Source organism: Anguilla anguilla, chromosome 5 (genome assembly GCF_013347855.1).
Source record: "Anguilla anguilla isolate fAngAng1 chromosome 5, fAngAng1.pri, whole genome shotgun sequence".
Lineage (NCBI taxonomy): Eukaryota > Metazoa > Chordata > Actinopteri > Anguilliformes > Anguillidae > Anguilla > Anguilla anguilla.
The window spans coordinates 20,036,157-20,544,264 of NC_049205.1; the positions used below are offsets into that span (position 1 = coordinate 20,036,157).

The 508,108-nt window shown below is 42.8% G+C and overlaps 15 protein-coding genes, 2 long non-coding RNA genes and 6 other non-coding genes across 32 annotated transcripts in view; 11 read left to right on the top strand and 12 right to left on the bottom strand.

Moving 5' to 3' along the window:
- Nucleotides 1–7,839, top strand: part of rab11a (RAB11a, member RAS oncogene family) — a 12,881-nt gene extending 5,042 nt beyond the window's left edge. Inside the window, exons 4-5 of the mRNA XM_035417818.1 lie at nucleotides 197–277; nucleotides 4,011–7,839. Of these exons, the coding sequence (XP_035273709.1) occupies nucleotides 197–277; nucleotides 4,011–4,147 (218 nt within the window). The 3' untranslated portion in view covers nucleotides 4,148–7,839. The remainder of the gene's footprint in view (nucleotides 1–196; nucleotides 278–4,010) is intronic.
- Nucleotides 7,840–10,834: 2,995 nt separating this feature from the next.
- LOC118227403 (multiple epidermal growth factor-like domains protein 11) lies at nucleotides 10,835–130,866 on the bottom strand. 3 transcript variants are annotated; one of them, XM_035417815.1, is made up of 25 exons: nucleotides 103,946–103,973; nucleotides 99,760–99,881; nucleotides 97,038–97,139; nucleotides 93,161–93,261; nucleotides 84,378–84,470; nucleotides 50,567–50,813; nucleotides 48,613–48,733; nucleotides 47,805–47,941; nucleotides 46,415–46,627; nucleotides 45,849–46,023; nucleotides 38,511–38,631; nucleotides 36,568–36,731; nucleotides 36,158–36,260; nucleotides 30,853–30,999; nucleotides 29,501–29,635; nucleotides 27,098–27,226; nucleotides 25,710–25,838; nucleotides 23,881–24,009; nucleotides 22,738–22,866; nucleotides 21,917–22,150; nucleotides 21,491–21,615; nucleotides 18,500–18,566; nucleotides 13,206–13,259; nucleotides 11,842–12,081; nucleotides 10,835–11,215 (listed from the first exon to the last, which is right to left on the bottom strand). In XM_035417815.1, exons 2-25 carry the CDS (start codon nucleotides 99,873–99,875, stop codon nucleotides 11,040–11,042), a joined length of 3,387 nt encoding a protein of 1,128 aa, XP_035273706.1. In that variant the 5' UTR covers nucleotides 99,876–99,881; nucleotides 103,946–103,973; the 3' UTR covers nucleotides 10,835–11,039. The 3 variants fall into 3 exon arrangements, with proteins under 3 accessions (XP_035273706.1, XP_035273707.1, XP_035273708.1); XM_035417816.1 differs by lacking the exons at nucleotides 11,842–12,081; nucleotides 13,206–13,259; nucleotides 103,946–103,973 and adding an exon at nucleotides 130,624–130,866; XM_035417817.1 differs by lacking the exons at nucleotides 10,835–11,215; nucleotides 11,842–12,081; nucleotides 13,206–13,259; ... (5 more) ...; nucleotides 25,710–25,838; nucleotides 103,946–103,973 and adding exons at nucleotides 26,504–26,881; nucleotides 130,624–130,866.
- A 1,263-nt stretch (nucleotides 130,867–132,129) lies between these two features.
- Nucleotides 132,130–161,293, top strand: dis3l (DIS3 like exosome 3'-5' exoribonuclease). The gene is made up of 17 exons (XM_035419349.1): nucleotides 132,130–132,383; nucleotides 136,009–136,162; nucleotides 138,432–138,560; nucleotides 140,782–140,917; nucleotides 142,435–142,602; nucleotides 142,817–142,895; nucleotides 144,005–144,184; nucleotides 145,637–145,806; nucleotides 146,280–146,441; nucleotides 146,602–146,852; nucleotides 147,323–147,415; nucleotides 149,795–150,322; nucleotides 150,869–151,023; nucleotides 152,469–152,647; nucleotides 153,458–153,603; nucleotides 154,171–154,342; nucleotides 155,775–161,293. Exons 1-17 carry the CDS (start codon nucleotides 132,254–132,256, stop codon nucleotides 156,135–156,137), a joined length of 3,195 nt encoding a protein of 1,064 aa, XP_035275240.1. The 5' UTR covers nucleotides 132,130–132,253; the 3' UTR covers nucleotides 156,138–161,293.
- Nucleotides 161,294–166,018: 4,725 nt separating this feature from the next.
- LOC118227715 (60S ribosomal protein L4-B) lies at nucleotides 166,019–174,348 on the bottom strand. Its single transcript, XM_035418519.1, has 10 exons — nucleotides 174,249–174,348; nucleotides 172,854–173,025; nucleotides 172,172–172,278; nucleotides 171,240–171,378; nucleotides 169,832–169,956; nucleotides 169,346–169,475; nucleotides 168,546–168,702; nucleotides 168,003–168,086; nucleotides 167,537–167,657; nucleotides 166,019–167,065 (listed from the first exon to the last, which is right to left on the bottom strand). The coding sequence occupies exons 1-10, from the start codon at nucleotides 174,249–174,251 to the stop codon at nucleotides 166,970–166,972; spliced, it is 1,134 nt and encodes a 377-aa protein (XP_035274410.1). The 5' UTR covers nucleotides 174,252–174,348; the 3' UTR covers nucleotides 166,019–166,969.
- On the bottom strand, nucleotides 167,790–167,860 carry LOC118228544. Its single transcript, XR_004765517.1, has one exon. It is a non-coding gene; the product is annotated as a small nucleolar RNA SNORD18 (small nucleolar RNA).
- LOC118228543 lies at nucleotides 168,179–168,251 on the bottom strand. Its single transcript, XR_004765516.1, has one exon. It is a non-coding gene; the product is annotated as a small nucleolar RNA SNORD18 (small nucleolar RNA).
- Nucleotides 168,976–169,047, bottom strand: LOC118228545. Its single transcript, XR_004765518.1, has one exon. It is a non-coding gene; the product is annotated as a small nucleolar RNA SNORD18 (small nucleolar RNA).
- On the bottom strand, nucleotides 171,753–171,852 carry LOC118228546. Its single transcript, XR_004765519.1, has one exon. It is a non-coding gene; the product is annotated as a small nucleolar RNA SNORD16 (small nucleolar RNA).
- A 246-nt stretch (nucleotides 174,349–174,594) lies between the features above and the next one.
- Nucleotides 174,595–188,366, top strand: zwilch (zwilch kinetochore protein). 2 transcript variants are annotated; one of them, XM_035418518.1, is made up of 19 exons: nucleotides 174,595–174,897; nucleotides 175,114–175,153; nucleotides 175,380–175,475; nucleotides 175,586–175,695; nucleotides 176,607–176,797; nucleotides 177,661–177,740; nucleotides 178,076–178,231; nucleotides 178,582–178,653; nucleotides 178,846–178,939; nucleotides 179,130–179,182; nucleotides 179,373–179,490; nucleotides 180,365–180,444; nucleotides 181,470–181,626; nucleotides 181,952–181,980; nucleotides 182,763–182,899; nucleotides 183,144–183,239; nucleotides 184,852–184,970; nucleotides 185,456–185,560; nucleotides 188,135–188,366. In XM_035418518.1, exons 1-18 carry the CDS (start codon nucleotides 174,842–174,844, stop codon nucleotides 185,545–185,547), a joined length of 1,776 nt encoding a protein of 591 aa, XP_035274409.1. In that variant the 5' UTR covers nucleotides 174,595–174,841; the 3' UTR covers nucleotides 185,548–185,560; nucleotides 188,135–188,366. The 2 variants fall into 2 exon arrangements, with proteins under 2 accessions (XP_035274409.1, XP_035274407.1); XM_035418516.1 differs by lacking the exon at nucleotides 188,135–188,366 and adding an exon at nucleotides 186,155–186,829.
- LOC118227531 (lactase-like protein) lies at nucleotides 187,210–196,858 on the bottom strand. Its single transcript, XM_035418080.1, has 10 exons — nucleotides 196,714–196,858; nucleotides 195,081–195,241; nucleotides 194,544–194,631; nucleotides 193,160–193,263; nucleotides 192,643–192,771; nucleotides 191,115–191,204; nucleotides 190,814–190,868; nucleotides 189,380–189,633; nucleotides 188,827–188,929; nucleotides 187,210–187,265 (listed from the first exon to the last, which is right to left on the bottom strand). The coding sequence occupies exons 1-10, from the start codon at nucleotides 196,844–196,846 to the stop codon at nucleotides 187,210–187,212; spliced, it is 1,173 nt and encodes a 390-aa protein (XP_035273971.1). The 5' UTR covers nucleotides 196,847–196,858.
- Nucleotides 196,859–201,700: 4,842 nt separating this feature from the next.
- On the top strand, nucleotides 201,701–201,772 carry trnag-ucc. The gene has a single exon. It is a non-coding gene; the product is annotated as a tRNA-Gly (tRNA).
- A 1,972-nt stretch (nucleotides 201,773–203,744) lies between these two features.
- On the top strand, nucleotides 203,745–203,816 carry trnag-ucc. Its single transcript has one exon. It is a non-coding gene; the product is annotated as a tRNA-Gly (tRNA).
- Nucleotides 203,817–227,611: 23,795 nt separating this feature from the next.
- Nucleotides 227,612–253,428, top strand: LOC118226814 (mothers against decapentaplegic homolog 6-like). Its single transcript, XM_035416732.1, has 4 exons — nucleotides 227,612–229,189; nucleotides 237,102–237,158; nucleotides 239,538–239,606; nucleotides 252,685–253,428. Exons 1-4 carry the CDS (start codon nucleotides 228,388–228,390, stop codon nucleotides 253,314–253,316), a joined length of 1,560 nt encoding a protein of 519 aa, XP_035272623.1. The 5' UTR covers nucleotides 227,612–228,387; the 3' UTR covers nucleotides 253,317–253,428.
- A 4,166-nt stretch (nucleotides 253,429–257,594) lies between these two features.
- Nucleotides 257,595–262,607, bottom strand: LOC118227119. The gene is made up of 2 exons (XM_035417265.1): nucleotides 262,222–262,607; nucleotides 257,595–259,820 (listed from the first exon to the last, which is right to left on the bottom strand). Exons 1-2 carry the CDS (start codon nucleotides 262,516–262,518, stop codon nucleotides 259,305–259,307), a joined length of 813 nt encoding a protein of 270 aa, XP_035273156.1. The 5' UTR covers nucleotides 262,519–262,607; the 3' UTR covers nucleotides 257,595–259,304.
- A 2,603-nt stretch (nucleotides 262,608–265,210) lies between these two features.
- On the top strand, nucleotides 265,211–269,512 carry LOC118227221. The gene is made up of 3 exons (XR_004765209.1): nucleotides 265,211–266,125; nucleotides 268,494–268,709; nucleotides 268,819–269,512. It is a non-coding gene; the product is annotated as an uncharacterized LOC118227221 (long non-coding RNA).
- Nucleotides 269,513–270,596: 1,084 nt separating this feature from the next.
- LOC118228374 lies at nucleotides 270,597–272,324 on the bottom strand. The gene is made up of 3 exons (XR_004765470.1): nucleotides 272,123–272,324; nucleotides 271,833–272,017; nucleotides 270,597–271,681 (listed from the first exon to the last, which is right to left on the bottom strand). It is a non-coding gene; the product is annotated as an uncharacterized LOC118228374 (long non-coding RNA).
- Nucleotides 272,325–275,567: 3,243 nt separating this feature from the next.
- LOC118226906 (semaphorin-7A-like) lies at nucleotides 275,568–303,083 on the top strand. The gene is made up of 15 exons (XM_035416898.1): nucleotides 275,568–275,610; nucleotides 276,660–276,691; nucleotides 278,763–278,902; nucleotides 281,263–281,304; nucleotides 284,253–284,348; nucleotides 286,236–286,338; nucleotides 287,322–287,432; nucleotides 288,610–288,752; nucleotides 292,669–292,841; nucleotides 292,957–293,065; nucleotides 295,692–295,884; nucleotides 296,897–297,012; nucleotides 297,507–297,652; nucleotides 298,292–298,350; nucleotides 299,949–303,083. Exons 3-15 carry the CDS (start codon nucleotides 278,807–278,809, stop codon nucleotides 300,326–300,328), a joined length of 1,767 nt encoding a protein of 588 aa, XP_035272789.1. The 5' UTR covers nucleotides 275,568–275,610; nucleotides 276,660–276,691; nucleotides 278,763–278,806; the 3' UTR covers nucleotides 300,329–303,083.
- A 6,311-nt stretch (nucleotides 303,084–309,394) lies between these two features.
- On the top strand, nucleotides 309,395–313,685 carry LOC118226994 (immunoglobulin superfamily containing leucine-rich repeat protein 2-like). Its single transcript, XM_035417039.1, has 2 exons — nucleotides 309,395–309,672; nucleotides 310,506–313,685. Exons 1-2 carry the CDS (start codon nucleotides 309,564–309,566, stop codon nucleotides 312,653–312,655), a joined length of 2,259 nt encoding a protein of 752 aa, XP_035272930.1. The 5' UTR covers nucleotides 309,395–309,563; the 3' UTR covers nucleotides 312,656–313,685.
- Nucleotides 313,686–315,185: 1,500 nt separating this feature from the next.
- LOC118227036 (receptor for retinol uptake stra6-like) lies at nucleotides 315,186–344,291 on the bottom strand. 2 transcript variants are annotated; one of them, XM_035417118.1, is made up of 19 exons: nucleotides 344,017–344,291; nucleotides 337,496–337,576; nucleotides 336,876–337,013; nucleotides 335,230–335,296; nucleotides 334,317–334,396; nucleotides 333,621–333,760; nucleotides 331,576–331,742; nucleotides 329,736–329,870; nucleotides 328,248–328,315; nucleotides 326,820–326,899; nucleotides 325,881–325,942; nucleotides 325,464–325,626; nucleotides 325,175–325,250; nucleotides 323,044–323,177; nucleotides 321,580–321,697; nucleotides 320,912–321,013; nucleotides 320,519–320,682; nucleotides 319,191–319,328; nucleotides 315,186–316,264 (listed from the first exon to the last, which is right to left on the bottom strand). In XM_035417118.1, exons 3-19 carry the CDS (start codon nucleotides 336,956–336,958, stop codon nucleotides 315,975–315,977), a joined length of 2,067 nt encoding a protein of 688 aa, XP_035273009.1. In that variant the 5' UTR covers nucleotides 336,959–337,013; nucleotides 337,496–337,576; nucleotides 344,017–344,291; the 3' UTR covers nucleotides 315,186–315,974. The 2 variants fall into 2 exon arrangements, with proteins under 2 accessions (XP_035273009.1, XP_035273010.1); XM_035417119.1 differs by lacking the exon at nucleotides 337,496–337,576.
- Nucleotides 344,292–344,617: 326 nt separating this feature from the next.
- Nucleotides 344,618–425,806, top strand: ccdc33 (coiled-coil domain containing 33). Of its 3 annotated transcripts, none has more exons than XM_035416616.1 (24): nucleotides 344,618–344,710; nucleotides 345,530–345,821; nucleotides 348,256–348,773; nucleotides 349,030–349,227; nucleotides 371,615–371,778; nucleotides 381,538–381,677; nucleotides 385,262–385,371; nucleotides 389,254–389,355; nucleotides 390,310–390,401; nucleotides 392,841–392,958; nucleotides 394,874–395,003; nucleotides 395,571–395,704; nucleotides 396,115–396,186; nucleotides 404,639–404,827; nucleotides 413,404–413,618; nucleotides 415,533–415,596; nucleotides 417,960–418,155; nucleotides 421,331–421,419; nucleotides 421,889–422,020; nucleotides 422,456–422,549; nucleotides 423,110–423,234; nucleotides 423,579–423,668; nucleotides 424,111–424,227; nucleotides 424,456–425,806. In XM_035416616.1, exons 2-24 carry the CDS (start codon nucleotides 345,551–345,553, stop codon nucleotides 424,519–424,521), a joined length of 3,426 nt encoding a protein of 1,141 aa, XP_035272507.1. In that variant the 5' UTR covers nucleotides 344,618–344,710; nucleotides 345,530–345,550; the 3' UTR covers nucleotides 424,522–425,806. The 3 variants fall into 3 exon arrangements, with proteins under 3 accessions (XP_035272507.1, XP_035272508.1, XP_035272509.1); XM_035416617.1 differs by having other exon boundaries at nucleotides 424,459–425,806; XM_035416618.1 differs by having other exon boundaries at nucleotides 421,892–422,020.
- Nucleotides 425,807–426,316: 510 nt separating this feature from the next.
- Nucleotides 426,317–432,647, bottom strand: LOC118228244 (photoreceptor-specific nuclear receptor-like). The gene is made up of 8 exons (XM_035419605.1): nucleotides 432,560–432,647; nucleotides 429,890–430,040; nucleotides 429,470–429,573; nucleotides 428,829–429,131; nucleotides 427,576–427,757; nucleotides 426,966–427,206; nucleotides 426,765–426,870; nucleotides 426,317–426,449 (listed from the first exon to the last, which is right to left on the bottom strand). Exons 1-8 carry the CDS (start codon nucleotides 432,645–432,647, stop codon nucleotides 426,317–426,319), a joined length of 1,308 nt encoding a protein of 435 aa, XP_035275496.1.
- Nucleotides 432,648–438,893: 6,246 nt separating this feature from the next.
- Nucleotides 438,894–452,804, bottom strand: LOC118227057 (beta-hexosaminidase subunit alpha-like). The gene is made up of 14 exons (XM_035417155.1): nucleotides 452,037–452,804; nucleotides 448,106–448,225; nucleotides 447,273–447,338; nucleotides 446,517–446,563; nucleotides 445,943–446,053; nucleotides 445,424–445,525; nucleotides 444,634–444,766; nucleotides 444,098–444,278; nucleotides 443,418–443,504; nucleotides 443,065–443,137; nucleotides 442,720–442,894; nucleotides 441,115–441,205; nucleotides 439,871–439,978; nucleotides 438,894–439,584 (listed from the first exon to the last, which is right to left on the bottom strand). The coding sequence occupies exons 1-14, from the start codon at nucleotides 452,314–452,316 to the stop codon at nucleotides 439,521–439,523; spliced, it is 1,638 nt and encodes a 545-aa protein (XP_035273046.1). The 5' UTR covers nucleotides 452,317–452,804; the 3' UTR covers nucleotides 438,894–439,520.
- Nucleotides 452,805–453,308: 504 nt separating this feature from the next.
- LOC118227581 (E3 ubiquitin-protein ligase arih1-like) lies at nucleotides 453,309–483,959 on the top strand. 4 transcript variants are annotated; one of them, XM_035418190.1, is made up of 14 exons: nucleotides 453,309–453,831; nucleotides 464,128–464,195; nucleotides 464,414–464,558; nucleotides 470,137–470,229; nucleotides 471,090–471,145; nucleotides 474,092–474,158; nucleotides 474,450–474,556; nucleotides 475,156–475,198; nucleotides 477,325–477,396; nucleotides 477,495–477,625; nucleotides 478,123–478,192; nucleotides 480,211–480,486; nucleotides 480,747–480,859; nucleotides 481,204–483,959. In XM_035418190.1, the coding sequence occupies exons 1-14, from the start codon at nucleotides 453,547–453,549 to the stop codon at nucleotides 481,286–481,288; spliced, it is 1,611 nt and encodes a 536-aa protein (XP_035274081.1). In that variant the 5' UTR covers nucleotides 453,309–453,546; the 3' UTR covers nucleotides 481,289–483,959. The 4 variants fall into 4 exon arrangements, with proteins under 4 accessions (XP_035274081.1, XP_035274084.1, XP_035274083.1 ...); XM_035418193.1 differs by having other exon boundaries at nucleotides 453,310–453,831; nucleotides 480,226–480,486; XM_035418192.1 differs by having other exon boundaries at nucleotides 453,310–453,831; nucleotides 478,123–478,180.
- Nucleotides 483,960–508,108: the final 24,149 nt, after the last annotated feature.

A 508,108-nucleotide genomic window follows, 5' to 3' on the forward strand; every position in this document is an offset into this window, starting at 1 on the left:
GTTTATATTTGGCATTGGTTGTATTGGAGGTGGTGGTACTGGTGTCTACTACTGTGGGGACTGTTGTTCCCCATCATTATGTTGGATTCCACGGCACCATAATATAATTTAAAACAAACCCAATCAAATGACAGGCAGCTGTAGACGAACCTATGACACAGCAATCTTCCTATAGTCTTATCCATCTGTCTTTCAGAGAAGAACGGTTTGTCCTTCCTTGAAACTTCAGCCTTGGATTCCACCAACGTGGAGACGGCCTTCCAGACCATCTTGTCAGGTGCGTGTAATGAGATTTTTTTCTCTTAAGCAGATTGCATGTTGTATGGCAGCGATTAAATGTTTTAAGTCACGTTGTTCACTGATGTAAATAACATTACCTAAAGCCATTTTCCAGCGTTACTTACACGGCATATACAGTGTATACATATTTTTTTCTATTCTGTTCATACAGCAAGTTATTTACTGAAACATGTCAGGCTGAGTACCTTGTTCAAGGGCATAGCACCATTATTTCCCCTGGGATTTGAAACGGCAGTTCTCAAGGTCTCGTAACCACTGTTGTTCCCATGCAGCATATTAGCATGCTTGGCCTGGAGAAACTGCAGAGTCTGTGGCTGAGCTCATCCCCTCATTCTGAAGTCTGCGCATTCACTGATGTTAAGATCACAGATGGCTGCATGTAATTCACTGTGCGCATGTCACCCAACCTACATTCCACAAAAATGAAGGGAAGCTCAGCCTAAAATGCTGCCTCTAGCACAGAGCCCACTCTGGCTGATACAGCCGACAGGGAGAGCCGTCCAGTGGACGCACAGGAACACCTTTAACCCCTTCATGCAAGCCCCCTAGTGGCCTGGATTCCAGCATCCTGAAATTGCTCAGCTCAGGCATTCAGTGCTCCAAACTATGAGTGGAAACGACAAACTCTGTGTTCTAATTTTATTAATAGACGATACATTATAACTATGGCAAATACAGAGCTTGTAATCCCCCCGCAATCTCATCTGCAACTATACTCCCGAAGTATGACACACTCGACAGTGGCGTCTATAATGCAAATTGAGTCCATAACAATATTCTTTCACCACCAAAAATTTGTTTTTCGTTGTAGCAACAAGATAAAGCCAACGATAGCCTGAAGGTATGCCAATACAGTGGTAAAAAAATTCTGCTCCCTGAATAACGAAATAAAATAAATTCTTGTGTAATTATACCATGCCAGTCTACTAGCAATATCTGCGACTAAATATGGAATGAATATACAATCTTACCATTGGTTTTACATATAGAGATGTCCCTTTCAGTAGTAATTTGTTGTCTTGAGCTTTCTCTTTGCAAATAGAAAGCGGGGGTAGGCATTTACATTGGCGGCACACAAAACCCCACTGGCTTTTTATGTCATTGTAACTCTTTCCAGTGTGTGTGTTTTTTTCATTTGATTGATAACTATTTTGTTTAGTAAATGACAGTATAAGCTTTCCAGTGGTGTATGGCACATCCCATTCGAAATTTATATCAACAATTAAGTAACTGCATGAACTTTTTTTTGTTAATTTTGCCAATTCATCAGCATGGCTAAAGCAAATTCTTGTCATGCAGATATGCATTTGGGGAGTAGGTCAGAAGAAGAGGAGGAAGTATGAAGTCTAGAGAGGATACATATGAACATGGCGAAGATGTTTGTAGTACTTCTTGTAACATTTTAATTATTTACACTGTGTTTTATCTTTGATATTGTTATATCCGCATTGGTCATAATAGACAACTGCCTTTACGTATAATGCTGAGCGTACTTGTTTTGGGGGCTAATTAGTAGACGTTAGTATAGAGGCATTGTTAACGTACCTTGGGCGGAGTTAGCATAGTGGCCTGCTTTGCTACCACTAACAATGAAATTGAGTGTATTTAAAGAGGTTTGTGCTATTCTCTGATGTTGGTATTTCACATAGTATCGTGTAAATGTTGGTAGGTGGCTCAGTCAGTTATGTTTGATGCACCAGTGTACTGTGAAGCTAGAACATTGCCAACATTTTTCAGATGGCGGAATATTATTGTAATCTTATTGTACATACTGTAATGTAGAGTATTAGTAACTCCAGGGGCTATACCTGTCACTTAGTAAATTTTAATGAATATGTTCCATGCCCTTTGAGCTTATATGTGCAAGATGAACATAAATTTTCCCTTGGAGTGATCATGAATAGTAACATTTGTTAAATGTTGTCCCATCCAAAAAACAAAAAAAAACAAAAAACAATTGCATACTGTAGAATAAAGAAAGGCATACAAAAGTGAATGATTACATATTTAGGTATGTGTACCAAATTGTGTCACAATGTTTTTGTGTAATTTGTTCAATGTGATATCAGTGTTTCATCTAAAACCATCATAAGGGGCAAAAATATATTCTTTATAATGGACACTCCTAGATATCCTAGACCTCTATACTAATAGATAGTAATTCCTGTTTGAAAATAATGCAAAAGTGAGTTTCATGAGTCAAAACATTTGATTTGTAGTGAAATATATGATTATGTTATGATTTACAGCAATGCACAATTTAGACATTTTTAATAGATTTGGAGGCACCAGGGTACTAGATTCATAGATTTTTAGTAGTTCCATCAACATCCATATCACCATCGATTTTGCACACTTATGGTCAAGTAATGAATGGAGGACGGAGTGTGGCACCGAAAGGTCGCAGGTTCGATTCCCGGGTAAGGACACTGCCGTTGTACCCTTGAGCAAGGTACTTAACCTGCATTGCTTCAGTATATATCCAGCTGTATAAATGGATACAATGTAAAGTGCTATGTAAAAAGTTGTGTAAGTCGCTCTGGATAAGAGCGTCTGCTAAATGCCTGTAATGTAATGTAATGTATGATCCAGGAGTTTTACCTGCTTTATATATGTGATCTCTGAGTATTTAATTTCAAACTTAAGGAGAACAACTTCATTTTTGCATTTTTTCCAAGATGGACTACATGTCCAAATGTCAACATCTGACATCCAATATTTCATCCAAAATTATGGACATTAATATGATTATATGATAACATTAATTATGGACACCCTTTACTTCTATAACAACCTCCACTCTTCTGAGAAGCCTTTATACAAAATGTTGGAGCATTGTTGCAGAGATGTTCTTCCATTCAGCCAGAAGAGTATTAGTGAGGCTGGGCACTGATTGGGTGATTAGGCCTGGCTCGCAGTTGACTTTCCAGTTCTTCCCAACGGTGTTGGATGGGGTTGAGGATCGGTGCTCTGTGCAGCCCAGTCGAGTTCTTCCACACCGTTCTTGACAAAACAATTTCTATATGGACCTCGTCGCTCCTGGGGCCATTGTTGTTCTGAAACAGGAAAGGGCCTTTCCCTAACTGTTGTGGGAAACAATGAATTGTCTAGAATGTGTTTTTAAGCTGTAGCATTAAGATGTGCCTTCACTGGAACAAAGGGGCCTAGCCCAAACCATGAAAAACAACTCCAGACGAAAGGGTGTCCAGATACTTCTCGTCATATAGTGTAATTATGTCACTTTATTGCTGCCTAAGTTGTGAACTTAGTTGTTATTGTAAATGGTGTCTTGCTTCATTTATGCCATTTTCCAAGTCTATGTGATGCTCACATCTGGAGCCTTACATAGCACACTATCTGAACGGGTGGGAATTGGCCAGATTTGGGATCTGCGCAAAGGGGTATCGTTGTCATGATTTTTGGTGTAGTGGCACCCTGGTCTGTGTGGTGCCTCTCCCATCATGCACTGCATGCGGCCTGACCTTCTCAGAAAGCTGTTATGTCACAAAACTAAGTGTGTGTCATTAACCAGTGACTATAGGGCAAAAAGTCAATCAAGTTCTACCTGCTTATTGTGCAGGGTAATGTGTCCTTTTTGTGTATTTGGTAGTAAAACTGGAGTACATTATTATGGAAACCTGCAGGTGGCGCTGGGCCCACTTTGTGACGTGTCTTCGCCTTCTTGCCCCCCCCCCCCTTCCTTCTTGCAGAAATCTACCACATCGTGTCGCAGAAGCAGATGTCCGATCGCCGGGAAAACGATATGTCTCCTAGCAACAATGTGGTGTCAATCCAAGTGCAGCCCACTGAAAACAAAGCGAAGATGCAGTGCTGTCAAAGCATCTAGCCTTCCCCCTTGCACCTGCTAACCACACCCCTTCCCCTACTAGCCCCACCCCCACCCACCCCCTGCCCCGCCCCGCCCCGCCCCTCTCTTTTAAAAGACTTTGGCAGCACTGGGATGCAGACGCAGGCTCGAACCCGGACGTGGCCTGCGTCCGGAGCCTGTGACCGCCCACTGTCTGGGCTGACGTAAGCCCTCCTGACGTCGCCTCGCTCCAGTAATTAGACATGCAGATCTTCACAGAAACAACTGTCTTAATACCTTATCTGTGAATACTTTTTTTTGGCCAATGTTTTGTTTACATTGTGCGGTTTGTCTGTTCGGCATTGTCGTGACGTGAGTATTTCCCTAGATGCTCCCTACATTGTGATCAGTTTTGGTGATGGTGTGGTGAATTTTTCGACTGAGAGATATGAGTGTGTTATAGTGGAATGTCCACACAGACGCAGGGGAGGAGCGTAAGCACTCTGCTATATTTGAATGTCCACAGAGAGAGAGGTCAGTACTGTGTGTTAATATTAAACGTAGAGCGAGGTCAGTGCTGTGTGTTAATGCTAAATGTACAGAGAGAGGTCAGTACTGTGTGTCAATGCTAAATGTACAGAAAGAGGTTTGTGCTGTGTGTTAATATTAAACGTGCAGAGAGAGAAGGTGGTGCAGTGTGTTGGTCAGGTACTATCCGCACAGTCTGAATGAGCATTTAGAACTGCGTGTTGTGGAGAGTAATATTTCACTCCCTCGCAATTCTACCGAGGTGCAAGAAAAAATAACAAACAGCTGGTTATCACCATATCAACCACTCTTAGGAATGGAGATTAAAAAACATCTATACGGTTTAAGAACTTAAAGCCAAATGTATTGGCTCTTTTGAAGGCTTGCTTTTAAAGTGCTTTGGCTTTCTGTTCGTAATTTTTAAAAAACTATTTACAATATTTACTTTGTTTTCAAAGAGTGGCTGAATTCCTTATATCCAAAAGTGAGTATCTCAACGGAGGGGGAGGTAAATGCTGTGTGTTGAGGGAGAGGGATCAGTGCTTCAGCATGTCATTTCAACAGCTCCATTTCCTCCTCGTTGTGTGCGCATAATTGCATGTTTTAGCTTGGGAACAGGAAATGAGGGGATCCATTTTTAGCACTGAAAAGACTTCCAAGATTGAATAGAGTCTGTGTGCAACTGCAATTAACACAGCAGTTTAACTGACAAAGATTTGTAATTGTTTTGCCTTCTAGCATCGCCCATGCATTTCAGGCAGGTTCACTGTGCCTTTTTTTCCTGCATGGTTTCACATGGGAGTGTCTTCTCTTCCCGCTGATGCACAAGCCACTAGACTTATGAATACCTCTGTAACCTTACGGATGCAGTTGGACCCCCAAAACCACTTGAGTGCAAAGATGACTGTGGATATCCCACTGCAACAATTTTATAGTTTGGGCTTGTGGTCTTCTTGCTTCTGGGACTTGTAGTCCTGTGACTGCAGACAGCATTGTACACAAAAGCTCTTTCTTCAGCAAGGCCCTGAGATTACTTGAGCTATCCCACTGTATGAACTGAGATATCCCACTGCTAGCATTTTTAGCCCTCTCACAGCTTGGGCTTGTGGTTGTTTCACTCCTGGGACTTCTAGTCCTTTCATTGCAGATGGTGTAGGGTGCAGAGGCTCTTCCTTCAGTAGGGCCCTATAACTATTTCACGTCTTGACAGCTATAGCCATCCCGCTGTTGGGACTTGTAGTCCTCGGCCTGCAGACAGTATATGACACAGGAGCCATTCCTTGTGCTTTGCCCACCTCCCTGTGCAGAGCAGAGGAAGAAATGTTTGGATAGCAGCTCTCCTTGAGCAGGGTCTTCATTACAGAGCCCTTGGGACACTGAGCACAGCATTTTAGGGGCATTCCATGGTAAAAGTACCCTCTACGAGGAACCGAACACCACAGCGTGCCCTGTGTATACTCTGCAGGGAAATACGTGCACTGAGAGCATGACATCAAGAGAGCTGTGTAACAATGCCAGCTTTATTAAGATGACCACTACATTTTCTTTTATTCCAGTGGAGGAAGGGCGTCATTACCTTAGAAGGCCCCAGGAACACGAAGCCAGTTGTTCTCTAGCGGTCTGAGCCGGGAATTCGGTTAAAAGACGTAAACACCTTAGCCGAGCAAGCAGAGGCTATTTATTCGTCAGCGCTAAATCTGTTTACTGCAGGAGAGCCTTGTCTAGTGCAGCATTCTGGTCTGTTCTCATCGGGCTGACTTCCCAGATGCCAAATTAATAGCATAAAAGACTGAGCAGTGTCCAGACTGTACTGGGTGGAGTCTCTGTGCAGGCTGCAGCCCCTGTGCCAGTCAGAGAGGACCTTTCTGAGATAGTGAGAGCTCAGGTCCTTGTTTCCCATTGGATGAACAGACTGGACACACCCACCCAAACCTAGGCATTGATTACTCATGAGGACAATGGTTCCCAAACTATCAGAGGGGATGAGGCAGGTCACAAAATGTAAAGAAATAACTGTATATAATAGACCAGTGGTCCTCAACCCTGGTTCTGGAGAGCTGTAGCGTGTGTTGGTATTTGTTATTTTTTAGAACTTGATTGGTCTGTTGGAGCTGTGGATTAGTACTCTCCTCTCATTGTTCTTGGGTCTGATCTGGTTATGGAATTGAAGATGAGAATGAAAATCAACAGACCCTGTGACCCTCCAGGGCCAGGGTTGGGGACCACTGCTATATTGTTTTCATAGATTTTCGTACTGGCTAGGTTATATTCAGTACTGGTTATAGTTGTTGCACTAGTTTTAATGTACAATCGGTTGTTCTGACGCTTGAAACATTTCAATCTCATATTTGAACTAACATTATGCTGCATTTTAAAAAGGGGTGTGGTCACAGACAGTATATTCACTCATTCAGTAGGTCATGGCATTTGAAAGTTTGGAGACCGCTGGCTTGAAGTGTTATTAAATTAAAGTAAATTGAGTACATTTATTTACATTTATCATTGATTAAAGGATAATTTAAAGTATATTCCATCACTGGGTGTGGCTGGGTTTGGTGAAATGTAGGTTGTAAGTGTAGGCAGGGTCCCTTACCTGTGAGGGTGTGGCAAGAGGGTGAGGTTTCTGGGTAAGATGTCCCAGCAATGACAGGGGGAGTGAAACTTTATGAACCCCAGAAAACTGGGCTGGATTTGTTGCTCCAACAAATCTAAATCGATGGCAACGGAGAAGCGGCATCAGTTGAGTGGTTAATATGAGTCTGAGATTCGCTTTCAATGAATTGGTCGTATTTATACCCTTTGGAACAGTTTAAACAAGCTTACAAAGATGATTGACAGAACATTCACGCCCATTATCCCATTTAAGAGGTTCATGAAGCGTCACTCCCCCTATCATTATGCTGGACCGCAGGTCCGTGGCAGGCGGTGCCAATGATGAGAGCCACCAGAGGGCGCTGTCCTGGCCATTGCTCAAGCTTTTATTTCCATTGTTCAAGCTTTCCTTTCCTACGGTATGACAGTGGCCTTGTCAATATCCTCTTTCCAAGTGACCTCTTTTGTTTTCAGTGTGTTTAAGTGTACTGTATCTACTGTGATTTCTGTCTGTTTTTGTGTGTGTGTGTGTGTGTGTTTTTTTAAGTTCATTCCATCCACTGAATTCTTGTTGAAAAGTGCAAATAAAATAAACATTACCATTCAGTTGAGAGGGGTTATTGATGTGAAGAATTATTAGAAACTCGCAGTTGGGGAGGTTTGTCTGTCTTGTGTATTACAGTGATTGCTTACACTGGTACTTAAGGGATTCATACTGGGGGCTTGAGGCAAGTCTCTCCCGTTTCCAGGAAGATGTCACTGAAGAAATGCTGACCTTATTAGCATTATTAGCATATTAAAAGCAAGATTTTTTTCCCACTGCTGTGTATTCAGTGGTAAAATGGTACCGATATGGGATACATTCTCAAAAGAACAAAGAGCTAATTATTCCTGTGATGGAGCAGTACTGAGCCCTCTGTGTGTACAGTACAAAGTACAAAGAAAGGTCACATGCACACCCTGAGCAACAACTTTATTTAGAGTTTTTATTAAAGATAAAAGGAGCTCTGCAAATAACATCACGGGAAATGACATCATCTCCACGCTGAAAAACACGCACAGGCTTTCTTTCACACACACATACACACTTTCACCCTGTCTCTGGTATGCACAACTCTCACACATGTATGCACGCTCTCTTGCACACACAAGCTCATACCTTGATGTCCATGATTGATGAATGCGGCCTTTGCTAGATTGTCGAGATGTTATTGCTTCCAGGAGAGAAGTAGTGAACACTGCACACAGAAAGACTCAGAATGGTTTCCTCCCCCCATGTTTATATACAAAAAAGCAGGAAGTCTGGGTTTTTATACAATCAGACCAGGCTTCAACAATGGGCATTTATGTTAAGTTGTTATTTTTATATAATTATTATTTAGTATTTAATCATTTTGATTGACATTCCAGTTGTAATCCATGTTTTTTTTTTAATATATTGTTTAGAAAATTGTATTCAAATTAGAAAAAAATGTGTATTCAAAATTACATAACTAGCAGCTGGATGGAGTTAAGGCACCATGCTGTGGTGCAAAGATGAGCCCCAAGGTCTCGAATCAAATCCGGACCATGCCAGTGCTGACTGGCTGGTAGCTCCACAGGGCAACGTGCAACTGCCAATTGCATGTCTGAGGGTATAGGAGGGTTTGGTCAGTTAGTGGTCCACGTTTCATTGCTATCTAGCGACCCCTGCTGGTCGGCTGGGCTCGGTGTGGATGTTAAAGCTGCGTATGAAAGATCTTCCTCAGATTCCGTTCTTAGTCATAGCCTGCGATGTGAAAAGAAGCAGCTGGTGACACCGCGTGTTTCGGAGAATAAGCGCGAGTACCTACACTCTCCCGAACTGGCAGTGGGATTCATGCATGAACGTGGCGATGGTTGCTGCGGACAACTGGACATTCCAAATTAGGGTGGGAACTGGATATGTACAGCCCCAAGTTGGGTGCCAATTTCATAGGAAAAAGTGCACAATGTTTGCTGTGCCACCAAAAACAAAACTGAATAATTAAAGCTCTGCCCACTGTACGTCCTACAGTGACGAAGCTGAAGAGGTTATTCTCAACTCTTCACACTGATAAACTGATCACGGGCACCCTGGTCACAGCTGACTCCTCAATAAAGGAATTTAGAGGAAATAGGCTGTGGCGATCCCGACAGGATCTCTGACACTTCATCACACGACAAAGGAGGAGGAGGAGGAGGAGGAGGAAGAGAAGGACAAAGAAGTAGAATGACGAAGAGTGAAGTCTGACTTATCGGTGTCGTGAATGGTTTGTCTGCTTGTGGTCGACGCTGCACTCGTGAAATGAGCAATTGGTAACAGCATATTATAAACAATTGCCGTTACATCAGCTGCTTGTAAAATGGCTGTAAAATAAGCCTCATTACATCCAGCTGTGTAACAGTGGTGGGAATTTCATCCTCGAACCCAGGTCTGTAAAGGACACATCTCTCTTCAGCACACCGCTTTTGCTACTGTCATACAAACACAGATATTTCATGGGCTATACAGTGCACAAGCATTCTGATTACATATTATACTTTTCCCATTTTCCAGGTCTATAAACAAAGAATTATATATCTATATATTTCTTAAATTTGAAGATCATTAATGATGTATACAGACTGCAACACAGCAAAATGTGCTGGAGGTGACAGTTATTTACATTTAATATCTTAAATTGATCATGCTTGCTTTTCATTGAAACATCTCACTAATAAAACCAACTACAATATCACTCAATGTAAATAATCATCAGACACAATATAAATACATAATTACAATTACAAAGAGAGAAAGAAAAACAACATTTCTTAAAAGATATGAACCCAGATGGGGTTTCAATATGTAAACAGTCAAAAAAGGACAATAAATAAATAAATATAAATGAAAATATAGGGGGGAAAGATAATTTGGAATTCTACATGTGACCATTTCCAGTGTTGTTTTTTTCCACCAGTGAATGAGACCATTGCTACAATATTCATTACATAATCATGCATTATCATTGGGTTTTGTTCTAAGACAAGGAGTCAAGGAGGCTGTGACCTCGGATGAGGCAGGTTTCCATTCAGCAGCAGTGTGAATAAATGTCCCTGCACAGAGACACCCCCTCTATCACTAAGGTCAGGCCAAAGGTCATTCAAGGTCACTCCTGGCCCTGATATCCTCTGATGGCAGGCCCAACTGTGACCTTGATCTGAGCCCCGCCCCTTTGGAGCCCCGCCCATTCCTCACTTGGGTTCCTGCAGCCAACAGCAGCTGACAGAGCTCCACATTTGGAGGCTGGGTTCCCTGCTGTCCAGTAAGGGGTTTCACAGTGAGTTCCAACAGGGAAGTTCAAACCGGATGCTTTCTCCAGCTTCCTGGACCCCATCCAGCCACAGAGGAACTGCCTCCCTTTCCTGCGGCCATGTTAGAGGTCTGGGATGCGAAGTTTTGGTGGCCCTAAAGCCCACCCCACAGTAGGTCAGTCTTTGCGGGGCAAACTGCAGCTGGTGTCCGGGCTCATAATCCAGAGGAACTCTGGAATCAGGTCGCCCCAGGAAGTCCCATCCACTCAGAGAGAGAGAGAGAGAGAGAGAGAGACAGGGTGGGCAAGGGGGGGGGGGGGAGAAAGAGAAAGAGAGAGAGCAAGCGAGAAAGAAGTATACCCACTATCTGTGCTCTGTTACCACGCAACAGTCAGAGAGAGAACCCTGGGCAGGGTGGGGTGTGGTAGGGCTTGGTGGTGCACGGCAGGGTGGGGCAGGGCGGGGCGGGGCTGTGCAGCATAGCCCTGTCCACATTGGACATTTGGAGGCCTGCCCCCTACAGGAGGGAGCCGGGGGGGCTGGCTGGGGGGGGCGTTTTGTGGGTGGGGCTGAGGCGAACTGGGACCAGGTCGTAGTGGCTAGGGATGTGGCTGTTTCGAGGCAGGTCATACGGACCCTGAGAGAACGTGGTCAATATTGCTCCTGTGCTCTGCATGACATTGACAGTGGGTTCTGAGAGAGAGAGAGAAAGAAAGAGAGAGAAAGAGAGAGAGGGGTGGGGAGAAGAAAGAAAGAAGGGAAGGCTGTTATTTTTCCTTGTCAAATCAGCTGTCAAATCAGCCCTGGTAGAGTACACAACATTCTATAAACTCAGCCACAGCTGAATTAACCCTAACATTTAACTGTGCACATTTTAAAATGAATTTGCTTATTATTATTATTATCATTTGTTTTCTTTTTCTTCTTATTATTATTTCCTACATTTGTATATATTATGGAGATTATGCAGAATATATTTTATTATTTTATTTTAGTTATTTATTTTTTTGGTGAGGATGATGATGTGGTTATGATGATGGTGATTATTATCATTATTATTATTTATTTTTTAAATTGGTGTTGTTCGATGTGATATGTATGTATATGTGAATGTGTGTTCTTATGTTGATGGGTTACATTCATACTTAGTTAAATTAATGGCAAAGCTAAACTTTGTCACGCCATGTTCAGTTCAGTTACACAGAGAGGGAGAGGGAACTCTTAGCACAGATGGAGAATCCGCTGAAACCCCTGCTTCAGCCTCTCCTGTCTCCTCGAGCCGTCCCTTCCTGCCCCGCCCCGCCCCGCCCCGCGCTCACCCATGTCGTAGACGTTCTTGATGGCGGCGGAAGTGGGGCGAGAGGAAGCGCGAGAGGCGGGGCAGGAGGCGGAGCGAAAGGCGGAGCCGCAGGGCGGCTCCCGGCGGGCGGGGGACTTCATCTCCATGTAGCTGCTCTCTGAGTGTCTGACGGCCACGCCCGGCGGGTCCTTGATGGTGGCGTAGGGGTTCTCGCTGCTGAGCGAGCAGGTGCTGGCACTGCACATGGACTCCATGTAATCTGAGAACGGCAACCGCAGTCTGCGCATCAGGGACACGTTTCCCTCCCCCGGCAATGACACGCCACATCGGAAGGAGTGGGGGGGAGGCGGGGTTTGAGAAAGGGGTGGGGTTGGGCAATTGATTAGTGATGTCACACAGTTATGTGACTTCCGAAGACTGTGCAAGCTGCCATTGCAAGTCTGCAGTAGTGGCACTTCATGCCCGAGGAAACCACATATCAACCACAGGGTGCTGGTGCATTGTGGAAAGGGATTAGAAGAGGACATGAGGGGATTCTGGGATGCCGGGATTGTGTGAGAATCGTGCAGTTGAGTTCAGGAATAAAAGAGAAGAAAATTCCTCAGGGAAAAAATGAAAAATATTATGGATTGTCCACCCTAAAAGAGAGAGAGAGCAGCTCCTGCATTCTGCTGCTCTGCACACATACACACATGCATGCACACACACACACACACACACACACAGTCCCGCACTGCTATCCTTATGAGGACTTCCCATTGACCACATTCATTCTGTAAGCTCTCTAACCCTAACCCCAACCACTACATGCCTAACCTTAACCCTATCCTTAACCTAATTGTAACCCTAACCCAAACTAACCCTAAGTCCTAACCCTAAAACAGCCTCTTGATCTTGTGAAGACCAGCAAAAAGTCCCCACAAAGATTAATTTTCCTCATCTTTCTACCCTTGTGAGGACATTTCATTCCCACAAAGATAGTATTACAAGTTCACAGACACAGACATAGACACACACACACACACACACTCCTGGGTTTCTTCCTCGACCCTTACCTGCAACACAGTAATCTTGGGTATGGTGTTACCATGTAATATAGTTTGCCATATAGTCGCAACAGGGCTGGTGATATTATGTGAGGGTTATACTGGGTGTGATTCTAAGACAGTTAGATAAGCAGCCGATAACACTGGTCCAGGCACCACTGGTGTCAGTCACATTTGGCAGGAGCAAGTGGGGAAAAGGGCATGTCTCTGGGAGGCCAGGAAGGAGGTGGAGTGAAAAATAGTCAGGTGCCGATTGGCTGGAGGGTTTATGATGCTGGTGAAGAGGATGATGGTGAGGAAGGCTGAGGGCAAGCTGGGTTTATTGAGTGTACTGTACCTTTGTAGCACTGTTCTACAACGTAAGAGTAACGTCGGTCCAAGCAGTGCACACCTGCACACAGTCGAGATGCAGGAGTTATTAGTCTGGATGTGATACAACATTGCCAGACTAATCTTTTTGGATCCCTTGGTCATCTTTCATATGTTTCTTTCCTTGTTTAAAAGTTTTAACACAAATATACATTGTTCCCAAAATTTTACCACTAATTGCTAAATACTAACACAGCTTACAAGATACAGAAACAAATCTGATTCTCCAACAGTGGAGCCGTGCAGATGTCCATTGTTATTTGTTGTATTTATGTTTAAAAATATATCATGAAGGTGTTTTTTATAGCTAGACAGCTCTGAACTCTTTCTGGCCAATCAAAATAGAGTATTGGTAGTATCTTGTATCCTAGCAACAGACAAAGACAAACTGTACTGAACTAGTTCCACAAGTGTAATAATGTGTATTCGCTAAGTGAAACGGATCCAGGCGAAACAGAGAGATGTGAACATGATTGATGATGAAATTCATGTGAGATGTGGTGACGTGTCCAACGGACTTCTAATGTAGTGACATGTCTCATCATGTCACGGACTACAATACCTACATCTGCCTGGACTGTGCAGAACATCAAGGATTTACTGTTCAAAAATACTTTTAAACATTCTAAACGTTTAAATGGTTTTATCCAGTGTTAGGTTTTATTATACCGCACAATGCGTTTGCAATGTAGCTTGTGAACATACAAAATAAAAAAAATAAAAAAATAATAATCTGTCGGTATTCTATCCAATTAAAATGGCCGAGTTATCAAGGATCTCCAGTTCTCATTGGCTTTTGCATAGGGCCTGTGACTGCGCCCAGGATACATAAAGTGAAGTGAGGAAGGGGGTGTGATCAGTGCTCTGCGATGACAGAGCTCTGATACCCTTCTGAAACACCGGAAGGGAGACAGACAGCCATTCTATTTGAAGGCAGCTGTGTGACACCTGCAGTCTGCCTGCTCCAAGCCCAAGTGGCCTGTCTGAATTTTAACACAACCACAGTTGTTGTGCAGTATTAAAACCACCAATTTAAACAATGTTCACAACATTTTACCCTTTATTACATCTGCCTGACTTGGATAGGATAGAAAACAACTGACGGATATGCAACGTGTATTAACATTTAAAGCTTTGCATATGCAAATACAAGACACGTGCATTATTATGGATTTGAAATAGACAGAAATTCTAGCATCTGGAAATGGCAGAATAGACTGCAGGTTATATAAATGAGTTCTGCTCTTGGCCAATGAAATGAGTCCTGAATAAAATGAAATCTCAAAACTGAAAGACAGGGACAGAGAAAAAAGTTATAGCCAGGAGCTTGCCTACAGCTAAACGATTCTTAAAACATAGCTTAAAAATACATCTGAAGTCAGCTGCCAGAGGAGCTTTTCTCCTGGGCTGAAATAAACTCGCATTTCCTCAGCATTCTGTGCGGTCTTGCAGTCTACAGTGTGTGTTTATCTGCTAAAACAAGGGCAGGCTTAGTCACACTCTGGCACTCCGATAATCCACTGATAAGCATGGCCATGCTTGTCAGAGCTATACGTCTTCGCCATAAGCAGCTCCCAGTGTGTACATTTTAAGGATGTACACTAAGCTTTTTGTGTGAATTCATAGGACCAATAATCTCACCGTGCCCAATATCTCACCCTCTATAGTGTTACATACAGTGAGCTCCATAATTTTTGGGACAAAGACATTTTTTTTCTTAATTTGGGTCTGTACTCCACAATTTTACATGTGCAATCAAACAATTCACATGTGGTTAAGGTACACAGTCTCAGCTTTTAAGGGTATTTTTTTACACTTGGTTTCACCATGCAGAAATTACAGAAATTTTTATACATAGCACCTCCATTTCAGGGCACCATAATGTTTTGGACATATTAATGCTATATAAATGAAAGTAGTTATGTTTAGTACTTAGTACTTTGCATGCAAATTCTTTGCATGCAATGTCTGCTTGAGGTCTGTGACCCATAGAGTATCTTCTCTGGTGATGCTGAAGATGGTGATGATCTTCAGCATATGAAACACGTTTGTTTGGACTCAGATCGGATGAATGATTTGGCCATTTGAGAATTTCACAGTTTTGGCTTTGAAAAACTCCTTTGTTGCTTTAAAAGTATGTCTGGGATCATTGTATTGCTCTAGGATGCAGAGCCATTCAATTAATTTGAAGGTATTTGGCTGAATTTGAGCAGATAGGATGCTTTTGTGCACTTGAGAATTCATTCTGCTGCTGCTATCGGCAGTTACATCATCAATGAAGACAAGTGAGTCATTACCTGTGGCAGCCATACTTGCCCAAACCACAACACCTCCATTACCACGTTCCACAGATGGGGAGGGTGCTTTGGATCTTTGGCAGATCCTATTGGCCTCCACAGATCGCTCTAGTCATCACTCTAATACAAGTGATTCTTGGTCTCATCTGTCCACAAGACCTTTTTCCAGACCTCTGCAGGCTCTTTTAAGTATGTCTTAACTGTAACCTCACCCTCCTGTTTTTTGCGGCTAACTAGTGGTTTGCATCTCGTGGTGTACCCTCTGTAGTTCTGTTTGTGAAGTCTTCTGCGAACAGTAGTCACAGATACCCCCATGCCTGCTTCCTAAAGCATGTTTCTGATCTGCCAGACAGGTGTTTGGGGTTTTCCTTCATTATGGTGAGAATTCTTCAGTTATACACTGTACACATCCTCCTTAGCCCACTAGTCCCTTTGCAATTACAAAGCTCACTAATGTTCACTGTCTTTGATGCTCCAAACAGTTGCCTAAGGTTTTGCCTATAACTCTGACTGTTTTTTCTTCTTCTTATTTCTGAGCTTCATAGTGGCTTCCTTGACTTTCATTGGCATTGGCATCTCTGGTCCTCATGTTGAAAAAACACCAGCCAATAATAGACTCCAAAGGCAAACAAAATCCTAGAATCAAGAGTAGATGCTGAAAGCTCTCTTATACCTGCACTAAAGGTGCCAGTATACTCAAAACAGAACATTTTGGACAAGAGATGAACCAAAAAAGACGTGGTGTTTTCAGTTTGTGCTGTGTGTACATGCCCCCAGCGCAAACTGTTTGCAAACAGCCCACCAGTTCACAGACCTTCTGTCTCCAACTGGGCATCCAAATATCACATGATTTGTTGCGTCGCAGTTGACTGGCCAGGGGGCAGAGTTCAACTTCCTTTTTTCTATTCATCACATTACTGTCCTGTCTCCTGGTAGCATCTTCGTGGTCGTGATCATGACTGGAATAACTTTGGAGATGAATACTGTAGTGGCCGCAGTTTGTCCAGTTGCCACATACAGTGTTGGTAGAAATTAGAGAAATTAGTGGTTATGGTCAAGTTAGCTTATTGAATTGTCTAGCTAGACAGTTATTGGATGTTTGGCAATGTACAGATATTTGCATAAGGGCCACAGGCTGTGTATAAATAGTGCCTACAGCTGCAGCTTGAGGGCCAGCTTTGTCTGAGTGTTTAATATCTGCTCTTTATCAGCTGAGTGTTTAATATCTGCTCTTCATCTGCTGAGTGTATAACATCAGCTCTTCTGCTCTTAATAAACGTGCTTGACTATGTCTTCGCACATAGATCTGCCTGGTCTGTGGGTCTCTAAAATCCCTACAGTACTTTGAACAAAGAGTTGCTGAACTCATGCAAGGATATCGTCATCTTTATATTCAATCACACAGAGTTTTTGAAGACAATGAGATGAATGATGTGCTTAAATTCCAGGCACAAAACTCCCCCCTAGCAGTGTGGAGTGACATAAAACGAAGAACATGGAGTTTGTATTGAGTATAGTGACTGCGGTGGTTGGTGACATATTAACTGGAGGTTTGTGCACTGAGAAGTTTGTTCATCATTTGGAGTATGTATACTACTTAAAGGAAGCAATTGAACACACCTGACTAATCAGAAACACCTGTGAAGCCATTTGTCCCAAAAATGATGGTGCCCTGAAATGGGTTCTATGTACAAGTGCTGTAATCTCTACATGGTGAAACTAAAATGCATAAAAAATACCCTTAAATAAAAGCTGAGAATCTGCTCTTAAACCACATGTGAATTGTTTAATTATAAATCTAAAATTGTGCAGTGCAGAGCCAAATCAAGAAAAAATATGTCTTTGTCCCGAACATTATGGAGCTACTGGTACATCAACATCCATCTGAATATGGAGATTCAGTACATTAGCGGTCATGATTTGTAGTTTTGGTTGACACTTGAATGCTGTTCTGATAAATTTAACAGTGCATACCAATGACATACTAATTTTACTCTGAAGACATACCATGAATTAAGGATAAGGCATTTACTCAAAAATACTGAATTGAATTTTAAAAATGCATTGAATAATATATTGAATATATGCACTGCAAAATATCTAAATTATTGTCACTATTGTCATATCTGTATGAACCCAGCATGGCCAACAGAATGCATTGTTAAGCAAAAAATGACAAAATATTTTCAAGTATTGAAAATTTACTTTCGAGAGAGTGGCTCCATATATTCAAATGTATTATTCAATGTTTCACAGTATATTTTTCAATATATGGCAGTATATTTTCATTGTGCATGACTGCCTTGTGAGATGACAAGTGAAAATAGTGGCGCAGAGAGGGGTTGGAGTGCACTTGCAGGAATTACACATTAATTTCAGACTGTAAAGGGAGTTATGCCTAAGGGCTGTTCTATCTGCAGCCGGTACTTAGTACTACTATTCTGCAGATATAAAGGTTTCCTCTTCTCCCTTTTGTAAGGGCTATTGAGGCCAGTTGGTCGGACTCTGCTTCCCCATTGGCTGGTTTTGTCTTCTGAGAAAGCCAGTGTGGGAAGAAAGAATAATAGGTTTGAAGCTTTCGATAGGACATTTTAATATTTCGTTTTACAAGCTGAATAGCCTGCAGTGGGAGGTACAGAGGTAGGTGTGTGTCACACCTGGGTCAGCAAATTATTAATAATAATAATTTTTTCAAACCTTTACCTAGAAGTAAAATTACTGCAGATGTCTGACAATTCTATGAAAGGGAAATTGATTTTCACTAAAATTAGAACAAAAATCTTCTTTAATAGGATTTAGCGTTTTGGTTTAGGAGTCTTTGTCTTCATTGAAAATACTCAGGGATTTTTCAGGAGTGCTTCAAAATGTTACCGGCCTCTGCAGAGTTAAAGTATTGCACACACTGTGCATATCTGACCCAGGCGATGTGTGTGCGGGATGCGGGTGACTGGGGGGGAACACTGACCCAGGTCTTTGAGGTTGCAGTACGCCCTCCACTCCGCACTGGTCCGGTCCCCCTTCTTGCTCTTCGGCTGTGAGAGACAGCAGGTTAGAGGGACGCGTGGTCTGGGGCGTTTCTCACAGGTCTGAGCACCGCGCTGCATTTCGTCAGCAGTACAGCTCTTTAGGCCCCGCGCTGTGCTACTGGGAATGAGCCAGAGGCGCAGTGGAGCTGTTGCTCTGTCGTTAGCTTAGCAGTGGTGCAGAGTTTAAGACGAGTTTAAACACGTTTTCTGGAACAGGTCTTGTGGTTTCTTACACCTGCAGTTCAATGCGCACCTATGTTTTAGCCTGAACCCAGTTGCTGTGTCTTACTTAAATTACGTAACTGCCAGTAGAGGTCATTTTATCTGAGGTTTAAAGGCATACTATGTTTTATTTGAAAATATTATAAAAATAACTAAGCTAATGCATATCTACGATGCACTGACAACCCTAGTCTTCACACTCTTTAGCCAAATTGGCGCATCTTTTACCTGTTTTCATCATTTAAAATGTTTTGTTAGACGTTTCTGGGCGTGGCACTTTCAGGGTCCCCACTCATTTTAGGAAATCATTTTCCAGGACTTTTCAAGGACAATTTCCATGACTTTAGACTTACTGACATGGAACATGGACAATGGTAGCCCAAAGCCGGTGGTGAACCGGGGGGGTGGGGGGGGGGGGCAATGTGCAAGTACCATAACCATTCAAAACTTTGTGCTGCCGTGTAATCTCAGCAGCTAATAATGGATCAGATTCCAGCAAAGCGTTTGTTGCTAGTTAGCTACTGCAATGGCAGGTGCTTAGAAGCCTAGATACAGCAAAACAAAAATGATAAACTAATAGGGCTTGTTCAAATACTATAATCAATCTTTGAATTACTTTTCTTTGGTGGCTTCAGCTGAAGTTCACCAAGGGGACAAAAAGCAATGCAGAGTTGACCTGTAAATAATGTTACTTTTAGCTAGTTTCCTTACCACAGCTAGATACCTGAGGTTGGGTAGCTTTTGTATTGAATTCTGTTTTTCTATCAAGATGTCTTCCCCTCTATGGGAACTGCTGTTACTGTTTATAGTTGCAACTTAGCTACAGTTCAATAATTCTCTTGTATTTATCAGGGGGACTGAATTCGATACAGCATGACTGCTACATGTGGCCAGCTTAACTAACTAAAATGTGTCACATCGGCCTTAATCATAATTTTCCTCATTTCATAATTATCTATTTTTCTTATTGTCAGCATATCCTACAAAAAGACCAAAACCTACAATACTTGCCTGACTCTCAACACTGTCTGACATTCTCCTATCCCATTTAGCACTGAAATAAGGAATAGTCAAATTGTGTGCTGAAATACAGCACAGAAAAGACATATTTTAATTTTCAGAAAACATAACCTATTATGAAAAACATGGACAGTGTAGTTTTTACCAAATGGCTGGGTTCATTGTAATGATCAATTATGCTGACAAAAGCAACCATATGTCTCTTTCACTTGCTTTAATAGTTTTTTTGGACAACAATAGAGTTATATGATTACTGTGATACTGGCTATATCTGGCGTTGGCTAGATGGACAATACTTGTTGGTAGGATAAATACATTTTAGGTTTCGGTCTTTTCACAGGATATGTTGATCATAAGAAAAATATGAAGTTATGAACACCAACCTTATCCCTAGTTGTGTTTTCCCTATTTATTGTAGGGGCAAATCTCACAGTTCATTGAGAATACAATAATTTGTAAGAGAGGTATATAGCCTAGGCCGAGGCTATCAGAAATTGCAGGCTTAATATTTGCAAGAATCCCCTGGAAGCACTGGTTTAACTGAAGCTGACCTAAACCACACCTAGTCAAACGCTAACTTACAGTGCAACTTACAGTGTGGACTGTACATTTGTGCAAATTATCTACAGTATGTGTGTGTGTGCATGGCTATGCCTGTGTGTGTATCTCTATAAGTTTGAATTTGTGTGTCTACAAGGTGGCCATGTGTGTCCGGAAGGATTTCAGTTTGTCGAACAAATGACTACATTTCTGGCCTACATGTGCATGGCAGGCAAGTGTGTTTAACAATATGTAACAACATAGTCGTGCAGTTTTGGATTTTGCAAACCATTCAAAAAGAAAGTTTTTCAAGATAAACTACGTAAACAGGCTAAATATGCCTTACACAACAGGAAGAATTAGGCACAAAAGGCAATTTGCATCTGCATGCATTCAGGTGTGCATACACCTTATCCCTACAAAAGGAACTGCCATGATCTGGCATAATTAGTTGTTTAATGAAGCTCATTTTTCTTCTGAATATGGAGGAATCATCTCTTACTGAATAAAGATGAAAGAAATCTCAGCCTAAAAAAGTAACTCAATTTCCAGTATTCGCCCCAGTGAATAGGTCTATTTGGATAAGAGATGATGCAGAACAATGCATTTAAAAAGACAATAACACAACAATTTTCTGATCATATTAAGCTCACCAACAACCTATGAATAACAGGTAAAAAAATAACATTAAGGCTATGACAGCTAACTGCCAGCTTATTTAGGCTACGTTGTTTCCTTTACAGCCATACTTCTGGCGGATGCTGACTTGAAACTGAATGTTTTGATAGTTTTAGTGCAGCTTGAGATTCACGTCAGCCATGCAGCCGTCTCTTCCTTCTGGCGGTTTTGTGCGGTTTTGATCCGATAGAAATGGCTGCTTCATGCCTACAGAGCCTGCTGTAGGGGCTACCGGGGCGATAACAATGACAAGTTGCTGTGTTTTTCCAGAAAAAATAACTGAAATGCACACGTGAAAGTGTAAGACCCATCATTTACACTCTAGACTATAAATATTTGTTTATCTATTTTCTGGCTAGAAAGCTGGCAAAGCTTAGTATTTCCCAGACTTTGATCATTTTTAACAACCAAAAATGGCTCTGCTGTGTGTAGTTCTGCGCATGTATATGCAAGTATGTGAGAGGTTGTACCTTCAGGGTGGACTGTCCATCCAGGCTGTTGCCATGGCACTGGGTGACACTGCATTGACCCAGAGTGTGGTAGCTAGGGTTGGAGAAGCAGTGGCCACTGGTATTGACACTGGTCTGAGAAGCATCTGCAAACAAGAGTGTTGACATGGTGTCAAATGGCTTGTATGTGCACACAGGCACATGTATTCACACACACATTTTTTAACATGAATATGTGTGTGTGTGTGTGTGTGTGTACATGCAAGCTTACTGACATTGTGTCAATAGTTTAAAGTGTGTATGTTTGTGTGTGTGTTTGTGTGTGCATGTGTGTGTGTGTATGTGTGTGTGCGCATGTGCATACATATGTGTGTGTGTACATGCATGTGTGTGAATGTGTATGCACGTGTGTGTATGTGTATGTGTGTGAGATTGTGCTCGTATTACCAGAGAGGGTGTAGTCTGTGCTGGAGATCCCCAGAGCAGGCGTGTAGGAGACACTGGGCATGTCGTGGTTCTTCTCACTCTGTCTCTGCCGGTGCCAGACGAACAGGCTCAGCATGGCCATGATCAGCAGCAGGAGGAAGATGATGCCCATCACCGCACCTGCAGACTGCCGCTCCGACACCAGCGCCGGGCTGATCTTAGTGTACGGGTTCAGCTCATCCATCATCAGGGCCGCTAGGGAAACACCAGCCGTTATTCCCGGTGTGTGTGCGCGTGTGTGTGCACGTGTATGTGTGTGTGTGTGCAAGTGTGTGTGCGTGTGTGTGCGTGTGTCTGTGTGTGCGTGTGTGTGTGTGTGTGCACGTGCGTGTATGTGTGCGCATGTGCGTGTGTGTATGTGCGTGTGTCTGTGTGTGTGTGCGCGCGTGCGCGTGCACGTGTGTGTGTGAGCGCGTGCATGTGTGTGTGCATGTGTGCGCATGTGCGTGTGCGTGTGTGCGTGTGTATGTGTGTGTGTATGTGTGTGTGTGCGTGTGTGTGTGCGTGTGTATGTGTGTGTGTGTGTGTGTGTGTGTGGGTGTGTATGTGTGCGTGTGTGTGTATGTGTGCATGTGGATGTGTGTGCGTGTGTGCATGTGTATGTGTGTGTGTGTGTGTGTGCGTGTGTGTGTGTGTGCGTGTGTATGTGTGCGCATGTGCGTGTGCGTGTGTGCGTGTGTATGTGTGTGTGTGCGTGTGTGTGTGCGTGTGTATGTGTGTGTGTGTGTGTGCGTGTGTGTGTGTATGTGTGTGCGTGTGCGTGTGCGTGGGCCCTCACTCACCCTGGTCACAGCGGATGCCTTTGTACCCAGGGCTGCAGTAGCAGGTGCCTGTCACATAGTCACAGGTGGCGTTATTCAGGCACTCACACAGCTGCTGGCAACCATAACCAAACGTCCCAGACGGGCATTCTGTGAGAGAGAGACAGAGACAGGGAGAGAGAGAGAGAGAGAGAGAGAGAGGGGTAGAGAGAGAGAGGGGGAGGGAGGGAGGGAGGGAGGGAGGGGGGGAGAGAGAGGGGGGGGGAGAGAGAGAGAGAGAGATAAGAGGGGCATGGCATGAACAGGCACACAAGAAAAGAATACAAGATGGATGATGAAAGAGATAAAAAGAGAAAGGGGATAAGAGTGGGAGTAAGGGCAAGGTTGAGAGGAGGACAGGGTTGAAAAAAGATGGAAGGACAAAAAAGGGAGCGAGAGAGAGAGAGAGAGAGAGAGAGAATGAGAAAGAGAGGATAGAGGTGGTCACACACATGCAAGCACAAACAGAACATGCACCTATCCAGCATCAGGAAGCATGGATGAGGGTCAAATTCGCATATATATTTTTAACCAGCATCTGTGATATCTGTGACTTCACAGGAAACAGGAAACAGCAGGCTCAGGCAGAAACGGATGAACTCTGAGCTCTGGTACGGTAATGACTCTGCAGGCCGTGCAATTTGGACAGCCTTGGATCAACCTTCAGCCCACAAAACTGCACTTTAAAATGTTCAGCATTAATTGAGTCAGAGAGGGATCAAATGCACTCTATTAGATTATAGTACATTTAAGACTGCATTTTACTTTGTGATTTTGTGAAAGTGGGGATGGAGTATTTCTGAGGGTGGGACATGGAGAGTGTGGTTCGAAGGGTGGCATGTGGGATGAATGGGCATGATTAAGGGTGGAGTTGGATGTGGATGTGTGTGGTTAAGGGCGGAGTTTGGGTAGGTGGGTGGGCGTGGCCAGGAGGGTGATGTGTGGGATGAATGGGTGTGGTTAAGAGTGGAGCTGGGTGTGGATGGGTGTGGTTAAGGGTGGAGTTGAGATGGGTGGGTGTGGCCAGGAGGGTGGCGTGCGGGATGGATGGGTATGGTTAAGGGCAGAGCTAGGTGTGGATGGGTGTGGCCAGGAAGGTGGCGGCTGGGCGTGGCTGGGACTCACTCAGCTCACAGCTGTACCCGATGAAGCCCGTGCGGCAGGCGCACTGCCCGTTAACGTGGTCACAGTCCGCTCCGTTCTGGCAGTGACACACCTCCAGACAGTCCCGCCCATAGAACCCCGAGGGACAGCCTGGGGGACGCAGTCACAGTTACGCAACATGGAGCAATATGAGACACAGAGCAGCACAGGGCAACATAGAGCAACACAGAGCAACACTGAGCAACACAGAGCAACACAGGGCAACACTGAGCAACACAGAGCAACACTCAGCAACACAGGGCAACACTGAGCAACACAGGGCAACACTGAGCAACACAGAGCAGCACAGAGCAACACTCAGCAACACAGGGCAACACTGAGCAACACAGAGCAGCACAGAGCAACATAGAGCAGCACAGAGCAACACAGGGCAACACTGAGCAACACAAAGCAGCACAGAGTAATACAGAGCAACACAGAGCATACATAGAGCAGCACAGAGCAACAAAGGGCAACATAGAGCAACACAGAGCAACACAGAACAACATAGAGCAACACAGAGCAACACTGAGCAACACTCAGCAACACAGGGCAACACTGAGCAACACAGAGCAGCACAGAGCAACACAGGGTAACACAGAGCAACATAGAGCAGCAGAGAGCAACACAGGGCAACACTGAGCAACACAAAGCAGCACAGAGCAATACAGAGCAACACAGAGCATACATAGAGCAGCACAGAGCAACACAGGGCAACATAGAGCAACACAGAGCAACACAGAACAACATAGAGCAACATAGAGCAACACAGAGCAACTCAGAGCAACACAGAACAACACAGAGCAACACAGAGAAAGACAGAGCAACACAGAACAGTATGAGACACATAGCAACACAGAACAATACAGAGCAACATATAGCAACATAGAGCAGCACAGAGCAACACAGAGTGACACAGAGAGAAACAAACCAGCACAGAGAGACACTGAACAGGCTGATGTAGAGCTGTATGGAGCAACATGGACTGACACACAGCAATAAGGAGCAACACAAAGTGCAGAGAGTGACATCATCAAACCCGACACTGACAGAAATAAAAGGCTGGAGATTCCACGCTTAGCAATCGGCACAGCATGGAACCAATGCATTACTAGTACACACACACACACACACACACACACACACAGGTATTTACGTGAACACAAGCACTGTGGTGCACACATGAAAGCGCACGGTTATGTGTGCACGCATGTGCGCACGTGCCCATTCCTCGTCTGTGCGAACATCCAAGTCGCGTCCGTTAAAAAGCAGCAGCGGAGAACTGATCAGAGAGCAGGGGCACACACAAACTGAGCTGATGCAAAGGTCTGCAATCTGTGTCAAATAAGATCATCACCCCTCTTATGAAACGTGAAATTCGTTTTCTGAAACTCGGTGTCAGAAAAAAAAGAGAAAAAAATATGCAAAACCAGAATGGGCTGGAAATGAAGCTAATTTAGCTGAATACTAAATGAATGAACTGTGTGGAATGCAATGTGATGTGGCTGATCACATGGTTTGTGGATTAATGTACAGTGGGGGAAAAAAGTGCATAACAGGTGTTTAAGGTTTTTTATCTGGATTGTGTTGCAAGATATACAACCCATTCCAGACTCAAATTGCTATCCAATCCTTTTTAAAATACATACTTTGTAAAGCTGATGCAAGCTAACACTTCAATTGTCTTGAACAAAGTTTTCATTTTCTCTGCAGATTGGAAAGCACTGTAGTTCTTTAGTTTTTTTGACTGACGCAGTTGCAGAAGGTTGCCAGCAGATGTCGCTGTGTGACTGGGGAGTGGGGAGACTCACGCTGAGTGCAGTACAGTCCAGTCCAGCCGGTGCTGCACCTGCACTCCCCGTCTGTGGCGCTGCACTGGGCTCCATTGTGACAGTTACAGCTGTGGATGCAGTCGGGGCCCCAGTACCCCGAGGGACAAGCTGCAACCGTCAGAGACACAGTCAGCACAAGCACACGTGTGCACTCAAACACGCAGGCCACATGCGCGCATACAGACGCACACTCTCACAGGCTCGCACACACACACGCAAGTACACACATGCACACACACACACACACACGCAGACATACACGCAGACACACACACACACACACGCAGACATACACGCAAGTACATACATACACGCAGACACACACACACAGACACACACACACGCAGACATACACACAGACACACACACACACACACACACACACACACAGACACACACGCACGCAGACACACACACACACGCACGCAGACACACACACACACGCAAGTACACACACACACATGCACGCAGACACACACACGCACGCAGACACACACACACACGCAGACATATACACATGCACACACACACACACACACACGCAGAAACACACGCACGCACGCAGACACACACGCGCGCCCACACACACACACACACACAGAAATTCACACATGCACAATCTCACACACAAGTGCACATGCACACAGAGACACACAGATTTGCACACATACACTTACTCTCTCTTATGCACACGTGCAGTACTTACACAAATTCACACACATACACAGTCTCACACCTGCACACACACACACACACACACACACACATAAATTCATACACGCATACAGTCTCCCTCTCACACACACACACACACACAGTGCTGAAGCCACACTATATCTGAGCTCTATATCGCCTTTCTGTTTTCTCACACCAAACCTGCACCCATCCCATTTACATTGCACAGGCTACCCGTTGCTCAGGGACCAAAAGAAGGACAGAGGCCACTGAGCTGTGTGTGAGGGCACTGCTCAGACTTCTGTGTAATGTGTTATTACTGACGTTTAAACTGGGGGGGACACTGTTTCCCAAACTGCATTTGCTTCTGGTTGTTTTGGAAATAAAAAAACGAGGATGACAATGATAATGAGGGTGAATATGGGAGTGGAGGCTCCTGTAGACTCTTAGTGGAGGTGGCCTGACGAATGGAGAAGCTGGATAAACAGAGAGTGAAAGAGAAAGAGAGACAGAGAGAGATAGAGAGGGGATAAATTGAGAGGGACAGGGGCCAGATAAAGGAAGAGAGAAGAAAGAGAGAATAGAGAGCAAGAGAGAGGGGTAAGATAAAGTGATAGCAAAAGACAGCAGAGAGAAAGATCAAGAGGGATAGAGAGAGAGAAGAAAGCAAGAGAAGTGGAAGAAGAATGTACCCTGGGAGCAGTCTTCCCCGATCCAGCCGGAGAGGCACTGGCAGGAGCCGTCGATGGGGCTGCAGGAGCCGTTATTGCTGCAGAGGCACACCTCTGCACAGTCTTTCCCATACCTGTCACTGGGACACACTGAGAGAGAGAGAACACCACACACACCATACATACACACATACGCACACACACACACACACCATACATACACACACACACACACCATACATACACACACACACCAAACATACACACACACACACACACACACACACACATACGCACACACACACACACACCATACATACACACACACACCATACACACACACACACACACACACACACACCATACACGCACACACACACGTACACCATACACCATACACGCACATACCATACATACACACACACCATACATACACACATACGCACACACACACACACACCATACATACACACACACACACACCATACATACACACACACACCAAACATACACACACACACACACACACACACACACATACGCACACACACACACACACCATACATACACACACACACCATACACACACACACACACACACACACACACCATACACGCACACACACACGTACACCATACACCATACACGCACATACCATACATACACACACACCATACACCATACACGCACACACACACACACACACACACACCATACATACACACACACACGTACACCATACACCATACACGCACATACCATACATACACACACACCATACACCATACACACACACACACACACACACACATACACACACCCACACACACCATACACGCACACACACACACACACACACACATATGCACACACACACACACCCACACACACCATACATACACGCACACACACACACACGCACACACACATACACCATACACACAAACACACACACACACACAATACAATGCAGAAACTTAGCCCAGTTTCATTGTTCACAAAGCCTAAAGACACCCCACAGACTCACTATATGACTCATCACTTTGCATCTCTCTGATTCAAAAAATAACTACATGAAGGTGCACACACACACATCCAGTGCTCTACGGGTGGATGCCAAGGCTTCAGCAACCCCTAATGGGTGTAGATGGAGTTTTGATGAACACATCGATCTGAACCAATAAAATTAGCAATTCATTTAGCCTTGCCAAGCAAATTTTTTTTATTGATGAATATAAATAAGTGACAGCATATGGCAGCATATTTCCCAGGAGAAAATGCGCTGGTTTAAACAATGTCACGTTCAGCAAAGGAGAACCTGTTGCTGCACGCATGCAACTTAAGTTGACCTAAGAAGTTTCATTGTTCAGGAGTTGGGAGCCGGGGAATACCCCAGACATTTATCGAGGAGTCGGTCAGTGTTTGGTTCTAGAGATTTCCTGATCAACTGAATCTAGTGATCAGCCTTTGCAGACAAACACATTGCAGTCTGTGACAGAATTCAAATAAAAGCTTTAATGAAAATGAATATTTCACATTTCGTCCAACAAAAAACTTAAATTTTAAAAATGAAAAGCCTTCATTTTTTAAATCAAGATTTCCAGTGGCCTGGTGCAACTTTAAAGAACTTGAAGAAGAAAACAAGTTATTTTGGGCAATGCCTACTTTTATGCATTAAAAGGAGGTGATTAGAAATAATGAAAAAAAAACATCAGGAAAAAAGTTTACATTGATTTTATAAAATAAAAAGTCAATGTTCTAAGACTGTAATTCACAGAATATAGTAAAATAAGAATTTGTATAGATTTCAGAAATTAAATATATAAAGCACCACCTTTTTCTGAAGTTTTCAAACAAAAACCTTACTTTCGCATTTCTGGAGAAGTACCTCAAAGCCAGTGTCGTATATGCATGGGAGTTTGTGACTTTCAGCACAGGAGGCATTCATTTAATGTGTCGTGCATTTCGTGGGGCCTCAGGTACCGGACCCTAAAGGACATTGGTCTACGGGGGGGGGGCAGATTCCAAATGAGCTGAAAGCCCCCCCCCCCCCCCCCCCCGATTAGTCTCTCCCTCGCAAATGACCATATTTTCCCAAGCTTTCTGATTTTTTATAATAATTAAACTTTTACTATTGGACCAGCCTTCAAAGCCATGAAAGTGAATTCTATATATGGCCAGAGCCTTTCCCCTAATACATGAAAAGATCGGTTAATTATTGTGGGGAATAAAAATCTATATTTCATCTGGAGATCTGTGCTGGGTTTGAGACGGGGAGGCGCTCGTATAGACTCATTAAAGCTTCTTTAGGGGGCTGCTTTATGATGTCTTGAAGGACACCCTAAAAATAAAATGTGCCTGCCTTGGACCCTGCGGTTACAATGGAGCGTAAACAGGGCGCGGAGCGGGGAGGCGGGGCTTACCCTGGCTGCACAGAGAGCCGAAGTAGCCTGGCAGGCACTCACAGAGCCCGGTGATGTGGTGGCACGGCCCGACGCTGTGGACGCACTGCGGGCACGACAGGCTGCAGCGCTGCCCGTAGAGCCCTGGGGAGCAGTCTGAGACACACACACACACACACACATGCACACATATACGCACAAGCACAGTCACAAGCACACACACACACACACACACATGCACACATATACGCACAAGCACAGGCACAAGCACACACACACACACACACACATGCACACATATACGCACAAGCACAGGCACAAGCACACACACACACACACATGCACACATATACGCACAAGCACAGGCACAAGCACACACACACACACACACACACACACACACACATATATGCGCAGGCACAGACACAGGCACAGGCACAGGCACAACCACACACACACACGCGCACACACGCACACACATGCACACACACATGTACACATGCACACACACACGGAAAACAAACGCACGGACACATGCACACACACGCCACACATACACACACGCACACACACACATACACACATGCACGCACACAGGCATACACACAGCAGTAGCACAGATGCAGGGGGAGGCAAGGAGGTGAGTGGACAGTGGAGAGAGGAGAGGAGAGGATGCAAATATAAATTAAACGATGAATGAAAGGATGAAGACGGGAAGGGATGAGAAGAGAAAAAAGAAAAGAGTCAGAATAGAGCAAGGAAACATAATTCTTTATATTTCACTGCAGAATTAAGAAGAGACTCAATGGAGTCTAAACAAGGCAATGGGTCTAGCCTAGCAGATGACTGCCAAAAGGCAGCTTTAACTGCACCTGTATCCATTTATCCTGTATTTCGACTGAAATCCCTCAGGTTAAGTGCTCAGCTCAAGGTCACAACATAAGTGCCCCGCCCAGTAATCAAGCCCGCAGCCTTCCAATCATTGACAAAGAGAATATCCAGCCTACTAATTACAAATAGTTATTCGTAACACATTAATAATGATAGCCTTTTCTATTATTAACGAGTAAAATGTCCAGTTAATTCAACACTTAATAGATAACATTTGGTCCCACATCCCAGAGTTATCTGCCAAGACCAAATGTTATCTGTCAAGAGTTGAATTAACACTGTTAGAGCTGAATTAACACTAGACATTTTACTGTGTATTATTAACGTGATCACGTTACGATTATATTTAATAATCATCAATTAATAATTGATTAACTATCATGCAGGAGACGGATTGTGTCATCTGGCGGGCACTGTGGCCCTCGAGCATGGGGGCAAGCGGTGGCCTCCTAAGCCAATCAGACGAGCTGAATGGCGCTTACTCCTCTTGCAGGACGTCCCGCGGTATCCGGGGGCGCACACGCAGGTGCCGTCCTCAGGCGAGCAGGAGCCCCCGTTTTCGCAGGTGCAGGTCCTGGAGCAGTTGGGTCCCCAGTGGCCCTGGGTGCACACACTGTCACAGCGGACCCCTGCAGGGACATACAGCATATGCATTCTCAAACATTAAAGATAACCACATCAGGAGTCTATACGCACAGAAAAATTTACTAGTGCTAAATCGAGTCTAGCAGCGTTAACAGGGACAATAGGGACTGCACTGGAGTCAAAAAGTACTCTCTTAGAATTGTTTACACTGAAGATATTACTGTGCAAATACTACTCACACACTACATATACATTGCTGACATCCACCCAGGAAATATACACAAGCGCTGCTCAAACAGTACCGACATTACAAATATCACTGACACCCTCAAGAGCCTGTGCAATTAATACAGACATTATGCAAACACTACAGACACTTCTCAGAACTTTACTTAAACACAGTGCTTGACAGATGTACTCCTAACTTCAACAAGGTGATAAGAATGCTCATCAATTATTCTCAAAAAGTTGGTCAAACCTTTCATTGGTAAGCGTCATTTGTCAAGATATTTAGACAGATGTGCTGATGCATAAGGCTCAGTGATGTGTGGTAAGAGCACAGCGCTCATGCTAGAAGATTCCAGCACAGAAAAATGTTTTAACTGCGGGTTGTCTGATGTGCTAGGACAGCGTGTTCATTAAGTCCCAGACATAAGCTCCTCTACCATTCTCTTTCAGCTGTGCGTGCATATGTGTGTAAGTGTGTGTGTGCGTGCGTGTGTGTGTGTGTGCGTGTGTGTGTGTGTGCGTGCATATGTGTGTGTGTGTGTGTAAACATACAAAGCATGTGTGTGTGTGTGTGAGAACATACAAAGAGAGAAAAAAGAGAGACAGAGACAGAAAGAGAGGTGCTACACTGGAGATTTTAAGAAGGGGATGCTTGCAGTCTGTCCAGCAAAATCTGCATCTTCATTAACAACACCAAGCACAGTCACACAGACCAACATGAACATATGCATTCACTACTGGACACAACAGCACGCACCGACACACACACACACACATATGCACACGCTCACGCGCACACACACGCACACACACACACACACACATACATACACGCACACACACACACACACACACACATACATACACATGTACATGCTGACACGCACGCAGCCCTGTGGTCTGGAAATAGCATCCTGGTCTCTCTGCCTGGATCTCATTTGGAATTTCTTTTGACAGAAAACTTCAGAGTGCAGAGCTGCCATTAAAGTGGAGCCACCAGATTCCTTTCAATTAAACCTGAGGGAAATTCAGCTGTCTGGGCATCTAACGTCTAACGCATGAGTATTATTGTGTGTGGGTGTGCAGGTGTGTGCGTGTATGTGTGCATGTGTGTGTGTGTGTGCGTGTGTGTGTGCATGTATGCGTATATGTGTGTGTGTGTGCGCGTATATGTGTGTGTGTGCGCGTGTGCGTGTATGCGTATATATGTGTGTGTGTGTGTTTGCGTATTAATACACTTGTATGTGCGTGCAAGTTTGTGTGTACGTGTATATGTGTGAGAACGTACACGTACTGCCCTCATGGCCCTTACAGTAGACGCCTCTGCTCCTGTGATGTTAACAACTCTAGTCCTCTGTCAGGAGCTTTGTTTTGCTTTTACAGGAAGGGGAAAGTTAATTTGCGCTCGAGCCTGCGTCTGAGCTGGAATGAGAACACAAACACGCCGCCGCGCTGATCTCTCCGCTGGCTGCTCTGTCTGTTCTGCACCCACCACCCGCTCCATGGGCGACAGCCAAAAGCCCACGCAGCATATATTTAACTGTGAGAGTCTGAATAGATAAAAATGTAAAGGAAATAAAAAAGAGGGGGGAAAAATAATATTTGACTGTACTTCTGCATTATTGGCACATATTTGATTCCCTGTGTGTGAAGACAAAACCAAAAGAAAGTTTTCCCCAAAGCGGGGAGGAGGGCGTGGTGCCCGAGGATGAGAAAGCAGATCGGAGCCCCCTCAGCAGGAATCCTGAGGTCAAGCTGGCACGTGAGCCTGGTTAGAGTCAGCAGCTCCATCTGGATGGTTCACAGCCAGCGGTGGTCATACCCAGCGCTGTCCCTGTTCTGCTTCCTGTACCCGCAACACACACTATACATACTGAACACACACACACACAAACACACGCACGCGCAGAACACATACACACACACACACACACATACACACGCACCTATGCACAGAACACACACACGTGCACGCCACACATACACACACACGTGCACACGCACGGAACACGCACACATACCCCACACACACATACGCACGCGCACACACACTCACGCATTCGCCCCGCTCCACGGGACCCCTAGTGGCTCAATTACAGCCGACAGATGGCCCGAACCTGCCCAGTATTCAGAGCGAGACCCCCCTTCACCCCCCCCCCCCCCCCCCCCAACTCCCCTCATTCTCCTCCTCCCTCCCACACCCCACGGGCCACGCCTGCACCTAATTAAACCCCTCCATTCCGCCGGAATAAAAGCCCTCCTTCGCCCCCTGGGGGCTCCTGCCGGTACCGCGCTCCTCTGGCCCCAGCCCGCCCGTGACCTTTCCCGCTAACCACCCACCCCCCCCTCCCCTCCTCAGTACTCGCGCTCCCCTGTCCCTCCATTATGCATTCACTTACCACCGTGCCGCACTGCTCCAGCACGGAATTTAATCCAACTCACCCTTCCTGTGACATTCACAACTTCTGCCGCTCCGCTCTGTCTATCTTTCTCTCTCTCCCTCTCCGCTCCGTGTGTTTTATCATTTATTTATTCCTTTATGTATTTATGTTGGCGGGTGCTGCTATCCGGGGGTGACTTCTGGACCAGGAGGATTTACGGCATAATTACTGGGGCTTGCTCTCTCGCGGACAGATGACCAGGTTGCGACTGCGACCGGTGGTTTCCACCACCACGCACTGTGACCATGCATTGTGTGTCAGTATCAGTGTCAATTCTTTAACATCGTTGTGGGTGTCTCAGTGTCAGTGTCAGTATTTTAACATCATTGTGAGTGTCTCAGTGTCAGTGTCAGTACTTTAACATCATTGTGAGTGTCTCAGTGTCAGTGTCAGTACTTTAACATCATTGTGAGTGTCTCAGTGTCAGTGTCAGTACTTTAACATCATTGTGAGTGTCTCAGTGTCAGTGTCAGTACTCTAACATTGTTGTTAGTGTCTCAGTGTCAGTGTCAGTACTTTAACATCGTTGTGGGTGTCTCAGTGTCAGTGTCAGTATTTTAATATCATTGTGAGTGTCTCAGTGTCAGTGTCAGTACTTTAACATCATTGTGAGTGTCTCAGTGTCAGTGTCAGTACTTTAACATCATTGTGAGTGTCTCAGTGTCAGTGCCAGTAATTTAACTTTGTTGTGGGTGTCTCAGTGTCCGTACTTTAACATCACTGTCCAGTGACTCAGTTTCAGTGCTTTCACATTGTTGTGGGTGCCTTAGTGTGGGCATCTTAGTGTCAATGTCAGTACTTTAACAGTGTTGTGAGTGTCTCAGTGTCAGTGTCAGTACTTTAACATCGTTGTGAGTGTCTCAGTGTCAGTGTCAGTACTTTAACATCGTTGTTAGTGTCTCAGTGTCAGTGTCAGTACTTTAACATCGTTGTGAGTGTCTCAGTGTCAGTGTCAGTACTTTAACATCGTTGTTAGTGTCTCAGTGTCAGTGTCAGTACTTTAACATCGTTGTGAGTGTCTCAGTGTCAGTGTCAGTACTTTAACATCGTTGTTAGTGTCTCAGTGTCAGTGTCAGTACTTTAACATCGTTGTGAGTGTCTCAGTGTCAGTGTCAGTACTTTAACATCATTGTGCGTGTCTCAGTGTCAGTGTCAGTGCTTTAACATCATTGTGAGTGTCTCAGTGTCAGTGTCAGTGTCAGTACTTTAACATTGTTGTGAGTGTCTCAGTGTCAGTGTCAGTACTTTAACATCGTTGTGGGTGTCTCAGTGTCAGTGTCAGTATTTTAACATCATTGTGAGTGTCTCAGTGTCAGTGTCAGTACTTTAACATCGTTGTGAGTGTCTCAGTGTCAGTGTCAGTGTCAGTACTTTAACATTGTTGTGAGTGTCTCAGTGTCAGTGTCAGTGCTTTAACATTGTTGTGAGTGTCTCAGTGTCAGTGTCAGTACTCTAACATTGTTGTGAGTGTCTCAGTGTCAGTGTCAGTGCTTTAACATCATTGTGAGTGTCTCAGTGTCAGTGTCAGTGCTTTAACATCGTTGTGAGTGTCTCAGTGTCAGTGTCAGTACTTTAACATCGTTGTTAGTGTCTCAGTGTCAGTGTCAGTACTTTAACATCGTTGTGAGTGTCTCAGTGTCAGTGTCAGTACTTTAACATCGTTGTTAGTGTCTCAGTGTCAGTGTCAGTACTTTAACATCGTTGTGAGTGTCTCAGTGTCAGTGTCAGTACTTTAACATCGTTGTTAGTGTCTCAGTGTCAGTGTCAGTACTTTAACATCGTTGTGAGTGTCTCAGTGTCAGTGTCAGTACTTTAACATCATTGTGCGTGTCTCAGTGTCAGTGTCAGTGCTTTAACATCATTGTGAGTGTCTCAGTGTCAGTGTCAGTGTCAGTACTTTAACATTGTTGTGAGTGTCTCAGTGTCAGTGTCAGTACTTTAACATCGTTGTGGGTGTCTCAGTGTCAGTGTCAGTATTTTAACATCATTGTGAGTGTCTCAGTGTCAGTGTCAGTACTTTAACATCGTTGTGAGTGTCTCAGTGTCAGTGTCAGTGTCAGTACTTTAACATTGTTGTGAGTGTCTCAGTGTCAGTGTCAGTGCTTTAACATTGTTGTGAGTGTCTCAGTGTCAGTGTCAGTACTCTAACATTGTTGTGAGTGTCTCAGTGTCAGTGTCAGTGCTTTAACATCATTGTGAGTGTCTCAGTGTCAGTGTCAGTGCTTTAACATCGTTGTGAGTGTCTCAGTGTCAGTGTCAGTGCTTTAACATCATTGTGAGTGTCTCAGTGTCAGTGTCAGTGCTTTAACATCATTGTGAGTGTCTCAGTGTCAGTACTTTAACATCGTTCTGAGTGCCTCAGTGTCAGTGTCTCAGTGTCAGTACTTTAACATCATTGTGAGTGTCTCAGTGTCAGTGTCAGTGCTTTAACATCGTTCTGAGTGCCTCAGTGTCAGTGTCTCAGTGTCAGTACTTTAACGTCATTGTGAGTGTCTCAGTGCGGGTGTCTCAGTGTCTGTGTCCCAGCACTCACCAGTCCAGCCAGCAAGACAGCGGCATTGCCCGCTCACAGGGTCACAGCCGTCGGCATGGTCACAGTCACAGTGCTGCTGACAATCCAGCCCGTAAGTGCCATCCTATCAACAACACCACCAGCACACGCTCAACACATTGTAACCTCTTCTGCTGTAAAATATACCACTTGGGGCACAGTCTTGCCCATGATGGATGCACCATGCAGGATATAAGTACAGTATCATCACCAATTTAATACCAATGCCAATATTCAAATTTAGAAATATTCCAAAGCAAAAACATGCCTGTATGCTAAAAGAGAAATGAATGTCGATCAGTGTTCAGGAAAAAGATTCATATCAGGAGAGGGAAATGGGTAAAAGGTGAGAGGTCAGAGGGCAGGGGTCACCGGAGGATCAGAGGACTCACAGGACAGGGAGTGTCACAGAGGTCACCCCTCCACCCAGCGGAGCAGGTGCAGGACCCGTCCATGGGGTCACAGGCTGCCTCGTTGGCGCAGGCGCAGGACTGGTTACACCCCAAACCCCAAAGTCCACCGGAGCATGGGACACTGCAGTCCACACCCTGCCAGCCTGGAGCACAGCGAGAACAGACACGGTCAATAACCTGGGCTATAGAGAGAGATCATGGTAGAGAGACAGATCATGGTCAATAAACTGGGCTATAGAGAGAGATCATGGTCAATACACTGGGTTACAGAGAGAGATCATGGTCAATAAACTGGGTTATAGAGAAAGATCATGGTCAATAAACTGGGCTATAGAGAGAGATCATGGTCAATAAACTGGGTTATAGAGAAAGATCATGGTCAATAAATTGGGCTATAGAGAAAGATCATGGTCAATAACTGGGGTAGAGAGACAGATCATGGTCAATAAACTGGGCTATAGAGAAAGATCATGGCCAATATACTGGGGTAGAGAGACAGATCATGGTCAATAAACTGGGCTATAGAGAGAGATCATGGTCAATAAACTGAGCTATAGAGAAAGATCATGGCCAATAACCTGGGGTAGAGAGACAGATCATGGTCAATAAAGTGGGCTATAGAGAGAAACAACATGGTCAATAACCTCGGGTAAGGAGATTACACATGGTCAATAACATGGGGTAGGGAGAAAGAATACATTAACCTTGGGTGGTCAATATCTTTGGGTATATCTTGGGGTATGGAGAGAGAACATGGTAAATAACCTGAGGTATGGAGACAGAATGCGGTCGTTAACCTCGAGTACAGAGACAGAACATGGTCAATAACATTGGGTACATGGAGAGAATATGGTCAATGACGTCAATACTCTGGGGTACAGAGAGAGAACACGGTCAATAATCTGGGTTAGAGAGTGAACACGGTCAGTAACCTGCCGTGTAATAAAAGATAACACTTGAGCATTGCTATTCCATCACTTGCACAGTACGGCACAGAACCTGTTCCATATTATAAACACTGACATCTGGAGCAATGTCTCAGCCATACTGATGAGAGATTTTAAATCAAGGATGGAATCTGCGCTGTCGGTATAGATTTATTTTTACTGTTTGATATTCCAACATATGTAAAAAAGGTGAAATAATGATAGCGCCATCAATTCTAGCTGTCTGAGCCTCTGCTCTCACGCTGAACTCCAGCCTCTTCCTCATAACACAGCTGGAGGAATTAGCTCACTAAATCAATAAAAAAGTTAAAAGGTCCAAAGAAAAAAAAAAACATGTGGTTTTTTTGGTGGAGTTGAGTCCATGGCAATCAGCATTACCACTGAGATTTCAGTGAGTTTCAATTATGAATGGAGTTTTGATTAAAAACCGGATTCTAATGAAGGGGAAAGCACATTTTGCACATAAGTACACCACACTGTACCACCCCATTCCTGTGAATGGGATCCACTGCCCATAGCAAAGCTACTTTCACACTGGTGAAAGTAAACCACATGTAACCAGCTTGGTCTGCTTGACAGACCCAGCCTTTAAAGCCAGAATATCTACGTCATTAAACAGTATATTTATTAAAAAAGCATGGCTGACAGCTGGCGTTCAGACCAGCTGGGGGAGGTACGTGTGTGTGTATGTGTGTGTGCATATATATATATACACACACACACACACAAACACACACATACACATTTATAAGACTAAAGCAATGAAGGTGTCAAAAGTCATGCTCTCCACATATTGAAAAAGACCTCATAAGAGCTGCAATTGGCTGGGACACCCAGTTCATTTTGAGGATGGGTGATTGACGGGTCAGGCCAGCATCAGGTGCTTCACTTGATTCAGAGGAAAGTGTGAATGTGTTATTCTGAGGCGGAGGGGGGGAGACTTCGGGGGGACAGGAGCGACGGGTCGGGGCTTACCTTCCCTGCAGATACAGGCTCCGTCGTGAGGAGAGCACCCGATGTCGTTTCGGCAGACGCAGGTGCTGGAACAGTTCGTCCCGTATAGTCCAGGAGGACAAATCAGAGAGCAGTGTTCTCCCTGTCCAAGAGCCAAGGAGGGAATCCATCAGTCAGACAACCGCATAATTACATCGCTGTTTAATTATGTATAACAATTACGTATCATTGAAATTCATGAACACACAGTTTGCAGGTCTCATAGGACAGAGAACCTCTATGCTGTAGCCTGTGCTCTTCTCTGACACTTGAAATGTCTGAAAATGTTTGTTTTGCAGTCCCTTCATGGGCTGTCATTGGAGATTTGACTGCTGAAGCTTAAGTTCTGAGTGTTTGCCTGTGTGTGTGTGTGTGTGTGTGTGTGTGTGTGGGATTCTACCACAGGGTTTGTGTAAATGCCTCTAGCACCTTAGAGAGTGACTCTGTGAGTGACTTAGTGTGTAACTCCGTTTAGTGAGTGTGCGAGTACTGTATGTTACTGCCAAATTGGATGCGTCTAAAGGTGCGTACAATAATAAGGAGAACAAACAGTTCTAACAGTAGCTGCACTCTGGGCCCAGCCTCCCCTTCAGTGTGGTTTCACTGGAGTTTATCCCTTTCTAATACACTCATCTCTCTTATAACACAGCACGCCTATATTACACCCAGTCTTCCAAATGCACAGCTCACCCCCATTACACACACCCCACGCTCACTGCTCTGTCCATGCCTCTCATCCTCTGGGGAGTGCTAATAAGTGACTGTGACCATCCCTGGCCGCCTTTGACTGACAGCTCCCCAAGTCCACTTTCACCATCAAGATTCCAGAAAATTCCATACGCTCACCCGTCCCCCCTCACCCCCTTTTCTCCCGCACGCCTCTGCTCCCCAGAGTTCAGGTGTCAATGCTGAGTTCTGATGATTTCATTACCACTTCTCAGCTGGCTTTAAAAAACGGGGGGGGGGGGGGGGGGGGCAGGGGACATTCTGCTCCAGGACTCTGGGGGGGAGGGGGGGGTACACCTTGCATCTCAGAGCGAGTATTCTTTCTACTTCCCTATCCCACCCCCACCCACTCACACGCTCACTACCGCCCCCTCCCCCCACCACCACCACCCCCCCACCCACCCACCATACCCACATAAAAGCCGCCTCCGCAAATGAAAATTTCATCACTCAGCTGCAGTCCCCTTTGTTCTGATCAAAATCAGGGTCCTCAGAGCGCTAACGATGGCGAGTCTCTCCCTGCTGTCAGAATAAAATAAAGGAGCTAACTCAGCACTTGAGTGAGTGGGACGATCACCGCGTTTGTAAGCCAGCTTGTGGTGCTGCACTCTGTACAATTTCAGAGAGCGAGAGAGAGGGGGGGGGGGGAAGAGAGCTACTTCCCTCATAAAAACCCTGCGTGTGGCCTTGCGTTAAAAAATAAACAGAATAACTCCTCCTATAATATTTTTATAGGACTGCTGCAAATTGCGCATGTCTACTCTTCTATTTCGAACGGGTGTTGAGAACATGCAAGCATGCACCGCGCACACACACACACACACACACACGTACACCTACGCAGGCCTGCACAAACACACACACACACACACACTCATCACCTACAGGTTATAGGTCTGATTCTCAGGTAGAACATTACAATGTCACTCTCAAAGTAATCAAGCCAAACCTGTTTTGCTTCAGTACTTTGCAATTTATGGAACTGCTTTGTGAATGGTATTGTCTATTGTCTTATTGTGATGTTTGTGTGTACTTTGTGTATTTTATACTGATATTCAGTCATTGATATATGTGCACAGTCACGTCAAAATAAGCGTACACGGTCTTTCAAACTCTATGCTTTTATGTTAGGATATAACTAACCTTCATGTAGTCCTCACAGTCTTAACAGTATGTAATTTGTAACCTCATTTGACAAATCAGACAAAACAAATTTTACATCATTGTTTATTCAGCCAAAAATAAGCAAATATTTAAGCCTTCTGTAAGGACACCCCTGATTCAATAGCTTGTACAACCCTCTTCAGCAACAATGAACTTAAGCAACCCTTTTCTGTATGAGCTCATTAGTCTCTTATATTGCACTGGAGGAATTCTGGCCCCCTCCTCCTTACAAAACTACTTCAGCTCATTTGAGATATTTGAGGGCATTCAATTATGCATGGGTTGGAGGTTGGGCCTTGGCTTGGTCATTCCATAAGCCTGATTATTTTCTATTTCAGCCATTCAGTCATAGATTTACTGGTGTGTGCTTAGAATCATTGCCCCATTGCATGATCCACTTTTGGCCAAGCTTTAGCTGTCAATCGCACATTTTCTTGGGGTAGGGAAATTCCTGGTGAAATCAATGACTGTGAGGCATCCAGGTCCTGTGGCTGAAAGACAGCCCCAAATAATCACCACTCCACCACCATGCTTGATGTTTGTAAAGAGGTTCTTGTGGAGATATGAGGAGCATGGTTTTCATGTACTGTAACATGGTATTGTGCATTATGACCAAGCAACTCCACTTTCGTCTCGTCTGTCCAGAGGACAGTGCTCCACAAGCCTTTGGTTCATCCTTTTAAATTTTGCTAATTTTGCTGTTCTTTTTGAAGAGAATCAGTTTTCTCTTGCTTACTCTTACATAACATCCATACTTGTTCAGTATTTTCCTAATGGTGGAGTCAGAAAGTGTAACATTTACTGTGGTCTGTGGATCTTTGGATTTAGCTTTATGGTTCTTTGCGATTTCTTGGAGCATCTGATCTTGGGATACCCAATCCTGGGTAGATCGCAAAATGTCTTGAATGTTCTCCACTTGTAAATGATGTTTCTAACTGTGGACTGGGGGGATTTCGTACCGTTCTGGAATGGCTTTACGCGTATAACCCTTTCTTGGATGTCACAGATATCCTTCGTCCTTGAAATGCCGTGTTTACACAAACCTGAATTCTCCAGACCAATCTGTCAAAGTTTATGCTTTTATATACAGGTGGTAGCACATCCTGCTGATCAGCTAATCGCGTGCACTTGATTAGCAGCAGCTGGTTCCAATTACCATCCATCTTAAACGATATGTAAGCAGACATGGCATCTGCATGTTGGCTTATTTTTGATTGAATAAGTAATGACAAAGTGAAAGTCGTGTGAGTCACATGAGGTTAGATTTATCTACGGTTATGTACGGTTACTTGATGAGGACTAGAAAAGAGTTAGTTATGTCCTAATATATAACCCCATAGAATTGAAAGAGAGTGTCCTTTCTTTTTCACATCACTGTATAATTTTCCCCTACCCAGGGACTGCAGAAGAAAGTTTGCCTCGGCTGAACCTGGTACAATACGTCAAATGGTAACATTTATATTAAACACCATACGTCATACACAGAATGAGCTCATTAAATTACGTGAAAGTGAAAGTAAAAAGTTTCCAGCTGTACTGAATCATACTTATAAGAATGCAAGCATGACCCCACCATGAGGACATTGGTGTAAAATGAATAAACATGGCGGGGCCAAAGAGAACATCAGAGCAGAGGAAACATTGAAGAAACGGTGGCACCACTTTGATGAAATCCTCATTATATGAGGGACAGATGTCTTCTTCGCAAGAGCATTTGTACCCATTACACCCCATCTGGGCCACACCCATCTGGGGGCAATGGGGTTAAGGTGGAACCAGAGGGAAGGGCCAGGTTTTCATGAATTGCACAGTCCAGACCACACCTGTTGCTGGTGGCAGAGCCAGTTGGCGGGGGTGAAAGGAATACCAATTAAATCCAGTTTGAGCCACTCCCATGCGGGAGGAGGAGCCTGGAGAGGGGTATGGCCGAGAATCCACCTGTCCATTTCCTGTTTCGCTCTCGTTACAATTTGGAGCCGGATTAATTAGATAGGAGCGGTCTCTACCTCTCTGACAGAACATTGATCAGGCCCTCTCCTACAGATATGCAAACAGAATCTGCTAATTAAACATCCGCCACACATCCTACACCGCTAGGTCTTTTAATTGCCTCTGCTGCTGAACCAGCTATTTAATATTCATGAAGCTTGATAAAAAAAAAAGTGCTAAAGAGAAAGATATGATCGTTACTCCTAATGTAACAAATGAGGTCTTGGCAGAGCCCCCCCCCCCCCCCCCCCCCACCAACAAAAAAAATGGTTGAAAAAGTAAAATTGACACAAAAAATTCACTGTGTCAATCAAGACGCAGTGAGAGTCCTCAGAGGTGACAGGAAATGCTTCAGTCCTTTACACTCTAATCACTGTTATACACCAACAACAAAATCAGGGCCGCCGCAGGGGGGGCTCCGAGACCCGGTATTGATCACAGCGGTCTCTGGTGCGCGTATGACTGTTTAGGAAAAGAAAAACAAAAAAGACTTCATCACTCTGTCTCCTTCCCAAGAAACAAACCGTGTTCCTTGTCCAATTAGCGGAGCTATTTCCAGTGTTGTTCTCTTGAGTGCCCAGTCGGTTCTGAGAACTTTGCCTCTCTCTATTTCCGTCTCCTCAGAGTACAAGTACAGAGGAGCGCCAGGCATGATGGGAAAGTTTGGGTCCGAGTCACTGGGGTCCCAAGGGCTCAGGGTTCAAGACAAACACCCGCCCACACACGCAGAAACACACACACACACACACACATGCAGAAACATACACACACACCCATCCACACACAGAAACACACACACCGACCCACCCACCCACACACGCAGAAACACACACACACACACACACACACACACACCCAGAAACACACACACACACCCATCCACACACAGAAACACACACACACACCCAACTACCCACACACAGAAACACACACACCCACCAACCCACACACACAGAAACATGCACACACACACACACACACACACACACACACGCAGAAACACACACACACACACACAAACACCCATCCACACACACAGAAACACACACACACACACCCACCCACACACACACACAGAAACACACACACGCCCACTCACCCACACATACACAGACACACACACGCACACACATCCGCTGGTGTTTCACCCTTTTGCATCACACTGGACCTTAGACAACGCCAGGACATGAGAGTGGGCAGTCACACATTTCTGGTGATACATAACAGTGATGCTGCTCTGTTTCACCTTATATTCCAGGTACTGCATGATTATCCATGTGCATTTATGGGGATTTTGAGTTGCATTTATGAAAATGTCTTAATTAAAAAGTAATACTATTCTAACATAATTCAATATTAACAGTATGTTGTAGCATAGGAATTAAATATTTTCAGCTGAAAGTTAATCAGACTGTAAGATACAGTATTTAGTAAATGCATCTTCATTAAGAAAAAATTAGCTCTTATACTACATAGTTTCAGTGTAACTGTAAGTTTGCTCTTTGTTTCGGTGTTTCGATATGCACATTCCAAGAGAAGTGATGGTAACTGAAACTTAACATTTCCGCATTTACACAATCTTGTCAAGTGTCCACTGTGAGAACCCACCAAGTGGAACATGGAGGCAGCGTTTTGCCTCATAGCTTTTCAGATTTCAGCTCCACTGCAGAAAGCCCCTTCGATTTAGGATCTCAGCCCTCAAATCAGATTTTTTATTTTAGTTATTTTTCTATCTTTCGTGCCCAACATGGTGCTGAGCATGTCTAATTCCCACCCTAATTTGGAATGGTCAATTGTCTGCAACTGCAGCCACGCTCATGCGCAAATTTGGTCCACTGTCGATTCAGGAGAGTATATACATCTGCGCTTCTCCTCCAAAATACAACGTGGTGTCACCAGCGGTTTCTTTTCACTTCACAGACTACAGCTAAGCTCATATAGAGTGGAGTCAGAGGAAGACCTTTCAGATGCGGCTTTAGCATGCAGTCCACGGGTGCCTGATCGACCAGCAGGGGTTGCTAGATAGTGATGAAATACAGACCCCAAACCGACTGAACCCTCCCATACCCTGGGTGACACACTCACCAATGGTGATTCCGAGAATATTTATTTATTCATTGCTCTCATTGAATTCCACTGTAGACAAAAATATAATTTGTCCAAAAAGCCATCAGGCACACTTAATGGTTAATACATAACATTTACGTGTGTCTGATGACTTTAAGTGTGGGGGGTTATTAACAAGAACTGGATGGTCTGAGAAAAAAATATGTATATATTTTTCAAACCAAAAATGAATAATCCCTCCACCAAAAAAAAAGGAAATATATCATTCAAAATACAAAAGAAAGCATAGGAACAAAAAAGTGCATAAATGTGTGGACATCACACCTGCTACACAGGAGTGCCTGCTTAGGAACTGGACTGCACAATTCACTGCAATGGCTGCAAGAGCCTCAACTCATTGCCCCCAGGCTTCTTACAATCATTTGCACAAAGTGATTTGTATCGTAGTACGGACCTGTGCTCTAACAGCAGACATCAATTACACCTGCAGCAATGAAGCAATTCACCATCCCCTCCATCTTTCACACTCCACTGCTTTCCCAAACCGACGGAATAATCTCCGGAGCTTGTATATTGCATTCACTGCCATTTACTTTTTCCACTAATAACTCGAGGAGTGTACATAACCTTTATCAAGACATTTCCAATGGAAGGCGTGAACAATCCCTGTGTGAGTTTACAGCTTTATGAAGGAAAGCCTGTCGAAATGTTGGAAGAAGAAAGGCCGGTATTAACCTGCTCTTGCCAAGGTTTAAACATTTTACTCAAGAGGAACGAAAACAATTCATTGAGAAAACCCTGCCAAAACTGTGAGTCTCTTCATGGAAAAAAAAGAAAACATTTCACTTCAACAGAATTATGTGTCACATTTTTAAAGTTCAGACCTTTAATTACTTTGTTGCTCAACATCGATTTGTTCTGTGTGACCTAATTTAAATACAAAGTGCGTCTCTTTAACTGAGCGCTTTAATAAACGCTGAAGCCATTGTGATTTAATTGAGAGAGAAGGGATAATTCAGGTTGGAGTGTTCGTGATCTCATTAAGGGTGCTGAGATTAGCAAAGTCAAAGATACAGGTGAATAAGGACTTCAGAGATAATAGCAAAAACAAAGTTTGTGACAACCTGATTTTTCAAGGAAGAGGTCATATTGTCACGGGAGCTGCAGTAGGGATGATCACTTAACCATTGTTGAGATACAACTGAGATGACTTCATGTGCACAGCTCAAAAACATCATGAAGACTAACCCCCCCACCCCCACCACGCTACTTCACATCATTAGTAACACTGACTGTCAGACTGTAAGATGGCAGGACCACAAGTCTCCCCCCCTCAGCCCAGATAAACTGACCACGACCAATGGCGACACTGACCATGAACCCAGGTGCGCAGATGCAGGCTCCTGTGAAGCTGTTGCAGTCCGCCCTGTTGGCGCAGTTGCACGGCTGACTGCAGCCTTCGCCATAGTAACCGGAGGGGCAGGTCTCGTTGCAGTACAGCCCCGCCCAGCCTGCTGCACAGGTGCACTCACCCGACAGCGGGTGGCAGCTGGGAACACAAGAGAAAGAGGGGAGGGAAGGAGGGAAATGTGAGGAGATAAACTGAGAGCAATGCTGTACTTGAGTGCAGGTGTACCCTGGTGTGTTGTTGTAGCTGAGTGTTGAAGTCTCTGATTGCTGCTGTATCTGAGCATCTTGCTGTACTCAAGAGTTGCAGTATCTGAGTGTAGGTATACCTGAGGGCAATACTGTATCTGAGTGCAGGTAATACCTGAAAAAAATGCTGTACCTGAGCGTAGGTACACCTGAGGACAATGCTGTAGCTGAGTGCAGGTTCACCTGAGAGAAGTGCTGCACCCGACTGTAATGTTGTACCTAAGAATCCTACTGTATCTGACTGTAGGTGTATCTTACGACAGTGCACCTGAGTGTTGCTGTACCTGAGGGTGTTGCTGGCATTACAGGGGCAGTATTTGTCGCAGATGAGGCCATACAGCCCATTTGGGCAGAACCGGTCCTGGCAGTTGGCCCCTTTGAAGCCTGTGTCACACACGCATGCTCCGTTGACATGGTAACATGTAGCACCGTTCTGGCAGTCGCATTTCTTTGCACACTGTGGGCCATAGGTGCCAACTGGGCACTCCTCCTGGCACCTGGGTGATATGAAACAATAAATCTCACCTGGACGAAACCAGACTGACAGATAATACATGTAAGGGTAAGACTACAACACCCAGAACACACTGGTTTCAGCACAGCTGTGCTGGTGACAAGGCTCATTAGAGCTTGAGTGAGTACTATGCACAGATATACATAAATTCATGAACACACGCACACATGCACAAACACACGCACACACGCACACACACAAACACACACACACACACACACACCACACACCACACAGTTAGACATTTGAGGCCCAAGACAGACCTGTGGGTGCTGTCCAAGGTGACTCAGAGGTCATTAATTATAATGGATGTAATTACAGTGCAGATATGCTGACAAGCAAAGACACTTATGGGGGAATTTTAGTTGAATACGCTGTCCAGGCAGAGCATCAATCTCAAATGCCCAACAAAGTCATTAAGAGCCAGACAAATGGCTCAATTAAATAATAGAATGAACTTGTCATGTTTTGCGTTTAAATGGCTTTGATCTTATTGAGGAAGACTTGCATTATTACTTGGAGTAGGGGGTATAACACAATCTCAGCGTAATTTCTCCTTCACCAAGAAAATTAATGTGGCCAATATTACAAGAAAGCAGAGCCTAATTCATGAACCATTTCTATCTCTGAGGCACTTGCTGTACGGGAAAAACTGCAAATCCCGGTCTCCTCTGTCACTGACATGGAGAGAAATCCATCTTGGGTTTAATTTGGATCATAATAAAACTGATACTTGGTGGGAACTCATTATCTAAACAGATAACTGTGATATAAAGAGTGAGATAAATTTGTTTGAATATGAGAATATGAGAAAGGGGGGTATGTACACAGGCTGGCAGACAGTCAAAGAGCTTTAACGCCACATTAAAGTAATCATGTGCATTTCAAATTCAGAAATGTACAAATCACTTAACATTTTCGTAATGCATTACAATAACCAAAAATGTTTGTGGTTAATAGTTCTGCCCGTATTTTTCCATCTTTGTCATTTATGGCAAAACATAAGGCTAACTAAGATCTTGGAGTATTACAGAAACCTCACTAACAACATAAACTGAACTGTTTATCCTGAGTGAGTGAGTGTGTGAGTGTGGGGGTGAGTAGCTTAGTGAATGAATGAGTGATTGAGTGAATGGTAGAGCCAGTGAGCGATGGTGTACCTTTCCCCGGTGTACCCTGCCGCGCACTGGCACTGGCCGCTGATGTGGTCACACAGCCCGCTGTTGCGGCACGGGCATTCCTGGGTGCAGTTGATGCCAAACCTGCCAAACGGGCACGGCTGGGCACAGACTGAGCCCTGAGGACAGAACAGAGCCAGGGAGAGGGACAGCTGAGAGGTCTGGGAATACTGTAAGGAGTAACAGTGCAGCACCCACTTAAACAATACAAGTGAATAAGTATTGCTCTTTAGTGCAACCTAGTGGTGAAATAAGGTACTGATGTTCCTTTAGAGGGAGCCCTGTGGTAGGTGAGTTAAGGGGGGAAATAAGTAATTCACTGGACAGTTTGTATTAGCCAGAGATGTCAAGTCTTATATGAATTGGGCTAGTGTGGGTGCAGGTTTTTGTTTTAGACCAGCACTATTGCACCCGATTCAACAAATTAAATAATTAATTTTAACAATATTGCCAAATGTTGGGAGAAACAAAGTTTGGCAACCCTATAAGATTCTGGAATGCGTCCTTGTCAGTAGTCGCAATCAGATGACGACCCCTGCCAACAATGTTGATGCCCAGGGCTCCTTCCCCCGTTACAGTAACATTCAGTGACAAGAGGCGCTCCATCAAAGACCATGCCAGCCATGTTTTATTTTAGTAATGCAATCTGAGCGTGCTCTATTTCTAACAACGTTCTGTAATTGTCAAAACAGCATGCTCTTTCTTTCCGTGATTAAATGGAGGGGAGGTGGGACTCTCTTCATTCACTCCCCCTAGTGCTCTTGAGAGTCCTGTGGGGAGGGGGTCCTACCATCCATCCTGGGGGGCAGGCGCACTCCCCGGTGATGTGGTGGCACACCCCTCCGTTCTGACATGGGCAGCGTTGCTCACACTGCGGCCCGTGGCTCCCAGCTGGGCAGCGCTCCTCACAGCTGCAGAGGCACAGGCAAGAGCACTGCACTGAGAGCAAGGCCTACAGAGCTACAGGGAGTTACGCTCACACAGAGGACACACGTTCATACACACACAGAGGACACACGTTCATAAACACACACAGAGGACACACGTTCATAAACACAGGGAGGACACACGTTCATAAACACAGGGAGGACACACGTTCATAAACACACAGAGGACACACGTTCATAAACACAGAGAGGACACACGTTCATAAAGACAGGGAGGACACACGTTCATAAACACAGGGAGGACACACGTTCATAAACACAGGGAGGACACACGTTCATAAACACACACAGAGGACACACGTTCATAAACACAGGGAGGACACACGTTCATACACACACAGAGGACACACGTTCATAAACACACAGAGGACACACGTTCATAAACACACACAGAGGACACACGTTCATAAACACAGAGAGGACACAAGTTCATAAACACAGAGAGGACACACGTTCCAAACACAGAGAGGACACACGTTCATAAACACACACACAGAGGACACACGTTCATTAACACAGAGAGGACACACGTTCATACACACACAGAGGACACACGTTCATAAACACACAGAGGACACACGTTCATACACACACAGAGGACACACGTTCATAAACACACACAGAGGACACACGTTCATAAACACAGGGAGGACACACGTTCATACACACACAGAGGACACACGTTCATACACACAGGGAGGACACACGTTCATAAACACAGGGAGGACACACGTTCATAAACACAGAGAGGACACACGTTCATAAACACAGAGGACACACATTCATACACACAGAGGACACACGTTCATAAACACACAGAGGACACACATTCATAAACACAGGGAGGACACACGTTCATAAACACACACAGAGGACACACGTTCATACACACGTTCATAAACACACAGACAAACATGCACGTACACACACACACACACACACACACACATACAGTATACACACACAGCACTGAGAGCACAGAGAACAAAGCACAGCACTCAGGACCTCACTAGGACTAATGTGACAAAAATGCACCAAAACAACACCAAGATAAGACATTAATGGCACTCAGATACAAATAAGTCTCAGACAGCACTAAGACAGCAGAGACACAATACAGACACAGAAATGAGCAGACACTCAGACAGAGCTGAGACAGGCTTTTTTTGAGGGGGTGCGGGGTTATGGAGTTTCTGACCTGCAGTCTACAAGAGGTCAAACCTCAACATACATAGCACACAGTTACACCACCACAGGTCCACAGAAAGCAAGACAGCGGCAGTATAATGAGAAGAGAACTGGACATGTAACACTTAGAGAGGTTGCAGGTTGAATTCCCCGGTGAGGCACTGCCGTTGTACCACTTAACCGTAACTATGTCAGTACATGCCCAGCTGTATAAATGGACTATATGTTAAAAATGTAAGCCCATTGCTCTGGATAACAGCGCCTGCTAAATGCCTACATGTAAATGTAAATGCTCTTATGGGAAACCGCACTGGCTTTTACAGCATTGATCAGTGGTCTGATTTACAGGCGTTAAGCGGGATACTGAGAGCAAGCAGAGATATCAGAATTGGGCTGCAGTGTATTATAATAGTTAGGGACCTGGGCTTTTAATTAAGAGGTTGCAGGTTAAATTGCAGATTCATTCTAGGTGGGAACTTGGGAATTGAGCAAATACCTTGAGCGCGGCACTTAACCTGAATTGCTCCAGTAAATATTGAGCTGCGTGAAAGGATTGTACATAAAAAAATAACGCAAGTCTACAAAATATGTAAATGTGAGGGTACTCACTAGACCCCGGTGTAGCCTGGCGCACAGAGGCACTCCCCTGTCTGGTGGTGGCAGGTGGCGCCATTGAGGCACTGGCAGGGCAGCTGGCAGGCCTTGCCGTAGTGCCCCGGCTCGCAGGTCTCCTCGCAGCGCCAGCCCTGGTAGCCGTCGGTGCAGACGCAGGCGCCCGTGATGGGGTTGCAGAGCGCCCCGTTCTGGCACTGGCATCGGTTACTGCAGTGGGCCCCCCAATAGTCATTCTGGCAACCTGCGGACACAGGAGCGAAAACTGTAAGCTGTAAGCATTCTCAGAACAAACTGCATCAGTGCGAAGGTGTAATCGTGTGACCACAGTGAAAAGGAGGCGGAAAGTCCGTGGGTCAGAAAGTAAAAGTCCTGCTATGTGTTTTTTCCACCAATGAACTCAGATTTCATTAATTATTTCAATCTCCTGGCTGAATTGTGCTAATTAGCAAATCCAGGTTGATTGAAACAAAAACACTGGGGAGGACCTCTGGTTTTGTTAATGTAATTTAACACTTGACAGCATTTGCATGCACCTTTAGATGTTAATTGGCAAGGGACAAACACAGTGCCTTCACTTCTACCTGAATGTGAGAAATATAAGGCAGCCCAGCCAAACGAGGGATGCTGTACGATCCACTTGAGGAGGCACGGCTCTGCAACAGGCACTACAGTGGTGATAATGGCAGTGTGATGAAGTGTTTGCAAGACTAGAGTGTGTTTTTCATTTAGGGCAAAATTCCAGGTTGGGGCACAGCCACTGTAGCCCGTGAATGCGGCTAGCCCTGAAAATGAGCTATAACAATGTATACGGAAAAAAAAAAACTGTTTATAAGTCAATACAGGATAAGCTTGTCAGGGTGAACAGAGAAGACACTATCTGTGTCTTTATCTGCATTTGGAAATACAACTGGAAATTCTGGCCTAATATACACTGGCATTGCAATTGCTGTGCTTCCAAAGCACTAAACTCATTTTATTTAATGGTGACATATCATTAATCATGAAGTATAACACATCATTTCCTTTTAAAGCTGTATTTTAAAAACGACACAAACTTAAATATTCAAAATGATTACCCATTATATACAACTGCATTGTGTGTGTGTGTGTGTGTGCGTGTGTGGCTAGAACCACAGAGATCAGAGACACAACCTCATCAGCAATGGAGGTTGCTTGAAACTTTGAAAGAGAAGACAAATTGAACAGTTTTAATTTTAATCGTTTATTGGCATGATTACTTGCATTACTCTATCCTTAAAAACAGGCTCTCGTTTGCAGCTATAATAATCCTGTAAGCAGGATATCATGACATCACTTTTTTTGTGTTGGATTTCTGAAAGATGCAACATACGACACTGCATAATAATAAGCTGCATGCAAAAATGCTACCCTTCTCAAATTCATTAAAAACTGTTGTCTTAATTAATGTCATAAAGAATTTTGCCTATGGCTGTCAATTACAGAGAAACTGAAAGCTATTAATCTAGAAAAGCAATAGCAGGATACATGAGGTGAAGTGTGAGGTCAAAGCAAACAGAAAAAGTTATGCCATAAAAGACAATGCCAGTGATGAGGGGGCACTGAAAGGTAAGGGTGTGGGTGAGGGGGCACTGAAAGGTAAGGGTGTGGGTGTGGGGGCACTGAAAGGTCAGGGTGAGGTGTGGGTGAGGGGGCACTGAAAGGTAAGGGTGAGGGTGAGGGGGCACTGAAAGATAAGGGTGAGGGTGTGGGGGCACTGAAAGGTGAGGGTGTGGGTGTGGGGGCACTGAAAGGTAAGGGTGAGGGTGTGGGGGCACTGAAAGGTGAGGGTGTGGGTGAGGGGGCACTGAAAGGTGAGGATATTTGTGAGGGGGCACTGAAAGATAAGGGTGAGGGGGCACTGAAAGATAAGGGTGAGGGTGTGGGGGCACTGAAAGGTGAGGGTGTGGGTGTGGGGGCACTGAAAGATAAGGGTGAGGGTGTGGGGGCACTGAAAGGTAAGGGTGAGGGGGCACTGAAAGGTAAGGGTGAGGGGGCACTGAAAGGTAAGAGTGTGGGTGTGGGGGCACTGAAAGGTCAGGGTGAGGGTGTGGGTGTGGGGGCACTGAAAGGTAAGGGTGAGGGTGTGGGGGCACTGAAAGATAAGGGTGAGGGGGCACTGAAAGATAAGGGTGAGGGTGTGGGGGCACTGAAAGGTGAGGGTGTGGGTGTGGGGGCACTGAAAGGTGAGGGTGTGGGTGTGGGGGCACTGAAAGGTAAGGGTGAGGGTGTGGGGGCACTGAAAGGTGAGGGTGTGGGTGAGGGGGCACTGAAAGGTGAGGATATTTGTGAGGGGGCACTGAAAGGTAAGCAGCAGTCTCTGGAGGCCAAAGTGGCTTCTGGCAGCCCAGATGAATTTAAACTGCTTCTGTTTAATAAATAAAGGCCTTCAGTAATGTGTTGAACAACGCATTACAATGTGTATTTCATTGTACACAAGAAATGACTCATTTTATTGTTTTCTCTTTTGGAATGAGCTGATTTTAAATGGGCTATGCATGCAATTGCAGAATGAGACATGTATTTCTGTTTTTTTGTGATTAGAAACTGTAGCTTGATTCCATTTAATGCTCACTTTTTTGTTAAATTGCAAGTTATTTTCTGCAGTAACATGGGATTCCTATGACTTAACCAACAAATGAAAAAAATAGAAAAACTATCATTGATAGATTTCGGACAGAAAAAATATCCATACACAATACATTTTCTGTGCATTTTTGTATATTGTCATTTGCAAACTGGTTGTTACACTTTACCTCTCAGTGAACATAGTTTGTCAAGGAGGGAAAAAAACAGGAAATTTCCAGCTAAGCCAATCTAGGAAAAATCTGAAAAGTAATTCCCTGACCTCTCACAAGTACCCTTTAGCTTTGTCAAGTGAGAGAGCAGGGCAGTATTGATTCTAACTTGGTGGCTGACTCTCCACAATGACGTACAGATAACACTCCCTGCTGTGCCCAAATCAATACCCCATGTGGTGTGCCTACCACCCCCCACAACCATCTCCATCTCTGTTTTCTGGTCCTCCTAACTTGGTGCTACTGTGAGATGGCAAGGGACTAATAGAAATAGAAATGAACATTTAAGTGAAACTTATTTCTTGCCAGTCACTAAGCACCACGCTCGCTGAGTGCAGGCATCATGTGCTGGAACAACATTTTCTGGAACAGTGCGTTCCATACTTGGGGGAGGGGGAATAGGGTCGGAACAAACAGGAAGTTCAGTAAGGTCTCCTGTCTCCGTGGTAGCCAGGGAGCCAGCTGAACTCAGGACTGGCATGACATTAGGATGAGTTATGTAAAAGAAGACTCATAGCTATAAGCGCCTGAATATGAGGGGAGCAACTGAATTTTCAAACATAAGTGAGTGAGTGAGTGAGTGAGTGAGTGCATGCGTGAATGAGGCTGCCTTTTCCTGCCATAAAAAACCACATGGTGAGGAGTTGGGCAGGCAGACAGACAGGCTGACAGCCAGGACCTGCTCCTGCGAGTTTGTGGATGCTGGTGTGTGTGTGTGAGTCAGAGCGTAAAGCTCCTTTAGCATGCAGATCCCTGCCTCAGCACATTGTGAGTAAACCCCATTTGCTACCCCTCTCTCCACCGCACAAAGGCCCTGTAGCTCAAAGCCAAAGCAGCCTCTTAACGGCACGTCTGTGGTGGCACTTTACTGAGGATTAAAGAGTTCAAGTAGAACCAGCAACTTCAGCTGCGTGATGCCACCAGAAACTGCTGCAGAACTGCCAGGCAATCACGCAGGATAACTTACTTTACCAAAACACTATAATGGCTTTGTTTATCACTTGAGAATACATAAAAAATAACCTTGAAAAAGACTGTCTAGGGATAACAAAAAAGGAACATACAGAAAAGGTTTTCAAACTCATTCCTGGTGGACACCTGTGTTTTCCCTCCAGCCACAATTGCAATCCTGAATTGTAACAAGCTGTTGTGGCCTTCTTAAGACCACACTACAACAAAAATGGATTTCATGAATAAGCGTCCCATATATTTACACCCCAAGACTCTTATTCAGTTAGATGGAGTTTGTGAGCCCCTTACAGAGAGAGTGAAATCGACAGCAGTGAAAAATCTGCAATAAACCGTTTGCAGAGGGAAAGTGAGGGAGATGCCGTGCAAGAGGCAATAGATCCCACAGAATCCTGAAGCACCCGGAAGCTTCCGTTGCAATCCACTTTAGATGTGGCCCTTTCTTCTGTCTCCGAGGAAGATGAAGGGCAGGCTGGTAAAGAATGGGCAGCATGCAATCAGAGAGGCAGAAGGTGGGGTGCGTGAGCCGAGCCGTGATTAGTGTGGGGGGGAAGGGGGGGGGTCCTGGGGCGTAATCCGATAGGGTGGGAACAAAACTTATCTCCGCGAAGGTCACTTCCCGCCAAGCACGATCGACAGAGAGAAAACCAAACCGGTACTGCACAAGACTGCGAGAAGCATGGTAAGAAGTTCCTCCTTACCTGGGTTTCAAGGCATCTTTAATGGGATTCGCACTGGCGGAGGCAAGACAAATACGCAGAACTGAGAATGTTTATCATGAGAAGAACACACGCTCAAACACGGGTGTTGCCAAATAACTGTCAGACGTGGCGTGACACCCCTGGGTGGAAGATGCGGCAGTTCCAGGTTTGGACCACAGTTAGCCACATGGAGGGAGAGAGAGCGCACCCAGACCAACCCGAAAACAAATAAATGAACAGCTTCACCCATCCCCCGCACGGATTCCGGGAAAAAACACTAAACTAACACGACAAACTAGAACAACAAAGACAAAAGAAAGCAAAAGAAAGCGAAAGCTTTTTAACTCCCTGCTCTTGGCTGGCCAGCTTGTCAGCTGACAAACTCCACAACTTCTCATGGGCGTTCTCTTTCTCTGTGTGCAGACAAACAAAAGCTCTCGCGTAAACTAGCTCGCTCGGCGTGTGCTCCCGGGTTTTGGCCCTGCACTGTGGAGAGGAACACGCCTTTAAACACCTGGTCTGACCCCGGTGCGTGCGTTCTCTCCACCGGCAAGTGGGGATGAGTCAAATCTGCTTCTCTGCTGGACCGAATGCCACAATTCTCCACCAGCAGAATTCAGCCGAAGGCTTGCGCCGAGACCGCTCCTTCCTAGGTTCTCGGCACCATTTATGTCACATGCCGTGTAACACCCCGAGGAGAAAAATGCGGCAGTCCCAAGTTTTCACACCAAATATGTTACACACGCTGCGTGATGAACAGAAGAGCTGGACACAGGGAGATGTGGGAATTCTGGTTTTCACTGGTCTTTTATTTAGAGAGTGAGAGAGAACGGTTTTCTCAATGTATAAAATAAATGAAGAATGCTTTGTTGTTTAATTTAAAAAAATTAAACAACAAAGGCAAAATAAATCAAACCAAAACTTCAGCTTTTCAGCCAGGAGAGAAAGAGGAGGCGTGAAGAAAACTGGGACTGCTTATCTGCTTCTCCATCATCAAGGCTGACACGGACTATTGATGAAATAGGGCTATCAAAAGCGTTTTTTCTGCCGATCCCACAAACAGTCCCATAGCCAATCACATATCTTACATGTGGCCAGCCTATTTAAAGCTGCAAAACAGCTTGTAAGTTTCAAGTACAAGTAGTGGAATGTACAGTAGCCTGTACAAATGTGAACATGACATTGCAGTTCAAGTTGAGACACTAGTTAATATGTAATCAGCAACATTAGATCAAAGCAAACATCTCACAGTATATGCAAACATAATTTACTCTAATTCCAGAATCCCGATTTGTGTGATGTCAGAACATACAGAGCACCAATTCACCTCATATGCTATAGTTATATTGTGACAACCTACATTCTATTGCCAGTTCATTGCATCTAACACAGGAAAATTCAAAAATATTTCCGTAGATTAGTAAAAAGAATCTGTCGCTTTATATTATCTGAGTTATTGTGTCACAATGTTCAGTATTCAGACTGAAAAACAAATTCCCACTGTAATATCGGAAATCAAATTTGTTGATAATAAATATGTCCTTTGGAGACAGTTGAATAAATAAATTCATGCATACTATTCACCATACTATTAATGGTACCTGCCATGCTTATGTTTAGTTATGTTCATTTAAGCAACATGCATACATGAAAATAAAAAACCTGCAGCCCCATCTTAAATTGCCAAATTTGTCTGTTGGATTAGAGTCACAAAATTGAATTTTTTTATCCATTGTAGACAATCCAGTCTTTGCGATGCTGTGTGTGATAATAGCCTAGTTAACCAAACACAAATATCTTACATAGTTGGGAAAATTTAAGTTCGCTGCCATCTACACTTTCTAAAGATCGGATTCTGGCAAGGCCGAAACGTCAAATATTTTTAACGTCAAATATTTTTACTGAGAGCAAGTACATTGCTCAATTCTTTACATATTTCCAGGCTGCACCTGCTCACAGCTGGTTTAAGCCCCCTCTTCTACCGTACAATTTGGATGGTGTCAGATTCTGTGGGATGGTCTTTCAATCTCTGTGGGCGTGAGCACAGTGATGTCACACAGAAATGTGAAAAGACTTCCATGGTAGCATACACTGATTCATCCATCGCTGGGAGTAGGATGGAGGCTCATTCCAATTGCTTACTTTTAGCTCCTTGCATCCTTTCCTTGTGTCCTTTCCTCGGTCCTTAGCTCGACCCATTCGAGGATGCAAGGAAAGGATGTGAGGACAGAGGAATCAAGGAAACGTGTAGTAGGCAAATGGAACATTCTTGTTCAATCAGGCATCAGTTTGAAGCCATGTGGCAGTTGCAGACGTGATGCTTTGAAGAGAGGCAGATCCATAGGTCAATCATTTACATGTCACGCATTCTGGAAAAAATACTTCTGCAAAGGATGGACTTGTGTTTTCTTGCTCAAGCATCCTTCAGGAAGCCTCCTAGCTCCTACAAGGAGCATTTAACAGGTTGGAATGTCCTTGAAGACCTTGATTGATTTCCGGGTCAGGTGAAAACCAAGGAGACGAGGACGGATAAATAAAAAAAACCGATTGAAATGAGCTTGAGGAGCTGAGTTTGAAGCGGCTGCTTCATTGGAACATTGGAGGAAGGGAGGATACAAAGATTGATTTCTAGGGCACGGAGGGAACAAGGTGGTAGGGGAGGAAAGGAGGATACATTTTTTGAGTATTGTGATGCACCCAATGTGTGGTGTGAGTTCCCAGTCTCAGACGCCTACTGTGGAAAGAAGCACACTTTCAAATAGTGGACTGTAACGCAATCCCGGTGTGTTTGCCTACTTAACCAGCAGTCCTGGTACTGATCCTTGCCACAAACTGTATTGTGATGTATTACAAGTATATGCCGAGCATGCCACACTTTGCCTGAAAGCAAGGGCAAGGAAATATTTTTAATGCAAGTTTTTTTATGTTACAGTATCCTCAATAAGTTTTAATGTACTTGGTCTCAGTATTGCAGCAGTGTATCCTTTCTTATGTAATGACTGACAAATATAAATACTTAAAATAAACAAACCGTGGGTCGGGACCTGCTGAAACTTATAGAGGAATCTTCAAGCAGACTTATCCTTAGACTGACTAAGGGCAACACTGAATATAATGCACAATTTAATGAAACAGAGTGGAGTGCATTCGACAACATTTCAACATCACTGCATCTTTGTCAGACCTCTACTCTGTGCAAATAAATTGTTTATTACATAAAGTGTTGCCCTGACACTGTAGGTTGGTCCATTTAAATTCCATCGCTGTACATATTTTAAGAAAGGCTATATTTTCAGAAAGAAGTGGGTCCCAGAAAGAAAAAGTATTTGCTAATTAAACAGGTCTTGGGCTGGGAAAGTTTGGGGCCCACTAGCTGAGATAAACTGAGCAACAGTGAACAGTTGTTTAGAAGCAAAGACCGCATGCACTCTGCTTTGGCACACTGGGTTCAGCAGAGGAGATTGGATGGCAGACTTGGCCAGCAGTCCTGGACGGATATTTTGCCGGCTTACCAGGACACTCATGCCGAAGAAGCCAAAATAGAAGCCGGAGGAAGAAGTCTGGATATCAACAAGCATTCCTGACCTCTGACCTGGTACGGACTTCTGGAAGAGATGTAAATGCATTGACTGCTGTGCCAAAAAAACGTCTGTCAGAAATGGATTTGTCATTCTTTGAAAAGAGGAAGGCTTCACAGATGTTTTACAGAAGACCCTGGGAATGGACATCCTCCAGAACTTCTTTGGGGAGATGCTTCTCAATGCATTACATTTTGTCGTTTACACTCATAAGAGATTCCATGGCCAGGAATGGCACGGTCTGGCTTAGATACTATGGGCTCATCCATATGCAGGAACAGCGTCTGAAAAGGATGAACCACACACCAGGCAAACTATATTCTCATTAAAGTGTGTGATTAACTGTAGTCCTCAGTCGTCACAGGTGCCAATCAGCTGCCCTTTAATCGGCCCAGTGCTCTGACTGAAAGTGTGTGAGGAAACTCCGCAGGAGAGACCAGAGGAGGGTGACAGGGCCCCCAGTGTTCCCCTGCGCCAAAGCATGTCTCTGCTGCACATCCAATCACTCATCAGGGAGGGTGCTTCCCTTCTGCAGTTTTTAATATTGCAAATAAATCATCCATTTAATTGCACATAGCCAGGTGGGGGGTTGAGAATCAATTTTCTGAACATTACTAAAGCTAGGCTGCCATAAATGATGATTTAATCACTCATGAGCAGGTCTTCAATTAAGACAGAGCAGGAAGTCATTGTGTGATCCAACTTAAGGGAGCCGGGACCTCGAAGCCACAAATACCGCAAGAAGCCATAACTCTATCTGGCTTTGCCGTTGTGAATTTCTCCAGCCGCTCCAGGCTTCTTAACAGTCTGTCATTAACTGCCTTCACGGCATCAAACCACCATCAGATCAGAAACATCTTTGGTCAGTTTGGATTTTCGTGTCCCATCGACCTATACCGGGGTTTTATCAGACAAACAAACAGCGCTCCCCTGTGCTGGGGGTTACAGACAGGGCCAGCAGACACCAGTAAAATGAGCCCACATTCCACTACGGAGCTACCCGCTACAGGACTGGATTGTGCTAAAGCTCCCTCACCTCAATAATCAATAGACTTCACCAGAGAGGGAGAAAAGGCGAGGGAGGGAAGGAGGGAAGGTCACAAGAAGCCAGAATAAGCAAAAAAAAAAAAAAAAAAAACAGAAAGAAGAGAAGGGGAAAGCTCAAAAAGATTAAGTAAAAGATTTTGGTCTCAGAATGGGAGGGGGGGGAGGGAGGGGCAGTCCTTCACCTGCTCTCACAGGTACACTCTAAGGGGGGGATGAATTAAACCAAACCTCCATTGCAGGATACATTGATTTTTATGGCTTAGCAGGAAGAGGTACAACACACAAAAAATCACCAGAGGGTATGTCAAAGCACATAATATTCTGAAGGAATGTTTAATTAGAAAAAACTGGACTTGTTCTTCGGTGTGTCATTTGCCAACAAGCTTTTACGTTTTCCACCTCAAAAAAGCAGAACTTTTAAAAAATGTGTAAAAATAATGAAACGCATCCTCAGACAAACATTTCAGGCAATGAGAATATAAATGCCCTTGCCTTTTCACTGCAACAGACTGTTTTCACAGAACTGCACTCTAACTGAATGTAAATGAAAAGAGGCCAGATTTCCACAATGGTCTTTTACTTGAGTGATCGTTACATTATTCTGTAAACCAGCCTGATAAATGCCTCTGGCCTCATTAAACCGGCTGTTGTAAAGGCCTGTCGATTCTCAACACATGAAGGTCTTCCTTTGGGGGGGGGGGGGGGGGGGGGGGGGGGGGGGGTGGCAGGAAGGTGGGCGAATGACAGTTATTACAAGCTTATTTATTAGTGCATTGACTACTGCCCACAGTTGCTACAAGAGAACCTTCTGGAAGTATCATTTGGAAGCTGATGGATGTTTTTCTAAATATACAGTAGGGGGGAGAAAAAACATGCCAATGCTAATAATTGAGAATTCTTGCTGAGTTGTGGAAAAAAAAAGAAAAAAAGGGAGACAGGAAGAAGCATGCGCCATAGTAACCACAGCCACTACAGGGAGCATCATTCATCTTGTTCCAAGTCCTCCACCCCATCCCGTGTATACCCACAGTCTTCTAGGTGGGCCAGCAAAGGGTTTCAATGCAAGACCAGGCTCCAAAAAACACCACTGAAGCTCACTAGAGAACCATGTCTCGCCCAAAATGACAGAGCTGATCTTGGGACAGTTTAGCCTTTCCTTTCTGCCCATCATCGCCATGATGAGGCACTAAAACAGAACTGAACCTGGGTCAGTCTGTCATTTGTCCTCTCATGGCACTTGCAACACACATTGCAGTACATTATCCTCATGGGGTCCATTGACAATGGATTAGCACAATCACCTGACAAATTATATAATTAGTGGTTAATTGTGACCTTCATCCATCCATCCATTATCTATACCCGCTTATCCTGAGCAGGGTCGCAGGGGGTACATTCTGCGAGAGGCAAAAATACACCCTGGACAGGCCTCCAATCTATCGCAGGGCACACACACCATTCAGAGTACACAGAGTACCTGGAGGAAAGCCACATGGACATGGGGAGAACATGCAAACTCCACAGAGAAAGGCCCTAAGCTGAGATTCCAACCCACAACATTCTTGCTGTGAGGCGACAGTGCTATCCACTGCACCACCGTGCAGCCCTGTGACCTTCATAAACATGGAGGGGAAGGAAAGTAAAAATGAATGGAATGTCAAACAAAAACAGCCTGTGATTGACTGTGCACATCAAAATCCACCCGATAGACCACGCACAGAGGAACTGAACATATTCCACACAGTTTGCAATTTGCCAATACACACACAAAGCAACAATAGATTGACAATTGCAATAAAGAAGCATCAACTATAGTCTCCTCATATGGACACCAAGAACAAGGCGAATCATCTGTCACCGTCACAACAGACGTCACCACTATTTGACTGATGGCATTTGAGAGTGCAAACACTCCACTATAAAAACCGAATGTGCATTCCTCAATAAGCTTGTAATCAACGGTGGAGAAATCCCCTCTGTAAAAAGCTTAGGCAGAAATACAAGCTGCATGCAGCTGTGATGGACATGAAACATGGCTGTGGTCACAAATGAGTCAACAGATGGCACAGACGATTATGGCTTGCACATTTTTAATCTTTTTGCCAGGAAAATCAATTACATCAGTTTGGAAAATAGTCATTGCTGGCGTACATTACTGCGGTAAATTACTGTTCATTTTCATATGGCATCAAGAAATGCCTGTTGGGCTTTGAGGTGAATTTCAACAAACTGCATTCATCACAAATAATCCAAGTTAAATTTACAAAGCCTACCAGGAATAACTCAAAAGACCTGATTCCAAATTCAGTCCATTTAACCTGTAATACCCACAATGTGGCACCGGTGAGTGGCACTTGGCCAAGCTGATAACTTCTGGGAGGTGTTAAAGAGGCGTTTAAGCATTCAGAAAATCAGAAAATTGTGCTACACAGTGCTTACGAGAACACATTAATAGTGCAAGGTCCAGACCTACCAATGCAACTCCCACCTGAGCCGTGCAAAGCAAAATGGACATTAACAATGGAACAATTGAAAATGTATTACCAAACAGTGCAGTAAAAAACAATAAATAGCCAATGTGTCAAGGAGTTCAGAGCAATTACAGAGAAACTAATAACATATTACACTGTCATGCACTGCAAAAGAAACTGTGTGTCTTTCAGCCAGCTCACAGATTCCATGAGAATGTTTGGGTTTTTGACCCCAAACAAGTCGGCACATTCGATCTGACAAAACTCCTTTTGGACTTGATTCTGGGATTTGACAAGAGCTGTTCTTTCAAACTCATCAACTCACAAATTATTCGCAGAATAGCACCGCAATAGCACTGGAGTTCTGGGACAAGGAGAGAAAATCATTCTAAATATTGCACGTTAAGCAAAAAGATACTTGTCCGTTCCAGCCAACTCTGTCGATGTAGAAAGATTCATCTCTTCCAATGAACAAGTTTACTCAAAGAATTGTACAGCAATGACAGAGGGTCCCATCTCATTGTTCCCTTGAGAATTTATTGCATTCATTTACAAAGTGTAAACATTGCAATTTAATCTAATTTCAGTTCATCCGTTTTAATCTATTTAATTTTTTAATAACCTAATCCTGCCGCAAACCATTTTTGTATGAACACCCCTCTATTTATCATTTTTGTACACATGATATAACTGCAGTATTTATGTGTGTGGGTAGATTAAAACAATAATCTAGCACTATGAAAATATACTTCTGCTGTATATCTGTATTTCTAATAACCACAATGAATGCAGTATGTGATTAGATTTAGATTAGTGTGGGAATATTTCTGTCAGTCATTGTTAAGTGGCAAGTGACTTGGACAGCTAGGGAGATGTAATGTGATTATTGCCTAATGTGTGTGATCAAAGAAGACTCTGCTTTATCCCTCATGCTGAGGGATGACTGAAATGCAGGTGAGAAAACTGCTTTGGAAAAGCCGAGGCTTGCCATAAGGCACTGAAACAGAACTGAGAGACAGTTCTGGGACAGTCTCATTTCTGTCATTGCTGCTAATTTCTCCTCTTGTGCCATTATGCACTGAGACAGGGCTGAACCTGGGTCAGTCTTTAGCTTCTCCTCTTGTGCTAGTATGCACTGACACCACTGAGCCTGGATCAGCCTTTAACTTCTCCTCTTGTGCTATTATGCTCTGGCACAGCTGATCCTGGGTCAGTCTTTAAAGGGGAATTACACTTTATAGCACTTCTGCTTCTCATGACTGATATTGTCCTTCTAATGAATGTGTCGCCCTTCACTTTTCAATTAGTTATTTCATTTTAAATGTCTAACATTATAAACAAAGACCTATGTTTTTTTTAGCGCAAGTCCACATAGTAGTACGGTTTCCGGTTTTTTCCTCTTTGATTTCGTTTCGCGGCAAAATCGAGAAGAAGCGAAGAAAGACATTCCGTTAACTTAGCGTTGAAATCGAACAAACTAACATCTGCTAGCTTTTGTTTGATGCGATATCGGTGTAATAATGAGGTGCATTGTACCCGGTTGTTATAATGCCCCCGTTAAACTTGCGTGATTCAACATTGTGTCAGACACGGCTGGATGTAATCAGACACCCCAACATAACAGCCGAAGAAGTTCGCAAACAAGGACTAAGGGTATGAGGCGACTACTTTGAAGGCACCGACTACCAAGGCGACTGTCTGAAGCCTGGAGCTGTACCCACTACCACCAGTTGCCGTTTGTCCTGGGAATAGCCTCAATCTCGGCCCGCTCCTGATTGCTCTCGCTCTCGCCCGATCAGCCTGCAAATTAGCCAGCTCTTCTTCTGTGTATTCCGGCTCAAATCGATAGGGCACAACAATCCCATGATCAAAAACAAAATTTCCTTCGTCCTCAGACATTTTCGGTTTCGCTAGCTAGTAGTCATACAACACTATTTCTACCATAGACATATATATGTATATATGTCTATGATTTCTACGACCAACCTTATGTTATTGTCTGCAGGTATGCCCACATTAGAAGTCGCGCAATGATATGCATCCTCGAGTTCGACACTAAACTGCCTGCGTCTACTATCTGCTTTTGTAAAGGAAAACAACAAAACAACGTAAAATATTAACATAATGAAATAACTAATCGAAAAATGAAGGGCGACACATTCATTAGAAGGACAATATCAGTCATGAGAAGCAGAAGTGTTATAAAGTGTAATTCCCATTTACTTCTCCTCTTGTGCTATAATGCATTGACATAACTGATCCTGGGTCAGTCTCTAATTTCTCCTCTTGTGCCATTATGTGCCCTAGGACAGAGCTGATCCTGGGTCAGTCTTTAGTTGTGGCTCTAGTTATTATGTACTGGAAAAAAACAAAGGCATCTAACTGAAGATTGAAACGTGGGAAACAGGTGCTAGAACATTTCTACTCAACAGAGCGAGGCTGAGATGTTGACTACATCACAGAATTTCATTATTTCAGTGCTTTATTCTTCTATGCCAAAAAATGACAATAATCTCTAAGAAGCATAATAAATAGCCTTTGAGATCCCAGTACAGCACAACTGGGATATTATTAGTGGCATAGTGGCAATGGAGGTGGGATATGGAACAGCTGGAGCCCATTGGCTATGAGGGCCATGAATCAAAGGTCAAAAGGAAATTTCTGAAATACTGTAAAATGACCCTCACCCTCTACTTTGCCGACTAAATTACCCTCTAGTAAATGAAGCCATTCTCTCTTAACCATGAAATAAGAGGCCTAGATATGCAGGATAACTTGGACAGTGGGGGAAGCTTTGCCTAGAGCAGAGCAAAAAAAAAAAAAACTTAAAAAAAACCCAGCAGCTTACACAACGCACCCTGCAGAGCTATACCCAAACTGTCTTCATCAGCACATTGTCACACAGTCCACTGCTTCTCCTCATAAATAATTCAAATCCTCCCCACCTTCCCAAATTGTCCCCAGCCCCCCCAAACAAAAAATAATCTTTGCTCACTTCTGATCAAGAGAGTGAGCTCAAATAATAACAATAAGCTGCCAAATGTTAGGACCCCATTCCCCAGGAAGTGTTGGGGGGTTGAGAGTTGGGGGTTGAGGAGGGGGGCAGTGTGTGTGCGCACACACGGGCAGTCGCATTAGCCACCGCACTAAGACCTGCCGGTGCCCAGAGACAATGTCAGCCCGATTAAACCTAATCGAGCCAAGCTTGGCCTGTACACATCGATTTCCTATTTTCAATTAATAATTCTAATTAGGATGCTGTAAATTTCGCCGGCGGATGGCAGTGGGTCGATGGAGTTGTGGGGGGGGGTTTGTATTGATCAGAGTTTGGGGGTGGGATGGGGGGCTCCAGATGTGTGACATCATTAATTTTCTGTTGGGCAAAAGTTGAGGACAGGAAAGCCTCAGAGTGTTATTCCCCCCTTCACATTATGTGAAACCTCCCCCCAATCCCTCCCATCTGCAGTCTGGCAGAAACTGAAAGAACAGCATTTGGCTACTACCCCGTGAAAGAAGATTGGACTAGCTCCAACCTCCTCTGATTCCAGGGCACCATGGACTGGACTATTCCTAAGGGGGAGGTGTTGCTGTACGTTCTCACCCAGCAGAGGCGGAATCATGGTAGAGAAAACCACAGGGGTTATTAAACTTTACAAAATTCTCTGTGTTCATCACATGCATGCGTGCAGTGTAGTCCAGCGACACACCAGAACTCCCAACACACTACCCTGCCTCTGACGAGACAATTCAAGCACACTCAGACACACACGCACAAATACACAAACACAAGTATACGCACAGGCACACACACACACTCAGAGGCACACACACACACACATATACACAAACACATGGATCCACACAGACATATACATACTCAGAGACACACACACACACACATACATATACACAAACATATGCATACACACAGAGACAAAAACCTGTATACCCACAGACACCCACACAGAGGCACATACAAACACACATACTGTATAATAACGCACACATACACACACACCCCCACGCACACACACACACATTCATGCAAATATGCGCACTCACGGGCACACACAGGCACAGAGAGGTCTCCACAGTCCCACCAGCAGTCTTACTGCTGCCCCCACCCCTCCCTGGAGAAAGGGAAAACTTCAAAATGTTGTCGGAGCATGTCAAATGCAAACATGCTTCTAACAGCACCCACATAGGAAATATTTTTTCAGAATATACAGCAATGTAATGCAAATATAATTTAGTATAATATGATACACGTACACTGGGGACCAAAAGTCTGGTGGACACTACCAAGAACTGATTATTTTCATTATTTATCAAGGGCTAATACAATTATAATATTCCGTTTATACTTCTCATTCAAGAATACATTATTGTTTTCATAATATAAGTAAAAAAAAGTGTGCAGGCATTTACTGAAGGTCAAAAAGTGTTTGTGTTTGGTGCGTCAGCCTTTCGCCTTGTTTAACGCCTTCACTCTGTTTTGAATTGATTCCACCAACTAATGCAAAACATCATCTTCTGTTTTATCCCAGCACGTTCTAAGCACTTTCCATAGATGATCTGTTCATGTCACCTGATGTTTGGCCTTTCCAACTGCTCCCACAGATGTTCAACTGGGTGACTGTGGTGGGAATGCCATCCTACTATGCTCCCCTTGTTCTCAATAATGTATTCGAGAATAAGAAGTGTAGCTGGACTGGATCATATTTGCATTATTCCTTTATAAATAATAAAAACAACCAGGACTTGGTAGCATCCTCAGACTTTTACATATACTTTCAAGTATTTTTGTTTATATAATGAATACTGCAGTTTATTCAATTTTTTTGTAAAAAGCCCAGAGTTGTACAGCAAGCTGAAAAATTGTGATTTTTCTCAATCTGAAGATCGTCAGTTACCCTCGCGGGAAAGGTAATTGGCGTGTACATTATGCAGATGCGTTTCACAAGGAAATTACATTTATGAACCTCAGCAGGAGTCTGTCTCCTCATCAGTGCAATGAATATCAAACACACACTGCCTTTTTTCTCTGCAGAACAGAGTCAAAGGTCAAGCTCACCCCACATCAACCTCACTAACTGACTGGCTGATGATGAGCAGGGCCAGTGGCTGAAACTAGCTCTCTAGAGGTTAAATGATTTTACTGCTGAAAATGAGCCTGTTAAAAAATGTTGAACTCAAAAGTGGCATTACATGAATGTTGAGGATTTAATCAAATAAAGTGCACTTGGGTATCTCAGGTACGTATAAGACGGAACATAAGAACAAGGATGTTTCATGAAGAGAAAGGACCGTTCAGTTTATCTAGTCTCACCATTTTTAGTGAAGAATTCCTGGCCAGGTACCGTGGCCCAGTGTGTTCACCCCTCAAACAGGGCCCTACTAATGACCTCACTTCCTGTGCTCCTCCAGGAGACATTACTGTGAGAATCAGGGCAGGGCATTGCTGCAACTAATAGAAGCAGTTCTAGTAATCAAACAGCACGCTCCTCCCCCATGTGGCTCCGCCTTCAACCAGTTTAACCTCCCTACAGTGACAAACCCCTCCTGTTACATCGTATGTTCAAAGTTGAGGTGAACCAAAGAGAATGCATCGCTAATTCCGAGAAAAATCCCTTGTGCGAATTGTCACTATGTTCCATTGAATTCTCAGTGACTTTGAAAATCAACAGGAGTCCTAAACAAGCCACTTGAAAATTAATCAAAGGCACAGATATGGGAGAAGCAGGTTTTGCTCAAGCTACACAACACCACCCTCTACATAAAAAACTACATAGACAATGCCTTTGTCCCCATCTGATAAAGCCACAGAGATGTCTGGAAAGGAAATATAGGATGGAGTGAAATCTAATTTATCCATTCAGTGCTCTCTTACAAATGTCTGGATGACGACCAGCAATATTGATCTGTCCCTCTACCTCCAGAGCTCTCCTCTTTCATGGGGCCTTCTGATGATTTCATCGACACTGCACTTGAGGAGGAAAGACTCTGACTTGTAAAGCGTGCACTGCAGAAATCATCCACTGGATCCCACATTGTGATTTGTCAGATAATTATCCCAATCATGTTATGCAACCAAATGACATATGCAATTCCAGGAGATTGAGGACATCTTGGGGTGATTACAAAAAAATACATGAAACGAGAAAAAAAACCATCATCTGCACCTATCTGAAACTCTGAAAACAGCTTACAAAGGCGTCTGGTGGAAATGTTTCCTGTGAATATCTTTTCAAACTTGTGAGTTAAACTGATATCTTTTTCAGAAGGGCAACAATGTTTGCTGTGTCACAATGACAGCAGTGCAGCAAATAATGAGAACTGACACACAGCAAACAAAAATAAATGTGATGGAGACAAGAAGGGAGTGATATGGGACATTCTCAGACAGAAAATTATTTCTGATGCTAAATATACATCTGACACAGACACATTACCTAACACATACACGCACGCACACACTCACACAAACACCATCTGTATATATATACAGTACCTTGCTAAGTTATTGGCCATGCTGAAAGAATGAAATTAAAGCCATTGATCTGGGCAGTGTTTATTTGTTCAAAAAACATACAACATTGAATTAAACACAAAGAAACATGAATACAATGAAAAGCAACAAAAAACTTCTTGCATTTTTAAAACAAGTCAGTATTTTGTGTGGCCTCCCTTAGAATGCAAAACTGAAGCAATTTAATTTTAGACTATAATTTTTCACATAGCCCTTTGATACATTATTCCAAGCTAATTACAGGATTTATCTGTTTTTTTTATTTTTTTATTTTTTTATTTTTTACTTGTGACCGCTTTTTGTTCTTCCTTCTGTCCACACAGCTTCAATTATGTTGAGGTCAGGAGTCTGATGTGGCCAATAATACTGTGAGTGTTACATCTACCGACTTCTTCCAAGTACTGCAGGTCTTAATCCTGTTTGCAGAGTGTTTGGGGTCATCATCATGCTGAAAGATAGTGTATTTGCAAGTCAGTCATTCTCCCAAAGGTACAGCACGATGAATGAAGATCTGTTTATATTTCTCCGCATTCATAATTCCATTAATTTTGACCACGGTTTCCTCAAAAGACCCTGACAGAGCCACCTGCTTTACAGAAGGCTGCAGACAGGCACCAATGTACTTCCCACCTACTCGTCTTCTGACATACTGGCATCTTTGTGAATCTAAAATTTTTAATCTGGACTGCATCATAAGACTTTCTGGCATTGGTTGTTACCCCATGATTTATGGTCCTTTGCGTATTGTGATCTCTTCTGTTTGTTGCCTTTCTGCAGTTATGTTTTTAGCAAAAAGCCCTACAAGACCTATTTTTGTAAGATTTCTTCTAATGGTTAGAGTGTGTACTTTGGTGCCAAATGACTCTGTCCGATGCTGAGCAAGCACCTCACTGTACTTCCTTCTGTCTCTCAAGGAAGTGACCGTTAAGTACTGTGCATCGGTGCGGACAGCTTTTAGGGTCTTCCACTTCATTTTCCGACTTCAACTCGCAAAGTTTCTTCAAATTTCTTTACGACAGCTCGACCATCACACATTGAAAATCTGCTTAGTCAGGCTATTGCTTGCTGAGAATTGCCTTGTTGATGCAAAAGTATGATTTTTATGTCTGTCAAATCATGTTAGCATAGCCATTTCAAAACCTCTCCCGAAGGCACCCCAGCTATTCTATGTGTTTGTTAATTTCCACCACCAGCTCACCTATTTCAGCTAACAAAACCTCATTAAGTGGAATCGAGTGTGCTGGTGGGGGAATCTAACACATGCAGGGAATAGCTGGAGTGCCCTTAGGAGAAGTTTGGTTATCAAACCCGTGCTCTTCTAGCCATCTCACAAGATATCAATAACTTTTCAGAAAACACAATAAATTCTTGTTCATTTTTATTCTTTTAATGTTCATTTGTGTTTATGTTATACTCTTTGCCCAAAAGTATCAATGACATTCTAAATGATTATGTGCTTCCCCAACAGTTTGGGGAAGGCCCTTTTTCTGTTCCAGATTCCACATTTGGTCTTGCTGCACAAGATAAAGTTCTAAACTAAAGGGCTACAGCGTGGTGTACGACAATCAAAATGTACTGGTTAACAGGAATATTATGAATACCATATTTACCTCACATATGATATATATAGAGAGAGTTAAATATGATATCCATTATCTTCATTTTAACCAGAACAATTTGATTGCCTTGATCTACACCATGCTGTGGTCATTTCGTTTAGAGCCGTTCATGATATTAAATTTGCACTTTGCCTTGTGCAGCAGGTAATTTAGCCTGATGACTACTGACTACGGAAACCCATTTTTGGTTGCCAAGCCATCTATGACCATCAATCAGGATCATCACAGCAGTCAAAAATAACCATAATCTCTGTCTTCATCAAAATCATTCTCAGCATCATCACTGCCATCAAGAAACAATAAAACATATCCTTTTATTTGATATCTATGCCCAATGAAGACCATTGCTGGCTTAAATGATGTTTCCACCAACAAACTTGTTTGGGAGAATTTAACACTGTGTGGAGGCATCTCTTTTTTCTAATAATTCCATTTCACATTAAATCAAATTTCTTACAACAAAGGTATCAGGTTAAGTCAAAACTGAAAATTGAATATACGGTACAACCATTTAACCTATTTAAACCATTTTTGGATACAATGAAAATGATTTAATGCAAAAGGCAATATCATAACATCATTGAATGTAGTCAACTACTTGATTAAATAAATCACTCATCAGTTTGTTAAATGCAGGTTTGATGCCATTATCAATTTTTAAAGGCCTTTTTTTTTTTTAGAATTGTAGCTCAAGGTGGGCTTGACTTCACTTGCTGGCTGGGAGGTAAACAGCATCTTTTCTTGGATGATCAACAGCCCCAGCACAACCCAAAACCAATCTGGGAACATGAATCGCACGCGCAAAAGCCCTGCCAAACAAAGTGCGGCACACCACGACACCTTGCGGCGCGTCACATGACACGAACCCCCGCGGGCTCTCAGCTCCATCCCACGCGGAGATCACCGCTTCGGTCCACTAAAAAAGAGGGACAGGACAAAAGAGGACAAGCCTGGGGAGCCTATCAGAAGGACCTGATTAAAAGTTTACGCTCAACTTTACCCCTAGCAGATGGAGGAAAGGAGAAAGACAAGGAGAGAGGCGCATCGATGTGGCCCTGACGGCTAATTGGACTTGGCGGAGCCGTAGGTTCATTCGTCAGCACGGCGGAGGGGCTCGCTGGAGGCGGGCGGGGGCAATCGATGTCCCGCGGGACGGCGGGTAATCACTGCGCCACTCAAATTAAGTCCAGGGTTAAGCAGCATCCAGAGATCACAGGTAACAGCCCTAATATCACAGACTGCAGATATGCAGCCCCCCCCCCCACCCCGATTTCCACCCCACTCCCCCCTGCAGCAGATCTATCCCACATACACACACGCACAACAATACACACTTACACATGCATACATAGTCACATACACACAATCACACATTTACATACTTACACAGGCATACATAGTCAAATACACACAAGCACATATACACACTTACACATTTATACATGCATACATAGTCACATACACACAAGCACACATTTACACACTTACACAGGCATACATAGTCAAATACACACAAGCACATATACACACTTACACATTTATACATGCATACATAGTCAAATACACACAAGCACATATACACACACACATACATAGTCACACACACACAAACACATATACACACTTAAATACACATACACATTTACACATGCAAACATAGTCACATACACACAAGCACACATATACACACACATACGTTATCACATACACACAAGCACACAAATACACACTTACACACACATACATAATTACATACACACAAGCACATATACACACTTACACACACATACATAGTCACATACACACAAACACATATACACACTTACATGCATAGTCACATACACACAAGCATACAAATACACACTTACACACACATACATAATTACATATACACAAGCACATGTACACACACACACATAGTCACATACACATAATAATAATAATAATAATAATAATAATAATAATTTATATAGCACATTTCGAACACAAAGTGCCAATCAATGTGCTTTACTTACACACATACATAGTCACATACACACAAGCACACAAATACACACTTACACACACATACATCGTGGGATGCCACCTTTCCAACAAGTCAGTTTGTCAAATTTCTGCCGTGCTTGTGAAGTGGAAATGTCTAGGAGCAACAACAGCTCAGTTGCAAAGTGGCAGGCCACACAAGCTCACAGAACGGGACTGCCGAGTACTGAAGCTCATAGCGCGTAAAAATCGCCTGTCTCGCAACACTTGCTAGCTAATTCCTGATTGCCTCTGAAAGCAACCTCAGCACAAGACCTCTTCGTTGGGAGCTTAATGAAGTGGGATTCCTGAGCTGAGCAGCCGCACACAAGCTTAAGATCACCATGTGGAAAGACAAGCACCACCTGTACCACACACGCACACACAAAGCAGAAATACACACAAATCTATACACGCATATACACAAACAAACACAGACACATACAAGCACACGCACCAACATGCACACATTTCCCCACTTGCAGTTGTGATCCCCCATTACAATTCATTTATTTCAAAGCCGTTTTGTTTGTCAGAAACAAAAGGAAATTGCACACCCCCCTCCCCCCACACTTGGTGTCAGCTCACCCCCAGCTACTTACAGTTCCAACGTGCCGGCACACACAAACACACACACACAGAGGGCAACCACGTACAAAAATTCTGCGTACCCGCCCATTCCAGAAGTTGGAACAAAACACAATTGGCCCTTGATCATTAGGAAAGGGAACCATCAAACACAATGATCACTTAAGTAACACAAATGACTTATCGCTCAGCGAACGCCAGTGCTCATAACCATGGAAATGGGCCAGGAAATCAACTGTGACTCGCAGACTGTGAAACAAGGACAGCGTCCCCGCATTAATATTCACACAATCTCTTATCTCCTCTGATGGCCACTCTAGCATTTTTGCACTATTTTCGATACTCCAGCCTTCCATTAAGGACAGGAGATAGGGGGTTTGGACCGTTCCCTCATCAGGACGTCCCAGAAGACCATAGCAGCCTGGACTCTGGAGTTTGGGCGTAATGACAGCTTTAAGTCTAATGAACAAGGACCGCAGTGGCATGAGCTGAGGGTTAATCACGCGCAGCAGGATAATGATCATCGTCGCCATCATCGCTGGCACCATCATCACCGCCACGATCGCTGCCTTTACGCCCTGAGAGGTTTCAGCCCACTTACAGGCCTACGATTTGAAAAAGGAAACGTGCGTAATCACAGACAGAAATGTAGGCGAAACAGCCACATTTGCACCTCATGTGTACACACGCCTAGCACTGAGAAATAACACACACACACATACACATACTCACGTGCACACACGCACACATCCAGACACACACATGCACACACACTCAGACACATATGGACTCACACATGGACACACAAACACACTAACTCACAAGCAAATGCGCACATACACACAAACGTACAAAAATTTACACACACATTCATACACATATAAGTACTTCCCTAAGTACACTCAAGTATGCAAGAGGTACACACGCATACAAATACACTCACATGCACACACAGACAAATCATACTAACACACACCACGAGACGCGATAAACACAGACACACACACTTACTCTCCAAAGAGTTTCAGGCGCTCACCACGTTAATGGTTAATGGTGCAAATAACACCGTAATGTAAAGAAAAAAAGAACCTCTGGGCTTAATGGGACATTAAGAGCTTCAGCTGGAAAGAGAAAGTCACACTGGGACACTGCCGGACAGAGAGAGAAAAAGAGAAAGAGAGAGCAGGTGAGAGGGAGAGAAGAGAAGACACTTCCAGCTGAACTGCTGAGAGTGGCGTCGGCTCGTTAGGAGTCCACTGTTAACGACCTGCTGGCAGAGTAGTCACGTGCGGAGTCACACTTCATTTACTGCCACCCCAACCCCCCTCCCCCCCCCTCCGCTCTTCACCTCTTTCCTCCCCCTCCTACCCCTCCCACAACCATCGCCCCAAACCCATTCACCATTAAAATCCTAATCTGGTGATTTATTTAGCCTATTAAGGTGTAACAAATTGCCTTGCAACTGGGACTGGTCCTCTTCATTAGCGAGAGAGATGCGCAGGCATGCAGTTTATTCAGTCCTGCAGCCACTGCTCTGTACAGTAACTGCAATGAAACTACAGAATCTCCTGCACATGCTTAATAAAGGTTTGTCAGGTACAGGGAGAAAAATAACAGTCATACCTGCCCGCCGGTAACTTTACACATACCTGGTAATGCTGCATCACTGTTAGCATTACGCCTCAGAAAATGCTGCAGTTCTGGTCACCCACTGTAATGTTACACCAAGATTTGTGGAGGAAAAGACAGCACAATGATTTCGCTTGTTTATTTTTTGACCGGCACACCACAGCAGAAGCCCTTCTCCTCTGTCTTAATGGCTCTCCCAAAGGGTTCAAAGACAGCTTTATTAACATGACAAGAGTTACCCAGTGCTGCCAGAGCATTTTATAACAATGTCAATACTACACCGCTCTGTGGACGCGTAGAACTCCCAGTGCCTCTAATGGCAATGAGAGAGAATAGATGGGGATACTTATCTCCCCCCAAAGAACAGCAGTATCAAAAACATGTGCACAAACAGTTTCAGTACCAGGTCATTTGTTCCTGATAGATTTAAGACCTGGTCATATTACGGGTTGAGGCAATTAACCAATTAAAGCACCAGGGGGCAGTATAGAGATTCAGACCCAGTCTATGGTCAGACCAGAGAGTTCACATGAAACACAAACACAAACTGGAAAATTATTAAAGTATCAAGGTATTAAACTTCTCTACACTCACTCATTACCTATTTCTCTCGATCTCCCTCTCTCTCTCTCTCTCTATTTTCACAGCAAGAGGACTTGTCCATGACCATGCTTAAAAATTTGCTAAAGATTCCACCCACCTTTTTCCAAGGCAAATTGCTGAATGAAAGGAAACCACAAAAACCCCTCAGACCCTGCGACCCTCCATGACATGAGTTAGAGATCTCTGATTTAGAATACAGTAGATTGACTTTGTCTCCTAATACATATTTTCTTTGTGCATGTGTGTGTACGCATGTGTGTATGTGTGTGTGTGTGTGTGTGTGTGTGTGTGCAAATGTGATTATGGGAGTGTGAGTACTTATATTTTCCAGACCAATCCAGCCCTGACCCTCTCCTGGTTCAACAGCATTTAGTAATTCCTGTTTTCCTGTACAGTGTCTTTGCGACAATGTCTCTGTAAAAAGTGCAATACAAACAAAACTGAATTGAGAGTTTTATGTGTATGCACATATGTGTGGGTGTGCATGCTCATGTGTTTGCGTATGTGCATGCACAGTGTCTTCAGAAATGTTTCACCCTCATTGAAAATTTCACATTTTCTTGTTAAAATATATTTAAATGGTATTTTTTCCTACTCCCATGTAAGTAACTCTATAATGTCAAAATGATGAATCCAGAAATATATTTAAAATGAAAACCTGAGAATGACTTATATTATGAATATTCACCCCATTTGTATGAATAACTAAATTGGGCCAGGTGTATTCTCATTTCTCAAGCATGCTAAATATGTTAACGAGTTCCACCAATGTTAATTTCAAATCCACCTGTGTTCAGTCGCTTGATTGCAGAGTAAACATCACCAACTTTCTGAGGTCTCACAACTGTAACAGCTGATCAGATCGGTTGTGCTGTGATGACGACTAAGGAACTGACTGTGAAACTTTGCAATGAAGTTGGAGGGAAAAGGCTGGAGGTAAAAAAAAAAAAGTTTGTAATCTCCTAGGACGGTCGTTAAGTCCATTGTAACAAAATGGAGAACATATGGTACGAGCCAGACACTACCAAAATAAAGTCATCAAACTGAGCAACTGGACAAGAAGGGAAATTGTCAGAGAAGAGACAGGTCAGTTATAACACTAACACAATTACAGAGCTCATAGGCGGAAATGGAAGAAACTGTCCAGACATCAACAACTCTGAAGCACTTCACAGATTTGACCTCTTTGGGAAAGTGACAAGATGGAAGCCACTTCTGAGAAAGTTAAGTCATGCCTTATAGAAGAAGATTTTGTAGTCTGGTGAAACTAAAGCTGAGGTCTTAAAGCACTGTCTTTGGGGTAAACCAAACACCATCCTGACCATCATAAAAGAACGGTGGTGGCAGCATTAAGCTTTTTACTTTCTTTTTAGCAGGAGGCACTCAAAGAAATTTTACCATATACAGGCAAATCCTTGAAAATCTGTTTCAGTTTGCAAAAACAATATGCATTTAGGGCAAAGATGCATGTTTCAGCAGGACAATGACCCAAAGCACACAAGGAAAACAACAAAGGAATAGCTCAAAAACAAAAAAGTACTATTCTGGAATAATCCAGCCAAAAGCCCAATTACTATTTATCTAACTAGGCAGATTTAGAGCAAATTTGTAAGGAGGAATTAAAGAAAGGTCAAAAGAAAATTCAAACCTAAATGCGCAAAATATTACAATATATTTCCCATCAGTGGCGTCACTATGGTTGGTGTCTAGTGACGCCACTGATGGGAAATATATTGTAATATGTACGATTACAGGTAAGAAGGATATATAAATGTTTTGACCCCCCTGACCTGTTGTTTTTACCTCTTTTGGGGGGGGTCCAAGTCTTAATTATGGGGGGCAGACCCCCCCCCATCCCCCCCATAATTAAAACCCTGCTTTTGTGAATGAGAAATGTACATCTTTCATTAAAATATGCTTTTTAAATACAAATATTCTTAAACAAAAATGTTTCAGTGCATTAAAATTGTAAACCATACTATTACACCTCAAACACATCAGTCAATTGTTTCCCTAGACAACCCTTCCCCTGTCCCCACTCTATACCCTCTCGATATTCTCTCCTCTTACAGATGCTGTCCTCTTTCAACTTCTTCTATCCCACCATACTTCTGCCTCCTCCCTGGATCCCATCCCCACACCCCTCCTCCAGTCTCTCTCTTCTGACATCTTCCCATTCAGCACCACTGTGGTGAGCTCATCCCTGTCCATGGGATGTTTCCCTGCCATCTCCAAACAAGCTTGTATCACCTGCCTGCTTAAAAAACGTGCCATTGGACCCTCTGCCATCCAGAACTAGCGTCCTGTCTCTTTTCCTTTTCTTTTCAGAACTCTTGAATGTGCTATTTTTAACCAACCCACTCATTTTCTCTCTCAGAATAACCTTCTAGACCCTCACCAGCCTAGCTGCAGGGCCATCCATTCAATGGAGACTGCCCTTCTTGCAGTCGGTGAGGGCCACCACACACAAAGGCAGCTTCTCTCTAAGATTCTATTCCATTCTGCCCAACGTCAGGAAAATCCATCCTTTCCTCACCACTTACTCAACCCAGCTCTTAGTCCATGTGCTGATCATCTCCAGTCTGGACTAATGCTACTCCCTTGCCGGTCTCTCTGCCTCCACAGTCAGACCTCAGCATCTCATCTAGAATACTGCTGCTCATTTGATCTACACCCTCCCCTGGCTGCCATTTCACTCCCCTTCTCCTCTCTCTCCACTGGCTACCTATATCTGCTCGCATCAAATTCAAAACCTTTGTGCTTGCCTATCTGGCAGCTAAAGGGACAGTCTGTTATATATTCAAACAATCATTGCACCGTAAATGCCAGCCAGACCCCTCCGTTCTGCTACCTTTGGCCATCCGTGGATTTTTGTGCGTGCGTGCGTGCGTGTGTGTGTGCTCATGTTTGCATTTCTCAGTGCCACGAGTGTGTACACCTGAGGTGCAAGCACGCCTATGGTCTGTTGCTTTTGCTTTTACAACAGACCCTCGGCCCAAATGAGCAGATAACCTCCCGTGGAGGATGATTGATGGAATACCGGTTTCCAACTGCGCAGCAGGCCAGTTTAACAATCATTAAAGGGTGGGGGGAGTCTGTAATGTCTGTAATACGGTGGAGGTGCATATCAATACCTAAGGTGATGGTGAGAGTGAATGCACATTTTTAAGCTTTCTTTTCTGATATTAATTATTATTATATATTTGTTAAAAATAGAAATTTGCCACCCAGTGTCTGGCTGAACACTGCACAATACAGCTAAGCTTGCATAAAGCAGAGTCAGAGGAAAACCATTCATATGCGGCTTCAACATGTAGTCCATGGGCACCCGATTTACCAGTGGTTGCTAGACAGTGATGAAATGTGAACCCCTCCTAACTATCTGAGCCATAGCATTCTTTTGGCGATGCAATCACCAACTTTTTTGATGTGAATTAAAAGAAGAAGAAACATCTATCTATGTGCTAACCAATTTAATCTTTGCCAAACTGAAGCCTATCTACAAGGCTAACATGGACAAAGACAGAAGAATGTAGTCTTGTTTCTGACAAAAAATGAGTGTGTTTCGGCTGAGACTTCACCCTGAACTTTTTCTTCTGTTGCTTTTTGTTATGGTTTTCCCTTTCTTTTTAAATTCTTTTCAAACTGTGCTCTTTTTGAACATTTTTTTTAAAGCAACTGCCTTGCTGGACACTTTTTGGCAATCTAGTGGCTTCTCTTGTTCACAAAACAAAAGACTATCTGGTATTTTACCAGGTCAACAGTATTCACATGTAATGGTGCAGAGTAATCTTTTTCTGAACAAGCAGCTGTCAAATACACCAAAGAGCAATGGAAATAAGGTATAACCAAGATGAGCGAGGGAGGAGTTTTGTTCAGTAGCTTGCTAATGCTACTGCTCTCTAATGCTCTCTGCTGCTGAAGGCCATAAGATGAGGATTTATAGTGGTCAGCTTCTTTCATTCTAGGTATCTTTTTTGTTAAATTTCTGAACATAAAGGACATATGGCTTGGAGCCATGGAGCCCATTTTGATAGTAGGAAATTTCTAATGGAAAGATATACAGTATTTACTGAAGAAATTTGATATGGTCTACAAAAATTCAACTCCTTTTCTTGCTATGTTGGTTTTTTTTTTTTTCTTAGTGTTGAAATAACAAAATGTCATATTTACGCATTTCTTTTTTCTCTGTGAAATATTTATGTATTTAATTATATGAATACTTACAATTATTATTATTATTATTATTATTATTATTATTATTATTATTAATAATAATTTTGACCATACTGGAGGTCATAATAGAGGGCTTATAATTCAAAAAGAAAATATTTTGTCAACCAAGCTCTATATTACTCATGTTACTTTCCCTCTCCCTTTTTTTCCTTGTGTAACGTAATGTTGTTGATTGTTTTTATTGCAGGTTTATCTGTGGTTTTGAATATTCTGTTGGCTACAAAGTAAAAAATAAGGTTGGTACTGTATGAACAGTGTGCTGGCAGGTTTATTACTGGTTTAAAGAGCGTGTTGGTGGGTTTAGGGTTGGTTTAAAGAGTGATCGGGTGGGTTTGGGGTTAGGTATTTGTTTAAAGGGCTTGCTTGCTAGTTTGGGGTTGATTTAAAAAGTGTGGTAGCATGTTTGTGGTTGGAATAAAGAGCGAACTGCTCGGTTTGGGGTTGATTTAAAGGGTTCCAAACCTATAGAAATGTCAGTTTGCGGTTTCTCCATGGATTAAAGCCTGAGTCTGTTCTCTGACTTTGTATTTTATTCCAGGAATCAATACACTTTGTAAATCTATCTTGGATTCCTTTTTTGTCTCAGTATTTTGCCATAGTTGTTGAGCACCTCTCTTTCTCTTATTGTTTGCTGTTTCACAAAGGTATGTCTGTTTTGGTTCACTTTGTGGTTTTGTAAGTTTGTGGTTGATTTGAAGTGTGCTGGCATGTTTGGGGTTGGTTTAAAGAATGTGTTGGCGGGTTTCAGGTTGGCATGGAGGCTTTAAAGGCTTGTTACCAAATGCCTTAAGCATCTCAGCAAGGGCACTGACCTTCTCAGCACTACATTGGTTCTCAGCCTTCCAAGTGGAATAGGCCGGCCGTAGAGTAGCCTGACAATAAAACACTTCTCCTTGAGATGACATTCATCAGCATGGTCTACAGGAGGGTATTATTAAGGAGAATAAAGACAGTATGGTCCACAGGCCTCTGAATTGAGCACAGGACAGAAGTAGATCTCCAGACATCTGCACAGCTGTCATTGAACAGTGTACTTGTTTATATTTGTTTGTGTGTGTGTGTGTGTGTGTGTGTGTGTGTGAGAGAGAGAGAGAGAGAATAAGAATCCATAAAAATGTGGCCATGCGTCTACTACGTATGTGTGTGTGCACATGAATAAATGCATTTGCGTGTATGAAAGAGTGTGTGTTTGGGTGTTTATGTGTGTATGGACAAAGCAGCTATGAGTCATGCCATAAACCTAATTTACCAACCCATAAAGTCAGCATAAACATCTGAGGACTCTTCGAGTCTATGGAGGAATGTCACTGCTGAAAACAGCATCACAACTTGGTATATTCGTTACTCTATTTAGTACTTTGCATTTTCTTTATCTTTTTAAGTTGCAAAACATAATTGTTGAGGTAGTAAGGTTGTTACAGCTGAGCAGGTCTATTCACGCTTAGACTTTTTTCTTCAGGACAACATTTTACAGAGGTGTTTATCAAACAACACTATCATGAGATCACATGCTTTTCCAGCTTTTTGCAACCAAAAATATTTTGGCTAGCTAGTGTAACACCATTGTACAGTTCAGTGCTTTGCCTGGTTCTACAGTCATGTAAATGTTGTTTTAATGAGCCAGATAAACAAATGTGTTCCTTACTGTCCTTGACTCTGAGTATGACTTAGTCTGAAACAGTAATCAGAGTACACAACACTGTATTCAGGAGCAAAAAGGTATCAAAAGCCAAATTTGACCCCTTAAAATCTAAGGCTACGTTCAGATTATAGGCTGAAATGGGCCAAATCAGATTTTTGTTGCCTACATGTGACACAGAAAAGAATGTTTTCTGAGCTGCATCTTTTCATATCAGATTTGGGGCACTTCCATATGTGGTCCTAGATCAAATACATATCCAATCTGTGGCCAAGCGACCACTGTGAGAACTGCCAGATCGGAATTCATATGGTTTCTTTAGCATCACACTTCATTGTACAGGTGCAGATCACTGTCATCAATGTTTTGGTTGTTAATGTGCGTGTGCGTATTCTTTCAGGGTAAAGGTCTGTTCACACTTACGTCAGACACGGGTCACTTACAAACGTGTATGTAAACAGTGAATGCAAACGGATCGGATCCAAGCAAACAATCAGAATTGAGCACCAAGGTCTGTAATGTGAAGGGATGGTTTTGCCTTGGTGTGCTCAAAGGCAAACCCACCCCTCCCTTCATTCCCTTTAACTCTCTTTATTCTCTTCTTTTTTTCTCTCCCTCTTCTTCTCTCTCATCACCCAAATGACCACCTCCTTGTGTGTTTGACTCCGAAAAAGCATCACCCAACCCTTTGAGATGGAGCCATAACCACAAAATGCTGCCACTTTAAAGAAAATGAAGAAATTCTCGAGTTTTCTGACTCTAGTTCACAGCTCAGTCAGCATAATGGGCCAGCTTTGATACATAGCGCAAGAACACATCACTTACCATACATTGCATATGTCCCAGTTTTAAAAAATGAAACCCAATCCAATCAACTCTCTCTTATGTCCTGAGAACTGATCTGTTGCCACGGTTGTTGTTTTCCACCTCAGCTCTGACACGCGCCTCTTATGCCAACCGTGGTTTAATTCAAAATTGATTGGCTTTAGGCTGGTACTGTATGACTGCATATTGATGCCCTGCTTGAACCCTGAAGAAATAGGTGCCACTTTAGGGGAGTTCACCGAGCCCCTCAAGTCAGTATTATCATCGACAAGGGGGACAGCAGGAGAGCCAGAGGGATTAAAAAAAACAACATTTGCTATTTATGAGGACAGAGTTGCGAGGGTGGGGGGTGGTGGGGGGGAGAGATTTAATTTCAAAATTGGCACTCATTCCTCATTTCTACAGATGAAAGCCCATAAATGAGAGATGCTGGACCCCTGCCCAGGCAGGGAAACGAAGAAAAGTTATGAATAATGTCTCCGTCTCCATCGTCAAGTCTCTTTTAATAAAGTGGATTAGCGGGGCGCCCGCGCGGCGTGGCTGTAGGAGCGGACGCCGCATCCGCCGGAGCTTCCCCTGCCCGCCCGCCGTCACGCTCCCCCGTCGCCGGCACGGAAGGGGGCGGGGTTCGAGGATAGCGGCTTACGGAGCTGGCTCAATTCCACTTCAATTCGGTCAATTTAGGAAATAAATAGAAATTCAAATTTTCATTGACTGAAAAAATCAGCACAGAGCATTATGGGCATTTTTATGAATGGCATCATAAAAATGATCGGTGGAGCTCTGCGCAACTGTGCTGTCCAAATGGATGGAGACCGCAGTTACTAAACCGGAAAAACAACACAGGGTCTTCACCTGAAATCCCCCTGAAAGGATATAATGACTTCACCAAAACTGTGTGTCACCGTCTCCTACTGCAAATGCGTAACATTAGTGAATGGACACAAAAAGAGGAGGGGCTGCGTGACATCACCTTCAGGGTCTGACATATGGTGTGGCGGGGTGCAATTAACTTCACTCTTCCTAACCGGTTTCACTCTTCTTAACCAGCAGGAGGGAGCCGCAGTTATCTCTAACCCTCTCAGTACTCAATATGTTCCCAGTAATATTAACAGCTGATGACTACACTACCCAGACCCCCACACGCACGTACCCACAAATGTAATCTCCACAGGAACTGCGTCATATCTAGTGCCAGAATGCCCCCCCCCACCCCATCAGAGCTGCAATAAACTGCCTCAGACAGAGGGGGCCCGGGAGGCAGCAATAACCGTGTGTGTGTGTGTGGGGGGGGAGGGGGGGGTGGGTTAGGCCCTGCCCTCGTCGCGCTCAGACTGCTCGATCTGCAGGAGTCTAATAATGTAACCGCAGTGACCGTCACCGCCAGAGCTCTGGGGACGCGGGGTCACCGGGGGAGAAGCTGCAGAAGTCATTTCCGCCTCATATTTTATTGAGTTATTTGTTTGCTTGTTTGTTTATTAAGGCCTCCTTCACACCCGCTCCCTTTTCACGGACGTTCGGGTGCACAGTGCGGATGCGGTTACGCCGGAGTCGGCAAAACGTCCCGTATTTCAACGGGGTCGCTTAACGGCCTCTACGAGCTTCTCTGGATGTCCTGCTATCTCGCTAATCCAGGCTGCCCTGTGCCCTCTAGAAAGTCGTAGTGTGCCAGCATACTTCAGAATACCAGGCTGTCTAGCTGGGAGACTGTTTCCATGAAATATTGATAGCATTCCTCCTGGTTTTATTATTTTATCCTTTATTGTGACGGTAGTGCTGCGCACTCTGTTCAAGCCAATTGTTCTGCATTTGTGATTATGTTGCTTTGCACTACAATGTTGTTTATGTGTTGAAAAGTACTGAGTTTGAGAGAAGGGCCACTTGAATACATTTTAATAGAATGTATTATCACAGAAACAAGTAAGCATAAAGGTCTTAATGACCATGACGGCAGAGTTTATGTAGAAACCATAGTTCTGTTTATCTATGCCGCAAATGCCATTGACTGCCTGTCAGTCTGTCTGTCTGTCTGTCTGTCCACATCCGAACAGTGCTCAACCACTAGAAAGTTAAAGTTCAACAGATACTCTCTGAACGCCCCCCCTCCCCCGCACCTGAATATAAATGTCATGTGAATTACATACCACCTCCCCCCCCCCCCAAAATAAATAAATAAATGAATAAAAACGGGAGAAAATTACTCCTGTAAATAAAGTGGAATGACTGACAGAACATTGATAATGATTTCCCTCGGTCAGGGTGTTTGCATGTGTGTGCACTTTCATTTTCTTGCTGTCTGATCTTCACGGGCCGTTGTGTTTAATCAATATGCGTGGCTCAGTGGTACGCAATAATGCATAAACAGCAGTGGGTGCTGTAATCCCACCGTAAAGAATAACTCTGTCAGTGAAGATCACAATAATGAGCGAATTAATGAATCCAGGATGCAGTGAGAATCACATGAACGGGTGAATGACCAGATAACGCAGTGATTATGACATGAACGGGTGAACGAGTGAGGGATCAGACTCACCACTGGAGCAGTCCAGTCCTCCCCACCCAGGTTCACACTGGCAGGTATCAGGGGAAACACAGCGGCCATGAGCACACTCCTCTGTACAGAGAGCTGAGAGAAAGAGAGGGTTAGAGTCTCACAGAAACACACACACACACACACACACACGTGCACGCACACACACACACACACACACGCACACTCACATGCACACACACAAACACACACACACACATTCACACATACACACACACAGGCATGCACACACATACGCGTACACACACAAACACTGACAAGCAAACACACACGCTCACACACATACACACACACACACACACAAGCACGCACGCACACACACACACATTCACACATACACACACACAAACACACACATGCACACACATACATGGACACACACGTGCGCACACACACATACACATGTACAAACACACTCAAACCATATTTTCAGTTAGCCTGCAAACCACAGAAAAGTATAAACCTATCAAAGGAGGCCACTAAAGCATCCTCAACATATTCAGGTTTGTTTGTTCCTGTCCATAGCCGTACATGCACACACTGGAAATTTAACACTGAAGTCCACCCCTAATACTGAAAAATTCCTACAGGAAAAGTGGCCTTTATGTTCTTTAAATGTGGGCGGCTTTATGTCACTGACCATTCTTCACGCAAGCCAAGAAATTTGAGCAGTGGGGGAAAAATATGCAAAATTAGCTCATGCTTTTTGCCGATGACACTAATATAACAGCCCGTGGAGTCACAATGTATACTAAGTGTGCACTTTTTCTCCATCATTCCCCATTGAGCCACTCGCTGACACATTGATTGGGGTAATATTAGCATTACTGGCAATGCTCCGCGCAAGATCGAGTGGAGTTTTTTTATTTTATTATTTTTTTATTCAGCACGGTAATAAAATGACCTACATTGAGTTCTGTCAGCGTGCCAGCTTTCTGGCAGGAGGCAAAGAGAAGAAGAAAAAAAAAATTCAAAAGAAAAGAAGAATAAAAAGCAATATTTAGCACGAATTAAGCAGAGACAGCCAAGGTCGTCGAGGCGGACGGGGTTAAAACCGGATGCCTCATTTTATCTCGCGCTGAAAACAGCTCAGCCGGACCCGGCGGGAACAAACCGCTTTGATTGAAATCAGCGCAGTCCCCTTATCGCCGGGGCCGGGGGAGGAGGCCGTTCCGGGAAAGGACTGGCGCTCGGGCAGACGTGGACTGGAAGGCGCTGGGGTGTGCGCTTCCAAGCACGGGCATGTGTGACAGCCCCTGAGGGATGCGTTCGGACAGAAAACTGAGCGACCAGCTCAAGGGAGACCGGTGAAGATGGGACTCCGCTTGACTTCCCAAATTCTGTTCGTTGGGCAAAATATACTAAGTTTTACTATTTATTTATTTATTTACTAATTCATTTATTTTCACTATACCTCCTAAAGTTGAACATAGAAACTACTGTAACACTGACTGAGGCATATGTTTATTTGCAGGTGGCACAGAGGGTTAAGTCATCTTGGAAAACAACCTGTATTAACTATGAAAAACATACATGAAAATAGGCATTCAAAGTACATGCATTTAAAATGCCACCCATTCCTGGTGGTGCAAGTCTGTCTCTTCCCTGGCCAACAGTCTTAACATACTTTTGTGGCAATTTTAGTTCCCTTCTTTGTGCCTCTTCACTATTAGCAAGCTTCTCCAAGTGCAACAGAATCTCCCCATCATTCATTTCAGATTCTGATTACGAGCATGTGCTTTGATATACTGCTGTCCACCTCTCACCAACACTCAAGAAGGACCTGTATATCAATTTGTCATGTAGCGTACTGTACCCGCGCTTAGAATAAATTACATCTGGCAATGCCAGCATTTTAACAGCTTTTCTCAAAATGAGCCATGGTCTCGGTTTCCAAATATGATGCTATTAATGCATTTGTACATCAGCTACTATATTATTTGGTGACAAGTAATTTCTTACGTTCATTCTGATGAAGCTTTATGGCAGGAGGCTTTCTGACAGAGAGAGAAACATTTCTGCACGGTTCAGGGTGTGTTCGCTCTTGGATACCTTCATGCGCTTAGATTTTTGTTTGGCTGAGGATGTCCTTCATGTCTTTCAAAGCTCTGTTTGTTTATCACATACCAGAAGACAGTAGTCTGGACAAACTTTATTTTAGAGTAAACAGGGGATATATTGTGTGGCTGTGGATATAAGCTATACCCTTGTATCCAATCAAAACTTCCAAGTCAAGGGAACATGCTATTGAAGTACAAGAATGTCAAACATTTCCAGATTAATCCTGGGTAATATTTATAACAAAGTGAACTTTTTCCTTTAAAATTAATCTGGGAAGGTTCTTTTTTTATTATTAAATAACTCCTTCCCTTAAAATGCCTTGCCAGTTTTTTTGTTTTTTTTTTAATTCGGGGGATGACAGTGCTCACAGCTTGATCTGGTAGAGAGTGCAGAGGCTTCAGGAGCTGTGTGATTGGAAGAAGTCAGAGCAGTTCTGTGATAGGCAGAAGACAGGGCAGTGCTGGGATTGGCAGAGGCATGGGAAGCACTATGATATATTGAGGTATAGCTAGTGCTGTGATTAGCATTAACCAGTGCAGCCCTGTGATTGGATAGGGAAGTACTACGATTGGCTGGGCAGAGTCTCGCCATTTCTCCCCTGTCTACGAAGGCAGGGAAAGGGGCGGGGCAGCAGGGATGGGCATGTCTGCTTAGGGACCGTGGGGTGAGCCAGGTCAGCACTCGCATTGATTACCACTCAATCACTCTTTGATTGGGACTGGGAATGGTCCCAATCAGAGCTATCCCTTAGCACCCAGAGGATGGCCATAATCTTAGAAATGCTTCCCAAGCAAAAACGCTAAACCAAGAACACAGGAAAATGACATAGGGAGGATTCCATGGTATTAAGGCAACATCTGTTCAGCCATCCGAGTCCCAGCGGTAAAGTAATTAAATAAATAAAAGACCAATTTGGCCTGTCTTATTTCACAAAGCAGGTCACCTGAGATCAACGGAGCTGAGTAACTAAAGAATCTATTCAGGTATTACAAAAAAGAACAGGAGAGGGGTTAGGGGCAGAGGACAAACAAAGGTGATTCCCAGACAGCATCATGAGACAACTTATTTTAAATTCAGTTTCAGTCATCAATTTCTGATCAGCAGAGAGCGAGAAAATGCCAAGTCTGGACTTGTTAAAATTATTATAACACAGAAAACTGGGTTATGTAATGATGGAGATGAAAGATACCCCGGCTTCTGAGAAACAAAAAAAAGATGATATCAGAGGAAGTGACAATGGGGCTGATTCCCGACTGTCGTTCCACAGTGGGGAGGTGAACGTTCCCTTGTGCAAGGGCAGAAATGACAGCGGCTCGATGGCACCTTTTATTAAATCAGCCTTGCACCCTGGTCTAGTCACTGCTGGGAACAGCATAAAGAAATGCAACACTTCCCACGAAGCAACCTACATAAGAGCAATACAAAGCCCTTATGACCTCTGCATAACACCTTCATAACAACTACAAACATAGCAATAAATGTTAACGCCAGGGGTCTGCAACCCTGTACCAAGAGAGCCACAGGGTCTGCTGATTTTCGTTTTCACCCAAAAAATCTGAAAATAATTCAGACCCAAGAAGCCAGGTGAGATTTGTTAATCGTGTAATCAATCAAGCACCGCATGAGAGCAGAAACCAGCAGACCACATGGGTCCTGCAGACCGCCGACTTATGCGAAGCTACACAAGAGTGCCATAGGGTGGGCTATGTCACCATCCACATCAGGAGTGACATTACCATGACAACCTGATTCAGTCCCCGATTTCTCTAATAAAAATGTGATTACATTAAACATGACAAGGAATCCATGAAGAGCCTCAGTCCATCATCTTCTTCTCCTACTACCTCTCTGTTCCTTAATCAGTGTCAGAGAGGATTTATCCTCTCACTTTTCTTTGAGGTGATAAAAAAGTGGCAACAAGGCGGAGTAGGGGGTGAAGAAGAAAAATCAAAGTCTGAAAATAAATCCCTTGGAAAAAAGTCTCATATTGTAGCTCATTAAAGTGGAAATGTAAAACATATATTTTGGATGACAGCACAGAATGTTATTCATATCCCAAACTAATTTTCCAGTGCTTGGCCTCATTAATACCATACTGGTCTCTGGTAGCGCAGAACTCCCAGTGCCTCTAATGGCAAAGCGAGAGAATAGATGGGGATGCTTATCTCTCCCTGAAGAACAGCAGTATCAAACATGTGTGCGCAAACAGTGGAGTATCAGGTCATTTGTTCTTGATAGATTTAAGACCTGGTTGTGTTACTGGAGAAGTCAGTTAGCCAATTAAATCACTAGTTGGCCATATACAGAGCATCAGAACAGAGAGTTTATGTTATTGCCGAAACACGACTGTCAAAGGCACCTCTACACCTTTCTATCTCTTGATTTCTGTCTTTCTGTCTGTTTCTTTTTCTCCGCTTCTCTCGCACTATATCTTACTTTCTGCCTATCAATTTGAACATAAACGAGCTTTATTAGCACTACAGGTACCAGCCATTATATAACCAAAGCATTCAAAAATAGCACAATTATCGTTTACCGATCCATTCATTTTATATGTATCATTTACTAATATAAAACATTACATTTACATTCTCTCTCTCTCAGTTTGCACATTGTTTGGTGATTTCTACCCTTCCAAGGAGTAGAACCAACCTGTGCTGTCCCCCACCCCAAAAACAAATAATAAAATGAAAAATAAAATAAATTATGTGATATGATTTCTGATATGAGAGATAAGAAACATTTGGATCTTACAAACAAAGGCAGAGTTAATTGAAGGGCAACAAAAAATGTGCCGAAGATTCCAGATAAGAAAGGAACACTGCTAATACCTGCTCTTGTGCCCCTACACAAAACATGGATGGCAGTACAAATCTCTTAATCCTCGCGGTGTGAGGAGGGGGATTAGAGGGATTTTAACACTCCGCAGAGACTGTGCAGTGCAGGAGGCAGCCAAGGGACACCCTCTGGCTGTCATCGCTAGCCTCCGCCCTGAACCATCCAGCCCCGCCTCCGTCACCCAGCGCCCCTACCAACTCGCTCTGCCCTTATCATCCAGCACTCTCGTGTCACTTAGCCCCACCCCCACTATCCAGACCCACGCCCAGCCCCACCCTCATTATGCCTTGCCCCGTCCTTCACCTCAGCTCGGAGACGAGACTCCCTTAAAATGATTGCAAAGGTAAAATCGAGAATACCTTCAGACTACGTTGTATGGGGTTATTATGGTATGCATTGAGCATCAGCAACAGCACGAGAAATCAATTGCATTGCAATATCGACTTGCAATATCAGTCTGAGCATTTCCATCTATTCCTATGAGGGGATTAAATGGGTGGAGTTCAATTTATTACCGGGATCGGGGCTACTGGGTCCAAGTCCTTCATGATGTCACGAAGGACCTGACTTAATGGCAAATAAATGTTCTAGTCTCCTTGCATGTCTCCTCCCATAGTTTGAGGCAAATAAAAGTATTCTGTCCTACTAAATCAGTGAAACACTCCGTTGTCATGGAGAATCACTGTCCACATTATCAATATTTGTAATGCAGTAGTTAGCTGTAGTTATTTTGCCATTTTTCTGCTCTTAATCCTTCTACCGACCTTATCACTCTCCCAGTCTCCTTTCTTCCCCAACCTGCTCTTTCTCCCACCTTCTCCATCCCTTTGTGGTGGTACTACCAAGCTGGCTGGCAAGCTAAGCTAGTTACATTATCCCTAGAGCTACAGAACTACAGTTTTCAGTTCATTATTGTTATTTCATTTTGTTTTGTTACCAAGCCTCTGTTTCCATTGCAAACTTGTCGAATTTACTCTGTGTAAGTGCCCTCCCTGGATGCAAAAACTTGGAGGATGAGGTCGAGGGTAACATTATGATGTCATTGTTTCCTAAGGATGATGCAATTTAGAAGAAATGGGTGGAGTTTTTTAAAAGCACTGGCACAATCAGTGCTAACACCCACTTGAGTAGTGACCAAAATAGCACTTTAGCACCCAAAACAGGGCCAGAATATTAGCACTCTAAAATGAATTCTAATACTGTTTTGTGTGTGCGTGTGCGTGTGTGTGCATGCATGTGTGCGGGCATGTCAATAGGACGGCTCCTGTCCTTCAAACACCCGTTACCAAATATTACCTGACTTGAATCAACGCATGGTTTCCTTTAAAGCCGATAATGAAAGCATTTCATCTTACTGTACTTGATCTTCAAATCAGTATGTAGTAGCAATGCATTCCCTCCACTGTAGCTTTACACCATGAAACATTGCATTTAGTGCAAAAAAAGAAAGCAGCTATACAGCAGGTTCCTACTGGAAAGGACCTTAACAGGCGATTTTCAGTGATTTAACAGCTTGGCACAGGCTGCCCCTGAACTCGTTATTGCAGCTAAACTCTCATAGAGTTAATGCAATGTTAAACTGGTGCCCCCCCCCCCCCCCCCACTCCCAAAAGCACTTAAAACACCTCAGTCCCGCTCTCCCAATAAAAGACACTGAACCCCCTTGTCAGCAGCAAGATAAATGCTACATAGGGAAGGGGGCACCATGAATTAAGCTTTCTGTACATATAGCCACAATGGGAGAGGTGGGGGGGGCATTTAGGAAATTAGAACCTTACCCTTCCCCCCCACCGCCGTGCCCACAACCCCCACCCCACTAGCCCCACCCCCCCCCCCCCCCCCCCCCCCACTCTTATTGGGGGGGGGGGGACCCTTAACTAGCCCCGTGCCTGCTGCTTAGAAGGTCACACAACAAAAGACCAGCCCAATGCACTTATCACGAAGAGAGAGAAAGTGAGCCGGAGAGAGAGAGAGAGAGAGAGGGATAGATGGATGAACAGCCGAGTTGGCGAGCTGGCCTTGGGTGCACCGGGTCAGAGATAGATCTCCACAATAAAGTCAGGAGCTGTTTGTCTCCTCCGAGCCTCCGGGGTTCCGCAGCACTGCGGGAGCCTTTAATAAAGTTGTTTACGACCAGCGACGGGCGGGGAAACACAATGCCCCTCTCGCGCGCGCCCCCGAGCACGGCTCATCTACCTCGCCTTCCCGTTAAGGAAGGGGGCGAAATCAAGCCTGTCGCTCACAAGGCGCCATCTGGGGTGTGTAATTGATTTATTCTTTAAAAACCGGGACGCGAAGGACAAGACGGACGGAGAGGGGAGCCGGCCTCTTTAAAGAGAAGGAGACAAAAACAACGTCGTGAGCCCACCGCGGGTCAAGCTCTGTCGAAAACAATGACGGTGCGTCCATCTCGCTGCTCACCATTTGAAACCTCCCCCTCAGATCGGGTGTTGGGCTTGTCTGGGTTTGTCATGGTAACAGATGCTGCATTTTATTAATCTGTTTTCGTCAATTAAAAAAGGAAGTAAATTGTCATCGTAAAAAAGGATTATAAAATGCTAAAGGAAATAATGCATTACAGTTAATGGACACTGTAAATTTGTGTTCAGGCAGCTGTTCGAGCTTCCATATCGTTTCTTCTCTTCTGTTTTTGAATTTGGTGGTGTTATGACACAGGGGCTTCAGGCAATTCTACAGGTTTAATTATACACATCCAGTGGCTGTTCCATAGAAACCTAACAAATATTTGGAAGTTTAGAGTTGAGATTCTGCTGCTTGATTTGCTACCAGAGGGGTTTGAATCCCTATTCATGAACTGTCGTTGCACCCACACACACACACACACACTCACACGCACATAAGCACACGCGTGCGCACACACACACACACACTTGATGAGGTGGCTCGGAGACGCTCATTCAGCAACATAAAAGGGGACTAGCTCAACTTGCGCGAGATAGCAATGTGTGTGCTTGTTACAGCCTCAGTGTGCAATTAGATGGATGACAGATTTCATCTCCTGCACTTACACAGTCCACCCATCCCCCCACCCCCACCCCACACCGGAGTAATATCACAGAGAGGCGGGGACTAAAAATATGCCACACTCATCACAAATAGCATTTTCAAATCCTTTCCACTGTGTCTGAAACACCTCTTACGAGCTCTGTGAAGTGACAGCGTCACACTCTCTGGGTCTCATGCAAAGAGAGGGTGGTAACAGTCCTGTAAGGAGTTTCTGAAAGGCAGAGCGTGAAGAATCTGAATCACTCCTGGTTAAATGTTCGGGGACAAACAAAAGGTACAGGGGTTCAGCGCTGGTGTCTGTGCCAGTCATGCCCACAGCAACGACTGGCGACTTGTGAAAATGATTAAATTCCCAGGAGTAGAGTTAGAAGTTTTTATATTCTTTATATCAGACATACCATTATGCCTTGCATTATGCCAATTACCTTTATGTGACCATAGTTTCAAACAATACTGTATTATGGGTGTAATAAGATGGGCTTCCATGCATAAACTAAATGTATTTATGTTTTTTGAATGATATACTTTGAATCAGGCTAACAGGGCTTACTTAGCATTTCAATTATTTTTTCCCTCTTATGAAAGGTTGGGTTGTTTGTTTGGGGGTTTAGATGAGAGTGGCATGTTGGGGCTAGGAATAAGGTCCAAAACACAAAAAAGTATATTTTGAAATCCGTACTCTGTAAAGAGTTGATTGAACACTAAATATTTTACTGTGATTTAAAAAAATTAACAGGCTTGGAATATCATATAATATAAAATGGGGGTGGGGCTGACGCAACAACATGAGGAAGAGGAAGGAATAGGCTGGAGAAGAAGGGCAAAAGAGGGACACTCACGGACACACAGGTCTCCGCTCTCGATGTATCCAGGGCAACACTGCGAGCGGCGCCTGTACATGGTCCTCACGCCCCGCCGGTATGCAGTCTTATAGCTGATCCTGGAACAGTGAGGCGCACAGAGTCAAACAGAAGGTTGTTACGCATACAGGGATCACAACTGATCATGGAACAGCGACGAACAGCGGTACAGATGCAACCTTTACTGTGGTCTGTTATTCTACCTGATCTTAAAACAGTGGTGCCTAGAGTTGGCATTTGTGTACATATTTGTGTACACCCTTATCACAGTGGTAAAAGATGTGATTTTCGTAAAGGCCTTTATTAAAGCTTATCCTGGACCAGTGATGCACAGAGGTAGAGGTAGAGATAGAGATGGCTGATACATACTCAGTAATCATAATAGTTCCTGGAAGATGTAAAAAGTTGGTGGTTAAGTACTATCAGCATTATCATAAGAGATCCTAGAACACTATTGCGTAGAAGTAAACAGGTGTTTTTTTCTTTGTTTTTCTTATACTGTAGCTGATCCTGGAACAGTGAGGCACAGAGTTAAAGAGGTATCCATTATGTACACCATCTCCATGACTTGTCCTGAAACAGTGATCAATGGTAAATGGGTAATTGCCGTATAGACAGGAAGGTTTTTTATTATGAGTGTTGATTGCTTGTTCCCTGCCTAGTGTTCCTGACAGTAATGGAGCCACTATGGCATGGTTACAGCACCGTACTCTCATTCTGTACATCCCTCCCTACACTTCTCACCCCCTTTCTCCTTTTCTTTTGTCTGTCTCCACCCATCTTAATGCATGTCCTTCATCTCTCTCTCTCTCTCTCTCTATCTCTCTCTCTCTCTCTCTCAACGATTTGTGGATCCAAGAATCAAACTGCCTTCATTACTACTGGATGTATTACACAATGTCTTCTTTATCTATCTCTCTCACCCCCTTCCATTCAAATGGGAGTGCTCCCTCTCCCACTACCGACCACTCATAGTCCAGTGTTCTGCTGCTATATGCAGTTAGCCCATCTGGGGGAAGTCCATCCTAGCAGCCAGTAGGGGGAGGTAGTAAGTAAGTAAGCCTGGGCAGCCCACTGTCTCTACAGCCCAAACAAATTCTGCAGGCTAACAATGGATTAGCATCTCATTAAGTTTTGGAAGGTTTTGATTGCAGCGTGTAATTCAGTGGTGTCAAACTCGTTGCCATGGAGGGCCGTGTGTATGCAGGTTTTCATTCCAGCCTCAGATCTTGATTATATAATTAGTTAAATTATTTGCTGAATTAGGGATGCAGGTTTGTGCACAATGGTGACCCGACGTCTATGGTGACCCGCATTGTCTAAATAAAAATTTTCTTATATTCTGTTCTTCAATGCAGTTAAACGCATATGGCTGAATGAGTAATTGGACTCAATTAAGGCAGCATTAATTGGTTGGAATGAAAACCTGCATACACACGGCCCTCCATGGCAACGAGTTTGACACCACTGGTGTAATTGCTGTTCTGTATCAGCTGATAACCAGCAAGAATCCTGCAGGTTCTGAAGTTCAGTGTTTATGTTTTCTCCACCATTATGCATGTGTTCCTAAGATCCTGCAGTGTTCCGAGAGGTTTAAAGGACAGCGAAAGTAGAGAACTGAAAACTTTTAATATTTTACATGAGCTCATTTTTTAATTCCTGAAACATCTGCAATTGTAATGATTAAAGAGCCTATATAAACAGGAGAATGCTTTAAAGCCACTTTTAAAAGATAAATATGCTGGCTAAACTTTCTTCTAAATAAACTGTTACAAAATTTAACGTTTCCCGGTCTTACATCCTAAATCAAGGACACTGAAATCTGGCCCTTGGGGCCTGTAGTACTGCTGGTTTGCATTCCTCTCCTCTAATCAGGGACTGATTTAAACCTAATGCACCAGGTGAGTATAATTTCTGACCAATCAATGCCATTATTGGACTATGGACTATCAGTCAGAAGAAAACCAGCAGTAATACTGATCTTGAGGGCCTGAGTATCCCTGTCTGGAATGCTAGATTTCTAAATTCATGATTTGAGTCCTAAATCAATAACTAATGTAAATGTTGTATTCACAAAGTTATTTTCCCTCTATTGGTATTAGAATAGCATTTGAAGCTGATAATTAGATCATTATTTTTCATTAAAAGACCACTATCTACACAATAATTGCTGTAGTTAATAGTTCTGAGTTATTACTGAATGTAATTATTCAGTTACTAGTATGCATCAGGTAACCGGTTGATACTGCTCAACACACAACCTATGTGACTTAACGAGACTTGTATGCATGTTTTTTTTGTAACAAAACACAATCATTTTATATCTGAGGCCTTATTGAGCACTGACTAAGAAAATGATTTGCAATCCAAAATGCAGACAAGTTATCGTTGGTTAATCAACAGAACAATAAACAGGTCTGAAAGCTGTTGGTTTAGGACTATTGATAATTTCATCTATTTTCATTTCATTGAGGTAGTGCAGTGGTGTCAAACTCGTTGCCATGGAGGGCCATGTGTATGCAGGTTTTCATTCCAACCAATTAATGCTGCCTTAATTGAGTCCAATTACTCATTCAGCCATATGCGTTTAACTGCATTGAAGCACAGAATATAAGAAAATTTTTATTTAGACAATGCGGGTCACCATAGACGTCGGGTCACCATTGTGCACAAACCTGCATCCCTAATTCAGCAAATAATTTAACTAATTATATAATCAAGATCTGAGGCTGGAATGAAAACCTGCATACACACGGCCCTCCATGGCAACGAGTTTGACACCACTGAGGTAGTGCAATACAAATCCGTGGAGCGCACCGTCAGTCGTTCAAAATAATAATGGGGTGAAATTTGAATTAATTATTTAATTCATAAGCAACACGTAGTATCATTTTTAAAATACCAATTTAATGTAAGAACAGTTCTGAATTTAACCACAGACAGCTACTGTAGCTGGGAGACAGACAATAACATAATTTAACTCAATACATACAATGTATTATTCGTTTTCAGTGCAGCAAAATGTATTTTCTATGTTAATACATTATGTAAACGTACTAGCCAGCTACAGATGCATTGGATGAAGCAGGCTATAAACAAGATGTGCACACTCCTTTAGCCAATCAATGACCTAAATTAAGCACTAAAGTGCAGGAACAGATCAAAAACCAGCAAACACAGTGGCCTTCCAGGATTTGGGTTGGAGATCCTTGTCTCAGTCTCTCGGAAAACCTGGTCAGCAGTGGGTTTACAAAGTACGCAACTTTAGTGTCCTGTAGCTGGTGTTTAAGACTGCGGTTGGGATTAGCCTGGGTCTGTACTAGTGAGTTTGAGAGCACGCTGCAATTGGGACAAAGGCAATTGATCTTGTTCTACATTCGGGAAGCACGGAAGTCTCAAGAAAATCCTGTTCTAGTCTCCAGCCTGAAGGCAAGCTACAATCGAACCACACCTTAAAAACTGAAGGGGTTAAAAAAACAAGCAAAACCAAAGTGCAGCTATGAGGATTTTCTCCAGTGTGGTGAAGAGTGTTCTTTGCTTGGTCATATTTAGCAGCAGTGACTCATGCTTATTTAAGTGTGTTGCCAGTGAACCCTAATGCAGCCATTAGAGCCAATGCAATGATGGTCAAATATCGGTAATAAGGAGACAAATTGCAAAACATGCTTTGCCTTGCTAGTGCACGGAAATGAAAAGTAGCCAGACCCTTGGACGTGACGTCAATTTCTCCCAACCTTATGGTTTCATGTTTGTGACTGAAGTATTCTTCCTGTGTTTATTTTTTTTTGGCACGGAAATGCAGAGGAGAAAATGGAACACTGAACAATGTGGCACTGGTAGAAAGACTCATACCCACCTGTGCCTGGTGCATTTGAACCAGTTGAGAATGTCTGTGCATCTGGTGTAGTAGATCTGGTCGAATGGGTGAGCATAGGATTCCTGCACAGTCACTGCATAGCTGGAAAAAAATAAGACAATAAGACTTCAAAAGGAAACAGAGCAGCAGTGTAATGTAGAGTTACGGTAGCAGTGTGGTGCAGTGGTTAGAGCAGCAGTACGGCATAGTGGTTATAACAGCTGTGTGGTATACTGGTTTGAGCAGCAGTGGAGTGCAATGATTACAGCAGTGTGGAATAGTGGTTAGAGCAGCAATATGGAGTAGTGGGGTGTGGAGTAGTGGTTAGAGCAGCAGTGTGGAGTAGCAGGGTGTAGGGTAGTGATTAGAGCAGCAGTGTGGAGTAGTGGTTAAAGCAGCAGTGTGGAAACATGGTTGCAGCAGCATTTTCATAACATTTTCATCTAAGCATTCGGCCTGACCAGTGTACAAGTAAGTGCATGTAACAATTCAAGAAGAACAGTGCTAGACTTAATTAATGAGCCTATTTGATTAGCAAACAAAACAGTAAAATAATCTAAAATAAAACACTAAAATCCAACCGCAATCTGGCTGCTGTCACATAAAGACAATCTCAGACTGGAGGTTTTCATTCTCGGCCCCGTAACTGTCAGAAACATGGACTGAGTGATGGGTAATCAACCGGGGAGTTTCAGTGGAGATCCATCACTGATGGACACGCAGGGGACGGCTGATTTATTTCTGTCCGGGTTTTGCTGAAGTGGCCCTTAACAAATGCGTTTGTCATTAGAGCATACTCTGATAACAGGCAGGAGAAAAAACCCCCCACCCTTCTCCCAGGGGGGTAGCTGTGGCCCATTGGCAGCCAGTGCTGGAAGTCTCGCCATCGCCTGGCAACTGAACCGCCTATTGACAGTGAAGCCTGTACGTGCAGACTGAGGACGGAAAAGGGGGCGCTTTTAACCCCCCTCAAAAATTTCTGTCCATTCCTAAAAATGTATGTCATGTTTATCTGCATGTAAAGCAGTTCCAAACCCTGTTCCTGGGGATCTACTGTGCTGTAGATTTTCATTTCAATCCTAATCTGGCACACCTGATTCTTCTAGTGAGCAGCTCAAAGAGATCTTGAGCTGTTGCGTGAGGTGTACAATGTTAATGTTGGAGTGAAAACCTACAAGACATTAGAACTACAGGAACATGGTTGGGAACCACAGAGGGAGGGGTCAAGGTCTCCACAACTGCATGACTTTGCTACTTGCCCAGCCTTTTTGTTACTCTCTAAAATTCAATTAATCTGAGAAGCTTGGCGAAAGAGGCACCGGAAAAAAAAACACAAGAAGAGATAAATGTCAGTTGCTTGATTTGTCACTACCCCCCAGGGGAGCAATTTGATAGTAAGGTATGTTATGAGCTAAAGTCCACCCAGATGTTCAGGTGAAACCTATGTCCTTAGTGCCAACCCCTCAATACAAATACATATGGCAGCTAGATCCTCTCGTTGCAAACCATGGAGATTCTCGGTCTTCCTGCTGAACACATCCTGTGATATGACAAAGTGAACGTTGTGCATAGCAGACCTGGGTCAAATACGTAGTTGTTTTTGATTCAAATACTTTTCTGTGCTCTATTGATCTTGCCTGGTGTAATTGAGTCTGCCAATATGACCAGAAGGCGGGGATTGCACTTTCTGAGAGTATTTCATTGGTTCCAATACACCAGACAAGATCAGTAAAGCGTAGAAAAGTATTTGAATCCAAAACAAATATGTATTTGACCCAGGTCTGGTGCATAGACCCTTCTGCACGTGCTCAGCCCTGGGGGATGTGTTTGTGCAGTGCTGTGGACCTTCTCAGTCTCCCCCGTACATTGTGCACTGGGGAGGAGGGAAGTTACTCCTGTGTATTCTTCATAATGGACACCTACAAATACGGCATAATTATTTTAGCAAGAGGGTAGATGTGATTGATTAGGGTAAATGGAAGCCTTGATCAATTTGCTCCTGTGTTCCATTTATGTCCCTCTTCCTTCCATCCCCATCTTTTCCCTTTTAGCAACTTTAGCACTCACTGAGGAGGGTTAAAAAACCTCTTATAAACCAAATAAAACTCATACAATGTGGCTTCCCACACCACAAATCTTGTCTCATAACTGATAAAATAGAATGATTGCACAATGAGTAACTATTTACTAAATAGCATGATTGGCAAGCATATCAAACAGAAAAGAAAATAAAAAGGGATTTCTCATTTCCTAAGCTTTCATAAGAAATTAATATTTTGCTTCTTTCTTGATGAAGTACCTAATGAAGTAAGCATATACTTACTTCAACAATTGAGAGTAACTAGTTCACTAAGAAAGTAATGAAGCAACCAGTTACTCCACAAAAACTAAAAACTAAAAAAATGATCTTATATCTGATGAATAAATGGTCTTTTTTCAAATCAAGTCAAAGCATGGTTTCTTTGCAAGAAGATATCTTGGGCTCTGTTTATGAAGAATCCACATGCTTTCACGCTATATGGTGATAATGACTATGCCATCGTGTCTAATTTATATTTGTCCCAAACAGAGATAACAGCTCTGAAAACAAACAGCTTTTGGGAAACAAATTAGCCTGTGATATCACAAAAGCATGTGATCAGTATTGCAGAAGAGAGTGATGGGATGTCACATAAAATAAAAGATTCTTAATTCAAATACTCCGGGGCAGTAGGGAGCTCACCTCTCCCAGTGACTGCATACGTTGGGGTCATCTGGGTTGAGGCTCCACGTTTGAGAAGGGAACCCCAAAACTGCTAACAGCACCAGGGCCATGAAGGAGCCCAAACCAGGCCACATCTCCCCCTGTGGAAAGAGAGAGAGAGAGGGGGGGGGGGTGGGAGAGACATTCTGTTTATTTACACAGTGTAATATTTTTGTTTTATACTATATAAACAATTTTAATTGTTGCATATTTTCTGTTATAAATGCATGTTGTTCTGCGTATATCTCCAGATATAGCTTTATGCCAACAGCATAGTAAAATATCATGCTAATTTAACTGTAAAAGAGTACAATAGGAACCATGTGTACTCCATAAGAGTTGATTTGACACTGAACATTTCATTGTGAAAGTAATTCATAAATAACTGGAGAGAGAAAAAAGAGAGAGATGGAGACCAGAAGGTCACCCACAGAGTAACTACAATATTCATATACATATAGTTGGTGAATCAACCAATTTAAACAAGGTAAATATGATGGAAAGAAACCTTGGCTTACACAGGCAAGGCTGAGTCAGGAAAGGGGGACGCAGATGCTTTAAATTACCACTACATTTTGCTTAATAACGCCTGACAGCCACGAGAGTGTGTGCGTATACTAAACCAGATGTGGTGACAGACGGGACGCACCCAAGGATTGCCAGAAAAGGGGCGTAAAGAGGACAGCGAGGAGCCGCGCTCCTTTCTAATTGAAACAAAATTGACTCTCGTTTGCCGGAGCCGGCTGGGTCGCTACCGGGCTTTGTGCGAGGCCCACGTAGCGAGAATGCGTCTTCGAAAGGCATTCGCGCTGACAGTCGCATCACCGCTGTGAGCACACGTTTGATTAAAACATAAACCAACTGAGCGTCCAACCCGTAATGACTGATAAACCTGCCACGACGCTGTCCCGTCGCAACCCTCTCGAGCGGTCGGTGCATAAAATGCTGAGATTGCTTTCGGCAAAAGTTTAAGAGCCTGCCATCTCTGTCCAAGGTGCTGGAACGCTTCAGACTTGAGGAGGGAGAGCACAGCTTCGGGAACCTCGAAAAGGTTGGAGGTATGAAACCTCACGTTCCCTATATGAACTCCAGCACCTGTGTAGGTGTGTTTGGACTGTGCCTAATTACTCAGTGGCACTCTGTTACTTGACATTAAAGTTACTGGCTTTAAAGCAGTGACAGAATGCCACGGTAGCAAGAAAACCAGCCTTGTAAAATGGAAGTTGCAGGTTTGAATCCCAGGACTAAGTTCTTCAGTGCATTAACCTCATTTTTATATACTATATATTATTTCATGATACATTAACTAAACACTCACTCTGCAAAGCACGCAAATAGTCCAGCCACAGTTAGTTCCACTTAAGGCCAGTTGGTCTACAGAGGTTTGAGGTTTGCTTTGTGTTGATTCCTGTGCCAGAAGCATTCCACGATTGGTCTGAACAAACAATGTGACAGAAGACTCCTTCTCTCAACTCCCTGCAGGACCCTCTGTGTGAAGTGAAAAACACTGCAAACCTTCCACTTTCTTCTTCGCTTCCGTATTCCAGGAAACTCAATCACAGCGGCATTCAGACAGAGCTGAAGAACTGTTCTTCAAATCTCAGTACTGTAAGTCAGCTCAGATGAATGTCTTATGCTAAGCACTACTTAAGAGAGACATCCTTCACAAATAAATGTTGCCAATAAAGAAACATCTTTCCATAATAAAGCGCTAAATAATTTCTCTATTGAACCTCGAGATCTAAAAAGCCAGAGAAATGAGCATGCGGCTAATTTCTCTAATTATTCACGGAATTGAAACCCTAGTGTTATGTAGGGGGTGGTTGATCAATCCCTTTCATACTGATTTCTGATTGATCTCGGAAAAAACCTCATGCATGATTAATGGTTTATTATTAAGATCAATGGATCCTTAACTGAATCTATTTGAAGCTGTGCATGATCCCAATAGACGACGATCTCAGTAGTGTTCCTTAGTTCTGTTCTCTATTTAATGAAGGATGGTGACATCACGCTGAAAAGTGATGAGACTTTTATCACCGCGTTGCTTAAGTGACTTCGTGAGCAACGTTGATTTGTGGGAACGGCAATTCTAATGAAAAGCAATCTTCAAAAGCAAGCACTATTCACTTTGCCGGGTTTAAATACAGGAGGTACAGCAGCTGAGGGAGGAGCATCATGACGGATCTCAGTGTCAGCTAAAAAGAGGATGCAGTGTAGCTGGGCGGGGGCAGAGGGTGGTGATTTCAGGTCAGCTAAAGAAAAATACAGTGCAACTGGGGGGGGGGGGTGGTAGACAGAGTGCAGAGTGACTGGTCTCAGTTCAGTCAAAATTGGTGCAGTGCAGCTAGGGGAGGGGCTAGAGCAGGGGTCTGCAACACTGGTCATGAAGAGTCACAGGCTCTGCTGGTTTTTGTTTTACCTTAAAATCAGCACCCAATTTAGACTTAAGTAGTTGGATGCAGTGAGTTAACTGTGTAATCAACTGCTTTAACTGATTAATTAAGTGCAGAGTAACAATGAAAACCAGCAGAGCCTGTGGTTCTCCAGGACCAGGGTTGCAGATCCCTTGGCTAGAGATGCTTGTCTTAGGTCAGTAATGTTCACTTTTCACCTCTTCCTTTGGCTAGAGGAAGTCACTCTCAGCTGATTTAGAGACTCAGACAGAGAGACTCCAAAATGGACACAGAAGTCTTCACGCAGAACCATTCTGTATCCCAGAGGATCAGACCGACAGATCAACTGATGGACCAGGAGACTAGAGGTTCTATACTAGGCCATGAACACTTCACTCCTGACTGCAGTGTGAACAGGTTTGACATATGGCCCACTTTATGCATATATCAAACCTGTTCACAACACAGTCGCATTCTTAGCATTTTATGAAGTGTAAACATGTAATGTTATTCAGTCAAAGTGATATGCATTCAGAATGAGATTGCTCCAAAGGGAACCGCCAGAGCTAATGAGCAATTACAGTGATGGGAAGCTTTAATTGGGGACACTTGTAGAACATAAAATGTAGCAGATTTAATTTCATATAATCAATGTAGCGCAGAGCACAGAAGACAAGAATCAAGACTCATTTGGTAAAATATGGAAAAGATTTCAACTTCATAGCAATATCACATTCTGAATTAGTTTAAAGATACGAGAGCTCCATAAGTTGTGAGAAACTGCAGATCAGTACAGAGTGTAATACATGTTTTAATGAGAGCCCAAAGACAAATGGAGAGCTGTGGTGCCACTCAAACTATCAATGTCCATGGAGTAGGCAGGAAAGAAATAGCCAGCTATGCTTACATTTGAATGGAAGAAATTACTCATTTGTGGTTAAAATTAAAAAAGGGTCTGCTGAACATCCCGTGTTAACGCACTTTTCCAGAGTTCAAATGGGGTTCGTGGCCTGGTAAGGAATTCGGACTGTGCCAACCGTGGCTGGCAGCCACACAGGGTGGTACTTAATTGGCAGCAACGCCTCCTGGTCAACAGGGCACCCGCGGTCTGCTTCATCGACCCGTGCATGAGACGTCCAAGCGGGCTGAACTCGCGGACCGCAGTGTGAAAAGAGGCAGCGGCTTGATATCAAGCATTTCTGAGAAGAGCACTTGCTTGTCTGCACTGTCCCAAGTTGTTATCAGAGGTCATAGTGAAAAGCTCAGCTGGTAACAATTACTGGGCTTACTGAACTGAGACACAAGGGGGGGGGCTATATGCCTTGTTTTTAAACAACAAAGTGTAGCTGGAATGTTTATCCTCAGTGCTCCAGAGAGGAGAGGGAGCGCAGCTCCAGTTACATAAACACAAGTCTCTAGAGTGCTCCCGATTTAGGAGCATTTGCTCCCGAAAACTGTTGTGCCCTAGCCGAAAAAATAATTTAGGAGTGACTGATATTGACCGATAGGCATGCATTATTAGTGTGCTCCTAAATTTTTCAACTTGGGAACAAATGTGCTCCTTGGAAAAAAAATGTCAGCATAGTGCCCTGAAAAATAATAATAGATTAGGGCAGTTTCATCTCATTACCACTTACGACACCATGAGTGGGAGTTCAGAAGTGTCTAAAAGAAGTGAAGGATGCTTACTGTTCCTTGTTGACGATACTGATGACTATCATTAGTATGACAATAACAGTCCTGCAGCAGACTGCTGCCATATAGCTCACCTCATTAGAAAAGTAGTTAATTATTCCTCCTCTGTTCTTTGCTGCGGCCAATCAGGGTGTTTTGCACCAGGAGGAAAAAAAAACATTGCAACGAAAGATGGCTTCCATTTTTTATCTTCACTGAAAAAAAAAAAAAATTGTTTATGAGCGGCTCTTCTTGAGATGCAAAAACTGACCCCTTGTGTCAGTGCCGCAATACGGCAGAGCCGAGGCCACGCTCCATCCTGTGCGTTCAGATTCCCCCCAGCTGAGGTGGTTAATTAGGTCTGATTGAGCTGCTAATTGAGCGCCGATCTCTATTTGACATCCCTGAAATGCAACTTGTTGCAAATGAATTCTCTGTTTAAGACACACGCTCTGGGGTGTGTTTCCGCAAACACGAAGATAAAGTTGTTTACACCATATTTTGTTGGAAGCTGTTCTCAATTAAGCATAATATTTATGGAAATGAACTGTTCCAGGCCACATTGAAAAACTAATTACTTTTAGTCGATGAAGCCAAACACCTGTCCGTGTTACTAATTCGATTAAGGGGCCAAAAAGAGTGGAAACAGCCTCGAGAAACACCTTTACTTCTGGCACTCTGTTAAAGCAAACACAGTTCCTGGAACCCCTATCTGCAACTGAGATCTAAGAGTCAATATTCGTTAAGTGATGTCAGAGTCCAGATCAGTGTTCAATTAGCAACTCAATCAAACTTGATTAAGTGAGCTGATTAGCGGTAGGGGCTAACCTCAGTGAGCATAGCGCGCCCCCAGGACCAGACCTGAAAAACACTGCAGTACTTAGGTATTTACAGCTCACTGCCTAATGCCCACACTGCTGGCCCCACCCACACACCTGTCCTTTTCACTAAGGACTAGACTAGACACAGTCAACATTTTCTCCAGGCCAATGCACTGGTGTTTCCTTTGAATATTGGCATTTGCTGAACTTGCCCAACTTCCAGCAGATAGAGGAAGACCCCAATATTTTAATGAGCTCTACCATCCCCAGACAGAAAATTCGTACTGTTTCTTTAATGATGCAAAGAGTCGCTGCACTTATTATTTTTAAAATAAAAAATACTGACAGATATTTTTAGCTGAAGATGAACTGACTGAACCTACTCTACACTGAATCTTTACCAACACTTCTCTTGGCACATGATTTGGAGGATGTGCAAAGACAGGGTTAATATGATAGGATATAACCTTTTGTAAGGTATTAGTTTAAAAGGGTCATTCATAATATCTTCATCCATTGCAAAGAAAAGACACAGCCCTTGTCATTAGCCTGTATGAACATCATATCCTATTCTTAACAAATGACATAAGGTTGTGAAGCATGTTATGCTAAACATTACAGCATGAATGTCATACAAACCCATTCCAAAATGTCCTCTGAAAACATTACAAAAAGTCCATAAGTATACAGAATAATGCAAACATGCCATTCAGCCCATCTCGGCTTGCACAATAGCTTCTAACTGAAGTATCCAGTATTGTGTCAAGCAAGTGTCTCTGCCTCTACCGCATGACCTGACGTGCCTTCAAAAAGGAGATTGTTCGCAGCTATGTTCCCTTGTAACAATTCCATTCTGCTTCGTTCACCGGTGACATTGATTTAGTTTTGATGGACACGCCAATAAGAAGCAGAGCAATTTTCACCATGGATTACCTGCAGAGTGCAGGTCCATGCAGTCAAAGAGCCAGTTTTGATAAAGGATTTCTCCACTTGTCTCCCTCGTCGACGGCAGACCGATCTTGAACTGTGAGTTAATAGATCTAAACAATCTGAACACTTTACTGTGTGCTTATTTATTATACCCAATTTCTTTTCACAGACAAGGGAGGTTTTACCTAAAAGATATACAATGCAGATATAATTAAATATCTTTATTAGAAACTGTTCATAAGGCAAGGATGGACCAGGGATTTTTGGGCACTGGGAAGGTTGTGAAAAGGTCTAGGTAATACATTGATCCATTTAATTTCATTTAAAAAAAAGCTTCTCCCATTGATTAGAGGTTTTCTCAAGGCACTAGAAACCCTGGAATATTGGTTTTAATTAAGCTTGCTCAAGAGGCACTACAGTTGAATACTCACAGAGGACATGAGACCCAGGTCCCACTGACAGCCCTGAAAGCCCACAAGAATACAGCCCTGAGCAGACAAACAGAAGCCTATACCAGCCTGGAGAATCCCATCCCACAGCCATGCGTGTCCCTGCACTGTCCATGATGTCTTTCACACATCTGCAAGAGGGAGGAAGGGCAGAGGAGTAGGAAGAGAGAAAGAGATGGAAGAGAGAGAGAGAAGGAAGAAGGGAGGGAGAGAGGAACAAAGAGAGGACAAGACAGAGAGAAAAGCGTAGATCGGAGACGGGAAGGGAGAGTGGGATTGAGAGGAATGAAGGGGCGGAGACAGAGACAGAGAGGGGAAAGAGAAGAGAGCGTGATAGAAGAGAGGTAGAAAGGAGAGGGAAATGGAGGAAGGAAGAGGGGGAATATTGACAAATAGAAAAGGGGATGTCCCTTGACGGGCAGTTTGAGAGAACAGAGGCTGTAGCTTACACTGCCCCCAACAGCAGACTGAAGCTGAGCTGCACTCCCACAGGACAAGAAAAATGCCATGCAGTGAAAGCGCTTTATTTCCTTTTCTCCTAGGCCAAAACGAGATTGGCAACAGACCGCACCAAGACATGTGAAAGCATTCTCCTGAGAACTGTATGACCGATATCTCAGTTTAGACTCAAAAAGATCTAAATTAGCGTTCTCTGTAGTGTCATCCAAACAACTAGCTTGATCTACCAGGCAAAATCTCTGTTTTTTTCCTCCTACGTTTAAAATAATATGAGGAACACTTGATGGGATGATGTTTCATTTACCTATTTCTCATATTATTATCTCATACAAAGCTGACTTCGTTTCTTCATTTGCTTCTTGTTATTGCTCCTATGTGGATTTTAATAAAGTGAGTTCAGACACAGAACATTTTTGTGTGGTCCATTAATGTTTTTTAGATTACAGCACAGAATCGCACTGCATGTAGCTGCCTGCCACATTCTAAGAGATAATAGAGACCCTCTAACTCCTGCTAACTGTGAAAGGTTTTATTATTTTCTATCTCTATTGTTTGCTACAGTGTCCTATTATAAATATTGCTGTTGGCATCATTTTTATTATCATTTTATTTTAACTGTTCGTTTGTTTTATTGTTATAAAATTAGCTGTATAACCTCTGGTGTAGTGCCCACTGTAAAATTATGTCGTGCCAATAAAGCATTTAAATTGAACCTGAAATGGAAGTGAGAGAGGGGGGATATGTGAGAAAACTTTCTCGGTCGTTTAGCAGGCGCTTAACTTAACTCCGTACCGCATGGTTTATTCATGCGGAGACCCGCCGACGATCACGACAGTCATAAATCACGGCACGCGCCCACGCTTACCTCCGGAGGCAGGGGAACGGGGGAAACCGCCGGACACGCGCGTCCCTCAACCACATCTCTCATCTGGATGACCTTGGTTTTATGGAGCAGACGCCGGGGGGAAGGCGGGGGGGAGGGGGCAGGCTCATTACCTCTCTATTCATCTCATTCAACAAAAGTCCCTTTACGCCGGCTGTCAGAACCCATCCCGTCGCGTTCGCTCCGAGACCACGGACTGCTGGGTGCTTTTTTACACATTAGACTTCTGCAAAAAATTAGCAGGGGAGGACTTCACATTTGTTCGCAGGGCAATACAAAGAACTTTTTTATTTTTTTTTGCTTTTGAAGGAAACAAAAAGTACTGAAAGGTTTTCAGAGATGAGAAGCCATTCGGCTCCTCTGGGATGTCAAAGTAGGATAAAGACCGGGCAAGAGTATGTGCTAGACACATGGAAACGAATAAAAACACAAGCAGAACATTACATTACATTTATTTGGCAGACGCTTTTATCCAAAGTGACGTACAATAAGAAGAAGACGTAAAAACCAGGTAGCCACTCAGGGCAAAATATGAGGTATATGAGAAAAAGCTTCCAAGACAAACATTGATGAAGATAACTTTAAAAACATTGTTTTTAGAGTAGCTGTTACAAATGGGATGACCTGCTAATTTTAAAAACATGCATCAGCGTGTTGTTATATTCCCTCTCCCAAATAGTCTGCAAATCTCCCATCTTCAAGTGGCTGCCATACAAAATTTCCAGAATCTTCTCCCCACATTTCATTTTAAACCCTAATCTACCAATGACTCTCGTAATTTACCTCTGACATACTCAATTTTCACTCCCCCACTCTGGCACCCCTGAAAAGGGAAACAACAGCGCCCCCTGTTGACAGCTTCAGCTGGCAAACACCTATGTTCCCCAGTAACTCCTCAGTTTAATTAATTTGGCTTGCTTGTTTATTTGCTTCATGAAAGGTGCTGGAACACGGACCTCGTACCAGCAGCCAGTCTGAGAGAATCTGAGCAGAAGCCAGTAAGGGAAATAATTTGATTAACTGAATAAATCAGCTGGCAGAAGAACCCACACGAGCAGAGAGCGCCTGACTCCCTGCATTGTACTGACAAGGCTCAGACTGAGGGGGCAGGAAGGGGGTGGAGGGGTGGCACACACATCACACACACACTCACGCACGCGGGCGCATGCACACGCGCACACGCATGTGTACACAAACACACACGCGTACACACAAACACACACACGCACATGCACAAGCACATCAATTTCACCTGCACTGCTGCAAAGAAATGAAGCACTCTCTGTTCAGAATTAACCTAGCACTTACCCAGCAGCCCCACTTCTACCTCCTTACCTCTCCCTGTCAGCACCAGCCTGCACAAACAGTAAAATGTCCAGTGTTAATTCAACTCTTAACAGATAACATTCGGACCCAATTGGTTATTTGTTAGAGTTGAATTAACACTGTTAAGAATATAATTAACAGTGGACATTTTACTGTGTGGGAGCTTACTTACACACACACACACTAGATTGAACACTGTTGAGTTCACACTGTCTATTTCAAATGGTTCACTTTACCCCTGAACATTGAACACATGAACAAATGACAACTTAACACTACTTTTTACACTGTCTGCTTAACACTGTGATAGCGTGAATGTAACACTGAGATAAAGACACATTTTATAGTCACGCTCTAACCCACCCAGGCATGTACACAAATAAGTTTTCAACAATTATAATAAAATACACATACCTATAACTACGCATACACACAACAGCATTTGGCTTTAGTTTGGGAAGGCCAGCTACTTCTGACCAAAGTCAGTAGAAGCAGAGTCGGTCAGGGGTCAGAGTTCAAGGAGAGAAAGCAGAAGAAGGAGAGTGAGACTGAGAGAGAGAGAGAGAGGGAGAGAGAGAGAGAGAACAACAGCAGCATGCAGACGAAGACCATAGAGCAACTTAAATGCTGAAACAACAACACAGAAGCCAGGGCAATTTTACACCCCAGTAATTTCACACCTCTGCAAATCACTTGCCCAGTCTCCCTGTCTCTTCATTTATTTAGGGTCAGAAGCACCGTGTGGTGTAAAACACGGGGACAGCTAGTCCCAAAGTAAAATAGGGGAAAAGTGATAAGACGAGGGCAGAGAGAGTCCACCTCTATTATTGATCTGCTCCAAATGCAAAAACAGCAGCCAACTTCCATGAAACCGTGAAACTTCTACAAAAGTTTCTGGACAGCCATTTTTCTTTTGTTTTCTTCATGTCAGATAGCAGGCCAGACATATGTAGTGATTCAACATGATCGCAGGCACACACTGTTTTACAAGCACATGAAATATTCCAGTCAAAATGAATGAACAGTCCGGTTAAGGCACAGTTTTAGTGCATGGATGGGCCTCTCGGGTTGGTTTCAAATGCGAACTGCGCCAATAACAACTGTGGTCAGCAGCACTGCAGGGTGATGCACAATTGGCTCTAGCGTTGCCCAGGAATGGCAGCTTTTCAGTTGACTGGGATTACAGGATCTTATCACCCAGTAGCACGCCCTGTTAGCCAATCAGATGAAATGTCTTCCTCTGACTTACAGTATGTCTGTGTAAGTGTAATGAGTTAGAGATGTGCCAAGGTTGGATTTAAACCTGGGACTCTCTTGTCCAAAGGTTTTCTTAGGCAAACATTTTCTTTTGAATGTGAGGGTTGCATTGCCGGTGTATCGTCACGGTAACCTGCTACGAGATCTTTGCTTTACCGAATACTTAACGTGCATCAGTAGAGAACTAGCCAAGCCACACCCGCTACTTAAGTTGTGTAAGAGTATGGGAGGAGAAATTGCATCATCAGATGTAATTGGTTTGCTAATCATCTCAGCAACTTGCTGAGAGTGATAGAACACTACATTGTTCAATAGGATTACAAAGTGTGAAGTATTGTATCAGGCCTGAACTGGCTTCTCTCTGCTGGTGGCAAAATGCTCCAGTAAAACACATCAAGGAATGTCATTAGAGGCCAGCTGGGTATGTGGGTGAGAATGTCCTTATTGGAGATTGTGGAACACGTGGTTAAGTTGCTCCCATTTGACCTGGCTCATTTACAGAGGCACCTTGACCGATAATGAATGATGACGAAAAGCCATGATTAATGACATGACCAATAACTGTGAAATCGATTTCACCTGGAACATTGGCTCTTTTCTATTGGCCACTTTTCCTGTCTTTTCCTGCCCTTGATCGTTTACCTGCTCCATTCTTACAGGCACAAACCGAGAGCTGAGCTCTTACGAATATGTATAAGGACTGGTTTCTGATTGAATAAATGGGCAAATAGGTTTTTGCATATGTGCGGTGTAGACTCACAATTGTGGGAATAGGTTCTATCAGCTGAGACCAAATGCTTCAGTTTTGCTTGACATTATTGACTTTGTTGATTTTTGCATCTTCTGTATGAAATTGCATTTATTGTTTTGGAAAAATATGCTTAACATTTGCATTTAAAATAGTGAATATATATATATATATATATATATATATATATATATATATATATATATATATATATATTGCTGTTCTCATTTAGGTAATGGTCATGATTAAGTGGAACACAGTTTCATTCCAAGTGACTTAGCAAGTGAGAAAATCTGTCATACAGAAATAAACTTTTACACAGTGAGGCCTCAAGCTGAGGTCACTGCCAGCAATCGGCGCACTGCAGAACTTGCTCTTGTTTTCTCGCGCAGAATTGCACTTTTACCTTCCAACGACAAGACTGATTCTCCCGGCGTTAGAAAAAAAAACCTGAAATTAAACAACTCATGAATCCCGAGATAAGCCGGTGAAATTTGTTGGACTTAATTGGGCAGATAAAGTGAAATTTCTTTGCGGCATTAACGACTTGCGTTGTGCGTGTTAATTAGCACCCAGGTCCTCTGCTCTCTGTTTTGATCAGAAATGTGTGATATGTTAATGCAAAAAAAAAGAAAGAAAAGATGTAAAAACAAAAAAAGGCTTCCTTAAACTGACAGTTTTTTTAAAAAGTTAGGTAAAATTTTATTTAATTATTTATTCCATTATTTCATAGTTTTCCATACCATCGATGAGAGAACAAACAAAAAACAAAAGCACTACACAAAGAAGATGGGGATAGTGCAGTCGTTGCTGCCTTATTCAGTTCTTAAAGTAGCCTCACCTCCCCCTGACTCCTCAAAGTCTGAATCATCCCTTCTACAGCTAATTAACCCCCCGGATCCCCTATCAGGTCCTGAGTGGAGAATGATTACTCACAGCTGTTAAAGACCAGAATAAATTCTGACGGTCTTGACGGTCCCATTGGGTGTCATTACACGAGTAACCTGCCCTTGATGCTTTGTGTCCTCAGAGAAGGGGGGGTGCATGTTCCTCTCAGATACCCCCCGCCCCACCGCGTCCATCCCATCTACCTGTCCTAATAAAATATACATCCCCACTCCCCGCTTTGAATCTCTGCTTGCCCTCGCGCTTGCACGCTGACACCGGGACATTAATAAAACAGCAACGGCGGACACTGCTCCAGCGCAGGTCAGAGTTTCAGTCAATCAAAATAAAAGTCCCCGCAGCAGGTTCATGGGTACGCGTACGTTCAGAACTTCTAATGGGCGCCAAATTTTCTGAATGGCCAATAAATGTTTTTCTGAAAGAGGACATGTTCCAAAAACGATGAAAGATGCTTTTAAAGGTTCTCAAAAGGTCTTTTTTTTTTTTTTTGGAAAATTTTCAAAAAGAACCAGCCAACAATAACCCGACACTTTGCCCATTTTCTCAAGGGCAGATATTTCGCACACCAACCACATTTTTATGGCATCAGTTTGTGACTGGCAATTCTTCGCAAATTCTCTCTCATTAAATACATCCAATCGGCTTCTGCGGTCTGGAGCCAATTTACACCTGGAAACCAGGTGTGTACACAAATGAATCACACGTGTGCTGAAACACACCAAACGCAGCAGAAACTGAGGCTCTCCAGGTTGGGAGTTGACACCCCTGGATTTTGTGTGGCAAAATAAGTGCGATATAATTGGCTTCATACTAAAAGGTACATAGTGGGTTTAAGCAGCCAGTGATACACTCTGACTGGCACCAGCTTTGTTCTGCAGAACTGCATGCGCTGTGAGGTGCAGAGTAATTGTTAGCTCATAGAGGAGTCCATGCACTTCAGCTGCTGCACTTCTCAAATGTGGTGACATGCGCCATGGTTTTAAATCAAGTGCCAGACCCGACTTTGTTCAGGAGCCCTGCTCCAATTGGCAACGCCACTGCCAAAGGAAGGAAGGTATCCAGCGATGGAAGAGGCAGGTTTCATGAACCCCATATTGAGTGGGGCTGCAATTAGCTGTCAATCACTGACTTGTTAGAACCAATCAACTCTCCACACAGCAAAACACAATGATTGGCCTAAATCACTGAAATCAGATGTTAGCCCTGAGAGTTTCAGGAAACCTAACTCTCCCAGCACTAGTTTACATTCTTCCCAGTTGCACATCTTCAACACTGCAGTCATGGGACAAGCTAAACAAAATTTTATTCCAAATTTTGAGTAAAAATTTTGAAATATAAAAAAAAAAATGACATGCATACACAGGCACACACAACACACCTTTAGCAGATTAAAGCTAAATTGAAAAATCTTCCCTCCATGTAAATAGCTCATTGGCCTCTACTGATCACTGTACAGACACTGCCATATTAGTCATTACACCTCCTCTCCACCACTCCGGTCCTCACAACACTACAACAACAGCTAATCTAAACAAGCGACACTAATCTCAATACCTCCTCAATCAAAGTAGGCGCTCTTACTCCCCCGCCTTCATTTACAACAAAATAATCCTTTATAGGAATTAAGAATAATCAATTAGAATTGACCCATTTTCCTCTGTTACCATAGACACTGCACCCTGCACGGATGGCAAACCATTCACTCTCGAATTAAATAAAACAAACGCACAGTTATAACGTGTTTATTTTTAAAATCCCGGTGGGGCAAAAAAATAAATAAATAAATAATAGAATGAAATCAGAGAAAATGCAGATAATTCACGTATGAGACAATAGCGCCGATCCCGCTGGCGTGACACAGTCGTGCCATGACAAATGCAGCGCTTTGTTCCACTTGTTCGCGGGGCTTGCCGATTTGCACATGCAGCAGATATATTTAAAACGGCAGCACATAACGGAAGGCAGACAGGGCATATTTTTCATGTCGGCTGGCACGCGCTGAGGTGAGAGGTAGATTTATGCCCCGGCCTCGCCGCGGTAAAGGTCTGCCCCAGTTTCCGGCCGGCGAGATGAAGGTGGCAGCGCTCTCGGCTTCAAAGCCCCAACGCCATCACACCTGTGCCAGGTGGAGAGGGGCCGCATACCGCTGGAGTACAGCTGCCCTGTCCTCTCTGCTCTCCTGCCCTGACCTGGAGGCTCCATACCGCTGGAGTACAGCTGTCCTGTCCTCTCTGCTCTCCTGGCCTGCTCTGGAGGCTCCATTCTGCTGGAGTACAGCTGCCCTGTCCTCTCTGCTCTCCTGCCCTGACCTGGAGGCTCCATACTGCTGGAGTACAGCTGCCCTGTCCTCTCTCCTCTCCTGCCCTGACCTGGAGGCTCCATGCTGCTGGAGTACAGCTGTCCTGTCCTCTCTGCTCTCCTGCCCTGACCTGGAGGCTCCATACTGCTGGAGTACAGCTGCCCTGTCCTCTTTCCTCTCTTGCCCTGCTCTGGAGGCTGCAGGCTAACTCGACTGTCAAATGGAGGCTCAGACTCAAGCCATGGAAACTCAAGGCATTTTTCCCAGAAATGCATCCTTGAGTGGGGTATGCTGTATTATTCATGAGGACAACTACCAGAGACACACACAAAGGCATGCATGCGCATACACATGTGCACACACACACATACACACAAACACACAAACACATGCACATGCACACACAGTCACATGCATGCACATGCACACACAGTCACACGCATGCACTTGCACACACACACACGGACGTGCACACATGCAAACACACACATGTACACGCACACACACATACACACAAACAGACACACACATGCACACTCGCATGCACGTGCACACACATGCACAAACACACACATGCGTGCACAAACACACACACACACACACACAGTAAAACGGATGTCGCTCCACACACACTCAGCACCTGTAAATAGCAGGTGAAATTTAAAACCTCAAACTGCATTTAATTTACGATCCTGACTGCCGCACATCGATTGCGGGGGCTACTGGCCCGCTGCTGAATAAGCGGGCGGAGCCCTGACAGAGCAGCTCTCTGATAACGCACCCATCCATCAATCAGAGTGGCAGGCCGGGGGCGGGGCACAGGTAAACCCCCCCCAAACAGGGATCACTTTCTAGCCACAGCTGTATCAGTGCCGCTGAGGACCGCACAACCAGGAAAATAATACTAACCCTTTCAAAAAGACTAAACCAAGCAGGAAATGGAGACACTGCTATACAGCGCTGGGTGTTTCTTTCCAGCTGGAAGGTTGTCCCGCAGAGGGCAGAAAGGAAACAGGCCCAAGCCGGAGCCAGGGTGGTGCCAGGGAGGCGATTTTGGATTAGGCGGGGCTGCAGTGATCTCTGACAGGGCTTAGCCACTCGGAGGCCAAGAGAAGTGCTCTCGCGTCCCTCCGTCTCTCCCCGCCCCCCCCCCCCCCCCGCGCCATCCCCATCTCGCAGTGAAGGATGAGGCCCAGCTCAAAGGCTGCCCTCAGGCAGTGCAGCCATTACGGTCGCATCCAGTTCATTTCTCAACAGTCAAAGCCCCAGGGTTAGTCTGCAATCTTAACCGCCACGTTGGGTCTCTCTCCAAAAGTTAAAGACTTCACTCTTTTCAAACACATCCGCGTCAGTTAACGGACAGATATTTACGGAGGCAATTCGCTGGAAAGGGCCTCGGTCAGGGGATGTGTCTGAGCGCACCACGTGGGTATCATACCTCAGGCTCCTGGCTGAGGACAAATCTAGCTCCTTGACTGCAACACCGTGAACCTTAATTTCATTCAGATAACTCCTCAAGTTTAGCACACGTCATTAGGTTCAGCTATACAGAGGCAACCTGGCAAGATTTTTTTTCTTTTCTTTTCTTTTTTGAAATCACAACATTACAGTGTTTGGCAAGGACAAGCACATTTGATCTGATCTGTTTGGAAAGTTGTTGTTTTAGCGTGCTGCTACTAGCAATCAGGCACTGTTTCCATGCTATCAATATCCAGCGTGCCATTCCCTGACCTTCTGGAGTTTATTTGGGTAAATTATGGTTGCATTGCCTTCAAATGTTGCCAATAAAGGATGGGGGGGCTTGGAAGCCTTCAGTGAAGGGGGCTCTAAAAAAGATGCGCACACACTGTAACAGCCCCAGATTTAATTAGGTAAGGTATGGATGGTTAGTCTGAGTGATGGCCACTCTCTGCCTGGTGTATACGCTCTGATTTACAGCAGCCCTATCACCGTGTGTACACAGTGTGTGTTAGCGGTTAGCAGCGAGCACTTGATTTAGACTCATGGGTCTTTCGCGGATCAGCGCACAAAGTAGCAGATATGCAATAAAAAACTGAGCCGTAAATCACGCAGGACCTAGCCCTGAGCCTGGCGGAGGGGACTGAGAATCTGCAGTGCATCATGGGAGAAAATAAAACCCGCGACCGATGCAGAACACCATGCAGAAAACTCTCACAGCCAAGTCTTGCACAGCATGGCTGCACCAGTAGCACTGAACTGCGTGGCAAGGTCTCAAGGATGTCTACTTAGAAAATTGACTGCTTATTATTTTTCTTTTCATATTTGGAGTCACGCTGTTTTGTAGGTCAACCCCGCTATAATTAGGCTACGTGACATTGTTTATTCACTTAGACGACATAATGGGCAAGATTAAATCTTAATTTTTCTAAAACCGTTCGCAATGTTGCAGACATTTACAGAGCAATGCAGCTGAAGTAGCCTAGTATTGCTCAAGGTGCAGCCGCAGTTTCCCCCACGGAAAATGAATCCACAATGCTTAAACATCACACCGCGTTGCTGCCCATGCATAATCATGCAGATCAGTATTTCAGAGATCTCAGTAGCTATGACAAACTCCTGCTCTCCCGGTGGGATTTCTCCCCTGCAGAGGGAATGACGGGCGGGCGAGCGCAAGAAAACCGGAGCTCCGCGGTTTACATTATGCTCCTTTCGGAGATAACTGGCAGACTTGAGCGGGCGTGTCAGCAGTATTTGTAAAAAGTCACATAACTCCTGAGAGAGACTCGCCTGTCATTAAGACAGACGGGAAAAGAATTGACGAATCCATTAACGGGCAGGGGGAAGCGGCGATGGCTGGGAACGCGGGGTTTGTCAGGCTCGTCTCACCGGGAGCTCGCAGACGCGCTCCCTCGGGGAGAGACGGGTGACTGTGAGCTCGGCAGAAACTGCGATTCCGTTCATTTGGGAAAACGTGGATCGCTGCGCAATTTCCTGCTGCTTTTTGTCCTCTGTTTTCGTCAGATGCGGACCCGACCAAAAACTAATCCACAGGCCTCCATTAACCTACTGCGCTTTGATTAGTGTATAATTAATTCAAGTAGGCTAAAATAGACTACGGGACTGAGGAGGAAGCGACTCTTAAGACCCTGGGCACTGGAATGAGAATTTTCTCCCAGTCTTCCATTAAAGGCAGCAGAAAAATATTCGCTAACTGTCCCATTAAAAATAACTAAGTAGGCTTATTGCTTAAAATTAAGAGTGGCCTATTATAATATTTGGATGGAAGAGGGATAATCTAATGGAAATGCATTCAAGCTTTACAAATTTTCCACCAAATTAACTCCTGACCCAAACAGATACACGCAGACCACACAGCTATGCATGTGACACAAACCTTAAGACTCAGCATCACCATAACATCTGCCCGCTCATCTCTCTTAAGTCACAACATTTTCTTTTTTCATGGAACACCTGTTCCTTTCATCCACAGACAACTAAAAAACAACAATGACATAATTGCAAACTGGCATAATTAATGTTTAATTGGTAGAGGTGATACTGAATATAATATATATAGGCTTGTGCTGTTCTCCTATTGCAGGCCTGGGAGATGTACAAACCGCTGACCTCTTTCGTATTTATTGATTGGGGGGGGGAGAGACAGAGAAAGAGAACATCTGTGGCTGTCTCTTTGAAAGTAGAGCCATCCTGGAGGGGCGAGGGCCTTCAGAAGAGACAGACTCAGACTCACAACATGAAGAGAAAAAGAGCTGCAGTCGACCCACAAGGGAACAGACAGAAAGAGAGAGGATGGAGAAAGGGGGGAGTGGGAGACAAGAAGAGAGATAGTCAGAGAGAGAGAGGAGGCAGAGAGACTGAGAGAGGGAAGGAGTGAGGAGGGAGAGTTTGTGAATTTAACAAGCCTATATGTAGTCATTTAACCCAGCCAGTGCCACTGATAAACATAAGTAGACAGAAACACCCAATTTGAAGTTATAGGACAAACCAAGGTCCTCTAAAACTTGAGGCCATTCATCAACTGGTAATATTTGAACCACTTTGTAAACCTGTCATTAAAGACACTGTGAAATTATTTTTCTTCTTACATTTACATTTGCCAGGTCATGTTGTAGAGACAGAAACTCTGAGAGTTTTCAAGACCAGGCTTTATGCAGTGCTAGATAACATCTAGTTTGTAGGTAAACGATGAGCACTAGGTGCCCTTTAATGGTAAGAAAATGGCAAGCATCGTTGGGCTGAATGGTGTGTTCTCGTTATGTTATGTTCTGGTATGTTATGTTATAGTGTTAATCATGTCTAGACAATGATGTTACTGGTGTACACTTTTTCACATTTATAAATAGGAAAATATTACAATTTTTGTTGATATATGTCAGCTCTAAATAGAAGAACTAGAGGTCTGACATGGCACATCAATTTTATAATTGATGTTCACTTTAAGTTCAGTTCAGATTGGCAGCCCACTACACAGGCACAGCACAGACTGGTTATAATGTAAATCACCATGCTGCTTTTAAAAGACCAATAGCAATCCTCCTGCAGTAGACATCTTAAGAAATGTGTTGCTTTCAGCATGGGGGGAAAAAAGTACATTCTTAACTGAATGAAATACAATGTAAAATGTATCTTTTTAATTTTGTAAGTATAATATCACTGTTAAGATATAATTTAGATGTTACAGATTACCCCCTAAGTATGGGTTTATTTGCTTTCATTCTCTTATTTTTATGGTGAAATTTTCAATCAATCTGGTCACACAATATACTGTTTGCAAGTGATAAAAATCACGTTTCTCTCTTGGTGTCTATAAACTATTTTACGATGCCAATATTATAGCGAAAATGGTTCCTTATTTGTTAACATTTGGGGAGACAAAACAAGCTTGGGGAGTCTTCACTGTCTATGCGTTTTGGAAATCCACTGACAACATGAATCATGGTAAAGTTGGCATCCTTATCACTGCAAGGGTCCAGCAAACAAAATCCATAGTAGTTTTTAGTCCAAAAAAAACTTGGAGAAACATCATAACAACATAGAATATTGACTTAGCAATTCTCCGGAGGAATTACGATTGCTGTCTGGTTTGCCATTGCAAACATGCCAAAAGCACTGTGTACATAGGAATGCTATAATCTCTGGTTTATAAAGACTCTCTGGAACAAGATGAGCCCACCAACAAGGTTCACTGACTAGTACTGTCCAAGCAGTCCCTCAGTATAGCCAATGGCTCCCACCGTGCACAAGCTACAATTCGACATGGACAGTATAACTTCCGCCCATTACACAGCCAGCCAATGGCAAACTATTATAGTGATGACTGATGACAGCCAATGAAATTGTGTTTCTAACGGTTTATAGCTTATTAGGCTTACATAAAAAGACACATAGTTTCTCACTCATAAACAAACTACAACTTGTTCACCAGCAAAAAAAAAAGTTCTTGCCAAAAAACTTTGTTGTTTTACAACAAAAAATTTATTTTGCAATGCCTAAGTCGAAACAGAATACTTGGCATTTTAGGCCTTGGAAGAAATCACTCATCTAAGTGAATATTTCTGAGGACAGTGAAAACAGCTTTGACTCCACAGCAGAGGGCATGTTCAATGAAGGACTTGATCCCATTTTATATCGGAGAGCATCTAAACACATTCTCAAAATATTTTTTATTATTATTCAGTATGCTTATAAATAAGGAGCAGGTCTGATTTTGAATAATAAACGTGGCGTGTAAAATAATGGGATGTGTTTGACATATCGATAGGGATGGGATATCTGATGAAAACGTCAATCATTGGACCTCAGTCAATGGATTAATAAACTATATAGCTAATGGAATTATTTTATACAATCTTCCAGACCTGTTGCTGCCAGAGGTGGCAAGGGGAGAGCTAGGAGAAGACATGGAGAGGGAGGAAGAGAGCGAGAGGGAGGGGGAAGTTGACAGGCAAGGGGGAAAGAAAGATAATTTCAGCACAGTTCTTCCACGAGCATACAGTATACAATATATAGTATTTTACACCTCTAAAGACCCATAATATGAATCAGTTACCAAGTGTCCTTTTGGAGTCTCCAAATGGCCTTTTTGGAAACCCGCCAAAACAGCTTAGACAAAACGATACCGAATGCTCACTTTCGATGGTATTACCATCAAATCTGAACCAGTATTTGTCCTGTATTGTGGCTGTGGCTTCATTCATTTTAAGCCCACCAAGCACAGCCACAAGCATCTGTATCCACTCAAAAAGAAATTTAGGATTATGCCTGTGGTCAAAAGGGTTTATTTTGGGTATGTCGCTTTCAGGCTTTTGATTTTTTTTAAAAAGGGGTGCTACTGATGGGGTCCTGCTGCTCAGCATGTATGGTCTTGTGTTTCATAAATTGCCATCTTTTCTAGTCACAACAGAACTTGCATAAATTCACATTTCAGTATAATTTTGTTATGCTCACATTTCTCAAACACCACACCCAAAGTTTTCAAAAATGTCTTCCATTAACAAGAATAAACTTTGTTTGTAAAAACCCCAGTAAAAAAAAAAAATAAATAAAAAAATAAATTAATAAATAAATAAATAAATAAATAAATAAATAAATAAATAAATAAATAAATAAATAAATAAAAACCCCCACAAATGTGCAGTACCCTCTGCTGCAGGTTGCCAGCTCTTGTAGTTTATGGTGGTTTATAGATTTCCTCATCACCAAGCCCCAGTTTACCTCTCCAGCATGTTTGAGTACCAAAACTTGAGACCCTGAGCCCCTCAACTGCCTCCCAAGGACAACCTCTCCAGTACCTTCTATGCTCAGACACAGTTCCATAGGCCAGACGGAAAAGGGCCCACACACACACGAGTGAAGAAGGAGAGATATTATGTAGTTTACGTTATTGTTGATTCTAATTTTATGGAAATGATTGCTTTGGCAATACTGTTCGTATGTGTGGTCTAGTTGGTAAAGCCTATTTGAATTTGAAACAATATATATTTCAGAGAGAGAGAGAGAGAGAAGGACAGCTACAGGTAAATATATTTGCAAGTGCAGCAGAAGGAAACTGCTGTTTTCTTGGTGGAGTTTCTTGGTGTCGAGGGAATATTCCCCAACTGGTCTTTTCAGCCTGACCATCTTATCTTATGTTTTCCCTTTTTTATACCATCACCCAATTTAATTGGCACAATAAGTTCCTCCTTCTTCACCTAAGCTACTGTATGATGTCAGAAAATGGCTGATAGGTGCTACATATTGGTAGATGAAGAGAGTTTTCCCCTTTTGCTGTACAGTACTGTGAGGTTATTACATAGATCAGTATGTATTGCTTTAAACAGGTAATTTATTATTATTATTATTATTATTATTATTACCTCAGATAAGCAGAATGAGAATGGAGGAACATGGGGGAATTAAATTAAATAAGGAGGCCAATAAAACAGTAGAGGTAGTGAGAAGGAGGCAGAGAGAGAGTAAAACGTCATAAAGGTCACCAGCTGAGGAGAACAATGAGATGAGAACACTCCAGCTCTGGGGGAAAATAAACGTAAATAAGAACGCAGCTTACCCCCCAGAAAACACAAACCTGATCTTGACTGAGCAGCTCAGTCACGCCGCTCTTTCATATATTCCTTGTTTTGATTTCCTAACATGTTTCCGATGGCTCCAGGGTATTTGTGTAATGGAAAATGTGTGTCGGGGTTTTGCTAATAAAACATCTATCAGTCAACTTACTAAAAACAGGCCTAATTTGCAAAACGGGGGTCAGCGCCAGTCACTTCATCTCGGAACTCACAGGCAAGCAAATAAAACCCTCCACGGTCACTTTTCAGGTCTGACTCTTAAAGTACTTTTCCCTTCCTCAAGCTCAGAAATAAAATATGTGTGTACAAATGTATAAAGTTATGCTGATGGGACCTGGAAACAATGAAGCTTTGTGTGGTTTTCAAGGCGCATGGCAGATATTGTATCCTGGATTGTCATATATTTACCTGGATTCAATCATTCTTTATTATTCATTTTCATTCAAATTTAATGTTGTTAATGTTCCTCATAGTTTGGCAAATGACTGAGTCCAGGTCAACATGCAGACTCCTCACATCCACATGTTAAATAACATCGTAGGACAAATTTAGCAACAGACCTCATAAACTCCAAATCTAAAAACTGTGTACAGTTCAGTTTACTCAAATTGTCTGAGTAACCCAATTTCCTTTGAAAAGAGCAACTTAATCTGTTGAAGTATTCACTAGCCTTTAACTTTTAATCAAAAGTCTTTTTTTCCCAATATTTAGGAGACTACTCAATTAATATATTAAGATTGGCATTGACATTTGAAGTGTGGTTTTACTACTATGCCAGGCAATTTCTATTAGTCAGTGATGGAACAGCAGTCAAGGAACTGGTCTGTGTACGAGAGATTGCAGGACTACATCCCATTTGGTACAAATGAATAGGGTGAATAAATATCATGAAAGCAGGTGCTTCCAGAAATACTCAGCTGTATAAAGGAATTATGTAGGTAAAAATATAACAAATATAAACAAATGTCTGGGTTGTCCATTTTGTGAAAGCTGTAAAAGGGCTGTATTCTCTCTACATAATGCATCATAATCTTCGATTATGTTTGGAGCAGTTTTGCTTTGATGGTGTTTCATTCCCCGCCGTTGAGCTGTGAGCTCATTTGTTTATGTGCACGCATGTGCATGTTTTCGTGTATACGTGTGTGTGTGTGTCCATGTTCAGGGCCGGCCTGTGGCATAAACGCTCTATGCGGTTGTTTAGGGCCACAACCGCCGGGGGGGGGGGGGGGGGGGGGCACACGACCATGGCGGGGGGGGGGGGGGGGCACGAGATCCAACGCATCCGACAGAATTGTTTAGGGCCGCCAAAATCCTAGGGCCGGCCCTGCCCATGTTCATTTCACTGTGCGTGTTTTCGCATGTGACATTCACATTCACACGTCTGCACAAGCACATGCTCGTGTACGCAGGCATGCATATGTATGTGTTTGTGCGGGTGTGTGCGCATGTGAGAGAGGAAGATCATGCATGCAGCCAGTGCCTTCGTTAAGAATTTCGCTTTCCAACCAGCAGCTGGCTCTAGTGTCTTAACAGCCGGTGGCTCCCTTTCCCTAGTGAGGTTTTCCACTGCGAAACAGAAAGGGAAGTTCCTCTAGAGGCAGGGGCTGTTAGAGTCCGTCCAGTGGGCAGTTAGGATTCATTACTCTGTGAGGAGAATTCCCCAGCAGTAATTGGGTCGCCGGCAGGTACCCTTTTAAGGGCAGCGGTGGCATAACAGGGCCGTATTTCATGCCTCTGTGACCAAACACAAAAACACCAGCTCTTCCTCTTCAATGGGGGTGGGTGTCCCCAACCATCGCCAGGCACTAAAAGCCCCTCCCTGACTTGTCTGCCCAGCTATGTTAGCACTGCTTGGCAGGACAAAAAATAAAAACATGCACATAAGTATATATAATATGTTTAGTGTACTGTACTGTATGTACGTGTGATTGTATGTGTGCTTTATGTCTGAGTGTGTGTGTGTGTGTCTGTGTGTGTGTGTGTGTGTGTGTGTATATATATATATATATATATATAAAGTATGTATATACACATGCACATACGCTTGCATGTGTGTGTAATGTACTGCATGCATGTGCACACGCAAGGGGCTGCAGTGTAGCATGCTGGTTAGGGAACTGAGCTTGTAACTCCGAGGTTCATAAGGTTGATTCCCAGGTGGGGCCCTGCTGTTATACCCTTGAGCGCGGCATTTAACCTGAATTGCTTCAGTAAATATCCAGCTGTTTAAATGGATTGTATGTAAAGAATGCAGGCTGCGTTTCTCTGGATAAGGGCCTCGGCCAAACGCCTAAAATGTAAATGCGATGTTCGTGCGCACATGCGTGTGTGTGCGTGCGCATGCGAGTGCGCGAATGCGTGCTTTATGGGTTCGCCCTGTCCTTCCATTCCAGTGCCGGAATGCATCACTTAAGAGTCTTTTATGCTCCTTCCTTTGTGCTTCTGTAAATAAAGTGTATAGGCTTGGGGCTTGGGGCTCTTGGCCTTAATGGACTCCTTTACCATTTTATATCATTGTGTTCTTTTTTTACTTCCTTTAACATTGGTTACCTTTACTTCCATTAAAAGCATATTTGCAAAAACAGCCCAGATAATCTTGTACCAATTGTAGTGTGATTTTCTCCTTCTGTTATTGTCAGTAATGATGTCAATGTTGTTATTATTTTATAAATGTGTTAACCTGTTAATCTTAAGGTTCTGGTTATTAAATATAACCACTGAGATTGCATTATTTGTACATTAAATATTCAATATAATCACGCTATCGAAACTCTGACAGAAGAGCTTTTTTATTCTTGTTAAAAACACTGAATTCAGACAAAAACTGTTTTTTCATTCTTCAAAAAATATAACTACATCCTGCATTATTGCAAAAATTCTTTTTTTTTAGTCATATCCTAAACATGGTTTCCGGGATCCTCAGACATTAACCAAATGAGTACAGAAATATATAGAACTAGTATAGAGATGATCATTCTAGATACTGTAAGACTTGAAATGCATAGTTATACTTTTCCAACCTAACTGGAACATTCCAGGCATATTACATTCTGTCCTCCAGAGATTCATATATCTGTCCTCTTCAACAAGCTGTCATTGATTAAACAAAAAATGATCAAATGTATTGATCCAAATGAATGTAAGCATTTCCAGCTGCAAAGGTTTACTAGACTGGAAACATCAGACATTCACACAGTGGCTTAACCTACAAACAAAAAGTGCTGTTACGATTAGGCTTGAGGGAGATATTGAGCAAAGACAATGCACAACAACGCACATTTCTACTCTATTTATTCTTATAGAACAGAGTTGCAGGAGTCCAAACAGATAGGGCTAGGCCTACATTTCCATATTTTGATTTTTTTTAAACTTGCGTGGGAGGGGAAGATTCAATTACATTGCGGTTTGGCCTAAATAAATCAATACTTTTTATATAAGTTTGAAAACAATTGAAATATTACATAGATCTTTGTCAAAATGTTGATTCAGCTACGCCAAGTCGATATAATTCCTTGTGGAAAATTTTAGCTAGGTTTAGCTCATTAAATTTGGCCTTAAAACGGTCCAAGATTGTCCCTATAACTCAATAAATAATTTAAAGTGCTACTTTATATTTCATTGAACAAATTTTGAGCTTGGCAAACTGAGATTGAGGGGAAAAAATGTATGTAGTAGTTTCTTAACATTCTCTTCTGGAGGTAGACTGACTCAGCCATCTCAGTAGTGTTTATGAAATGGAAGCACAACTCGACTAAAGCAATCTTCAACCTTCAGTGCAGAGAGAGTTCATTATGCCACTTATTTGATTAAATGATGAAATGATAATTAAAATATTAAAACATTTCTACAAAATCTCAATCAATGGGACATGTCTCACTGTGAGTGTTTGCGGGATTAACTGCAACTAAATCCAGCAAAGGTGGCACAAAAACAGCCATGGATGACAGAGGAGTGGATCCGTGGTTACAAAGCATGTGATTTATGATGCTTCAAAACATCTCCACTATAGACTGAACATGAAAAATTCACGTTCCGCTGTTCTAATCACCGCTGGTAAATTTTAAAGACATCCACACCCTGCCATCACACACACATACACACACACACACACACACACACACTTACATGTACCAGCACAACAGGGTAGGTTAATATTTCATCTAAGAAGAAAAGCAAGAGCTTCAAATCTCATTAAAAAGTGAACGGGATAGAATTATACACGAGAGGGTATAGCTTAAGCAATCCATCCATAATTCACGTGAGTTCTGTGACAGTGTGCCCTTACAGTAGCTAAATGATAAATCTGATGCAGTGCATGCTGTAATCAATGGGAATTAAATCTCACGTCTCAACTGTTATCTAATTCATATTTCTAAATAAAGGTAATATAGACGTTAAAGAGCGAAATCTTCAGGAATCTACATAAATTATTTAGACCACACCATTACCATATAGCAGGTACCCGTTTGACAGAGAGCACTCACTTGACACACAGCGAACACTAAAAAACGTAACAGCCCCAGCAGCGTGTTCAGCATATTCAAACATGCAAACATATTTTGTATGGTAGCGTTGATTTAAGGGACTGTCTTGAGGGAATATGCCATTATATTATTTTGAAAACTAAAATGAGAGCTGAATAATGTAGCTCTTTTAAAAGAGAAAGCCGTTTAATCAGCTTAAAAGCCTCGGTTCTCATATTGCAAACAAAGGCTGCATTACTCTATTGCCCGAGCGCGGTTATGGCAACTGCCTCCGTGACAGATTGCTATAATGCAGCTAACGACTCTCCACGAATACACAGGAAATGGGCCCGTTCCTCTGGTCCCGCAAAGAGTACAGTGCGTAAAACCTCACCAGTCATCCATCTCGTTATAGAGAAAACAACTAAACATGACAAAGTGTCTCAGCTAGAATGACAGCTGTTCGAAAACAAAACGAGTGCCAAAACATTAAAGATTTTATTTAAACAACAACTGGCAAAAACATTTTACGGAATGTCAGTATAATGTAAACTGCCAAATATGATCTAAAATATAAATACGGGAAAGCATTACAATATATGCTTGACTCATTAAATACACACTATCTATTAAAACACGAATTATTGTCACAGGCATTAGAAACTAATGCTAGTTAATGCATGTAGTACCTACTGTATAATCTTAAGTGCAAGCCATTTTTACCACACATTAGGCTGTATCGTGCATATAATTACATGATGTGAAAGTGCTAATATGTTCTAAAACACTATATGCAAAAATATGGATTTTATGCTCTGAAGTTAGGTTAAACCTGTGTTGCTTCTGTGAGATATGTCACTGTCGAACGTAAAACCAGAGTAAACACCTCTGTACGGGACATCTCTGCTGTACATCATTTCCGTGGTTTCTCAGATGTACCAACATGCACAAACAAACCAATTTACCCACTGAGATTAATAGGTTATCAACCTATCCATAGCGGGCCTGCTGTTTGTAGACCAGCTACAGTTGGAGTGTTGCTGGAACAGAGCAGTGCACTATGTGGTACCTGCAGTAGGTGTTCATTCTGGCGTGGCAGGACAGGTAAGCTTACATGGTCACACCTTTCAGTGTTTCAATTATACTGCGGGTGGGCTCCTCCCACCTGTCACGAACATAGACAACAGGCCAAGCACACAACTCTGATCTTAATGAAGCCCCTACAGACTAATGTAAAAACCCTTACAAACAAGCAATTAGCAAAGCAGATTGATTCACCCAGGGGGTAAGGAACTCCTCAGAGAATTCTCCGGGGGGGCTCGATTACCTCATTCCACCTTCTGTCTTCACTGTGGATTCAAGGGGATTGTACGCAGAGTTTAAATAGATGTGTACCAATTGCCAGAGAGCCAATGGGACAGTCCAGCCTTCTTTGTTTGGGACAGGGCCACCGGTTGGGAGAGGCATGGCTCCCACCATTTTGTTTAACTGTGAAACGCCACGCACCTCTCTGTGTCCCCTACATGTGGAGCAGTACACACACACACAATCACCAGTACGCTGTCTGCCCGAGACACCAAGGTGGATTGACAGGTATTAGGAAAAAGGGGGGGAAAAAATCTGTCTTTAAATGAAGACTCAAAAGTGACCCCTTTAACTTCTCACCTAAGGCTTGTCCCCTATAATCCATATCTGTACCCTAACTGAGTCATGATATTCTTAAAACGCTGCCTGAAAACTACTGTAAGTCTCCAGGCATATTGTGAAGTATTGTGTTACAGTTTGTTTGTAATTGCCCTTATACTTAACAAGGATTGATTGATTTTTTTATTGATTGATTAATTGGTTGATTGATTGATTGAGTTTAAAGGATATGGGACCAACAGTAAATCTAGGAGGGATAATAATGCATAAGCCCACCCCTGACATGACAGATCTCCGAACACCCACCATGCAAACTAATGAGCAGGTGTCTCAACATCTCTGCCACTGGTCCTTGTCAATTCAAATCTGCTGGTTTTATTAGCATGATAAGAATACACTTGTTGCCAAAGCATATGCGGAAATTATGCACCAAAAACATAATGAATGGTAATAAAAACTATATTTATTCCAAGAAGAAAGTAAACCATGAGTAAAAGGGAAATCGCAAACAGATCAATTGATTGTCACTTATCAACAAGCAAGTGAATAATCACCCTTTTTTGAAGCTTAAATGAATGGTATATACATATAACTTTCCATGCTTAAACAACATCTGCATTAAAATAGATTTGGTTCGTATGTTGTATTTCTGTCACCCTAACAGTGTATGATTCACACTAATGCTGAGCCCCTCCGCATCTCAGTTTTTCTCCCTCAATCACATTTAGTCATTTCTAAACAGTGCAGTAAATATATTTCTTTAATTTTATGTAATTTCACAGTGCTTTTCATTATAATTAAATCCCACTTAATAAAAGTAACAAAAAATATTTTTAAAGATCTTTTATGGATCACGATAGGCCCCGGATTCTTCCAATCTAATTTTTGCTGTTATGTTTGGCTTTTAATCGCTAGCAAAAATATGACATATCTAATTTATGAAAATAGACTTTGCCGACTCGCGGTAATCTATGCCCTTGCATATTTCACCTAACAAAAATGTTGGTTGCGTGCACTATGTCTCCACCTAGTGGTTCAATAGTCCGCGCAGCTCGCGTTCACCAATACGAAACCTTGGCAGACAAAAACACTTCTAATACGGGCGGACGATCAATAGTGATTCTGTTCCTTCCCACTCCATCGGCTGAGTCTTGAAGGGCAGCCATTGACCTTATCAGAGATAACGGTGAACCTCCTGTCCAATTCAATCAACGTCAACAAACTACTATCGTTTTCAGATCAACGGGATGCTGTTGGCCTTGAATAGTCAGTCAAGTTTGCAAATTTTGCTTTGCAAGAAAGAGCCAGCTGCATTCCCATGGTGAACAGCCAACATCGGTCAAGCAAACTCCTACTGCAAGTGGACAGAGATATTAGATACTTATATGGAGAAGTTACTCTACTTTAGTCCTACCTAATTTCTGCTCTACTTTGGCATGGCTTCGTTTGAAACCTTAGTCATGTGGCCACTTGCGAACTCGCTAGTCTTGATTAAACGTTGTTCCGGACTTGAGTAGCCTAATGACTTCACTTGGGAAATATGTTCCTGTACATTGGGAAACTTACAATTAAAACTGTGTAAGGTCTGACGTGTATCAATTAATGCGCAGCAGGAAGCACTTGATTGATCTCCAGAGAAAATCAAAATATTCCTCTCGGATAAGAGAATCAGCACACTTCCATAATACAGTCAATGTTTAATGTCAATCGATGTAGACAGGCAGGAAAAGAAGTTTGCAGTATTCCCAATCTTCACCATAATGATGAAGATTGCAGTTAATGTTACAAGTCACCGGTTTTGCTTTTATTGTTTCAGAATGGATGTGCACACCACTCACTGCCATCAGTTGTGCACAATCAGAGCAAATTGTGACTAAACAATAAATATTCAGTGTTAAATCAACTATTTAAGTGTACATACTGTCTCTGTTAGAACGTGTTAGTGCATTTTTAAATTAGCACTGTACATTTTACAGTGTAGGCACTGCCAGTGACATAACACAATTTTAAAATAAACAATGCCGTATTCATTGACAAAACGATTTGATATGCACGGACCTTTCTACGGTTAATGAAGGACATTAGATCTATGCAGGGGAACCACTTCTAATTAATTAACAACTTACATAATCAATTCAGGACAGAGAGGACAAATGCGCTCATTTATTAGGCTTAAACATCTGTGCTCTCGCCTTTATTTTCCACCAAATTAAGACAGAGGTGACCGTGAAATGAAAGATAGCCAAAATTTAGGAATATTTACTCGTAATTTAAATTTACTGCTTATTGACACCTGCCTATAAATAAGCTAGCCTACCAACTAATGCGTGAGTTAAACGTGACATGATCATTGCTAATTAATTCCGTCAGCAGTTACTTTTTATCCGTCATAGTTTGTTAATATGAATAATGTAACATAGGCTATTAAGTAAGTTAGCTTGTCTATTCCACTGGTTCCCAATATCACGTCGATTAACTTCGCATGAACCCGATCAGTGTAGTTGTCCATCAATAAACTCGTTTTATCAAACAGAATTATTTTCTTGTGGATACGAGTTTAGATTTTGGGCTCGCTTGATTTAGAACATTAAGCAGAATAATGCTTGAAGACAAAATAAAACATTAAACATTGGTAAGCGTTTGATGAAAAGCAATAGCCTATGCTATACGCCAATGTAGAACATATAGAATTATTGACTTTTCCAGTGACTTGAAAGACACTACTAGAATGACAACTTCGCGCAATCAGTAAATCGCATACGAGCACAAAACAGAAGCCTTCGTCGCATTCAGCAGCCACAGTAGCTCTAAACCAATCTCTCGTTTGCATGTGTCCTAAACGTTCGGGGCTCGTGATGCATTGTATACAGCGGATAAGACCGGCAGATTTGTCAGCAAGCGCATTCAGCGATCACCGTTGGGCGCGCTTGTTAACAAAGCTGCCAAACTTATTCAGGACAGGAAAACGGCCAGGTTTCGAAGGAAGTCAAACAGATAATTTCACACCAGAATATCGTAGACATGTATTAAAATTGACGTACCTTTTCTATGGATGTTGTTTACGGTAGCCTATGTTCCTGGCTAATGAAATTTCAATGTAGATTTTAAGGGAAGCGTCCACTGACCGAATGGCGTTTCACCGGTCCTAGCATTTACTGTATGTGCAACTTATTATTGCGATATTTTAAAACCTTGTTTGAAAACGAGAAATGTTTTCTTTGTCGGCTGAAATGTGCACTGCCCCACAGCGCGCGAGCGTTAAGTTACATCCTCATCTCACTCCCTCTGCATCTTCTCTGCTGCCTGACAGGTGCGCGGCCCATTTTAAACGTGCTTGACGTCATAGGCGTCCGTGCTTATGCTGTCACATTAAACGGGACGGTATACACAGCCTGTACAGCCAACACTGCCTATCTGTGCATCTGTTTTGGGAAAATATGAAGGTAGTCTACCTTGAAACTTCTGACGTAAAGAGCAACACAAAAATGGCAAATATTAAAGTATGGTATAAAATAGCTGTCATAAAATAAAATCAACTATAGGCTACATGAAGTAGACATCGCATTGATTTGGGTAAATGTTTATCTTCCTCGAATATTTCATAATGTAATGTCATATTGGTGGGGCTATTATGCAAATGTACATCCTTCTTGTAAATACGACCTCTGCCAAATTAACAGTAGCAGTATCACATGGTGTAGCCTATGGCTAAGTCAATGTATTCCTTTGAAACAGTACAAATAAAAAATAGAGTAAAATATTTACATTAGCCTACCTAAAAGGGGAAAAAGATCACGAGTTTTCAACAAATATAGACTATTCTGTGTTTTCATCAGATATGGTGATATTGCAGTTTTCAAGTTCAGAATCAAAAATAATAATAGCTCCAGTAGATTAACCTAGATATATCCTACTGGACAAATCCTTGAACAGATCATCCTGCTTCACTTTGTTACAACTTTGCCTCAATGAGAACCTGATCGATTGTGATCTGGCCTATGATGTCCAAGTATTAAAAACTGAAAACCTAGTAGCCTAATTAATCGTTTTTGTTTGTTTTTCATTTTTTGTACATGTGCAGGATTACATTTGTTATGTTAGATTTCGTTTACTATGCGTCTTTACAGTTTTGCATTCTATTTGCACATTCATTCATTGTGTAATTTATTTCAAAAGATTTGAATAATAACGTTAATAACAACTGTAGCCTATTTTATCAGTAATAATGTAGCCTGTTCCTCAATGTAACCTATGTAAACTGCCAATTGAAGAAGCAGATTCAGTACAGGGACTCAATTTCCCACATCCCCTAGCTCTGGTTAGGATACGATTATCCTTGATCGATAGTTGCCGTTTAAAACTACACCGAAATAAAACCACTTGCTGTACAGTGGGCAGAGGTCTACTCTTCTCATATATGTCAAGATAGAAATAAAACACGATCAATGGTAGGCTACTGATCAGTGTTTTGGATTTTGCAAATGAATGGTTTCCTGTGACGTACAGAATCAGCGCCCGCGTTTGTGCAGCATTGCAGTTCTTCCTGGTCAAGGGGGTGGAACACTGGAAGTGTGTTCATCCGTCATGTTTACTTGTTGAATGGGTTGTATTGCAAATAATTTCACGAATTTGCTGGGATTTTATTACGTATAATCTTGCACAACTACGAAAATGATTAAGACCGAAAAGATTCTGCACCTCAAGAGTTCGCGTGGCCGGAAGGTTCGGGTAGTGCGAGAGCACTATTTGCGAGAACACATACCATGTTTCAGCGCTCTCTGTCAAGCCGATTGCGCCAACGGTAAATTAAATGTTTATATTTTGCATACATACGAAAACAGTTTGCTAACTCTGGCAACCTAATGAAATAATACTGTAATGAGCAGCTAACGTCACAGAGAAAAAAAACAACAACAGTGAGCCACTTTTTCTGATTGCACTCTAGAAGCTATTGTTAAAATATGTAGTTAAACTGCCTGTATAGTTGGACAGCTAACTCGGTATCCATACAAAGTAGGAACGTTGAGAGAGAACTAGATTACTTCTGAATATTTGAATATATGTCACCCTCGGTATCTTTTCGCCTATTATTTCTATGCAATTGTCTGTAGAGGATGTGTTCCCCTAGCTTATAGCCTACAGGTAGCTAGGTAATCGAAAACAGCTGGTCATTTTGTACGCACGTCATTATCAAGTCTGGTGTACTGTAAATGAATCTAAACAAAAACGTTATCAGTGTAAGAAAATGCCTGGTTACTCACGCATACAAAGCGCTGTCTATAAATTGTTCACTAAAACTTGCGAAATCTGGGCCTGCCGCTAAATGTATGAAAATAAGGCCTAAATTACAACAAATTAAGAGAATGTGGTCGTTAAAAGTTTGTGTCACATGAAAGTGTGAAATGGCAATGATGTATAGTCTAAATAATCTGCAATTCAGCTGTATTACACTTAAAATTTTATATAATTGACTACATTATATGTTTTTAACAATTGTCTGCATGCAGTTATTTTTGTGTATTATTGACATTATTTTGTTCAGAAAAGTGTTCAAAAAGTATTTTTTATTTTTTTTTGGTCCTATTTTACTTATTGGCTAAACTGTCAGTCCCACAAACATAGAGTGCATTAATGGGGCAAGCGTGTCTGGACTGGTTTGGAAGATTCAATATTTATTTAATAGGCCTAAATATTTGTCATTTTTATCATTTATAATTTATCTGTTTGTAAGTGTGAATGTCATATTCTGCTACAGAAAGTTCCCTGTGGGGATAATAAAGTATTCTGTCTATCTATTTATCTATCTATCTGAAAATATCTGTTTTATAATTGACACTTATTTTAAGCTGCAAACATACAAAAACTTGATAATCAAGTAGAAACATGTCCTTTCTGGAGTACAATTTTTCATCGCCTGTTTAAAACATTCATTTAAATGTTCCAGGAGGCAAATCAAGTTGTAATGACCACATTCTCTTCAGATGGTAACATGACAAAACACTGGGCCAGGTTACATTAAATAATTTAGGAAACACTGAATTGCTTAATTTGTGTGAGCTAAGTTTGCTAATATTGTTTGGTGTAACTTGGCCTCATATCAGTATTTCTCATATTTTATTGATACTGATATCAAGGCCTAGATTTAGCTCATTTTAAATAATGACTTTTATATGGTGCTTTTAATGCATGAGTAACTTGGCATTTTTGTGCATTGAAAACATTTTTGTTGTTGAGGTATCATTTCCTTTTGTACTGTGTTATGTGTAACTGATTGTAATAATGCATATACATTTATTCACCATGTAAGTTAATTAAACCCAGACAAGTCAAAATTCCGATAAGTGTTTTCACTGGGTTATTGTATATTCAATAGACCTACTTGTTATATGAATGTCAGTAGATGGACAAAAAACGCCACAGCGGTCAATTTGACCGTTTTCACTTCAAGAAAATGGACAAACCTGCCATCATGAAATCCGTATGTCTCCCCCTTTGTGGCTTTTCCGAAACATGTATTGACCAGTCTTATTACCTGTCATTTATCTTGCCTGTCTGTATGCATGATCATCTTGATCGCTGTGTGCAACATTGTTGTGAAATGACTCCAGTTGTGCCCAGTTGCAGCCCTGCAGAACCAGCCCCTGGCTGGGTGAAGCCTGCAATAGTGATCCAAGGTTTTAGGACTTACCTTGTTGTCATGTTGCTATCTGAGTCATGAATAGGGTTGGGTACCGAAACCCTGCAGCGCTATGGAACCAGTTCCCGTATGACCGGTACTTACCAGACCGAATCACAGTGCAGATTTCGGTGCTTCATTTTGGTGCCACCTTCATTAACATTACACTCACTGTGGCGACTCAGTGACAGCAGGTACCGTTCGCAAGCTAGCTAACGCTAAACTCAGTCAAAATGCTATAAGTGAAACTGGTGTGGCCGTGTTTTACCCAAAAGGAATCAAACAATGGGACATGCCTTTACAATAAAAAAGATGTTCTTTAATGTTCTCGTTTGCCCGTTATTTTAAAAAAGGTTGACTTATTTGTGGCACTGAATGGTTTCAGATCTTCAGACAAAATGTAATATTGGACAGCGGGAACCTGAGTAAACACAAAACACATTTTTTTATATTATTATGTCACTTATTTAATGAAAAAAGTAATCAAACACCATCACCTATGTGAAAAAAGTAATTGCCCCCTTTAACCTATCTGGTTGCACCACCCTTAGCAGCAATAACTGCTACCAAACGCTTCCTATAATTTGATATCAGATGCCACAGCATCTCTATTGGGTTCAAGTTAGGACTTTGACTAGGCCACTCCAGAACTTTAATGTTGTTTCTTTTCAGCCATTCAGATGTGGACCTGCTTTTGTGTTTTTGAATCCGTGTCTTGCTGCATTACCCAAATACGTTTCAGCCTCAGCTCACAAACAGATGACCAGACATTCTCCTTAAGAATATTTTGGTTCAGGGGCTGTCTGGGTAGTACAGAGGTAAAAGCACTCGCCTACCACCGCAGAGATGTGGGTTCAATTCCCGGCAGCGGTACTTCCGGCTTGGTCAGACGTTCCTACGAACACAGTTGGCAGTGTTCGCGGGTGGGAAGCCGGTGAGGGTATGAGTTGCATTAACGTCGTTGCATTAACGACTCCTACCGGTTGGTCGGGGCGCCTGTCCAGCAGGGAGGGGATCTGGGGGAGATAGCGTGAACCTTCGCACGCGTTACGCTCTCCCAAAAAAAAAAAAAAAAGAATATTTTGGTCCCTTCAATAATGGCAAGTCATCCAGGTCCTGAGGCAGCAAAGCATCCCACATCGTCACACTACCGCTACCATGTTTGACTGTTGGTGTGATGTTCTTACTGTGAAATGTTGTATTTACTTTGCGCCAGACGTAATGGAACCCATGTTGTCTAATAAGATCCACTTTTGACTCGTCTGTTCATAGAACACCCAAAATGGTTATTGGAGTCCCAGAACCTTAGAAATGGCTTTGTAACCATTTTTAGACTGATATAGGCCTATTTCAACAACTTTTTTTATCATCTCTTCCAGAATTTCCTTTGATCGTGGCATAGTGTGTACAAACTTTGTGGTGGCTACTTCACTCTGATGCTATGGTTCAATATGAGTGAGGTTAGGGTTAGGGATCTATTAGATTGAACAGAGATCCAATTATCAATTTAATTTGGTTAATTGGTTGATTGATAACTAAGGGGTTGATTGATAACTAAATGTAATAATCATTTTAAAAATATGTTTTGTGTTAACTCACTTTGCCTCTGTTTAACATTGCATTTTGCCTGAAGATCTGAAACCATTCAGCGTGATAAATATGCAATAATCAGGAAGGGTGCAAATACATTTTCACGGCACTGCTGTTGAAATGGTGAGTAATGTTGATGAGTTTTGTGTATTTTCCGCAGAAGGGAAGATTCTGTCGGGGGATCTGACGCACTACGTCGTGCCGGACGCGGGGGTTGTTCGGGACTTCCTGGAGGTGCTGGAGTTCAGGGAGCTGCGGGGGATCGTGTTCACGCAGACGGCTTGTCAGGCAGTGCAGCACAGCCGCGGACGCAGGTACAGACCTCCGCTCCCAGACGCTCCCCGGGAGATCTCTCATCAGTCCCCGACCAATCCCCACCCGCACCACCACATTTAAAAACGAATGCACTTTTCACCGAGGGCGATGTCATAGGTGTTGAAATGTCAGTCTCCCCTGTGTCTTTTGTTCTGAGCTCTGTGTGTTCCAGCTTTCCTTATTTTGGGCTGTCCGGGCAAGGAGTCCTTTAGTACACTTTGCTACTTATTGCACTACATATTCAAACTCCCTCTTGTCCTACTGTGAGGTTTAACATTATTTCGTTTTTTTTTTATAATGACAGTCATCGTTGATTGTGATACTGAGAGCTCAGAATTGCTACTACTTTCTCCTAAAACCCTCTTGTACGCCTGCTGTAATTCACTCTCAATGAGAGACATCGGGTAAATGTAAAGGTAAAATAGCGCCATGACCATGCTGCAGCCCAAATGTGTATGGATCTCTCAGGCCTTATCTGCAGCTAACAGATCTATAAACCACATATAGTAGTCTATGGAGGGGGAAGTCTCTTCATTGTTTCTCCAGATTGAGTAATAGACAGTACATTGTTCTGCCCATTTTATTTTGAGGTTGGCAAAGGCTTTTCCATCACACTGAGAAGCGTCAGGATGTCATTGACATCAGCAGCCGTCAGGGGGTGAATCATGGCAGGGGGAAGGGGGGTGCTGGGTAGGGCAGGAGTTAGCAGAGCACCGCGCGGAGCCGCTACACCAGTGGCACACAGAACGCGGCTGTGCCATCAGTAGCATTCTGCAGCGCGGAGCAGACCGTTTGTGCTCCGGACTGTATTGTGGGGGGCCGGCCCATGTCAGAGGGGAGGGCAGCGCGCTTTCCTCGCCGGTCGACCGCCGGAGACTCATTACGACACGCGTTCCGCTGATCAAGCAGAACAGGGAGCGTCCCATCTGATGAGAGAGAGGGGGGGTGAAACTTTTGTTGAATATTCCTTTATCCGTCACCCCTCCCTTCTCCAGCTCAGCAACAGAACCGAGATACCCTCCCCCCCCCCCCCCCCCCCCCCCCACACTTCCCTCATTATACGTTATGAATTATTCCATAAATATTAATCCAGACAAACATGATGAACTGCGTAAGTGTGAGTCCCAGCACTGCAGGAGGTGTACTCCGGCTTGTCTGGGGATTTTTATTTATTTAAATAAATTTTTTATATATTTTCTGCTTACACGGACATTGTGGCATCGTTAATGTGATTGGGGGCTTCGTTTGGGTAAACCGGGGGGGTGTCTGAGACGGAGCTCGCTGACTGCTCTCTCTCTCTGGTGGTAATTACCGCACCTCATTCTCTGCATCACGCACAGGGGGATCCTGGGAGAAATCGCTGAGTAAGGGATGCCTTTTTTTTCCTCCTTTCCTGCTGTGCGGTTTGGAGCGTCTTTTTTCTTTCTTTTTTTCTTACAAAGCACTTGTCGTTAAGGTGACGGATGGACGCTGTTGCCGTGTGTCATATGTACTTTAGTTGTGTAAATCTTTTTTGTTCTTTAAGAGTCCCCATAAGGCAGGTGTGCGTAACTCCATACCTGGAGGACTGGTGTGTATGCCTTTTTTAGTGCCAACCAAATTATTCTGTTGGTCCATCGCTGTGTTGAACTAGAATAAAACATTTTCACCAGGGATACAGGTGCAATCTGCAGCTGTATGTGTTGGTAATGAATTTGTCAAAAATGATTGCGTTCACTTAATTAAGAGCAGAAGTTGGCATGCAATAGCAAAATGTATCGGTCCTTGTCCTCCCCAGCCCGAAAAGTTTAGCACATCTGTGTTGGTGCACTGACAGTGTGTCTGTGAGATCTGACCATGTGTGGGTGTGTCTGTGTGATATGGGCACTGACTGTGTGTGTGTGTGTGTATACGGGCACTGACTGTGTGTGTGTCTGTGTGACACAGGCACTGACCATGTGTGGGTGTGTCTGTGTGATATGGGCAATGACTGCATGTGTGTGTGTGTGTCCGTGTGATACGAGCACTGTCTCTGTGTGTGTCTGTGTGACACAGGCACTATCCGTGTGTGTGTGAGCGTGTGCATATGTCTGTGTGACACGGGCACTGACTCTGTGTGTGTGTGTGTCTGTGTGATACGGGCACTGACTCTGTGTGTGCGTGTGTCTGTGATACGGGCACTGACTCTGTGTGTGCGTGTGTCTGTGTGATACGGGCCCTGACTCTGTGTGTCTGTGTGATACGGGCACTGACTCACATCAGCATTTGATGTGATTTGTGTGCACACAGACAGTATAACCGGCTGCGCAGTCTGCTGAAGGACCCTCGGCACGAGTGTGTGCTCTTCTGCAACGAGTTCCAGCGATACGCCTACTGCCCCAGAGAGAAGGGCGAGGCCCAGGACAAGTGGCAGACCAGGTGAGTGAGTGCGTATCCTGAATGTGGACCAGGAGAGAGAGTCTGCACCTGCTGTGCCTATGTGTTCAGAGCAGAATGAATGTGAATGTGTCTGTCTCTCTCTGTTGGGTCTGATTTTTGAATGCAGACTAGGTGATTGTGTCTTCCTCTGCTCCGTGCGTCCCTATCCTGAATACACACCAGCTGTGTGTCTTTCCCCCCTGCTGTGTGTCTTTCTCCCCCGCTGTGTGTTCAGTTGAATGTGTGTACTGTTGATATCAGAGATCTCAAATTCTAATCCTTGAGCGCCACAATGCCTGAAGGTTCTTGGTGTGTTTTGGCAAGTGTTTATTTTAAAAGAATGTTTCACAGTTTTTAGGTAGTTAGATTTCTTTTAAAATATCATTGCAGTTTTATTTTGATTTTGTTTTTTTTGCACGTTGAAGGATATTTTTGATAATTACGTTAGTTTCTGATGACCTGCCAGCTTTACAGTGGCTGTTATTGGACAATCGGGGGTTTGGGGTTTGTGGTCTACAGCAAGGAAATGCACTTCACATAACTCCAAAACAGCATGTATGTTGTTGTAGGTGTATGGTGTACGGGTGTGTGTACATGCTTGTATGTAGTTACAGTGTTTAGATGTAGATGTTGTAGGTGTTTCAAGTATATGTGTGTATATATATACTGTATATATATACATATATATATTGCGGGTATCTGATGCATGTGTGTGTTTGTTGCAGGTGTGTAATGCATGTGTGTGTTTGCTGCAGGTGTGTGATGCGTGTGTGTGTTTGTTGCCGATGTGTGTGTGTGTGTTTGTTGCAGGTGTGTGATGCGTGTGTGTGTTTGTTGCAGGTGTGTGATGCGTGTGTGTGTTTGTTGCAGGTGTGTGATGTGTGTGTGTGTTTGTTGCAGGTGTGTGATGCACGTGTGTGTGTTTGTTGCAGGTGTGTGATGCGTGTGTGTGTGTTTGTTGCAGGTGTGTGACGCACATGTGTGTGTTTGTTGCAGGTGTGTGATGCATGTGTGTGTGTTTGTTGCAGGTGTGTGATGCATGTGTGTGTTTGTTGTAGATGTGTGATGCTTGTGTGTGTTTGTTGCAGGTGTGTGATGCACGTGTGTGTTTGTTGCAGGTGTGTGATAAGTGTGTGTGTTAGTTGCAGGTGTGTGATGTGTGTGTGTTTGTTCCAGGTGTGTGATGTGTGTGTGTGTGTTTGTTGCAGGTGTGTGATGCACGTGTGTATGTTTGTTGCAGGTGTGTGATGCGTGTGTGTGTTTGTTGCAGGTGTGTGATGCACGTGTGTGTGTTTGTTGCAGGTGTGTGATGCATATGTGTGTTTTCTGCAGGTGTGTGATGCGTGTGTGTTTGTTGCCGATGTGTCTGTGTGTTTGTTGCAGGTGTGTGATGCGTGTGTGTGTGTGTTTGTTGCAGGTGTGTGATACGTGTGTGTGTTTGTTGCAGGTGTGTGATGCGTTTGTGTGTTTTTTTTTGCTGGTGTGTGATGCATGTGTGTGTGTTTGTTGCTGGTGTGTGATGCGCGTGTGTGTTTGTTGCAGGTGTGTGATGCGTGTGTGTGTGTGTTTGTTGCAGATGTGTGATGCGTGTGTGTGTTTGTTGCAGGTGTGTGATGCGCGTGTGTGTTTGTTGCAGGTCTGTGATGCGTGTGTGTGTTTGTTGCAGGTGTGTGATGCACGTGTGTGTGTTTGTTGCAGGTGTGTGATGCATGTGTGTGTTTTCTGCAGGTGTGTGATGCGTGTGTGTTTGTTGCCGATGTGTCTGTGTGTTTGTTGCAGGTGTGTGATGCGTGTGTGTGTGTGTTTGTTGCAGGTGTGTGATACGTGTGTGTGTTTGTTGCAGGTGTGTGATGCGTTTGTGTGTTTTTTTTTGCTGGTGTGTGATGCATGTGTGTGTGTTTGTTGCTGGTGTGTGATGCGCGTGTGTGTTTGTTGCAGGTGTGTGATGCGTGTGTGTGTGTGTTTGTTGCAGATGTGTGATGCGTGTGTGTGTTTGTTGCAGGTGTGTGATGCGCGTGTGTGTTTGTTGCAGGTCTGTGATGCGTGTGTGTGTTTGTTGCAGGTGTGTGATGCATGTGTGTGTGTTTGTTGCAGGTGTGTGATGCGTGTGTGTGTGTGTTTGTTGCAGGTGTGTGATGCGTGTGTGTGTGTGTTTGTTGCAGGTGTGTGATGCGTGTGTGTGTTTGTTGCAGTGTGTGATGCGCATGTGTGTTTGTTGCAGGTGTGTGTATAATGCAGCCGTGTGGTACTTTGATCACCTGGCGGGGCTGAAGCCAGTCGTGATGATTACGGAGGATTCTGCAGCTGTGAGCGAGTACAGCAGCCTGAACTCAGGGGTCTACGTCATCTCCACCCAGGTACACCACCCACCTCCTCAACCTACATCACCTCTACCCATGTACACCATCCACCTATGCCACCTACATCACATCCACCCACCTACACTATCCACCTATGCCACCTACATCACCTCCACCCAGGTACACCATCCACCTCCTCCACCTACATCACCTTTACCCAGGTATACCATCCACCTGTGCCACCTACATCACCTCCACCCACCTACACCATCCACATATTCCTCCTACATCACCTTTACCCAGGTACACCATTTATCTACCTTGCCTACATAACCTCCGCCCAGGTACACCATCTACCCCACCTACATAACCTCCACCCAAATACACCATCCATCAACCCCACCTACATCACCTCCACCCCTCCTCTGTCAATACACCATCCATCCATCACCTCCATCCCGGTTCCCCATTCACCTATGTCATCTCCACCCACATGCTTTGCACAGAACAAGGAGCACCTCCTGAACTGGTAGCACAGTTCAGGAGTATGAATTCATAATGGTATATAATAGCATGTGCTGTGCTATATTTACCGTGAAGTTTGGTGCAGTCTCTCTCTCTGTCCCAGCTGCAGCAGTACCTGTATAACTGCAGTCTCTCTGTCCCAGCTGCAGCAGTACCTGTATAACTGCAGTCTCTCTGTCCCAGCTGCAGCAGTACCTGTATAACTGCAGTCTCTCTCTCTCTCTGTCCCAGCTGCAGCAGTACCTTCATAACTGCAGTCTCTCTCTCTCTCTGTGTCCTGACTGCAGCAGTACCTGTATAACTGCAGTCTCTCTGTCCCAGCTGCAGCAGTACCTGTATAACTGCAGTCTCTCTGTCCCAGCTGCAGCAGTACCTTCATAACTGCAGTCTCTCTCTCTCTCTGTGTCCTGACTGCAGCAGTACCTGTATAACTGCAGTCTCTCTGTCCCAGCTGCAGCAGTACCTATATAACTGCAGTCTCTCTCTCTCTGTCCCAGCTGCAGCAGTACCTTCATAACTGCAGTCTCTCTCTCTCTCTGTGTCCTGACTGCAGCAGTACCTGTATAACTGCAGTCTCTCTCTGTCCCAGCTGCAGCAGTACCTTCATAACTGCAGTTTCTCTCTCTCTGTGTCCTGACTGCAGCAGTACTTGTATAACTGCAGTCTCTCTCTCTCTGTCCCAGCTGCAGCAGTACCTATATAACTGCAGTCTCTCTCTCTCTGTGTCCTGACTGCAGCAGTACTTGTATAACTGCAGTCTCTCTCTCTCTGTCCCGGCTGCAGCAGTACCTGTATAACCGCAGTGTCTCTCTCTGTCCCAGCTGCAGCAGTACCTGTATAACCGCAGTGTCTCTCTCTGTCCCGGCTGCAGGAGTACCTTAATAACTGCAGTCTCTCTCTCTCTGTGTCCTGACTGCAGCAGTACCTATATAACTGCAGTCTCTCTCTCTGTGTCCCGGCTGCAGCAGTACCTATATAACTGCAGTCTCTCTGTCCCAGCTGCAGCAGTACCTGTATAACCGCAGTGTCTCTCTCTGTCCCGGCTGCAGGAGTACCTGCAGAGTTTCTGGCCGGACCTGCAGGCTGCGCAGGAGCTGCACGGCTCCATCTCGCAGGCACTGCATGAGCGGGAGAGCGAGGGGCAGGAGCGTCAGTACACCGAGCACCTGCCCCCCGAGGTGCTGGAGGCAGGGATCAAATCCGGCCGCTACATCCAGGTGAGTGTGTGCTGGGGGGGGGGGGGGGGCAGTGAAGCGGTGAAGTACGGGGTGTTCTGGACTGCTTTTCCATTCTGCATTGCTGAATCAGCAGATTTGGAAGTTTCGTCAGGCGACAGTGTAGAAATTCATGGCGTCTTTCTGTCGCTATCTTTTTCTTTTTTCTCTTTCCCTCTCTCTCTCCCCCCCCCCCCCCCTCTCTCCTGTGTTTCAGGGCACCCTGAGTGTGAACAAGCACAGGGCACAGCTTGAAGCCTTTGTTCGGGTTGAGGGCTCTACAAACAAGTGTTCAGGTGCGTGAGCTTACAGGACGATGTGAACACCGGTTGACCCTGTGCAGCAGTGCACGACCCCTGACCCTCTCACCCTGGGTATCGAACTCAGGCACTGGAGGGCCGTAGTTTCTGCAGGTGTCTGCGGTTTCCTTTCGATCAGCGGCCAATTAAAGCTGTAAGAACAAGGTGTGGGGATGTGTTAGCCTGTCAATGACTTGAACTGAACATCAAAAACCTGCAAACACTGAGGCCCTCCTAGACTGGAGTCTGATACCCCTGCCCTGACCTCTCCATGCGGTATCAGAGCTGAACAGCAAAATACTGGTGTGACCGCTGATCTCTGACCTCTAACCTCTCTCTCTCTGGTCTCTGAGCTGAACAGAGATGTGCTGGTGTGACCCCTGACCTCTCACCTCTCACCCCTCTGTCCCTGCAGTATCAGAGCTGAAGAGAGACATTCTGGTGTGACCTCTGATCTCTCACCCCTCTCTCCTTGTGGTACAGCGACGTGCTGGTGTGACCCCTGACCTCTGACCTCTCACCCCTCTGTCCCTGCGGTATCAGAGCTGAACAGAGACATTCTGGTGTGACCTCTGACCTCTCACCCCTCTCTCCTTGCGGTACAGCGACGTGCTGGTGTGATCCCCGACCTCTGACCTCTCACCCCTGTCTCCCTGCGGCCTCAGAATTGAACAGCGACGCGCTGGTGTGACCGCTGATCTCTGACCTCTAACCTCTCTCTCTGTGGTCTCAGAGCTGAACAGAGACATACTGTTGTGACCTCTGACCTCTCACCCCTCTGTCCCTGCGGTATCAGAGCTGAACAGCGACGTGCTGGTGTGACCGCTGACCTCTGACCTCTAACCTCTCTCTCTGTGGCCTCAGAGCTGAACAGCGACGTGCTGGTGTGACCGCTGACCTCTGACCTCTCACCCCTCTGTCCCTGCGGCCTCAGAGCTGAACAGCGACGTGCTGGTGTGACCTCTGACCTCTCTCCTTGCGGTACAGCGACGTGCTGGTGTGACCGCTGACCTCTGACCTCTCTCTCTGTGGCCTCAGAGCTGAACAGCGACGTGCTGGTGTGACCGCTGACCTCTGACCTCTAACCTCTCTCTCTGCGGCCTCAGAGCTGAACAGCGACGTGCTGGTGTGCGGCAGTAAGCTGCGGAACCGGGCGGTGCACGGGGACGTGGTGGCGGTGGAGCTGCTGCCGAAGGGGGACTGGCGCGGGCGCAACACGGCGCTAGCGGAGGGCGAGGCCGAGGACCGGGCGGGGGAGGAGCCTCAGAGCCTGCCCATGCCCACTGGTACGACCCCTGCCAGCCTCACCCCTCACCACTCACACTCTCATACCAGGAGTGCCCAGTCTTATTCAGAACGGGCCGGTGTGGCTGCGGGTTTTTTGTTTTAGCCCAGCACTATGACAACTGATTCAGCTAATTACCTAATCATTGTCTTCAATCAAGACTCTGATAAGAAGAATCTGGGCTAAAAGAAAACCTGCACCCACACAGGCCCTTTTCGGTTAAGGTTGGCCACCCCTGTCTTGGACTATACCATTAGTCATATCATCATCATTATTACCACTGGTATCATACCTTAAATTATGATTATGATCATCATTATGATTACCACCATATGGCGTACATACCATTATCATAAACACCATATATACCGTTATTGTCATCATCACCACCACCGGCTAGACTATCACCACTGTCATTACTGCTGCATGGAGGGCCACTGCAGGGTGTGAAAGGGCCAAGTCATGCATGTCACCATCATCATCATTGCCCTTATATTAATTATCATTATCACAGCCATTGCTGTGTTAATCACCATAATCTTTGTTACCGTACACAAAATCGTAATCATAGCCGTTATCATTATGATTATCATTGTCACAATCATTGCTATCATCATCATCATCACCATTATCATTACCAATGCTGTCATACCTACCAGTGCCATCATCATCATTACAATGCTTACCATCATCATCCACCATCATCATTACAGGTGTTATCATTATAATTGTCATTATTGCAGTCATTACCAGCATCATCGTCGCCGCTATAATACTGAGGCAGCTGTACGTGCTGCTTAGCAGGTGGGGGCTGTCAGGTGCATTTTGAATCTAGTACTCTGCTCTTTGCTATGATTTTTCAATGATCCAGTGTTATTATATTCACCCTTCACCCGTCGCTCGTTGCATAGGGCTGCCGGCCACAGTCGTCGCTGGCACGGCCTGGATGTGCTATTAACAAGCCCTGACGCTAAGTGCTACGGACAACAGGCTGGTGAAAGTGCACCGACAGTTTGAGGGGTGTATGAATCTCTTTAAAGGCTGCGTAGTGCTCGCTGATGAATAAGGAGAAAGAAGAGCAGGAAAGACTTATGATGACCAGCAGAGGGTGCCAGTGAGTTTAGCTGTAGCCCGCACTGCAGGGCATCTCGCTAACATTTTTCCGAGGAGCTCCTAGGTTGAGAAATGTAGGTACGCTAATGCATCCCAGTTGATCCCAAATTATTTTTTCTGTTAGCGCACATCAATTTTTCTGGAGCAATTGTTCCTAAAAACAGGAGCACTGTAGAGCCCTGCCCTGGCTGGGATTTAGATTTTCTTTCCCATATCATCAGAGAGAGAGGGTAACGTCCTTTTCCGCACAGAGAGCTCGCGCATGCATCAGTGCGAGCGCATTCACCAGAGCCGCAGACCCCTCGCTCCTCCCCGTCTCCCCCTCTCTCGCCCTCCCCAGGCAGGGTGGTGGGGGTCCTGCAGCGCAACTGGAGGGACTACGTGGTGACGTTTCCGCCGCGGGAGGAGGTGCAGTCTCAGAGCCACGCCTCCCAGCGCATCCTGGTCACGCCCTGGGACTACCGCCTGCCCAGGATACGCATCAGCACCCAGCAGGCCGAGACCTTGCAGGTACGCAGACACATACACACATACACAAGCACAGAAGCACACACACGTACACAAGCACACGTGACACACACACACACACACACACACACACAAGCACAGAAGCACACGTGACACACAGATGCGCACACACACACACCCAAGCACGCGCAATACACGCACGGACACACACAAACACGCAGCGCACACACACACGTCCACTCACATAGACACACACGCACTTACTCTATACACTACATTATGTACTCTGTACACTATACTACAATATACTAAAAACTATACACTACAGTATACTCAATGTACACACTGTAGATATTATGCACTACAGACTACACACTGATTACACTGAAGATACTCACACACAAACGCACACACATACACAGTCATCAGATGAACAGCTGTGCCCCAACCCTGTCCAGTCTAGCAGGTGTGCAGTAAGTGTCCTGTGTGTGTGGTCTGTGTCCCCTCTCCCGCAGGGCCTCAGAGCCATCGTGCGGCTGGACTCCTGGGAGAGCACGTCTCTGTACCCAAACGGACACTTTGTGAGGGTGCTGGGCAAGGCCGGGGAGCTGGAGACCGAGATCCAGACCATCCTCACCGAGAACAACATCCACGTAGCGCCGTTCTCCGAAGCACAGGTGTGTGAACGTGTGTGTGCATGTGTATTCCAGGGCCATGTCTCAGTTGATGGATTGTGTCGAATGTGTGTGTTGCCTGTACAGTTTTGGGAGATGCCATTGAATTTGGCGCTCTAATGTGTATATGTGAATTTATGAGCTCGTGTGTGTCTGTGTGCAGTTGCGGGAGATGCCGGTGAATTCAGAGGAGAGCCCCTGGCAGGTGGAGGCGGAGCAGGTGGAGGCGAGGCGGGACCTGAGAGAAACCCACCTGGTGTTCAGCATCGACCCGAAAGGCTGCGAGGACGTTGATGACACGCTGTCTGTGTGCGCGCTGCCCGGGGGGGAGGAGCTAGAGCTGGGCGTGCACATCGCCGACGTCACTCACTTTGTCAGGGAGGGGTCTCTGACTGACCTGGAGGCCCGGTCCAGGTGAGGGGGGAGGGTAGAGAAGGAGGGAAATAGGAGGGATGGGTGCACCCACTGCAGCACCTACAGTAGTTATGCTGTAGTTTTATATAATGGCTGCTTCAGTTGGCTACTTCAGTCTTTCATCTCTGCTCTTTGCCTGACCTTCTTGTGCAGCGTGCACTTAGTGAGTCTCTTTGGATGAGACCGTCCGCTAAATTCTCAAGTGTAAATGTAAAAGTACACGAGAGGGGAGCAGGGAGAAGGGAAAGAGGGCAGGGAAGGAGAGAGGGAGGACAGAATGTGAAGAGAGAGAGAAAGAAGGGATAGACCAGAGGGCAGGGGAAATAAGGAGAAAGAAGCAGGAAGGAGTAGAAAGGAGGGATGGGAGATGTGGAGAGATCTGAAGGACAGTCGGAAGTGAGAGCAGAGAGAAGATGGAGAGAGGCAGACGCACATCCGCAGGTTTCAGTAAAGCTTGTCTTGTCTCTCAGGGCCACCACATACTACCTGGCTGACCGGCGCTACGACATGCTGCCCCCAGTGCTGAGTGCTGACCTGTGCTCTCTGCTGGGTGGTGTGGACAGGTGAGTGGAGCCCCCTGCTGGCTGGGGGTGGCTACAGTTGGTATTTGTTTAATGAAAACATAAACAGAAACCATTTTCTGATAATGTCATAAGTGGCGTAGTAACAAGGTTGTGTGTGATGGAAGCTCAGGTGTGCTGCTGTATTTACCAGTGTGTCATAACTGTGTGGGTATGCACATTAGGGTTGTCACATTATCCCATTTTCATATAGTTGATATGCCTTTAAGAAATATGGCGATATTCATTATTATCTTGTTTTATTATAGTGTAACATAATTTTATGACAACGTGATAATTACCACGTGTGGCCCAGTGGCAGCATTGATCTCGAATTGCAGTAGCCTGAACACTGCTTACTTTAGTTAGTTACAGTGTGATCAACTGCACACAGTGACCAGAAGCTAAGTGAAATAAGGCACTTTTTTATTTAAAACAATCCTCTTAAATAACAATGGCATTAAAATAAGCTTAAATAAATTAAAACCTAATAAACATCATAATAGGTATGAGCTTAAGAAACAAGGATATTTAAATAACATAAAATAAAATCAAATCGAATTAAGTTACACTCAAATTGGAATTTTCTCCAGGGTCTCCACGCTAATTATTTAGATATTTTCAGTGTTTCATCTTGTTTTGTGCGTTGTTAGAAAAACGAGCACGTTTTTTTTTTTTGCCATTTTCTCCAATTTTTTCTCCCAATTTAGTCATTATACCAATTCCCCGTGTGAATCACGGTCCTAATCAATGTCATATCCTCTGTTGGTCTGGGGAGGGTGTAGACTACCACACGCCTCCTCCGATACATGTGGAGTCGCCAACCGCTTCTTTTCACCTGACAGCGAGGAGTTTCACAGGGAGAGTGTAACGCGTGCGGAGGTTCACGCTATCTCCCCCAGATCCCCTCCCTGCTGAACAGGCGCCCCGACCAACCAGTAGGAGTCGCTAATGCAATGATCAGGACTCATACCCTCACCGGCTTCCCACCCGCGAACACAGCCAATTGTGTTCGTAGGAACGTCTGACCAAGCCGAAAGTACCGCTGCCGGGGATTGAACCCTGGTCAAAAACGAGCACGTTAACCCTCTCTGGTTTTAGGTTACTCAGCAATGTTTGCGTTGATGTTTCCCGCAGTGCTGAACACTTGTTCCGGTGGTACTAGTAGCACAAATAGGCCTACACAAGAACTTCCTTGTAAATTTCACTGTCAGGAGAAAGTGAGTCTCGTTACTTTGCCACTAAATGACAGGATTCTGTTCTCTGTTGATTATCAAGGGTAAGATTGCACATAAGATAATTGGCACCGTTAATAAACTAAATAACTAATATACAAATAATAGTAACCAAATATTAAGAACAGAGCAACTAATAATAATCAAATAATAAAAACAGCAAATAACAATAACCAAATATTAAAAAAGCAAAGCATACAGTCATTGTTGCGAGGCAGCAGAACTAAAATAAAAAAGATTGTGGCCAAGTTTAAATATTGTAGCTATAGACAATCATCGGCGATATCGTAATAACCCTAGTTTTTGTTGGTTAATGCAATGTGTACATGCAGCTACACAGTGAGTGTAGTGTATAGTTGTTTGTTTGCTGGCTAACCCTGTCGTGTGTTTGTGCAGGGACACAGTGAGTGTGTTGTGTATAGTTGTTTGTTAGCTAACTCTGGTGCATGTATGTGCAGGTACAGAGTGAGTGTAGTGCATAGTTGTTTGTTTCTTGGCTAACCCTGGTGTGTGTATGTGCAGGTACACAGTGAGTGTAGTGTATACTTGTTTTTTGACTAACCCTGGTGTGTGTATGTGCAGGTACACAGTGATTGTAGTGTATAGTTGTTTTTTGGCTAACCATGGTGTGTGTATGTGCAGGTACAGAGTGAGTGTAGTGTATAGTTGTTTGTTTCTTGGCTAACCCTGGTGTGTGTATGTGCAGTTACACAGTGAGTGTAGTGTATACTTGTTTTTTGGCTAACCCTGGTTCGTGTATGTGCAGGTACAGAGTGAGTGTATCTTATATAGTTGTTTGTTTTTTGGCTAACCCTGGTGTGTGTATGTGCATGTGCACACTGAGTGTAGTGTATAGTTGTTTGTTTGCTGGCTAACCCTGGTGTGTGTATGTGCAGGTGCACAGTGAGTGTAGTATATAGTTATTTGTTCCTTGGCTAACCCTGGTGTGTGTTTGTGCAGGTACAGAGTGAGTGTAGTATATAGTTGTTTGTTTCTTGACTAACCCTTGTGTGTGTGTATGTGCAGATACACAGTGAGTGTAGTTGTTTGTTTGCTGGCTAACCCTGGTGTGTGTTTGTGCAGGTGCAGAGTGAGTGTAGTGTATAGTTATTTGTTTCTTGGCTAACCCTGGTGTGTGTTTGTGCAGGTACGCCATGAGCGTGCTGTGGCGGCTGGACGCACGGTCGCTGGCGGTGCGGAAGGTGTGGTTTGGCCGCACGCTCATCCGCTCCTCATACCAGCTGCACTACGAGCTGGCGCAGAGCCTGCTGAACGGCGACCAGGGGGCGGAGCCTTCAGAACTGGCCGCCCTGGGCGCGGCCGAGAAGGGGCGGAGACTGGACGAGCTGCGGGAGGCCCTGCAGCTCCTGACGCATGTCGCCAGGCTCCTGCGGGCGCGGCGGGATGAGGGCGGGGCCCTGGAGCTGGAGGGCGTGGAGGTGCGGGCCCAGTTGGACGCTGATGGGAACATCTCTGCCCTGGTGCCCCGCCAGCCGCTGGAGGTCCACGAGACCGTGGCGGAGTGCATGATCTACGCCAACCACTGGGTGGCGCGCAAGATCCAGGAGAGCTTCCCCCACCAGGCCCTGCTACGCCACCACCCCGCCCCTCGGCAGGAGTTCTTCTGCCAGCTGATCGACAGCGCCAAGGCCCTGGGATTTAGCATTGACACACGGTACTCTAGTGCCCTCTGCAGCACGGGAGGGCAAATAGCACCTGTAGTGTGTGGCATTGGTGTGTGTGTTTGCTGGGGGAGGTTGGAGGTTAAGCAACTGGGCTGGTAACCACTGGCTCAATTCACAATTAAATGCTAATGTACCCTTGAACAAAGGGCTTTACTTGAAATTTGTTTATCTCAAAGTAAATGTCCAACCGTACTAATGGGTAGCAGGTAAACCTAAGTGCTCAGTAAGTCACCATAGATAGAAAGTCTACCCAATGACGAGGAGTAGCAAATGTAAGAAAACAACTAGTACTACTACTACTAATGATAATAATAATTATTTGCATATTTATAAAAGACTCATGGTCTTTTTGCAACTCAGTATTTAAAGTGCATTTACATTGAAACATAGCATTGAATGTACTTTCCATAACTCTGTCAGTGATACAGGTATAAGCATAAAAAACTTCTGCGTTAATACAAACTCTCTCTCTCACACACATGCACGTATACTGCACGTGCACACACACTGATCCCAAATTGGTGTTGGTCCTGCAGGTCCAACAAGGTTCTGGCGGATTCTCTGGACCGGGCCGTGGACCTGGAGGACCCGCTGGTGAACCGGCTGCTGAGAATGATGGCCACGCAGGCCATGTCCAACGCCCTGTACTTCTCCACCGGAGCGCTCCCTGTGGACCAGTACGAGCACTACGGTACGCACTGCCCTGCGGCGCCCCCTGGAGGTCACACTCTTAAAGGCTCATTCCAGCCCAAATATTACAATACAAACTACATCTTTCCAAAAACTGTACACTTCATTCCCAGGCAGTCTTAATCTCGTTCAGCTATAATGTGTGTGGCTTGGGAAGTCCAATCAGGTGATAGTTATGAAGATATGCGTGTTCAGATGCATTTGCCTTCCATTTTATACATTTTCTGTGTTAGGTTCAGTGCGACTTTTAAATTGCAATGATGATGTCAGCAACTGATTGAATATTACAAAAGGCAATCTGTTGCATTGCATTTTTTTTTTTTCACTTGAATATACAAAGCAGGCATTGCAGTCTGTTAAAATGAGGCAGGGAACAGATAGAGTACCTGCTTTATATATTTTTGCGGGCAGGCAAGGAAGACAAGCATTATGGGAAATTGTAATTTCACTGCACTGAGCCAGAAGTTGCTGAGAAAAAATTATTTTGAATCATTTTAGCTTTAAGAATTCTTATGCTGTTTAAGGCTTACGTGTATAATGTTGCATTCATATTTCACCAAGGAAGAAGGAAAAACAAAATATATAAACGAGATATGGGTAAAACTCTTCTCTCACTCCAGCTAAATCCCCCTGAAATGTTTTCCTGCAGAAAGGTCATGGAAAATCGTTGTGGACAGCTGTCTGACATCCCGCTGTCCCGGAGGAGTCGTGGAAACCTGCCCGTGTCTAATCTCCGATTTAACTTTCTCCTTTCACAGGAAATGAAATGGGCCTGTCTCTCTTTCTATCCCACTGGCTCCGTGCCATCGGCTGTCAAGTCCGCTAATCTCACTGCTGATATCGCTATCAACTTAGCCTGTTCCCTGTCTCGAACATTAGCCTTGCTTTTAAGAAGTTACATTACTCACAAATTAATTTCCTCCAAAAAATTGTGTCTGTTTAATAGGAATTTCACTGTTGTAGCTGTGAGTAAGTAATCATTTTTTAATCTTAGATGTATTGTTGTATACTTCATTGACTTAGGGAGTATTAATCAGATTTCAGCAGGAGCTGTCTCTATGTTACACATAGCCATTAATGTACACTGATCTCCAGGGAAACAGAAAGAATCAAAAGGGGGGCAGTGGGTGTAGCACGAACCCTCCTGGTCTTTCATATGTAAAAAATGATGTTTTTACCGCTTAAAAATATCCTGAATATTTGATAGTCTGCCTTTATGAAAGAGAACTGTGAATTTCAATTAAGGTTGCCCTTAACAACGAGGGCTGTGGGCTGAGCAGTAATTAGAATTCCTGAAGCTCTAACCCTGGTTTCTCTTGTGTGTCTGTGTTTCTCTGTGTATATATGTGGGTTTGTGTCTATGTCCATGTGTGTGTGCTTGCGTTTTTCTTGCGTGATTCTGTGTTTGCGTGCGCGTCTGTGTGTGTGTGTGTGCGTGTCGCTCAGGTCTGGCTCTCGACAGATACACCCACTTCACCTCCCCGATCCGTCGCTACGCGGACGTCATCGTGCACCGCCTGCTCACTGCCGCCATCGAGAAGGAGAAAGGGGTGGAGCCAAAGGAGCCCCCAGCCAATAACAAGGAGCTGGAGGCACTCGCACACCATATCAACGACAAGAACAGGGTGAGTGGACTGGCGAGAGGGCCGGCGGTAACCAGGGTAACCATCCTGACCTGTGTGAGCTGCAGTTGTGCTCTAATCACATAGTGATTAGTAGCAGTTGGCTGAATCCCTCTCCAAGGCTCTCCTTACTGGATGGTAGTTTGGCTTTGCGATTAGGGGGTCAGACTAATGACTGGAAAGTTCCGGGTTTGAATTGTGTATGTGACACTGCCACTCTGCTGAGCCATTGAGCAGGGTACTTAAACTGACAATGTCGTGCATGTTGTTCTGTAATGTGATGAGTGAGGTCATGCATGTAAGTAATGGACAGGAGCTTCTGGCAGAAGGTTTTGTCTTGAGAAACCTGTTCTGCTCGTGCATGTAGATGGAATTAATTTATACTGCTGGATATTTACTGAAGCAAGGGCACAATGACTGTACCCCACTTCAGGACTGAACCTGCAACCCCAGAGTTACAAGCCTGTTCACCCAGCCTTTACACCACAATGCTACCAGTGTGTGTATGTGTGTCTGTCTATGTTTATACGAATAAATAAATGTACTTTTTCAGGTCACGCATCCAAACATTTATGCATGTTAGCTATTCTGAATTACCTTTCTGAGGACTTTTTTAGGAAAGGATGGGCCAAGTGGTCCACATATTTCTTATGCATCAGGAAGACACCGACAATGAACATGTTATTTGACGGCAATAATGATTGTAATGAATGTAACTCCTGGACAGCTCACGACAATGTTCGTTTGTGTTTTATTTTATTGTATGTATTTTTCTTGAGACAAAACATAATCAAAATTTGTGTGTGTCTACAGGCAGCACAGCAGGCTCAGAAGCAGTCCACGGAGCTCTTCCAGTGCCTGTACTTCAAGGACAAGGACCCCGACAGGGATGAGCGCTGTGTGGCCAACGCCGTCGTCTACGCCGTCCGCGCCAACGGCCTGCTGGTCTTCATCCCGCAGTACGCCTCAGGACACGCTCTCTCTCCTGTGCCTAACTGCCTCGGGGTTAATGAATCTAGTCATTATAGACACGACGTGTCCGCTTACTGCAGTCAAACAGGAAGTAAACTTGCTGTGGAAACAAGCGAAAGTATAGTTTCCGTTTGGCCCCAGGGTTATGAGGATGTGGCTGCTGTAGGGGTGGGGCAATGAGCACGTGGTCGATGTGTTACGAGGGATTGGTTGTTTTGGAGCTGGGTTGTTAGCCTGTAGCGTTGTTTGTTGTGGGGAAGTGTTATGACCTTGCAGTTGCTGTGAGGCAAGGTCTGTGAGGGGGTGATTGTCGTGGGTCAAGGCTGTGTGTGTGTGTGTGTGTGTGTGTGTGTGTTCGCGCGCATGTTTGTGTGTGTGGGGTCATTGTGTATGTGTGTGCATGTTCACTGTTGCACTGTGTAAAGCAACCACTTAATGTATGTCGCTTTGGATAAAAGCATCTGCCAAATAAAATGCAACGTCATGTGTGTGCATGAGAGAAACAGTGCTGCTCAGTGTGGCGCGGTGTAATACGTGTGCGTGTGTATTCGCAGGTATGGGGTGAAAGGTCCGGTGTACCTGAAGAACAGGGAGGGTCAGGTGGTCAGTGTGCAGCAGGACGGGAGCTGTGAGTGGCAGTCTGGATCACTGCAGAGACGCACCGACCGGATCAGCTGCAGTACTGCTGCCGGCACACACACCTTCTGCCTGTTTCAGCACATTACTGTGAGTACAGCACACACACACACACACACACACACACACACACACAAACACACGCACACACACACACACCTTCTGCCTGTTTCAGCACATTACTGTGAGTACAGCACACACACACACACACACACACACACACACACACAAACACACGCACACACACACATACCTTCTGCCTGTTTCAGCACATTACTGTGAGTACAGCACACACACATACACACACACACAAACACGCACACACACACACACCTTCTGCCTGTTTCAGCACATTACTGTGAGTACAGCACACACACACACACACACACACACACACAAACACACGCGCGCACACACACACACATACCTTCTGCCTGTTTCAGCACATTACTGTGAGTACAGCACACACACACACACACACACCTTCTGCCTGTTTCAGCACATTACTGAGTACAGCACACACACACACCTTCTGCCTGTTTCACCACATTAATGTTAGTACAGCACATACACACACCTGCCTGCTTCACCACATTACTGTGAGTACAGCACACACACACACACACACACACACACACACATGCACACATACACACACGCAGTCGGAATTCAATTACCTGCAGGACTCAACTGCCTGGGCTCTTACTAAGGTAACAGCAGCAGCTCATTTGAGCAAACGCTGCATTTACTTTGTGCTCCTGTTATAAATAATATAATGGAACATACATTATTCATGTGTGTATACCATGGCTACAACTAAAATGCATACAAAAAATTTTAAAATAAAATATTAAAAACTTTTTAAATTAAATAACTAAAACTATTATGTACATATCCGCCACTTAGCTAATTATAATTCCTCTGGTAACAGTAGATGGCACTAGAGTTTGGATTTTACAGATGTGTCTATTACTATCATCTATCAAAAACATAAAATAAGAGAAAAGACATTTAACAATGAAAGACAAAGTATGCATTAACTATTGGTATGATGCCTTTAGCTACTGGTATCGTGAGCAGACGGTCAGCTGTGTCATTTACACTGATCCACATAACTACACTAGTCTACGTTCATATTTCCAAAATATAATAAATACTGCACCCAATCACAAAATGCTTTGCTAGATGTGTAGGAGCTAAGATTTCCTCTGGATAAAAATCCACATATATAACTTTATTGGTTTTGTGAATCAACTCTTATAATCTGTTGCTATGGCTACATTTCCTTTTATTTCGGTTTTTCCAAGCCGAGAATTTGAAAGCTTTCCCTTAGTGATTGAGAACAGTAATGAGGCAAACCCAGATTACCATGTCTTTACACAAATATAATGCACAGCTGTCAACCAGTCAGAATTGAGTATTTACCCATGGCATATAAGTATATATCATCGTAATTATTTTTGATTCCTTGGAACCTTCTGACGGCTGTGGTCGTCATGGGAAACCTGGGTTATCCACGCAGGTGCGGATCTCTGTGCAGTCGTCACGGTGCCATGCAGACCGCTTGTGGCTGGAGGTCGTCAGCAGCCGGCCGCACCAGGCTCCGGCCAAGCAGAGCGAGGGGGCGGAGCAGGGGGCGGGGCACGGCCGGGCTGAGCTGGTGCAGGAGGTGGTGCGCTGGGCGGAGGAGGAGTCGCAGAAGCAGGCCGAGGGGCGGGCCGCGGCCCCGAAACTGTCCCGGGAGGAGAGGGAGTTCCGGCAGACCCGCACGCCCAACCTGTACACCCTCCTGCAGGAGATCCAGGAGCTGGCGCTAGTGGACGTGTCCTCCTGCGAAAACGCCGCGACTGCACTGGAACCGCCCGCCTGCACCACATCCGCCTGACTGGAGACAGAAGCCCCAAAAACAAGTGGAGCTATCAAACATCATCAACAACTGATTTTAACCAATCGTGGCCTTTCGGATGCGGAGAGCAAATAGTTCCAATTGGTTCATGTGAGCCAGTGATTGACAGTGTTGTAGCACAACCTATTCATGGGGTCATGAAGCCTCCCGTTCCCATCATTATATCTGACCCCTGCCCCGACTCAGAGCCTCCCCAGGGGTCAGATATAAAAGCAGCGTGTGCTGCAGAACGTACCAGGAACCAAAATACATTTTATTCAGGGGGTCACAGACTTTCATTAAGGACAGTCTTAAAGAAGCATTTAATTCCCACTGGTTCCCACAGGTTACCCATCTGGGTGTTAACTGGGGGTGGGGGAGTGAGAAGGAGATGGGAGGATTCTCACATGTAGTTTTAGTTGTTTTGATTAAAACCATAACTTGGGTCTCAGAGCATGTTTTCCCCCCTAGTGACAGAATGAATTATAGCACTGTTTTCTATTTATCAGCAAGTAGTGCTTTTACAGAAAGTATATTTTTGTAAGCTTATGGAATATTCTAGACATTGAGCTGGGTTTTTTTAAAAGCCAAAGGCTATTGTCCCAGGTGGCTCATTGTGTTTAAGCAAACTCCAGGTCTGTAGGTCTGTAGCTCCGGGCTCCAGGTTTGAGCCATGGCCTCGGCCTCAGCTATGCTGTCAGTCCACAGTGGCGGAACACTGTTCCGCCAGGAGCAGGGTAGGCTTAAACAGGCCAAGGTCCTGAGACGCTAGTTAATCTGTACAACGGGCCAGGCGTCCACACCATAACAGCTGTCTAACAGACAAATGCACTTGCTGCTGGCTCTGTGACTGACTTACTGTGTGGACTGTAAGTGTGACACAGTCACTGCGTTGCATGGGTTAAGCATCTGGTCCTTGTGTGCAGGTGCGCATCAAACGGAAATAAATGTGGGGGGGGGGGGGTCTAATGTTTTTAAAATTAAAATAAAAGGTTTTTTCATGCCTCAGGGATTTTTGCAGGTAAAGCACAAGATGTGACAGCAGCCTGAGCTGCGTTAAATGTAGTTTTTGCGGTGTCAAGCAATGCATCATGTTAAGGATCATCTGCTATAACACTTTTTTTTTTGTTTATACACCTTTGAGCATCTCTTCTCAAAAGTCCCTCTCCTGTCAGGGAAAGAGAGGTCGTATTTTTATGGCTTGCCCAGAGGGTGTTTACTGTACTCTTTCCATCACGGAAAGCAGATGGCGTGTTTGCCTTCCGCATTTTAGGCAGGTCTTGACGCGCGCCGTTGAGGAAAATTTCCATGGAAACCTGGGCCTGGGTCTGTCATCCGAGGGCTCTGAAATCCTGCGGTTTGGGTGGAGGAGGAGGGGGGGACAGGGCTTCCCAGAATTCCGCTTTCCTGAGTGAGTGTACTGAGGGACTGCCAGCCGGCCAGCCAGACAGGCAGGCAAGGGAAAGAACTGCGGCTTCACAGAAACCTTCTCTTTCTCTCTTTCTTTCTGTGTGTACGTTTACACGCACACTCATATTTCAATATTACTCTGAATAAGACAATACCCTGAATATAGGTCATTTAAATGGAATATTCTGATTAAATACCCAGAATATGGCATATTCAGATATTATACGGATGTTGTTTATGGTCAGCGCTGCTGTTACTAGGCTACCCATTGCATTAATATGAGTCAGACAGCTAGTAGGGTGGAAGGCCCTGCAAAAAAAAAAAATTTTGGATGGATGGAGAAATTATCCTTTTAAAAATTTAGAAAGTTAAATCAAATGCATAAGGGATGTACATGGCCACTTTACGTTTAATCAGTCTATGAATGGCTGCATGTCCAGATGTATTCGAAACCCTTAAAAACTATTTTTATTGAATAATAATTTAATAGAGTTTTTTCATCAAAAATGTTCAATAAAGTTCTGAAAATGGCTTATTATAGTAGCATCTATACACCTTTACCTTCATTTAGAATGCCAGAATCGTTGAATATGCAAATTTGCAACGCTTGCTGCAGTGGTCCGGGGATATATAGTAGGCACGGCATCCGGATTCAAAATCAGTTTCTTCGCCAAACCCATCCACTTCTGCATGAGGTTCTGGAAGCAGTCATCTGTAAAATGTGAGCTACAAACACAGATTCCCTTTATGCTGTCCGGTACATCCACGCAAATTTTATAAACAAATTCCACACATTTTTGTTTTAGAATGGGCTCCTTTGGTAACAAGTACCGGATTGCATCCTAAAACTGTGCAGTCTGCCATGTTCAATGCACCAACGGTCACAATAATGTCACTAGTCAGCTTTCTGTGTGCTAAGGTTTCAGTTTACCACATCACTCTCCTGGAATTTTCTCACAAATTTTGCTTGTACTGCACTTTTCCAACTCAGATTTCAGGGAAGTACAGAGAAGCTTTCTATCTGCAGTGGAGGAATGTGAAAAAGGCACTCTGGAGATAACTTGTGCAGGAAAATCAATCTGTATAGTGAAAATGAGTAGAGGAGGTCATTAAAGGAACATTGATTTCTCAGTAGCCATGCAAACAGCTTATTTGGAATATTGTCTTTTTCAGAATAATGGCAATAACCAGAATATTGTGTGCATGTAAATGCAGTCTGTCTCACACATACTGAACAAACTCGTGTTTATCTTTTTTCCCCCTTGTCTCGTCTTTGTAATTATTTCTTATTCAAAGGTCTATTTAAGATTTAGCCACCAGTTTGTAATTTTGGGTACTCAAAGGCAAAACAGGAGTTGAGGGGTCTAATCAGTAAAATAGAGGGCTTAGAATAGTAATGTTAGGGTATGAATGGCTCATTTACAGGTTATGATTAATAATTTTAGGGTACCTGTTGAGTGGATGGTCAGACTCTGGATTGCTTGGCGGGTGGGAAGAGATATGTTTGTGTCTTTGGCCTAGCCCACAATTCACCTGAAGGGCTGTTATCGTAGGAAAGCAGCTGCTTTTCCAGTGTTGGTCCCTGTGTGAGTATACACACTACTGCAGGTCAAAAAAAACAAACAAACACATGTCTGTTTTGAATTGAGAAACAGTCCCTAACATTGCATTAATTTAGCAGACAATAATCTACAGTGACTTTCAATGCGAGTGAACATAGGTACAGCACTTCCACTGGAGTTATATTAGCAACAGTGACATAGACCTTGCTAACAACATCCCCAGACCAGACAGAGCTTTGCGACACCTCTAAAGCGACACCTGTTGAAAGCTGTTCGGCCCTAAAACAAGTCCTCCAAACAAAGGCTGCAATAAAATGTGAACTCCCGTGCCAACACAACTCCTCCCCAACTGCTTTTGGAAAGCTGGAACAGGTTTGTCAACTGAACCGTAGAGACTGCAGGCCCGCAGAACTCCAGTCGTGCCAACTGTTCCTGCTAGTGCCCTCACCCGCCTCCCGAAGGACCACGCACACAATGCGCCATCTCCATGGAAACATAAGGCTGCTTTAAAAACATCAAAACATTAACCTCCTCTTTGCCAGGGATGTGGAAGGATGAGCCATACAATAAGGAGCATCCACCGATCGGGTGTACTGTAGAGTAGGGATCTCAATCTCGAATCCTGGAGAGCTACAAGCGTCTGCTGTTTGTCAGTGTGTTCCGTTAGTTAATGTAAGTCATTGATTGGCTAAAGACTATGCACACCTTGTTTCCATGGCATAATTTGGCTGCTGACTGAAAGGAAACCATAAAAATGTGCTGACACAGTGCCCTCCAGTGCGGCAGTTTGACACCCCTGCTATAAAGATAGGGTGGTTGTAGAAATACTATACAGAAACTAGGCTATACAGAGAGGGTGCCAGTTAAACCGTAGAGATAGTGAGGGGGTCCTCCACCCTGATTATGGTGGGCAGCAGGCCTGGTTTTCTACCTGACCCTTTGCACAGTAGGTTTTTTGGAAATCTTTTTTCTTTTTTGTTTTCAAAATTATAAGTCAGTGTTAGTCACTAGAACTCCATTGCTTTCAGTTACCAGTACTGACTGATACATTAGAACATTCTAAGAACGGTTAAGAACATTCTAATCATATATTTGCGATCTTATACCTTAAAGGGTTAAAATCAGTAACCAGTTCAGACTCTGTAATCCCTGTGAGGTGAGTTAACTGTGTAGTCAGCAGCCTTAATTGATCAGTCAATAGCTGAGAAACAATGAAAAGCAGCAGACAGCAGACACGTGGGCTGCTGGAATGAGCGCTGAGAACTGCTGCTGTAGAGAGGGGGAGGGCTGCACCCTATGCAGGTACATGTGGGGGAGGGGTGGTGTGCAGAAGCGTGAGTAAAGATCGTGCCAGCTGCAAAGTTCACTGTGTACAGCCAATACGCCACCATGACAACAGGAACCCGGGTGGGGGCTGGGGGTGGAGTCCCAGCTCCCTCTCAGCTTTACTGACGGTGAATCCTATTCATCTTGAGAACCTTGTTTTTTATTCATTTATCCATTTACTTACCTGTTTTATCTACCAGACCATTATCTTTTCTCAGTCCTCACCCTATCCAAGAGAAACATGAGTCATAGTCAGCCTCCCACCCCAAATTGATTAATTACATAATTAATGAATATGAATTTAGTAATTAACAATTAATTCATTATTTAACTTAATGCCCAATTCAGTAAGCAATTAATTCATGACATGGTGCCTTTCAAGAATTGCAAATGCTTTCCTTTGAATGGTGGGTGATGCAACCGTTTTGCATTTGCACATACCACACAGTAGCCTGGGGTTTATATTCATTAAACTGGAGGGATGAATAGAGGGCCAGATGAAACTTACGCCTGATTTACACCAGGAGCAGAGTGGACGGTCTGTGGCGTCTGCGTCATTTCGGGACCCATGCTGGTAGATCACAGCTTCTATACCGGCGAGGAGCACGGCTAGTATGAAAGCTGAGATCCACTAGCGTGCGCGCCACACGCCGAAGGGAAGCAAACACCACACAGTGTCTGTTCCGCATGCGCTGCGCCCCTGGTGTGAGTCTGGCGTTAGAATTTGTCCAGTACACTGGACGATCCTCCACTTGTATTAACGGGTACCATTAATGGCTGGAGAAAATTAGCACCTCATTTTCACATCCCTTCCAAAACACCTGCAGCTTTACCACTAAAATGTGTTTTTGAAACATACAAGTGTTTATGTATGCTATGTGTGTAGTCTGAGCGTGAATTAATGTTATGGATTTTTACAGTCAGCACGTATCGAGTTCCTTCTTTCATATTATTTGCCTCAGTAAACGGCCCGCATTTGATCATATTAAATGTACTTTCCTTCTAGTCCACCATAATTTTACTGATTGTCATAACACTGCAGCATAGCATGCAGCAGTGTTTTATATTTAAAAAAAAACATTTGTATTGGTATTCCCAAGCTTCAGTCTATTAGAATGAAATATATGCCCGAACCATCAAGAAAAGCACAAGCTATGTTCCATTCTGCACGGTATCCAAGGAAACCAGGAGTTGTACCTGTCAGTCAGTGTTGGGAGAGACGTCACTACCGAGAAGGGCTTGTGGGCAATTTAAAATGTTTAAAATCACTCAGATTTAATATGAAAAAAAAATTGTGAGGTGGAATTCCTTTTGTTTTGTTCTCCAAATAGTCATCTGTGTTTGTCTTTTGTTCTCCTGTGTGATTTGGATTTAAGTCTGATTAAGATTTGCCTTGCTGTGAAATCCTACTTTATCAGGACACGGACGCAGAGTCTGGGGAGGAAATGACACACCACGACCGGGTGTTTGTTGGCATGTGAGTGTGTGTCCACGTTCATGTGTGAATGTGTTTGTATGTGTGAATAGTTCCCTGTCTGCAGACGTCTTCGCAGCCTGGTGGATTCACAGTGTCAGAATAAGCACTGTGACTCAACATGCCCTGACATGCCTGTGAGTCTCCGTCCCTTTCCCCTCCCCCTTTCCACAGCACGACCTCAATGGCCTCTCCCCCTCACTCCTCTAAGCCTTGCCCCTCCCACAGTCCTACTAAGCCATGCCTCTCCTCCCTATCCCCTCTATACTATCTTCTGTACTGGCAATTTCCCACCCCCCACTATCTCACTAAGCTGGTGTTCACCAGCAGCACCACGCTAGCCCCTCCCACCTGCCTTCCCATTCAGCTTCAATGCCTCACCTTCTCCCTTTCCAACTGTCCGGTTACAATCTGATGCTGTGTCTTCTGTGGAAGCACAGACCACTGTGGAGAACTGGCTGAAAACAGTCCGCTTCAGCACAGCAAGCTATGCTGTGGTTTATTGTGTTTTAATGTGCTACAGCAAAGCTCTTTGTGCCTGTGGCCTGGAATGTGCTCCACAAATAAAGCTACTATTGTAAGCTATCATGCTATACTTCAGTAGAGACATCCAGGCGCCGTGACTGTATTGTTCTCACGATGTGACCCAAGCATAACCCTGCGGGTGAGCTTCCATCAGATCTACAGTACCTGCAGTCGCCACCCCTGCCCCAGGCTTCTAGCTTTTCACTTGGCTCAAATATTTAACAGACCAGCTGCAGGCTATCTTACACAAACAGGATGCTGTGTTTGAACATCAGCAGGGCAAGCTGAATTAGGCTCTGGGTTTAGTTGTTTAGTCCCCCCTCCCCCACCTTCACCCTAAAGTTCCAGCTGGCTAGGATCCTTGTGTTGAATGGCTGCTTCATGAATATGTATGTGTTGTGTTCTGATGCACATTGGTTCCTTGGACACCAGAACCGGTAATCGGCTCTGAGACGCCGCATCCCCTGCCCCCGTGGGGGCCTCAGGTTGTGCTCCTCACGCTAACGGGGTCGCCAGCATTAAAGAGGCCGAGTAAACCGACCCCTGGAATTGATCTGCTTGTACCTGCGTGTCCCAGTTCTGCTGCCGAAATCCAGCCCAGGTCCCACGAGAGTGCTCTTTGTGTTCCCTTTAAAAGATGCCGTTTGCAGTTTTAGGTGTGGACCTTGCAGACCCTGCAGATCAGTAGCATACTCTAATTGTATTTTCCCCCTCATCTTCAATGGGAAATTTAACCAAGAACTGAAAGTAAAAATCGGTGTAACACCTGTCTCTTCACATGGCTGTACTTGGGTGTTAACGTAACCAGTGTAGTGCACGTGGAATGCGGTAGACCTACTCCATGCAGGCTAAAGGCTGCAGGAGCCTGACTCTATCCCTGGTGTAGATGCCATGACATGGGTTCCCATCTCACCCTGCCATCATGCTAAAAAGCACATCTTTAAGCTCTGCATGCTCTGTATCAAATTTATATCTTGCTGTATAAGCTTCTCCTTGATTGTGCTTCTCTATACTTGTCTTTACCAGCTCACTCTTTATATCGGCGTCCCACCTTATTCCACCCCATATTTTTTACACCACCTAAGCCCTATCTATAATGGTATTTTACATCCTCACTGCAGTCATATTCTCTATTGTATTCTCTTTTAATAGTTGCCACCAGGGGCCTTATGGATATTGTTCTTGGATTTAAACAAACGTCCCATTTCGCAAGTTGTGTTGCCTGATTTATTTAAAAAATAATAATTGAGACAGAAAAAAGCTGCTTACGTCGGTTTAGTGGCGTATAAGAATCTCAAATAAACTCCAGTTTGAACCCACGTGTGTGGACGACCATTGTCACTAAATAAAAAATATACATGTCAGTAATAATCTATTTATAATTAAATAAACAATCAATGAAAAGGATAATGTGATAAGGAATTAAAAACTTTGCACACTGGCTTTTATTTTCCCTCGCGTAGTTATATCACGTTGGAGCAGATAATTAACTTACGTCTCGGTAAACTTTGCTGATACAATCATATCCAAGTCGAAGTGCGATTTCATGAATAACTACTTTGTTATGGTTTTCTGCATAAGCCACTCATAAATTCGATCGTAATGAGGCCCCAGATTTACCAACCTCCATCTTACAGTAGGTTGCTGCTTCATTGCCGAGTGTGCAAGTGCGTTCACGTTTCGATGCGTGTCGAAGGAGTAAAGCAAGCGAGCTGTAGGGGGGGCAACGTGGCGTGGGAATGGGGATTTGGAGGGATTTGAGAGGGCAGACGGGTGAAACTCTGGGTGGGCCTGTACCCAGACATGCCTTAATAAGCTACTCTTGCCAAACATCCAACTTAGGGTGAGTGTTCAACGTTCTTTTATGTAGCCTATATGACGTTGTGAGGTTATTACAGTTACTTTTTGAATGTTTGCGGACTTGGGGGGGGGGGGGGGGTTGTTTGCATGCTCCAGGGCTTCCTGTGCTCGTTTAGCCTCACAAGCCACGCAGATGGATCGTATGCAATACATGCTAACTACACGATAGGTGCATCGTTTTCTGTGCAGACTACTAGGAGCACCAGGCATTCCACAACATGAAGGGTTTAACTTGTCTATGCCAAGAAACGATTTTACGGCCTCCTAGGTATTTAAAAAAAACATCCCACTTACCTTCCCCTTGATAAAAATAACAGCCTGTAGCTTCTTAAGTGTGGCATGCACGTGCATGATTCTGTAGGCTGAAGGACTTTGCTCAGGTATATTACACACTTAAGGGGTAACAGGATCAATGTAAATTTGACCTACTTTGCTGAAGTGCTTTCATGGATGGTGAATATCCATTTCATTTGCCAATCAAATTTAACTAAGGCAATTCATCACATGGATACGGTTCTCAATGTATATTGCTCTATTAATACAAATGAAGTGTTACGCGGTATGCGTAGGAAGTGACATCTTCACACAATAGGTGATTTTGGCATTTTCAAACACTTTAGCTGATTCAAAGTAAACATTTCCACCCATGTCATATATTCCTAAAGGAAACAAAGCTTTTGAGTGCAATTTTCCACCCAACCAAAAATTACACCTGTCTGATGGTGAGATTAATATAGTACATTTATGTAGTAAAGCTGTGGTGTGGTTGTCCTGTTCGTATGCATTAAAATTGGACTTGTAAATGGTAGATTAATGGAAAATCCATTAGAAACGATATTTGATAGATATGTCTATTGACTAACAAACTGTTAATGTACCAATTTTCATACTGTTCAATTTTACTGGGTGGACTTGTACTATTTTAAATCAAAAACCCAACAGAGGGCAGACTTGCAGCCAAAGCAAAGCATCTCGCACCTGGTCACCTACCCACTCTCCAACCACACAGTCCTCCCTTCCCTAGTTAAAGTAACCATCGTTCCTCATCCACCAATAAACCACCTGCGGTGTTATAGTAAACCCAATTTAAATGGTACAAGTTCACTGTGTTGCTAGGTACAACAAACTGTACACTACTCTAACCATACCTTTCCTACCTTCTCTTTTCTCTGGGAAAATTCTGTCTCCTACCATATTCTTTCACCACAATCTGCCTTACAATCTGCCAGCCCAGCCTCAACCACATCACTGCCTCAATCATCCTGCACAACATATTAACTTCTAGGTTGGGACCTAGCGCTCAAACCCTGGTTCTGAGCATAGCACTTCAGGAAATAAAGACCAGATCAGGAAAACAACTATTCCCATTTCCCAGCTAATCTGAACTACTCAGGAAAAATAAAAATCCACTTTCAAACAACTGCATGAGTCAGTGCCGTTTCTATTGGGTGCCCAGATGGGATCCTAATAGTAAAAATATTTCTCTTCCCACAGTTTCAGGCCAAGACTAAAATCTCAAGGGGGGGATAAGATTACTTTCCCTTTCCCTGTGTGACTGTTGTATCCGAAGGTTATTATTTAAATGCATGCTCCTTCACATTCACACCAGTTTCTTAAAACGGGAGCTGGCTGAGGGCCAAATGAGATCGCACACCACCTTTCCTCTTAGTTCTGCACGTGTGGCAGCAGGCTCTGCATGAGGAACAACACATGAGAGATGCGTGTACACACTTGGTGTTTTTTTTATTGTTTGACCCAACATGAAATTACACAAGGTGGTGTTATCACACATGGGAACATCAGAAACTCCACTGTGTTTTTTTGGGACAACGATAAAGCTCAATTAAACACACACAAGTAGTGGCCCGGATGTGTAAGCGTGAGAAATTTTAAGTTCCCCAGGCTCACTGAAGCATAGCTAAGCATTTCATTTTTTACATTACTGAGAAAAACAATATGATAGTGCAGATCACATAATATATTAAACAAATTGGTCAACAAAACATTTCAAAAACACCCTGTTATCTGTGGCCGGTCTTAAATTATTTTAAAGAGCTGCATAGCCAAGAAGGCCACGGCCATTCTTACAAACTCAGTGGGCTTTCATAGTGCAAAAGGTTGAGAAACCCTGTGCTAGCACATCAGTTATGCTGTACGGCATGCAGTTTCTCCGACTCGCCATTAACCCCAAACACAAGCTAAGTGCAAACACACCCTGACCATCCCCCCTCCCCAGCCCGTCCCCCCAAATGCGACCTCTCCAACTCCCAACACGGATAGATTTGACAAACTGCCTATTGTGTCTTCGGTCTACAAGACTAACTTTTGACATTGAGGTAAAGGTATCATGCAGATGTTTTAAGTGTTTTGTGTTAAACATTTGAGGTGTAATAAATGGATGTATTTAACGGTATCAAATTTTTTTAAGCTGTCACTTCATAATGTCAAAGCTCAGTATGTTTTTTTAAATCAGGATTCTAGTGCAAATGCAGCAGCATACTAAGAGATTAAAAAAAAAAAAAAAATTAAAAAAAAAGAGGGAAAAAAAAAAAAAAAAAACTTGCTGGGTAACTAGAGCCAACTAAAGCTACAAGAAAAAGAACCCCCCACTGGACGATTTCAAAACCTTTATTTCAATGCTGATTGGTGAACTCAGACCGTGTGATGAAGGGCTTTTACTCAGTTGCTGGCGTCTTTTCTGCCGGCTTCTGAGCCGCTGGCTTCTGAGCCTTCTTGGCCTTCTTCTTGGGCTTCAGCTGCTTGGCTCTGATCTGAAAGGGAAAGTGGAGTTGGAGGGTGAGCTGGGAATTAGACACGTTCAGGCAGAAAATGGCCTGGGTTCAGACAGGAAGTTGTGTAGGTGGCAAAATGGCACGTTGATGCAGTGACATGACTGATATTGATGCCAAAACAGTGAGTGGTACACATTGAGCTGTTGTACCATTAGTCAAATGGCTAATGCAAGATTGCACATTTAGCCAGACAGTTGTGGTGGCTATAAATTTGGCTACTGAAATTGTGTGCAGGCTACCACTATTTTATGTTCTCTTTTGTATAGCAGCACTAGCTACAACAACTACTCAACCACCCCTCCCCACTGAAAATCAGGGCAGAGGAAGTCATTTGCAAGTTGGGCATTGATAACCTGGCTAGTACCATTTGTCCTGATGGTTTTGACTTGAAATGGGTGTCACGCAGCTAGCTAACGCGCAAAACGCTCGTGATTCGGCGCCGGTACTCACTGCAGGGTCGTGAAGCAGAGTGGCGTGGCGGCGGGCCGTCTTGGCGTACGGGTTGAGCTTCATCATCACCCTGAGGTTCTTCAGCGGGTTCTTCTTTAGCACCCGCCGGCTGATCTTCTTACTGCAGGGGAGCAGGCGCAAAACCGTTACTCAGAACACTCCCAGACTGACCAACCCACAGCAAAGATCATTTTAGGAGGCAGACATGACAAAATTCAACATACAACAGGGGGGGACTTTTAAGGGGTCAGAGTAACTCAGAACTTCCACTGAAATCACGGCATTCAGAAACACGGACCATGAAGTGTGAGCTCATCACTGCTGGACAGCGGTGCCGCTGCTCTCGACCCCCCCCCCCCCCGCCCCCACCCCAGCACCCTTGCAGACGTTTCAATGGCAGCACTTGCCAGACCGGGTTTGTTCCTGTGGTTCAACCTGATCAGGTGTGTGAGGGAGGGGTCCTTACTTTGGAGCACGCAGTGCCTTCTGGATTTCCTGGCTCTTCAGGATTCTGCTCAGGTCTGTGTTGGTCATCTTGTGCATTGGCAGACTGCAAAATAAAATGTGTTCAGCACACACTCAAGCTACTTAGAAATGCTCAACTCTTCTCATCCCTCAGGTAGTTTAGGTCGGCATTAGCAGAGGCTCAGAACTTCCACTGAAATCACGGTGTTTCAGAAACACGGACCATGAAGTGAAAAGCTCATCACTGCTACTCAAATACAATACGTCCAATATAACAGATCTTACACTTTGCAGATACACTGCTGGTTCAGTTTGAGACCCATAGGCAGCAACTGAGAAGTGGACCCTGCCTACTACTTCACAAAATGCACCCAAAAGACCTCCAGCCATTCTGATTCAGCCTAGAGTAATCATGCCCACTCTAGCTCCACCTATTCTGACTCCTAGCTAGAGAAATCCCTGTCCATTCGGACTCCACAACCTGCTCCAATGAGGAAAGAGGAAAGTCCACCGATTATTCCATGACTCCGCCTAGCACACTCACTTGTAGTCGACCTTGAGGGAGGCGGGCTTTCGCCATGTGCCGTAGAGGTCATCGAGCTTCCGGAAGGCGCTCTCTGTCCAGATGCAGAATCGGCCAACATGGCCACCGGGAGCCAGACGCAACAGGTTCAATTTGTTCACGTTCAGCAGTGTGATACCTGGGCAAGCAAAGGGCAAGATTTTCAACTTGAGGAAAATTGACTTTGTTGATTTCTGGTTTTAACAGCCATTTCAACAGCTTTTTATATTTAATTTTTTTATAAATAAATGCCTTGCCTTCTCTGTAGCCCTAGAGCACTAGTGTATTCCTGCTGATACAGTTCTTTTTGTTCCTGAACCAATTAGATACATAATGTCCTTCAGAATGTTTTTTTAATTTTTTTATTTTAACGAATTACCACCGCCAATCCTGCACGTGTTTGAGAGAGAAGAGGCTCAGAACTTCCACTGGAATCATTCGATATCAGAAACACGGACCATGAAGTGGCAACTCATCACAGCAGTACCTCCCTCAAAAACACATGCATTTGGTATGGCAGAGGACCCCCCCCCCCCCCCTTTCACTTGGTTAGTTTCCAATGGTTTCTGTGATAACCATGGGTGGATTAAGTGATGCTAGCGCAAGAGGTAGAAGGGGGTGCATGCAAAAACAATTACAGATATGGATTCCCACTACATGACACACAATGCAGGATAAGCTAGCTGCCTTGCCCCCATTTGGGAGCGCCCAGAACGAAACGGCATTGCAGTGTTCGATTCTCAGCTCAGAGTTAGGGAGTCAAGAGTCGGGGAGTCACTGACCGGGGATGTTTCTGAAGGCCTTGGTGACGCCGCCGTCCTCGTTGAAGATGATGCAGGGCCCCTTCCTCTGGATCCGCCTGCGATTCCGCATTTTACCTTTACCTGCACGCATGCGCTGGGAGGCGTACACCTGAGGAGCGGGGAACACAAGGTGTTTCACAGCAACCCTCTCACTACCACAGAGAACACTGACCTCGTCAGAATACTGTGATCCCTCATTTCACTGAACTGAGGACTGACAAGGCCAGGATTCTGCCATATTGCCTTCACCTATATGCTTTATATATCATGTGAAGAACGAAAGGAATTTGGACTATAATTTCCGGATGACGCCACTGTCAAAAAACGAATCCCACTCATTGATCAGACAGCACAAACAAAAACATTCCAAATTAGTATGTGAATTAGCCCGAGTTTGAGGTTAGCACTTCTCCTGAATCACTCAAACCTCCACCCCACAAATTTACAGGCTGGATGCACTCTAACCTTCTTGATGTCATTCCACGCTTTCAGTTTCTTCAACAGCAGCACAGCGTCCTTGGTCTTCTTGTATCCTTCTACCTTGTCGTCAACCACCAAGGGGACCTCTGGGATCTCCTCAATGCGGTGACCTGTAGTAACAAGAATTCACTTCCTATTACACCGTGGTACTTCCAGCCTTCGCCACCAGGGGGAGAAGCATGGAGACCTTGTCCAACATGCAAACATTCTAGTAACATGGTGGTCTTCACAGGATTTACCACTAGGGGATGTATGGGGGTCTCTAGTGCTTCCACGACCTTAAGTAGCCTTGTAAACTGAGACAGGATATTCCAGGAATGCACAGCCATGCTACCAGCTGCAGCCACCAGGGGGCTCTCAGAAGACCAGCTCACTCAGAGCTATAAACTCACCAGCACTGACAGCAGACAAACTGCTGCTCTTCACAAGGTCAGATGCAAATTACATCAGGAAGCCTGGCAGACCCCCTTTATCAGTATGAAATCCCCAGAGTGAAAGACAGAGTGAAGGTGCACTGGCAGTAGTATACTGCACTAAGACCAGCTCAGGGAGCATGGCCTCACCATTGCTCCTATCATTCATATGCATGCACTTGCACTCATTCTTTTTTAATTCCGAATGACTCTGGACAACAGCATCTGCTAAACGAACACAAAATGATTCAGGTTCAGGTCACGGCTGGGGCATTGCTTTCATACCCTTTAGCAGTGAACTTGAATTACTTTAAACATATCCAAGTGTAAATGGACAGTGTCTAAAATGCAAGTCACTCTGAATAAGGGAATATTAAGCAACACACAGATTTGGGGATGAATTCAGTCAAAAAAAATAAAAAATTGAAATTTAATTAAGTAAATTAACTTTGCTTTACATTACATTTATTTAGCAGATGCTTTTATCCAAAGCGAAGTACAAAAATGCTTATCAAGGTCATTGAAGCAACTACAGAACAGGTTCAATAAGGTACAATACTTGTTCTTCACCATAGAACATTGAGTTTTTTTCAATTATGTGCATTTTAATATTCAATGGCATTGTTGCAAAGCTTTTTGTAACAGCTTGTTGCAAAGGCATTTGCCTGTGGCCTGTTTCTCCAGTGTGTGATCTTTCAGTGTGTGCAAACAGCATTTGTGGAAATACCAGACACCATGAACCTGCCGTGGGAACCCTTTATCGCTTTTTGACAGACGGAACTTTCTCCCACCTTCCCAAATGGATTGAATTAAAGTAAATGGACATGCATACCCTGACAATGCAATATGAGACTTGGACACACCTAGCATCCCCAATTTCTGCTGTCAAATTCTGTACTTTCCCCAAACTCAGAAGGTTAAGTAGACCCCTCTCACCTTGGACATGTGCCCGAGACGAGATAGCGGGCGAAGGGGCTCACCTTTGGACAAGACGAGTGCGGGCAGGGCGGAGGCGGCGAGGGCGGAGCAGATGGCGTAGCGCTTCTGGGTGGTGTTGATCCGCCGGTGCCAGCGGCGCCAGGTCTTAGTGGGGGCAAACATTCGGCCTCCCCGGCACATCTGCATCAGAGTCAAGGTCGCGACAGCTACAGCAATACCGCACATGGGCACGAGCCCCGCCTCCCTCACTCACTCAAAACAGGGAAAGGAATCCAAGCCTTTCTCCAAGGGCCTGTATGCCCTAAGGCCCAGACCCTCTGTCAAACACTGATAAATTTCCTGTTAGTGAATTTGCTCTTACAAACGGTAAGATCTGGGGAATGTGTACTTAGTTGTGTGTTCTGGGAGTGGTATTCAGTATTTTCAAATATTTACAAAGGTACCTACAATTTGCAATCATGTGCAAGTAGTTCATTTCTGATACATGAGTATTTAAAATGACTTGTCAGGAAGTATGTGCTCAAGCACATGCAGCAGCTCTGCTTCCTCCAGCCCGCTCAGTCTCGGTGGTCGTCAGCCTCCCGTGATGGCATGTGACAGCAGGCATACTGTCGCCATTCAGCAGGGTCGGACGCAAATTACACCATCATCGCGGGAAAAGGCCTGACCTCAGAGGGCATACTAGGGCATCAGCGGATCAGCCCCTAAAGTGACAGACCAATAGGAGAGTCGCACACCTATCAGGGTTAGGACCCTTCTGAGTTCAAGAAATGAACTTAAATTCAACAGAACATTACAGGGAATTTCTCCAGTTCTTGAATTGAGTTTCAAATCATTTCCTTAACTGACTGTATAAAAATGGAATTGACCCACATCCCCATGGGGGCCCTCAGATAAATGGTTAGCATCTGATTTTAGACTTGGGGTGGACTCATCGAAAAGGGGAAGGGGGGAGAAGTTTTGGTGAGGATACGTTTCCGAAGGCTCCCTGGCCGGATCGGTGCGTGCCACCCCCACGGACGCGGGGAATTCGGGCCACGGCTCTGCCGGTACCCCAGGACTCTGCGCTGGTCTGGTGGCCTGGAATGAGGTGACAAGGTCAAGGTGGAGAAAAGTCAAGTTCACACTCACTTCCCATTAGACTACAGTTTAGCATTTCACATTAAAAACAAGCACCACCAGGGCAAACAAGACAAGTGTGAAATGTGGACCCTTGTGTACTTGACACTGGTGACCTCTCATAACTAAGAGGCACAATTCATATCTGCACATGTAAATACACTGCTCGCTGTTTGGGAAGAAATGTCCACTTTGTGCTCTTGAAGATCCACTAGCAAGAGACCACTGCACTGTCAGTTAGTTTGCCATCACTACATAACGACGAGAACAATGCTAGCCATTTTCCTGACTAAATTAGTGCTCTGATTACCTACAGACCAAACAGTATCTAACACCGTATCAAGCCTAGTCTTGAAAATCCCCAGAGTTTCTGCCTCTACTACATGACCTGGCAGGCTATTCCACACGTGACTGTTAATTGCATGCATGTGATGCCCGAAGAAAAAAAGCAAATACATGGGTTTAACAACGATTCCATTCACTAGATCCCCATCTGTTTACGTAATATAGAACGCTGTGTGCGAGTGGATACTTACCAGCCAGTTCGCTGACGGCATAGGGCTGGCGGTTGTTTTTCCGCATGTTGGTGTGGACGAAGTTCACTATATCCGGGCGGATAGGAGCCTTGAACACGGCCGGCATAACAACATTTTTGCCGGAGGCCTCTCCTTTCTCGGAGTACACCGATATGAGGGGTCTCGCACAAGCCTGTAGAAACAAAGCCGATAGTAGAGGATCACATTCCCATCAGAAATGCTACTGATGCAATTCTCTGACAGTCAGCAGGTGACCGCGTAAGTGCGGTTGAGAGGCAAAGCGACTTTGCAACAAGCTCCACATGTAAAAGGCCAACGGACATCCCAGACTTCAAGTTCAGGCTAATCACAGACACCCTGCCTATTAACGGTCTCAGAAAAACCAGACAAAATTAACTAAGTCAGCAAACTAAAATAAAGGCTTTTGTCCACTTTTTTGAAGTTTAGTGTACATTTCATATTATTACAGTACATTTTAGATATTTTAGCTATAACGTTTATTCCATTTTAACTAACTTTACGAACAGCGTAAACGTATGCATTATGCACTTGACGCATGAAAAATATTCATTATGCAAATCCGTGTGACCTTAAGTGTTCGCAATCCAAGTCAAATCAAAAGAATATTATGCAAAATATAGGGAAAATATTTTTCACATTTCAGAAAGCTGGACTGTCTGGACAAAAACGCACAAAATGGGCTTCCGTTGCTGCAATCACATGGTCCCATGACCTAAACTGACTCCAGCACAGCTCCAGCATTACATTGGCGCCGGTCCAAGCGTGACGTCAGCTTCATGTGGTAGCTTGGCGGAGCCGGCGTCCAGAGAAAACAAGGCAAGGCAGCCTAGAAATACCCTCCCCGGGTGAACTGAGAACAGTTCAACGCAGTAACGGCGCTACTTCTGAATGAACGGTGTCTGGGTGGTTTGATCGTAGACACAAAGTAGTAAAAAACGCAAAAACACAAAATCTCGTTCACGGGCATATACGACCCACACTCGGTTAATTTTCGAAAAAGTGCAATTGCTCAATTTCCGCAGATAGCTGCCAATGTCGTTCGTGCCACGCACTACCATTCAGCTCTTTATTCGACGAGACTATTCGTTTAACGTTATTTCCAGTGTGAAATTTATACCACAAAGCGAAGGTTTAATTCATCACTCGCAACGTGTCCCCCGATACCTTTCAATCATCTCCACGTGTAGCCAATTACCCCGTCAACTCAGCATCGGTTCTAAAATGGCTTCTGAAGCCGGCAATTCAAGACATATTCGGAACCAAGCATACAATTGTCTCCCCATCTTTAAAAAAAATCCAGTGTCAATTCAAGGGCATACATCCTTACAGATATACAGTTCAAGAATTTTCAATACAAATGAAAATGTTTCTGACCATTTTCTCTCAAGTCAGGTCGGCTCGCCAGATACCACGCTGCTCCGTCGATAGCGGCCACGGATGAAAAGAACGATTGGAGAGCGCCCCTAAAATTATATACATCCGACAGGCTTGACACTTCCGATATCTCAGGTATTACCCTAATTAAACAACGGAGAAACGGCAATTGGGTTGTTAAAACTATTTAATGTATAATATGAAAATGTTATGAGTTATTTTAGCACGTATTGATGATTTGTAGCAGAATTTAATGAAAAATCTCGAACGGGGACTATTTGACGTCTTTTTACGCGAATATGGCGTAGGGTATAAACGTGGGGACCGAACTACTTTTTATAACGATGACACCGATAAGTCAATATTAAATATTTTTTCGCATTTGCAGACAAAAATGTGAATATTTGACGAAAATATGGTAGAAACTTACAATCTAGTTTAAAAAAAGAACGCGTACGTGTTCTTGAAAAAACCCGTTGACGACCCTATGACGTAACGTCGCGGGCTATTTGGATACTTTGTGATTCCGCGTTAGTGACTTGTCATATTAGCTAGCTACATTAGCTAGGTTATTCTTGTCATTTCCAATAAACATGAAAATGGAGACCACTATAATCGCCGATGCCAACAAGTTTATTAATTTTCTTTTGTGAGTTTGTCTTCTTTTACGCCATTTGCAAGATTTGTTTGTTAGCTCGCAAACGTTCTGAGGTTTCTGACACTTTGCAGCTAACTAGCCATGTAGACTAGCTGAACAAAACGTTATCAATGTATATAATTCGGTCGAGCTAACGTTACAGGCTGTCAATTAATGGCTGCTTAGTTGTAGTTATTCTAACGTAAACGCTATTTCATTTAATTTTAGGAATTGTCCAAATGAATGCAAAAGCCCTGTGGAATACGAGGTAAGATGCACGTTAATTACTTTATCCCTTGCTTAGCACCATAGCTAGCTACCAGAAAAGCAGGAAAATAGAAATTCTTGTAACGTTAAGTTAGCTAGTCTAGCTAACCAGTAACACGCCTTGCAGGAACAGTGTTCCGCCCCCGGAATCAACTTTAGCGTTAGCCACAAATTACAGATGCTAACCACTATATTAGGCTACGTCAATTTGGTAAATTTGTTTCTAGGGGGCTATTCAAATCCATAAAGTGAAAACGGGAGTTGACATCCCCCTTCTGAACATATGCAGTGACAACCAGCCGGCATTCATCTGCGAGAAATATGTGAGTTCTGCCAAGCCTGTACAACGGTCTGTATTTTTTAATAATGCCATATAACGTCAACTAATCCCAAATGAGGGCGATTGCTTCTTGCTGTTTTATTCGTTTTGAAGATTCCCAAATTTCCCATCGAAGTGGAAAATGAGGATTCCCTCACCAATGAAACGGCAGATCTTATGCAGGAAGATCCAGGTCCTCTGGGTGTCAGCGTTATGAAAGCAAGGTGAACAGCTACTAACGTTACAGCATGTCACATTTACTGTAACCAACAGACCTTTTTTATTGACTATTTTTATTGTTGTTGTCAAACTGAAATGAGCTGATATATTTGCCTTTGTAACTTAAAAATCAGATTTGAAAAGATAGTGTTTATACTCGGACAAGCAGTGGTTATAAAAAGTGTTGTACCTTATGGAGTAAATATGCTGAACAGTTAAAGATAATATTCATTGCAAGACACATCACATCACCCACCACATTACACTCTGTCATGTATAATGGGAGTGGGTGATGTCTTCTAATGAATGTCTGGGTGTATAATCTACAGTATGTAGTGACCACCTGAATTGTGGGCACCTTTACTAAAGATGAGTAAAAAGACTATGTAAAAATGTCATTGCTGTTTGTCAGCTTGATTTATCACTCAAAATATGAAAGAAATCTAAGCTTTCAGGTAAAATAGTTCAAATCAAAATAGAATTATTAGTCAAGAAATAAATATATCCACAAGCAAAGACCATGGGTGGATATAGATATATTATGCATGGATGAATGGTCTCAGATCCCTTTGCTGTGTGTTCTCCCACCTCAACAAACATTATAGGAGAAGATTTAGTGTTCTCTCAGCAAAGGGTGGGTACACAAAGTTCCTAATACAGGGAAAATAATGGCACAAGTCTTTTTTTAGAATAAAAATGACTGCTTCTAAAAAAAAAAAAAGAAATATTACACAAGGCATTGGTATCACCATAAGTAGATATAATTTTCTCATATTGCTCAGCTGAGAAAACATGAAATGAATTTCATCCAGTGTTTATGTGCACGTTAGGTGAGGGTGCCAATAATTCTGTATTGCCCTGTACATGTGAACTTTGACATGCGAGGGCAGTGCATGTAATCTGACTCTGTTCACAGACAGCTGCTCTCCTGGTACGCAGTGTGTCAGAACCCCAGCATGTCTAAGGGGGCGCGAACGGCAGCCTTGAGCCCCCTGTGGGTGCGCTGTGACATGGCGGACAGCGAGGGAACGGCCTGGCTGGGGGCAGAGACCATTCACACCGGCGACAAATCCGCCGCCATCAAGCTCCACACCGTGAACTGCAAAGGTCGGTGCCGTTTCTTGTCCGGAAGCCGCCGCCCTCGTACGCCGAAGGAATCGGGTCACCCCTGACACCCACCGCCACTGCGTCGTCCCCTGTGCCCTTAATGCACAACGGACATTGTGCAACTCATTTCTTTCCCATGAAAAAGCTGAGGTGGGCAGGGAGGGTTTTATTTGGCCAATAATACTGAGTGGGGTAGGGTGATATGGTCAAACCACTGATGGTATTTGGAAAACCAGTGGGGAGTCTGAAACCAGGGGTCTTGGACCATTGCTGTGGCACATAGAGTGGGGCTGCTACCAAAAAAAAAGAAGCAAGTGTTAAGTAAGGGTTTATTCTGCTCTTCGTCTAACTGCTTAATATTGCACCACCAAAACAAACTGCCTTCACTGCACATTGCTTTCTTGTGTGTTGGTTAAAAAAAATGTTTGTGGTATCAGCACTCTTCAGATGAAAAACACATTACACTGCATCTTGGCTCAGCAATTAGCTATTATGGGTTTACTCACCCTAACTTTAAAATGTAGACTTTATTTACACCTCGGAGAGGGTGAGGGGTGGGTTTTAAACCTACTATGGAACTTGTCATTACGTTGTAGGTCTAGTTGCTAACTACTATGTGCAGTTGTGACACCTGTTACCTGGCACTGGCTCTGCTGATTACCTAGATATCTATATATGCACTTTTGTAAGTTGTGGATAAGATAATCTGTTAAATGTCTAATTATAACGTCATCACCTTAACGTCAGTGCCAAGGGGAGTGATAGTGATAGTGTGTGAATGTGAGAGAGCGAGTGCGAGTGTGAGTGCTTGCATTGTATTTGTGGATAACCAGCTTGTCTGTTTGACTGTACATTCTTTGCAGCCCCAACTGTGGCAAAGGTCCCATCTATCACCCTGGAGGAACTGAAACAAATGCACAAGAGACGACACCATTCCTCTTCCGTAAGCTTTCACTTCTTGGCGCTGTACATTTGGTTTTCCTCTGAGCCAGCCGCCTAGAGGAAACCCCCACCGAAAAGAAAGTGCAGATAGAAGGCTTGAACGTCACCATGGCGACGACTGCCTGTGGCGGTCCTCTCTTTGTTGCTATTGTGATGCTCTCTGGTGGTCTTCCTTCTTCTGTTGTTATGGCAAAGCATGCTTTGGTGTTCATGTTCACCGTGGCAACACATTCCCTGTCGTTTTTCTTGGTGGTTGCCATGGACATGCATGCCATTGTATTCCTCAGCCCTCTGTTGCCGTGGTGACAGTCGCGCTGGTGTTTTCCCCTTACTCAGGTGGTGACCCGTGGTTCTGCGCTGTATAACCTGTTTGGTTCCACGGTGGTGGAGAACACTGTCATCGAGTCCCAGAGCAGTGTGACCGTGGACTTCAGATGGAACAATGTGGAGAGCCTGCTGCAGACTCCGCCTCTCTCCTCCACAGCCACCCTGGTGAGTGCCCTGCCCCGCCCCGCCCAGCCCCGCCCCGCCCCGCCCCTCACAGTTCCACCATGTGTTCCCCTCCTCATCATCCAGCTGCTTGTTTGTGCTCTCTTCCCCTTTTGCATCATGGTCAGAATCCTGAGATCACATATGTTAATCATGTTTTTCTTGCAGTATTGCAGTATTACAAGGTGTAAGTATCTTGCTTTAGTTTTTATCCAGATTCCCATGGGATTGGGCACCCCATGACATTCCAGCTTTCTCCTTATACCATGTTAAACTCTGTGGTCTTTGGAAGATGTATTTTATTGGGAGATGCTTAACTGTGATATTTACATGTGGTTTCCTGGTCTGTGCAGAACATCAAGGTGGCTAATGGAGACATGAGGAGTCCCATGTATTCACTGTTCAAGGAGCTGGAGTTCATCCAGGTACACAGAAAAATTACACGTGCCTGCTGTTTAACTTGTTTCTGAAAGAGGCTGTGACAGAACTGGTCTCTATTCTTGAATCCGACTATTGCAGGTTATTTGGTATACTTCTGTGTCATGATGCTTTTAAACTAGTCGGTGGATTATTTTGTTCTGCTACTGTAAACAGTGTGGCTTATTGTTGGCTTGCAGATTTTGGCGGAGGGTTTAAGGACAGGTGAGACGGAGTGGCTCGAGCCGTTGGAGACGAGGTCCGCAGTGGAGCTCACCAAGGAGCTGATCCAGGGTAGGCCGGACTCCTCCCCCTGCCACCAGTCAAATAACTGACTCCGCCCCCTCCTCTCTCCTCCAGTCAGATTACTTTCCCTGCCACCAATAGCCAACAGCAAGAAGAAAGGACCACATTCTCCCAGACAATATGTTTGTTTGTTTTTGTTGTTGATATCAGCATGATGGTTATTTATTTTCCTTTTCAGATCTGCAGAACAAGATGATGGTGGAGCCGCATCAGCCAGCGAAGGAGAGCGAGGTGGGGCCATTTAAATGAGGAGAGCTGCAATCTCCTGTCAATCAATCAATCGCATAACTGGGTTAATCAAGGCATCGCCCTCCCCTGCTGCAGTGATTCATTCACATCATTGCCCTTTGATAGCTCACATTTGAGTAATTCTCAGTGCTTCTGATGCACGCAGTGGCTGGTTTTCTCTCTGTTGCCTCAGGCTCAGAAGGGGGCGACCGAGTCCTCATCGTTGGCCGAGAGCTCCATGTATAACACCATGCTGACGGAAAGAGGTGACCTGGACTTCACCGAGCAGCTGTGGCTGAGGATGAGGAAGAGTAAGATCGCCCCCTACAGGGCCACTCCCAAACTCTTATAAGTAGATTGCTGGGTGTGCACAAGGACTACTCTCCCAGAGTGCAATGACAAGCTTTAAACCAGGGATCCCACATTGAAATCACAGGCAGCCACTGCATCTGCTGGTTTTTGATGTGGTCCTGCACTTAAATGCATGATTTTTGATGCATTGATTGGCTAAAGTGTCTGTGAACCTTGTTCTTAAGGCCTAAATTGGCTTCTGATTGAAAGGAAGTTGCAAAAACCAGCCAAGGCTATAGAACTCTGCTTTAAACTCAGGCAGAGTGGGCAAAGCAGTGGACGGTCTACCGCAGCAGTGACCGTGCTGATCTACGGTTAGGCCACGTCAAACGCATCTCAGGTGTAGCGATCAGTTGTGGCTGGCAACTAGCTGATAATCTCTCAACTGGGGCAATGAGTAAATATCAGAACTGGCTCGTAAGACGATCAATCAAAGATGCAAAGTAGGCCTACTCTATATTTTAAAAAGATTTTTTTAACTTGTTGGTTTTTTGTTATTGGATATTTGACTGCTGTAGTTGGTCGCTGAGGCCTGTTCTGCCAAGCCTCCCTTCCACTTGCTCTCAGTGAACAGTAATGTGTTCTACTGTGTGATTCTGTCTGTGTCTCACTCAAGCATGAACATGTTTCCATACATCATGTTATTCATTTGCCTAAATTCCCCTCAGAGGCTCACATGGCCTTCCTGTATTTTATGGATGTCTAGGAGGCAGTTGAGGTTAAGCTACAGTATGACTGCTGTGCCCCAGCTTGAAATTGAAAGCGCACCCTCCCCCCACCCCTTGTAAAAGTATAAATATTGTACCTTTACTTGTGCCAATCTTCCTTTAACAGGCGTGACTTCACATCAAGACATTGTGGACTGCCTGAAGATTGTCATCAAGGCCTTGAAATACGGGGATATTAAACCCTGGGTGTGTGCAAGCCTTCCCTGCACGTTGCATCTATAGCTCAGTAAACACCGTCAGATGTAACAGTGGCCTTAATTTAAATGTCGGTCCAGCCGTGTAGTTGTTCAGTCATGAGTTATTCATGAAGCATGCTGGGTAATTTTTTGTTGTTGTTGCCCTGTCTGTCTGGTCTACATGAAGGATATATTTGATGTGGGGGAGTTTGAAGAGATAACCCTGCCCCCCCCACCCCCCACCCACCCACCAGTCTCCGATTTTTCTTCTTTTTTATGCCGGAGCAGACGGTTTAAAGAGAGTGCACCAAGGAGAAACCCTGCTATTATATTCTCTTTCCATCTCTAATTATGCTCTATTTTTTACACTGCAGTCAAGTGGGGTTTGGATTAGTGCTTTTTAACCCTTTAAGGTGTAAGATGTCAAATATGCGATTAGAATGTTCTTAACTGAATGTAACAATCAGTACTGAAAGAAATGGAGTTCTAGAACACGGACTTCAACATTCCAAAAAACCCGTTTACAAATGGTTCAGTTTCTTTGCGGAATTGGCTGGCATGCTTTGTGATGTTTGCTCTTGGAATTTCTGTGTATTTAATTTGTGGTTCAGGAAAGAACATTTTGTACCTATGAGTGAAGGCATTTTGTACCATTTCGTACAGCTTTCATTGGTTCACGTTCAGCAACTGATTTCTACTCCTCCTCTCTGTCCCTCCCTTTTTCATTTCTACCCTCTTCCCTGCTCTTCTTTTTCCTTTTACCTCTTTCCTCCTGTCTTTCTGTTCAACCATCCTCCTTTTCTCCATGCCTTGTTCCCCCTCCCTCTCTCCCGTTCTTCTCTCTCTTTCCATCTCCTCTCCTTTTTGCTGTCTTTCAATTCCTCTTCCCTCCTCTCTGTCTCCATGCTTCCCTTCTTTCTCACGCCTCGCCCTTTCCTGTTCTTCTTTCCTCTGTCCTTTTTTTCCCTCCCCCTTCCCTGTATTCCTCTTTCCCTCTCTTTCTTTTCTTCCCTCTCTCCGTCTTCTCTTCTCTAGGTTCACAGAGACAGCAGCAGCTCTCTCAGTAAGCTGATCTTGCAGTCCTACCACCAGCAGATGGAACCGGTGAGTCTGACTGGCCTCACCCCAGTGCACATGCTCCTGGAGATCGGCCTGGACAAGATGAAGAAGGACTACATCAACTACCTCATCGGTACATTAATCACTATTATTGTTATGTGCATCACCCTCATTATTATTGGCACATGTTACATCGTCATGAATTCCAGCCTTAGTCGTCGTAGCGACGTGTTGCTATTATGCAGTGCTTTTTGTTATCTGAGATTGCTTTAAATTTGAGGGGGAGAACTAACTGAGCCACCACCAGCGTTCAGCACCCACCTGGGTGATGCATGGTGGCCATTTTGCACCAGACGCTCACCACAAATGAGTTGACGTGGATATGAATGGAGAGAATATTCAGCCAATGAAACGGGCTCATATTGACAGCTGTTTCCCCTCCTCTGTTTGCATTGCAGGTCAGGAGCTGACCACATTGAACCACCTGGTGAGTGTGCAGGGGACTGCAGGCTTGGAGAGCAGGTCTGCGGGCCCAGCAGTGTTTTTACAGAATGAGTCTAACTGAGAACGCTGTTGGAAGGAGGTGCATTTCAGCACGTGGTTTTGAGTAACGTTCACCACAAGCCTCCAGAATCTGTGGAAATATTTTAATCCTGGAAAAAAAAGAAAAAAGGAATGTGGGAGGACTGCCCCTCCCCCTCCAAAAAAAAAAAAACCATGGCTAGTAATCTTTCTTAATCTTTCCATGTTTCGTTGTCCAATCTTTTCTATGTCTCTGGCCTGAAGATATAAACTCCAGCCAGTTGGTGGTGGTGATTTTTCAAACCAAAGGTTTACCAGATTAGACATTAAGTTCTTGGTATTTACTGCCAAGAGCATTCACAAGTACCTGTGCACATGCACATAATTCTTTTTAATGGGTCTTAAAAGGTCTTTAATTTCTTGGAAACCTAAGTTCTTTGAAGTTTGAGCATAAGTGATTCAAAGTCCTCTCTTTATAATAAGTCATAATAATATTCTTAATGGCACTAATTGATTTCATTTATTAAAGAAGTTCTGCACAATCAAGGTCACCTTGTATGGAATTACAGTACAGTTGATTCATAGCTATATACAATATGGAGGTGGCATAAGGTGAAAGCAGCGTGCTGCACATACATGCTTAGTAGGCAGCGGCTCCTGAGGTTCTCTCCTGTAAGAGTTATTTGAGGAATGTGTTTGGCTTGGCGCCACTCAGCGTGTGAACGTCTCCCCGCCCGTGTCGCGCAGAGCTACTACCTGAGCACGGAGGCGGACCTGCAGGAGCAGGTGGTGCGGGCGAAGAAACTGCACCACCTGCTGGAGATCGTGGTGACGTGCAGCACGTTCCTGAGCCTGGCCTACGAGCAGCTGTTCCTCCTGACGCAGTGAGTTATAGGCCCCGGCGCGGCGGGTGGGCGGTCGCCCCCGGCTGACCCCGTACATGCGAACGCCGTGCGCGCACGTGCCCTCGGGGCCGAGAGCCGCGCGCGTCTGGGGGCCCCCCGGAACGCTGGTTTCCGCTCGGCACGGCCTTGTCGAGGGCTCGCGAACAGACGTGTTGCATAACAGGTGTGTACATGCCTCCCCCCCTCCCCCTCCCCCTCCCCTTCCCCTCTGCTGTTATCCAAGGTCATGTCTGCAGTATTACCGCACATGCTCCTACGACGAGGACCACGAGTTCCAGCTGCAGATCCGGCCGGCTGTGATCAGCAGCTTCTACCAGAAGTAAGCACGGCGGGTGGAGGGGGCGGCGGCTGGGGGGGCGGAGTCCTCGTAGACGTGCCTGAGGCTATTGTCTTATCAGGGAAGTGTGTCAGTTGCGCCTGTGCAGCGCTCAAAAGGCTAAGCCTAACATGCTATTCTCAACTGATAGTTTTGCACAGAGATTCAGTGTATTGTAAATTTGATCTTATTTGCATGAATATTTATTGTGTATTGTACTTTATCTCATTGAATTACTTTGTTTTAATGAGTTTAGTATGTATATTTTTTCAAGGCTGTCTTGGTGTATTTTCTCCCCAACCATGTTTAAAAAGCTACCTAATCAACTTACGAAGTAACATTGATTAATAGTTACATTTAAAAATGATGTTAATGTATTTGTTTTTTTTTTCATTTCAGTTGTTAAATTAAATACTAATCTTTCTATTATTACTTTTGTTACTTTTGGTAAGCATTTGCATTTAAAGTTATAAGACTTTTATATGTTCTACGGCTGTTAAAATGAATATAGAAATTTACTAAGACATAAAAAATGATCTAAGGATCTAACTACTGTGTAAGGTAGGGATCATTTATATTGTAGCTGCATAAATCAAGGGAGCATCTCCTGTGATGTATTGCTGTGTCACTGTCGGGTCTTGATGAATGTGTTTCTCTGGATAAGTAGGTTCAGGACCACTGGCTCAGTAGCTCCTGACATTTAACTGTAGCGCATCCACAACACACACCTTTTACTGAGTCCCTGCTTCCCCAAGCCTATTCTTTTTCCATGTACCCCTGTCTCAGTCTACCTCACTGCTACACCTTCTAGCACATGCTGTCCTAAAACTGGCACGGTTTCTTCCTTACCTGATTAGCAGACTTGAGCTCAGTTCCTACCAACCCACTTGTGCTAGGCTCACCATTCCGGCTCTACCCAGAATGCCTCACTGTTTAACATTTCAGCTCATTCAGTCTCACCTACTGCTGTAGTATTACGGCCTGTACCCTCACCGGCTTTATGTGGTGCTTGTAAATGAACGTGACGGTTAGCTTCTTAAAATGGAGGACGTCATCACCAGTTTTATGACCTCGGAAGAACTCCTCAGGGTTTTTGTTCTGTTCCTGCTGTGAAGTGGCCACAGTAGAAGGGGGGGTTGTCTGGAACAGTTTGCGGGCAGCTCAAATTAGACCGCTTCTGGCGTGCTTTTTTTTTTTTTTTTCTTTTTTTTTTTTTACATTTCATTGTGCCACAGCTTTGGAACCTGGCTTCCAGAGGGTCAGGTCTATTTCCAGTTCTTTTTAAATCAATGGAACATATGTGTGACTCTGTTTCCTTTTAATGCTCACTTTTTTTGAATCAACTGTAATGACAAAAATAAAAAAGCATCTTTACATTGTGTAATTGGGAGCTGAAAAGGTGAAACTGCTTAAGCTACCACCAGGTTCATAACCTTTTTGGTTAACCGGTCAATCTGTAACCCTGAGGTTTGTGTATTTGAGGTTGTGCTGTATATTGTGTCAGATTGCGGGTATTTGTGTGGATCTGGCTTAAAGCACACATGCAGGCGTGCTCTCCATGCTGCTAATGGAGGATTGGTTGTTAAAAATGTGTGGGTGTGGTCTTGTTTTCCAGAGAACACCCCATCACTTGGTCGGTAGAAATATCTAGCGGTCAAGGCAAGAGGGAGGTGAGGACGTCCTGGCAGCTGAGTGACAAACCGCCGGTGGATCATGTGACTTTTGACATGGCAGGTAACAGGCCCGCCCTCACACCCCCAACCCTGCAGAGTTTGAGGATTAACCTGCCCCTTTGCAGTGTCCATATATATTTACATTTTACAAATTTTGTGCTAAATATCATTAAAAGAGGAAACTAAAACCCCTGTGGAAAAACACCTTCTGGGAACCGCTTTTGCATGTTTTTCTCAAATATCTGTTATAGCCAGACATTTAGCTGTAGGCTGTACAGACTCTCTCTGTCTTGGAAAGTCATGGGAAGTTGTCTGATAATTCCCTTGTTTTCATGTGTGTAGAAAATCTATTTACTGTCAAGTCACTGGTTGATACATCTATGGTGAAAACCTCTCTGACTTGAGCTTTTACATTTCTGTCTGTTCAGCCCTGTAATTCCATCTTCAAAGTATCTCAGTTGAATGACCTGAAATTAATCCTTAAAGCTGCCGTTACAACGTTACCAAAAGCAGGGATCTGATTTGAGTGGCAACCCCCAACTGCAGATTTTCCTCTGGAGACCACGCTGAACGGTGAGGGAGAGGAGCCTGCGTACTTCACCACCAGCGTCAGCTGCAGCCTGGTCAACTTCAGCTGAGCTCCGCCCCATGGTACGTACACAGGGCCCCTTCTCACAAACCTTTATTTGCGCTTTTAATTTGAAGTATGCTTCGTGGTTTGGTTCGGTTAGTAAATTTAATTTCGGTCCATTTTCGGGACTAATGCATCTGAAATGGCACTGACCCCCAACTCTCGTTTTCTGTGTGGTTTCAGAACATAATTAATCCTTCACATGGAATCCGTAACTTTCCGTTTTACATGGGTCTATGTCATTGCAATTGCTTCCTTGTTCTTTTGAATGAACTGTTGTGTAAACCGAGAAGATGTATCATTATCTAGCTCTGCAGTGAGTGCATTCCATATTCTATGTCTGCTATGAGCAGTGTCACTGTGACCCTGTTTCTGCAAATGAATGTGCATGCTTTGCTTGAATGTTATCATTCCAACTCAACAAAAAGGTTTGTGAGTCTAAAGCTTTTTTTATGTACAAAGGACCTGAAGAAATTAGTCCTTTAAGCCACCACAGATCTAAAGGCTGTAGATCGTATATGATGGGCTGCAAAACACCTTGGGAATGTAGTATTTGTAGTATGTCTTCCCGTACAGCATGACTCTTAATGCTGGTTGTTCTTGTTATTTTGCAGGATACACCATTATTATTCTGGATGCCTATATTACATCTCCTTTTCTTGAATTTCTTACCCTCCTTGGAAAAAAAATACCACACACACATGATGCACCCTGGAATGTCAACCTTGTGAATTCGGATGTTGGTTGGGAAGCCTGTTCCAGGGCCCAAATACGGCACGCTTTTCAAGGACAGTACCAGGAGTCAGCCGGCTGTCCCCTCCTCCCGATTATGCAGCCTTGCCTTTTCTCCAAAACGCGTACGCGCTCTGATAATCCTGGATCTGGGACGGGGCGTGGGAGGAGGCACTGTGTCTGGATTTTAAGAAGAATGGGCAGCATTGAGGAGCTCTCGGCATGTGAAAGTCCCGGGTTGCTTGTCTTCATTGTACGGGATAGGATAGGGGACGGGGTTGGGTCACAGGCAGTGCTGGGGGGGCGTGCTTGGAGTAAGCAGCTTAAATGCATGTATTTTAAGTTGAAAGTTGAGAATTCAGACCACATGACCCAGTTTGGTATTTTGCAGAAATGTAACAGTAAGAAAAAGTGCCACACCACCCTGGACTCAAAAAAGGAAAAAGAAATGAACAGCAGGTCTATGGCTGCCATACCTTCTTATGGAAGCTACAGCATGTATATGTATGGTCACCTTTAAAATCTGCATTTTTCCTCTTACTAATAAAAATAATCTGCTTCAGAAACCCTGTACTTTCTGATTTATGTAGTTTTTGAAAGTACAATCCAGTTCTAGAACAGTTCCCACAGTTTTCTTTTATTTTTTTGAAGCCTTTGCAAACAAGATGGAAACCACAGATCACACACAGCCATTTTTGAACAGTATTGGCTAACCGTCAAGCCCACAGACTTGGAGGGGGAGGTTCGGTGTTGTTTAATGCCGCACCTCTTCCTATCAGCACGAGACAGCAGGTCACAGTGACTCTCAGCAGGGCACTGTACCCATCGCCTGTGTGTGTGTGTATATGTGGGTGTAAGCGCATGCTCGTAAACTCACAAACTCGCAAAGCCAAAAAAAGAAAAACGAAGTTCAGTAGGGGTTTTAATCTGTTGTGATCTAAGCTTCGGCGTGCATTGGCCGGATCTTCGGAATTCCTTCTCCCTTTCCCGCCCCTGAAGGGAAGCGCAAAGGAAGTTCCTTTTAACTCAAGACGGCCCTAATCTGCAGGCATCCAGCTCTGCTCCGCCTATACTAGCCATTACACTGCTAAAGAAACAGCAAATGTGACGTCCAACATTCCTCACTCAGAGGGAGAGACACAGTGAAAGTCAGTCTTGGATTTGCTCCGTCGGTTACAGAACAAGAAAAGCATTTAAAATGAGTGTGTTTGATTACATAGTAAAGGTTATTTGGTGTGAATTCCGACTTTAATTAACCCCTAAGTTTTTATTCCTTTAGTTAGTAACATGTAATTTACTGTACTAGTTCTATATCTACTGTTAAAAAAGATCATTACAAAGAAAAAATGACAAGCAAAACTAATATACAATATATCTTATAGTAATTCATTAGAGCATGTCTGGGAATAATGGTATTACTGTACAGTACTGTACCTTGAAAGAGTTTTAACATTTATTATACAGTTTTTAGATATAATATATCCAGATATTATTAAGCATGTCTTTGTAAGTTTGTAAGGTTATTATGATAAAATATGGGGGGGCAGGTGGGGTTTCACCTGCCTTGGTGCTGTAAATTTGGAATTCACTAGTCTCTGTGTTACTTTTGGACAACTGCAGCTCTCCGAGTTATGAACTTGTGTATTTATTAACAAAGGTTAATGCGCCGTACACACACTTGGTGACATACTGCATTATCTCATAGGCCAGTTTTCCATGTTGACAGGATGGAACTTGTGAGAATTAAGACCCGTTTCACTTTATTGCTTTTACTAAAAGGCTCAGAGTATTAAACAAGACAAGCCAAACCATGCCTTTCATTGTTCTTAGGGAGTTTTATCTTTTTTCACTTATAATTACAGGACAAAATGAAAGATCTGAGTGGTTTTGGCTTAGTCTCACCTGCAGCTTGAAGCCGATTGGAGGAGGAGCTCTGTTTCCAGCTGTCCATCTGTGAGGTAGCCAATTAGCAGTCAGCAGAGAACAGTAAAGCCCACAGTTCTTACCCAGTTCTGTGCAGAGTTGGAAAGTCCAGGGGTCAGAAAGTAAAAGTCCTGCCATGTGTTTCTTCCACCCAGCCCAGCCAATCAGTCAGCTGATTTCACAAATAATTTATATGTCTTAGCTGAAGAATCATGCTAATTAGTTAACCCAGGTGAGTGGGACAAAAAAACAGTGGGGGGGAGACTTACCTTCTGAACCTGGATTTTCCACCTTTGGTTCTGTGGCTAAACCACGCACAAACATTCTCATTCAACGGAGGTCTTTATTCACTGTTAAATACAATAACTAATACTTAAAAGCACAGATAATCATTACCACACTCCTTCAAAGACCATGTGATTTTTAAGCCATTTTACATGGTTTGAAGTCTTGTTTGTTCCTCTTTCTGATAAACTTGAATAGACAGCACTTTCTGTGTCAGATTTATTTATTTTCTTTTTTCCCACTAAAACTTGTCCAGCAGCGACCAGGCTGTGTGTCACCTTCACATTCACCCCGTCCTTAATCGCCTAAAACTACTCGGCATGTGTGTGTGTGTTTAGGTGTTCACCTTTCAGCATTTTATTGATGGACTCCCTGAAGTACTGCATCATCCACTCACCACAAAGCTCTGGGCATGTGGTCTTCTCGATTATCAGATTTATAATCTGAGTCTAAATAAGAGAAAAAGCATTGTGTTTCAACACTACACAAAAGAGGGGAGCTACTGCATTCTGCTCAGTCATAGTCTAACAGCTTCCAGCAAGACCTAGAGTCACATTCTATAGGCTTGCCTATGCCTTTGCCTCTACCTTCCAGGCTAGCCCGCTTGCATGGCAATACACTAGTCTGCACTTTTAGCTATAGGCTAGCCTGCACATGTAGCTATAGGCTAGCCTATGCCTTTGGCTCTAAATTACAGTCTGCACTCATGGCAATACGCTAGTCTGCGCTTGCGGCTATAGGCTAGCCTACACTCCTAGCTATTAGCCAGTCTGAACTTGCACCAAGTAACTTTAGTAACATAGACTACCTTGTGTAGTCTATAGGCTAGCCGGCACTTGTGGATTTAAGTAACAGGCTAGGTATAGCATGCACCCCAATATAGGGGAAGAGCTTGTTACCTTGACACAGTTAAACAGGCGGTGGATCCCACAGGGCAAGGAGTAGAGCCACTCAAAGTCAGGCCAGTGTGGGTCTACCAGACCACAGTAGGACAAGCAGCCACCCTGGTGGCCTGGTGGGAAGTTCTCTGCTGCGTAGAATATGAAATGGCTGATGCCCAGGAAGTTGTAGTTGCCCTTGATGTAGCTCTTCCCATGGGATGAAAAGGCAGGCAGCCGAGAGCTAACCAGACCCTGCTGGATGCTCTTTCTCCCTGAAAATGGTGAAATACACATGAGTGTAGTGAAGCCACAGACTCTACAGACTAACCAGATTGGCAACATCACCTTCTCTGCTATATTACAGTACAGAACAACAATTGCCATTGTACTTGTCACACCCCCTCTCAAATACTCATAGGAAGCATCAAATTGGAAGGTTTATAGCTATATTGGCCATGTTACTGAACAGAATGTCCATTGCCAGATTACTAAGTCACTTCAGAAACATTCAGAAGAACTATAAAAACTGGGATGTTTTCAATAATGATAGGGTGACAGAACATTCAAGGTTAAGTATATATAGCTGGATATCTATATAGCCTGTTTTGAGCAATTCTTTAATTAGCGACATTTAACTTCCTACATACAGTGAACTCAGGGTGTGGCTACAGAGCTTGTGGGATAGGATCAAGTTTCAGAGGAGCGTTTGCAGCAAGCTAGCTACTGCAGTGGCAGAGGTGAAGAAGCACAAGTACAGTGAATCAAAATGAGAAGCCGACAGGGCTTGTTCAAAAACCAGAGTCAACTTTGGAATTTCTGTTCCTTGATTCGACAGATATCGAAAGAGATATAAAAATAAAAATGGTATAAAACCATTGGTATGCAATAAATGGATATAAAAAATAAAGAAACGGAGGTGAGTGGGCAGGGTTGAGGATGGAAGAGGAGATTTATTTGATTGCAAACACAGGACCACAGCAAGGCTTAAAATCCTGCATAGTATGTCGTGAAAGATTTGGGTGTAATTCTCCACTCTAGGGTGTTTTGTCCCTTCCAGCGTGCCTGGAACATGCCAGAAGTGTGACCTGCCAATGTAACCTTTCATCACTTAATGGAGTACTAGAAGAGTGGCAAGTCAAACCAGCCCATGAGGATCAGCATGTATCCCTGAGCTGCCTCAATGTCCCTCGAGCTGCTGGTACCCACCGGCTCCCCCCAGTTCCCCAACGAGGACACTATTCCTTTTGGGACACAGCCCTTAACCTGGCCCTGAACACTGCCCTGAACAGAGCATGGCCCCGAGTACAAACCTAAAACATCATAATAGTACATAATAAAGTGCTCAGCCCAGCCGTGAACACTGTCTGGACCGGAGTACTGCCTTTTGCCAGGGCCTCTCACAGCCTAGCTGAGGCATCTCTTCAGCCTGAGCCCTGTGACCATTCCCATTACCTTTCTGTGCACTGCACCAGTGAGCATTGTAGCTGGGCCAGACCTTAGCATGGGCCTGAGGAAGAGAAGTAAGACAATCAGAACTGCTTCTGGGGTCATAGCATGCACAATGATGTCTTGAGAGCTGTGCTGTAGGGGGAACTAGGTCTGCATCGCATTTGGCCCTGCATGGAGCAGAATATCTCAAGGAAATGTTAGCATAGCGTATGATCTCCTATATGAACAGTGTTTCAGAGAAACATTAGCATAGCGCATGGTCTCTGACAGGTAGTTAAGTGTATGAGTCTCAGATATGTCTGACCTTTCCAATGTGATTGGCCACTCTGTAAGGCCCAGTGCCCCTCAGTTTCAGCCCGGGAACGTGTTCTCCCATCTCATCTCCCGATATAGACTGCAGACACAATAAAATGACATAACTACGCATATTCAAATCCGTTGCATCCATTACAATTGCATAACCAATCCTTACATACATTGCAACATTGGACATACACTCGAGACATATTGCATAACATACTGTACATTAAATACATCAAAATGACTTTTCACTGGCAAAAAATCGCATTTCAATTACATGTACATTAGTACACATTATATACATTACAAACATCACATTACTTTGCTCTTAGCCATGATGATTTTGAGCATTCATACAGCCAGACGTGTACTAAAGCGAGTCAGGTTAAGTGATCTGCACCCATCGTAATTCAGTGGAAATTAAAAGCCTGCCTCTGTTTCTTCTTCCTTAGTCATCACTGTCTGCTGCCTAGACAGGCGGTATTTCAAATGCTGTAATCACAATCTCATGAATAATTTATGACTATTTAATGCCGTAGAATGCTCATGTTAGCAACACAGCAGTGGACTCCCGCCTTAACCATGAAATAAATGTCTTGGTTTGAAGACCAGTCCCTTAAGCACTATGCAATGCTACCACACACATATGCCTGTGTCACACTGAGCCAGTCGTAATTCATCTGGTCCCAGATGTCTGGTCCAGAAATAACACAGTTTTTGGCATCACTTTTCAAATATTAACAGTATTTAAAATGCAGTCAAGTCTGCAAAGAGGCGACTTTTAGGGATGCTGTGGTATCAGAGGTCTGGTCTGAAAAAAGCTGTGTTTTCAGCTGAATTTTTGAGCTAAAATTCTGTCTGCTATACGCTGCTCAGCTGCTTGAACCGACAGTAGCTGGCTAAGTTAGGGTGGCTGATGAAGGATAGAAAAGGAAGATGCATATAACAGAAACAGCACGAGGGAACAAGGGTTAAGAAATTAATCTGCAAAAACTACAATTGCCCGAGAATACTATATATTTACGAATTTCAATTTAAGTGTTTACGCACCTAACTGAACTTGAAATATGGTCTAATTTGTAAACAGACACAACATTTACTTTGTAGGAATTAGCAGTCATGTGTGTGAATCCAAACAATGTATTCACATTATCCTATTCTGTACTCACTATATATATGCTATCACATTAGCACATTATCCTTGATCATAAATCTTTCATTTGTAGAATGTTGTACTGACATTCCAATCTGACATGGTTGCTGTTACGGTTCAGTGTGGATGGGTTTTTTTGGTGGTTTACTCCACCATCACCACCTATGTAATTTTGGCATGACGGCAGAGTATCTTGAATGCACACATTGAGTAGGCCTATATTTGCGGCTAACGGGTAAAAAAGCTCTGTATTTGCAACATTTAAAATTTCTGTAAAGAAATATTTGGAACCATACCAGGGACCAGGTGAATTATGATTGGTTGGGTACTCCTATTGGTGGAATCAGAATGACTGGCTGGTCAGGTGTATTAGACATACCCAGAAGCCATGGAAAGTGATCCAGTATTTCACCCTATCTCTGAACCTCTCGAAGCGCAGCGAGGCAAAGTCATTGAAGTGGTACACCATGTATTCATTCTGCCAGCCACCATACTTTCCCTGCAGGGACTGAGAATAATCCTTTCTACTTCAGTTACTTCCCAAATGAAAATCGGCAGCTATTAAAACTCACTGAGATGGAGGACCTTTACATTATAATGAGAGGAAGTGGTTTGTGAGTGACAGTGCTAAATGTGACCTCCGTCTCAGTACATTAATGTTCATTCTGTTGGAGCTTTGCAGTTCTTAGATCCCCATGATGCACACTACAGAACACACTCACCTATGGCAGGTCCCCATGATACAGGCTACAGAACAGACTCACCTATGGCAGGTCCCCATGATACAGGCTACAGAACACATTCACCTATGGCAGGTCCCCATGACACAGGTTACAGAACACACTCACCTATGACGGGTCCCTATGATACATACTCAGGTTATAAAACATACTCACTTCTGACAGGTCCCAGTGGTACACGGTCACAACAGGGGTGATCCAGTTCTCCAAGAGACCATTGATTGGGGCATCATTGTGGTTTATCCCTTTTTCAGGGTCAGCTACAAAAAATATCAAACAAAAACGAAATTAAGAAAAGAGAAATTAAGGACCATACTACAGCTTTGACCAAATAAATCACGTTATACTGATGTCAGTTTTCCTCTGTTCTGTAGGAAGTACAAATCCTAAAGCAGTGTCAACTGGGTTATGTGGCTCTCCTGTGTGTGCTGGTTTTCGTTCCATCTCTAGGTCAGTTAAGATTATGAAAAACAAGTTTTAAGTGAGTTTGAGCTGATCTGTAACAAATAGCAGGTTTAACTCATTTTATTTTGCCTTGTCTTTGAATTTGTAACAGTTTCAGTGACCAGGCCACATTTCAGTACTCATACCCCACTGTGATTTTATGTATGATTTTACAGCAGGGTATAGAACTGAAATGATGAGAGCATAAGTTCACTGAAATTTATCTGACTGAATAGAAAGCCCATAAATGAATATGGGGTATTAATTCTTCAAAGTGAGAATATATATTTTTCTATTTTTTACATAGGCTAGCTTTAAGAGGATAAATGATGTTTTGATTAGACACCAAAAATGTCTAATTAAAAAAGATAGGGAGCTCATTACACTACAGGAGTCGCAATTATGGTCGGAACAAAATCAATAACAAATATAGAAATAAAATATGCTCAACTGTCAACAGAAAGTTCAGTTTTTCTGGGTACTTGAGGCCCAAGGGTAATCTAAAAACATTGAAAACATTGAAGATGAAGTTAAATCTCCTCAATCACAACGATTATTTAGCCAGTTTTCTGCCACTGAGGATTTTTTTTTTCATGTAAAGTATCTTTGCGATACCAACTCTGTAAAAGTACAACAGAAAAAGTTTTCAGATATTTGTCCGTGTGTGTAGCTATTCAGCTATTCGACCCTTGTCGAGTGTGTGTAATTGAATATCATTGACTCAATATTTGGGAACAAAATTCAACAAACAAAGGAAAGTCCCAAGATGGAATTTCACAATGCCAAGACTTTCACAGTTTAAGGACTTTGAAGAGACTTTTATCCAGAGCAACTAAAATGGTTTATAATCTTTACATATAATTCATTTTTACTGCTGAATATTTGCAATTCAAATTTTGTGCCTTGCTCCAAGGAACAGTGACAGTGCCTCACCCGGGAATCACACCCACAACCAAGAATTACAAGAATTACAAGATTTCCCTAGCAATATTCAACACCACCACCCATGAACAGATTTGAGAGCCCTAGGACAGAGTACAAAACTCTCAGGAGTTTGACAGCCCCAGGGCTGGGGAAAAACATTGCTGTCTTTTACCCTTCCTCCTTGTGGGGAAGATCCAAGCCCAGGACAGGGAGAAGCAGTAAAAGTTCAGCTTCAGCTTCTTCAGGAGGGAGATGTCTTCCTGGACGGGGGAAACAGAGCAGAGGTGGGACATTGGGCAAATACATCTATAATAATAATAATAATAATAATAATAATTATTATTATTATTATTATTATTATTATACATTTATGTATTTATGACTCATATTGATTCCCATAATGATATATAATAACAAACAAAATAATAAAAATAAAAGAATAAACAAAAAAAGAGAAAATAATAGCTTTATTGGTTAAGAATAGTGATTTAAGATGCATCCTCCTTGCATTTTCGGCTGGGACTAATGTCATGCCACCAGCTCTTTAATTGGCGTGTGAGGGGCTCCCCCAATTTAATGGCAGTACTTTCATTTTACCACTTGATGGAAGTACAGAGGCACTAATACTGGGGCCCAGTAGAATAATCCCTGCCACTGAACAGCACCTGCTCTTAATCTCATGGCATTTCCCAAAACTGCTATCATTCACCTTGACTTTGCAGTATCCCTCACAGGAACAGTCCTGATTGGCGGTGTGGATTATTTGTCCCATCTTGTGGGAAAATGACTCCCAGTTGCTCACTCCTTTGGCATCCGTGTCCCAGGCTCCTTCTGTTTGATAGGCTGAACTGCCGGCTGCCCACGAAAATCCTGTCCAATAAGAGAGAAGTGGGGAAGGGGGTGGGGCACAAACAGGAGATTCAATGGCCCATGGAGTCACATGACCACTCAAGCTGTAGTAGCTATGGTGTCCATACAAGCCGGAATGGCTTGAAGAATGGCCAGGCTAATGTAGAGGCATGGAATCAATAGACTGGCCCTCTGGGAGCCACTAATGTTGCATGGAAATAACTTAATGGTGTGTTACACAGGGCTTAAAAACTGGTGCTATGAATGCTCTGAGAGTTGAGTGCCCTGGGGCAGACGGCAATTCATTGTTTCACATACAGTATCGAGCCCTGGAGGTTCAAGTCCAAGCTGCAACAGCTGCCTTTTATTCCCTCCTCTGTAAGCAGTTGTAAATGAAAGTACAGAGTAATAGAAAATATCTCATTTCCACACAATGATCCTATGAATGAATGAAAATCTCAGCTTCATTCAATGTGTAAGTCAGAGGTCCCAAATCTTATCTGAGAAGGTTCAATGTGTATGCAGGCATTTCTTCCTCTGCTGCACTAAAATACCTGATTCATCTAATCAGTTAATAATAGCCAAGATTTTGATTTGCTGAGTTAGGCACTTTTGTGCTAGCATAGAACATAAGCCTGGCATGCACATTGAAATCACCTGATGTGCTTTTTCATTAAAACAAAAGATGATCTTAACAATACTCCATAAATTAGGGGTACACAACTTGAGTACTGAAGACCTGGTGTGTGTTGTGTGTACATGGGGCGCCATGGGGGTGAGGGGGGGGGGGGGGGGGACATAAGGCGATTCCAATGGCTCTGACCGACAAGCACCCTCAATAAATATTAGAACATAGGATTTTCTGGAGTGGTGGGGCCAAATATTTTCCCATGGCCCGAAATCCCTCATAGTCCCCCTGTGTAAATTCAAAGCCAGTGTTCTGGCCTAATTTTGTACAGAGCTAGTTCTCTATAGGAAGTTGGTTTAAAATCCTGAAAGAGTCTGGCCCGCATTGTGCATCCCTGCTACAGATAATAAACTAAACCTTTAATGGTACATTTGCTGCTGCTGCTGCTTCTGCTGCTGCTTACTCAGAATTCAGAAGCGGAGAGGCTGAGTAATCTGTATTTGACTAGACATCTCACGAACTGGAGGATTGGAGAGATAGAACGGAAGCACTGTAAGAATGCATATTGATTCGTTGTGATAGATTTATACCCACGACAGCAGCAGGAATCAGCAGTTGCAGTCCTTGCAGAGGGGGGTTGTGGTGACCTTTAAATTAGTCACTCAATTTATGTCTGGGCAATGAAGCTGCTTGACTTTCTGTGAAAAGAACAATGACTGGAGGTAGAATGAACAACGGTGAGTTTTAGGGAAAGACGTTCCTGCTAACACTAAACGCACGATAGACTGTCGGTTGTTACAGACGAGCCGTGCCATGCCATGCCGTTGGTGTTGTTCAGTGGCTGCAGCTGCGGAACGTGGCTCACCAGCTGGAAAAGAGCCATAATGGAAGGGGCTGCGGTCGTGCTTTGTCCAGTGGAAGTCCGCAGCCGCAGACAGACACAGCACCAGCATAAGCACATGGCTCCAGCTCAGCGTAGCAGCACAGCGTAGCACCATAGTATTCCCAGCCTCCAGGATCTCACTCCCCCCTGCTTCTGACAGTCACATCTGCAGCATGGGGAGATACAAAATTATTATCATTATTCAAATACTACTACTGCTACTACTACTACTACTACTACAAATCATAATAATAATAATATTAACAGCAAAAATGTAGCTTCAGGCCAACTAAATTCACAGTAAATAAGCATCAGGCTGAAAACTGTGTTAAAAATAAAAACATTATGACAATAAAAAAAGTAGTGCTTAACAATTTCCATGAAGGACAACAAACATGCATCACACCAAAGTGAACTTAGGCAATAGTAGGCTAACTGAAATCATAATGCTTATATGATGCCAATCAAGGATCCAAAAGGGAGACTAGCAACAAATAGACAAAGCTGCATTGAACTACACCACTATTCAAAGGGTAGAATGACTAGATTACAGAAGCCAAATATATGCTATTTTTTCATGTCAAAGTTTTTCACGTCTGACTCTTTTTAAGATTACTGACGAGTAATTATGAATGTCTCTGAGCCAGCAGTGAAGGCTTGACTATACAGGTTACAGAGCTCATTTAAGTCTCCAGGCACAGGGGTTCTAATATTTTAATCACAAAGGCCCATTAAATAACCAACATCAAACTGAGTGTCCCCTCATTTCAATTAAATGGTTATTTTTCAGAGCAATGCAGTTTATTTAATTTAATGCAGTAACAATTTTAAGGAAAAGCCCTGTTTCTGACCTCCTGCTGAAAGGCTGGTCGGCATGCCGTGGGTTGTTTCTGGGTGACTGGTCATAACCTGCTTGAGATAGGCTCTAAGCTTAGGAGGGCTAGCTTTTCCCTCAGTGCCCAAACCTTCTGGGAACCACTTTTATATATTTTTCTTGGATATCTGATAGCAAGACATTTATCTGTAGGCTGCAGAGGCCCTTTTTTATTTGCAGATAAAACAATCGATAACAAAAGTGCAAAGCAATCAAAACAATTGTTTCCAAGTAACTGCTTTCATGTAAGAACTTTTGATGTGAAATGATGGATGTAATGCTAAAAGAAAGATGGAATTAAAACCGGATGATGTCAGACACGAAACTTGAATAGTTGCTTTTCTTTGGTGACACAGGCACAGGCGATCCGCAGGGACAACTTACACTTTGACGTCCAGATCCACAGCTTGAGCAACGAGCAGAGGAAACACACCTCATAATAAATGTTTTCAGAATAATTCCGTTAAAATGAAGTAAGTGAAAATCAATAAGAGATATCTGGCTTCATTCGGTCAAGAAATTTAGCGGCTTGAACTCATTTTAGCCAACTGAAGGAAGCGCTAACGCAAAATCCAAGGAAGGAAAGAAAATATGCCAGCCTGTCCAGAACATTTAAAAAGAATGACATCTCAAAGCAAGTATGGGCAAAGATGCTGCTTTCAATTTAAAAATATGGTCCTGGGTGATCTAATTAATGACGCTTTTCAGCTGAAGCTTCAGCTGTGCTCTCTTCTCTCCCTCTATTTCACTCTCTCTCAAACCTGCGATTCCATCCTGGATGGAAAGTTCCAGAAAACGTAAGAAGCGGGAAAGGGCAGCTGGGCTGCAAAACAAGCACATCGAACAGCGGAGAACGGCTGTGTGCTATTGGGGGGGGGGAGGGGGGGGAGGGCTCGCGTGACCCCTACGGACCCTCGCCTGTTTCTATTCAAGCTCAGTGAACTGAGAAAACAATTCGCTTGAGCACACAGATCTCTTATTGGAAACGGCTGTCATTTTACTCAGTAAGCAAAGCTGATATCTGTAAGGCCTGGCTGCATATGCTCACCATGGCAACACTTTTGAAATCACTGTTTCAGTTTAATTTAGGAAGGCATCCTCTGTAAGTCTGCAATAGGCATGAAAATATATAGAGACAGTGGCAAACAGTATATTACAGTATTACATATGATGATTTTATTTAAGATTATGTTAACTTGTCTAATTACTTATGGACCCCTAAAGTGGGGGGGGGGGGGGGGCATGTATTAAAAAGGCTGTTCGTCTGATATGGATGCAACTACCCTCAAATTACATCTGACAGTCTGTACTTTACCGTTACATTACATTACATTTATTTGGCAGACGCTTTTATCCAAAGCGACATACAAAAAGTGCATTTCATGGTCATAGACAACTACAAACTAATTGAAAAGTTCTCTTTTATGAGACTTTTCAAATTAATTAATTGAGTTTCAGTTCATTTGCGGACTTATTTTAAATGAGACTCAGTTGAAATCGAATTGGCTTCAACCCTGAAACTGTTCGCATTGTGGAGTGCTGCTGCCCTACCCAGGTTAGAGCCTGTTCAGGCGGGCCAACCCCACTGTGCAGGTACAGCCCCTTCAGAGCCAGGCTCCACCCTGCAGTTTGCTGTCACATGGTGCGGACCACGCGGTCATTGTGTCCAGTTGTTTGAGATTGCTGAGTTGTCATCATTGGAGGTGCAGAATGCACCCCCAGCCCCCCATGAGCATGTGCACCAGATGAATGAGAATTCATCTTCAGAGGTGGGGGGAAGTGAGTGTAAATTGGGAGAGAGAGGGGATGCAAGAGAGCAAGATGCAATGCTATTTATTTATTTATTTATTTAATTACATACTTTTTTATTTTAATTTATATTCTTCTTTCTTATATTTCATTTTATTCTATATCACTGTTCTGTTATGCTATGAAATTTATTATAATATAATAATAATATGTATGGGACCTTTAAGACATTCAGAGAGAGAGTGAGTGAGAGAGAGAGAGAGAGAGAGAGAGAGAGAGATACTTCAAGTTATAATTTAGCAATATTTACTCACGAACTGCGACAGTACAGCTTGCTCTATCACCAGTGGACCTCTATCTCCCCCTGGTGTTAGATTGAGGAAATTCAACAAAAAATAAATAAAACGATAATGAGCAGCTTGGCTATTCTAAGATCCTAAACAATGGAGAGAGAGACACGCAGCGGCAATGCAGGCTGCTTGGTGCCGACTCATCTGGAGAGCAGGTTTCCCCTTCTCATTTTCAAAACGGACAGCTCTGAGGAGCAACATTTTGAAGAAGTGCGTGGTTGCTCTGTGACCACTGGATTCCACTGGATACTCTGCTTCTCAACATCACAATTACAGAAATCAACACTTACCCAGTCCAAATCACACGCTGCTCACGACTGCTCACAACTGTCAACATACCTCACCACTCCCTGCCTAATGAGTGCTCCAATGAAACCTGGAATTACTGAGCACTTGGGTAGATTTCCATGTAGATCAAGTAGTGTCTGTGTGCTGTTTTTTTTTTGTTTTTTTCATTTTTTATTCTGGAGCAAGTAAAATCCTATACCCAAATTCTTAAATCTGAACTGTGTTTTAATATGAACAGTGCAACAAATAAATTGGGTGTAGGGTGTCCATAGGAAAATAAGGATACGTATTTCAACATTTGCACATTTACACACACACACCTCTCTATCTCTCTCTCTTGCTCTCCCTCTCTCTCTCTCTAAATTGTGTAGAGATAACTGTAAATAAGTACTTAAGTAATTTAAGTATATATCACTTGTACTCTGCATCTCTCTCAACCCTCTCTCTTTCACTTACCACAATCCCTATGAACATCAGACTCTCGGTCATGGAATTCTGGAGTTTACTTTTTCTCCTCTCTTTTTCTCTTTGTCACTCTGGAACCTCATTAATCACAAACCTATTCCCTCTTTTCTGTGAATGTTTTTCTTCATATCATGTTCCAAGCTGCAAGTCTGCATTTCAGAAAGTCAGAAAGACTTCATCAACTTTTTTTCTGCGTATGTTCAACAGAAACTTGATTGTTCGGGTTATTAAATGTAAGGCCGTATGGTAGTGGTCAGCTTGTTCTATAGCTAAAGTCAAAGGTCAAAAGGCAGTCAGAAGTTACCAAATTCCAAGTGTATGATATAATATAATGATAATAATGTAACTTTCACATTACCACCAAAATGCAAAACCTGTCTTCTAACCAGAGGTTGAAAATCCAGATTCAGAAGCTGATAGTCCTCTCCACTGTTTTGTTCCAATCATCTGGATTTGCTATTTAGCATAATTCTTCAGCCAGGAGATAGAACTAATTAACGAAAATCAACAACCCATTCCGTCAGACACCTTTTCACCTAAATAAAAATTGTGTACACAATGATGCATTTAACTAGTGCCCTAGGTCTAATTGTGCTAAATAGTTGTTGATACCATCTTTTTTGATAAAATGGCCCCAAAATAAAAAATAAAAATCAGAGGAAGAGAGGACAGAAAAGTGATAGGAGAGGAAAGGAAAGTGGAAGGGAAAATGAGAGGAGCAATAGAGGAGTTTAAAAAAAACAAGTGGGTGAAGGAAAGAGTCCAGGACTGAGGTTTCTGGCCAGAGCCTGGAACATCCCCAAATTCACTCTGCAAAGGCGTGAGCCACTGCCTATGAATTAGTTCATGTTATTGGCATCGTTACCTGTTCTCTCTCTCTTACACACACACACACACAGACACACACCGCGCGCGCGCACACGTAGCCGTACACACGCAGGTGCGCACACACCCATACATTACGATATGTTCATTCATTTTGAAAATGAAAATAGCGGGAAAATGAGTAAGCTATTTTTAGAAAAGCGGTATTATCGGAACTCAATAAGTTCAATAATGTGGTGATGCGAAGTATGAAACTTTGCTATAGGCAATCTCCCATACAACATATCTTTTATGTTTTCAGGAGTAGACGATGTTTTAATGTTTAATGTTTTAAAAGACAAGGTATTGCCAACAAGTGGTCGTTGTTTCATAACAATTTCGGCTCAACAGGTTACAAAAATTTGAGTTTTGCACCAATGCGATGGTGGTATAGTGGTGAGCATAGCTGCCTTCCAAGCAGTTGACCCGGGTTCGATTCCCGGCCATCGCAAAAACTTTTTCCTGGTTGTTCAGGTGATTCGATTTGACCTTCACATCGTATTTAATTGAAGTCTCTTCACAGAAAGACAATGCGGCATTTTTTATGGTTCCGCCATTTGATGACTTCAAGAAAACAAAAGAAAAACTCTGAAAATCAAATCACAAACCCGTACGGTATTTCCAAAGTTATCAGGAGCTGTAAATCATCATTGGAAACAAGGCGATGAAACCTCTCTCCCTTCCTTTGTGTGTGTGGGTGAGTGAGAGAGACCGGGGGGAGGGGGGAGAGAATGTGTATATCTATGATACAAACAGGCACAGTCAAATATTGAAATAAAATACTTATTCTTATTTTCATATGGACACTACATCCAATTTATTTGTTTCATGATTCATATTAAAATACAGTTTAGATTTTAGAATTTTGGAAATATTCTTTTTTTTTTACTTTCTGTGAAATAAAAAAATACAAAATAGCACCCAGACAATGCTTGGAGTTATGGCAGGGATATTTCTCAGAACTGTCCTACTTCACTGTGTGTGCCAGAACCTAAAATAGTGTTTATTTTATCTAGATTTTCAAATTATGGCCAATCATAGAATTATATGTCATCAAGTTTTTATTAGGATGCAACTGAAAGTTGCAGAATTACACTTTTGTGTTTCTCTTGCAACAGTGTTGTGAATTAGAATCTAGTATTTGACAGAACAGATTTTAGGACTAGTGAACATGATGCATTTAATTTTTATATTATTTGTTTATTTAAGCCATATCTCACCACTTTGTGACTTTTTTAACATGAGTTGGGTTTAGTTTGATTTGTGTTTGGATTGTGAGAGCATGTTTGCTGTTGGCATTGGCATTCTTGTGCCAGTAGGGGGCAGCCATGGTAGCACTGGACTGAGATAGCAAACAAGCCAGCCCACTCACAGGCTTCTATTGCAGGCATTACATGACTCAGTTCCATAAATGTAAATTTCACATGATGCTAAGACTGACTGCTTCAGAGCATAAGTGGGCAAAGTAAACTGATAAAGTTTTTGCTTTTGTCTTTTTTATGGATCAGTCACCTTCTGTTTGTTTTAACAGAGAATTCACAGTTCCTTACCTACCCAGTGGCTGGTGAAAGAGAATGCCATAAACCCCCAGACGTCTGCAAGATTGATGATACATTTTCCATGAGCTGGATTTAAAATAATAGAACACAGCTAGAATGCCATCCTAGTGGCTCCTGGAAAGTGTTGTAGTATTTCCTTATATCAAGAAAAAAAAAGTCACAAATAAATTAGCAACACATTTTGGAATAGTTTCTTTTCCTTCTTACATTTTTCCATTTGTACATTGGGTATATCTAAATAAGATATAGGAGCCTGACATAGTTTTAGCCTTAAACAGGAGGTGCACCAGCTAGTGTAATCATGACTGTTTTTCTGAAAAATGCTGAAAAAATTCATAAAGAAATAGATTTATGATTAAATAATCTTAACATTCCTCGCCACTCGCACACATATGCAGCGATCACAATTTACGTAGAAGCAGACTTATAATGCAACATGCAATAATTTCTGCACATTTGCATGAGCAAGCAAGGTCTCATTGGGCATTGGCATACAACACAAACACCTGTTTGGAACTTGAACCTGCAACCTCCTGATGGCAGGTTCAGTTCTCAGCCTCTGTTTCAGTACAGAACAATCATCAGTGGGTGGGTTTCTCAAAAAAATAATTTCTGGTTGCTATTGGTTTTATGCCAGACATAATGGGACCTGTGTTGTCCAGAATGTTTAACTTTTGATTCATCTGCCCATAGAACATCATCATAAAGGCTTGAGAATCATCCAGGTGTTAGATAACAGTAGTATCCGCCTTGCAACTCTCCCACAATTCCCATTTTTGTCCAGTCAAGTAATTTTTATTTTAACCTAAAAAGTGTCCAATTTTGGCTTTCAACAGGTTAAGAAAATTTTTACTTTTCAGAAATGCGATGGTGGTATAGTGGTGAGCATAGCTGCCTTCCAAGCAGTTGACCCGGGTTCGATTCCCGGCCATCGCAAATATGTTTTACAGGATGTAAGGGTGATTCGAACCGACATTCATAATGTGCTTAATCCAAATCTCTACACAAATAAACAATACGGCTTTCGTGGTTCTGCCATTTGATGACCTCATGAAAAACAAAAAACAAATCACAAACTCGTATGGTATTTCCAAAGACCTATCAGGAGCTGTAAATCATAATTGGAAACAGGGCGATGAAACTCTTGCTCTTTTTCTCCCACCCAGAGAGAGAGAGAGAGAGAATGTGTATGTGTATGATACCCAAGACACACAGTCAAGTATTGAAATACAATACTTATTCTCTTTCTTATTTTCTTATTAGTTGCACTCACTGTGGTTTGGTGGAGTCCCAGAGCCTTAGAAATGGCTTAGTAATGCTTTCCTGACTGATATAATTCAACAAATTTTTTTCTCATCCCTTCTTGAATTTGCTTTGACCGTGGTGTAGTGTGCTTTTAGAAACTTTTTGGTGTCTACTTCACTCTTATAGTAAGGTTCAATATGATTGAGGTTTAGATTCAACAAAGCTGGTTGCAATCAAGCCTATCTGTCAAATTCAGTCAAATTATCAATTCAATTTGGTTGTTTGATTGAGTGACTGAGGGGACAATTACTTCATCTCTCAATTGTCCCCTCAGTTACTCAACTTTTTATATTAGATGAAATAAATAATTCTGAATATGTGTTTTGTGTTTACTCGGTTTCCCTTTGTCTAATAGTACATTTTGTCTGAAGATCTGAAACCATTCAGTGTGAAAAACATGCAATAATAGAGCAAATCAGGAAGGGGTAAAATACTTGTTTATGGCACTGTATGTTTGTGTGAAAGCTGTAGGAAGAGGGTGAGGTCTCCAGCCTTCCTCATTATCAGACCTGGGTCAAATACGTATTTGTTTTGGATTCAAATACTTTTCTGTGCTCTATTAATTTAGCCTGGTGTAACTGAGCCTGCCAATATGACCAGAAGGTGGGGTTTGCAGTTTTTGAGAGTATTTCATTGATTCCAATACACCAGACAAGATCAGTAAAGCGTAGAAAAGTATTTGAATCCAAAACAAATACGTATTTGACCCAGGGCTGCTCATTATAAAGATGCTGTATGTTAGAGTTGAAAACAGTAGCAAAAGACAAAAGAGAGAGAGGTCTACAGTGGGAGAGACCTGGCAGTGGATAAGAGACCGGCTGAGGTTTAGTCTATCAGATAAGTAGGGTTGGAATTTGCCATGTTGGTGATAGGGCTCCTAGTGGGCACGCTGCCCAGTCTCTGCCTGCCAATGCCTGTCAGCACGCAAGACCTCTGCACTGTTTACTCTTACATTTATATGTGTCAAGCGCCAAGACCCTCCATTACAAGGGCAATCATTCACTCCACTCGAGTGCGTTCGCCTTCTGTATCAACTTTGTTGTTTGGGGCTGTCCGTGGCAATGAAGCAATTGATTTAAAAGATGATTGTTTAAAACTGCTGTGATCTTTGCTCAATGCACCTGCATGGAGGAGAAACACCAGCCGGCATTCAGGGAGAAAGAACATCACAGCAGACCAGGATTTCGTAACCCAAATTAGCACCCACCTATAGGAAATAACGTTGCAGATAATGCTATATTCTGACCCCCCACCCTCCCAAGATTGATGATCTCTGACCTGTGGACGTGTGCTCAGTCATGGGGGGCCCCCAGACTCTGGCGTGCACGTACGGGGGAAAAGGGGTGGGGCAGTAACGAACGCACGCGACCTTTGACCCTCTCCGAGCACGGAGCGAGACGGAAACAGGAAGGGGGTGGGGTGTACGTCCAGTGGCGTTGACCTTTGACCTCCCAACCTGCAGCCCTCTGTCTTTGAAGCACAGGGGAGAATAGGGAAGGCGATTAGCCGTGTTATGAAGCACGTTCACCTGAAAGCCTGACTCTGACTGTGAGGGGAAATAAGGCGCTGTGAGTGGAAGTGGGGTCTCTATTGTTCACGTTTCCTAAAACAGTAGCGAACCCAGTGCCTTTCAGATCCAAACCTCAGCGAAGGTGTTTGTTTTTTCTCTTCTATTCTCCAAAGTTTTTTTCCAGATTTGCCAATAGTACCTGCTGAATAATGGCTGTGCCCCCCACACCCACATACTAAGAGCACTGTTGCTGAAGTGTGTGTACTCCTGCAATGCTCTGTTCTATCCACCCTGCACCCTACAACCCACCTGTAGAACCTACACCCTAAAGCCCACCTGTGGATCCTACACCCAAAAGCCCACTTGTGGAATCTACACCCTAAAGCCCACTTGTGGAATCTACACCCTAAAGCCCACCTGTGGAATCCTACACCCTGCAGCCGACCTGCAGATTCTACACCCTGCAGTCCACCACAGCATTCTAGACAATACACCCTACCAGTGCATACTACACCCTGAAGCCCACCAATGTACCCTACATCATAAACCCTACCAGTGAACCCTGTGTGTATGTGTGTGTGTGTGTGTGTGTGTGTTTGCATGTGTGTGTGTGTGTGTGTGTTTGTGTTTGTGTGTTCGTGTATTTGCGAATGCGTGTATGTGTATTTGTGTGTGCGTGTGCTTGTTTGTTAGCATGTGTGTTCATGTATTTGTGTGTGCGTGTGTGTCTGTATGTGCGTGTTTGCGCATGTGTGTGCGTGTTTTGCGGTGACTGCTGTTTGAGTACGCACTCAGAGCAGGATTGTGTAGCTCTGCACAGGCAGGCTGGTATATTGAAAGCAGATGTGGCCTCTTTAGTTCTGCAGCTGAGGGGAAGCATTCCTTCACTGTTATTGATTACTGATCTTCCGGCATGTTTGGGCTGTCAGCAGAGATATGGATATGTCTATTTACCCGCTATAATTCATCATCTTATGCCCTGATCAGTATGTCCATGTGTATTAATCCTTATATTTTTATTTACCCCATAACCTGTCAGTTTATTCATGGGTATTTACTAGGGGTGTAAAGTTTCTGAATGAAAACTGAAATTCACAAGCTCATGGTGTCAGTCTTTGGTTTGCACATAAACATTAAGTTTACTTTCATTGTGGATAAAGCTCTGTCTATCTCTTGTTCTAGCTTACTTAATACCTCATTATCCCCTTCTGGCAATTTTGGAAAAACACCCAACTGCCATATAATCTGATATTATATAACTTACCAGTTGAATATAATTGAGTGGGAGGCAGCGTACTTGTCCCTGCACATACACATTATTGAAGTAAAACATTGGATCAATGCCGGGGTGACTGCAAACAATGTAGTTCACATGGGAACGAAAAGGTGCTTGCATAGCAGTCCCCGCTCTGTATTTCATTTAGCTAATATGGTAGTTAACTAGTGCTAGGGGGCTAGCTGTCTATGCCTTGGTTGTTTACAGTAGCTCTGCCATCATTCTATAGTAACAAGCTAAAAATGACCACAATTATTGTTGTAGTTACATATTAAGAGAACGCTAACACTATTTCTGAGTGCAACAGGTGTGCAGTGACATAACCGTGCTATAATTTGGTTCAATCATGATCAAACTGCCTACTGAGGTAAAAGTTAGTGAACAAGAACCAAGTGGCTTCTTTCAATATTTCCAATTTGGCAATTTTGTCTAGATTCACCGAACCACCCAGAAATATGATCTAGCTACTGTCCCAAACAATCAAAGACATGATAACCATTTGGGATTTTCAATACATTTAGCAATTATTGGGGCTGGGAGTGAGCAGAGAATCAATCAATCAATCATCCTTTATTTATATAGCCCATTTTATTCACATTGGAGCAACACAAAGTGTTTCACAAAGAATTAAAAGAACAGATACATTAAGAACATAAAAAAGAGCAGAGAAGAGCCATTGAGAGCTGTGAGCCACAGCTGCCCAGTGAGTGGACACTTATAGGCAGTTAGCATTTGCCCCAGTAGCCCCTTTTCCATGAGACAGAGGGGCACAGTGTCAAAGTGGACTAAAGCCGGCCTTGGCGCATGCTGGCTAACTGTGCCTGTTTTTCTCACAGAGCTACCACAGGCAGTGCTCCTCTCATATATCAATGTCTTCAGTATTGCATGTGTTTGTCTGTAAACAGTTCTAAATCAATCTGGCACAAAGTCAGGCACTATCTCATGAGCAATAAGAATATAATGAGCACAAAATTTATAATGAGGAAACAAATCTGACGTTCAGCAGTTGGTTTCTTTGATAAAGAGTTGGCAGCGCTTGTTTAATTTATCTAAGATGGTGAATCAAAGAAATGGCCACTACAGGGGATGATGTTACAACACAGAAAGTAGCCCTTTGAGTTGAGAATGTGGACATTCTATTTTATGATAAGCAACTTAAGGGCTACCGGACGACTCATTGGGTTACCGTGGTGCATGGTTGAGCCTCATGGCCCCGGATCAAGTCCAGACCGTGCCTCTGCTGGTCGATTGAGCACCCACAAATTGCAGTCTAAGCCACAAATGAAGGGTCTTCCTCTGACTCAGCTTTATGCTGAATTAGCTGCAGTCCGCAGTATGAAAAGAAGCAGCGGGCTCTTCTGAGGGGTTAGCACGTGTACAGAGCTATGGTTACGAATTGGATATGCTCAGGCTTGTGCTGGGTGCCAAATTCATTTAAAATTTAATATGAAATATGAATGAAACAGATATTCTAATCTGATAAGATCAGTAGATGTTCTAAATTATAAAATATTAAAATATTAAAATGTATTTCATAAAACACATAACGTAATCAACAATTGTCAAGTGGTGCTGTTTTTCCTTTTTAAATCTAAATCATTGAATCATGGCTAAAAAATCAAAACCATGGATTTAGAGAACTGTTACTGTATACATGTCTGTGTGTGTGTGTGTGTGTGTACAGTATGGGTGTGGTGTGTGCACTGTGCATGTGTATGTGTGTGCGTGTGCTGTGTGTGTGGGCATACGCACATGTGTGTGCATGTATATCTGTGTGCTTGTGAGTGACAGTGTATTATTGATTTACTCAGTGACTGCAGTAAGAACTCCGCCCCCTGATAACTCCTGAAGTCAGCACCTGGCAGCTCTTATAACAAAACTTACATATTTATATTTATATTTATATTTATATTTATATTTATATCTTTTTCAGCAGTTTCTGTCAAGTAAATCATTGCATTAATGAACTTTAACACAAAGCTTTTGTGTGTGACTGATTTTTATATTGCAAGATATGTTTCATTGCTTGGCCAGATACAACAGATATTGAATTACATCGGGTTAAGAGTACAAAATTAAATGCACGATAAATTCTTATGGAGATACCCTTTGAAAAGAAAAGTTTGTTTCAAAGTGTATCCCTTCTGGAAAAATATATTTTGATCTGTAAATCAATATTTTATGTGTTTATAACTCCTGTAGCCAAGTGTGCTGCTTGAAGATGACTGAGGGAGTGAAACCAATTGGTGAAGAGCAGCAGGGAGAGAGGGAGAGACAGATAACAGAGAGAGGCCAGAGAAGGGGACTGGGCAAGGACAACAGTGAGAGAAGGAGAAAGAGAGAAATAGAGCTGTATTGATCTTATGTACACTATCGGTCAAAGGTTTTAGAACACCTCCGGGTAGTGTAGATTGATTTCTGGACACTGTGGCAATGTCTAAAAATATATGCCCTGGCAATAAAGCAACTTGAATTTGAGTATGATTTTGAGAGCAAGGTAAGAGCTGGAGAAGTCAGGGAGAACAGTAGGGAGGGGGTGAGAGATAAGACGTGGGATGCACAGACACACACATTGAGAGTGTGGTAAGAGACCATGTTTAACCTGCCTCTCTCTCTCTCTCTTTCTTTCTTTCTTTCTTTCTGCCATACTGAATCATATTTGTCCCTCCCATACGAAAGTAATATATTCAAACATATGGCGGGAAATCTATTCTAATATATTGTGTAATCTATGAAATACAGAATTTACCAACATGCATTAAAATATAATTTTAAATGTATGTATTATATGTAAGCACATATATGCATTAAATATATGTAAATACATGTAATAAAAATGCAGAAGTGACCAATTTCGAATATTTAAATATATTTTTACAATATTTTTTGTAAAAATATATGTGTAATAAATGCATTTTTAAAAAGTACATATATCAAAGTACATGTAATTTACATATATTTACATATATAATTTTTCCATATTGCTGAGATGGCAATGTCCCTTACTCACTCACTGAGACACTTGACAGCGGCTTCCTTTGCTGTCTGTGTGCAGTAATTTGTTTCACCACTAGAGGGATACACAGCCAGTGGTCTCCACAGTCACTGAACAGTGGGGGTTTCTGAAGTGTCAGAGGAATGCCTGTGTGCGTGCAGATCAGTGATTTACCACATTTACACAGACCATCGAGTGAGGACCCCAGGGGGGTTAAAGGTCAAAGGGGGAAGGAGCGGGGTGACCTCTGACCTCTCGGCAGGAGGTCCCCTGTGCCACTGTGTTGTCTTTGCATCACAGGGCTTCCACCACGTTTTCGCTGGGGCGTGACCCCACGCCCTGCCAGCTTATGCTGTGTCGCTCCGCCCCACTCTGCCCCACCCTGCCCGGCTTGCCCCACTCTGTTCATAGGGGGCCCCAGTAAGTTTCTCTGGGGCATGACCCCATGCCCTGCCAGTTCGTACTCTGTCACTCTGCCCTGCTCTGCCTGGCCCAGCCCACTCCATCCCCAGGGGGCCCCGGAGGGCCTCTGTTCCCATGGGAACCCAAACCCAGACTGTGTCAAGGGTATAAACTACCCAGCTAACACAATAAAAACATGTCTTTTGGTTCAAAGGGTGTTTTGCAAAAGTACACAAACCTCTGCACTGAGATTCTCTTCTGATGCAGTGTAGAATTTCAGGTCTGAATGAAAACGCCTTAGAAACGCAAAAGCCTTTAAGCATGGGGGCTTACTGGATGGAGAGAAACATCTTGTAGTGTTCTTTGTTAGAAAAGCATGAAAATGTGGGCATTCATTTTTTTAAACCAGGCAGCCAAAAATTGGAGACCTAGATGAAGAATTCCATGTTATTTCCATTTCAAGTCAGTCAATTCAGGAAATGAATTGACATTCAATTCATTAATTGAAAAATGGCATGGTCTATGATGATTTATTAATTAATTACATCTAGATTAATTTTCTGAACTGAAATGGATTTGAGCCCAACTCTGTATGTGTATTATTAATGCAGATTATTGGTGCCTGTTTTTCAGTTCTTCAGAGTTTAGAGGGAGGGATAAACACGCAGACTCCTGCCTCTGTAGAGCTAAGCCACAGAAATGGGAGACAAGGGCTATAAACTAGCCATTACTTTGTCATTGTGATGAATGGCCATTCGAGTATCGAGTTTCGTGGTCAAAAAGCTAATGCAGACAACCGCAAGTCCAGACCCCCAAGCGGTGTTCGTTGAATGCAGCCTTCACACTTTTTTCTCTCTTTTTTGTCACACATGAATGTGATATTGCATGCTGGAAAGTTGCAGGAAGTATGTCACATTCAGTATGGGCGACTGGTAAACACATGACTGACTGTCACAACAGGGAAAATCTGAAAAAAACAGCCAATGAGAGATAAGGGAAAGAGGAAAGTGGTGCCAAGAACTCATGAGCACTTTTAGTCAGTGAATATCATACTTAAAAAAAAAATTGTACATTTTTCCCCGTTTTTCAGCTCTTTGAAAAATCTCTGCAATCTCTGACATTAACCTGTTAGAGCAGAGACACGCATGTGTGCTGTTCTCAAAGCACATGATTCCAAGAGCCGCTACACAGTCCACAAGTGAGGCTCACAAAGAGTCAGAGGAAGACAGTTCATACGTGACTCAACAGGCAGACCACAAGTGGCCAATCAACTAGCTGGGGTGAGGCATTAACAGGATGAGCAATGAGGCCCTGAATATTTTGGATTTAAATTCAGGTTGATGAAATCATGTGATCATGAAATCATGTGACTGTATAGCCACAAACACTCGATGCTTCTCTATGCTAACCTCAATGCTCTTTATATAAATAAGAAAGTAATAACCAGCAATTTTTTTGAAAACTATTGTTCTTCAACTTCTAGTTTTTCTATTTTGAAAAATGCTCCATTTGTATGTACAGGGCTTGTTCCATCACTGCAGTAACAGTTTTGGAAACACCAAAGGAGCATGTATTCTGTGCAGTCCTTGAGTCAGAAGACTATGCACAGCTGACGTATGCAGACTGCTGGAGTATGATATATGCCAGAGGAGCCCTTTTGGGCACAGGAGGGATTGAAATCCTCCTTCCCCAAGTGATTCTACGGCCACCCTGTGGCCAAAAGCAATGTTGAGATTCATTTTGGAGGAGTATGCCGCAATGCCATGGTCTTCAAACCTGTTGGACCCCCCCGTTCTGCAAGGGTTTGCAACCGTGGTCCTGGAGAACCAGTCTGCTGTTTTCTGTTTTCACCTTAAAATCACCAAAAACTCCAAATCGAAGCCCCTGAAACCAGTGGAACCTCATACAGCAGCCCCAGGGTTGCCGACACCTGCACTGGGATCCAAGGCATTAGCAGGGCAGATCACTCAAGGGTAAACACACTGTTGGGTGTTTCAGATTGTCTGCACTGCAGATGCTGGATTGGCAGGTGTTGGGGCGATCTCTATGGAAAGGCTGTCATTAGGTCAGTGTCTCGGGGCGTCCAGTAAGTGTTTTGGAAATGTCAGTAATTCTGTCCTGTTCCGAGTCCATCTGAGCTCACCCTTCCCTTCTCCTCTCGGTCACCTTTGACCCTAGGGATTCCCAATAGCACCATCTCCACGGTAAAGTTTATTATTGTCCTTCAGATATGGATCAAGTGACACAGGGGGAATTTTTTTGCCTTGTGGAGGAGCTTGATTTTTTTACCATATCTGATGAGGATTATGGGCTTAATCACAGATCACAGACATTCATCTCCATCTTCCATCGCTCCACTTTCCCTGTTTTTCTAAATAATAGGCTGTGTTCTGTGTGTTTTTATAGGCAATGTTCCGCTATGTTCTTGTAATCTGTCAGAGTGAGGAATTTTATGTTACTATTTTCTTATTTTGTTTTCCTTTTTTCTCCCTGATGCAGTATTTCTTTATCTACAACCCCACTTTATGATAGGGTCTGTCTGCAAAATTACCAACCAGACAGCCTAATGAAAACAAATAAAGGGATTGGTGTTGTTTTTATAGGGAGAGCTTTTCCCCCAAATACGTTCGTTTCTAATTTATGACGTTTGTGTTGACAGAACAGGGGAGCCAGAGCACACTCGATGAGGGGTTCCCAACCCTGGACCTGGAGAGCCGCAGGCTGTGCAAGTTTTCATTCAAATGCAGCACTTTGTTGATTGGCTAATTAAAGCAATCGATTATACAGTTTATCCACCTCACCTGGCTTCTTGAGTCTGAAGCACATGGCGGTTTTAAAGTGAAAACAAACCAGGTCCCAGGGCACTCATACACAAGGGTCTCCTGCAACCCCTCATGGGTTTGTGGGCTTGTCTGCTGGGCCCCATGAGTGTTTGAACATGGGAGTGCACGAGTGCTCAGCGTCAGAGATGGGACCCATGAGACCCCCCCCGCCCCCCCCACCCCACCCATTGCATTGTGGGTAATGATATCTGGGCCCTGTTTGCACGGAGGCTGGAGTTCTTATCTTCAGCCTGCGCTGACGCCGCAGTCTTCCTGTTTAAAGTCTCCGCTGCTGATTTCTCTCTTCGCTCCTGCCACCCCTCCGGGTCCCCGGTTCCTACTGCCCCGCGGTGGAGATTAGATGCCGTCAGCATGCCGCCTGACGCAGATGATCCATCGCCAGGCACGCGAGCGCGGGCCGGCGCAAATATCTCCTGCCCTCGGCTGTAAGTGCACGAAACAAAGCAAAAACAAACAACCGGTCTGCAGCTTTCCTTACTTACCGAGACATTTCCAGAGCGCCACGGAACACGTCTGTCTGAGTACCCGGGCACTGACTGACACACATACACACATACACACACGCACACACACACACATACACACACACACACACAAACACGCACACACACACACACACACGCACACACACACGCACACACACACGCACGCGAACAAACACGCACGTACACACATACACGCACAGAAGTTTACACACATACCCCCATAAACACATGCATGCACACACTCATGCACATGCACACACAGATATACTGTACATACATACGTACATACATACACACACACACTCATATACACACACGCATGCACACACACACACACACAAACAAACATATTTACGTATTAACAGGAACATGCACTCCAATACATTTGGTTGTGAGCCAGTGGCTGTTTTTTACATTACAAGCCAAACAGCACTCTACAGAAGTAAAAAAAAAATGTAAAAAGGGGGTAAAATTCATACTCAGACCTGCAATGCGTAAGCTATAGAGCCCAGCCTGCGTTCCTGGCACCTTTGCAGATTGAGATGTTATTTTAAAAAATGTTATTTTAGGAGGCGACTCTGTCCTCCTTCTTGTCGGCATTTCCCTTTAATCTGACAGAAGCTGGAGCGCATTTCTGAACGGAGAGGGACCATCTCTCAGGCTTCTGCTCAGCTCGGATCCCTCCGGAGTCTTAAAGCTTTATAAGGCTTTTGTTTTTCTGAAATGTATCATTTTTTCCCTGTCCTAATGAACCACAGGAACTGCAGTGTTTTCTGTTGAGTCAGAGGTGCTCTCCCTGCAGCTAGTTACTCTCTCAGCTCCAGAACTTACTAAACAACAAAAAATTATATAAAATCCAGTAAAAGTAATGTCCAGTATCCATATATACACCCTTTAATTCAATCTAAACATTACATGAATTACATATTGCGATATGAGTGTTGATATGAGTCCTGTAAAATAATTGTACTACTTTTAGTGCACAGATCTGTATGCTATAGAGCAGACAGTCAGCCCACTGCAGTACACTCTCAAAAGAAAGTGCTCCTAAAGGGTCCTCTGTGTCTCCATAGCAGAACCCTAGCTAGTTTGAGGGTTCTTTGTCAGGTAAAATGGTTCAGTCTGGAATCTTTCACACTTTTCATACCTACCATAGAGGGTTCCATTAAGAACTAAAAAGGGTTCCCTTATGGAGACAAGCCAAAGAACCCTTTTTTCTGAGAGTGGACACAGATTCAAGCAGTTAAGATTAGACACATTACATTACAGTCATATCACGGATGTCTAACCACAGACTGCAATGTTGTTATGGTGATGACCTAAGGAGTAAATTGGGTATTTTGTGAGGACAGTGTGTTCTAAGTCTCCTTTACTTCAAAGAGTAGGGACTGGCAGGCCAACAGAGCAGGGTGCAGCGGGATTGGTGGGGGGGCGGGAAATGGAGGTTCTGGACATGGTCCCTTGGCCCTTGGCCCTTGGAAACCCAAACTCCCCGGCCTGCTCTTTCCCAGTAACACAACTAACCAGAACACCCAACACCACCGCTGGCATGGAGTCCATGTTGTGTTGCCTGCCGCATGCATGCCAGCTCGAGTGACAACATCCTTCATGAATTACAAATGACTCCTTCCAATAATGAGCTAATATGTCATTTCACACAAACGTGTTTGCTTCTTGAATTTACACACTGCCAAACATTACATTAAAAAAATGTTGCATGCGAAAAGCAGCAAATGCCTGGGTATACTTGCTGTTCACGTTCCTGTCCTCTTTCTCTCAAAACATTTAACATCAAAAACAGCTCTGTAGAGCTATGCAGTTTCATACTGTAGTCGGCGCATATGGGAGTAATCTGTGTTCTGTGTCCTCCATTTTTATGGGATCAGAAACAACAGTCGGCAGTCCGTAAAAAAAAGGAAGAAAAAAACATTTATGGAGGCCTGACTGCCCTGGCTGCTCAGTGTTCATGAGAGTCCCTAATCTTTTCTTGGGGGGGTGGGGGGGTGGGGGGAGGAAAGCTAAGTTCCCTGCTCTGCGGTTCGCCCCACTTGCACCCCCACCCCTGCCGGCGCCAGACCCTCAGTGACTCCGCCGTAATCAGGAACCGCGTACGGGCGAGCCGACCCCCCCATGCCCCCCCCCCACCCACGTCTGCAAAGCCCCTTCCTCTCTCTCTTCCTTTGTTTCCCCCGTCCACTTCCTTCCTTGCAGGTCTTAGATATTTGTCCCTCACTGATGCAAGTCTAAACACTAGGCTTATTTAGAAAGCTGAAAGTGTGCACGTGAGCGGCTGTATCCGTGGAGACGATGGGCGAAGGGACAAGAGTTTGAGGAGTGTTCATGCACAGCCATTAGTAGTCAGAATGGCCAATCAGAGAGCCTGGCAGAGTCGCTGTGGAGTTTACAGTATGGGTCCACAGGGAGGAAATTGTCAGTGGACTGGACACTATGTGAAGGAAATGTATGACACTATCTCCAGGGGATCATTACCTGTTAATAATAGCATATTTCTTTACTGAGCACATACAAATAACTTTGAAATATGAATGAAAAATGTATTCAGTGTCCATATTTTTACTGATATATTATAACAAAAAGTTGGAAATACAACAGTGTTACAACTGTGAGTAGTTCTGGTGTTTCCATAGTAGTGTGGAGCACATTTATCCAGCATGATATGGGTGCACTCCTACTGTTTGATGACAACCATCGATTAATGTGGCTGAGAGATCATCTTCATCATACAGGTTGTGCTGATCACACCTGGCGACCCAACACCCTATTAGGTGACTTTAGATTGCCAAATCTAAAGTCCTCCCATATTTAGTGCCATGTGCGCTAACTCCCTATTTAATCTGAACAAAAACACAAAATATTAAATAATTTTCAATTAAAACATGAGTTGAATTGATACACATCTGGAGACAGATAGTGGTGATGTGACACATTATCTTTGTGTGAGGTCTCCTCAAAGCTTTCTTGTTGCTGCTGGGTTGTTCTCGTAATGATGGGAGTACATTTGGTTTCATGGTGTGTAAGTAGGTTGGAGTCAGTTCCATTTCAATTCACTCACTTCTGGAAATAAACTGAAATTCAATTAACAAAATGAGAAATACCCATGGTTTTCCAATCAATTGCATTGTCACTGAATGGCAATGGAACCTACCCCATCAACATCTCTGGTAAAGGGAACGGTACTGTGCTACAGTAGCGGTGCCTGCGGATGTATAGGCTGTCTGAGAGGTGAGTAGGGAGGGTTCGCGCGGAGAAGGCACATGCACTTCTGGTCTTCGCCTCCGGGACTTTCTTTCACGATGTCATCGGGGACTGTACTCTACCAAGTCGGGGGCAAACAAATCGATTTCCGCGTGTGTGCGGTTTAGTGGTGTGCGATGACAGGAATGTGTTTTTTTTCCCCCCGGTGTCGGCGTCGGTGATCCTGACCGCAGTGGAGACGATAAGAGATGGGAGCTCTGCAGTTTCTATACAGTACAGCTCCAGATTTATAAATCTGAAGGCCGGGTCAGGCTGAGAACACTGATGATAATAACAATATATACGACAAACTAACAACATTTGAGCAAATATGAATGTATCAAATATAGCTGGTCACAACTAAAATAATACACATTAACATGAAATGCAACTATTGGGATTGCTCTTTGTGGGATTTTTGTATACTGCTTCATGAATGATGAAGCATGTTTGCTATTTATAAAACAGACTCAATGGCCTGTATGGATAGAATTGATTGACAAAGAAGTGGTGAGCATCTGATGCAATGCACAGTTTACAGATATAATTATGGTTTATAGTTATGGCTGTTTCTGTCTTCCTTTTGTGTATAATTAATGATCTATGACGACAATGACCATATAAAGACACAGGAATCCCCTGGGTGTTCCGTTAAAAGTGTCATGTTCTGCATTCCTCATTGGAAAAGTTTCATTTATTCACAGAGGACCATAAGAGAATTAAACATACCGTTCTTTTCAAATGGATTAATATTGCAGTGGGATGGATCATCTGCCATCTTGATAATGTGAAATATGACTATCTCAGATTCATCTTAATCAAATGTGTTTATTTAGGATTAGGCTTTGTTTATTTAATTTGAGTAGAAAGCCAGGAGCCAAACCAATGGTAAAGGGATCTTGAAGGCCTCTTTGTGAAGTGTTGGATTCTGGATTAAAGATGGAGGGTGCATTGAGAATAATTGGTGGCGTACCAACTTGTTAAGGTCAGGAGGACAGTGTTATTGGGATGAGGGAGTGGGGGGGTGGGGGGGGGGGAGGGCTTGCTCTGTTTTGGCGCTCCAGTGGGGATTGGGTGAGCCGGGCACCACTTCACTTCTCTGAACCCCCGCTCCATCATCAGCGATCACCCCCCACCCCCTCCATCCCTCCTCTGCCTCCCCCTTCCCTTGCTGCTACACAAACACTGGAAAATGAAGATTAATTGTTTATTTCCTGAAAACACAGTCTGCTGTCATGGAGTCCTTTCCATTAATTACAGCCCCCAACCCGCACCCCCTCCCCTCCCCCCCAAACACATACACTCACTCACAGGGTGCTGCTGACGAATGAACTGGCGAGCCGGCCAGGATCCCCCTCTCCCAGGGCAAACAGAGGCGAGGGGTGGGGGAGGGACTCAAAAGGAAAAACAAGTAAAGCGAGTAAATGCCACCAGGAAAAAGTGAATGGGAGACCCATTAGGCTGAATGTTGAGTGCAGTTTAAACTGTTTTTTTGTTTTGAAAAAAAAAAGGGGGCTGTTTGCTCTAAACTGCTAGAGGACTCGTGGCTGTGCTTGCACCCTAATAGCTTTGTGACCCCATATCCAGCACGGTACCGCTGGGAGGGAAGAGATGTTCAAGTGGAATCGGGGGGTTGCCCCCTTTTTCACCCATTTGTTACACCCGACATGGGTCCGGATATTTTCATATTGTACTAATGCTATATCCCTGTATGTGTGTGAGGTGGAGACTTTTCTCCACTGTCCTCCCTACGTTTAGGGGATGTAGCCCTCTGTTATCCTGAACCACGTACTGCCGTACTGTGGCTCTGGATAAGTGTGTCTGCCCAGTGATTGTAATGTAATGCGTGATGTAATCGCTGCCAATTCCTGACTCTAACAATTGTGTCCTAACTGATAAAAATAATCAGCTGATATACACTCAACAACACATGCAAGCATGGTTGGGGTCAATTCTATTTCAATTCCTGAAATACATTGAAATATATTTCATATAATGAACACTGGTCACTATTTTTTGGGGTATTTTTCAATGACTGAATTGAATGTCAATTAATTTCTTAACAATACTGCCATGGCAGGACAAAAACACACACCTGTTTGCCATCTAATGAACCACATGGCAAAGGTCCATAACAATGAAACTGATGTGATGGGCAGCTGATTGCATGCCAAATGCTGTGAAGTGTGACTCATCCACATGTGCACATTTCACATACCATCCTCAAACTCTCCAGCCAGCAGCGGCAGAGTCCTGTTCTTGTTTTTAAGCGTGTTCTTCCTGATTTTAAAACGTCTATGTTGTCTCTGTCTCTGTGTTTCAGTTGTTTCACACGTTGAAGTGTGGACAAGGCCAAAGCCTGGGTCTTGGTTCAAGGTTTGAGTGACTCTTTTGGGAGCGGGCTAATGGTAAGCACAACCCTTCACCCCCCCACCCCCACCCCTGAGTAAATTCTCCTGGAGATGGAGGGGGTCACAGAGCTGACCCTACAGAGCCAGCATGGCTTAAATCACACTGCTTTCCCTGGGTGGAGACAGACGGCCAGAGGCAAGTAATGAAAGAAACATGTTCTAGAGGCCAGGCACACGCAAACATGCACACACACACACACACACACACACACATGCATGCACGCACACACACACACATATGCGCACACACCTCATGTAGGCACACACACTTACTCAGTGCACATGCTGACACAAACACACCATCAACACTGCAATACATACAAATACATACACCCTCAGACCACATACAATATACACAGACACATACTCACACACACACAAACACTGGAATGCACAGTAACATACATGCACGTACACACATGCTTACACAGCCTCATTTGTGCAGTAACGCAGAGTCAGCCTTCGTAACCATGCACAAACAGAAGTAAATAACATTTTTTGAAATATCATTCAACATCCTTGGAACAGGGCCTGTGCAATATAACTCATTCAAGGAGAACATTTAATTATAGTATTGCCTGGCTGACATATATAGAACATTTGGTGTTTGATATACATGCTCCTATTAAAACTTTTTATATGTGAAGGAAGGTCCACTGAATTATGGAGTACAAGTGCACTAAGAGAAGTGTACTGTGACCAGTAAACTCAGATTAGTGTGCAGGGAATAGTGCACTCAAATAAGTGTCCACTGTGAAAATAGAAGCACAGTCAGGTAGGTGTGCGCTGTGGAAGTAAAAGTACACACAAATAAGTGTGCACTATGCAGGCAGAAGTTCCCTCAGGTAAGTGTGTAGTGTGAAAGCAGAAGTGCGCTCGGGTAAGTATGCAATGTGGAAGCAAAGTACACTCAGATAAGTCTGCAGAGGGACATATCTGCCTCAGAGGCTGCCAACAGTCACTCCTGCAGTTTCTCCCAACGAGGGCTGCCTGCCCCAGAAAGGGTTATCTGCCCCAGAGAGGATTATCTACACTAGTTTCCAGCAGGGTATGTGAGTGGGTGGGGCTGGGAAGATCTATCAGGCGTCTCTCTCTCTCTCTCTCTCTCTCTCTCTCTCTCTGAGACTCAGTCCCTTGATGACATGCTGTTCCTCTCCAGACTCCTATCGGGCAGACCGGAGGGGCCATGAAAACAACCAGACCGATGCCAGATAAACAGACTCCAGCTCTAATGAACATCCCACTACAGAGGGGGCGGGGGGATCGTACATAACTCAACAGCCAAGCCTTACTCTCATTGGCTGCATTCAAGCACTGACAGATCCTATCACATTGGCCCAGAGTCCGCAACAGAAGAAGGTGGCTCACATTTTTTCTACAGATTTCTGCAGGTATTCTTGACCCCAGATACTTGACCCTCTCTCTGACAGCATGAGTGGTTTGCTGCCCTCCCCCAAATCCCTCCATCCTCCCTCCACAGACCCCCCCTCCCTCTGCCCCTGAGAGCCAGCTGTTAATAATGTTCAACAGAGAAGTGCGTGAGAACCCCAAATTATTATTACCGCCATTGCTCATCTCCATCATTTTACATGCACTTCTGGGAGATCCCTGTTGACTTGTTTCAATTAAAAGCCGTAAAAAATGGCCCCCTGGAGACACTGGCAACAGCCGACCAATAGGATTTACCTCACTCTTTTCACAGAAAGCGTTAAATATGACAAACACGTGGAATCATAACTTGGTTAATCACCGGGGTAGGAATTCCATCCTTGTCCCCGTTTTGACTTTAACTGTCTGATAACAAAAAATGTACCAGTTGTTAGATTTATTCCAAAGTGCTCACAATAATAATTTCCTCTTATTTCAAATCTGAAATGAATGAAAAGAACTGATGTTAACAGCAGTATGTGTATCCTTCAGCTGAATTCCTGCAATAATCACAATTTCAAGCCCTGAGAATTCCTGCAGAATGGCATGGAAATCATATGATACCTCTCGCCTGTTGTCTGTAGCACAGAAACCTGTGTTGACTGAATGGAGCAATCGCAATGTGTTTACAATTATCCATTGTCATTAAATCCCACAAAGTCATGGCCTGGTTGAGAGAAAGGCTTTTAAATTCTCCTTGTGTATCTGGAATCTAAAACAGCAGCATATAAACTAGGCCCCAGAGCCTGAGCCTGAAGTGTCAGAGTTGGCCCTGATGGTAGTTATTGGATAGGGGCAAGCCTGGTGGGACGGGAGGGCCTGTGCACTAGAATGAGGCCAAGAACATGCTGGAAGGTCTTTCTACTGCAACTGCATATATGTGTGTGTTTGTGTGTGTTTGTGTATGTCTGTGTGTGCGCATGTGCATATGTGTGTGTGTGTGTGTGCCCAGGTTCTGAAATAGCACCACAAAGCCAAGCAGTTTGTGTTTTTGACTATGTTCAAGTGTTATTTATGTGGTTTTTCAGATTTTGCATCTGTCTAGCGTCAGGTGGTTGATGTTTTGTTTTAACATGTACAAACCTGCGGGGGGTCATATTTCATCGACAGAATGTGTGCATTATAAATATTTCTATATTTTTTACTGTTCATTTTCATAATTTATGATTGAAACAAATGCTCTTCGTGTGTTGCTTCAGATAGATGAAATACACACAAATATACATGATAGGATTGGTATAGACACACACACAAATGCACACACAAATAATTACACAGGGAAGCATGCATTTGTGCAAGAGAAGACAGGCTAGCATGCACATAGATGAACACATACATGCATTGTTATTACCCAGTTCCCGTGCAAATATGAGGCTAAGCATTCTGAAATGCTAGCATGCCCATGCTTTACATAACCTGAGACTATTAAACAGCCAAATTCCTAAAGCAACAAGTCAATATAATTAGTTGTTCTGCCCTTTGGGCTCAAACTATGGATTGAGCAACACGTGGGGGGGGGGGGGGGGGGGGGGGGTAAACCTTTATTCAAACTGCCAATGAACCAGGAATCCAACTGATGTTTTTTCATTTTTAAAATAGTTTAATTATGATAAACAAAACTTCCTCTGCCCCTTGAGTTTTTTTTTCTGGTGACCCCTGATGTCTGACGTGTTTTTTAATTCTGCCCTCTCTCTTGCCACTGTCCTGTCTCTGTAAGTAAAGCAAAGTGTTTTTGCAGGCTAACAAAACAAACAAAAAAGAAATGATGTTGAATGTCTATTGCCGATGTCATGCTTGGCAATGCAGTGTTTCTGTGTGCGTATAAAAGAGGTCAAATTTACCACATACTAAAAACACTTAAAAAAACATGAACCTGCACCAGGCAAACCTTTAAACTCACACATAACAAAGTCTGCATCATATTTCACTACAGACAGACAGACAGACAGACAGAGAGACAGACAGACAGACAGACAGGCAGGCACACAGACGGGCAAAGGACACAGACAGAGTGTATGCTGATGGACTGACATAAACACTGTATGATCCTGCATTAACCATAATAACCATGCCATTAAGAAAATACTTGAGTATAAAGCATATAATTATTTTTTAGAGTGTAAGCCATCTACTTATTTTACTATTGATCTTTTGGTTTCACCACTTAAAAGGCTGGGTGAGTACAATGGCCAAATAACAACTTCTTCATTTGTAAAGTCTGTGAGCCTTTTTTCCAATGTCTCCACCAACATGACATGTTGACTTATGCATTTACTATGATAAAGAACACCGACTTCATAAATGATCAGCTTTGTGTACTTTGTGAGTTGAGTATGTAATGATGTTCCTTTATAGTCATTCAGCCTTGACGTTTATGTAAGACAGAGAATTCTGTATGCACCTTTTGGGTTCAAACTGAGTGGTAACACTGAATTGGAAGGGTGGGACAGAGCAGTTTTTAAATGGCAACACCTGCTGTTAGCGGCAGATTGTTTTGGCTCAAGCATATAATTTTTGCGGTTGATGTTGGCATTCCTTAAACACTTTAAACTCATAATAATCTGTGTTGCTCGTTTTTTTTTTAAGGTAGTCACCTCACTGGCAGCTACCAACAGACCCAAAGAACGTTTTAGTCTATCCATTCACAGGAACAATCATCTCACAGTCTCACACACCCTCCGGTCCCCTTGAGGGTCCGTTTGACATTCTAACAGTTTGATTTGATTCTGGAAAAAATAGAGATAATCAATGCATTACAGTGCCAGACCTACAGTGGGAACAAAAAAAAACAAATGAGAAAAATTTATGGGAAAATTAATTTCACAAATTGGAAAAACAGTTTCTTGGCAAGTGATGTACTCGACAACAGTGATGTTTTGGAAACTATGGATGTTGGTTTAATGAGAATAAAATGTTGGGAATGGATACATTGGGGATGCACTGCAATGTGCAAGAGGAAGCACACATGGTTGTGTATGAGTGCATGTATGTGTGTGTGTGTGTGTGTGTGTGTATGAGGTGTGTGTGCATGTGTGTCTGTATGCATGTATGTTTGTGTACATGGCCATTTTTGAGAAAGAGCTGTTTATATGTGAGTATGCATGAGTGTGTTTGTGCATTCATGGGTGCATAAGTGTGCATGTGTTAGTGTATGTATTAGTGCATATGCATTTTTGTGTCTGTGAGTCTCTGTGTATGTGTGAGGCTGTGTGTGTGTGTGAGTCTCTGTGTGCTTGTACATGTGTGCAAGAACAGGAGTGTGTGTGTGTGAGTGTGCGTGTGAGTGGAGGTTGTACTCCCTCCTCAGGTTGAACAGCAGCCTCCGGCTCTCTGGATATATGGCCGCTCTCAAAGGCTCATGGGATTTGGGCCCATATTATTCCTCTGTCTTTATGGCTTTCTCTCACCTCTCGCTCTCAGAGGCAAGCTGGACTCTCTGCTCTCTGCTGCTGCCTGCCCTGGGTGGAATTTCATCGCATTACAGACTGAGCTTTGGAAGAGCATCAATAATATAACTCCTTAAAATCCTCCTGGAAAGAAAATGATTCATACCATAACTCCAACCTTATACATTTTTGCATGACTTGGAACCAACTTTAGCAGTGCTTAAGAAACTATGAGTGGCCTCCCAGATTTGTAAAATGATATAAGGAGAAGTTAACTTACAACTTTTGTAAAGATTAATATATTTATTTTAAATTGTGCCATTGTGTGCAAGATTCCAGATTAAAATTTGTCTTACTTTAGCCACCTTTCAGAAAAGTGGGAGTTCAGAGCTGTTTTCCCTCCTTCCTGTCTCGGCTTGGGTATTTATTTTTCTTTTAAATATCTACTGAGGGATTGTAATCTTCTGTCTGAGAGAAAGGAGGAACGCCTATGAGAAGCACTCACTCTCAGTCACAACGGCACCACAGTATGGAGACGTGGAGCCAAACTAACAGCCCCTTCCACACTGTCCATATCGTTCAGCAATAATCCACACACAATTTACTCCTGCAAAACATCCTGTTGTTCAGTGATGTAAAGAAGGCTCAAGGAAAAACCTAACTCCTCAAATGACAGAATGGTATTGCACAAGGCTTACCAATCAGGCGAGGCTGGTATGGATAGATTTACTCATTTTCCCCTTCTCAAGTGACAGAAATGGACTAGAGACATTTCTTTCAAACTCTTGTTGATATTTTTTCGTCCAACCATGTTCTGTACACCCCTTGCCAACCCTAGTGTGCCATACTGAAACAACACAAGAGTATTTTCTTTTTTTTTCCTTTTTTAAAATTACCTTCTGGTAATACGTGGTGGTGCACCACTACACAGGCTATTGTTAAGATTGCATAACATGATAAGCAGATTTCCTGAGTGCCAATTCTTTCACTCAGCCTTGGACAACCAGACAAACAGACTTTGTCACAATTGGCTCCATCAGGGTGTACAAATTAGGTTCTCTACAAAACCTTCAGAAATTCCAGGACTACACTGAATCACTTCTATGGTAGTGTTCAGCTAACACACAATCCTGGAAGTTTAAGTGTGGTTTATTTGGAAAATGTGGCTGCAAAATTTTTTTTTAATTAAAAAAAGATATCTACAAGGAGAAATCACAACTATTTTATCTGTTTTTACCTCTGCAATGTGGACCCCAGGAAGACTAGCTGTGCTTTAGGGCACAGCTAATGGGGATCCTAAGAAATAAACAAATGTAGTCAACCCATATACTAAAGAAATCTCAGCTGTGGAATTGTGGGAAAACTAGATAAACACCACATTAATTAATAAACAATAATAAGGATGAAATCTAGAAATGAATAAATACATCTTATACCATATTTGCTGTTGGAATTATTTTTTTCAAATGGTTGTTACTCGATGTTTTTATTTATTTTGCTGCCTTTTTTCTACCTGTGGTTTTTCTTTTTCTCCCCATTTTTAATGTCCAGTATCATTCCAAATACGTGTATGTTACATGCTTAGTATACATCAATTTCATAGTAGAAAATTTTGCATTGGCTGTAGAAGGCTCCTTGAGGCATCTAAAGCAATATATATTGCTGTTGTGAACACACTGTCTATGAATGCAATACTGTGCGCTATAGTCGGTACTGTATATGTGATTTGCTGTAGGCTATAAAGACATGGGCCTACACACTATATAGGTTGACGCTACCGGGGGACCTTAAAATCCACCCCCTATCAGATGCGCTTGTGCACTTCCGCGCTAGCGGGCAACATTTTCCCTGAATCTCTGTTGCCTTTTCGGCTTGTGGGCGGTTAGCACACGATCGGTCCCGCAGCTTTGCACTAGCGGTAAGCGACACCGCTTTCTGTGAAATAAATAAACATTGTGTTCTTCTCAGAGGAACAACTGAAAATAAAACATTTTCGAGTCACTGCATTCGTAAAAAGGCATTGAATTATCTCATGAAAGGTTGAAGCCCCAGGCCCACAGCATGAGAGGATATGTGAAAATGACTGTGGCTTTGGTTCACAGATCTGCAGGCGCCTGACTTTACTTTCTTCTCAAATCTTCCCCACCGCATTGAATGGAATGACCTCATATTAAGGAGGTAGCCATTCAGAACACGGTGGACTGTTTTCTTCACGTTGTACCCGAAAACGTGTCCTCTCCAAGTCTGTGCGAATTTAATAGTTAGTCAGGCCGATTTACTTTTTATTCTGGTTTGTCCGTCCAATATCCATATTAATTTAAGCTCTCAAAGATTCATCTTGTCAGACATCGGTCCCATAGTGCTAACAGCGTGCCCACAAAATAGGGAATTTCGTTCATTCACCGTCAAGCACAACCCCATCGTGGGCGCGTCTATTTTCCTACTTGGACCAATCGCATTATTAGGTGGGTAATATACGAATACTTGCGATCCAATCGGCGGTCCACATTCCTAAAGTTTGCAGCTCGGAGCAGGTTAATACGTGGGGGGCGTGGCTCCGCCTCACTGACTCCACTCGCAAAATGCATTAACTCTTAAAGAACCGAATTGTAAGAGCACTGTTACTTCTACTATTACTACTACTTCTAGTAATCGCCTATAATTGTAGATAGTTTGCTTTGAAGCGTAACGTTTCTATTTAATACACTTGACTTTTCCGAGACCAAGTTTATATTACATAAATGAAAGTACTAGAGGGAAAAAGGCATTTGAGCTACCCACTCTGGTTCTCAATTGTGTTAATTGTTATATTGCAGCATATGATTAGAAGCTGTTTTCGGTAGTGTACATACACACACAACAAACTTACATTACTATGTTGTGTATATAGTTATACAGTTGTGTGGTGGGCCTTGGTTTGCGAACTCTAGAGAACACGTGCGGCCGCATAGACTGGAGTTATGCAGCTGGAAAGTTCACATAAATGCGAGGAGCATTGGTCGACACGAGGTCAATCGAAATTTTGTGTGCGTCAAGGCTAAGCTCATGCGACAATAGAGGTGTGGTAATCGGCTCCCTAAGGCACAACTGTAGAAGGACATTTTTGTTGATGCACAGTAAAGGCACTTTGAAAATATGCCTTACACTGATGATGCTTCAATCTATGGGATAACAAATTACAGAGTATGATAACAACGCATTAACGATACAAATCAACTGTATTTCTGAGGTACTTTTGGCGACCCGTTTATTTAGGGTACACAGACGCCCTATGAAAATCTGCATAATTGCAAACGGTCTTGAAATACCATATATAAAACCCGAGAGGTGGCTATTACGCCTTTAAGAGTTAAGAAACTTGAAACCTTGTTTGCGCAACAATCAGTGCAGCTCGCAGCCGCCAAAGTGTCTAGACTAGCACATGATAGGAGGCAGCCAATGGCTCCATCGCGCTCAGAGGCCCCGTGTGAGTGTGTGTGCGTTTCAGAAAAAAAGAAAAAGAAGAGTAACAGAGAAAGAAAAGTTTAGGGTGCCGTTTGAAGACATCTGAACAGGCAGCAAGGGGCACGCTTTAACCAAGGGATTCCTCATTGACAATCCTCAAGACTAACGTGATATCGTGATTTGGGATTATAAACGATTGCTGTAATATCGTGGAAAACCAATGTGGTTGAGTTTTCTGCAATGGATTTTTTCATGGGATTAATTCGCAACGGAGCAACTCCATTCATGTGCGAAGCGGCGCTTTAAAAAAAGATATTGAGGTGTTTCAAAGTCCGGAAACGACGAGAATACCGGGCGACTGGCTTCTCCCACACGTTTGCATTCGGGTATTACTTGTAATGTAGTTTATGTGTGTATCCAGAATATTATCACATTGTTTAATATTGCGTACAAATGCTACGAATGCCGTTTTACTGCTAGGTAGAAAAAACAAGCGGTAGTCCGTTTCTGTGCTGTCAGTGAAAATAATCTATGTTAATGCATTTTGACTTCAATGTAGCGGTGCAAATTTGTCACTGTCTTCAACTTTAATGCAACATAATATAGATCCCTATCTAATGTTGCGGTTTGGCCACCGACTAACAGAACTCTGCTGTGCATTCATTGCACGGCGTCATAAAACATTGATGTTTTACGTCGAGTTAAATACTAGTTCAAATCCACGTAGATCTGAACAAGAATAAAAACATCGAATTTTAAACTGTCGTATGTTCAGGTCGAAACGCTCAGGTCTTGTGCGGCGACTTTGGAGAAGCCGTTTGATCCCAGGTAGAGAGGAGGGAGATGGATGTAGCAGAGCCCAGTGCGAGGGGGTTTGGGACAGTGTTAGCAGCAATAACCCAGAAAAGGTGCCAAAAACAGAACGCAGAACTGTGGCTCGGGAAGGGGCGTTCGTGGAGGACCTCGGGGTAGTGCGAGAGAGAAATCCCTCTGGAGGGGGTGGCTCGGGGGTCACGTCGGACCAAGACGAGGGAGCAATGTGTGTCCTGGAGTATAACAGTCCCAGATCCACACAGGAGGGCGAATGCAAAACGGTTACGTGCTGTTTGTTCAAAGATCGGGACCATTCTGTGCCCGGGAGCCCTACGGCGAGGGTTAGGAGTATAGAGTCCGAGTCGTGTCAGCGGGTGACGAGGAATCCTACGTCCAGGGACTCCGGTTCAGCAGGGTTGCAGGACTCCTTCCCTCCCTCCGCTATCGAACAGGAGCTCCAGGCCGCCACCTACTCATTTTTGAAGCGACTGCAGGAAAAACCGCTGGATGCCTTGTGGGAAGCCGTGGAGTCTAAAGGGGGGATGCCGAGCGATTGTGTCATGGTGTCGCGGACGGAGCTGCAGCTGGGCGGCCACACGGCGCCCGCGCAGCTTCTGCTCTGCAAACTTTACCGCTGGCCCGACCTGCAGCACGCAGCCCAACTCAAGCCCCTACTCAACTGCCAGAGCTTCAGGGTTCAAGATGGCCCCGCGGTCTGTTGTAACCCCTATCACTACAGTCGACTCTGTGGGCCAGGTAAAAAAAAATCGCCTGTGTTGATCCATGTCTTATTTGACCGGCAGTTTCATCTTAGACATCAATTAGTGAAGAACATGGAGATGTGTTGCTTAAGAGCAAGATGGAAAACTTTGCTGTGCATTAAATTAACATGAAATGCTATGTGGGGGCGACATAGCTCAGGAGGTAAGACCGATTGTCTGGCAGGCGGAGGGTTGCCGGTTCAAACCCCGCCCTGGGCACGTCGAAGTGTCCTTGAGCAAGACACCTAACCCCTAACTGCTCTGGCGAATGAGAGGCATCAATTGTAAAGCGCTTTGGATAAAAGCGCTATATAAATGCAGTCCATTTACCATTTACCATTTACAAATGTGAAATGTCCTTTGACACACTGAAACGGGCAGTCAGAATTAAGTGACGAACCTTCTCTGGTCCTCAGCCTTTCCACAAACACTTATAGCCTATTTAAACGCGATACTACTTTATAGACAACCTCATTCATACAAAGCAAATTTTTTTATAGGCTACAGGTAATGGAAAATATTTCAGTTCAAATTAAGTACTGTTTAAGTATACAGTTAAGTTCAGCAGAGTTCAGTAATATTTTCCTTTCAGGTTATATAATCGGGTTAATAAAAGAATGCCGTTTTGAGTTAGTATTTGAACTTGACTGCCAAAAGTTAATATGTTGTTTATTTTTTTAAGTACAAGGGGCACACCTAACGATGGGGTGAAACGTCAGGTTGAGTAACAGGGCCAGTGCACAGCGGAGCTGAGCAACAGGGTGTAACTCAAATTTCTTCATAATAATTCTTCCTGAGGGCCAGATTCTTTTTTAATGGAGCATACAGTGCAAGCCAATTATTTTCTCTGTACCATTCACAAATAATGAATGAATAAGATGTATTGCACATGTGTAAATAAGTTAGATGCCTTAAAATATGCGCAGGGGTATTTTTTATATTGTAACTGGTGGGAGGTATGCTGACATAGTGCAGATGCACACCTGGTCATAGGCACAGTTTTTGATCCATGTTCTGTATAATACTTCTTTTCTTCTTGATCATCAAGAGCCAAGAGTATGTCAATGGGGAGCCTGTATTTGGCTCCCAGGGTGCTAGTTAAATCATCCTGGTGTAAATCTAGGCACAAATGTAAAGAAAGATGTCTGGGATTATGAGCTGAAGGGTCTGTTGGTCTTTGTAATTATACACTTAATTGACTCATTTAAGCAGTTGCTTACAGTTAACTCCCCTCACCTGCTTTCGTGAGTCTGATTATGATGCTGATTTTAAAGTAAACCTGAAAACCTCTTGTGACAAAACTCTAGCGAATTGTGGCTCTACAGGGTTGCAGACCCCAGGGCTTTTGGGGTCAGCTGTCATGCTGTAGCCCCTATGGATATAAAGGCATTTTGGCTTGTAGGCGTCTGATAAGTTTAAAACCCTGTTCCCCTGCGTTTTTTCAGGACCACACAGCCCTGGCTTGGTCAAATTCAAGAGGGACCCTTTTTTTGTTGCATTGAATTTCTGCTTTCCAAAGCTGGGTCAATATTTATAAAGCATCTTGGAGTAGAAATGCTGATCTAGGATCAGTTTTCCTCTGTCCATATCCAAACCTTATAAACTGAGATAATGTGTTTAACTGATCCTAGATGAGCACTACTCCAGCACTTAGATGCGCTGTGACTAGTTACTGGCCCTGGACCCTACAGATCATGAGATTGTTTGAGATATCCTATGTTCTGACCAGCAAATGTTTGTCCTGGATCCTAATTTGACAGTTCTGCATGCCATGGGTAGACAACATGGATTTTTTGCATTTTTTAGTGCACTTCCAGGATTTGAATATCTGGTTAGTACATATAATATCTTTGCATGAACCCTCCTTCAATCAGGTCCCTTCCGGGATCAGTATTTTCCAGACCTACAGCTGATTTGGAAACATTTTCAGCGGTGAACTATTCTTCCCTAGCTTTGGCAAGAATACACCTACTGTCAGGAAACATGAGTTGATGCATTTGAGAGATTGGAACTTTCTGCATTCTACATGTTGAACCAGTGGTATTCACGACATTATTTTTTTGCACGACCCCTATCATGTGCTGTCCAGTGTTTGTTTTCATTCATTGTAATTGATGTTGTTTGATAACCTAGTCGTTTGTCCAGCTAAGCTACCAAAAACAAGCTGGGGCATATTAGTGCCATCCAGTTAGCTAGTTGTGATAAATGGTTAACACCAAGAAAGGACTGTATGGGCAGTATGCAGAGTATCATTGGCATCCCAGTGGCCCAGCAGTGGACAAGCAAATAATGCCAGTAGTCTCTAGCTTATGGTTTCTGGCATGAATTTACTTGAGCGTTTGTTTTGACTTGGCTGGGCCAAATGTGGAAATGTAGCCATTTAGATTTAACAGCCATGGCCTGACGGATTCTGGTGTGCTGTGTGTTGCATGTAATTATAAGCTGTCCAAGTTACAATGAAAATAATGTTTGTATTGATAATTGTTTAAAATTATATCATTTCATTTGTGAAGGTTTAAGATAATTTTGAATGGTTTCCATCTTTTCCCCATAAAGCAAATGTTAGCCTACGTTTTCTTGAATGAGACTTGTCATCTTGCTTATTAATTTCAATTTTCAGCAGTTTAAAAAAATAACAACTTGTATCCCTGGGGATAGTACTGTTATTTTAAATGCAGAGGTATAGAAATATGTGCTCTTAAACATTCCATGCCTTTTTCGGTTACCATTTTCGAGCAATTGCACTAATTTACTAATTTACCCACGCGTTTTCAGATACATTCACAACCCAAGAGGTTGAGGCTGACCATTGCGCGGGCGTTATTCCATCTATCACCTGAGTGATACACTTGTGCTAGCCACGAGACGCGCGTGCGGGGTTGCTTGCCTTGCGCCTCCGGTCAGAGTTTCTGTCACGTCGCCCGAATGGCATTTTGATCCCTTTCCACAACATCCGCGTTCTCTGGAGCCAGCTAGTTGTGACTCGCCCTTCAAAGACGCCGATTTAAAGATTTCAGACTTGATAGTGTGGGAAATGCATGTTGCTGTGTTACAGAGGTCATGAATAACTGCACGTCTCTGTATTAAGCGTGGAAGAATGAAATTCCAAGTTAGTAACATAGATTACTAGAAGAAAATGGGATAGCATTTCCCTATCACTTTTTATATGTGAGGCTACAATCATCGTGTCTCATAATCACCTGTGGTAATTTAGTAGACAATCGCGGATTGTGGTACTATTCTTTTAACAACATTCTATAAATGTTCCAAGAATTTATACATTAATCTGGCGTATTTCTTTTTCAAAGGTAAAATCACTTAAATCGGCCACAATTCCGAAGCTAGCTTTACATTTTGCCTAATGGACTAAGGTTGAAAATAGTTATGTAAATTAAGAGACTGGTTGGGGAATTTGTTGCGATGTAGTGAGCTTTGGCTTAAACTGGGTTTTTAAACCGTTTTATTTAAGTAGGCAATTTCGGTACAGTCACCAAGTCAGTGCGATTGGGACTCACAGGCAAAGAGGAATGCTGCGGTTCCAAAACATCCCTATATAGGACGTATTTGTAATCTTATCAATGTGAACGGGCACAAACTTGGTATGTTACATCACTTCCATCTAGTTTACCTCATGTAGAAGACCGAATGGAATATGCGGCCTAATATTAGCTCATAACAGAACGCCATTCCTCGCAAACTAAAGTTATTTATACTTCTTGAAAAGTGTTTTCGTGGAACACCTTCTGCGCAATGCGTCCGACATGCGCAAACTACGTACGCACGCACACTTTTACAGTGTGAGGTGCGAGCACTCACTGTCTTAAATAAACAAGAGCCAAGGAGCTGTCTGCTCGCCTGCTCGAGGAGGGTAGGGATTAAATGGTCTTAGAGTTTTTTCTCTTGCTCTCTTTTTATTTGGGCAGCCATTATTCCTTTGAAACGAGATCAGCTTCAAGTTGCTCTTTTAAAGCCCTGTTTTCCACGAAAAGGTTCCCTCGTGCTGTTTAGGCGAAGGAGTGGCGATAATACACGTTTGCATACTGCTGGCGCCAGTCTAGTGTATCTGAGTGACTGAGTTCAGATCTTAGTACTGTAATTACCGGCGCAGCTCTTAAAGAAGCCGCTGCCTGTTCCCTTTTAAAATGTCAACGCCTATATGCAGAATGTGCCTATTTGAATTTTCGAATTCTGAAGCGATTACAAGACATTGCCTCTTTTTTGTTGGGGCCGTTTTTCTCTTTACCGTTTAACGTGGAATCTTTTTAATTTCTTTAAGACAGCAAAACAATATCCTTATGAGCATGTATATATAAGCAGTTTTTGCTTGCGTTATGAGTCATTGTACCCTTAAGGGTTTTTTTGTTTGTTTATATACACTGATTTTTTATTGCTTTTATAGACTTACTGTTTCTTTTATTAGGTACACCTATCTATAACCTGGTAGGACTCACCTTTGCTACTGGAACTGCCTGAATACTTTGTGGCACTGATTCATTGAGGTGCTGGAAACAGTCCTTAGGGATTTTGGTTTGTGTTGACACGATAGCATCATGCAGTTCCTGCAAAGTTTTCGGCCACACATTTATGTTGCAAACCTTCACTTCATTCCAAAGGTGGTCTATTGGATTGATATCTGGCCATTGGCGTATTGCCATTGGGGTGTAATGGGTAAGGAACCGGTCTTGTAACCGAAAGGTTGTAGGTTTGATTCCTGGGTAGGACACTTGAGCAAGGTACTTAACCTGCAGTGCTAAATCTTAGAGGCTTGCTTCAGTATATATCCAGCTGTATAAATGTAGAAGTTGTGCAAGTCGTCTGCTAAATGCCTGTAATGTAATGTCGCTGTCATGCTCATGGAACCAGCTTGAGATGATTTGTACTTTGTGACATAGCGCAAAAGGGTAGACTGGTCATTAAGTGCAAATAGTCCGCAAAGCGCCGCCAGCTTGTACCTTGGCCAGGATGGATCCATGGATTTAGGCTGTTTATGCCAAATTCTGACCCTACCATTTACATGTCACAGCATAAATCGAGATTCTTCTGACCAGGCAAACTTTTTCCAATTTTCAGTTGTCCAGTTTTTGTCATCATGTGCCCTCTGTCACTTCAGAAGTTGAAAGTTGATAGTGATTGGGGTGAGTTTCTTCCCTTAACATTAAAGCACTTTGATGTCATGGGATTAAAAGTATTGAATCCGAACCATGTCAGAACTGGCTGTTGCTGCCAACCCTGTAAAGTGATGCACAATTGCCTCGAGCATCACCCAGGGATAGTAGGTTTTCTCAGATGACAGTGTCTCATCACTTGCCAGCAGCCCCTAGTGGTCAGGTGGCTGCAAGTCCACCTGTTAAGCTGATTATAATGTGTCCTCGAATTCTCATCTGCTGTCAGGTATCTCTGTGATGGACTGGCAACCTCTCCACAGTGTATTCCTGCCTCTTGCCCAGTGCATGCTGTCATAGGTTCTAGCACGCTGTACAAAGCGTCTTTGTGACAGTTCTCTGTAAAAGGCGCTATACATATAAAATTGATTTGAATTGATATCGAACACCCCTGACCAGGAATAAGCTAGTTAGATGATGGATGGATGGATGTCAGATATCTGACCCTATATGTCCCTGTCCCCTTAAATTATAGGTACTTAAGGATCAAGCACGGTGTCTAGATTTCAACTATCTTGCGTATTGTGGCTGGGGCTCAAGAAGATGTGACGGTGGTGATTTTTTTGGTGCAATGCACACAAATGAACACACAGCACTTATGTTGCAACCCAAAGTTATTTTTAAAATGAAAACACAATGTTGCATTCTGTTAACTCTTAGTAAATGGCTGGTAAAATGAGTGGTTTCCAGCCTGTTCTTTGAGGCCTTGCCAGCAGTTGAATCTTGATTATGTTTATTTGGCATTTAGACTAAAGGCTGAACTAAATCTAAATGCAATTTAAGAGATATAGGGCGAGTGTAAAAACTCAAGGGGGCTTTTGGAGCCTTGTGTAAGGTGGTATCTATGACTACATGTGACATCCCAGGCTACATGTAAAACAATGCTGATTTTGTATTTGGCTGTCAGAGGTTGGGAAACCCTGATAAACGCTGATTTGAAAAAATGACTTTAATTCTGAATCTTAGAGGCGTTGTAGAGGAACCTACAAGCATGCACTCTCTGGAGCCCGCACACAAAATTCCAAGTGTTTGGTCTGTTCAAACAGGGTAAAAATATTGTGTCCTATTCTTGATGTATGGGTACAACTAAAATTTTAGAGCTAAAATTAAATCTGATTTTTTTACAGCCATTTTTATGTACGATTGTTGGTTCAAAATTAAATATATTTAATTTTTTAATACTCTTTCCTTGCAATTAATCATCAAAGATAATTATTTTGTGTCAGTAGATGAGATCCTAAGGAAGCGTGGTCCTTTGGTGTTAGGAAGGTAGCTGCTGAATCCCACTCAGATTTTACCTTTAAAATATACACGTGTCTGTGACTGTTGTGCCACAGGGTGCTGTCCAGTGACCCATTGAAAAGAGATTAGTCTTATCACATTAAAAATGTCCCCTTGCTTAAGTTCAGGTTTCTCCCACTTTACCGCTGAAGGTGGTTTGGGAAATGGTTTTTTGACATCTGACATACAATGTTTTTCGCATGTATACTCATGCTTTTAAAAAGAAAGTTACACAAAAATCTTATTTTGCTATACAGTTCACTGATTGACCAGGTCAATCATAACTATTAGCTCATCACTGGTTTTGAAAACGCAATGTGAATGTGAGGTGCACTCACTTTATGTAAGACCTCAAGACAGGAGCATTTCCCAATTCGGAAGTCGTGATCATCTGTTGTCCTAAAAAGTGGAAATTTTACACAGGGCTTCATGCATTATTGGAGCGGACAAATCAGATATTTCTCGGTTTTGTGTGGGTTCTGTCTCCTACCAAGGTGCTCCGTTACGCCTCTGATGTCTAACATCTTTTTGGAATTAATTTATTTTTAAAATTAAAAACATGCCATAATTTTTTGTCCATGGACAAATTACTGTAATGTACAATGATCTTCCTGTTAAGCATCTGACAAAGCCTTTCTGTAGGGCTATTTAGTGGCAGGCGACATGGCCACAAAAGCACCATGATGATTGAGAAGAAAATGATAACCTGCATTTTATGGTATTTAATGTTAATATGATTAATAAACAAAGTGCTAATTGTAACATGATAAAATAATAAATAAAAGTTTTCTGCAAGTTCGTTAAAAAAAAAACCAAAAAAAAAATAAACCTGCATTTTCAGGTTCTCTGAATATTTTGAGAAGGCTTTAGCTTGAGCAACTCACATTAATGTATGTCTTCATAATGAGAAAACATTTGGGGCTCGATTTCAAAGGTGTCTGTATGTTCAGCTAATTATGATTGATAATATAAAGCCTGTTCATTCATTGGAGTGAATTTATGTTGCCCACTGATACAGTTAAACTGTGGTTGCCGCAGAATTTTTCGGGGGGTGTTATCTCACATCTCAAACCTATGCACTAACATGCCTTTCAGCGAGTAATCGTAGCGGACAAAAATGTAAATTGGGAAATTGTTCTGCTGTTTCACTTTCAGCAATTATTCATCAGTAAAACATGAAAATCCATCACCGTTGAAATATAATGATAAGGTTAATCAAGTCTTTTCAAAGCAATCAATGCTGGTTAGCTTGTTGGCTAAGAGCACTTTTAAGAATTTGTTGCTGAACTGTCATACTTTTAGCTAAGTGTGAATATTGATATAATCCTGTGGTATGTTGTGATATGTACTATGCATTCATTTTTTATATGCTATTACACTGTACATTTCCACAAAGGTTAGCAGTCGGATGTTTACCTAAATCGGTAAAGAGATGAATAAATAAATATTATGTTTGTGTTTCAGAGTCACCTCCGCCCCCCTACTCACGGCTCTCCACCAGTGAGGAACTGAAGCCACTGGGTATGTCTGCAGTTTTCTGTGCTCCCCCTTCCCTCTGTGGGCTCCCCTGGAATACCTTTTTCACTGCATATTGTACTGAATATACAGTACTGTGCAAAAGTCTTAGGCACCTGTAAAAAAATGCTTTCAAAAATAATGAAATGAAAGGTTATAAATATCGAAAAAATAATATAAAGAGCAGTAAATAGTTAAAAACTAAATAAAATCAATGTTCGGTGTGACCACCCTTCGCCTTTAAAACTACATCAATTCTCTTAGGTACACTGTCTGGCAGTTTTATAATAAAATCGGCTGGTAGGTTGTTCCAAGCATTTTAGAGAACTTGCCACGGTTCTTCTGCAGATTTTTGCTGTTTCGCTTGCTTCTGGCTCTCCAGGTAATCCCAGAGACCCTTGATCAAGTTTTTATCTGAAAAGTAGTCTATTACTTAAAATGTTACTTTATTTAACAAAATACAAAAATGTATCTGTAAAATTAAATTTTTTGGAAAATTCATGTTTGGAAATCTCAAATTTGCTACTTTCTACTGACACACTAATGCAGAAAACAAAAAATAAACATCTAAGACCAAATATATACTATATATTAGATTGAAAAATCTAGGGTGCCTAAGACTTTTGCACAGTACTGTATGTATATATATATATATATATGTGTGTGTGTGTGTGTGTGTGTGTGTGTGTGTGTGTGCATGTATGTATATATATATATATAATTATATATATATATATGTGATTTGGGAGAGTGTAAACATCCACTGATCTCTGAAACACGCGGTGTTACCAGCTCCTCCTTCACATCGCAGGCTATAGCTAAGCTTGCATAGAGTGGACTCAGAGGAAGATGCGGGTTTAACATCCAGTCCACAGGCACCTGATTACCAAACAGGGGTTGCTAGATAGAAATGTGGACTACTAACTACTGAACCCTCCCATACCCTGGGTGACACAATCGGCAATTGCGTGTTGCCCTGTGGAGCTACTGACCACAGTTCACTGGCGTGTTCCAGTTGCCCCCTTCAAATAATTTTAATTTTTCTAAAATAAATTCAAAGGTTTGAAAGTTATTAAAACTGAAAAATTGCACTGGGATGTGTTTTTGATAAGAGATTTTAATGATCATCTTGAATAGCTCAAGATGCTCATGCTTTATATAAATTATGTGGATCAGAATCCATGTTCTAGTTAAATTGCTATGGGGCTACATTTTTGCTGAAAAAGGTTTGTGTGGGAATGCTAAAGATCGTATGTTGCACCGTACAGTTCTGTAGTGTGTTTGTCAACCACAAGAATACTGTGTGGTAGTTTGTTATACACATAGTGTCCTTTTTCAGTTTTACTGTAAACCACTCAGGTCCTAGCTCTGTGTTTTTAATGAAGGCGTTTTGGGGTTTTGGCTGAAATTGAAAGCGCTTGGTGCTCATTGGACGAGCCCCTGGCCCACTTTGAGCTGGAAAGGAAGCCAGAGTAAACAAGCGCAGGAATTGTAGCGGTGGTAATTAGACGTAGTGAGTTGGGAATTTTTCTGCCAGCAACCACCGAGTCCTGACACATCAACGGAAGCGGGATCTGGTCTCGGGCTGCTGGTGGAAGGGCCCGGAAGAATCTGGCCGGAGCATGTGATGAATCCTCCTCAGCAGCAAACACTGTGGGGATTCAGTCTCTGCAGTGGGGATGTGGGAGGGGCGCAGTGGAGAGGAGTGGGGTTTAGCCAGTCTTCTTATGGAATTGAAAAGAGCTTCATTACGTGGTATTGGGCTAATGATGAGAGTTAGGAAAGTGATTTTTAAATAAACACTTTAAGTGATGGGACCTACATAAGAACTGCCTTTATGAAAACTGCTCAGTGCCTTCATAACCATGACATAAACATTTATAAATGCTTGTGCCAAGTGATGTAGCCTGCTGTGACCTGGGTATGAAGTGTCACCTTCCATCAAAAGAAACTGAAACCATGACTCACCTAGTGAAAATGTGACGGTGAACACTCGTCAGTATTTCATTCTGTCATGAGCCTGCTCCTGTCTCTAAGCAACACCACATCTGACAGTGTGATATTTAAGTGCTTCCATGCATTGAGGTGTTTATAATATCTGCAAATTCTCTTTTAGTGTTTCATATGCGGTTTGTTAGTAATGTTTTACTCTCATTAGGGTAGAAAGCACCCACTGACTGGGAAAATGCTTGCCAAAAATGTTGTGTTACTGTGTTAAAAATGAATGAGGACAACGTATGTTTTCCATTCAGTTGGTATTTGAACGCTAACCTGAGTAACTGATTATTGATCTCATGGATGGACATTCAAATTCCAGAATGTCGGAACTTTAGTCTTTAGCAGCGACCCTGATTGTGATGCTGTCTTTTCTCCTCTCTCTCGTAGATCGGTCCGATTCGATGCTGTCGTACACTGAAACGGAGGTTACCAGTTCCCAAAACGGCACACCTGCAGGTGAGCACCCGTGCTGCTGTTCCGTCAGTGCGCTCAGTATTTGGGTGCTCAGGGTTCTTTCAGTGTGTGTTCAGTGCATGTCTTTGTACTCGCTCACCTGAGACACTCTTATGTGTGTGGAGCTGGTGTACGTGTGCTCAGTCTTTGTTCAGTAGGCGGTTGGTGTTGCAGGTGAGAAGCTCTGGCTCTGTGTTCTTCATCTGTATACCAGCAGAGGCCTCATAGCTGGACCGTGCTGGTCTTCCATCTGTATCATCCATCTCATGACCCTGGGCTGTGTGGGTGCAGTTGTGGTTAAGCTTGTAGACACAACTCTTCGCTGGTCAGTAAACAGAGGCTTTTTTTTCAGAAAGGGACGAAGTGGAACGAAGAGACTTGGTGTTGAGATGTGTGCAGGAGCCTTATCCCACTGCGTTAAGTTTCATTTTGTGTTTCATTAAGGTTTAAACAACATCAGTCTTCTCAGTCCGCAAATGCTGCAATTTGCCCAAGCTCTGGGAAAAAGAACAGCGATTTAACAGGGGAAAGGTGTCCCTCTATGCCTTTGTGTTCCGTGTTCATGGGTTCATATATTTAGAACGTGCTCAGTGTTTGGGCCCTTAGGGTGTTTTCAATGCATTTGCATTTCTCCGAGTGTGTTTGGGCAACTGCTCAGTCCATTTCAGGGCAAACCCTTTGTGTCTTCAGTGTGTTCAGTGCATATGTATGTTCAGTTGCCTCTGAGATACTCCTGTATGTGGGTGTTGGTGTGTGTGCATGCGTGCATTTGTTCACAATGTTTGAGGCCAAGGAGTGTATGCTCTGAGCATGCTCCTTGTGCTGTCAGTAGGACACTAGTATGTGTCGAATAATCAGCTCATGTTCACCAGCTCCGTCCTGTGTGTTCTCGGTGCCTGTGCTGTGTGTCATGTGTGATGTCTTGTGGGTACTTGGTGTATGTCATACTTATCAGGGCAAAGGTCATGTGAAACTTCTGGTAATTCACTCTCCAACATGACTGTGTCCCTGCAAGTCTTTCCCTCGGTGTCTTTGTGTGAGAGGGATGAAGATTCCTGCATGCGGTTTAAGTCTCCCAAAACTGGTTTGAAATGTTTAGGCAGGTCTTAGTCAAATGAAAACATGATGAATATATTGGTACGTGATCCAGTACAGCTGTGTAACATGTTATGCTGTTGATCCATTTATGGACTTCATCAGATGGTCTACTTGGTTCAATTGTTGTCTGGTACAGTGAACCAGTTTTTAAGAGCTTTAAATTGTGTATATTTTTCTTTTTAGTAGTTTTCTCTTTTTTCCAGCAGCCATGTTGCCTTGTGAATGTGTGTATTACATGCCCTGATGTAGATTATTGGCTGATGAGGTAAGGTCAAGGCAGAGTTTAGTACAGTGTACCTTTGCCCCTGTTTGCCTCAGTTGCCCCACACACCCTAGTTGCCCCACGTAGAGTCCACACAGCTGCAGAGGTAAGGAGCTCTTTCCAGGTGAGAGTGCCTCAGTTCTGAGGACAGCTAAATAAGAGCTCCTCCTGCAGGAACAGGGGGGAATTTCAGGCAAACTGCAGCTTGAAGCAAAAATGTAAGGCTGAACAGAATATTTTTTTTGATGGCTGCTTGTAGTTTATGTATATAAGGAATATTAAGCAGTGTATAGCTACTAAACAAAAATGCTTGAGTGAATGATCTCAAAAGTTCTTTATTTGGTAGTGGACCTTCTGTAGCAATATGGTTGGTCCACAGTAGACCAGGTTGTGCTGTCAGACCTGGTTTTGCAACAATGTGATTGGTCCACAGCAGAACTTAAGTAGTGATGTGAACATCGGAGGTAGCGTTATCACATTAACTGCATTTATCATGTTGAAAAAAATTGCTGTGATGCTTCTCTGTTGGGGGGCTGGGACCTTAGACTGCGTATTTCCACACATCCCTGCTCTGTTCACTCGTAGGTTTGGGTAATGCAGTAGTGCTGATTGTGTTATTGAGCTGTAGAAGTGTAGAGTTCATATCCTTAGGTTTTGCTTGCCCTGCCCCAGACCCTCCTCCCCACCCCCCGGATCTCATCTTGCCTCAGTGCCTTGAAAGTAAACACACATTTGGTACTTCATTTTGGGAATAGTATGTGTGGTCCTCCTCGTCTCCTCCCTCCGCCACTCCTTCCCTCCCTACTGCAATCCACAAAGGAACTAGTTAAGCATTTAACAGCAAATCCTGGTGTGGGCGTTCGCTAAGTGTCTGGCTGAGTGATAGGCTCAAGACTGGAGTAAAAATCCCAGTTTGAATTTTTCCTCTCCTCTTTCAAACTACAGCCTTCCAGAACTCCCACAAACCTGTGGAGCTGGCTCGAGCCACCAGCCTGCTCCTGTGAGCCCTGAAGCTGTTTCTGTGTTTTTAACATGTGGAGATCCTGTTTATATAATGTTGATGCATACTGCATACTGTGCACACTGCGTCCTGTATAGCCCGGAGTAGACTGAGTATAAGGGCTGAATGCAAGTCAGTGTTTGTTGGACATGTTTTGCATTAATGAACCCAGCGGTTCCAGAGGAATGTTGTGTAGGATGTGAAAATGAAGGATCTCTGGTAGAACTCCAGGACTTGTTTGTTTGCACGTGTCTGCCTCTGCCTGTCACTTTGTCGAAATGTATGGCTGGGTTTGTCATTCTGCTTGTATGTGTGCGTTTGTGCTTGCGTATCTGCCTGTCTGTCACTCTGTATATGTATATGTCGTTCTGCTTGTGTGTGTTGTTTGTGTCTATCTCTGAGAGTCTGTGTATATGGTTGTCTTACAGTTTGAGTGCTCAGTCCTCTGGTCTGTCAATCTGTTCTGTCTGGCAGACTGTCTGACTTCTGTGTGTATGTGTGTGTGTGTGTGTGTGTGTGTGTGTGAGAGAGAGAAAGAAAGAAAGAGAGAGAGATGTGCATAGCGTTCTAGGATAGGGGTCTGCGGCCAGAGGATATTTTACAGTTTAAATTATTACATTTTTATCCAGCCATTCCCATGCCAATGTACGGCTGTATATTGTACACATTCCAAGAAAAAGTAAATTAAGCATGCAGCCAAGCTCCCAATGTCAATACACAACAACTTCCTTAACATTAGACCCTACAGAGACTTCTATAAATAACAGACAAAACGAGTGCAAGGCTTGTTACTCACTTTCAGCAGTTAGCCTGGAACATTCTGTGTTCTAGGCGCCACTGCAGGCCTGCGGGGTTCCTCAAGGAGGCTAAGATTCAGCATGAACCTTTTTCATTTTAACTTTTTGAGTTTCCCAACCTCCAGCAGCCCATGTAATTAAAAAAAGCAACTTCTGGACTGTGTGTGTAGTCCGGGATGGCTCCTGCTAAAACAGGTTCAAAAAGTACCCCCATATTTTTAGACAGACCCCTACGCCATTTACATTTTAGATTTAAAGAAGCTGTTACTGTAAATGATTTTGCTGAGCACGAAATTATGGCCAGTTAGCCACTGTTTACATTTTCATAAAAACCGAAAAACAGTTTTATATTTTGTGTACTGTTGCATGACTGTAGCACAGGGTCTTGACAGGTGACAGAAGATTGTATGTTTAGTCTGTTTAAGGATGCTTGTGTTTGTTCTTTCTGACTGGATAAATCTTCTAATTTTGTTGGATTACCAGTATACAAAATGTTTGATTTGAATTTGAAATGACGTCCATTACAGAACAGGACTTCCTTTCCTGGTGTCAGTTGGCTCTTATTTGTACAGTAAAAACAAAAAACCTCTGACAGTCAGATATCAGGAGGTATGTTTTTACAGAGAGAGTTGTCAATGCATGGAACAGCTTGTCCAGTTATGTAGTAGTGACAGAGGTCCTTGGGGAGACGTAAATCCAGGCTTCATGCAGTGCTGGATACTCCCTAGGCTTTAGGCAATGACAGGCCTAGATGGGCCGAATAGCCCTTACTGTATGTTCTCCTCCTGTTTTGCAGTTAAACTGTGAAATCGTTCAGAATAATGGCACAGTACTGAGGGTGTATGGTCCCATGCTGTTTGACAGTGGAGCAAAGTTTAACTTCTTTTCCAACGTCCACCATACATGCAGGCATGAAGGCAGGAGCTCCAATTTGCTGACGCATGGCAAAATAAACCAATGAAACGCTCATGGCCTAATGAAATGCAGCGTTCGTGGGGCTATTAATGAGGGTAACTTTAGCAGGCGTTGAGTTTACAGTTGAGTGTAGCAGAGCTGAGGCTCAGCTCACTGTATTGCTGCTTTCCATTTCATGATCAGTCATGTTATCCATCGACGTGAACAATGCTAAGCTTAATCACAGATATGAAACTCAGGTTGTGGACCCTACCACTGTCCCACTGAAAAAAGGGAAATAAAGAGAGAGAGAGAGATACTTTATTGCTTTCATGGTGTGTTCTAGCTGACACATTGTTCGGATACACATTGTTGACAATTTTCCTGTACATGTTGGGTCTTTGCAGTTCAGACTTGAAACCAAGTTTTGTTAGGAGTTAAATTTGATTGAGAATATTGCAATTATACTCATTGATAAGGGATAAACCCTGCCCCCAAATCTTTACCCTCAATTTCCTGCACCATACCCTCTAGCTTCCTGCCCCCTAGCATGCATTACCTAAATGCCCTCAAAGCAAGCCAGAGCTGGCATTCGCGAGAGAAAACCACCCATGCTATGTCTCCTTTCTGCAGAAGAGGCCTGACTAAACCACGGAAGAGGATGTGGAAAAACTGTGACTCCAGAAATCAAGACATCATGGGTGGGGGTGGGGGTGTGGGGGGGCGGGGGGGCGGCTGATTGAACGGCCATTGGCAAACATCCTGGTTTAAAACTCTTGCCGGGTCTTGGAGGGACGCGAGGCAGTCAATTGGGCCTTTGATTCGGGGGTGATGGTGGCAGGGGGGAGGGTGAGCCTCAGGAGGTCTCGGGGGAGGGGAGGAGGCGGGTCACCCGATATGGATGTAAATACCCTCAAATTAAAGCTGACAATCTGCACTTTAACCTCATATTCATTAATTTATTCAAATCCAATGTGCTGGCGTTCAGAGCCAAAACAATAAAGATCGTGTCACAGTCCTAATACTTTTTCATTTTTACTGTGTGTGTGCGTGCCTATATAATGTCTATATATTATATATGACAAAAATGTTTTAAATTATATTTTATAATACAGTCATTAATAAACTGGTAATCCTGTAGAGGTTAGGTGGTTGTTTTGATCCCAGGCGAATCAGTTTCTTGACATCCCCCCCCCCCCCCCAGCACTGCCAAAAAAGTGAGTGTCCCGCGCCCTGCTTGGACACCCCCACCCCCCCCCCCCCCCCCCTCCCCCACCCCCCCCCCCCCCACCCTTACCCCTCGTCACCACAGAGTCTGCCTCCCCAATGGCTCCATTCATTCAGCTACAGGCCACGGGGTTACACCAACAAATAACCGCCCGGCAGCACCATCAAATATGTACGGAATGTCCGTCTGTTGGTTTAGCGTTGTAAGGCCCCGGGTCTGCAGTGAACAATGAGCTGTTTGAGGGGGCGGGGCCGCTCCGATCGCGGTCGTGCTGCGACTGGGGACCGGCACGAGCCCTCGGAACGGTGGCCAGTCACTGACACCCTTTGATGTTCGTATCGACCGCCGTCTTCAACCGCGGCTACGAACCTGAGCAGCGCAGTCATGTCTGGCGGTGATGTAAAGACTCTTTTGGTTCAGATTTGGGGTTTAAAATAAGTTTGAGTTTTTTTTTGTTTTTTTTTTCGGGGGGGGGGGGGGGGGGGGGGGGTTAAGTCCTGAGGAGAAGCATTGGCATAATGTTCTTAAAGCTCCTCGCAGTGAATGTGCAGCACATTTTTAAAAGTTCAAGTACGTGGGAGAGTGAGGAGAGCAGATCACATGGGCATTCCTGGCTCAGTGTTCAAACTGCAATGTATAGTCTAGAGCAGAGGTGTCAAACTAAATTCTTTTCGATCAGCTTGCCAGTTAAGGCCTTGAGAACATGGTGTGTGGATTCTTCAGCCAATCGCTGACTTCAATGAATCGTTGGTCCCCAGAATCCCCCTGAAAACCATCAGACACAGGTCTAGGTACCCCAAGTGGGAACAGCAGCAGAACCAGGGCTGGGAGACCCTATTTCACACTGCATGCCAGTTTTGAGGATGCATGTGCTGTGGCCAGATTGGTACTAATGTACTCTATTTCTTTACATGGCTAATGTGCATCCAGTTTGGCACCAATGTTTAGATACGCCACAATCTGTTTGTCAAGACAACAGCCAAGGCAGTCGGTTAAGCACACAGAGCTGGATGTCTTTGTTGTTAAATAGAGTATATAGCCGTGTTTCCACCACAGGGACCAGGGTCTAAATTAAGTTCCGGGGACATTATTTTATCCCCCCAAAAAATCCCTGTTCGGAGGGTAGTACTTTCCAAAAGTACAGGAACTTTTGGGGTGGGGCTTACAGTGCTGAACATTTCTGATCGGTCGAGTACTCGCAGCATTTTATTTCAACCGCCATTTTTAAAAAAACTGTTTGTTTTTCGTTCATTGTGCTTCAACACATCAAAATGCAGCTTTTGTTATTTTGCAACCAGAACTGGGGAGATTGTGTACCCATTCAAAAAAGAATCGCCATTGCACTGTGGAAACTTGCAACCAACTCGGAGTACTTTGGATGGAAACGCGGCTTATGTTGTGCTGCAATCATCATTGGCAACAGTGAATCTCTGGTTGAATCGACTGGTGGCTGGGAGTGGGAGTGGGTGGGGCCTAATATACCACTTATGTCCTGTGGATCCATCCATTGCATATTGCCAGGCTTATTGGTGTTGACACTGTTTGCATGTGGAAAAAAAAATGTTTTGGCTTCTTGGTGAGTTCAGTTTCCCACCATTTATATTCATGTGAATACACAAAAAGAACTTTGTGGATCGCTCAGAGCAGCAGGGGAAAACTATTGGATAGGCCCAGACAACCAACCTGCCATGGTTTCCAGAAAGTTTTTCGGTAAATACGACAAATGCAGAGAGATGTAGAAATTTTGTGGTTTGTCTACAAGGAGAGATGAGTTTCTGTGTCTTTGTATGTGCATGTGTGTGCGTGTATATGTGTGTGCACTCTTATGTGAATTTGTGTGTGTGTATCTGCACAACATGTGTTTGTGTGCTCTGATGTCTTTGTGTGCTTGTGTACATGTGCTTTTTTGTGTGTGTGTGTGTGTGCAACCGTGTGTGTGTCTGCACGTATGCGTGTGGGTGAGTGCATGTGTGCGTGTTCTGTTGTGCAGTGCAGTAGATGCAGGCAGCCTGTGGCATGTTAAAATAAGGTTTAAATTACAGGCCGGGCTGTGGCTTTCCTGCTCTTCTCAGTGCTTCAGCTTAATGAAGTCCTGCCCCTCCCCTCAGCAGATGGGGATTGGCAGTGACTTTTTGAATTTACCCTTAGTTAGCCTTCTGATTGGCTTGTTGGATCGTATGTTTGTTTAGCAGTCATTTAGGATTGTGGACTCTATCAGACTTTTGATGCAAAGCATGGAGAGCATTAACTTTTTTATAACATGTCATGTACCGTAGGCTTACTTGTTTAAAAAAACCGAGGTGAAATGGTGCACAAGGGGCACTTGTAACCGTGACTATTTATTCTATTGTACAAACCATTGGTTTGTTTGGGAGAAATAGACTGAACTCTGCAGATAACCATACCACCAAGCTCAGCATCGTCACCAGCAGCAAGCATAGCTACTTCGCTAGGTCTGCTGAAACATAAGAAAAATGCTGCGCCAAGCAAACTATTCTCTGATAACTGTGTGATGAAAGTGCAACTCGCCATAGTTCAAGAACTGCATTACATTGGGTACATTTTCGGTATTTAGCACTCCTCTCCAGTGTGTCATCCTCAAGTGACTTTTTAAACATGCATTTAAACAGCTGAATATTTTACTGAAACAAGGTTAAGTACCTTACTCAAAGGTACAATGGCAGTGCTCCAGCGTAGATCTAACCAAAGGTCAGGAAGACACAAGTGATAAAGTGATATTAACAATGTAATGTGAGCATGATGAACCCAAGTTTCCTGATAAACAATGGCTTTTTTAAAACATATTTTTACTAAGTACATTAAAATACAGGCTGGGATTATGTTAAATATAAGCTTCCGGCATTGGGAGGGGGACTCAACAAAGGGTCAGAACTTCTCCCATTTTGCTCTTTTTGGGGTTTTTTTTTAATTAAAAAAATTTTTTTTTAACAAAATCATTTTTAGAGAAAAGTTTGAGAGGAAAGTACTGTGCATTTCCTTTTGACTGATGATTGTGCTGATATTTGGATAGCACTGTAATGTCTTAGAGTCACCAGCCTAAAAAGAGGCCTGTTGGTTTATTCAAAAATCTGAGTCTGTACCACAAGGGGTGGGTATTGTTTACTGCTCATATTCCTGGCACTGTAGCCCACAAAACATTTTTTACAGGGTTAGGAAATGGGACACTGGGACAAGAGTAGATGTTATTTCCAAAGCCAAATTTTAACCACCGAAACTTAACTCACTTTTGTGCATGTACACAAGCACGCACACGCACGCACACACGCATGGACTCTAATCCTTGGCAGAGTTTGACAAAGACAGCCCCTCCCTCTCTCCGCCTGTGTTGTGAAGGAGCAAGGCTGAATGCAGAGATATCTATTCTCTGCATTAGTGGACAAGAGCAGACTGTACTTTACTGAGAGGACATTGAAGATTTGGGAAATGGCAGAAAACCAACAGGAAACTGTTCATCAGACTCACTCCCACCCTCTCTCTCTCCACCTCTCTCTCTCCAACGCACCTCTCCCTCTCTCCATTGCTCTCGCTCCTTCCCTCCCTCTGTCTTTCTCTCTCTGAGTCACTCAGCAACACAGTATAATTGCAGCTTAGCACACAAAGGAAGCTTGAGAGTCTGAGGAGCAGTCGTCAGTTATCATGTGGTAATGCTTTTAAAAGCAACAAGTGAAGAAGAGGAGCAGAGACAGAGTTTGATAGCAGGGAGATCTGTGAATCCTCACCAGGAGCAGAGGAAGGAGAGCCAGAGGGAGGGTGAGGGAGGCGTGCATTGTTTACACTAGCTGGGTTTGTTCTCTTCGGTTTTTTTGGACCAATTAAGTGTGCTTTTGCGTTTTATCTGCATCTTTTTGGCTTGACTTTGTTTATACAATTCCTCACTCAGAGAGAAACTCAAGGGGGAAATTCAGTGTGGATTTCACTGAAGCACTGCCTCCTCACTGAGCGCCTGATAGGCCCCTACCTCGTGATTAGACTGCCCATTAGGGCCCCACTTTATCCCTGCACTGCCTATCACAGAAGAAGTCTAAGCCTAGCCACTTTATCATTGGTGGAAATGCAGATGGCGCCATGTTTGTTGTTTTTTTGTGTGATCACTTCCAGTTTGTGGGGTTGCATGTAGAAATGTGCTCTCTGTAAATGCTAGACAGATCAGCACCAATGTTACTAGCAAGGGCCTATTGCTCAATAAGCAGTGATTTCTCAACACAGATTCCTTGCTGGCTTAACAATGTAAGACAATGTCACAAGTGTGTAAGATAATAATGATATTGTAGCAACCCTTGTTATTTGGATGCAGACATTCTTTAGTACGTCCCAAATCCTCTGGTGGAAGTAGGCAGACTCGGCTAAGTATCATTTCAGGGTGAAGTCGTGCCTGTTTTTGGGTAGGAACAGTACCGTTAGCTGAAATTGGATATTTGTTGATTTGCTTTCTCCCTTTAAGGGCGAAACCTACATATACCAGCCTAGCTACTGTACATGAAGATGCTTGAAAAAGGACTGGGATAAATAAAGTTTCCAAGCCAGAGCACTTGTGTGAAAACCAGAACACTCAAATATAATTGCACATGTTATGTAAAAGCATGGGGACAGATAAGCCAGACTGACATTTCAATGCTGCAAGCACTTTCTTCAGGCTGTGTCCGAGTTTAATTTCCAAGCTAGCCAGCTTCAATAGCAGCACTTATTCTGAATCTCAGTTTGTTTTATGCCACCCTTGATCAGTTATGTGATTTCCAAATGTACAGTCCTAAATGGCCATTCCTGTTAGATAGCTAGCTAGTTAGTGCGAACAAAGTGTTAACTAAGTAGTGTTAACTGATTGATCCAGAAAGTTTAGCCACAAATTGCACTTGGTGACCTCATACACAGGAGTGCGAGAGTGCTGTTGTTTATTCGGAGTTCCTGGGGACGTGTGGAATGAATGGAACGAATGCTAGAGAGGGCAGAGATAGAGAACGAGCGGGAGAGAGAAGGATGGTGGTCATGGGAAGGTCTGTACCGATGCAGACTGGGGTGTGGAGTCTCGTTTGGGGCTCGCTGGAATGTTCTGCGGACAGAAGGAGTAGAAGGAGTAGGAGGGGGAGGAGCAACAGAAGCTGTTTCTCTAATGGCTGAGCAGGGCTGTTAAACAGTGGCTGGGTTAATCAAGAGCAGAAGCACAGTAATTGTTTCCAGTTTTCTGTATCCCTCCTCTTAGCCCCTACTGTACCCCCTTGTATTCTATAATCATGACTGCATTGTAGGGGGCCCACATGAGGATAACTTGACCCAAGAGTTTGTCAAAACTGCCACACAATGCCAAAGAGAATGTACATTAGCTACTGTACCAATGCTGTGTGGTACAGTGCGTTATGGTGTGGAATGTATATACTACATTTATATACTACATTTCCAAAAGTATGTGGACACCTGAACTTCACACCCATATGTACTTGTGCAACATCTCATTCTAAAACCATGGGCATTAATATTTGCTGCTGTAACAGCCACTCTTCTGGGAAGGCTTTCCAGTAGATTTTTGAACATGGCTGTGGGGATTTGCTTCCATTCAGCCAAAAGAGCATTAGGTTGTGAGGTTGGGCACTGGTGTTGGGCATAAGGCCTGGCTTGCAGTCGGCATTCCAATTCATCCCAAAAGTGTTGGATGGGGTAGAGGTCAGGGTTCTGCGCAGGCCCATGAAGTTTTTCCCTTCAAAAATTTCTTTATGGACCTTGCTTTGTACATAGAGGCATTGTCATGCTGAAACATTACATTACATTACATTATAGGCATTTAGCAGACGCTCTTATCCAGAGCGACTTACACAACTTTTTACATAGCACTTTACATTGTATCCATTTATACAGCTGGATATATACTGAAGCAACGCAGGTTAAGTACCTTGCTCAAGGGTACAACGGCAGTGTCCTTACCCGGGATTCGAACCTGCGACCTTTCGGTTACGAGCGCAGTTCCTTACCCACTGTGCCACACTCCGTCCCCGAAACAGGAAAGGATCTTCCCCAAACTGTTGCCACAAACTTGGATGTGCACAATTCTCTCGAATGTCATTATATGCTGGAGCATTAAGATTTCCCTTCACTGGAACCAAGGGGCCTAGTGCAAACCATGAAAAACCTGAAAAAGCCCAGACCATTATTCACAGTTGGCACTATTCGGTCCAGTACAGTTGGCACTATGCATTCTGCCAAACCCAGATTCGTCTGCCAGACTGCCAGGTTGTGAAGCATGATTCATCACTCCAAAGAACATGTTTCCACTGTTGCAGAGTTCAATGGCGTTGTGCTTTACACCATTCCAGCAGATGCTTGGCATTGTCCATGGTCATCTTAGGCTTGTGGACGACCGCTTAGCTGCGGAAACCCATTTCATGAAGCTCTTGATGAACAGTTCTTGTGCTGATGTGGTTTCCAGAGGTAGTGTGGAACTCTGTAGTGAGTGTTGCAGCAGAGGACAGATTATTTTTACGTGCTGCACGCTTCGGCGCTCGGCGGTCCCGTTCTGTGAGCTTGTGCGGCCCACCACTTTGCCGCTGAGCTGTTGTTGCTCCTAGACATTTTGACTTCACAATAACAGCACTTACAGTTGACCGGGGCAGCTCCAGCAGGGCATAAATGTGATGAACTGATTTGTTGGAAAGGTAGCATCCTATGACGGTGCCACATTGATGGTCATTGAGCTCCTCAGTATGACCCATTGTACTGCCAGTGTTCGTCTATGGAGATTGCATGGCTCTATGCTTGATTTTACGCACCTGTTAGCAAAGTGTGGCTGAAGTAGCCAAACACAATTTTGTTATACCAGTAAATCTCAGTCTGAATTTGAATGTGAAGAGCACAAACCTGAAATTAGTCAAAAGATATAACCATCATATGTGATAATCATGTACATTACTTAATGCAATCAGAAAAAGATTTCTTCATCATCATCATCATCAGGGTCCTCATCAGCTTGATTATGGGTTATTATCTAAAAAGTATTTTACATTATTGTTACTATATACTATTATCTCAAGATAGTCACATTTTAAGAAGCTAACAGTTAATTTCTTTGGTATTTTGAGTGCATTTTTTGCTGTACGGTCTGCATGTTTCACATGCCAGGAAGGCATGATTCAATTAGAAAAAATGCTAAAAGTCCAATATTCAACCCAATCACTGTATATTCAGCCATGAAAAATCTTCAAAATCAATTGTACAACCTGATCACTCCTGACAGATTTATAATCTTGATTACGAGCTTTTCTTGCCAAACACATATTGTGATGGAATCCTTTGCCGTCCTGGAGGTTTATGAAGGTCATGACATAATTCATTTGGTGCATTTGGATATGTTGGGAGTCAAACTTGTCAGCGAAAGACCAAATTTCCTCACAGGAGTGAGGTCCTGTGCAGGGCTGCGAGTTTGAATCCTGTATAGTTCATTATTTATGGCCCTGAATTGCATGTAACTGGAGCAGCTGTGAATTATACCAGACTGTGATAACATTCTCCCTGTTTCATCCTCTCCCTCCCTGCTTATTCACTGTGCTTTACTGGCATAAAATAGCTTGAGTAAATATTGGTTATAGTGCATACATCTGTAAAATTTGAATATCCAGTGGGTTTTTGTTATATATTTGTGCTGTGCTTAAATGTACATCTCCTTAATGTTCTGATTAAATTAAGTTAAATTAAAACTCACTCTTCCCCTCTCTCTCTCTCTCCCTTTCCCCACAACCCTCTCCTTCTTTCTTTTTCCCCTCCGCCCCTGTCCCTCCCTCCCTCCCTCTCTCTCTCAGACTCTAGCATATCTCCGGATGCCGGGAAGCAGACTCACTGGTGCAGCGTGGCGTACTGGGAGCTGCGGACGCGGGTTGGCCGCCTGTACGCAGTGCACGAGCACTCAGTCAGCATCTTCTACGACCTACCTCAGGGAACAGGCTTCTGCCTGGGTCAGCTGGGCCTGGAGCAGTGGGTGGGCGGAGCTCGGGGCGGGATCGGAGGCGGGGCTGGGGGCAGGGCCAGGGGCGCCGTCGGCCGCACGCGCAGCAAGATCGGTTTCGGCATCCTTCTGAGCAAGGAGCCGGACGGCGTGTGGGCCTACAACCGGAGCCAGCACCCCATTTTCGTCAGCTCGCCCACCCTGGACCCCCCGCGTTCCCGCGGCCTGGCCGTACGCAAGGTCCCGCCCGGGTACTCCATCAAGGTGTTCGACTACCACAGGTCCCACCTCCCGAGGAACACCACCCCCCCGGCCTCCTCCGCCACCGACCTTGTCCACGCGGAAGGCCCCTTCGATCCCAACAGTGTCCGGATAAGCTTCGCCAAGGGGTGGGGCTCCTGCTACTCCCGACAGTGCATCACTTCCTGTCCCTGCTGGCTGGAGATCCTGCTCAACCAGAACCACCACAGACAGCTGCAACTGCAATAACCCTAATCTGCAATAATCCCCAAATAATCATCTACCTTAGATTTAATATAAGGTTGTTTTTTATTATATGAAAAAAAAAAAAAATATATATATATATTATACTTGTAAATATTGAGTCATTTTTACAATGTAATTATTTATATATGGTGCAATGCGTCAGTGTACAAGAGAAAAATAAAACAGAATGCACTTTGGGAATATATATATATGTGTGTGTATATATATATATATATATATATATATATATATATATAATATCAATTCTAATTTCAAATACACAATGAAAATAGGAAGTTTAGAGTTTGGAGTATAATTTTCATATGCTCTTACTGCCTGGACAACAGCTCCTACCATCCACAGACTGGATAATAAAGTACTGGTATTAAGATGTTTCATTTGTTTGTGTCTGATTTAAGTTAGAGTTAAAGAGAATGAGAGATATGGGAGGGAATCTCTCATTCTCAGAGAAATAGAGGGAGAGGGATAGATGAAGAGGAAATGAAGAAAGATAAAGAGGAGGGAGGTGTAGACGAGGGAGATGGAAAGAGGGAAATGAGAAGAGGTAGATCAATAGGTGAGGAAAGATGAAGAGGGACAGTAAGATGGGGCAGGATGGGGGAGATGGAGAGAAGTTAAGGACTTGGGAGCAGAGGGTTGATGGATGTCGAGACAGATGGAGATGGAGGATAGGCAGATTAGGGACAGCTGAAGTAGAAATCGAGACAGAGGTAAGAAGAGTTGGGGATGGAGTTGATGAGAAGGGTTGAGAGAAGGAGAGGCAGTCAGTGAACTTTTTCTCCTGTTGGAACTCCCTTCCTGCTCAGCTTCTCAAAAGTGACTCCAGCTAAATGGATCTCGTGTTTCTGTTTGGACTGGCAACATGACCAGGTCCAGGGGTCGGTTTGGACAACCCGAGGCATGGTGACTGGCCCGATTCTGTCCTCAATAGGCCTGCCAACCAAACAGCATTTCCACTAGGTTTTATAAAGGAATTTAAAATCGTCAACATTTCCACTGCCCCCCCTTCCCCCACCCCACGTAACCGTGGACCAGCCAACGCTTTTCTCAAACAGTGGTTAAGGCTAAGGTCTACTGCGGGCCAGCTGATCTTGGATCAGTTCTTAGAAGCATCCATAGACTACAGCAGTCCTGCCTAGCAGCCTGGTCTCAACCCTGTGTTTTGTAGTTGTCCATGACCATGAAATGCACTTTTTGTACGTCGCTTTGGATAAAAGCGTCTGCCAAATAAATGTAATGTAATGTAATGTAATGTAACCCTAAAGATAGCCTGATTGCACAATATGAAGGTTAGAGGCTTAAATTGCAGCCTAGCCTACCATTGTGTATCCCCACAGAACAGGGGCCATGCAGAGAGAACAATCCATTTGTCTAATCTACATAACAGTAGCCTGAATGTCTGGGTTGAAATGGACATCCTGTTTTGTTTCATTCGGTTGTCTGAATGCAGGGTGTGTTACGAAATGGAGAGGGAATTTTAATGGAGACTAAGGCATTCTGAAGGCCTTATCCGTAGTGCGTATACAGGTGATGTGCGAGACGTGGCTGTCTATGGTTCATACAAAGAGAGTGGATGAATGGCTGGTTAGGGGCTATAATGAGATTTCTGATATTCGTAAACAATTGTGCATACTCCTGGAGTTCCCCTGTGCGGGAAATATCGTATTTGTGCTGATTATGCAATCAATCCAGAAAGACCTGCAACTACTTAGCGCAGCATGTAGTTAGTTGACAGTCACACAACACAAGAGGGGACTGGGCACTCTCCGCTTCATAAATAAAAACATATACTGCAGCACACCCCACTCCCAACAGCATTATGTCGATGCTGATGGAAAAGAGCCCAGATCGCTGCTGGAAACGAGCTGGCAGACCATTGGGTAGCGAGGAACCGCGGTGCATAGCACATCGATTACACAACAAACCGCAGTGCATGAGCGAAGGGACCTAATCCCGACATACTTCAGAAGATGAAGTAGGCTGCATGTTTTTATTTGCGCGTTCGGGGGGAATCTGTGGAAAAAACATCCTGTTTTTTCCCCCTTTCAAGTAGTGAAAACAACTCGGCTCCGCATTGTAGTTTCGCTGGGAGCGCGAGAGGACGGAGACGCCGCGTAAACAGATGGCATTGATTAGTGGACTGTAGGCCTTTCTCCTTTCCAAAAACCTCTTTACCATTTAGGCCGAGGGCCAAACTGTTTCTGTTTTTCTGAAACAAACTGCGATGCAATCAGGCCAAATTACAAAACGTAAACAGGAGCAGATTTTACACCAATATACAGATTCGTTAGGAAATGTTATTGTGTCCTGTGGGTCGTGTAAACAGAATGGAGGGATGAGCTGGGGACAGCTGTCAACTTTGAAAGTAATTTGAGCAAACAGAATAAACAGAATAGTGCTGACTCTTTTATTGTTTATGCTTTGGTGACCCCTGTTGGTAATATGCAATTACTACACCTTGACGGTTTTCAAAAATGAGGAACTTCATGCATTACACTTAAGGTCCCGCATAATGACCTGTATGTGAATGTAAATGTTTCACATCCAACTAAAAGTTCTAAAATAAGATTAATTTAATTTGAAATCGAATCATACCATAAAAAATAATTGTGTTATTATAAAAAGATTAAAAACAAATTCCAAATATAATGCTCTGTAGCAATTTCAACATTTTAATTTGGTTTTTAGATTTAGCTATAGTTGCTAACTATATGGTGACAAGTCTGCAGTTCAGCACCTTCCATAGTCTCTAGAACCATTTCCCCCATTTTTACTCAATTGTGCCTCTCAGCTCACTGCTTTTGCTCTTGGCACACCTGTATGAGGACCACTGCAGTTGTAGGATGCCTCCTAAACCCTCACTCAATAACCAGAAACTACTTTACACCCTACAGGCCACACAGTACTACATGAGAGCCAGTGACTATTTACACTGTACAGGCCACACAGTATCAGAGGAGAGCCAGTGACTATTCTGCAACCTACAGGCCACACAGTACTATAGGAGAGCCAGTGACAATTTTACATCCTACAAGCCACACAATACAGCAGTAGAGCCAATGACTATTTCACACCCTACAACCCACTCAATAAGGAAAGCCAGTGACTATTTTAGACTCTACATGTCACATAACACAACACGAGAGCCAGTGTCTATTTCACACCCTACCGACCACACTACTACAGGAGAGTCACTGGCGATTTTACACCCTACAGGTTACATAGTACTACAGGAGAGCCAGTGAATATTTAGCACATTGAATGCATTATAGTAGTACAGGTGAGCTAGTCTCAGTCTGAGGAGGGGTATTTCATTGATAGCAACTGTCCACTCTATACCCCATATGCTTTCTTTCTAGCGCATCTTGAAAGGAAACCAACCATTTGTGAAATGTTTCTAACAATGTGATTGCTTCTACCTAGTTGTAGCCAGCTTTGAGTTAAGTCAGTGATCGAGTTGGCTTGAATCACCACCAACATACACAAGTTAACGATTTGTCTGAAGAAGTACCTGACCTTTGGTTTATCAGCAGAGCACATTCCTGGAAGTTGGGCAGACTTCTCTCACATCAGTGTCAACCTGGTCAGGCTCATTGTAGCAGGTTACAAACCTAACAAATTAGGCTAGTAGGTGCCTGGTCTGTCACTGAGTGGAATTAAATACAGGGTGACCTGAAGAACGCTGTCTTATGCCCCCTCAGGCAGCACAAACTGTTTCCTACTACTGAGGAGTCCAGGGACACTGTTCATGAAGCATCTAAAAATCAGATTTCCCCTGCCCATACAATGACCTCATGCATAAACAGCTGAAAGGCCAAACTTACCCTAGATCAGCATTCCTACTTAGAGATTATTTATGAACGCAGTACCAGGTCATAGTTGGCTGATGACGTAGTCCAGGCTTGAACCTGTGATTATGAGACCAGTTAAGGGCATATGCTCAAATGTCTGCATTCACTGAACCTTCCTTTCAAAATGGAGACTAAACTTAGCAATGCCGTGGCTAAATTCAAACGTAGGCACTCGTACACTTGGTGAGGAATTGGGGTGTTCTTTGAACAAAATGTGCATTCCAGAAACATTCAAGAGAACAGTGGTAGTTGTGGTAGTAACATTTGTATACTACTTGCCTAAGAATGGAACCTCATTGCATCTATTTCACTGTAGGGATTAAATGAGACATATTTTAAAAATGAAAAAAGAGAAAAACCTTCTTGAACAGGTTTCCACTGTAGACTGAGAAAGTTTTAAGGAGACTTGTGTGTCGACCTAGTCACAGTGTCTCTTTAATTACAGCACTGACTGACATACACAACCTGTGAATCAAGTCATTTCTCACACTTGCATTTACACATACAAATGTCTAAGTCAACATCACCCTCAGCTTGGTAATCTACTGACTATTTTGGCATAGTGGAATTCAGTTATCTTGGAAAATATCCAGTTATCTTAAAAATATAATAACACATCTCTCCCTTCATCAAGCTAGAAAGTGAGGAGATCACAGTCCTTTAGGCCTAGTTCCACACCTGAAATTACCTGAACGTCACTGCAGCTGTCATTGTTTTTGCAGTCAGGATCAATTCAGCTGATGGGAGCGAGGCGTGAATCCCCATTATGCATGTGGATGTTACTCTATTCCCCTCTCTCCCATTTTTCCAAATTCCACTGTCTGTTACGCCAACTTTTTATTCCATTTTTTGTGGAAAAAACACAAATTCACATCTGAATTCTTAACACTGAAGTTTCTGACCTCTTAATGCTGGATGCTGGAACATTCATTTGACACATCCTACAGAGATACACGAAGGGGTTTGAATGAGTACAATGTGTCAAGCTGAGTTAGCTGACCATAAACTTATTCTATAGAATCTGCTGTAAAACACAATCACATGATGAATGCAGAAAATTCCATAACATAATGTTTCCATAACATAATTCCATAAAATACCATGACATTATTCACAATACCTACCTAGGTTGGTAGACGAGTTAGTCAAGTAACTACCCAGCTACTGTACTTACATAAACACGTGCCTCAGCACTGGCAAGATGTATATTGGAGAAAACACATTTTGTAAAATGAAGAGAAGTTTATCATAAAAGTAAATTGTTGTTTTTAGATTCTAATTACAATGCACCTGGGGGGATACTAAAGTTGTCAATTTATCCAGCTTCTGCCATAGGAGTTTAACCTCAGCTTTCCTTTATGATTAAGGGTGACACAGCCCTAAAACAGAGCAACTTTTTCAGGTCTACATCACTTCAAGCATCACACATCAGTTCTAAGAATCAAGTCTTTGTCATAATGTATTTGAGTATTGAGGGTTTGAAACTCATTTATTAATGATTTAATTAATGATTAATGATAGTAACTTGGCTTTGTTTTTACCTGGCTCTCTATCATTCACCCATCTGTGTAAGCAGGCCTCCTTCACCAACATCTGCATGGGTTACTCTGGCTTGATTACGTTTGACTAATTTAACACACTGCCCCCAAGTGGACATACTGCTTAAACGTAATCAGGGCCTTTATTCATAGGAAGGGAAGCAGAAGAGATGGAACTTATTTTCACTTGGTTAGAACTACGAAATTTGAAACAATTAATTATATTGACTGCAAATATATATCAAAACTAAAGGGAATTATAATTTAGCACAATTCACCTGCTGTTTTGAATTTTGTGTGTAAACATTAAAAAAGGATCTGGGTTTTAAAAGAACACTGGTATTGGGTCACTGTGTTGACAGCTGTGAGAAATGCTAATGCACCATTAACCCACTCTCACATTCCTGTGCAACTTCCTTTTTTTTTACTTAGAGCTGGGTTAACAAGTGTAGACATCACTAAACAAAATTAGTCCAGGACTGCTGGACTTCCATACCATACTCTGACTCTCTGGCCTGCACACAAGCTATTCAGATAAAATATATAGAGCACACACATGCAAAACCAATTAGAGGGACAAATTAGGGTCTTTTTTCCAGCAGAGCTATGATACGGTCCTGTTGCTTTGAAATCTGGCGGAGCGTTGAAGACATGTCCTTCAAACAGGCCAGCATGTCCTCCTCCCGCTTCTCTCTCCTCGCCTCCCGGTTTTCCCTCCGTTTTTCCGCTACAAAGTTTCGCCGCGTGTGTCTGTTGGCCAGGCTCTCCAGAACTTTCGTGCGTCGCAGCGTGTGCCCTTCGTAATTCTCCAGAAACATGTCTGTGGCATCCAGCAACGTGCTCCTCTTCCTGTCGGCCTCTGCCCTGGGCGGGCGTGACGTCGTTGGCGAGGTGGTGATGGTGGAGTCCGTGTAGCTTCCCTGGCTTCCGTCAGGTGATTGAGTGAGCGAAGGAGTGGGCGTACACGGTGCAGGGGAGGGCAACATGAGCGCTGGTGCTGGGCGTTGCTCGGTAACGGTAGGGAAGAGTGCTGTGGAGATAGCGGCCCTCGATATTGGCGGTACGCCCACTGTCTGTGACAGAATGCTGTCAAGGGCCTGCAGAATGGACACAAAAATATGGTTGAAAATCAAAGCTTGACATTGCACATCGGAATGAAGTCCTACACAAAACATTTGCAGCCATTAAACGTGAACATGTGTTTGACACATTTTGTACATTTTTTACACATACTGTGCTGTCTCTTGATATGTACTTCACATCAATGCCAACATGAACATAACTTAACCGAGGGCATAATTTAAGAGGGAAAAAATATGCTGGAAATATTGCATGATTGTGAGAAAAATAATTTCAGATAATAAAGATGGGGATTTCATGGTGATTGGGATATACTGATCAGTAAGGTTGGGTGTTTGTCACGGAAGTCGCAGGTGCCACGGATTCCAAGACTTTCCATATTTTATTTTATTTTATTGCCATTTCCACAATTTCCTCAATTTATCCCAGATTCTGGGATCAAGATTCTCTTCAGTTGTTGCAATCAGAGGTTTGACAGTCAACAGTGTTGATGCCCAGCACTCCTTCCCTCTTTAGGGAACATCAGTGAGAACAGGCACTTTTCAAAGACTCAAACCTCACAATGTACAACATATTGCACCAAAACTTTAAAGACATAAAAGTGGATCCGCAGGAACCATGTTTAATTTTAGCAATGCAAAAGGCAATTATGGGGATGCCAGCTGCAGTTAGGTGGTGACAGATGCAGCGTTTGTGTATGCAATGTTGCACAAGGCTAGCGGAACTAGTGCAGCCATCACAAATGAAGTTTGTGTTTGGTGTTTCGTTCCTGAAGTTGCAGAACGAAACACCAAACATATGAACTTTTACATACACACAGCTCAAGTCTATAGTATAAATTAGCAAGGTGAATCATCTTTACTTTGCTCAGCTTTTATGATGATTAAAATTCACAGATTGTAAAGTTGACATATGCCTGCCCGCAATCCAAAACAAAACATTTGCAGATTTTATTTGTACAAGGAACAGCCCGGTAAATGACAAAGTTAGCTAATCATAATTTTGTTCAGTCACTAATTTATCACATTCCAACTAGTACATTACCGGCATTTAGCAGAAGCTCTCATCCAGAGCGATTTACACAACTTTTACATTGCATTTGCATTGCTTCCATTTATACAGCTGATATATACTGAAGCAATGCAGGTTAAATACCTTGCTCAAGGGTACAATGACAATGTCCCACCCCGGAATTTAACCTGCAATGTTTTATGTTACAGGACCAGTTTCTTACCCATTATACTACACTGCTGCCCATAGTCATTTTAATTTTAGTATTATAGTAATCGTATAGTAACAGAAATAGTGGAAGTCATTTTTAAAAAATTAGTAATTAACCAATTATCAGTGTTAACAATGCGTTTTCAACATACTGAGTATCGGACACTGAATATCGGTGCAACCAATATCCAAGAATAAAAATCAACAGCCAAAATATGCCCCTGTAACTAGAGTAGTTGTCTGGCAGTCAGAGGGTTGCCGGTTCGATCCCCCGCCCTGGGCGTGTCGAAGTGACCCTGAGCAAGACACCTAACCCCTAATTGCTCCCAATCAGTTGACTGGTACCTTGCATGGCAACCTTTCACTGTTGGTGTGAGTGTGTGTGCGTGAATGGGTGAATGAAAGGCATCAACTGTAAAGCGCTGCATAAAATGCAGTCCATTTACCAAGTAACAGACCCATTATGCATTTCCTCAAATTAAGACCAATATTCCAACTAGAAAAATAACCCAATGATTACATTGAAACACTTATTTGTTTGTTATGAACTTAAAGCTTCTACAATTTCATGTCATTTATAGCTTATGCCGTTTCCTTCTATCCCAAATGACTGAACAATATTTAAGTTTATTGTGGACTCACTTTAAACAAGCACACAAAAATGTATTTTGAACACTGATTTCACTTTGTGCTGGCATTTTATCACCGGGAATATAAACATTCACAATACTAAATATTCCATAATTTATTAATTTAATTATTCAATAATTCAATTATTTTATTGGAATGGCAGGCTAATTGATAATGGATTAAAAACCTCGGCTGGGCACGTTAATTCTAACGCAGGAATGATCAATCGAGATTTACGTGTGTTTTAACACTGCATTAGAAAGCATAATTTCGGAATAATCCTCCATAAGGAAGCACAGATAGCTAGGTTATTGCTGTGTACTGTTGTAAAGCTATCTCCCAGAGACCTGTTTAGCCGTCCCAGGCATCAGGATTTAGGCTACATATTAGTGCCACACACATTTTGTTGAAAAAATAAGCTTCAATACAATAAAACTTATGATCATACACTTAAACTGACAAACACCGGGGCTCATGTCCACGAAGTGTTGCAAGTGAGAGGACGGAAATGTCGCGGATTTGACAAGCTATATGTAGCTAAATTTGATCGGTAGCTTCTTAACGTACCTCAAAGTACTCCCAAGTAATCCTCGTTTCGCCTGACACCCTGGTTCTGTCTTTTGTTCGCTTGTAAGTGACAAGCAGATTATTCCACTTTTTCCTAATCTTTTGCGCCGGAATATTGTATCCGTGCGCAAGGAATTCACCGTGCAGCATTTGATAAAATTGAGTTTTATTTATTTTGTACTGGTCCCAGTGCTGTTGTGTCAGTTCAATCAGTAGTTGCGTCGTTCTTGGATTGAACTCTGGGTGAGGGAAAATGTCACACTCTCTTTTCACAAGACCCGACATTGCTCCATGCATATGCTACATACATATCACTATGGCTGCATTCTCGTTCCTCCAGAAGAGCCTGCGTCTGCGTCTGCAGTCTGCGTCTGACGTCAGGGTCTGCATAGACGCCGTCTCTGACGCCGCACAACTTGGGGAGACACCGTCATGTAACCTTGCGAAAACAGTTAAACAACGTCGATGTCTTCTTGAGTTTCTACTTTCTTTTCATTTTAATTTAACCATTGTTTTACCATGGAGTTCCATTTGAGATATCCTTAGAGTGAACGGGCCACGACAGTTATATAGAACAATTAAAGAACTAAAAACAGAAAAATTATGCAATGACATCAGAAACAGAACAAACAAATAAATAATAAAAAAATAAATAAACATAAATTTTTAGCGTTCGGGGATATTACGGTAGTCCCAAGTAGGCCTACATCTTTGTAAATAAGAATATGACGACAATTATTAGTCGCCAAGGAAAACCTCCCCAAGCATTTCAGCATAACTCCTTGACGTAGTTCACTTTCTGGGTTGTTTAAATATTAGGCTATTTCAGTTTTAGTGTAGGTTTTGTATTGACCCGGGCAGTTTTAATTGCAATAGCTAAAGGATATTTTAGATATTTTCAAAATTTCAGAGAACCTGCCAGCTTTACAACGATTGCCATCGGGACATTGTGCTTTTCTTTTTTTTCTTTTTTTTTTTTACAAAAAGTCTGATAATAATAATAATAATAATAATAATACCAAGCAATACAATGGGAGCATGACCCCCTAAATATTTTAGTAAAATTGTATGAACATAACAACCAATTTTTTTTTTCTCTTTTAAATGTCTTTTTAATGACCAATAAATCAATAAATATTTGAGTGGTAGCAAAAAAAAAAAAAAAAAAATTAGAATTCATATGAACTATACACAATTGTGTATTATTTAACTGTTCTGTATAGAATAGGGAGTATTCTTTTATGTCTTTACTCAGTACATTGTTGAGCCACCTTTGACTGCGATTACAGTCAAAAGTTTTCTTGGGTAGGACACATAAGCTTGGCACACCTGTATTTATGGTATATCTCCCATTCTTCTCTGCATATCCTCTCAAGCTCTGTCAGATTGGATGGGGAGTGTTGCTGCTCAGGTATTTTCAAATCTCTCCAGAGATGTTTGATCGAGTTCAAGTCTGGGCTCTGGCCGGGCCACTCAAGGACATTCATAAACTTGTCCCGAAGCCACTCCTGTGTTGTCTTGGCTGTGTGCTTAGGGTCATAGTCCTCTTGGAAGGTGAACCTTCGCCTCAGTCTGAGGATCTCTGAGTCATCAAGGATCTCTTTGCACTTTGCTCCGTTCATATTTCGATTGAACCTGATTAGTCCTGCAGCTGGAAAACATCCCCACAGCATGATGCTGCCACCAACATGCTTCACCGTAGGGATGGTATTGGCCAGGTAATGAGCGGTGCCTGGTTTCCTCCAAACGTGACGCTTGGCATTGTGGCCAAAGAGTTCAATCTTGGCTTCATCGGACCAGAGAATCTTGTTTCTCAGTCTGAGGGTCCTTTAGGTGCCTTTTGGCAAACTCAAAGCGGGCTGTCATGTGCCTTTTACTGAGGAGTGGCTTCCGTCCAGCCACTCTAACATAAAGGCCTGGTTGGTGGAGCACTGCATAGAAGGTTGTCCTTCTGGAAGGTTCTCCCATCTCCACAGAAGAACTCGGGAGCTCTGTCAGAGTGACCAGCGGGTTCTTGGTCACCTCCCTGGCCAAGGCTCTTCTCCCCGATTACTCAGTTTGGCCAGGCGGCCAGCTCTAGGAAGAGTCCTGGTGATTCCAAACTTCTTCCGTTTAAGAATGATGAGGCCACTTTGGGACCTTCGATGCTGCATACATTTTTCAGTACCCTTCCCCAGATCTGTACCTCAACACAATCCTGTCTCGGCGGTCTATGGACAATTCCTTCGACTTCATGGCTTGGTCTTTGCTCTGACATGCACTGTCAACTGTGTCTTTTCAAATAATGTCCAATCAATTGAATTTACCACAGGTGGACTCCAATCAAGTTGTAGAAACATCTCAAGTATGACCAATGGAAACAGGATGCACCTGATCTCAATTTTGAGTGTCATAGCAAAGGGTATGAATACTTACGTAAATGTGATAGTTTATTTTTAATAAATTTGCAAAAATTTCAAAGATTTGTTACTAGTCATAATTTTAATTTCAGATATCCAAAATGAAAAACCATTCCAGATATCTATAATGTAATTTTGAATATCCAAAAATACATTTTGACTAGTAAAAATGTCATTATGGATATGCATAATTGGCATTATGACTAGTAAAAATGCAATTGTGGACATCTGTATGAATATTGTGGATATCCATAATTGTAATTCTTCCTATCCAGAATGCAGTTTTAGATATCTGTAATTTTAATTGACATATAATGAACGTAACTGCGATGTTTGAAGCAATGTTTTGACGTGTAACTGTGTGACCTGTAGGTCTAAAACACATCACCTAGGAACAGATTCTTACTGGATACTGTCACAAGACGTTTTAGCGGGATTCGAGAAAGAAATCGACCGGGGAAGGGAAAGGGACAGAACATTGACTTTTGATCGACTGTTTAATGCAGCTCTCGTGCAAGACAGGATTTTGCATCCCGAAGTCGAAGTCCTCAGGGTTTACTTTCTACCACAATGTGGGAAATAAATTTAGATGTACTAAAAAAACACAAGCCCATTGTATGAGGAAAGATATGTAGTTAGAGAGCACAGGCCCAGTGTATATGGGAAAGGAGTGTATCAATGAGCACCAGCTGTCTCCCCCCTAACGTATCATCCGGCTAGCAAAGGAAGAAAGATACAGGTGGACCAAGGTCGACCTAGGCAACCAAAATGTGGGAAATAAATACAAATGTACTCAAAAAACACAAGCCCATTGTATGGGGAACCGGCAGCAGGGGAACGCTTCATACTAAATAGATACAATAAGAACAAACACGTAATACACACATAATTTCTGCCCTGCTGACTAAGCTGTATAAAGGCGCCTTTGTGAAACTAACGGAAGCTTCTGCCTTTTTTGGAAAATGTGTTATCAGAATATGTGACTTATGATAGAAGAGGGAGGGTGAGACAGGCGGGAGACGAGCACTAGGGAGGGGCTGATAAACAATGGTGTCCGAGAGTTGGGAGTCAGATAAAAATAATGATGTCAACAACATTACGTAATTAACAAAATTAAATGGGAAGTACTAGATTTAAGCTACACAACAGGAGGAGTTAGAAAATGGATATAAGAGGCAGTTGGCCCGAGGGGAGAGTGTGTGGGTGTGTGTGCGCGCACATGGTGTGTGTTTTGGGAATGCTTGGAGAATGATCTGATGTATTGTCTTTACTTATGAGTGATTGATAATTGTACTGAACTGCGCAGATCAGCCCGGGTTATTTTATGTAATCTTTGATTTACCAACAATAAACCCAGTTGCATCAGACTCTGAGAAGTGTGCATCTTTTGAAGAAGCATTCAACAGTGTGGAGGAGAGCGACCTCGGCGTTTCTGGCCCAGGCCGGGGCCCGCTTTCTCCCTCCCACAACAAGGCGACTTTTCCGACGTCATCCAGTGGCACAAAGTAAGTTTGCACGATTGATTTAGCATGTTAGCACTACGGACTGTGTATATGTAGGCTACCTTTGTTATTTACTGTGGCGGACCGTCAGGGCCTGCTAAGCCTTCTCTGAGCGGCCTAACAATTTTCAAAATGGAAATAACAATGTATTCATAAATAATATTTTACTTTACTATTCATAATCTATAGAAAATCCATACATTCAAGTCACCAAACAAATAACTAATAAAAGATGGAAAAAAAACAAGGAACGAGATTAGAAACAGTAGTAGCTAGGCTATCTATTATCTATTACACAGAAACAGAATGTAGTTAGATATAACCAAAATGAATTAAAAAAAAGACACCCATATTTTGTTCCGTTATTATTTTCTGAAAGTATTAAGATTTGTGTCAGTCGGTTTTGGCAATACCCAAAACGGGCCACATGGCGGCGCACTACAGCTATGAGGTACTTTAAACCCTGGCGATGCCCAGTATAAGTATAAATAATGTATAAATAATGAGTATAAACATTAATGGGTATTCATTTTGGTATTCACATTAAAACTTATTGGTTGAACTTGTATATGTTGAATATATTAATTTCTTTTAATTCACTCAGATACAAGAAGCAGCAACAATTGAGGAGGCAAATATTGCCATTGGAGAAGCAGCAGATAGCCTGAGCATTATAGGTTCCCTCAGTCATGTGACAAAAATGTAATATAAGGACTCCGTGGTTCGCTCTGCTGTAGAGTTCCTCATGAATGGAAGAATGAGGGATGCTGTTGACCAGTAAGCAATTCCTGGTCTTGTATTATTCATTTAAACAAAGCATGCAGCCAGCTGACACTTTTAAAGTTTACCTGCACAATCAAATCTGTAAAAAAGACCTAAACAAATGTTTACTTTTCAATTTTATGATGTTCATGTGTTGATAATGTCAGAGGGTCTTATTCAACTCTGTTCTTTTTTGAAGCCATAGTAAGTACATAGGGGTGAATATTATTATTCTTAATAATTAATAATAATAATTACCTAAAATAAAATGTGCTCTGCTGGGTAGGGTTATGTAAGTATACCTGGTGTACCTGATGGGAAAAAAATGACCGGGCAATAACGACGACCTGAAGGAATGTCAAAGTATTTATTACCAATTAATATGTCTGTTTACAATCACAAAGGAAATTGCAAAATCTATATAATTTTGCATCAGACACCTTCAATTAGAGGAGCACATCACCAAAAGAATTAAGCACTCCAAAATATTCCATTCATATTGTGTTTAAAAAAATAAGCATTCCAGAAGTGATGTATGACTTAAGTTGTAATTGTAACTTCTTAATTCAATCACATAATTCAAATGATTAAATCAAAGCAAACTAAAAGAATAAATAATAGGTTGCAGCAAAATGCAAATGTTGGGTCTCCATGTCATGGTCCTGTGTTCCTGTCTGCGTTTTCCCTGTTGGGTCGCCAGATGGCGGCACCTCTGTTTTGTGTCCTGCTCCCCTTGTGTTAATTGTATGATTGTTTTCAATTGTCCTATTATTGGTTCTGGCTGTCTCGTTTTCCCTTCCCCTTCCGTGGCCTGATTGTTCATGGTACCCTCCTATGTCTCGTCAGTGTCTGTCTATTTAAGTTTCCCCCTCCCTTGACTCAGGTGCTGGATCCTTGTGGTTATGTCTGGTTGTTCTGTGCTCCCCTCCTCAAGTACCTGCTCATGCGTCCCTGTCCATGTTCTGGTTTCCTCGTGTTTGTATTTTCTGGATTTTCTTTGTTCCTGCGTTTGGTTGTATTCCCTTCGTTGTTGAAGGCCGCCCTGCAAAGTTTTTTGTTCCCTTCTGTTCCCTTTTGTTTCCTTGTTTCAAGTAAAGTCTTCTTGTTCTTTCATTTGGAGTTTTGTATTTTTTCCCACCCTCTGCGTTTGGGTCCCAACCCCCCACGCATCCTGACACTCCATCTGATCATGAAATTGTGTGTCCTGGATGCTTTGTCTGACGCGCTACCAAAAAGATTCTGAGATCCAAAAAAATGTTTCGTAACCTATTAATGAAAAAGATCAGCGTATTACAACGTGCATAACAATAATCAAAATAATCACAGCGATCAAAAGCAAGTGGCGGTCAACAAAAAAAATACGACGCACTCACCTTCTTTCCTACCAGCTGCATGCAGGTGAACAGGAGCTTCTCAACTATGAATATCACCGCCCATACCCATGTGACCAAACTCAATAATCACCATGATTGCACAATAAATAAAAATCACAAACAATAACAAACATCCATTTAAACCATCACAAAACATTAATATTACTATGAATTTCACTCACTTTCACCTTCTAAATTCATTCATGGCTCCTAATAGGGATATTCCTGTCCTGCAGGTTTGCGGAGGGCTTCAAGACTCTTGGATTACTTGAACACCTCCAGATATACCCTGCCCTCTTCCATGAGATGTTTGTCTGTGAAGAAAGACCACTTCAGGCCAGGGACCTGATCAATCTTTTCACTGTGGACTTCTCCATGCAGGGCAGCAATAGAAGATCTTGAGAAAAACCAGACAGTATGCTTCTGGAGAGACTGGTTGATTGATATTGAGGGTTTGTATTTTGTAATTTAAAAAAAAGAGGATTCCTAAGTACCAAGTAACATAATTGAGGAATTAAATCCAACATGTCTGATAATTACTCTCTACCTGGTGTCCAACAGAAGAGGAAGCTGGCCCTATCACTCTTGAGACTGTCTTGGAGTTTGCCTCTGGAGCCTCAGCAGTGCCTCCCCTTTGATCTCCCCACAAGCCACAAATCCTGTTTCTCCATGAGGGCAGAAAAATCTTCCCAGAAGCAAATACTTGTCTTCTTGTACTCCACCTGCCAATGCACTCTTCCTATGAAGCCTTCAAGAAATACATGATGGAGGGAATTTTGCAAGCTCCAACATTTAGAGTTGCATAATTTGTCATGAATGTCACTATAATGTAAAAAAATTAACATTTTTGCACACGTTGATGTGCTTTGTTAGTGGTATTTTTCTAACAATGTTGATTCAGATTGAAATTTTATAGGTAACCGATACCCGCAGTTTGTCTAGAATCTTATGCAGTAATGTGGTTTATACAAAGTATTGAAAATTACGTCTTGTGTCCACAATTGGAAATATGCATTAGTTCTGTTCACTTTTCATAGATTCAAGGCTGCACCAAGTAACTTCAGTTGACTCTGAACAAAACATGTTAGAGGGAAGGTCAGTGTCAGAGTGACTTAACAGGTTATTAAATATTGAGTTTTTCAGAGCACTTAAGTAAATTTTTGCTGTTAGAACACAAGTTAGATTAATCAACTGTGAGGGAGGGGAAGTGTGAAGACCAGACAGGGGGATCTACAAGTTACCAAAGGGCACTCCAGTAACCACCAAGTCTCGTGAGAGACGAAATAAGGGGGTGCTATACTCCTAAAGGACGTATCCCAAATAATAATAAACCCCTAAACGGGTAACTGAGGAAGAAGGAGTATATAAAAAATAAAGGAACAGGGAAATGAGAAATGAAGAATAAACGACTTCTAAGCGAAGCTGAGAAAAAGGAAAATGTCTTTTCAAAAACAAACAGAAGACGTTCTGAAGCCAACTAAAACCAGCGGGAAAACTGGTTAGTAAGAGGCAGAAAGGTTTGTGCCCCGAAGGTGACACAATAACCCCTAAAAACTGCCAACCTCAGAATACTGTCCTAATACCTTATTCCCAAAAAACAAACTGAAGTCTCAATTCTTTTAAATTCCTTGGTTCCTAAAATCCTTATACATTGCTCAGAAAAGCGACAGGGAATTGGCTAGAGCAAAAAACGTTACACTCAAGCACCGTTCCACTGTCTACTGACGCTTTAAATACCCAGCCACAGGTGTGGCTGGTAATCAGCGGAAGATGCGAGCAACCAACAGGTGAAACAGATCAGAGGTAATCCTGCAGGAATGCAAGGAATGTTAGCGCAGGAACAATCATCCCGCAGGAACCAAAAACAACGATTAGCCGAGTGGCTAATCTGCAAGCTCGAAACTAATCGTCCCCACACACCAAAATAACGATTAGCCGAGTGGCTAATCGGAATGCTAACTACTGAGCCGGTGCAGGCACGGAAAAATGATCTACCCTGCACAGAAACCGTGACATTAACAGCAAATAAGACGCAACATAACGACAGGGAAAATGCTTTCTTGTTATATTCATGCATACCGTAAATTCACAAAGTTTTATCAGCCTTCCAGAGATTCCAGTCAGCAAGAAATATTACACTGACAACATGAAATTTAAAAATGTTCTGCAGTACTTTGTGTCTTTTCATTTCTTCCAGCATGTCATTGTTAATGGAACATTTAACGTGCCAAATAAAATAAATAAATGTGGAAATAAGACAAATTTTAAAAATAAATATGAGCATTTTATTGATCTTTACAGTTATAATGGATATCTTGCTCAAGAAAAACCACCATGTCTTGTTTTTATTCATACATGGAGAATCAAGTCTAACAAAGTAATAATCTGACATTATACCAAATGATTAACATAAACCATAATAGTCATTAAGCTGATGCATTTTAGGATTCAAATTCAAAAATAGAGGCATGTCTATTTCAAATTACAACGGAAACAAGTTATATTACATATTGCCTCAAAATGTCTAATTGTTATTACTGACTTAATGCAGTGACAATTAATGCAGGATTTGAAGTATGAAGAGACCCAAAATCTTTTTCCTTCCTGGATAATATGCAACGGATCAGGTTTAGTCCCTGGGCTTTAAATTTTACTAGCTCATACTTGAGCTTGTAAAATACAGACAATTGCAGTACAGCAAGCCTGATATTTTATCTTTAGATCAGAAATGTGTTGGACTACATTGTGCACAGATGCCTGTTGTTGCTGAGTGAGGATGAGTTGAGGTGGCTCTACAGTTACAGCCGGGAAGTCTGTCATCAAGTGTCAGCAGTGTTTGAATTCCATGCCGAGCTAAGATGGCATCAATGTTTTGTTCGCTGTAGGGATTTTCCCCAAACACATTGTTGACAGCTGTGTTGTCTGTTGCAATGTTTGTGAGCATGCCCTCTGTCCAGAGTTGAGTCGGTGTGTGATTATTTTCTGTTCGCAACGCATGGTGGTTCCAGGCCTGTCCAAAATGCTCCAGCCTGTTTTGAATCTCAGGAAGATAAACAATATGCAGTGAAAGTATATGGACATCATTATCTGGGTTTAGAACCTCTGAATCCTCTACAGAGTAGAACGTAAGGTAAAAGTGCTGCAACACATGCAAAAATACGTCACGCCAAAGACATTCAATTCTCTGATTGTGAACTGACTCTCCTGTTATGGAACTTCTGTGTTCAATTCCTTGAACTAGATGCATGATTAAAGCCACAAGCAGGTTTTCACCACCATGGTCAGATCTGACTCTCGAGGGTAGCCCATAGAGGCACGTTGCTTTCAAAAACTGAGAAAGCACTGTTATGGCACTGTGCTGCAGTTGAGGTAAGTAATCAGACGGGAGTGTCCATCAATGGCACCATGAATCACAAAGCCCCATCTAGAAAGGTCAGATAACAAATAAGAAAATTACTTAAATGAAAATATAGTATGGATAGCAGTCTGGAAACAATATAGCTGTAAACTTCAGTTTTTAACTTGCAATAGTTCTTTTCAAAATATTCAAAAGTATGACAGATCTGGTAATTAACCTTATAAGGCGCATGTTCCCATCAATGTGCCACAAACTGTTGGGGTACGGTGCATGATAAACCCGTCTTGCAACTGTCTGGCTCCATCTCCTTGCAGCAGCAGTAGGATTTATCCTCGTTAACATCTCACGCACCCTGGTCCGTGTAACAATCACACCCTGTGCATGCAACAGGGCTCTCATCATCTGAAATAAATTACCATGATACTCGCAAAACAATGACACGCAAATGTGAATTACAAAAGATATAAAGACCACCAATGACCTGATTCCCAGAATTAGGATATTGACCCTGAAGTCGCCTCACATGCTGTTCCAGTTCGCCATCATCTATTGCAGACAGCCTACTTCTCACAGGTATACCCATCAACTTTGGCCTCTTGTACAGAAATGATGAAGAGCATCCCAGTATTTTAGCGATTTATTTTAATTGTATGACCTTGCTTCAGCAGAAATTCAATATGTTCTCTGGTAACATCAATAGCTGGTCTGCCTCTTCTTTCTACAAAAAAAAAAAGAAAAGGAGAACAATAACTGTTTGTATGTGATTCTCCAGTTAAGCAGAAATTGATAAATTTTTAAGGGACTGTTATTTATTTACAGTATTTATGAGCACACAAATTCTTATAATTTTTTTAATTTGCATATTGTTAATGAACAATGTTAGCATGGGCCAGTAAGCTAAGGTGAGTGTCTATATTCTGCCTTTATGTATATAAAAAAGCTTACAAAATTTAGAACCTTTATGAAAGGGGAAATAGACAGAATTGATCGGTATCTTGATGGTTTTAGTTGATTACTTGCTTTTGTGACTGTACGTTTGAAAGACACTAGGTGTCACTGCTACCACTCAGGCTGCACAGATAGCCATATGGGAAATAAGTCATATGCTTGATGGAGAGAATTGCTAAAATATTTATTGCTGTGACCAGTTTACAGAACAGTGGCGTAATACCAATAGGCCTACAATTACTGATTGTTTAAATAAGCGAATGAATAAATTTTAACAATTATTGCTAAGCACAATATAGTTCATTTGTGTCGGGATGCTACAATTTAGTTTTACAGCAAAGACCATAGTGCTTTAACATTACTGGCAATATCTAGAAGTACAAAAGGCAACTGGGACATGCTTTTTATTTCTCTTATGCTTGTAGGCTACATAGCCTATTTTTCACATTAGGTTAATTAGAATTTTATCCGACACTGATAGTATTTTAGCCAGTAGGCTACATTGCATTAATTGGTACTCTTTGAACAAAAAAAAAATATCCGCAAAAGGTTAGACAAAAAATGTACATGCATGTAATGTATATGATATGAATGCCGTAATAAACGGACCCACCTGATGCGCCTTACAGAGAAACTTCGATTTATTTATTTATTTATTTATTATCCTTTATTTAACCAGGAAGGTCCCATTGAGATACAATATCTCTTCTGCCAGGGAGTCCTGGTCAAGATGGCAGCAGAAAAATAAAAGTTTCATATTAAAAACATACCAAAGAAAAAAAAAAACACACACACAAGGATCAGGAGCTAAAAGGCACTTGTTGCTAAAATCAGTAAAAGCTGATTTTAACATATTTTTAAACATGTCAAGAGAGGGTAAGGATTTCAGATTAAGAATGCCTTGTAACTCATTCCAGACATGCGGGGCATGAAAGGAAAAGGCTGATTTACCCAGTTCTGTTTGAGTACTTGGGACCATGAGGAGAATTTTCTCTGAGGATCTAGTGTTATGGCTACTAGAGTAATATTTCAGTAAGCTGGATATGTACTGCGGTAGTTTACCCAGTAAAGCTTTTAAAATAAAAAATAACATATGGGTTTTTCTCCTTGAATACGATGAAGTCCATTGAACCATTTCATATAAGTTACAATGGTGCGTATGTACACTTGCACAAGTTACAAACCGCAGGGCAGCATGATAGACTACATCCAGTTTTTTCAATAGAGATGAAGATGCATGCATATAAATTTCATCACCATAGTCTAATACTGACAAAAAAGTACTTTGAACTAATCTTTTTCTAGAAGTAAAAGGAAAACATTTTTTTGAATGAAAATAAAAACCTAACTTTGGTCGAAGTTAATTTAGAAGGCTATCAATATGGACGCTAAAGGTCATCTTGTCATCAATCCAGATGCCAAGATATTTGTAAGTGGTAACCCTCTCTAGCTGAGTGCCATCTAGTGTTAAAACCGTACAGTCAGTGGGTGATGAACGGGAACGTGAAAAAATCATAAATTTAGTCTTTTTAGAATTTAAAACCAATTTTAAATTAACAAGTGACATCTGCAATAAATTAAAAGCAGTCTGTAGGGAATCCATTGCCACTTTTAAAGATGGCGCTATAGTATAAATAATTGTGTCATCTGCATAAAGGTGGTGTACCTTTGCTGGATTTAATCCTACCCCAAGATTATTTATATAAATAGAAAATAAAATCGGTCCAAAAATTGATCCTTGCGGAACACCCGTCTTTACGGTTAGAGGTACAGAATAATAATTGTCAATAGACACACACTGGGTTCTCCCTGTCAGATCATTTGAAAACCAACTTAGCACAGGGTTACTAAATCCTATACAATTGAGTCTTTGCAGGAGAAGACCATGATTCACTGAGTCAAACGCTTTGGATAGATCAATAAAAAGCGCAGCACATGATTTTTTATCATCCAGAGCAGTAATAATATCATTTGTAACTGATATGGCTGCAGTTATAGTGCTATGCCCTTGTCTAAAACCTGACTGAGTTTGACTTAAAATATTATTATCAGACAAAAAATGTTTTAGCTGTTTGTTTACTAGCGATTCAAATACTTTAGCTATAATGGATAGTCTGGAAATAGGGCGATAATTATCCAGAACAGAGGGATCTCCTCCTTTTAATAAAGGAAGGACAAATGTTGACTTCCAGGTATAATGATGTGGGGGTGTTGGAGAAACAGAAGCGACTAATATAGGGGAACGAAAAGCTAACGCTACAGGAAGCGTTAACCACAAAGTCCCGAAGGACAAAGGAAAGGGAACACCCGAAAGTAAAACACAAAAAAATAAGATCCTTGGGAGATCAACTCCCGCACACAAAGGATCATAAACAACAACAAAAAAAAAAAGTAAAGTAAAAAGCCACTCCGAAGGACCACCTTGTCCAGCCGTAAAACTGGCTCAAACCAAAAACGACCCGTGAAAACCAGGGCGAAAAAGAAGGGGACCAGTGGTACAGAGGCGAAGCTCTGGTACCAGACCCAAAACTGGTCTTAAAAGAAAATAGACAACTGAGTAGCAAAAATTACTCAGCGAAAAGAAAAACCTGAGACGCAGCTCAGAAAAACACAAACAAAATACATTACCAGGGACAACGTCCCAATACCCAACGGCTCACACGAGCTCAAAATAAAAGTACAAATACTCGTAAGGCGTCAGAATGCGCTCGCCTTAAAAGAGGACACAGAACCAACCAACCACAAACACAATTCTGTACACTGTACACCGTCCACCGAGCACCTGCACCTGCACCTGCACCTGCACCTGCACCTGCACCTGCACCTGCACCTGCACCTGCACCTGCACCGGCTTTGTGATAAAGGGGTTTTATACAGAAGCGCTGATAGCTGTTCTGTCAGTGCTTATAAAGGCACCTCCCCAGGTGAAAATAATTGGGAATCAGACACCTGGAACAAATTAAGAAATTTCTCAAATGCCAGGTGCCTTCTAGTGGCAGCACAAGGCCACAGAACCATGACACCAGGAGCTGGGGATCAAACCGCTGGTTAGACTAAGATTAAAATTGGAGGCAATCGGTCCCACAACCAGATCTGCTGCTGTTTTAAAAAAAATAAGGCTCAATTTGGGCAGGACCAGCAGACCTTTTACAATCAAGACTCGATAGAGCTTTATAAACTTGAGTGGGAGAAATTGGGGAAAAATTAAAACTATTTCCCGGGCAACTTAGGGTGGTGGGTACACTGTCTTTACCATCTACAGGGAGATTTGAGAGAGTGGCTAAGCCTGCATTGATAAAATGCTTATTAAATGCATCTGCTATGTTATGCGTACCCTTTAGTTCATTTTGATTTACCTTTAAAAGATCAGGAAGAGTAGAGGGTGTCATAGACCCTGATGTAGATTTAATCAACTTCCAAAATTTACTTGGATCATTAAGGTTTTCTTTTATTGAATGAAGGTAGTACTGAATTTTTTTATTTTCGATCTTCGTCCGCCTGGAAATTAGCAGTTATTTGAATTCTCAGTTCAGCCAAACTGCTTTTCAGTTCATTGTTTGTGTCTGGAGATAGTCTAGTAAATGTTCGATTCTCTCAAGGTTTCTACCATAGTTTTCAATGGAACTACGTTCTCTCTCCACAAATTCCCTGATTGAGGGCTCGTTTCGTGGCATTTTCTGGTGATTTTCTCGATTATCGCCAATGCCTAAAGGTTCTATATGGAACCAAAAAGGGTTCAATATAATTTTTTATATATGGCCCCAAAAAAGGTTCCTAAATGGTTATATTATTTTTATGATAGAACCTTTTCTGAAATATGGTTATAAAATACTATTCAAAGAACCTGAAGGTTCTATATAGAACTTCAACGAACCTTTATTTTTTGCAATGTAGGCTAATAGGCTTAGGAGATTTACCTAAAGATGCTAGTAGGCTACGTCAGAGCCTGTCATAGCCTACTGGAAGATAGGCTAAGCCTTCTCACATATCAGACACTGTACGACATTCGTTTTGTCTCTCTACGGCGCTTTGATTCAGGTACTATGAGACTAGAAGCTATATTAACTTTGTTTTTCTCATGGAATATGCATTTCAGTTCACCGGTCTTCACGCCAAGGCTCACCCAAGGTAAGTCACACAGGCTGTATTGCGAAAACTGAATTTCGTCGTTAGCAATACTCGAGTGTAGAGCCTACCTACCTACACTAATAAAGTTCATGAAGTTCCTTGAACTACCTTTAAAATTACACAATGCTTGTGGATCTTTATTAGGCTAGTTGTTTTTGAATTGTTGACTCTTTACCGTAGGCTACTCGGTCATCTAATCTTGCTAAATTAATGCCTCAATTATTTTCGTATGAGATTATTTTTTATAGTCTACCATAATGTACTTTAGCGGTTGTTCCCCACAAATGTTGAGAATTTAAGCTGGCAATAGACCATTGTTGGTTTAAGTCTCAATTGTTCAAACAAACAAAATGATTCAGGTCTAAAATAAAACTATGAACATGTTTTATAAATTTTTTTATTTTATTTATTTGTTGTCACGCGAGTTTTCCTTTTTCTCAAAGGTTGCAGCGCTCTAGAATGTGCAAGCATCGCCTGTATCCAAACTGTTTCCTTTGGATTGCATTAGATTAAATTGTATGTACAGTTACAGGTGAAGTTTGTTTCATATTTAGTTAGGGACCGAGGTAAAAGTACAATCATAATCAGGAACCTGTTTGTTTCTTGAATTTTAATAAATTGGCAATCTATTACTTGTGGAAACCAAAGGTTGTGGAAGAAGGCCAGGCATTAATATAATAATCTACAATTGGTTTGAGGTGTTTTTGTCAAATATTAGCTAAGTTATTGATCTAAGCAGAATTAAATGTATTTTTAATTAATTTCTTGAATTTTAATAAATTTGCAATCAATTACTTGTGAAAACCAAAGGTTGTGGAAGAAGGCCAGGCATTAATGAAGAAAAAAAACCCATCAGAGAGACAGCAAAAACATTAGGTGTGGCCAAATCAACTATTTGGTACATTTTTTAAAAGAAAGAAAGCACTGGTGAGCTCATGGACACCAAAAGGAAAGACCACGGAAAACAACTGTGGTGGATGACAGAAGCATACTTTCCCTGGTGAAGAAAAACCCCTTCACAATGGTTGGCCAGATCAAGAACACCCTCCAGGATGTAGGTGTATCTGTGTCAAAGTCAACAATCAAGAGAAGACTTCACCAGAGTAAATACAGAGGGTTACCATAAGATGTAAACCATTGGTAAGCCTCAAAAACAGGAAGACCAGATTAGAGTTTGCCAAAAAAAATATATAAAAAAGCCTGTACAGTTCTGGAACAACATCCTATGGACAGATGAGACAAAGGCCAACTTGTACCAGAATGATGGGAAGAGAAGAGTATGGAGAAGGGAAGGAACTGCTCAGTATCCAAAGCATACCACCTCATTTGTGAAGCATGGTGGAGGTAGTGTTATGGTGTGGGCATGTATGGATGCCACTGGAACTGGTTGGATGCAAACGCATTGGACGGCGCTTCACAGTGCAGATGGAAAGTGACCCGAAGCATACTGCAAAAGCAACCCAAGACTTTTTTAAGGCAAATAAGTGGAATGTTCTACAATGGCCAAGTCAATCACCTGACCTGAATCCAATTGAGCATGCATTTCACTTGCGGAAGGCAAAACTGAAGGCAAAACGGCCCAAAAACAAGCAGGAACTGAAGACAGCTGCAGTAGAGGCCTGGCAGAGCATCACCAGGGAAGAAACCCAGCGTCTGGTGATGTGTATGGGTTCAAGACTGCAAAGGATTTCCAACCAAGTATTAAAAATGACTATTTTATTTATGATTATGTTAGTTTGTCCAATTACCTTTGAGCCTCTAAAATTAGGGGGGGGGGGGGCTATGTATAAAAATGTTTGTAATTCCTAAATTGTTCGTACAATATTTTTGACAAAACCCTTAAATTAAAGGTGAAAGTCTACACTTAAATCACATCTTGATTGTTTCATTTCAAATCCGTTGTGGTGGCGTACAGAGCCAAAATGGTGAAAATTGTGTCACTGTCCAAATACTTATGGACCTGACTTTATAACCCTTTTGTGTTGGGTGTCTTCTGTATGCCTTTGAGCCTGTGTACACAGAAAAGGTTGATATTCCTGTTCTGATATTTGTTTTTCCATGTCCTTCTCAGAAGCTGTCATCAGCATATTGTGGTATGAACAAAATCAGAAGCACATGGTCCTCTTTCACCCAGAGGGCTCTGACGACCTGTACATAGGTGGAACAAACATTGTGTACAGGTTTGACTTGGAGCACAGTCGTCTTGTGGAGGTAATGACTATTATTATAATGCAGCATCTTTCCAAATAGCAATGTGGAGTGTTTATAATCTGATGCGTATTATTTTTGCATTAAAATACTTTTCTATGCTTTACTCATCTTGTCTGGTGTATTGCAACCAATTAAATACTCTCAAAACGTGCAAACCCTGCCTTTTGGTCATATTGGCTGGCTCAATTACACCAGGCAAGATCAATAGAGCACAGAAAAGTATTTGAATCCAAAACAAAATACATATTTGACCCAGATGTGGTACTATTGTTCACATGTTATTAATAGGTTCCTGCTCTGACACAAAGCCTTGCTTTGAAAGTTTTAGTGGGGGCAGCCCTGCCTATATGGTCTCTGTCTTGACAGACATACCGTATATACACCGATCAGCCAGATACTGCCAGATATGCAGTAGATACTACAAGCATTGTTTCTCCTGATTAATTTTCCTGTTGAACTCAATGGAAAAATATTCAGGAGAAACAATGCTTGTAGTATCTACTGCATATCTAGCAGCAGCACGGTGGTTTGAGGCTCATTTGATACATTGGACCCTTGATGACTTAAAGCCATTCAGCCAACAAATGTGTTCCATACTGTATCAGCATAATTTACAGCTGAATCTATTACCACCCCGCAATTCCCATAGAGATCCAGTCAAATGCAAAGAGTTTTTGTATCGCTTGTAGGACAAACTGACAATAAGATATCCAGACTCTGATGATGTTGATAGGTCACAGACATCAGGAAGTCATGGCATGCAAAGGATATGCAACCAAATACAAAACACGACTCTCTTATTTGATATTATGTTAATTTGTCTAAAACACTGAAATGGGGGACTAGGTCTGCTCGTCCGTGCTCCGGCTCCAGCCCTGCTCCGTCCTGCTCCTGTTCCTGCTCGGTCCTGCTTCAGCTCTAGCCCTGCTCGTCTCTGCTCCTTCCCTGCTCAGTCCTGCTCCAGCCCCAGACCTGCTCGGCCCTGCTCCTGTTTTTGTCCAGTCCTGTTCCAGCTCCAGGCCTGCTCGGTCCTGCTCCGGCTCCAGTCTTGTCCAGTCTGGTTCCAGCCTTTCCCAGTCCAGTTACGGTTTTGAATTGCCCTGCTCAGTTTGGTTACCTCTCAATAAACCAGTTGCTTTTCTCTTAAGCCTCTGTGTTAGAGTCCTGCGTTTGGGTCCAGCATTACACATTGTGACATGCATTAATAAAAGCTCTGAGTCTGCACTTTTACCACGTGTGAATTGTTTGATTACAAACAGAAAATAAAATATTAAAGCAGAAAAATGCTGGTAGTTTTAATGTTGTGGCTGATCGGTGTATATATCTTTTACATGCGTGGGTGGCAGTATATAATAAGTAGTCCTGTGCTGAACTTGTGCTCTCTTAAATCAACGCATTCAATGGACAATTCTGTAAAATGGTGCCATGTTTTTGTTCCAGTGGACAGCTTATCTGCATTCGCTTTTGTGTCTAGTCCTGGTTTACCACCACAGTGGGATGTAGTGTCAAATTGCAACCATTATTTAGCACTAATAAAGGGCCATGTCACGCAGGTGATACCCACCAGACCGATCCTGTAGACATTGAAAGATTCTGACAGATGGCCAGTCCCATCTGTTTTAACGGTTCCTGGCTTATATAGTTGTATTTTTGTCATTTCTGCTTTTATACCCTGGTAAATACATGACTATATATTTTTTTTTATTAAAAAGACTGAGTTGAAATAAGGAAACAGAAAGTGAGCCGATTTAATTTCAGTCAGTAAGGGTTGCGTATTAACAAAACCAATGATGAGAAAAAACATGCCCTGCAGTTGGTACAGTTGGTAAAAAATTACGTAGTGCAAAAAATAAAATGTGCACCTGCAAAAAGCTAGACAGACCTGGAAAAATGTTTCAGCTACGCTTCAGCTGTGCTTATTTTAATGCTCAGGAAGATATGGTTCACATAGAAATAAAAATAAGACCTGTTCCTTCTAGCTTCTAACTTTCCACAGTGCAGGCACTAAAGCCAGGCAGAAGGCTCAAAAATTCCATGTTTTTAAGATTGGTGGCTGAAAGTTGTCCAACTTCATAATCTGTTGTCCCTGGAAGGTCTTTACTTGTGACAAATCCATAGTAGAAAGAAAGGCTTCACTGGAAATACCACATCACCAGTTTTAAAGCCTGATTTATGAATGACTCCAGATCATGTCTGGAAAAAATGATGTACAATGTCTGAGACAATAGGTTAATCTCCAGATATAATTTCCACTGATTCCAAATAAGCAGAAAATCCCACACGCAAATTGCATGTGATTCTCTACCGATTTATCCACCTATTTATATGTTTGTTTATTTTAATAATTTTTCCCTTTGCAGAACTATTCCCTGACCCCAACCAGTGGACAGAACTGCCAAGTGGTGAGTAAACAGAACATGGGAAGAATAAGAATATTAAGTTCTTTACTGTGAAGTGGGCAAAACTCACCTCAGTCACCATCAATGTATAAAATCTACATGGATGATGTACAGCAGCCATTTTGTTCCAGAATTCAAATGGTAGCTTAGGTGGAGAGGGAGGGCATTTTTAAGTCAACTCCACTGGGTGATTGGGAGATCAGGGATCTCATTTATAAAATCCTACGATCAAATTGTATCTTACACATAAATTGTGGCTTACTCAGGAAGCCATGACTAAGTAGTTATTTATAAAGTCCCACTTTGACATGGATATGATCGTATCTCTATGTAAAGTTTATACTAGACGTAAGTTAATTACCTGCAGATTATGTGGAGGTAGCCCTACTGCACATTTGCGCAAAGTGGGCTGTGTTCCTGCTTTAGGCATAACATTTAATTGATAATCATTTTTAGGCATGAAGAGTGCAAGACAATGTGACTATTTAGAGGGAAATGGCTGTCACTGGCTGCATGTACAAGATTGGGTAATTATAAAGCATGTTATTGTGAGTTCAAATTGAAGTTCATTTGAGATTTTAGGTGCATAAGGTGCAGACACTCTACTTTCAACCAACATAAGTAGCTTTCGTCTGTCTGTTATTATTTATAAATCAAGCAGAAGCGCAACTTAGCAAATGATTTTCAGAATTGCGTTTAAGTTTAAAACCAAAAACAATTTTACACATGAGGCCCCTAGAGCAGACTGAGAAAGTTAGTTAATGATTATTATTGTATATTTTGTGCTTTGCTTTGAATGACAAGAAATGGTCAACTTAATTCACATTTATGGAATAAATTCAGATTGATTAGAGCAATGATGCAAAGGCACACTTAAAAGCATTGACTGGGGAAACCCGCAGATTGCCAGGGTGAGGACTGAGGGGGCAGAACGCATGATCCCCCCACCCATGTGTTCTGGGTGTGAATCTGTCGTGCTTCAGCACAAGCTTTGTTGGGATGTGGTTTGTGTTGGAGCTCTCTTGGGAGCTTGGTGGGAAATGAGAAAATGTGAAATGACTCAGATGTCCTGGCTCTCATTCCAGCCGACCGCCCTTCTTCCACCCTTAAACATTTACATGAGAGGATAAAAAAACATGCAAAGCAACCACAGGCTACACTGAAGACATAAAAGTTTTACATGGTTTGAGGTTTAACACATTAAATGCATTGGCTCAGATTTGTTGCTTCAGATATCTTGATTAATTTGGTTGGGGTTGTTTTCAGTTCACCAAATTCAGAAAGTTAAGTGAAAACCAGTTTCAGTCAAATGAACAAATTCACATCTTTTATGTTTCGTGTCAGAATTCACCCATGCATTTCATACTTAACCAAAAAGATCCAACTGCAATTATTATCGAAAGAAAACGCCAAAGGTAGAATATGGAAAAATACTGTGAACGTGAACATTTTACCCATGCATACGGCCACTTGTCACATTTGATTGGTTTTTATCATGGAAGATCACTACTAAAGTTTGGATCGATGGTGGGGGTGATGGGTTTGCAGCAAGTGATATTGTGTTTCCCCTAGAAATGTTTCATTCGTGGGTGTCATGGGTTTGGGGTGCAGTTCCGTTTTTTGGCCTCCCGGCCTGATTGTTACCTTATTGGATGCACCTGTTTCCAATTATTCCTCCTTATACTGTGATTTCGGCCACCGGCGTCAGGCAAGGCTATTTAAGACGCTGTCTGACTTTCAGTCCTTGCATCAGTGTCAACTTACATTCTCATTGAGCCGGTAAGGTATTTCTGAGCCTGTGTATTACACCTCCTGTTCTCGCTTCTCAAGAAGCGTTTCCCCCTTAGGTTTGTATTTTGGTCTGTGTTTCTGGGCTTCGTGCCGGCAGACTGTTAGGGCTTTACCTTTTTGTTTTCCTAAGCTGCGTCTTAGGTTCTTGGGTATCTCGGTGTTCGATCCCAAGTTTTTCTTTTGTTTTGGGTCTGAGCTGCGACTCAGTTACATTGGGTTTCCCTGGTTTCTTTCCCAACTATTTTTCGTTCCTGAGTGGTGCTCAGTGTTTTTATTTCTCTGTTTCTCGCCCTTGTTTTTACAGGGTTGTTTTCTGTTTGGCTGTTTTTTAAGGCTTGACAGGGAGTTTGAGTTTTCACTCCTGTCAGTCTGTTTTTTTTCCCCCCTTTGTCGTTTTCGCTAGCCTCCGTGGCTTATCTCCTCCGTGGTAAGCTTTACGATTCCCTGTACAATTGCGTGTGGTCCTCCGACACTCCCCCCTCCTTCACAGTGGGTGGTGGTGTGGATGGGTGTGGTGGTGTTTGCACTGGTGACAGCATGTATTTAAAAAAATTCACTGTGGTAATTAAAGTGTGATTAGTGGATGTTGTTTACAGAAATAAACAGGAAAAAAAATATATATAGGCTATATATATTGGGCGGGGGCAAATCTGTTTGGACAGGCTGTCCAAATAAAGTCAATGTATGGGAAACAGTGATTTAATTTTACTGCACGTGAATGACAGCATATGAGTGTCTGTGTGTGTGACTTGCCGGTGTACTTTTTCAATTTGTAGCAAGTCTTTGTTGGAAGGGCAGGCTTGGCAGCTCTTCCACGTATGTCCTGTTCCTGCAGTTTCAGGCAGGACCTCAGGTGGACCTGGGTCAGATTCCTCCAATGAAATGATCCTCAAAATTAGTGTGGAGGGGGGTTCTGGGAAGGGATTCTTCTCATATATGGGGGGTCACAAGAGCTCTTCCCAATTGTTCAAGGAATATCCTCTTTCTGTGAATGTTGTGTAAGTGGAAATCCACTGACCCCCTAACCCTGTCAACTGACTTAAACAATGTTTAAATTTAATGCCCAGGTTGCAACTGGAGATTGTTATGCACTGGATGTTTGATAAAAAGAAATGAAAATAAATTAAATGAAAACATGATTATTTCTTTATTTTGTTCAGATTCCGTGTGAGAACATCATCACAGTTATTGAGCAGTTCCAGGACAGCCTGTTTATTTGTGGGACTAATGAATACCTGCCTCTGTGTTGGAAAGTGGTGAGTAACTGCCTGTTTCCACATATATGTTTGTGTGATTAAGAGCCGTTCATGGAACACTGCTATAATTTGAACCCCTCCCATCATCTCATGTGGGAGAAACCAGTCAAATGAGGCAAACAAGATTTGGAAGGAATTTTGTTTTTCTTCAGTTTATTTTTATGCACTATAAATTTAAACTATATTTACTGGTACAATATACTGGGAAGTCATTTCATTGTTTTTTATATTCTCCCACCCATTCATGACTTGGTGTTACCACATGAGATTGCCAGACATTTAGTCTTTCCCACATAGTAATTACAGTGAACAACAGACTGCAAGCTGAAAAAATCACAAAGCCGTGGAAGAAACTCCGCCTAGTGTTGTCAACGCTGTTCGTCTAAATCCTGCAGATGACCATAAAGTGGTGGCGTAATGAATCGTGTAATGGGAGCAGCTGTAATGTGCTATTCATCATTAGCACCTGTTTACCAATAAAACATCTTTGCTTTCAATTTATATGTACTATAGAACAGAATAACTTTATTTTTACTTAGAAGAACTTTAGAAACTTTAATATTTAACTGCTGTTTTAAAGCCAGTGTGTCACCAGTTGTGTACAATAATACCCCGATAATTGTTGTGCCCCTGTAACAATGATTTGTACTGGTACTTCCATTTTTGAATCAGTTTAGCTCTATGGACCACGTGTACCCTAGTACTTCAACAAAGGTCAGAACAAATAACATCTATTTTCATTAGCAAATCCACTCAATATTTTTGGTACTTTTGGGATAATAACTGTGTTGCTCAATGGCCCTGCAAGCTCCTCCTCTTCCTATCTTCTCTTCTCACTGATGTAAGATATTTATGTTAATGATGTAATTACATCAGAGGCCATTTACATATTCTTAGAATACCACAACATGGCTATTACTGTTTGCTTCAAAATTGAATAATACAATTTGAACAAAATGCAAAAATGAGAAAAGCTGTTCATATAAACTCAACATTTCTAGTCTAATGGACATTGACAAGACATGGCTGCGACAACTGTTTCTTTTGCCAGTGCAGTATTACTGTATATGTGTGGCTCTGGATTAAGTGTGGTCTGTTGAGACAGTGATGTGGCCACACCAATGATGTAACTGACTGGCAGTGTTTCGGCTGCCACTGCCCTTATGGTGGGTTTGAGACAATGGTGCAATATGTTTTTTTAATTATGGTGAGTCAAGGGAATGAAGTTAATGTTGAAGTTCGCATCTCCATGACCGGGACTATAATACACAGTCAAATGTGATACTGCTGTGTTAAACTTGGTAATTCATGTAATGAAGTGCCTCAGTATGTTTTTATTCACATAAAGGTAGATGATAACAATGTCATTAGGCTTGATGCACAAAGCCTCACTTACACGACTAGGCTGACACTTTGGTGTGAGATAAGTATGCCCAATTTCTGGGAATGTAATTGGCTATTAAAATCATGCTGTAACTTTGCTCGGAGAGTTTCTATGAATCCACATTATATGGAAATAAATAACCTCTTTTAAGGGGAAAGAAGGTATTTTTCAGGTAACAGTTAAATTTTCAAGTCAATTGTGTTTCTTTTCAAAAGGATGTTTTGGCATAGCTTTGGATTGCATGCACTTTAGAAGTAGTCTTCCCACTGTAAACCTCTCTGTTTGTTACCTGCCCTTTATTAAAATGTAGCCAGATTTACATTCAGGTATGGAATTGAAATGTTTCCATCACATCGTAACAACAGCATGTGCACTAAAATTAGCAGTCTGTGCAGTGTATCATTTGTCTGTCTTCCTACAGTTTGGGAAGCACTGTTTTAGATGCCAAATTGTTACTGTGCATAAACATCTTTTTCTTTTCCTTTTCTTTTTTTTCCAAACAGAATCCAAGGGTGGGCAACCTGTCAAGCAGGGTGATACAATACAGAGACGGGGCAGGAATCTCTCCCCCAGTTTACACACAGAACTCATTATCTCTCACAGTAGGTGTGTATCACTGGTGCTGAATGGTTGTCTGGTATGATCTAGGATGGTGGTCGGTACCCGTAGGGCTACTCAACCCAGGCCCAGGATCATTATAGTGCCCACAGGGATACTAAACCCAGGCCGAGGAGAGGGTTATAGTGCCCACAGGGCTACTCAACTCAGGCCCTGGAGCATTATAGTGCCCACAGGGATACTAAACCCAGGCCGAGGAGAGGGTTATAGTGCCCACAGGGCTACTCAACCCAGGCCAAGGAGAGGGTTATAGTGCCCACAGGACTACTCAACCCAGGCCCAGGAGAGGGTTATAGTGCCCACAGGGCTACTCAGCCCAGGCCGAGGAGAGGGTTATAGTGCCCACAGGGCTACTCAACCCAGGCCAAGGAGAGGGTTATAGTGCCCACAGGGCTACTCAGCCCAGGCCCAGGAGCATTATAGTGCCCAAAGGGCTACTGAACCCAGGGCCAGGAGCATTATAGTTCCCAAAGGGCTACTCAACCCAGGCCCAGGAGAGCATTATAGTGCCCACAGGGCTACTGAACCCAGGCCCAGGAGCATTATAGTGCCCACAGGGCTACTAAACCCAGGCCAAGGAGAGGGTTATAGTGCCCACAGGGCTACTAAACCCAGGCCAAGGAGAGGGTTATAGTGCCCACAGGGCTACTCAACTCAGGCCCTGGAGGGCTACAGTGCCCACCGGGTCTGCAAAGATATTCATACATGGCTCTGGAAGACTTCAAAGCTAGCCAGCCCTGGGCAACCCTCAACCCTGGAGGGTCAAGCATTCACTTTCAGGCATATTAAGGCTATATTTATATTGTTCGTGGACGATTGGCAACACTTATGATACAACTCACTGTGCCATTTTCATAGGTCCTTGAATTTGGGGGAATGGGGCTTGAAATGCTATTGGATTGGTGGTCCAGGTGAGGGTGGGAAGCCTGATGTCGTTGTTCAGGTTGTTGATTGGTGGATGTCTCTCTCAGAGGGGGACCTGTATGCTGCCACAGCCCTCAACAGAGATGGCACATCCCTACAGTTTCGTAGGAAGGCTGGTAACAGGGCCAGTGTCTGGATGCACGATAAGTGGCTGACAGGTAAGCAAAGCACATAATTCTCATCAGACTGAGGAATGTTTTTCAGTGTGGTAGCGGGTGGTCTGTGGGAGTGCTCAGGCCTGCAAGGAAGAAATGGAATTTAATTAAACTATGTTTTGTTTAATTTTTATGCACTATTAATTTTTAATTTATATGTACAATAGAACAGAATAACTTTATGAACTTTAATATTTAACTGTTGTCAAGGTAGATGATAACAATGTCATTAGGGTGGATGCACAAAGCCTCACTTGCATGACTAGGTTGACACTTTGGTGTGAGCTAAGTATGTGCAAATTCTGTGAATGTAATTAGCTAATAAAATAATGCTGTAACTTTGCTCAGAGTGTTTTGGTCAGAATTTTTAGCTCAAGGTGAATTCTGGTTGGGCCTGAGTTCTGGCAGCCCAGGTACTTGAGCGGTAAATAGTGCTCACTATTCAAAATGATAGGACAGTAAGTCTGGAAATGAAAGTCAATTAATTAAAAAAATACTTATGGAACATTCTGGATTCATTTATTCAAATAAATTTAGAATGTAATTTATTCACACTTATTCTTGCCTCTCGCCCTATGCACACTGGGTAGGCTCCAGCACCCCCCACGACCCTGCCCAGGATAAACGGTGGAGGGAGGGATGGAGGGATGGATGGATGGAGGGATGGATGGATTTATTCACAATTTGAATTCATTTACCGGGCTGGAGTTTAAATGGTGCAAATTCCAGTCTCTATTGCAGAAGTAACTTTTAAAGCCAGCTTAAATGAAGGAAGCCTTCAGGACAAATTTCTCATCTCAACCCCAGAATGGACCTCCCTATAATCTGTTCAAATGAGTCCTGTATCTAAGACCTGGCTAAATAAATTATTTGAAATACTTTAGGAAAATCTAAAATGTCTGCAGATTACTGTCAGTTTTTTAACTAATATTTAGAACAAAATTCTCTTTTTTTCTGATTCTACATTTTGGTTGGTAACATATTTAGTAATACAATTCTTAGGAATGTATCTGGGTAGCGTTTTACATTTTACCAGGTTCTCAACAGTTAGTGTTTCAAATGCATATTTGAATCGGGCTAGTATGAAAGCCATGGAGTCAGAGTGCTGCGAAACCAGAGACAACAATCAGGGGAATTTGAACCTGCAACCTCCCAGAATTTAACCTATTTTTTTCCACAGACCCAACATTTGTCTCTGCCAGCTGGATCAGACAAAGAGAAGACCCAGACCAGGAGAAGATCTACCTCTTCTTCAGGGAGAAGAACTTGGACCCTAACCCCGATGCCGATCCCTGGATCTCCAGAATTGCCCGGGTTTGCAAGGTACTTCTCCCCAATTTCAGATTAAGAAGAAAGAATAGAAATGCTGCTTGCTAATTGGAGGGCTAGGACAGACAGTGGAAATCTAGTCTTGCATAGCTAGACCTATCTCCACACTTTGTTTCAGTGCTGTGCCAGCACTAGAGAAAGGTCGTGCTCAACCCATTATCATTCTGGTATAGGGGAAAAAACACGCTGGCTTTTTTGTATTTCTTTAAACCAATCATAATTGTCTTGGGCGGCGCTAAGCCCAGGATGCAGCAACGGTGCCCTTGCAAAATAGTGTCGGGGAGGGGGACTTATTTTTGTAAATCATTTACACGTGGGGAGGCGAGCGCTGGCATTAAAATGGCTAAATCCCCACAAAAGAAAACTCCACATAAAACAGTAAAAGACGTATGTCGACTACATGATACGACTTTTACTGATAAAAAATACAAACATAACTTGATCATCGGTGCCCCAGAGGTGAAGCCTGCCTATACTTTAGATCTCTAGGAGTTCACTGAACTCGTGAAAACACAGACGATTTAATAGCTGTATGTAGCTCTTGCAGAACGTTATTAAACCGATATCACAGAAGCTTGTGTGAAGTGGAACGGATCGGTTCATTGGTCAAGTCAATGTCACTGGCGCATGCCGCTTCCAGAGTTAAAAGATGTGCCAAATCAACTCCGACTGACGATGGCCGTGTCAGAAAACGAATCAACATCGGGCATGAGAGTCTTGCGAGACGAAGTCTGGGCTTTTCTGAGGTACGTTCACAAGTTGCTGTGGTTCTGCAACTGTAGTAAAATCAGATTCGATACATAGATAGGCTAAATGTAAGACTCATATAGTCCTGTCATTGATGATTAAACAAAGGTTTATGACTAGCTATACAGAAGTTTTTTCTATGACAACTTGCCTATATTGCTACATTTAACACCAATTGCCATTCATGTTTCTGCCAGGAAAACTGGCCAGCAGCTATTTTCTCGTCCGTGTCTGGATCTTGCCCGGCGTACACTGCAGCTACCCAACTTGACTGCAGGGTTTTCACCTGGTCCTCCATTATCGCGACCAAGGGGGACACTACCAAAACTATGCCATTTTCACACCATGACTCTGTGTTTACCCTCGCTAGCTCACTGCAGACGATATTGATATTGGTGTATGAAACTTTTTCCATAACCGGTGGGAAAACATTCAAGAACGTCCCTGTTAGACAGCAAATGTTGTAAACATATTCTTTATATATCTTTACAACCATTCACCGAAGGAACCAAGCAGGCCTGTCTTATTGCACGATCCAAATCTTCGTCAAAACGTGCCATTTTCAGCATGTAGGTTGCTATCTCGGAGGTTGTTGTTGTTTCACATAGCGATGGGGAGTTTGAACACGGTAACACGCAGATAGTGGAAGGGGAGGAGAATTCCGACTGAAATAGTCGGCCAATGGCAGGCTTATACCCACAGTCTACATCCTGTGAGTCAAATTAGTGGAAATCTGACCATTGTCACAGCTCCAGGCATATTAGGCATATTCACCATGCTCTGACACTGTGTGGAAAATAAACAAATGCATTTGTAGATAAATGTATGTATGTGTGTGGGTTATATGTATTATAGAGATCTTGCCTGTGGTGTTGGTGCAGGGTGGTGTTGCTAAGAAAAGCATCGCAACCTGATGCATTCCACTTTGCCGAAGGGCCTGGTCTTTTGCTATTGAGGTAATGTTAGGGAGACCAGGGTTCTGTTCATACATCTTGCCAGGTAACTTTCCCACACTCTTCACCAAGACAAATAAAACACTGAGGTACCTCAGTTATCAGTTATATAAATTTAGAGCTTCATACAGTATTATTGGGATTCCTTTTGCCAGTTCTATGGGAAAGGGTATGCTTAGTGGATAGCAGAAATGCGTGGAGTTACACAGACGTTGCTCTGAGAAGCAATTGACAAAAAACGCAAATTGGCATGAACTGACATTTCAGAGTAGCTGTGCATCATCCACATGCATACTGTTGATCAAATAACGTCACCCATCTGAAGTTGTCTTGTTAAGCGATTATGGCCACTGTGCCTTGTGCAGTTCCCAAAGTCTTCCTCCCTCTCACGCAAACAAGGGCTTTTTATGTTTGCATTTGAAAATGGTTAAGTAGCAGGCCAGAACAGTTCTGAAAGGAAATGACTTCAGGGTGATAATCATGCAGTGATGCATTGCATACCTCAGACAACTGCTCTCCACATGTGCAAACTCATGTTATCTAGACTGGAGAGCCCTTGTCTGGGCTCTCGGAATGTTTCCTTGTATGGTCTGTCCAGTTCTGCCGTTTAACCTCAGCCTTTCCTATGTTTAAATGGAAAGTGCTGAGTGGTATGAACAGGAGAGGAAGCTTTAGACTGATTGAAATGGGAAGGATGCATGATGCTTCAATAGAATGTGAGGCTCCGATTGGACAGAAGAGGATGCTTAGTTGTGATTGGACAGAAGAGAATGCAAAGCTGTCATTGAACTGGAGAGGGTGTGAGGTTCTGATTGGACAGGGGAAGGTGTGAGGTTCTGATTGGACAGGAGAAGGTGTGAGGTTCTGATTGGACAGTAGAGGTGCTCTGAGAGGAACTTCACAGCAGTGTAAAGCACAAAGTTGCCATTCTTCTGAAAGGCCTCATTCTGATTGTCTGCTGGTTCTTAAGAGTTGTCATTGGACAGAAGGGGATGCAAGGCTCTCATTGGACAGGTGATGGTGTAAGGCTTTGACTGGATAGGAGAGGGTTTGAGCTACTGATTGGACTGTAGATGACGCTTAGTTCTGATTGGACAGTAGAGGGTCCACAAGCAAAAAGTGTCAACTGTGTAAAGCACAAAGTTGCCACTCATCTGAAAGGCCTATTTCTGATGGTCTGCTTGTCCTAAAGAGTCACATGGTGAATAGGAGGGGGCGTGGCATAAATTCCTGCATTGATCTGTGAGGGAGGGTTTCACTCATGGGACTGTCCTTGTCTCATGGTGCAAGAGCGACTAAGTAAACTCCTCCTGTTCAATGAACTCAGCTGGAGAACTGTGGACTGAAAAGCAGCTCTGGGAGCTGAAGGTGTCTTGGAAGAGAGGGTGCGTTTGCCCTGCTGTCCCCAAAATTTACGGAAGACACGCCCATGATGAAAAGGGCCCGTGAATACATCTGGCCATTTTAAATTCCTCTGTGACTAACATATGAGGAATATGAGGAGTAACTGCAGGTGTTAGGATTCCTTTAAGCAATGGTAGAAAGTCCAGGGGTCCGAATTTAAAAGCCCTGCCATGTCTTTCTTCCACTCATCAACTCAGCCAGCTGATTTCACTAATTATTTCTACCTCCTGACTAAAAAATTGTGCTAATTAGCAAATTCAGGTGATTGGAATAAAATACTGGAGAGGCATTTACTTGGATTTTTCACCCCTGCCTTTAAGCAGAACTATACATGTATGTATGGCAGAACGGTACTGAATTTTATTTATTTATTTAACCTTTATTTAACCAGATAACAGTGACTGAGAACAAATTCTCATTTACAACACTGACCTGGCAAAAGAGCAGGTATACTGTACGTAGATCGTCTTTACACATCCAAAATAGATCCAAAATGAGATATCTTAGGTTTCCTGAGAAGCCTTTTGTTTTTTTCTTCAAAAAATGTTTGGTTATTTTGGATTGAGTTTTGTTTGTGAATTCCCCACACGCAATTAATTCAGCTTAAGTTTTAGCTCAAGTCAAATTCAGCTGATATTTATGAACTTTCCCTTTGGCCTTTCCCTTTAAGTCCCAATTTTCATCCACATGCGTAACACACATGTAGATGCACACACACTTGCTTATACATGTATATACACACACACTCACACACAGTCGGCAGCATAGCCCCACTGCAGGTGTTGATTCTTCTGTTTTCCTCACAGGTCGATGAAGGTGGGCCAAAGAGGTTCTCCCAGAGCATCTGGACGTCGTTCTTGAAGTCGCGGTTGGCGTGTAGGACTCAGGGCTTGTACTTCAACCATCTCCAGGATGTGTTCGTCCAACCCGCTGATGACTGGCGGGCTAGCCGGGTCTATGCCCTCTTCACCAGCAGCTGGTAATGGCAGATTCGTCTTACGTGGCACACTGTCAAACGCAACTGCAAAGCGCCTTGCGCGCTACGCCTCGCAACCGCAACACCTTACCTTACCAACGCGCTTCTCTCGTGACAGGAATGCCTCGGCCGTTTGCGTCTATTCCCTGGACAAGATCGAGGCTGTCTTTGAGGGGTCCTCTTTTAGGGGATGGAGTAAAGAGATTCCAAATCCAAGGCCTGGAGCAGTGAGTCTGAGAAGCTCCCCAGCTTATTTATGATTCTCTCCGCTTTCTTTTCCTTCTGGAATGTTGTTTTGTCTGAGTTACATTGCTGAAAAATATGGAAGGCGGGTAAAGAGAAGCCACGCAAACAGGATATTTCAATAGAAGATACCACATAATATAATTAAATTAGTTTTTTTAGTACTGCTGAAAAAGGGGTGGACATTGGGTAAAATGAGTGTGGCTGTTTTCTCAACAGTGGGCAGTGATAGGGAATTGCATTCCACATTACAGAACAAAGCCATTGTAAAAATTGATATACAGCTGGTATGTGCAAGTCAGGCTTCTGAATACACAGCTGATACATGTGAGTAATGCTTCTGAATACACAGCTGATACATGTGAGTTAGGCTTCTGAATACACAGCTGATACATGTGAGTTAGGCTTCTGAATACAGCTGATACATGTGAGTTTGGATTCTGAATACACAGCTGATACATACGAGTTGGGTTTCTGAAAACACAGCTGATACATGTGAGTTAGGCTTCTGAATACACAGCTGATACATGTGAGTTAGAGATGCTCCACTGTCATATTGCATTTCAGTGCCATGGGGTTGCCTGTCAAAGGGTCTGCATGTAAAAATGAGCTGTTTGTTGACAAAACATATCAATATTAATTTTTAATATTGCCAAAAGATAAAATTTGATTTAAAGTTGGCCTTATTGCATATCAGAAAAAAAGAGTTACTTTGGGAATAAGTGTGTAACAACATAGTAACTAGTTTTGAACATGAATTCAGTTGAAGGGATGAGAGATTTTAACTACTAGCATTCTTTGTTATAATTGTGTATCACGTTTGTCATTGCAAAATTATCTGTTCATGTTGAGCTGCTTTCTTGGCCAGTTCTCGCTGGTAAAATAGATTCTAATGCTAATGTGCAATTTTGCAGTAGTGTGACCACACATATTGTCCAATGTCTGATCCTTGTGAAGTTACTATGTGTGCGTTAGGGCGTGGTTGTTACTTCTCTATGAAGTGGTTACGGATTTGCTGCGATGATATGAGGTGGAGATGAATATTCATGTTTTTAACAGGAAGGGTAAAAGTTTGGCGTCATGGAAAATGTAGTTCCTGGCCTGGAGGGGTCTTTTGTTAACAGTCAGAGGTTCATGTAGAAGCCACAGTGTTTTCACAGTGTCCTTATGCCTTTTCACTGTGACCACACCCCTGGCCTGTTGGAATGGTGGTTTGGGGGTTTAATTGTTTGATGTGGAATAGCGGCGTCATTTGTCTTATGTGCCACGCAGAAGATGAATGTGGTCAGAACAATGTGCTTGAACTCACTACAGTACTCTTTTTGTTCTTCTCAAGGAAAACAGCGCAGCTAGAGGGTGCGGGGGCGAGGAAGCAAGAATTTTCAAGCTATGCATATTTATCAGATTTTTTTTAAAACATTTGTTTCCCATTGTGGGGCTGTAAATACCCAGTTCTCATCCTGATTTGGAATGTAAAAATGACTTGCACCTGAAGCTGCATTCATGCTCAGATTCAACTGCCGATTTGAGAGAGTGTAGACATCTGCCGTTCTCCTCAACCAATAGGAGTTGTTAGATAGCAACGAATCACGGACCCCTAACCAGCTGAGCTCTCCCAATTGCAAATCAGCCTGTGGAGCAACTGGAAAGTCGTCACAGTCTTCATGGTCTGGATTCGACACAAGACCATAGGGCTCATCCAAGCACCACAGTGTGGTGCCTTTACCGAATGAACCACCGAGCAGCCCTCCTCATATGTTTTAGTAGGTGTAGCATGGACATCCTGTGTTTGATGTTTGAGTTTTTTGTTACCATTACAGCTGCAATTATAAGCTTCAGATTAGATTGGTGCATTTGTCATAGTTATTTCAACCAGGCAGACTTCCAAATCTTGAAAAGAGGTTCATTTCACAAAAAGATTAGAGTCATAGCTACAGCCTGGGTATGGCACAAGACCCAGCTTTGTCTGAGTGTGGGAGGACCAGCAGCTACAGGGAAGCTGTAAAAATGTGAAAACACACAGGTGTGACAGTGTAACACAGGAACACTCTTCAGCCTGACAGTACTATGTAAGACATCCGGTGTTAATTCCAGAGTTTAGGCCATAATGGACTCGTATAAACTTTAAAAGAGTCGACTTAACACTGAACATTTTACTGCGTAGAAGGTACTGGAAATTACACGTACAGTGCTGACACCTTTTACTCTAGGTTACAATACAGTTGGTACAATGGTAGAATAGTGACCGGGAGTGAGAGATTGGGAGCCACCCGAGTCAACAGACGTGCTAATTCAATCACAGCAGGACGGCCAATGCACTACGGCCTGATTGATAGGTGTCACAAAACGGACTACATCCTTCCTAGTATGTGTATTCAACACTCCAGATCAAAGCTTGGAAAACAAATAAGAAGCAGCCACTGGAAAGGTTAGTGATTCAGTCGGACTCTCCTGAATCCAAAGTGTCATTCGTGTGCTTTGTCACTGCCGGTATTGAAAATAAACTTTGCGTATTTTCATCACGTTCGAGAGACGCCGCCCTTTTTTCCTTACGTAACGTTGTTCTAAGGTAAGGTCTGACTTTGACCTCCTGTGTGTACGCTGTTCCAGTGTGTCGCGAAGAGTAAGGGCGTTCCCGTGGAAACCCTCCGAATCGTAAAGGACCACCCTGAAATGAGCGACTGGGTGTGGCCGCTTCACCAGGCTCCCTTCTACGTCAGCGACAGCGCCTACGCCAAGATCGTCGTGGATACGGTCACCGCTGTCGACGGCCGCCCTCATAACGTGCTGTTCCTCGCCACCGGTGTGTCCCCTCGCCTCTTTCGCTGAGCGTGTGATACCAGGCTGCAGTGCGGTGCAGTGGTGATTCACTGTAACCGATTGGAGTGATGGTGTTGTTGCAGTACAACTCACAGTTGGGCAGCTCACACGTATGAATGGGCATCATGTGAATGTAGCTCAGTGGGTTTCCCCATAGCATTTCAGGTCGTCATAGAATTTCACAGTGGCAGTTTAAGGAGGAAGGGAATCAAAAGCTAATATGAACCATATGGGAGGAAAAACTGGACAGCCATTCCTTCTTAAAAGTTGATTGAACTGAACTCTTGGCCAATGACGAACCAAATTTAATATAACATTAATATCATAATCACGTCCTACATTCAAAAATTCTTGCAGTGGATTGGCAAAATGTCCAGTGCGTATTTTTGCCTTTCGCCCAATGCATGCTGGGGCAGTTTTAAGGAAGAGAAATAGCCCATGTCCTCTTGTGCAGGGCACTAGGACCAGCTTCTGAATGTGAGTCAACCAGCAGTCTACAGACTCATGTCAGTGTAGCAAAGAAAGGGAAGTTGAAGCTATATCTCCCGTAAACGACATGCTGTCAGTTCATGTTTCTATATATAAAGTGTCAGCTTCAAGATATTTTTATGATTTTTAAATGGACCTTGGAAAACAAAACTGTTAACTGCTGGTCAATATGGAGGGCCAGTCACACTTAATTCTACTTAAGCACTTTAATTACTTCTTAGGCATGACAAATTAATCTTAGCTGATTCGTTGTAAAGCTTAGTTGATAGCAGGCTTTGTTTTGGTTTAACTTTAAAGATGATTTGTTACTCATCAATCATTTGTTTGTTTTAATTTAATATTTTTTGTGTGCAAAAATAAAAAATGAGAAGTCAATGGTCAGTCCTTTCTTTTTTAGTCTGCACTGCAGATGTACTACAGGCTGATTGTAAACTGATGTGGGTTTTGCTTTAAGCAATAGAAGATTGTTTGTGTTGATTTCAAAGATGATTTTACAATCCCTGCAGACAAAGGAATAATCCACAAAATCCTGGAGGACAACTTCACACCCTTTGTCATCTCTGAGATTCGCCTTTTCAACCACTCTGCTCCTGTTCAATCCATGAAGCTCCTCTCCAACAAGGTCAGCTACCTTTTCAGTGCACAAAACTCTTCTCAGGCAAAGTCAGCTACCTTTCGCAGTTCACATAACCCCTCTTCAGTAAGGTTAGCGACCTTATCAGTGCGCAAAATTCCCCTACAATAAGATCAATCTTGCACCTGGATATAAGGATTGAATGAATACACAAAAGGTCTGCTATCATATCAATGATGTCCTAAATTTCAGTAATATTCTCTTTGACACCTACGTTGCTGGAAACCACCAAAAATTCTTCCTGTTCAGCACAAGTCCCCAGCACATAGGAAACTTGTGAGCTGGGGCTTCAGTGTGGCATCTGGATGTTTTGTTATTTCTGAGTGCTGCTGAAAAGCCTGTGCCTGTTGGGGAATCTGCTGGATAGAATTTCTCAGAAGGCAGGCAGCTGTTCTTGTGTAGCTGTTTCGCTTTTATCTTTGCAGAGCAAGCTGTTGATTTCTGGCGCTCTCTGTACCTGTTTTGTTTTTATCTGCGGACAGGGCAAGCTCTTGGTCGGCTTCAGGGATCAGGTTGCCCAGCTGGACCTGCGGGGTTGCCAGGGTTACGGCGCCTCCTGTGCCGACTGCGTTTTGGCCCGTGACCCGTACTGCGCTTGGAGCGGTTCAGCGTGTGCTCCTGTAGTGCGGTAAGTGAAAGTTCTAATGAACCGTTCTAATGAAAGCAGACACGCTGAGGCTGAAGCTCTGGTTGTGTGCAGTGTTCGAATTACGGATGGAATGGGGGGGTCTGACCCCCCTAATTAAGACTTGTACCCCCCCAAAAGAGGTAAAAACAACAGATTGGATCAACCCTAGTGACGCCAATGATGGGAAATATATTGTAATATTTACGATTACAGGTAAGAAGGATATATAAATGTTTCAACATCCCTGACCTGTTGTTTTTACCTCTTTTGGGGGGGTCCAAGTCTTAATTATGGGGGTCAGACCCCCCCCAATTCCACCCGTAATTCGAACACTGGTTGTGTGTGTGTTAGTGTGTGCGTGCGCATGTGTATACTGTGCAGCTCAAAAGTCTCCGCAAATAAAGATTTTTGTTTTTGTCAATGGAAAACTCTGGCCACACATTTGATTCGCTATTTAGAAATGTAAGGTGCTAATCAAACCTCATAATCTAGGGTGAAGCACCCCCTTCCAAAAAAAGGGGTTACAAAACCAGGATTGGGAACCGCTGTCTTGTCAAAATAGGCTGATGAAAGTGGCTTTTCTCTCTCAGTATTTTTTCCCACAATGAAAATGTGCCCGTTTTGCGTTTTTGCCCTTAGGGGAGCCATTCAAAACATTGATGAGGGCACCGTCGATGTTTGTCACCACAGCGGAACAGGTAAAGTCGGTTGGGAAATTATATCCGTGATGTAGTTATCATACGATTCAGGAGCCTCTCTTCAGTGGAGGGAAAACTCCGAAAGCCTCCAGCCAGTGGTCACAGGCCCTGCACATAAAGGTTCTGAGCGTTCTGAGGTTCTGCGTCCCTCCTCCTCCCCCACCGCCCCCAAGCTGTGGGCCGGTCAAAGCAAATCAAGCATATTCATGCTGTGCATTTCGCAGAACAGCTGTCACACTGCGCATCACAGCACCCCCTGGGCCTTTTGCCTAGGGTGGCAATGGCAAGGAAAAACTCCCCGGGAGGGCAAACAGAAAGAACGTCTGCGTGTAATATGATTTAATGGGGGTAGCCCATCCTCTTTTGGCTGGCTGAGGGTGTCAGTTTATGGCTGCCAACGCGGTCTGTCGTTAAATGTAAAGATGCGGTGGGGTTCTCTTGCCCTTGTTGGCATGTCGGCCTTCCGGCACTTTCCGAGCCATCACCAAATTTGGGGCTTGTGTCATACTCAGACTGTAACCACACCTGTTGATTTTTGTTAAATAAACCCTTTTCAACAATTGTATGGTTGAAATATAATTATCATAAATTTGACATTCAAATCATAAATTTACTAAACTACAATTACAGCTATTCAAGAAGGGGTAATGGTGACTGTAAAAACTCAGGCTCATCACAAGAGTTAAGTCTTATAAATGTGCCAGTCTAATTTGAAAAGCTGTAAGTGTAACTGTTTCTATGAATGATTAAAATGTATGTATGCACCATTCATAAATATCAGTCAGTATGACTTCTGTTGAAAGCGCGTGCCAAGTATCACATGAACAAAAAGACCTTGTCGACCACATAACACACTGTGACAGAATATTTACATTGTGATAAGAGTATGGAGACGTTATGGCCTATTTTGAATGTGCCCAGTATGGTTCATGAAGTACAGTACAGTGCACTGTGTCCCTAAGCTGCAATAAAATACAACATTGAAAGCAACCAGATTAGAAAATGAAATATGTATATAGCTGCAACATAAAAATGATACCACATACATATTCTTGAAGGCCTAATGTGCTGCCAGGCAAGTGACAGGCTCAGTTTATAGGAAAATGTTCATCTGATACACGGCTCAGTATCACTCATAATATATATTTGGGATTTGACTAACAAAGACTAACAGAAAATACCCTGCATGGCAGAGATGATAAGGGGATGTATCCATGGTTAAGCACAGTGAGCTGGCACAGTCTAGGGTTACTGTCTGGGAGGGTGTATGCTGACAGAGTGTAGGGTGTAGGGCAGTGGTCTCCAACCTTGGTCCTGGAGAGCTACATGATCTGCTGGTTTTTGTTTTCACCTTAAAATCAGCACCCAATTGAGACCCGAGAAAACAGGTGAGTTGAGTTAACTGTGTAATCAACTGTTCTAATTGATTCATGAAGTGCAGAGTCACTATGAAAACCAGCAGACCCTGTAGCTCTCCAGGACCAGGGTTGGAGACCACTGGTGTAGGGTGACTGGCTGGTGTATTATGTCTCTGTGTAGGTTGACTGAGTAGTGAGACCACTTGATTACAGTCACACCCCTTCCTCGATGTCTTCCAGATCAGCAGTATCGCAGACCACCGTCACCTGACCCTTCGGTAGTTTCCCACTCCCCGCCCATGGGCACGCCCTTTTACCTGTCCTGCCCCGTACGGTCCCGCCACGCCTCTTACACCTGGGAGCACGGCGGGCGGAGCAGCCCCTGCGTGACTGCGCAGACGCAGCTGCAGACGCAGTATGACTGCCTGCACCTCATCCCCGCTGTGAGGGAGGAGCACTACGGGACCTTCGAATGCATCTCCACGGAGCGGAACTACACCCAAGTCCTCCGGTCCTACCGGCTGCGCCCTCCCGTCGACAGCCGCGCGGCGAGGCCATCGCGACCCGCCGTCACCGCAGCCCTCGCGGGGCTGGCCCTGGTCCCCGTCCTCTGGCACTAAAATGAAGACTTGAAGACATAAAGCGTTCTTCACCAGCACTAGGAAATGCAGGAGCTTTTGCCCTGCTCTTTGTCTAAATTTAGCATTGTGCTAATACTTGTATCTCAGGGACTGAGGGGTAGTGAGAGGATGAGATGGGGAGGTGGTGTCGGCCACCCTGCCCTCTGCAATAAGCAGGAAAGAGTTTAACATCTGAAAGTAAATATATTGCATATAATAATAGCTTTCAATTATCTAGCAGATGTCAGTCTCAAAGCACTTGTTATTATTACTATTATTATTATTATTATTATTTTTTTGCAACTAATGATGATAATAGTCAGTTTCAAAACACTGTTATTATTATTATATTGCTATTATTTTTATAATTTTATTGTTGTTATTTATTATTATCATTATTTAATTTAATTTAATTATATTATATTATTGAGATATTTATTTAGGCTTAGGCTTTCCTCTTTGGGAAAGTAGAATGAGCAACTGAAAATCATCCCTGACATCAAGCGTGTGTCTAAACAGACGGGTCAAAGGTCAAAGAGAAACTAGAGCATGCAGTACAGTGTGGTGGTCTCTTCCTCTGTGGTCCATAACTGCTACTTCCTTGACCACATGATTCACTGTGCATTAAAGTATTGAACTCCGTGTGAGGTTACCTCCTGAAGATGTGGATGTTCTGCTGGTGTGCCAGGGGCTCTCACTGGTGTATTGTGGTATTGATTTTTTCATTGGTAGGAATTTTCTGGAGTTTGCATCACTTTCATGGTACTTTGGGCCTTTAACTGCAGCTGCTGACCTTCAATAATGACATGCGATGATGCTGACGAGCGTTGGCCGGCTGCAAAGCTTTTCCCAGTGTCAGAAGTGCTAATGTGTTTCTTCCTCGTCTCTTTCCTACACTATCAGAAGTATGTGTTCTTTTTTGTTTCCATAGAGGAAAAGTTCAAGGGTTCAGGGGTTCTTTGTTGGGCAAAATGGTTCAATTTGGGAACTTTCACTCTTCTCACTCCTAACCAAGATGGTTCCATAAAGAAGTAAATGGGTTCCTCTAAGGAGGTAAGCCAAAGAACCCTTTTATAGGGTTGAGAGTGTAGATGCTGCAGCATGTCTAGAAAGGGCTGTCAGAGTTTTAGGTCTTGTTTTCTTATGATCATATTGTTTCTAGCATGTGTTTGACAGTGTTATAGGCCGGGTATTACCCATTGTGAGTTGCACAGTAGACTGAGTAGAGTAATGAATAATTAAGTGCACTTTAGTTTGTAGATTGTGTGGACAGGGAGAGGGTCATGAATTTCGTTTCTTAATGGCCTGTCTGGCTTACATCGAGACTGCAGAATGCAAGACATTTGAAGGGACTTTATGCCCAGCTCAGACTGAAAATTCGGTGGACTGCACAGTCCTTGTCCAAAATGGTAATTAAATTAAATGATTGCAATAAGTTTTGAGTAGGTTGAGAGTATCTCTTTAAACACCTGATTTAGGATTAGATTTTTTGGATCTCGGAGAATCCAGCACCCTGTGACGTATGTTCTGAATCTCAGGAGTTTCTCCTGAGATTCTAAAACCACTTTGTCAACTGAGTACTTTTTGATCTGAGCTGGCCTTTAGAATACAGTGGCCTTCAGAATCTCATGAGCATTGCTGCTAGTCAACACAGAAATGTTATTTATTCATTATGTTAGCACACGCTCTTATCTTGTGTAGGTGTCCAAGCTATTATTTTATCTGTTGATACTGCTGAGCACTTTCTGGCGATATTCACCTGACATTCCTTATGTATGGTGCACTGGTGACTTTGTCCCCTTCTGGGAGTTTCAAACCTTTGTATAAATAGTATATTTTATATTTACAGTATAAATAAGTCTCATTCCTAAAGCACAATGAAGTGATTAGAATATCCAAATGTTACGCGTTGTCCATTATAATCACCAAATAAGTTTGTCAGTATAGCAATATCAGATTGACCTTGTTACAGAATACTTGTCTTGATCAGTTCCAGAAATATCAATCCCCCATTGAGCATCAAAGCTAAGGGAAATAATTATGATTACAAAGGGAAACAATTTTATTAGTAATGTAGTTATTTGACTGTTTATTTATTTAGGTGAGCAAACAGCAGCTTAAAGAATTATTTGCGTTTCAGTGCTTAATTTTGCTTAAAGTAGTGAAGAATATTGGAATTTAGTTCATGTACTGTTTATTTCTATTAGTGAGTAAACCTCAGCTTTAAGACTTCGTCCATACATTCCAATATTTAATTTTCCTTTCATAATGTTTATATGGAATTTTTTTAAACTTTATGCGTGGTAATGTTTTTCATATAATTGTTCATCATTCCCCTTCATTGTGTATGCATCGGTGTCAACTGATGGTGCTTAGTGAGCTGATTTATGACAGTTCAGATATGTACTTAAAACAAGAGCCATATATTAACATAAGAACATTTTGGCTGTGTTTTGTTTTGTATTATATAACCCACTTTGGAATGATAAATGCCATTTGGGATGATGGAAATTGGAAAATAGATTTCTTTAAAATATTGACCAATATTGTTTTTATTTTAAACTAGAACATGATAATTAGCAGTTGCAAATGATTCTATATAATTCCCCAAATGAGTGTTTGAAAGAATGACTTGTTCGACGAACTCTGCATCTTATTTTCTAAACACATTGCACAAATGCAGTCAGAGCTGCATATTATTTTGGTTGAAGTTAACTAGTATTGTAAAAGCAATAAACACTGTTTTGTGTGAAAATATTTTCCCTCTTCTTTTCATAATGTTGCTACTGTGAGTTTTACTGAGGTGTTGACTTGCTTTATTGTTGGCACACACTGTTTTAGTCTATTCATATTGCTAGCAATAAAAAATAAAAAAAAATCAAGAGCTGTTCAGAATGAATACCTTATTACTGTACCATGTACATATTAGAGATTTCTGCTTTTATTAAGTCAATATTTTTGTCCATTCTGATATGTATTTGGTCCAAAAGTTTGACTTAATTAAAGGAGAGGTCTTAAAATGTTTGTGGGAATATGTTGTGAACAGACCACACAGTAAAATGTCCAGTGTTAATTCAACTCTGAACAGATCACTTGTGGAGACACTCGCGCTTCAGCCAACTTCTTCAGAATCCTGGTGCTCTCAGTAATAGACATACAGATCAGCAAAGACACTCTGGGTAACTTCACTTAAAAGGACTAACCTGGAGACAGGCACTGGAGCACACGGATCTTCTTTTAAATATTTAATGTGCAAACACGACCAACGTTTCGACGCTACTGTGTCTTCATCAAAACCGCAGTGACTTGGATAGAGACCAGGTAAATAGCCTCACCTAGACTTCACCTGAATTTCCTATAGGTTGTGAAGGTGCCCAGAGTGTCTTTGCTGATCTGAACAGATAATATTTGGTTCCAGTCTGGAATGTGGGACTAAACGTTATCTGTTAAGAGCTGAATTAGCACTCTTATAGTTGAATTAACACTGAACATTTCACTGTGTACTTGCTTGCCTATGATGCTGAATTTACCTTTTGCAAGTTTCTTCAGTTAAAACCATCTGTGCAATGCCTAATTTGTTAGTGTAAATTGAATGGATTTGGCAGACAGGTGATGATGGTTTGTGCACCTAAACAGAAGTCGCACAAGTAAACCATGGATGATTACCCCCCAGTATCAGCCACTTCCGGGAACTGAAACAAAGCCTCTTTTATTTTTAAAGCTGAAAGGAGAGCAGCATTCATATTTTATAAGGGACAGACACTGACACTGCACAGGGATGGGTGGACGGATTGTGTCAGTAATGTGATGAGGAAGGCAGCAGCTGATATAAAATGTGCAAAATTATGCCAACGAAGGATGACTGTTCTAAACACAAACAGCAGTCGATTGTTCTTAGAACTGTCTGAACATTGTGCAAGCTCAATTAGCAGTCCATTCAGACCTCGGAAACTAGGGGTGTGGGCTCAGTTACTGATCAGTTACTTTAGCACTTCAGTGCTGGAACACCCCCAAAAAACCTAGACACTGCCGATTGTTACTATTCACATTCAAATCCAATGGTCTTCTGAATGGCTTTCTTACACTTACTGTGCAATGTCTTGAGCTGTGATTACTGTGGGTAAAGCATAGTACAGAGGTTTGGACACCACTTTGCTCTATGTGTTTTGTGTTAGTCTTACCGCTGTTTTTGGAGTATTCTCCACCATGTACTTTTAGGCCACTTTAAGTCCTTTGGCAGCTGAAACCCAAATCTGACACCCGCATAATATCAGTTGCCTTTTCTGCTTTGGAGAAAGAAGCGAATTCCCTCTGTGCGTATGAAAAGCAAACAAGAATTTAAAAAAAAGGTTTTGCAAAGTGAACAATAAATGGTTTTCCTGTCAGCAGAATGAGACGGAATTGCTGCAAAAAAATTGTTTCCAAACAGATACCTTTCTTTCCATAGAACTGTTGATGCATGGAACAACATGCCAGGACATGCAGTAGTGACAGGTACCAGTGCAGTCCTCAAATCCAGGTGTGGGGCAGTGCCTTAATATTCTCTGGTCTATCTGTAAATGAGAAGCCTATCCTTTTGCTCACCAGTTTTTTTTCAGATAAACTGAAACAAAATGGTATATGAACTATATGGTTTATATTTTGTTATTCAGTTTAATCACGGTTAATTTCTAACTGTGTCCTGGCATGCTTGATGATGGTTGATATAAACTGTCAGCATATATAACGACAGATCATTTTGCATTGATAAGAGTTGGTCGGAACGAGTATTGTTTTGCTTTCAGGTCGCATCGCTTGCTTCAGAACTCCAGTTCCATTGCTGTGCTGTGTACTATTTAAAATAATTTGTAGTTATCAATTTCAGAAGAACAGTTCTTTGCAAATCCTAGAACCGTGTCCAACAGGAGCTTTGCTAAGCATGCAAACTTGCTTGCAGATAGGAATTTGTGTACTGTTTGAAAGAAACATGGTTTCTTTCGGAGTACATTGGAGTTAAAGCTTCTCTGCAGCTTCTCTGTCCCTTTTGGTGCTACTTATTGTTACAGATGTGCTGTGCATCAGCTGGTCTAGTGTTTAATATTATTTTTTAATTGTTCAGTTTTATTGTACATTTCATGCATTCTGATGTCTCTACTCTCAAACCAGCAGGTACAGTAATTTCAAAGAGGCTTTTCTCTTTTGGTACACAATTAATGTGAGATGCCCCTAAACCATTGCTTTAATTCTACACTGTCATCAAGTCGTTATGACCCATATTACATAAGACAATCTAAATAACATATATCAGGGTGAATGTACTTTGGTCATGGACACCAAAGCATCCACTGCAATTGTCTGTTTAAAAGTCGTTCCCTCAACACTTTCTGAACAATGCTTCCCCCTTGTGTACAGATGTATTACTAACAAGGTCTGGCTGACAATGTCCCAATTGAGTTAAGTGGCAATCACATGTCAACAATAGAGTATTGTTTGTTTGTCACCTAAATATAAATTTGAATGTCAATTCTAATGTACATCGGGCCATATGGATTTGCCTTTATACTGTTCCCCAAACTTCTTTTTTTTGTCTCATTGCTACTCCAAAAGTGCGTATGTATTGAGGCTAACCCAGAAAAGTTGGTGGCTTCTGCTTTAATCATACAGTTGCGGCCAAAAGTTTACATACAACTAGGATAAAGATATTCAAACTCAGTTTTTCACAACTCCGCACATTTCATGTTACCATACATTTCTTTTGGCAAGTCAATTAGGGCATTTACTTTGTTCACATCAGTGGTAATTTTAAATTTTGATTAGAGACAGATTTATTTCATCTTTAATTCACTATATCAGAATTCCAGTGGGTCAAAGGTTTACATTCACCAAGTTGACTGTCTCTTTAAACAGTCTGGAAGATTGTAGAAATTGATGTAATGACTTTTTAGAAGCTTCTGATTGGCCAGTTGTCATAATTAGGAGTTCATTGGCACCTGTGGCTGTATTTAAGGGCCTACCTTTAGAGCCACTGCCATTTTGCCTTTGATATCATGGGAAAATCTAAGCAACTCAGTCAATATCTCAGAAAAAAAAATTGTGGACCTCCACAAGTCTAGTTCCTCCTTAGGAGCAATTTCCAAACAACTGAAGGTACCATGAGCATCTGTACAAACAATTGTATGCAAATATAAAAATCATGGGACCACACAGACACTGCATCATTCAGGAAGGAGGCACAAATGAACTCCCAGGGCCGAACAAACTTTGGTCTGAAAGGTTCTGAACCCCAAGATGATAACGAAGGAACGTGGTGAAGGAATTGGAGGAATCGGGTACCAAAGTATGTACATCCACCATTAAGAGAATCCTTCATCGCCATGGCCTGAAAGGCTGTCGCGCAAGGAAGAAGTCCCTACTCCAAGACCGGTATAAAAAGCCTGAATGAAGTTTGCAGGTGATCACCAGGATAAACACCTATTCTTTTGGAGGAGTGTTCTCTGGTCAAATGAAACAAAAATGGAACTGTTTCGCCATAATGATCAGCGCTATGTATGGAGGAAAAACAGTGAGGCTTTGAATCTGAAGAAGACCATCCCAACTGTGAAGAATGGGGGTGGCAGCATCATGTTGTGGGGTTTTTTTGCTGGAAAAGGGACTGGTGCACTTCAGAAAATAGATGGCATCATGAGGAAGGAGGATTATCCAGAAATACTGAAGTGACACCTCAAGACATCAGCTAGAAAAAGCTTGTCCGAGCAAGAAGGCCCACAAAACTGAGTTACAACAGTTCTGTCGGGAGGAATGGTAAAAAATTCCAACAGAGTGTTATGAGAAGCTTGTAAAAGGCTACCCCAAGCGCTTGATTCAAGTTAAGCAATTAGAAGGCAATGCCACCAAGTACTAATATTAGTACTAGTACTAAAATCTGATACAGTACATAAAAGCTGAAATAAATCTGTCTCTTAGTTATTATTTTGAAATGACCTCTTATGGAAATAAAGTAGATACCCTAATGTTACCAACACAGGAAATGTATGGTAACGTGGAATGTGTGGAGGTGTACTGTTTGTAATTGTTTTGTAATTATTTTTATAAATGAGGCCCCAGGTCTCCTGGAGACGTTTTTGATAAGTCTCAGGCTTATACAGTAGAGGTCGCCCTTTCCCAACAAATGAAGCATGTCCAGCCTAAAAATGCTTTTATTGAACGGGCGAACCTTGCGAAGAATAAGTTGTTTCATTTATAACGGTTACATAAACATGATGCAGTTGAGTTAACCATCAACATAAAAACATGAATTGGAAAATATTTAAATTTTTACAATCGTAAAAGTTCTAGAGTCAGTATTTCATGTTAACGGTCCTAAATCATTCGTAATTTTATTATTCAAAACGTTTCAGTTTATTTGTAAATGTGTATTTCACTATTAGTAATTTTCCGCTGGCCTCCAAGATTTAGTTTAATTTTTGTCCGCAAGCTCTCTTCCCGTCCGTTCAGCGCGTGTCAGGGGAAATGGATGCTCCCACGTTCTGATAATTCTGAATCGTGGGAGTGTAAGGGTGTTATCCACGCCTATATTTCGTTTGACAAATCACAGTTGGCTAATTATTTTTTTTATAACCTTATCACTGTTATCTTTGGCGGTGCCCTAATGTTACAAGGAAGCCCGTTCTTAATTCCGAAAAAAAAATACAGTAGCCTATGTCCAAGGTTCTGACGCTGTCGCAGGAAGGATCCCAGTATTATGATTTTTTAAAAAAAATTTTAGGAGCCTCTCAAGTAATAAAAATAATATTGCCAAAGTTTGGGGCAGTTTGGGGCCATTTTTCTCGCAAATACTGATAAGTAAGATTAAAAGACTACAGCCTTTGTCATGATGAAAATGAACTTGGACCTGATAACTTTGCCAATAGTAGCGCCTATTTCTGGGCCAATGTGAACTAAGAATGCAAATGTAAATAACGTATAGCCTATCTAATAATAAACGTTGTTCTAATATAAATTACCATACACACGCGCGCGCGCACACACAGAGCCTAAAACAGGTTACTTAAAAATGAATATGATCCGCTGTCGTTTCGATTGCAGTACGCTACACGTTCTTTGCTGTCATGCATGGCGTAATGTGTTAACTGAGTTAGCACACCGTCTTGTCTATTGCCATGTGTTATCTGAACAGTATGCCGATTTAGAAAAGCAGAGCTGCATTTAGCATAAAATTCAGTCGAAATGTTATCATAACAAATCAGAGCGATTTACGAAGCTTTTCTGACGTTATACTGACGACTGACCAACACAGAATTACCGAAAAGAAAGAAAACCGTGTTTGTTAACAGTTCAGGGTTACCTTCCGGTCTTGTATCGATTTTATGTTCATATGCATGGATTAGACCGAGTTTCAAAACAGAATCAACAATAGCACACACTGTTGGCCGTAAACACACTGCGATAAATCAAATTTAATAGTCTTGGCCGATTTGTTGGTATTCTGCACATGAGTATGAGGTGAATTTAAGACGAGACGACCTGTACAAAGCCTTACTGCGTGGATAAAAGCCTAATAGAATAACTCTGCTATAGCAGCCAGACTAATTTCAGTATTGTGCAATTAGGCTTATAAATTAGACATTAATTTATTACATAACTGATACAATATGCATTTTAATTTTACAGGTTAATGCCAATTATGGATATAGATCATGCTATATTTGGCTGGTACTGATTCATTTAAAATCAAACAAATCTGCATAATGTCGCGTATAAATTCCAATGTTTTACGTCAGTATCTAAATACATTATATAGTCTATTGTAGATAACTGCAGGCTTATATGAACCAAGTAAAATCACTTTAAAGACGTTTAATGCACATTTGCGTTTTAAAATACCGTCTTAAGTTAAAGGTATGGTTCGATGTCAGTGATTTGTGTTAAAAATCTTAAAAGAAAAATTTAAATAAAAACAAAGGACAGAGGTGATACCAAGAATTGTAAGGTAATAAGAGAAAATGACTCCTGTTTAGACGATTAATAGGCATAGCCTTGTAGCTTTAACGCTAGAGCGATGGGAGAGGCTGCGCGTTCACAATCCCTCCCCTTTCTCCTGGAGTCGGGAGCGCGCGTCGAATCCTGGGCAAAGTCGACCGGGAGGAGAAAACATCCTTCGGGCTGTTCGGCATCTCACCCGGAGAAACATGTTTCCTCCGCCACAAAGCATTAACGTAGTACGCGCCTTCAAAAATAATGTAAGCGGATTTACTATATGGGAAAAACATACTTCAAGCGATCTATAACTATTTTTCTATTGTATTTCGCAAAAGTGCCCGACGATCTCAAAGCCAATAAGGATAGGAAAACGTACTACCACACAGGTAAGACCCTCCTCAAAGAAGACAAGCACAAGTGTGCTGCGCGTTCATATAATGACACTTCTGGAAATTGTAGGCTATCCAATGCATGTGAATGTACTGCATGCAATGCCGTTTGTTTTTCTTTGGAAAAAAACTTTCTACATTGCAGTTCCCTAATTTTAACACAATTAAACTTTCTCTGGATATATTTACTCCAGAAAACAGCAATAGAAGCATGTTGGTATCATTGATTTCATGAATGATTTGCTTCTTGAAATTATAGGCTGGCAAATAGTAGGCTAGGTTACATCGTTACGCGGAAGTGAAAATGTTGGAGAAATTCATGAAAAGACCATATGAAGTCTGCATTTCAGAACCAAGGACAGAGAATTCAAACGAGTTAGCAATCAAAACAAAGTGCGTTTAGAATTAGAATATGATTAACTGCATACAAAAAATGTGAACTGCATATGATAGGCTATATGAATCAGTGTTGCCATGTTGGATGTATTTTTGCACATGCCGTGATTCCATATACGTATTAATGATGCGTACATTTTAGGTGTGCAAAAGCACATAATTACATGCAAACCACAGAAAGATACGCTGTATCATAATCTAAATCTTTCGGGTTATTCGATCCATAAGTTAAAATAGCCTATGCTAGACGGAAATGTAAAAAAAAAATGTATTAATCCACATAGGAAAAATTATCCCTTGCCCTGTCACAGTGACATAGTTTCCCAGAAATATTTATTTTGTTCTTTTCCTCTCAAAAGTATATGTTTAACATACATAATATCTGTTTCAAGATAATAAAACATGATGGTCATTAATATTCTATTCCCTCACAGGTCCTGAAATGGCAGCGACGTACCTCCTCTGGCTCGCGCTGTGGGCAGCTATTGCTGGGATTGCACGAGCGTGCCCTGAGGTGTGCGAGTGTAAGGATGAAGTTATTAATTGCGCCTACAAACAACTGCTAGAGGTGCCCGCGCGGCTTCCGTCCAATACAAAGACACTCAGTCTCACCGCCAACATAATCACCTCACTGAAGTCGAAGGACTTCGTGAATGTTATCCAAGTGACTAACCTATGGCTCAGCCACAACAAGATTGTGACCATAGAGAGGGGCACACTCACCCCTCTGGTCCAGCTCCGCAACCTGGATCTCAGCAATAACAAGATTGTCAGTTTCCCATGGGAGGACTTTCTCAACCTCACTTCCCTACAGATGCTGAAGATCAACAACAATGAAATAGTCAGCTTGCCCAAAGATGCCTTTGCCAACCTCAAAGACCTGAAGTCTCTTCGCATCAACAACAATAAATTCACCACAGTTGAGCAGGGGACATTTGACTCCTTGGCCTTGATGTCCCACTTACAAATCCACAACAACCCGTTCACCTGCGCTTGCAAGCTGGAATGGCTGAGGGATTGGATTGCAGAGTCTAAGGTCCATGTCCCAGAGACTGACTCTATTCTCTGTGAGGCTCCTGAGCAGCTGAAAGGTGCGCTGGTGGCAAAAATGCCCAGATTGGGTTGCATGGCCCCGACAGTCAGAATAACCTACCAGCCTGACATTGAGAACACTGAGCTCTATGAGGGCTTCATGCTGATCCTGAACTGTGAATCCAATGGGAACCCCAGACCAGACCTCAAGTGGGAAATACTTGCTGGAAACCAGTACATAGAGTTCAGTTTGACCACTAAAGGCACAAAAAAAAATGACCAACCCTTGAATACTCAACAGTATGGAAATCGGTTTCTCGTGTTTGCAAATGGTACTCTCATCATCCCCCACATGAGCAAAAAGGAAGATGGCAACTACAGCTGCTTGGCTGTCAACGAGGTGGGCAAGGCAGGAAGTGCCGTCGAAGTGGTGGTTGCTGGTAGCCAGAAACACGCCACCAACTCCATGCTGGACACAACAGTAGATAAATTTGGCCATCACTCGGGCCCCAAGACCTCTGATAACAATGTAATCAGCTGGCCCAAGTCTGAAGAAAAGGGAAAGAATGCACTGATTGGATCAACTTATGTCACTGATAATGAGGCAGAAAAGGACAACAAAGACCCACCATTTACCAACAAGTGTGGTGTGAATGGAGGAACCCAATATATCTCCAACCACGCCTTCAATCTGAGCTCTGACGAGCTGAAGCAGTACTCATTTGATTTCGGTGTCATTGCCTTGGAAGTATCAGAGACCGAAGCTAAGGTCCAGCTAAACCCTCTTCAACTGCCTAACACCAAGGCCACACTACATGTCCTCAGTCCTTCCCAAGAACTCGAAACTGTAAATAAAGAACCTTTTTACCTTTACCAAACAGCAGACAGTAAAGTCCCTCTAGACCTATTATACTTGTGCACAAAGACTGGCAATGGTCATTCTGTGGTACAGTGGTCAAGGATCGAAGAGGGTGTCAATGCTTATGGCTTCAAAGGCCTTCAGGCTGGCACCAATTACACACTCTGCCTCACATACGGAGGCGCGGACTGCCAGGTCCAAGTTGTTTTCACTACCCGGAAGAAGATCCCGTCCTTATTGATCATAGTGGCGGTCAGCATATTTCTGCTGGTGCTGGCTACCATCCCCTTGCTGGGTGCCATGTGCTGCCATTTATTTCACAAATATCAAGGGAAGACTTACAAACTAATCATGAAGACGCAGAATCCGGATCAGATAGAGAAGCAAGTGGCTGCCGATTTTGATCCCGGAGCGTCTTTTGTGAAATCTGAGAAGAACTATAATGGCAGTGAGTTTGGTGAGAGTGAGGGGGATGAGGGGGAGGTGGAAAACGAGGTTGAGGGTGAGGAAGAGGGTGAGGAAGGAGACACAGAGGGCAGTGTAGTTACGGATTCCATTCCTGTGTCCCATTCCAAAACAAACCAGGAGGAATTTGAAGTGGGCTCCGAATACAGCGATCGACTACCTCTCGGGGCAGAGGCGGTGAACATCTCAGAAGAAATCAATGGCAACTACAAACAGTCTGACTCTTGACTCTGTGGTCGGGAACTTCAAAACTGAAGCCAGCTCCTGGTGCCAGCCTGTAATTTTCTTCTTTTTTTTAAACCAAATTTTATAACTGGCAATTAGATCGGTCATTGTCTTGGGTATTTTTTAGAGCGAAAGGCGGTTCACCCGTTAATCACAGAGTGGCAGTTAAAAATAACCTAATGCTTTATACAAGTTCAATGGGATACACACCTGTAATAAATTGCCTTATATTTGGCGTCACAGGTCCCTAAGTGATCATTCATTCAAACAGGGTCCGAACACTCTTGAAGGGCATATTTGTGGACACGTTTTGTTCATTTAAAGGTTAACGTTCGCCATTTTCAGAACGTAAAACATTGCCTTCTGACAATTTGAAAATTGTGAAATAAATATCCGATCAGAACCGGTAAAAGCCGAGGAATATACACGTAGTACAAACAGCGCGTTGGAATGCCATTCATTCTCATTGTGTTTTTCACGCCTGCTTTTTAGCAGGCTTAGGCGACTTGCTTTTTAGCAGGCAGAGGCTTGAACTCGCGTGAATTTAATTCTATTAATCCTGATTAAAATAAAATTTATTTTTTTTACTTGTCTGACAGTAAAGCAAATGCTGGAAATTCCCGGTCATTGCCAACACACAGTGTTACACCTACTGTGGATTTACAAAAATGTTAGTTTAAGATTCGCTCTTTTCTGAAATGTTGAATATTTTTAGCTGTATATATTTGTCTGTGGCATGTCACACATAAACAGTCTTTTTATATGTGCTTTGATAGTGCATATGGCTTTTATGTGGGTATTATTGTGTGCTGTAACCTCGATAAAAATCTTTTTTAATTGTATTTTTTCCTGAAAAAAGAAAAAGAAAAGAAAAATACGTCTGACGGCTTTGAGTGTAATGTGAATCAACGCATAGCGGATTTTACGTGCCTAACTGTCCAACAATATTTTAAAGATCTCCCATCCCTTTACATTTTTGATATGTTAATGTAGCCTACGTAAAATTAATAAAATATTGAACGTTAAATTTGCAGTCCGGCTGTTTTGTTGTTTATCATTTCAAATGCAAAAGTGTAATGCGCATACTTTTTATTTATGAAATATGTAAAATTCAAGTAAAATGAATGACGGCTATGGTCGAAAAGGTCTCATTGTAGGACTATATGTACGCCTATTCGAATTGTGACAAAAGAAACGAAAATTATTTATTAGTGGCTTTGGTGGCTTTTTATGTGCAGACGAGCTTTTGTCAAATAGATCTGTTGTAGGTAGCTAATGGTAAACGTGTAAATACATGAAACGTGGACTTTTTCGATCTTACATAAATAATTTTTAGAACTTCTGCGCGTGCATATTCACCGATACAACCAGGACAGAATATTCATGTGTCCGACGAGTGCACGTGACCCGAATAGCATATTTTATTCGCATCTCACAGAAAGAAAAAAAAACTTATTTTTTAAAGGAAAACGAAATCCTTCCGATATTAAATTCGGTTTTAGTTAATGCTTGAAATAGTCGCAATAAATTAACTGCATTATTTTCTTAAATCATCTGGACGACTAGCCTATTTAACCCACAGTAGCTTGAGTATTATCTTAATCCACATCAGGGTTTTGATTTGGAATCAAGTCGTTTAGTTTATTATGGCTGAACTAATGTAAACTATTAGGCTCGCTATCAACGGCGACGGTTGGTGGCCTATTTAAAACCTCTATTTAGCTTTTTTGTTTGGTTTTACCAGACTTGCCATTACTACACTCGCAACTATAGCCTACTTAGAAATATTTTAATAAAAATAAAAAAAACCGCAATTATTAGCACGAGGGCGACCTTCATACACAGAGCACTTTGTAAATCATTGTCAATTGTAGGCTTCTTAATTTTTGTAAATTATTCCACGTTGTTGCAAAGCGGCTGTGTTTGACAGATTTTTTCACAGCAGGAACGATCCTTAGAAAAACCTGAATAAATGAGCGGTTGTCTGGTAGTCGGAGGGTTGCCGGTTCGATCCCCCGCCCTGAGCGTGTCAAAGTGTCCCTGATCACCTACAGTAACCCCTAATTGCTCCCAACGAGCTGATTGGTACCTTGCATGGCAGAATTTCACCGTTGGTGTGTGAGTGTGTGTGAATGGGTGAATAAGAGACATCAATTGTAAAGCGCTTTGGATAAAAGCGCTATATAAATGCAGTCCATTTACCATTTAGTGGTGTAGCTCCGTGTGGTAAATAACTTATGCATATGATATGTGTACTGGAAGGCGCGTATTTCTCTTGGCGTCTGAATACTTAGAAGCGCTGTACCCATTCACACGCGTAAACTAATGTTTTCACTGTGAAATTGCCGTTTTGTTATACACTTTTCCACCTGTTGAATGAGACATATTTTGGGACAAATCTTGGCACAGCAGCGAGACCATTTCAGCTTTCGTTTAAACCTTTTTAATTCTAATCACATCTAGCATTCATTCTTAAATGTTCAAAACACTTTGGAGGTCTCAGGCATCAAGGAAATGAAAGAGCAACAAAGAGTGAAGTGTTGGATAACATTACCTTTGACCCTGAGACAATACTGATAATTAAAGGAAAACAACAATAAAATTACTGGTGAAAGCGTGTTACCACGACAATCGTAAAATATTATATATTCATATATTGCTTTTTTTTTTTTATAAGTGAGTATTAGCAATGCTTACTACATCCAATATTACATTAAGTGTGAAAACAGAAGGATGCTTAAAATAAACGAAATCCATTAAACAGCATTATATAGATCCATAAACAGCCTTTCAGGTTGGAATGGAGTGCATCCTTCGCTATCGTCTAGTTCTGAATAAGTGCGCAAAAACAAAACAAAACAAACAAAAAAAACAGCGGGAGTGGATTGACATGGAAAACCATTTCAGATCTAGACCATTCATGACAGGAAGCTGCCGGCTGCTGCCTCTAGAGCCCCACACAGATAGTCTTAAGCGGAAGTTAACTTATACAAAGCGGTTTTAATACCTTAATCGAGTCAAAAAAAAGTTCACCTTTAAGACATTTAACAAGTAGTGCTAGATGTTTTCATGTAATTAATTTTTACATAACAATGTGTATATCTATATTTACTACATCTGTCATAAAGCTCTACTGTTCTTTACAAATGTTTTACAGAGGTAATAATTCCAAGCTCACAAAGTTATGTAGGCCTTAAAAGGGCTTCCAAAGGTTTGTATGATATAAAGAGCAACAACCCCTCATAATATCCTGGTAAAGCCACAAAGCTAGGAAGTGATTCATTAAAGGTAGTGTCACTTGTCTACTTCCATTAAGCCAATTTCACACCAGGTGCGTTTTCGAGGGTGGGCGGGTTGTGTCAGACGGGCGCGGCGTTTCACTGTCTTTCCCGCCATCCTTCCTGCTGGGCTCCGCGGCGGCGTTGGCAGCAGCAGAGGCGTGGCTGAGCGTCCCGTTCACAAGGCCTTCAGAGCCTGGCTTATGGAAGGGCTTCCTGGAGCCCACCAAGGTGGGGTTATTCACGAGGGTGAGGAGGAGGAGCCAGCGCGCCCGCGCACGCCTGGCGCTGGATGACCTGGCCTGCCACTTCTCCTGACCCACGAGCTGGATGCCTGAAGGAATGGAGCAGGCGGTCAGGAAGGCGAGGAGAGGCCGGCTCTCTACCGAGCAGGAACGAGAGACCCATCACACTGTCAGGGAGATTCATAACATCCTCCTGTTTTTTTTTTTGGTTTTTAACTGGAACAGCTTAAAATGTTTATTGCATGAGCAATTACAATTTTTTTTGTTTTCAGTTCAATATTCTGCTCCAATTTACACGGTATGATCATTATTTTCTCTCCTTATTTATATGATAATTCACAGACTTTCAGTTTGGTTTTGTTTTCAGTATTTAAGCCTTTGCTCAGGAAAAAAGGGAGTAAAATTCCTCTTGGTGTGAAATCAGGTCTACCATTTTAGGTGTTGCAGTACAAGCTCCATAATGCAGATAAGATATCTTTTGAAACCCACAACTGGCTATTTAGGTGCTTTTATTGGTTGTTGTACAATTTTGTTTTTTGCTTTATGACACCATATTCAGCCATGAGGCTTGGTACCTAGCCCAGTAAAAGCCCAGCAGAGTAGCTGTGTGCACATCCAACCAGTATTTGGCCAGGTGCAGGATAAAAGTACATGTGAAGTTTAATCTTCAAACCAACCTAGAGAAAAGCCACCTGAAAGTGTGTAGTGTATGTAGTGTATTAGTGAATATGAACCGCATTACTATGGTAAAGCACTGATGGAGTGTTTTGAGTTTGCCATTAAGCTGCTTCCAGTTCTGAGGTACAGAGACATAAATGACTCAATTAACCTGGTCTATCTGCTTAAGACAGGAGTCCATAATTAATGTCATAATGTCAATTTAGCATATTCAAGATAAACGATTTAAATCCTGAAATTCTGAACATGAATATTGCATACACTCTATGTATACAGAACAAGGACAAATTAAAGGAAAAACCTGAATAAATTAGCGTAGAAACGTCCATACAGGTGTACTGCATGATACAATTAAACAATTAACATCCTATCATGCTCTGTAGCATGTATAAAAAAGCTGAGCCGGCCCAGTTGACCTTGATTTTAGATACAGATGGCAAGAGCACAAGATCTAAGTGACTTGGGGAGAGGGTGCATTATTAATGGCATTATTGACGGCAGGAGCTTCAGTCACAAATACTGCTCAACTGGCTACTGTTTCAATAGGAACAGTGACTAAAGTGACATCTGCATTTAGATTTATTGGAAAGACATCAGTAAATAGGGTTGGAAATTGTGGCCAAAAGCACACATTCATGTGATGCTTGTGCATTAGTGAGATATGTAAGGAAAAACAGAAGAGCACCTCTTCCTCAGGTGACTGAGAATGTCAATGCAGGATGTGAATAGACTGTGTCAGCGAGAACAGTCCATTGACAACTACATAGAGAGGGATATTATAGTAGGGTTGCAGTGCATAAACCCCTGATTACAGAGAAAAATGCACATTTGAGAGTTCAGTGGTAAAAAAAACCATGGGCACTGGTCTACAGAGATGTGGAAAAAGTGATACGGTCAGATGAGTCATCCTTCACCATATTCTTGACAAGTGAACAAGCGCATGTGTGGCATACACCAAGAGAACGGTACAGGCTTGAATGCTTGACCCCTACAGTGAGTGGGTCCAGTGGCTCTGTTATGCTTTGGGGGGCATTTTTCTGGCATGGTTTGGGTCCACTTGTCCCCTTAGAGGGAAGGGTCTCTGCAAATCAATACAAAGTTATTCTGAGTGATCACCTTTATGCCATTATGAAACATTTATATCTTGTTGAGAGTGGTCTCTTCCTGGATGACAATGCCCCCATCCACAGGGCACAAGGGGTCACTGAATGGTTTGATGAATATGAAAATGATGTGAATCATGTGCTATGGCCTTTGCAGTCATCATATCTCAACCCAATTGAACACCTATGGGATATTTTGGACCAATGTGTTAGACAGCACTCTCCACCAACATCATCAAAACACCAAATGAGGGAATATCTTTCAGATGAATGGTGTTCCATCCCTCCAGTAGAGTTCCAGAGACTTGTAGAATTTATGCCAAGGTGCATTGAAGCTGTTCTCGCGGCTCAAAATGACCCAACATCTTACTAAGATACTTTATGTTGGTGTTTCCTTTAATTTGTCACCCATCTGTATATGTGTGTGTCTGTGTGCCTATGTGTAAAAGCATTAAGCATTTGGATACTGAACTCAATGGATGGACTTTCTTTCATTGATCCCTAATGAGGAAACTAATTTCCCATGTGGCAAACTGTGCTGAACATTTCCCACATTCTCCATACGCAGGGCAGGAAACTGAACATATACATGCATAATAATACAAAAGAAATTATAGAAAAGCAATTTCATAAATACATAATAAATACCCTGCCTACTCTACAAATAGGAAAAACTAGGACGGTGGTTCTGAGCTCACTGTCACGGCACCATCGCGGGGACCACATGCTGTGTCCCTGCTGCGTTCCGAGAAAGCGCTTCATTTACGGCACTCCCACTAGCCCCGCCCCTCGCCATGCCAACCCTGCCTGTCACCTCCAATCAGCCTCAGCTGTGCTGCCGGCGCCCGGCTGACTGCACTCTGGTGTCACCACGGCTCTGTTTTTACCCACTTAGTGCAGGTCATATAGTACCAGCTCCAATACGGCAAGAAGATAACATCTGAAACCACTCACTCCCACTCACTCCTCTGTCTCAATGAGACTCAAGCACTGCAGCCACCTTATACCTCTACAAATCTACACATCAGAAATTAAAGGCTTTTTTTGCCCCATTACAGTCAAAGCCTTAATATTTTTATATAATTTGATAATATCTCTCAGACATTCCCCACTGTAGCTCTCAACCTGTGGGGATGGATGGTTTTATTAAGATTTAAATGCTTACATGACCATAACAGGTAATAACACACAAATATTACACTGGAAGGTGGTAAGATCACAAAGCGTTACTGACCCTCCTCTGCATCACACATCTTCTTTACCGCACTGCAATCCCTTCTGACTGACTGCAGCAACAGCCCACAGAATGCCTTCATCACGGGGTGGGACTGGTTCACCTCTATCCTCAGATACTGCACATAGCAAGAATACCCTGCACACAGAGAGAGACAGAGATTTCATTACATAAAAAGCAGCTTTCACGTATTTTCTTATTGGCCTGTCTTATTATTGCTTCATCCTTGTGGTTGTGTTATCTCTCAGGTTTAATGGAATTACAAGGATTTCTGTTTAGGTTTAGGGGTTTTGCACCCAGCAATATTTTAACAAAAGTCACATTTATAGCATCAGCATTACTGTATTATGCAGGAATATAATTTTTTCAGAGATTAATTCCTGGTACACTTTTCTCCACAGAAAGAAACCTCATAAATAAACAAGTGATTCAATGAAGCAAAAGTGAGAACAAGTTTGATGACTATTACTGTATATCTCAGCCTTTCTGAAAGAGACACACCAGTGCATAAAGTAAATGTAGGTGGGCCAATTCATATCACTGAATGCAGTAATCTCACAGTAAAACCAAACCATTTCATATGAAATGTACAAAAAAAACAATGCGGTCAGGTGCTTTGCGGTCCGATATGAACTCCTGACTATGCCAGTGCTGATAGTAGGCAGCGCTCTGCAGGGCTTTGAATAATTGCTTATGGTATCACTTAGGTGGGGGTGGGGATTTTAATTGGCAAGGACAGGGTAGTTTGCTCCTCATGAAATGTAAGGACCTTCCAAATTTGGAGTAAAACTGGGTGTAAAAACTGATTAAACGCCCCCCCCCCCCCCCCCAAAAAAAAAAAAAGCCGGACAAAGTGTTGCCTGAAAATGTTTCCATGAAGATCTAACATTACAACTGTATGTTAAAATGAGCTCAGCAGAGAAGACAAAAGACAATGGGCCTCATTCGTGAAACATGTACGATTGTATGATGATCGTATGTGCATGATCATCAAGAACATTTTGCCATTCATAATTTTTTTCTTATCTGTATTTGTTCATGGCTGTTTCCTTATGCAAATCACCCGAAAAGGATTGCGCATAAAATTTACAAACAGTCAAAGACAAAGGTCTACACATGTGTCATGAATCTCATATTGTTTTTTTTGTAGGAACATTTTAAAGAACGAAAGTAAGAATAATTTAGGAAAAGTTTTGTGAATGAGGCCCATTGTGTCTGTCAGGAATCAAAATGATATGCAAAGTGGGAAAAAGCCGGGTTACTCCAGATGAAAGCTTCACATTATGGGAATGTGTTTGAGTGGGTATCATAACTGGACATGAACTCACCAGGGTCGAAAGGCTCCGCCCCGCGGTTGAGCAGGCTGATATCCATGCGGCCCAGGTGGATGATGTTGTAGAGGGCGGTGACCACCAACCGCCACGCCCCCAAAAACGCCCCCACAAGGACGTTTACCAGGAAGAGGAGGTAAGTCAGCAGGAACAGAGCGCTCCTGCTCAGAGGTAAACAGCGCTCAGTGCCGTACACTACACCATTACTGGTTCCCAAACCTTCTGAGTTCAACACCCTGTGGCCTGACATGTTGAAATGTGAAATTCAAAATTGCGGCCAGTTCTGAGCAATGATTTATCACTCTCAAGCATTATGATTGTCCTAACAGTACGTACAACATGGCATACGAAACAATATGTAGGGCAGTATGACATCATAATGAACAGTACCTGTTGTCCAAGTCCCTTGTCCCTGCATCCGTTTTGATGAAGGCCAGCTTGGCAGCCACGTGAGGAATAACCAAGACAGAGAGCAACGTCAACCAATAGGGCCTGTGGCAAAGCAACACAGATGGTATCAGGTGACACACAGCACATTCCAAAAGTCATATGCCACATACAACTCGTAACACACTACAATAACTGGTCATAATCCACGGCTCAAAATACAGCCGTGAAACAGTAGTAGCAGAAACACAGGGCGGAGGTACGTGTCTCAAAACTTTGAAGGTTTCGACCAGAGCGTAGCAATACAGCAAAGCATAAAGAACGTGTCACCACAATTACAGAGCACAAAGCACATGCACCCCAGAAAAGTACAACAACCATTTATTTGAGAGGACGAAATTCAATATCAAAAGTCCCGCCACTTACTATTTGTATAGATTATATTTGCTTCTGTCCCCAGTAAAAGATTTTAGACAACTACTAAGAACTGTTAACATAAAATGTGATCAGAGACTTCACACAATACATGCCACACAAACTACACAACACTAATTCAGCTACGGTATGCTGCAACACAAAAGTATCCCTCCACCTCATTGTTTTGGGATGGGTGGATAAATGATTATGATATTGTTGCAGCATAGGGATGATGTCATCAAAAGGTGACTGACCATGTGCTCTTGAGCATGTTGAAGAGTATGAGGTTCTGCCCGTGCAGGATTGGAATGATGAGGAGAAAAACAGCGAACAGGAGACAGATGAAGAATACAATCGTCTGGATGACCATCCCTATGGAGACAGTTTCAAGTGTGTATGGGTTACAGCTTGCCCACAAGTTCAGTGATAATGACAATAACAACAAAGTAACTTTAATTACTGGTAATTAGTAAAGGAAGACATACCTCAACTATTCTTCTGAAAACTAACTTTGAACAATAAAAATGGTAAATGTCAGCCGATTCAGCCTCACAATATTACCTGTACACAAATGATCAACAACAACAACAATAATAATAGCAATAATAGTAATAATAATAGTAATAATAATAATAATAATAACAATAATAATAAAATAATAATAATAATGCAAAATTAATGATGATCAGAATTTATTTTTCCACATTCTGAGAGATTTAGTGCAGTTTCAGAAAAAATCATGATTCACTTGGATGATATTCCCTGAAGCGATATAATAAGAATTTAACTGAACAATGTAAACATCCAAAGGATCCACTTATACATGCAGACTTTAATATGATGGGTGATGGGCAGACTTATGTACAAGCATTCCGGCTGTTGCTGTCATATTTTAACTGCATTGTCTACAACGAGTCATTAAAAAGAGCAAGGTGTGGCCTCTTGTTCATCATGTGTCCTCTAAAATTAATATTTAGTCCCTACCTAAGCCGTCTCTTTCCAAGGTACAGCCTGATTTTCTAATTGCCGTGTGACAATACTTAATAGTGCTATACTAAAATAAAGACTGAATTATTGATTGATGAATTGGTTGATTGATTGATTGACTGACTGACTGTTTGAGCAGCAGAGACATTTCAGATTGTGATCTGAGTGTTTGTACATTAAGGATTCACTGAGACACTGTGCAGCAAATATAATGACATGGCCTTGGACTGCCCTCTGACATGCTTGCATCATTTCCTTAACCCTTAAAGACCCAGTGTCATCACTCTTTGCTTAAATTAAAGTTCTCATTAAGCCACAAGAGAACTATGTATACTTACTTTTTCCAAATTTATAAACAGTAAAACAATACCAACTGTAAATCTGACATGGCAGTCTATTCCCTTCAAGTTCACTTCTGATTGGCAGCCCACCAAATCAAAATGGTGTCCAGTAGACCAATACCAAATCCTCCGGTACTGGCCAGCATATGAACTTTCAGGATTAAGGCTCATGTAAGATCTCAACTGAATAAAATAGACTCAGTGTTGTACTGTTTAATTGTTCTTTATACATAATACAACTATAAAAAATGTTTTTTAAATCATGGCTTTGAGTGCATAGGAACTATAAAGCTATGGGAGACACTGTGCTAGAATTTTCAGACATCTGCAGGGTCCTGCCCTGCACAATAGAATTTATTTATCCCACGGGAAACCTATCGGGAAGCTTACCTATGCAGACGAGGGCAGCCTGGTAGCTGGTGAAGCCCATCCAACACACAAGGGCGGAGCGCGAGGGTCGCGAGGCCTTCAGGCGGCTGTGGACATCGTTCACACCTCCCCTGTACAGCGCTTTGAGATTTGACCTAAGGGCCAAAACACGGACATCACAGTCACTACACACTGCTAAAGAGCAAATCACAATCATTTAACCACTTTAGTGCTAACATACACAACTAATGAGCAAACATAGACCACTAACATTCAGACCTGAAATGATAACATACTCACATTAAGGTCAAACACTAAAGCACTAACATACACCACTAACATGCTTACATTAACTAATAAGGAGATAACACAAATTGCTACCATGCATCAAAGAATACCACCAAAGCCAATATGCACCTCCAAAATGATAGCATACACATCACAAATTTTAAAATACATCACCTAAGCATTAACCTACACCCCTAAACTTCTAACACATGCGTTTAAAAATGAGGCAAACATCTCTAAAATGTGAACATGCACCAATACAATGTAAAAACACTACTTAAACATTAATGTGCATTGACAATGCAGTAGCCTACAATGCTAAAATGCAAACGTAAATTGCTACAGCAGAATAACCACACACATACTCTCACTAGCACACACAGACTTGTAAAAAAGAAGCAAACTGCTGCCTCATTAAGCACTAATTTGCCATTGCAGCGTTTAATAGCCACCTAATTTCCATTCTTATAGGCAGTAACTGCTTCTGCCCCAGTAAAGGTTATCTGCACAATTAGACTATAATAAAAATTAAATTTTTCTAATCTAATATTAGCTATGATCGAGCATTGCCCTAGTCCATTTAAGAGCGGATGGAAATCCCATTAAATACTCAGTGTGTGTGTCTGTGGCTGTGAGTGCATATATGCACCCTTAGTGTGAGTGCATTTGAGTTTGAGTGATTGTGTGTGTGTGTGAAAGAGAGAGAGTGTGTAAGATATGAATGAATGAATGAATGAATGAATGAATGAATGAATGAATGAATTAATACAGTTTATTTCGGTCACACATTATAAGGAACATTTAACAAGTTGTGTGGATATGCAACAGACAATACATCATCATACATGTTTACACTAATCCATTTCACACAATAAAATTCACACAATCAATGACTGAAAAAGGATATAAAACTGTGACAGAATTTTCTTCAGTTAAATGAAGACAATGGAGAAGTCTAAATTATTAGTCCAAAATTAAAGAAAAAATAACAGAAGAGCACAGGTCATCTACGGTCAGATAAATCAGAAGCAAAGAATCTCTGGGCTATTATGGATGCTGGCTTCACCATTCAAGCTCACATTAAAATTGTAACAAATGTGGCCTTCTTCCATCTTAGGAACATTTCTGAAATTAAACCCTTTTTGTCACAGGTTGACATTGAAACATGTAAGTATGCTTTTATCATTAAGCAGTTAAATTACTGTAATTCTTTTGATCGTGGGTCTTCCAAATTGACTGCAGCTACAGCTACAACAATCTTACCCATGCCAAGAAAAGAGCATACATTCCTCCAGTACTTATTATTATTATTATTATTATGGTAGTAATAATATGTTTAATCAGACTGCATTATCTAGATAGAGCATGCATCATAAGGCCATACCAATTTTCATAATCTGTTTTTTAAAACATTTAGCAAAGTAAAGAAATAGACATTAGGCACATGGGTATCAAAATGCTGCCAAATTTCAAGTACAAGTCTATGTGTGTCAGAAATACATGCAAACATGGAAGCAAGTGGCATCAGCAGACATGTTTCCATAAATATGACATAATGGACACATTTCCAGTGAATTCCTTGTGTTGTTGGGTTCATTTTCTCAGGGAGATGTGAGTGAACACAGCCTTTGTGTTTTACCTGTGCAGATACAGTCATTCATCTTTGCTCTTTCACTGCTCCTTTGAGTAGTTTTGTGTTGTCTGTTTTGAATGCTGTGAGTATACCCAGTCATCACTGTTTGCCTATATGGTCACTTCCCTGTTTTTTGGAGTCAGTATTTTACCACTCTCAGGCATATTATAATTTTGGGTGATGTGGTCTAGCTTGAGTGGAGTGATGAGGTCAGATGGGTGAGGTACATACCTGTGCAAGACCATGGACCGCATGAGCATGACCAGGCTGATCAGGCAGGATAACGTCATGGCAGAGAGGTAGCACACTGAAACACATAGTCACATGACACAAGTCACGTCACAAGTCACAAGTCAGCCCTGGGAGGTGGGGATGCTGAGGCTCTGTTAACCCCAGAATGGGTTACCATAGGCTGTCAATCATCGATTACATAAGCCAACTGGAGGCCTTTTCTCCCCACAAGATGGCTCTATGATTTGTTGAAATATTTATGACAGTCAAGAGGAAAACAGACACCCACCCTCAACACACCACATGTAGTAGACCACAATCTTCACAACCTCCGCCCGGTCATCTGACAAATGGATGTTGAAGCCAGCCAAGAGGAAGGCGATATCTTCATCCACCCCTGCACGGACAATATGGAGAGTGGGCACAAATGCTGATACCAGTAACAGCGTCATCTAGAGGAGAGAAGATGCGACTGTAAGTATCCGCAAACAGTGAAATAACAAGGCGACTTAGAGCCGCACAATTAAAATCTCCTTAGTTAACTGAACAATGATTTTTTTTATTTTTCTTATTGTAGTGCTGGAACAATACTGAAAAGCTGTGACAGGTTGACTTACAGAGATTCCCAACTGAGGAGATTCTTCTTACATAGCAGTGCAGAGCTAGCTAGGCGTGAGGCATGTTAAAATGAGATAAAACCACGTACCTGATAGATGGCAATGAAAGACACTAACACAGATGCGGCCAGCAGAATGGGAATCCTGAACACTGGTGATGAGAGAAGTCCAAAAATCAACAACCGAATAAAAGCAGCATCATCAAAGCATTTGGAGACAAGCACTTATCACTGCATTAACATGTATTTGTTCAGCAAGTCCTCTTATCCAGAGTGATGAACAACATAGTTCATACATACATATCAATCCTGCTGCTTTTATTGCCTAATTTTATTAGACAGCAAGCACCGTAGTGTATGAAAAGTGATATATACTGTATATAAAACAAACCTGGGTCAAATATGTATTTCTTTTGGATTCAAATACTTCTGTGTTCCATTGATCTTGCGTGGTATAATTGAGCCTGCCAATATGACCAGAAGGCGGGGCTTGTACTTTCTGAGAGTATTTCATTGGTTCCAATACACCAGACAAAATCAGTAAAGCTTAGAAAAGTATCTGAATCCAAAACAAATACGTATTTGACCCAGGTCTGATATAAAACTTACTATATTACAAAATGGTTAGATGCACAGCAGTTAGTACACAAAAACTAAATGTAATAAACTGTCAGGCATAAGCATGATAATACTGGAGACATATTAATACAAGTCTGTAGTAACAGAGATTCCACATGAATTGTGAAGAGCACCGATAGAAAAGAAGCAAGTCTTAGACTGTGCTAGGAGGGAAAGAGGTGACTCTGAGTTTATGCACCCAAGATGCTGTTGAAAAGGAGGCTTTTCACTCAGAGAACCACTGAAAGCATTTGCTGCTTTAGTACTAAAACAAGTGTCATGGCTCGGTCACAGACGTTTAAAAATTCAGCTCTCTCTTTTCCTCACTATTTCCCCTCACATTCCTTACTTCAGAGTGCAACTTTCTGTCTGTGTTCTTCCTTCTACACAGAGTGCAACTTATTGTCTCACCTTCCTCTGGAGTGTAGATGTAAGCTTTCAGGGTATCAGAGAGTCTCTTGGACAGTTTTGGCTTGTCTGTGCTGGAGGTACTGAGAAAAGAAAATGGAGTAATCATGTAAGTGCTGTTGTGACACACACACACACACACACACACACACACAGAACCCAAACAGTGGAGGTATATCAACAATAACACACTGAAAATAGCTTACACTATTCACTGTCACCAGAAGAAAACCTACTCTGTACAGCAGTTGGCAGGCACTTCACCTGAAGTAGGTCTCAGTATTAGAATATTGAGATTACAAAATATTCAAAATACACTATATGACCAAAAGTATCCGGACACCCCTTGGTCTTTCATGGTTCGGGCTTAGCCCTTCAGTTCCAGTGAAGGCAAATCTTAATGTTACAGCACACAATCACATTCTAGATGATTCTGTGCTTGCCCAACAGTGTGGGGAAGGCCCTTTCCTGTTTCAGCCTGACAATGCCCGGGCACACATTTGTTGAGAATGGTGTAGAAGAACTTGACTAGCCTGCACAGAGCCCTGACCTCAACCCCATCCAACACCTTTGGGATCAATTGGAAAGCCAACTACGAGCCAGGCCTAATCACCGATCAGTGCCCAACCTCACTAATGCTTTTCTGGCTGAATGGAAGCAAATCCCTGCAGCAATGCTCAAATATCTAGTATAAAGATTTCCCAGAAGAGTGGAGGTTGTTACAGTAGCAAACGGTGGACCAACTCCATATTAGCCCATAATTTTGGATGAGATGTTGGATGTCAGGTTTCCCCATACTTTTGGCGATGTAGTGTACCTTGATCAGGACTAGATCTTGGCCCAAAACCCTGAAATACTTTAACCATTTAGGCACAAATAAAATCAATTACTACAAACATTTAATGGAAAATTATTTTATTATATCATACATACATTGCACATCTGTGTAGCATATTTTGCAGGTATTGGCCAGGGGGTACTTTTACCTTCATCTAAAAAGTCAAATTCATTTAAACAAGCATCTGACCCAGTTATGATCCAGATTAAATAATGAGCACAGTCCTTGTGATAATATTTAATCATATAATGAGGTAATAACTGAGATAAACTGATGGAGCAACTGATGATAAGCAGCAGCATAATCTGATGTATGCCCCATATATCTTATAAAAAGCATAATCTGATGTATGCCCCATATATCTTATAAAAACTAGTTGGTTACAATAATATTAATCTATTAAATTATATATGATAATAATTAAATTATATTATTGTGCATTAATTTGTGCTTTATTTATCTGTATTGAATCCTAAATAGACAAACTAAAAGTGCTACCGAATAGATTTTTACTAGTTATTATCAGATTGAAAATCAATCTTTCTATCAATTTTTACACCGTGTTTCTGGTGCTCTGTACTCAAAATCCTTACCTGGTCTTAGAAGGGATTTTCTTTAATATTTTCTTGACATAATCTTTATAGTAGCTGCTGTCAAGACCCTGGTGACAGTGAAAGAAATGGAAATGAATGACACTCAGGGAACTTAGGCTGTAGGCTATGTATTGCATCAATATAATAAACCTATTGTTTTTCTTATATACATATACATGATGCATTAGAAATGCATACTTCAGATTTACTTTAATCTGTTAGAAAGTTTAATTTTTCTTTTTTTTCCCTCATTGGGTGAACAGCCCATCAAGCATTTGTTCAATATATTATAAATATTATATATTACAGAGGCCAGTATACTAAACATTTTGGCAATTGTTCAGAGCTAAGACAGTCAATCTGTATAATTTTGTTACATTTATTTTATTATCCATCCAACCCCCTCTCCCCCCATGTATTTCTCAAGATACACCAGATATTAGTGCTCGCCCCCTTGCAAATTACAGTTTAAATGCTGAATAATAAGATGTAATGTAACATCATGTAACATGAACCAATCAGAATTGTGCTCGCTGTGTTGTGTCATAAGAAGACTTTTCTCAGGGATTACATCAAATGAATGCAGCATTGTGGACTCTCCATGTGAAACAATGCTATGCACATGTAATCTGCTCAGGAACATTTGCATAAGCCAATGCTGTCAAAGCTGATTACAATGACTAAGGCTCTGGAATGTTGCTTTGGCATATACATATACCCCTAGCATGTGCTGGCAGCTCCCATAATCATTTCACTCTGGCATTAAAGTTTGTACGTACAAATTGCAGACTGTCAGCTAGATCGGCCTATCAGGGGGACAAAGAACTTTAAACCGTATAAACCGATTTCAGACCTTTAAAAATGGCCTTAAAACTGCTTTTAATGGTTTCTTTGTGATTAATCAACCAATCCCACCGGTCTAAATATAGATCACGCAGTAGTTTTTACCTGACATAACATTGCTTCAGCCATCAAGTCACATGAAGGAATTATCCAGATTACAGCAAATAAATCTCTTTTAAATCTGTTTGAATTCAAGGCAGCGTCATGTAAGGTGATGGAGCAGAGCGTAGTACACTGCTTGCCTGAAAGAATGGCCCGGGTGACATGGGCAAATTAATGGAGTGTTTTGCATTGCATGACTGACAGAATGGAGCATGTAGCACAGCTGACAGAATGACACACTGGCTCACACAGTAAGACCCTAGTGTCCTAATTCCTATTAACACGGACTTCCTACTTCTGGCCGCCTAATTACACCCTCTGTTCCACAACTGGCTACACTGGTAGCCACTGGCATTCCTGACCCTCTTTGTTTTCCCAGGCCATCACTGTGAAGGAAAATTGAGTTCTCAGGTGACGTGCCTGGTTAAACAAAGAAAACATAAAAGCAAAAATGAAGACTGATGATGGACTGGCATTGTGACAGAAGGACGTTCTGCACATCACACTTGTTGTGTGTTGGCTCCGCCTCCTCTGACTGCTCACCTCAGCAGCATCGCTGGTCTCCGTGGTGCTGGCCTCTTTCTGGCTCTTCAGCAGGAGCAGGGGGTAATGGAGGCTAAGGAACACCAGGCCTGCCATCTGAGGCAGACTGGCAAACAGGGCGTAGAACTTATAGATCTGCGGGGGGGGGGGGGGTAGAGACAAGAGTGTTAGACCTCAGCCTGGCTCCATGGCCTAACGACAGAGATTTTCACATGTAACACAGTGCACTGGTTTTGGTGGCATAGGCCAGGATAAATCAAGGGATGCAAAAGCAAGGGATTATGGCAAGAGCCAGTCTGGCGAAAGGTGGATAATTTCAACCCCCACCATATGCAAAGCAAACAATCCCCAGTGGTTAATGGGTTTTCTCTAGGGAACAAAGACTTCTAACTGGCTACCCTGTTCCCACCTTCTGTGTCACCCGTCCATCGCACTGCACTGTACCACAGCACAGAGATGTGATGATGGGGTATAAATTGCCGCTCCCACACTTGCTTGCTGCCAGTGTAAGCTGGCAAACTCCTGTCTCATAGGTAATTGAAATTGTTACACATTTCACTCAGCTAATTAAGCAACCCAAAGATAAGCTTTAGGCGCCTGCTTGTCCTATATATCCCTACAGCCTTTGTCTCACCTCTCAGCACCCAGCTCAGTAAACTCCAAGGACTTACAGATTCTGGCAAGTTCTCCTCTTGCTCATTTTAAGGAGATAAAAAGTTTCACAATGTCAAGCATGGACGGTCTTATCCCTACTAGACTAAGGGACTGTAAAGTGATAAACACGGTGAGGCAGTGGAGGGGATAAATCCTCTTGATTTAAATAGGTTCACAGCAGAACAAATTTGTCTGGAAACTTCACTCTCTTCATTTAATTTAGCAGAACTTTCAAATAAAGCTGTTGTGTGTGTGTTAAAGTCAGGGGCCCATGGTGGGGGTGGCCCTGTTTCAAATCTGGATAAGGATGGAGGGAAGAATTTTATGGCATGGAGGAAGCTTGAAAGAACCCCTAGTGAAGGGACATCAGCTCCAGTATTTGTAAGATCCTAATTAGCAAAGCCACAGGATTTCGTAACCCACAGAAACTCATTTTTCTTTTTCCATATAGGAACCTTGAAAAAATCCTTTTAAAAGAAGGTTGATTAATACCCCAGCTTCATCTCTAGTTCTTGACAACGATAGTGAGCCCATGTATTATTCTAAAGACTGAACAGTGCCTGCTTACAAAGTTAACATTTGTAGCGAGCTAATGGTTTGTTGCTAATGCTACATTAGCATTAGTTGCATTAGAAACTGACAATAGCATGTAGGATGCATGCAGTTTTGCAGTGGTAACCAATCATTTTCCAGGAGATCTACCGTCCTGTAGGTTTTCACTCTCACTCCAACAATGCACACCTCATTCAACAGCTAAAGACCTTGTTGAGCTGCTAATTAGTAGAGTCAGGTGTGCCAAATTAGGGTTGAAATAAAAACTTGCAGGATGATAGACCTCCAGAAACAGGGCTGGTTACCACTACAGTATTGTAACTGCGGACACAGAATCATTTCAAGAACGAAAGTGCCAATGCTTAGACTGAATAACCCTACCCTACCCCCTTCTTTTTTCAAATGACAGTTGCCAATATGTCAGTGCAAAATCAGTGATAATTCAGTCAACCTGTCAGGAAAGACTGGAATAAGCCAAGCTGTAGAATAATGCAAGTGTGGCACAACACTTGTGTTATTAGGACACTTTTTTGTGGGGCTAGGGGATTGGGGGGGGGGCTCTATTTGTACTTTATTGAATGCTGCAGTCATAACTGTAAACCCAGGGCATTGAGGCTTCCAGCTGTCCTCTCACCTGAGGAGTCTTCGGGCATTCGGCCTTCTGCCAGATAAGGACGCCCAGATGCACCCAGGATAGCAGGCTGCCCAGCACGTATGCTGCCTTGCTACGCAGTGTACCACTAGCCAGCAGGGGGTAGTAGAGAGCAGGGTAGTAGAACAGGGCCAGGATCTTCCATAACTCTGAGAGGGAAACAAAGAAGCCACACCCACTTATAATCAGAACAGTACTTATACACAGAACTCTGCAAACACAATTTCCTTGAAAATCCATTAAAAAAAAACAATTAACAGAGTGGGAGGGAACTTGGTGGAAATTAATTAAAGAGTAACTGATGGAGTGATATCATAGTGTGTCAACAGTGGAACAGGTTGCAAGGTCATGTAAAAGAGCCAAAGACAAATGGTGTTCAAGTCCAGGCCAGAAGCAATGCTGGATGCTCTGTTGACCAGTGGTTCCCAACCTTGGTCATGGGGACCACCTCAGTATTCTGGTTTTTGTTTCAATCCCAGAATTTTAACAGAATGTAAATTTTTCTTGCTTGGGTACTTTTCATGTTTAGATGGATACCCTCATAAGCATCACTGTCAGAAATAGCTATACATGCCATGAAGATTACAAGTCTCATGTTCACATTGTGCTTATTGCACTAAATTGCTTAAGAGGGTAAATAATCCCTAAAAACATCTCATTAAGAAATATTAATGGCTTGTTACAATTCTGGGATCGCAACCACGGTTGGAATGAAAACTAGAAAACACAGGGTGTTCCCAGGACTGAGTTTGAAAAGCACTGGTCTAGATGGACCGAATGGCCTATTCTTGTATCATTGTACATTCTTATGTTCTTATGCTGTAATGTACAGTACATAAATGTCACACACAGCTCTCCTATAGATGTACTAAGGGGAAAAGTTTTGACAAAAGAAAATGTACTGTATCAATACCCCACTTTCAGACATTTCTCCTTCAAACAGGTAATACAGTCTATCATTCACACATCATCTAGATTAAAAGGTTAGCATTAATAGCATAATGTTCCATTTAAATCCTGGAAATGCAGTAAATGCTTTTGACCGTGCCACAGCATTCAAACTAGCACCATTCATTTAGAGCTTTCTGGCAGTGTTAGCCTGACCCAACATAAAACACACAAGTTCCACTATGAACTGAAATCCACGAGTGTGCATCACATTGTACAAGCACAGCTTGAGAGATACTGTACCTACTCAACCTGTAATCATTTCTCTGAAAACGCATGAACACAAACACTGCGTGCATTCGCAAAACAAAAAGAACACTGAATGCCCACATTTTTTTTAACTTAATTTCTTGTAATTCTTTTTATAAACAGCCAACTAATCTGTTAGTTCCAATCACAGCACTAAACACTTGTCTATGTCTTAACCAGGAGCCAGCATGCAGTTTAGAATGGGTCTACTAAATGTTGCCAAATGACTGGCTTAAATGGCACTGTCGCTACCAGCTTTTTAATTACCTCAGAGACGGCTACATGTGTAGCTTAATTATATAAAAAGGAAAAAACTGTTTAAACTGCAAGCAGCTGTGGAATGAAAAGAAGCATAGACGAAACAATCCAATTACACAACACAATACGGTCCGGGGTATGCAGTGAAAGGTAGAGCAGTCTGCGGAGTTCTCTCCTTTCATACGATGGCTTTCGCTCAATGACCGTACACAGCTGGCCAGATGCCCATTTCCACAGCAAAGAAATCGTGGGGTCCGGAACTTCCTACCTTCCGATCGGCTCGGATATCAAAGTGCTCAGTCAAAGGGTGCCTCAAACAAGGCCCTCCCACACCCCTAGGCAGGGGTGGGCAAAATTCACCAAAATGAATCACATGTCGTTGCAAAATAGCTCTAAAATAAATACAGCTAGACACCACAATGAAAATGGCCGTGCAGGTGGCATAGAGGTATGAACAAATATACAAAAAGGAGGCAAGCAGCCTGTGTTATTTATAAACTTCATTCAAGCAGATACATGCATTTGAAATGTGTACAGTATTTTGTCTCGAGGAAAATGGGTGCCAGTCTCACCTCTGTGCCCAAAAGAGGGGTCCTGGACGAAGGGGAGGGGGTTTGGGGACAGGACCACCACAGAGAGCTCGCAGAAGAGTACCCCAAACACGGCCGCTGTCAGGCCCTTCCGCTGTGTCTGATTCAGGAAGTTTACTGGACTGGGGGACAAATAACACTCTGCAGATGCTGTAGACCGCCCAGACACACAGCTCTGCAACACTGAAAGTTCTCCCAACCAGTGAAGCTGAAACATTGCAATATGATGCATCGTCTAAAAATTCACCAAATGGGGTGTGAAAAAAGGACAAAACTGTGGTACGGGAAGTTTTGTACAACAATATAGTTCCTGTTAACAACTGGAGCCTCCTGTAGTCAAAAAGTAAAGGGGACAGAAGGTGTGCTGGAGTGGGGCACCTGGTGAGCCTAAAGAATCTGTGGTTACTTCCCACCTACACCTCTAAAATAACGGTAGTGTTCTCAACTACGGGCTCAGTTGTGAGGCTTGAAGACAGGCTTTTCTTTTAGACTTCAATCACATTTTTTATGAGGATTCAGCATTCCAGATGTACTGTAGGAGGTGACATCCCTGATGTTCTAGGGGGGAGTAGATGTTTGAGGCATGTAAACAGGCCCCATGTACTTCCAAACAGTAACTGCAGGAAGGGGCCTAACCGCAGTAGACCAGGAACAGCCTGGCTCTTGAGGAGCCCTTACCTGAATAAATCTGTGACACCTTTCCGATGGCTTGGATTCCTTTGTCTGGCCAAGACGATGAGGATCAGCATCACTACAAGCTGGGGGACAGCAGAACAATGTATCTGCCCTACACATTTTACATCAGCACACTTTAACCCACACAGCTCACAATCAATCCCACAGAAACTTATTTATCGCACGTATTGTAGGACACTTAATGTTACATATAGAATATGTGTTATTTGCAAAAAAAGTTTTCAATTAATATATTTTTTTAAATACCTGTCTACACAGACATATACACAATATTTGTAAATCTGTTGTCCATTACCCAGTACCTCCCCCATATTCAAAGGGTGCACAAAAAGGCAGGTTCTACATGCGCAGGAGATCTGTGTAAAGATAAATCTCTCCTCAGTGGATATTACTGTCAAGCATATCAGGGGCTTAGGTGTGGCGTCACTCAATACAGACTGTAATTTAGACGGAACATGCTTTTGTGACTATATTGGCAAATAACATTATGGTACAGCAAATTTAACAAGACAAAATATTTGCCAACAATAGTGCAATGTCTAATTCAATGTGTGGTTTCTTCACTTAATCAAGTTTTAGAATTTTGTGTCAAATACATTGGAATTAAAAATTAATGAAGGTTGTCAGAAAGTGCACCAGATCAAGGGTGTAAGTGAGTATATTAGATGAAGGGTGTAAGTGAGTATGTCAGATAAAGGGTATAAATCAATATATCAGATGAAAGGTGTGAGTGAACATAGATAAAAGGTGTGAGTGAGGATATTATGCATTGTAACATTCAAATGTAATGTAAGTGTAATGTATATTAGATAAAAGGTGTGAGTGAGTCAGATGAAGGGTGTAAGTGAGGGTGTAACTGAGTGTGTCAGACGGAGGCAAGTATTTTTGTGCTCACAGAAATGGCAGAGATGCATATGTGGAACAGCTTGTCGTCGACTGTGGGGTCGCATGGCAGAATGACCCTGAGTGGTCAAAATATGGGCAATTATTAGAGGAAAGACAACATTAATCCACTACAAACATTACATCATTTAGTTGCTTTGTAGTAATGTCATTCGTATATGTCATATTGCTCTAACCGCAACAGCACACTGCTCAGACCAACTGGGTGCACCCACGCAGCAAGCACTTCTGTAAAGTTCTCCTTACTCTTTGCCTGCTGTACAACTCATCCATTTTGGACAACAGCAGATCCACCACTGGATGTTTCAAAATGAAATGGCACATTTAACAGAGCGGGCTTTCATGCGACTAGCAGAAAGAAAGTCCGCTTTTCTACAGTAGGTAAAGAGTATACTGGTATGTGGGTAACATTGGGTGCTGGCACACTGACACTGGGCCCCAGGCAGCCGTTTACAAAAAGACAACACCCATGGCAACTTGCAGAGACTTCCACTGCTGGCACCCTGAATACCATCTTAGGTGGGCAGGTTCTCCCCTTAAAGAAAGGGAAATGAATATCCTATCCTGGGCACAGAAACCGCATCAGACGGCATATCTCAGAAAGATCTGTGCCTGTCTCCATCAGGAGATTATCATGAGGAACTCTACCACATTCTACCGCAATACTGTCAGACAGGGCCACACATGTATTGTTCGCTTAAGGGCAGAAATGTCTGGTTCAGACAACAGGAGCCATCCTGCTATTTTCCACTCAGATGAACAGCAATGCTGTTCAACCAGGGATGATACTGTGCAAGCTAGCATCTCCTTTCATGCGAAAACTTTGTACTAAACAGGGGTAAAATGTCTCACGAGTCAAAGGGCAACAGGGGGCTGAGCAGCATTAACAAAATGAATGAACTTTAGCATGGCAACAGGGAACACTGCCAAGGGAGAAACTCTCTCATACACTGCAAAGGACATGGTGGGCGTGCCTGCATGACCTCATGACCGTTCAGGACTGGTGATTTCAGATTTCCATTTTAGTTCCATTTGACTAAGTTGACTAAGCACAGCTCATGCTAACCGGTATCTCAGAAACATGCCCAACATTCTGACACAATCTGCAAAGCTTATCCCAATACCCCAAAACAAATAAAAACATGTAATTCTCATCAAAACCTAAAAAATTAACAAGATTTACTCAATGAAAGCTTTGTAGACAAATTACGTGATTCAATTATTACACTACTGCACATGACTTGTTTCAACAATGTAGCTAGCATTGTTTATTTTATGTCTCCATTTTCTGTGCATTATTGAATATACAAATACATGGTTACTTGCACAACTGAATTATTCAAAAATGACACGAGGGAGAAACTTGAAAACAGACTAAAAAAGGGCAAGTATATGCAGAGTCACTATATTCTGCGTTAGTTTAGATTTTTTAAAAATCTCTCTGAATCTCCAGAAACAAATTAACAAGAAAATAAAACCGCAAAACACAGTCAATAAACTCACTCATTGCATCACCTAAGGTTACTCCCAAGTCATTTTCGTTTATTATTCCCGTTTTGAGCACCTTTCTTATTCCCACAGCTTACCCCACACTCCTCTGGGTTATTCCCACACAGGAAGACTCTGAAGAATACTCACTCCGCAGGGGGCTTGGTAGCTCCTCTGCTGTCGCTCCAGTCGGGGTAATCGTAGTATTCGTAAGAAGTGTAGCTTGTGTTCATGGTTCCTCCTTACTGTCTGTTAGATGTTAAATCCAGTGCTCCTTCACCAACGATCCTTGGGGGGAGGGCAGGGAGGAGGTGAACCTGGGGAAGGTTGCCTGATGGGTACCTCACTCCTGGCTCTCGCACTCTGCTCCCTTTGAGCCACAGGTGGGGTCAAAAGATTTGTGGCTCCTGTTTCTTTCCTCCTGCTCGCGAAAGCCTTTGTGTCGCTGTTCCTGTGTAATTCTATCCAGGTAACCCTTTCCTGTACTCTCTCTATCCGGATAACCTGTTCTGGCAGGTTCTCTATCCAGGTAACCTGCTTGTGAGTCCCAGTGTCCCTGTTCCTGTTTGCACTTTCTATCCAGGTAACAGGTTCATGGGTACGCTGACTATCTCGGTATTTTGTTCTTGTATGTTCTCTATCCAGGTAACCTGTTCCTGTGCATACTCTCTAAATAGCGGTGAGGTACACCACCTATTGAGAAAACCTTTTCTTTTAGTTTTCCTTAATGTAGCTAATTTTTCCTGTTCCCTCCTGTGCTCTCACTCAACTGTTCTCGTCCTGCTGCTGTGCCGGAATGAAGCTGGAGGTCTTGTGCTTCTACGCCAGGATCCTTCTGAATACAAGGATTACTGAGTCAGAGAAAGAGGGAAACAGAGAGGGAGAAGAACGGGGGAGAGTGAGTGAGTGAGGGGAAAGGAGGAGAGAGAAAAAAGGGAGAGAAGGAGAGGCATGAAGCAGAGAGAAAGGGGAAGAAGGGGTTGAGGATGGCAACATTCCAGGTATAGGCAGCCAATCTCCCTCATCTTATTACTACCTTCTCAGACATTCTGTGGGAGCCAAGGCTGATGAAGGGAGTGTGTGTGTAAATGTGTCTATGTGCGTGTGAGTGGCGACGAAGAAAATCTGAACGTTTGTGCGGGAAGCATACACAAAAGATTATAGAATGATGAGACAAACAGTTAGTTCACATTCTCACACTCCCTTCAACCCACTGACCCCCTGCCCCCGCTTCACACACACACCTCCCGTCCAAGTGTCTGAGCTCCCGATGCCATGTCCACAGGGCGCGTTTGGCAAACATACCTGAGCCTCAGACTATATTATAACTATATATTATATATATAGTTATTATATATTATGCCTTTGTGTTAGAGTTAATACCTGTAACGAGCCAAACCAAAGCAATTAGACTTTATCCAAGAGCTCCCACACACCTGAGTCAGCTAGCATCTGCAAAGCAGCCAACTCAGTTCCTGCTCCACTGGTCTCCACTGCATAACTCTCCCCGCTTCTTGACCTTGACAGTGGAAGAGCTTAGCTATTTATCTTCTACAGATAAAGCAATTAAGATTTGAGAACAATGTCTGTTTATTGACATATAGATAAATGTGTTGCTTAACTTCACACTGTTTTTAGTATACTCAGTTGGGACTTGTTATGTTACTGTTCCATTCTCCCCACACGCAGAGACATCAAAATCAGATGCGTAACAGAATCAATTATCTGTCCCCTCTTCCTCACAAAAAATAATTGGTTTCGGTTTCTTGTAGCAGATTATTTTTGTGGGAGTGTACTGGCTCCTGTCCTTGGTGTAAGTCATATATCAGCAACAGCGAGATGATTTTGCTCTGGACAGAATTTTCAATATCCAAAAAGTATTAACACTTTTTCCACACATTTTTTTGGTTTAAGATTCTAGATTTGAAATCAAATTATGAAAGTGAAAGAAAACTATCCCAAAACTTTCAACGGTTTACAAAAAAAGGGTTTGAAATTAAAATTTTTAAAAAGTATTTATACCCTTTGTAACTGCAAATTCCCCCAAAATGTCACAAAATTAATTAACTAGTGGATCACCTGCTTACAGAAAAACTGAAAGCAGTTGATCCACCAATAATCCATTAACAATTTGTGTGGCTTGTTGAGGTTCCTTCTCTATGTAAGGTCCCACAGCATGGTTGAGACTTTTAAGAAAATATGTAAAATGAAGAACAAAGAGCATTCAAAGTAAGCCAGGGATATGATTGTGGAGAATCACACATCTGGGAAAGGGCACTGAACACTTTTCAAAGCTCAGGGTCAACCTCCCACACTGCTTAGAGATCATTCCAACACGCTAAACTTTGTTGCTGGAGAACAAGGGGGCTTCTTGGAGAAGCTACTATGAGGACAACTGTGACTGAATAAAAGACAGAAGATATTGGTTGTGATGATATTGGAGATGATTTTCACGGGTCAACAATCTCCAAGGGGACCTACAATATGAGCAGCAAGGAAGAAGCCATCACTAAAGATCCTATATATTTGGTTGCAAAGGCTTTTAAAAAGGTCACCTTGAAGATACTGCAGGGACGTGGTAAAATGTCTTGTGGTCTGATGATATTAATGGGGAACTTGTTAGCCTGAATGCAAAGTGATATTTGAAGCGCAGATCTAAAGCAGCCCCCCAACCAGGCAGCCACATTTTAAACTATGGCGATAGTAGCAACATGTTATGGGAATGCTTTTCATCAGCAGGGACTAGCAATCTTGTCAGGATTGATGGGTAGAATGGCACACAATAAAAAGAAAACCTGGATAAAAACACTTGCGCCCCTCTGCGAAATAATTCTGGGAAGAAAATTTGTCTTTCAACAGGACAATGATCCAAAGCACACTGCCAGAGCAACACTCAAGTGGCTTCAAATTAAGAAAACAGATGTTCTAGAACGGTCCAGTCCTGACCTTAATCCCATCGAACATCTATGACAAGACCTGAAAATTGCTGTTCATCACCATTTCCCCACCAACTTGACACAGCCTGCACAGTTTTGCGAAGAGGAATGGGCAAATATAATATAGGTTCATTTGACATTTGAATTATTAGAGCCCTTAGTTGATCAAAATCATGTTGCATTTATTTACCGTTATAAAGTGATGGGGGGATCTCAGCCATGAAATGGTTAGAGCCATAAAATACTGAGTCACTGATAAGGCATAATAGCTCTTCCACTATTGTCATTACTTCTAAATAATCTTACAGAACTCAGCAAATTCCTGTACAGGCACAAGAAAAAATCAGCTGAGGTGAAAAAGAAAATGAGTTAATGTTTAGCCTTGCTTCCATGAGCAAAAAATTGCATGACTTAGGTCACTGCTCCTGCACATGTCAGACATTCCAGACACTTCCACATGCTTCCCTCCAGTCTCATCCACCACGATCAGTATGGATGATTACGGACTGCTTAAATACACTTAACCAAGGATTACTGGCCAGAACTTCAGCTTCTCAAAAAATGCAATATGTGAAAGCGCTTAAAGTCAAGAAACAAAACAATAATTCAAAATGATCAATAGGGGAAAAGTTCGTTTTTAAGACAGGATTTAAGGCAGTCAATCCTGACTTATTGAAAAACAATTATTCCCATCTATTAGTGATAAGAAAAATGGAACGCTTGCAAATAAAGTCTAAGATAAAAACTTGTGTCTTTGAGCATGCTATCACTTTTGATTGCTACACAGCTAACTAGTTAGGACTCCAAAGGCAATCAAAAGCCTATAAGGCCTGTAAGGCTAGATACTGAAAACTCTTTTATGCCCACACCAAGCTAGCAATTGAACATACTAAAATAATCTGTGAAGCCATTTGTCGCAAACGTGGTGCCTATGTTGTACAGTGAACAGCGTTGTATAATTTACACAAGGTGAAACCAAAATGTATAAAAATACCCTCAAATAAAAGCTGAAGATGTGGTTTCACCATATGTCAATTATTTAATTACAAATTTAAAATTGTGGAGTACAGAGCTAAATCAAAAAAAACCTGACATTTTCCCAAACATTATGGAGCTCCCTGCATATATGCTATCACTGACAGTGTTGTTATATTAATATTAGTTCCGCTAGGAAATACATGACCTGTATTAAATACAAAGCATAGTACTTGCTCTTCATTTAATTAAAATAATACAATGAATGGCACATTCAATGTTAATTTTCAAATTCATTTTAAATTTATGATTAAATTTGAGCATGTTATCACTTCTGAGTGCTGCACAGCTAACTGGCTAGGGCCCACACCTGCCAAAATGTTTTGGTAACACTGAAGATATACTGTCCTGACTCCCAGATACTGAACTAAGCATCATACATCAAAGGCTAAGGATTTATGTTCCCCATTATGGCTCCCAATCCCTCATTATCATGCAGTGACCATGGGGAGCAGTTGTATCAGACATGAAAGGAAAAGATAAATGACCACTGAAAGGGTCAACTGGGCGTGCCCAGACACAGCAAAAGAATTTACTGAAAAGATAGTATTAAATATTATTGTTACGGTAAGCCACAACCTCCCTGGATGTGAAAGCTGACTCATCAGATTACTGGAATAAAGGAAACTATGTGTCACACATACAAACCGCATAATGATTAAAATGTACTAATGAGAAGGCAGGACTCCTGTGACTCAATTATATATACAGCGAGCTCCATAATGTTTGGGACATATATATATATATATATTTGTCTCTATTACTCCATATGTTTAGATTTGTTATAATTAATCCACATGTGGTTGAAGTGCACATTCTCCTCTTTTAATGAAGGCCATTTACACATTTTGGTTTCATCAAATATCCACACACTTCATAAAGGAATCATAACGTTTGGGACATATGTTATGTAAATGAAAGTGGTCATGTTTAGCACTTTGTCACATATACTTTTATCCTTTGCAAGCATTGATGGCTTGAAGTCTGTGACCCACAGACATCATCATGTGCTGAGTATCTTCCCTGGTGATTCTGTCAGGCCTGTACTGCAACCATCTTGTTTCAGGGGCTAACTGCTTTAAGTTTTCCCTTCAGTATATGAAACACATGTATGACTGAATGCAGATCAGGTAACTGACTGGGCCAATCCAATCAAGAATGTTCATGTTTTTGGTTTTGAAAAACTCCTTAATTGCTTTAGCAGTATGTTTGGGATCACTGTCTTGCTGTCAGATGAAGCGCTGTCCAATGAGTTTGGAGCCATTTGTTTGAACTTGAGCAGATAAGATGCTTCCACACCCTTTGGAATTCATACTACTGCTGCTACCAGCATTGACATCATCAATGAAAACAAGTGAGCCATCACCAGTGGCAGCCATACATGCCAAAACCACAACACTCCCCACGACCATGTTTCACAGATGAGGTGGATACTTTGGATCTTGGGTAGTTCCTTCTGGCCTCCACATTTTGGTCTTGCCATCATGCCGATAGAAGTGAATCTCATTTGTCCATAAGACCATTTTACATTTTCCAACTCTGTAGGCTCTTTTAGGTACTTCTTAGCAAACTGTAACCTGGCTATTCTATTCTTGCGTCTAACTAGTGGTTTGTATCTCGCAGTCTAGCCACAGTAGTTCTGTTCATGAAGACTCCTGTGGACAGTATTCACTGACACATCCACGCCTGCCTATGTAAAAGTGTTTCTGTTATGTCGGGTAGGTGTTTTGAAGTTTTTCTTCATTATGGTGAGAATTCTTCAGTCATTAACTGTAGAGGTCTTGCCTTGGGCTACCAGTCTGTTTGTGATTACTGAGCTTACCAGTGCTTAATTTCTTCTTAATTATGTTCCATACAGTTGATTGTGATAGGCCTAATGTTTGGCCTACGTCTCTGACAGTTTTTTCTTATTTCTCAGATACAATGGTTTCCTTGACTTCCATTGGTACAACCCTGGTCCTCACGTTTACAAACACCAGAAACAGACTCCAAAGGCAATCAAAAGCCTAGAATCAAGGGCAGATACTGAAAGCTCCTTTATGCCCACACCAAGCAAAACACACCGGAATAATCTGTGATGCCATTTGTCCCAAACGTGGTGCCTATGCTGTACATTGAACATTGCTGTAATTTCTACATGTTGAAACTAAAATTTATTTTACATTTTACATTAATACCCTCTAATATGATGTGCACTATAACCACACATCAATAGTTTTATTACAATTTTAAATTGTGGAGTACAGAGCGAAAAAAATGTCTTTGTCCCAAACATTATGGAGTTCACTGTATATAAGCTATCACTGAAAGTGTTGTTATAGGCTATTAATATTAGTCCCGCTAGGAAATACATTACCTGTAATAAATACAATGCATAGTACTTGCTCTTCATTTAATTAAAATAATACATTGAATGGCACATTCAATAGTAATTTTCAAATGCATTTTTAAATTATAATTAGTCACAGCACATATGACCACGCCTGCCTAATTGATTATAATCACAATGGTCGCTATGGCCTTTCTCGTGCAACTAATACCCATGGGGGTAATTTACCATCTGGCTGCGATGAAGGAAATACAAGCCATTCAAACGTGTTTTTGCATGGAAATAGAGCGCCTTCACCACAGTGAAGTCACCTTAACACATTCTAGTCCTTACCTTTCCATCTATGGCCTTAAACGTTTTCTTTTCACGTTAAAACCCAATACATAGGCGTCCCATCAAGAAAGGAAGCAGAGAACGTAGCTGTAAAAAAACAATGTTTTTTTTTCTTCTGATGCCACACTGGCAGACGCCGTTGTACTTACATAGACCCATTACAGCTCGTGAATTGAACTTGATCGCAACCGAGGCAGGTGTTGTACTTTCCCAAGATTTTAAATCTACGGGCAGCACTGGCGACGAACTTGTCAGTACAGGCTACCAAACATTCTAATCTATATCGTTCTTTTGAAACCAACAAGGCATTAACATTCCAACTAAAAATTTGATTGAATTCAGGACACAATAGCAAATGTGGACTCTTTTAGATCAACTCGTATTTTATTACATAAAAAGCAGAAAAAGCATAAAAAGAGGACTGCAATTAGGCTAGGGCCATACGGATGAGTTTATTCGTATTTTTCAATGATTGATTTGCCTGTGCATTTGCCACTTGGCTGAAGCGTAAACAAATATGCATCATAACTGTATAATAATCCTGATGAAATATTACACTATCATAATGAAAAGCAAAAGAAAAGTAACGTTTTTAAAATGTATTTTAAAATTATACATTTTAAATAGCCTATAATGGCTTAAGTAAAATTGTAATTACCTTCGACCTCTCGATCTTGGTGTGTATCTTCTTGTCAAAAGAATGAATTCATTGTTATGGTTGTTTTAAAAATATTGTTATTTTGTTTGAAATTGTTAGTCATAACCAAAGTGTGTTTGCGCAATGAATGGCTGCTACATTGCCTGTCGATTAGTTCCAAAGAATAAACACGGCTAAGGTAACTTTTGACAGCATGAGGCTTCACACTATCTGAAAACTTAAACACAATCTATAGCGGGACTTTGAACCGTATCCATAGCCCAGTGCCTGTGACTGTTGTGGATGTATACGAGAGCGGAAAGCAAGCGGTAACTTGCACCTTCAAGAGCTCTCCGCATACCTTGCTTAAGTTAAAATATACCGCTTATGGTTAACCAAGTCAATATTAACACCGGAAATACAAAAGAATGTAAAGAAAATAAATACAAAAAATATTATGGCTAAATCAGAGCTGGTTCCACAACAGTACTTTGTAAAGGCACTCCTGCAACGTATGCAATGCTTGTTAGCACCAGCTCGTTTGAATTTGCCTATTGTGTTTGCTTTTAATCACACTGGGATTGGCTTAGTATCCGTAGCTGCAGCAACATAACAAACTAGATGAGGAAACTTCAGAACACAAACCATACCACCACCAAGCAGTGACTTTTTATTTGCTTACTTCTATTCCCAGACCGCTGAAATTACTGTACAGGTAAGCTAATACTGACTTATTGCTGTTCTATGACATGATCTGACATGACAATATTGTGTGTAGTAACCAAGCATGGAACTATGCCCCTCTGTGTCCTCAAATAGTCAAATAGTGTTTTCCAGCGTTTTCTCGTCTATATTCTTTATTACCGATCATTGTGGAGCGCATCATTGTACTGTATTTAAAAGTATATGCTGGCTGTGCTGGCTACCGTGAACCCACACCCTGAGCTGGCAAGAGGAGGATGGGCTCCACTTTTTGAGTTCTTATTTACCAATTGAGATTTTCCTTGTCACTGTTTCCCTAGGATTTATTTTGTGGGGGCTTTTGGCCAGGGTATTCTGTGAATCGTACTAAATGTTAATTGCAGTGGGATAATCTAGTCTTTAAAGTATTGTTTAATCTGAGTTGTGGATATCAGTGTCTGCTGGCTGGTACCAAACATCCAGACATACAGATATAATTTTATCACAGTCTTAATTGAACCAAATCTGTCACCCTAATGCTTGAAAGGGGTAGAAAACCCACTAGATCCCAACTCTAAATTCATGGAGCTGTTCTGCAATCTCAGTACTTGCACTGCAACACCCCCTCTCCCCTAAAAGTCATTTCTCAGTTCTAGTCCTGGGGTGTTTCAGCTGAGCTCTCAGACACACTGCACTAGATCACAGTAAAAGAAGATTATTCTCCAATTTGAAGTTTTGTTAAGGCCCAAGAAGTAGACAATTGAAAACACTATAGGATATAAGTTATGAAGAAAGAGTCTTATTAAATAGTCATTCAGTAATTAGGTAAATAACCAGGCCTGGTTTCTGGCAGCTGCTGAGAGAGGGTTCCATCATGCAGAGGAGCCATCTGAGGATTGAGGAGAAGGAGCTGGATTTTGAGTTCAAGGTGGTGACCGTACAGTTTAATGAGCGTGGTCGCTACGTCCTGACGCTAACCGTGGAGAACCCTCTGCTGGAGGACTCCAGTGCTGGGGTGCAGCTGAGGGTAAATGATGAAGAGGTCCTCCACACCAGCAGGGGCAGTACTGAGCCCATTCAGCAGGGAAACCTGGATGAGATCTACACCTGTCTGCGCAGCAAGTTTGTCTTCACTCTGCCTAAAGGTACAGTAGAAGCCCTTTTGGTCCATTCCTTTTCCTTGCGGTGTCCATCCACAGGGTTCCTTAAACCTGATCCTGGAGAATCACACTTTCAAATCAACAATAATGCTTGTGTTTTCCAAAGAGATCTCCTCAACTGTTGGCAGTTCATGAAAAACTGTGACAACCATGGGGTTAGATTATACGCTCACCGGCCACTTTATTAGGTGCACCTGTTCAACTGTTTGTTAACGCAAATATCTAATCAGCCAATCACGTGGCAGGAACTGAATGCATATAGGCATGTAGACATGGTCAAGACGATCTGCTGAAGTTCAAACCAAGAATCAGAATGGGGAAGAAAGGTGATTTAAGTGACTTTGAATGTGGCATGGTTGTTGGTGCCAGACGGGCTGGTTTGAGTATTTCAGAAACTGTTGATCTACTGGGATTTTCACGCACAACCATCTCTAGGGTTTACAGAGAATGGTCCGAAAAAGAGAAAATATCCAGTGAGCGGCAGTTCTCTGGGCAAAAATGCCTTGTTGGTGGCAGAGGTCAGAGGAGAATGGCCAGACTGGTTTGAGCTGATAGAAAGGCAACAGTAACTCAAATAACCACTCGTTACAAGTACAGGTATGCAGAAGAGCATCTCTGAACGCACAACACGTTGAAGCTTGAAACAGTGTGGGGGATATTTTCTTGGCACACTGTGGGCCCCTTAGTACCAAATGAGTATTGTTTAAACGCCACAGCCTACCTGAGTATTGTTGTTGACAATGTCCTTCCCTTTATGACCACAGTGTACCCATCTTCTAATGGCTACTTCCAGCAGGATGATGCGCCATGTCACAAAGCTCAAATCATCTCAAACTGGTTTCTTGAACATGACAATGACTTCACTGTACTCAAATGGCCTCCACATTCACCAGATCTTTGGTGGAACGGGAGATTTGCATCATGTATGTACAGCCGACAAATCTGCAGCAACTGCGTGATGCTATCATGTCAATATGGACCAAAATCTCTGAGGAATGTTTCCAGCACCTTGTTGAATCTAGAATTAAGGCAGTTCTGAAGGCAAAAGGGGGGCCCACCTAGTACTAGCAAGGTGTACCTAATAAAGTGACCGGTGAGTGTATTTGAGCAGTTATGTGATGCAGTTGAATAGCCTTGATGTTTTCCATTGTTGCCATGATAACATGGCCTAAGTAAATCACTGAGTCAAAGAAAGTGCCATTGAACTCAATCCAACATTTTAAACAAAGGCCCAGTCAATGAAAGAAATACTCAAGGAGTCAACTGACACTGTTGGTGAGAATTTAATCGTTGGTGTGCAGTTCACTTATACCCAGAGAACTTCACACTCTGAGCTTGTCAGATAGAGTAGGAGGTGCCAACAAAGAGTCCTTTGCAATCAACTCTTAAGCTTTCCATTACATTTAGGAAGAGATTTTCCTAGTCTCTTCCTGTCATAGAATATTGGAAATTGTAATTTTGCCATTGAAAGTCAAGAACTTAGAATACTATTGTTATATCTGATATACCATCAATTACTCAATAAAAATGTATTTTACAATTACCTGGGTCCATGCTGCTCCAGTAAGAGCTATTGGTGCTTTTTCAGTGAACAATGTGACATTATAAAATTAGTTATTTGTATTAGAATGCTATTTGCTTCATCAGTTTCCTAAATGATATATGGAAAATCTGGCATTACTTTTAAATACTTTAACCAACATTGATGCAAAACAAATACAATGCCTGACATCTGGATTATCCTGTAATTTAAACCTCTTGGTTGAAATTTCTCTGTGCCCGTTAACTGCCAGGAAAATTGAATCTGTGTGTGAATGCGTGTAGTCCTTGCAGTTTTAATTTATTTTGCCATCCTTTATAGCCAGCACGTAGTGCTGTCCCCATGTTTGGTGAGGATGACTTGTAGTGTAGTCACTTTACAGCCGAAGAACTGTCATTTCCAGTAGGAACTGCCAGCTGTTGATGGGGGTGATGACACCACATTTACATTCTATTATCAGCATGCTAATCTTAAATGTCAGCAGATGTAGAGAACATGAATGCTGTCTGTGCAGCTAATGTGCAACCACAGGAAAAAATATATGTTTTGGCATCACACTGTGTTGTGCTTGTCTGTACAATTGCGTGTGTGTATGTGTGTTTGTGTGTGTGTGTGTGTGTGTGTCTGTCTGTCTGTCTGTGTGTCTGTGAGTGTGTGTGCTTTCATACAGTATGTGCTTGGCTTGTGTGTCTGTGTTTGTATTTGTGTTTGTATTGTTTGTCAAGTATGAAATATTCTAAATAGCATGAAGTAGTCAGTACTTCATACTAAATTTTCTGAAGCCAGCAGATGAGCTTAATGGGGATGGTAGTAATCGTTGATAATGGGTATTCTGATTTTGTTCGCCTCATGCTGTGACCTCTTCCATCCATTTTTAAGGCTTCTGTAAAAACGACAAAAACCACGATGTGCGCCTGCGGGTGGAGGCTGTGCGCCTGACAGACTCGCAGTCGTCCGCGGCGGAGGGGGGCGGAGCCAGAGCGGGCGAGGGCTTCTTCGCCATCTTCCCACGCACCGACGCGCCGCGGATCAACCTGTTCGCCAGCGGGGATGAGGAGCTCTACCGCTACAGCGGGATCATGGCCCTGCTGCGCGTCCACGACGACTACCTGGCCATGCACTGCGGTCGGCTGGCCTACGCCGTCGCCTTCCACGAGTCCCGCCCCTCCCCGTCCCCTGCTGATGATGTCAGAGGCTCGGCACGGGTGGATGATATGTCCGAATGGAAGACGCCCAGGGCCCCCTCCCCGGGTCCCTCCTCGATCCAAGTGCCCCCGCTGGTTTTAGGGTCTGCACAGCTGCCGAACCACCCAGCTGCATCTAGTGATCCTGCCCAGCCAGGGGACCCCAAGACTGCTCGTGTGACCCCTCATCCTTCCTCCCGCCCTGCACCCCAGGTGAAATGGGCCCTCTTCCCTTTAATAACAATGATAAGCTGCTCATTAAAAAGCATCACCTGTGAATGAACACAAGTCTTTATAACCTTGTATGCGTTAATATAATAATCCTCATTTGGGTGCTGTCCTTTTTTATCAGTGGCTCACTGATTTAAAACAATAATGTTTTATTATGAAGAGTAAAGTATTTTGATTGGTTCCTTCAGAGCTTGGCACTCTGCATAGTGTCTTCTGTGACTTGGTGTGTGTTCCACAGTCCCACCTGAAGCCTGAAATAGAACCAGATGCCAAAATGGACACCTCCACTGAGGACCTGCCCACCTTTCCCAGGAATGAGGCTCCCTTACCCTCACAGCGGCGACCCCCCGTCCTGACCCTCACCCCAGAAAAAGTGCCCCGCCCTCTTCATGAGGACATTGACACCCAGGGCCCCCGGTTGCTTCCACCCACGCTTGTGAGTGATGCTTCTGCCTGCTCTCTGCACAGATTTAAAATATTTTGCCGTTACATTTCTGTCTGCATACTTATTGTCATAATGTTTATAATTATAACCTAATAATTCTATTAATAGGCCTATGGCCCTAGCCGAGCCCGTCACTGTCTGTCTGTCTGTCTGTCTGACTGTGTCTACCTGCCTCCCTGCCTGACTGCTTGCCTGTCTGTCTGTCTGTCTCTGGTTGTTTTTGTTATGAGTGAAATTGTCTTGGTTTCTAAAGGATTTTGATAAGAAATACATTTCTATATAAATATGGGTGCTCTGTATGTCTGTAGATATATAAATATACTGTCTGCCTATAAATTAGGGGTGATTGTCATACAGGCACAGAATGTGCAACAATGAACCTTGGAAAGTGTTCTTTCTGACGTTCTACAGCAAGAATTTTCATTTAGCACTTTCTCCATGTTAACTTCGCCTTTCACACAAGTGGCACATTAAAAGATCAAAACCAGTTTTATTCTAATGTAATGATGCTGATTTATGGAGTGTGAGACATAATTATTCCACATGTAATATGCGGGTGTGCAGCTGAATGGCTCTTTTGACCCCCTAAATGAAGACATGATACCCAGAATTCTCTGGGGGCTGCTAGTCCTTCAATCTTTATTTCAGCCAATTGTGATCAATAAGCCTTGTGATGCTCAATTAGGAAATAATTGGATTTGCGTGTGCCTCTGGCAAAAGGAAGCAGTGAAGCTTATCCTTGTCGACGACCATAATACTGTCAAATTTAACTCGTGTCTCACCAGTCACCGTAATAATCATTTCTTTTATCATTCAAATTCATTCAATTTATTGCACAAACGAACCCCTACTCACATGCCTCAAATAATTATATTTTAATTATTTTGAATTGAATGTGCATCAGACTATAGCACAGTTTAATATGTTTATTTGTGTAAGGCTACCGAAAAGAACTTTAAAAAGTACATGCACTCCTTTTAATCCTTGTCAATTCCTTGGAAAATAATAATAATATAAAGGAATGAAAAAGGAAATATTTAAGGTTGAAGTGAAATGCACTAAGGAAGACCATTTCGATACACATCAGCATTAATTATCACTCGGCACGGTAAATAATTGTTATGATCCTTTGAGTAGTAGATTGTTTTTGAGTAGTAGATTGTTTTTGAGTAGTAGATCAGCTTGCTATCAGTTTGCATCCTCATAAAAACATTGAAGTCTGTAAATGCATTTCTATATGCAAATGAATTAAAGTAAATATTTAGAAATAAATTGTACGTATAAATATTTGTGCACATATCGCTCATTATATATGCTTGGCCTCACATCCTCTTGCTCACATCCTGAGTTAATGGACCTCTAACAGGCGCAAATTCCCTTGTTGGTTTTTCTAAAATGACAGCAAATAACTGCTACTAATAAATGTCATGGACGGCACAAATGAGCCTGTTCCATGTTCCCAGTGGCAGATTAATGCTGTTAGCATCTCACACACAGCAGACTGCAGGCGGAAGACATTTTAGGAGACAAGACCAAATTTGATTTAAAAGAAGGAAAAAAATTAAGAAATGCATCTTTTTCTGAGTCCTGATTTAGTTCCTGTGTGTGCTGCCAGTGTTCTGGTGGTGATAGAACAGATAAGCATCTCTATGTTGCGAAACTGGCTTACAGTGCCTTTTGCAGGAGCGCACGCACAATTGTCTTATCTGCAGTCATAATGATGTCCCTTTACGACTGGATGTTCAATACAGCATGGTTTGAGCTTATAAAACAGTTTGTGTGTTGTTCTCATCTCGAACACAGCTCTGCTGGTGGTTTACTGTGTAAAATCTCAGCAATCATGAGATGCACAATTGAGGTGAATCGTTCTGCCAGCACAGTATGAAAATCCTGGGGTTGAGATGACGGGGGTTTCGTAAGCAGCGTGTCTAAGCTAAAAGAAGAGGCAGTCAAGCCTTGCTAAAGGGAAGTTAAACCCCGTTCTTGAATTTACAGTCCTGCTTGTGATTAGCTGGTGTGCAATTGAGCATGCTCTCATGCCACTATGCTCATTAGCAGCTGCAGGGGCTCTCTGTGAAGACAGGTTGGAGATGGACAGGGTGGACCGTGGAGCTGCCAAGCACTCCATACCAACATTAAGTCAGTGCACATTTGGAGGGGTGTGCTGAAATAGTTATGTTTGGTTAAACATTTTACAAACACAGTAACACAGAATACAAATGACAAACACTTGTATTGTGGTCGATTTGTAATCAGTCAACAGTTGGTGGAGTATGCAATCCATAAGTGCAACTTCCAAGGTTTGCTAATAAGAGCATTGCAATTACTGCTATTGTATCACGATAAGTGGCATGTAACCTTTTCCTTTCAGCATGAAATACGTATTTGACTTCTGACAACCTGCCCACGTAACATCGAATAATTGAGTGTTTTAACCAAACTACAGTGTCATGAAAAAGTATTTGCCCCCTTCCTGATGTCCTGTATTGTTGGAATACTGAATGGTTTCAGATCTTTAGACAAAATATATTATTGCAAATATGCAATAGCTCTCGCCGTTGAGTGAGGTGTGCTTTGTTAGGGTTAGAGTGAAAACCTGGAGGATGGTAGATCTCCAGGAGCAGGGTTGGTTACCACTGCTCTACAGGCTGGATCACCCTTCCCTGTGGCACCAGTGGCCACTCTGTAACACACACACAAAAAAGATTTAAAAAATCTTTCAGTATTATTAACAAAGCCATGCAGGACATTTTGCTTTTCTAGCTGTTTGTTGAAGCCTAGAAAAGCAACTAATGTTAAATGACTCTAGATCAGTGTATTAAAACTGTTGTTTGTGGGGATTTGCCTCCATAGATGTGCCTTTAAACGTTTTAGACCATCAGGAGAGCATTTTATAAGCCAGGAATGGATAAGAGTCACTGGAAATGGCTGTGTGTATGTGTGTGTGTGTGTGTCTGTATGTGTGTTTGTATCTCTTCATGTTGCCTACATGTCCTTGTCAAAATGCTGACAAAACACTTAGTGGCATACGCACTATGGTGACCATTTTGGACAATTCAGCATTGATTATTGGGGGGTGGGGAATTAAATGTTGGCTGTTCATAATATTTAGTGTTGGCATTTAAGCAGATTTATTACATTTGTGACACTTTCCAACTGACAAGAATTAGGGAAGTCCGATATGCACATACACTACATGGTCAAAAGTATGTGGACACCTGATATCCAACATCTCATACAAAATTATGGGCAATAATATGGATTTGGTCCACCCTTTGCTGCTATAACAGACTTGACTCTTCTGGGAAGGCTTTATACTAGATGTTGGAGCATTGCTGCAGGGATTTGCTTACATTCAGACAGAAGAGCATTATTTGGGTCGGGCACTGATTGGGTAATTAGGCCTGGCTTGCAGTTGGCTTTAAAATTGATCCCAGAGGTGTTGGATGAGGTTGAGGTCAGGACTGTGTGCAGGCCAGTCAAGCTCTTCCACACTGATCTCGATTAAATCATTTCTATGTGGACCTTGCTGTGTGCCTGGGAGCATTATCATGTTAAAACAGGAAAGGGCCTTCCCAAACTGTTGGGGAAGCACATAATTTTCTAGAATGTGATTGTATGCTGTAGCATTAAGATTAGTCTTCACTGGAACTAAGGGGCCTAGTCAAAACCACAAAAAACACCCCCAGACCAAGGGGTGTCTAAATACTTTTGGTCATATAGTGTAAATGCAAAATATGGGTTAGAAGGCCATTATGTATAGGATACATCTTTTGGCTGAAATTTGGGACCAACCATTGAGTCTGTGTGTATTTACAGTATAAGTGGATGCACTGGAGGACTTTCAGATGTAGCTGATCTTTGTAATTCGGTTCCTTGTTACTGTGCTTTAATTTCCATCAAATTGTTGATATTTATTGTTTAAATTAAACATAATTTAATATTCACAATTCATATTTCATACTTATGGTGGAATTAAGAACACATCCCCATGTGCATTTAAAACAGATTTGACTAATCTCTTATTACAGCCAAAAATAATTACTTGAAGCTTAAAGACCTAGTGACAAGAAAAAATGTAAGGTATGTATACGTTTGTACACTGATAAAGCCAGTGCAAGTGTACAATTGGATTAGTTTGCTTAAGTTTCCATTTCTCGTTCCATTTTCAGTTTAGAATGTAATTTATACCAGCATGTCTAATATAATTGCTATTAAAATGTGAGATTAGTGAGTTTATCCCTGAATAGCGGAGTTTTAGAGATAAAAAAGGAAAAGGCTGGGAGATTCAGGCTGTTCCTCATTTGTGGGAATGTGCATGACAAGAATGAAATTTCATTAATCTGTCCGTTAATTACTGAATCCTTTGCTGTGGTCAAAAGACAGTTGGAAATGCTCTCTGAGCGCTGGCACACTCTGCCCGTTTACAATTTAACGGCCCAATTGGCGAAGCCATCCTTCAGTGTTCATTAAGCTCTCAATTGGATACTTTGTCATTTTCTATTTAGCTTTAGATTTCCTGCTGTGCGAAGGGATTGAAAGGCAATTTGTCTGTTTACTTTGGCATGCACACTTGTCTCGTGAGACAGGAGCAGGCAGAGCCAGTTCAGAACTCTCTGGTTGTGTCGGCGCTTGTCTTAACGAGGGCAGCGATAATAAATTAGGGATAGGACATTGGCATTGCCATTTTACTTTGTAAGACCTTTCCACCAATCACAGAGCATGTTGGTAGGAACAAACAAAGCAAAGCCAGGGGTAATCAGTGGATACTTTCTGGCTATACTCTCTCTATCCCTAAAGCTTTCCTGGAAGTACTGTATAGCCAGAATGTGTAGCCAATCACTGTCAGGCAGGGGTAGAACTTTTTAGGATTTTTAGCACTGGACAGTTGGGCTAGTTGCTTGAAATTTCCTCTAACTGTGATGTAGCCTCATGCAAAAAATAGGCTAATCAACAGCTATATAACAATAGACTAATCTGGTACAAATATTACACTGACAGATAAAGAGTCAGTCTAACATGTTACCTGGATGGGAAATGTGTTATCTTATTTCTCAATTGTTACGCAAGTAATATTTCCAAATCTATGTGATGCTTTCTTGCAACTTTAGGAAGATGCAGGCTGTCAGGTTGTGACAATATGCCAATCACATCATTTGCGTTTTGGTTTGGTTTTCATTTGAACGTTGATGCAGTTCACATCGGTTGAAAACCGCTTGCATACTGCACCTTTAGGCTTGGTAGTGTGTGACATGGCAGAAGTTAGCCATTTTAAAGCCATATACTTTCAGTATCATATACTTGAATAAGTATATTGGAGTGCCTAGGGGACCCCATCAAGGGGGCCACTCCAACATCACAGTTAATTGACTATTCATACAATTGAGTTTCAAATTGAGACATTTATAAACAATGAGTTCATCTAATATGGGGAGAGTCGGGAAGGAAGTAAACATGGATGGAAGTTAAAATGCTACTGTATGAAAAGCATGTCTTCGAGCCAAGGGTCCTCACTCCTGGTCCAGGGTCTGCTGGCTTTTGTTGTTACTCATAACTTGAGTAACACAGCAATTGATCAGTTAAAGCAGTTTATTACACACCTAATCTGGGTCGGCTGGTTTCTTGGGTCTGAATTGGTCGCTGACCTTATGGAAAAAAAACAAAAACCAGCAGACTCTGGGGCTCTCCAGGACCAGGATTGAGTATCACTGCAGTAAAAAGAAAAATGCATCCATATCAAGTAGGGGTGTCCAATCTTATCTGAAAACAGCCGGTTTGGGTGAAGGTTTTTGTTTTAGCCCAGCAAGACACCTCGTTCTACTTAAGGTCTTGATTTACGACCATGATTAGAAGAAATGTGAATTTATTTTTTTAATTGAACTTTTTAAATGCTAGTTAAATGTTATATAACTGCTCTTATTTTTAATGTGGACATTTCCCACTGCTTCTAACAAAACCTATCATGCCACAGCACTTAAAAATACTGCAGCATGCCCCCGGTAGTCTGTAATCAAACTGCATTTAACATGTGAGTGTCGCTTGTAAACGTTGCTATCAATTATCGTCTGTGCTTTTTTACTTTATGAACTCATTGAGGTGGTGCAAATGGTTTTTGAGAAGGGGCTGGACAAAGAGGCTGTTGTGGTCTCTAAATGGTGGAGGACTGAAGTACCGAGCGAGAAAACAAGGGGAGACAAACTGGTGGCCCTACTCATTATGCTTATACAATGCTAACAATGAGACCAATTCTACCACTTCATCTACTACCTCTACTGCTAATAATTATGCTGTTATAAATACGGTAGGCTCAGTGCAAGCTGAAATTGTCCAAACTTAGAATCAGGGAATGCCACCTGGTGGAATAGCACTTTCAAATTGAAAATTCTTAACAGCCATCTTCCAATGCGTCTGGCTAGTAAAGTGCCTGCTGCAAAATGGCTGTCAATGAAAGAAATTGTAGTCTTTTCTGCCTCTGTACAAATTCTTTATAGTCTGCTTTGAGAGATTTAATCATTATGGTAATAAAAAAAGACAAGAATACAAAAAATTTTTAATGGCAAAGATCAGATGCATGTCTTCAGAGACCTTTCTTCTCGCTAATGGAGAAAAAGAAGGTTGCGAGTTGCCATCATTAGATTTGTGAAAATTGCTTTTTTGAAAGAATACTATTGGTATTGTTTTTTTATATTTTTGATTTTTGTAGAAGGATTGTACGTATTGAGCTTGATGGAGGAGAGGGAAATAAAAGGGGGTGTAAAATGAATAGCTCTTAAGGCATCGCTTAATGGCGTCTCCTCCCAGGTTGCCAGCTTTGCTGCCGGATCCTCATAACGTTACAGTGATTGATTCTGCAGAAGTATTGAGGGGCTGGGCTGTTTTCATCGGGGACAGATATAATCAGATTGCCGACATTGCTCTTTTATTGCATGGTTATTGCCTTTCAGCTGAAAGGACTTATTGCTTTGTTGGAACTGCAAGATGTACTCTTATCTACCCAGTAGGGGTCAAAAACCTTTGTTGTACTGTATATCAAAGCATGTCAAGCTACCGCTATTTGCATTAATTAATTTTTTCTGTATTATGTTGTGGTTTTTGCCTGGGTCTTTTGTCTGTTTGTTGAACCACATTGTCTTTTATAAGGATTTTTTAAATATATAATCAGCATAAATTCAGTAATGTTTATCTTAAAACAGACCACTGAAGAATGTTGAAGGATTGCATTGCTTTGATGCAATTCAGAGACCCATGGCATCAATCTGGTGTTACAAGTAGAGAGAAAATGAAAATATTGGTTGAAAGTGGGGCTTTGAAAACCATTATACAACATATGTGGTATCTTAAAGTTCAGTGACCACCTTCATTTTTTATGGCAACTGCCATTCTCACTTTTTGATAACTTTTTTCTGCTGCTTCTCAAGGTTTGTGGCATGAAAGCACAAAGATAAGAATTTCTAATCGAGGAAAGTCACAGGTTCAGGATATCTTAAGAATCACATCTCCTTTCATTTAGCTCATTTGCATTTACAGGGCAGGTTTAAACAAGGTTAAGGCCTGCACTACAGGAATAAAACAGCAAGAGAAACTTGCTGGACTTACCCTGTGTATCCTCTGCAGACCATCTTACCTGCATGTACGGTTTATTGAAATTAAACATTTCCTTGTACGGTTTATTGAGATGAAACATTTCCTTAAAAGTTTTAAATATGACAGGTTGTTTTTTCATATGTTTACAGATTGACAACTGATCAAATCATCCACAATTGCTTGTGGAATCTGGAAAATATTGGCAAACATATTTACATATTTATATGAAAATTTTGCCAGGTCGTGTCTGGTACCATACTTATCCAGGTGACTATATCCAGACTGACTGTGAGAGCAACGTTACATCATCATATGGTTACATCATCAAACACAGTGTCAACTGTCGTCCAAAAGACTAATCTGATAAGGGGCGGGTAGGTAGTGATGAACTGACAGTTGTTTTAATTGTATAATGCTGAAAGGCTCTTCGTAGAGTTGTTGTAATTTCCTGGGCAACAGGAGCTCTTGCTTAGCTGCCAGACGATTAGTAAACACCTAATGAAAGTGGGTTCAAAGGTCAGCCTCTGTGGAAACCTTGGCCTTCTTGTGGGGGATATGGGAAGGCTGGAGGTGATGTTTAACTGCATTTGAGAGGAACATGAGCTATTGATTAAAGGAGGGGTGGGTGAGACAGCTTTAGATTGAGGGGCGTGTACTCTTTGGGTATGACATCTTGGAGAGGCACATCTTGTGTGTGTGTGTGTGTGTGTCTAAGACTTGCTAAGACAATTTATGTCTATTGTATATGTAGTATATAGAGCTATATTTCTTTATGTAACTCTATATCTTTGAGGAAGTGCTGTAAGAAAAGACTGTTTGGGAGCTTGGGGTGGGGGGTGGGGGGCTGCATCAGACGTCAGGAAGGTGTAATTGTATCAGACTGTTAGCTCTGTCACAGGCTGGTTAAACCAGTTCACCAGTGCAGGCTAATGTCAGCATACTCATGCCATCTGTGTCAGTGAAGACTTGCTAGTGTTTTTCTGAGCAAAACTGTGTCACTCTGCCCATCTGCCGTACTGTGTACTTCTCAGTTAAGGTCTTAGGGAAAAAAAACCCTCTCATGGCCATGGCAAACAGGAAAACACCCTGCAGCTTCTCTGAGATTATGCAAGTGGTTTTACTTTCCCCAAACAAAAATGGAATATGCTGTACATAGAATAAATGGAATATAAGTTATTGTTTACAGGCGGAGTATTTTGAAAATATGATAAGTAACCCTGCATACTGTTGATTAACCATGCCATAACCCTGTATTCTGTGATTTTATGTTCAGAGAGGTTTTAATTTGTGGCAGTAATTTGTATATTTGCAGAGATATTTTGAAGTGTTGTGATATCTTGATTATATGTCTTCATTTCAATATATTTGCAATATATTCCATTACTGGAAGGGTTACCTTGCATCACGTGAGAAAGCACATTCTTAATTTTCACTTCACATCATGGCACGGTTGATGCTGGCAGAATAGAACCAGTGTTTCTGTTTGTTATCGCCTGGTAGTCTTTCCTCAAACCCCTCATCACATCTGACCAGAATGCTGTGCGTGACGGAACACCAATCACCTGACTGCATTCTAAAGCTGCCGATTCAGCATTCTGGGAATCAGCCACATTACAGTATCCACTCAGAACTCTGATCAGCTCTGTATGCCCCTACCCATTTACATTACATGTGTTCAAACATTAATGGGAAAAATGCTTCTGGTCCCATAAATCAATCCACAGACTTAATGCAGACAAAGCCCATCCTGGTTTGGTTCTTTTTAGGGGGCAATTTGAAATGCAAGATTTGAAATGGAGTGATTGGCTGGAAAATGAGGCTCAAGGGAAGCAGTGTTTTAACCACTCTGATCTGCACTGGGTGAAAGCACAAATGTTCCCTTGCTAACGGTGTTTTTTTCTGTTTAAAGACATAATTTTCAATTGAGTGTTCAGTTATATGACCGTATTGTAATGTAGGGTGGCTATAAAACACAAGCGGTTTTCGTGAGTCTCCAGTGATGGAATTAGCTGACATGAGTAATGGCTCTCCCTACTCTGAACTCTTTTTATTGTCAGGTCTGCAGATGGCACGCAGTAATCCTGCAGACTGTAATTTTATAACCTAAGAACAACATATAGTTCCTTTACAAAACATTATGTGGTCTAGAATGTAGATTCGCAATTTGAACAGCTTCAATGCGCGTTGGCATAGATTCTACAGGTCTCTGGAACCCTACTGCAGGATGGAACACCATTCTTTCGAAAGATATTCCCTCATTTGGTGTTTTGATGATGGTGCTGGTCTGACACGTCTCATCCAAAATCTCCCTTAGGCGTAAATTGGGTTGTGATCTGGTGACTGCAAAGGCCATAGCATATGATTCACATCATTTACATACTCATCAAACCGTTCAGTGACCCCTTGTTCCCTGTGGATGGGGGCATTGTCATCCTGGATGAGACCACTCCCATCAGAATAGAAATGTTTCATCATAGGATAAAGGTGATTACTCTGGTGTATTGATTTGCAGTGACTCTTCTCTGTTAGAGGACAAGTGGGCCCAAACAATGCCAGGAAAATCCCCCCCACAGCATAACAGAGCCATCAGCATTCAGGCCTGTACCATTTCTTGGTGTACGCCACACATGCACTTGCCCACTTCTATGATGATGGACGACTCATCTGACCATATCACTTTTTTCCACTTCTCTGTAGACCAGTGCCTATGGTTTTTGCACCACTGAACTCTCAAATATGCATCTATATTTGTAATGAGGAGTTTATGCACTGCAAACCTACTATAATATTCCTCTCTGTGTTGTTGTCAACAGACTGTCCTTGCTGACACAGTCTGATCATGTCCTACATTGACATTTTCAGTCACCTGAGAGTTGCTCTTCTGTTTTTCCTCACATATTGCACAAGCATCACGGTCATCAAATATGTTCTTTCGACCACAATTTCCGACCCTATTTACTGATGTCTTTCCCATAGATCTACATGCAGATGTCACTTCAGTCATTCTTAAGACCCTAGCCAGTCTTTGTGACTGAAGCTCCTGTCATCCATGCCCCTATAATGAACCCTCTTGGAAAGTCACTTAGATCGTTTCCACTTGCCATCTTGATCGAAAATCAAAGCCAACTTGGCCGGGTCAGCATTGTTATACATGCCACAATGCATACTAGGATGTTAAATAATGATATTACATGATATTAAGAACAGAAAATACAAAGACATTGCTTACATACATGTTAATTGCTTAATTGTATCATGCTGTACACCTGTATGGAAGCATCTGCATATGTTATTAGTTTCAATAATATATTTGGGTTTTTCCTTTAATTTGTCACTCATCTGTATATATATATAATATATATATATATGTACTGTATGTACTGTATATATATATATTTACATGCACAGCAAAGTTTTCAAAACACAGGAACAAAAACTGGCAGCTTGCATTTAAAAAAAAATAGAGGATAGAATCACACTGCTTTTGAGTTATGTTAGAGGTGTGAACTTGAACAAACAAAATTACTGTTAAAAATAAAACTTTTTCTCTGAACTTTTCTATTAGTATAAAAAATAGAATTGTACATCTCTGTATATCACGCTCAATAAATAACAGGTTAGATAAATTAATGTATACATTAACGATAATATCATATGCTTGGTCTTGAAAGTTGCTGTAGTGTATAGAAATGGTTAATACGTTCTTTTTTTTGCTGCCTCTGAATGAGACAAAGGTGAGAAGAGAGATTGACAGTTGTGGTTAGCACTTGTGTTTTCTCTGTTTGACTACATCCCTGGGGGACACCAGCACATTCTCGTTTCTGAACCTGTTCTTTCCCTTCCCACCCTCCCTCTCTCCCTCCCTACATCCTTTCTCCTGTCCTTCTCACATTCCCCGCCCCCACTCTGCTCTCTTTTAATATCCCTCCCTTCCCCCATTTTGTTTTTTGTTTCCTCTTGAAATATCTTCCCCAGTTCTGAATTATTGACGAGTCAGCCTTCTCCAGTGATGCAAGACACATGATTGGCTGAATTCCATGTCCAGATTGAACCACCCTCTTCCCATTTTATCTCTTTGGGCTCAATAGATTCTGGCCTTGAGCACTGGCCCTGGATCAGTTTTAGGCTGTCATTCTTTTTCTTTTTCTTTATTTAGAACAAGTAGGCTGAATCTGGTTCAGTTTTTAAGGCAGTCAGTAACTGGCATGAGCTCATCTCTACTGAGACTGGTCTTATATATCATATTCAACAGCAGGGGTTGCCAAATTTTATGATTACAAAGCCCCCTGAATTGACCACCATGTGGCTAATGACCTCTATCAAATGTTGACACCTTTAACCAGTGCTCACTATATACTACAATGTAGTGCCTATTAATGTATTAAATAGCCACTACATTGAACCATGTCACATTATGGATGTGATTTTAATTTGAGCTCGCTAGTCAAATATAAGTATACAGTAGGTGTGTAATCCAGACAATGTTTACTGTACTTTATCTAAAAATCTAACATGTGCCATTCATGAAATGAAAAAATGTGAACTAAATATTCTTAACATCTATTACTTGAATATGTTGCCAAAAACCTGTTGAACAAATAGAGTTTTCAAATTTTATTAATTCTTGAAATAGGTTTCATTTTCTGTCACTTTCTCTCTAATTAGCAGCTTACCCTCTGTTCCTCAATAGAGCCTTTGTTTTAAATGAGTGACACATAATTAATTGGCATCAGCCACTCTGCATCAGTTTACTTTTAAGAGAGACATTAGAAAGCTTTACTGAGTTTATATATTCATACATTTTTTTTCTAAATAATTTTTCTAAGTAATATATGGCTTACAGGCAAGTTTGTTAGAGGTTTGCACACACTTCAGCAGCTGTGCTTGTGGACAGCAATAACTTGAGGGACACAAAATGGGATTCAAAATGTAGCTGGAATTCCTACTTCTAGTTTATGGTCCGGGGATACAGAGTTCGTCTTGATACTTTAGAATGTGAAGCAGAGGGTGTCATGCTGCCTTTCTGCTCCTGTGGTGTTAAGAGGAACTTCAAGTACTGTGCTGAATTTTGAATCCCATGTTGTGTCCCTCAAGATATTGCTGTCCAGGAGCAAAGTAGCTAAAGTATGTGCACACCTCCAATACACTTGCCTGTGAGCCAAATATTATTTTACATCCTACAAGCCACACAGCACTACAGGAGAGGCAGCATTTTAGACTGTACAGGTCACATAGGACTACAGTAGATCTATAAATCATTTCACACCCTACAAGCCAAACAATATTGTAGGAGAGCCAGTGAATATTTTACGCCCACCAGTCCACACGGCACTACAGGACAGCTAGTATTTTACACTGTACAGCTGATACAGTACCACAGGACTGTCCGTGACTATTATACACAAAACAGTGTCTGTATCACAAAAGAAAGTGATAGTGACCGTTAGAGGAGATATGCATCTTTCACAGACAGTGACTGGTATCTTTGCAGGCATTTGTCATGTTGTTAGGAAGAGCTAAAATTGGTATAATAATGTTCTTAGAGCTATTGTAACATACTTCAGGTAACCCTGGCTGACTTAAACCCCCCATACCCTGATGAGATGAGGCCAACTGTCTCCTCCACTGCAGACTCCAAGTTACAGGTGGCCAATGGCATAGCAGAGGCTGAAGCTCAACCCCGGTGCTGACTCTGGGGCTCAGCCTGCTCTCACCTTAGCATTTCTAATTGTGAGTGCCGTTATAACCGTATACCAGATCCGTTTTTAAATCAGCATTAAAGTGACAAAATTCGGTCCCAGTTTTCTGGATTGGATGGAGTTGGAATTTAAAGAGCACAGTTCTGATGCAGCTGGGGATCACATACTGTATCTAGACTGACTCGTCTGTGACTTGAATTTCGGTGGGAGGATTTGTTAATGGAAAAGTCTAGTTGCCAGCAGTCTGTGTCTATATACAGATGCACTTGCATTTCCCCAAGGCTGTGGGTCCATGCAAAACAAGAGCCTAATTGACCCTGCAAATGGCAGAGCTGTTTATTTATGGATATATTTTTCTCTTGAGACCACGGCACATGTTCCTGTAGTCTACATTTACTTGCTCTCTGAAATGACCAAATGTGTTTGAATCAGAATGATTTGAGCCCTGGGCAGAACTGACAGGCTCCATAGCAGTTTAGACCTTGAGGGCTGTGTTTGGCAAACGGCCACATGGAATGTTTTATTTGATGTTATTTGTTCAGTTCTCCTTCTTTGTTTAACACTAGGAGCGCCGGACCATTTCCTGGCATTCAAATAACTTTTCGCGCGGCCAAGGGTCAAATGACACATTAGCCTTCAAACTGGAAATATTCGCATTGTTCGCTAGATGGCGCTTATTAGACAGGAGCTGACAAAGGTTGCCAGCCCATTGTCCTAATGAAATATTTGCGAGATTTTAGACTGTCAGAGTATCAGAGTAAGTTATGTTTTAGTTACGGCTCGGCATTCTAGTCAACACATTGTTGCAATATAAATGTATTTAGAATAAACAGTATGTCTGTATGAAAAGCTAACAATAAACAGATTGTAGGGAGGTCAAACCTGTTTTTCAAAAAACAAATTTGACAGTTTATTCTTCATGCATAATATCATAAATGCTAATAATCAAATAGGCTAACAACATATAAATCGCCAATTTGCTAAAATTAGCCGCTTCCCTCCGCATGTGATCACTGATCGCTCTCGTTGGAGGGAAACGCATCATCACCCGTGCGAATTTTAGGGTCGGGTTTTCTGTTTTATAAAAATACATGTAAAAAATATTGTCGTTCAAACGAGTTTTTTTCCGGTGACCAGAAAACATGTAGGCTAGGCTACACTGGCAAGCAAGTCATAGCTGGCTGTGACTATTCGACTGGGGATTCGAAATCCAAAGTCTCTTATTCATCGTAGACTAATTACAAAAAACACCCATTCGTAACACTGAATAATACCGCACTGTACATAAGACCATAGCAAATATATACATGCAAGAATCCTGTTGTTCAAACGAGTTTTTTCCGGTGACCAGAAAACATGTAGGCTATACAGGCAAGCAGGTCATAGCCTAGCTAGCTGTGACTATTCGACTGGGGATTCGAAATCCAAAGAAGTCTCTTGTTCATCGTAATTACAAAAAACACCCATTCGTAACACTGAATAATACCGCACTGTACATAAGACCTTAGCAACCAAGTGGAATTTCAAAACTGATTATCGCTTCAGCGCACACACAAAGTCAAATTGAGATAGCAACAAAGTAAAAAGACGAGACACCTGTCTTCAGTAATTTGCTTTATTAGATCAAAAAGCATACAGCACATTGTTAGGAAGTTGAAACGATTTTGAAAATATAACGTTAGCTAAATATATAGCTAGCAAGTTGAATTATTTAGAATCACCCCGCAAATCAATAAATAAACATTAGCAATAGAGCTGCTGGTAATGCGGTAACGCCGTCAGCATTCAAGACAGAGCTTGGGTTGCATTTTTGTACATTTGCCGCAGACAAGTCGTTTACACTTGTCACAGATATCACAAGTTTTGTTCCCTCCACATCTGGATACCTGGCAGCGTTTTCTTTTTAGTGACCGCTCTCGCTGTGGTGTGTTGGGGGTTTCTGGACTGCAGAGGGGCGCTAGGACGGTACGCCGCGGAGCTGCCTTTGCGGTCATGTGATTTGCACGCAACTCCTTGGCCAACTCAAGAATAAATCTTCTCCGACTAATTGTTTTGTTCATGCATTGCGTGTACAAAACATGGGCGTTGATTGCAGCCAGATCCAAAATGTTGTAAAAAAACGGCAACTGGCCAACGACGACTGCCCCCCTTGACCGAATACAGCCGTGCCATCTGGTCCAAAACATCCACTCCCATTTTTGTTGCGTTGTAATGGGCGATGGTTTCTGGCAGTTTTTTGGCATCAGTGTCGATCGATACGGTTTTGTGCATAGTGCTCAAAATGCACACATTTTTCTTGGGCTTGCACTGATAAACCGTAAGTGTAGCGTGTCCAGCTCTCCAGATCGTGGTGGAAAATCTCTCTTGATTTTGTGCCTTCGCAGAAGGGGGCACTTCTCTCCTCTTTTTGTTCATGGTACCCACCAATGTAGTTTTTTTTGCGTGTAGATTGTTCGCCAGGGCAATCGATGTGAAGAAATTGTCCGAGGTTATATTTCTTCCTTTTCCGACGAAGGGTTCCACAAGGCGCATGACCACATTGTCAGCTAATCGTTCACCGACAGGCCTCGCCTCATCTTTCCCAAGGTATGGGAAAGCGTTCAGCATGTACTTCGTTTCAACGTCGGCTGCTATCCAGAACTTTATCCCAAATTTATCTGGTTTAGTAGCAATGTACTGCGTGAAGCGGCACCGCGCTTTAGTTGGGAACAACTGCTCATCAACAGTTATGTTTTCTCCAGGTGTGTAACACGCAGTACTGTTGCTTACAAATTTGCTCCATATTTCGGAAATAATGGCAAATTTGTCTTTCTCAAGACGTGTTGCCCTTGTGTCCTTGTCATCAAATCTGAGATAGCGCATGATGTCCCGAAACCTTTGCCGCGACATAGTTTCATTGAAAAATGGATTTCCCAAGTCTGAAGACCAAAAGTCTTCTAAATTCATACTTTTACCGCCAGTGATGCCTCGTAAATACAGCAGTCCCACGAAAGCTTTCAATTCGTCGACTGACAGGTCCCAGTTTTCTGCACCATTTCTGTGGGCTTCTGCCACAGTATACTTGACAATCTGCCCCCACATCAGAATGTCAATCAGACATAGCAGACTGCTCAGCGGACTTACAATGTTCTCCTTGGCGCACCGTGTGGGCCCAGCCTTTTCCCGTAAGATATTGCAGGATGGTGCTCTGCCCAGAGCATTACCAGCAGTCTGTTCGACCCAAACTGTCCCATCGTTTGCCCTTTCCTCTCTCTCTGAGACAAACTCAGTCGTAGTCGCAGTCTCAGTTTCAACTTCAGAATCAGATTCAGAAGCTGAATCAAATTCAATATCCAGCTCCAACTCCTCATCGCCCGAATCCATTTCATTGGCATCCTGAATCAGGTCCAAAGCTTGCTTGGCAGAGTATCTCTGTGGTCGTGTGTTCATCTTGGCAAGCGATACCAAACCGAACTGGTCGCCGAAATAATCATGCTTCTCTTTTATAGCCATATTTTCGTAGCCCAATAATAATTTGAATAGAAATTATTATAACAGCCCCGCCCATGCCATTATAGTTTCAGGTGTGAGGGGCGTGGTGTGGTGCGTGAAAAGTAAATTCCTTGATAGGATGTAACATCCATAACATGTTACATTAACAATCTTTTCGATTAAAACTTTGATAATTATGTAGATGCCTAAATGTGAATACTCTGCGTAAAAATTAAAAAAGTTGCACATAATAGCAACATCTGCAAACGTGTAGGATATCTGTTTCCATTGTGTGGTATTTTAACATGGATGCATTTCATTTTAACCCTTATATAAATTTTTCCACTTGCATAACTATGTAGGACTATGATTTTCGTTTGTGTAGGAATACAAACGAAATTCACATGCATTTTAGAGAGATGATAACGAAACGATCGCAATATTTTAAATATTTTAAAAGAATATAAATAATGATACATTTATTCCTGGTTATTTGACGTGATTCTTGCTTGGGCTGTCAATCCTATGATAGTGTAAGAAAATTGTTCATTACATGTGCCGATCATTAGTAACATTAGTGGTAGCGACCTGTTTCTCCCGATTGGTAACTGTAAATGTATTGCTGAAAGTGGAATAGTAATTATGTGGGCAATTAGTTTCATAAACTCCATAAACCCTATCAATGATTGCGTGGACATGGTAAAGCACAGAGACGCCTATATTCCCACGCAACGCATCCCGATAGTTTATGCATGTGCTGTTGCATCTACGCAGACAGCGTGAGCAGTCTTCTAACACAGTTCCTAACGTGCAAGGCTCTAATTTTTGAATATGAAACAAGGTCCGAACCTATTATGACTAGAAATAAGTAAAACTTAAAAAACAAGTAAAAATGTGACACTTGTATCTTTGTTTTGGGCATTTATCTTTTTACTACTCAGTAGGCCTAAAAGGCCTACTCATGATAATAGCTTCAAAAAAACTACCAGCTATTCACGCACGATCGTTCACGCTCATCCATTGAATCGTCCCTCACCCCTCCCCCAGCACCAGAATACTGAATTCTTTAGATGCCTTTAGCGAAACCAGAGCTGATAGTTTTTTCTCTATGGCCCCGAGTCAAACCCAGTAGGTGTGAATGTTCAGCTTCGCAGAGGGGTGTGATTTTCTTCCTCTTCACGACACCAGTGATGGCGATTGGAGACTTCACCTCAATAGACCTAACTTATATTTTCAAAACCTACATTTTCAACTGTGAAAACAATATTTAAAAATTTCCATTCAATCTATGGATAAGCAAATGTATTTATTGATATCAAATCAATAAACAAGAAAATCAATATAAAACATTAGTAGGCTAAATGTTAATAGTAAACATAAAACATCAGTAATAACAAGCCCAAATCCGCAATAGCTGCGACCGCGCATGCATCCACAGGAGGACACTTTTGTGGACCAACTGACCAACAAACTAAAGAGCTGCTGGTCGCCTATATGCCGCGGAGTTTGTAAGCTTAGCTGCCTTTGCCATCATGTGATTTGACATTGCAAGTTCGGTCGATAGCACATTGCTCAAGATGCCGTCTCATCTTTATACGTGCATGCATGAATATGTGCTTTCGTTTCTAAGTAAGTGAAAAATTACGGTCAGCATAACCATGCTGTGCCATGCTTCGCTAAAGCATCTGAAGTTTTCTGTGTTCTCGGGTGGGGGAGGGGTGAGCGTTGAATGTCCCATACAGATCAGTGGTCTTACCCTTACCCTTAGATTGACATGTGAATGTCCCACTTGAGAATGGTTCACTTATGCCACGTGTGAATGTTTGAAAGTTGATATCTCTCCAGGGAGAGGTAAAATGTTCTATTTGTCCGGCACATAATATTATTATGTTATGTTAGCCTACTCAAAAATAATACAAGTATTTTGCTTAGCCGTAATTAGTTACGCTACAAAGTATGCCTTGTATTACTTTTAGTTACGCAACAATCTCTCGCTCTTGCTTATACTTTTTTCTACATTTTTATTCTTTTTTTTCTATTTAGTTTACTGTTTTAAAAAAAAGATTTTTATTACTAGTTTACTCAACGGAATAACAGCATACACCACACGAACACATCACAAGACACTTCACATTTTAGAAATCATTTTTGATTGTAGGCTATGTAATAGTTACATTTATTGTTCTCTCAAGTAGCCTAAAGGTTAATACTATGTTTTTAAAAAATTGTGGAGTTATACATAATAGCAACTGCAAAGCCTAGCCTAACCGGACATCGTGTCACCACTCGCGTGCTTCCACAATGATTTTTCCCCCCCAAAACCTTTACTCCCTGAAACGAATGTCCCCTATTTCCTGGTCCCTCAAAAGCCAAATGTGTCACGTCACATTTTTACCTCACAGAAAATAGGATATGATACAGCTATAATTTTTTTTAGCATATTGTGTGTGTGTGTGTGTGTGTGTGTGTGTGTGTGTATACATCAACGAGCAATGTATGCTTGATCAGAACTCACAGAAAGTCCACTGATAACAAGTGCACTAAATAAACGTAATCCGTCTGGGATAAATGCATAGGAAATTTGCCGAGGGAACCGATGGCAGAAGAAACGTCCGAGTTGGTGTACAAAAAGACGTCTTCACTGAAACACTCTATAAATAAACTAATTAACAGCCGAAACAAACCATGACTAACTATAAACTAACAAACTACGCTATGATTCAAATATATTTTTATCATGCTGTATTGTAGTGGTTTCTTTATTTTAGATTGTTTTTGCAATAGTGTTACAGTTTGTAGTCCTAAAACCCGGAAGTAAGTTGGCATTGGGTTCTCATCAGATTTCTCCCGTGGGGATTTAGTTTTCTGCCGAAAGTAAGGTTTGTGGTGAACGTAAGCCTAAATGAGCTTCACGATTGTTTGTCAACCGTGGATTTCTAAGCTGTCATGTGCTTTTGAAAAGTAGGCTAAGTTTCTATATTGAAACTACAAGAGCGGTCACATTTTTGCAATAACCACTCTTGTTTTACTAGCTCGCATGCACGCTGAGCGTCGAACGCTAAGCGTGAGTGAGCGGCGAACCCATAGAACTCGTAAAACAAAACGTGAAACTGTTTTAGGCATAAATTAACCATAGGTCTTATTTTCGGAAGAAAACTAAATCCCTATTGGAAAAATGCATTGGCAATCTGCCGAGGGAACCCATGGCGGAAGAAACGTCCGGGTTGGCCTACAAAAAGACGTATTCACTGTAATATTCTATGAATAAACAAATTAACAGCCGAAACAAATAGCGCTTCGAATATATTTTTATCTTGTTATATTGTAGTCGTTTCTTTAGCTTAGATTTAGTTTTTTCAATATCATACGCAGCATTGTTGTTGTACGTGAACGTGTCGCATGCAGCCATTGTGCACGAGAATGATAATGCATAAAATTGAAAAAAAAAAATTTGTTTATGCATTTGAAGACGGATCAATTTTATTTTAACCCTTATTTAGAAATTTCCACTTGTATAATAACTGTAAAAATAAAATGTAGGGCTATGATTTCAGAACACAAGGGAAAGGCATAGGCATAAACAAATGATCACAAAACGAACGCAATAGCCTATAAAAATATTTTTTAAGATCACATATTTAAAACATTATATAATGTATTATTCAAAATAAACATAAACAAATATTTCTAATAACAAAATAAATAAAACATTCGTACAAATATAAATGCGTGTCCACCGCGATGAAAAGTATATCCTTGCGCCTCCTGGTGTGGTGAAGGAAAACTGACTCCTTAGTCTGAAGACGGCCGTAATTTAACAACATTGTTATAACACACACGGAAGTGAAATAAGGTGCTTTTAACATTTTCCAAACGGGAATTTGACATTCCTACTACGCTGGTACGTAAAGAACAAATATTTAGGAAAAGTCAGTGAATGCGGATGATGTAGCTTGCTAGTAACTAAATGAAAAAAATCCTAAACTCCGAAATATCTCAGTGACAGGTCAAATGACCTGTCACAGCGCTCCTAGTGTTAATTAAATTCTGTGCTGTTGATGTTGAACAGGAATTTGAATTCTGTGCTTTGACTGTTGAACTGAAATAGTGAATTCTGAATTCTGCTATCATATGGTTGAGCAGAATTTTGAACCATGTTTTTGCTCTCACGCAGAAGTGTAAATTGCTGCTTTTATCAAACAGAAATTGTGTGTGGGAGCATTGACTCAGGCTCTCGTGAATGTGAATGGATTATGACGTGTGGATTCACAGGCTAAGGGCCAAGAATATCAGCAAGGAAGTTGTCATGGCCTTGTGATCCCAATCCTACATTGCAGGATTGAGAACCGTGTTGCGATTGGCTATTTCAGCTGGAATTTGCCACGGAATGCTGCCAACAGACTGCTGCATTATCCTACCTGTCTTTAAGAAGCTTATTTCACAATAAGATAAAAAAAAATTACACAGAAGCTGAAAAATTCTTTATCCTGCAGACTGTGGTGGTGTGCTCTTTTTTCTCTCTCTGTAAAGACTCTAGTTAGATTATAAGTGCTTCTTTCTTCATGCTGTGATTCTTTTATTTATATATTGAGCTGTATTTTCAGTGAAAAAGAAGAAGAAAAAAAACTTTTTCTCCCCAAGCTTTGAAACGGTGCCAAGTGCCGCAGAAAGTGTTTCTGAAGCAAGGCGGGTATTATAAGATCGTCTGTTGCCTAGGAACTGATTTTATTTGAGGCGTAGCGCTTGGCTTTGCCAAGGCCACGTCGCCTTTGTCGGAGAGACGGTCACCATGTTGCCTATGTATGCATGTTTCGCAATGTTTCGCTATGTAAGAATGATGTTTTAATTCTTGATGCACATACTTATAAACCGGCATTACTGCCACTAAGTGCCCAAACGAAAGTCCAATATTGCGTAAATCTTGAGATGGCGAGAGGGGAGACTAATGCGATTACATACGAATTAAGCTTTTGTGAGTTTAGGCGGAGTGTTACTTGTGCTACGCGTGATGGGGAACATGTGGAGGCTCAGCCTTGGTCTTCACTCCTCCAATCAGCTCAGCTTCTAGACAGAATGTTTCATTCTGTGGAAGGGTCAAGTTCATGGCATTATGCACATTATTTCGCTACTTTTTAAAACTGAAACCCTCATACAATGTGATTTACACGATTTACTGAAAAGACAGACTTGCAAAAGTCATTGAATGTTTCCTATCAGTCTATATAGAAGAGGCTGGAAAGAGTTAGGCAAATTCACCTTGACAGCACGTTGCATAGAACATGAGTTCAACCACTTCTTTACTCACTGGACAAAATATTCCTTGGTAATTTTTCACATTCATATTTTAGCAGGTATTTTTCATGGTACCTGAGGTAAGGATACAACTGCAGTTATCCAACCACATCCTCATCTTTCTCTTTTACCCTCCACACGTGTTCCCTGTCTCTTGCTTTCCTCTTCTTTTCTCTTTTGCCCTTCTCCAATTTCATCCCCCACCCTCTTTTGTTTTTATTCCACCTCTCCCCCACTTTCGTTCTTCCCTCCTCCCTTTCGCCCTCTACTCTTCCTCTTGTCTTTCTCCCTCCTGGCCTTCTAACATTCACCCCCTCCCTCCCCCCCCACAGGTGACTGAGACGCCTCCAGAGAGGAATGAGGATTCCTGCTCCCCCCTGTCAGGTGACTGGCAAGTGTCCTACCCTGGGAGGGGGGCCATAACAGTCACCCTGCACGGAGCCAGCAGCCTGCCCCCTCGAAGTGATGGTGGGGTGCCACGCCCATTCGTTATTGTGTGAGTACCTGTCTTGCCAATATTCTGGCTTCCTGCAGAGCTGAGTAGCCAGGTAACCAGGTAACCAGGTAACATGCTTATCTAGAACTGAGACAGTAGTATAGTAGGTCACATGGCTGGGAATACATGGTCACTTGACAAATCAGGCTCTATCACCAGTACAGACCTTACCACTCTGGTTTTGTCACATGAATACAGACTGTCACATGACTGCTGTCACATGACCAGACTATCACATGGATTCTGTCATGTGACCACACACATGATTTATTGTGAGACGTATCACCGTAAGCCAGAACCGTGTATTAACCTGTGTGCCTGTGTTTAAACCTTTTTATCAGTATGACTAGTCTGACTGTATGGTTGCTAAGAAGGCTTATGGAGATCTTATATCCAAATTTCATAATTTTTATAGTCTCAGTGCTTATTTCATGTTTTACATGAAGCATTCTCAGCACAGTTTAGGGAATTTAACCAGGACACTGGTCAGTAGTCCTGGTCTGTGAAATAAGTGCCATGAGATCCTTTAATGAGTACCTTGGCAGAATGAAGTGTGCACACTGGTAATCTCTCTCTCTCTCTCTCTTTCTCACTCACTCTTTCTCGCTCTCTCGCTCTCTCTCCCTACCCCTTACTCCCTCCTCTCTCTCTCTCTCTCTCTCTCTCTCTCTCTCTCTCTCTCTCTTTCTGTTTCTTTGTGTTTTTCCATGACTGATTTGTCTACAGCAAGTCAGGGCCTTGGTTTAAGTGTGCATGAGAATTCAGTTTTCTTCTTTCTTTCTCTCTTTTCTGCTCTGATTCTGACTCCTTTTCCATGACGGTCTATGTGATGGTGTATTTCTCTTGGCTCTGTTGGATCAGCCATCTGCCTGACCTCCGAGTGGGATCCTATACGTGCTGAGTAATTAACACCCGAGCTATAAATAAACACGTTGCATCCTTGCTGATAGAATACACCAGCAAAATGTCCTGTATGTGTTGTCTAGCAGCCGCACGAAAGCAGCATGAAAAACAAGTATATGAATAGCTTAATCAGACCTGGGTTGAATATTTTACAGGAAATAATTCAATACTTTAGGCACCAGTGAAATGGTTGCAGATTACTGACAACTTTCATCTATATTCTTACAAAATATACATTATATTTTATGATTGGACATTTTGTTAGCAGCATGTGTCATCGTATATCCCAGGGGATTTGCAAATATGTATTTCAAATATTCATTAGACACAAATTCCTATTTGAAACGATTTCCCTTTTGAATATTTTAGTCTCAATAAAAATCAACAATTGGTTATACCTGGACCGTACTGTCATTGCTATATAGCACTTTTGCCAGCCGGAGGGTCCTTTCATGAGTGGATATTTAAAGCTTCTGCAATGTCTTTTACTCCTGCCAATAAATAATTCAAGCATTTCCAAGAGCCTGCAAGTGTTTCATGCTCTTGTGCCTGGAGGAATGGTCTGTAGCTTGTCTGAGTAAACATCCAGCAGCATAAACCATCCTGGGTAAGGAGCCAGGTTGCCAGTCTGCCAGCTAACATTACCTCTTCACACAAATCAATACAGACCAGACAGGGAACTGGGCCATAAAGACATTTTTTATGATTATGTCATAAATGATTGGAGGCAAAGGGCTGGGCTTTTCCTGATTGGGTGTTGACCTTTTCCAGCCCGGTCCAATCACAAAGTCATCATCAGCTTCGGCCAGGAGTCTAAAAAGGCAGCTCAAACGGAATCTTTCCTCAGTGGGGTGCAAATGTCCTCCCTGCCAGAAAAACGGCATCAGCACCGCCCCCTGCTGGTGTCTTTATTAATACGCACAGCTTGGCTCTGAATGGTTCTCTAACAACCCATAACACCAATTTAATTCCTCAGCTATAGGCAGGGCCGGCCCGTGGCATAAACGGTCTATGCGGTTGTTTAGGGCCACAACCGTAGGGGGGGCCACACGACCACGAGGGGGTTAGGGTTAGGGTCATTCATCCCCTGTGAATCGCGGAACTAGCAGTATACATTTTTAACGGAATGGCAACCGAACATTTCGTAACAATGTAATGTAAGAAGAGTCCAACAGCACCACCACCCACCCATCCCCCCCCCCCCCCCCCCCCCCCCAGTTCGGACATATGCTTTTCTTAGGGCCACCAAAATCCTAGGGCTGGCCCTGGCTATAGGACACCATACAATGCTGACTGTTAGCCATACCACACTGAGAACTTGATTTTCATCAGAAGTCAATCATTGGTTTCATTATTATATCCTTTCCCTGTCGTGACTCAGTTGTAGTCTCTTCTGCTTACATTAAATTGAAAGGTTAGACTTCAGGCTTGGGATCCCAGTTACTACTGGATAAGGCTGCAAACAGAAAATGATGATATTAAATGCTTAAATAAATCTGGAACAATGAAACCCCTATTTTGTTGGGGACATCATTGCATCCCAGCCCAGCTAGCAAATTGAATATGCAGGTGCACTCACGTATATACAGAAGAATTAATAGGTTCTTATCCAGGGAAATATAACATTTTCCAGGTGGAAACCTTTAGTCTAAACCTATGACATTTTCTTCAAAATTAATTACAAAATTTAATTTAATGAATGTTTTTTTTTTATCTTGCCCACTGAAGTACAGGAATTGTTTTAGAAGATTTTCCTTTGAGACAATGGTGTGGATGTTGGATAATACACACAGCGACATGGCTGTCCATTTTTTAACTAATTTCAGAGCTGTCTGTCTGAAATTATTGTGCACCTAAACTTTAGCTGGTTCTGCATGCTCACAAATGGGGTGCCAACTGCTAACTGATGTAAGTCCAGGCCCAACTGCCATAAATAGAGCTTTTAGCACGGTGAATGGTGGATGGGAAGGGTTTCACGCTGTGGTTGGCAGTTAGTGCATGCGTGGCTGACTGCAGAAAGACTTTGGAAGGAGGGAGTGCCTTTACAAATCCAAATAAGGGGCTAAGGGTAATGGACTTGCAGAATCCCAATACACCGGATGTGCGCTATCCTGTTTTTTCCCTCTTATTTTCATTGGACCAGTCCCACAAGGTCTTGTGAAATGGGTGGTAACAACATAATTTTTCTTCTGAAATTTACTGTATTATTGGTAGCGTTGAATACTAATCATTACGTTCAAATTTAAGCATTACAGAGACTTCCAGTGGCTTGCATGGTTTACAGTTTACGTATCACACAAGTAATTGGACAGTTGGATGCTCAGCTGTTTCTTGGCCAGCTGTATGTCTTTGCAACATTAGTTCACGTGCAAGAAAGCTAACAAAAGGTTCAGAGTTGATTCTAGTTGTGGAATCTGTTGCTCTTGTCTCTCAACATGAGGACGAAATAAGTGTCAATGCCAGTAAAGCAGGGCATCACGGGGCTGAAAAATCTGAATAAATGAATCATAGAGATATCCAAAAATGGGTGTGTTAAAATCAACTGTTTGATATGTTGTTAGGGAGCATGAACACACTGGTGAACTCAGAAGTAGCAAACGACCAGTGGATGACCAGAGAATACTTTCAGTTGTGAGGTTTACTGCAAGATGCAAACCATTGATTAGCCTCAAGAACAGTACAGCCTGATTAGTGTTTACTATAAAGTACTTTTGAGTTCTGGAACAAAGTGTAATGGACAGATGAGACAAGTTTTAACCCGTACCAAAGTGATGTAAAGACGAAAGTGTGGAGAAAGAAAGGAATTGCTCATCATCCAAAGCTCCCTCCTCATCTGTGAAACATCCAACCAAAAGCCTCATAATTCATTTGACGGCACTTTATCTTGTAGCTGTACAATGACCCCAAATGTTATGCCAAAGCACAGCCAAAAAGTGGAATGTTCTTGACTGTCTATAGTTGCCAATGCCCATCCTCACAATATGCATTAGTAGAAATTATTCTAACAGCCAGCGTTTATATTCATATCAGTTTCAGCCTTTATACTAATGGAGAGCTGGTCTCATATATGAGTGAAAGCTTTTCACCTGGGTCTTTATTGATTGGGTAATCCATTAGCTTGTTTCTTGACTGACCGCACTCAAAAAGCTTTGCGGGTTGCGTGCTTCCTCAGCCAAAGAGAGCTCAGCTGCTCTGATATGTTTTTCTTATCAGGGAGATAAGTACAAGTTTATAAATGCATGCACAGAACTCATGGGCAACAGTTAATCTACAGCTGTGGTCTCTGTGCTGTTGGCCTGGATATTGAGGCCCACTGTATGTGTATGTGTGTGTGTGTGTGTGTGTGAGTGCATGCGTGTGTTTGTGTGTATTTTTGTATGTCTATTTGTGAGTGTGTGTGTGTGTGTTTGTGTGTCTGTGTATGTATTTGTGTGTATGTGCGTGGATGTGTATGCGTTTTGTGTGTGTGTGTGTGTGTGTGTGCTGGATCTTTATTTGTGTATGTGGATCTTGATGTTTTTGTTTGACAGGGAATCATACCATATCAGTTGTCCTGTGCCTCGTGATCCTTTTACCTATTTAATTAATCTTTCATAAATCATTCATAAATTGTTGGTTTGACTCAGTCCTTATATGGCTGGCTGTCCTGTTGACATTCTGACCCCTGACCACTTGCTATTCCAGAAAAGTGCAGTCCCAGAAGTGCCTGTGTGACAGTACTTTTTCTTTGCTGAGGAAGTGAAGAGGTCTGTGCTCGAGAATAAGTAGGACATTTTCAGGCTGAAAGCATTCCAGCCATGTATTGCTCTAAAATGTGCAATAACAATCCTGTGTCGTTTTTTCAGACATCCTTTAGAAGCTCCTGTAAGCCATATTGAAATTGGAATTGACATTGAATTGCCTGTTTCTGTTGCTGTTTTTGAAATAATAATGGAGTTTTGACAGCTTAAGCAGAAGGACATCAAACCATGGTAGGCAAATTTTGAAATTTAGATGTCCTTCATTTTGGCATACATTAAGTCTCAGTTGGAGCACCAAGAATGAGGACATAATTTTGATCTTGCTCTGCTACAGCTGTGTAAAAGTGCACAAAATATGTAAAATTACGTGTTAAACAGACAATCTGTCAACCAGTAACAGCCTTGAGTTTTATTGTTCTGTAAGGAACAGTATATTCAATAAGACCATCAGAAATTAAAGAATAAATAATGTTGATAATGTTGTTATGTATGAGAATGAAGGTGAGTAGGGGAGGCATTGGAGAGGAAGAGTGCAAGCGAAGAATGATGGAATATGGGAAAGAGCTGAGGGTGAGATGGTGGGTGAGAGAGACATGAGGGGTCAGGGAAGAGAGTGAGAGAGAAAGAGGGGTGTGGGGGGGTTGTGGGAGAATGAGAGATGGATACAGGAGAGTAAGAGGAAGAGAGTCCTGGTACCATCAGCTGGAAGCTTAATCATCTTCATGCAAATTGTAGCTTCCTCCTTGAGCCAGTCCTAACCCGGAGCATCAGAAGGTATGGGTCACCCCAACCCCCTGAAATCAATCTGATTAGTGTTCCTGGGCACAAATCAAGAGCAGTGATGTGTGAGCAGCCAACAGAGGAACGGCTCCACTTGGAGAGCAGTGGAGTGGAGTGGAATGGGTGTCTGAGTGGATCTTTATTAAAATTTTATCCCCCAGCTGTCTGGGGGTGGTCTCAGGACTGAATGGAAGTGGAAAGGGGTCTAGGGGTAGGAGTGATGGTGGTGTGAATGTATCAGATTTGATGATGCATTTAGAGGGGTAAATGAAGAGCCCTTTTGTTTTAGACTAGAGGGTGAGATGGGTCCATCCCCCAGGTCAGGAGAGACAGGCCGATCCAAACAGCTCTACAGTGCCTCTGTCCATCTACAGGTTTTAACATATATAACTATATCATCCCATTGACTGTGTTCTGGGGGTTATTAAGAATCTGCAAGTACATTGTTTATGTTTATATAGAGTTTTACTTGGACCAAAACCCCAATAGAAGGATCAGGAGATTTAGATGCTGATGCAAGAGTTGTGATACATCTCTAACACTAAAAGTGTTAATTCAACTCTTAACAGACAACATTTGGTCCCACGTTCCAGAGTGGGACCAAATGTTGTCTGCTGAGAGTTCAATTAACACTCTGTAGGTCTATTTCAAACCATTGGAGCCTAAAGTTAACTAAATCAATATTGGATTAATTAATAGGCACTACACTAGTTGTCAGAATGATCTCTGAAACCATAAATTATCTGCCCAAAACTATTAAGTACTGTACTTGTGCGTTGATCATAAATTGGCATCAGTACCACAAAATGCTCAAGTGATCTAATCATTTGAATGAATCAAGGTGTATTTGCTTTTGTATCCACAGTAGCCTTATTATTGTGTGCATCGTCTCAAATCACAGATCACAAATTGGACAGCCATGGCTGAAAAATAAAATCAATAACAATAAATAATTCATGACCCCATCTGCTTTTCAAATGTCTGTTCGCTCTGGCGCTGCATTTTCCTGCTTTCACAAATCTTGTGAACAAATGGTGGGTTCATGAATGCATTTAACAGATTCCTTGACGATTTTACATATTCAGTATGCAATATAATTTTACAGATTGTGTCCATTTTACAGATTTGAGTCTTTACAATGCCTTTGGTTTTTTGCTATTTTTGTTGGATAAACAAGGAATCTAGGAGTGGAGGGTTTACACTTATACTCTTAAACACACTGTAATATTTTATTTGGGTCCTGCCATTGCGACCAGAATAATTTTTTTAATCGATAATATTTGTATTGGTTCAACTTTACATGTGTCTTAAATTATATTGCCCTCAAAAATGAATTATTGAGATTTTGTTTTAATTAAGCATTAACTATTACTTGTCACATTTTACTATTTGCTGTCAATAACTGAGAAAGTTTAATCCCATTCCTGTGGGCATGTTTTCATTGATTTTTGGGAATGATCATTTTTGTAGTAGTTAAATAGTTCTTTTTTGCGGGAAGCACACCTCTGTGATGGACAAACAACATAAAAGTACTATTGAGGTGTATTTCCTCCATTTAGCAATTCATAATCGTAATGAGGTCCGGCCTTTGTGTGGTGACTTGTTGCCTAGTTACCTGATATCTTGCAGCTGTGTTTGTTTCATCAAAACTGCTGTCTGATGTTGGGAAATGCTCTCTGCTACAGTTTAATTCACATAATCGCAAAGTAAAAGGTATTGATTGATCTCACTTTATGTCTCGGGCAGTCTGAAAGCCAGACAAGATGACAAGGAGATGTAGAAGCATGCCTTTGAATCGGCACGGCTGAAAACCCGATTGTGGCTTTTAAAAGAACATATAAAAGATTGCTCTGATAGCAAAGTATCATCCTGGCTGTGGAAAAGAAACTCTTGGCTTCCGCCAGAGCTGACCCCTTACCACCGGGAGCACTCAGTAATGTCCGTGGCGGAGTGAACATAGATTTAATGACCAACTTCCCAGCAGTGGTGAATCCTCTGGGTGCCAGTTCCGCAGCGATGCTAATGTGGATCGACTTGTCCCTCCTTGTTAAAGGAGTGACATCATCGATGCAGACAGGAATCGGAGATGAGCCCCTTGGTTCACTGTTCCTCCTTATCCCCTGCTTAACTGCCTCACTGCCTCTTGAGGTGGGGCGCTTGTCACAAAACCGAGGAGAGAGAAGGGAAGAGGCGGTTCAATCTGACCTCTTATTGCTCTTTCATTACTGCTCCATTAATGTTGCTTTTAACTATGGCTTTGGTTTGTTACGTTTACCTACCTTATGTGCATTCCTGTAGGTTGCTGATAGGCACTGAGTAAAAAAATGATGAAACTGTAAGTACTGAATTGTCATTTCTGTGCCACAAGGAATGTCTCTCTACTGAACTGATGCACATCCTTTTGTCCTCATATGCCCTCGTGCTACCTACAGATTAGTGATGAATGGGCTCCACAGCCCCCCGCCTCCCCCCCCCCCCCCCCCTCGACCCCGTCTCATATAGAGCAGACTGATAGAAGATATCTGTATATGTCTCTGTAATGTATGACATAGACAGACTCATCCAAGGATACATTAACATAGTTATTTCCCAACTGCCAGATGGTACTTGGCAGCAGTGCAATCTGAGGACACTGCAGGCTGATGAGTGAATACCCACAATACCCTGGGGTGTGGTGAGATGGGACAGATGAGGAAGCTGCTACGGCTGAATCTGCTTGTTCATTTCTGGATCTTGTGTTTTGCCCTGTGTGTGTGGCGTAATAGCGAGCGGCTAGGACCCCCTGTCACTCACATTTCTCAACATGTTTTATGACGGGGAGGGAGGGGGAGCGTCAAGCTGGGAAATAAAAGTAAAAAATTGACCATGACGACTGAAGTCTCAGGAAAATGGGATAGCTTGACGATGTGCTGATAAAAGAGTAAAAACACTTCCGCTGGAAGACACTAGCAGGGTAAAGCACCCTCTCCCAATAAATAAATAAATAAATGAAAAAATCTCATTCTTATATCTGAAAGTGTGCATTCGTTTTTGTTTCCTGTGCCAAGCCCTTCATTTTTGTTCATTGTAACCTTGTAGGTAGGAAGGTTAGCAGAGAACTGAATGACCTAGGATACCATGGAAGGCAGAAAATGCAAACGGATGAACAGCCAATGACCTGTAAAGGGGGTGTGGGTGTTTACTGCAGGTAGTTAGCGTTGGAGAGACCAATTGAAGGTTTGGCCTAAACACCACTAACCTTTGGCACTACCACGAACCTTTGAAGTGTTGCAAGACAGTGAGTCTGGGTTTAATGTATTTTGCTAAGGGGGGTGTGTTTGTGGTGGAGAAGAGAAAAGGTGCCTCTGTTTTACATAGGAGTGTTCACTGAATCAGGATCCACAGATTTAGAGGCGGTGACACTCATCAAATTACCCAGCCTGCCCTAGGGACCGGCTCTGTTGGCGGAGTGGGATGAGCGGATCCTGCGATGGGTAGGCACATGCACCCTGCTCATTAACAGTGCTGCCCTCACAAAGTGAACAGGAGGCTGAGGAGGGGTCCGGGGGCATGCCCACTTCCCCCTCCCTCAAAGATGATTTAGGATTAGCTATAACACCTAAGTTAGTAATATATAGTCAACTAAAACACTAACACAAATTAAAAACAACTCTGTTAACATGTCTTCAGTAGGGGTAGTGCTGATAGCTACAGTATATGGCACTAGGAAATGTCACTCGTGAAATCCATGGTCTTCGACAGGATCTCAATTACAGATGTGGCAGTTTTATATTTTGGTTTCAATGTTAGCCCCCCTTGACACACTCTTACAATTATATGCCAGTTGATTGTTTTTCTGGAGAGGTTTGCCCATCCTCACATTCATTAAAAAATTATGACTGACAAAAACCAAGACTGACCATAATCAGTTGATTTATTAAATCAGGTGTTTTAGCCCTGATCTTGAGCTTTAGAGCAGCAGTGGGGACCCCTGTTTCTAGAGGGCTGAGTCTGTTTCTGGACTTCATGCCACCTCCTGCTTTGGACCATTTCATTAGGCCCAATCTGTTTTAAAAACATTTTAGCTGAACTTATTTATAGCATATTGATGGACAGCTAAAGGCTGTTTTTGTGGTTCTATTTGACAAATTTTACTGTGGTCTAATCTATGATTGAACCAGCATACATACAGGTAATCAGTTCATTGAGCCAGGGTAATGGGTGGAAGCAGACACCAAAAACAGATATGGCCCTCCTGGAACAGGGTAACCTCTATTTTGCAGTTGGATCATTGCATCATATCAGCATGCGTCTGGAAGATTCATTCATTAGTTTACCCACATGTCTGTCTACACAGGAAGTGTGGCACAGTGAAGGACGAGGCCCATGGACCGAGAGGCCTGGGGGTCACCCACTGCAGCCTGCAGCCCACACACTGCCCATCCTGGGGGGAGAAGATCACAGTCGAGCTGCAGGATGAGCAGGCCCAGGGGGAGGGTGAGCTGGCAGGAAATGCTCCCAGGGAGCTTTCGCTTTTTTATCTGCACTGTGTTTCATCTTCACCTCATTAAGCAGAGGGAGATTTCAATCTGATAATATAGTTTTAATAGGCTTTGCCTTGTGTTACATATGGTTTTAACAGGCTTTGCCTTGTGTTGTATAATAGAGTAGTCCTGGGAAGAAAAACTATAAGCCTATATACAGAATGCATGTACATGGGAAAAATATGGCACACATTTTCCTGTCAAATACATTAAAAATGGCTCATCTGTTGAAGGGACAATTCATGTTCTTGTGCATGGATGGGCCTTGTGGCCTGAGGTCGACCATGTCAATGCTGACTATGGCCGGTAGCCCTACCATAATTGGCGGTGGCATTGTCCAGGGTTAGGGAGGGTTCAGTCAGCAGGGATCTGCATCTTATTACTCTCTAGCAACCCCTACTGGTAAATCAAGCGCCTGCAATTCCATCTATTAAGCTGCAGGTAAATTGTCTTTCTCTGACTCTTCTCTGTGCGAGTGTGACTGAGGTGTGATTAGAAGTGGTGCTGGGCCTTGCGTGCTTGCATTCACCTTAATTGACGCCAGTGGTTCCAGAAATGAGCATTGATGTATGCAATTGGGCATTTCAAATTATGGCGGAAGGGGAGGGGGTCATAAAAAAGGTTACAATTGCGATTTGGCCTAGAGCAGTAATGATGACTTTAGGATAATCACCCATCATCATCTTCATTCTTTTTTGTATTTAAATAGATTTTTTCATGAGGATACAATAAAGGCCCTTTAAACAGCTTCAAGGATGAATCATGTGTCACGGGTCAATAATGCAGTTTTCATCGCGTGGTGTGACTACTTTCCCTCTCGTGCATTGAAAACACAATGATAGTGATGATCTAGTGAGGAATGATCAATGCAGATGACTCACAGAGCACGGCATCACAGTACACAGTTTATTCCACAGAACCACACCCTTAGCAATACAAGATTCGTTTGGGACTCAAAATTATGAGCAGAAAAATGAGGCAATTCTTAAAATAAAAGCTTTTTCTCCTAAAGGAAGAATGGAAAAAGTAATTTGTAGGGTCAAGCAGGCGAATCAGGCACATCCAAGCAGCTGCACTTTCAGCTACAGTTGCAGAGAGATGGCCACTTATTACATTACATTACAGGCATTTGGCAGACGCTCTTATCCAGAGCGACGTTCAACAAAGTGTATAACCATAGAGATGGCCACTCTAATTCAACCATCCAGAAAACCATGAACACACACACACACTCAAACATGCACAAACGTCCTGCATGCACAGAAATGCATGCACACACACACACACACACAGACACACAAAACACACACACAAAAATACACACACACACACACACACACACACACACAAACAAACACACACACACAATTACAGATGAAAGGAACACCTGCACTGCATTGTATGTTTCCATAAGTACCGCTTTACTCTGTAAAAGGCACTAGTTTGTATTGATTGTTTCGCCACTTGAAATGAAGACCCAGACAGATGTCGGACAGGAGGAGAGTGCAGAATGAGGCTGAGATCAAAGAACTGGATATAAGAATTTCAGCCTTGGACAGACTCTTGGACAGAGATGGCACTCAAAATTCTGCCTTTAATGTTAAAAACCTTTAAAAACCAGTGCTGTTCAGCTGAAAGACCTCGTCCTGGTAATTTTAACAAAGACATTTGAGAGTGCAGTGGTGCGAAAACCATAGGCACTAGTTGCAGTGCATAAAATCCTCATTACAAAGATGAATGCATATTTGAGAGTGCAGTGGTGCAAAAACCGTGGACACTAGTCTACAGAGATGTGGAAAAAAGTGATATGGTCAGATGAGTCATCCTTCACCATATTCTCGACGAGTGGGCAAGTGCATGTGTGGCATACACCAAGAGAACGTTACAGGCCTGAATGCTTGACCCCTGCAGTGAGGGAGTTCAGCGGAACACCTTTATCCTATGATGAAACATTTCTATCCTGATTGGAATGGTTTGTCTCTTCCAGGATGACAATGCTCCCATCCACAGGGCATGAGGGGTCACTGAATGGTTTGAGGAGTATGTATATGATGTGAATCATATGCTATGGCCTTTGCAGTCACCTATGGGAGATTTTGGACCAAGGTGTTCAGCAGCGGTCTCCACCATCATCATCAAAACACCAAATGAGGGAATATCTTTGAAAGAATGGTGTTCCCTCCAATAGATGTGTAGAATCTATGTCAAGGCACACTGAAATTGTTCTGGCGGCTCGTGGTGGTCCAACACCTTATTATGACACTTTATTTAGGTTTTTCCTTTAATTTGTCACCTGTCTGTAGATGAATGAACACATTGGTTTAAAAAAAAAAGTTTTTATGCCAATTCTGTTCTAAGAGTAGCTCAAATTTCTACACATGACAGAACTGGTAGCATGGTAGTTCCAGCTGTGGTTGAAGACAGGAAGAAGAAGCACATCACTTCCTTCTTGTCTTCTCCTGTCTGTCCTCTAACAGCAGATACCTTTATGAAGTCCACAGGAGAGACAGGGATGAATCTACATCCATTAAAATAACTTAGCTTTAGTTTTATGACTATGCATATGATCTGTGTATTTTGCATTTAAAATGTGTACTGTAAATCTCTTTTTTTTCTTTGTTCAGTCTGACCTTTAGCTTTTGGCTGAAAAGTGAAATGGCACAAAATGAAGTCATTTTGCGCATGAGCATTCCCTTTCATGTGTTTAAGGTCATTTGCATATATTATTAAGGGGCCAGAAATACACATGGGGGACATACAGTCCTTTCTACATCACTGATGTTCAGTCATGCTTGCTGCCCTGCGCTTGAATCTGAATGTGTGTCTTCTGCCTTTTCTTCTGAGAGTGGAGGTGCTGTGAAATTGTGCACATGTGAAATTACGGGTCCTTGTTCTTTGAGTCTCAACGTTCTGAAAGTGCCTTTTCTGGTTGATCGTTATTACAGGGGGCTAGCCTGATCTTTCCAGCTGTGTGATTTCACTGCTGAGTGACACAGTAATAGCACGGTGGTCTTTAATGGAGCTTAACCGAGATCGTAGGAGGTGATTGGCTGAGATATCGTCACAAGTGACTGGCCGACATAGTCCACTCTTGTTTGGCTTAGGTTCATTCCCCACTTTCCCCCCACACCCTAGACTTTTGCTTCGATTTTATTGGAGCAGAGTCAAGAAAGGACAAAGGAACTTGGGTGATCTTCCAATGAACATGGGGCACTAATAAGAGACATTTACCAAAAGTTAGCAGCATAGCATTCCACATGCCCATAACCTTCTTATATCATGTTAATTTGTTTTAATTGTAGTTAATTAGATACAATCACAATAATTTTTGATACCCTTATATTGTAAAGAATTCCAAATGACATTTAATTGAGTTACCAAGTAATTGAATAATGGGTGATGAAATATATTGCCTCTCTCCTCTTTGTGCTATTTGTGTGTGTGTGTGTGTGTGTGTGTATGTGTGTGTGTCTGTCTGTGTGTGTGTGTGCCCCTGTGTGTGCCTGTGTGTGTGTGTGTGTGTGCATGAATTTGTAGTGCTGACCCTCAGTGTAGCTGACAGTCAGAGCCGGGAGCTGCTGGTCTCTTACCAAATCCCAGCGGAACATCTGGTACCTTTTCACCACTACAACCTGGAGCTCCTGCAGGTGAGCGCTCAAAACACAGAAGCAATGTCGCCTTTGATTGGGCACCTTGCCCCCCCCCCCCCCCCCCCCATCTTGTGGCCCATGAAGCATCAACACCATTAAAATGGTGATGTTAAATTGCTATCTATTTGAGTTCTTGTTTGAAGGACAACCTCTGTGTAGGTCTTCCCAGAGAGCAACTCCTGGCTTTGTCCTTTGTAAGGTGGTGGGAGTCCTCTTCGCCACGCGTATGAGAAGGCAATTAAATGTGTTATTTCCCGATGGGAGGTGAAGCCTTGTTAAGTGGCACAGTCCAGGCAGGGGAAACACCCCTCTGTGCCCCTTCTCACTTCCTCTCTGGGCTGCTGTGTCCTTAGCAACAGTCAGAGCTGTCACTCAGTCCAAACAAAGACAGTGGAAGGCAAGGTTGTCAACTCCACCTCTTTTCAACAGAAATGACTCTCACGTCATCTGAGCTACTCATATACTCTACTGTCGCTCTTGATTGCCAAGGAACAAATTAGCACCGCAAAAGTCTAGTGGTTCCTATGGTTACATGTGATTCCTTTAGGGAATTCTGTATGTTGTTGTGGGTGGAGTGTCTGGGTTGGTTTTTATTTTAAAGCAAGCCTCCCTAAAACAAGATGTCTTCCTAGCCAATGCAAATCTATAATTAGTGTAAAAATATATTTTTTGGCAGTGGTTACCAATGGGCCCACACATCCAGTTTATGTGCATGGCTTCAAAATGAAGACACTTGTTCATAGTCAAGTAAACATGAATTTGGTGATTACCAATACTTGTGGGAAATGGTCTATGAATTTTTGTTCTTGTATATTATTTTATATTTCTGAGTGTTTAAAATGCAATTTGGTTCTACACTTCTGGTGTCCTACAATGCTTTTCTCCCCATGTGATGCATTATCCCAAAACTCGAGAGACTCCACATGCATTCTATTTATACGATAACAAAGAGAAGCCACCTGCAAAGATGGGAGTCAATGGAGCACTGTGGGGTAGCGTGGGATATGGAGTCCTGGGAGGGTTGAAATTAAACTGAACATGTGCTTGGCTGAAGGAGGGGGGAGGGGTTATTTGTTGTGCAGGGAAACCCATGACTAAGCCATGTTCTTTACTTCCTTGGAGGTAAAATTGCAGTTGAGTAAATTCTATTTCAATTAAAAAATTGCTCTCTTTTCAGTAAAATTATTATGAATTCAGTATACTAGTTTGTGTTTTAGGAACACTGACAGAGAGACCTGCTCAGTTACAGACTAGCATTGGTACTGGATTTTAAACTAATCTTGTGTTAATAAAGGCAAATTAAATGTAATTAAAGTGCCACTCAGGCAGTTGTTTATCAAGTCCAAGTTCAACCTTGCCCCAGTAGATATCCCTTCAGACATAACCAAAGCCTTGTATTGCAACATTTGCTCTGAGGATTATCCCTTCTGTTATCACAGACATTTTGTTTTACCAAAAGTAAGTTACACATTAACTCATAAAATGTTTTTTGATGGCATTAATATTACTCATATTGGACAGCCTGTTAGTAGATGGACTTCTAAACAGGTTTGTCTGGTGTAGCCTGCAAGTTAGCCAAAAGCAAATAAGTAATTTAAAATGAAACCAAGATGGAATTAGACTTCACGGGTTAAGAAGCTCTGTACTTAGAGGTAGAATTAGCCCTCAGGTGACTGAGCCTTGTCTGGCCATATGGGTCGAGTGTGGATGATTTTACACGTGGCTAGCTTCCCACAATCCTCTCTGATTTGCTCTTCAGACTGATCCTGGAACTCACCCCTGGGACAGAGGAAGGATCAATTATTGATGACCTTCTTTCTGCCAATAATACTGTATGCAAGAGCTTCTGCTTTTTTTGTTTCCCCATCTCATTATTTACACTTCGTTGCAATTGATTTTTCAGTCACTCCAACACAAAATAAATCTCCAGCCTTATTCTACTTTGCCTTCTGTGATTTCACAAAAAGTATTTTGATATGGCGGTTTAACCCCTTCTGTAGCTCCCCCCTTTTTTAACACAAGCCTGAAAATGACAAACAAAATAAAAGTTTCTATTCTTGAACCGTTTTGACTACAGGCATAATCCTGGTCTCTTCTGAAAGGTTATCCCTGGGAGTTTGTTGACACTGATGACAGAATGACTCTAAATATTACTGAAACAGAATTTTTCCAGGTTGTTCGTTTTAGTGGCCAGGTGTCCACACTTTCACCAATTAGGAACCTATTGATTCACCTCAGTCTTTAATTTTAAGTTTTAATTGTTTCATTTAATTGGTTGCAATATAACACAACAAACACTATATCAACATGAGAATTTTATTATTTGTGGTGTGCAAAGCTATTATAAGACATAATATGACTTAGGACAGTTAATATTCCCTCTAAACCTTCAAAGTACCTCATCAAGAAAAATGATTAACCTATTAAAAGTTTGGAACAAAAACCAACATACACAGGGGCCGAGTTTGGGAACCACTGTTTTAAATACACTTGTTTTGATTATTTATTTTCTGGTTCTAAATAAGGAACAGCTTGCAACACGCCATGCGCCAGGCAGAACATGTAGCCCTGAATGTTATTAGTTCAATGAATATCCCAAATATTTTGCTATGTCACTCTGATTAGTGGTACAGAATATGCAGATCAACACATCAAGTCCCTTGAGAGGTTGGGGAGGGCTCAAAGTGGAAAGGTCTGGCCCTTTTAGTCAGAGAAAGAATAGCAGAGTGGATTTGTGTGAAATACACATGCTGGTCCTTTCACCGAGTTCTCTTCAAGGGCATTGTGTCCTGGTTAATCTGAAATTACTTCAATGGTAATCAGTTTTGACTGACAAGAAAGCTTTAATGGACCCTCATAGGCCAGTGACTATAAAATGCAATTTATGGCACCCCCCCCCTTCCACTCACCCAAGGGACAGTATATCTACTGTAAAATTGGAAACTGCTGAATTACACAGAGAAGTCCATGTCTTTCATTGGTTGGGATGCGAGAGCTATAACTGCAAGCACACCTGTCACAGAACAATGAGTGCGATGGTTGGGCCTCTATCACGGTTCGTGCTGCATGCTGGGATTCTCGGGGTTGGCCGTTATTTACACTGTCCATAAAAATCGACAGCCGCCGTGTTGTTTTAATGGAGGACAGTCGAGGGGGCCCTGAGCTGTAACGACCGCACAGTGACAGGCTGCTCAGGCTCAAAGATTGAAAGCTTTCGTTTCTGTTTTTATCATTCTCTCAAGAGCAGATACACCTACACTCTATCTACAATGTGTGGAACAAACTGGTTCAGTGAATATTGAAAGAGCTTGTTTCAGATATAGCCATTTGCTTAAGGAAAAATCTGAAATAAAAAAATGTTTTTTTTATTCAGAGGTAAGGGTTACACAGAGTTCGGTCCAATTCTGTAATATTTCAGTCAATTCCGAAAATAAATTGAAATTCAGTTTATTAACGGAACATGGTAAATGGTAAATGGACTGCATTTATATAGTGCTTTTATCCAGAAATCGCTTTTTTACAATTGATGCCTCTCATTCACCCATTCACACACACACTCACATGCCAATGGTGAAAGGCTGCCGACAGTAATAGTAACAGTAATAACATTTACAAAAATCATTTTGGGACATAACATTCGGTGTAAAAGTGGTAGTTTGGGCATCACAGGTGTGTGCTCACAGTTCTGATGATTATTTTGAATGTACGATATGTACTGCTGTTGTGAGACATTTTTTAAAAAAAATCATCCTTCCAATAAGTCTTAAAACCAAGGGCCTGACTTTGAGATCATGAGCTCGAAAGTACTATATAAATACAATCTATTACTATTATTATTTATTATTTATCGCCATTTATCGGTCTGTTTCCTCTGTGCAGGAACACAGCTCAGTGCCTGAGGGAGTTCGGCTGTATGTATCCCTGGTACGGCGGATCAGCATGCTACCCAGACTGCCCCATTTTTCCTTCACCGGCTTTGAGGTGAATCAAGTTTTACAACCTTCTTAGGAGTTTGCTTCAGATACAGCACACTGTATTTATTCTCACGCACACAATCGCTTACATTAAAAACAACATGTAAAAACTTTGTGTATTTAAACATTCAAGTTGCTTAGGTGGAATAAATATACGGAATAAATACTCTGGATTTCACTTGAATAATAATGATAATGAGATCAAATGAAATCTCAATCACATTAGCATCTGCTGTGGTGTGTATTTAACAACAGGAGTTTAAATGTTTAGTGTTAATTTTACTCTGATGGAGTGCTTTCAATCCCTATTTGATCCATATAAACTCTGGCGAATTAATTCTGAACATTTTGCTTTGCAGTTACAGTACTGTCAGACCTGGGCCCTACCATGGAATAATAGCCAGTATAATTAGCTGAAACAGCGTATTAGATGTCAGAAAAACAGGATCCAGGCAGTAACCTTAGCAGACTTGATATGCTTACTCTTCTGATAATACCTGTTTTATCACGTGTGTCTCATTTTTTGAATTTTTTTTCCGAGAATAGTGAGTGAATTATAAAGCACTTATCCCTGCAAATCAAGCTTCTGGTGTTCCATAAAGATGTAAAGTGGAAGCATTCCCATTTTTGAAAAACCATTATATTAAATTAATTTGTTCTAAGTGGGTCTTAACAGTCTGTCTCTTGCTTTAACAATGGAGAAATCCATTCTTTTGTGTCTTTTCCAATGAGATGAAAGATGACGCTAACTAAATCACTCTCCCATTAATTGAGAATTATTTCTTTGATGCACACCATGCCGGAAGAGGTATTGAACAGAAAGTGAGTTTAAATGCCGGAGCGTGGGGGGTCAGCTGGCTTTCAGAGGCTGGAAGGCTCGCTGTGATTACAGATTATGTAGAGGGGCAGGTGTAGGTGACTCTCTGCCCTCCGTTCTCTTCTATTATTGAAATGGTTTCAGGTGCTGCTGCAGGCCCTGGAGAGGCCCCTTAGAGAGCCGGCGGGTCCTCTGGTTGCCGTGGCGCGCATCGTCCCAGACTACGATTCTTACAGGTAAGAACCCTCCAGCTGAACACCTGAGGGGGAGACTACACATCAATGTAATATTACAATAAACACCATACAGTACAATACAGTGCAATGCAGTGCAACTCAGTATAGTGCAGGACAGTACAAATTAGTTGTACCTTGTAATGGACTTTACTTGTACACACAAACCATGTGTTAGTGTGAACACTACTGTAGTTTACACATCTTTAGACATTTTAAGTTATAAAATAGCAAGTGAGCGATTCTCAGACTGACATTCAGCTTTTTAATTCCCTTTTTAATATTAACTGTGATGCACTGTGTGACAACCTATTTGAAAATTCTGCTATGAAAAAATAAAAATGTACTGATTGGTTGCTTGATCGATTGACTGATAACTGCGCTTGAAGAAAGGCTTTGGTTTTAGTGCATTCTCGTGTCCCGCTGATTAAGTAGGACACGAGGAGGCTCGTCTGGAAGCTCAGGGGTCAGAGCTGGAACTGCGAGAGTGCAATCTGCTGCCTGTTAATATTCGGGTCCCTGACATCAATTAAGAGAGAGAACCGAGCGCTCTTCCTCCCCGTCAGGCCACGGGCCTTTAGAACCGCGGGGCAGAAGTAAGCGTTTAAAAGCTTGACTCGGACAGGGGGTGGAGCTCGGGGAGATCTGCAGGATCTGTGCGGGGGGAGGGGATAATGGCACGGGCAGGACCTCCATTAAGAGCCTGGCCGTCGCATCGCCGCGTTTGTCAGCTCTGATCAGGCTGAGCGAGCCGTGAGCCGCCCCAGACTGGGCTCCCCTGGGAGGCCCGTACCGTAGCCCTGAACTCATTCACCTTTTCCCGGCCGTGGATGGATTAGCTAATGGCCTTTTATTAGCGACATGACAGGTAATGTTATTCAATTTGGGGGAGGGGAGGAGAATTTCTTCAATGATTTAATTGTATTTATTTTTTCCCGCTCATATTTCTTTTAAAAGAGGCATTTTTATTATGCATGTTTGCGTAATAGTTCAATTTTAGTTTGGTGTTACAAGAAGATAAAAGCCTTATGATTTGTATAATGTTTTTATGCATTTGGTGAGCTTCAATTCAGGGTTGAAAATGTTAGTTTCATGACAGCCTGCAGAGGTCCTTCGAAATGCATAGCAACAATGAGCCAACCTGGTTCCAGCTCCACATTGGGAAAGGACAATACTGAGCCAGCCTGGTTCCAGTTCTACAATGGGAAAGGGGCATAATGAGACAGCCTGGTTCCTGCTCTACTGTGGGAAAGGGCTATACTGAGCCAGCCTGGTTCCAGCTCTACAGTGGGTGAGGGGTATAATGAGCCAGCCTGGTCCCAGATCTACAGTTGGAAAGGGGTATAATGAGCCAGCCTGGTTCCAGCTCTACAGTGGGAAAGGGGCATACTGAGCCAGCCTGATTCCAGCTCTACAGTGGGAAAAGGGTATAATGAGCCGGCCTGGTTCAGCTCTACAGTGGGAAAGGGGCATAATGAGCCAGCCTGGTTCCAGCTCTACAGTGGGTGAGGGGTATAATGAGCCAGCCTGGTTCCAGATCTACAATTGGAAAGGGGTATAATGAGCCAGCCTGGTTCCAGCTATACAGTGGGAAAGGGGCATACTGAGCCAGCCTGATTCCAGCTCTACAGTGGGAAAAGGGTATAATGAGCCGGCCTGGTTCCAGCTTTACAGTGGGTGAGGGGTATAATGAGCCAGGCTGGTTTCAGCTTTACAGTGGGGAAGGGGCATAATGAGCCAGGCTGGTTTCAGCTTTACAGTGGGAAAAGGGTATAATGAGTCTGGTCTGGCTGAGCTCTTGTTTCTAATAATGCTGGGACTACATTACAAATCTGTGCTGATCACAACTCTGTTTTATTTATTATCATGTCCTGGTGTTATAAGAACAATCAGCTGGGTGGTCATTGGGCTGAGACCACCATGTTTTCATTAATATCCCACCTGGTAGGGGCTGGGATAGGGAACCCTCTCAGTATTTCAGCAATTTGAGGGCCTTGTCCCAGAAAACTTGTTTAATCATTCATTCTGTGTTTGGAAATTGACTGTGTGCTTATGGGATTGTTATGCTCTGCAACTGTTAGGACCAGTGTAGGGAAATGTAGCATCATGAGCTATTTTGAGCACGATGGTGTGTATGCGTGTGCATGCGTGCGTGTGTCTGTCTGTCTGTGTGTCTGTCTGTATGTCTGTGTACTCTATGTATGCATGTATGTATGTGTTGTGATGGGTTGGTTGTGTGTTTAAAGGTCATGTACAGTATGTGTGTGCATACACTGTGTTATGGAGTGGCTGTATGTTAAGGATTTTATGTGTTTGTGTGTATTCTGTGATGGGCATGGTGGGTTTAGGTTATGGATGTGGATAGATGCAGTGATGGGCATATCTGGGCGTGGCTATGGATGTAGCTAGATGTGGTGATGGATGTGGCTGTGTGCTTCATAGAGACTACATGCTCCTGACCCCTCGTGCAGCCGGCATTGCTATGACCTCAGTGACCTTTCCCCACCCTTCTGACTTCGCCTTTGCTGTGCCCCCACTTTCCAGCCAGGGCCAACTACAGGTGAGCGTCATCCTATTGGTTCATATGTGTTAGCAGTGTGTTACAGCTGCCCTCTGTGGGCCATTCAAGTGTCACTTCACAATTAATTTGCTTGAAATCTTTAAAATAAATGGCTGACATCTTTATTGCATGCTACCTCATACCCGAGTATTCTCTATTTGTGCATCTGGATATGAACTGAAACCATTGAGGTCAGGTAACTTTCTGGAGAGTGCAGCAAAAAGGCCCTACCTGGATGTCAAACCTATGGCCTCCTGGTTGAATGCTTTTCCATGTGTTGGAAGCTAAGGTGAAGGACAGAGTGGAGGGAAGGAAGCAAGGGAGGGAAAGAAAGGTGTGGAAAAAGTAGGAGTAAAAGAAAGAAAGCAGCAGAGAGAGAGATTGTGAGAGTGAGGGGGAGAAGGAAATGGAGAGAGCATCTGTGTGGCCTCTGTAGGCATTGATCTTGTGATATAGTGTATCTTCCTCTTCCTGTCTGGCTGTCTCTCCTCACCTCTCCTCTGCCGCTCTCTCCTTTCATCTTTCACAGAGAGTTTCGCTCTCTCTTCCCTGCAGCCTTTGCCTTTTAGCAGGAAACGGGTCATCTGTCTCCTCTCTCCCGGTGCTGAAGAGCTGGTCCTGAGGCTGACCTGTGCTTCTCTCTACCTCTCGCATCGATCTGCTTAACTGCCTGCCTCCCTCTATCAATACACCCATCTGTACTGCCCCTGCCTGTCTGTGCGCCTGCTCTCAGTGTACAGCTTACTGCCTCCCCGCTCTTTATCTGTGCACTCCCTCCCGCAATGAGGTTAAAAGCTTTATTAGTGCAAAGTCAGTATGTCTGTCTTTTCCCGCAGAATTATGTTGGTCACGATACCGACAAGTGAAAGCTTTCTTGCAACATGATGCATTATGAGCTTGGCTAAATGGTACGAATGTGTGTGTGCGCATAGGTGCCTAGACATTTGTGTGTGTGTGTGTGTGTGTGTGTTTATATGTGAGTGCCTAGTCATTCATGTGTTTGTGTGTATGTTTATACGTGGGTGCCTTGTAATTTGTGTGTGCGTGTGTGTGTGTGTGTTTCTTTACATGGGTGCCTTGTCATTTGTGCGTGCGTGTCTTTGTGTGTTTGTGTATGTTTGAGGGCACTTGTCTTTGCATCATTGTGCACATCTGTGCGTATTTGTCTTCCGTCTGTGTGTGACGCTTTTGTCTGTGACACAGGTGCACTGCGCCCCCTCTCTCTGGGGACGGCTGCAGGTCTGTAGGGTCCCACGTGGATCCTGCAGCGTAGCCAGGAAATCTGAGCTGCTCCTTTAACACGAGCCAGACTCCTCAGGGTTTACCACCCTGTCTGGGCATCTGAAATCTGACTCTAAACACACATCCGCAAAGGGAAGCTACCTGGCTGGGAGAAGACAAATACTACCCGCTTCCTGGGTGACCAAATATTATAAAGCTGTAAAAATGTGGTGGGGGAGGTTATTTTATACAAGCAGCTTGTAGTAAGGTGATTATCTGCATGTAACTTCATACATTTTCATACACAAATTAACATTAGATTTTTAGATTTTAATGTTGTAATAAAGTTACATTTTAATGAAAAAAAATGCCTTTGTCACTTAATTTTGGCATAACGAATAAGACATTCAAATATCTGGATACAGTAAATGCTCTGAGCTTTGGCAAGTGAAGCCGGTTTCAAGGTCATAGCATCTCTGTATTTAAGGATTGCCGGTGCTGCCTTTCCCCCCTCAAAGTGTCACCGTGTGTGTGTGTGTGTGTGTGTGTGTGTCTGTCTGTCTCTCTGTGAGAACGTATCAGAGCCAAGCCCGGTCTACCTGATCCCACTGCAATTCCGAACACTGAGCATGCTCACAAACATGCAGGAGAGTGGAGAGGAAGCTGAGTTTGCCTTTGCTGCTGTGTCTTACAGGTGTCTCCCGCCGGGGTTCCTGAGGAACAGCCAGTGTGGAACCACTGCTTCCTGTTCCTCGGTCGGGACTGCGCCACTATTTTTACGGGGGAGGCCGCTCTGGTCCTGGAATACTACCCCACCACCACAGGTGGAACACAAAAATAAATGAATGAATGAATGAATGAATGAATGAATGAATGAATGAATAAATAAATAAATAAATAAAAGTAAAACATACAGTGTATTGTATATGCGGTGCCCTGCAAATTGTGGTAATGGGACAGTGAAATTTGTTATTTTTGCTATATAATTAAGATTTTAAGATCAAAAGGTGAATGTGAGACAAAAGTAAAACAGAAAACAGATTTTATTTCATCTGGATTCATCTGTCATCAACTGCACTTGTCGTCCTTGGCTAGCCTATATGGTGATTAACTTTCCAAACATTTCTGTAAAATGGTAAAACACATGTAACATATGCATGTAAATACCATGAAACAAAAGCTTATTGTTTGTACTTCTGTCGCATATTCACCTTTTGATCTCAAATGCCTTAAGTATATAGCAAAAATAACAAACTTCACTCTACCGTTACCATACTGCTGGAGGATATTGTATTGTGTGTGTGTGTGTGTGTGTGCATGCGCACGACACACAGCCTCACAACTGAACTCTCTCTCTGTCTCTCTCCCGCCTCCATCCCTCAATCCCCCAGTGATGAATTCAGTCAGCTGGTACACCTGCAGTCCCATAGGATTGTCTGCTCTGATCCTAGATCAGCAGCTCTATGGGAAGCTGATGTCAGAGACAGGGCTGAAGGGCCTGAGAGTGGAACAGCTCCCCCTGCAGGTTTGAAGGCATTATGTATCAACCGGTTTCAGTTGTACTTGGTGCGTGTTGAGTTTGAATCCCTGAGATGGTTTCAGAAAAAAAAAATCATTCATGTGCATTGTTGAGTTTTATGCTGAAGGCTATTTTAGTCTCTGATTTTTACCATGTAAAATTTTTAGAATAAACTAAGACTAAACTCAACCAATTACTTGTGACAACTTTCATGTAAGCTCTGTAGTCTATACTTGGTATGGTCCCAAGACTTTTTTTAATGAAAACCTCTTGTCATTCTCATCTTGTCAACTGCCACAGTTTTGAAGTCGGCTTAAGAGAGCAAAACTGGCTCTGCTGGTTGGGTTTTAATCCCTATTTGAGATGAGAATTTGTGTGTTTGTTTGGTTTGAATCCCTCTCTCCTACGGTTCTCAGGGCAGCAAGCTGAAGACCACATCAGATACCACTCCCTCTGTGGGCATCATTCTCCGTTTGATTGGCTCAGAGGTGAGTGTCAATCTTGCTCTTCTCCAATCAGACTGGTATCATTCTATTAGTATCCTCGCATACATAAAGCAGCAAAAATAGAAATGGGATTTTAATACAAGCTGACATTTTCCAGAATTATTATCCCTGATAGATTAAGCTTGTCTGGTTCCCCTGTTAAGTTAATTGTCATTATAAATCCTGCACAAAATAGTTTTGATTGTTTCTTTGGAATCTGCCAGTGATTTGATTTTAGAAAAACTAATGTACTAGCAAAGCATATTGAGTTCTAGACATATGAAGTGTGTAAAATTTGGATATTGATCGACTTGCATGTGTCTTACTGCCAGTTTGATTCATTGGTCAATCATAACTGTTTATGTAAACTTTATCACATTCAAATCACATTAATCAAAGTGTTGTGGTAAACAATTTTAATCAATACAAATTTCCATGTAGTTGATTTGTCTTAATTAAAGCATAAGGACATAAATAGAGTTATACTGAAAACGGTTTTTCGATGTTCAACGTAGTCGGCACTTGGTTGCATTCTCTCTCTGTGACTGATGCTTCTTTAAAGCAAGCATCAGTCACAGCTCGTGTGAAGATTAAAAGTGTTTATAGGAGCCCAATGAGTGGCAGTGTGTGGTTAAAAATGATTCATTGGGTTCCATGCTGTGGTCCATGGATGAGCCTCATGGTCTTGGATTGTATTGAGGCCGTGCAGTGCTGACTGTGGCTAGTTGCCCATAGGGCAGTGTGCAATTGTCCATTGCATCGGCCAGGATATCGGAGGTTTCAGTGAGCTGGTGGTCCGCGTTCATCGCTCTCTAGTGACCCCGCTGGTTGATCGGACGCCCATGGACTGCATGTCAAAGCCACATATGAGGGGTCTTCCTCTGACTCCGCTCTGTGTTAGGTTGGCTGTAGTTTGTGGTGTGAAAAGAAACAGCTAGCGACACCATGTGTTTCAGAGCAGAACCTTACTGTATGCTCTCCCGAATCGGCATGGGCTTCATGCACGAACGTGGCTGTGGGCTGAACATTCCATATTAGTGAGGGAATTTGATGCAGGCCCACGTTGGCCGCCAAATTCATATGTAAAAAAATAAATAGATACAAAATATTCCATCAGATCTGATTATTTCATCAGACATTTACTTTGTTCTCTAATCTGATTGGTTTAGCCATGCAGTTCCCTGACTCTGATTGGCTATTTGCGTGTTGGAGCCTCACAGAGCGCTACAGATACTGGACTGCATGTGGTTACAGAGGCAGCAGGCTGGAGAGCGAACAGAACACACTTTATTACTCTGTAATATTTACTGTGCAGCGCTCTTATTGTACTGGAGATGCCTTTATAGGGCTCAGAGGGACAATGGTGAGTTTACAAGCAGTTGAGAGCACCTGAGTGACACATCCATCTCTATTTGTCTGTGTGTTCCCCCTCCCTCCTCCCCCAACACTCATCCGATAGGCCTCTTCTCTCATTTCCTCGCTCTCCTTCTCCTGTCCATCTCTGCCCCGCTCTGTCATCTCTTTGTCTTCCTCTCATGTTCCTCCTTTCCCTTTCTCTTCCCTCGCCCTGAATGAATCTTTCTTCCTCCATCTCCTTCCTGCTTTCTGTACTTCCTTGTCTCTTTGTCTCGCTCCCTCCCTCCTTCTCTCATTATTGCCTTCTTCTCTCTCATTCCTCCTGCCCATCTCCTATTCTTCTCTCTCACTATATCTCTGTTCCTCCCCTTTCTCTTTCTTTCACTCCTCTCGCTCCCCCCTCCGTTATCCGTCTGCCTCCGTCTAGAACTTTCTCCTCCCCTCTTTTCGTTCCTCTCACTCACCTCTCCTCTTTCCCACCATCCCTCTTTCCCCCTCCCTCTCCCTATACTTTATGAGTGATGGGAGCAGGCAGGGACCGTGACTCATACAGATTAATAGAAAGGTTGTAAAGCTGTAATAGGCTCAGATCGAGGCATTAAGTGATTGTTTCTTTGGGGCCTCTCCAGTACACTATACAGCTGAGGTGGCTCATAAATTTACCGCTTTGAGAGAGTAGGTGCACAGGATTAAGTGGATAACATGCTTTAGAATGCATGTTTTTTATGCAAGATAAATAATGCATTCTAAAACATGTAAATATATTGGTGATGAGAGCCAAAAATAATTGATGTCATGTTATTAATGAATATGCTGTTGAGGAAGAAATGATCTAATTATGAAATTTCATGTGAGGTGACGATCTTGAAATATATCATAGGCTTACACATGTTGTAACAGTAGTCAGGTAGCTTTATTAAAGGATTTCACTTTAATGAATGCATTTTACTGGAACATGAAAAGAATTTGTCCTATGCAGAATAAGCACAGAGATGAGGTGGATGTTTGTGTAACATATGGGAGTAGAGAAAGAGTGTGATGTGAGGTGATAGAAGATGTTGAAAGTAGTGTTTGCAATACTCCTGAGATTCTGTGGAGGGGGGGGGGGGGGCTTTTGGTAGAGCTGGCACGGTGGAGGAAGGTGAAGGAGGTGTGATGCATTATTCATGGGGGGGGGGGGGGGATATGAATGCAGACAGTAAGTGCCAAGTTAATTTGTTTTTTTTTTTTGCTTTCCAGCTGGTCACCAAAATAAATTATCACTTCAAGCCAGTCAGTAAAGGTGATTTAGATGTGTGTTATTACAGCATCTGAGCTAGAAGAGGGAATATTACGGTATAAACTGGCGGTGTGTTCAGTGCACATAAATATAATTACGGAATCTCAATTTGTCCAGTACACACCATGAATCAAGTACAATATACAGAATAATGATTCATAAATCAATCAGTTCAGTGTCTGTGTATGCATGTGTGTGCATGTGTGTACAATGTAGAATGATCATTAAATTAAATATGATATTATAGTAAACTTTGATAAGGGCATTCTTGCACTGCAGAGAAATACATTACATTACGTTTCATTTTATTTGGCAGATGCTCTTATCTTATGACGTACAATGAGTGCATACCGAAGGTCCAGAACCCAGGTCCGATAAGATACAATTCTCATTAAGTATGAGTTATCCATTGTTATGAACATCAAGTCTATTTCATGCAGTAAGCACGTCAGTAAAGTTATGGAAACTGATACTAGAAGTGAGGCATGACGCAAGAGATATGATAAAGAGCTACAACAAGAACCATCAAGATGACAGTACAAGTGCAACTCAACAGTGCTAGATAATGATACAACAGTAACATGCATACAAATGATACAAGACAGTGATCAGAGATTGGGAGTAACCCTGCAGAGTTCGTCAAGGTACAGTCAGAAGAAAAATCCACAGTGGAAAATGGGCAGTGACCGAGTGGTTCATAGAGGAACAGGGAGTTTATTCCACCACTAGGGAGCTAGGGTGGATAAGGTGCAACAAACTCCCCATTTCTCCCAAACTCTCCATTACTCCCCATGGCCAGCAGTGGTTTTTTTTTATTTTTTAAATCATAACCACAGTCAGCTGTAGATTTTAATCAGTTTGCAAAGCTTTTTTAAAACAAAAATGTCAAATTGCGATTTAATGTATTACTGTGTTTCCCCTTAAGTCAATTATTTACATTTAAGCTTTTTACAATTTCGTATCTTCGCTATTTTACAGATTTTACTATAAGGGTCACAGACATTTTTTACAGTGCATGGGGAGCCAGTTGTGTGTATATAGGCCTATTGAAACACCCTACCACTATGAAGTCAAAACAGCAGAATAAGTTTAGAATGGGGACTAGGTGTCTGCTTATGTGTAAACCACAAGGTGAATAGGAAGAGCAGGAGATTTAATTCAGTTATATGACCAGTTATTTTGCTGTATTAAAATAATGCACAGTAAATTAATAAGAGTAGAAGACAGGCAGAAATGGCAGGGGTTTGTTAAATTCAAAAATTAGGTGTATTAAGGCTGTGTGGTCTGGTTGCTTTGACATGGATGCTCCCCAGCAACACAGATGGGACACGTGCAGACACGTTTGCGTGGCCTTATGCCAGTCAGCGGGCATTTTAAAAGCAGGCTTTTTTTTAAATGACGCTAATGCTACTTTAAAACCACGCGTATGGTTTATTCTGGGCTATCGTATCGCCAAATGTCAGGTGTCACGTCCAACGTCCAGACACACGTATGTCCTCTGTCATCCAGTCCATCAGACACGACTGCGTCCATTCACTGGTACCCGGGAGATCATTGACAAAGAATTAAGTAGAAAAGAATATAATTAATATAGGCTTGTCATCGGTGTTAAAGTTTAATGAATGAATGAATGAATGAATGAATGAACGTCTCGTGCCACTCATGTGGCCCATCCCATATGGGATTATATGACACATCAATAATAAAACAAATACAAATACAAACATGGGCAGAGCTAGGAGAGATGCAGGCGGGGAGACTCTGGCCAAATGTTTAATCTCACATCCCTCCACATGGCCGCCCTGCAACGCTCACCCCCCAAGCCCACCCCCCACTCAATATTATATAGTATTGCTCTGAAAATGTTTTGTTGTTAACGGTTTTTTGTGTTAAATAGAAACCGAATATGCTTTTAGAATGAAAAATACATTGTCGAAGTTGATAATCCACGAAAGATTTCTCTTTTTGAAAGCGTAGTGGACCCACACAATGTGATATCTTGTGGAGCATGTGGAGCAGCAATAGCCCATTTTAAAGAATATCCGATTATTAAAATATTGAGCAGTAGGGGGGAGCGGGGCAAAACCTGGGGTAAACGCGGGTTAAAATGTAACACGGACTGTTTAGTTAGATGCATTGATCTTGAATGATGTATTTCAGGTTAAACACGCAGAATTACAATCTTCTTGTCTCCAACTAACCAAAATAACAAAAAATGTGTCACTGTCCAATGAATTATGGTGCTCACTGTATATATATATATATATATATATTCACTTTTTTGTGAAACTGAATAAATAAAGTCATTTAAGAGTGACAGGAAGTGTGGTGGCATGGGTCAGACGGGTGATTAGCTTCTATCATTCTCTAATCGCGTCCCGCGGCCCGGTTCCAAATGGCTCACAAATCCAGAACCGCAGACATCTGATGTCTTTTTCTACAAAGGGCGTGTCACGCTGCGGCAGCGGAATATTAATGTCCTGCTTCAGAGGGCCTGCCATTCATATCTCTCAAAACCCTGTTGCCGATTACTTGGAAAATATTTATCCCTGTAGGTAAAAAAAAACGATGGAAAGCTTTAAGGTTTATTTTCTGTCACTTCAGTGGAGACGACTGTGCGTAAAGGCGATCGAAATGCTACTCCATATCGGGGAGCATTTAAAGCTTGCAGGAAAGCGAGGGAACTGCAGATGTTGGCTCCGAGATTGATGTGTCCTTATCTGAGTAATGCAGAGTATGCATTGAAGACAATAGTGAAAAGTGAAATCCGTGCTTGCATTTAATGAACATCTCCCTGAAATATAGCTAAGATTAGGTGAGGTTCGCTTTGGTCACTATTGGAGCGAGCGCAGCAGGACACGAGAACAGGGAGCATTCACGTGGCTCAGCTGCATACTTCCTGCTTCGCCAGCGTCCCGGGGGGCAGATTCTGTGATTTGCTAATTGATTCAGACTTACATGGTGCCTCCTGAGCGGACATCCTTCATGCTCAGGGGGAAGCCTGGGGCAGACATGTCTCCTCTTGTGAGGCTGTTAGACCGTTTCAGAACCACGGACAGCGCAGCAGGTCTGAGTATCCTTCAAGCAGGCTGAGAATAAAGACGCGTTCATGGCTCTGCCCATGATCGCTGTTCTAGAGACGTTTGTGTGTGGGTGTTCAGTTTCATTTGGTGTACTGAATGTTTATCTTAATTAATAATCGGCACCTGTTTTTGTATGACACAGGGTGCCTTTCAAAGAAAAAAAAAACAAACAAAACAATTACACAGGCAACAGCATACAGCAGTTAGTTGAATGGATGCACCGCTGCACCGCTCTGGTGTTCGGGGTAATAGCCGGGTGGGGTGTCATGCTACGGAGAACAAATGAATGACTGCCAGACGTGAGAAGGTAGGCGTGCTCGCTCATATCTTAATATGTCCCTCGGTATTCCGTCTCATTACTACTGACCACTATATTCCGCTTCCAGTCACGTGCCGCGTTCGGGAGTCCTGCTGCCGACTGAACCCCTAACTCAGAGATAGATTTGCGCTTTTGCTCCGTCCAGTGGTCCGCTAATTTGATTTCCCCCAAATGACGTTAGATTAACGAACCGGCAGCGGGATGCTGGCTCTTCCTCATTAAAGAACTTTCTACCCATCTGTGAGTCCGGATCTCTGGGATAGCTAAGAGGTAGATTGTTGTTTTCCTTGTAAGAAGGGATTTTTTTTCTTTCAATGACAATTATAACAATTAATGCCGTTTTTAGTTTAGTGTTTATCCATTACTTTTATTTACGCTCTCTGTTTGTTATTTTGATGCATTTATACGTAGCCTATGTGTGTGCCACCGGTTCACAATGAACCTACCCACTGGCTCCCCGCGGTGTATGTGTTGGGTCACTGAATAGCAACTCGCTCAGACACTACACAAAATGTCTGTCTACTGTCTTTCATTGACCTGGATTAGCGTGGAATCGTTTTTAATAGCTGTGTCGATCGGGGTGATACAGATCCATCAGTCTATTTCTATTTCAACTGAATCGAGAATTGAAAAAAAGAAAAATTTAATCACAAGCCAGTTACTAAAAAAAAAAATTGTACAGATAGAAAAAAGTTCTTAACTATGTTTTTCAGACAAGTATGTTAGTTTTGAAATCAAGTTATTGCTTTGTATAATACATATACATTTCCCAACATTTCTTTGTTGTAAATGTGCATTTTATATCTGTCATAAATTTTGATTTTTTTAAAAACTGTATTAAGGTGCTATTCTAACATAAGGTTTTGAATACATGTATGCATGAATCAAATTTGTATTTATCACTTTTATTTTAGCATGTACACCAGAGGATCTAATTAAAATGAAAGTTGAATCAATTAAGTTTAATTAATTTTGCGCTGTCTTCGTGTTTATGCATTCTTTCTGCTAATGAAAGAAAGGCCCTTGGACTTCAGAGACCACCCAGTGGAATATCAAGGGTCAATATATTCTTGATGCCTCAGAGAACAAATTAAGAAAGTGCCATGTGCCTGAAATATAGTGTATAAATATTGCTTTTTCATGTTGAGACTATTTAAATCCCTTGCTCATAAATTTAATAGCATTCAGTAAATTAAAAAATAAATCTTACTAATAATCCAAACACATTTCTCTGGAATCATACTGTAATGCATATATTTTGTTATATATTGATAATATAATTAATAATTAAATAGCATTCAATTAAATTAGAATACTATTTTTAAAGCATTATGTCAGAAAATTTAATGCTCCACACTCACAGTTTGACTTCAAGTTTGATGAAGCCTTTTGTGGTTGGTATTAAATGAACCATACTCAACACTGTTATGAATATGTGTCTTCTAAATTCTGCATTGCTCATAGCATTCACTTTTTGAATATATGTCAAGGAACATCAGTAAAGTTTTAAAAAATCCTATGAACATTTGAGGAAAATACAATTCAGTAATTCTATTATAAGCTCTATTTATACAGAAGAATGCCTTCTATTGTTTATTTAGAGACAGAAATCAATTATTTTTTCATGTTGTGCACCTAGTGTATCTGTTTGCATTTCCATGTCTGTTTCAAAACAGAGATGGAAATGCAGTTAAATAAATAGTGGAATCTCTCAACGTTGAAGAATTCCAGGAAACAGGTTAAATGCACTTATGTCAGATGTCTGTTAAGGCCCGGAATGAAATTGTGCTGAGTGTCTGGATGGGCCTTGGGGTAGTGAGTGTCTGCAGGTAATCATATTAGACTGGAGTCAGTAAAATGATTTCTCGGCAGAAGGTTCCATCATGAGGCAGGGTCCATAGTGATGTAGGATGGAGGAGGGGGGGGTGGGGGGGGCATGCTCAAAGCTGGTCTGCACTCAGCTGCCATTGGCTTCAGAAGCCAGAATGGTCATGATAACATTGATACTCCAAAGCAGGTAGTGCAGAGTAACCTCTATAGCCAAAGAAGTAAAACTAGTAAAAACGCTGATTTCCTGTGTTGTAAAGAGTGTGAAACTAAAACATGTGTTGGTACTGAAAGGAATACAGACTGACCTCTGGGGTGTGATTTTAATGTAATAAAGATTCTAATGAGAGATTCTACTGTCTGTGGTGCTGTTTGGTCCATCAATGGTGGCATTGTGATTACACCACAGATAACCTATTCCCAAACACAGTTTGTGTTGTTATAGCCAAAATCCCATTTGTGTTGCTGTAGCAGTGGTGCAGTGCATGTTACCATAGCAGTAAAGCAGTACCAGAGGTTATTGCAGTGTGTGTTGCCGTAACACTGACGGTCAATGTTAACATTATAGTGGTGCTGTGCCTGTTGCTATAGCGTCCAGACTCACTTCTGACAGAAGTGGTCCCCAGCGTGCTGCCCTGCCTGGATTTGGAGCCCTTGGAGGAGGCTGGAGCACCCTGTGTCCCTGAGCGCCCCCCTGTCCCGCCTCTGTTACCGGAGGAGTGCGTCACTCTCGAAACAGCCACTCCCGTCACTGACCGCCACGCCCAGCTGCAGCTATCGGTGAGCTACACTGCAAGATTGGCATTTTATCACTGATACTCATTAGGCCTTGCACATCACATTCAAAGATTTAATTCTTAGCATATGTTCAAACACTGTTTTTTTAAAGTCTGTTACAATATGAGAAGTGATGCGGATCACTGTTACTGTACATCATCAGAGTTCGGGTATATTCCATTTCAGTTCAGTACCTTCAGGAAATTATCTGAAGTTCAATTCATTCATTAAAAATTTTTTAGTTTTTCAAATCACTAAATGATTCTCAGTTTATTTCCTGAATTGATCGAATTTACTCCAAACTTGTTTGTCACACTGGACCATCAGGACATCACAATCACAGATGGGTTGTGTGCATTCAGAAACCTGTTAAAGCCTCTTTCTCTGCCTGCACAGAATTCTGCCTCTATCCTCCTGGGTGTTGAACATGTAGCCTATGTAGTGTGCTAGCAATCAAAAGACATTAAACTGAATCTGATCAATATCATCCATCAGCACGACTTTTCCCTTTCATCAGGGTTCTGTGTTCCTCATTGATCTTCTGAAACGAGATGCCTGCGAAAAGCATCTGCTTGTGCCTTTTTCCCTGCAGTCAGAGAGAAAGACTATTGATGGAAAGTTAGACTTTATGAACTCCATTCTGGCCGAGGCCACTCTGTGCTGTCGATGAGTCATGTTAGCTAGTGGCTCATATTAACTGGCTCGTGTTACTGTAACTAGTGATGGGAGAGTGAGGTTTCCTCCCTGTCAATGCTGCTGCTATGACTGAAAACCTCACTTACAATTATATTTAGACATTTCGCATGTTCATAAGTAGCTCACCAAGCTTACAAATTTTTCTGAATGGCTGACTGAATAAACTGACTAGAGGAACGAATGGACTGGAGCATATGAAAATTGACTGGGTTGCCAAACTCACTATTGATATTTAGCACATCAGTAAATCTATGACTGAATGGTTGAAGAAGAAAAGAATCAGTGTTTTGGAAAGAGCAGACCTCAATCCCATTGAGATGTTGAGATGGGAACTTAAAGTGGCTATACTTAACTTTTCAGTGTTGGTGTGTTTGGCAACAGCTGTGGTGTCTGGTGGTCACAAAAGTTCATTTTCACATTCCAAACCGGAGTTGGATTTTAAAAAAAGCTATTATCAGAAGCACACTTAACGCTTATTTTTCTTCGAAGATAATCCAGCGGTAGCATATTTTGGAGCAAGGAGACTGCCTTGAGCCAACAAACAATGTTGTCTGACACGATAAGATTGAGCGACATATCAAACCTTTAACAGATGGTCTTTGGATTTTAGGTGATTGCTCTTTCGCATTCGGTCTGCAAGTTCCTATGCATGCGTCATCACATTTGAATACTTGGTGGGATTGTCGCGCTCGACTCCTCCAGTGGAAATTGTGTATACCGGAGCAGTTACAAAATGCAACCACATTGAATTGATATTGCTACAAAAATTGCATCATTAAAAGTTATAAAATATGGCATTTTTTAATATGAAAAAATTAAGAGCTGTGCATAAATGAATGCCCTCAATCATCAAAAAATTGATTACTTCAGATTATTGCGGCAAAAGGGGGATCTACAAGCTACGGAATCATGGGGTGGACTTTTTGATTGAATAAATTTTAGTTATTACCAAGTGAGGACCAGTTGAGGGTTAGTGGCACCCTCATTTGTAGAACTGAAAGAGGGTGTTCTGTCTTTTTCACATCACTGTGACTTCACTAGCTTGAAAAAATCTCACCAATTTTCCAGAGACAGAAAATGAAAGAAGGAAGAAAAAGATAAGACAGAGGAGAAGGGGCAGACTGAGTGAGGAAGGAAATATGTGCACACTGGGAGAGGGTGAGGAAGAAGATGGAGAGAGAGAGAGAGAGAGAGAGAGAGAGAGAGAGAGAGAGATCCAGAATAACAGTGTTGATATTGGTTCTTTCAGCACTCACAAAATCAGACACAGTGATGAGAACGTATCTCTACAGATCAGATTCTCAAGCATGGGTCTGCAGCTCTATCCATGTTGTTGAGACCGGTGTGGATCTGCAGTGACACCTAGTGGCAGAAGTACAGTCTTGTCCGAGCTTACCTTGAACTCAGTAAGCTCCATAATGTTTGGGACAAAGACATACTAGAATCAAGACTAGATACTGAAATCTCTCATATACCTACACCAAGGAAGCAATTTAACACACCTGACTAATCAGAAACACCTGTGTCATTTGCCATTTGTCCTAAATATTATGGTGCTTTGAAATAGGACTATGTATAAAAAGTGTTACAATTTCTATGTGGTGAATCCAAATAGTATGATTTGATTACAAATCTAAAATTATGTAGTAAAGGGCCAAATCTATTAAAAATATGACCCAAACATTATGGAGCTCACCGTATATTCTGTGATTTCAATGTTATTTTAATATTGGGGGAATAAATCTCTAAAAGGGTCAATTTAATAAATCGGGAGGGAATAGTTTTGAGACGTAGATTTCAAATCCTTCATCATAACATTGTTTTGTATTCTGCTTCTTAAATTTAAAGAGTTATTCCAGGTGTGTTGCAAAAGGGAATTTCGGAGAGCATTCCTGCCTTTATGGTCGCTTCTGACAATAATGTCAGACAGAAGGCCGTAATTCTTAGCCCTAGAAATCTGTGCTCATGTAACAACATCCAGAAGAAAAGTCTGGATAGACTTTAGAGAACATTTAGAGAATTAAAAAAACATAGAGAATTATAATGTTTTGACCTAGTTGTCGCTTTTAAAATGTCCATAGAAATGTTGTTTCTTCTATTAAACGTTTTGTAAAAAAAAAAAGATTTCATTTTTGCTGTCTGACTGCCAAGAGGAAAGCAATGATAAACATGTGAGACGCTATCAATGATGAAAGGATCAGTGTGACTCTTTTAGACATTCATTTCTGAGTTCTGTTCCTTCCCTGTTCGTGCTGTGTAGGAGGCAAAGCTAGCTTTCACAAGAACAGCTCATGATGGTATGAAAGACCATTTGAAATCCCCTTGATTTAAATGTACTTGTGTCTAAAGTACGCTACCCTTCCCTTTTCTCTCTGTGGGACCTGGAGTCCTCCTGTTTTACATGCATTCGTTCCTCTCACCCTGCAGGGATTTATCACAGTTATTACAGGTGCTATTTTCCATCTTCTTTTGAAATGAGGCTTCTGGCTGTCTAGTCAAACCTGCTGGCAGTGGAACGGCCACCAGTGGACTACACAGCCAGCAGGGACAACACAGACTAACACAAGCCTTACCTTCAACGGCAAAGACACAGACAGGCAGGCAGCCTGAAAGACAGCTACACAAGCTGTCTGACTCTTCTGCGAGGTATGCAGTATGAGGCAACCTGACAGGCAGGTAGACAGTCAAATGACCAGCAAAAATGCTGGACCAAGGTTGGACAGGTAGAATGTACAGGTGTATTTTTTTTTATTGCTCTGTACTATTGTACAGTAGAGGTCATCTGAAACAAATCTTTATGCCAGCCATGTCCTTAAAAATAATCACGTCTCCAAACAGTGACCTTTCAGTAAATGCTAAAAACGGTTTCATTACATTTCATTACAGTTTCCGTTGCATTGTGCTTTGAAATGTTGACAGTGCACAAAATGGAGATGCATTTATTGTGGCAAATTATAAAAAGTTTTTTTTCCTAATAATTTAAGAGCTTAGGACATCACTGTTTGTAACCTTTGTGTTGAATGACTGGAATTTTTAGTCACATGGAGACATATAAGAAAATGTCTTCTAGCAGTCTTAATGTGATTCTGGATTTGCTCAGCGTGAGTTATAGAGCGGAGCCTCAGAGAGCTCTGTCTGTAATGAGTGTGCGCTGAGGTAAACTATAAAAATTCTGTTCAGCTGCATAATGAAATGTGCAAAAGCAATTTGTCCTGCAGTGATGTGGTCCACTGACCCGCCTCTCCTCCTGCTGTGCTGTAAGATGATTGGTTATATTGACCATGTTCTAGGAGTGTTCTCCACCACTGCTCTAGCCCAGAAAGCCAGGTGAAAAAAAGAAAAGGGAAACAGACTTCAGCCCTTCAATTTTGAACAAGTCACATATGATTACGTTTTAGCGTAGTGGTGGGGGAAACCTCTATTTTCTGTGTACAGCAATAAAAATAGTGGAAGAAGACCCCTCCCACGCTCACACATACACACTCACACCCACGCACAGGCACATACCACGAGTGCACAGACACACAAATGCTTGCTTACATACACACACTAACACTCATGCACTTCCGTAAACAAAAATGCAATAATGTACATACAAATGGGTGCTCACACACATACACACAAACACACCCATTCATGCACACACATAAATACATTAACATACAGTCAAATGCATGCACATACACTCATGCATGCAGATACACAGAAATCCATGTACAGTCGCATACGCAAGCACGTACTGCTTCGATGGCAACTGTGTTTTTTCTGTTGTTGCCTGCAGCCAGAGGTTATAATTACACTGGGGCTAAAGCAGTCCCAGGGGGAGGCTGTAACTCAGCCAATGGGAGTGGCTGGAGGCATATTGGCTGCACTGAAAATCTAAACCCAATAAAGGAATTAATATTGATTTTTATAACATGAAATGTTATTTTGTGATACTTATGATGGATGGCATTAGGTTAAGGTAACTGCATGTACAGTATAAACAAAATTCTGATTGCTTATTGAGTGATTTAAATAAGGGTGGGATATGGTCACATGACCAGCGCACAAATAAGGATTTGTTGACAGCTGCCAATCTACTAAAGCATAGATGTGTTTAATTATTTTAAAATATTTTAATTAAATGATTCGGAATATTTTATGTCACATTGCAAGATTATGTTAATAATTCAGCACTCTGCATTAACTGACTGAGTTATGACTTTAATCTTCATTCCAACCTAGTCTGCTAAGAGAGTAATTTTTTGCCCTTGAATTTTACATTAAAGCCCAAAATCACTATGCTGTAATAGGAATTTATTGCCATAAAAGATAAGCTAAAGAATAGAATAGAATAGATTAGAATAGCTTTATTCCCTGGGCGAATAAATAAATGCATAAAGGGACGGTCCTAATTTTGAAAAATATCATTAGTGTCAGATGGTTTTGGGGAAACATACAGCACTGTGCTGCAAGCTAATGAATCAGAATTTCAACCAGATCTATACCATACTTCTTTAAAAAATATAATTCTGAATATACCAGCCAGTTAAAACTCAAGAGGGCGTACAATACAAAAACCAGGCGAAGGAATAAGACAATCAGTACATTTTGTCACTCAAATTAGATTGACCTTTCCGAGACGTGCATTTAGCTGATATTCTGGTGTGAGCTTTTATGGTGTAGACATACGAAAGACACCAAGCCTTGGTGTCAATTTTGCTGTTCTGTTACAAGAAGGGAAATTTATTTGGCTTTTCCCTGAAAAACTGGGAAATTTCACTTGATTTTTCATTTTTACCTATTTTATTTTCATTTTTAGACTTCCCTATCCTGGAAAACTAGCGCAACTCATATGAAATGCATTCGGCCAGCTCAGAAAGTAGCAGCACCGCTTCTGGTAGATTGGACTTCAGCAATGCCCCTGCACAAGCTGCCTTAGTTGCACAGTCCACCAGCACAAATACTGAGCAGTTCAGCTGATAGATTATGGAAGAGGGTATGGAGATCCATTGTACATGTATATAAATAAAGTAGATGCCTTCTAAAATACACATAGCTAATACTTATTGCTCCATCTGGACTGTACTGTGTGAAGGACTTCCTAAATTGGGGAAATTGCATCTGTTTGGACATTAAAACTCGGGAACATTGGACATTTGTAATTGAGGCCACCTATGTATTTCTCTCTTTATTCCAATTGGTTTTAATTATGGTTTGTCATATCAAGGGCACTGTTTTTGGTAAGATGAACAAAGATTAGAAATAATGAACAGGCAACAGCAGCTAAATGGAAACCACAGGTCTGCAGGTCATAATTGTATTTGGTGTCTCTTGCTGGTACCCCTGTACCCCAGCAATAACTATTGTGTGTGATGAAATCCATGTGAGTGTGAAAATTGGCCTCTGCAGAGCTCCAGAGGTGAGCACTGCAGGGGAGGACTGAGCTGTGGAAGGACCCGAAGGTCAGGTGTGATTCAGGGCAGGTGGGGAGTAAGCTCCACTGGTGGGGTCTGTCTTCATGGAGCGCCTGAGTGTGAGGTCTCTATGTTTGCGACTAATACCGCAGCCTAAGATAAGGAGACATTGTATTGAGATCAAGATTAAGTGAAGGCGGGAGAAAACTCGCCCATTTAGGGTTATAGGTCAGGGTTTGTACTTTTACTATGGTCTGACTGAGATGCCGGTGTTAGCGCCTTACATGAGCTGTCTGAGACTTGTCGACAACTCTGACTCTAACCTGTATCTGGGACCCATTGCTCTGGTATGGTGGAAATAAGAAATGTACGGTGCTTGATTTTTTGTGTGTGGAGAAATTAGATTCAGAGATCTGACTTGGTTGCAAAAATTCAACTATGTGTTTTCGGACATTAAAAAATAATATTATCTATGAAATAAAACAACAGCTAATAATTGTGGGGCAAAGTACAAAGTGCCGTTTAATTGAGAAAAATGTATATCAAATTTAGGTATACAAAATTATGAAAGAATATATTTTAAGTACATTTTAGCAAACTATTTTTTCACATTGGTGAATTATGGTGAATTAAGGCCTGGGTTGTGTCCCTAACTTTGACTAAATGTGAGATAACCTGGTAATCACTGAACTCTCAAAGCTCTTTCAAAAGAAAAAAAATAAGCAACATTTGCCTTTAACTGTGAATCAATTTAAGAAACAATGTTGTTTGAATTCCCGGTTTCAGTGTCTGTTATTTTTGGTGTACGTATCTGGGTGTGCAGGTGAAAAAGACTGACATTGTTTCTTGTCTGAAGCTGTCCCCTTTCTCGTCTGTCCTACTAAGACAGAAGCATAAATTCCAACTTTCACAGTTGTTCAAATCAAAGTTGTAAGCAGCCCGCTGGTTGGCTGGCGAAGTTGCTATGGAGGGTTTGTGTTGTGGTAACAGGAGAACAGTGGCAGTGGTAGAGTGAAAGAAACACAATGGAGGCTCCTGCTGTCTGTGGAGCAGCTTGAGATTAGGGCGCTGTTTCCCGATCAGACTCTCCATGGAGGAACCTAAAAATGAGGCTGGCGTTTCTGCTGGGGGAAAGGTAAGCTGAACGCACCAACCGTTCTGTTGACCACCCAGAGGCAGGTGAACACTTGTCAGTGTTTGTTTAAGAGGGAGAGATGGTAATGACTCTTGTCCTAGAGCTGGGAGTCACGCAGGGCTTGTCCACAGATACACAAATAGACCAGGTGTGTGACCTCATCCCTGGCAACCGAGATTACCTGTGCAGGTACGCCAAGAGGGCTCAGGGGAGGTGTGTTACAGACCCCTGGAGGAGCGAAAAGGGTGCCAGATTTTGGGACTTCTCATGGAGATGTAGGAGCGCGTGTGTGTTCAGGACATGGCTCAGTATTACAGACCACTCTCCACGCCAGTGAGTAGCAGGTTGGGGAACGTGTGTGGTTTGGGAAGTGGACACTTCACCTGAACACTCTGAACTTAAATTGGAGCCTTTTTTAAACCGGGAAAGTGCTGCATATGGCAGAATTTATGTCACTATTGATTTTCTGTCTTCATATTTTACAGAAAGGGAAGCTTTACTGTATTTGCTAATTATATCTTTCAAATAGATTTATGAAAATTTACTTTATGCCCTCCATTTTATTCACTATGTTAGCATTTTCATTATTTTTGCTGTTTTTTTATTTCTGAATGAAAGAATACTTCATTTTACTGCCACAGACAGGAATAATTTTACAATTTCTTTCTTATAATGGCTATGGTCTTTTTTATTCTTGCCTCTGGGAAATTCCCTATGAAAAGTATTCTCTGAAATTCTGATTGTAAGTGGTCTCGCATACAAAATCCAATTTGATTCATTTGATCGATTAGTCAGTTCGCTGTTCTATCTGTTGTGTTGCGGATTGTGCCTGCTGTGACAGTTCATTAAGAATTCCATTTTAATTTGAAATCGATTGATTCACTACAGGAAACACTGTAGTAAAGTGCACATCCTGTAATGAATTGCAGGTCTGTCTTGTTGGTTGTTTAAGTGATGAAAGTGTTTTTACTTGAATGGGAGTTTTTATTTTTTCTTCAGTGTGTAAGATGTCATATCTAATTGCTCGGAAACAGGGCACTGTGTGTTTATTTCTTCAGTGGGAGCAAAGGGGTTACTGTGATCTTACCTGTTAATTCAACTGCAGATGAGCATTCGTTTCAACTCTCCTGCTCTTTGTTTGTACTGGGCTTGATATGCATCCTGGCATCTGTGAGAACCCAAGAGGAATAGCACTGTATATAGCACTGGAATAGCACATGTTTTAACACGATTGTATCTTATTTTTTCATGAAGATAGCACACTGCACTGGGAAGTGAGACTCTGAGGAAACATAAGCAGGGGAGAAACACAGTTAAGCTGACTGCTGTGAGTCCGGCTCTCTCCACAGTTCCAGAGGAAAGGGCTGGGCCTGCCGTCGTACGACGCCCTGGCGCAGATCCTGCCTGAGTACCAGCACCTGTTCCGGGCTCCGAAGGCGGGGCCTCAGCACGCCCAGCAGCCTAAGCCCCGACCAAAGGGCGGACCTACGGAGAGTGAGCCTCATCCTTCCCAGGACAGCCACGCCCTGAACGAGACCTACAGACTTCCAGCCACACACACGCGGTGAGCCGCACCCCCTTCCACACATTCCGCATTGTGCCTTTAACACTTAAAGAGATAGTTTTGAATTTTTGACATCAAGCCCTGTGTTTGCACACCTATGATGTTGTTGATCGAAAGAAAATATTTTCATGCCAGATCAGCCTGTTTGCTGGGCATAATATTCTGTAGAAATTTCTGTGTGCAGCTGAATGATATCTGGCCATACAATACAATATTTAGCAGTAATTTGACTTCAAAATAATGAAATAAAGGCTCAAAATTGTGATTGTTGACTGCTGTGGGATTCTGTTTGCTGAATCTACACTGCGGAGTATGTTTAAGTGGTTTAGGAGCTGCAGGAAGGTTGCCCCTGTTCACTTCCATTAGTAGGAGCTGCATCATTTGTGGCTTCTTGGTGATGCCGCATTTTTGTATTTCTGATGTTCTCCATTACAGTACAGCAGGCTGGATAGAGCATCTCCCAACTGATTATAATGTAATGCAATGAATCTCAAACATTACATTACATTACATTACATTACATTACAGGCATTTGGCAGACGCTTTTATCCAGAGCGACGTACAACAAAGTGTATAACCATAACCAGGAACAAGTATGACGAAACCCCTAGAGAGAACATTTCCCCTGTAACACTGTAACACAGACTTTTAGAAGTGCCTGTGGTATAACTGGCTGTTTGTTCACTATTCCTGTGAACTGAGGTATCTCGCAGGTCTCTAGGCAGTTAGGAGAAACATTTGGGAAAGAAGAGAGGCAAAACCGAGAAGTCCGTCAGTCCTCAAATCCCTTGATATGAACAGCAGATTAAAATAGCTGGAGGGACAGAGTAACTGAAACGCTGGGGATTCACCGTGATGGAGAAATGTATACACAATTTCCAGAATTTGCCCACTGGTGAATTTCACCACTAAGCTCAGACAGCCTTGCTGTGGTGTCTGATTGGTTATAGAGAGTTGACCAATGATTGAGTGGGAAAACAGAGGATCTCCCCAGAGGGATAGGAGTGGTGTTCTCTACATTCTCACTGCTGTCAATCATATCCAGAAAATCATATCCAGTCACTACAATCTGACATATTTTACATTCATTCAGTCAGGTATTGATTGAGGACACAGGTTAGTAGCTGGACAACCTTGAACCTGCAGCGCTCAAGTTTCTGTGCTACAAACACAGCTACATGTTTAACAGTGTTAAATCCTCCACTAATGATTCTTCCTGGAGACCCCATTCTTAATCCTATGAGACATCGTCTGCAAATTGACCTGATTTCCCATTTATTGGACATGGAGAGCATTTTATTGAGCATAAAAGGGTTTTAATGACATTAGAACTAAGTGTGTCTCATGAGAAATTGTGTGTTTTATAACATCCCATTGCACAGAGAAGATCTTTGTGAGGGAATGTACCAGACAAAGTCAATTGGCCTTGTTAGCATTAAGATGTCTTCATGTTAAACATTTTTCTTTTTAATGGTGAGAGACTGAAACAAAGGGTTCTAGATAAAGGAAGCAAAGTGCTTTTTATATTTTCTGATACAGCTACAGTAGATTTAGCTAAAATAGAATAGTAAGAAGCTAGATAAACAAGAGTAAGGCTTCTTGAATCCGTAATGGGTGGAGCTGCATCATGCTGTCTATCATCAGCTTGAGCCAATCGAAAAAAACTGAATCTAGCACAACGCTATGATTGGTTTCCGATCTGTGAGTTGCTAGTAATTCATGGTAGCTCCACATGTCTTGGGGGCCCTGAAGCCTCACTCACATGCCTATAGGAAACTACACCTGATGATTTTTGCCTTCCATTTAAGAGCCCTCGATGATCACTGTGGTCTCTCTGCCTCAAATTAGGAAGGGTGGGGCTAAGGTGGGGAAATATCATCATTGACCGTTTGCCCCCTCCCACATACACCACAGGAACCCTGCCCCTGAGACTGAAGATGACCCCAACACGGCAGAGGTCGCTGAACACCAGACAAGAGTAAGTACAATTACAAGAGTTACAAAATGAGAACTTCTGCAGACATTCACGGTTGCATAGTACAGGAGAGTACTACTTTCACCCCATCCACAGTCACTTAGTACCTAGTGTGCTGGCAGATTTTTCTGAGGCAGTGGGGGCCTGGCTGTTCAGCTCTTTTCCTCAGACTACAAGTTTCGCCCCCCACCCCAGTAGACACAACAGGCTTTGCTACATGTGTGAGAGTGAATCACCCTGACGCCCCCCCCCCACTCCCCCACTGTCCCATGTCACCAGCTTAGCTGTTGTTCCTGCTGTTTGTGCTGCGTAAATGTCAGCGTGGGAAATGCCCACAGCCGTTGTCGCGGTTACAGGTCCTAGAGAGAGGCAGTCCGTGAGCTTGCACATGTTTTGCCACTACGGCTCCCCTTACTGTTTGGCAAAATATATGCCTCTTCCTGCCTTTACATTTGGTAAAATAACCGTCATCTCCTCTTAACGCTTGGTAAACCACACACTCCATCTCCTCTTAGTGTTCAGTAATATGAACACTGGCTGGAACACAAGAGTTTTTCTCACTCAAACATTCTCACTTTTTAGGCCAAGACACAATGAGGCTTCCATAGTATAGATTAATATAATTGTGTTCTTTACAGAGATAATTCAGTTACTAATATTTTATCAGTTCAATTGCTGTTCTCTTCTCCCAAGAAAGGGTGCTTTGATGTTCCTTTTTTGATGTTTGGATTGTTTATGTAAGAAATATATGTCAAATTGTAAATTACATTAATCTAGCTATCACGGTTTGCAAAGTGAGTCTTTTCTTGTCATGTGTTTTATAACAAATTGAGTCTGTTGGGAAAAAAACATCCAAATGTTATAGAGCAAATATCTTTATTTGTGTAATCATCAGTTATACACATGCATGCGTATTCATTCACACTTTCACTGACAGCACACATACACACACATATACACACGCACACAGACATGCACTCTCCTCACTGTACTTTTTAGTGGTGGCCCTGCCATCTGTAAGCTCTGATTGTCTTTTAGTTCCTCTCTGCTGCATTAAAATTCATAACGTGGGGTGTATGTGTGAGTTTGGGGGGGGGGGGGGGGTCAGCTGCTTCATGGCCCAGATGATTGAGCTCTCTCTGGGCTCGTCATTTGAAACCCCCTCCCTCCCTCCTGCCCAGAGTGGATCCCCCAGTCTCCCATCTAATCTGCAATCATAATTCCGTCCTATCAGATGCTGTTTCAATTAGGCGCTAAATTTCCTCAGTGGGGCCCCAGGGACCCACAAACCCTACTGGCCTAAATTGGGGACCCCCAACCACAGCAGTCCCCAGCTCGTTTGCTGCACGCGCTTGGTAGAGAGGCAAGCTCATATTTCCACTCTCTCACATTCATGGAGGCCATTTCGACAGTAAAACTAGTGATAAATTGGGGTTTAAAATGTCATTGGGCACCAAGGTTACATGCCTGTGCTGCAGTGATTGGTCCAACTGTTTGGGGGCTGTTGGGTGAATTTCATTTCAGAGTGGGGTACACTTCATTGCCTGTCAATCCCAAGATCACCCTGACAAATCAGTTTATTGCTCCCCTGGACGCTGGGAGGAGTAAACCGATCACGTGGTAACTTCAGTAGAGAGAATCTGAGAATTACCATCAGAACTACTGTTCTGAAATCCAGCCATGGTAAAATGAATGGTGGTCCCCATTAGATGCTGTTGCTGCTGTATATTGTCCAGGAAGGCAAGACTAAGACACAACAAGGACATCTGGTGGCCACATGCTGCAACTAACAACATTTTTGGCTGGACCGCAACAGCGGGGCCAGCCCAATGAAACGCGAATGTCTGTGACTGAGTAACTGAGTGAGTGATGAAGTTACACCACGCATGTCTGTGACTGAGTGACTGACTGATGAAGTTACACCATTGGTCGGCTGGTTCGGTCCAGCCATATACTAGGTTTTGACCTGGTCTTGTTTTGCAGGATATCTGCTGCTACTGTGTGATTTGAAATGCAATAACATGCTTCACTTGCATTTATGTATGGTCAGTTTTTAATAAAGATTCTCTTTAGTTAGGGTTAAACCAGAGATAAACCACTTTAATCTGTGTTGACCTGTGCAATTAATTGCTGTTTTGAATATTTATTATATACTATGGTTCTCTTTCTCTGTCTTCTTTTCTCCATCACCTTTTCTTTCTTTCCCTTTTTTACTCCCTACACCCTCACCCTTCTCTCCTCTTCTTTCTGTTCCTCTCTTCCTGTTTCCTCATCTGTGTGTCCCTTTGCCTCTCTCTCTCTCTCTCTCCCTCTCTCTCTCTCTCTCCTTCTCTCACCCTCCCTCTCTCTCTCTCCTTCTCTCTCAGGAGCTGGAGAACTACCGCACGGCCATGCAGAAGATGGCCGATGACATCATCACTCTGCGCAGGCAGGTGGGGGAGCTGGAGTCAGAGAACAGCCGTCTGCGAACTGACCTCTCCCTCCACCACGATGTGGGCCGCACCCTGCTGGACGACACTGACATCGACGTCATGACCAAGGCCGAGATCGCCGACCGCATCAGTAAATTCCCGTCCTGTCTGCTTTCCGTCTAGTTCAACCCTCCATCCTCTTTGTCCTACCCTAGCTGCTAAACTATTGTCCTGCAGTATTCACCAGCCGAAACGGTAGCCTGGCTTTCCCTATTCTTTTGCTAGGCTCAGACATATCTAAGGACCAGGCAGACACCATGAGATACACTTGACAGGTTTATGCCTGCAGGAAGATGGTAAATGGTAAATGGTAAATGGACTGCATTTATATAGCGCTTTTATCCAAAGCGCTTTACAATTGATGCCTCTCATTCGCCAGAGCAGTTAGGGGTTAGGTGTCTTGCTCAAGGACACTTCGACACGCCCAGGGCGGGGTTTGAACCGGCAACCCTCCGACTGCCGGACAATCGGTCTTACCTCCTGAGCTATGTCGCCCCTATAAGGAAGAGTGCAGCACACTGAGACACAGAACTCTGTATTGTACTCTGGACATTTTGTATTTTCACACCTGAAAGGCACATTAGAAAAATACAATATTACAGTAGTTAATTAGAATCCCTCGTGGAAACAGACTCTGCCTCTCGCTGCCTTGCATAAGCACTCCACTGCTAAACTCGCAAACTCTTCCACCCCAAACCCTCCTCCCCCCTAAAACCATGCATCATAAAAGCACTCATAGCACTGAAAACGCTAAATTGAGACAGAAAGCAATGCTTGGTGTTCATGCATGCAGTCTGAAGGCTCAAGAATGTTAATATTCAGAATATGAATATACATATATGTATTCTATATAAATACATATATATTCTAAATTCTAATTTGTCATTTATGACCAAACCTCAAAAGCCACTAACGTAATGATGGGTGTGAAAAACTTCCATGACTGTGAATTTCGAGACTGTGCCTGCATTCAGATCCAAGTTTTATGCTTTCTTCTTGAAGCTTCCTTCCCTTGCTTCAAGAGGGGAATCCCCAAAATGCCAGGATGAAATATGGCAGCCACTCCAAGTGGCGTTCGGTTCCAAATTATGAAAGGGGAGAGGGCGCAGTTATATTTCCTATATATGCTCCCTTGTCTTTCCTCCCTCCTACCAAAGGTATAATGCAAGCCTCCAGCAAGTAGAAAATCCCACAATGCAATGCTCCACACATAAATAAGAGTGGATTAAATCAGTGCGCTGTCAAATAGAGGAGGCAATGTTTTTATGCAGGATGAGTTTGGAAGGTTTGTGAACAATTCATGAACGTATGTTGAGTTATTGGAGGAGGTATTAAGTATTGAGCCCTGAACTTTCTTAGTTAGCCTACACATTACATTACATTACAGGCATTTGGCAGACGCTCTTATCCAGAGCGACGTACAACAAAGTGTATAACCATAACCAGGAACAAGTATGACGAAACCCCTAGAGAGAAGTACCGGTCCAAGTGCAGGGAACAACCGCATAGTTCAACTTGGACCCTGAAGGTTAAACTGATTAACACTAACACAACGAGAACGGCAACAACGCAATCTATGGAAAAAATACAACCAAACATTTTTGGTTTATGTGTTTGAGTGAGGTTTTCTCACAAGAAATCCTCACTAAGCGCCCTGCAAAGACCAGCTGACGTGTTTTTATTATCGCTCAAGATAAGCTAGGGTAAGGTTGCTATGAATTATTCATGAACCTTCCAAAATCGTCCTATGAAAAATACTTGGACGTGGAGCAGAGCTTGCTATGCGGTAGCACAGGTTGCGACTATCCTCCCTTGCAGAGTACCTGTAGAAATTACTTGTTGCATGTCACAAATGTCACAAAAAACTCACTCGAGGGAAGACAGCATGGGAAGGGAATGTGGTATCGAAACGATCTGTGTGCATGTTGAACAGGGCAAAGGGCTGCAAAGCTAACTTGGGTAGCTAATCTTAATGGACACCTGTAATCACATGACCTAAGAAGCCCTTTCAAAACATATATACCACGTTAAACAGTGGGCTGGTTACCTGGTTGCGTCCACGGGTAAAAACCAACGTACAGAGAAAATTGGAAAAACATCTCACCGACCTGATTTCACACACAGAGGCCCCCAACCTGTAATTATCCTGCACAGAGATAACGAGGAAGTGGAGACTGCTTTCTGCTAAACTCTTGGCAGTTGAACTTCAGTACTTTCTGTCGTGTCTTTGATAAGAATTTGAGGTGTAAACCTATCCCTGCTTCAGGCCTGCTAATCCACCCGGTGGTTTGTGGGGAGCACAGATAAGCCCTGCTTTAGGGAAAAAAGAGAATTGATAAGGGAATCTGTTCTGAATCTCTTATCTCCTGAAGGACAGGAGGAATTCCAGCCTCTGATTTGCCTGCTTTTCATCATCAAGCAGAGATTTTAAAAAATGAACTTGAAATAATTTGGCCTTTTCAGTTTCCTCTCTAAACTTGTTTTCTTGCATACTTAAATTTGTAAGAAACACAGTTAACTGTGACCTGCTGGATTTGCTGCAGTGACATTTAATAATTGTATCCCTGTTTTCCTGCATATTTTTCTCTTTTTAAACAAATTTTCCCCTTTACGTCCTCTGCGATTTGGAACCACCAATTGTGCCTCTAGAACTACTGCTGTGCCACCCACATTTGCATACCATCAGCACTGCATCTGAGTCATTTGTGATTCTCTGGTTACACACCTGTGAACCAGTGGTTATTGCACTCTGCAGGCTGCACAGTACTGCGGAGAGCTTCTGCTGGTAGGAGGAAAGGCACATCTCACCAGATAAACCCTGTGGAGGCCTGGTGCATCGCTGAGGCAACAAATTCAGGGTTTGCCAGGGAAATCCTGGTCTGTTTAAACCTGCCCATTCCAGGATCAGGTCAACACATAGCAGTCCAGGATCAGTGGAGAATCCATCTGTGCTTGATGTCTTTGCAGATGACAAGCATCTACGCCAACTTTACTATTTGGGAACTTCTGTGAAGGGTATTCTTAAAGGAATATGTTACGTGTTCTTCTTGCCAGGGTTCTGGTTTTCGGGAGTTTATTTATGTTTCTGAAGGAGCAGCATGTTGTAGATTCCGGAGTTGTTGTAGATTATGGGAGTTTGATTTGTGTGTATTTGTGCTAGTTTCTGTAGGAGCTGCAGTTAGAGTTTGTGTCTTTCTTAAGGAACAGCATGGTGCTGACTGGGTTGATTGTGCGTGAGCTCTGCTCTCTGGCGCCCCCTCTCACAGTGTCGCTGAAGTTCAAGCTGGCCAGCGAGACGAGCACAGCAGCCACGCAGAGGGACAAGATCCAGCAGCTGCAGAATGAGCTCATCAAGGTGAGAGCTCCCCTGCACATCTGGACATGTCTCTTTCCAATCTCTAATGACAGCGTGAGGTTCACCGGCAAGACTAACAAATAACACATGCACCGTGTCACTGTTGGTTGTTGTGATTGTGTCATTATCACTGCTGTGTGTTGTGACTCGATATGTGTGACCTCTGACCTCAGGTATGTGTGTCCCCTTGCTCTGGGTTGTATGTGGTTATCTCTGACCCCCGCTTTCAAGAACTGTAACTGCAGAAGGCTGACCTCGGACATCTGACCCCTGTGTCCTCACTCTCTCTCCTCTCTCAGCGTGTTGGTGCTAAGAAGCTGTGTCTTTGTCCTGTTACTCCTGCTGTCTCTCTCTCCTTTCTCATAAGAATGAAGGATGCTTAGGAGCTGACTGGCTGCAGGTGGCCCACCAGCAGGTGTATAACCTCTGGCATCTGACCCCTGTGACCTTGCATTCTCTCCTCTCTCAGAAGAACGACGGTGCTAAGGAGCTGATTCGGCTGCAGAGGGCCCACCAGCAGCAGCAGGCCGCCCTGCAGCGCTGTCAGAACCGGCTGGCCCGGGCGGGGGCCCTGGAGGCCACTGTGCGCCAGCAGGAGAAGGTGCAGAGCGCCTCGCTTTTACGCACTGCTCACACGCTGTTCGCTCACTCACATATGGTATACGCACTGTATTCTCACTTCATCCACTGTCTGTTCACCATTTAGCACACTGTGCACTAAATACACTGTCTCACATACTGGCACTCTGCTCATACTGTGTATTCACTTTACATTACATTTAATTACATTTATTTGTCAGCCACTTTTATCGAAAGCGATGTACTATAAGAGGTACAATTAGACTTAACACTCTGTATACGAACTGTACATATATGCACCGCTTATCACTTTGTATGTGCACAGTATGTACAGGTGGTTTTTATCTGCACTTTACACACTGTCTAACCATATGGACTGTACACTTAACTTACTGTTTATCTCCCTGTGTGGTTGTATGGCCTGCACCTTCTCTGAGGTCCCTTTTTTGGTCTACAGGTTATAGAGAAGATGGAGAAGGTGCTGGACAATAAGCTGAGGGGGAAAAATAAGGAAAATGCAGAAAAACGCAAACAAGGGAAAAAACCAGCTGGTGAGACTCCACAGTTTGTGTCAAAAAGAGAACCTAGCAGCCTCACCAGCAGAACCCAGCACTCACTTTGTTCATATACATCAACATTTATTTGCCATTTATTTTGATGCCATTTATTTCAGTGATCAATACCATTTGGTGAACCATGCTTGATATGAAATTTAATTATACTTAAAGTATTCTGATGTATAAAATAATATACATGAGGTGGTTTTGCAGAATTCTGCTTTTACTTGTGATTTTGAACGTAAGAGCACAAATATGTCACAGAATATCAGAAGGGTAAAGTGTGCTGTTGTGGCTTAAGGAGGCATGAGCTGAGCCAAAGTTGGTTTTTAAAAGAAGGAGCAAAATTTATTTTTAAAGCACATAGAAAAGCACACACCAGAGCCTGGAGTCCCCTCTTGACTTCATCACACATAAATAATGTTTATGCGGACATCCAGGACATTCAGTGTGGTGCTGGAGAGTGATAATGTAGGTGTACATTAGTTAGATCTCTGTGGTTGTCCTTGCTGTGGTGAGATGGTGTGGGGACTAGCATTCTGGCCTGCCCACAGGTGAGGAGGACAATAGAAGGAAGGAGATTGAGTCGGTGCTGGCCGCTGAGAACTCACGCCTGAGGGCGGAGCTAGAGAGGCTCCGCCTCCAGCCGCTGCCCATAATCATCCAACAACCAATGCAGGTAAGCTGTAGGGGAAAGCTCCATCTGTCACAGGGCATAGCATCCTGCGTGAACTCCTTTGGCACTTGTGAGCTAAAAGATGATTTCAGACACCTTAAGGTGAAGCAGAGCACTTTGAACTACAAATCATCTGGAAACATTGCACAGAAATTCAGAATCCCCTCCAATGGAGGCAGGCAAATGCGGTTACCTGGAAACACTTCAGGATGATTTCATGTGCATTAAAGTCTCTCACATCCTCAGTGATGTAAACATGGATGTTGTCGTTGGGTTCATTACCAGCAGCTTTACACCAATTATGGATTTGAGGCCCTAATAATGGATTTTGCAAACCCCTTTCTCAGAAACAGGTGGTTTTCCCAGACAGTGAAAGACTGAGTCTCCTGAGCCAGCTAGAGAGAGCAAACGCACGGATACGCACGCTGGAGAGCCAGGTACTGTCCCACAACACGCCCATGTATTCATACACTCATCCACACACACACACACACACACAAATACATACACACACACATGCACATGCACACGCACACACGCACACACACATGCGCACGCACACACACGCACATACACACACACGCACACATGCACACACACACTCACACACTCACATGCACACACACACGCACGCACACATGTACACACACAAACACAAACGCACACGCACACACACACGCACACACAAACACACACACACACACGCACGCACACATGTACACACACAAACACAAACGCACACACACACACAAACACACACACACCTAGACACGCACAGATCCACCTTCTTACCTCCCAGTTAGCCTATACTGTATGTGTGATGTGGACCGCGTGTGTGTGCGTGCGTGTGTGTGTGTGTGCGTCCGTCTCTGGTTTCAGCTGAATGAGAACTCCAGGCACTGGGGGAAAGAGAAGCAGGACATGCTGACCAGGTTGAGCGAACAGGACCACGGTTTCACCCGCACATCGAGCATGATCTTGCACAATCTGCCTCTGGTCAGTGCGTCAAAACAACAAAAGAAATTTCATCTGAGCTCCAGCCTTAAAGCCAGAAGAAATGCGTGCTAGCTAGCTACCCCAACATGCCCGACCCATCACTATCGCTATGTATTTCATGCTTTACGTAGTAGAGTAACGACAGCAAGAGTTCTGACTGTGTCTGAAGAAATGGCAGTCTACCTTTCTGCAAGGCCCCTCTGTGACTGCTGCTTTTTTCTCCACTAGAAGAGTGCCTCTCTCTCTGCGATGGGTCCTCCTGGCCGACACAGGCAGCTGGACCCGCTGAAGTAACCTACTCTCCGTCACTCATGTTGTGCAGAAACCACAGGCCCCAGTCAAAAGCCTAGCTCCTACTGTTTGTCAACACACAAAATGTTACATCATTTTCTTTTGCATCTTTAATACATTTAATGCATTCATTAAGCAATTTAAACATATATCATAAGTCATTCCGTTCAAAAAATGTGTTTGCATGCAATTGTGCTTGTTTTAACATTAATGGTCTTGTCTGTGGGCTTGTCTATAAGTTGTGAATAGACTTATACTGAAATAGGGAAGTTATCCAAAAATGATGCAGCAGAAATCAAGAAATCAAGGTGATGTGATTGCATGTGATTTCAGCAGGAGGATCAGGCACTGCTGACGGTATATTGATAGTGATTTTGCTACACTTGAACAGTCACCAGATGGCAGTGTTGTCCTCTTTTTGGCAAGACCGCAACAGCGGGGCCAGCCCTACGAACATAGAATGTCTGTGACTAAGTGACTGAGTGAGTGACTGAGTGCGTGATGAAGTTACACCATTGGTCGACCGGATGATGTGTGTTAGGTCTATACTAGGTTTTGACCTGGTCTTGTTTAAAGCTCTTCTAACCTAATTTAGTTTTATGATATGCGAAAGGATTACTGATTATATGGTTTTAGCTTGGGCTGCACTTGAATTTAACATATTTGAGGTGAGTATCTCTGTAAAGCATAAGGATCCACTTTATGTAACTGTCTGAATTGCTCAGCTCAATGTCATCTTGATATTGCACTTTTAATTTATAACAATGTGTCAGTTTACAAAAACATTTTATTTTGCTATTGAGTAACATTTTATACTATTTTACATTTGGCCTGTATTTAATTTTATACTACATAGAGCTGTGGGTGCAGATTTTGAACAGTACAGGGGGGTTGCTGGGTGACACTGGGTGTCATGACGGTAAAGGCACTAATCTAGTGCATGAATGGGCTCCATGATCTGATATGGAATTCAAATCATGCTGCGTCAACTGTGGCTGGCAATCCTGCATGGTGACACACACAACTGGCTCTAGCATCGCCGAGGGGCGGGAGGGGTTAAGTCAGCCACCCCACCCCACCCCAGTCATCAATTGGGTGTTCGGACGTCAATTGGGTGTTCTTGTGAATGTCAGCTGCAGCTTTCTGATAAAAAGCTTTCTGATAGAAAGCTGCGGCTGACATCACATGCCACGAAGGAGAGCACATTCTTGCGCAGAAGTGATGGAGGCTGATAAAAGATGATTGGGCATTTCAAACTGCAGAGAAAGGGGGTCAAATCAATTTATTTTTAAAAAGTAGCAGTATAGTTCTAGTAGACTTCATCGTAGAAATATAGTAGACATTTTGTTTATTGCCATCTGCGTTTTTTGACTGTGTGCCAAATTTCAGGTCATAGATATTGAATGAGTTATTCCCCATAGCTGTACCAATGCTATTGTGAGAGACAATTTCGCAAACTAAGTGTGTTTGATTATCAAATAAAGCCCTATTTTCTGATTTCTGTGTGAGTGTATGTTAGATTATAAGGGGAAAGGGTCTGTACTGCTGTATGGAGAAAACAACAGTTAAACCGTGCATGCATAAGAGTTTCTAAAATATACATCATCACACAATATTAGGAAAAGGAAACTGATGAGATCCAGTTAAACCTAGGATACAATGAGGGACAAATAGCACTACAGAAAGTGGAAAAACATGTTTATTAGAAAAGCTTTTTTACCAAAACATAAGCACAATAAAGCTTCTGAGGACAGAAAATGCCGTTAATTACTCTCATGTCGAGCCAGTCTGACTCGGACTAGTTCTTGAACATGTCACAGAGCAGCTTCTCCATGGGCGTGTTGCCAATGGTGGTGTGGAAGAAGAGGAGCTCGATCTGTTCCGATGCCACAAAGCGCAGGGAAGGAAGAAGCAGCAGGAGCTTCCCAAACCTGCACAGAGATGAGTCAGAGTCAGAGAGTCAGAATATAGACATGCACTGGGATGAGTCAGTCAGGGAGTCACAAAGTCAGAATCTAAACCTGCACAGAGAACAGGACTGAGTCACAGAGAGTCTAAACCAGCACAGAGAACAGGACTGAGTCACAGAGAGTCTAAACCAGCACAGAGAACAGGACTGAGTCACAGAGAGTCTAAAACCTGCACAGAGAACAGGACTGAGTCACAGAGAGTCTAAACCTGCACAGAGAACAGGACTGAGTCACAGAGTCATAGGCAGATTCGGTGTCAGGGCCCGGTGCGTTTACCTGGCAGGCTGACCAGGATATTGTGCGTGGACGTGCTGATCCAGCATCAGCTGAGACTGATCCTGCAAGTTTTCGACCTGTTCTGGATCCTTCAAGCCACGGGCCTCTGCTCAGTCAGGAAAAATAATAAAAGAGAATTTTCACCAAATTACATGACCACCTTGAATAATCCTTCACAATAGGTGTGAGCCAGGGACCCACCTGGCTTGAACAGGATGATGCCCTTCAGGCAGGCGAACTCAGTGGGGTCGATGGACAAGGCCCTGAAGCGGCCAAAAACTTCCTGCAGGAGGCGCAGCTGAGCAGTGGAGGTGCTGGCCTTGCTATGTGAGGTTGGGGACAGGTCAGGTAGGGACAGCAGAGGGCAGCTCTCCAGGGGCATGGACCACTGCACCGCACACAGCAGGAAGAGCTCGCTCCAGGCCTCCTCCAATAGGATCACCTGAGAATGAGCATGTGGGTGGAGCTTATCTCCACTGACCGAAAAAACCTGCTTCACAGACTACATCCATGTACAAATTCTCATTCTCATTCTCATCGTATGCAAATTATACAATGCTGTGAGAATGTATTTGCTTCTTCCTGATTTTCTCTATTATTGCATATTTGTCACACTGATTGGTTTCATATCTTTAGATAAAATGTAACATTAGACAAAGGGAAACGGAGTAAACAACGAACACATTTTTAAAATTATTATTTCATTTGCTTAATGAAAAAAGTTATCAGATACCGATATTACCCGTGTGAAAAAATAACTGACTGCATTATCACCGGAACACGCTGTGGAGGGCGGAGTCATGGGCCTCACCTGGTCTCGGAAGGGCAGGTTAGAGAAGATGGGCAGGTTCTTGGCCCACTTGACGGACATGAAAAGCAGGCGAGCAGAGGTCTCGTACACGTTCTCCTGGCTCCCGGAAGGCCAGAGCGACATCCGACAGTCCGAGGGCGTCCTCTCTGGCTCGCCGCTCGTCACGTCGATGTTTTCATCCGCTGAAACACACACAGAATAATTCAGGTCCAGAGAATGTGAAATTGTGATATTGACATCCCTTTGGTTGAGTACGTGCCGTTTTAAATTGTGCACAAATACAAGCAGATATTTTAGTGTTGTATTGATGTAAAGGCACATTGTTCACTCACTGGAAAACCCCAGAGAGGTACAGAAAAGAGCAACAGGACTTGGCTGAGGTCTTACGCAGATGGCTCATGAAGACTAATTGAAGAATTGAACATTTTAAGGGATCAAATGTGTCATTCGTTTTTGTAAATAAAACTAAGCTTTTATCACTGATAAAAATTCTGCTTCTTATTTTTACTGTGTAATTCCCCACTGATTTTTTAATGTCTTGCCGAGAGACACCATTCCTTATTCTTTTACATCCATGCATGCCATGATGGATTAAATTGCCTGTTTTTGTAACTACAGTGATTTTTTGTTGTTCTCGTGTTCTAGTGTACTGGGGTGTGGTGTGGGGATGGCTGGTTTAAGCAGCCACACCTGCCCTGGGTCAAGCTAATTAGACCTGGCCAATTGGATGATTGGTAAGGATGAGAGAATTGGCCAGGCTAATTGGACCCAGGAACAGGAGTGGCTGCACCTGTGCGTAGTGAGGTAATCAGTGCGCACAGGTTAAATCTGCCATCCCCACCCACACAGGAGAGAGCCTCTTTGTCATGACAGTGTTTTAACATCTGCTCCTTGGCTATAACATCTTGCCGACCCTTGTAAATAAATGTGGACTGCTTGAACATCATCTCCCTGTGTCTCTGTGCTGGAGGGCCCCAAGGAAAGCCACTTCGGTGGCCTGTGGCAGGCGTGTTTGCCACATGGGGGTTCTAGGGTTCTGGTGTTCTCTTGTGTTGTTCTGGGAGTTCTGGTGTTCTGGGTGTTCTAATGTTTTGGTGTTCTCTTGTGTTGTTCTGGGGGTTCTATTGTTCTGGTGTTCTTGTGTTCTGGGCGTTCCAGTGCTCTGGTGTTCTCTTGTGTTATTCTGGGGGTTCTAGTGTTCTGGTGTTCTCTTGTGTTGTTCTGGGGGTTCTAGTGTTCTGGTGTTCTCTCACCATCCTCCGGCTCCAGTTTGGCGCAGGTCTCTGCAGTCATCAGGCTGGCCATGAAGCGGTGGTTGTTCTGAGGTGCGGCACACTGCGGCAAGGGGGTGGAGGAGGTGATGGAGGAGGAGATGGACGAGGTAATGTGGGGCCTGGTGGCGTCAGAGAAGGAGCAGGTGGAGGAGGAGGAGGAGGTGGAAGAGGAAGATGGGGTTGGCTCCCATGTGGTGGCCAGGTGTTGCTGCTTGGCATCCAGGTCAATCGAGTCCAACCTCACCTGCGCTGTACTGCGAGGCTGCCTCTCATTCTGCACCGCTGTGTGTGTGTGTGTGTGTGTGTGTGTGCGTGTGTGTGTGCGCGTGTGTGCGCGTGTGTGCGCGTGTGTGCGCGTGTGTGTGCGCGTGTGTGTGCGCGTGCGCGTGCGCGTGGGTGTTTGTGGTGGGGGAGGTCAGGGGAGACAGGAGAGAGAGAGAGATCAGAGACAGCAGACAGAACCTAACAAAAACAGTCACTTCACATCATCCTCTACAACTGGGATTGCTTATCTTGTTCCTGAAGGGCAGCAGGTGCTGAAGGGAGCCAGTTTTACACTAAAATGGCATTGTCTCTATAAGCGCACAGTAACATTTAGAACAGAAAATGGCTGCACTCACCATCCTTGTTCATGCCAGCCTGCAGGCACTTCTTCAGTCGGCAGGCTTGGCACTGGTTCCTGTGTGCTTTGTCCACGGGACACATGCTCATGCTAGCCTGGCACCTGTGAGAGTGGGGAGTGAAGCATGGGCTGAGACTAGCCTGGCAAAGGGGGTGGGCACTGATATCTTCATATTTTAAAATTTTACTACCGCTGTGTATACTTAGGTGTGAAAGTTTTTACTTGCAATGATTCTGGATAAGCATTAAATTGTAATTATTAGAGATTAGGGGCCACAGTGTGAGCCATAATGATTAAATGGAGGATGAAGAAACAGAATATTAAGCATCTTTACCAATCACGAAGAAAAAGAGGAGACGGGAGCAGGAACTACCCAAGGAATCCTGCCTGCCCCGCCCCAGGGCCCCGCCCTCCTCACCTGTAGATGAGCCTCCTCCGCACACTCCGCTTGAAGAAGCCGCTGCAACCGTTACACGCATAGATCCCGTAATGCTTACCACTGCTGCTGTCCCCGCACACCTTACACAGCAGGGCGGGGCCGAGCGATTTACAGGGGGAAGGGCTCTGTTCTGGAGGAGAGCGCAAGGGGGAAGGAAGGAGAGGAAGAGGAGCAGGAAGAGACGGAGTGAAAAGGAGAAGATGTTAGAGAGCGAGTGAAAAAGGGATGAAAGAGATACTGAGTGTGACAGAGAGAGGGAGAGACAGAAAGTGCACCATGATGACAAAAACGATAATATAAATGATTTCAAAGTAAAGGCAACTAAACCACACATTACAATTTAAATCAAGGACAATATAACCAATTATTTAAAGTAGCAGAACTGTCACTAAATCTTAAGTTTTGAAACTCCTAGGTGGGTAGGCATAGCTTCCTGGGAATGTGCTCAGTAGCAGCCCATTAGTATGGGGTTAGATTGCCACCAAAATGTTTAGTAATTATAAACTGAGATTTGCAAATGGAAATAAAATTGCAAAGGTAAAATCAAAATAACTCAAATTTATTGAAGTATAAATGTGAAACCCAATTAGTGTATGTAACTATTTAATCTGTATGTGTTTCTTGCACTTTCAGCACATGCAGAACTCATTGTGTGAGTGTGCAAAATGCATGCATTTTGGCAGTATGGTTGCTTCTACATTGAAACATTAAACATTAGTCTCAGAGGCAACATTTTCAAATTAAAAGTTCATATTTCCAGTCAAAAGCAAGCATACATTAGCGTTCTTTAGCAGCATGTATCTGTGGGTGTTTGTTTAACTTTTGTTAAATAAAGAATTCCGAAGTAATTTTTTTTTTCCAATACAAGACGATGGGGATAATAACAACAATGGGAACACTATGCACCACAAGGTGAACATTGTTGCCCGGTAGGTCAGAGCTATTCAACTGCAGGTCCAGAGGTCCCAGTGTCAGCAGATATTTTCTCCAACATACAGCATACCTCCCATTTTCACAAATTAATTTACCTTCCTGGTTTAGAGAGGGAGGTGACTGATTACCTCACCTTGTGTGTCTTGATGCCTCACCCTCAAGACAAAGACGGTATAAATTAATTAAGGGCAGGCAGCTTCATTCCTTGCACATGCAGATTTTTGTTTCCACAAATTACCTGGCTCAATTAACGTAATTAATTATTTGTTTTTTGCAAAGCATATTCATTTGTGGATTAGAAAAAAGCATTTCACATATAGCTGAAGGTACTTTTCCACCCCTGCCTGACATGCCATGAATATGCCATGATGAATAATTTTTATGAAGACTAAGCCAGGTAACAAAACTGAGGAAATTTTATATTTGCTATGTGATATAGCCTACTTACACGTGCGTCTCATACAGTTCCGTTTTTTTACTTCTTTTCTCTGTTTACAAAGCAGGTATAGTACTGAGTCTAGATCTGGGCTGCTACAACTTGATTACTCAGTTGTCTTTGCTCTAGTTGTACAAGTTTGCAACTGTTCTTGTGTGTACTCTCACATTCATTTACAGATTTGTGAATCCATTCTATGGATTGGTGAATCCATTCTACAGATTTGTGAAACCATTCAAGATTTGTGACTTCATATGAACACAAAGTGAAAGTTGGTGGTGGACATGTAAATCTGAAAAAAAAAAATTTGTATTCTCAGAAATTAGCCAAATATTTTAGGAAATATGTGCAGATCAGAGAATTACCTATACAGTACAATCCAGTGTTTACTCTCTCCAAATACATACGCAAATCTCAATTTGTGATTACAAAACCTTTTGGAAGCTACATGTATCTAACTCCATACATTACTGCCTTATTAAAGGGTGCTGACCATTTATGATAACACAAAGATCAGGTTTGGCACCTGATAGAATCTACTTCACACCTTCATCAGTTGACCTCTTATAACCCATCAAACCCTCTTACCTCATGCTCCCACACATCTAACTCATATACTCTCAATCGTGTGCAAAATCCGGGGTTGAATTATGATAATATAAAGGTAAACCAAGAGTATCAAACAGGTTCATTTAGAATGTAAGCAGTTTGGAGTAGTAAATTCAAATGGAAAGCATGGCAATGTATTGGTAAGTCAAAACTGCTAAAGTTAAAGAAGGGTGTCCTGTCCCCCCACTCCCACACAAGCCAAGTCAAACCAAGTCAAGTTCATTGATTGTCATGTTTAAGCGTACAGTATATACAGTACAATTCTTTGTTGTAAAAGCTCACAAGAATGAAAAAAAACATAATATTAGTATTGACAAACAATTTGCACGATATTACAGGTTAGGAAATATAGATTAATTGAAAAATGCCTGAACATAGTATCTTACTGTGCAAATTGACTTGGATCAAAGATTTTTAGTACTCTATAAACCTTTGGACAGGAGTAAAATTCCTTCCAGATTCCAGATTGCTGACAATTTCAAAATCAAATCATAAAATTGCACATTTTGGTTAGTAACATTTCAGGGGAGATTCTCAGTTTTTACTATGGGGTACCGTTGTAAAATGTTGCACATTCTATAATACTGCTCAATTTTTGCACATTTAGCATCACCAAATGTAAAGGAAAATGCACTACACGACTTCTGTACTGCAGGAAGTGGAATTCTTACCTCCACGGGTGACATCTGAGCCGTTGTTCCCTGAGGACCCACTGGAGGATGAGGAAGGCATGGAGATCTGGGAGCAGTAATCCTCCATCCACCCAAAGTTAAGAGGAGGTCTCCAATAAGAGGGTGAGAGAGGAGAATCCTGGGTAAATGCAAGTGTTCCTGATAAATGTGTCCACCTTGCTGTGAGTTTTTTTAAATTAGAGTTTAGGGGTGCATACAGTGTACCCCATTTATGTATCTCAAGCCTGACTCCCAAGTAAGGATGAGGTCAGAGAGGTGGAGTCACCAGAAGGGCAGATTCCCAGGGGTCAGCAGGTGCAGTTGGTGCCCCTAGATCCAGGCAGAGTTTCGGAACCCTGTGCAGTCCGTCTGGCTAATAGACCAAATAGCCAGTCGTTAGCCGCTCTGTTGGTTCCAATGCTGTCTACCCTGCTCAAAGCCTGCGGTAGGTGACTGTGGAAGGTGCTGGAAGATTTCAGTGTCTCTGGGAAGATGTGCGGAGTAAAAGTGTGGAACTGTGTGGGGTGGGGGGTGGGAGATGGGAGTGCTCCTCCTGTCCTGCTCGTGACTGTGTGTTTGTGTGTGTGGGGGACAAGGTTCTGTAGACTCCTAGTGGGAAAGACGGCGGAGGATAAGCTTCAGCCACTGTGTAAGCACATCCTTACTGGTCATCCTCTTAATCTTTACCACCCCTCTCCAGACGGATCAATCAGTCACACTGAACAGCCTGTACCAGGCAGGCAGACGTGAGCAGGAGGGAAGAAAGACATGGAACGCGAAGGTCTGCACATTACGTGCTCCCGACCCTGCCTGCATATTTCCCTCAATCTCATCATTAGTTTATCCTCTTCAGAGGTCATCTGACTCTTTCTGAGGCTTGAAGCAGTGGCTCAATCCCAGAATACCTTGCTAGTGTACATGTGTGCATGTGCCAGCTTACCCACGTTGGTTTGCTGATATAAAAAAATATGATAGTGTGTTAATGTACAGAACCAAGACAAAGTCCCTGTGTCTAGCCTGGGTCTGGCCTGAGTCTGGACTGTGATTAAGTTGTGTCTGAGTGCTCTGAAACTGATGTATCAGGTGACTATGGTGCTCACATGCAGACCAGTCTTATAGAGTGAGCCTGAGCTTAGCTGGAAGATACTATACATCAGCTGGCAGATACGGTAATTATGTCCTGCATTTAATGAGGCCTGTGCATGTGTGTGCATGTGTGTGTGTGTGTGTGTGTGTACGTGCATGTTTGTGAGTAGGTGAGTGTGTGTGTGTGTGTGTGTGTATGTGCATGTTTGTGTGTAGGTGAGTGTGTGTGTATGTGCATGTGCAAGTATGTGTGTGTGTATGTATGTGTATGTGCATGTGCATGTTTGTGAGTAGGTGAGTGTGTGTATGTGTGTGTGTGTGTGTGTATGCATGTGCAAGTGTGTGTGTGTGTGTGTGTGTGTATGTGCATGTGCATGTTTGTGAGTATGTGTACATGTGTACATGTATGTGCACGTTTGTGAGTGTGTATGCACGTTTGTGAGTGTGTGTGTGTTTGTGTGTGTGTGTGTCCATTTTTGTCTTTTCCTATTCTGTACTTTCATCATTTATAATAACAAAAAGTAGGGAAAAGCACAATGAAAAAACAGTGGAATACATACTCTCTAATCTACTACATACTGCTTTGATAAAAAAAGTTTTTTTGAAGATTTTGTAGGAACATTTTCTGTTTTCTCATACTACAGGTGGCTGTGATGTCACATTTATTGTTGACGTCAGTGGGCTCTTCCTACACTATAACAGACACATCCTGTAAACATTGCAACCCATACTATCAAAGCTAAGCTGCTTAGTCTGCCACAAAACCTATTTTGAGTAGTTAGCAAAGACACCAAATAGGAGCCAGGGTTGAGGGGGTTGGAAGTAGGGACAGAAAACCAATTAGCAGTAAGATTGATAGAGCAGTAAAGAACCCCTGGTTTCCAACCATATGGTGTATGCTCTCTACCTGCCTAATTCCTGACCCTTGTGTGATTTTCTCCTAATTAGTCTGCTGCTAATTTTCCTCCTCTTTCTTTCGTCGTTATTTAGGATGTGTGCTTTATTCTGGCAACTTTGCTCTTTCTTTGAAACCGAATTACATTGATACACTGATTAATATCCTTAATATCCATGTGCCCCCTTACAATTTCCAACTTCTCTGTCTGTTTGTCTTCTCCATTCCAGTGTCCATTAGTCTCCATCTCTCAGACCCATTTTCCTAATATCTTTAAATACATCCAACTAAATACGGCTATTAAAACACCACCTGCTCCGTTTAACAGTAATTAATAAAATAAAGTATTGAGCACTAATCAGAGATCAGAGATCTCCAGAGAATGCCAAAAGATACTATTTTGCCAAATAATCTCACTCCTTAGGTATTTAAGCACTTACACAACATGCCACTCTGAATGTGAATGTGTTAACAGGGACTTAATCTCTGGAGAAAATTAGGTTTGTAAAGCCTGTATAAATTTAGAATTAAAACAAGTGTAAAATCATTACAAGAGGGTGGTTTCAGAGACAACAGATGGGTGTGTTTGACCTTTGAACTCTGCATTGTCTGTCTGAGTATTGGCTTTGGACTGACAGTAAAGGATGGCATGCACCCTGACCTGAGCTGACCTATGGATCCTGAGGGTAGTGACATGGGTGGACTCATAGTTAGGGCCACCTGTCATCATGCTAGTCACATGATGACCTGTGAAACAAACAATTTTACATGCAAATGAGCAGGACCCAATTAAATAGCACCCCACTCTCCTTTCTTTAAGAATTTCATTTCCACATAACATATGCATTTGACAAGGGTATTTCTTAGGCATACAATACAGTGAATTGCATAAATACATTACATGCATTATATCTTGGGCTTGGAGTCTGAGGATGGAATCAAACCTGGCCGCTAGATGAGGTTGTTGTCCCCCAGAAGACTGCCAGTATGTGGGGTAATGATACCAACTGACAGCAAATATCATTGCACAAATGAAAAGGTCTGGCCGTTGGAATAAATTTCAGACTTTAGCTTTACATTAGATAAGATTACACAAGGTGCAGTAATGATACTAGATGCTGTAATTAACAGACTGGCCATCTGGACAAAGTACATAGCTACTTGACAGCTGGCCAAAGTACATAAAGGTGCGGACCTGGTCGTTGGAAGTTAAAAAGCCCAATATAAGTGCAATCATTACTATTATCATTATTATTATTTATTGTTGGATTAATCAGTGTTAATGACTTTATATTTTAAATCTATTTATCACAAATAGACTTCTGTTTGTCAGACTTTGTCAGAGTTTCCTAGATCAGTTATCACAACCCGGGAAACCCCCCAAATCTTTCCCTCTGGCTCATTTTAATTCTGCAGGAGAATACAATGTCACTCTTTGATGAGAAGGTCAGTCAACTCATGCCTAGTCGATAGAAGTGGACCACGCTGGCTCAGACATGATTCCATAGCGTTCTGAAAAGGTTTTATTGGAAGTAAATCTTGTGACTGAGAATGCTATGACTTATGGATAATGTTAGTGGTATTCTCCTCAATTCTCCTCTGTACACAGGGGGCATTTTCACCTTGAAAGATACCCCTCTCGGCAGGAAATAAATGTTTCAGCAGTGGGTGAAGGTGACCCACTCACTACCATTGTGGAAGGAGTGATATCAATCTTGCCTTCTAAGGGTGTGAGTGCACGCAAACCATGGCAGAAAAATGTGTCCAACACCATTCAGGAATCACCAGAACCCCTCACTGGTGGAACGCTGTTTAGTTTCCATCATTTATTCATTTTAATTTGTTCGCTACTTGTTCAACACTGGCACCTAAGATCACAATTTGTGATTGGCACACTCTCCATCACATTGTGCCAACATTGGAGGGTGCGGTCAGCGAGTACCTGAAGATTTGCTGAGAAGGGCAAGCCAGAGATTATGGCAATAAAAGGGGATGAGGATGTAAACCCTCCTCTGAAATTAGAATTGAAAGCTCCATTAGGCATATGTGTTCCTAATGTGTTTTCTTTTCCCACCATCACCCCAAGGCTAATGTTTTTCTTATATGTGGGAGTGTCTGTTTAGTAAAATTTAAATAGGTACTGTAAGTTCAGCTGTGGTCAGAATTAACATGTATTCAACAAGGAAAATGGTTGCAGAGAACTATGCCAGCTGTTGTTCGATGTTCAAGTCTTATTATAAGTGGCTTTGAGCTTATTGGTCGTCAGAATTGATTATTATTATTTATTTATTTTTTTTAGGTTGTTTGTTTAAACAGGAAGGCAAACCATGGAAATTTTCAAAGATTTGACATGGATATCTGGGTTTTGCTGAAATCCCACCTGTATTGTAGCAAAAGTTATCACCAGCAGCCCTGCACCATTGACTCTGGCCCCAATAATTCCCTGCTCAACAACTGAGAGTGATTTTTACCATGGAACACCTGTAGTTTATTTTCAAACGACATGAAGAAATATTGCATTTATTGAAATTAATTATACCAGTTACATGGAGAAACAAGGTTGTTAACACAAACTATTATTCTAGTCTTCTAGTCAACACAAGCTATTATTCCTGTCTTTTAGTCAAGGTCACAATTAAACAAATAAAACTGATACATATTCATGAATTCAAAGGCTGTTGTTATTATTATTAGTAATATTATTATTATACATGTGCAAATATGTGTTATGTTGCAGCGTATGCTTTAAAAAGCTAGTTGTATAGCTATGATTTTCATTTAATCTAATTAAACCTTTGTTTCACTCACTCTAAATCTCACTTTGAAACTTCTCCAACACAACACTGCCAACCCCAAATCATTAGTAGTTGCATAAAGTGTTGCATTAGCAGTAAAAGGGGGGTTGGGATGGGTGCATGGATCTGATCTGTGTTGTGCCGATATTGTAATTCCACCAGCTGCCGTCTGTGCCCCCCCAACACATAAACACAAACACACACACACACACAGGAAACTACCCTTCTGGGATTGTGATGTAATCAGTTGACAAAGCCGCTCATCTCAGGACAGGACACACCCCTATGGGATTTGGGAGGCACGGATCATTCTCTTTAACTGTGTACACTCCGTAGGGCAGCGCTTTTAACTAGAAGGTTGTGGGTTCTATACCTGGTTTGGTGAGGCCACCTTGTGAGGCCTTCAGCCAGTCAATGCTGGCACAGACCTGATTCCATCCGCAAACCAGTGTCCAGTGTCCAGTGTCCCAGGAGAAAGAGCCCGTCAACAGCCCATTAATGTCAAAAGGGACACTTCGCTTTCTCTGTTTTTTTTTTTATTTTTTAGATTATTTCACTTTTTATGTATGTTTTTAATTGGCCCACACAGTTTGAGTCAATGTGTTTTGGATTAAACCCCTAGACCGCAGGACTGCCTATCCAAATCTCTTGTATTGCAACCCCAGAAACTAAAATATCCCTTTAACTAGAATTATTTGCACTCTTGTATGGAAGAACTCTTGTGGAGTCCTTCAATTTACTGATCCCCACTACACAATCCAACAACTAACAACGTCAACTGTACCCTAACACCCCCCCCCCCAGCCTGCAGGTGGCCCCGCCCTCATTCCCCTGCCCCAGATCTCAGACAGTAAACAGTTGCTGGTCAAAGCAAGCTGGTGCTGAGGTCAGCAGAAGGTGCTGATGGCGGGTGGGCGGAGGGAGATAAGTGTCAGATCAACTTCTGAGCCATTTGATGGGGCTCAGCTCTCCCCCATTCACTGTAGTCTGAATGGACTGTAGAACAATGAAAGCAATTCTACAGACCCATGCACCCTGTATCTGTAAACTCTCCATAATGAACATGGCGAGTTCGGTCATAGATGCTAAAAAACTGATTTTATTTTTTCATTTCTGATCTCATTTAAAAAAAATAAATTTGGCACCCAGTGTGGGACTGAGCATGTCCAATTCCCACTATAATTTGGAATTGCCAACTGTCTGCAACCGCAGCAACTTTCATGCATGAACCCCACTGCCGATTAGAGAGTGTAGACAGCTTCGGTTCTCCTCTGAAACACGTGGTGTCCCACGTCTGCTTCTCTTCACACCACAGACTACAGCAAAGCTTGCACAGAATGGAGACAGAGGAAGACCTTTCATAAGCAGCTGTACTGTAACATGCAGCCCACAGGCACCTGATCGACCACAGAATTACTTGAATGAGCAAAGGCTAATTATTTAAAAGGGAAAAAATCTTGTGTGTGAAATCAATAAATTTACAATGTACAACTGAGGCATTTGTATATTGTGATGAAGTTGTGTCTAATTTGGCAACCAAACATCAGGAATATAGCCCTGTAAGTTCACTGCTTTGCTGTATGTCTTTCTTGTCAGTTTTCAGGGTAATAAAGTACCTATCCTCCAGTACATAAGCTCCCTGAATTCCAACTCCTGTCAAAGAGTGGGATTTATTTTTTATGATGTGCTGCAGTGTGTTTTTACTACCTATGAGTACATGTCTGTGAGTGTGTGTGTGTGTGTGTGGTCAGGGGAGGTTACACTGGGGTGATTGTGACAGCTGAAGTTTTAGGTTGGAAGACCATTTTCATATGACCAATGCTTTTTAAAAACTTGGTGTAGAAAGACAGGAGTTACTGGAGAATTAAGTAACTTAAAAAACTGCAATTTAATGATAAAATCCTGCATTTACAGAGCACATTGCATGCAAGGCCCACACAGCCCTTTGTGAAATCAGGAGAACCACACCCAAAAATCCCAGGGGCTATTGCATGGCATCCATCATGAGCAAAGGCTCCAGATCAGGTAAAGAGGTTTCACCTGGCCACATGATATTAATACTGCCATTGGACCAGAGGAAAACCCATCCAAAGTAGCCATATTGAATCACACAGAACTTTGTGAATAAGCTTATTCTCTTGTTGTCCCGCATGGGTCCATCTTTGGCCCTCTCCTCATTTCGCCTTCATACGTCCTGGTACTCCTGTCGGCAGTGCCCCACCGACAGAGGGCCTGCCTGGACCCCACGCCTTCAGAGAGGGGGTGTAGGGGGAGAAAGGGAGACAGGAAAAAGGAAGACAGAAGTGTATTGAGAAAAAAATCTGAGAGAGGGAGACAGAGAAGAAGGCTGTAAACATACAGCTCAGGCATCCCTTAACTTCAGCATGTCACAACAACATAATATAATCAACATGAAAAGGAGGTGAAATTTCACACGTGTTTGCTTTTCATCTGATGGCTAATTCTTTTTCCCAGAAAGGGAGGGTGTTCTCAGACAGCACACTGATGCCCCCCCATCCCCCTATCCTCCCGTACCTCAGCAGCCTGCAGCGAAACTCAGCCAGGCGGGGGAAGGCATCAGACACAGAGCAGGTCTGCTCCTCATCGCTCCAGAGCCTCTCCGCTGCTGCGCTCGCCCTCGGCCTGTGCACACACACACACACACACACAAATACACACACACACATGCATACACATGCACACACACACAAATACACACACACACACACACACACACACACACACACATGCATACACATGCGCACGCACACACAAATACACACACACACATGCATACACATGCGCACACACACACATGCATACACATGCGCACACACACACAAATACACACACACACACGCATACACATGCGCACACACACACATGCATACACATGCGCACACACACACAAATACACACACACACACGCATACACATGCGCACACACACACAAATACACACACACACATGCATACACATACAAATACACACACACACATGCACATTCATACACATGCACACACACACAAATACAAACGCACACATGCATACACATGCACACACACACACAAATACACACACACACATGCACATGCATACACATGCACACACACACACAAATACATACACACATGCATACACATGCACACACACACACAAACACACTCATGCACATGCATACACATGCACGCACACGCACACACAAATACACACACACATGCATACACAAGCACACACACATGCGCATGCACACGCACACACATACACATGCATAAACACACACACATATGCACACACTCACACACAAGCACACACACATGAACACACGCATACACACAATCACACACACACACACACACACATACACAAGCAAGCACACACATGCACACACACACACACACACACACACACACACAGACAGGCACACACATGCATACACGCACACACACACACACACACACTCACACAAAAGCACATGTATTACACATATACACAGAGACATAGAGACACACGGACACACATACCTACAGTTTAAAAAGCTACCCACTCACAGCTGTCATCCTCAGTGTGAGTTCTTACTGGTGAACATGAGCTGAAGCCATCATATTTATTCTATTTATCACTGCAGTGTGGTGATGTGGAGCATATTTTGAGAGCAGGTATGTGGAATGTAATCTGAATGTGACTCTGTGTATGTATGTTCTGATTTACCCCAAGTGTCTGCACTGATTACCCTGAGTGGGCTATACAGTATGTGTGTCCTGTTGAGCTTCTCTTACCACAGCATGGGTGCCAAGTTGGTGGCGTCCACATACTCCCCCCACATGCAGACCTCTCCACCAATCACCAGCTGTTTCTGTTGCTCAGAACCTGGAACAGTGCAAGCACACAACCACATACTTAATACAGACAGACAGACAGACACACGCACACACACGGCAAGTAGACATACTCACACACAATCAAAACCAAATCAAATCTTCCTTGTCGATGCCTCTCAAATCTACGTGGCATGAACGTACCGCTGAAAATTGGTCTGATATTTAAATTAAAACTACATTATGCTTTTCGGTTTTAGTCTAAACTGTGCTTTTCTGAGTAATGATTACTTGGATCCAGCAGGGGGAAGCATCACCATGGAACTGCAGAACAGGTCACTGCAGTACGTATTACAGTATCAGAACCTGGTCACCGGTGGCTGAAAAAACACAACTGAATCCAACATGGCTATACTGCTATACTGATATCATAATGTAAATGTAAGACATAATCAAAGTCCCGAATAAGAGCAAGGCTTTAAAGAAACCTGGAATGACCAATAGTGACTTTTTTACCGTTTTATTTTCTGGTAATTTTTTTCTTACAGGCCTCTGTAGATTCCTCTTTAAACTAAAAGAGAATTGGCTTTAAATGTAAATGTGATACTGGTACAAAGAGTGGAGAATAGTTTGAGAAAATAAGGAGGGAGTGGTTTTTTCCTGAGTGGAGGAACAGTTTCCTAAGGCAAGGCACTTCATCTTAAACAAGTTCAATAAATATCCAGCCACTTAAATGTATAATATGTAAAAATAAATTCATTCATAAATAACAATGCTGTGGCTTAGGTAAATCACCCTAGAGAAGCATATTTACTTAGACAGCAAATAATAATGACAAACAGATTGAAAACATTTAAACTGTGAACGCATTCATCTCAATGCTGAATTAGGCGATCTTTTTGTTCCTCTAAGTTAATCATATGATCTTGTTTGCCTGTTATAAAGCACCCCATTATCCCATGTCAGCTGAATCATCACTCCCATAATCTGACAGCACATAAAGACAGCATTGTCTGGCTGTACAGGGAGGGGCTAATTCTGTTATGCCATCTTGTGGAGAGCAAAAGAAATGTGACATGCAAATCACATGAAAACAGCCAATCAATACACAGCCACATTCATTCTGGAATATACGGCATCGTGTGTGTAAAATATGATTTTTAAAAAATGTCAGTAAAATTTAAGAAGTAAAATTTTCAAGATAGTTATCATTTTAAAATCTGACAAATGGAAAATACTGCTTCTATTTGAGAACACTTGCAAACCGGCTGTATACACAGGCTGTGTGATTCATGCCATTGTTTATTCTGGCCTGGTCTTGTCTGCAAAATGCACACTAGTGATGCCAAAATGCACTCAATCACCAGATACAGCACTGGCATCATCGCACTTGGAACTGGAATCACCAAACAGTGCTCAGCCACCGAAACGCTGAGCTCAATCACTTAACACAGCACTCAAACAGACCACACGGCACACAAGTATCCACACACAGCGCCAGAGTCACGGCACGCTGCACTGGAATCCCCACACACGGCGCTGGGACCGGCCCACGCCAGCTCTGACCGGTGAATGCCAGCGGGCGCACGTTGTAGTATGGGGACCAGTCGTGGGTTGGGCCGGGCTGGTCCAGGTACCAGGGCGAGGCCAGGATGGCCCGCAGCCCCGCCCGGGTCACCTTCCTCATCTTGCACAGGTAACAACCCCCTCTCCACACCTCCACCACTGACAGGAGCTTGGGCTAAAACACAGGTACCAAGTGGAATTAAAGGATACTCATTCTGTCACAGTAAAGCATGCTCAGTATCTTATGGTAATAAAGTATACCCATTCTTTCAGAGTTGTATGGTAATAGACAGTTTCTTGCGTAAGTACACTCTAAAGTGAGTATGGAGCATACTCTATACTCACCTTTTCATGGTAGTCAAACACCTCCTGCCAGACAATGGATGTCTTCTTCAAAGAACCGGTGATATTAATGAGGCTGGAAGATACATTGTAGCATTACGATCAGAACAGGCACTGAGGAACCTGCTTCAAGCCTACTGTGTGTGTGTGTGTGTGTGTGTGTGTGTGTGTGTGTTCATGCATGCATGTGTATGCACGCGTGTGTATCTGTGTGTGTGTTTGTGGTGCATATGTTTGCATGTGTGTGTGTGTGTGTGTGTCCATGTGCATGTGTTTGCATGTGTATGTGTTTCTGTGTACGTGTGTGTGTGTGCCTACAGTATACACACGTGTACTGTACGTGCAGTTTTATCTACCTTTCCATGTAGAATGCTTGCAGTTTAGTGAAGTCACTCCCAAATCCCATCTTGCTCATGAACATTCGGACATCAGGGTTGGATTTCCTGTAAGGGGCAGTGTGTTCTCACATAGCTCTGCATTCACTGTTTCAAAACATTTACCAAAAGCTAATTTCACACAGCTGCGCAAAATTTCACACACACACACACTCAGGGAAATCAGCTTAATTATCTCATTTAGGAAATCAAATAATTCTTCTGCACAAAAAGGTGCAGCTGTCCTGATTTTTTCTCGATATTCAAGAAAGCCTCAGAAATATCATGTTAAAATTGAGGGAACAGAGAGGGTTTTCACTCTATACTAACCCCTGGGGTGAGAGCATTCTAGAACATCTATAGCCCTAAGCTAGGTTCAATGCAGCTGCATCCTCACATGTGGGATAGCACCAATCATAGCTGTGGTTATCTTAGCCCTGCTCCAGAGCAGGCTGACACCAAGTTTTTTTATTTATTTATCAGAATGAACAGTCAAACAGTTATGAGAATATTCTAATATGGCAGTTAGCCCCAGGGTTAAAGAAAGCTATTGTGAAACATGTTAGTAGTTGGCCCCGAACTACAGCTATCCTTGAGTGTAGCAAACCTAACAAGCTTTTTTAATGACAGCTCCTGTCTTGCGGGCGGGGGGTGCTCCATACCAGCAGCTAAAGTCCACCTCATCCCCTCCAAGATGAACATATGAATCGGGAAAGACACTGGAAATCTCCTTCAGCAAGCGGGTCATGAACTGGTAGCTGGACCCAGCAGCCGGGTTGACCGGGCCCAGCGTCCCCGATGGCTTGCCACCATGGTAACAGGGAGTCAGCAGGTTGGGCTGGCCTTGAATCACATCAAACAAAGAGAACAGGGTCACATTCGTGTTGATGAAAGATACAATGGCAGATCTTCTAAAGCGAGGTGAGCACAGTGTTTACTGTGGTTCTGGATGTACATTAGACAGCACAGTGAAAATCAAAGAGTGACAGGTACATGCTCCCTCAGCACATTACCTGAATATTATCCAGCCATACCCAGAGTTCACATTTTTACATCTTGTACATTTATACAACCAGACAGATATTGAAGACAACCAGGTAAATGTTAACACAGCAGCAACCTTCTGGTTACAAGCCTGGTTCCTAAGTCTCTACCTCTACCTTGCAGGAACACTCCCTGTCCAGCAGGTAAGGCATACCTTTACCCCAGGACTGGGTGTGGCCGGGCGTGTCGAATTCAGGCAGGACCCTGATCCCATGCAGTCGGGCATGAGAGATAACCCTCCTCACGTCTGTCTGGGTGTACACGTGGGTGCTGGGGTGGAAAGCACCCTTAACCAAAAAAAAAAAGATTTATATGTACATTCATGTGCACACATCAAAATCTAATTAACAAACCCATCCACATAATTATCCATACAAATATCAAACTCATAATGATATATACACCCCCATTATTAATATACCAAACATAATCTGAATTACTTACGCATCAAAACCATTTGCAATATATGCCTCAAAACCATTATTTTGTTGACCTCAATATCATTAATTATGTGCAAATTAAATCACTTCTAATGCACACAACAAAACTATTACTGGAATATATGTCAAAACCAAAATGAATACGCATATTAAAATCCGTATTAACTTATAAAATCAAAACCATTCCTAATATACACAAGAGTTGAGGGTCAACTTGATTTTCATTCTACCAATTTAGGAAATTAACTGATTATGGCCATTTAAACTGAACTGAGCGTTGAAATTCATGAGCTGAATTTCGATTAATTTCCTGAGCTGACTGAACACTGACTTATCCTGAGTGTGAAATGCACTTATAAAGCTACACAAGAGAGTTTTCCACAGTCTCTCCAAGACTAAAAAACAGAGAAGAAAACCGAATGAGACATGAGGTTCCTTTTGTTGTCATCCTGCCTATGGGCCAAGGCACTCCAACAGTTCTGGAATGAACCATCAGGACTGTACCTGGTTGCTGAGGTGGGGGAAGCTTCGGCTCTGGTACGGGAAGGAAGGGTCATCCACAATGTGCCAATGAAACACGTTGAGCTTGCTGTACGACATGGCATCCTGTGGGGTCAAACGGGGGGGGGGGGGGGGGGTGGAGCCTCACTGTCATACCAGCAGGCTCTGTTTTCAAATTTTCTTTCTTTTTCTCCTTTTGTTTCTTACTAAAATCTTTTGCTTTATTTGTCCCCTTGGGGACAAATACAATTTATTGAATTGAATTTAAGTTTCAAAGGAGAACTCGTTTTAAATTCTGCTAAAATCTACATACATGGAAGGTTTGTTTACACTATCAAAGTTATCTTTCTATCCCACATTGCTTAACACTGCTTCAAAGAAAATAGTTTCTCCATTATACTTATTTTTCCAAGATTTTGAAAACCCCAATCTTTATTTTTCTCCCAACTTTCAGTGTCAAATTGTATTTGCTTTGATTCTCTCCCTCTCTGTCCTCCTGTAGCAGAATGTAGAGTTGGTTACCAGGGTCTTAAGGATGGTTTGCACGGGTAAAAAGTGCCGGGATGTGTCAAGCAGGATCCCTCTGTAGAGGAAACGTGGGAAGTCTTCAATTTCGGTCTTATTGACGAAGAACTGAAACCATAACAGGAAACGGTCAGGTGATGCCACCCGCTACGCCTCTGGAACAAATTACCGCCATTTAATTAGGTCATTCATGATTTCATGCATGGATGGCTTCACTTACAGAAAACTGCAAATCAGATATACTACTCCGACAACTGCTATGCTCTGTAATAGCCCGGGGCCTTACTATGAACCCGCTGAACTACATTACTCCACTGAGGTAGAAGGTGATGTTTCAGCTTACAGGTGGCACAAGAAACATAAAACAGGCACACTGAAAATGTGCATCACAACAAGACAGAAGCCATTTAAAATTCATCATATCTGTGCTTTTGGTGCACGTTCTTTAATACTGATACAGAACTGTGTTAATTGTGACAGATAACATTTTGTTAATATTTTGCATCTAGTCAGCATGCTGAACCCCAAGTGGGCCAGAGGTTAAAATGTACATTTTGTTCATAGTACTTACGCTGTTATTCTCATCTTGGTAAACCAGCTGACTGAATGACTCCAAGCCTAGAAATTCAATAATAATAAAATCAAACAGGAAATTCCCCAGTGTATGGTAGATACAATCATTCCAACAGAATAACACCACACAGTTTAGTTTGATGGATTCAGGTATACAAGTTCCTAACCCATGTAATTTTCTGTTCTCTTCACTGCAGTTTCTGCTCCCTGGCCCCACCCTGAGTTCAGACTGTTCTGGCCCCAACCCTCTCCTGGTTTAAGGCCACACCGTGACACAGAGACCTAGATGTATCAATTTGCACTTCTGACCTGCATAATTATATACACTTATTTGCTTGGACTTTCCATCTTAACAGTTAGTTGAATACCCTGGGCCACAATATGCTGAACCACTATGATAAAAATCAACCTGATAGATTCGGTATTACCTCCCAATCACCATTTATTTTAACTTTAACTATAGACACCCACCATGGCAGAAGATGGATTCCCCCTCTATAGCCAAGTCTCCTCATTGATATTCTTTTTTCTACCTCACTTTCTTTTTTTGGTGGGTTCCTGTTTTCATATTCTAATTTAAAGGATATTAACAGAACAGTTCCTGTAAAAATCTCTATACAAATAAAATAGCATTGAACTGAAACAAATCATCAAACCACATTCTTCTGAATGAATGTACAGGTTCACCAAGCTTAGGTTTTTGAAAAGAGCAGATGCAAGCATCTAACACAAGCAGCGGCCTCAGGCCCAGTACCTCTCAGGGCCCCCCACACCGTCTTGGCCACCAACAGCCCACCGCCTGCAGACACACTCAGGTTGTCTGTAGACAAGCAGAAACACAACACATAACATCATGTTCCATATACGTTCACCCGACCAGGGATAACAGAATGTCAATAAGACAGCCGTGACATCACCTTCCTGGCAGAAAGAACAGGATCTTCACCCATCACAGATTGCATTGTTAAAAACCAATAGGCAAACGTCAATGGTGACTGGTGGATGATTTATGGCTATACATACTGTACCCTTCTGGAAATTACCAGTAAGTAGCCAGAAAGTATTCACCAATCAGAAGCTTCATACGCAGACATAATGGTGGCCACATTCCCACAACTACCCGCACATAAAGGTATGCATATAAGTGAGCCATTCATTCTGTGTAATGAACATGCATTATGTAATCCCACTCACTAACTTTTCTTAGCAGTAGAATTAAAAATGATCAAACTGGAATGTATTGGACCTTTGTGAATAGATATGTAAAATAACTAAACTATGCTAAACTAAGGACTCCAGTAAAACTGCATGTTGCAATTTTAAAAGAAGCATTTGTTTCTCCAATATTGACTTCAAAAATATTATTTTTTAAGTTGTTTCATTGTAAATCATCAGGTATCTGCAGGAGTCTATCCAAATTTCATCATCATCTAATTATGAGTTAATGTGTTTCAAACACATACTTGGCTGAGACCTACTCTGTGTTCCACTGTGATCTTAACATTCCAAGCACCACCAAAATTCCACCTGATGTACTTCGCTTTCACAAGGGAAATAGTCAAAGAATCTCAAATTGATTTCACTCACATTTCTCTTCGGACTCCGCATTTGGGTAGCCATCACAGTCGTCCTCTTGTACACTTACTACCAGGGCATAGGTGTACCCTCCGGAGGAAGGATTTTCTACTAGACGGTCCTGAATCCTCTCTGGAAAAGAACACCAGCAAGCTAAGGTGAACTACTTCTGATAACTTTGGAATATCAGGCAGACTGCACTATTCCCTCCATTGGTTTTACAGATTTTTCCAGGCAATCCTTCAGCTTATACCACGGTTCTTCAACAACTCTTTTCTGGGAGCCAGATTCTTTTTAAAATGGTGTATTTAGGCCAAACATTTTTCTTATAAAGCAAAGTATGAATAAAATATGTGTGATCAAAGTAAATATCGCCTTAAAATATGCACAGCTATCATGCATCATTCTGTCACTCTGTATGAGGTACGCTGACAATGTACAGATGTAGACCTGGACATTGGCACAATTTTTAATGCATCTGAATCCCCCAGACTTCCAGTTGAATTGTATTAGTTTACACACTCTAAATGCTGACTCATTCCAACATGTTTCAGTGATTTAACACATTTCAAAAACAGAGTCACCATTAGCACACATTTCTCAGTTAGTTGTAATCATCTAGTGCTGACATGAAACGTAAGAGATCAGACAACAGCTGGGAAAACAGAATGAGGACATACTCTGTGCTCATCTCCGATATAACCTAATCACCTCATATCCTGAATGGATTTTGGTACCCCCTGTTTTTTCTTGTGGATGACTGTCAATTATTATGAGCACATTGTGGAATGTAAGGTTATGTTAGATAATTTTCTAGATAATTTTCAGTCTTATGAAGTAATATTTTATTAAATATTACTTCATATTTTGTAAACCTTTAAAAGCCACATCTACAGCCTGCTATACACTGATATAATGAGGAAAAATGTTATTGAGCTTGATCTAGAGATGTAGCTGGGTATACAATTACGAGATAACAAATATTTTGTTTAGCTCATTTTGTTACTTGATCCATCCATCCATCCATCCATTTTCTAACCGCTTAGTCGGTCTCCCCAGAGACATCCTCCAACTCATCCCAGGGGATCCCAAGGCGATACCAGGCCAGCTGGGGGATGCAATCTCTCCAGCATATCCTAGGTCTGCCCCTGGGTCTCCTCCCAGCAGGACAGACCCGGAACACCTCCAAAGGGAGGTGCCCAGGGGGAACCCTAATAAGATTCCCGAACCACATCAACTGACTCCTCTCAATGTGGCTGTACTGTGAGATCCTCCCGGACAGCTGAGCTCAAGGAGAGTACATCCCACCACCCATTTTGGCCACTTGTATTCGTGATTGCACTCTTTCGTTCACTACCCATAGCTCGTGACCATAGGTGAGAGTAGGGACGATTGACTGCCTTTTGGCCAGCTCTTTCTTCACCAACACCATCCAATACAGTGGCCACAGTAAACGTACATGTCAGACGACCTCCCGATCCCTTTTACCCTCACTCGTGAATAAGACCCCAAAATACTTGAACTCCTCCACCTGGGGCAGTTGCTTTCCCCTCACTATAAGTAGGGGCGACATAGCTCAGGAGGTAAGAGCGGTTGTGTGGCAGTCGGAGGGTTGCCGGTTCGATCCCCCGCCCTGGGCATGTCGAAGTGTCCCTGAGCAAGACACCTAACCTAATTGCTCTGGTGAATGCGAGGCATCAATTGTAAAGCGCTTTGGATAAAAGCGCTATATAAATGCAGTCCATTTACCATTAGACAAGCCGTCTTTTTCCGAGAGAGGACCATGGCCACAGACACTGAGGAGCTGATCGTCATCCCAGCCACATCACACTCAGTTGCAAACCGTTCTAGTGCGCATCAGAGGTCACAAACAGTCGAGACGCCACCCTTCTGTCCCAAAGCTGGACACCCTCCAGCCCTTGGCTGTGGCTTGAGATCTTGTCCATGAAAATTATCAACAGGAGAGGAGACAAGGTGCACCCTTGGCGGAGGCCGAAACCAACACTGAAGGAGCTTGACTTAATGCTGAGAATGCAAACACAGCTCTCGCTCTGAGCGTACAGGGCCCAAATGGCTTGCAGTAGAGACCCTGGCACCCCATACTCCCACAACAGACCCCGAGGAGCAGGTCATATGCCTTCTCCAAATCCACAAAACACATGTAGATCGGATAAGCAAATTCCCACGCCCCCTCAAATATTTGTGAGAGGATAAAAAGCAGGACCGCTGGACGAAACCCACATTGTTCCTCCTGAATCCAAGGTTCAACTGTTACTTGATGACAGTTGTTTTGAGAACAAAAAAATTTTTTGATGACAAAATGTATTTGTTTGGTGTAATATCAAGAGGCAACTCTGCGCTGTATGATGGAAGTAGCAAAATCTGGCCAAATGCCAGACAATGTAACTTTTCCAGCAGATCAGTAAAAATACAAAATACACTTGTCTGTGCTACTTTCTGATTTTTCTGTTGTTAGTCAATCACAAACGCCCTGGCCTCATCTTATTGTGTATAGGCCTAGAGCAAATACACTTCATTTCCAAAAGTATGTGGACACCCCTTCTAATTATTGGTTTCGGCTATTTTAGCCGCACCCATTGCTGCATAAAATCAAGCATACAGCCATGCAATCTCCATAGGCAAACATTAGCAGTAGAATGGGTCGTAATGAAGAGCTCAGTGACATTCAACATGGCACCATCATAGGATGGCACCTTTCCAACAAGTCAGTTTGTAAAATTTCTGTCCTGCTGGAGCTATCCCAGTCACCTGTAAGTGCTGTTATTGTGGAGTGGAAATGTATAGGAGCAACAACAGCTCAGCCGCAAAGTGGTAGGCCACACAATCTCATAAAATAGGACCACAGAATGGTGAAGCATGCAGCATGTAAAATTAATCTGTCCTCGGTTGCAACACAGTTCCAAACTACCTCTGGAAACACGTTCTCTGGAGTGATGAATCACTCTTCACGATCTGGCAGTCTGACGGATGAATCTGAGTTTGGTGGAATGCATAATGCCAACTGTACTGGTCTGAATAGTGCCAACTGTAAAGTTTGGTGGATAAGGAATAATGGTCTGGAACTGTTTTTTATGGTTTGAGCTAGGTCCCTTAGTTTCAGTGAAGGGACATTTTAATGCTACAACATACAATGATATTCTAGAGAATTGTGCGCTTCCTACTTTGGGGCAACAGTTTGGGGAAGGCACATCCCTGCTTCAGCATGACAATGTCCCTGTAAACAAAACAATGTCCATAAACAAATGGTTTGCTGAGTCTGATGGTGAAGAACTAGACTGGCCTGCACAGAGCCCTGACCTCCACCCTGTCAAACACCTTTCGGAAGAACTGGAATGCCGACTGTGAGCCAGGCCTTACACCCAACATCAGTGCCCAATCTGACTAATGCTCTTGTGGCTGAATGGAAGCAAATCCCCACAGCCATGTTCCACAATCAACTGGAAAGCCTTCCCAGAGGAGTGGAGGGTGTTACAACAGCAAAGGTGGGTCAAAATCCATATTAATGCCCATGGTTTTAGAATGGGATGTTCAGCGAGTACATTATGGATGTGATGTGCAGGTGCCCACAATACTTTTGGAAATGTAGTGTAGTTACAATGCTCTGCTTCAAGTTTTTGAACAAAGGGCCTTTTATTCTGCATTGGCTAGGCTATGGAATATGATGAACAAACCTAGATTAGATAGCCTAATTAGCCCAAAAGGAAATGATAAAAAGTCGAATAAATACACGTGGAAAAGAATTTTGAATTTTTAAAAAATCAGTTTGAACATTTCGTAAATAAGGTAGGTAAATAAATAAATACAAACATATTGCATTTTTGCTCGCATATGTATCCGATAATTTATTTACTTATTTGTTCGGATATATATGCGATCATAAAGAAGATTATAATTACCATATTCCAGTAGACTATAATCTTACCTTTCCCTCCGCTGTAACCTGGGAACGTGAGTGAGAAGTATCTTTTGAATGCTGTATCAAGAACCGAGCAACCGAGCTGCACATCCGAATTATTTGCATACAGAAAAGCAAAGGACTTCGGATTTAGTGGGTACCGCTCTGCAAACTGACTGATCTTCTGCGGCAAGGGCCACACACAGCGAGCCATCGGCGCTTCAGACAGCATCAACCAAAATATGAACAACATATTTAGAACATTAATTTTTGATTCTTTTTTAACATAGCTGAATAATGCAATCATTTCCCAGCAAACTAGGTTAGCCAACGATCAACGGGTGATGGAAACAGAAAATCCAAGTCGCATAGATGCTGTATCTAACAAGAATCATTGGAATAGGCTACTGTTGGGCAGCGCAGTCAAACCACAGCTACGTTTGTTGCTGAAATCAACAGGTTGTAAGTCATATGACGCCCAGACTTCAAACATAATGTGACACGTGACTTCGTTTATGCATGAAGTACAATTTGGGCCGTGTTTTTGAAGTGTGAATACAATAGCCTACGAGGTGAACCACACTGGGGCAATCCAATAAGGGCCTATAGAAAACGTGTCCACTATCCGCCTAACATTTGGCGTCCACAAAAAACGTGTCCCATTGTCTGCGTTATATCTCATGCATAAAGTTTGTTTGACGAAAGCAGCAGCGGTCGTCCTTCGTAGCTAGTTAGCTAGCCTACTATTAAAACATTTCTGTGGAATAATAATAATAATAATAATAATTCTTATTATTATTATAAAACTTCAGGTAGGGCTCTGTAGACGATACGAGCATATTACCAATTTACATCACCACTTTTAATGGCTCACCCAACACCCCCCCAAACAATGTTTTGATGAACTTCTATTAATTCCTGTTTGCACGGTGTGGATTATTATTACTGTGATTATTATTGTTGTTTTTGTTGTTTCTATAATAATAATAATAATGTTCATATAGTTAATGCCTATGAAAATAAAACGGATCATATAGGCCTACGTCAGTGAACTCGTAAAATAATCATAGTAACAACTATCCATATCCTATTTTAAATATAAATACAGTCTGTTATTAACCATCTAGTGAGGTGCATTAACCAACGCCCGATCAATCGAAAAATAAAGCAAAACTAAATTAAACATAAGCAGAATAGTGAAACTATTTGCGAATACCACACTCAACATGGCAGCTGTAATTCACCGGAATTGTCAAAATGTTGCGCATGCCACAAACTTTGTTCTTTTAACCGACTTTATTTAAATTGCTACAGTTTTTTTTTTTTACTTTTCCGCGTGACGTAGGGTCACAGTTGGTTCATTACATCGCGTCCTTTTGTTGGCCCAGTAGCCGCGGCGCTTGTGTTGTTATTTTCTCTACAACTGAAATTTTGAAGTCATATTTCGTTTGGGGATTTGTTTTTTGGCCTTGTGTATTGTCAGTCGCGTGTCTCTCATCTGTACAGTTTCTTGTCCTTAACTAAAATTAACCTAGTAATGGACTCGGACGAGGGTTACAATTATGAATTCGACGACGAGGAAGAGGAATGCAGCGAAGATAGCGGAGAAGAGGAGCCCGAAGACGACACCCTGGAGATCGGAGATGTGGAGCTGGTCGATCCCGTCGTGGCCGGTGGTGAGCGGGACGAGTGCGCGGACACCGGGAGCAGTAGCCTCGGGCCTAGCCAAGATGAAGAGGACTACCGTTTCGAAGTGTTGACTGCCGAACAGATCCTCCAGCATATGGTGGAGTGTATCAGGGAGGTCAACGAGGTCATCCAGGTGAGGTGTTTGGAGGCAAGTCAGCCACAGGAAAGGCCGGGGATTCAGAAAAGTGGCTAGGCCGCAGACTGTAGAATGAAACGCAGTACCATAGATGTTGTTGGCGTTAGCCCTGGTGAAGTAAGAGTTGGTATTAGCTAGCTAGATGAGTTATCTAAAAGGCAAACACAACTAAATGACGGCTACTATCTTATGATCGATAACTTAACCATAAGTTCTACCTTACTAGTAACGTTAGCTAAGTCACTTACCAGCTTAAGCTGCTAGAATATTGAGTTCCCATATACCAGCAAGCTAAAGTTGACTCGCTATAAAAATCGTAATAAATAGTTATATAACTTAGTTGCTATTATTGCAGTGTATGTATGTGCTATACAGATAACTTTGTTAACGTTGCTAGTTTTATGTGGGTGGATCCCAGTTTCGTGGGGAATGTTACTGTCGTTAGCGAAATAACTTATTTGTTAAGTTAGTTAAGAATTAGTTATTCATTGCGTTGTTTTAAAAAACCCTTTGTTGCTAACGTTAGGTAAACATTAATGTTCGCTAACGTTATCGATAAATACCTGGACAGCTGTTTTACATCGTTAGCTAGTAGTAGCTACGTTATAATGGCCAACTATCCAACGATAGCAAATTTTCAGAGCCACAAGCTACAGAGAGGTTTGTGGTTCGGTGAAAGTATCGTTCTCTCTAACTATAACCATCATTATTTAGCGAGATGACTAGTTAGAATACTAGTCAATGGAGGCACATTTGTTTCGATATAACGTTATTTCCTAGGTCTGTCTACAGCATGGCGGAACAGATCAAATCACGCAGACAAAGCCCTCGGTTTAATTTCAGTTATTCAACAGTTAGCGAGCTACTTATTGTGTCGAAATGAGCACCGTTATGTACGTAGTTATAAAGTGTTATGAAGTTCTGCCTACCGCAAAAAAGTGTCTGGACCTAGGAAATGGTTTGTGACTTGTGATTTCCCATAGAGGAAAACTTAAAATTTTATCCTCAGATTTACAATTACGTTGAAGTCTCCTCGACTTTTTTTGCTTGTGCTTCTATGCCTACTTTATAATAAAACGTTTTATTAATCCGTGCCGTTATTTCAACATTTATTAAATTATATTTGGCAGAAAAAACAGTTTGTATTTCTGGCGCCTGGAACTGCTCCAAACGGGAGGAGCCTAACCTAAAAGAGGCGTGGTCTACCTCCAAAGAGGTGAGCGGTAGGGTTAGGACTACACTAAACTCTGCCCTCATTGCCCATTTCATATCAGGCAACGCTTTATCCAGGGCTCACCACTCAGTTAGAATAGTAGGCTAACCGTTTACAACAACTAGGCAGCTTCCACAAAGTTAGCATGAGCTGTCTAATTCATAATGGGAAACGCCATTGACCGATATAGGCAATCTTAGCGCATTGGTAGGAGTAGCTTGTTAACAAACTAAGATGCTCATGGCAAGTTTATAACATCATTCAGTTTATTCAGTTTATAAGGCAAGCATAGAATTATTGAACTGTCATATATATATCTCTGAGAAATTGCATAAATATCACATGCTCCCACCTGCCATTATGAGCTGGCACAAACTTGGCTAAGCCTAAGCCAGTGGTAACCAATCCAGTTGCTGGAGATCTACAATCCTGTTGGTTTTCATTCCATCCCTAACCATGCACTCCTCATGCAACAGCTAGAGATCGTGTTGAGCTGATAATTAGTAGAATCAAGTGTTCCAAATTTGGGTTGAAATGAAAACCAACAGGATGATAGATCTCCAGGAACGGAGTTGGTTACCACTGGCCTAAGCTGACCATGCTTTCAAGTGATGTCAGGTTGTAGTTTTCACAGAGTCAGGAATATGTCACAACTCGGTCAATTTGTATTGCATCTTGAATCATTTCCCCGACTCGATCATCTGACGTTGTAAGGCGTTCATATGGGCCGTCATGGTGGGAAACTCATGTAGATTGTAAATCTGACGCAATTTGGAAGCAGCATTAGCCTTAGCCCCTAAGTTAACTGTTTCCTTGGTTTTCCAAATTATCTGACAAGATAGCTACCTCAGTGTAACGTAGTGAACAAGGATCTCTTAATGGACCCGTATTAGTGTACGTCAATTTGTCTTGTGCCGACAAATCTTTAAAATAATTTGACATGGTGTCCTGAGAATCCATTATATTGTTTTCTGTAAGTTAGCCAGCTAATGATGAAAGTTTCATGCACAGATATTTCTTTTGCTACCACTGCTCCATTAGACAAACTGTTAAGAGATACTTCTTTCTGCTAGCAGTTTGGCTTCGCCCACAAAATGTCATCAATGTTTACTAACACCAAAATGGTCTATAAGTACAGTCAATGCCACCTTTTGCTAAACAAAGTTTGCTAGATAAATGTGATGCTGTCAACAGGAAGGGGATAATCTATTTTTCTGCCATTACACATACAGGAAGGTTCAGTGGTACAACTTGCAACACGTTTCATCAGCTTGCTGGCAACGCCAATTACCTGTTCCCCAGTACTTCCACGATTATAGCCAAGTGTAATCTGTAGCAGTAATACTGTTGCTACAGTAACTTGGTTAATAAATGCGATTAAACATACACTGTTGACTGAATCGACAGGCAGGTTGTCAGGTTTTTGGGGTTAACTTTATGGTCATTGTGTTAGCTAATTGGTTTAGGATGCCACAGTTTTTTTGGGCGAAATGCTGCACGCCAGGGCTAATACAAGTAGTTGTCAACCCTAAGGTTTGCTCATATTGTTTCTTGAAAGAATGTCACTTTAAGTAGTAAAGATTTGTATGTGCGTATTGCATTTGTATTTGCAAATAGTTTTATTACCTATTCCCAGTTTCAGTAACTAAGTTGGTGTGAGGTTTGACCGTATAACACATTTCTGTGTATTCACAAGTATTAATGAAGACTTAATGTTGTCTCTGCAGCTTTAGATGGGTGTAATGACCCAGTTTGCAGTTGTGTTCATGAGATGTTTAAACAGTCCTACACCTTGCGCATCACTGTTCTTAAACCTCCTTTGTTAACCAGCTTGCAGGCTTTACTGGCGTTTGTTGTGTAGTCCTATATAAAAGCTATGTTTGCTGATCACAGTTGTGTTATGTAAGCCAAGGCAGTTGGGTATTTTCAGTTTATTGATCCGTAATCCATCAGCGTTGTGAGGAGGCCAGGAGCCGTTTGAAGACATCCACACGGTGCACCTATTACACCGTCCCATGGAGCGGGATCCTTCTGCACACCCGGCCATTTTGCAACTCTTCTTCATTCTGATGAAGTCTTTATCTCATCCTGCTTCCTGTAGCATGCGCTCTTTTAGGAGAACTCCTCTGTCTTCTCCCTCTCCCGAGGTACACCGCCCAGCTCATCAGATAACATGCAAAGGAGGGACACTCTTATTTACACACTGCATATTTACATGATCTGTTTGTAAAGCAGAGCATTGAGTAAAAGCGGGTGGTACAGCCATCCCCTCCCCCTCCAGGAATCAAACCTGCAACCATCTGGTCATGGGCCTGTGCCACCTTTCACTGCCATGTGTTGATGCCTCGGCCACTCCCCTCGTGTTCAGTGTGGCTCTTCAACGCGGTAGCCAATGCTGTTCCAGCAATTGCACTGAAAGTCAAATTAATTGTTAAATAATGACTGGGTCGGAGTTGGTACTGATAAATATTTGCAGGTCACTGAAGTTTGTGGCCTTTCCCATGATTGCTGTGTTCACCACTTAATGAAAAGATGACCATCTTCCTCTTTTCTCCTGAATATCCGTAGTCTAATTTCTAATCCCACTCTTCATTCAGAGAGGGGTTTAGATGACCCAGTCTCTTCGCATGTGTATGCGTGTGTGTTTGTGTGAGGGAGGGACAGACATACAGATGGGCTTGCATCATGTTTAAAAACCTTGGCACTAGCCTACAGGGTAGCGAATGGAACGGCTCCGCCAGGTCTCCGACTGATGTTCAAACCCCAGATCTCTCCCTTCTGCGAGCTCAAAGTGACTGGCTGTCCCCTCTCTCAGTATTGCTTCTGCCAGTCACGGTGCCAGTCTATCCTGGCCCTACAGTGATCAGGACAGAAGAATTTTGGCTGTCTCCTGATGCTGACTTTAGACCTAGGCTACCTCTTCACACTGTCTTGTTTCCCCTGTAATCCCCACCCCCAGTTTCTCCCACCTTTTGTATGAATTCAGGTTATGGTTCTCGGTTATGTTTTTTCATGGTTTTAACTAAGCTTCTTTCCTGGGGCTTTTTATGGATTTCATCTATAGCTATTCAGAATGTGTATTTTGGTTCTTGGTTAGCAGTAAGTAGGCTACTTGTGCCTTAGCGATGTTGCATCTGTACATGGTGTTCCGGCAGTATTGTCAGCCAGCCATGACACTATTGCTCAAATTAATCCGGCGAATGCATTTAAGCTTCTCCTACATTATAAGTCACTCTGGGTAAGAGTGAATGTAATGCAATGAGTGGGTGTATACATATGTTGGAGTGTGTATCATTGTGTATGTGTATCATTCAGGTGTGCCCAGTGTCCCTACATTGCTTTTCTGTTTGAGTCAGTGAGCGTGCCCTGGGCTCCCCCTGTTACACACACTGATGGGCAGGGCTGTGTGTGCTGAGTGTGTGTCTGCAGGGCCTGTTGCTGATAAACTCTTCCTTTGTGGGCATGGGCGTTCAGTCAGTTCTACAGGGTTAAAGGTCCCCTGTTATAGAGCATTGCGGTGCCCAGATCATATAAATGTTTGCATTGCTATCACCTGGATTGTACGTGCTGTTTGTAGAGTAGAATAGAATTGCTATTTTTCCCAGGGGGATATTCAGGTGAAGTAGCCCGTGTGCAAGGAATGAAATAAACTATTTACCGAAATTACATTAATAAAAAAACAGAAATATTGAATTTAGAGATTCCTAAATCCTTGAGGTTCCCAGGGTGGGTGTGTATCCTGGGCTCATGAATATTCATATCCACACAACATTTGTAAACCATTCCTCATGGCTAGGTTAGCGTAGTTTGTCCCATGCAGTAACAATAGTCTACCGAAACAAAGGAAAGCAGCATAAGTTAGGGACACACATGCCGTAAGGAACCCTTTCTCTTAAATTACTCCAGCACCCCCCCCCCCCCCCCCATAATGGCCATCACTTCCTCCCTTATAGTCACAGCACCACAGGTACTTGCTGATTCTTGTAAAACACTGAATGTAGTATCATATTTACAAAAGCAGCCAGCATTCAGCAGTTGAGTGGCAGCAGTGGGTTTATTCCAACTGCTATAAAATTATTATTGCCCTCATAGATATCAAAACAATCAGGGTTTTCAAATAAATAATGTGTTAATTATTCAATATGATGTCCTTTTTTGGACTGTCGTAATGGAGCCCAGTATGTCAAACGTTGTTTGGCTGTACCTGCTCAGCCATTTCAGTTCCACTTTGAAGGATTGTGCTAAGTAAACACATAAAGTTGGTCGTGTAAAAGGTGCACGAGGAGAGCTTTGGTCGATACTGACAGTCTGTTAAATTTTGCGTGAGAGAGTCCTCCACATGGCTGTGACATTCACGCTCTCTTTGATTGGGTGTCGGCCTTCCTGCGCCTCTATTTTTGACTGCCGTAACCGCGGCTTTAGAGACGTCAGGCCGAAGCAGCTGTCGGGCTGCTCATCACTGCTGCATAGGCTCCGCCCCCCGTCGTAGAGGCATCTGGTGCTGAGTCCCGGTTCTGTTTCTGTTTGAATAGTCCACCATCACCTGGTCTAATTTCTGTCCCGGTCCCGGTTCTGTTTCTGTTTGAATAGTCCACCATCACCTGGTCTGATTTCTGTCCCGGTCCCGGTTCTGTTTCTGTTTGAATAATCTGCCAACACCTGGTCTAATTCTGTCCCGGCTCTGTTTCTGTTTGAATAGTCCACCATCGCCTGGTCTGATTTTAATTTTTTTAATTGGCCTTTTTTTCTTCTTGAACAGTAAAACCGATTTTTTTTTCTCTGGAGTTATTGAATACCATTCAAAACCCTTTGCCAATGTCAGCAGTATTTAGGTTGTTAGCTTTAATTAAGCTCGATCCGCCTGTCATGATCTGTTGTATTTGCAGCCCTTGCCTTGTCGTAGCGGTATCACGCAGGTATGTTTGTGTGGCGTACCATGCCGCCAGCGCAGAGATTCCACTGATCCGGATTCTCCTGATCTGGCTCCTTGTTCCAGGTCAGTAGGCCATTTGAGCGAAGGGAGTCTTACAAGTAGGCCTAATTGGGCTGCAAAGCACAGCAGCTAATGGCAAAGGCACAGCGTATATGCTGTAGTGTGACTGAGGTGGAGTCTCCCACGCGCATTCACTTGAACAAACGTACGCTTACTGTCCAGGCTAGGGACCCCCACTGTCCCTCGCATGTAGGCTAATCGTGCCCCTGTCAGCAGGAGCCCTGACCTCATAGTTTTTGTGCGCACTACTAAAAACTATGCCCATTTACTCTTTCATTTTGTCCAGTCATCCTTTCTTGCAGCACGACTCGAATTTACTATTCAAAACTGGGGCAAAATCTGCTCACAGAACAGGATATAATTTCTGTTCTGTTGTCGTTGAAAATATTACTCTGCCTCCTAGCGGTTTCAGACCTGCATTACTCACGAACCACTTTGCAGCAGTGTCGTAATAATAATAATAATAATAATAATAATAATAATAAATGATTCTGAAAGATGATTTTAAGTTGTGTCTGATTCGGAGAGCTTTGTATTGGTTAAGACCAAAGTTATTGGCAACTTGTACCTCCAAAAGGCGGATCACTTCCTGGCCTTCTAAAGGTAATTAAATAGACTCAGATGGCATTTAAACAGCAGAAATGTGGAGTTCACCATCAGGGAGGAATGGCAGTCGCCTGTTCTTTTGACGTAAGAGCAGGCCTTTCCTGGTTCAGAATAGGGCTTAGTTGGTGACTTTGTGTGACGGTGACTGTGATCGATGCAGCTTTACTGCCAATGTCAACTCGACGCGTCATCTCCCTGCGTTTAGCTACATTTAGAATGCGGTTCTGCATTTAGAGACTATAAAATGAAACGTGTGACAAAAAGGATAAATGAATAGGCTATATTTATTGATGCGTTACATATTGTAAGTACCAGAGGGGGTGAAATACAGTCTATACTGAAGGATGTAAGGTAATCTACAGGAATCATGGTATTTGGAATTGTAATGTATCTTGAAATGCGTTTCATTTTTCTTGCTCAAAACTTTGGGTACAATGTTAATGAACCTTTTAACTTAATGAATCCTCACAAATGCCTGAATACTGTATTTAAATTATTCTCTCAAAGACGTGCTTGCGCCATTCTTGCTGTCACTGGTTGTTGCTTGTACCCTACACAACATTAAAGCCTTTTCAGAATTGTATTTCTCATTTCCGTCTACAAAGATGGGCAAAAACAGTGTAGCTTAATGCAGTAGAATCCACTTAATTGCATAATGGATGATGGCATATTTTGGGTATTTGCGTAGAATTTGCAAATCCTAAACCATTTCCCATTCATTCCATTGCAAAGAGATCGCATATTTGCACAAACCATTAGCACTTATTTTGGATATTTTCATGGAATTATGTCCAGTTACATTGCATAATAATAAATATTTGAAAAGTTGGCAGATGTGGCGTAAATAAGTTTACAGTTGCCTTATAAAGACACAAAAACTACAAAAATGTACGAAGGTAGTCGGTGTCTGTTGAAAATCACATCAGTAACTTCCGCCTGCCTGGCGCACACACAGTCGTTGGCACCCTGTCCGTTACATTCTTTCACGCAATTAAGAGGATTCTACTGTAGTTCATTTAGCGGGTTTAGGCTAGCAGTCAAAACTTGCTGTCATCGTACCTACAAATACACGGACCATTCCTAATTGTTTACCACTGTTTTTTTGCGTGGCACTTGGGCGGCCCACCGAAGACATTTCAATGCGGGAAAAGCCCAGTTTCTGTAACCTCTCAGACTGAGAAACCACAGCAGAACTGCGTGTAGGAATGACTTCCTGCGAACAGCTGGTCTCGTCAGCTCTGGCCTGCGCTCGGGGCTGTTTGATTTCGGACGTGACATTTTGGCTGTCGTGCAAGTCGGCGTCCGGTTTCAGTTCCGCGAGGCCGGGTCAGTGGAGAAATGGCCTGCACGAGGAATATGGTACCTTCTGAATATTTTCCTTTCTCTCTGTTTTTTTTTATTTTTTATTAAATGTTTTTACAGGATTTCTGTAAGCACTAAAGGATGCTTTTTGCCTTTGGTCGTGAATAATAGATTTTACAACTGGCAGGCTAGGCTAGCTATGTGCTGAATGCTTTGTCTTTCTGTGCCAGGCTCGACAAGTGAACCGTTTTACTTCTTTGGCAATTAATTACCAGTGTGAATGTTGTCTGTGTGTGCGTGCGCGCGTGTGTGTGTGCGCGCGTGTGTGTTTCTGTGTTGGTCAGGCTGTCTGTCTGTGTGTGTCCACTAGTACTAGTATACACTAGCATGTATTGTTTATTTTTCATCTTCTTTACTTTTAATTTTATTTTCCAGCTTTTGTTTCCTCTTCTTTTTTTTGATTTTTTAAAAGTGTTTTTGTATTTCTTTGTGCAAATAAATAAAAATGTGTTAATCTGACTGATGGTTCTTGCTCTTGTTTGCACTCATGTACACTAATTGCCCCAGGATATCAGCTCAGCCTGTACTCTAGGTGTAAAGTGCATGCGTGGGTATCATCTGCAGTCACCTGTTGGTTAAGCGTCGTTCAGTTTGTCCCTTTGAGTGATCCTCAGGGGTTGCAATTTCCACAAACAGGCTGTTTTTTGCAGCTGAGATGGGAAAGTCACTGAACTAGTGTTTTTGGATATGTGATGCTGGTGGGCTGGTCAGTGACAGAGCACTGCTGATTCCTTTTGTGGTGCCCAAACTTTAAACAGCCTTTTCTTACCTGAGTAATACATAATAGTACATACAAACATAGAAACAAACAAACAAACCAAACCAGTAGGGTTCCAGCACTGTGCGCTCAGGCCCCTAACTACAACAGCTGCAATGCCTTGCGCAGCTGAATATTTGATTGACAGCTGTTTCCATGATAACGAGACAGACCTTCAGTTTCAGTTGTGACCTGCTTCAAAAGCAATTCACTAGTTGCCAACATACACATTGTAGTCAATAAAACATCCTAAACCCTTACTACCACCTCTCGAAGTTTGCCAAAAGCTTCTTCTCACTGGTGCTGGAAAATGTAAATGTAAAAGTGGTGAATGGTTGAGGGTCCTCGCTACAAACCATAGCTTTATAAAACAAGCCTTGTGCTTGGAAAGTTAAACTAAAGTTATCATCTTAATTCGGTAATGAAACTCTTAAATATCCCAACCACAGAGCAGCATTGAAACAACGCTATTTTTGCCAGCTTGTTTTACACAGCGTTAAAATGACAGAACGTTTTATCCGGTCTTTATCCTTTTCATTATTTTCCAGTGTCTTGTTTTCATTGATGTCTGGATATTTTGATGCACTATTATTGATGAAGCCAAATGGTATTTATACTGCCTTTTACAATTGACATAATACAATTCTGACCACTGTTGTCAGGATGCCGTTTTAACAGGATGAACAAGAGGGATGAGAATCCTAGCAACAGCCCGCACCTCTTAGCACTACAGCGGGAATTAGAAAACCAGGAAAAACTAGACTGCAGGTTTTTATGGGCACCTGTGAGGTCTCCGGTGCCTCGGTTTTGAAGGCTTTCCTGGGTGGCCGCTCTCAAGGTGCAAACAAAATTGTTAAATGTTAAGGATTTTCTTGTCATTTTACTGTTCAGACAAAATTATTAAATGTCAAGGTTTGTCTTGTCATTGTAACAAACATTGCGAGAAGTTGAAAAATGTATTCCTTTAAGGTGTAAGATCACAAAATACGTGAGTAGAATGTTCTCAACGTTTTAATGATGATGTCAATCATTACTGGTTAATTGAAAGTAATTCAATTCTTGAACAGTAACTTAGAATGTTTGGAAAGAAAAAACATTCCTGAAAACTTACTTTTCAAAGGGTTAAACTTTGATTGCTCATGCCATGGGCTTGGGTTGTCAACAGTGAGCAGTGATGAGATGCCACAGTTGTAAAAAATGTGCCATCTTTTCTGTCTTGCTAGTTTTGGCCGCCGTGAATAACACTGTCGCAGGAAATGTTTATCTGTACAGAGGGATGTTTATATAAAAAAGCCATTTGTTTCTTGGCTCCAGCTTGTGAATTTCAAAGAAGGGGTCATGACTAATATTCTTCTATTTCAGAATCCTGCAACGATCACAAGAATACTTCTCAGCCACTTCAACTGGGACAAAGAGAAGCTGATGGAAAGGCAAGTGTGTGTGTGTGTGTGTGTGTGTGTGTTCACTGAATATGTCCGCAATCACAGTACCACACAATACCAGACTCTAAATGGTCCTTGGGGAACTGATATGATGTTACAATGGACCAAATTGGAAGGGTCCCTAATGGAAGCTTTACCAGTGCACAAGTTTCCATTAAGATTTATACAAATTTACCTTAATACCACACCTGCCTTGCTTTCCTCAGGTACTTTGACGGGAACCTGGACAAGCTGTTCTCAGAATGTCACGTCATAAACCCCAGCAAGAAGTCTCGGACACGACTGATGAACACGAGATCTTCAGCACAGGACATGCACTGTCAGATCTGCTACCTGAACTACCCTAATTCGGTCAGTACCCTTAGACAGAGGGCTTTTCATATGACATGGCAAGTCAGGAGGGTAGAACTAGCTAGAACTCAGTTCATAATATCTTGCATTTAATATCTATGTTTATCAATCCTCATTATCAAGCGAGGGAGCTAGCTAACATATTTGGTTCACTTTAGCAAGCTAGCTGGCTAGCAAGCCTTTATGAAGTGGCAGTGAGCACATAAGCAGCGTAGGATCTACATTTCCAGAGGACATTGCTGTATTCTCAAATAAATAACCAGCCAAAACAAAATGGTGATTGAATGCATTACACATTTGTTTTTATTTTATCTGAGATAATGATATTAGCTAGGCTACTATATGATGCTGTGTCAATAGCCAACACATTATTGCAAGCGAGTGTGTCATCTAGTCACGCGTCATCTTAGCAAGCTAACCAGACAGTAAAAACGCTGATAAAACACTTCTAACGTGGATCATTTTAAGCCATGTTATCTAGCTTTGTCGTGATAACATGAGAGAAGGATTGCTGTTGGAGAAGTGAATCAACCAACAGTTAGCGTGGGTAACCTGCACGAAAGCGTATTGTAGTTTTTTTCACCACCAAATTCTTATGGACAAGCCTCACGTTACGTATTTCATCCAGTCAATTTAGTTTCATCTAACGTTACACTTCATTCACTCATTAGCTCCGCTAGATAAAGTCTTACTCTTTGAGATCATGTAGTAGGAATAAAATAAGAAAATATATTTCATTTAACTTACCGAGAATAAATAAGATGTAATGAGGCTATGTCAACAGCTAATGCGTTATTGCAAGTGAGTGTGTGTCATCTAGTCATGCGTCAGAGCGCATTGTAGTTTTTTTCACCGCCAAATTCTTATGGACAGGGAAGCTCGCTAGATAAAGTCTTACTCTTTGAGATCATGTTGTGGGAATTAAATAAGAAAATATAATTAATTTACTGAGAATAGATACTAAGAAATAATAATAACAAATTAATAACAACAATAATAATATTCATAAAAATACTTGTTTGAAACTGGAAAACCTTTTTTTAAATTAATTTTTTATAGATGGCTGGGAAAGAAAGGAGTAAAAGCAACGTGTGGAGTTATTTTGAATTCACACCACTTGAAGATGGTGTTAATATATATATTTAATTTAATATCATCTTTTACATTTTTTTATCTTTATCTTCTTTGTGTGTTTATTTTTATTTATTTGTTTGCTTATAAGTTAAATGTTCTCAAATATAGAAACTTTGATAAAATATAAGTTTTTCAAATTGTTTTGATAATGTTGCACTTTTTGACAAAATATCAGTCAAAACATCGGTAATCGGTGGGCTAGGACTCTCCAAAATCAGGATCAGCATCGGACCCAAAAATCTGGCATCGGTCGGGCTCTAATCTTAACGTTTAAATGTTCTGGCAATTTTCTGTGTGTCCATCATATGTGAGCAGGAGCAGGAGTCAGTTTTCCGTGTAAGATGTTCTTTCGATTTTCCAGGTCAGGACATGGTGAAATTTATGGAAGACTTTGGCCATGGCTCTATTATGAACAAAAGCAACAACATTCCAGTGTATAACGTGCAAAAGTTTACAGTGTTACGCAAGCCCTTTTGTTTCTGGCACTAAATCGGCTGTTCTTGCTTGACAAGGCTTTTGTGATGACAAGATTTTTTTAACAAATTTTAAGCTGACTGTTTTAAGTTGCTTTTTTACCCAATGTAGCAAGATGGCTTGCGGCAGGTCTATGTAGGCCTCTTATCAATGGGAGATATAGGTCGCTGTACAGAGTTATTTTCATTGCGTTTTACCGAAAACAACTCCACATATAAGTATTGATTTTTAGCTGACTTACCATGCTTCTGTTGTTAATGTAATGTTATTTGGATCATGTAACTGAGCTGTATTGGCTGTTACCATAAGAGATTTTACCATAAGTTTTCTTTTAATTGGCACTCTTCAATTGTGTTGTGCTGGTAGGATTTACACATCTGCCAAAACCTTGTATTCAGCAAAATATCCAGCTGTTTTAAAGATTAATTGACGTGGCATTAACAGTTGTATTCCATTGCTTTGGACACTAATCTATCTGGAGTGGTCATGGCTGAGCAGACTTGTCACAGAATTTGTTTCATATAGGATACCTACGTGTGAATGGGGAAAAACCACAACCTAACCCAGATAATTGAACCCAGCAATGTTATGGGTTCCATGCGTGGAAAGCGCTAGTGTTAATGTGGTAAAGTACTGTGGACACAGCAGCGTTTGGATACGATTAGCTACATTGTGATACTGTCACTGCGAGTAAAAACCCAGGACAGCTCTTTTTACTTCTGCCCATGTTCCAGATGGTTCTGAGTTTTACTCTGTGCGGTTATACAGCTAACTCAGTAATCCTGCTTTGTGAAACAGGGCCTAGAACAGCTAAATACCAAACGAGGAAAAACACAAAATAGCTGCAACGGCGCTACGGAGTAGCTACCGTATGGAGTAGCTGCCATATGGAGTAGCTGCCATACGATATTCCCACACACTAAGGGGTGCATTCAGTGTAGAGATCGTTATAACACTACCTAATGATTCTTACCATCTATGTAGAATCATTCATGTTGCTAAAAATGCTATTCACAATATCCCTGATCACCTCCCCTCTTCGCTTGACAGTGGGGAGAGTGGCTAGCAAAGCCACATGAGAAAGGTTAGAATACAGCTAAATTACTTGATCCACTGGTCAGTTTAATGTTCTTAAGCCAGTGTTAAACTAGCAGAACTGTTCAGTTGTTTTGGCGTGGGCAATGATTTGGGGCTAATTTATTATAAAAGTTGACCCACTAGCTAGCAAGCTAGCACAGAAGCCACGTTTTGTGTATGAGAATAAAAAGGTTAATGAGGTGGGTGTCATGTTGGCTACTAAGACATGGTAACATGTGTAGCAACCACTGACATCACTCTAAGGATGCCTAAACTAAACTAATAAAATGTAGTTAACTGTAAATGCTAAAAAGCTTCATTTTGTTTCTTTTTCAAATAGATCAAGAAGCATTTATCATCGTCTTTAATGATTTACTCCATTAACTGAGATAATATTAGTGTAACGTTGGTATGGTACTTGGCTAAAAAAAATAAATATGTTGCAAGCTAAGTTGGCGCTTGGTAACATTATCTATTAGTTAATGTTACCATGTAGCTAATGGCAGCCAGCCCGGTACCCCTCCCCTGTGAGAGTGAGGGGCGCAGTGTGGAAGAGGATGGGCTAAAGCTGGCCTTGGCTGGCTACCAGTGGCTTGTTTTCTCATTGTGTAGCCACAGCTGATATTTTCCAGACACTCCTCTGATTTATCAATGTCGTTTTCCCCTCACACGTGTGGCTAGCAGGGCTAACTGAACACGGCAATTACAAAACTGCTCGTTTTATTTTTGTCCTGAGTGAGGTTTTTAATTATCATTTTCGTTACTATTCATCTTGGGAATATTAAAAAATATAAATGAAGCTGTTTATTCGAGCTTGAACAAGGCCACTAAATTGATTTATTAAAACGCATTCGTAATGTAGTCCGTTTGTTTAAAAGAAAGGTTTTGCAGTTTTTTTTTTTTTCACACAATAAGAAAACTAGATAACAGACAAAAGAAAACGACTGAACCAGCTTACAAATCAAGGTGGGAACTGAACTGTGGTTTTGGAGAACCATTACGCTCCCACTAATTAATATGCAGTGCTTTAGGCCTGAGAGACACAGTGCGTTGTTATATGAACAATTTCATCACACCATATTTCAACACAGATTGGTCAATGTAATGTCTGCTGTCTACGAGACTGTCTGAGAAGGTGTGTGCCAATGAGTGTGTGTATATCTGTGACTGTGTGTTTGAGTGGGAGAATGGGTGTGTATCTGTGGGAAAGAGAGTTGATAACGTGTGTCTGCGTGGGTGTGTGTATGTGTGTGTTTCAGAGGGAGTGAACTGAGCCCTAGGAGCTGCAGAGCTCCAGGGTGCTGCATTGAGCTGTTTATCAGTGCTGCTGTTTTCAGCCTGAGGCTGGGAATACCCTAATGCTCATTTGTCTCTCTGTATAAATAATGACTGGAGGTGATGTCTGTCAGCAGGACTGTCTGAGTTGGGTGTAGGAAATGTGAGCCTGCCCTGCTACACATAGCATTGACCAGGTTTTTAATTGGTCAAATGGCCAGTCATCACTTTAGGCTTTCCTGTCCAAGTTGAGGCTTGGTTTCATTTTAAGCTTGCTTTTTTAGCATGGTGCTCAATGGGCTGATGAGGGTGAAATCTCTGAGGGGTTTGATATTATTTCAGTTTAGTGTACATTCTTGTTTGCTGCAGACAGTTTTTATGTGCAGCGAAAGATTTTTTTGATGTGTATAGAAGTTTCTGACAACCTGCTGGCTTTAAAATGCCTCATTATAAGGGTATTTTGTGGTCTGAAGCAAGAAAATATGTTTCAAATAGGCTAACTCTCAAAAAGAGTTTGTACAGCAAAGTTGTGTTTCCAGAGGTTGTACATATGGACAGATTAATTTTGTGGCATTTATTCACAATTGTAAACATAGATATCATGTTACATGTTGTGCCGGTACTTCTCTCCCTCTGAGTTTGCATGAGCCGTGTGAAATAGTTTGAACCGAATATAGGTTCTTGTTTTTGAAGAACAGTCAGCCACTAGAGGCATGACGTCGCCACACAAGCTTCTTTGGAGTTATTTTAAGTTGATTTTCTTTCTTTAGACCACAAATGCTCAGTGCCCAGCCACTGTGAAACCTGCAGGTAGCCAGAGATGTCTGCAAACATCTTAAATACTATTAATTGCACACACGCGCATCGCCTGGGCCAATCGCCTACACTAAATCTGAAATATCAGTTACCCTAGAAGGTGCACTGTCACTTTGAAGTCTCTGTTTGTGCCTTTGTTTTGGTGCATTACGTGACTTTACTTTTCGAGCCTTTCTGCTAAACCTCATGGCATTTTATCAGAATGGTGGTCATAACATCATAAATTTCAGAATCAGGAAAGGGCCTGATCTCCCTCTTTAACCTGAGTAAATAAACTGAGACCTTCAGAGGACTGGTTCTTCTGTTGCATGTTCCGTAAGCAGCAGGCAGCACATACGGAGTCTGGTTTTTTTGCAGGAGCAGTGTTCTCAAGATGCCCTGTCAATAAGAGCAAGCAATTTACGCGCAAGTGTGTGGTGCAGTTTGGACAGTGTTGATCTGGCCTGATAACCTACAGGTTGTTGGTTCAATTCCTGTAAGGGTACCTTTAAGCAAAACACACACTCTTGTACCTTTGAGCAAAACACACGTTCCTAAAGCAGTCGGTCAGTAACTTTGACTGGCAAATAAAAGTAAAATATTAATTGTTTAGTTTGTTTACATACAAAGTACCCCTGGTTCTGCAGTTACCAAATCTAACCTGGCAACTGTGCACGAGGGGGGGGGGGGGGGCAGGGGGGTGGACAGACCCAGTACATTAACTTATTTGCTAAACAAAGTTTTGGTAAATGTTGGTTGACCCCGAGCCCTAGCGTGTGATGGTGCTCAGCGATAACCTGCTCTCTCTCTCTCTCCCTCACAGTACTTCACTGGCCTGGAGTGTGGACACAAGTTCTGCATGCAGTGTTGGGGGGACTACTTAACAACCAAAATCATAGAGGAAGGAATGGGACAGGTACTGTCCATACTGTACAGTCCGCACTGTACATTTACAGAGGGCTTCTGCCTGTCACACTGGGATAAGCGTATTTGCAAATGGGATGTTTCTTTTTGTTGCTGGATTTTCATCTGACCAAACAGAGAGCTTAGACTGATTATCAGGCGAGAGTAAAATGTGTGTGAGCTTACCTGTGAGAGCAGTGACATTTGATCAGTATTCACTTGGAAGCAGCAGCTCCTGGTCCTCCTATTTGCCCACGGGCACGCGCATCCTAAATTTCAAAGTTGACTCTGCTGCCTGCTGTGCAGAGTTTGTGCTCCCCGAGCATAGCAGAGCGGGTCCGAAGATGCTTTTACACACCTTTGGCTTCACTGTGCCCTGGCACCTTTTTCATGTGGCATTGACACTTCAGTTAGCCGTCACTAACGCGAGATGTTCTGTGCGAGAGCACGAACCGTGACACGTGACAGCTTCCTGTGAGTCTCGTAGACGGTGTGGCTTTATGGAAGTGGATTATGCTGCGAGTCCACACGGGGGCTTTAATTTCAGGGCCAGGAGTCTAAAATAACCACGCTGATTCGAAGTACTTGCTCAATATAAAATTTTGTGTCAGTTTGATTGTGTCATGTATTTTGTGTAAGTCTGTTAGAGCTTTGGCCTGTTAGCACTTTGAAGAGTATTGATTTTTGTAAAAAAAAAAAAAAAAACATTTTTTTCATAACTTTTTAGTCTGTTTTAAAACTCCATTGCTTTCAATTACCAGTAGAGATTGGTACATCAGCCATAGAATGTACAGTTAAGAACATTCTAATCACACATTTGTGATCTCACACCTTAAAGAGCTAATAAAGATGTACCCTCTTCCTCTTCCCCAGACCATTTCCTGTCCTGCTCATAACTGTGACATTCTGGTGGATGACAACACCGTAATGTAAGTATTCTTGTGTTCCCATTTAATTTGCTGAGGACATTATTCCAACAGCCAGTAAGACAGCCTTGGTTCACACACCTTTCAAGCCTGTTGCTGAAAATAAACTCAATGTAGGCTACTCACAAGCTTCCAGAAAGCTCTCCCGTTTTTTTTATGCTGGGTGTTCACCCGTCTTCTGGCTGAAATGGAATGAGTTATGGCTAGGCTGGCAGCCAGCAAACCATCCAGACGTTTTAAATCCTTTAAAAAAACTGCTTAATCAGTTTGCTAGCCAGATTCCTTTTAGTTTGTCATACTTGTAATTATCTTTCTGGTGAACCAATGGCATGGAGGTGGTTATAGAGTATGGTTGTCTGTTTCTGAATTAAAAGCCTGGGTCACTTTAGTAGTGTTCATCAAGTGTTTCTTAAAGTGTTTCTAAGCAGCCCTGGTGCATTTTAATGGTCTAAGTCAGGGGTGTAAAACTCCAGTCCTAGAGGATGGCAGTGTCTGCAGTTTTGTTCCTTTCAGTCAGCAGCCAATTACATCCTTGGGAACTAGGTGTGTGGATTCTTTAGCCAATCAGTGACTTAATAATTGCTAGACACTGCTGCCCTCCAGGATTGGATTCTGACTTAAAAGTTCTAGGTCTTCTGACTTAAAAGTTGTTCTTAAAACATCGCTGCACTATGTTAAAAATGAAAAGGCTTGTTTTGCCTTCAAATTTAAAGGTTATTAACAAGAGAGGTGGCATGTCCTGGGCAACACATGAGGGTCCAACTAATATCTCAAAAACAACCACTGGCATCCCATAATAAACATTGGTTTACAACACAATGGAAACCTTACTTTAAGATTTCAGCAAATACTATCCCACACTATAGATGCTGCCTAGCAACTGCACACTCATTCTAGTCAGGTTGCAAAATACACTGTCACTCGCGTGACTTGTTATTAAAACTCAGTTTCATCTTGGGTCGAAATGGTCTCGCAATACTTTTTCTGTCGTGGTTATCTAGCTAATCATCTACTCCATTCACTTGAAAGCTGCAGCTGTACCGTTGTAGAAAACGGTAGCGCGAATGTCCTCTCTGAGTGCCGATGTGATGACACTTGCTAAATAGAATCAGTACGGCGCATATTAACATCAGACCGCTTAGCTAGCTCAGTGTTGATGCAACTAAAACATTCAACACATGCGCTGACTGAAAGTTCAGATGCTCTGCATTCTATATAGATTTTACTATGTTTTGCAGTAATTTATTTGCCATTTTGTGTATTTTATTAACCTTAATTTGCACAGATTGAAAAGATTTGACTTGCTGTGGGGCTTATTTGTATCCAGCTGTAACTCTGGAACCGTCCTGCTTTCTGGCTGTCTGGCCTTTTGCCAGTTTATGGCTGCTTTACCTTTAATTGATGGAACAGGTGTGCATGTTGCAGTCAGTGTGTGTATTAAAACGCTCTATGCACATTCACATTCCCACTTGTGCTGCCCAAGTGTTCAGCTTTAATCTGGTTGTTGTGTCCAGGGTTTGAAATTAATGGGGGCTCAGTGCAAAAATATTGTCAAATGTATCATATGCCCTCAAAAATCAGTTAAGGGGGAGCCTTTGAAATTTTCATTTTATTATTTGTTGTTTTTCTTTTCATGTCACAAAGTTCTGGAGGCATTAACATTACATTAGCAACAGTAGTAAAGAATGGCATGCTACAATGAAGCGTCCCTATCCGCAATAGTCCTGAGTCTGTTTTGTGTTGTAATGCAAACTCAACAGTCAGCTCTCCTCGGGTATGTGCCATTCTTACTGCATAGTTAGAGTAGCTGGAAGCGGGGTATGCATAGTGTGTTTGTTTTGTTTGCGTGCTCACAGACAAAACAAAAGCTTGCAACTGCCACCTGACTAAGGGAATAAGCGGGACTGTTTTTCTGTGAGAGTTTAGCTCGCAGCCAAATGTTTGTTTGCTGGCGGGCTGCCCATGAACTGTATTAGAAGGGTCTTACCGGTGCAGTCCGGCTGAGAGCTTGCTCTCCTGTGACTGTATCGGTTTCACTTGTACCGTGCAAAACACTGTAAACTGCGTAAGCACTGCACGAGGTAAGACGATATAGTCAACAGCTCCCTCAAAAACAGCACCGGATAGTGTGTGTGAGGGCACGTTACTTGCGAAAGATTGCAAGCACACATTCAGTGCCGGTGCGTTTTTGAGTTGTTGCCTGGCCACCATATTGTATTACCTCCTCCAGCGCATATGCACGAATGCTTCCATGAGTTGACTTAATGTATTTAGCATTTATTGTGTATTGAACCTTTCTTCCTCAAAGTTATTTATGCATGGAATGTCATACCAGGAATGTAAAAGTGGGAACAGAGATCCTCGGAATATTCAAGATGAAGTTAAACAGTTCTGGACACTCTAGACCAGTGGTTCTCAACTCTGGCCAGAAAGGGCCGGTGTGGGTGCAGGCTTTTGTTCCAACCAAGCAGTTACACACCCGATTCTACTAATCAACCTTTGGAGTCTTTACTAAGGACCTTGATTAGTAGAATCAGGTGTGTAACTGCTTGGTTGGAACAAAAGCCTGCACCCACACCGGCCCTTTCTGGCCCGAGTTGAGAACCACTACTCTAGACTGTAGTTCAAATTACAGACCTAGATAGGCTGCATAACTGTTTACCATTGATAAATTCACTTGTGTGTTTCTCCCTGTTATAACACTTCCACTGTGGAGTGGTTTGAACCAGTCCAGGTTTTATTAGAAGCAGGTTGGTGTTTCACCAATAGGCATGAGCTTTCGCTCTCTTAACGCAGTAACCTGCTGCTGCTAGATCCTGAACTGACTCAACCCGCCATGCTTTGGGAAGAGCCACTTAGGTTCAAGCTTCAATGTGTTTCCACTGTGAAGGTCTCTGCTGCAGGATCCAGCTTTGCTAATGAAGATGTCCTCTTATCTTCTGCTCACAGGAGGCTGATAACAGATTCAAAAGTGAAGTTAAAGTACCAGCACTTAATAACCAATAGTTTTGTACAGGTAAGGGATTATTTGTGTATTCAGGGTTTGCATAAAAAAACAGCCCAGAAAATGTATGAGAAAAGCAATGAATATGAGATCTGTTTATAATGTGTTCATTAAAGCATCATGCTGTAGTTGGAAAGAAACTTTGGATTTATTTTTATTTATTTATTTAAGACTGGGAAAACGAGAAGTCCTTATGTTCTTTTATTGCTAGTCGTGTGAGGGAATGTTTAATGTGGCTCAGAGCGGTTTAAGAAGCTGTGTCGGGTTCTTCTGATGTGACGCGTCTCTTGCTTCCGTCCTCAGTGCAATCGACTGTTGAAATGGTGTCCGGCTCCAGACTGCCACCATGTGGTCAAAGTGCAGTACCCTGACGCCAAGCCCGTCAGATGCAATTGCGGACGCCAGTTCTGGTAAGGGGCTCGTCTGCGAGAACGCTCTTCGCCTTGTGTGGAGGTGTTCTGGGTCTGCGGCCGTCGACCGTGAAATCCGAACACGCAGGGAGAGGAAAGGAGCGTGCAGAGAGCTGCAGAACTTCTTTTCTCCTCTTTGCTGAAAAAAATGGCAGTGGGACGAAACAGTAAAAGTAGAGTTTTCATTAGTCTGGAATGTTCTTTTTCTCGCAAATCAAGAGGAGACATTCATATCATTACCCACTTAACTAAATATAGCATTGCACGATATTGCACTGCCATGTCTCAATGAAGAATCCAATTGTAATGATATGGTACCTAAGCTGCTTTAACATTTCTCTTTGATCTCAAAACGTATGTAACATGTTGGGCAAAGGCCAGGAGCAACGCTTTGACCTAGTCCTGCCAAATTATGCTCTGTCAAGTTTTTTCATTAAACTCTACTTATTGCTTCAGCTGCATTTGTAATGGCTGTTAAGGTGTGCAAAGTTTGCTGTGATCAAAAACACAAGGCTCCTATTTTTATTGTTGTAAATGTGGTGTTTCTGTTGTATTCTTTGCTGTGTTGATTTCCTTTTTTCTCTCCCCCTCCACCGCAGCTTCAGTTGTGGCGAGAACTGGCACGACCCCGTCAAGTGCAAGGTGGGTATTTGAAAAAGGACGAGCCTCTCTGGCGGTCTCAGCCGCAATGCAGCCGTTGTTACACACAGGAAGTGTCCGCCGGTGCAGACTGCAGTCTCATTGTTTAAACAACACTCAATCTTGTGCTGTAAATTTTTTTTGACACATTGGTGCTGTTGGGAATTGAATCTTTCTTCTATTGCCATTCCTGTCTGTTAGGTTTAAGGCACATTTCTGTGTACATGGAAATGTAGTTCTAGTGCAGTCACCCCACTGCCACATTACGGGATGGATCCTGGTTTGTGCTGTTTTTTCTCAGTGGTTTTGTGTAATGCAATCACACTCCAGTTTAGAACAAATTCATATAATGATTATGATCAAGGGTGAGACACTTTGTACACAATTCTGAAACTTTCTGTGGAGCAGAAAGAACCTATTATGGACTTTTTTGTGTTGTGCCTTCTAGAAGTTCATTTATATTTGTGCATTTGGTTTGTATTTTTTTTTAGTTTTTTTTTTGTGGTCTGTCTAGTCCTGATTAAAAAATAATTGATCTCCACTGTGCCGAATTGTGTAAAAACACGGCCAGCTGTTCCAATCGAGTGTAATTAGGTTTTGCCGTTGTTTGTACTGCGCAGTGCAGAGACGGGAGGCTTCTTGTGGAGGCTGTAAATGATTCAGAGATTTAGCCGACAGCTGCTGCCCTCCGAAGGGTGTCCACGCAAACAGCACACCTGCAGCACCTAGCTCGTTTAGTTTTCCCGCCACAAATTTCTTTTACCCAATCGGAGAGGAGCACTCCGGTTCATTTCCCTTTGAATTCACGGCAGACGAATGGAAATGTGATTTGCAGTCTGTGCTCTAGATTTAAGTATGTTATATAGTATTTTGTATATAGTATAGTATATAAATTATAGTATCGAAGTATAATGTGGCATATGATATAGTATTTTAAGCATAAAATTTTATTAAAGGTGGTTCGAAATCCGTTGCACAATCCAAACCAACCAACGTTTACAGTCCAACCTGAAGCCATTTGAAGTGGGACGAAAGCTCACCTCTGCCACCACTGATGTGTAGCACGCATCTGGGCGCTACACTGCAGCCATTTTGCACCACAGGTGCTGAGGGAGGGTTGTTAATTCAGTTGTTAAGCCAATTAAACTGCGTGCCTTGGAAATGCAGTGACTATCGAGGCTGACGGGGTTAGAGACAATAGCTGCTGTTGAGCTCTGTGGTTTCTGATATAACCCTCGTGTTTGGTTTGGATCAAAATGACTCAATTTAAACTTTAGTAGGAAAGGAATGAAAACTTATGAAAGATGAATTTTATAACCAGTGACTAAACCTGTGCAATTTTGGCTCTTGATTTGTGTTTCTATTTGTAGTTCATCTGTATTTGCTTTGTCATTTTACCTACGGTGTCATTGTATCAAATTCTGTCAGACTGAAAGCTGGGAGAAGGGGTGTGCACGTGGCAGCGAAGTGTTACACTGCCTCTGTGTGGTTGCCCAGTGTATTACATTACAAAAACGAAAGGAAAAAAAAACACTAAAAAAAATTATTTTACTGTAATTTTAATACATCAATGCCTCAAATACTTCTCTATTTGTATTTTTGCATATATTTTATTTTTGTATTGTTTAAAATCCCAGTGATAACCTGGGTGCATTTTACCCAGGCTAACGGTTTCACTGATGCTAATAGGAGGTGGAACTCGAGGGCTGAAGGCATGAGGGCCACTGCTGTAAGGAGAGTGCCCAGCGAGTTCAGTTCACTGCACACTGCAAAGAGCAGTCCCCACCTGCCTGTGCCTCAGGCAGTCCACCAGGCCTTCTCTCTGAAACCAGGGCCATCTTCCAGTGCAGGCAGAAACTGTAAACCAAAAAATTTCCAACTTGGTTTAATGCCTCAACTCTATCGACGCTAGTAAAATGTGAAACAATGCAGTGAATTGCAACCATAACTTTTTCCTAAACGTAATATATTTTCTTATCTCCAGCATTGTATGTGGTCTCCCCCCCCCCCCCCCCCTCGTTATTCATTGTCTTTGTGTTTTATTTTTCTTTTGTTTTGGGTCCCCTGCCTTGGTATGGTTTTCCATTTCAGAGCTCAGTTTCAGTCAAGTTGCATTTCCTGTTTTGCAGTGGTTGAGGAAATGGATAAAAAAGTGTGACGACGACAGCGAGACCTCCAACTGGATCGCAGCGAACACGAAGGTGAGCTGCGCTCTCATGCCACCTTCTGATTGGCCCATTCAGAGGTCAGAAGATCCAACTACTTCCTTATTTTTTTTGTTTTATTCCTTTATTTCCAGGAGTGTCCCAAATGCCACGTCACCATTGAGAAGGACGGCGGCTGTAATCACATGGTGTGCCGGAACCAGAACTGCAAAGCGGAGTTCTGTTGGGTCTGCCTGGGGCCCTGGGAGCCTCACGGCTCAGCCTGGTTCGTGTTCCATTGCCTCATACTCCCAGCATGCACTTTTCCTCTACTGCTCGCAGAATGCACATCGCAGCCTTTACATTCCCAGTGTGCACCTCTCAGCCTGTCCGACCCCTCCACTGCTCCCAGCATGCACCTCTCAGCCTATACTACAACCGGAGCTACAAGTAATACTGAGTGAACTGGGTAGAGCTATCATGTCTTATCAGTGAACCAGCTGTAGCATTTTGAAAAGCCTTTAACCAATTAATATGGTGACTGTACCCATTTTCACTTCCTGTAGTCCTGTCAGTCTTCCTTTACTAGTGAGGGGCTTTGTGTAACCAGCCTTGGCTAATGATATGCAGGACCCTGCTGAGGTCCAGGGGAAGTGGTTGGGTGTTTTAGTGACAGCTTGCTCCTACATGGCGGCAGTTTGGGTGGGAGGAGTGTGTGTGTGTGTGCGGATGTGGATGTGGTGCAGCCTGTTTGTGCCGAGCGCTTCTGCTGTGTCTTCACAGGTACAACTGCAATCGCTACAACGAAGACGACGCCAAGGCGGCGCGAGACGCCCAAGAGGTAACCACAGCTGTGAGCTCCTCCTCCTTCCCTTACCGCAGGGCGGCCCAGCCCCGTTCCTGGAGATCCACCGTCCCTGTGGGGTTCACACTCCAGCCCTAACACAGCGCGCCTCATTCCGCAGCCAGAGGTCTTGCTGAGCTGCTAATTAGTTAGAGCCAGGCGTGCCAAATAAGGGTTGAAATGAAGACCTACGGGATGGTAGATCTCCAGGAACAGTGTTGGGCAGCCAAGCCTCATGGCTTTCTGTTTTACTGTTATTTAACAATAATTGAGTATTTTAGTTGTTAATAATTATTTATAGTGTGTGTGTGTGTATAAATATGAATCTTTGTCAATATAAATCGTGGTAAAGATAAATCACTGCAGTAGTGATAAAGGACTTATTGTAAATAGCACTGCCTACTCACATGCGCGTGTTTTCTTGTGCGTACGCCTGTGTGGGGAAGTTGGTGAAGGACATCACCTCACACTTCCTTGATACAATCGGCGATCTGTGAGGCAGATATTCGGCAGATCTAAACATACAGACTTGTTGCCAGCTTCAGTGTGGTTGTGGTGACATGCAGATGTGAGCTGGCTTTGATGCAGTAAAAAGGAATGCGCTGGCAGATTTTGGCAGAGTTTGCGCAGGAGGAAGGGTGCGTTTTCCCAGTGTCTCATGCATGGGCACAAATGTGATGTTTTTTGCTCGTACTAAGGGTTTTCTGCCCCATCATGAGGTTTGTTGCACAGGCATTATGGTTTTCTGTGCAGGTGTGAGGTTTGTTGCGCAGGCATAAGGGTTTTCTGCCCCACCATGAGGTTTGTTGCACAGGCATTATGGTTTTCTGTGCAGGTGTGAGGTTTGTTGCACAGGCATAAGGGTTTTCTGTGCAGGTGTGAGGTTTGTTGCGCAGGCATAAGGGTTTTCTGCCCCACCATGAGGTTTGTTGCACAGGCATTATGGTTTTCTGTGCAGGTGTGAGGTTTGTTGCACAGGCATTATGGTTTTCTGTGCAGGTGTGAGGTTTGTTGCACAGGCATTATGGTTTTCTGTGCAGGTGTGAGGTTTGTTGCACAGGCATTATGGTTTTCTGTGCAGGTGTGAGGTTTGTCACACAGGTAGCTGGCTTATATGTGCAGGTGTTTGGTTTGTTGCACAGGCATAAGGGTTTTCTGTGCAGGTATGAGGTTTGTTGCACAGGCATAAGGGTTTTCTGTGCAGGTATGAGGTTTGTTGCACAGGCATAAGGGTTTTCTGTGCAGGTGTGAGGTTTGTTGCACAGGCATAAGGGTTTTCTGTGCAGGTATGAGGTTTGTTGCACAGGCATAAGGGTTTTCTGTGCAGGTGTGAGGTTTGTCTTACAGGTACAGGGCTTGTATGTGCAGGTGTAATGTTTGTCGCATAGTTACAGGGCTTGTATGTGCAGGTGTAAGGTTTGTCGCACAGGTACAGGGCTTGTATGCGCAGGTGTAAGGTTTGTCGCACAGGTGCAGGGCTTGTATGTGCGGGTGTGAGGTTTGTCGCACAGGTGCAGGGCTTGTATGTGCAGGTGTAAGGTTTGTCGCACAGGTACAGGGCTTGTATGTGCTGGCGTGAGGTTTGTCGCACAGGTACAGGGCTTGTATGTGCAGGTGTGAGGTTTGGTGCACAGGTGCAGGGCTTGTATGTGCAGGTGTGAGGTTTGTCGCACAGGCTTATATGCGCAGGTTTAAGGTTTGTCGCACAGGTACAGGGCTTGCATGTGCAGGTTTCAGGTTTGTCGCACAGGTGCAGGGCTTGTATGTGCAGGTTTAAGGTTTGTCGCACAGGTACAGGGCTTGTATGTGCAGGTGTAAGGTTTGGTGCGCAGGTACAGGGCTTGTATGTGCAGGTGTGAGGTTTGGTGCGCAGGTACAGGGCTTATATGCGCAGGTGTAAGGTTTGTCGCACAGGTACAGGGCTTGCATGTGCAGGTGTAATGTTTGTCGCACAGGTACAGGGCTTGCATGCGCTGGCGTGAGGTTTGGTGCACAGGCCGTAAGGTTAGTTTTTGACTGAGAGCCAGGCCCTGCCGTTGCAGCGTTCCCGGGCGGCCCTGCAGCGCTACCTGTTCTACTGCAACCGCTACATGAACCACATGCAGAGCCTGCGCTTCGAGCACAAGCTCTACGCCCAGGTCAAGCAGAAGATGGAGGAGATGCAGCAGCACAACATGTCCTGGATCGAGGTGCAGTTCCTCAAGAAGGCCGTGGACGTGCTCTGCCAGTGCCGCTCCACCCTCATGTTCACCTACGTCTTCGCTTTCTACCTCAAGAAGAATAATCAGTCCATTATATTCGAGGTGAGCTCATAGGGCAGGGTTTTCCGGTGTCGTTTCATTTGTTCTGGCTACATTACATTACATTACAGGCATTTGGCAGACGCTCTTATCCAGAGCGACGTACAACAAAGTGTATAACCATAACCAGGAACAAGTATGACGAAACCCCTAGAGAGAAGTACCGGTCCAAGTGCAGGGAACAACCGCATAGTTCAACTTGGACCCTGAAGGTTAAACTGATTAACTGATTGGCTAGTTATCTCTCTCTCTCTCTCATTCAGAACAATCAGGCAGACCTGGAGAACGCCACTGAGGTGTTGTCTGGATACTTGGAGCGAGACATTTCCCAGGATTCCTTGCAGGACATCAAACAGAAAGTGCAGGATAAATACAGGTGGGAGTGGAGCTGTCAATAGGGTTTATCTGTCTTTAAAAGTGTCATTTAAAAAAAAAATGTTTAAATGCTCTTTCCACCTTAATTCGCCTTAATTGACTCCATTAATAGAGAACATTTTTTCAAGTTATAGAGGCATTCCTCTCATTGTCTTTCCTAAACTTTGTTTTTCCCCCAAAACATGTACTATTATGTGCTATTGTTTAGTTTGTGGGTTGTAATTGATTTATGCATGAACTTAGTAGTATTTTAGGATATTGTTTAGTAGTTTGGTTATTTAGCCACCAGGTGGCAATGTTTAGCTGCCGGCTGTGACTGACTGGTGTTTGCTCCGCCTCCTGCAGATACTGTGAGAGCCGGCGGAGGGTGCTGCTGCAGCACGTGCATGAAGGCTACGAGAAGGACCTGTGGGAGTACATAGAGGACTGAGCCCCTGCCCCGCCCACCCTGATTCAACACGCCCCCCTCGCACCACAAACTCTCTGAGCGCAACCTGGCGACAAGCGCTGCCATGGCGACGCTGCGCTGCACCAGCCTCTGCTGTTACTGCTGGTCTTTGACTCCACCCCCCCCCCCCCCAAATTCTTTTTCATGGAATTAAAATATATTGAAATAAAATATAGAATATTAAAAATATTAATTGTACAACAGTATTGTTAGCAGCAGAGTTGGAGAGTGACAATTGAAACCACCAACCTCCCCCCCAGTCCCCCCTTCCTTTTCTCTGGCTTGTACTGTGACTTTTTTTTTTTTTTTTTTTTTTTTTGTAACTTCCTTCTTTTCTTTTTTTGGTATGACTTTTGGTTCTCTTTAGAGATTATTTTACATCTCCCTGTGTGCAGAGGAAAGGACTTTGCTTTCGAAAAGGCTTTCGGAGTCCTGACCATTTCAGCCGACCGTGGTGAGACCTCCTGTAGGGTCGATGAAAGTGGATCGGCTGAATTTGGGACAAAACTTTTTTGGTAAAAAAAGAAAATGAGGGGAAAAAAAAAAAAACGAAATCAGTATTTTCAATTTGTAAATAAGGCATATGCATGGAAGTTTAACCGCAAGCGTGGCACGTGTTTGCATAATTCTTAAAATTTAAAATATTTATTCTTTACAAAATATTCGAGAAGATGTATATTTGCTGTGTAGATTAAGTATTCCTCCCTGTTTTTTATGTTGGAAGCGAGGGTAACTGGGGGCTGGCCAGATTAAATAAATTTAACCCCAGACTACACCGCCTACTTCACCCACTACCGCACCATGCTCTGAAACAGTAAACGATCAGTGCTTCAGTACAAAGAGCAGCTGCACTTCAGTACAAAGAGCTACAGTGCAAATAGCAGCAGTGCTTCAGTACAAAGAGCAAAGAGCTTCAGTGCAAAGAGCGAGAGTGCTTCAGTGCAAAGACCAGCAGTGCTTTAGAGCAAAGAGCTGCAGTGCTTCAGTGCAACGAGCAGCAATGCTTCAGCACAAAAAGCAAGGAGCCGCAGTGCTTCAGTGCAGAGCAGCAGTGCTTCAGTACAAAACGCAAGGAGCCGCAGTGCTTCAGTACAAAAGGCAAGGAGCAGCAGTACTTTAATGCAAAGAGCAGCAGTGCTTCAGTAATAAGAGCCAAGAGCAGGAGTGCTTCAGTAATATGCCAAGAGCAGCAGTGCTTCAGTAATAAGAGCAAAGAGCAGCTGTGGTTCAGTACTTAGAGCAGCAGTGCTTTAGTACAAAGAGCTTCAGTGCAAAGAGCAGCAGTGTCTCAGTGCAAAGAGCAGCATTGCGGAAGGAATTCTAGCAAATTGAGCTACGAGTCAGTCTCATAGTATCAGTTACTGCTGTTAAATCTGGATTAAAAAAAATGTGAAAATAGAGAGCACTGGTGTGGTAGATATAACTGAGAATGAGGCATGATGGGATATGCCAGCTCTACAGCTGCTTTAGTCACCCCCTCCCTCCAGTCCGAGTAGTTTATCATTTAACCCTGAATCCACATACTGTTTTTTATGTAGCTGCAGTTTGAAAATGACACTACAGTTGTTTCATGAGAGCCAAATTGAGTGATATTCACTCACTGAAAAAGTACTTTTTGTTTTTGTTTGTTCGCAGACTGCTTTGAGGCTTTTCTCGTGTGGTTTTGTAAGCACCTTTGGGGGGGGGTGGGGGTGGTAAATGTGCCCAGGGGGCATTGTAATAATGGCATGTACTGAAAGCACTGTTGTACAAGTCAGTTGGTGGCGTTGTTTCAGGCTTGGGCTGTGGAGCTGGCAACGGCAAGACGGGGGTAATAAAATATAGGACAGACGATCCTGATATTACCCGAGAACAGAATAACTCCTCCAATCACAGAATATGTTGGTGACTTCCTGTAAGGATGTTGAAGGTGATTGGTGGATACTTTGCAGGTACTTCCTGGTAATTCCTACAGGGATCCCTGAAGAATAGTCAAAGTATCCACCAATCACTGTAAACACTGTAACCAACATTCCATGATTGGTGAAAGCTCCCGTGTTCTTCCAGTAAGGTGATGTCAAGACTACTTTCGCCCTGCTAGATTATCCCTGCGACCAGATGCATCTTTGCTCCTTCCTGTTTTGTGTTTGTTTTTGGTTTTTTTTTTAAGCGAGTCTCCACAGTAAGGGCTGGAGGAACAGTCGCAGGCCTTTCCTTCTCACATAGGAAGATTGCTTTTACATGCTTAAGCGCTACTGCATTTAACGTGAGCCGTGTTTACACAGGAATGTACAAAATCGGGACATGCCAATCACCTTCTCTAGGCTCCTCCCCAGGTTATATTTTGTATTAGCAGAGAAGAACCTCCCCCCACCCTGTCCTGCACATGACCCCAGAAAGGATCCCCCCCCCCCCCCCCCATGTGGATGGGTAAAGGGGGAAATATACCGCATATAATGCTGGTGGGGGCTGGCAACGTTAAAAAAATGTCTCCTTTCACCAAAGTGTGAACCGCCTAGTCCACATTATATTACTCAGTTTTTGAGGCTTTCTGGAAACAGGAGGGGAGACCTAGTTGCTTTTATGTGTTATAACTGTTCTTACATACAAAAAAGAAGGAAAAACCTGACTGTACTATTTAAATAAATGTCATTAAAATATCTTCTAATTGGGAGTATTGTGTGAGTCATTGTAACATTATACATGCTTGGATGCCATGAGAGGTCTACAGAAAAAAACTTTAGGTAAAACAAAAGATTTTTTTTTAAGTGTCTATGGTAGTTTCATTGAGTTCATTCATTTTGTACTTGTTCTTGCCTGCCCTCTGGTGGTAAAATATATATACTAAACGGTGACGTGGCTGTTGTTTTTAATAAAAAATTGCAATTCTGTGCATTCCTCCCCTCCCATGGGGATGTGGGTGTGTGTACAACTAACTCTTACCATATGAAAGGCAGTCATGACGAACAAAATGCTTGTATCAGGAAATTTGAAGCACTGTTATTGCTTTGATGGAAAGCCTCCACTAATACAGTAATTTTCTCCAAATATAACCAAAGTGAGTAGTCAAGCTTTATGCTATACGCATGTTCTCACACACGGTGTATTCATGTACACTTTGTTACTGTCAATTTAATTAATGATGGCATACCGTGCATTCAAATGAATGAAGTTGACTTGTGTTCATGTTAAGTAGGCAATGGCATTAGCTTACTAATGTGAATTGGTAGCCTTTAGCTTTACAATTACTGTTTCACAAATGCCATCAAACAGACTGTTCTGCACACAGTAAGTAAAAAAAACTGCTCATATTTCGCTGATCCAGTCAGTTTTGACTTCAAAATAAACTTTCTGAAATTTCTCATGACTCTTTCTGAGCAAAAAAGGCCATAACAGGAAACAGCCTGAATCGACAGAGGACTTAGCCCTGAGGTGACATCAAATATTATATGCCAAATTATTTTTGGACTGACAAATGAATCTCGAGAAGTGATCGTAAATACTAGTTTTCACCAATAAACATTAGCCAGTTAACTTTTAACAGGAAGAGAAAAATGTACACGGTCCAGCTACTAGAGTTATTACATTAGGGGTCTCCAACAATAATAGTACTTCTTGAGCACTACGGCAGCAGTGCCCAGTCTTATCAGAAAACGGCTTATGTGGGTGCAGGTTTTTGTATCATTACATTTAATTGGCAGACCCTTTTATCCAAAGCGACATACAATAAATGCATACCAATGGCCATTGGAACAACTACAAAACACAGATCTGATAAGGTACAATACTCATTTTGTACAGTTATTCATGGCTATGAACACATTTAAGTCCAGTTCACACAGTGAACATTTCTCTGACCTAACCTATGCCAATTCAAACTAGGAGGCATTACAAGCTACAACATCAAGACAATGATATAAGGCACAATACGTGCTCAATGGAGGCTGGATATCAGCCCAGCACTAAGACACCTGATTCAACTAATTAATCAGATATCTTAGTGCTGGGCTAAAACAAAAATCTGCACCCACACCAGCCCTTTTAGGATGAGACTGGGCACCCACGACTTGAAGAGCAAGAAATCCATCAAACAGTATTTGAGCGTACATTATTAGAAGATTGTCATTGCCTGACGAATCTGATGTACTTTCCATCATGTGTTGTGTCTATTTATTCAGCGGGAACTGATGCTTGTTTCCCTGTGTTCTCACCAAAGCTCCGACAGGAGCAGTCAATAACTTTGCCAAGCAAGCAAAACCTCTGCGTTTACTGCTGGCCTGCCTGCCCAGATCTATATATAATCATAATAGACCATGACAGGTGAAAGGCGCAGGTACTATAGTCCATCCAGTTGTTATGAAGTGGTCATTAGCCAGGCAGGTTGTGATAAATGTCCACAATTTGCCTCAAACTGGCTAGCTAGCTAATCCACAGTAAACCCTCCAGGGGGATATACATTACCTGTTCATTTTTTAACAAAATGTTAAGCTTTTGATTGGAACTGCTGTGTACCTTATGGCACCTCTATCCTGAGACCACTGTGTGAGGGAGTAGCCTTCACAGCAGAGACATGACATCCATGTTTATTTTCTCCAGATATTATAATTCAAATATATATGTATAATAAGATTTAATCACCATTTTAATGAACTGACTGTTGGATTAAGTGAATAGTGTCTTGCAGGTAACTGATTGATTGGAATGTTTCCAGGAGTGTCCACTTGTGGGCCTATTGAAGTTCAGCTGTGATGATTAATAGGGGCTGATCTTTTTGCAACTCAATTTGGGTGGTATGCAAGTGAGGCTTTAGCCAATTTTTTTTTCTAGTGTCCAAATAATTTAGATGTAAAGGTCCTACAGCTATGTAAAGTCTCAGTGCCTGCAATTCTGGCTTGTGTGTAAATAAACAGTTTTACATATTTTTGAGCTGATAATAATAATAAAAAATAGACCTTTGGTTGTCAAATGAATTAGCTGGCTTTGTGACGCACTGTGCTCATGGAAAGAAGCTCTGACACAATGTGTAAAGGATATTTATGTTTATAATAATAATAATGTTCCTATGCCTAGCCTCTGGAAACAATATAAAAGTGTAATGTCTTGCTGTGAACCACAAACTCTAATTTCCCTATAAACCAGTGCTTATGAAGACCACATGTCATCAGAAACGTGTGTAAGTATCTAAAATATCATTCATCACACAAAGCTGTCTGTACCAATAAAAGACATAAAAACTGAAATGGTATTTAAAAGAAACTCCAGAAAGTGAACTCTCCCTTTATATGCAGACACAACATCTGTAAGCATGTTAAATGTGCCTGTGACTGTATTCATATAGTGTGGGAGATATCGGACACCAAATACAAGGTATGCATTTTGACAGCTCAAAGTACCCCCCATCCTTACACAAGCACAAATGCACATGACATGTCCATCCAAAACTCTCAATCAAAACATTATACTGTTAAAATGTGCGCTAGCATGCCTTGGCACATTTAAGTTGTGCTGATAGAACTCACCTCTTCAGATTGTTCCAGTGCTGCTCTGTCCTGGATCTGGAAACTTGGTTGCAGGTTGCATCTGTGCTATAATGTTACATAGTAATTATAGCACATTATAGCGCATAATGTTTGGCATTGGGGCTGGTCTGTAAGCCCCCTTAAATATCTGATAGTGACCCCAGAGTTTCTGTAGTGTGCCCTGTGTCGAACCGTGTGATCTGCCTTTTAACTGTGCACTACATACATGGCTTTCTACACCCAACAGAGAGCTGTGTGATTTAGCTTGAGGGTTCTAACGAGCTGGAGAGTTGAGCTTGTCCAATATTGCTTTCATTTGCATGTGCAGTTTGTATGTAAATGATATATTGATATATATAAGTGATATTTGGTTATCAGTTGGAGCAGACTACTAAAAGGTGAATTTCCTGTGGGAAAGTTCTTGTTTACCCACCTTCCACTCCAAAAGGTGTTGTTTTCAGTGAACTGAACTGAACTGAGCAGTAAAATATTATTGACCATGATGATAGTCAAAGGTGTTCTGCACAGTGCCCCCGGTTGGAATATGTTCTCCCTACAATTAACATTTTGGATTTGTGTCAAAACATTTTTTTACCATTAAAAAGTTGGCCTCTGAAACATGGCAAAGCATTGTGGGTAATGGGATAGAAAGTCTTCTCTTCTGTACAGGCATCTACATCAGAATTACTTGGCTAATAAAACCATCATGTCAGGAGCTTATTGACGTGGACAAGAGGGCTTCAACCTTAAAAGAAACCACAGAGAAGCTTTTGTTTCCAGTGTGAATGAGAAAAAACACTGCACTGAGCTGAAAAGTATAGAGCAGAGATTATCAAATGTTTGTTAGTTTGTTAGTTCTGCTGCCTAGCCTGTGTGTAATTATGCATTTTCCTTTGTATTCCGCAATACCCACTGCTTTCTGTTTTACATTACATTACATTACATTACATTACAGGCATTTGGCAGACGCTCTTATCCAGAGCGACGTACAACAAAGTGTATAACCATAACCAGGAACAAGTATGACGAAAACCCTAGAGAGAAGTACCAGTCCAAGTGCAGGGAACAACCGCATAGTTCAACTTGGACCCTGAAGGTTAAACTGATTAACACTAACACAAACGAGAACAGCAACAACGCAGTCTATGGAAAAATACAAGCAGTAGTTAAGACAGTTAATGCACCTAAGTCACCTACGAAACAGCTACCTAGTTACAACCCTAAGCTTACAGTCATTTAAGAGATTACAGGGAGGTAGGGAGGGATGGGGAGAGGTGCAGCCTAAAGAGGTGAGTCTTCAGTCGTCGCTTGAAATGGGTCAGTGTCTCAGCTGTTCTGACCTCCATGGGGAGGTCATTCCACCATCGTGGGGCCAGAACAGACAGGAGACGTGTTCTGGAAGTGCAGGTGCGAAGAGGGGGCGGTGCCAGGCGTCCTGAGGTAGCAGAATGGAGGGATCTGGCTGGCATGTAGGGTTTGAATATCTTGTGGAGGTATACTGGGGCTGATCCCTTGACTGCCTGGTATGCTAGGAAGAGCTGTTTTCCTCCTCCTCTTCTCATTTCTCTCTATCCATGGCATTAGTGAGGCTATGTTTAGTAACTAAAATGAGAGTTTTTGCTGAATGTGTGATTTAGTTTCTTTCTTTCATTGTCTCTCTTATAAATTATTAGTTTGGTAAGCGGGAAGCTGCGTAGATTTTCCTTGGCTGCATGAAACAATTGAATGTGTGACTTGTTCTAATTTTTTTCTGTGTATTTGTGTACTCTTTCTGGCCTTCATCTGTGTGTCCCAGATGTAGGAGGATTCAGTGTGGGGGAGAGAGGCGAACAGGTGCCAGCTGTCTGTGGAGGTGCTAAACCCACTGCAGGACAGAATTATATGACTCTGCAGCAGAGCCTGGGGGTAGAGCAGCGTGGTACAGAGCTGTCTCACTCTGCAGCAGAGCCTGGGGGTAGAGCAGCGTGGTACAGAGCTGTCTCACTCTGCAGCAGAGCCTGGGGGTAGAGCAGCGTGGTACAGAGCTGTCTCACTCTGCAGCAGAGCCTGGGGGTAGAGCAGCATGGTACAGAGCTGTCTCACTCTGCAGCAGAGCCTGGGGGTAGAGCAGCGTGGTACAGAGCTGTCTGACTCTGCAGCAGAGCCTGGGGGTAGAGCAGCGTGGTACAGAGCTGTCTGACTCTACAGCAGAGCCTGGGGGTAGAGCAGCATGGTACAGAGCTGTCTGACTCTGCAGCAGAGCCTGGGGGTAGAGCAGTGTGGTACAGAGCTGTCTCACTCTGCAGCAGAGCCTGGGGGTAGAGCAGTGTGGTACAGAGCTGTCTCACTCTGCAGCAGAGCCTGGGGGTAGAGCAGCGTGGTACAGAGCTGTCTCACTCTGCAGCAGAGCCTGGGGGTAGAGCAGCGTGGTACAGAGCTGTTTCACTCTGCAGCAGAGCCTGGGGGTAGAGCAGCGTGGTACAGAGCTGTCTCACTCTGCAGCAGAGCCTGGGGGTAGAGCAGCGTGGTACAGAGCTGTCTGACTCTGCAGCAGAGCCTGGGGGTAGAGCAGCGTGGTACAGAGCTGTCTGACTCTGCAGCAGAGCCTGGGGGTAGAGCAGCGTGGTACAGAGCTGTCTGACTCTGCAGCAGAGCCTGGGGGTAGAGCAGCATGGTACAGAGCTGTCTGACTCTGCAGCAGAGCCTGGGGGTAGAGCAGCGTGGTACAGAGCTGTCTCACTCTGCAGCAGAGCCTGGGGGTAGAGCAGCGTGGTACAGAGCTGTCTCACTCTGCAGCAGAGCCTGGGGGTAGAGCAGCGTGGTACAGAGCTGTCTCACTCTGCAGCAGAGCCTGGGGGTAGAGCAGCGTGGTACAGAGCTGTCTCACTCTGCAGCAGAGCCTGGGGGTAGAGCAGCGTGGTACAGAGCTGTCTCACTCTGCAGCAGAGCCTGGGGGTAGAGCAGCGTGGTACAGAGCTGTCTCACTCTGCAGCAGAGCCTGGGGGTAGAGCAGCGTGGTACAGAGCTGTCTCACTCTGCAGCAGAGCCTGGGGGTAGAGCAGCGTGGTACAGAGCTGTCTGACTCTGCAGCAGAGCCTGGGGGTAGAGCAGCGTGGTACAGAGCTGTCTCACTCTGCAGCAGAGCCTGGGGGTAGAGCAGCGTGGTACAGAGCTGTCTCACTCTGCAGATGAGCCTGGGGGTAGAGCAGCGTGGTACAGAGCTGTCTCACTCTGCAGCAGAGCCTGGGGGTAGAGCAGCGTGGTACAGAGCTGTCTCACTCTGCAGCAGAGCCTGGGGGTAGAGCAGCATGGTACAGAGCTGTCTGACTCTGCAGCAGAGCCTGGGGGTAGAGCAGCGTGGTACAGAGCTGTCTCACTCTGCAGCAGAGCCTGGGGGTAGAGCAGCGTGGTACAGAGCTGTCTCACTCTGCAGCAGAGCCTGGGGGTAGAGCAGCGTGGTACAGAGCTGTCTCACTCTGCAGCAGAGCCTGGGGGTAGAGCAGCGTGGTACAGAGCTGTCTCACTCTGCAGCAGAGCCTGGAGGTAGAGCAGCGTGGTACAGAGCTGTCTCACTCTGCAGCAGAGCCTGGGGGTAGAGCAGCGTGGTACAGAGCTGTCTCACTCTGCAGCAGAGCCTGGGGGTAGAGCAGTGTGGTACAGAGCTGTCTGACTCTGCAGATGAGCCTGGGGGTAGAGCAGCGTGGTACAGAGCTGTCTCACTCTGCAGCAGAGCCTGGAGGTACAGCAGCGTGGTACAGAGCTGTCTGACTCTGCAGCAGAGCCTGGGGGTAGAGCAGCGTGGTACAGAGCTGTCTGACTCTGCAGCAGAGCCTGGGGGTAGAGCAGTGTGGTACAGAGCTGTCTCACTCTGCAGCAGAGCCTGGGGGTAGAGCAGCGTGGTACAGAGCTGTCTCACTCTGCAGCAGAGCCTGGGGGTAGAGCAGCGTGGTACAGAGCTGTCTCACTCTGCAGCAGAGCCTGGGGGTAGAGCAGCGTGGTACAGAGCTGTCTCACTCTGCAGCAGAGCCTGGGGGTAGAGCAGCATGGTACAGAGCTGTTTCACTCTGCAGCAGAGCCTGGGGGTAGAGCAGCGTGGTACAGAGCTGTCTGACTCTGCAGCAGAGCCTGGGGGTAGAGCAGCGTGGTACAGAGCTGTCTGACTCTGCAGCAGAGCCTGGGGGTAGAGCAGCGTGGTACAGAGCTGTCTCACTCTGCAGCAGAGCCTGGGGGTAGAGCAGCGTGGTACAGAGCTGTCTGACTCTGCAGCAGAGCCTGGGGGTAGAGCAGCGTGGTACAGAGCTGTCTGACTCTGCAGCAGAGCCTGGGGGTAGAGCAGCGTGGTACAGAGCTGTCTCACTCTGCAGCAGAGCCTGGGGGTAGAGCAGCGTGGTACAGAGCTGTCTCACTCTGCAGCAGAGCCTGGGGGTAGAGCAGTGTGGTACAGAGCTGTCTCACTCTGCAGCAGAGCCTGGGGGTAGAGCAGCGTGGTACAGAGCTGTCTCACTCTGCAGCAGAGCCTGGGGGTAGAGCAGCGTGGTACAGAGCTGTCTCACTCTGCAGCAGAGCCTGGGGGTAGAGCAGCGTGGTACAGAGCTGTCTCACTCTGCAGCAGAGCCTGGGGGTAGAGCAGCATGGTACAGAGCTGTCTGACTCTGCAGCAGAGCCTGGGGGTAGAGCAGCGTGGTACAGAGCTGTCTCACTCTGCAGCAGAGCCTGGGGGTAGAGCAGCGTGGTACAGAGCTGTCTCACTCTGCAGCAGAGCCTGGGGGTAGAGCAGCGTGGTACAGAGCTGTCTCACTCTGCAGCAGAGCCTGGGGGTAGAGCAGCATGGTACAGAGCTGTCTCACTCTGCAGATGAGCCTGGGGGTAGAGCAGCGTGGTACAGAGCTGTCTCACTCTGCAGCAGAGCCTGGGGGTAGAGCAGCGTGGTACAGAGCTGTCTGACTCTGCAGCAGAGCCTGGGGGTAGAGCAGCCTGGTACAGAGCTGTCTGACTCTACAGCAGAGCCTGGGGGTAGAGCAGCATGGTACAGAGCTGTCTGACTCTGCAGCAGAGCCTGGGGGTAGAGCAGTGTGGTACAGAGCTGTCTCACTCTGCAGCAGAGCCTGGGGGTAGAGCAGCGTGGTACAGAGCTGTCTGACTCTGCAGATGAGCCTGGGGGTAGAGCAGCGTGGTACAGAGCTGTCTCACTCTGCAGCAGAGCCTGGGGGTAGAGCAGCGTGGTACAGAGCTGTCTCACTCTGCAGCAGAGCCTGGGGGTAGAGCAGCGTGGTACAGAGCTGTCTCACTCTGCAGCAGAGCCTGGGGGTAGAGCAGCGTGGTAACAGAGCTGTCTCACTCTGCAGCAGAGCCTGGGGGTAGAGCAGCGTGGTACAGAGCTGTCTCACTCTGCAGCAGAGCCTGGGGGTCGAGCAGCGTGGTACAGAGCTGTCTCACTCTGCAGCAGAGCCTGGGGGTAGAGCAGCGTGGAATAGAGTGGTCTTACTCTGCAGCAGAGCCTGGGGGTAGAGCAGCCTGGTACAGAGCTGTCTGACTCTACAGCAGAGCCTGGGGGTAGAGCAGCATGGTACAGAGCTGTCTGACTCTGCAGCAGAGCCTGGGGTAGAGCAGCGTGTACAGAGCTGTCTCACTCTGCAGCAGAGCCTGGGGGTAGAGCAGCGTGGTACAGAGCTGTCTCACTCTGCAGCAGAGGCCTGGGGTAGAGCAGCATGGTACAGAGCTGTCTGACTCTGCAGCAGAGCCTGGGGGTAGAGCAGCGTGGTACAGAGCTGTCTCACTCTGCAGCAGAGCCTGGGGTAGAGCAGCGTGGTACAGAGCTGTCTCACTCTGCAGCAGAGCCTGGGGGTCGAGCAGCGTGGTACAGAGCTGTCTCACTCTGCAGCAGAGCCTGGGGGTAGAGCAGCGTGGTATAGAGTGGTCTTACTCTGCAGCAGAGCCTGGGGGCAGAGCAGCGTGGTACAGAGCTGTCTCACTCTGCAGCAGAGCCTGGGGGTAGAGCAGCGTGGTACAGAGCTGTCTCACTCTGCAGCAGAGCCTGGGGGCAGAGCAGCGTGGTACAGAGCTGTCTCACTCTGCAGCAGAGCCTGGGGGTAGAGCAGTGTGGTACAGAGCTGTCTCACTCTGCAGCAGAGCCTGGGGTAGAGCAGCGTGGTACAGAGCTGTCTCACTCTGCAGCAGAGCCTGGGGGTAGAGCAGCTTGGTACAGAGCTGTCTGACTCTGCAGCAGAGCCTGGGGGTAGAGCAGCGTGGTACAGAGCTGTCTCACTCTGCAGCAGAGCCTGGGGGTAGAGCAGCGTGGTACAGAGCTGTCTCACTCTGCAGCAGAGCCTGGGGGTAGAGCAGCGTGGTACAGAGCTGTCTGACCTCTGCAGATGAGCCTGGGGGTAGAGCAGCGTGGTACAGAGCTGTCTCACTCTGCAGCAGAGCCTGGGGTAGAGCAGCGTGGTACAGAGCTGTCTGACTCTGCAGCAGAGCCTGGGGGTAGAGCAGCGTGGTACAGAGCTGTCTCACTCTGCAGCAGAGCCTGGGGGGTAGAGCAGTGTGGTACAGAGCTGTCTGACTCTGCAGCAGAGCCTGGGGGGTCGAGCAGCATGGTACAGAGCTGTCTGACTCTGCAGCAGAGCCTGGGGGTAGAGCAGCGTGGTACAGAGCTGTCTCACTCTGCAGCAGAGCCTGGGGGTAGAGCAGCGTGGTACAGAGCTGTCTCACTCTGCAGCAGAGCCTGGGGGTAGAGCAGCGTGGTACAGAGCTGTCTCACTCTGCAGCAGAGCCTGGGGGTAGAGCAGCGTGGGTACAGAGCTGTCTCGACTCTGCAGCAGAGCCTGGGGGTAGAGCAGCGTGGTACAGAGCTGTCTCACTCTGCAGCAGAGCCTGGGGGTAGAGCAGCGTGGTACAGAGCTGTCTCACTCTGCAGCAGAGCCTGGGGGTAGAGCAGCGTGGTACAGAGCTGTCTGACTCTGCAGCAGAGCCTGGGGGTAGAGCAGCGTGGGTACAGAGCTGTCTCACTCTGCAGCAGAGCCTGGGGGTAGAGCAGCGTGGTACAGAGCTGTCTCACTCTGCAGCAGAGCCTGGGGGTAGAGCAGCGTGGTACAGAGCTGTCTCACTCTGCAGCAGAGCCTGGGGGTAGAGCAGCATGGTACAGAGCTGTCTCACTCTGCAGCAGAGCCTGGGGGTAGAGCAGCGTGGTACAGAGCTGTCTCACTCTGCAGCAGAGCCTGGGGGTAGAGCAGCGTGGTACAGAGCTGTCTGACTCTGCAGATGAGCCTGGGGGTAGAGCAGCGTGGTACAGAGCTGTCTCACTCTGCAGCAGAGCCTGGGGGTAGAGCAGCGTGGTACAGAGCTGTCTCACTCTGCAGCAGAGCCTGGGGGTAGAGCAGCGTGGTACAGAGCTGTCTCACTCTGCAGCAGAGCCTGGGGGTAGAGCAGCGTGGTACAGAGCTGTCTCACTCTGCAGCAGAGCCTGGGGGTAGAGCAGCGTGGTACAGAGCTGTCTCACTCTGCAGCAGAGCCTGAGGGTAGAGCAGCGTGGTACAGAGCTGTCTGACTCTGCAGATGAGCCTGGCGGTAGAGCAGCGTGGTACAGAGCTGTCTGACTCTGCAGCAGAGCCTGGGGGTAGAGCAGCGTGGTACAGAGCTGTCTGACTCTGCAGCAGAGCCTGAGGGTAGAGCAGCGTGGTACAGAGCTGTCTGACTCTGCAGCAGAGCCTGGGGCTAGAGCAGCGTGGTACAGAGCTGTCTGACTCTGCAGCAGAGCCTGGGGGTAGAGCAGCGTGGTACAGAGCTGTCTCACTCTGCAGCAGAGCCTGGGGGTAGAGCAGCGTGGTACAGAGCTGTCTCACTCTGCAGCAGAGCCTGGGGGTAGAGCAGTGTGGTACAGAGCTGTCTGACTCTGCAGCAGAGCCTGGGGGTCGAGCAGCATGGTACAGAGCTGTCTCACTCTGCAGCAGAGAGTGGGGGTAGAGCAGCGTGGTACAGAGCTGTCTCACTCTGCAGCAGAGCCTGGGGGTAGAGCAGCGTGGTACAGAGCTATCTGACTGTGCAGCAGAGCCTGGGGGTAGAGCAGCATGGTACAGAGCTGTCTCACTCTGCAGCAGAGCCTGGGGGTAGAGCAGCGTGGTACAGAGCTGTCTCACTCTGCAGCAGAGCCTGGGGGTAGAGCAGTGTGGTACAGAGCTGTTTCACTCTGCAGCAGAGCCTGGGGGTAGAGCAGCGTGGTACAGAGCTGTCTCACTCTGCAGCAGAGCCTGGGGGTAGAGCAGCGTGGTACAGAGCTGTCTCACTCTGCAGCAGAGACTGGGGGTAGAGCAGCGTGGTACAGAGCTGTCTCACTCTGCAGCAGAGCCTGGGGGTAGAGCAGCATGGTACAGAGCTGTCTCACTCTGCAGCAGAGCCTGGGGCTAGAGCAGCGTGGTACAGAGCTGTCTCACTCTGCAGCAGAGCCTGGGGGTAGAGCAGCGTGGTACAGAGCTGTCTGACTCTGCAGCAGAGCCTGGGGGTAGACCAGCGTGGTACAGAGCTGTCTGACTCTGCAGCCGAGCCTGGGGGTAGAGCAGCGTGGTACAGAGCTGTCTGACTCTGCAGCAGAGCCTGGGGGTAGAGCAGCGTGGTACAGAGCTGTCTGACTCTGCAGCAGAGCCTGGGGGTAGAGCAGCATGGTACAGAGCTGTCTCACTCTGCAGCAGAGCCTGGGGGTAGAGCAGCGTGGTACAGAGCTGTCTCACTCTGCAGCAGAGCCTGGGGGTAGAGCAGCGTGGTACAGAGCTGTCTCACTCTGCAGCAGAGCCTGGGGGTAGAGCAGCATGGTACAGAGCTGTCTGACTCTGCAGCAGAGCCTGGGGGTAGAGCAGCGTGGTACAGAGCTGTCTCACTCTGCAGCAGAGCCTGGGGGTAGAGCAGCGTGGTACAGAGCTATCTGACTGTGCAGCAGAGCCTGGGGGTAGAGCAGCGTGGTACAGAGCTGTCTCACTCTGCAGCACAGCCTGGGGGTAGAGCAGCGTGGTACAGAGCTGTCTGACTCTGCAGCAGAGCCTGGGGGTAGAGCAGCGTGGTACAGAGCTGTCTGACTCTGCAGCAGAGCCTGGGGGTAGAGCAGCGTGGTACAGAGCTGTCTGACTCTGCAGCAGAGCCTGGGGGTAGAGCAGCGTGGTACAGAGCTGTCTCACTCTGCAGCAGAGCCTGGGGGTAGAGCAGCGTGGTACAGAGCGGTCTCACTCTGCAGCAGAGCCTGGGGGTAGAGCAGCGTGGTACAGAGCTGTCTGACTCTGCAGCAGAGCCTGGGGGTAGAGCAGCGTGGTACAGAGCTGTCTCACTCTGCAGCAGAGCCTGGGGGTAGAGCAGTGTGGTACAGAGCTGTTTCACTCTGCAGCAGAGCCTGGGGGTAGAGCAGCGTGGTACAGAGCTGTCTCACTCTGCAGCAGAGCCTGGGGGTAGAGCAGCGTGGTACAGAGCTGTCTCACTCTGCAGCAGAGCCTGGGGGTAGAGCAGCGTGGTACAGAGCTGTCTGACTCTGCAGCAGAGCCTGGGGGTAGAGCAGCGTGGTACAGAGCTGTCTCACTCTGCAGCACAGCCTGGGGGTAGAGCAGCGTGGTACAGAGCTGTCTGACTCTGCAGCAGAGGCTGGGGGTTGAGCAGCGTGGTACAGAGCTGTCTGACTCTGCAGCAGAGCCTGGGGGTAGAGCAGCGTGGTACAGAGCTGTCTGACTCTGCAGCAGAGCCTGGGGGTAGAGCAGCGTGGTACAGAGCTGTCTCACTCTGCAGCAGAGCCTGGGGGTAGAGCAGTGTGGTACAGAGCTGTCTCACTCTGCAGCAGAGCCTGGGGGTAGAGCAGCGTGGTACAGAGCTGTCTCACTCTGCAGCAGAGCCTGGGGGTAGAGCAGCGTGGTACAGAGCTGTCTGACTCTGCAGCAGAGCCTGGGGGTAGAGCAGCGTGGTACAGAGCTGTCTCACTCTGCAGCAGAGCCTGGGGGTAGAGCAGTGTGGTACAGAGCTGTTTCACTCTGCAGCAGAGCCTGGGGGTAGAGCAGCGTGGTACAGAGCTGTCTCACTCTGCAGCAGAGCCTGGGGGTAGAGCAGCGTGGTACAGAGCTGTCTCACTCTGCAGCAGAGCCTGGGGGTAGAGCAGCGTGGTACAGAGCTGTCTCACTCTGCAGCAGAGCCTGGGGGTAGAGCAGCATGGTACAGAGCTGTCTCACTCTGCAGCAGAGCCTGGGGGTTAGAGCAGCGTGGTACAGAGCTGTCTCACTCTGCAGCAGAGCCTGGGGGTAGAGCAGCGTGGTACAGAGCTGTCTGACTCTGCAGCAGAGCCTGGGGGTAGAGCAGCGTGGTACAGAGCTGTCTGACTCTGCAGCAGAGCCTGGGGGTAGAGCAGTGTGGTACAGAGCTGTCTCACTCTGCAGCAGAGCCTGGGGGTCGAGCAGCATGGTACAGAGCTGTCTCACTCTGCAGCAGAGCCTGGGGGTAGAGCAGCGTGGTACAGAGCTGTCTCACTCTGCAGCAGAGCCTGGGGGTAGAGCAGCGTGGTACAGAGCTGTCTCACTCTGCAGCAGAGCCTGGGGGTAGAGCAGCGTGGTACAGAGCTGTCTCACTCTGCAGCAGAGCCTGGGGGTAGAGCAGCGTGGTACAGAGCTGTCTGACTCTGCAGCAGAGCCTGGGGGTAGAGCAGCGTGGTACAGAGCTGTCTGACTCTGCAGCAGAGCCTGGGGGTAGAGCAGCGTGGTACAGAGCTGTCTGACTCTGCAGCAGAGCCTGGGGGTAGAGCAGCATGGTACAGAGCTGTCTGACTCTGCAGCAGAGCCTGGGGGTAGAGCAGCGTGGTACAGAGCTGTCTCACTCTGCAGCAGAGCCTGGGGGGTAGAGCAGCGTGGTACAGAGCTGTCTCACTCTGCAGCAGAGCCTGGGGGTAGAGCAGCGTGGTACAGAGCTGTCTCACTCTGCAGCAGAGCCTGGGGGTAGAGCAGCGTGGTACAGAGCTGTCTGACTCTGCAGCAGAGCCTGGGGGTAGAGCAGCGTGGTACAGAGCTGTCTCACTCTGCAGCAGAGCCTGGGGGTACAGCAGCGTGGTACAGAGCTGTCTGACTCTGCAGCAGAGCCTGGGGGTAGAGCAACTTGGTACAGAGTGGTCTTACTCTCTATTTTACAGATCTCAAATTCCAGTCCTGGAGGGTCATTGTTTCTGCTGATTTTCGGTGTGTTCAGTCCACTATTTTAATAATTAAGTGCTTAATTTAAGTATTGCCTAAAGGTGTTCACACACCATTTCTCAGGTATAATTTGGTTGTTGACTAAAAGGAAAAAACATGCATTGCAGCCCTTCAGGTTTGGAGTTACCACTGGAGTTACCTCCCCTACATACTGAACCTAGGACTTGACCAGGTCGAGAAGGGTTTTCATTCTGTCATAGGAGATCATATTTTAAACACAACATATATAAATGATGTGCTGTGTACAGGACCCTGCTATGAATAGCAAATGTCAATAACAACACAAACCTAATGTTTACAGGTTATGCAATGCTTTTTTTTTTACATCTCTTTCATTGATTCAGAAATATTTTTAGAGGTCTCAAAAGCCCCCTTTTTATAATATAATTCTATCCTGAAGTCATTATACAGCTAAAAAAAGTTACTTTCTACTTTTTAGACCACTGGCCGGTCAGTAGGTCAGAGCTGACAGGCTGGAGGTGGGTTGGTGTGTGTGGGTGATACACTAGTGAAAAACCCCAGTGGTGTACTGAGGGAGCTGACCGCTTTCTCAGACTGGAGGTGTGAAGCCTCACCTCAAAGGACCCCAAGCTCTGAGACTCAGCCCCTGAAGCCACCATTCGCCTCTCAGCATGGACCAGTAACAGCCTTTCACACCTTCCGCGTAGTGAAGATGATAGAGTTCATTATGCTTAATTAAAACTCAATCAGATTGGCTCTCCTGCGTTGGAACTTTACCTTCTATGGGAGAGGAGATGATTGGGAAGGTAAGTTAACAAAAATTTGATTCAGTCCAAAGGATTCCCTGTGTTGTTCATATTCTCTCTGCAGCACACATACTTTTCTAGGTTCCTCTTGCTCCAAATTGAATAAATCACATTTAGCTGAAAAATGTTCTAATAACAATCTGTTTTCAATTAAGACTGATTTCTAATAGTTCTGCAACATCTGCTAAAGATTTTACATTGACTTATATCTATTAGATCACATTATGAATTGTATATATAAATCTATGACATGCCGTCCAGATAGAGTGTTAAAGACTTGCCCACAGCCGAAAAGTGACTGGACCAAAGAAGTGGTTTGAAACAATGGGATTTCCCATAGAGGAAGGCTTACATAGTGATGTCTATGCACAGTATAGTGATTGTGTTGTGCTGGAGCGCCCCATTTGAAACAGCCCCAAGCTAAGGACAGGCCAGTGAAGGACACAGCCTTTTCGAATGCAAGCGAACATTTCAACAAGCTAATGGTAACTAATATTAGGCTACCGGGGCTGTCCCCCTTCTACTTTAAGTGACCACACTAAAAATAACGTTAAGCTCCACACCCAGGGAGTTAACTTGTGTTAAAATGTTTCCAATAAGCTTACTTTAACTATGTAGAATGCAGTCCACATATGTAACGCAGCTTTATCTAGTTTGCCTAGATACCTTACTCTGACCACTGTCCCACCGAAATGCATGGTTGTACACAGCGAGTGCTTGAATGCTAGCTAGCTAACTTGTGTTAATGTGTAATTGCACTCGCTGTTTTAGCCTAGTTCTGCCAACTACACAATTTTGAAAAATGCATCCTAGGGTGGGTAGAGTTGGTGTGTCCGTATCATCTACATAAAGTATTCTAAATGTAAATTAATTTGTATGAATTTAAGTAGCTGCGCCTGGCTCATGAAACTCAAATAGTCAAACAAGGCATTGGAGATCAAGATTCAGCCATTACAAAGCCTATTTCAAATATTTTCAGAAACATATTTCAGTGGACTGTTTAGGTGGCATATGAGAAAGTTTATGAACAGGCTGCCATGTTTCTCCGGTTTGAAGGCATACAAGCATTTTTACAGTTACAAAAGTTATCTAGGGTGCAATTACCCTTTAATATTTCCACTGCATTGTGTTGCTTGGCATGGCAGAAGAATGTCATTGTATTTTTTTTATTAATAATTGATTTCATGTATTGAACCTTGCAAGCCTTACAACATTCTATAACCGTGATTGTATTCACAATAGCTGAAATGCTAAATAAAGTGTGATAGATAAGGAAGGCCAAGCACTGAGCTTCACATAGTTTTTGACATTCTGAGCCAGAAGTGAATATATATAATAATATATAAAATGATACAATGGTTATATTGATACTTAAACAATACCTACATAACAAAAAAATCTTTATTGTCTTAAAATAAAAAAAAATGATACTTTAATTACTGTGTGCAATAGATAGATTTAGCTGTCTTCTATTATCAATGCTTTTAAAAACTTAACATGAGTTTTTGTAAAGGGGTGGGAGATGAGCTACAATATTAATGTAAAAAGCAGAGGCTGATTTATCTTGCAGTAGCAGAAATGGGTAAAAACAGAACAGGAGAGAGGTTTTGGAGAGAGGGGCAAAACTTCACACCTCTTTCTCCTGAGCTGAGGTTTTCCCAGGCAGAGAGAGAGAGTCAGGAGTCTGAGAGAGAGCCTCCTGAGGTGTCACTTCACACCTCCCAGAGTCCTGAATAAAACCAGGGCTCCCTGACAGCCAGCATATCCTCCGCCATTCCTAGGAAAAGACACAGCCTGCGACATGGATATCTGTAGTGCTCTCCTGGGCTACAGTGCTCAGTGCCAGAACCAGAACCAGAACCAGAACCAGAACCAGTACCAGGACCAGGACTGGTGGAGCAGTCAGAGTTGGAGTTCAGACACCAGCATGTCATCCCCTGAGGCCGCCTCCCCGACATCGCCGGCGGGTTGTTTGTTCTCGTCCCCGTGTTCCCCTAGCGGGTCCAGGCCAGGGATCCGGTGCGCATGTCTGGGGGGACGCTGTGTCCGTGCCTCCTCGTGTCGAGTGCGGAGGATCCGGACGAAGAACCCCAGCAGGCAGAGGGGGAACGCCAGCGAGAAGGAGAAGCTGAGGATGAGGGACCTGACCAAGGCCCTGCACCACCTTGGTACCTACCTCCCCACCTCCCTGGCCCCCGCTGGCCAGACCCTCACCAAAATCCAGATCCTGCGCCTCGCCATCTGCCACATCGCCCACCTGTCGGCCCAGCTGGAGCCTGCCAAGGGGGCAGCGATGGGCCGAGCCGATACCCAAAACTCGCCGGAGATCCAGGGGCACTTCCACTGCGCCCCTGTGTCGGAGTTCTGGGGGTACGATCAGAGTCGGGTTCACGAGCTGCACATTGGGTGGCGGGAGGCCCTGTTCACGCCACAGCGCCCCCTACAGCCTGCTGGCCCGGAGTGCAGCCTGTTCAGCTGTGCCCTGGAGCTGTACCCGCAAGACAGCCTCTTCAGCTCCAGCCTCATTCCTGCAGTCTCCAGAATACACAGAGACAGTGCAGTCATGCCAGGTACGTGCTGCAACACTTTACCTTTCACTACAAATACCATGCAAGACATTATCATAAAGAACGGGTCATATTTTATATGTTAGTGTTTTACATAATATACATTAACATAATAAAGCCCTTCATGCTACTCCTTGACAAAAATGGTGAAATGGGATTTATATGCATATGCATTGTTTTTATTTGATTATATGCGCAGCTTTAATATTGTGTGTTATGTATTATTCTGTCGCTACCGTTAATCATCGTTCTTTCTGGTCTACTTCATACTTGTACTTAGTACTCTACAATTACAATTTGGAAACATACATGCAACTTGATATGTAGGATACATACAGTACTAAATGCAGCTTACACATCAAATTTACTCTTTAATAAATAGCAACGATAATTCCATCACTTATAAGTATGTTCTAAAATACAAGTGAACTTAAATTCAATACTTATGCAGTTGACCGCACCATTTGTGTGACTGTGAACTGTATGGTGATAGTACATTCTCTTGTTTATTTTTATGACTTTATTTATCACCTGTTGGACAGGTACTATGCACACTAGTGAACATTTCCACAGATAAGGCATTCTCTGTGTTTAAACTATCTATCTAGTTGTGCTCTATTAGAATGAAAAATGCTCAGGGTTGATTTTAGACTGAACCACTTTGTTGTGCTGGGGCCAAGTTGAGATAAAAGGCTAGTAAAGGCTCAGTTACTGTATAGCAAATCTCTTTTTCCTTTCATTAGATATACAGGAAAGACATCTCCCATCAGACAGTTCCTGAGGACTTCTGGATTTGAGAGCACAGCTCACAGCCCTCGGCCTACCCATCCAAGACCAGCTTGTGTCATACAGCTCACACACTGAAGCACTGTATAGCATTTCTAACATGGTCATAGCTATATTTCTTAATGACAAAAGTAATTTATTGAAACATAAAAAAATATATTTTACATGTGCCTGATGTAAATACTTATAATAAAACATTATTTTTTTTTGAAGAAATGTATGTGTATTGTTTGTTTCTGTTCTTTTTGGTTGGTGTTTTGCTGACTGATATTTTCATAAGTGCAGTTCTGGATTGATTTATTTGTAGACTGTTGTGTGTGTGTTAACAGTGACAAATCAGAGCACTGATAAACATAATATTAAACATCAAAGGCTTACAGTAGCCAAAATCAACACAAACCCTATATCCACCTGAGACCTGGCAGAAAAATATTAAATTAAAAACAGAAAGAATAAAAAAAAATTCATTCTGCCCAGCGAACATGAACATGCAGCCAAGATAAATGATCCTTATGCAAAGACAGGTATAAAATGCCATCCATCCATCCATCCATTATCTATACTCGCTTATCTTGGACAGGGTTGTGGGGGGTGCTCGAGCCTATCCCAGCAGGAATACACCCTGGACAGGCCACCAATTTATCACAGGGCACACACACCATCCACTCACCACTCTCACACTCCTATGGGTAACTTAAAGTCCCCCGCCTACCTGCATGTCCTTGGACTGGTGGAGGAAACCAAAGTACCTGGAGAAAACCCACACGGACATGGGGAGAACATGCAAACTCCATACTGAAAGGCCCAGACCGGATTTGAACCCAGGACCTTCTTGCTGTGCGGCCCACTGCACCACCAAATAAAATGCCAATTCCAGGCCTATTCAAACTCAAACTATGCCCCATACACGCCACTGAGTATATTCACATCCTCCTGAGACCCAGCAGTTTAAGTATTTTAATTTGATGTAATTGTGTTTTTGTCTCAGATGACGAAAACATGTTGCAGTGAATGTATTTTCAATAATGTTATTTCATTTCCATAATTTTATTTTGTGCTTCCCTTGTAGTGTAGATCTTAGCGTAGTAGTGGTTCTTGAGATTAAGACCAGAGATTCAAAATGATTTGCTGAGGATACAGTGACAAGGTATTGGCAAACAACAGATCATAACAGTTTAATGTCTCTATGAGCCTTGTGTTTCACTGTTGGCAGTTTGTCTGTCTTGAGTAGAAATTTCAATATTTACAACATGATTTGTAAATCATGCGATATTTATATTTTATGTACAACTTTCATGCTTATAAGAGTAGACATTCAATTCTCGACAGTCAAATATACATTTTCAACTTTTCTTAGCTGACAAAAATTGGTGCACACTTTCATATTTCACAGACTCTTCTCCAAGTTAGTTTAAGAGATCACTGTGGTCACAGGGAGAAAACTGCAAGCCAAAAAAGCACCTCTGCTATATCTTTTGTGCATTCTTCAAACATTCTAAACCAGTCATGTATTAGCCTATATACTTAATTGTATAATTTTATAACTAAAATATCATATAGACTACAAACATAATATTGCAACCTTATCCACATACATTATATGAGTAGCATTTTGTTTGTTCCACCAAACACTTGCAACTTCCCTGCAGGCTCTTCTCAAACAACCAGCACTGTACTGGTAGAAACAGCACCTCCTGCTGGCCAGGTGCTAAAATAACTCTGGTAACATAAACCAGAGAGACTTCACAGAGGGCTGAAAATTCCAGCTGTCACTCTCAAATATTTGCATTCTAATTATGTCTCTTCTCCCTGCCTTGATAAAGAGCTTATCACCCACATCCTAATACAAAGATAAAGAAGTCAAGGTTTGCAGTCCTAGTGATAAATGGCAAATTAGGCACTTTTTGCTTCTTGCTTCCTACTTTGATGTTTATTTTGCACTTTTGTTTAAAAATCAAAAGAAAATGCAAAGAAATTTTAAAAAGTGTGGCAGTGCAGTTTTCAGGCTTTGCTGTAGCAAGATATCAGTTTCAAATTCCTGTAGTATGTAGCAGGTATTAAAAATATATTCTGAATAAAAATCCAAAAACCATTTTGAAGACACTAAACATTACATTAGAACATTACAATGAGATGATTCATTCAGTATATCATTCAAGCATTTTTCTTGTTACCACACTGCATTCTATAAATATTATCTTACATTGCAGGAAAAGTCCACATATTGCACAAGCATTAAAAACCTAAAGAATTCTGACTCATGTTAAAAGGAAAAAATCACTATTAAAATCCTTTTATCAGAAGTGTCATCTCTGTCACCATTCTCACCGTGATATGTTTCCCCCTTAATTTGAAGGTAAAATTATAACCTTTTTATTAAAAAATAATTTTTGTACATAGCATTTATATGGGGTTGGTAGCCACTGAGTTTATAAAAAAATATCTGCAATGTGTACTTTTTTAAAAGAAACATGTGGCAAAACTTCAGATCATTACCGAAATGACAGTATAGCATAGACAAGTATTAGTTCCCAGGGAATCCTGGGTAATGAACTCGAGGAGAGTGAAGACGGCTCCTTCGCACCTCCATGTCTGTGGGACCCGAGCCCTTCAAAGACCCCATTCTGGTGCCCCTTATCTCCTTAATCCTCTAATGCTTGAAGGGACGGAGCTGCATATGCATGCGCTTAGAGCAGTGTGGTGTGAGGAATCCAGGGATTTAGGATATTTAAGCGTTTGTTTTATTGGTTGGATAGGTGCATTTGATGTGCAAATGCCTGCAGGCAGACTGAGGACCTCAGTCAGACATTTAAACACTTATTACAGACTAGCATTTTACCACACCTGCATTAAATATTGAAATGCTTTAGCTCTTTAGATGACAGATATGAGATGCTGAAACGCATATTTACCAATATTCCAATACCAATAAAATTTTTTGATTCTTTCATATGATTACACATCTGGGATCGCAACGTTTTTCTTTGAATGATCTAATGGGATCTGCCGGAGTGTTTCCGAACTTCGCCAGCATCTAAGGAGTTTTTAGACGTGTACTTGACCCAAGCTTGCCATAATCAGCCAAGGTGAGAGCCAGAGGCAAACCCTTAGGAGTGATTTGATGATGATTGCGCAAATTAAAGAAGCCCATTAAAAACTAATGATGTCCAAAATGTACTATTCAAAACGCCATGGTGAAAAGCAATAAAAGTCCCGAAAAATTATGAACATACTGAAAGAATGCAAATATATGTGGAGAATCGTCCTAGTTCAGGGCAAATAAATAGCTGTCAAAGATCAAAACCCTGTTGAGCAAATCATACAAAATGTAGATCCCACGATATTCAGTTCTGCCTGCATACCGTCCTTCCAGGATTTCGCAAAATATTTCATTTTTATCCACACATATTTACAAAACTAAATTTGCATTCTGGTCACTGAAATGCATGAAAAGTGTAACAATATGAACAAAAGAGAAAAAACACATTTGATTTCAGGTAATTACTTGAGTCAAGTGCAAATACCTCCCTTATCAACATGATAGTTTTTCTGCAAATTCTTAAATTAGTAAAATACTGTATTGTCAGCCAGACCATTTTGAAAAGCTATTGTCAAGAATATACTCAATGTGGTGTATGAGCCTTACAGACTGATCTGGATATTATATTTCTGTCTTCATATGAGGATTGTTTCTCCCGGCTCCACGTTTATGTTGCTAAGCAGAATGTATTTTTTCAGAAAAGTTATCTTACAAATGGACAGCTGCTCTTACAATGCATTGTTAATAATATATTGTGAATATATTGTGAAATAATAATCCAGGCACCACGGGGGAAATGTTGCCTACTGCTAGACATTAAAATTGGTGGAAAACAACAAAACAAAATAAAGAAAAACCCCCACAGTGTGTCTGCTCTGAGCAAAGAAAGCTCCATAACATAACAGAAAGAACTCCATGCTGTTTTCAAAGCGACAGAAAAATATAACACTCTCATCTGTGGGAACAGTACCACCCACCGACCCATTCCACAGTCCCTGCAATCCACTAACCCAGGGCTGGGAAGAGCTGAGGTGTTACCTAACGCCTCGAGGCAGAAAAAAAACAGCGGAAGCCCGCTAACACACAGGCTTGCTTCTGTTGATCTTGGCTCTGAGTTTGGGTATTGAGAGATATATGAAGTGATTCCAGCCAACTTTGAGCTATTCAGCCAGGCTTTGAACAGGATGGGTATTGTGTCAAAGCTGACAGCATGATGCACCTCTTATTTAGCATCTAACTAACAAGCACAAAGTAGCATTAATGGTTCAAATGCAACCGCTAATTAGCTTGTACCCGCTGTGCTAAATGTTCAAAAGCAGTCTCGGACACCTCTGACAGATGTGTAGTCAACAGACCTTGATCTTGGGCCTGTCCCCGAATTATTTGCCAGCTTAATTTTTACCTGTAAAGTCCATGAGACCATAGGGCCTGACAGGTATGAAGTATAATTCCAAGTGATAAAAAGTTTACTGTCTTTCTAACCATGGATGTTTTTTATGACATTCTAGACCAAATCTACATTCTGTTATTTGCAGGCACTCATCTAAAAGCACATACGAAAAGATGAGGCAAAGCTACCAATAACTTACCCTGTCTGTATGCCTGCATTTGTACATAATTGATACACCTTTGAAACATTTTGGGAGTTACCTGGCTTTTGACAATTTATTTAATTTTGACAACTGAGAACTTTGTTAAGAACTTCACTTTGTTAACATTTTTTCATGTTTTTCTAAGCAACAGACTACTCTATGATACATAAAAACTGTAGAATTATGCAACCAAAAAATATTATTTCCATCAATGCCTGTGAGAAATTTAGAACTGGAAAAAACAACTGTAAATCATATGCAGCTAAACAGAGAAAGATCGCCAAAAAAGAACCCTTAGTACTTGGCCCAAAAAAAGAGGCCAATATGAAAAAGGAAACAAGGGAAACAGTATGAATATGAAAAAAAGAAACACTGAGGAACTTTTATTATGAAATCTCTTTATGCAGTTTTCCCATAGCTGCATTCTACATATGCTCATTGACCCAGTTTATTAATAATCGGGTAAACCCTTAATTCAGTTGCAAATGTCAAATGTGTGTTGCTGTACAATTATCTTGGCATTAACGTAGCAGAATATTATTCACTCCATGAGCTTAATTCACTGAAGTATATTTGTGTAGTTTCACCTATTGCTGTCTTTCCACAATATTATTGGTTAAAGTAGGATGACATCACTCCCAGAATGCACCAGCTGCTGACTCCTGAAGTTGCCGTCAGTGTTTCCCAGGCCTGCACCCGGCCTGTATAAACACCAGTGCTGTGCTTCATCTCTTCACACCTTACAGCTGGCATGCTTTATTGCCTCAAGTGTGACCTGTAGATGCCATGGGTACCCACAAGTTTGCAACGGTGAAAATCTGGCAAAGCAGATGATGACAAATATTCATAACTTAATCACTCCTTCACCCAACTCTAAATACAGAAGATATTTGCAAGGGTTAACAAAAATATTACCAGGTACACAGAATAGAATAGATTAGTGTTAAATCAATTCCAATAGTGTTGATAGTGTGTAGCAAATATTGTTCCCACTGAGAGAATACATTTTTATCCCTTGTGAACTCATCTAAGTCACCATAACAGTGTACAACAGTGTAACAATCCTTTTTGTTCTAATCTATTTATATTTTATATCAGGCTACAGGGCAAATAATAAAAACACTAATTTTCATTTAGAATATTGTTCTATATAAATTCCATTATTTTTCTTAACGAAGATAAAGACCCTTACTAAGGGGTACAAGAGCAGTGTCTCTTTTTCATAACCGTTTGTGTCAGAAACTAAGATTTTTTTATTACTGAATCATTGGATCATTATATTTGTCTTTGAGACTAAATGTCACAGGTGGTAGACCTGAAATAGGAAAATCTGAAGCTTAGCGTCATTACATCAACATCACATGACCCAGCATTT

Bases quoted from the DNA above. Each gene is read 5' to 3' on its own strand.
- LOC118227057 (XM_035417155.1), bottom strand. From the start codon at position 452,316: ATGATTGCATTATTCAGCTATGTTAAAAAAGAATCAAAAATTAATGTT. The intron at 446,054-446,516 runs GTAAGTACTATG...TTATGGTTTCAG, and splicing joins ACCAAGATGAGAATAACAGC to TTCTTCGTCAATAAGACCGA. The intron at 442,895-443,064 runs GTGAGTATAGAG...CCTGTGTTTTAG, and splicing joins TGTTTGACTACCATGAAAAG to CCCAAGCTCCTGTCAGTGGT.
- LOC118226994 (XM_035417039.1), top strand. From the start codon at position 309,564: ATGGGAAAAACATACTTCAAGCGATCTATAACTATTTTTCTATTGTAT. The intron at 309,673-310,505 runs GTAAGACCCTCC...ATTCCCTCACAG, and splicing joins GAAAACGTACTACCACACAG to GTCCTGAAATGGCAGCGACG.
- LOC118227531 (XM_035418080.1), bottom strand. From the start codon at position 196,846: ATGGTGCTACGCTGTGCTGCTACGCTGAGCTGGAGCCATGTGCTTATG. The intron at 189,634-190,813 runs GTAATGGGAATG...CACCATTTTCAG, and splicing joins CTGGTGCAGTGCACAGAAAG to GGAGAAAGAGCATCCAGCAG. The intron at 188,930-189,379 runs GTAACAAGCTCT...TCTCTTATTTAG, and splicing joins GCCTGTTTAACTGTGTCAAG to ACTCAGATTATAAATCTGAT.
- ccdc33 (XM_035416616.1), top strand. From the start codon at position 345,551: ATGCAGAGGAGCCATCTGAGGATTGAGGAGAAGGAGCTGGATTTTGAG. The intron at 349,228-371,614 runs GTGAGTGATGCT...CCCCCCCCACAG, and splicing joins GGTTGCTTCCACCCACGCTT to GTGACTGAGACGCCTCCAGA. The intron at 413,619-415,532 runs GTGAGCCGCACC...CATACACCACAG, and splicing joins CTTCCAGCCACACACACGCG to GAACCCTGCCCCTGAGACTG.
- LOC118226814 (XM_035416732.1), top strand. From the start codon at position 228,388: ATGTTCAGGTCGAAACGCTCAGGTCTTGTGCGGCGACTTTGGAGAAGC. The intron at 237,159-239,537 runs GTATGTCTGCAG...TCTCTCTCGTAG, and splicing joins TGAGGAACTGAAGCCACTGG to ATCGGTCCGATTCGATGCTG. The intron at 239,607-252,684 runs GTGAGCACCCGT...TCTCTCTCTCAG, and splicing joins CCAAAACGGCACACCTGCAG to ACTCTAGCATATCTCCGGAT.
- LOC118227119 (XM_035417265.1), bottom strand. From the start codon at position 262,518: ATGCATGGAGCAATGTCGGGTCTTGTGAAAAGAGAGTGTGACATTTTC. The intron at 259,821-262,221 runs GTACGTTAAGAA...TCCATTCTGCAG, and splicing joins TTACTTGGGAGTACTTTGAG to GCCCTTGACAGCATTCTGTC.
- LOC118228244 (XM_035419605.1), bottom strand. From the start codon at position 432,647: ATGGAGGATTACTGCTCCCAGATCTCCATGCCTTCCTCATCCTCCAGT. The intron at 427,758-428,828 runs GTGAGAGAACAC...TGTGTGTTTCAG, and splicing joins CAAACTGGAGCCGGAGGATG to CGGATGAAAACATCGACGTG. The intron at 426,871-426,965 runs GTGGGTCCCTGG...CTGACTGAGCAG, and splicing joins CATCATCCTGTTCAAGCCAG to AGGCCCGTGGCTTGAAGGAT.
- dis3l (XM_035419349.1), top strand. From the start codon at position 132,254: ATGATTAAGACCGAAAAGATTCTGCACCTCAAGAGTTCGCGTGGCCGG. The intron at 136,163-138,431 runs GTACAGACCTCC...GTGTGCACACAG, and splicing joins CAGCACAGCCGCGGACGCAG to ACAGTATAACCGGCTGCGCA. The intron at 150,323-150,868 runs GTACTCTAGTGC...TTGGTCCTGCAG, and splicing joins GGATTTAGCATTGACACACG to GTCCAACAAGGTTCTGGCGG.
- LOC118226906 (XM_035416898.1), top strand. From the start codon at position 278,807: ATGGTCCTCTTTCACCCAGAGGGCTCTGACGACCTGTACATAGGTGGA. The intron at 284,349-286,235 runs GTGAGTAACTGC...TTTTCCAAACAG, and splicing joins TGCCTCTGTGTTGGAAAGTG to AATCCAAGGGTGGGCAACCT. The intron at 297,013-297,506 runs GTCAGCTACCTT...ATCTGCGGACAG, and splicing joins TGAAGCTCCTCTCCAACAAG to GGCAAGCTCTTGGTCGGCTT.
- LOC118227581 (XM_035418190.1), top strand. From the start codon at position 453,547: ATGGACTCGGACGAGGGTTACAATTATGAATTCGACGACGAGGAAGAG. The intron at 471,146-474,091 runs GTAAGTATTCTT...TTCTGCTCACAG, and splicing joins GTGGATGACAACACCGTAAT to GAGGCTGATAACAGATTCAA. The intron at 478,193-480,210 runs GTGAGCTCCTCC...ACTGAGAGCCAG, and splicing joins CCCAAGAGGTAACCACAGCT to GCCCTGCCGTTGCAGCGTTC.
- LOC118227403 (XM_035417815.1), bottom strand. From the start codon at position 99,875: ATGTGGCCTGGTTTGGGCTCCTTCATGGCCCTGGTGCTGTTAGCAGTT. The intron at 47,942-48,612 runs GTAGGACCCCCT...TTCTGTCCTCAG, and splicing joins CCTGCCCCCCAGGATGGATG to GGCTCAGTCTGTGCCCAGCC. The intron at 13,260-18,499 runs GTCAGTGTTCCC...GACTGTGTGCAG, and splicing joins CTGCAACCTCAAAGACCTGG to GTGTGCACTGCTTGGACCGA.
- LOC118227715 (XM_035418519.1), bottom strand. The intron at 169,476-169,831 runs GTTAGAGTGCAT...CCCGCTCCTCAG, and splicing joins CGTGGAATGACATCAAGAAG to GTGTACGCCTCCCAGCGCAT. The intron at 167,066-167,536 runs GTGAGTACCGGC...TTTCCCTTTCAG, and splicing joins CTCTGCTTCACGACCCTGCA to ATCAGAGCCAAGCAGCTGAA.
- LOC118227036 (XM_035417119.1), bottom strand. From the start codon at position 336,958: ATGAACACAAGCTACACTTCTTACGAATACTACGATTACCCCGACTGG. The intron at 325,251-325,463 runs GTGGGTGTCTGT...TATGTGTTTCAG, and splicing joins CTACATGTGGTGTGTTGAGG to TGTGCTACCTCTCTGCCATG. The intron at 321,698-323,043 runs GTAAGCTTCCCG...CTGTCTCCATAG, and splicing joins GGCTGCCCTCGTCTGCATAG to GGATGGTCATCCAGACGATT.
- zwilch (XM_035418518.1), top strand. From the start codon at position 174,842: ATGAAAATGGAGACCACTATAATCGCCGATGCCAACAAGTTTATTAAT. The intron at 177,741-178,075 runs GTAAGCTTTCAC...CCCCTTACTCAG, and splicing joins GACGACACCATTCCTCTTCC to GTGGTGACCCGTGGTTCTGC. The intron at 178,654-178,845 runs GTACACAGAAAA...GTTGGCTTGCAG, and splicing joins AGGAGCTGGAGTTCATCCAG to ATTTTGGCGGAGGGTTTAAG.